Source organism: Pectinophora gossypiella, chromosome 7, assembly GCF_024362695.1.
Source record: "Pectinophora gossypiella chromosome 7, ilPecGoss1.1, whole genome shotgun sequence".
NCBI classification, from domain to species: Eukaryota; Metazoa; Arthropoda; class Insecta; order Lepidoptera; family Gelechiidae; genus Pectinophora; species Pectinophora gossypiella.
In genome coordinates this window covers 5763285-6292033 of record NC_065410.1, presented here as the reverse complement: position 1 = coordinate 6292033, position 528749 = coordinate 5763285, and the positions used below count along the sequence as shown (strand labels likewise).

At 37.4% G+C, this 528749-nt stretch overlaps 25 protein-coding genes and 1 long non-coding RNA gene across 48 annotated transcripts; 13 read left to right on the top strand and 13 right to left on the bottom strand.

Annotated features, from left to right (window-relative positions):
• Positions 1-47601: 47601 nt before the first annotated feature.
• LOC126368577 (pyrokinin-1 receptor-like) lies at positions 47602-68350 on the bottom strand. 5 transcript variants are annotated; one of them, XM_050012629.1, is made up of 5 exons: positions 67529-68350; positions 66140-66246; positions 55686-55793; positions 51028-53104; positions 47602-50491 (listed from the first exon to the last, which is right to left on the bottom strand). In XM_050012629.1, exons 1-4 carry the CDS (start codon positions 68280-68282, stop codon positions 52985-52987), a joined length of 1089 nt encoding a protein of 362 aa, XP_049868586.1. In that variant the 5' UTR covers positions 68283-68350; the 3' UTR covers positions 47602-50491; positions 51028-52984. The 5 variants fall into 5 exon arrangements, with proteins under 5 accessions (XP_049868586.1, XP_049868587.1, XP_049868591.1 ...); XM_050012630.1 differs by having other exon boundaries at positions 51162-53104; XM_050012634.1 differs by having other exon boundaries at positions 66149-66246.
• A 7622-nt stretch (positions 68351-75972) lies between these two features.
• On the top strand, positions 75973-369064 carry LOC126368574 ((11Z)-hexadec-11-enoyl-CoA conjugase-like). 3 transcript variants are annotated; one of them, XM_050012627.1, is made up of 7 exons: positions 75973-75983; positions 318604-318958; positions 327807-327937; positions 346962-347173; positions 353003-353188; positions 356810-356979; positions 360320-369064. In XM_050012627.1, exons 2-7 carry the CDS (start codon positions 318655-318657, stop codon positions 360427-360429), a joined length of 1113 nt encoding a protein of 370 aa, XP_049868584.1. In that variant the 5' UTR covers positions 75973-75983; positions 318604-318654; the 3' UTR covers positions 360430-369064. The 3 variants fall into 3 exon arrangements, with proteins under 3 accessions (XP_049868584.1, XP_049868582.1, XP_049868583.1); XM_050012625.1 differs by lacking the exon at positions 75973-75983 and adding an exon at positions 310840-310999; XM_050012626.1 differs by lacking the exon at positions 75973-75983 and adding an exon at positions 311013-311222.
• Positions 77586-95664, bottom strand: LOC126368602 (acyl-CoA Delta-9 desaturase-like). Its single transcript, XM_050012669.1, has 5 exons — positions 94802-95664; positions 88575-88783; positions 79206-79336; positions 78721-78926; positions 77586-78190 (listed from the first exon to the last, which is right to left on the bottom strand). The coding sequence occupies exons 2-5, from the start codon at positions 88777-88779 to the stop codon at positions 77677-77679; spliced, it is 1056 nt and encodes a 351-aa protein (XP_049868626.1). The 5' UTR covers positions 88780-88783; positions 94802-95664; the 3' UTR covers positions 77586-77676.
• On the top strand, positions 80369-88035 carry LOC126368567 (uncharacterized). The gene is made up of 2 exons (XM_050012611.1): positions 80369-80852; positions 86083-88035. The coding sequence occupies exons 1-2, from the start codon at positions 80833-80835 to the stop codon at positions 87824-87826; spliced, it is 1764 nt and encodes a 587-aa protein (XP_049868568.1). The 5' UTR covers positions 80369-80832; the 3' UTR covers positions 87827-88035.
• LOC126368579 (acyl-CoA Delta-9 desaturase-like) lies at positions 95800-107725 on the bottom strand. Its single transcript, XM_050012637.1, has 5 exons — positions 107578-107725; positions 99374-99593; positions 98852-98982; positions 97227-97432; positions 95800-96721 (listed from the first exon to the last, which is right to left on the bottom strand). The coding sequence occupies exons 2-5, from the start codon at positions 99585-99587 to the stop codon at positions 96217-96219; spliced, it is 1056 nt and encodes a 351-aa protein (XP_049868594.1). The 5' UTR covers positions 99588-99593; positions 107578-107725; the 3' UTR covers positions 95800-96216.
• On the bottom strand, positions 109074-123081 carry LOC126368581 (acyl-CoA Delta-9 desaturase-like). Of its 3 annotated transcripts, none has more exons than XM_050012639.1 (5): positions 122817-123081; positions 119304-119512; positions 116971-117101; positions 110852-111057; positions 109074-110076 (listed from the first exon to the last, which is right to left on the bottom strand). In XM_050012639.1, the coding sequence occupies exons 2-5, from the start codon at positions 119506-119508 to the stop codon at positions 109572-109574; spliced, it is 1047 nt and encodes a 348-aa protein (XP_049868596.1). In that variant the 5' UTR covers positions 119509-119512; positions 122817-123081; the 3' UTR covers positions 109074-109571. The 3 variants fall into 3 exon arrangements, with proteins under 3 accessions (XP_049868596.1, XP_049868598.1, XP_049868597.1); XM_050012641.1 differs by having other exon boundaries at positions 122894-123081; XM_050012640.1 differs by lacking the exon at positions 122817-123081 and adding an exon at positions 119715-119938.
• Positions 128804-132642, top strand: LOC126368595 (uncharacterized). Its single transcript, XM_050012661.1, has 4 exons — positions 128804-128836; positions 130125-130170; positions 131578-131763; positions 132267-132642. The coding sequence occupies exons 1-4, from the start codon at positions 128834-128836 to the stop codon at positions 132458-132460; spliced, it is 429 nt and encodes a 142-aa protein (XP_049868618.1). The 5' UTR covers positions 128804-128833; the 3' UTR covers positions 132461-132642.
• Positions 133790-136695, top strand: LOC126368284 (odorant receptor 83a-like). The gene is made up of 5 exons (XM_050012180.1): positions 133790-134601; positions 134802-134901; positions 135469-135573; positions 136355-136513; positions 136642-136695. Exons 1-5 carry the CDS (start codon positions 133790-133792, stop codon positions 136693-136695), a joined length of 1230 nt encoding a protein of 409 aa, XP_049868137.1.
• On the top strand, positions 139108-150496 carry LOC126368585 (acyl-CoA Delta-9 desaturase-like). Of its 2 annotated transcripts, none has more exons than XM_050012649.1 (5): positions 139108-139277; positions 139519-139686; positions 140718-140848; positions 145518-145723; positions 146532-150496. In XM_050012649.1, the coding sequence occupies exons 2-5, from the start codon at positions 139572-139574 to the stop codon at positions 146965-146967; spliced, it is 888 nt and encodes a 295-aa protein (XP_049868606.1). In that variant the 5' UTR covers positions 139108-139277; positions 139519-139571; the 3' UTR covers positions 146968-150496. The 2 variants fall into 2 exon arrangements, with proteins under 2 accessions (XP_049868606.1, XP_049868605.1); XM_050012648.1 differs by having other exon boundaries at positions 139519-139710.
• LOC126368583 (acyl-CoA Delta-9 desaturase-like) lies at positions 150500-156350 on the top strand. Its single transcript, XM_050012646.1, has 4 exons — positions 150500-150664; positions 153246-153376; positions 154626-154831; positions 155479-156350. The coding sequence occupies exons 1-4, from the start codon at positions 150535-150537 to the stop codon at positions 155948-155950; spliced, it is 939 nt and encodes a 312-aa protein (XP_049868603.1). The 5' UTR covers positions 150500-150534; the 3' UTR covers positions 155951-156350.
• On the bottom strand, positions 159908-183916 carry LOC126368559 (glutamyl aminopeptidase-like). 6 transcript variants are annotated; one of them, XM_050012590.1, is made up of 18 exons: positions 183768-183916; positions 175152-175343; positions 174504-174865; positions 172656-172791; positions 172099-172375; positions 171288-171458; positions 170613-170710; positions 169324-169458; positions 168716-168882; positions 168351-168482; positions 167423-167508; positions 166570-166700; positions 165249-165449; positions 164833-164909; positions 163023-163180; positions 162386-162515; positions 161421-161643; positions 159908-160764 (listed from the first exon to the last, which is right to left on the bottom strand). In XM_050012590.1, exons 2-18 carry the CDS (start codon positions 175332-175334, stop codon positions 160618-160620), a joined length of 2814 nt encoding a protein of 937 aa, XP_049868547.1. In that variant the 5' UTR covers positions 175335-175343; positions 183768-183916; the 3' UTR covers positions 159908-160617. The 6 variants fall into 6 exon arrangements, with proteins under 6 accessions (XP_049868547.1, XP_049868548.1, XP_049868546.1 ...); XM_050012591.1 differs by lacking the exon at positions 183768-183916 and adding an exon at positions 182731-182798; XM_050012589.1 differs by lacking the exon at positions 183768-183916 and adding an exon at positions 182541-182670.
• LOC126368594 (uncharacterized) lies at positions 185014-189624 on the bottom strand. Its single transcript, XM_050012660.1, has 2 exons — positions 189334-189624; positions 185014-187645 (listed from the first exon to the last, which is right to left on the bottom strand). The coding sequence occupies exons 1-2, from the start codon at positions 189590-189592 to the stop codon at positions 187374-187376; spliced, it is 531 nt and encodes a 176-aa protein (XP_049868617.1). The 5' UTR covers positions 189593-189624; the 3' UTR covers positions 185014-187373.
• Positions 204580-213629, bottom strand: LOC126368596 (protein apnoia). Its single transcript, XM_050012663.1, has 3 exons — positions 213468-213629; positions 208047-208219; positions 204580-205445 (listed from the first exon to the last, which is right to left on the bottom strand). Exons 1-3 carry the CDS (start codon positions 213577-213579, stop codon positions 205284-205286), a joined length of 447 nt encoding a protein of 148 aa, XP_049868620.1. The 5' UTR covers positions 213580-213629; the 3' UTR covers positions 204580-205283.
• On the top strand, positions 220761-222370 carry LOC126368572 (uncharacterized). Its single transcript, XM_050012623.1, has 2 exons — positions 220761-221221; positions 221491-222370. Exons 1-2 carry the CDS (start codon positions 220771-220773, stop codon positions 222174-222176), a joined length of 1137 nt encoding a protein of 378 aa, XP_049868580.1. The 5' UTR covers positions 220761-220770; the 3' UTR covers positions 222177-222370.
• Positions 223399-280818, bottom strand: LOC126368573 (acyl-CoA Delta-9 desaturase-like). Its single transcript, XM_050012624.1, has 8 exons — positions 280681-280818; positions 267271-267391; positions 265285-265397; positions 254239-254401; positions 248193-248366; positions 240209-240394; positions 228752-228912; positions 223399-224111 (listed from the first exon to the last, which is right to left on the bottom strand). The coding sequence occupies exons 2-8, from the start codon at positions 267378-267380 to the stop codon at positions 223900-223902; spliced, it is 1119 nt and encodes a 372-aa protein (XP_049868581.1). The 5' UTR covers positions 267381-267391; positions 280681-280818; the 3' UTR covers positions 223399-223899.
• LOC126368283 (uncharacterized) lies at positions 287740-295536 on the bottom strand. Its single transcript, XM_050012179.1, has 4 exons — positions 295323-295536; positions 294001-294749; positions 292470-293357; positions 287740-287880 (listed from the first exon to the last, which is right to left on the bottom strand). The coding sequence occupies exons 1-4, from the start codon at positions 295534-295536 to the stop codon at positions 287740-287742; spliced, it is 1992 nt and encodes a 663-aa protein (XP_049868136.1).
• LOC126368282 (uncharacterized) lies at positions 364060-365724 on the bottom strand. The gene has a single exon (XM_050012177.1). It carries the CDS (start codon positions 365722-365724, stop codon positions 364060-364062), a length of 1665 nt encoding a protein of 554 aa, XP_049868134.1.
• A 2899-nt stretch (positions 369065-371963) lies between the features above and the next one.
• Positions 371964-415222, top strand: LOC126368568 (pyrokinin-1 receptor-like). Of its 2 annotated transcripts, XM_050012613.1 has the most exons (6): positions 371964-372157; positions 390912-390970; positions 405545-406462; positions 408200-408420; positions 411854-411965; positions 412685-415222. In XM_050012613.1, exons 3-6 carry the CDS (start codon positions 405673-405675, stop codon positions 413125-413127), a joined length of 1566 nt encoding a protein of 521 aa, XP_049868570.1. In that variant the 5' UTR covers positions 371964-372157; positions 390912-390970; positions 405545-405672; the 3' UTR covers positions 413128-415222. The 2 variants fall into 2 exon arrangements, with proteins under 2 accessions (XP_049868570.1, XP_049868569.1); XM_050012612.1 differs by lacking the exon at positions 390912-390970.
• A 6402-nt stretch (positions 415223-421624) lies between these two features.
• On the top strand, positions 421625-446442 carry LOC126368582 (acyl-CoA Delta-9 desaturase). 3 transcript variants are annotated; one of them, XM_050012644.1, is made up of 7 exons: positions 421625-421723; positions 423628-423802; positions 431244-431374; positions 433999-434204; positions 439059-439244; positions 443128-443234; positions 446098-446442. In XM_050012644.1, the coding sequence occupies exons 2-7, from the start codon at positions 423634-423636 to the stop codon at positions 446292-446294; spliced, it is 996 nt and encodes a 331-aa protein (XP_049868601.1). In that variant the 5' UTR covers positions 421625-421723; positions 423628-423633; the 3' UTR covers positions 446295-446442. The 3 variants fall into 3 exon arrangements, with proteins under 3 accessions (XP_049868601.1, XP_049868600.1, XP_049868602.1); XM_050012643.1 differs by having other exon boundaries at positions 421625-421756; XM_050012645.1 differs by lacking the exon at positions 421625-421723 and adding an exon at positions 421773-421931.
• Positions 446443-450595: 4153 nt separating this feature from the next.
• On the bottom strand, positions 450596-472693 carry LOC126368281 (glutamate receptor U1-like). The gene is made up of 8 exons (XM_050012176.1): positions 472668-472693; positions 471423-471621; positions 467567-467737; positions 466026-466246; positions 463619-463830; positions 458519-458670; positions 455101-455220; positions 450596-450824 (listed from the first exon to the last, which is right to left on the bottom strand). The coding sequence occupies exons 2-8, from the start codon at positions 471596-471598 to the stop codon at positions 450596-450598; spliced, it is 1281 nt and encodes a 426-aa protein (XP_049868133.1). The 5' UTR covers positions 471599-471621; positions 472668-472693.
• Positions 472694-476605: 3912 nt separating this feature from the next.
• LOC126368571 (acyl-CoA Delta-9 desaturase) lies at positions 476606-501579 on the top strand. Of its 4 annotated transcripts, none has more exons than XM_050012620.1 (6): positions 476606-476660; positions 490186-490529; positions 498697-498827; positions 499447-499652; positions 500196-500381; positions 501124-501579. In XM_050012620.1, the coding sequence occupies exons 2-6, from the start codon at positions 490190-490192 to the stop codon at positions 501362-501364; spliced, it is 1104 nt and encodes a 367-aa protein (XP_049868577.1). In that variant the 5' UTR covers positions 476606-476660; positions 490186-490189; the 3' UTR covers positions 501365-501579. The 4 variants fall into 4 exon arrangements, with proteins under 4 accessions (XP_049868577.1, XP_049868578.1, XP_049868576.1 ...); XM_050012621.1 differs by lacking the exon at positions 476606-476660 and adding an exon at positions 480908-481046; XM_050012619.1 differs by lacking the exon at positions 476606-476660 and adding an exon at positions 489275-489352.
• On the bottom strand, positions 501454-503495 carry LOC126368589 (uncharacterized). The gene is made up of 3 exons (XM_050012656.1): positions 503275-503495; positions 503013-503119; positions 501454-502596 (listed from the first exon to the last, which is right to left on the bottom strand). The coding sequence occupies exons 1-3, from the start codon at positions 503342-503344 to the stop codon at positions 502051-502053; spliced, it is 723 nt and encodes a 240-aa protein (XP_049868613.1). The 5' UTR covers positions 503345-503495; the 3' UTR covers positions 501454-502050.
• A 108-nt stretch (positions 503496-503603) lies between these two features.
• On the top strand, positions 503604-512028 carry LOC126368566 (E3 ubiquitin-protein ligase TRIM9). The gene is made up of 9 exons (XM_050012609.1): positions 503604-504642; positions 504733-504828; positions 504896-505129; positions 506250-506397; positions 506800-506942; positions 507744-507882; positions 508156-508386; positions 508953-509125; positions 509796-512028. The coding sequence occupies exons 1-9, from the start codon at positions 503962-503964 to the stop codon at positions 509928-509930; spliced, it is 1980 nt and encodes a 659-aa protein (XP_049868566.1). The 5' UTR covers positions 503604-503961; the 3' UTR covers positions 509931-512028.
• Positions 512029-514127: 2099 nt separating this feature from the next.
• LOC126368570 (ATP-dependent RNA helicase me31b) lies at positions 514128-519239 on the bottom strand. Of its 2 annotated transcripts, none has more exons than XM_050012617.1 (8): positions 519116-519239; positions 518498-518718; positions 518318-518399; positions 517936-518142; positions 517397-517568; positions 517138-517288; positions 516859-517054; positions 514128-516779 (listed from the first exon to the last, which is right to left on the bottom strand). In XM_050012617.1, the coding sequence occupies exons 2-8, from the start codon at positions 518560-518562 to the stop codon at positions 516327-516329; spliced, it is 1326 nt and encodes a 441-aa protein (XP_049868574.1). In that variant the 5' UTR covers positions 518563-518718; positions 519116-519239; the 3' UTR covers positions 514128-516326. The 2 variants fall into 2 exon arrangements, with proteins under 2 accessions (XP_049868574.1, XP_049868573.1); XM_050012616.1 differs by lacking the exon at positions 519116-519239 and adding an exon at positions 518919-519020.
• Positions 519240-521957: 2718 nt separating this feature from the next.
• Positions 521958-524308, top strand: LOC126368586 (WW domain-binding protein 4). Its single transcript, XM_050012651.1, has 7 exons — positions 521958-522169; positions 522402-522474; positions 522560-522751; positions 522869-523025; positions 523241-523340; positions 523675-523854; positions 524084-524308. Coding segments are annotated over exons 1-7 (897 nt in total). The 5' UTR covers positions 521958-522167; the 3' UTR covers positions 524277-524308.
• A 2385-nt stretch (positions 524309-526693) lies between these two features.
• LOC126368603 (uncharacterized) lies at positions 526694-528389 on the top strand. 2 transcript variants are annotated; one of them, XR_007566620.1, is made up of 3 exons: positions 526751-526767; positions 527073-527214; positions 527774-528389. It is a non-coding gene; the product is annotated as an uncharacterized LOC126368603 (long non-coding RNA). The 2 variants fall into 2 exon arrangements; XR_007566619.1 differs by having other exon boundaries at positions 526694-527214.
• The last annotated feature ends 360 nt before the right edge of the window (positions 528390-528749 follow it).

The following is a 528749-nucleotide window of genomic DNA, read 5'->3' as shown; positions in this document are numbered from 1 at the left end:
TTTCCCTTCGCGGGTTGGAAGGTTAGACAGGCAGTTGCTTCTGTAAAAAACCGGACCTGTCAAATCCTGAGGTTAGGTAAGCGGACCCTGTGAAAAAACGGGATAACACTATGGAGATGCTGATGAAGCCATGAAGAACGGGTGTTGCTATTGAATATGAATTTTGCTTTTTTTGTTGTTCCAGTATTTAACACGCATGCGTCACACATGCAACATTGAACATATTTTATAAAGCCGGATATATAACATTAGATGATTCGAGAATTTAATTAACTGCTAAACATTTCTTAGTACAATAAGCTAATCTCGTCATTTGCTTGTACAGGGGGATAGGGTTACGCAGAACTCGGCTCGAGTAATTACTCCCTCCGCGAAATATTCGTGAGATGAAATCTTAACAACTTTGAGACGCGAATAACCCTCGAAATTGGAGCACGTCTAAAAATTAAGGCCTTTTTGTAAATATAATGAACACTTACAAATAAACTTGAAAAAGGTTTAGTACGGTCTACTCTAAACCATAAGGTATAAACTGCATATATAGCATACATAAGACATAATTAATAGCCTATATAAGTTCCCTATAGAAGTTGAGGAGCTCGGTGGCGCAGCAGTAAACGCACTCGGTCTGCGATTGTTGAAGTTAAGCAACTTTCGCAAAGGCCGGTCGTAGGATGGGTGACCACAAAAAAAAGTTTTCATCTTGAGCTCCTCCGTGCTTCGGAAGGCACGTCAAGCCGTTCCTAGCCCGGCTGCATTAGCAGTCGTTAATAACTATCAATCCGCACTGGGCCCGCGTGATGGTTTAAGGCCCGATCTCTCTATCCATCCATAGGGAAGGCCCGTGCCCCAGCAGTGGGGACGTTAATGGGCTGATGATGATGATAAGTTGCAGTGCTAGGAACAGGCTTCCCCTAAACCAACCGGAGGAGGAATGGAGCATACTTCACCACGCTGTTCGACTATAGGTGGAGGTTTTTGAGATAGTGGTTCCAACCAACCAACCAACTGCGTAACATGGAATCAAACCCAGACCTCCAGATTGTGAGCCCAACCCTCTAATCACTATGGAAGTGCATGGAAGTTGCTCTATAAGCTCACGACTATATTCCCTATAACAGCCTCCGTGGTCTAGTGGTAAGAGCGTTAGGCTCACGATCTGGAGGTCCGGGTTCGATTCCCGATGGGGACATTGTCGAAATCACTTTGTGAGACTGTCCTTTGTTTGGTAAGGACTTTTCAGGCTTGAATCACCTGATTGTCCGAAAAAGTATGTTGATTCCGTGCTTCGGAGGGCACGTTAAGCCGTTGGTCCCGGCTATTAGCCGTAAAAAAACACCTCTACCAACCCGCAGTGGAGCAGCGTGGTGGAGTATGCTCCATACCCCCTCCGGTTGATTGAGGGGAGGCCTGTGCCCAGCAGTGGGACGTATATAGGCAGTTTATGTTATGTTTATGTATATTCCCTATTGGGTTAGTCAGAGGGTAATATACAAGGTGTTAGTGACGTCGTACGGTCTCTGTGGTCCAGTGGTTGAGCGTTGAGCTCACGATTCGGAGGTCCCGGGTTCGAATCCCGATGGCGACATATCATCTTTCTGGTCCTAAGTATGGTTAGGAAATTACAGGCTGATCACCTGATTCACCTGATTGCCTGAAAGTAAGATGATCCGTGCTTCGGAAGGCATGTTAAGTCTTTGGTCCCGGTTACCTACTGTTTATTGATGTAAGTGAGTAACCACTACATGAGCCACGTCAGGGCCTTTGGCGGCTCAATAGTAACCCTGACACCAGGGTTGATGAGGTTGGTAATTCACCCCACAACCCACGCGATGAAGAAGAAGAGTGACATCGTAACGAAAATTATGAATTAATATCAAGTGGAATTTTCCGTCGCAAAAGTATGGAACTGAAAATATATAAAAATTATCTTGGGATCTTATTAATTAAGATAACGTGTTTGCTATACGTGTTTTATATATAATTTGGACATAAAACATGTCTGGAAAATGTCTGAGCAGTTATGTTAACAATTCAACGTTATTATCGAGTAAATATAAAGAAGCTCGCAAGTTAAACCTAGTAAGCACATATTTGAAATGTGCGAATTGAGCTCTTTCATAAGTCACATAGCCTATAACCACCGGAAAAGCGAAACGCTTCTAGTAACACCTCATTTGTTAAATTCTGATAGGTAGTTTAGAAGTTAGGTTGCAACAGACTTGCATAAACACATATACATACCATTTTATGTGTTTGATACACATTCATGCAAAAAAAGAAAAAAGGTGGAAAGGAAGAATCCTAACCACTTGCGCTGTCTCTATACCCTGAAAATAGCCCAGCTCAAAGAAAAAGGGAAACACTTACGTGATCAGCTTCTTCACTCTTTAAACCAGGCCTGGTTTTTGTTGACAGCACAAGCAATCACAGCAGTCTATTTATTATTATTCACAATGTATACATACATTCATACATAGCGGTCAAACACATAACCCTCCTTTTTGCTTTGCCGCAGTGGGGAAAAAAAGGCGATGAAAATGCTTAATTTGATCCTGTGAGTACCCGTCGCTTTCTTCAAGGCTTCAAAATTAATTTATCACGGCTTCTTGAACTTCCATCTTTTGCAACCCGAAATTATTAAAAGGTTTATTGAACCAATTTTAAAATTACTCAACCTTTCGATATTAATTTGGGCTTAATGAACGATTTCTTGCGTTCATAAAATAGCGTTCACCACTTAATTAAGAAAAAAGCCTAAACTAAGAATAGGCAAAAACTCTACAAATAAAATCGGAATAATTATCTAGCATCGCCTCTTGTATTATTGGATAGATTCGAGAGACTAAACAGGTTTTCGTTTCATTATCATAAGTTATTAAAATATTATAAAAATATTCTTAATAAATTAATTTTCCTTTCCTTCCAAATGTTTTCCTTATAATATAATATTTGATGTTGTGGCTGACATCTTGTCTCAAATATGAATTTAGTTGAAAAGAAAATAATTTAGCTTCATTCGAGGCCAATGCTCATTGGAGTAATGTCAGATGTTATTATAACATTAATAGAAATATAACTCTGTCCGTGACCCGCTGTGAAAAATAATAATTAAAAAAGCCGGTTGTTTTCATTTAATTTCATATGTGTAATCAGACTCCGTGTTTATTTTTTGGATTGAACCTTTTCAACCAGTGACGTGTCCCTATTGTAAAAGTGGTAACATTCAAACGATTATTAAACCTCATCAACATCTCTGTGGTCACACACCCAATCGCAACATACACACACACGTCTCTCTTTCTCTCTCTCACACACTCACACACACACATACACGCAAGCACACACGCACGCACGCACGCATGCACGCACGCACGCACGCACGCATGCACGCACGCACGCACGCACGCACGCACGCACGCACGCACGCACGCACGCACGCACGCACGCACGCACGCACACACACACACACACTATTCCCTTACAGATACGTACACATATTCCGTACTATATACCTAATAACATATATTGTTTTATGTCCTTTTTGTAATTTGAAGTTTTGTTGTTGTTTTATTTTCATCTCAATATCTTTTATGACCGTTCGAAAGATTTCAGATCAGAGAAGAGAGACACTTTATTTACACCATAAATAAAACAGCTACAGAACAAAAATAACAAATAAAACAAACATAAAATGAAATAAAACCAAAACAAATAAATCTTTGTCTGATTAATATACTTAGAATGTAAATTTTCATATCTTGGGCCTTAGGAGTCCCGGATTTATGGAAGGCATGCGTGGGGCCGAAGCCAACACCTAGAGGCCCCTTAAGACAATATAATCTGAATGTGGTGTGACACATTATTATTCCTAGGTACATTACTGTTTTCAACCTGTAACTCAAATATTTTCGAAATCGAGACGTATCTCACTCATTACGTGTTTATAACGAAGTTTTGAAAACCGCATTCAAAGGGCTAATCAGTTACTTTATGGCTACACAATAGAAATACCTAAAACAGAATCTAGACTTTCTTTAAGTTTTCTCTAGTGATCGTATTTTGAAAGTATTTATTTACTTAATAAGTTGTACTGGCTACCCATTTGACTGTTGAAGTATTTCTTATCAGAATCATCTTAAGCAATCCTACAATAAGTCATGTCAAAAAAAAAATACAATTTCTGATTTTGACTTTTTAATCAAGAATTCTTTGTGATCGACGCAGACTACTAAAACGACTAAATATTCGTCTTCATCTACGCAACAAATCTGTACCTACATTCTTATTTAAGTCACGTTTCGTTTCCTGCTTTATGTTTTGCAATACTTTCTCTTGGGGTAATGAATTTATATCGTTAACGTAATTATGTACGTAAGATTTACTAAAGAGGCTTAGTATTACTTTGCCTGCCCCTGCGGCACGGGATACGCGTCAAGACGCATCACATACTACGTACTTCAATCGACAGACTTTGCAGTTTATTGGCGTCAAGCTCCGCGTCGCGCGCGTTTACGTAATCCGCGCAACGGGGACTGGTTACATCGTTGGCTGGAATTCCACATATAGTGTATCTAGATATTTGCAGTTGTAACACGCAACTGTGTGGCAAATTTATTGCTTGTTAAATCGCTCTGCGTAACAAAGCTACCCAAGTGATTCATTGCGACTTTATCACTTAATATTACAGTCTAATTGGATCCTAATCCAGGATTTATGGTGGAGACGGATATTTAGCTTCTAAATTTAGTGGTAGCGACCCATACCCCATAGTTTTCGTTGTTGGGAAACCCACATTCCCGAGAAGTGGATTTTCGGAGGTATGTGACCTAACCTGTATTGGGCCGATTTTCCCTTCGCGGGTTGAAAGGTCAGACAGACAGTCGCGTCTGTAAAAAACCGGACTTGTCAAATCGTCAGGTTAGGTAAGCGGATCCTGTTAAAAACGGCATAATGCTAGGGGGATGATGATGACCTGAATTCTGGCTTGCGGCTCAATCATGCTCTGCTGAGCTTACGACTGCAGATAATCATTAAGACTTTCGACCGAATGGAAGGAGATATTTATTCGTAATCCTGTACCGTTTAGTAAGTTATACAAAATTTTACACATTTTCATACAGGGTGTTAGTAACATCGTAACGAATACTAAGGGGGATAATTTTGACCATGATTCTGAGTTAAATACCATGTGACATTTTCCGTTTCAAAATTCATGACTTTTTTTGTTCGTTTTTAAATTATTTTCCATTCTACGTATACTTTTGCTATGGAAAATTTCACTTGATTATAACTCAGAATAACAAAAGCAATCATCCCTCTATGCATTCGTTACAATGTCATTTACACCCCGTACAAGTACGTTCATGTTCGTGTTAGACCGTTAGTGACACCGTAAGAATACTGAGGGGGATGATTCAGAGCCATAATTGTAAGTCTGTCTGTTAAAAATATTTTCAGTTCCATACTTTTGTGACGGAAAACTCCACATAACATCAACTCAGAAATATGGTCTGAATCATCCCCGTTTGTATTCGTTACGATGTCAATATACCTATAGGTAATTGTGGTATAGAATTCGCAAAGAGAATGATTGTGGAACTATAGAAACGCTTTGACAAACCGTCTGTGAATATCTAAATAGGTAATAGTCGGTTCGCGAGTTGAATGACGAGAGTGTACCTACTAATTCAATTTTAATGTAAATAAAGCCCAATGTATACAGTGGTGATATCGCGAGTGTCGCTAGCCGGGGAACGGGATTTAAAGAGTAAAAAAAAACTTTATTTACAAAGAGAAAATGAAATCGGAAAAGTATGACTCGAACAGAACTTGAACCCGCAGCTCCTGCTTAGCCAGGACGATCGTGTTATTTTTTATTCAGTAGGTAGCATGGTTAGTTACACTTTTAATAGTAAGTTTTATAATACATGGTGTTAGTGACATCGTAACGAATACTGAGGGGAATGATTTAGACCATGATTCTGAGTTAATATCAAGTGGAATTTTCCGTCGCCAAATTTATGATTTTTTTTAGTTTTTTGTAATTATTTTCAATTCTATACTTTTGCGATTCAAAATTCCACTTGATATTAACTCAGAATCATGGTCTGAACCATCCCTCAAAGTTTTCGTTACGATGTCACTAACATCCTGTATATAAGTAAGTATATTTTACCCGAAGTCTAAAACAAATGCAGTTTCTCAACCTATACAGCCGTAAATAAGCTACAAAAAAATCCTCCGCAGGCACGAGTTAATGAAACTCTAATGTCAGTCTGTGAGTGCATGCGTGGAACTCTCCTAGGGTGCGCCTGTGTGCACTGAGCTTAAGAGACAGCCTTTGTCGAAAGCTCAAACGAGGTATCAGACCGGAACAAAGAATACAATTAAACATTAGACATGACATAACGTACCGTTATAGGTGGTGAGCCGTATCGTCGTCTGTAATGGTCGAGCCAACTGGGTTAGTGACAATTGCACTAAGATATTTTAATAACTCATTGCAAGTCCGGTATCAAGGTTTGAACCGGTGCTGCCTGTTTGAGGAGCAAGCCGGTGTACTAATGGGTCACAATTAAAATTAATTATAATAAAAAATGTTTAATAAAAAACAATAAATTACGTTATATTTTTTGTGTTATTTAAAAGATGAAATGACCAATTTTGTATACATACTTGATAACCAATTTCAAAAATGGCTACCGATATTTTAAATTTTGTACAAGTTACCAGCCAATTAATTGAATTCAATTAATGCGGTTCTTAAATGGCCTCTGTGGGGTAGCAACAGCATCGGTAGTCAATATTCAATATTTTCTATCTGCATACTATGATGCCGTACAATTTGAAATTATTATCTAACGGCCATATCGCACTCCCCCGTGGTTAAAAAATATCAAATTCTAATTCAAAAATATCTTTATTCAGTAGGTAACATAGTTACACTTTGAATCGTCAATTTTTACATAACGAACGTCTCATCCGCCTAAAACTACTGCAACTTCTCACAACCTGTATAGCCGGGGAAAAGAAGCTGCAAGAAAAACCTCGGCACAGGGCCCTAGACATTCTTTAAAAAAATAAATAAATATCGCAAGTGCACTTACTTCTTTATTCCACGGAAGGGTGCGATATGTTACTTACATAAACCAAAATAGAAGTTTAGAAGAAAGAAGGAATCTTTTAGTTACAAGGTTAGAGCTTTTGGCTCACGATCTGGAGGACCTGATTCCTGGCGGTGATAATTAAGAATTGTAAAAGTGATGCACATGATGTAAGCGTAGTTATATTGCCTTATTAGCACAAAATATATAATGTAGGTAATACTAATTATTATATAAAATGACAAAGCACTTATTGTGTTATACTTACTACAAAATTTAGTTTTACATTTTTGTTATTAGAATGAGCAAAACCGATATTTGATGCTTTTCTCCTTTTCCATCTCATTTTTTATGTATTTCCTTTAAAGGTTGTAGAGATACATTCGTTACACCAGAATCTGTTAGAGTTTTTAGATATTAATGGTTTTAGGACATTTTCATTCCCCGAAAATAGACCGGAAAGGGGTAATTATAAAGGACAGAGCCATTAAATCCGTCTTCACTAAGACACCATAACCGTAAAATAAGTGTACTTACGTAAAATGTGTTTCTGGAAAAAAGGTAAGGTTGGTAAAATTAAAACGAAAAATTACGTTCTTTCGCCCACGTGTTGCAACTTCGGTAAGTATAGTAATTATTATTAGAATAGGGTCGTGATTAAACGTTTTCTTTCTTCTATTTAACTTATTTATGATTTTTAATCAAGGAAACGTAAAAGTCCGACATTTCATCACGTTTTTCTATGACGCCACAGTGTACTTTTACATACAAATTCCATAGTAATTACGTGTTATGGCGTTGATTTGAGAAGATCCGAACAGAGCCAACCAACAGTAGGTTCGATAAAATTGACAACTAATCGACGATGTTTTTCCGATTTGCCGCAGATGGCATTAACTACTTGGCCGGACAAATGGGGAGCGCTGAAGGTTCGCACCCGGTACAACGTTTAAGACAACAGGCCTGAGGGTGCCCAGTTGGGCGCGAACCTCGGCTCAGGGCTCGGTCAGATAAGAGCGGCTACAGTACGTCCTAACCTACGAGGTCCTTGCTTCCCTGCGTGTACGTCTCTTCCCGGTGCGCGGGCGGCCGGGTTCAGCCTACACTGTTCAGTTCCGCAACGCTACCGCGCGACCTTTTGATGTTTTGTGTAAATTCTTAAGTTATTAGAAATAAACTTGGCGGTTACTCCACCGACAAGAGCGCAGCTCTTAAATAGAGAGAGAGAGAGAGAGAGAAATAAACTAAGTGTATACTGTTCTCGGTGTTTCCCTTAAAGTAGTTAATGCCATTTGTGGCAAAAGTTTCAAAGGTAAACGTATCGAACCTTGGCTCGAGTGACGTCTCGAGCCGAGGTTCGATAAATGAAGATCTGAGAGCATTATATTTGTGAGAAACGACCCGGTGTCGAGTAGCATGTGAGCAATTAGCGCTTAAAGACGGAGAATGATAAACACTCGATGGGGTTAGTATATCGGGGTACGAGGTGCTTGCTGTTGCGAACTGATTGACTGCTTCTAGCATCCCTTGGATATATTTCATCAGCATTTTCAGTTTCGTCAATGACTAGCTTTACGAATATGATATTGTTGTCAGAGAATTATACGACCTGTAAAGGGGCAAGATCTCATTACTCTGGGGATATTGTCTCGAGCTCGGATACTCGTGATTGCGACCGTCCCCGATGTTTATCGTACTCGTCCGAACTCTACTCATAATACTTTGTCTCGATTGCCTTCTGTTCCTCCGTTTTTAATTAGCTTCGTTACGGTTATTTTTGTGTTACGTAATTTTCTCTCTGATTGGTTTCTTAGGTTGTCCATTAATTCTCTCATCATTCGTAATAAATGTTTCTAGGTATTTGCAACATTTTTTTTAATAGTTTCGTATTTTGCATTGATAGCATTTTCTTACTTACTTTATTAATTTAGTCTAGTGATATAGTTTGGTGAGAGCCTTCAGCGCTCCCCATTTGTCCGGCCAAGTAATTAATGCCATCTGCGGCAAATGTACAATAAGTCACGTCATAAAAAGAAGATATAGTTTTTGTAATTGATCGCTAAGTATAAGCTATTGTGTAAAAATAGTTTTGCCTTAAATTTGATCCAGATTTCAAAGAATTCTTCAGACTTCAAAGACGCTTCTTATAAACATAAAATAAACTTAGAAAGTCGCCTAAGGGTAGATTAGTTCAGCAAACTTCTATTATGAGCATAAAAATGATCATGTTTCGTAATACAGAAATCAGTTGGAATAGCTTCCGATCAGGTATCGACAGCGACATCATATCCTTGTTCTTTTGTTTGATGTTATAAATAATCCCTCATTGTCTCAATATCGTACTTCGTACTTTACCTTTTTTTAGACGTGACTTATTGTAGATTTGCCGCAGATGGCATTAACTACTTGGCCAGAGCGTACTTTACCGGCTTTACAACTTACACCTGAAAATTCCCCCTATTCTACGAAAATGTACGGTGACTCTTTATCGTGCAGGCCGTCAAACTGTGGAACACGCTACCCAGGGTCACTCAGGAATCTGTCACGGTGGATAGTTTTAAAAGGATCTTGAAGGACTTATTTGAGTTTTGCCTGAGTTGCATTTGTTGTAATTGCTTATATATGGTATGGTTGGTGGTGGTTGTGGTTGGACCTATTATTATAAACCTAAATTATATATAATATTTATAGAAAATATAATGAATTAATTTAAATTTGTATTGTAGTTTTATATTTTGTTTTATATTAATATTAATTTAATTTCTAAATATATTGTATGCATATGTATGTATATCTTTATTATAATATTATACGTTCAATATTTCTCAAGTCACGTAGGTCAGCTGGAAGAAATCTGTCTGTTTTTTTGTACGTTTCTTGTGTCTGTTTTCTCTCTCTCTCTCTTTATTTAGAGCTGCGCTCTTGTCGGTGGAGTAATCGCCATTCCACTCTCCTTCCCGCCAAAACGTACACCTCATGATACGACACGACCTGCACCTTCTCTTTTATTTGTTTCATAAATTTAATTTAATTTTTGTGTCTGTTTTATTGTGTACAAAAAATGCATAATTGTAAATTGCTCGCGAATACATGAATTTAACATTCGCGCCATGTCCACCTGTATGCATACAATACACTTTAAAGGGAAGCCGCGCAGAAAAAATAAAAGAATAGAATAATGCACTCGCAGATTTGGCTCGAGCCCAAAAGCATTGGGAGGGAACAACGTACCAGTTAGAATGACTGTTCCACACATTCTTCTGCTTAGGACTTATTCTGTTACAATGAAGTATCTAACTTCACGACTATATTCTCAATTAGGGTGGCCAGAAGTACAACCGCCGCATGATGTACTTATAAGTGCCACGTTCCTTGAGATTTTTGTAAAAATGTAGCTTGTAATTTGGATACCTATAATTTCAGTTTCTTTGTTGGAGTATCACCACAAACTATGGCTCACCTTTTGTGCTGTCCTAAGTGCCCTAACACCTGCAGTATTAAAGACCTTTACGAAGCCACTGACAATGCCGTAAGCGTGGCCAATTATTGGTACTTAAGCAAAAATTTAGTACCGATCCCCATCGACTCGCAAAGAAGAAGAAGTTTCTTTGTTGGTTTGCCTTATTGTAAATATACAGAATACCTACCATTTAAGGCTTACTACACGTTTCATTGTTGAATAAATCATTTCGATCATATCCTTTCATTTAATGTTTCATATAGACATTGTAATAATAAAATATGTATTCGTAGTCTTACAGATTCATAACATTTCATAAACAATACATTTGTATGCATTCAATACGTTATGCTAACCATAATAATATGTATAACAAGGGAACCAGGCAAGTGTAAACAAATTTTCCGAATATGTTTTCCCAGGAACTTCGCTGAAAGGAATGAGACCCGATAAGTCCTAACGAAGAAGATCAAGGATATCGGAAATTGAATCCGATATTTGAGTTGTGGGGTAGTTGGGAGTGTGACTTGAAAACCTTACGAGGCAGGTTTAAAGCGATTTAAGTTTAAAACGGAGTCCTTTATTAGAACGACACTTGTATTTAGTAGAGTCGACTTAAACATGATTTTTTTATAGCACTCAGCCGTGCTTAGGGACACTCACAAAGAGAAAAAAATAAAAAAAATAAAATAAAAATAATCTTTATTTTCCCTTCACAAAGGTAACACAAATTATGTAAACTTAACTAAGGTAATGATACACACTATAGTGCCTTTGTGAGAGACTGGTGTCGATACTAGGTGTGACCCTGTGTGACAGATCACCAGGCTCCCAACCTCTTACGGAACTCCTAATTTATAACCTTAGAACTATAGAAAAGTGAAGCCGAAGCCAAAACAAAACATAAAATTATAAAAATTGAGTGGTACACAAAAGAAGTATGTAAAGTAAATGTAAAGATTCTGTGTGCGTCTGAGTGCGTGTGTGTAAAAAAGTAATTCGAAAAAAATATATTTCGGATGGGACTTATCGGACTAAGTAATATTAGTAGTTCTAGATAGATAGCGCCGGCGTCGACTTAATGGCGATATACAGGGTGGTTTTTCACCTAGCGGTACATATCTTTAGCCATAGTTATGAAGTAAAATAAAATAATTATTAAGAAAGGAATAGCGACAAAATGAATATTTGTGAAGTGGATCATATCACCTAAACCGTAAATAATCGCTGAACATATATGGGGGTGTTTCTAATAGCCAATGAGCCCCTCTATCCAATTTTTAATTTTGAACGTGAACTTCTGGGTCACCCTGTATACGTACGTAGATCGAAAGAATTTCGCATGGACATGAGGAGGACCCGGCTGTGTAATGATTAACACACTCGTCCCGGCTTGACATGAACTGCGGTTTTAAGTCCCGTCCGAGTCAGATTTTTTTTCGATTTAATTTTGTCTTTATTCACTTTAACTTCGAACCGACAATCTGGTGAAGGTCGCGGAAAGCCGCTGGGCTGCGCAGGACCGGTCGTCGTGGAGATCGTCGTCGGCTGATAATGATGATGGCTTAAACATGCTATAGAATTTAATTACAGAACTTCTCATCTAGTAATAATTAAAAAAAGGGTTTGAAGCAAAAGTAAATATATGTTTTTAACTTGGTACATACAACCTTCTTCTTCTTGTGACTATTCTCATCAATCCTTTGCTCTCTATCTGTTATCTATTCACGACTAAACTGCTGGACCGATTTGGATGAAACTTGCACATAGGTCAATACTCTACACCAAAGGCAAGTAATAATTAAAAAGGGTTTGAAGCAAAAGTAAAAATGTGTTTTTAACTTGGTACATACAACCTTCTTCTTCTTGTGACTATTCTTATCAATCTTTTGCTCTCTATCTGTTATCTATTCACGACTAAACAGCTGGACCGATTTGGATGAAACTTGCAAATAGGTCATACTCTACACCAAAGGCAAGTAATAATTAAAAAGGGTTTGAAGCAAAAGTAAAAATGTGTTTTTAACTTGGTACATACAATCTTCTTCTTCATCTTGTGGCTATTCTCATCAATCTTTTGATCCTTTGAATCACGACTAAACGGCTGGAAACTTGAACATAGGTCAATACTCTACACCAAAGGCTATAAAAACACACACAAAAGGCGATAAACTAGTAATTGCAACAAGGTTGGTTGTAAGCCTATTTCATGAAACTAGCGCTGCCAAACACGTAGGTACACAATATAAATGAGTTTTCAACAAAATGTTTACAATTATAAAAATAATTCAATTAGAAATCGTTTAAGATGTTTTGTAACAGGCGTTTTTCGGCCCCAATAGGCAGTAGCTGTGTATTCCGTGGTCGGCTCACCACAATTTATAAAACGGTCCTCCCAGAGGCTGCGTCTGACATCAAGTGCCGTTCTACGGACAATTACACTTGAATTTTGTTCTCGAACGCAGCTGTACAACGCTGCTAAAGACGACACCAATAAACATAAGTAATTCGGTTTATTTTGCAACGGCTTGATAATATTTTTAAGGTTGGTTATTCTAGTTATAGACGCTCGGTTGACCGAGGACGGAAAACTCGTTGCTGTCATGGGAGCAAGCTACATAAGCCATAAAAGATCAAGGAGTGTGGAAATTTATTGTTCGAGCCCTATATTCCAGAGGGACATAACAGGATTAAAAATAAGAAGAAAATATTACAGATTTACCTCACACCGCGCACTGTGACGATATATCGCTTATTTCTTACGGTAGGTCGTATTTTACACCGTCTACGATATCGTTGTCAATGAAATAAATTGTTGACTATATTAGGCGATTTGCACACGACGCCGCGCACCGCCGCGGTGGGCGGTGAGGCGGTTCTCATGTCGCATTGGTCTGTATGAAATCCGTTGGTGCCTCGCACACGTACACCGCCCGACCGCGCGGTGAAGCGGTGCTCTCGCCGCCACCGCCCCTCCGCGCTGCCATCCGCGCGGAGGGGCGGCGCCTCGCACACGAGGAACCGCATAACCGCGCTAATTGTCGTGAGTGCAGGACGTGTTAATGCAATTTAAAAATGACTTTCGATGTCGAGAAGTTTATTTCGGAGATTGAAAGTCGCTCTGCTATTTGGCACATGAAAAAACTTTTATAGAATAATTATGAATGGCCCATTTCGAGTTCTGCTTTGCAAAAATGGATGAACCCAATATCTTCTTATTTTTTTCTTTCTACGCCATAAATAACTCCACAAGAGCCAGATTGCTGCCACCACTTCAGCGCGTTAAATCCATCCGCGCGCACAGGCGCGTAAACCGCCTCACCGCGCGGAGCACCGCGAAATCCGCTTCACCGTCGCCGTCCTCCGCGGCGGTGCGCGGCGCCGTGTGAAAACCGCCTTACTACGCACGTACAATCCGACGCTTTGATCTGATTTTTTAGACAAAGTGCTGTCTTCTATTTGATAAGGTTTCACGCAAGTTGCATGGAACATTTTAGGTTTAAATATCTCTGCTTTGTTGTCTTTATTATAGCTTTTATACTTATAAACGACCTACGTGATCCAATTTGAGCTCACGATCCGGAGATGCCGGGGTCAAATCCCAGTGGGGACATATCACAAAAATAATTTTGTGATCCCTAGTTTGGTTAGCACATTACAGGCTAATCACCTACATACATAAACTCACGCCCGTAATCTCAAATGGGGTGGGCAGAGCCACAAGTAATCAAAGACAACTTGCAGCCACTGTTGATACGAAGTCCTAAGATGGATATGATGAACCTTATGGTGATAAGGGATCAGCCTATCGCCCATAACATTAGTCCATCATGTTAGAGGACGCAATCCCTCTGTCAATAATCACCTGATTATCCGAAAGTAAGATGATCCGTGCTTCGGAAGGCAGATAAGACGTTGGTCTCGGTTACTACTTACTGATGTAAGTTAGTAGTCGTCACATGAGCCCTGACACCAGGGTTGATGGGATTGGTAATCCACCTCACAACCCACACGATAGAAGATTTAAGTTCATCATACACGTGGCACAAGAAAGACTATTAATAATTGACAGGCACATCTGGTACATGGCAGATAAAAAGTAACAACTTATTTCAAGGAAATTATTTATAATTTGAACAGGTCCTAAAAGACCTGTACGTTTTTAAATGTCCTGACACTAGATAATTATAAACGTTATGAATCAGCGTAAACTTCCTTTCTCTTTGATGTATTGTCTGACGGATATTAAAAAAAAAAGAAATTAGCTTTTTTTTGTGGCTGTTCTCATCAAAATATGTCGCTTCAAAGAAATATTTCAAGGGAGACGTAATTAGAAGAATATTTTTAATTATGTATCACTTTTTTCACAAAGGTTATGTGATACTGGTGTAAAAAAAAAGAGTAAAACAAAATAAGAGTCCCGCACGGGTTGTTTACGCCTACACGTGTTATACTTTAGTGACGCACATTCGTTTTTTTCCCGAGAAAAATAAAATAAAAAAAAAAGGTTTATAATAATATTTTTCGGAAGTGGTAAAAACAACTCATACATGAACGAATAAAAGTTCAATGTGGTATGTACTGAAAGCGAAAAAAAAAAACTGGGACACTTTCAGCTGTTTGTCTTCCCAGATATGTCATAAAAGGTCGGCTAATCCCTAGATTAGCCTAGGATCCCATAAGCATGGGAGATCCCTAGATTAGATTAGAGTCAATCAATAGATTGGCTGCATTCATGTATTATGTCTGATTGTTGAAATTTAGTTCTGTGCAATAAAGTATATTTTATTTGAAGTGGAATATCGACTGATCGGCAATCACCAGATCGTTCATCATTATCCGTTTTTACATGTACATGTAGGTCTGCCGGCCCCCATAGGGACATGGGCATAATTTTATATAATAAGTATGTAAAAGGAAATAATATATTATATACCTCTGAGTTCAAATTAAAAATAAAAAAGAATCGAAACAATCAGAATCACAACAACAGAATTCAAGATTTTTGTAATGTTTTACTGTTAACTTTAAGGTATAATAATAATTCTTTATTATAGGCAAAAAAAACATTACAACCTTGATTATAACACAACACAGACAACAAAATACAAAACGTAAGTGTAAAAAAATAAGCAAAGAATATGTATGTTAGAGATTATTATAAATAAGTATTTTTATTATAGATATATATTATGTCAAATCGGAAATGACTAGTTATACCATATAAGTCATAAGCTTTAGGTATTACGGCAATCGGATACAATTCCGAATACCAATGTATTGCTCGTAACCCGTGACACGTACGTAGCACTGCTACGTGTGCTACGCCGTAGCACTTAAAATGATAATAAAATATTTAGTACTGCTCTATCTAATCCTGTCTGTAACTATGATTAGGCTTTAATATAACTCATAACAGTATCTGTGATTGGATAATCATTTATGTTCAGTTTCATTAAATTTTCGTTATTTTTGTAACCCAATTCCCAATTATTTTTATATACAGGGTGTTAGTGACATCGTAACGAAAACTTTGAGGGGTGGTTCAGGCCATGATTCTGAGTTGATATCAAGTAGAAATTTCCGTCGCAAAAGTATGGATTGGAAAATAATTAAAAAGAAAAGAAAATTTTCATGAATTTTTTGACACGAAATTCCAATTGATATCAACTCAGAATCATGGTCTGAACCATCCCCCTCAGTATTCGTTACGGTGTCACTAACACCCATACCTACTTATATGGCTACCCTTTGTACTTGTACGGTGTGTAAGTGTCATCGTAACGAATACTGAGAGGGATGATTCGTCTGATTACTCTGAGTTAATATCAAGTGGAACTTTCCATCGCAAAAGTATAGAATTGAAAATAATTTAAAAAACTAAAAAAAATCATGAATTTTGCGACGGAAAATACCACTTGATTTTAACTCAGAATCATGGTCTGAATCAACCCCCTCAGTATTCGTTACGATGTCACTAACACCCAGTATAAAAAGATCCTCCTTAATGAAATATTAAAAATAACTTACTAACTTTCCCTCCCTTTAGTATCACAAAATAAACCTTATAAATTAAGGCAATGAAAAATTTAAAAGTCCGTAGTAATTTACCTAAGTAACGATTAATATACGTACATTGAAGGGCAGTTAAAATGTGCGGTATTGGCTTTGTGGACATTTTTATCTAATTTCCAACGGAGGTATCATCAGTTATAGATACTTAAATATGCATCTAAAACAAACTAATATATTTGTTTTTACTTTCGGCCCTCGTTTGAAAACTATTAGGTTCGATGTTTGTAAAAAAGCAGCAATTTCTTTTTTTTATTGAAATTGTTACTAACATGGGCTTTGGTGTTACTGTTACTAAGAAAATTGACTTGTAATTACTTAGGTCTGGCTGAATAAACTATTAGAACTGTCTTTCATATTTGCTTTGCATTTTGCGTAGGTGTAACAGAAAGCTCGGTGAGGTGTAGGTACTAGTTCATCTTGTGATGACGTATCTCTGACTACCTCAATTGGGAGTCTTTAGTTTATGTTATGTCATATTTATAGATTGATTCACCCTAGACCACATTGTCACTTACCATCAGGTGAGATTGTGGTCAAATGCTAGCCAAATTTATTAAAAAAAAAACATGTTGTGGTTAGTGGACCAAAGCGCTCACGGAATGAATGCCTAGTACGGTCACGAGCATTAATATGTATACACTTTGGTACCATGTCACATTAACTTTTTTGACAAATTGAACTGTCAGTCTCACTAAATGTCAAATATGTTAGTGCGACAGAGTCCTAAAGTGGGTACATTATATTACCTACCTATAGAGGTAGGTACAGTCATGAGCAATATAATGTACCCACTTTAGGACTCTGTCGCACTAACATATTTGACATTTAGTAAGACACACACACACACACATATCACACACGCACATCTATATGTGCGTCGCAACAGAGGCGTCGATCTGGATGCCTTTGAAGAATACTAACAAAACAATTGCCTGGTGAGCCAACAATGAAAGAAGAGAGAAGAGGTCTTCTTTCTTCTGAAGCACTAGCGAAAAAAAAACCTATTTCTGCGTTATACGTGTATCCTAGCAATAAAATGTCACATTATCCTCCCGAATCCACTGGAAAGTAGACAACATAAACTGTGGAAAGTATGAGTAAATATAGTGTAATCCGCGAGTCGAGATTGTGACGGACACCGCTAAGCTAGGTAAACCGACATATTATGGGTTTTTGTAATAAAAAAAAAACATAAAACGCCTTTTGCCTGCTGGGCAAAAGCCTCCCCTCGATCAACCGGAGGGGGCATGGAGCATACTCCACCACTTATACTTAACTGGTTTTAGTTTTACTAAGATTATTTTTAATTTACCCGACAGCGGCGAAGGGAAACAGGGAGTTACTTTCGTTTTCATTCATTGAAAAAAACGATACTTTAGCATCTTTGGCAAATTAGGTTTATAGAATCTGCAACTTCTTCAGTCATATTCCACGTATAAAATATAGCGGTTCTTCTTTTTATCAATAATGTTTTACTGCCACTGGTGATTTAAAGACCCCTATAACAACCAAAAAATCATCAATACCGGTTGAGGTGTGTTTTGTAGGAATACAAAAATACTAATACGTAGGTACGTATGGAAAAAACATTTACTTAAGTAATTATATTGAATAACGTACTTAAATAAAAGTGTCTAACCTAACCTAACTACAGTACAGTAAATTTATAAGCTGTGCCTACGCTGAGCACATTCAGAACTTGAATGTGTGAATTTTTTCTGTTTATAATACAAAGGTTACATGTATTGTCATCAAAATATGAACTGGTGTAATCTAATAAAACACCTACTTAAATAAAAAATTCTGCTCTCGCATTTTCTGTGGTCGTAAAACGCGAATGTAGAAGAGAATAAAACGGTGACAGGTGAAGGTCAGTGACGTCATATTGTCACATTGTGTTGAGTAAGCGAACTTCCTCACGACCCGATGCAATTGACGATTTGAGTACTTACAGGCATAGAATAAGGAATAATACGTACAGAACGGCAACTCTCTGCTCCATCCCACCGGCTCAGCTAGGTTTACTTTACCCTCATCGGTCTTACTTTAGTCCTCAATCGACACCAAACACTTCAGAACCCCGATACCGACCCCGCCGGCGTGGTCGACGATTTCCCTCATTCACGCTTATCGCTATCGACCCACCAGGGTCGATTAATCCTTTCAAATATTCTTCCTCTCAGACGACGCCCTGAGCCGAGGTTCGCGCCCAACTGGGCATCCTCAGGCCTGTTGTCTTACACGTTGTACCGGGTGAGAGCCTTCAACGCTCCCCATTTGTCCGGCCAAGTAGTTAGCGGCAAATCAACAATAAGTCACGTCAAAAAAAAGTCCTTAATCGTACGGGCCTCAGACGTCACACATACAGATGCGCGTGTACGATAACGTCAATGTGTAGCGTCTGTGTTGTGTAGCGAGGAGCTCGGTGGCGCAGCGGCTAACGCGCTCGGTCTGCGATTGTTGAAGTTGAGCAACTTTCGCAAAGGCCGGTCGTAGGATGGGTGACCACAAAAAAAAGTTTTCATCTCGAGCTCCTCTGTGCTTAGGAAGGCACGTTAAGCCGTTTGTCCCGGCTGCATTAGCAGTCGTTAATAACCATCAATCCGCACTGGGCCCGCGTGATAGTTTAAGGCCCGATCTCCCTATCCATCCATAGGGAAGGCCCGTGCCCCAGCAGTGGGGACGTTAATGGGCTGATGATGATGATGTAGTGTCTGTATAAAACGAGGTTTTTTGTATGAAGGATACAGGGTAGTTGACAACCTAGATGTCGTATTACAAATTGGGGAGTTTCCTATGTCAAAGATAAATTATGAAATTCTTTTTACTGAATAAACAAAGATATAAAGGTGACAAAGAACGATTTCTTTTTCCTATTTAACTTATTTATTAATTTTAATAATGTAAAATGTAATAGTAAGTGCGACATTTTGTCACGTTTTTCAATGACGCCACAAATTGCTTTGACATACATATTCCATTAATTTTCTGTTTTAATGGTTAGTAAAAAGTAACTGATTTGACTAGTTGGAAACTACCCTATTCTTAAAACATGTATGAGACTTTTATGACATAATGAGTTATGACGTAATCGAAATATAGTCAAACTTCTATTAATGATATCCTTAAACTTAAATCCCACATCCATGCGATACCCGATCGCGTGTTGGGGAAAGTCCATAAATCTATCAAATAAAGTGTACTACTGGAAATGTGACAATAGGGAATGGTTCCTTACACGAGCCAGTAGGATATAGAGCGTGTAAACGCTCGTCCATTTCAAGACAATCCCAGAAGGATAGAAAGTAACGTAAAGATAAATGAACTATGATAAATAAGCAAACTTGCTAACCTTATAATTTTGATTGAACATTCAAATGCCACGTTTGATAACAACATAACGATCCGGAGGTCCCGGGTTCGAATCCCGGTGGAGACATATTACAAATCTTACTATGTGATCCCTAATTTGGTTAGCATGTTACAGGCTGATCACCTGATTGTCCGAAAGTGAGATGATCCGTGCGTTACTACTTACTGATGCAAGTGTAATCGTTACAATGAGCCATGTCAGGGGCCTTCGGCGGCTTAATAATAATCCTGAGACCATGGTTGATGAGGTTGGTAATCCACGTCACAACCCACGCGATAAAAGAAGAAAATTACATAACATAGAGTCATGCCTATATAAAAAGGGGAAATAAAGTTATAATATAATAGTTAAAATAAGCATTGTAAAGATATGGAAGTTAAGAATTGTGTAAAGGTTATTGGCTTCGTGAAATGTTTTTATTTTTTTCATTTTGAAACGGAAAAAAATTAACGTATGTGCAATTAAGGGCTAGCAGATTGAGTGTGATAGATTTATTTCTATTTTCTTTGACGTGTCTGTCATACTGTGATCAAACTAAAATCAAATCTAATATATAATATATAAATAATCTTAAGATATTAATACCATCTTTTATTTAACAATAACCGTCGTACTCACAATATTGTATACGGCTGGAGTAAAAGCGCATAGTTCATGCTTTGCCAGCTTTGTTTTAAAGCCCATGTAATTTTAATATAACTGTCAAATTAAGCTCACGATCTGGAGGTCCGGGTTCAATTCCCGATGGGGACATTGTCGAAATCACTTTGTGAGACTGTCCTTTGTTTGGTAAGGACTTTCAGGCTTGAATCAACTGATTGTCCGAAAAAGTAAGATGATTCCGTGCTTCGGAGGACACGTTAAGCCGTTGGTCCCAGCTATTAGCCGAAAAACCCCTCCATCAACCCGCATTGGAGCAGCGTGGTGGAGTATGCTCCATACCCCCTCCGGTTGATTGAGGGGAGGTCTGTGCCCATAGAATAGAAACATAAAACGAATATTAGTTAAATATACGTATTAATAAAATGAAACCATTTTCCATATATCCCCACTTTAACTGTATTAAATAAAAGTGTTAGAAAATCACTCGTTAGTTGAGGAAAAAAATTCGCTAAACATATTTTTTATTGTCAATTCGGCAATCGGGTAGTTGGTTCTTACATCAGGGAGCTAAACAAGAGCAGGCTCTGTTATGACTGGTTTGTGGTCACTTTCTAGTACTTCTACAGGTCATAAACCGCAGGTTTATGTGTTTCGAAAGTGTCAAATCAAGAATGGACGGCATATAGTGTATTGTCTCTTGGAACTTAGTTCTTTGTGGACTTTAGTGCTAAAGTGTGTAAGTACAGTCATGAGCAATATCATGTACCCACTTTAGAACTCTATCGCACTATCATATTTTATATTTAATGAGGCTTACGGTTCAAATTGTCAAAAAAGTTAATGTGACATGGTTGCAAAGTGTATACATATTAGTACTGACCGTACACTACAAAAAGTTTTCTATCAGAAAATGTCAAAGTTAACATAATGCCACACAGTTTTCATTTAAACACTAAGTATAGTCATGCTCAAGTAAATTGGTTTGTGGCTTAATTATTTTCGTTACAGTACGTGATACAATTATAATAGAACTAAACATAATTACATTGCTTCTATTAAGACCAAAACGCGAATAATGACTACTGACTGACACCGTTTCTCTCTGTCTCTGGGTCTTTGTCTCTCTCTCTCTATTTAAGAGCTGCGCTCTTGTCGGTGGAGTAACCGCCATTCCTCTCTTCTTCCCACCAAAACCTTTCTCTCTTTTCTTCGGGTCTTTATATTTGACTAAATAAATAAAAACATCTAAAATATATTCAAAATTTTATACTTTTTTATATTTTTACGCTTTGAAAGGGTACTTTAATAAACTATTATTTTGACATCCTGATGAATATCGGGTTGAAAATAGCCTGCCATGCGTTGGAGTGGTACATTCTAGTAATAGATCGTATGAATGTATTCATGACTTGGGAGATGATGTATCCCTGTTTGCAACACGCAATTTGATTGGATTGCACTGGGTTGCGACATATGCCCTCCCAAGACATTAGATAGATAGATAAAATACTTTATTGAGCACAATGGACACAAAATACAGAGATAAGGACAACATATACAGAAAAGCACAACAGGCGGCCTTTACTGTACATTACTTTACTGTCATTTCCAAAGGCTTGCAAAGATTGATCTAAGTATGCATGACTATACGCAATGGGATAGGCAGAGCCACAAGTAATTGGAAAACAACTTGCAGCCACTTTAGATATATTAAAAGAAAGCTCCAGTCACCCATAGAATTGGTAATTGTATTTTTTTTAATTAGACAAGTGACGAATTGGTCGTTCGTTATACATCCGTTATGTTATAAAGGACACTTTATAAGTGATAGTTTTAGTGCGGCAATGACCAAAAAATACTTACATGGTATTTATTTACTATCCTTAGATAATTCTGAAAGTAAATTCAGTGGTTATTTTATTAAATTTAATTTCTTTTATTTTGAGTTTTGTTTATTTGTTTTAGTTTTATTTAATTTTTTTTTTATTTTTGTTCCATATTTTTGTTCTGTACTTAACTGTTTTGTTTATGGTGTAAATTCAGTGTTTTAAGCTAAAATGTATAACTGTGACTTCTGAAACGCAAGCCACGAGCCCAGCAGGCCATTATGTGTTCAAAAGTAAAGTAAAAACCTATTCATATACATCTCACCACTCGCCAGCCTCCCCTCATCAATCAGAAGGGTAACTCAACGCCTCTGTAGTAATAATATGTCACTTTTGAATTTTCCCACCCAAATACATAAATTCATAAAAAATGCGTGTTGTCCCAGTCGAGAGAACGCGTGACTAGCATAAGGTCACGGGTTCGAATCTCGGTTCGGGATTTAAACCATTGAATACGTATTTGTTTTTGAATACATGTTCGGATCAAAAAATATTGATGTCACTTACTTAACGCTTAAGGAAAACATCTTGAGGAAACTCACGCCAAATTGTAATTGGACTGGATTTCCGTTCGGCGTGGTCAGTTGGCAATTAATTCAGTAAAAAACCGGACCTGTCAAATTTTCAAATTACATCAACAAATCGTTATAAAATGGGATAGCGATAGAGAGATGGTCTCTCTCTTCTATCGTGTGGATTGTGAGGTGGATTACCAACCCCATCAACCCTGATGTTAGGGTTATTTATTATATTACTAAGCCCCTGACATGACTCTTGTAACGACTACGTACTTACATGAGTAAGTAATAACCGGGATCAACGGCTTAACGTGCCTTCCGAAGCACGAATCATCTTACTTTTTGGACAATCAGGTGATCAGCCTGTAATGTCCTAACCAAACTAGGGATCACAAAGTCATTTTCATGATTTGTTCCCACCGGGATTCGAGCCCGGGACCTCCGGAACGTGAGCACAACGCTCAACCACTGGACCACGGAAGTCGTTAGATAGAGAGATGATGAAATTCATAAATTTATCGTCGCGGATAAATTAATGTGAAATAAGCTCGTAAAATTAGCAAGCAAGAACATTTTATCACGCAGAACACATTAAATAAGTACTTACTGCTTTGTGAGAAAACACACTCATAAGTAGTTGTGGAAAAACATGGCTGTAAAAAAAGGACTTTTCTTCAAATTGAAAGCCTTGAGGAAAAGTGTACTATTCCTTTTTATGAACAAATAAGTGTGTAGTTATTTGGTTGCTATGCAAAGCATTGTTTTCACAAACTTGAGTTCCCTACATTTCAACATGAAATCCTTCACTTAACTGCTTCCTGGCAAGCCGTTTAGGATTTGCCACGCCTGCTGAAGGCAAATACAGACATTGCAAAGCATGTGCCCCGCACGTCATGCGCTGTTCGCTTCACAATGTGTATTAAATGCGTAGCACATGCGTCCTCAGGAATGTGGTACAGGTACAGTCATGAGCAATATAATGTACCCACTTAAGGACTCTGTCGCACTAACATATTTGACATTTAGTGAGACTTACAGTTCAATTTGTCAAAAAAGTTAATGTGACATGGTACCAAAGTGTATACATATTAATGCTCGTGACCGTACACAGCGTATAAGAGTCCTTAGAGCACCTTATTTGCCCAATCTAGTAGTGAATACCCAAGGCTAACCCACGATAAGTTACCCTCAAAATTATGTAGTGCGTCGTCGTTTGTTAAGATACTTCTAGTTTACCGTAAAAGTCATGCGACTGATTTATTACTTTCAGTATTTCTACATTGTTTTAAGTTTACGCGGCGGTTATTATGTGCTTCAGTATTTCTTACAGTCTATCTGAGTTGTGTCTAGGTTGAAGTGTCCCGTTGCTGGGCAAAGGCCTTCTACTATTTCTTCCACACATTTCTTAAGGCGGATACAGAAATTGCAAGGCATGTGCCCCGCACGCCATGCGCTGCACGCTTCACAATGTGCATTAAATGCGTAGCACATGCGTCCTCAGGAATATGGTACAGGTACACAGCGAAGCGAGCGGCGCATGGCACGCGGGACATGTCACGCAATGTCTGTATAGTAGAAAACCTTTGCCTAGCAACGGGACACTTCAAGCTAGACAAAATTTGACTAGACTGTAAGAAATACTGAAGCTAATATCAGTCGCATGACTTTTATGGTAAACTATAACAGTGTTACTACAAAACAAACTAAAAATAAACTACGTTTGAAATAGTACTTCGCGCCACGAAAGAAGTCGGCGGATTTTAATGAAACTAACTTGAGAAGTTATAATAATTCTATGCAAAATCTGCGCCAGTAGCGCCGCGGCCTTCGGGACTTCTTTTGTATACGGATTATATTTTAAACATAGTTTATCTTTTAGTCTTTGTTTTGTAGTAACACTGTAAGTAAGTATCTAGTTAACAAACGGCCACGCACTACATGATTATACTATACATGCTACATGATTAATATCTCCTATACTTGAAGGTTGCCTGGAACAGATTGCTACTTAGCAATAAGGCCGCGTTTTGTACTGATTCTATTTCTCTTTTGTGTTTTATTTTCCTGTTTGTGCAATAAAGTATTTGTTATGTTATGATTTTGAACGTAACTTATTGTGGGTTAGCCTTGGGTATTCACTACTTGATTGGACAAATAAGGCGCTCAAGGACTCTCATACGATATCAATTTCTAGACTATGTGTTTGAGGGTACTCAGACGGGTATTGTCTAAGTGGTTTATGTCTGAGAGTAGCAAGCGAAGAGGGCTGATATCGATAAGCTCTGATTGAAAGAAAATTTCAACCTCGTCGGCAGGGTCGTTATAGGAAAGCCCGCTTTGATGGACCATGTAGCTACACTTTTTTACATTTTTCAAAAAAAAAAACTTAAATGTAGCGATTGGTCTATGGAATATGCAGTAATGTCGGAATTGCATAACTTTCACGAATGTTTATTACGAAACGCAATCCGACCTTGAGCGTTTCCCTTTAATTAAATTTGCTGTTTGTAAACATCAAATCGAAAACATCCCACAATCTGTAACAATAATGTTACGAAACGTTAATTTTCTATTGAAAATGATAAGAGCGTCGCGAATGTTGGTATTATTTGGATATTTACGAAGTTCGGTAGATGGGGCGAAAACTATATAATGCTTTTGGCATGTATACCGAATCATTCATCTTCCGAGCGCTTTAGTTTGAGGACGGAAGATCACGAACGTCTACCTCGTTTGTGCATTAGAATACTACCTATTGGTTGTTCCCATTCATCGAAATAACTATTATTATATACTTAATAATAATATTATAATATAGGTATCGTTCATTTCAGGTACTAGTCCCATAGCATAAATTACATTTCAATACAATAAAATTTAAAAAAAATAGCGATCTCCGTGGTCCAGTAGTTGAGCGTTGGGCTCACGATCCGGAGATCCCGGGTTCGACACCCGGTAGGGATACATCACAAAAATCACTTTGTGATCCCTAGTTTGGTAAGGACATTACAGGCTGATCACCTGATTGTCCGAAAGTAAGATAATCTGTGCTTCGGAAGGCACGTTAAGCCGTTGGTCCCGATTACTATTTACTGATGTAATTGAGTAATCGTGAGTAAAAGTAAGTGAGTATGAGCCATGTCAGGGGCCTTTGGCGGCTAAATCATAATCCTGACTCCAGGATTGATGGGGCTGGTATTCCACCTCATAACCTATACGATAAGAAGAAATACAATAACATATTTTTTCTTTTGCGACTACCTGTTCCGCCAAGTAGTGAATTATATTAGAGGCAAATCTTTGTAGATTTGCCTCTAATATAATTCACTACTTATATGAGAGTAATATGAGATATAATATGAGAGTTGTTGTCAACTCATGTTAAAAAAATGGCCACCCATCCAGTGTCCACATCCTCTGATACATGGGCTTGTAGATACAATTCAACAAGCGCAAGATTAGGTAGTCGGGTCATATGTTTATTCTCTGAAAAGGGTCTTTGCAGAGTTATCTAGGTAGTTTGCACTTTATATATTAGGTATTGTTCGGTCTAGTGGAACGCTTGGATATGAATGCTTGAATAGATTCGATTGACGAAATAGGCTGACAACCCTCACGAGAAAGATAGTCAATTTATAAAACTTCTCACACTCACTATTTGCATGCATAGTAGCGAACGTATACCAGCGACTCGACCCGGCTTCGGATGGGTACAATTTTTACCTTTTAGCCTTCTTGGAAAACAGCTCCTAAAGGTAAAAAAGTGTGCAAATTCAGCATAGAGTACGTACTTCACTACTCGTGGAAAGAAGAACTAACTCGTATAACACATCGAGAATAAGTAATCAAGATATTAATTAAAAAGTTGCCAACATTCGGGTGGCATTCTTCTATTTTTTGACAAGACTTTAAACAAATCAAGTAAGTCTTTATTTAAAGTCAATAAGTACCGAGGGCTTCCTCGGTACTTATTTTGACGTCTTACGATACAGATACTTGTATAAAAATTATTTGTGTTCGATATGCGTGCGGAGAAAATTTGAACGCGAGTCCAAAATTATCCCATGACAGGAAACGAGAAAGTAAATACATATAATTTGAGAAGAAGAAGTTGAATTGCAACCTTCCCCATGCCGCGATGCAATTTGAAACAAGTGACTACATCGAAACAAGTGACGATTTGATTATAGGATAGATGAAGTGATATATTATTTTCGACGTCAAAACGTGTGTATAAAAGTATGAAGTCAGTCCTGACGTCATTCAAGAATAGTCGACGTTGAACTTTTTGTTACATGTGGTCTACTACTGGAAACCTTACCCTAAACTAACCCATACATGCGATATCGAATTGCACCGTAGGAAGGTCGCTAGCAAATCAATACCGAGAAGTATTTGTTGATTAGGTATTTGGAATGGGAATAATATTTAGATGTTACATCTTACTACCTATTGTTATTTTTATTATGTATTAAAATATTTTTGAATATAATTAAAAGACGATGAACGACCAAGGAAAAAATAAAGGAAAGAAGAAAAAATAAGTTGATTCCGTGCTTCGGAGGGCACGTTAAGCCATTGGTAACGGCTATTAGCCGTAAAAATAACTCCACCAACCCGCAGTGAAGCAGCGTGATGGAGTATGCTCCATATCCCCTCCGGTTGATTGAGGGGAGGCCTGTGCCCAGCAGTGGGACATACATAGGCTATTTATATTATGTATGATCGACCAAGATTTTGTAAAGTAGATGCGACATTTCACAACATTCTAAATTTTATTTAAATACTTTTCTCTTTTACGAGCAAAAATGTATAAATAAGTATTATTAAATAAAGCACCGAAAATCTTTTTATATGATACGAAAAAAGGAATCAATTTTTATAAAATCTAGAAAGGAGAATGTTGAAAAGATACGGAAACCAGACAAAACCAGACAATAATAACTTTGCCGCGAAATAAGCTGTAGATAAGATGGCTGTTTACTTTTATTCGAGAAAAACAAACATTTTCCGGAAAATGAACATACTATGAACATTACTTTTATTTTCTTGGTTTCGTATTCAAATCAAGTAGCTTATTTTTTCTTTTATTATTATCTTAATACAATAAGTCTAACACCATCAGTTATTTTTACGCGTATCTGTAAAAGTAATTGTATTTTGAATATACATCTCTCGTAAAAAAAAAACAAAAACATCTCGCATTTTATATTTATGTTTGTCAAAAATAAATGTCACTTTTAGTAAATTTTAATGTTCCAAATTCAAATTTAACTGAGCATGTGTTTTATTAAACAAAAATTCGGTAGTTTTCTATTTTTGGATGAGAAATATTATAATCCCTATTAAAAAAAATCACAATCATTTTTTATTTTTTTACTATTATTATAATTTATTGTATTAAACAATCAGTAATATTTCTAGAATATTCTTAAATGAAAGACATAAGTCTCGGAATTCTAATTGCTACGGTCCTGCCTGACACTCCACTTTCGCTTCATCTATTCTCGTCAAAGTAAGTACTTCACATGCGGTCGACAGTTTAGAGTGCTCTTAACCGGACCATTCTTTAAGACATCCCTAATTTGATCACGGTATTTTCTTACTACAAACGCATTTACATTCACTTCATCTGTTTCATTATATTCGCCTCATCTGTTTCATTACATTCATCATCTGTTTCATTACATATCCGACATGTCATGTATAAATACTTTAGGGCTTGAGTATGCAATAAGAGATTCCTTTGTGATTTTAATTCGCTCATCCTGAGATAAATACGGAAGGGGGTTACCGAAATTAATCGAGAGTGTCAAGTTCAGGCAAGTAGAGAGTAATAGCGTTATTTAATTAAACGGCTGGATTTGTGTACGATTTACGTCTATTCTCATGATACCTGATATTATATTCTCTTGTAAAATAATAACCTATACAATCCAATAAAAAATGCTATAGCGCAGATAAAAACGGCATTAAAAATACAATTACAAAGTGACAAGAGAAGCACAATCGACAGCCTTATTGCTAAATAGCAATTACTTCCAATTAAGGTTAAAGTTGAAGTAAGAATCTATTTTCGTGTTTATTTTTTATTCTGTGACATAAAATTAAGACATAATAACATGAAGTTATATATGAAGGAATATTATAATTATAATTAATATTCTAGACGGCTCGTTACCACCTATCATGTTGATCTAACCAAAGTAAAGAAATCCGCCGGCGGGGACGCGGTTGTGTGCAATTGCATTCCCGTAACCCCGCCACACGGCGGCAAAGAGGAACACCGTTGGGTTTTAGTGGGTATACCGGGTGGCGACACCCGGGGAGTCCCACATAACCACGTCGTCCCCCCGGGCGGCGTGGTATGCGTAACACATTTCCCAACGTAAAAAAAAGGACCCTATCTCACTAGGACACCATATTTGTGCCATCATCAGCGGGAAATTATTCGGGGATCGGTTGCCGGTCACAAATTAGATGCGCAACCAAGAGAAATATCCTTTAGAGCCTGTCCAGATGAGGCGTTTTACCCGCGTTGTCATAACACAGAGTACTTAACATCGTACGGATACAGACGCACATCTCCAAGCATGCAGGAATCTATAAAGTAATCAAATTATGAAAACGCGAGTAAATCGCACCTTCTGAACAAGTTCTTACATTATACAAATGTATACATATTGTAGGACGTTAATCACTTTCATATCTGTTTGTTTATTGTATACTTTCATCGCAAAAGGAAGCGTGATAAAAACCACAGTGTTGACTCTACGTGACTCTACAAAATGGGGGAATGTTTCTGCGTAGTTTAGCAAGACGGCATAAGTATCTGTTTTCACTTCTGTGAATGAATCTTCTTATGCAATTTTTACAGAATACTGTATATTTTTCTTAAAATCTACATTTTTATTATACGATATAACAACGACCTTAGGAAGTGAATAAACCAAAAATCACAAGTGATGGGGTCATTTTGGTATTCATCACTCACTGAATATTGAAACATTGCAAAACTTTGTTTTCATCGTTCGATAAATGGAATTTATATTATTTTATTTATATAAGTAAACATACATTTGACTACCCTAATTGAGTTTTAGTCGTGAGATTATGTTATGTTATATTAAGTAAACATATTTCAAAAGTTGAAGACGCGAGAGTGGTTTGTGATCATAGTAAGTGGAATTCCGCGATCTCTACCTACCCGACGGGAAATAGGCGTGATGTTATGTATGCATATATGTGCACATATTTCAGTGACAATATCAGACCCAAGGCTGAATGAAGTCTGTTCTGTGGTAACAGGAAAAGTAATTCGAGTTGTTACTTAACAAAAAATCCCCGCGTGCATTCTATCTCGAGGACGGAACAAATTGTGGAATGTATAAACGATCTTCTTTAAAACACAATTGGGGCGAAATCTTTTTGTAAGTCGACGCGAAACGTGCCAGATTAGCTAAATGAATTGGTTGGATACGCAAATCCGTATCAAGTTCCGACAAGATTCCTCTGATTAAATTCCCAGAGGGAAAATACTGCAAATAACAGCCTGAAGGTTAACTCAAGAGTTGCGAGGGCTGTTATATGGTGAGTTAAGTGGCGATACGGCCAGGAAATTGGAAGATAACGTGGGATTTTGGAAATATTTCGCTGGAATATCTTTAACGCCTGCGTGTTTCCTGTGGCTGAAATAACCACACCTGATGAACGGAATTTTTATATTTGATCGTCTTTCAAACAAGATCATACTGTCTACTTTAAGTGCTACTCGAAGAAGAAGCGAAAGGTAAATTAGGTAAGTATAGTAATAAGAATAAATAAATAATAATGGTTTATTTCAAATAAGGAATCCAAACAAAGTAATGTATTTACAATAAATAGGTAGGTCATCATCATCATCAGCCCATTTATGTCCCCACTGCTGGGGCAGGGGCTTCCCTATGGATGGATAGGGAGATCGGGCCTTAAACCGTCACGCGGGCTCAGTGCAGATTGATGGTTATTAACGACTGCTAATGGAGCCGGGACTAACGGCTTAACGTGCCTTCCGAAGCACGGAGGAGATCGAGATGAATACTTTTTTTTGTGGTCACTCATTGGACTGGCCTTTGCGAAAGTTGCTTAACTTCAACAATCGCAGACCGAGCGCGTTTACCGCTGCGAATAGTTAGGTAAGCGAAAACAATAACAATCGGAACTTATAATGTACAAGACATAAAAAAATAAATTAAAAAGTGGGTGATCGATTTTATAAAGTAATATGAATAAATACGATACGGCTCACCACTAATCACGTTCTAACATGAAGCTTGGTGAGGTGTAGATACTTAGTTCATCTTGCGATGTATGTACGTCTGACTACCCCATTGGGATATAGTCAGCAGCACCATACTTCTTCATGAGTTCCTTTGCTAGAAGTCGGCAGCTGCAACGATCCTACTTCTAATTCATTCAAGGTGTTTCCTCATCATTTTTATTGTAACTTGGAATAAGTATGCACTGCACACCATTTTTGCCAGTCATGTCATATAGAATAATAGCGAATGGACCAGATACAAACAAGCACAATCCGTTTTCATCAATCATTATCAGTTTTAGAATAGATGCGACTAGTAGTCACCAGATGGACAATTTACTTCCAAACATAGAAAGTATGCAGGTCAATCCTGAAACCCTGACACCAGGGTTGACGAGGGTGGTAATCCACCTCACAATCCACACGATAGTAGAAAAATCCTAAAATAGCTATGATGACAAGTTGACAGAATTATGTCCATCCCGTTAGAAAACATATCCCTTAGGGCCCTATCTCACTAAGGGTTGCGCTGTCAACAAAATGTACCTATGCAGTTATATACCTGGTTTCTCACCTGGTTGCTCAACCAATTTGTTACCGGCTACTGAATTACGAATAATTCCCCACTGTTGACGCAACCAAGGTCTCTTAGATGTTGTCATCGTCTCTTGGTTCTCGCATTAAGTAAGTACGTAATAATATTATTATATACATTTCATTTCGTTAAGCTAAGAATGTGGTTGTAATCCTGACACCAGGGTTGATGAGGTTGGTAATCCACCTCACAACCCACACGATAGATGAAGAATAACGAGGGACTACCCTCTGATCAGAAATGCGTAGGAACTCATAATTATTTATTTAGAAAATATTATCTCATCACAATTTATAGACAGATAATAGTTTGATGGACGTAAGGGTAACGGGTATAAGGGTTCATAAATCAATTATAGTTTAACTTAAGTAGGTGCCTAATCTGTAATAGGGGGTCGAAGTTGATTTGATTTCCCACTATCCTGAATATATCATCCCCTTGTTGTTGTTATGATTTGGTTTTGGGTAGATGCATCAAATTATATTACTTAATAATATTTTTATTTAGACATTATCGCTTCTGTAGCTACTTACCTAGGGCCGAAGGCAAGAAGGAAACCACTGCCCTATTTTTCCCTAAAAAGTAGCACGGATAGGAATGCTACACTGACAAGAGCGTGGCTCTTAAATTAGTGAGTGAGTGAGCCACTTACCTAATGCCTCGATCTCTAAGCAACAAAGTGGTGATATTCAGGAAGACATGTATAATACGACGAAATAAAGATTCAAGCTCGCACTTATACAAATAAGCTGGATTATAACATACTCGTATTATAGCTAGGTTATCACATTTTCTACATTTGCTGAAAACTCTCTTAAAATAACGTATCAATGATCCACGAGTCTAAAAATTCAAAGTCAACTGACCCAAAAACAGGTTTTTGGAAAATATCTCATTTCCTTTAATAAAAATTGTAGTACATCAACAATATTTGTAACATCCAAAATTTTGCGAACGAGAAAAAAATATTTAGTGAATCAATCGGGCGAACTGGAATCACCCGACGTTTATAACAACAATGCAGTTTACACGAACTATGATTTTTTTTAAATTTAATTTTTCTTTTTAATTTGTTAAATTTAGTTTCTACTTTTTATTATTATCTTAGTCAGTATTGTGTGTCTATAAATTATTGGCAGGCATACCGGAACTTTTGATTTGTGTATTTTGTTTTGTGTTTGTGTATGTACTGTTGTTGTGCTGTTGATGCACCATAATAAATAAATAAATTAATTATTTGAAGTTAGCGTGGCAAATTAAACTGAAAATCGTGTCGTATATACCGAGGATATTTATTGACCCAAAATGAAACCGGAAGCGGACATCCAAAGACACTAGGGAGAAAACTCATTAGTGATTTTGAATTTATATTTATGACCTCCTCGAAAACTTTGCGCAATGACTTTGATATGATTATGTCGACAAAGATGACGACTGAATGCAAATTACAAAAGAAATTATGTAAGTTTTAATGATTCATTTTGGGGAATAATTAATAAGTGGACCCTTGCAACGATTTAAAAGCAGTGACTCGTGAAATGATGGCCTGATTACTCTTGTCCGAAACTGTTTAACTAGGTCACCCTTATAAAATGATGTGCCTTTCATAGGTAAATATTTTAATTATTATTCTTCTTCAATCGTGTGGGTTGTGAGGTGGATTACCAACCCCATCAACCGTGGTGTCAACCTATTGAGCCGCCAAAGGCCTCTGGCATGGCTCACGTAACGACTACTTACTTACATCAGTAACTAGTAGCCGGGAGCGGCAGCTTAACATTCCTTCCGAACCACGGATCATCATACTTTCGGACAATCAGGTGATCAGTCTGTAGTGTCCTATTATCAGGTGAGAGCCTTCAGCGCTCTCCATTTATCCTGGCGGCAAATCTACAATAAGTCACGTCAAAAAAAAGAAACTGTAATGTCCTAACCAAACTAGGGATAACAAAGTGATTTTTGTGATATCTCCCCACCGGGATTTGATCCCGGGGGAATTATTATTTATCTTCGCTATTTAGGTATAGTCCATACTTGCTTAGTGATTGCAAGTTGATTTTATCAAATAATAAAAAAAAATACTTACGAGTTAAATGCAGCTCTTAATGTAATTCCAGCTGTGACGATTAAACAAGAGTCTAAACAAAAAACAAACAAAAGATTATCAACTCCTTATCCACTTGACACAAACCACAAATTAAAAAAAATATATATATTAGGTTTACATTTTATTTTCTATTTAATTTATAAAATACTATTGAAAGGATTTTTGGTTGTGTATTTTTTATGCAAGAGGAAATAAGTAAGTACATAAATTTGAAGTCGTTCGAAACTTTTTACTTAAAAGCTTTTATTTCACTTCCCTTCTATTATTGCGTATTTGTAAATATTTGAATTAAACTTGTGAGTGGATTTCATCTGCTTCTCGAAGTTGAAGCATGGTAATAATCGTGGTATAAGAAAACCAGGTATGCCCAGTGACACCTAAGATATCAAGGTTAGCCCAGCTGACGTCATTCCTCCTTGCGTTGCCATTTCGTAAAATAAATTACTTACGACCAATTTTTATTTTACCTTGCAAGGAAATTTTGAAGTTTTAGTAAATTATTTACTTACAGTTTTAGTGGTTTTTTAATTAAAATATATACGTCTGATATAAACTTACTTACTTACTTATTTATTTACATTTCACGACTTTACAGTGCAGTGCATAAATGGGTATATGTATGTATGTATTTATATTTATATATTTCTATTTTATTTTTTTAAGTATTTTACTTTTATTTGTTTTTTTTTTATTTATTTATAGTATTTATTATTTTATACAAGATGTTGCACTGTCCCGCACCAAATTGTAATAATGTTTCCTATCCACTGGTTGCCTGGAAGAAATTGCTGCTTAGCAATAAGGCCGCCAGATTGTACTGTATCTATCATCATCTTTGTTAATTTGTTTTGTATTTCGTGTGCAATAAAGTATATTTGATTTGATTTGATTTGATTTTTATATAAGTGACAAGTAATAGTGATTAAATATATTAGTCAGTTCACTTAAATTTCAATAATAAAATTTACGACCTTGGAATGTTGGAGATATCAATTTAATGCTAACACAGTGGTAACACTTACGTCATCAAAGCGCTAGCAATGGCGGCTTGACATAGGATTGAGCATACCTGATTTTCTTAGACCATGGTAATAATAATGTAATCCCAACGACAAGACAATGATGAAACTTAGTAATGAAACTAGCTTTTGCCCGCGACTTCGTCCGCGTGGCGTGTTATAGTATAAGAGAGAGATCTTTGTGTGTGTGGGAGTGCTTATCAAATTTCAAGCATCTAACTTATGCAGTTTAGATTTTTTCATACATTTTTTTTCCCAATAACTCCCATTTTTCAAAATACAGCCAAAAATAAACTTTATATTTACTATAGTCCGGCAATCTCGTGCGCGACCCTCCTGCGGGGCGACAGACGGTGGCGGGGACGGGGTAGCGCGTCATCCTTTTGACATTCTAGAACACGGCTGCACACGTAGAGAAGTGTGCCAGGATAAATCTTGCAATAAGTTGTACTTACTTGTGACGTAATATATGTAGGAGTGAATAAAAAGATAGAACTATTTTATTTTATTTTTATTATTATGCTTGAGGACCAATTATTAGGAAAACTAAAATATTAATAGATTGTTTTATTATAAATCAATTTCCATATCGCTTTCATTTTCACTCTCCGTTTGATATTCTTCGTCGCTTCTCTTTGATTTCTCCGTGTTTTGCTCATTAATTATTTATGTACAACCTCCTTAAGTTGTCTTGAGATAGTCTTACTCATCCTCAGATATTAATCTCGTGTGCGTCGCCCTCAAAGTAGTACAGATTATCAAGCACGTGTTGCCGCTTCGGCTGCGCGGCCGAGACTGCCGTACTTGACGCGCAGATGCACGCGTTTCCCTTCCCCGCTACACCACCTGCTACCCGCTGACATCTTAGCTACCCCGTCCCCGCCACCGTCTGTCGCCCCGCAGGAGGGTCGCGCACGAGATTGCCGGACTATAAGGTATGCATGCATGCTAGATTGAATCAATTGATTGAATTGATTTTTTTTTAATTGATTGTTCATTGAGTTTTAATTTTAATACACACTTCCTCTCTTCCCTTCAACGTTGCTGTGCCCTACAGGGTCCATGTTTTAGTTCCTATGCCTATGTAACACCCCATTGTACTACATGGAATTCAATAAATAATTTAATTGAATTGAAAACATCTATCTTACGCGGTTTCGATTTTTTCATACAAATGTTTTTTTCCCGCTAACTCCCGTTTCCGTGGGAATTTTGCAATATCCTGTTGCAATTAAGCTTTAAGTTAACTAAGGTACCTGCATGCCAAATTTCAAGCGTCTAACTTAAGCGGTTTAGATTTTTCATACAAAAGGATTTTCCCGCTAATTTCCGTTCCCGTGGGAATTCCGGGAATTCCTTTCTTAGTGCACCTCTACGGTACCTAAGCTATGTCCCTTCCAAATTTCAAATGCCTACGTTTAGCCGTTCAGGCTATGCGTTGCTGATATGTCAGTCACTGAGTCAGTCAGTTTCTCCTTTTATTTAGATTTGATTTTTTCATACAAATGTTTTTTCCCGCTAACTACCGTTTCCGTGGGAATTTTGCAATATCCTGTTGCAACTAAGCTTTAAGTTTACTAAAGTACCTGCATGCCAAATTTCAAACGTCTAACTTGAGTGGTTTAGATTTTTCATACAAAAGGATTTTCCCGCTAATTCCCGTTCCCGTGGGAATTTCGGGAATTCCTTTCTTAGTACATCTCTACGGTATCTAAGGTACCTGCGTGCCAAATTTCAAACATCTAACTTTAATGGTTTAGATTTTTCATACAAAAGGATTTTCTCGTTAATTCCCATTCCCGTGGGAATTTCGGGAATTCCTTTCTTAGTGCACCTCCACGGTACCTAAGATACCTGCATGACAAATTTCAAACGTCTAACTTGAGTGGTTTAGATTTTTCATACAAAAGGATTTTCCCGCTAATTCCCGTTCTCGTATGAATTTCGGGGATTCCTTTCTTAGTACACTTCTACGGTACCTAAGGTATCTGCATGCCAAATTTCAAAAGTCTAACTTGAGTGGTTTGGATTTTTCATACAAAAGGATTTTCCCGCTAATTCCCGTTCCCGTGGGAATTTTGGGAATTCCTTTCTTAGTATACCTCTACGGTATCTATGGTACTTGCATGCCAAATTTCAAACGTCTAACTTGAGTGGTTTGGATTTTTCATACAAAAGGATTTTCCCGCTAATTCCAGTTCCCGTGAGAATTTCGGGAATTCCTTTCTTAGTACACCTCTACGGTATCTAAGGTACCTGCATAACAAATTTCAAACGTCTAACTTGAGTGGTTTAGATTTTTCATACAAAAGGATTTTCCCGCTAATTCCCGTTCTCGTGGGAATTTCGGGAATTCCTTTCTTAGTGCACCTCTACGGTACCTAAGGTATCTGCATGCCAAATTTCAAACGTCTAACTTGAGTGGTTTAGATTTTTCATACAAAAGGATTTTCCCGCTAATTCCCGTTCCCGTAGGAATTTCGGGAATTCCTTTCTTAGTGCACCTCTACGGTATCTAAGGTACCTGCATGCCAAATTTCAAACGTCTAACTTGAGTGGTTTAGATTTTTCATACAAAAGGATTTCCCTTCACTACTCTGCTCCTATTGATTGTAGCGTGATGAAAAGTATACTATAACCTGTCCAGGAGTGTGAAGAATAATTGTACCAAGTTTCATTAAAATCCGTCCAGTAGTTTTTGTTTCTATAAGGAACATACAGACAGACAGACAGACAGACAGACAAAAATTTTACTGATTGCATTTTTGGCATCAGTATCGATCACTTATCACCCCCTGATAGTTATTTTGAAAAAATATTTAATGATTGACCTCTCTACAGATTTATTATAAGTATAGATTAACATAAGTACAGGTGAAAAGTTTAGGCGCTTCCAATTTTCCTGACCAAGTATTCAGTTCTATCCGAGGTAAAAAATGCATCCGAGGCAAAACTACGCGTTTAAAACGGTCTCAATTTTTATACATTGTTTTAAGTTTACGCGGTTATTATCATAATTAAAGCGTTTAAAGTAAGAATATGAGACTCCCGATATCAATTGGGTCTCAATTTTTATCCAGATTGAAATTAATTGAAAGGAATCGAAGTTTTGTTGAGGAAATCACATCAGAATGTGATTTTTCAAATAGGCGCTTACAACGTAGTTTTTACTATAAGGCTCTCTACTCCCGATCATGTAAAAAAATACTACATAAAACTAACGACTATACCGAGTGTTAGTGACATCGTAACGAATACTAAGGGGGGTGATTCAGACCATGATTCTGAGTTGATATCAAGTGAAATTTTCTGTCGGAATATTCATGAAAATTTTAGTGTTTTTTTAGTTCCATACTTAATTGCGGCGGAAAATTCCACTTGATATCAACTCAGAATAATGGTCTGAATCATCCCACAAAGTTTTCGTTACGATGTCACTAACACCCTGTATAAAAAAAAAATATTAAAATTTTTAATGCATAAGAATTTTTACCTACTTCAAATTCAATTAGGTACTACAAATACCACATTTCCAAAAAAAAAGAAAAAACATTTTACTTATCATCATAACACATAAATCCCTAGTTATCGACGCGTTTTAATTTATGATGTTTGTAGCGGGTTTCAACGATAAGCGTTTTATCGTTGAATTTATCCCGTTTTGTTCGCTAACTATCCCTGATGTTCGTGAATTTATGTGAATTTATTAAAGCAGCAACGTTAATAGGGTGGTTTCCAACTAGTCAAGTCAGCATAATATATCTTTAGTAAACTCTATATCACCTACAAATTTATTACTAAACTCTCTTCAACCTACCAGTCGTCATCATCATCATCAATTTAACAGCCTCTCTTGTCTGTGCAGCATTTTCCATGCTACTTTTTTAGGGAAATATAGGGCAGTGGTTTCCCTCTTGCCTTCCGCCACCAGTACTAGTAATAAAACAAAATAATTATACTACACAAACAAACGTCTCTGGTTAGGTAGAGCCACAAATTTTAATACGAGAAGCAACTACTTTTGACGCGAAGTCCTCCGTTCATTATGAACCGTTTGAGGACACAGAAAGCTCGGTGAAGCTTGAGTACTTAGTCCATCTTGTGATAGATGTCATCATCATCAGCCCATTAACGTCCCCATTGCTGGGGCACGGACCTTCCCTATGGATGGATAGGGAGATCGGGCCTTAAACCACCACGCGGGCCCAGTGCGGATTGATGGTTATTAACGACTGCTAATGCAGCCGGGACCAACGGCTTAACCGTGCCTTCCGAAGCACGGAGGAGCTCGAGATGAAAACTTTTTTTGTGTGGTCCCATCCTATGACCGGCCTTTGCGAAAGTTGCTTAACTTCAGCGATCGCAGACCGAGCGCGTTTACCGTTGCGCCACCGAGCTCCTCAAATGTGATAGATGCACCTCTGACTATTCTAATTGATACCTAATACAGTCGTGAACTTTTATATATAACATTTATGGGTAGTTTGTATATGTTCATAAGTAGTCCTGCACTCTGGGAAGACAAACGTTGAGAAGATTTGTACTTATTATGTCTCGTAAATTTCTTGCAAGTACTCGTACTTACCTGAATGCTCATGTTACGTGGTTAGAGTTTATCTAGGTTTCCCCGGTATTAAACACACTTATACAGACATTAATAAATACATTTTGAAATAGTCGTTGTCTAAGAAGATAAAATTTTTGACATAATATTTTATTCCCGATAACAAATTTTTACCCCAATTTCTGGTTTGAAAAAGTTTGTATGAAACAGCACCGATATTTCTTTGTAGATATTTATGTATGTGTATAATATATATGTTACAGTCAATACCTATATTGAGTGAACTCGCTATTTCCTAAGTTAAATTAAAACACTAAAAACAAGTGACTGTAACATATCAATCTCGAAAAAGTACTTTTCGTAAGTATGTGATATAACCAGTATTGGGCTGGTTGCACTCGGGTTGGAACAGATAGGCAGTTGCTTCTGTAAAAAAATGAATCTGTCAAATCTTCAGGTTAGGTAAGCGGAACCCGTAAAAAAAAAGAGGCTTGTTATATTATTCAAGGACGCCGCAGTAACAATGAGATTGAAAAACTTGCACAGACAAATAATAAAAAGTAAGAAGTTTAGTAAAGTACAGGTAAGCCGTAATTGGAGTCTGTAATAAAAGGACCTCACTCAGCCTAAGATGTGCTGTGCTGTGCTGAGTGAGGCACGACATATTTTTTTTTTATAACAAAAACGATACCTACGTCATGCATGTAGATTTATTTGCCGAGAGCATTGCGTTTGTAGTAGGCAATTAAAGAGACGGTCCCTGTGTTCAATGTGGCATGAAAGTGCGGGCCATTTACAACGCCTAAGCTTATGCTTGGGGTGTCCTCAACTGTTGCTAACATTAGGAACATAAATATTCACGCGTAATTATGACTATACGGACCTTCTGTACAGAGCTGATAGACGTCATAGCGCTGAATTAAGTTTCACGAATTCTAAATAGAAAGGTTGTCCGCGACAAACCATAATTGTAAAACAGAATATCATAACAGAAGAACACGGAATTTATATTAGTCCAAATGTGTTTCTTCTTTTATCAAAACTTTTCTTAATTACCTCTTTCTACTCTTTCTTATTTAAGAAAATAATTATGGCGAAGCGAATTGTACATTGGATCCAACCAATCAGATGTATTATTTATCTCTACTTTCGTATTCGCTCACATAACCGATGTCTCGATTATAATTAAGCGAATCTGAATTTCATAAAAGCCTTACAAAAAGTATTATATTTCGAATCACATGTATCCAATGCTTGAATTTGTTTCCGAATTCGTGTTTTGATCATCATCACATGCTCAGCGGTGTAGGAAATCATCATGAGGAAACCCACATTCCCGAGAAATTCATTTTCAGAGGTATTTGTATGTCTAACCTAACCTGTATTGGGCTGGTTTTTCCTTCGCGGGTTCGAAATCCAAACAGCCAATCGCTTCTGTAAAAAGCCCTGACTTGTCAAATCTTCAGGTTAGGAAAGCGGGCGCCGTGAAAAACGGGACAATGCTAGGGGGATGATGAGATATCCGACACCAACTATATTTATTATTATTTTCCAGAGTTGATACAATAAATAGAATTTTAACGGCAAGCGGAGCCCCAAAATTTAGTTTTGTTACCCGGTTTTAAAAAAGTTAAAATTCGAGTGTCGTTTCTAAAAGGCTATAGATAGTGTGATAAGGATAAGGAATGAGTGGGTCATTAAGTTTTATAATAACTATTGCAGCTGTAATAATTCTCTTTTGCTCGTTGAAGCTCACCTTCACGTTTTGTTTCGCAAACGGCTGTGTCCCTCTGGCACGCAGCCAATCTCCATTCGAGTTATTTATTCTTTTAATAATGTCACCCCTTCGTTCGATACATTTTTGCGGCCATTTTTAAACTTTACTCGTCTCGATAAAGTATGTTTGTTTATTAAGTATACTAATATAGCAATTTGGAAATATAATGGTACTAATTCCTGTAGACAATAATTTTATAATAATTTGTAGAAAATAATTTTATCTTCTTCTTCTATCGTGTGGGTTGTGTGGTGGATTAACAACCCCATCAACCCTGGTGTCACGGTTACTATTGAGCCGCCAAAGGCCCCAAATCTAAAATCTCAAATCTTCAAAACCCCTCTCCTCTTCTTCTTTTTTGGATCTAATTTTATTTTAAGTTATATCTGTTATTTTCTTATCCGCCGAAAAGGAAAGGGACGGGTAATTGACAAGCATAAAATTTATTAAACACACGTCAATTTAAAAAAAATACGTTGGCTAATAACCTGACGGAATTAAGTTGACAGCACACGTCAAACGGTTTGCATACCAGCGAGATACCTTTTTAATTCGGACGGGTTATTCATCCATTTACTCATTCTTCTTAAAATGAAAAACTTTCTGTTAGACCGACGTGATAAAGACAATTTATTTTTGTAATGCCCGTTTAAACATAAATATTTTAATTGAATGTTGCGTGCATTCTGAGGCTCTTATGTGTACTAAACATTGGCAAAGGTTTCAGAATGATAGCTGTAGCCGTTAACAAGATATAGAAATGCACCGGCGGTCCTGACGTCAGGATGGCCTATGTATGAGACATACCATTTAGCGCTCAATGCTTTAAGTACAAATCTTCATAATCATAGCACATTTTATTTCAAAATTATTATGTGACATACCAATGTCACATATCTTAATAAAATATATGCAATACGACCACCAGGTCGTGACGTTCGCCATAATTTATCTTCATTTTTAATGATTATAACTATTAAATGAACTAAAATATGTGATATAATTTTACATACTTACTTATACCTATGAAAGAAGAGAACATAATGAACATAAATGCATATAAATAGTCCCACTGCTGGGCTTCGACCTCTAGTTAATAGTTCAATTAGTCATTCAAAATTTAAAGGTTCCCTAAAAAATACATAATAATGTATCGACTCCATATTATTTTTTTACTATAAGTAGGTAAGTACTTGCCTAATTATTGTGGAATTTCAGTGCCTACTACAAAGTGAAAACAAATCCTTATTTGAACTTGAAGTGCAAATTGCAGGCATAAAAGATTCAAATAAAAAATATATTCCAAGGATTCTTTCATCAATCATTCGTTAGGAGTGTCACGAAGTTTCACAAATATCAGCCATCAATTTGGATCCATTTACAGAGATCCGATTTCGAGTCTACGCAGGTAATATTAAAAAGTTTGTGAAATATTAGATATTAGTATTCGGTGTTCGGTTGAAGCCTGACACCAGGGTTTGTGAAGTCAGTCATCGAACTCACAACCCGCACAACACGACCAGAATAAGAAATGAACAGGCATCAATCAAATTTATGAGCTTAAAACGTGTATACAATTTTGCATAGAGCATTTCCGTTTGAATAAAATGCGTGGTCTCATCGTGGACGCAATAGGCCTTTTCGAATAAGTTGTCTACTTGACAGCTTAGTCAAATGACTACTGTCAAAATGAAAATTGTCTATGGAGTCATAAGCCTCGTATATAACAGGTAGACAACCAATGCCCCAATCTGTTAAGTTCAATAAATCTCACCGTACCATACAACTATCCCCGGAAACCCATATCTAAATTATTTAATATAAGTAGTCCGTTACCGTACCAATCTGGGTCTACACTATCCTATTGCCAGGATGTGTGCGACGTTCAACGAAGTTAATGACAAATTGCCAGACATCGATATTATTAACGATTCTCCTCGATGCTACAAAAGTAAAGGGCAAAATCACTTTGGTTGTCGTTATAAGCGGTAAACTGTACTTACATTTATATTTGGTTAAAATTGTTCTTAAAAATGTGTTAATATAATATGAAACTTTTTCAGACAGCATTTTGAATAGAAAGGCTTGGTATACATGCAGCTTAAAGTACAATATGGAATTGAAAATAATTAAAAACAAAACTCACATGAATTTTGCGACGGAAAATTCCACTAGATATCAACTCAGAATCACGGTGTGAATCATCCCTCTCAGTATTCGTTACGATGTCACTAACACCCGGTATATGCTTGCGAATTACATACGTACACAGCTTTTACCGTAAATGAAAACAAACAAACTATTATGATATAGTTTAGTATTCATATAGTCTTTCTATTAATGCTGTCTGAAAAAGTTTCATATGTATTGCTGTATGTGTACCTAAATAAGTAAATAACTAAATCGCTGTAAAAGGTGTCTGCAGCGCATCTTGTCACAAGCGATGGAGTGTAACGACTGTACATTGCAATGTCGGTTGTAACGGCCATAACATCTTAATATGACGGAAAGGGGAATGAGGGGAAAATGTATTAGATTGATGAGGTTGGTATTCCACCTCACAACCCACACGATAAGAAGAATGTATTAGACGGATTTACAACACGATTCGGAGAGCTTCGGAGGCTTTTTTAGAAAAACCTCCATATCGAATGTGAGTCTATTTGTTTATAGGATTTCAGTCAGTGTATTTAGTTTGTACAAAATACTGGCGTGACGTTAGAAAATTTATCAAAAAGATAAATAAGATTTATTTTTGGTCATAATATTACATTGGCCTTCATTTTTAGATAAGCTTTTTATAATTTATCGTTGACCCAGTCAAATACCCTAATATAATACATAAACATAACATAAACAGCCTATATAAGTCCCACTGCTGGACACAGGCCTCCCCTCAATCAACCGGAGGGGGTATGGAGCATACTCCACCACGCTGCTCCACTGCGGGTTGGTGGAGGTGTTTTTACGGCTAACAGCCGGGACCAACGGCTTAACGTGCCCTCCGAAGCACGGAATCATCTTATTATTTCGGACAATCAGGTGATTCAAGCTTGAAAAGTCCTTACCAAACAAAGGACAGTCTCACAAAGTGATTTCGACAATGTCCCCGTCGGGAATCGAACCCGGACTTCCAGATCGTGAGCTTAACGCTCTAACCACTAGACCACGGAGGCTGTAATATAATAATTATAATAAACCGCATAAAAATATTGTAGGAACGCAAGGCAGTGTTGATCTTCCATTTTCAAAATACTCGTATTACCCGGGCTTTGAATAAAAATACCGGTATCGCGGTAAGTCGATCCCGCAAAGTATTCTCCGCTTAGGAACATACTATTCACAGCTTCCGAGGTGTTATTTGAATGTAAATATCCCATTAGAATATGAATATTCACAATCAAAGGCACACGAGCATGCTTGATGCTCAGATATTTCTGACTTCTCTTTTATTAAGGTTATAGCTATAAATTTTAAAAGTGCAATGCTGGTATAAAATTAGGACAGTTTTAGGTAAGTACACAAACTACTTAAAATATAATGTGTGTAAATAAATTGCTTATAATGTGTGTTTTTGTTACCACTTCCACTCAACTTCGCTTGATAGAAAGCGATAATCGGCAGATATACGGAGATAGATTTTTTCAATCGGCGAATAAATGACGTTGCAATATTGGAAACCCACTTTCCCGAGAAATGCGTTTCGGAGGTATCTAACCTTACCTGTATTGGGTTATTCCTTTCGTAGGTTGGAAGGTCAGACAAGCAGCCGCTTCTGTAAAAAAAACTGGATCTATTAAAACTTCAGGTTAGGTAAGCGGACTCTGTGAAAAATTAGGGAAGCTCGCTTGCCTAGAGTTTCTTAAAACAACTCGGATTGTCGGATTGTGGTTTTACAATCCACGCCTGTTTAGGCGATGCGCAGTTAAGATCCAAACGAAGAAAAGCTCTTGACTTCTGAAACACGGATATAAAACGCGTAATAACCACCATCTTCAATTCTATTCTCGTCGTCACTTATATCGAGTACATTTTATCGAGTACGAAGCGAAAGTGAGCCTACTTTAGAAAAGACGGGTTGAGTGTTAAACACAGCTATGGTGCGATGGCGCACTGTGTAAAATTCCCTAAAACAAAGGATAAAAATGTCTACTTGAGACTGATCCATATCGCGATCCGATCAGCACGGGGGATATCAGTGCAAATAAATTGCGAGAAGAAGCGAAATGTCAAAAGTTTCGACAAAGTTGCTTTGAGAGAATCACGTAATTCCATTACGTCACATGTTTAATAATTTCATTAAAGAACAGACACGGTGTTCGGGTATTATGTATATAATGATACGTATAATGTCTGTATTATCTGTACGTTGGAGATGTAAATCGCACCTGTGCTCGAGCATAAACTGCGAACGGTTTACGAGACGGATTTGATGTTATGATGCGATAGGCATTCAGGTATTACTTCACATGTTACCAGTGAATTATTACTATTACTCTGTTATTATTATGATTTGAAGAGAAGCGTTTACAAGATCTCGACGCAAAGCACCAAATACGGAAGACTCGACCGAAACCCTCCTATAACTACACACTCAATTCGTCAGGCCAGCTTTATTCTGTGCCGTGTGATCGGATCTTCAAGTCCAAGTTCGGTTTCGCCAGCCACATCAGAGCCCACAACAACAACGAACCCGGTACTTAAGAGTTCCCATCGGCGAATACGGTTTGGACGAGATGATGATGATGATTATTATTATTATTTATATTATTATAGTCCCACATTCCCGAAATATGCATTTCGAAGGTATGTGACAGGCAGTCGCTTCTGTAAAAAAGCGGACCTGTCAAATCTTCAGGTTAGGTTAGGTTAGATTCGGGTAGCGGTACGCGGACCCTGTGAAAAACGGGATAATGCTTGGAGGATGATAATAAGGAGTATTGTCGTCTCTTCCTTCGTGTGAGTTGTGAGGTAAATGAAAAACCTCAGCAACGCTGGCATGAGGGTGTGTGCAGTAGTGTATGATGTCTAATATAATAGTTTGCTAAAATACATTGTTTGTAGTCTTCACGGTAAGAATTCGGAGCGTAATTTCATTGGATGTGTTGAGTATGTACATTGTACGTACGCGCACGCAAAACACGCCTAGCCACGCACACACCTTGTTATAATTAACCAGTGTGTTACTAACTAGCAGTCGCTTCACTCGTCTCCCTATATCTAACAAGATGCCATCCGAATTTTTCAATTAACAAAAGAAAACTCGACCTTCTCTGTTCTGTGATAGTGATTACAAATCCATGTAAAACTGAAATCCCGTTAGCGCGTACGATGCGAAAGAATTTTAGCTTCCTTTGACTTGCTTGACATTTTTATTTTAGCTCAGTTCTACGATACCTACATTCTCTTTTCCTTTGTATTGTGACTCCCCTTTGTATTGAAACATATTTCCAATATCTTTTGACATAACATACCATCAGGTAGCAGAGGTATACTGAGGGGGATGGTTCAGACCATAATTCTGAGTTGATATCAAGTGGAATTTTCAGTCGGAAAATTAATTCAAATTCAAATTCAAATTATTTAATTCGGACTGTATCCATATATTAATGAAAATTTTTGTGTTTTTATTAATCAATTTCAGTTCCATACTTTTCCGACGGAAAATTCCACTTGATATTAACTCAGAATCAGTGTCTCGAAGTGACCATCCCTGGTCATGAGTCCTGGTGGTGAGTGGTCATCCCTCAAGGTTTTCTTTACAATGTCACTAACATCCTGTATAGTATATACACCAACTCCTCGCCAGCTATGTTTAAGTCCCATTTAATAGGGGACGAGCCTATTGTCAATAACTTTTTAAACGCAAAAAGTTTAGAGAGTATTTTTCTATGCCACAGTCATGGACGAAGAGATATATTGAACCTCGCCCGTATGTCAAAAGCCCTATTGCAATAGGAAATGTGTTTGTACAGCTCGTGATACGTTTTGGAATAAGTTAGGAAGACATTGTGTCCGAAGTAAGAATACGGGAGGAATCAATACATCACAATCACTCTTTTCTTCCGAGTAAACCTTAAGAGAAGGGGGCGTGGCAAGGTCTAGTGTATCGATCATGAACTTGTCAGTTCTTGAATAGGGTATAGGGTTACGCCATTTTCATTCATCCTAGTCATATCAACTCAACTGAACTCAATTGAATAAATGAAAGAACTCAAATCTATTCATTCCATTTGTAATTTATTTCGACATTTATCAACAATACTCAAAGCACACATTAAAGCCCTCTTTCTTTGTACATTCAATGGTGCTAATTCCTGTAAATACCATCTAATTTTATTTTAAGTTATATCTGTCATTTTCTTATCCGCCGAAAAGGAAAGGGACGGGTAATTGACAAGCATAAAATTTATGGAACACACGTCAATTTTAAGCACAAATCTAAACCAACCGTCTAAAAATTTTACATCAGTCAATAACCCGACAAATTCATTTACTCATTCTTCCTAAAATTAAGAGCTGTGAATCATCCGTCCCTTTCCTTTTCGACGGATATGAAAATGACGGATATTACTTAAAATAAAATTAGGCGGTGTTTGCAGGAATCGGGGCCAAATGTCGTTCCCATGACAACATACCTATGCGAAAACATCCCAAAAAAATGTTGACTAGTTTGCCTTAGTAACTGTTTATTTAAGTACGTGTTATTTTCAACTTTTGAGGAGAGAGCAGGCTATTATTGATCACTGTCACTGTCATCACTGTCGCCGCCCTGTATCGACATCGTATAGGGTAAGTATTTAACATTTCACTTACTTAATAGTTATTCAAAAATAATAATAAGGTAATAAATATTACGATAGTTAAATATTATGAAATATGTATATTTACATAAATATACATATAATCACATATACTATGTAATAATAAAGTGCCTTAATGACTTTTTTACACAAAATTTTAAATAATAAATTAAAATGTACTGAGCTTCTTAACGCTATCAATATAACTGTCCCCTATAGATATCCCCGACATTCCCTTACAAAAACGTTCACATTACCACGACATAGAACCAACTTAGGATTACATCAACCCTTATCCAGAGCTTGTGCATCCTACATATAACGATTTGAAGGCGAAATCTCTTCATCTAGATATATGTATTTTCCGATTCACAGCGAGCTCTGAAGAGCAAACTGACAAGATACTATCTCCATTAAAAATTAGTAAAATTAGTATAGGTTATGTGTTTTTTGTACCAACTAGGGCAAAAATATGATATAATTGATGTTATTAATAGTGAGATTTTAGCTGCTGAGAAGTTAGCCTCAACAGACTAGATGCTGTTTTCTTTTTATAATGAACTAGCTTTTGCCCGCGACTTCGTCCGCGTGGCGTCTTATATAAGAGAGAGATCTTTGCGTGTGTGGGAGTGCATACTTATGCAGTTTAGATTTTTTCATACAATTTTTTTCCCAATAACTCCCATTTTTCAAAATACAGCCAAAAATTAACTTTATAATTACTAAGGTATGCATGCATGCTAGATTGAATCAATTGATTGAATTTTTTTTTTTAATTGATTGTTCATTGAGTTTTAATTTTAATACACACTTCCTCTCTTCCCTTCAACGTTGCTGTGCCCTACAGGGTCCATGTTTTAGTTCCTATGCCTATGTAACACCCCATTGTACTACATGGAATGCAATAAATAATTTATTGAATTGAATTGAAAACATCTATCTTACGCGGTTTCTATTTTTTCATACAAATGTTTTTTTCCCGCTAACTCCCGTTTCCGTGGGAATTTTGCAATATCCTGTTGCAACTAAGCTTTAAGTTAACTAAGGTACCTGCATGCCAAATTTCAAGCGTCTAACTTAAGCGGTTTAGATTTTTCACACAAAAGGATTTTCCCGCTAATTTCCGTTCCCGTGGGAATTCCGGAAATTCCTTTCTTAGTGCACCTCTACGGTACCTAAGCTATGTCCCTTCCAAATTTCAAATGCCTACGTTTAGCCGTTCAGGCTATGCGTTGATATGTCAGTCACTCAGTCAGTCAGTTTCTCCTTTTATTTAGATTTGATTTTTTCATACAACTGTTTTTTCCCGCTTACTACCGTTCCCGTGGGAATTTTGTAATATCCTGTTGCAACTAAGCTTTAAGTTTACTAAAGTACCTGCTTGCCAAATTTCAAACGTCTAACTTGAGTGGTTTAAATTTTTCATACAAAAGGATTTTCCCGCTAATTCCCGTTCCAATGGGAATTTCGGGAATTCCTTTCTTAATGCACCTCTACGGTATCTAAAGTACCTGCGAGCCAAATTTCAAACATCTAACTTGAAGAGCTTAGATTTTTCATACAAAAGGATTTTCCCGTTAATTCCCGTTCCCGTGGGAATTTCGGGAATTCCTTTCTTAGTGCACCTCCACGGTACATAAGGTACCTGCATGACAAATTTCAAACGTCTAACTTAAGTGGTTTAGATTTTTCATACAAAAGGATTTTCCCGCTAATTCCCGTTCCAATGGGAATTTCGAGAATTCCTTTCTTAATGCACCTCTACGGTATCTAAAGTACCTGCGAGCCAAATTTCAAACATCTAACTTGAAGAGCTTAGATTTTTCATACAAAAGGATTTTCCCGTTAATTCCCGTTCCCGTGGGAATTTCGGGAATTCCTTTCTTAGTGCACCACCACGGTACCTAAGGTACCTGCATGACAAATTTCAAACGTCTAACTTAAGTGGTTTAGATTTTTCATACAAAAGGATTTTCCCGCTAATTCCCGTTCTCGTGGGAATTTCGGGAATTCCTTTCTTAGTGCACCTCTACGGTACTTTAGGTATCTGCATGCCAAATTTCAAACGTCTAACTTGAGTGGTTTAGATTTTTCATACAAAAGGATTTTCCCGCTAATTCCCGTTCCCGTGGGAATTTCGGGAATTCCTTTCTTAGTACACCTCTACAGTATCTAAGGTACCTGCATGACAAATTTCAAATATCTAACTTGAATGGTTTAGATTTTTCATACAAAAGGATTTTCCCGCTAATTCCCGTTCCCGTGAGAATTTTGGAAATTCCTTTCTTAGTGCACCTCTACGGTACCTATGGTATCTGCATGACAAATTTCAAATATCTAACTTGAATGGTTTAGATTTTTCATACAAAAGGATTTTCCCGTTAATTCCCGTCTCCGTGGGAATTTCGGGAATTTCTTTCTTAGTGCACCTCCACGGTACCTAAGGTACCTGCATGACAAATTTCAAACGTCTAACTTGAGTGGTTTAGATTTTTCATACAAAAGGATTTTCCCGCTAATTCCCGTTCCCGTGGGAATTTCGGGAATTCCTTTCTTAGTGCACCACCACGGTACCTAAGGTATCTGCATGACAAATTTCAAACATCTAACTTGAATGGTTTAGATTTTTCATACAAAAGGATTTTCCCGCTAATTCCCGTTCTCGTGGGAATTTCGGGAATTCCTTTCTTAATGCACCTCTACGGTACCTAAGGTACCTGCATGACAAATTTCAAACGTCTAACTTGAGTGGTTTAGATTTTTCATACAAAAGGATTTTCCCGCTAATTCCCGTTCTCGTGGAAATTTCGGGAATTCCTTTTTTAGTGCACCTCTACGGTACCTAAGGTATCTGCATGCCAAATTTCAAACGTCTAACTTGAGTGGTTTAGATTTTTCATACAAAAGGATTTTCCCGCTAATTCCCGTTCTCGTGGAAACTTCGGGAATTCCTTTCTTAGTGCACCTCTACGGTACCTAAGGTATCTGCATGCCAAATTTCAAACGTCTAACTTGAGTGGTTTAGATTTTTCATACAAAAGGATTTTCCCGCTAATTCCCGTTCCCGTGGGAATTTCGGGAATTCCTTTCTTAGTGTACCTCTACGGTATCTTAGGTACCTGCATGCCAAATTTCAAACGTCTAATTTGAGTGGTTTAGATTTTTCATACAAAAGGATTTTCCCGCTAATTCCCGTTCCCGTAAGAATTTCGGGAATTCCTTTCTTAGTGCACCTCTACGGTATCTAAGGTACCTGCATGCCAAATTTCAAACGTCTAACTTGAGTGGTTTAGATTAGATTTTTCATACAAAAGGATTTCCCTTCACTACTCTGCTCCTATTGATTGTAGCGTGATGAAAAGTATACTATAACCTGTCCAGGAGTGTGAAGAATAATTGTACCAAGTTTCATTAAAATCCGTCCAGTAGTTTTTGTTTCTATAAGGAACATACAGACAGACAGACAAAAATTTTACTGATTGCATTTTTGGCATCAGTATCGACCACTTATCACCCCCTGATAGTTATTTTGAAAAAATATTTAATGTACAGAATTGACCTCTCTACAGATTTATTATAAGTATAGATGTTGTGTTCATTTGTAATTGGCTTACACATAAGTACTGTTTTACTTTGTTTAATTGTGTCCTAACTAAATGTTATAATGTGCATAGCTGTAAGTGATCCATAAATAAATAAATAAATAAATGACTCTCTCCCTGTAAATGTGTGTGAACAATAGCCATATTATTATAATTATATTTACCGAGACGCCAAGGCCGCGTCGCCGGCAACGTCGCCAAACAATTTATAAAAATGAAAATTAATATTTTATTTTTATGAAATGGCATCATTGCCAAACTGTCGCCAAGTGTTTGACTACCATACCTACATTTAAATATAATAAAATAAATACGAAAAAATAAAAACAAATATAATTAATATTAAGTTGGTCATGGTATCTCGGTGAGTTGTGTCCCAAAATACATACTTTAGGATTTGGACTTAGGGGGCTTTAGCAAAGTTGCAAACGATTACCAATAACGACAGTGAAATCTAATAAAATGTATGGGAGTTACTTAATGTGAAATAATAATAATACAGTGTGTTGGTGACACCGTAACGAGTACTGATTGGGATGATTCAGACCATGATTCTGAGTTAATATCAAATGGAATTTTCCGTCGCAAAAGTATTGGAAATAATTTAACTTGATACTAACTCAGAATAATGAGCCGAATCATCCCTCTCAGTATTCGTTACGATGTCACTTACATCCCATAAAAGTACTTACAGGTGGCCATACAAGTACATAATGGGTGTTAGTGACACCGTAACGAATACTGAGGGGGATGATTCAGACCATGATTCTGAGTCGATAACAAGTGGAATTTCCTGTCGGAAAATTCTAGTCTCCTTTTTATTATTTTCAGTTTCATACTTTTGCAACGGAAAATTCCACTTGATATCAACTCAGAATCATGGTCTGAATCTCACCTCAAAGTTTTAGTTACGATGTCACTAGCACCCTGTATATGCTTGCATTATCGTTTTTCGTTATCGTGTGCAACTTGACTAAGACCCCATGTGACGTATATTAGGGGGTTAAAATGGCCACATCGAAGCAATTCATCATCAGAAATTTGCGCTTATAAAAGTAAGTGCGCCATACAAACAACTGTCAAATAGCTATACTTATTGCTTTCTTAGATGAATTGCTTCGATGTGGCCATTTTAACCCCCCAGCTCACTAGCTTGATTGCATCCAATTCAGTATTTTCTTACATAATAATCTAACTCTAGTTTTTATTTCCTACTGTCGTGTTTGTTCTATTGTAATAAGTGCTATTCATTGTGGAATGAAGAGATGTCTGTGTTTGGCCTCTGTGTAGCGATGAATTACGCCCCTTGAGGAAGTCCTGAAACAAATATAAAAATCCGCTATTTATCATTTGTTTACGCCACCAGCGGGAAAATATCGGGTGTTGGTTGCCAGAAACAAATTAGTTTCAATTCTTAAAGTACCTACCCTTTTAATACAACAAGGGTACCTTACAGGTTTGTGAAACCAATTTATTGCCGATTGCCGACACCCAGTTGCGAAAATTTCCCGCTGATCGTAATTCGTAGAAGTGTACTGCGTAGAATAAAAAAGAATATTTACGTAATACCACGTATAGAACGGTAGCTTTCCGCTTCGCATCAATTCGAATCGGACGCCGAGATAGACTTAACTCACCCTCTCTGCTTACGCATACATAAACTCACACCTATTTCACACCGGGGTAAGCAAAGACTATGGAATTCCATTTGCTTCGATCCTGACACACTCCTTTTGCTTCCTCCAAATTCATCAATCGTTTCATACACGCACGCTGCTGGTTCAGAGGAGATCTTACTTAAGACTAAACTTACTACTTTTTCCTCTGGATCAAATTGAAATTAAAATTCAAAAATTAGGTGTCGTGAGCACGAGTTTATATATATATTCTATTCTTTTACTAACTCATAAACCTTGACTAAAAGCCAATATTTTGGCAACTGAATTTTATGTTTTGTAAACAAAAACAGAATAAAATGTTGTACTGATCGTGATTTATCTATATTTAATGACAAAAAAATAACAGTTGTTTGTTGTAAACGTAAACAAAAAAATAAATTGTTTATCTTGCACATAAAAAACAAGGAAGTTGTTATTAATGGCTCTATCTAAAAAAAGAAAGAAATAAACATTTATTACTTCCGGATACCACAGACACAGACAGACAGGTACATTACATTCGACACAAGATAGAAACCACTCGGAAATCAATACACAAAAAAAAGAGAAAAAATAAACAAAACAAAAAGAAAACCAAGATCAAAAGTAATTAATAAAATAAGTAAAGAAAAACAAAGCAAAATCATAAAAAATAATAAAAGTAGGTAAGTATCCTAAATGCAAAGCTATCTGTCTTAGGCTTATCAATAGAGGCTGTTGTCTTCTGTGAACGATCATGAAACACACAGTGACGTAAATTGCATTTCCGAATTTAGTAGACACCTCGTTTGTATGCAAGCCCCTGACACAAGAACATGGGTCAATTTACAGCGTAAAAATTTAAATTAATTTGCAGCTGCTACTAGATGTTGTTTTTTATGATGAAAATAATAATAATAATAAAAAAGTTTATTTAGGTAAAATCTACGACACACATATACATTTACAACATTAAAATATACACACATAACATTAATATTTAGTTGGAAAACATAAAGGTATATGGGTGCCGCAGTTCACCAAAAAAGGCCAGGGTTCAGTGAAAATTTACCCAGAGGGCAACACTGATTTTCAACTCACGCCGAAAATTGATGAATGTTGTGTTCACTTGTAATTTGGCTTACACATTAGTACTGTTTTATTTTGTATAATTATGTCTTAAGTAAATGTTAGAATGTGCATAGCTGTAAGTGATCCATTAAATAAATAAAGAGCCTCCGTGGTATAGTGGTTAGAGCGTTAGGCTCACGATCTGGAGGTCCGGGTTCGATTCCCGATGGGGACATTGTCACTTTGTGAGACTGTTCTTTGTTTGGTAAGGACTTTTCAGGCTTGAATCACCTGATTGTCCGAAAAAGTAAGATGATTCCGTGCTTCGGAGGGCACGTTTAGCCGTTGGTCCCGGCTATTAGCAGTAAAAACACGTCCACCAACCCGCATTGGAGCATCGTGGTAGAGTATGCTCCATACCCCCTCCGGTTGATTGAGGGGAGGTCTGTGCCCAGCAGTGGGACGTATATAGGCTGTTTATGTTATTATGTATGATACGAAGTTCTATAGTGGATATGATAAAGGGATATACAGTGGTGGGCAACCTATAACCCGTAATAATTATCCATCATGATAAAAAATGTTACTATTCTTAGTTTTTGTTTGTTATACGCAAGGATGAAGTACCTAATTACAATGTAATAGATAAAATATTACCTAGAGCGTCCACTTTGCAAGAATAGAATATTTTATTTGCATGCAGCGTTATAGCAATGCGTCTCAAAGGGCTTATAAAGTCATTTATAATTTTGGCTATATATATATATATATGTTTTTTGGGGATCCACATGTGCGATCTAGGTATTCTGAACCGGCGTGCGTGTATGAAGCGATTGACGAATATGGAGGAAGCAAGAGAAGTGTGTCAGGATCGAAGCTAATGGAATTCTATAGTTTCTGCTTACCCCGGTGGGAAATAGGCGTGAGTTTATGTATGTATGTATGTGGGATACAGAAATAACACGGGATATTTTAAATATATATAGGAGTTTACTCCTTATATTTTAACAAACAAAATCTTCTAACCCGACAGACATCGTACCATAGACTCGCCTTTCTTACTTTTTAAATTGCCTTACGTCATTAACCATCCTCCTTTCATACCATAAACAATTAAATTCCCATTCATTATCCTTCCATAGTATTCTGGCGTTCCTACACATATTGTGCATTAATATTACTATAAGTACCTTGAAAGCTGTCCGGAATCTGCGCGACATCAGGCTGTAGAGGATGGGATTACCAGCTGTAGACAGGTACACGTTGATTGCGCACATGTAGTACAGAACTCGCCACGCCTGGAAAAAATAATAAAACTGGTAAATAATGTAATTCCTATTAAAGTTATAAAAACTTAATACTAAATCTACAAACGTATAAAGTGATTGTTTTGTTTTTTAGACTTCTATAACAGTTGAATTTCGAAAAACAATAATATACCTAGTTCCTAAATAAAAGTCGTTTCTGTAAAACCGACCTTGTCAAATTGTTAAACTAACCTGGTTAACAAACTGTGAAATTGGATAAAGGCGCAGGCCCACCGCGGCGCGTGCTGTGCACGGGCGCGCGGCGCATTTTAGTTGGGTTTATTAATTTGTTTGACAACGTGAGTCGTTTCCATTGGAGTACACAAGAGACCCACGCTGCTTTCCTCCTGACACAGGCTTTCTTAGTCTACAATGCGGCTCGGGACAACTAGATTTTATGCAACGTGTACTAAACAGAAATAAATAATTATTTATTTACGCACGACTATGTATATCGCACGGCACACGGATAGGATATTCACGTACGGTCACGAGCATTAATATATATACACTTTGGTACCATGTCACATGAACTTTTTTGCCAAATTGAACTGTAAGTCTCACTAATAATGTCAAATATGTTAGTGCGACAGAGTCCTAAAGTGGGTACATTATATTGCTCATGACTGTACCACTACAATCCACGGACACAAGCTTCATTGCGGAAGGCATTTATTCAGGGTTTTAGTGACATCGTAACGAATACCGAAGGGGATGATAAATACCATGATTCTGAGTTAATATCAAGTGGAATTTCCCATCGCAAAATTTATGACTTCTCTTTTTTTTAAATTATTTTCAATTCTATACTTTTGCGATGAAAAATAACATACACAGGAGGCATTTATACAAGGTGTTAGTGAAATCGTAACAAATTCTGAAGGGGATGATCCAGACTATGATTCTGAGTTGATATCAAGTGGGATTTCCTGTCGGAAAAGTCATCAATATTTTAGTGTTTTCTTTTTTGATTATTTTCAGTTCTATACTTTTGCGATGGAAAATTCCATTGATATCAACTCAGAATAATGGTTGATTATGACGCGGTTTTCAGGATTTCGGCCGCTTGAGCTCGCCCCCTAGTAGCCCATCTAGAGTGGGTGTACTTATACACCTCTGCCTTCCCCTTCCGGGATATAGGCGTGATGCTTTGTTATTGTTTATATTTATCGAATTTGTAAGCACCCGTTTGAGGAGCTCGGTGGCGCAGCGGTAAACGCGCTCGGTCTGCGATTGTTGAAGTAAAGCAACTTTCGCAGTGGCCGGTCATAGGATGGGTGACCACAAAAAAAAAAAAGTTTTCATCTCGAGCTCCTCCGTGCTTCGGAAGGCACGTTAAGCCGCTGCATTAGCAGTCGTTAATAACCACCAATCCGCACTGGGCCCGCGTGATGGTTTAAGGCCCGATCTCCCTATCCATCCATAGGGACGGCCCGTGCCCCAGCAGTGGGGACGTTAATGGGCTGGTGATGATGAAGCACCCGTTTATTAACCTAATGTAAATCAACTCAAGGTGTGGTTACTTAAGCTCCCGGTTCCTGCCGCGGAACGCTCTCGATACACTTGTATGCATTGAGCTTTATAATGACAAGGATTTCCGCCATTCATTTTCCTTACATTCTTTACATCTTTTTCTCCCTCTACTTTCAATACTTACAAGTCTCTTCAAGACGGAAATAAAGACTTCAAACACAACAAAAGCTTTTGTCCGACGGATCCTGTGAAATACAGGTCAAGTTTGTATTTCAGCCAGATACATACATAAGGTCGCGCCTATTTTCCATTGGTGCGGGCTTGGACCACGGAATTCCACTTACTAGGATTATGTCACACCACTTTCGCTTCTTGCACTCTTATAAAATCTTTATGCTTGCTCGCCGGTTTAGAGCACTCGTAACCTGACGTTAATGCACCCTGGATTCGCGCTATGTTCTCCTAGACCTTCCTCTTTCGATCTTACACCGCATCATAAATCTTGAGTGTTTCAGGTCCATTACATAATAGCATAATCAAATAACATTAATAATGATTTGCAGTGCATCCCAAACAGTTCTTAATTACAAAGACAGAATAAATAAAATTCATATCCATACATACATAAACCCACGCCTATTTCTCACCGGGGTAAGCAGAAACTATAGAATTCCATTTGCTTCGATCCTGGCACACTGCTCTTGCTTCCTCTACTCTATGAATCGCTTCATACACGCACGCCGGTTCAAAGTAGATTGTATGAAACCTTTTCTAAGGACATTTCCAATTGCTATTTACTGCCGTTAATCAACCGAAATTTGACCTAATCTTGACCTACTCAACGCCGGATAAGTGAAGTAAAACATTTTAATTAACTTTATTTCTTATTTAATTAAGTATAATGTTTTATTTAACTAGGTACTCCTAGTAAAGTTTTATAATCTTAGACATTTCATTTCTTTATGGACTAATATTATTGAGTACAAAAGTGAATATGAATAAAAAATAATATTTTTGTAGACTAACAATTGTAAGTTCAAAAGTGAAAGCCTAGGATGCCCAAACTGTTAGGTACAAATTGTGAACTCATCTCTGTAATAATCCAGAAAGTTAAATCTCCAAAGTTATTATAAGTTGTCTAATAACTAATATTCTTTTTTCTCTAAATATATCTATACATAACAAGCTCATGATTATATCCTAATTGGGGTAGTCAGAGGTACATCCATCACAAGATGAACTAAGTATTCATACTTCACCGTTAGAAATTCATGATAGCCCTTTTCGGAGAACGGGTGACTGGCATAGTACGGTCACGAGCATTAATATGTATACACTTTGGTACCATGTCACATTTACTTTTTTGACAAATTGAACTGTAAGTAAGTCTCACTAAATGTCAAATATATTTGTGCGACAGAGTCCTAAAGTGGGTACATTATATTGATCATGATGGGCTGTAGCCCGACCACTGAATTCGACTTAAAGAGTTTGACGCTTGTCGCTTCATGAGTTTGTTTTTATTCATGTTTGGATCATAGATAAAGTGATTTCCAGACATGTGCCCGGTTATTGATTACCCCCCCCCCCCCCCCCCCCCCCCCGCCCCCTATTACATATGACTTAAACATAGCTAGCGAGGAGTAGGTGTATACATGTGCCTACCTCTTCGGGGATTCAGGCGTGATGCATGATGATATCTTCTAAATAATATATAAAAGGAGAAACTGACTGACTGACATATCAACGCACAGCCTAAACGGCTAGACGTAAGCACTTGAAATTTGGAAGGGACGTAGCTTAGGTACCGTGGAGGTGCGCTAAGAAAGGAGTTCCCGAAATTCCCACGGGAACGAGAATTAGTAGGAAAATCCTTTTGTATGAAAAATCTAAACCGCTTAAGTTAGGCGCTTGAAATTTGGCATGCAGGTACCTTAGTAAACTTAAAATTTCGTTGCAACAGGACATTACAAAATTCCCACGGAAACGGGAGTTAGCGGGAAAAAACATTTGTATGAAAAAATCTTAACCGCGTAAGATAGATGTTTTCAATCTAGCATGCATGCATACCTTAGTAAATATAAAGTTTAATTTTGGCTGTAATTAAATTAAGCATTTCTTAACCTTTCTCCCACACACACAAATATTTCTCTTTTATAACAAGTCGCGGGCAAAAGCTAGTACGCTATAAACATCTCGAGTTGCTGGTTGTCTTAAAACCTTGACGCGTGTAATATATTATAACATTGGCTCTACCTACCCCGTTAAGGGTTTCAGTTATTTTATGTGTGTATGATCAAGTCATGGAAGCGAGATCAAAATGTACGGTAATTTAACGCTCTTTATTGCCAATTTACATTCATAAACATTCGCTGCCAACACTTCCACCTTATATAAACTTTCCTTATTGAAATAACTCGAATATTTTTGCACGTAAAGGGTAGATTTAAATATTTTTATTTACATGTAGGCATAGTGCTGCCATCTATCTTCTTTCTAAGTTAATATTATTATCATAATTAGACAGCGTTACTCAAGAAAACATACCGTAGTAGTTCCGGAAATTACAAAGAGATGGCGCTGTTGCTATGTGCCTAGTTGGTGCCTAGTTCTTGGCCTTATAAGGGTAAAGGAGATCATCGGATTTCGGCCCAGAAGTCAAAGTGCCGGCCAAAAAATAATTTTGCTATATTCCGTTAGACCTTATCTGTCTGAGTATTTATTACTATGGCACCAAAGCTGTAGGGTCAATATCTTCGGTTTTATTCGAATTAAAAGAACTGTATTTTTCATACATTTTTGGTGAAAATGTAAAGTGCCGGCCAAGTAACAATAATGGTATATATCCTTAGAACTTATCCATCTGAGCATTTATTACTATGGCACCAAAGCCGTAGCGTCAATATTTCTGTTTTTATTCGAATTAAAAAATAAACTTGTATTTTTCATACATTTTGGTGAAAATGTGAAGTGCCGGCCAAGAAACAATATTGGTATATCCCGTTAAAACTTATCCCTTTGACCATTTATTATTATGGCACCAACGTCTATGACCATTATTTTGGCTTTTATTGGACTTTAAGTTTTAGTTTCTAAGTGAAAAGTGCCGGTCAGCAAAAACACATGTCAAAACTATCGAGAAGATACCTGTAAACATTATTCAGTATGACAATAAACGTGTATGACTATTAGTTTGGCTGTTGTTGGATTTTTAAAATCTCGATTCTTGATTTATTTTGTTATAAAATAAAATATGACAGGCGCGTTATTTAAAGGATCGTCAGAATGTTTATTACTATGACATTAAACGTCTATGACCACTATTTTGAACTCAATTAGATTTCTCAAAAATCTGGAGTTTTCATAGATACCTACACTTTGGAGAAAAAGTGTTATCTGGCGATAATGCAGGTAAAGGCGTAATATCGTGGTCGTCTTTGGACACATTTTTATTAATCAAAAATAGGTTTTCGTTTGACCACTATCTCACCTGATGGTGATACACGCTTTAGAAGCTTATTTTTTTTAAAGAAAAGTGAGGTACGGTGCTATGTCGGCCGAGTAGCACCAGGACATTGTGATCGGCATACATGCAAAGTACAACTGCCCGACTCCTGTCTTCCCTAACAGCTACTTCAGACGTCATGCCAAAATACGAGTTTCGTCACTAGATGGCAAGCTTATCTTTGGAGGGTGGTAACCATCTACGGTCAAGATGAATCAATACCATAATTCGACCTAAACTTAGGCCGTAACCTTGAGTCGAATGCAAAAACTACAGCCAACGTCATATCTAAAATGAGATAGTATTAATATAGAAGTTCACCTAACAACAAACAAAACAAAAACACAAAGTATTTATCTGACTAATAACTAGTCATAGGGAAAGCTCTGCTTATTGTCATTGTTAAAAGGTATATAAAAAAGATTTTTTTAAAAAGTCTAATAAAAGCCAAAGTCGATATTTAGTAATATAGTACAAAAATACGTTTCAAGTCGTTTACCAAAAGATTTGACTTATTTTGTTTCGCTGGCTGACATTTTCCCATTTGAACCAAAACGGAAAGAGAGACGAATAAAAGTCAAAATAATGGTCAAAAATGTTTTGCGCTAGATTATTAAATGTTCTAAAGGTCCTTTGTAATCCGCCGTACCGCAAGTTTTGCCTAAAGCACTTTATTTTTAAACAAAACAAAAAAGAAATCAAGATTTTTAAAATACAATAAAAGGCAAACTAATGGTCATACACGTTTGGCGCCATAGAAAAAAATGTTAACAGGCATCTACTCGATACTCTCAACATGGTATTTTTGGTGGTCGGCACTTTTCACATTTGAACTAGAACGTAAATTCCAATAAAAGTCAAAATAATGGTCATAGATATTTGGTGTCATATTAAAAAATATTGAGAAGCAACTATTAGACAGATTTGACGTATTTAATTCGATGGCCGGCATTTTAACATATTAACCAAAACGGAAAGTCCAATAAACGTCAAAATAATGGTCATAGAAGTTTGGCGCCGTACTAATAAATGTTCTAACGCTCCTTTGTAATACGCCTGTATCCCTTTTATTCCCAACGGACATAATATTTTTTTTTACAAAATGTATGAAAAATCGAGATTTTTAAAATCCAATTAAAGCCAAACTAATGGTCATACACGTTTGGTGTCATAGTAAAAAATGTTCACAGCAATGTACTCGAAAGGTTCGACACATTTTTTTTCTCTGGCCGGCACTTTCGAATTTGGGCCGGCCAAAGTATGGAGAGCCGATGATCTCCTTTCGAAAACTCTTGTTAGGCAATATTAGTAATACCATGAAAATCCAGAATATTTTTGTCTTTTTCAGACAAAAATAATTGAATTAAATAATTATATATATTTTTTATTTTTGTTTTTATTTAATTTCATTTTGTAATTAGTCATGCAGGCAGCCGTTTCTGTAAAAAACCGGACATTTTAGTTTTTAGTTAGGTAAGCTGTCCCTGGGAAAAACGGGATAATGCTAGAATGGAGATGATTTTTGTCTTTTTCCAAATATCCGGTATAAAGTTATATAGGTACGTTATCAGCTTATGTATCAAAGGTGACCGCAAGTCAACTTCCTTTTACTTAGGGCTCTGCCCATTCCATTAAGGATTACGAGCTTGAGTCATGTTTTTTTTTTGTATCTGCCTACTTTCGTTGACGTCATTCGTCCGTTGCACGAGCTATATCTCCGTTTTATGTATTTCCGATTCATTGAAGCCACTGAAACCGAATTTACGTCTCTGGTAAATGTCTAAAACAGTAACATTCTTTGTTCTGTTCTCGTTAATTGACTACTTGTGTCTTGTTGTTGCCAATTAATGGTCAAGGATGGTCATTAAACTACCAAAAACTTCGTATTCTCGCCGATATAGTTTTCACGTGTGAATTCCAGTTTACGCGGCACTGCGACCATGCCGCGCGCGTTTTTGAAGTGGGTATCTAATCCTAGGTCAAAGATAAATTATGATATTATTATATTATGATTACTAAATAAAGACGTATGAGGTGACAAAAAAGTTTTTTTTAAGTTATTTATAAATTTTAATACAGAAAAATGAAATAATAAGTGCGACATTCTATCACGTCTTTCTATGACGTCACAGGTTGCATTTTCATACAAATTCCATAGTAATTTCGTGTTTTGACGTTTAGTAAAAAGTATCTGATTTGTCTAGTTGGAAACTAGGGCTTCGACCAACACCCGTTCAACGTCTATCTGCGTAGATAGCATGCGCTGCGTTTATAGTCGAAATCCTACCTACTTTATGTTTTTTGTCATTGTTAATTAAACTAATGTGTATGTCGTGGCCAGATCATAAAATTGATCATTTCATGCTCGGTCATTTCATGAAATGGTCACATTTCATTAAAATACAATATCATTCGTTTGTCACATCATGATGTAGTTTGGCCAGATCAATGAACACAAAACGTTTAACGATAGGAGCAACTAAATGCATGATTACTTCATGATTTATGGCCAAAGGTTGGCAATCATATCGTAAAATTAGTAACATTATCCACCGATAGTGGCGCTGGTGTCGATTATATTTAAAACTTGATTGATATTATAATCGATGAATCAATGTTATTGTTCAATTTTCCATATCGAATAGGTACATAATTTTGAACCTAAGAAATTAATCGACTCTTCGCATTTTTATTACACCACATAGCATGAACACCGCCTACATTAACAATATGACCAAACGTTGATTGATATACTTATCATTAAACGTTGACGTTTCAACGATTTGGTCAACTTAAGTTGGCCATTTCATGAAATGGTCGACCACATCATGAAATGATCAATTTTACGATCTGGCCAGGACATTCACAATAAAGAGTTTATAAATATGTCACAGAACAGGGGGATTAAAAATGCTACATCGAAGCACTTCATCTAAAGAAGCAATATTGCAATTTGACATTTGCGCATATAAAAGTAAGTGCGCAATGTAAACAAATGTCAATATTCAACATTGTTTTTTAAGATGAATTGCTTCGATGTGGCCTTTTTAACCGCTCGGGAAGGTCGATTTCTCTTTGGCCGTCGATCAACGCACATTAACATTTCAACGAGCCGTTAAAAGCGCAATTGTTCATGCATTTGATTATAGGATAAAATTAGCACACCAAAAGCTCAATATCGCGTCATAAAATTATTGTACAAATCGATCTTATGTAAGTATGTCAAATTATTTGCTTTGATTGTTGTTTCTCTATTTTAGGTGAGATTTAGTTATTATAAGTATAGAAATAATGTAATACTTATAAAACAAGTGTTTAATAAAAACTCTCTATTTCAGTTCAGAGAAACTCAACGTAGTTCTTATTTCACAACAATACTTCATTGTGTCTTTAAGAAGACATTAATATACTTAGAACATTTAATTAACGTTTTTACTTAGATCGTATTGTGAAGTTATGGAGCGTATGGAGCATACTCCGTCGTACTGATCCAGTGCGGGTTGGTTGAATTGTTTATTGAAATACTAAATGCGTATTTTTATACAGGCTGTTAGTGACATCGTAACGAAACCTTTGAGGAATGATTCAGGCCATAATTCTGAGTTGATATCAAGTGGAATTTTCCGTCGCAAAAGTATGGAACGGAAAATAATTTAAATAAGCTCTAAAATTTTCATGACTTCTCCGACAGGAAATTCCACTTGATATCGACTCAGAATCATGGTCTGAATCATCCCCTTCAGTATTCGTTACAGTGTCACTAACACCCATACCTACTTGTATGGCTACTGTATGTACTTGTATGGGGTGTAAGTGACATCGTAACGAATACTGAGAGGGATGATTCAGCTGATTATTCTGAGTTAATATCAAGTGGAATTTTCCCTCGCAAAACTATAGAATTGAAAATAATTAAAAAAGAACTAAAAAATAACATGAATTTTGCGACGGAAAATTCCACTTGATATAACTCAGAATCATGGTCTGAATCATCCCTCTGAGTATTCGTTACGATGTCACTAACACCCTGTATGTTGTATTGGAGGGAACAAATACACGCATACATGGTGTTAGTGATAACGTAACGCAAACTTTGAGGTATGATTTAGACCATAATTCTGAGTGTTGATATTAATTTTGAATTGGAAGTAATTTAAAAAGCCATAAAATTTTCATGAATTTTCCGACAAGAAATTGACCTTAATATTAACTCAGAATGGTTTGAAACATCCCCCTCAATATTCGTCACGCTCGAAATCCTTTTTGGATGCCGGAATAAATTACTTTAAGCGATAACGCCACCATTTGCCATGTACCTTTTTTGTAAATTGAATTTGGAGTGGGTAGAGTCAAAAGTTCACTTGATGTTATGAATCTCGGTAGACGCGGGTACTTAGTTAGTCCATCAAATGATGGCTGTTACCTTGACATAACGTTGCCATATAGTGTACACCACAAAGCGCCTATTTGTAAAAACTTCTGATTTTTGTTAACAAAACCATGCAATACATAAGCTAGTTTCTCATCATCACTAATTTAAGAGCCTCGCTCTTAACGGAGTAGCTTCCTCCATGCTACTTTTTAGGGAATAACGGGTTCTTACCGCGTTTAAATGGGGATATGAGACTCCCGCACAATCATGGCACTTGCAACAGTGTCGAAATATCGGGAGTCTTATAACCCCATTTAAACGCGCTAAGAACCCGTTATTATGTGCTTTAATTATGATAATAACCGCGTAAACTTAAAACAATGTATACTATACATTGTATAGTCTATTTCAAAGCCGTACTGGGACTCCTGTCTTCCGCCTCTGAATAGTACTGACAGTTACTGCTGTCCTCTGTCAGTTTCCAGGTTACAGTCCCTCTTCCGTCCTGTTTTTTTATACGTGACTTATTGTAGATTTGCCGCAGATGACATTAACTACTTGGCCGGAAAAAATGGGGAGTTGGGCGCGAACCTCGGCTCAAGGCGTCGTTTGAGAGAAAGAATTAATCGACCTTAGTGGGTCGATAGCGATAAGCGCTGAATGAGGGAAATCGTCGACCACGCGTGCGGGGTCGGTATCGGGGTTCTGAAGTGTTTGGTGTCGCGAGCTGATTGGTCGCCTCTATGGCTAGAGTAATTGGGTCTTCGAGATCGTATATTACGTCCTTCGGATATAATAATACAATCCCGATGACCCGATTACTTCCGTCCTGCAAGGTAGTTTCTATCCAGGTAAAAAACCGTGGTCTGAATTTTTACTTGGAATGAGGTTCTAGTATAATAAATCGAGGTTCTATTGAAGAAAGTCACATCAGAAATTGTGATTTTTCAAAAGAGTTACGTATATTTATTTTTATTGTATACCTACCATACTCACATTGTAATAGTCGTCGTACTTGTATTTGGGAGTGATGACCATGATTCTGTACCCGCAGTAGGGCGCCCAGCCTACGAAGAACAGTCCCGCCACCGCTGCTGTAATTAAACGATAAAATTAACAGGAAAAATATCCCCACCCAAACCCCCCAAACACCCCGGCTCTTTTAAAAAGAGAAGTTTTTTGCCCCCTAAGAGTGGGTGTATACCCCCGAAGATATAAGTAGAGACCTAGTTCTTCGGGAATACAGGCTTAATTCCATGTTTTATTTTAAATCATTCTTATTTTTTTTCCAGATTGTGCCCGGTAAATGGCAATAAACTCGCACCCCATTTACATGGGACTAAAACAGTCAAGTATTCAATTCAATATGATTAATGGCTCATTAGAAGAATCAATTTTGACAGCTGTCAGACTTATAGCAAACAGAAGGTAAAGAAAATGTCAAAATAGACGTCTGATTTTCACTGTAGTTTAGTTTTGTTTTTAATTTTGGAAAGGATACTTGCGCCTATACTTACACTACCTATCTATAGCTTTTTTGTTTTACACTTGCTCTTCTTATTATCGTTAAATGTGCGATAAAGGATATTAAATACGATAAGAATGAAATTATCACTATCACACTATCATTATCAGCGTGGATTAAAAGCGGCTTGGGAAAATGTGTATTGTGCGTATTAGGTTTTTGCCGCCATTTATGTTGGTTCAATTTATGACTCTTGTAGTAGTATTTGTAAATGATTATCACGTGTTCAGCGGTAAAGGAAAACACTGTGATGAAACCCACATTCCCGAGAAATGTATTTTCGGAGGTATGTGGCATAATCTGTATTGGGCTGGTTTTCCCTTCGCGGGTTGGAAGGTCAGACAGGCATTCGCTTCTGTAATAAACCCTGACCCTGTGAAAAATGCGATAATGCTAGAGAGATGATTAGGTAATAGTAGTATTTGTACAGAAGGACCTTTCTCACGACACAAATGAATATTTTATGGCTGTGCGATTTTAAGGTCCAGTATTTGCCACAAGTAACAAAATGTTCGACGTGTGACACTTTTTCGTATTCAAAGCCACATTTTGTCAATTTTTAAAAACTATACAAGTTTTTAGGTTACGGTCTATCCTATAGATGTTTTTTTTTTGTAATTTAACCATGTCTTAGTGAGACTTTGATCCTGCAGTCAAATTGCTGATGCAATTTTGCAGGATATTGCATTTATAACAATATTATTTTTAGGCCTTAATAATAATAAATCAAAAAGGGTACTCAAATTGTTAGTTGTTTCGATATCGCACCAATTGCATAGCGCCGTCAGGAACAAAAATGTTGTTATTGCAACTAATACTACCCCAAACATTTTTCGTACTCCGTTACTTACCGAGCATTTTAACAGCTTTATCTCTTTCTTGTTTCCCATAAACAGGACTACATCGTAACTTGCGTTGCGTCGCTTTCAACTTCAGTGCTATTAACACGTACAAAACTAAAATAATCGACATAGGCACCACAAAAAACACAAATATGTCCACAACAATGAAAATTCTCATCAAATCCGACACTGTGTAGTAACAATACACATATTTCTTCCTCTCCAACAAATCAATGTAGAATATATCTGGGATACACAAAACACAACAGACAATCCATATAACTGCGATTATTTTATACACCCGCGACTTTATTGTGAGTCTTTGCCTAAGAAACGGTCTGGAAACCACTAGGTAACGTTCCACTGTAAACGCAACAATTGTAAGTACACTGCAGTTGCTTACACAATCCCAAAGTATGAAGTGTATCCTACAACCCACTTCACCAAAAGGATAAAAGTCTGGTACCCAAAAAAAGTATACTTCCGTAGGCACATAAAACGCCATCATAAGGTCCGTTATGGCAAGATTACACAGGTAGCAATTTGTAGGCGTCCTCATGGATTTATCTCGCGCAATTACCGCTAATGTACACACGTTTCCGATGATACTTAACACCATGAAAATACAAAGTACAACACTCACTGTTATTTTAAAAGTAAATGATTCGTCGTAATTGTTTTCATCACCGTATATAGCTATGTCAATTGGGCCGAAGAAAGTGTAGGTGTCGTTTTCTAAATCACTCCTATTCATGAGGCCCATTATGAATTTATGAAAATGTATGTAAAAGTTGTATCAGCGACGGAAGGCCGCGAGACAGCCACGCTCTGTTCCGCGCTGTGTGTGGATGAAACTGACCGATGGAAATATTTCATGGAACCTTGGGATGCTAACTACGGGGTGTTGCCACATCGGAAAGAGCTTTTAGCAAAATTAGACCGTTTTACAAGTACCCATCACTATTAATTGATAAGTAACCGCGAATAAGGGCATTGATCTATATCTACCTTGATAAAAAGTCATGTGTATGATTCACCTTTGCTTACATGTTATTGGTCGTAAAAAACGGGTTGTCAAAAAAGTTATAAACCTTTCGTAGTAATCAGCAGAGGTGATATTATAACACATCGAATATTATCAAAGTTCTCTATATTCTTTTTCTTCTTTGCGAGTCGATGACGATCGATACTAATTTTTTGCTGACCAATAATTGGCCACGCTTACGGCATTGTCAGTGGCTTCGTAAAGATCTTTAATAGTGCAGGTGTTAGGGCACTTAGGACAGCACAAAAGGTGAGCCATAGTTTGTGGTGATACTCCACACTCGCAATCATCGCAACCTTCAGCCAGGTACTCGTAACCCGACCTGTAGGGCTCTATATTTATAATCATATACGATAAAAACTGGAGCACCCACTAACGAAAGTAATTGAGTGTAGCCAAACAAGCGTTCAATTTGACAGACAGATGCCGTACAGAGGCAACTTAATGAAAATTACTGGGCCGTAGATTGGCACACGCTATCATAGACCTCGTGTAACAAATAGACAACCTATATCTGAAACAAATAGTGTCCGCGGTGCATCTTGTCACCAATAGCGTATAACGACACTATACAACTGATATTACACTTTATATGAACAGCCATAACATCTTAATTTTAGGAAACATAATTTGATGTGTAACTATTTACAACACAGAAAGGCGCTTTTTTTAGAAAAACTCCTTAGCGAATGTATTTGGAGTGTATTTGTTTATAAGATGTCAGTGCATACTACAGTATGAATAATATATTCAAATGAGTTTGTTATATTTGACCCCCATCACTGAGAACGGCCTCGGTGGTCCAGTGGTTTGAGCGTTCGGCTCACGATCCGGAGGCCCCGGGTTCAAATCCCGGTGGGAAAAATCACTTTGTGATCCCTATTTTGGTTAGGACATTACAGGCTGATTACCAGATTGTCCAAAAGTAAGATGATCCGTGCTTCGGAAGGCGCGTTAATCCGTTAGTTCCGGTTACTATTTACTGATGTAAGTGAGTGATCGTTACATGAGCCATGTCAGGGACCGTTGGCGGTTCAATACTAACCCTGACATCAGGTTTGATGGGGTTGGTAATCATCCTCACAACCCACGCGATAGAAGAAGATTGAGACGCCTCAAGTCGCCGCGCAATTATGGAGTCCATTATAGTTTTGAGTCGGTTACAAGTTTAACTAGGTATATAATATACGTCCTACTGCTGGGCTCAGGCCTCCTCTCAATCAACAGAAGAGAGTGTGGAGCACACGTCAACACACTTCATCACGCGGCTCCATTGCGAGTTAGTGGAAGTATTTGGTCTATTGGTAAGAGAGAGAGAGAGAGAGAGAGATATCAAGTAGTGTTGCCGAATTATCAATAGTTTGACGTTGAAATGACAATAGTCATCATCCCTAGCATTATCCCGTTTTTCACAGGGTCTGCTACTCAAACGTGAAAATTTGACAGGTCCTGGTTTTTACAGAAGCGACTGGCTGTCTGACTTTCCAACCCGCGAAGGGAAAACCAGTCCAATACAGGTTAGGTTACAAAACTCTGAAAATGCATTTCTCGGGAATGTCGGTTTCCTCACAATGTTTTTCTACACCGCTGAGCACGTGATAATCATTTATGATCCAAACTTGAATTGGAAAACAAATTCGACAATGGGTTTAGGCTTGTGCTGGATTCAAACCTGCGACCTCAAAGTGGCAGGCGAGCGTTCTACCAACTAGGCTACCACAGCTCCTGAAAACGGCTGCTGAAATTGAAACGCCTGAAAATGTAACAAACAAATATCTGTCACAAATTGAGCTATGAAAGTAAACGGTGGTACACAATACTTGTTATGGTTATAGTAGGACCGAATGCTAGTTAGCGGAACGATTTAAAAAAAGAAGATAATCATCTTCTATCGTGTGGATTAATTGCGACACATTGATTTATAATATTTTTTTACCCACGACGGAACGGAACAGGTATATGCGTTTATCTACTGGTTAACCTCACAGATATTAAAAGAGGTTAACCTCATTTATGTGACAATAGTTTGTTTTCACATCGGCGCGGCATTATTTTGGTTATTGTGTTTTTATGAGCCCATTAACCTGAAAGCTTCATTCGATGATTGCTAATTCTTCAGATGAAAGATGTTAATAATAATCTGGATTCATTTAAAATCGCGATAGGTATGTGAGCTTTCCTGACGAAGTAAATAAAAACATCAGTAAGCAGAAAGTGTCCTGTCTTCAATAGGTGTGATCTTATGTACTTATGCGTATTATCAAGGTTCTTTATTGGTAAATAATATTGGTGATTATGTCAGCGAGAAAACAAAACATCAAAACGTTTTCAGGCTTAATAACCTTTGAAAAACTTATACAAAAAACACATAAATTGTAAACATCTTTACGTACACTACCTATATACTCCACTGTATAACTCACTGTACACTTTCTCGTAATCAAGTTGGACGACGATTATTTATTAAGAAGAATGTTATTATGTATAATGTACATTACCTTTTTATTATTATTTTTTCGATAAATTCTAATTCTAATTGCGCGGGTAACTTTACAAAAAGACAATAACGACGACTGCGGTAGCTCAATATATTTGCCTCAAATGGAAATCTGCACTTGGTCGGATAAATGGGTAGCCCTGAAAACCTACATCATCTCACCCATCAGATTATACGAGAAAGGTGTATAGGCGTGTATTAATACTATTAGTGTATATTGTATTGTATGTGAGCAGGGTTAGCGGCTCGACCTCGCGTTTACCGTTCCATACAGATATAAAAAGTCTATTTTCGCTGCATATTTACGTGTTGCTATTTGATGGACATGTATTTATTTCGTGATCGATACTTATCTATCAATCCAATTTATCCTCCTTGCACACAGGCATCAGAAGCGTTTTGAAGCGGGAACTTTTTTATGATATATTATAAATTTTCCACATTTGGCCGGGCAAATGGGGAGCGCTGAGAGCTCTCACCCGATAAAAAAATTAAGACAACAGGGTGTACAGTAGGGCGCGTCTCTCAGGGCTTCTGAGAGGATTATGATTTCCCTAGCGTTAACCCGTTTTCACAAGGTGCGGACCTTAACCTGAAGATTTGACAGGACCGGCTTTTTACAGAAGCGAGCCTGTTCAGACTTTCCAACCCGGAGCCGTGTTAGTGAAAACTGCACTTAAGATACATTAATAACTCCCAAGGTCCAAGAAATACATCTTTAGTAATAAGGTCCTTAATAGAAAAGGAAATGAAGACCTCATCGGTTGCAGAGGCGGAGATGGGAGCCATTTGTACGGAACTACTGGTCGGAAGGGGCAAGTCACAGGGACTGTAACCTGACAAAGGGCAGCAGTAGAGGGAAACCACTGCCATTTTTCCCTAATAAAGTAGCATGGAGAATGCAAGAGCATGGCTCTTAAATTAGTGACGAATAGAAAAGGCTGCATATTTTGGGAAATAAGTAGGTACCTACGGACTTTTATATACATGTTATGGTAATGTTCATCGTACTTGAAGGCCATTAGAGCGATTAGCATAAACTTATGGTAATTCATCAGGTTCGACAAACAATGATGAAACTAGATCCTTGTACGTAATAATGATAATAGCACACTCAAAACATGGCTCATTAATAGTAATGAACTTATTTTTCTACTTTGCTTGAATAGGTAATGATAAAACCATGGTATAAGAAGACCAGGTATGCTCAATCCTATGACAAGCCGCCATTGCTAGCCCATTGATGACGTAAGTGTTACCATTAAATTGGTATCTCCAACATTCCAAGGACGTAAATTTTAGTATTGAAAATTAAGCGAATTACTGAGTAATATATTTAATTACTATTACTTGTCGCATATATAAAAAAATATAAGAACTGTAAATAAATTTTTAAATAAAAGTTCAAAATTTCCTTGCAAAGTAAATATAAAAACATTGGTCGTGGTTAATTTATTTATTACGAAATGGCAATACAGGGCGGAATGACGTCAGCTGGGCTAACCTTGAAATGTTAGCTGTCATTTTTGAGCATACCTGGTTTTCTTATACCATGGATAAACATAACACATACCTTATTATAGGCCCTATCTCACTAGGATACTAGGATATAGAATTTTATTACTGTTGGTTTTCCTCAAGTTTTCCTTAAATAAATAATATCCTGTTGGAGCCACCCATAAATAATTGTACAACCAATGTGTTGCCGGGAACCGAATCTCTAACAATTTGCCATGGTATCCTAGTCTTCTTGTATCGTGTGGGTTGGGAGGTGGATTACCAACCTCATAAACCCTGATGTCAAGATTATTATTGGGCCGCCAAACGCCCCTGACGTAAAATGATGTCCTAGTGAGCACTTATGATTTCAATAAGTACCAAGTGCTACAAGTTTCTGATAACTGGTGGCTCTGTCCATTCCGATAGGGATTATGTGGATGATGTCTGTCTGTCTGTGCTGCAGTAGTTTTAGGCGGATGAGATGTGTTACCTTTTGAATAAAGATATTTTTGAATTTGAATAGTTATTGGTCTGTAGAGATGGTATGAATCAATAATACGAGGCGTAATAAAAGCTTTTATTATACACTAGCGACCCGCCCCGGCTTCGCTCGGGTGCAATGCTGAGGAAAAAAATGAAATTATTTACGACATCACATCAAAAACCTCAAAAATAACAGTATTTCTCCACTATTTAATGGATGTTATTATACATATAAGCCTTCCTTTTGAATCACTCTATCTATTAAAGGGTGAATTTCAACAAGTCTCATTTTTTTATCATTTCGGTGAGATTTTTTATTTTAATACTTTTCTTCACATATTTGACGACAAATAAAACTTTAACCTATTTTGAATTATGTGCGTGAGTGGGCATCAAATACGATCGAAACTTACTGAGATATTTAAAATTGAATTTTTATGAGTCCACTGAAATGATAAGTACCCACTGAAATGATATAAATATACACCGAAATGATATAAATGTACACTGAAATGATAATGAGTCCACTGAAATGAAATTAACCCACGGAAATGATACAGTCAAGAAAAATTGTGCTGCTTAGCTAGGGTTCCGTACAAAGTGAAGTTTGATGTATACATAAATAGCCTATATACGTCCCACTGCTGGGCACAGGCCTACTCTCAATTAACCGGGAGGGGGGGGGGGAGGAGGGTATGGAGCATACTCCATCACGCTGCTCTACTGCGGGTTGGTGGAGATCGATTTATACATTCTTAGATAAATAGTTCAATACTTGCTAAATAAAAAATAGTTTAATACTATTTACTAATAGTAATAGATTGTTGTTCGTTTCTTTCATCGAGCAATAAAAAATGCATTTAGTTGTTGTCAATATGTGGAGCCGTGGTAGCTAATAGGTGGGTGGTAAGGTAATTCATGTTTAGATCAGAAATGATTGTCACATGCTCAGCGGTGAAGAAAAACATCGTGAGGAAACCCACATTCCCGAAAATTCCATTTTCGGAGGTATGTGACCTAATGTGTATTGGGCTGGTTTCCCCTTCGTGGGTTGGAAGGTGAGACAGGCAGTCGCTTCTGTAAAATACTGGACCTGTCAAATCTTCAAGTTAGGTAAGCGGACCCTGTGAAAAATCGGTATAATGCTAGGGGGATGATGCTTATTGTCAATATGTCTTTTTTGTGGCTATTGTAATTGCTTCTTTATTACTTACCTACATTTTTTTTAAATAATATAGGTTCACGTAGGACCACAATCTCACCTGATGGTAAATGACGATGTGGTCTAGGGTGGATCACACTTACCTAGCAAATGCCTATTCACCCTAGTCTTGAAGTCTCCTAGATTATAACGAGTTGGAAGTTATATCCATACCCAAGAGCTCGAGATGGTTGGTAATTCACTCCGGAAAGTCCCAGTCAGGAGGAAAGGACTCCGTTTTGCGGTGAACAGACACGCCTGGGTCATGGAAGCGTTGAGTCCAACCTACTTGTTGTCACCCCAGTCTGAGACGGACTTAAGGGGCAGTTTCACACGATTCACAAGATCCTCTCTGAGGGCACTATCATCTCTGGTGCTTACGCGTGCATTGGACATGTATCTCTCCGTCACTGTGCTATCGTCTGCATGCCTAAAGATACCGGGCATAATCAGCAGATCATTGATAGAAAAAACGTGGCGGAGAGAACAGATCCCTGAGGAAGTCCGGCATTAATAGCATGTAGATCAGACAAGCACCCATCAACTACTACCCGAATCAATCTATCCCTATCTATCCAATTACATAGGCTAGAAGGGATCCTGAATATATCAAGGGACATAACAAGATCCTCGCCTTGATTCTAGATTGCCTCACTCCATAAGCGTGTAGCATACGCAAGAAGAACATCAGTTGACCTATCTCTGAGTAAATTGTTGGCTTCAAGGTACGCCAGGAGGCGGTTGTTCAGGATTAGCGGCGGTTGTGCCGAGATGGGGCGGTAGTTAGCAGGGTTGGTACGAGTGCCTTTTTTGGGCATACACTGCACATTGGCAAGGTTCCATGGTTTCGGGAATTGTCCTGAACCCAGAGAGAGCAGGTAGAGGCGTGTCAGTAGGAGACTATTCAGGTGCACAGTTCCGCAGTACTATTGCTGGGATATCATCAGGACTACTGACCTTATTCACGTCTAGAGTGCGAAGCATTTTTATACGGCAGAAGTTTGCTTCGACCGATTTGACTAGCGGCTAAAAGGTTTTACTACCAGCTCAGTTAGTTTGGCATCAATTTGGCCAATATTGTCGAAACGTGCCCTGCGCATTGTCTTCTTGCAAGACTTTGCAGCGGTATTCAGGGAATTTTTCAGAGCCCGCATGTTAGGAGGCATATTAGAGCTTCTGCACTAGCATACTCCGCGATGTACCATGAGCGAGCCTTATCGTCAGATGATATGTCAGAAAATGGGATAGAGTATTCCATTGCCTGACAACTAATATGGCATCTCCGCAGCTCGTCGAGTCTTCTGAAGAAAAGCAAACCTCACGCCAAGGATAGGTTTGCGAAGAAGTGCCGCATCTCATCCCAATTTGCTAGCGTGTGTCACCATATTTGCCTCGATCCTCTGGGGCTAGAATCAGGTGGGGAATAGACAGACACATATCTCACCAGACAATGGTCGGATGTTCCCAAGGGGGAAGTCACTGATAGAGATTGATATTGGTCCGGATCAGTTATCAGTAAAAGGTCCAAGCAGTTGGCGCTATAGTTAGCAACGTCAGGTATCTTTGTAACGCAATTCACCAGATGTGAGAGATTTTGCCACACATGGCAAAAGCTTGCGCCTCTTTTCCAGCATGGTTGGTCTTCTGGAATGGGAACAACCACTCTTGCTGGTGGGCGTTGGAGTCCCGGAGAAGAACAAGTTGCGCTGAGAAATACCTCCGCCGTGCCAACTCCACTGTCCTACTGAGGTAGGTGAATAACCTGTTTGTCTCAGAGTTACCGCTGTGCGATCGGTAGACACTGGTGCAAACTATTTTATCTAGGCCAGTGTCCACCAGGATCTAAAGAATGGATAAGTCTGGGTATTCAAGGTTACCGAGAAAAGCAGAAAGAGGAGTTTGATAGAAGGTTATATGACGTTTTCCAATCACCCAAAATGGTTTTGGAAAACCATGAGATCATCTCGAGGAAAAATAAAATAGCTCCACAGAACTGTTAAAAAGGCCCTTAAAACATTACCTAATTCGAAACAAAAATTTAACACACGGATCTCTAAAACTTAACGGTTTTATCATTTCAGTGTTACTTATCATTCCCATGGACTGTTATTGGCATTTCAGTCCACCGAATCCACCGGAATGATAACACCGAGATGATAAAAAACAGGTTATTTTTGTATAAACTGTGAATTTAAATAACTATCGAAAAATCGACACTTCTCAAACAAAACAGTACTTGCAGCCGATTTAACACATCAATATGAAATAAATTGAACTAATCTAACACGAGTTATAATGGCTACCGAAATGATTTTTTACTGATTTTTTTTTGTCCCCCTATCACCGAAATGATAAATTTCTTTTTTTGGCGGGAAACCATTACACACTGTGACGGGTATGTTCACATCTAGCGATCGAGCCGAACCAATGCGAGGTGTTGGCAGGTAAGGAGGTGTCATAGACGCAATGTTGACGGAGTTATTCTACCAAAACTTACTGTCCTCTGAAATGATAACTTTTTTTCGGACAAAATTTAACTGCCTGTCAAATGTACGAGAAGGAAGGTAAACAGACAGAAATAGCTTTTGTTGTTAGATTATTTAATAATTTAACGAAATTCTATCAATTTAAATCCCAATAATAGAAAATAATTGTAGAGCAAGACATTTTATAAGCGATAATGAGTTACGGACAAGCTACCGAAATGATAAAATGACACTTTAAAAAATTTTTTCAGCGTGTTACAGTTGCTGAAACTGAATGATTTTTTTTGCCAAGGTAGAGGACTACTTACTTTACCCAGAAAAAATATTCAAAATCATTTAGCAGAACTTTGCACTACCGTTCTCAGCCAAGACAACTTTTTTTTTCACTTTTGCAATTCACCCTAAAAAAACGCATCAAAATCCGTTGCGTAGTTTTAAAGATTTAAGCGTATATAAGGATATGGGGACAGAAAAAGCGACTTTGTTTTTTATACTATCTAGTGATGATTCGTCTGTCACCATTCCATCCATGACTGGTCCAGATTTTTTGTTCTGTTCATTTTTCATTTTGAGTGTCGTGCTCTTTTGGGTTTTGTACATTATGCTCCAATACATAAATGCTTATTCACTCTAGGTTTGATGATGCCAAGTAATAACAAGAGACAGACTTCTGCAGGTTATCCAAGTCGCAATGTAAATGATCAAAAATATACCTCTAATAAAGGACCTCTCTTTCTTTTCTGAGCAAAACAGGAAACTGGCTACTGTAGGTAAAGGTGTGACAATGAATTAAAAATTCACCAATTTTATAATATTCATTTATATTTGGCAACTACAATACAATAAAATATAAATTCCTTAAATTCCACATTTGACATTGGTGGATACAATATTAGAATACAGTGTCACAAAATATCAAGCTTGGTTTCTTCATCTACCCTAGTTTTAAAATACTTTACTTAACTTCTGGGGATTCATAATCATAGTAATTTCCTTATCCTCGGCAGGAACGTCCTTATCATCCCAGCCCCAGACATCGTGGCTTCCATCTCCCGTCCTCTTCACTCTTTTCTCAATAATGTCATGCGAAACTGTCTTCAAATCGTAAGCCAGTCCTATCTTAGCCATTGTATCAATAAACATCTTGGTAATATTCAAGGAGTACCCTCCTAGCTCGGCCGTCTTGTAGTCCCAAGGGAAAGTGTGATGGTAGTTGTGGAAACCTTCTCCTAGTACAACTAAGGCTACAGATTTGTTTTCAACTGGGCTAATGTTATGGTCGTAAGGTTTGTTGCCGAACATGTGAGCTGCAGAGTTGACGAGCCAGGTGACGTTGAGGACGTAGACGTAACGGAAGATTGAGCAGACGAAGAACCCGTTCCAGAGCGATTCGCCCCATAAAGTTGGTATGACGGCCGGCAGAATGAAGCACGCCAAAGGCATGAGAATCATGTAGTATCTGAAATTAATTTCAAAAATTAATATTATAATAATGTTTCTGGTAGTATAGCACACCATATATACGTTGTTATATTTTGAATCCATCCACCGCTAAACCAAATACCGGATGGCTTGTAACACGTGAAGTTAAGACGTTGATAGTTTGTGAAGAGTTTGCGGAGATAGATACTAAAAGAAAGATCTATATATCGACTGTGGACTGAGTAGTGACAGAGCGCTGAATGACGGAAAGACGTCGACCATGCTGGTGGGGCCGGTATCAGTGTGCTGAAATGTTTGATGTCGCGAGCTGATTGGCCGTCTCTATGGCCAGAAGGGATTAGCCCCAGGTAAACATTACAAGTACTAAGAACTAAAGTAATAAAAAATATTAATAAGTCCATCCGAAACTCCGGTGCTACAGTCACTTTCGCAACAACACTGGTAAGCAAAAATATGCCACAGAAACAACTTTATGCTGTCGGGAAAAATGCGAAAATAGCGCATAATTCTTAACTCTCGTAACTTTTAGCAACATGTAGGACTTACTTTTTCTGGAACCTAAGAATAGGATCCGCCCACAGGTCACTCATATCAATCGTGTGTCCTTTGGCCTTGATTTCAGGGTGCTTCTTAACCAACAACCAGCCGACGTGTGAGAAGAAGAAACCGCGCGTTGCGTTGTGAGGATCCGCGTCCGTCTCTGAGTACTTGTGGTGCATGCGGTGGTCACGAGCCCAGTCTATTGCTGCATCCTGGAAAGAAAGATATTTCAATTCTCGTAACTTTTGTGATTAACACTTCAAAAGAGGAGACTTTATACTCAGCTGTGGTTATTCTTTGTAGATATTGGTTGTTAGATAGATAGAAAGTGTTTAACAATCTGTCACGTCATAAATAAAAGCTTGACAATTGAAGGTCGGTCTTCGAAAATTTCAATGATGTTTTTTAGTATAACCTTAAATGTCAGTACATTTTTGTAAATGTAGATAAGTACAATAATTTTAAAAGCAAACATTTTATCAGTATGTTACCTGGAATGCTATGGTATTGAAGACGGTCAGTGCCAACCGAAGAGGCCAGTGAGCTTTGTATGATTTGTGTGCCCAAAGACGATGGGCGCCTGCTGTGATGCCCAAACCAGAGCATATGTAGAGGGTGACGGCTGGAAAATAAAATTATTAATACATAAACAGTCACATAGTACGGCCACGAGCATTAATATGTATACACTTTGGTACCATGTCACATTAACTTTTTTGACAAATTGAACTGTAAGTCTCACTAAATGTCAAAATATGTTAGTGCGACAGAGTCCTGAAGTGGGTACATTATATTGCACATAACTGTACACATATCTTGGCGACCCTTTAATTCACCTAAGGAGATATGGAGCACAATATACCTACAGCTGTGCGATTAATCACACCTTTATCCCAATTGGGGTAGTCAAAGGTATGTCGTAGCCAAATCTTAGTACCTATTGATTATTTAATGATGTGTTCGACCATTGAATGAAATAAATGGTCGTATTTCATAAAATAGCCAAGTTAAGTTGACCATACCGTTGAAACGTCAACGTTTAAGGATATTTCAATCAACGTTTGGCCATAGCATTAATGTAGGCGGTATCCATACTATGTGGTGTAATAAAAATGCTTAAGTTCAAAATTATTTATCTAATCAATTCTATCGATATGGAAAATTGGACATTGATTCATCGATTATAATGTCAATCAAGATTTAATATAATCGACACCAGCGCCACTACCGGTGGATAATGTTACTAATTTTACGATATGATTGCCAACGTTTGACCATATCATGAAGTAATTATGCATTTAGTTGTTCATATTATTAAACGTTTTGTGTTCATTGATCTGGCCAAACTACATCATGATGTGGCCAACGAGTGATATTCTCTTTCTTAAAATATGTTATGACCATTTCATGAAATGATCGAACACATCATGAAATGATGAAATGTAAGCCATGACAGGTACATTCTTCGCAAGATGAACTGACTACCTACACCTCATCGAAATTTCTAAAGTAAGTCAAAAATAAAAATGAAATTGATTTTTGACCCTATTAGCCTTGCTTCTATTTCTAGATTAGCATTTTATAATTTATCTTCGACCCACCCTTTAGTAATAAACATACACCGTAGGTAGTTATGCCACCCCTAGCCCGAAGAACGGTGACAGTGCATGCTGCCTAGAACAGCATGTCAGCACATTCTGTAGACAGACCACCGCGGTGGCCTGACTCCCACGCTTTCCTCTTAGATTTAGCTAGAACTTTAAGTTAGCATTAAAATCATTCATGTAGCGCATCCGACTCTGTGCACATGTCTCGCCGTACTTTAAGTTTTATTTTAATATACATTTAACTAATTCAAATTCATTAGTTTCTTTTTAAAAATAGTGTCCCGCGCTCCCGAAACTTGACTGGCGCAGCCGGTAGGATCCGTGTCGTTACCGTGCGTGTGCTGCTTATAGGGCTCGAACTCGCCCTACGTGCGGTTTTTGGACTCAATATCGTCGTGTGTAAAAACTGTACCAGTGCAGTAAAGCGTCGGACCGGATCCTGCGAACCAAATAAATTTTGTCACACTTACGGGACACACTGAGTGTTCTAAGGCGACAGGACACTAAGGACATGGAAGCAGCCGGGGGTTGGTGAGTACGACTTTTCGCCTTCCTTCGCTTATCTTTGTTCCAATATTAATCTGAGATCGGACTTCTCTCAGTGATACGTACTCTGATTTTTTTACTAAAAATATAGAACTCAAAATCGTTCTTATTTTATATTTAAATAGTTACATTAATTACATTAAGATTATAGATAAGGTGTGTGCATGCTAGATTTAAGATTTTGTGTGATATAATTGATTTGATTGTGTTTTAAAATGGCGGAGGTCAATTTGATTCCGAGTGAATTTTCAAAAATTATACCCCTATTTAACGGAGACAAAAGACACCTGAATTTATTTATTCGTAAGTGCGAATATGTTATTGAAAAATTTAGAGGGAGCGATGCTCAGAATGCTTATATTATGCATACCATTACCAGCCGTCTTACTGATAATGCAGCGGCCCTTATCAGTGAGCGAGAGGACATCCGTACATGGGATGAATTCAAAACGCTATTGATTCAGCATTTCGGTGATCCTAGAACCGAAGAGAGTATAGCTATGCAATTAGAAGGTTTAAAAATCAAACCAAACCAATCCTATCATGAATTTTGTAACCATGTTCAATCGATTAGAGCAAACCTTATAGCTAAAGTTAATATAATAGATGACGAGAATATGCGGCAAAGCAAAATCACGATTTACAACAGATTAGCTTTAAATGTTTTTCTATTTAACTTGCCCGAGGAGATGCTACGCATTGTCCGATTAAAATCACCTGAAACATTAGAGGACGCCCTAAGTGTAGTGCTCGAGGAAGTGGATTTCCACGAACAATATCAGCGTAAAAATAAAACGAATAAGCCTCAAGTACCAGCAGTGCCCTTTAAATTTCCTTCTAATATATCTCATCCAAATATCCCTCAAAACCAAGGATTTGCTAAATACATAGGAAACATTCCTAACAATACTCAAACCAATTTTAAGTTTGGTATACCTGTTAACCGACAGTTCGGACCCCCTCAACAAAGTAACCAGCAGTTTGGCTATCGACCAAACTTACAAAATCAATATCAGCAGTTTGGTTACCGACCAAACCTACAGCAAAACAACCAACAATTTGGTTATCGCCCTATCCAACCCACCCCCTTTGGGTATAGACCACCTCAAGGCCTACAACAACTACCAGCGATGCGGCCCCAGCAGTTTGGACAGCAACAAACTATTAGACCTCCACAGCCAAATTTTTATTCCAAAAATTTTACTAATGATGTTTCCATGCGTACCGCTCCACAAAAAACAGGCCAAGGTTTTCGTGTAAATGAAACAGAATTATACAATGAGCATCCGATCGAATGTTTTGACACTTACACGGAGAGTTATCCCAGCCAGGCGGATCACTATCCGTATGCCTTCGATACGTATGAATGCGATGCGCCCACGCAAGACTACTCTTATCAATGCAATGATAAGGCGGAGCCACTAGATACGACTCGTACTCTCCATGGAGCGGAGGAGTCAAACGAGCAGCATGTTGAAAATTTTTACATACGGGCCTCAGTAGGGAAAGACAAATTATAGAAATAAATTGTGACGTCAAATTAAAATTACCGTACATTTATTTACCGGAAATTAACGCAAAGCTTATGATCGACACCGGTAGCACCCGTTCGTTCTTAAGCCCTCAAAAGGCCTACCAGTACTTTTTGCCACTAGTTATTCACGAACCGTTTGAAGTCGTAAGCACGCATGCCAGCTCAAGACATAATGAGGTTATTCATATTCCCCTAACACCAACTTTTAATACCACTGACCTTCATAAATTTTATCTGTATGAAGTAGACCCGAGATATGACGGTCTAATTGGTAATGACTTATTGACAAAAATTGAAGCCATTATTGACCTTAAAAATGCAGTACTGAAAACGAAAACCACGGACATCCCTATTGTTCACAATTTTACCGAGTACGTAATAAATCTTCCCCCACGAGCTGAAATGAGAGTAAAAGTGCCTACTGACTTATACTCAGGGCAAGCCATTTTAAATCATACAAAATTTTGTGATGGTGTGCGAATGCCTGATGCTCTAGTAACCTGCAACAAGGGTTACGCCACCACGGTTATTCAGAACACCTTAGAAAAGGGAATTGACATTGTTGTAACAGCCCCATTTCCGACAGCAGAATATAAAACAATTGATAATGACGTAAATTTTACAAGCGACGAGACACGCACCAGTGACATTTACTATGACAGCATACTTTTACAAAATTTGACAAAACTAAGACTGGACCATATGAGTACTGAAGAACGTGACTGTATTGTTCGTCTATGCAAAGAATATAAAGATATATTCTACAGCGATCAACTGCCACTGTCATTTTCTAGTCAAGTTAAGCACTTTATACGTACAAAAAATGAAGACCCAGTTTATACAAGACCTTATAGACAACCTCCTTTCCAATCTGAAGAAATTAAAAGACAAGTTGAAAAACTTTTACAGGACAATGTTATACGCGAATCCCACTCTCCTTGGAGTTCCCCGGTACATTTAGTGCCCAAAAAACGAGACGCCTCAGGTGAGATAAAATATAGGATGGTTATAGACTACAGACGTTTAAATGACTTGACAGTCGATGACAAATACCCCTTGCCGAATATAAACGATATCTTTGACAAACTTGGAAAGAGTTCTTACTTCACTACACTAGATCTTGCTAGTGGGTACCACCAGATTGAAGTGAATGAGGAGGACAGGCAAAAAACAGCTTTCAGTACGCAATTTGGCCACTATGAGTTCCTCCGCATGCCTTTTGGACTTAAAACCGCTCCAGCAACTTTTCAAAGAGCAATGGACAATGTGTTACGCGGGTTACAAGGCATCCATTGTTTGGTGTATTTGGATGATATAATTATATTTTCGGCCAGCTTACAGGAACACTTGGACAAATTACGAACTGTATTTGACAGACTGCGAAAGACTAATCTCAAGGTTCAGCTCGATAAATCTGAGTTCCTGAGAAAAGAAGTGCTTTATTTGGGACATACTATAACAAAAGACGGACTAAGACCCAATAATGATAAAATCACAGCAATTCAAAATTATCCTCTCCCCAAAACGACCACTGAAATCAAAAGCTTTTTAGGCTTAGTGGGATACTATCGACGATTTATTAAAGACTTTGCAAAATTGACACAACCATTAACAGCGTGTTTAAAAAAGCGAAACAGAATTACAATTGATCAGAAATATATTGAAGCTTTCGAGAAATGTAAAGAGCTCCTTACGAGTGCACCTTTGTTACAGTTTCCAGATCCTACTAAACCGTACATACTTACGACAGACGCTTCTGCAGTAGCTTTAGGCGCTGTACTTTCACAGGGCCCCATAGGACAAGACCAACCTATTGCGTACGCTAGTAGAACATTAAGCGACACTGAAACACGATACAGCACAATAGAGCGAGAGCTACTAGCCATAATTTGGGCCGTAAAACATTTTAGGCCATATCTTTATGGTCATAAATTTCGTATTTATACAGACCATAGACCACTTGCATGGCTCTATTCACTTAAAGATCCGAATAGCAAGTTGACTCGCTGGAGACTACGACTCCAAGAGTACGACTTTGAGGTTATCCATAAGAGCGGAAAGCAAAACACAAACGCTGATGCTCTCTCTCGCATAAAGATTAATGCTTTAGACTCTGACGATGACAATGACCGAGAATCCATGGTGGTTAACGTTGACGATGACCTAAAATCATTTATGAAAGAAATTGATGACAGAGTGGCTCAGTTAGGAAAAGAAAAGGATAATTCTGGCACCATAACTATTTCTGACTCATCGGCTACTATGACAATATCCGACATTGAAGAAATGGACTATCCTATTGTCTCTGACAAAAGTTCAACTGAAACAGCTCATTCGGGAACAGAACTCGAATCCCATGGTATTCCTATTCTACACGAGGCGATTGATACAAAGCCAAACCAAATTTTAGTCTACCAGTGGTTTAGGAACGAACTCCAAGTAAAAAATCTGTCTAACAAAAAGCAAAAAATTTTAGAAATCTTTTTACCCACAAACAATGACGAGTTAATAAAGAAATTTCTGAAGGAATACATCAGGCCAAATATTAAATATTTCATTTACTTTGAAAAGGAGACACACAGAAGGGATTTTTCGAAAATTATTATAGAATTGTTCAAGAAGGGATCGGTTGACTTCTATGAATGCACTGAAAGAGTGATTTATGTGGAAGATGAGAGAGAACAGAGAGCAATCATCGCCAAATACCATGAAGGAGCAACGTGCCATCGTGGTATCAAAGAAACTGCAGTCCGGATACGAAGAAACTACTATTGGGAAAATATGATGGAGATAACAGCAGCAGTCATCAACGCTTGCGAAGCGTGCAGGAAAATGAAATATGATAGAAAACCTCTTAAACCCGTATTACAACTTACGCAGACTCAAAATTCGCCATTTCAAGAGCTATTTATAGACCTTTTCTGTATTGAAGGAGTCTACTACCTAACACTTGTTGATGCTTTTAGTAGATTAGGTCAAGCGATCGAAATATCAAATCGTTCCACTCCCGAAGTTGTACGTGCTCTAATGAAGTATTTTACCTTTTATGGAATTCCAAAAAAAATATCTAGTGATCCAGGGACTGAATTTAATAACGAGTTAATGAAAGAGTTTATGGCCCTACATAAAATTGAACTTCACATTACTACGCCAAACAATCCAAATTCGACAGGCATAGTAGAACGATTTCATTCGACCTTAATAGAAATTTACCGTCTTGCCAAATATGACCAAAAATATACTGATGCAGCCTCCATAATGACTTATTCTATTCTAGCTTATAATAACACCATTCATTCTACGACAGGCCTCGCACCCTTTGAAATAGTTTTCGGTCACACCAGTGTTAATCAGGCGTTTGATATAAATTTTGAAAAAACATATACCCAACAATTGCTAAAAGATCATCACAAGCGCATGAAATATTTATACAATTACATTAGTAAGGACATGTTAGAAAAGAAGGAAAAAATTAGGAAACAGAAAGGTGGCGAAGCTGTACCAAATTTAGAAGTAGGCGACATTATATTCAGTAAAGATATTAACACACGAAAAAGTAAAGATAAGGCCCGGTATCAAAAGGTAAAGGTAATAGGTCCAACAGATAGAAATGTCGTACCCGTACAAAGAGGCGCCAAGGAAACAAGGATTCCAATTAAAAATGTTAAACGTCCTCCACAGGTGGTGCTTAAGCCTGATGGTTCTGTACCTTCAGATGAGCCACAGCCTTCAACTTCAAAACATTAAGGACAACCCCGGGATATTGCCTGTCAAGTTGGGACAAGCATATCGACAAGAAGATAAATGGACAGTTATTAAAGTTTTAGATTTGAATGATATAAAGGAAACCCTTAAATTTAACGTTAATAAGTTTTTAGAGTTTGATAAATTGGTAGATGTTAATAAACCTTTTTCACATGAGTTTTATAATATAAGGTTACACGCGTATGATTTGTATAATATAACCATTAACAAATTCAGGCAACTTGTTCCGTCTAGCAGATTTAAGAGAGGCATCCTAAACCCTCTTGGTTCTTTAATAAAAGTAGTCACAGGGAATCTAGACCATGAAGACGCGATTAAATATGACAAATTGATCTCTGAACTTAAAGGCAATCAAATACATACAGAAAAGAAATTAATTATTGTATCTAAAATGTTAGATGGTTTAATAAATAGCACCGAGACATTACATAATAACACGTTAATATTAGACGAACGTCTTAAACGTATAGAAAAAATTGTTAAATACATAGCATCGAAAGAAAATAACTCCGTTTATAATACATATATGTTAAGCTTGTTCAAACTGTTCATTGGAAACTTCAGAACTATATACTTGACTATTAGTGAAATTGAAACTGTTTTAGCCTTGAGTAAAGTCTCAGTGTTACACCAATCCATCATAAATTCAGATGAGTTTCTCAAAATACTGGAATCTGTAGCCAAGTATGATAATTTAGTATATCCTGTAAACCTAAATAACTTGATAAAAATTGAAAAAACTATAGTTGTTAAGTCATATATGAAAGAAAATCAGATTACGTTCATTTTAGAAATTCCTTTAATAGATGGAAATATTTATAATTATTTTAAAATTTATTCATTACCCATGTTTAAGCCATCAACAAACCTTACCTATGTTATAATTCCTAAATATCCTTACCTTTTGGCGAAAGGTCCGAAATACCACCCCATCAACAGTCCCTGCGACGAGCTAGCCCCGGGACAGTTCCTGTGCAAGGAGAATGACCAGGTTATTTATCCTGAACGAACCTGTGTTGAGCAGCTGATGCGGTTTCATTCTAATCTCACCCTCTGCAGAGTTTACCCTGTCCACGTGGAAGATATCAAGATCCAGAGGATCGATCCTGCCAATTGGATTGTCTACACCAGGAGCAGCCAAATACTTACTGAAAAATGTAATGACGACACAATCAAAAGACAGATTCAGGGTACTTACCTTATTTCCAATGCTGAAGACTGCGAACTCTACATAGAGAACTTTAAATTAAACCGCCGGAGGTCCATTGCTGCCGATTTCCATTTCAAGGTTACACCCGTAATTGGTTTACCTAAGCCCGACTTCCTGAAGATGAACGTTACCACGGAATTATCTAAGGTGGACATTAAAGGCGTGTCTTTGGATAACTTGAAGCATCTCTCTAACGTATTAAACAGTGAAAGGTTTAACAGTGATATCAGTGAAAGTGAAATAATAGACACTCGTAGTGTGAGCTTAGCTACTATATTCCTTTATGTAATCTTAATTATAAGTATCATTACTATTATTATATGGAAATTTAAAGTTTTCAATTTTACACGAAATCACCAAGACTCAAAATCGTCGGATGATTTCGTGCTTGAGGAGGGAGGAGTTATGCCACCCCTAGCCCGAAGAACGGTGACAGTGCATGCTGCCTAGAACAGCATGTCAGCACATTCTGTAGACAGACCACCGCGGTGGCCTGACTCCCACGCTTTCCTCTTAGATTTAGCTAGAACTTTAAGTTAGCATTAAAATCATTCATGTAGCGCATCCGACTCTGTGCACATGTCTCGCCGTACTTTAAGTTTTATTTTAATATACATTTAACTAATTCAAATTCATTAGTTTCTTTTTAAAAATAGTGTCCCGCGCTCCCGAAACTTGACTAGGTACTCAATTCTAATGTTTATGTAATATATTTATGTATACAAATCAAATTGACGTCCGTACTTTTTGTTTTTCTTATTATAAAGTTAAATTACATACTTAACAAATGGTCATGGAATCACAATACACGTCAATTAACACTTGGTACACATTTCACGTTGAATATATTAGTTATTCACTTAGTAACTACTACAAATTGCGCTTTGGTCATAGAATAAGGAATAATATTACGGCAATCCTTTCTCTCAGCTCCTTACCAAGGTTAGCTAATGATTTTGAGTTAATAAACATACACAATTAAGTCTGAATGATCCCTCTCAGTATTTGGTACGGTGTCACTAACATTCTGTACGGTCACGAGTACTAAGATGTATTATACACTTTGAAACCATGTCACATTAACTTTTTTGACAAATGAAACCGTAAGTCTCATTAAATGTCAAATATGATAGTGCGACAGGGTTCTAAAGTGGGTACATGATATTGCTCATGACTGTACGAATGAAACAACTCTTACCGAACAAACTGGTTGCCCATTTAGCTTGGAAGAGGAAAAGGTACGCTCCATAGACGCTGCCGATATGCAGCAGGGTGAATACTATGACGTTTCTCCATACGATCTTCCATTCTCTCTTTTGTTCAGGGGTATGGACTACGGGAGCTTTAGTCTTTGTGGTCTCTGCGTCGAAATATACCAGCGGTGGTTGACCTTGAGGTGGCATTGTGCTGCAAAAACAAAAAAAAAAACTCCTGTAAAATTCATCGAACTTCGTTTTGACACCTGGGGGGTTAAAATGGCCACATCGAAGCAATTCATCTAAGAAAGCAATATTGGTATTTGACATTTAAGTACCAACAGCCACGCATTAACCATTGAGTAGTTTTCATATACAGGACGCGACAGAAAATAACATTCTATTTGAGGAGAAGCCCCACATTTGTTTCGTCTATAATTGATTTTCTTAACTCATGAATACAAATTAATGTTCAGACACACCTAACGTTCATTCAAATACAACAGATAATATGCTGTTTATAATCTTAATAAATAAACGAATGCGAATATGAACGCGCAAGTTTTCTAGACGAAACGTGGCGCGCATATAAGCATCCCGAATCGGTTAATGCGCGTTATTTGATCAGGAGTCAAACTGAATTGCATGGAAATTGAAATCCGCATATTGTGTGATTCCGCATGTTTCAATATTTTTACTTAGTAGTGTATGCGTTGTTGCATGCACGGACCATCAATCACACATACGCACATATATAGCCTCTATTAATGGGGTAAATAGAGCCTCAAGTCAAAATCAAAGACAATTTGGAGTCACCGTTGATACTGTCCTAAGATGAATCATGAACCTTATAGGTAAGGGAACAGCTTGTTGCCCATAACAATTGTCCGTCATGTTAAAGGACACAAACTCTTTGTCGGTTTCTACGACATGCCCGGGAAGCAGCTGGACTCGTTCTTAGTCCAGCATAGAAGCAATCTATCACCATACGGTTCATCATCTCCATCTTAGGACTTCATGTCAAATGTGATTGCTAGTCTCTTCTCTTCTATCGTGTGGGTTGTGAGGTGGATAACCAGCCTTAGCAACCCAGATGTCAGGGTTATTATTGAGTCACCGTAGGCCGCTGACATGGCTTATGTAATTTACTAAGTACATCAGTAAGTACGTAACCGGGAACAGCTTAACTTTCCTGCCTGCCTTCCAAAGCACGGATTACCTTACTTTCGGACAATCGGGTAATCAGTCTGTAATAGTAATGACTTAAACAAACTAGGGATCACAAAGTGATTTCATGATATGTTCCCACCGGAATTTGAACCCGGGACCTCCGGATCATGAAGCCAACGCTCAACCACTAGATCCTTGTAACTTTGTTCAACCTCATAACGACGGGCGGGAATTCATGTAGATATGTATAAGGTATAACATAGCGATAAAAGTCAACACAAAGTCCGATGATTGAGTTATAACCTTATCACCAACAGGTCACAAGCCATAACAATATCTTTATTGTATTCAGTTACCTACGACCTGTTAAATTGCAGCGTGCAGGCAGGGTTGCCACAAAACGAAATTGGATTTAACTATTTTTTATTTAGGACAACTAAAGACTCCATCTCACTAAGGACACTCTGGCGGCTACGCCACGATTGGGCTACCAACAAAATGTATGCAATTTAATAAAGGTACCACACCTGGTTGCGCAACCATTTTGTTGACGGCAACCGAATACTGATTAATTTACCGCTGGTGGAGGAACCATGGTGTCCTAGTCCTAGCGACAATAGAGCCCCTAGAATCAGATTCGTACACAAAAATAGTACACTGCGTTAGTTGATCAATAACTAAATCAGTCAATAATTCTTTATTGCACAAATAACTTATAGGACAGGTACAAACGGACAATGTGTAATTTTCTCGACAAACGTAAATAAAACGGTAAACGAAGTTATAGATTAAGTACACAGGTTTTGTACACAGAAAAATCATCAAAGAAGTCAATCATGGAAGTCAGTGACCCATGGTCATAGCAACCACGCGCCTTACCAATCGTGTATAAATTACAAATCAATTGGCATTGATAAATAATGATAGTTTAATAATGGTATGGTAGGAATGGTAGATTATTGACTGGTCAGTGCCCTGATAAGTCTGTATATTTAGCTATGTCAGCTATGTTACCTGACTGTAAGATTTTTGTTTTAGGATTTTCCATTTTCAACAAAAAAATAAATAAAATTATACAATCCATCTTCTTTTTTACTTTTCACGTTTAACAAAGAGAAAAAAAAGGAACAGGAAAGCGGCAGCCCTGTCAAGTTACGCGGGCTGACGCTGAGTTGACTGCGCGTGAGTGGCGTGATCCGCGGCTGATGCGCGATCTCTATCAATGGGCCAATTGTGCGCGCAAACAGAGCTTCTGATATACAATGAATCATAAAAGAAACTTCAACTCTCGAACTCGAGAACTCAATGATCAGAATAGATGTGTTTAAATGTGGAACTGAGCCAGTAGATAACCATATAGCATACGACATAGCATCACGTATGTCACAAAGCGGTAGATAGTGGTGTGTGAGTTACATTTTCCTCCTTCAGTACTTTTCGCTATCAACCTACTAGAGACACTAGAGTCGATCAATTCTTTCAAATATTCTTCCTCTCAGACGACACCCTGAGTCGAGGTTCGCACCCAGCTGGGCAACTTCAGGCGTGTTGTCTTAAATTTTGTACCGAGTGAGATATCTCAACGCTCCCCATTTGTCCGGCCAAGTAGATAATGACATGTGCGGCAAATATACAATAAGTCATGTCAAAAAAAAGCCCAGTTGGGCGTGAACCTCGGCTCAGGGCGTCGTCTGAGAGGAAAAATATTTGAAAGAATTAATCGACCCTAGTGGGTAGATAGTGATAAACGCTGATTGAGGGAAATCGTGGACCATGCCGGCGGGGTCTTCATCGGTATCCTGAAGGGTGCCACCAGATGGTGTAGAGATGAAGAGGATGAATAATAAAAGGTAACTATATTGAAATTAAAGACACACAAACGATAATGTTGCTATTTTATAAATTAAAATACCTAGTAAAATCGAAAAACTGTCTTGTAGTGTTCCAATTGAGTTTGTCATATTTTATTCAATGTCTACAAATCTACATAAAGCAATTTACAAATATTTGTAACTGACTAATTAAATGTCACTTATTTACACAGCGTTATTTTATTATTGTTTGGCTGTCCATTTCAATGAGATTCACATAATGGGATTGATGTATTATACATTTTGAATGCTAAAAAAAAGATTTAATAATTTTGTCTTCCAGCTTGGATTGTCCCACAGCTGGGTAAAGAGATAAATATTTTTTTTTGACATTCTACTTCTTTATATCCTGAGCGATCTCTCTCCTTTCCATCTCAAACGCGTCATAAAATGAAAAATAATTATGTACCAACCAATATTTATTACGTAAGATGACTCATAATCACATCGCGCGTTATATGAAAGCAGCATGCTACGGGGGCTCGTCATACTCTACGTTGCTTTGAGGTGAGAACGTGCCTTTAGAAAGGTCACATCGGACCAACTGATTAAAATGCATTAGTTTTTTAAACGTCGTGTCGTGTTGTGACAACTTTTGACTGCGTGTGACGTCAGTGGGCAGAGGAGTATGGTGGCGGGAATGAGTATGCAAGGTAAATTTTTGACACCAGCGATCGCTGATGATACAGGGAGAGCGATAGCGATGGATGTGTTATTAGGTAGTTCAAGTGCACAGGTTCTTACAGAACCGATTGATTGACCTTTGGACGGCGGGAAGACAAAACGAGCAGCAGCGATTCGATCGCTTTTGTCGAGAAAGTTCTCTTTATCAAAACAGTTTGCAAGTTGATTTTTAATTGTGCTGATTCCTTTAAGAATTACAGGAGTTGAACTCATTTTACGTGTTGCTTTACTTCTAGGGAATTGGATGCTAGAGCAGTAGAGCAGAAACATACCAGAAATTACATTTGCCAACACGTTTAAGGGCCCTATCTCGCTAAGACACTATAGTAGCGCCACCGACAAAATGTATTCAGTTGACACCAGCTGGTATCTAGTTTGTTGCGTAACAAACGAAATACGAAGTGAGGTAGCGTTTATACAATCTGCGGCCGCGGCACAGCAACCGCGTCGCAATAATAGCAGCGAATACTATCTACGAGATAAAACGACCAAATTAAATAACATACGGTTATCGGTCGAATCCCTCGTTATAAGTCGCGCCACGCGCGGCGCGGTTGCTGTGCCTTTGGCATATAATAAGGAATAATACTACGTATAGAACGGCAACTCTCCGCTCCCCACCAGCGGCTGAGCTAGGTTTACCTCACCCCTCCTCGAACATAGTTTAGACTTGAATCGTATGATGTTAGACGTCACACACACAGATGCACGTGTACGATAATGTCAATGTGTAGTGTCTGTGTAAAACGTGGTTTGTTTGTATGAAGTTTCCGGGGTGTGCCTTTGATAATTAAGATGAGTATAGAGCGCATATTGTGTAAGTATAGGTATAGAGCCCAAATCCAATGAGATAGACAAGTACCTAGTGAAAGTAAATTAATAAAATTGTAATTGAGGCAAATTATTCTTGACGTTCACACACGAAATGACGCGCTAAGCGTAAATTATGTTAAACGTTTTTTTTGTCAATTAGGGAAACTCAATTGAATCATACCTATGTATTCATAATCGAACGATACAGTAGATATCGATAACATGATGTAGATACAACAGTGAGGCGCAGGAAAGTAGGCTTCCGGAACGTATACAGTTTATACATACAGGGTGTTAGTGACATCGTAACGAAAACTTTGAGGGGTGATTGAGGCCATGATTCTGAGATGATATCAAGTGGAATTTTCCGTCGCAAAAGTATGGAACTGAAAATAATTAAAAAAAACACAAAAATTTACAGGATGATTCAGACTGAAAATTCCACTTGATATCAACTCAGAATCATGGTCTGAACGATCCCCTTCAGTATTCGTTACGGTGTCACTAACACCCATACCTACTTGTATGGCTACCGTATGTACTTGTGTAGGGTTGTAAGTGACATCGTAACGAATACTGAGGGGGATGATTCAGCTGATTATTCTGAGTTAATATCAAGTGGAATTTTCCATCGCAAAAGTATAGAAATGAAAATAATTTAAAAAAAACTAAAAAAAAAAAACATGAATTTTGCGACGAAAAATGTCACTTGATATTAACTCAGAATCATGGTCTGAATTATCCCCCTGAGTATTCGTTACGATGTCACTAACACCCTGTATATAAACTCATGACCATAATAGGCTAGTTTCTAACCAGTCAAATCAGTTACTTTTTACCAAACGTCAAAACACAAATTTACTATGGAATTTGTATGAAAAAGCACACTGTGACGTCAGATAAACGTGATTCATTTGCGAATACCTTTAAATGACTTTGTTTTAATTAAATTTGTAAGCATTCATTGTATAGTTATAGTTGTTGGTACTCCGAATTAATAAAATAAAAAATAAAAATAAAATAAAATAAAATGTGTGACATATTATTACTTTTTTCTTGATTACAATTCATAATAAATAATAACTTAGAGAAAATTAGAAAACTTTCCGGCCAAGTAGTTAATGCCATCTGCAGCAAATCTACAAAAAAAAAACTTAGAGAAACTTTGTGAGTTTCTCCTAGCTTTTTTTTTTGTAGATTTGTTGCAGAAAGAATCGTAAGAATTGCGAATGGACAGGAGGAGGACCCGGTGCACACAGAATCGGATTTAAAAAAAAATTGTTATGCCAATCGATAGAATAAATCAATAAGTACAATCAACACTTAATACTTGTGTTTTTACCGAAAGACTAATATTTAACGAGTCACAATGTCAAATGTGTTTTTTTACTATGGAACGAAAACTACTTTTCCCTAGTGCTCCAAGACCGGCAGCGATCCAGACTTCTCATGTCAAATGTTATATTCTATGACTTTTTAGGTGTAATAAAGTGAAAAAATTGCATCGATAGAAGTGTCGGTTTGCCTGGTATGATTACCTGTGATTGTTGTTGTTGGTTTGATTGATTTGTTATTGTAGAAAACTTCCCTACACACAGCACACGCTTACCTACATTAATAGTAATTTGTTTTAGCAATAGACTTCATTATTTTTTGAGAAGAGAATGTATAACTATAAAAAAAATACTTACTTTCCGCCACGAAGTCAGTATTTGCCAAAAATCACCTCTTCGCTTTCACTAGCCGAATTCGTAAACAACACTAGTCGACCGATTTATGTATGGCAAAAGACTGGGACGCGCGAATTGACAACAATTGCTTATAAAAGGACGGCGCTTGCGCACATCGGCCGACTGTCACTTCAATTGGGACGTTGTTCTACACGTGAATCGCCCGAGGGATAAAGTCCGACACATGTATGTTGATCCTGTTGTTTCATTATATGTTGTAAACTTGTAACTTGTAAATATTTGAATTGAAAGTCCGGACACATAATGACATCTACATAATCAGCCTATATACGTCCCACTGCTGGGCACAGGCCTCCCCTCAATCAACCGGAGGGGGGTATGGAGCATACTCCACCAAGCTGCTCCAATGCGGGTTGGTGGAGGTGTTTTTACGGCTAATAGCCGGGACCAACGGCTCAACATTCCCTCCGAAGCACGGAATCATCTTACTTTTTCGGACAATCAGGTGATTCAAGCCTAAAAAGTCGTTACCAAACAAAGGACAGTCTCACAAAGTGATTTCGACAATGTCCCCATCGGGAATCGAACCCGGAGCTCCAGATCGTGAGGCTAACACTCTAACCACTAGACCACGGAGGCTGTTCGGACATCACATCTAAACAAATCTAATTGTTCTATTACTTGACATATTATTTATAATGGTAAATAATGACGACGACGAGGAAGACCTAAGCGTACATATCGCGTTCACATCCAGGATGTATTAAAGGATGGCCAGGTTAAGAGTACTCTAAACCGGCAAGAATGCATAAAGCGCGCTCGACGAAGTGGAAATGCTAAGTGAGACACGGCTTCCGTGCCTCACTTAGCAGGGTCCACAGAATACCAGCGTCGTGGCTCGCGCCGAGCCTTATGCTGAGTGAGGCCCTTTTATAAGTAAATAGTTTCACGTCACATTGCATCATATTAAACACTAAGTAAGTAATAAAACTAATCAACACTTTCCAATGTCAGTATAATTAAAATAAAATCTAATTTTGTAATTCTATATCTAAGAACCTATAAATACCATAAAACTAAATGTTAGTCTTTTTATTACCTATTGTTTATAAATAATACGCCTTGTTAGAAATTGGAAAACTATAACCGAATTAATATATCACCAATTTAAGAAAGTGTTTTTCTTTTTTTTCAACTCAAACACAATTTTCATCACCAGGTTTGTCGTTACCTAGAATCATCATTGGTTGTAGGAACACCTAATAAAATATCTGTTACTATTTTCCAAAAACAAGTCACATCAACTAGAAGTTTTTATAATCAATTTATTTTTCAACCTCACTGTTTCCTAATGAATTGTTTTGGTTGTAAGTTACGGTGGACAATTTATTATTACTACACAATTTAATCTTTTTTTACTCAGTCTTCTCGGGATTTACAATTGTTGTGATCTCTTTATGCTCGGCGGGAACATCTTTGTCGTCCCATCCCCAGACATCATGGCTGCCATCACCCGTCCTCTTGACTCTCTTCTCGATCACTTCATGAGAAACTGTCTTCAAGTCATAAGCCAGGCCCAGTTTAGCCATCGTGTCAATGAACATTTTAGTCAAGTTCAGGGAATACCCTCCGAGTTCAGCGGTTTTGTAGTCCCATGGGAAGGTGTGGTGGTAGTTGTGGAAGCCTTCGCCAAATACAACGAGAGCCACAGATTTGTTTTCAACAGGGTTGATGTTCTTGTCGTACGGTTTGGTGCCAAACATATGAGCAGCGGAGTTGACCAACCAGGTGACGTTCAGGACGTAGACATAACGGAAGATGGCGCAGACGAAGTATCCGTTCCAAAGAGACTCACCCCACAGAGTAGGGATTATAGTCGGCAGAACGAAGCAGAATAGGGGCATGAGGACCAAGTAATGTCTGAAATTAAACAATGTTGTTATTAGAGCTCACAAATTAATTCTTTACAAATCGAAGTGAAATCTTAGAGGTGATATAATGTTGCCTTATAAGGAAAACCTTTTTAAAAATCACATTTGAATGTGATTTTTGCTAACGAACCCTCACAATAGACAGATTTAATTGTCCTGAACCGAGGGTTGCGCCCAACTGGGCACCCTCAGGCCTGTTGTATTAAATTTTATACCGGATGAGAGCCCTAAGCGCTCCCCATTTGTCCAGCCAAGTAGTTAATGCCATCTGCGGCAAATCTTACAATAAGTCACGTCAAAAAAGAAACAGTTTTAATCGAGGTAAAAAAAATAGTACTTAAATTGTAAACACATCAAAATGTGATTTATCAAAAAGGCGTTTACGTGGTTGTCACTGTAATGACTAAAATTATCTTCTTATTTTAAATTAGTAAATAAATGCGACCAGAAAAATATATGTCCTTCAGTAGGTTGTAAATTAAACGTAAACTCACTTTTTCTGGAATCTGAGGATAGGATCAGCCCATAAATCGCCCATGTCGATGGTGTGTCCCTTGTTCTTGATCTCTGGATGTTTCCTGACCAGTAGCCATCCGACGTGGGAGAAGAAGAACCCACGCGTGGCGTTGTGAGGGTCCGCGTCTGTCTCTGAGTACTTGTGGTGCATGCGGTGGTCGCGAGCCCAGTCTATTGCTGCATCCTGGAAATAAAGAAAACATTGAATTTTTGGTATACATCTTATTGCTAGGTAGGCACGTTAATTTTAGCCAGACTGTATTCATTTTTAGAGTGTGAAAATTTCGTATAAAAGAAACTACCAATTTCATATTTCAGAAGGCTTGATGAAAGCAATAAATATGATTTATTTGAAAATAATTATCATTTTAATGTCATTTAAGTAATGTTGATAAATAAAATTGCTGTCAAAAGGTCGCGAGATAAAGGCACGCGTGTTGCACGCAATATCAGCCACTTGTTCGATCACGCTTGTAAACCTTTATCATAATGATAACATGATGCTAATGTCACTTATACATGGCTAATGTGACTTTCCCACGAACTATGACTACTTGTATGACGTTCTATTACTTATCTGAAATCTCTAACCTTTAATAATAAATACTAATCAGATCTTTGAACTATGCTTATGACGTAGTATGCAAAATTGCAGTAATATCTAATACAGGCATATGCGTTGTTAGTTACTTCAGTGGAATTAAGAAGATTTTTACAATACATACCCTTTTGACAATGTTAAAAGTGAGTCGACATCTTGCCGCCACATTTGATATTAAAGTCGATGTAATAATTAATCTTATGGTAATAGGTAATAAAAAACTCGTTACGTGGACCGTACAAATACTCTATCATGTTCGAAGTTCGAATGCTGCTGAAAGAATGAATTAGCATCTAAACACATTATTTCCTTACTTCCAGTCCAGCAGAGATCCAGTCGATTCGCTAAGCCATCTCTTTCAATTGACGGATGTGTCAAATCACCACATCTATTAGTACATTATCCATAACTTTGCTACCTCTTGGCTATTTATTGTTGGTAGTAGATTTTACGACATTGCAGGATAAAATTTAAATTATGGAGTTATCATTATAGAGTTATCATTATATTCAATTTATTTATTTTTTAATCGAATGGGTTTGCTCTTGAAGAGGTTAAATAAGTGTTCACAATGTGACGAGCATACTTAAAAGTTGGCTATTGACAATTAAAGTGTTAGAAGGTGCTAACTCAAGTTATAAGTGTGTTCTTTGATGATTTTCATTTTTCGGTTTTGTGTAACGGAAAATCTGAGCAGGTGAACTTATATCCTCGCGTTTGAATATAATTGATAGGCGGGATTCATCTATCACGATATCCCTCTTAGAACTTCACAGTTGTCTTCTGAATACTGTGCTTTGGAAGGCACAAGTCTTGAATATTACCAGTATTTACTTCTAGATAAGTTGGTAGGTACCTACATAGCCGTCACAAGAAACTATCAGTGGTTTGGCGATTTAACAATAACTCTGACACCAGGTTTCTTGAGGTCGATGATCGACTGTACAGCTCATACGATAGTATAAGAGGAATATAATGTAAAGTAAGAATACAGGTACGTACCTGGAAAGCCATGGTGTTGAACACGGTGAGAAGCAGGCGCAGTGGCCAGCGAGCTTTGTATGACTTGTGAGCCCAAAGTCGATGCGCTCCCGCTGTGATGCCCAACCCGGAGCATAGGTACAGGAATACCGCTAAAAGGAGAAAATAACACGTTTAATACTATCAAAAACGTTGCAGAAAATTGTATAACAATGACGTTACTTATAATGCTCGTCAACACCCATTCCAAACCCCATAATCTAGTGTAAAGAATAACGGCCTCCATGGTCATGTGATTGAGCGTTGGGCTCAAGTGTTCAAATCCCGATGGGGACATAACACAGAACACTAGGACAAAGGTTAGGAGTTTGCAGGCTCACCCAATTGTCCAAAAGTGCGATGATTCGTACTTCTTAAGGCACCGTAAGCCTCTGCTCCCGGTTACTACTTACTGATGTAAGTATATGGTAAATGAGGTTAATAATCCACTTCACAACCTGTGGGTTGTCGACAGAAGAAAAAGTGTAAAGAATAAATAATTACCGAATATACTAGTCGCCCATTTAGCTTTAGCGAGGAACAGGAAGGCTCCGTAGACGCCTCCGAGATGTAGAGCCGCGAAGATGATGACATTCCTCCAGACGATCCTCAACTTCCTCTTTTCGGCTTCGGCGGAGGGAGCGACATCGGGGACTTTGTCCTCGGCTACGGCGTCTGACTCGAACAACACAAATGAAGGCTGACCTTGAGGAGGCATTTTATACTGTAACAAGAAAAGATTACGTTATAATATGAAGTAGATAACCCTTGAAGGCTTGTTGTAAAAACAGTTCTGCTTCGAGACATAATCTATCATCTCGTTCTGTCCATTAAGTATTAGTTCATTATAATTATCAATTCTAGGGTCATATCTCACTAGGACAACACGCGTCGCGTATAAAAAGTGGCTGCCAGTTGTCATCTGACTACTTATGGCTTTGTCAACCCTATTAAGAGTTACTGGATTTTTGGAAATATTTATAACAGTATCACTATGACGAAACACTTAACCTTTATCAGGTTGTTTAACTCGAGTTATTATCATAAACTTAGATTTAGTTAGTAAAACTAAATCAAGTCATTCAACTAAATCAAATCAACGAGTTGTCAAGTGACAAACGCTAACTTTGTTAGTTCATAATTGTTTATTTTAAAATTTGTGACACTATTGATATTTTGTCCCGAAAGATTGAGTCTATTGTTCATCACTTATTTAAGAGCCACGCTCTTGTCGGTGTAGTGTTCTCCATTCTTGTCTGTCAAAGGCCAATTCTTTCACTTCCTTGTAAGATACGACGTTCCTTCCCAACCTAGTGTTAGTGATTCAAAAAAAGGAAGATAAGTTAACTGGATTTTTCTGTTTAATCTGAAGATCCCTACTCTTATGATTGCTTCTAATTATATTATTTAATGTTATCAATATTTATGATCTCATATTTCAGAAAAGTCATTCAATATACTTAATTAATGAATCTCAGAATATATATTGTCTTTCAAGTTTAATGTTACGCTGTCATTTCTGTGTTTTACGAGGTTAGACTAAAGTCATGCAGTACAGGACCAAAAATATTTTCATTCTTCGAAGTCCCTGCTATTATAAAGTCCTATTGTAGTCCACTTTAGGACGTGTCACGCATTCACTCATAATATGATCATATGAACCTTGTAGTGGGTATTTGTCATCTTTTTTGATCTGAGCAAATCAATGGTAGGCCTCTAGTAACTGTTCTTTTTCTCTTTAGCCGTCTTCAAAAAAGGAGGAGCTTCTCAATTCGTCGGGATCTTTTTTTTATGTACCTGTCTTCCCCGATTACACAAAGACGCCATTTACATAATATAATAGAACAAAGCACAAACAAGGTGCCAACCCAACTATTAAGTACTACGGAACCGACTCCAAAAAAAAAAAATATTATTGTAAATATTAAAATAAGTTTTAGTGTTAATAAAAAAATTCTTACTTTTCTGAAAATTGCTGCAGATATTTAATTTGCTTCGTAATTTCTATGTGTTTTTCTAATGCGCTGTTTTTTGTTTGTTCTGTAGTTCTTGTTCTTTTTTAAAAAACATTAGCCATCAACTTAGTAATGAAGCAAAAATACAACGAAGTAATTACGTTATAAAAAAGTAAATAAGTAACAAAGCTAACAAATATTACTTACAAGTATACTATAGTTTTATGTACTGCTAAGTCAAACCACTCTAGTTTTATAGTTCTTTACAATGAAATGCAATGTACATATTATTAAAAATGTTATTTAACTATTTTATATTGTTTTTATTTGTTTTCTTTAGATGGAGAATACATAGTCGGCGGGTACGTGTATCTCATCTAATAATTTAGATCGACAAGGTGACGTGAGCAACTGCACACATTACTAGACGTTCAGCCATTTTTAAAATGAAATTGATATTATTTGCGACAAACAATGAAATTGAAGTAATTTTTGCTCCATTACTACATAATGAAAACTCAATAATAAGATAAACATGAAAAGGCGCATTAAAGATTCTTCTGATTACTCAGGAAAGAAGAGGGATTAGAGTTGCATAATCTTTCGATCACTTATGTCTGATTTCTAATATCGATACGAAAAGCGTCTTTTCATGCGACAAGGTTCTAATGAGTACAGGGTCGTCTTTCTCTCATAGAGTACTGTATTGGTGTTAATTTCTGTAGACATTAGCTTAATTTTAATTTAGTTGGATAAATAAACCAGCCTTATCTCTGTCTTGCACTCGCCGCAAGTGAAGGACGGCAGAGCTATCAGACTGAAATAAAAATAAGTTTTATCTGCCTGAATCGGCGCCGTTATGCGAGTAAGTGCCTACGAAGTTTACCTTTCATTTATCTACAATTCTTTTAATAAGAGTTAATAAAATCACGCTTTCTTAAGGAAATAATTAATCAAATAACATTAACTGACGCTATAACCCAATTGCGGTGGTCAGAGGTATATAAACCCTCACTTCACCGAGTTTTTCATCAGACCAACGTGGTAGATGGTAAGTCATACGCTCATATGGCTGCCTATAATGGCATGACCTCTGTAAGTTCATCTTGTGATGGATGCATCTGTGCAGCTCAATTGGGAATGTAGTCGTGAGCTTGTATTATAAAAAAAATAAAATAATAAAATTATTCTTCTTCTATCGTGTGGGTTATAAGGTGGATTACCAGCCTCATCAACCCTGGTGTCAGGGTTACTATTGAGCTAAAGGCCCCTGACATAGCTCATGTAACGACTACTAAGTTACATCAGTAAGTAGTAACCGGGACCAACGGCTTAACGTACCTTCTGAAGCACGGAACATCTTACTTTTTGGACAATCAGGTGATCAGCCTGTGATGTTCTAACCAAACTAGGGATCACAAAGTGATTTTTGTGATATGTCCCCACCGGGATTCGAACCCGGGACCTCCGGATCGTGAGTCAACCACGCTCAACGCTCAACCACTTGACCACGGAGGCCATTAAAATATTTATTGATTCAAATCACTAAAAAATACAGAAAAACAAGTTGGTACGTATAACAATAAAATACTCCGCCTCTTATACTAGGTAAGAACCTGTATCATTATGTGTTGTAATAACAATGAGTTTATACAAGTTTACACATACGCAATTTTATTACGTTAATCATATACATATTAGGTATTTCACTAAGTACTTTACTTCTTTCCTGTTTAATAAAATTTATTCGTTCATTGACCAGCGAAAAAATAACAAGTAGAGGTGGGTTAGGCGTATTACCTACCGTAATAAACGCATGTTAAACTGTACACGTGTGTGCTCTATTACCATATGCTGATTAATTATACTCGCTCCTTGTTCGAGAGGTATTTAACAGTGTAGTCTACGTCCGAACAAGGAGCTTCGTATAATTGAGATAGAACTTCACTTACAGGTAAGTTCGTTTAATCTCATAATTAATTAACAGAAACCGTCATGCTCCTAACCTCAAAGCACAATGAGGGACATTTCAGGCTACGTTCCTCAAAAACATTATAGATGGCGCTGTACAGATTTTCCTTAATATAACCTTCTAATTAAAGCACATAGTAACGGGTTCTTACCGCGTTTAAATGGAGATATGAGACTCCCGATATTCCGACACTGTTGCAAGCGCCATGATCACCGCGTAACCGCATAACTTAAAACAATGTATAACCTTCTAATTTCATAGATAACAGATATCATCATCATCGGCATCTCTTTGTTTTTTTGTGTAAATTATGACCCTGTTTATTACACACAGGAATAATTACATCTTTCAACCATTATTATTCTGATTAAAATAAAGAGTAGCAATATAGGTAGCAAAATAATTTTATATATAATGTGATCCAAATCATCATCATCATCAGCCCATTAACGTCCCCACTGCTGGGGCACGGGCCTTCCCTATGGATGGATAGGGAGATCGGGCCTTAAACCACTACGCGGGCCCAGTGGTCTGCTAATGCAGCCGGGACCAACGGCTTAACGTGCCTTCCGAAGCACGGAGGAGCCCGAGATGAAAACTTTTTTTTTGTGGTCACCCATCCTATGACCGGCCTTTGCGAAAGTTGCTTAACTTCAACAATCGCAGACCGAGCGCGTTTACCGCTGCGCCACCGTGCTCCAAATATCAAGCAACAATTATTTTTATTTATATTATGCTTCTGCATTACATTGTATTTTAGAATAATTGTGTACTCGAGTAATGAAGAAAATAGGTAATTATCACATTAAAGTTGTACAACGCCATCTATGTTGTTTTTGGCGTAGTTTGGAAAGTCCGTCATTAAAAATCCGACATAGCCTTGTTTGGAAGTCGCGATAATTAATTCGTAGTATCACGGGGTCGAATATCGCGACTGGATTCGATTTCGATATTTAAATTCATGTTTGGATATTTGATAAGACTTAGATAATATATACATATATAGACATAGATAATTGATATCATAATAATGGTTTCAGCGGCCTAGTGATTACAGCGTTAACCTTACGATCTGGAGGTTCAGGTTCGACTCCCGATGGGGACATTGTCGAAATCAGTTTGTGAGACTGTTCTTTGTTTGGTAAGGACTTTGCAGGCTTGAATCACCTGATTGTCTGAAAAAGTGAGATGATTCCGTGTTTCGGAGAGTACGTTAAGCCGTCTTTTTCTTCTTCTATCATGTGGGTTGTGAGGTGGATTACCAACCCCATCAGCCCTGGTGTTAAGTTTACTATTGAGCCGCCAAAGGCCTCTGATATGGCTCATGTAAAGACTACTAACTTGCGTCAGTGAGTAACCCGGACCAACGGCTTAACGTGCCTTCCGAAGCACGGATCATCTTTCTTTCGGACAATTAAGCCGAGCAGTTAAGCCGTTGGTCTCGGCTATTAGCAGTAAAAACAAGTACGCTCCATACCCCCTCCGGTTGATTAAGGGGAGGCCTGTGCTCAGCAGTGGGACTTATATAGGCTGTTTATGTTGTGCCAATTGAGTGGGACTTAAAAGTAGCTGGCGAGGAGTGGGTGTACAGTCATGAGCAATATAATGTACCCACATTAGGACTCTGTCGCGCTAACATATTTGACATTTAGTGAGACTTGAAGTTCAATTTGTCAAAAAAGTTAATGTGACATGGTATATACATATTAATGCTCGTGACCGTACTACACACCTTTGCTAACCGCTTTGGGTATAGAGGTGTGATGCTATATTATGTTACAAAGGCGAGTTCGATCGTGGTAAATAACACACTGCACTCGATAGTATTTTTCAGCGCAATCATTTCCCTATCCGCTATCCTGTTCTTCACGGAGTCACCTAATTATGAAAATTCTTTTACCAGTTGACTGCTTCATTATTCCTGGGCTACAAATTATGTATTTCAATGGTCAATTGTAAATAAATTATTTTATTTTTATCTTTGTTTAATTTTATTTCTGTGTATTTTTTATTTTGCTTCTCTCTTTTAATATAACACTATAATGTTCGACGTAGAGGGAAAATAAGGCCACTCGCCGTAAAGAGTCTCGCCGTAGCGAGGGTCGCCGTTCGAAGAGTCGCTGTCAACGCTACAATTCGTAAATTATTGTCTCTATTCACATATCTGTTGTCTCAATATATTAAAATCATGGTATAATAAATGTTTTTTTAATAAAATAACGGAATAACGAACTGAGCCTCGGACAGTAAACTAGTATGATTCTATTAATAGTAGTATTATTCTATTCTAGTAAGTATAAATAATAAAAAACATAATTGTTGCAATAATAAATAAAATTGTTCCATCCATAATAAAAACATGAATCACGCCATCCTTATCAAAGGTCATTTGAATCACGAGGAAGAAAAGTCTGCAAGGGGTCAAATGCCAAACGATTTCGCCCACGCGGTTTTCAGTAGGTATTATCATTTCTGATACCTAAATATTATTGATATAGAAGCTGTTACAGCATGTGTTGTCGTTGGACTGACATTGTATAGGTCAAAGTAAAGAATAAGATACGTTTTTTATGTTTTGCTCTAAGTACTAGGGCACGGTTTACCTATTTATAACGTAGAGAAAAACGGTTTCGCTTTTCAAATCAGAATATGACAATGGCCCCGATTCCTGCAGACACCGCCTAATCTTATTTTAAGTTATATCCGTCATTTTCATATCCGTCGAAAAGGAAAGGGACGGATGATTCACAGCTCTTAATTTTAGGAAGAATGAGTAAATGAATGAATAACCCGGGCGAATCAAAAGGTACGTCCCTGGTATGCAATCCGTTTGACGTGCTGTCTACTTAACTGTGTCGGGTTATTGACGGATGTAAAATTTTTAGACGGTTGGTTTAGATTTGTGCTTAAAATTGACGTGTGTTCCATAAATTTTATGCTTGTCGATTACCCGTCCCTTTCCTTTTCGGCGGATAAGAAAATGACAGATATAACTTAAAATAAAATTAGATGGTATTTACAGGAATTAGCACCAATAAATATGTATTTTTAAGGATACAAAAATTTATCTTGCGATTGATGGTACCTCTGACTACCCCAAATGGAATATAGTGGTGAGCTTATGTTATGCTGCTTGTTGTTATGAGAATTATGATGTTTTTATTTTTTATCTTATGAAATTCTTGTGAATACTTAATTTGATAGATGATTAGATATCTAGGTGGGGTTACTTTCAGTTGGTTCCTTATTAATATAACCATCACGCTCGCTAAGTAAAATTCTTATACTCCGAACATAGTAAATATACACTATAGATAAAAAAACTAGGTAAACTTTAACAAACAAATTGCGAATTTATGTTACTACTGTAAATGTTCAAATGGTGGATTTCATAACATAACATCACGCCTGTATCCCCGAAGGGGTAGGCAGAGGTAGTAATACCTACCCCTCGCCAGCTTCATAGGGGGCGAGCTTAAATCGGAGAGAGGCACAAATTCTGGAAACCACGTGATATCAATTATCTACTGATTTCTTCATAGTTTAAAACGCCGAGCTGGGATACATATTTAATAATAACTGCCAGTACAGATTAGTTACTAGAAAAATCAATATGTAGCACCGCAAGTAAAGCGTTTTTTTACTAAGTGTTTTTTTTTATGGGTGAAGCGACAAAAGATGAGTTTAACCGTTAGAATGGCTAATGGTACATTAATATTTCAGTTAGTTATTCCGAACGCAGCCCTATAAAGTTGCGCTATCATTGCCTGCGCGAGAGTTGCGTGATCTGCGGCTGACGCATCGGCGATCACCGCGCAATCATGAACTAGAGACACACCCCAAACACTATAGAAAACACCTCGTTTTACACAAATATTGCACTGGAGAGGTGACGTTCTACGAGTATACGTAGTATATTCCTTATTCTGTGTTAGGGACACAAATATTGCACGTTCCCTGTCCCATTATCAAGCTTAGGTACCTACCATGGGTTACGCAAAATATTTTATATGCTACCGTGATAAACGTGCCTCTCATTTTTACATGTTGTTTGAGCTAAATGTGCCACTTAATATTTTCAAAATGACTTTGTTTTATGCAAAAATATATTGAGTAATTAAATTCGAGTAAAAACATTGAGGTTCTATTAATTCGATAGGTAATCAACCGGAGGAGGTATGGTGCATAATTTACTATGCTGATCCATTGCGTGTTGGAAGTGTTTTACTGCTAATAGCCACCTTCGCGGGAAGCTTGTGCACTGCAGTGGGACTTACATAGGCTGTTTAATGTTTGTGTTCATCCGTAAAGACATTATTCTACTTCCCCTATTCATGTATGCTCAGACTCGATTTAATAATACTTCTAGGCTAGATCTAAGCCCTGAATTTGCAGAATGTTTGACAAATGATTCTTTGGTTGATGGTAGGGCTGGCAGATGAAGGACTTACATTGAACAAATTGGTGATGTACCTAAAAAAGGTTTAATACGATCTACTCTGAACCGGCGTGCGTGTATGAAGCGATTGATGAATGTGGAGGAAGCAAGAGAAGTGTGTCAGGATCGAAGCAAATTGAATTCTATAGTCTCTGCTTACCCCGGTGGGAAATAGGCGTGAGTTTATGTATGTATGTATATATGATTCTTGGGGGGTTGATGTTAACAACTAATAAATCCTGGATACCAGTGAAGGGAAGTTATGCGGACTGTAATCAAAACACTATATTTTATAACTTAATCTTTGGAACCTCATGCGTTTCTTATATAAATTAATACTTACTGTGTCTATAAGCAGCTACTGTAGTTTAAATCACTCTGTAGCTTAGGCGATAGCACTTCCTAAAGTGTGTATTGATTTGCGTTGTGCGAGAGACTGCGCCCGGGAAAACTGCCGCACGCCTTATAACTTACATGCGCACGCGACGCTGGCGGGCGGATCGTCACTCATCTTTGGCCTTTCACGTGAAATGTTTACGGGGTCCAAAGTTCACATCGCTATTCACTTTTGGCTTGCAACCCCTATTTAGATAACATTTGTTATTGAATAAAAATCTAGGTGTATTTTTAGAAGACAGGCAAGTATTGAACCACTATTTCACCTGATGGTAAGCGACAATGTGGCCGACGATCCTTGCTCAAGAATCCCAGATTGTACTGGTCGGGGAACTGACTCGCCCAAACAATCCCGAGTCGCTCAGACAATTCCAGACCGCCGTTCCTATTGGAAATTTGGAAGTGAAACGCTTTGTAGGAGCTGGGATATTAATGACATAGGGATCCCAGCCCACGTGTTGCCACCCGAATATGGAAAAGGGATGATAGAATTAAATCGTAGAATAAAAATCCAGGTAAAAAAATGTAATTACACTAACCTCTGTCGATAACCAATTCAAATTCTGACATTACTTGATTTTGAAACAATTAGTAGTTAAAAGACCCTTTATTAGAACCTACTTATATCAAAAGGATCATGACAAAGTTTTTTGTTTTGAGCGCAGATCATTCTTGCCTACAGACATTAAGCAGGAAATGAGGCAAACCAGTAGTTCCATTGCCTAACAACCCTTCGTCACTTGAAATACGGCAGAGAGAGATGAAGATATTCATTAAATATCTACTTCTTCTTATCATATGGGTTGTGAGGTGGAATACCAGCCTCATCAACCCTGGTGCCAGGGTTGGACTGAGCCGCCAAAGGCCCCTGACATGGCTCATGTAATGATTACTCACTTACATCAGTAAATAGCAACTGGGATCAACGGCTTAACGTGTCTTTCGAAGCACGGATCATCTTACTTTTGGACAATCAGGTGATTAGCCTGTAATGCCCTAACCAAACTAGGGATTACAAAGTGATTTTTGTGCTATCTCCCCACCGGAAATCGAAACCGGGGCCTCCTGATTGTGAGTCCAACGCTCAACCACTGGATCACGTAGGTTGTTGTATCTACTAATATTTCCATGTCACAATGGGAACGGAAACCAAAAAATTCATACAAAAATATCTTCAATCATTATTTATTTTTAACACGCTTTTCTTAGGATTATGATTACTACGTGAGTACCTACTAGTTAGTAAGCTTGTCACTTATTTTGTATGGAATAATTAATTCCACAGAACATATACGTTGATTTTATGATTAATTCAAAAAGCGTGTGGCGTTTTTTCGTTATGTGTAAGTACTATTAATTAATGTAGAAACGGTCTTCGTGGTCCATAAAATAAAAATAAAGTCTCATCATTAATCAATCTTTAATAAACATTTACAGGTAACTTCTAGCATAACTTAACCATCTATGGATGAAATCACAACATTGCACATAGGGCTACTGCGATACAGGGGAAACCCTAGTGCAGGGCCCGCTATTAACTTGTGTTAATTTTACTTTATTTGGAGTATCTCAACATTATGTTATTATCTCATTGAAATCTTAATACTAGATATACAATTTATCAATAAAATTATTAAAAAAATCTTAGTCCATAAATAACCCGCCCCTGACCGTTCCCGGAGCAAAGATGCACATAACGCTCGCCGCATTACGCTGAATAGCAATGGCCAACCTTTGTTCCAAGAACGAACCGGAGCGGGAGTCACCCGTTTTTTCCCTGAGCCTGCGACCTATTTACCTATTTGGTAAATAAATAATTTTTACTTTTTTTTATTTACTGCACTGGCCACGGCACCATATATTACTTTATCAAAATCCGTAGGTTCTAAATTTTACATTTATTCACAGTATACACTTTTGAAGTCGATTTGTTTGCTTAGTTCATTCAATCTTGGAAGGGTTTATAATTGTAGTCATCTCCTTGTGTTCAGTAGGTACATCCTTATCATCCCATCCCCATACGTCATGGCTACCATCTCCTGTCCTCTTTACTCGATTTCTTATCGCTTCTCGTGACACACTCTTTAAATCATAAGCCCATCCGATACTGGTCATGATATCCAAAAACAAATTTGTAAAATTCAGTGAATAATCCCCCAATTCAGATGACTTGTAATCCCAGGGGAAAGTGTGGTGGAAGTTGTGGAAACCTTCACCTAAAACGAGTACAGATAAGGTTTTGTTTTCCACTGGTTTGATGTTCTTGTCGTAAGGTTTGCTGCCGAACATATGAGCAGCAGAGTTGACGAGCCAGGTGACGTTAAGGACGTATATGAAGCGGAAGATGGCGGCAACGAAGAATCCATTCCAGATAGACTCGCCCCACAGAGTCGGTATGATGGTTGGGAGGATGAAGCAGCACAGAGGCATTAGGATGAAGTAGTACCTGGTCAAAAAGAAGTCATTGCTTTAGTTGTTAACCAAAAAAAAAATTGCATGTAGGTAAGTCGTCAGGGGTTCACTTAACATTAATAAAAAAAATGAGTGGACGAGTTTTCCATACGATTTTACAAAGGACGTAAATCTCGTTTTATTCTTTTTAATATTTTTTTATAATTTTACATACATAATCAGCCTATAATACATCCCACTGCTGGGCACAGGCCTCCCCTCAATCTACCGGAGGGGGTATGGAGCATACTCCACCACGCCGCTCCAATGCGGGTTGGTGGAGGTGTTTTTACGGCTAATAGCCAGGACCAACGGCTTAACGTGCCCACCAAAGCACGGAATCATCTTACTTTTTCGGACAATCAGGTGATTTAAGCCTGAAAAGTCCTTACCAAACAAAGGACAGTCTCATAAAGTGATTTCGACAATGTCCCCATCGGGAATCGAACCCGGACCTCCAGATCGTGAGCCTTACGCCCTAACTACTAGACCACGGATGCTGTTTTGTAGTTTTATTTGATGTTAATTACTTAGTAAGCACTGGGGAGAGAGTCCTGGAAGAAATGGAGGGAGGCCTTTGCCCAGCAGTGGGACACTTTAGGCTAGATAAGATAAGATAAGAATTACTTGGTAAGTGAAATTGAATGTTAGACGTCTATCTAAGACTACTCCGAGATATTTGACTAGCCATGTTTGGTCCCCACCAACGCTTTCCTCCCGAAAAGCATGTGTGCACATACTCGTAGAGGCAAAGCTTTAAGAATACTTACTTTTTCTGAAAAGTAAGGACGGGATCAGCTAATAAGTCACTTATATCGATAGTGTGAGCTTTAGCCTTGATCTCTGGATGTTTCTTGACCATCAGCCATCCGACGTGGGAGAAGAAGAACCCACGCGTGGCATTGTGAGGGTCAGCGTCTGTCTCCGAGTACTTGTGATGCATGCGGTGGTCGCGAGCCCAGTGTAGAACTGCATCCTGCAAATTAATAAAGGAATATTTTTTGTTGAAAAGTACCATCGTCATCATCAGCCCATTAACGTCCCCACTGTTGGGGCACGGGCCTTCCCTATGGATGGATAGGGAGATCGGGCCTTAAACCACCACGCGGGCCCAGTGCGGATTGATGGTTATTAACGACTGCTAATGCAGCCGGGACCAACGGCTTAACGTGCCTTCCGAAGCATGGAGGAGCTCGAGATGAAAACTTTTTTTTTGTGGTCACCCATCCTATGACCGGCCTTTGCGAAAGTTGCTTAACTTCAACAATCGCAGACCGAGCGCGTTTACCGCTGCGCCACCGAGCTCCTCACACTAAAAACACATGAATTGGATATTTCAGGTAGACAGACGGCAGGACCTGAACTATACGTCCATATATTTTACTTTAATAATGAATATATAACTATTTTGGGTGTTATGCATAAATACTAATTTAGAGCAAATTAATCCGAACTTTAATTATTCGCATTTGAGTAGGTAGTTGTGGCGAAATGTTGCTAAAATATGTTGTGTTGTAAGTACCTATAATATATTATATTTGTATTGACATACAATAATAACTTAATCAATGTCAGATAAAAAATTTAATTTTATACACAAAAACAAAATATATATGATACTTATTAAAGTACTTATCTTACTTTGTTACAATAGGTACATGTGCAATTATATAATATATGTATTCATATATTTTTTTAATATATTTCTTAAACATTTTCTATACACTCATGGTGCAAGGTCGTATTCGTCCTTCCGTAGGGTGTATTTAATTAGTTGAGATAAATTGCGGGCGTTACCGCCTACAGAGTCCATAATGAAATTGCTTTCGTGCAGCCATTAGGCTGTTTACAGTACCTACCTAACTACACAACAAATATTTTTGTTTTTTCATCACTGCCCGTGCTCAGGGAAATTCACAAAGAGAAATTTTAAATCGAAAATAAATCTGACTCGAACGGGACTTGAACCCTCAGCTCTTGTCAAGCCCAGGCCTACCGGGTCCTCCTCCTGTCCATGCGGAATTCTTCAATCTATCTTATACAAATTTTATATCATAACGAAGAATATAGGCTATTTTATGATACTCACATTTTCCACATTCACTTACTTACGTAGATTTTTTATATTAACACATATTAAGAATGTGAATCTATTCAACATTACCGGGCGCAATATAGGGATCTTTCTTAAATGTCTTGGAATATTACTTAAAGTCTTTAAAATAATAAATTTAAAGTCATTTTAAGACATGTTAGATATTTAAGGAATAATATAGGCTACGTTACGTAAAGTAGCCACGACATTCTGGCTGAGAAAATATTCTACGTAGATTGGTGAATTGCTTTTACGATAGACAGTTTTTTTATTATTATTTTTAAGCCTTAGTAGGTTCTATATATTTGAATAGGTACTTTAGTCCTGTACCTAAAAGTTGCCTGACCGCCCACGATATTTTAATGCCGTCTGTTGTGCATTCTTACATACAGGATGTTAGTGGCATCGTAGCGAAAACTGATGGATGAATCCGACCATGACTCACAGTTGATATCAAGTGCAATTTTCCATCGCAAAAGTATGGAACTGAAAATAATTAATTACTTATCAGTAGTTGATCTACTGACGTATGTAGTTAATATTATGCGTCAATACAATTATGATCTTTGATTGAACCCTAAATGTCATCACAATTAGATAGTCTTGACAACCAACAAGAGATAACTTGTAGCTTTAGTACATTTTGTCGGCAAGAAAACCTTATCACTCAAACGGAAATATTTTGTCTCATAAGCCACAAAAGCTCAAAATGCTATAAAAGTGAGTGAAAGTGGTTTTCTTATTCTCCTTATATGTATTATATTGTATAGGCTATTTGTATGTATGCGTGTATATATGTGTGTATGTTTATATATATTATAATATATATACATATATATATATATATATATATATATATAAACACATATATATATACATTTATATTATTTCTTTAGATAAGTATATAATATTTATTATTCTTTTTTTGTTATGTTGGTATCATTATACGTTTATTGCACCAGCTCGTGCTCCAATGAATAATCTTCTTTCACCCTAAGGTTGCCTGGCAGAAATTGCTGTTTAGCAATAAGGCCGCCTATTGTGCTTATGTTTTATTCGTATGTTTATGTCCTTTATATATGTTGTTGTGCAATAAAGTATTATTGATTGATTGATTGAAAGCATCGTCATTCCTTTTCACTCGTAACGCGCGCTATTATATAGTATCTTCACTGTTTGTGACTTTTTTTGGATGTTTGGAGCCACGAGCATAGCAATATTAGCGGTGCTGGAGGAAAAAATGGATTAAAGAAAGATGATATTCAATGGCTCGTTAAGCCGTTGGTCCCGGCTACATTAGCATTCGTTAATAACCATCATCCGCACTGGGCCCGCGTGATCTCCCTATCCATCCATAGGGAAGGCCCGTGCCCCAGCAGTGGGGACGTTAATGGGCTGGTGATGATGATGATGATATTCAATGAGCAGCACAACACCTCAACTACACTGACTTGCATTATGTAGGTACTACATTTTTCTAAACTATAAAAAATGGAAACAATTTAACGGTCTTCTCGGCACTAGTACACTTGGGTTCTGACGCTCGAGGAGGCATACCAGTTATTATAAATTAAATAACCGTGTAAAACATGCTTATAAAAATGTTAATTGCGTTTTTTGCCACTGATTTACATTGGATATTTTTGCCCGACTTCGGCGAAGCAAAAAGGAGGGTTATGTGTAAGGAGGGTTATGGCACGTCTGTTCCAACATAAACTTCTACGTCACCTGTCAGAATTTAATAAATGAGGTGTCATAAGAAGCTTCTTGATTGTCCGGTGGTTATAGGCTATGTGACGTCAATCTAAATTCAATATGGCGCCCTCTAGAGGATATAAACTACGACGATAAAAATTTTTCTAATGGTAGTGTGTTAGGTATCAAAAGAAAGGGTTTAATTTGCACATTTCAAATATGTACATATTACTAGCTTTTACTTGCATTTCCTCGATAATTACGTTGAATTGATTACATGATTAGTGAGACAAATGTTCCTTAAATTTAGAAGATACCCGTGGTCGTAAGTTAATTTGTCCTAAGAGTTTGCTAACGTTTAGTTTAATCGTTACAAAAAAGCTGATAAAATTATCTACAATACGTTATTTTTATTTTATTTCTATTTTTAAATTTAAAAGTGTAGTACCTACTTAATTTTGCAGGCTAGTGTAAATTCGTAGCTGAAATTGAAGGAAAGTTCCAGATACTATGTAAATTGTGAAACTGTGGAGATTATCTAGGATAGGTCACCAGATTGCGTGCTTCGAGACACGTCAACAAAGCATGGGTGACGGACACATGTCACATCACGTGTCTACTTTGTTATCTTTGGAAATATTATGTACATGCAACGGATACATACTTTGTTTATGTTTATAAATATAACTGTTTTTCGTTACGGTATGATACCTATATTTTTTATATTTTTTTTTCGGTACGGCAATTCTTCTTTACTTTTCTTATAAAACTAAGAATAAAAAAATACACTATCTGATGATATTCGTGTGCCGTAGTTGAATAAGGGTTGCGGAATGTCACGAATTGCGATTTAGGTACTGTTATACATATAAGGTGAAACCACATTTTAAGATACCTATAAAGTGTATGTTTCTGTATACAGAATCTTTAATTAAATGTTGAAGTAAGTAAGTAATAAGTACACAGACCTACGGGATATAATTTAGAACGCTTGACCAGGGATACGGGTGACGACCTCAACGGTTTCAGATGCGGAGATAGGAGCCATTGGTGCGGAAATACAGGACGGTAGGGACGCGTCACAGGACTGTAACCTGGAACCTGACAGAGAGCAACAGTAACTGTCAGTGCTATTCAGAGGCGGAGGACAGGAGTCCTAGTACGGCTTTGAAATAGACTACTCTGGGAGCCATCCCCTTCGCGTCAGACACAGTACTGCGGGGCGGAAGGCAAGAGGAAACACTGCCCTATTTTTCCCAAAAAAGTAGCACGGAGAATGCTACACGTAAAATAGTGATGGTGATAACCCATATTTTTTATTTATTCAAAAAAGAACAATATGCTGATTAACAGATATGGATAAGTTGACTATTTGTTATAAACATTATACCATTTTTTATAACAGTAACCCTGCTAGTTATTGTCTTATACATTGTCTTACGAACGCCTTGATAAATTGTAATATCAAATGTTATTGGCTGCGGCTACATTAGCTTATAATGAGAGACTTTTCAGGCTACGTCCTTCAAAAACATTGACACACTGACACTGTAAATATTTACCACGGATAACAGACATTTTATGCATACATAACATACATAAACGGCCTATATACGTCCCACTGTTGGGCACAGGCCTCCCCTCAACCAACCGGAGGGGGTACGGAGCATACTCCACCACGCTGCTCCAATGCGGGTTGGTGGAGGTGTTTTTACGGCTAATAGCCGGGACCAACGGCTTAACGTGCCCTCCGAAGCACGGAACCATCTTACTTTTTCGGACAATCAGGTGATTCAAGCCTGAAAAGTCCTTACCAAACAAAGGACAGTCTCACAAAGTGATTTCGACAATGTCCCCATCGGGAATCGAACCCGGACCTCCAGATCGTGAGCCTAACGCTCTAACCACTAGACCACGGAGGCTGTTCCACCCATTATTATTCTGATCAAAATAAAGAGAAGCAATATAATTCTATACATAATGTGATCCATATATTAAGCAACAATTGTGTTTCAATATGCTTTTGCCATTACATTGTATTTTTGAACAATTATATAAGTACCCGATTAGTGAGAAAATAGTTGGTTACTCGGGAGTAAATAGGTAATTATCACGTTACACCTGGACAGCGCCATTTATGTATTATTATTTTTGGGGAACGTAGCCTAGAAAGGCCCCCATTGCCCACTTATTTAATAAGGGTGATTGTTGTCTCTCGTCGGAAAGAGAGGATTTACATGGTTCTCCTTTTACTTGAAATTCACAAAGGTTAATTATTTTATGATCCGCAGTCGAAGTCCCGCGTCCCGCGTCCCGCGTCCTTGCCGCGGGGGTGGGCGCCTCTTACTTCAGTAGGCCGGAGTAAGATGGTGGCTGAGTTCGAATAGGGACCCAGACCTACGGGGTATAACGTAGAACCCTTGCCCAGGGATACGGGTGAAGACCTCAACGGCTGCAGAGGCGGAGATGGGAGCCATCGGTACGGCAATGCAGGACGGAAGGGGCATGTCACAGGGACTGTAACCTGGAACCTGACAGAGGGCAGCAGTAACTGTCAGTACTATTCAGAGGCAGAGGACAGGAGTCCTAGTATGGCTTTGTAATAGACTACTCTGGGCGCCATCCCACTCGCGTCAGACAGAGTACTGCGGGGCGGAAGGCAAGAGGGAAACCACTGCCCTATTTTTCCCTAAAAAGTAGCATGGAGAGTATTTTACAGAAATGCTGCACCGACAAGAGCGTGGCTCTTAAATTGATGATGATGAGTCGAAGTGACTTTACGAAGGTGGAATTTATTAAGTGATGTAAATACACGAGTTACTTCGACTCGGTCAGTAGTTATACTGCAAGACTGAAGTATTTTCAACACAATTCCGGATTCCTTCAAAAAAAGTTTAGTGATCCTTTGAGAGTGACAAACAACTATTTACAGCATCAAAAATGAATTGACTGGTCATTAGCGGCTTAAGTTCTTTTCCAGTTAGCAGTTATTTGCTGTTTTCCGAGAAGCTGACACTGTACTGAACCTTACTTGCTTATTTTTTTTTTTAATTTTATAACTAGGAAATGAGTGTTTTTAAGGAATCCGACGTCACTTACTTGGAAAGCAATAGTGTTGAATAGTGCGAGTATCACTCGGAGAGGCAGGTTAGCTTTGTAGGCCTTGTGACTCCATAGCCTGTGTACTCCAGCAGTGATGCCCAGTCCAGACATTATGTAGAGCATGTACGCTGGAAACAAAAAAGTATACGCATTAAAATCAGTGAAAGAAAACAAAGAAGTGTATAAAGTATGCTTATTAGATACTTCATGCGCGTGAAACCCTATTATTAAAATTATAGAAGTTTTTTTATAGTTTCTGAGATTTCATGCAGATGAGTGAGTTAGTAAATCGGCGACCTTTCGTTCCTATATTAATATAAAAAGATATTTACGAGTAAGTAGAACATCACCATCATCTCCCTAGCGTTATCCCGTTTTTCAAGAGGTCTGCTTACCTAACCTGAAGGTTTCACAGGTCCGGTTTTTTACAGAAGCCACTGCCTGTCTGACTTTGGAAGGTAGGAATGTTGGAACCCACGCAGGGAAAATCAGGCCAATATAGGTTAGGTTAGGTTCGGTTAGCACATACTTCCGAAATGCATTTCTCGGGAATGTGGTTTTCCTCACGACGTTTTCCTTCATCGCTGAGCACGTGATAATCATTTAGGATCCAAACGTAATTTCGAAAACAAATTCGAAAATCATTGGTTTAGGCCTATGTTAGGATTCGAACCGGCGACCTCAAAATGAGAGTCTACTAACTCGGCCACCACGATTATATAAGTAGATATAGATTTTATTTGAAAGTCGGCTACAAATTGTTGCTATTGTATCGTCTCTGAAATGTTTATACGTTTATAACCTTGGCCTTGAAGCTTCTACATAATACCTCAAATAAACAAGGAGTACGTAGGTAATGGTCAGCCCTGTATAGATTGGTGTATACAGTTTATTTTCTAGAATAAAAAATGACGTTATCATTCGCTCGATTTCCCTTGACCAAAAGTTTATGAGAGAACAGCCTCCGTGGTCTAGTGGTTCGAGCGTTGGGCTTACGATCTGGAGGTCCGGGTTCGATTCCCGATGGGGACATTATCGAAATCACTTTGTGAGACTTTCATTTGTTTGATAAGGACATTGCAGGCTTGAATCACCTGATTGTCCGAAAAAGTAAGATGATTTCTTGCTTCGGAAAGCACGCGAAGCCGCTGGTCCCGGGCTACTAGCTCAAGTACCTCCACCAACCCGCAGTGGAGCAGCGTGGTGGAGTATGCTCCATACCCCTTCCGGTTGATTGAGGGGAGGCCTGTGCTCAGCAGTGGTTTATGTATTTATGTATGTTATGAGAGTACTTAGAGGTCATCATCATCATCATCACCAGCCCATTAACGTCCCCACTGCTGGGGCACGGGCCTTCCCTATGGATGGATAGGGAGAAAGGGCATTAAAACACCACGAAGGCCCAGTGCGGATTAGTGGTTATTAACAACTGTTAATGCAGCCGGGACCAACCGCTTAACGTGCCTTCCGAAGCATGGAGGAGCTCGAGATGATAACTTTTTTTTTGTGGTCACCCATCCTATGACCAGCGTTTGCGAAAGTTGCTTAACTTCAACAATCGCAGACCGAGCGCGTTTACCGCTACGCCACCGAGCTCCTCACTTAGAGGTAATTGAAACCTATTGTTAAATATTTATAAACTATTAGCATAGTACAGTTCAAAAGAGCAAGGTTAATTCTACGTATTTCTTACCTTGAGAGGAAAAGAACGCAAAATAATAATTAAAAAAATAGACAAAACATGTTTTACGTATACATATTAGACTCTTTTTTTAATTTATATTTTACAGGGCAGAAGTAAACAAAAAAAATAGCAGAATCTCTACAAATCAAGGCGCGCGAACTTATTATATGCAAAACCTAGAAAGGGAGATTTTCATTGAAATTACTTCATAGGCTGTCTGAGATAGAGTAGGACACACTAGACTCGAATTTTGTACATAAATAAATAGGGAGCTCGGTGGCGCAGCGGTAAACGCGCTCGGCTTGCGATTGTTGAAGTTAAGCAACTTTCGCAAAGGCCCGTCATAGGATGGGTGACCACAAAAAAAAGCTTTCATCTCGAGCTCCTCCATGCTTCGGAAGGGACGTTAAGCCGTTGGTCCCGGCTGCATTAGCAGTCGTCAATAACCATCAATCCGCACTGGGCCCGCGTGATGGTTTAAGGCCCGATCTCCCTATCCATCCATAGGGAAGGCCCGTGCCCCAGCAGTGGGGACGTTAAGGGCTGATGATGATGACTGTCTTAAAACAGTTGAAAGGCAAGAGATTATTGATTGCATGGTTATAATAATGATAATGTGAATAAAAAAAAATATATCTTAACTTACCAAATGCACAAGTAGCCCATTTAGCTTCAAAGAAAAATAGGTAGCCTCCATATACTGCGGCGATATGTAACAATGTGTATATGATAACGTTTTTCCATACGATGTGCCATTCCCTTATCTTGGCGGATGCAGGGACCACGGGAATCTTACCCCCGGCTATGTCTGACTCATAAAGTGCCCAAGACGCTTCCATTTGTGGCGACATGTTTCTGTAGGCATTATACACAAATAAATGAATGATATAAATTAACAGAAAATGATCGAAATATAATTTTAATAGGAAATAAATAATTAAAAGTTGGTAAAAAAAATATAGTAAGTAAGTACTTATAGGGAAGATAAAAAACATTTTAAAACATCATTAACAATATTTTTTTACTTTATTGGCTAAATATTATCGAAAAATCATACCAACTAGGCTGCGTGGATAAATAAAATGATTATTTAATTATCATGTAATTTATTTTTCACTTTGAATGATTATTTGGGAGCATCCAAATAAATACTTAATACCAGGTTACTTCACTTGCTTATTTATATGATACTGTAAACCTTTTTTCGGCTAACTAACTTTTTGATTGTATTTTTATTTCTACAACTCTCTAATAAATACTACTGTTTATATTATAATTAGTCCTGTGCGCTGTCGCTGCCGTTATTTTGAACGCGACGCCGCGCGCCGCCGCCGTGCCTTCGAACTTTCAGCCTTTTTTTACCTAATTGTAAATTTGGCGGTCGGAAGATATTCAGCTAATCACAGGCTGGGAGAAAGGTGCATGCTTTTATCTTTAAAGCTATCACAACTGGTGATTTGCGCTCCTGATGCCGTGCTGCCAACTGGTTCTCTTACCGATACCAAGTGCCATCTAATGGTATCCCAGTATAAGTATCCCAGTTCTGATGCACCTCTATAGCTTCTCGTGTCAACCGCAGTATTTTTGTGCCGACGTTTTGTAGGTATGAGGCATGGTAGCAAAATTGGAAGAACGCTTGACTCGCACTGTGAGGTCCTAAGTTTGAATCCCAGCACAAGCCTAAACTTAACAATTTTCGAATTTGTTTACGAAATACGTTTCGAGGAGATGTGACCTATCCTGTATTGGGCTGGTTTTCCTTTCGCGAGTTGGAAGGTAAGACAGGCAGTCGCTTCTGTAAAAAAATAGGCATGTCAAATCTTCACGTTGGGTTAGGTGAATAACGGGATAACGCTAGTAGATGTTATTTTGTAGATTTTAATATCAGATGTCACCGCTGTCTAAAATATATCCGTACAGCGCACAGGCCTAATTATAATTAACTTGGTCGTCACTGATGTGAGCCTTGAGTAGCTCATAGAAAGTAGGGCTGCGTAATAAAATATAACTACGTAAGTATATAATTTTATTTATTCAGCTAGGTATTTATTGGTTTGTATATTCTTGAACATAACCAAAATCTTTGTGTCAGAATTGGGTCTCAGGCTCAGGGAGAAAACAGGTGACTCCCGCTCCGGCTCGTTCCTGGTCCAAAGGCTGGCCATTGCCATTCAACGCGGTAATGCGGCTAGTGTTGTGGGCACCTTTGCTCCGGGAACAGTGAGGGGCGGGTTATTTAATGACTAGTTTTTAAGCTTGTTTTTGTGACATATTGTTATATTATCTTACCTACATAATATTACATTTCCTATTTGAATATTTAATTTAATATAAGCAAACAAATACAATAACCAAAATTAAAAATTATATATTCTTAAAATATTTATGAGCATCGAATTGAAAGTATCAATTTCTATTAAAAATAACTCCTATATAATTTACAGACAGATATTTTGTTTGAATAAATAATAGCCTGTGGGATTCAACGCCGGTCATCAAGAATTTATCTGTAAAAACGTGATATTGATAGTAAATATCACATGTATGTATGACACATTATTATCAATTACTTACTCATAATAGCAAAAACCGAATGAAAGGTCGGATCTATTGCTGATTATAAGTAGTTCCACCTTTAATTCGGTCCAATTTGTCAAGATCCAATTTTTGTTTTGTAATATTGTCTGGCATTACTTATTAGGTAATATCAGCTGAGAATCAGATTTTGGTAGTTGCTTTCAAGCTTGAAGTACGCCCAACCCAGCGTTTGCCTAAATTGCTCTGAAATATTTGTGAAAAGGCTTTCTCCCACACAATCCTGTCAGATAATGCCCTTTGGCGTCTTAAGGCATGTTGTCGTAAATACACCGGATGAGAACCAAGTGTTTTTAATTTCTTTGGCCATAAAAGTAGTCTATTAAAAGTCGTATTACACATGAGAAATACCTACTGCAATACCTATTTACCTATTATAATAATTATTATATTCAAATCAAATATACTTTATTGCACAGAATTAAATTTCAGCAATCAGGCATAACACATGAATGCGGTACAATTTTTTTCAGGCAACCACTACCAGGAAACAAATATTTACCAAACTTGGATGCGGGATGGTGCAACAAGATATAAGTACCCAAAAGTAAACTAAAGTTTATAATATATATTAAATACTTTATATACTTAATAAATAATAGACTATACACTCAGACAAAGAATATATATATATATATATATATATATATATATATATATATATATATATATATATATATAACCCGCAGTGGAGCAGCGTGGTGGAGTACGCTCCATACTCCCTCCGGTTGATTGAGGGCAGGCCTATGCCCAGCAGTGGGACGTATAGAGGCTGTTTATATTATTAAAGACCCTTCACACCTAAGGCTTCGCCAGGCAACATGTGCGGTCTTACATTCTTTGGGGGTGATGTGGGCCTTGGTTATATTTACTTTTCTTGGTATCTGTCAAGTCTTCGGTAAAATGTTAATACAAGGTTTCCAGGGTAACATGGATGCAGCATTATACATACCAAAATGAGGTTCGAAACTAAGTCAGTTTACTACATCAATAAAATGATTATATTTTATTATTCATTTTTAGGATGGGTGACCACAAAAAAAAAGTTTTCACATCGAGCTCCTCCGTGCTTCGGAAGGCACGTTAAGCCGTTGGTCCCGGCTGCATTAGCAGTCGTTAATAACCATCAATCCGCACTGGGCCCGCGTGATGGTTTAAGGCCCGATCTCCATATCCATCCATAGGGAAGGCCCGTGCCCCAACAGTGGGGACGTTAATGGGCTGGTGATGATGATTCATTTTGTCAACCCTACCGCTGGACGGTCATGCGAATACACCTATGAATGTTAAATATGTACGCAAAATTGATAATTAATGAATTTTAAATTTATACCTAAAATAATTTAGTAGATAAACACGATTTTCTGTAAATACAAAGCCAGGGATGAATCTAGGCAAGTATTTTGAATTTTAAGTTACAAAATAGTTGAAATAACATTTTATTTATGTATTCCTAACAATAACAATAATAAAAAACCTTTATTTTGAACAAACCACGACAATACAATACATTCACTTACACAATTAAAGAACATGAATTAGGTACCTACTTAGAAAAACACACCTAATTACAAAAACCTCCACGGGCCCACAACCCTTCCTCTAAGCCGCCAGCGCCTTGCGCGTCCAGTACAGCAATACCTTCAAGAGACTGTTGGAGCTCCCATAGCGCTGCAGACCCTCGAGCACACCCCGGACACATCATTTATTTATTTATAAAAAAAGTACACCAACAGCTCACACAACACACTTCATACAACCTCGTTTTATACAGACACCACACAATGACGTTATCGTACACTCGCATCTGTGTGTGTGACGTCTAACGCAATACGATTAAAGTCTAAACTAGGTTCGAGGGGGGGTAAACCTACTCATATCTCAGCCGCTGGTGGGGAGCGAGAGTTGCCGTTCTATACGGATATTCCATCAGCTTCATAGATTTGGCCCTGATAATAACTCGCATATCAAAAAGGGTCGGTCAGTAGGTAAAAAAACACATAAATATTTATAAAACTCATAAATAGGTATTTACGTGCTAAAATCTAATAGGGTTGATTCTTTAAAAAGTAGCACCGCAACCTGCCAGTGGGTGTATGTTATTATGAATTTATCAAAACAAATTTAAAGACAGAAAGAAAAATAAGAAAAAAAAATATTTAAAGACACTATTTTAAGGGAGGCATAGTGTTTTAAAGTAAATTGAAAGTGAAGACGATTAAGCAGTGTCTGCAAGGCATTTTTGGTCATAACTAGGTCGATACAGGAGCGGCAAGGTCTACCGTACTCTCGGCAGGAAAAAAATCGATGGAAGGAATTGGCCCGTTCTGATGTCTCCATATTTTATCCTCCAAAACCTGATCAAAGCATCGTCGTGCATTTTCTCGTTTACGCATTTTTGCCATTATCCTTGGCGAACATCTTCGTGCCACTATGGTCGATCTTAATGGCAGTCATGTAACGTTTGGTACAATCTCTGAAACATAACAATGGTCTTCTATAGAAATAATGTTAATGGTATTTTAGTACTTAGCTACTTCTTCTAATAAGAGACGCCTAGGCAAACGGGAGTGGAAAGATCCATCCGATGCACCTCATTTTAAGCAGAGCGATGAAACTAGGAAGTTGTGCAATCTCAACAACCCTCTTGCCTGTAACTCTATCGTCCTAGACCTTGGTGCTAAATTACGACAATTTCTCAAAACGGCAAAGGTGATACGTAAGATGTTACTCGTACGAAGACAGCACATATGAAAAGTATTAAATTGACGTTCGTACGTTGTGGTCTCTGATTTTTGTACTCTTTTTTTACCTTTGATAGGTTTGCTCTTGGCGCCAGACTTGCTCGAAGGTATTGACGAAGCCTAAGATGGAGCGAGCTCGCCCAGAAGGTGCCTGTTCAATTGGGCCTTGAAAGTACCCGGGTAATATGCATTCGGAAATACAGAAGACGGCAAAGAATTCCAGTCCCTAGCAGTACGCATAATGAAGGACGATGCGAAGCGCTTTGTCCAAATAGTTGGGATATCCACGAACTCCAGATGCCTATTTTGTACACGATACTTTTGCACCGAGCTTACCGAACATGATTGTCGCTTCGCTGATATGAATATCGTTCGCGATATTGAGCAAGAGATTATTCGACACCGTTGACCCTAGATATAAAACTTGCTGACACAATCCAGAGAAGTGCAAACAACAGTATAGTCGGTACTTTCGCACTATCATGCGCTAATATAACTGTCTTCTTGGCGATTAACGACATGGAAAACAGATGCCATGTGTAAAATGGACCATTATAATTTGTAACTGAAAACAAACAAACTTTGAAGATTTCGTTTTGATTTTAGGAAATCATATTATAGTCCACAGCTTCCTATCAGTCTTCGTATGAAGGATAAAAACCCTTTTGATCGTCGTCGACAGCTCATTTAGAAGCAAAGTAAAAATATACTAAACACGGTTCCTAGCCTCATATTGGTTCATATTGACTCCTAGCAATATGCAATGTTGGTGGAAACATCTGTATAGCGAAAGATTTGGGTGTATTACCAGAGACAACAGCATCTTTCGTATTCTCATGAGAGGTTTCGATAGTGATCAGGAGTTTTAGCGGACGCCCAATGCTTCCAAGTGTTGTCTAAAGTCCTTGCCTACTTACTGGATTAAAGGCTTATAATAAGGAAAGTCGTTAAAATATGCGTGATTTTTAACCTTATTTAGTATATAATTGATAAAATAGTGTTCAATACCCGTTGTCGTTAGCCTGCTAATTATATAATACATTTAAAGCACACGTGAAGCTGACTTTATGTAAAAAAACTTATTATACGATTAATGATTACCTAAATGACAAAAATGTCTGGTACTGAATGTGTTCCTCCAATTATTAAATAACTTGTAATGTTATGTTAGTGGGCTCTGTTTTCCGCATTTACTCTAAGATGGCCCATTGTGCGTAACTTGTAATGTATACCATCATTGTTTTAAAATATGTGTTGCTGTTGCAGTTTCTTGTCATTAGATCATAGATCTTGCGATTTGATGAAAAAAGTGTTGAAACTTCAAACTTTTTTAAAGTGTAAAATTAATTCTGCGGTGCCACTTTTTTGAGAACTAACCATAGGTATTATTACGCCTTTTCCTTGCAAATATTTTATAAACAGGAAAACTTACTTAAATAGGTACAGTTTACTTACTTACCTGGCTTTAAATAATGGAATTGATTTGTATCTATTGACGTAATTAGAATATTGACCCCCGACCTTGAATTTATGCATATTTTCAATGATTATGTAAAATCATTAGCGATTGTCTTCTGATTTCCTAGGTTTTTGACATTCAGCTGGACGCCAAGGTTCTTTCTCAGGAGTAGTAAAATCACCTCGAACCGGAGCTCTGTCTCCAAGTCGCCATTCTTCTGGTTTACTATTCTCAAAGTCGCCTTCGGGTCAAAGATTGCCTCCCGGGCGCCGTAAAGGCGCTCTCTCTCCACAAAGGTGCCAATCTTCCGGCTGTCGTCTTACAAAACCAGCTTCGAGTTTCAGATTGTCTTCCGGTTTCTGACGTTCAGCTGGACGCCAAAGTTCTTTTTCGGGAGTAGTAAAATAACCTTCGGGTCTGGGGTCATCATCGAGACGTCGTAGTGATTTGGTGCTTTGTCACCAAGACCATTCTTCAGGCCTACGCTTTTAAAAATCACCTTCGGGTCTTAGAAAATCCATGCAAACATAAAGTTATCCATATTTAATATTAAAAACCTAAACGTAAACAGCCCATATACGTCCCACTGCTGGGCACAGGCCTCCCCTCAATCAACCGGAGGGGGTATGGAGCATACTCCACCACGCTGCTCCAATGCGGGTTGGTTGGTCAGTATATTTAATATTACAGATGCAAAAGTAACTCTGTCTGTCTATCTGTTACCGTTTCACGGATAAACCGCTGAACTGGGATTTAGAAGAAGGTATTGAAATAGTTATTGATCCCCAGTTTGGTTAAGACATTGCAGGTCACTCGATTGCCCGAAATGAGATGATCCGTGATTCGGAGGTCACGTTAAGCAGTCGACCCCGGATACTGTTTCAGTTTACAAGAGCATTGTCAGAGGCCTTTTTTGCCCTTCTTCCCCACCGCACTACCAAGCCGCACTACCAGTTGTGCCGATTCCCTTCTGCACTACCAGCTAGTAGTGTCGTAGGGAATTTAGAATTTCAAAACACCCTTATTCCCTTGACATGCAAGGAAAAAATAAAGGATAGTTTTCATCAACAAAACATATCGCAGGCTATAATCGAGGTCGACACGGATGTAGTCACGGGCGGAAATGCAGTATATTCTAATTAATTTTATTTCATTGGATACTTACAGCTACAATAACTAGGCAATGTACAGACTGATAAATATACGCTCACAATGGGGTATATATCACCTTATCCCGAAGGGCAAGTATATAGAGACACACATCCTCAAAACACAACTTTGCAGACACAAGCCACATCAAGGAGAGCCCACCGGCTAATGCGGCGACATCCATACGGGAGGAAGAAACTCTCCTCCAGTCTGAGAGACCTACAAACTTTAGGTCTTTCAAGCGCCACTCACTGTTGGGCTACTGCGTGCCCACTTTTGGTCAGAGGGAGTGATGTTCTGACGCTTCAGGGAGGCGATACCGACGAATATACCCTAAAATTTATATTTTAAGGTATATATTGTATAGGGTTCAGTACATAAGTTGAATACCTATACAATACTTATTGCTTTTTAAGCGAATTGCTTCAATATACAGGTTACCTCCATCTCTAACATAACAAATACTTTACGGAACAAACAGGAAAATACAAAACAAAAGAGAAATACAATGAGTACAATAGGCGGTCTTATTGCTACGTAGCAATCTCTTCCAGGCAATCTTTAAGCCTTTACTTATATCTAAGTATTTTGGATCGATAACGCATAATTTTCTACACATTTCAGCTACTTCATATATTCATGAAATGATCGACCATTTCATGAAATGGTCGTATTTCATGAAATAGAACAACATTCGTTGGCCACATCATGATGTGGTTTGGCCAGATGCAATGAACACAAAACGTTTAACGATATGACCAACTAAATGCATGATTACTTCATGATATGGCCAAACGTTAGCGATCATATCGTAAAATAGTAACATTATCCACCGGTAGTGGCGTTGGTGTCGCTTTGTTTATGTTTTGCATAATGGCGGCGGACAATAATTATTCTTGTGTGAACGCGAATAATACGAATAATAATGAGCAAATACAAGATAAAAGTGCATTGAAGCAATGTTTTGACACTAAGGTGAAAAGAAAAACTCGTATTAACAGTATACAGCAACTTTATTTTTATTTTTAGGTTATATGGCAAATAATGAAGGTCGAGTGACCACGCTAGGTAAATCAATGGACTATTATTGGATTTCAAAATATGATATAAGTAATTAAAACTGCGAATGAAGAGATATTAATTTTAAAAAAGAAAAATTTAGACGATCCTACTGTCCGTAAAGTTTCTTTTTTTTGACGTGACTTATTGTAGATATGCCGCAGATGGCATTAACTACTTGAAACAGGATTCTATTAAAACGCATAAATGTTTTTGTCATAATTTAAATTATCATAATCCTTTTTTTTATAATTTTTACAAGGAATAACAGTAGGTTAGGGTGCGGCGGGGGTGGCCCTTGGGCCACCCCTACGCCGCCAGTATGTTTATCTTACACACGAAAAGTATACTGAATGATGACCAATGGTATTAAATAGTGTCAAAAAATATGACGACGACTTCAAAGCGAGATGCAGTTACGGCGTATATGTCAACTACATCAACACTCCGTTAATAGAAAATGACTTTTTAATTTTTAATTGACTTTTAAACATTTTTGTACTTTGTACTAGAGTAATACATTATTTCCTACCTTATTTCGCGTTTTTATTACACCACTTATCATGGACACCCTACATTAATGATATGGCCAAACGTGGATGGAAATATCATTAAACGCTGACGTTTTAACGATATGGTCAGTTGAAGTTGGCCATTTCATGAAATGGTCGATCATTTCATGAAATGGTCAATTCTATGATCTGGCCACGACATATACATACGTAAACTCAGAGGTAAGCAGAGATTGTGAAATTCCATTTGATATGTACACCTCTTGCGTCCTCCACATTCATCAATCGTTTCAAACTCGCCTCGACGCCGACGGTTCAGGTGTCGGTACATTTCAGCTACTCTATTGCAAAAAACGTGGAAATCTACACTTATTTAAGTTCTTTCCGTATATCGAAGACAAATTGATACGTATTCTAGGTTGACTTGAAAAAACGGATGCCACATCCGTTCCTTTGGATGACCCTGGTTCGTACAATGTAATACGCGTGACGGCCTAATTAAAGCTTTTGTTCAGACTTATTCATTGTCAGCTGTGTTTGTAAAGAAGCTCTGCAAAAACCAGCTGTGACATGTATGCAATTCGTATATAAAGGCAGCTGCTCACAGATCGACACCAAAGTCTTCTAGCTTCACGTCTAGTTTACTTACACGAATATCATGGTAAGTTAAAACTTTATTGCTATATACCTATAAAAATTCATACATCCTTACAAACTTACGCATTAGTTATAATATTAGTAGGTTTATCTTTGATCAGTTATACTCAACTTGTACCTGGAACCTGACAGAGGGCAGCATTAACTGTCAGTACTATTCAGAGGTGGAGGACAGGAGTCTTAGTACGGCTTGAAATAGACTACACTGGGCGCCATCCCAATCACGTCAGACAGAGTACTGCAGGGCAGAAGGCATGTGAGAAACCACTGCCGTATTTTTCCCTAAAACAGTAGCATGGAGAATGCTACACCGACAAGAGCGTGGCTCTTAAATTAGTGATGACCTATAAAAATATTTGCATCATAATGCTATCTACAGTCATGAGCAAAATAATATACCCACTTTAGGACTGTGTCGCACTAACATATTTGACATTTGGTAAGACTTACAGTTCAATTTGTCAAAAAAGTTAATGTGACATGGTACCAAAGTGTATACATATTAATGCTCGTGACCGTACATAATTCTTTACTTACTTATCGAATATGTTATGTATGACGTATGAATTATGTAAAATAATTTCAAGGAAAAGCTCGGTGAATTGTGGGTACTTAGTTCATCATGGTCGTAAGCTTATGTTATGTTATAATTACGTAAATTAATAGGTATAAATTATGTTGTTAGTACCAGCCTCAGTAGTCTAGTGGTTAGAGTGTTAGGCTCACGATCTGGAGGTCCGGGTTCGATTCCCGATGGAGACATTGTCAAAATCACTTTATGAGACTGTCCTTTGTTTGATAAGGACTTGTCAGGCTTGAATCACCTGATTGTCCGAAAAAGTAAGATGATTCCGTGCTTCGGAGGGCACGTTAAGCCGTTGGTCCCGGCTATTAGCCGTAAAAACACCTCCACCAACCCGCATTGGAGCAGCGTGGTGGAGTATGCTCCATACCCCCTCCGGTTGATTGAGGAGAGGCATGTGCCCAGCAGTGGAATGTATATAGGCTGTGTATGTATATTGTTAGTAAAAATATAGAAAAATACATAAAGCTATAAATATCTCACTGCCTGGCAGAGCACAAGTCTCCCCGCAGACAACCAATGAGGTGTAGAGCTTACTCCACCATGTTTTCCTCCACTGCGAGTTGGCGGAGGTGTTAGGACTAGTAAATATTCATGAGTAGTATTGTTAATTCCATTTTTGCATAAGTCGCGTGAAAGCTTTTTGGTTAGTTGGCTTCCTTATCTCGTTTATAAGATTGTATATTTCAAACACCTGGTGTTGTTTCAGTTGTTATCCACGATCTTGGTTTCACTCGCTGCTGGCGCACTAGCAGGTAAATGATGTATTTTATTATTAACTAGCGACCCGCCCCGGCTTCGCTCGGGTGCAATGCTGGGGAAAAAATTAAATACAAACTAAAGCACCATTTCTTAAATCAGGAAAAATATTAGAGAAACCGCAAAAACCTCGTGTGTGTCGCGCTGTCCGGTAGTTACGTGTGACGCGCGGGGTGAAGCTGATGCAGCGAACTAGTTTTTGTGTACTTCGCTTGCAAGTGTATAAATTCCTACCTACATGTTCTTTATTTATTGTAAGTACCTATTTGTTCGAGCATGATATTGCAAATTGGAAGCGACGATGGTGAATGTCGGTGTACGGACAATCCAAAGTTTGTTTTTGTTGCACCGTCAATTATAAAAAAATGTATGTATTAAGTACTGTACTTATTTTTAATAAATAAATAAATAAAATTATTTACGACATCACATTAAAAACCACAAAAATAACAGTATTTCTCCACTATTTAATGAATGTTATTATACATATAAACCTTCCTCCTGAATCACTCTATTTAAAAAAAACTAAGTTCACTAGTTAGCACAGTTGGTTAGATTATTTATTACACAGGGTGTTAGTGACATCATAATGAATACCTACTGAGGGGGATGACTTAGAACATAATTCCGAGTAAATATCAAGTGGAATTTTCCGTCGCAAAAGGAAGGAACTGAAAATAATTTCATCATCATCAATTTAAGAGCCACGCTCTTGTCGGTGTAGCATTTTCCAATCCAGTCTATCAAAGGCTAATTCCTTGACTTCCCTATAAGACACGACGTTAACCTTTCTTTCATCTGTTCCATGTAAGCTCAAAAAAAAAACACTAAAAATAATTAAAAACAAATATTAAAATTTTCATGACAGGAAATTCCGCGTAATATTAACTCAGAATCAAGGTCTGAAGCATTCCTAAAAGTTTTCGTTACGATGTCACTAACACCTTGTATGGACGGCGATACGTCCGCTATCATTATTGGTCTAACAAAAAGTTCGGAAAGCGTATCTGAGTGAGTACTCAGTTTAGTTTACCTTGCGATGGATGTAGCTCTGACTAGCCCAATTAGGAGTATAGGTAATCGTGAGATTATGTCACGCTATACATTCCAGAAATAGTGCCGACTTCAGATTATTTATAAATACTGATTTAGGAATTATTATTATTGAGTTAAAATTTGAATTATTGTCAAGTTCATATTATTATGTTGATTTGTCAGGTTGATTTAGTTGGTTATATGCATGTCAATTTTTGAATTCTTATGCCAATTCTTGGCTGAATGTGCTGAGCCCGATGACAACACTGTAATATCTTGTAACACGCAACATTCACGAATAAATATTTTTGTATTTTGTTTTAATTTGTATTCTGACACATTTGTGTTTTTTATTAACAACAATGCAGGAGGAAGTGGCTGGCAAGGCGGCAGTGGCGGTGGTTTCGGCTTCGACAGCGGGCCGTCGATCGCTGCGGCGCGCTCCGGAGGCGGCTGGGGTGACTCCGGAGGCCTAGGTCGGTCTACTGGCGGCTGGGCCTCTGGTGGCAGCTTCGGCAGATCCAGTGGACTCGGGCGATCCGGCGGATGGGGAGGTGAAATATTGTCACTAGCTTTATTATTATAATAATATCATCATCATCACCAGCCCATTAATGTCCCCACTGCTGGGGCACGGGCCTTCCCTATGGATGGATAGGGAGATCGGACCTTAAACCACCACGCGGGCCCAGTGCGGATTGATGGTTATTAACTGCTATTGCAGCCGGGACCAACGGCTTAACGTGTCTTCCGAAGCACGATGGAGCTCGAGATGAAAACTTTTTTTTTGTGGTCACCCATCCTATGACCAGCCTTTGCGAAAGTTGCTTAACTTCAACAATTGCAGACCGAGCGTGTTTACCGCTGCGCCACCGAGCTCCTCATAATAATATGATGATGTGGAAATAAACAAAAAATATAAATACTCGTAGGTACTGAGCGATGAGATTGCTTACTTCTCAGGCACCCCATTAGGCATTACGCGCATGAAAAATAGATGCAAGTCGATTTTCCGATCAACGACTGTTCGCTTATCTTGCCTAATTTATTTTTATAGGTTCCTCAGGATTTGCTCGTTCAAGCAACGGCGGCGGTTGGGGGTCGAATAGCCTCGGGCGCTCCGGTGGTTTCGGTGGCGGCTGGGACTCGGGAGCCGGAAACTCAGGGACAAGCTTCAGATCTTCCTCAGGGTGGAACAATTCAGGGTTCGGAGCTCGCTCTAACGGCGGCGGTTGGCAATCGTCCTGGTAAATGACTTAAAAGTCAAGGAAACGTTTTTCTTGTTCGATCTACGAAACATTTTTTTTTCTTTTTTTAATTATTAACGGTACCTATTAAAGTGTTTATTATATATTATGTATATGTGTTTATTGTGGCTAGTAAGTATTATATAATTAAATAAGTAGGTGTCAATCATACTATAGGTACACAATACCGACCTTAAAATATTTTGTAATTTAAATAAGTACCTACTAATATGGCAAGTGTTCGATTTAGCGTAAGTAGCTTATTGTCAGTATTTTTCACATAATAGAACAATTTAATAAATAAAAATAAGTGAACATCTTTAGTAAATTTTATTTTTCAGCTCTCCCCTTGAACTCTGTAATTTATATAAAAAAATGTAGTTTAATTCTTAAAGATTTACTGATGAGTAGGTGTAGGTGCCACTTGCGTCAGACAGAGTATTGCGGGGCGGAAAGCAAGAGGGAAACCACTGCCCTATTTTTCCCTAAAAAAGTGGCATGGAAAATGCTGCACCGACAAGAGCGTGGCTCTTAAATTGATGATGATGTGGCTGGGGGATGCCCCACCTCCCTTTTACCCTTACCCTTTCACGCCTAAAACACTGGACCAATTTGGAAAAATAGTTTACATTTTTAGGGAATGAACATAAAGTAGATTTTATGTATTTTGTAGTGAAGGACCTAATGTTTACTCGGTTGAAGTCGAAGGCGGAAAGCTAGTTCAATATAAATAAACAGCTTCTAAAACGTTCATTACTAAACAATAAAACGTTTAATGTAAGTAGCGCCTAATTATATCTGAATGCAAAAACACATTTGTTTGTTTCGCTATCAACACGGAAAAGGCGTGAACTGTCTGCAATACAGTCATCAATGTTTAATTGCGTGATTATCTAAGACATTCCTTGGGCTACCTTGAAATCTGACTGTAGTTCTCATTGTACAACTAAAACAAATCATTGTGGATAAAAGAAATTCAATCATGCTTCAATTACTCACTTGGAAAACTTTAAATTAGTTCTACAAAGTTTAACTTATTACGTTGGTATACTTATTTGAAATTCTGTTTGTTTTGTCAATTACTTACAACCTAAGTCTTAATTGTCTCTGTATAAATTACCATCACTATAATTATTTTTAATTTTATGGTTAATTTATATGCCCCCACCCTCTTTTCACTAGTAGGTACTAGGTGGGCAGCAAGATAAGTTGAAAGGTTTTATAAAAGATATCGTATTGACTGCAGGTCCATTCGCTGTCAATTTTCCTCGATTTCTTCACTGAGTTAAAATAATTGCTTAAAAGTAGACGTGGACTAAATAACTTACCCAGAATGTCGCATCAGCATCGGAACATATTAAATGAAAGGACCAAAAATGTTGTGCAGACGTTGAATAAAGTTATTCGCATGACTGGACTCTGGGAAACACCTAATCGTACATTTTATTGGATGGCCCAGGTTGCCAAGATTTGTTTCGTAACCACAATTTTGACGCAAGCCATAGCTCTCTTTATGGCAAGAGAAGATTCCAAGATGCTCTTCCACTGCTTCAGTGTGCTTACATTTTGCGGCATGGGTTTTCTCAAAATGCAAACTTTGCGGGCGAACCGGCAGCGCTGGCAATTGCTTCTCTTACGACTAGACAATCTAGAAGACGAAGAATTGAATATCGAAGACAAAGATAGCCGCAACTGCTTCGCAAGCTCTATCCAGATGTACACCAAGCGTTTCCATACAATCTATACCTTGATATACAGGGTCTATAACGCTACTTTGGTAATATTTGTTACGTCACCATTCATTGAGACTGGGTATTGGTATATTAACAATTTGGAACTGGATGGGTACCCTCATGTTCTGCCTGGATGGAGTCCATGGGATCACCTCAGTATATATTTGTATCTTATCACTATATTTGCAGAAATTATATCTGCTATATATTGCGTGGTAGTACATATTGCATTTGATTTGACAACGTTGGGTTTGATGATTTTTATGAGCGGACAGTTTAAGATGCTGCGTTGCTTTAGTGAAGGCATCGGAGGCGATAGTGCCGAGATAACATATAGATTTTCACATGAACTGGATGCCAGGGCGCATTTTAGAATCGTAAATTGCCATCGCACACTTTCTACACTTGACAGGTAAGTTCCTGACAACGACATTTATTTTTAATCAAAAATAAAAAGGCAATACTTCAAAAAGAGGCAGCCCTGCCAGCGTTGCGAATTGGAGGATTTAGTACGGAAACTTCCATTTGAACGCATGTGTACTAACTCCAACGCTAAAAATAATATTCCCAGCCCAAAACGTCTCCGGTGCCTCAACCTAATCTTTATTTCAGTTCTGTTGCCGAACTGGACAAACTTATAAAGGACATATTAGGCATTTATTACTTGGTCGCTGTTCTGACGTTATGCTCTGTCGCATTGAGGTTGAGTCTGGTAAGTAGACAATTTTATTCAAGGTAATTTATTTTAGCTGATTACGTGCGTTTTATGTTGAATATTAATTTAAGAACGGATAACAGGAGTGGCTGCGGGTTATCATTTTGAGGTTGTGGTTCTCTACACCCTTAAGATTGTCTTGCAGCAACAGAGCGGACTAGGGCGCGGGATTTTGTTTGCGGTTTCACACAAATCTCCCATCAGATGACACAGCGTAAGGATTCCCTCGAACCGCTAGATTCGCTACCTCTTTAATTATGCGAACTGCTAAAGAATGCAATTTTCTCCCTGCGTTATTATCCCCGATTCATATAATTTTAGGATTTTCACCTTGAAAATCCATAAAATAAAATCCTTGAAGTTTTTGGTAAAGTTGTATGAATCGGGGACAAAATGTACTGTTTGGAGTTGTGTGCTCCACATCGCTATTTAATTTCGGGCGGTATCGGATTTCGGGAGTCCCACTTTCCTAGTTCTGTGTGCAGCAGCAGTTGCAATTACTTTATGATGTATGATTGAGTCTTATTTCCCTTCTATTGTTTTATTTTCCTCTACATTGTACAGGAGACGATGAGCGGCATGCAAGCAATATCCCTCATGCAGTACACAGGCGGGACCATCATACAACTTTTCCTCTTCTGTTACTTCGGAGACATGGTGTTAAATACGGTATTAGTGATACTTATTATATTTGTCTAAGGACTTTATGTCACTAGGACACCATTTCGGTTATTTGCGGATACAGCAACAAATTGGCTGCGTTATCAGGTGAGGTAAAAGAGAAAAAGAGGTAAAGAGTTGAAGAAAAGAGAACCATATTAAGACTTTAGAGAACCGAAAAGGAAATATGATTGGTTACCTGATACGACACGATTAATTTATAACAAACATCATAGAAGGAAAATTTTAAGGGAAGAGAGGTAGGGACCTAGGGACCTGGAAGAACATTTATGAAACAAATAAAAGAGAAGGTGCAGGTCGTGTCGTATCAGGAGGTGAAGGTTTTGGCGGGAAGAAGAGAGGAATGGCGATTACTCCACCGACAAGAGCGCAGCTCTGAAATAAAGAGAGAGAGAGAATCAGGTGAGGTACATTTTGCTAAACCGTAGTGGCGCAACTATGGTGTCTTAGTGAGGTACAGCCCTAAGAGAGTTACTACACGATGCGTTCGACACCGCACCAATGCAACGCCCCAATGCAAAGTGTAGCATCGCTCTCAGATCATCTACAATTTCAGCGTTAGTGTAATCTACGCGTGTTTTCCTATCTTATAAGTCCTTATATGTAAATACGCAGAGATTCGTGCTGGAGTCACTATTACCTAAAAACACACATGACAATTCCTACTGGGGTTAAGTTTTTGGTAAAAAAATGGTTGTTTATTGAGTAATTGTTGCCTTTTCACCAATTAATGACGACGTCGAGTATGAACATGTTGATATTTTTATAGAGTTCAGTAGGCGTGGGGGAAGGTCCGTTCGTGTCATCGTACTGGAAGTTGAGTGCCGGCATGCGTCGCGAGGTGGCGCTGCTCGCAATAGGAATGGCGCACGTGCGCCGCCTTCGAGCCGGACCTTTCAACTCTCTTGACCTACCCTCCTTTATACAGGTAATATTTTTTGACGCGCTGTATATTTTTATTTTTATTTGTATTTGACGTGAAATTGTTTCTTTGTGTATTTCAGGATGCCTAACCTGCATAAGATTTCTAACATTTCAATCGGTATACCATTACAGATCATGCGAACTGCTTACAGCTACTATGCAGTTCTACGAAAGAAGAGCAATTAGAAGATAAACAGTGGTGATATAATACTAAATGGACAGTACTAATATGCAAAGGCACACAATACTTATTAGAAACACTAAGATAATATTTATTTATGTTAAAATAATATATTTCACCAACTGGAACCCGTAATCGTCCCTGGTAACATTTGCCGCGCACTAGTCGGACATAACAAGTCCAATCATTATTTCGTAACTCTAACTTACTACTTCACCTATCTATTATGTAGGTATAATTAAATGTCGTAATAATAAATATTTTGTCAAAGTTCTATCATTTATTCCATCGCCTCCGTATTTTTTTTTTTCATATCTTACAACTGGGTACTATATCTAACAATATGTAATTTCAACATTAAGCAATTGGGTCCGTTTACCTAACCTAAAGATTTTACAAGTCCGATTTTTTTACAAAAGCGACTTGAGTTATCTATCTGTCGTCAAAAAACTGAATTAACTCAATTATAATTTGTAAAGTCGTTCTTTTAAAATCTCAACCCCATTATTTAAAAATTGTGTCTGGAAATATCGGTCTTATGAGGTTAATATTAAGTACATAAGTTACGCAGGCGTAACACTAATGTCTAGATTAATAATGTCCTTAATTGTTTAACACGGGTTTTTTGTCTTTATTTATTTATAAAAAGGTACACCAACAGCTTATATAACAAAACATTAAATAAAATAAAAGTTGCATCATGAATTAGACTGTTACATAGGTAAGCCAAATTATAGGTGCACAAAACATTTTTTATTATGTACGTATTATTTAAGTTATTCTAGAAAAGGCATTGTATGCTAATTTTTTTTTTTTCTTTTTTTGAATTAGTATATCTACCTAATAATAATTATACTGTAATTATATTAGGTACGTACTTAAATCAAAGTTACACAAGTAGAAAGATTTTTAGATGACAAAAACTGAAGAAATGCAGTTTTTGGCCTGAGCAATGACATCATTGAAAGAATCACGTTTGGTGACCTCTCTGTATATGTATCTACGATTATTTTTAGTTATCTAAAAACATACTTACATTTACATTACATTTATAGTCACTGTGGTACAACGGCTTGGGAATCGGGGAGCGCCGTTTCGAACCCTGGCACCGGACTAGCACCAATGAGTTATTAATTTACCTTAAACGCAGTTTCCACTAACAGAGTCCCTCATAACCACCACCAACCACCATCACCACCATCTCGACCATTATAGACGGCTTTTTTGAAGTGACTTATTGTAGTTTTGCCGCAAATGGCATTAACTACTTGGCCGGACAAAGTTAGAGACGGCGATACGGCTCACCACCTATCATCATCTCGATGTTGTCCAAACATCGAGAAGCTTTCGCTCGATGAGGTGTGGGTGGGTACTTAGTTCATCTTCCGATGGATGTACCTCTGAGTTAATTGGGATTGGCATTTACATACATACAATACGTAAAATAAACAGTTAAAAACTTATAAATGTAATATGCAAATAGTTTATGCATTAGCCAATGTTTTCGCTTATAAGTTATTACTTACATGCATCACTGAAAATATATTAAACTAAACAAGCACTAAGTATATAGAGACAATTATTTGTATGTAAGTATGTTATCTATCTATCTACTTGATATAGGCCTCCACTCTTCCACGGCATTTTTATTTTTCTTTATTCACAATTATTTACAAGTATTATTGCTATGGAGTATTATGGAGATTTCACAAATCACTGGTTTGGGGAAAATTAAAAATATCTCGAATTGGTTTGTCTCGTAAATAGTGCACAACAGAGAGCCGAACAACGGTATTCGAGAATTCGTCTTGTCCTGCGTACTCTCTCTGATTATTTAAGAACTGCGCTCTTGCAGGTGAAGCAATCGCCATTTCTCTCTTCTCTTCGTGAAATCCTTCACCTCCTGATGATGACCTACACTTGCTCTTTTATTTTTTCATTAATGTTCTCCTAGGTCTACTTCTTCCTCTCTTTCCTTATTTTTTCCTCCTATGATGTTCTTTATAAATGAATCGTGTCGTATCAGGTGGACAATCATATTTCCTCCCCATTTCAATCATTGGACACCATTTCAGTCCAGCTTATCCTCTTAGCCTAGCCTCCATCCTTCGCCAACACCACGTCACAAACGCTTGCAAATTCTCTCTGTCTCTCTGTGTCATAATCCACATTTCACTTTCATAGAGTGCAATGCTATAAATGTAGGATTTAATAAAATTTTCTGACTTTTAATGAAATATTTTTTGTTTTGAAAATGTATTTCTTTCAGTTTAATGCTGTCTGCGTACTGCTATAAGTAAATTTAGTTTTTGAGAATGAAAACCGTGGACTCCAACTAGTAGGTAAAAATTTGCATTAGCAGGCATATAATTACAACGAACGCAGTTAGCAAAAGTAATGAGATACATTAGGAACGTTATATTTATCAAAAGGGCAAGGTTTCAGACCCATTTTTTATTGTTTTACTTTTACTGAAGAAATGAAATAGTAGTGCTTTACAATTGACAATGCATGTTTAATTCAGTACTTACTAATTTCCGAAATTTCTGTGCCCGCAGCAAGACCACTAAAGAAGTTTATCAATAATGTAAGTACGGTGCAGTGTAAATATGCAGTCGTTATATGAGCCTTATCAGGTGCCTTTGGCGGCTCAATAACATCCTAACACCAGGGTTGGTGGGAGGTGGATGACCAATTTCAGCAACCCACATGATAGAGAAGAAGAATAAAGAACAACAATTTTGCAGGTGGAACAGACCAAATGTAGTCTGTGATAAAGGAATATCTTGACTAATAACAGTTTATTATTACATTATATTCTTTTACAGCCTCAAACGGCCCCAGAGACCAACAAAAAATCCGCATCCATGAGAAGACGGGAATGGCCAATGCAATGGAAGATAAAAGAAAACTGAACATTATCTGGACAAGTGTTATTTTCTTCTCTCTGCTGCATATAATGGCAGTTTATGCCTTATATTTGGTGTTCTTCGAAGGTCTAGCACTAACCACTATGTGGGGTGAGAAATTCAATGTTATACCTTCTTCTTCTATCGTGTGGGTTGTGAGGTGGATAACCATCCTCTTTACCTTTTACATACCTACTTAACTCACGCCCGTAGTCGCCAGTGTAGGCAGAGCCACAAGCAATCAGGAGAACTTGCAGCCACTTTTGATACAAAGTCCTAAGAGGGATAACTATTGAAGAAATCGGTGACAGGTGATGAGCCCGTCGACCAATTATCGTGATGTTTTAAATATACCTCTAACATAAGCTCTCGACTAGGGTAGCCAGAGGTAAATACATCCATCGCAATATGAACTAAATAAAGTATAAGTACCCACACTTCACCAAGCTTAGAGCTCCTTAATTTACTTATTTAGTATTCGTTATTTTTTCGACTTGTTTTGAAAAAAGAACTTTAAATAAAGTTTTTTTGACGACCTCCGTGGTCCAGTGGTTGAACGTTGAATCAGTTTGGTTAGGACATTACTGGCTGATCACCAGATTGTCCGAAAGTAAGATGATTCGTGCTTCGGAAGAATAGAATAGAATAGAATAGAATAGAATAGAAACTTTATTTGCGTCAAACATGGTGAATAAGGTGACAAGTGGGTATTAGAAGTAGGTACAATACATGTTTCGCCATAACAATGTTGGCATGCAAATGTTATATGTAGACAAAGGTACATTTATTTACACTAAACTTTTTCTTTAAACTAAAAATTACATTACTGCAGAAATTCCCTGACTGAATAAAAATTACGTTCATTAAGCCATTTATATAATTTTGTCTTAAATAATGTCAATTTTAGCAAGGCATGTTACGCCGTCGGTCCCGGTTACTACTCACTGATGTAAGTAAGTAGTCGTTACATGAGCCATTTCAGGGGCCTTTGGCGCGGCGGCTCAATAGTAACCCTGACATCAGGGTTGATGAGGTTGGTACTCCACCTCACAACCCGCACAATAGAAGAAGAAGAAGAATAAAGTTTAAATACACTATGTTGGTATTTCCAATTTCAGTTTATGTGTACGGCTTACTCGGAGGACTGGGCGTTACGGCGGGTGCCCACAGGCTATGGACACATCGCTCTTACAAAGCTAAACTCCCCCTACGAGTGATGCTTATGCTCTTCCACTGTATTGCTATACAGGTAAGTATGTACATTTTTAACCCACTAACTAGAATTTAAGTATTTCGTTTAGTTGTAAGTATAGCTTTATCGTGCTGGTATCAGAGAGCTGTGGCTTTCCTACATGTATGCACTTGAGTCTCTCTCTCTCTCTAAGAGCTGCGCTCTTGTCGGTGGAGTAATCGCCATTCCTCTCTTCTTGCCGCCAAAATGCACTTGAGTACGCACAGCAAATCCAAAAAATATATATGTCGTGGCCAAGGGCCTGTTTCATAAAACTTACAATTTTAAATTACAACGACAATTTGGTGTTTATTACGTAGCTAATTTGAAACTGCAAAATATTTGTGATCACACACTCCGCAATGTACATCAAGTAGAGTTGATAATTTCATGATGTACTCGATCATTTCATGAAATAGTCACATTTCATGAAATAGAATATCACACGTCGGCCACATCATGATGTACTTTGGCAAAATCAATGAACACAAAACGTTTAACGATATGAGCATCTAATTGCATGATTACTTCATGATATGGCCAAACGTTGGCAATCGGTAAAAAGCGGTAGTGGCGCTGGTGTTGATTATATTTAAAATTTGATTGATATTATAATCGATGAATCAATGTAATTGTACAATTTACCATATCGAATAGGTACATAATTTTGAAACTAAGAAATTAATCGACTATTCGCATTTTTATTACACCACATAACATGAACAACCGCCGTTCACCGATTTGGCCAAACGTTGATTGAAATATCATTAAACGTTGACGTTTCAACGATATGGTCAACTTAAGTTGGCTTTTTCATGAAATATGACCATTTAATTAAATGATCAATTCTACTATCTGGCCACGACATATAAATAAGATTACGCCTAATTTCCGTTGGGGAAGAGAACGGAATCCACTCACTACTTCTTCCACTCTCATCGAAGACACAAAGACTACATGCATGCTCGCCGGTTTAAAGTTCTGACCTGGTCTTTTTTACCCACGACGGAACGGAGCAGGTATATGCGTTTAGGGTGAGAGATGTTTGTGTGTGCGTTTGTGCAAATAAATGTTATTAATTATCTTCTAAACTAATAATCCGATTTTGATGCGGTTTTCAATAACGGGTTTGTGTTTGATGAGTTCATGTTATTAGACAGGTGTCATGTCTGTAACTCACTAGGGGGCGCCACAATATTAGAGTTTAGAGTCAATATTATTCGAAACGCCTCTTCAATTTATAATAGCAATTTATTTGCAATAGTTTTTATTTGTTAATTGTTTCTGACAGGCGTTTTTTTTTTCGGTTCCATTGATTACACGTAATTACGTCGAACACGGTGCTGTTTCATTGCTACCTAAATCCCTTAAAAATCAGTAAAAAGGTATATCAGGCATATTCATGGTCCTTCGAGCCAGATTTCAGAGAAGATCACAATCAATAAATTGTAGATAATACGAAGTGATTGGCGAAGATTAAAGAAAAATCAAGATCGACTATAAGTGGCACGTGGATTGTGTGGTCAAGTGAATCAAATTCATCCAATTAATCCTCATTTAATTCATAAACTTGAACCCATCACTCAATAATCAGGTAGTATTAAGTAAACAGCCTCCGTGGTCTAGTGGTTAGAGCGTTAGGCTCACGATCTGGTGGTCCGGGTTCGATTCCCGATGGGGACATTGTCGAAATCACTTTGTGAGACTATCCTTTGTTTGGTAAGGACTTTTCAGGCTTGAATCACCTGATTGTCCGAAAAAGTAAGATGATTCCGTGCTTCGGAGGGCACGTTAAGCCGTTGGTCCCGGCTATTAGCCGTAAAAATACCTCCACCAATCCGCAGTGGAGCAGCGTGGTGGAGTATGCTCCATACCCCCTCCGGTTGATTGAGGGGAGGCCTGTGCCCAGCAGTGGGACGTATATAGGCAGTTTATGTATGTTATGTATTAAGTAAAGCAAAGTGTTGTTAATTACGGTTAGTATAATTTTAATTACATTTATTACCCACGACGGAACGGAGCAGGTATATGCGTTTAGGGTGAGAGATGTTTGTGTGTGCGTTTGTGCAAAGTAATGTTACCACCTATCTTTTAAACTAATGATCCGATTTTGAGGCGGTTTTCAATAACGGGATTGTGTTTGATGAGTTCATGTTCTTAGACAGGTGTCATGGCTGTAACTCACTAGGGGGTGCCACAATATTAGTGCAAAACAATGTTGCAATATAATCAAAACGAAATGTCCGATTACAATAAATTCTGTTTTCGGCAATGTGTACGTGGTAGCTTATTGCATGTTCCCAAATAATATAAAAATTACGTCTTTCTAGAGGGTGCTACAATATTGTGAATCAGAATCAGAATCATTTATTCAACGTAATTATCATGGATAAACTTGTTGAAGGTCAATGTAACATTTTTGAATTTACGTCATTTCGCAAGGTGTTATGGCTGAGGAGAAGAAATGACAAGAAACTGCAACAGCAACACATCTTTTAAAAACCAATGAGGATATACATTACAAGTTATTTAATAACTAGAGGAACACATTCAATACCAGACATTTTTATCATTTAGGTAGTCATTAATCTTATAATAAGCTTTTTTACATAAAGTAAGCTTCACGTGAGCTTTAAATTTATTTTCTGACAAATTTAAAATATTATCTGGTATTTTATTGTAAAAACGTATACATAACCCCAAAAAAGATGAATTTAATTTACTTAATCTAGAATTTTGAATAGCAATTTTATGTTTATTTCTTGTATTGTAAGTATGCCTTTCACAGTTTCTCGGAAGGAGAGATAAGTTTTTACGTACATACATAATGTTTTCATATATATATTGACTTGCGACCGTCAGTATATTTATTTCTTTAAACAGCTCCCTCAAAGAGTCCCGACAACGCAGTTTATAAATAGCGCGAACTGCTCTTTTTTGAATGATGAAAATATTTTCTACATCAGCGGCTCGACCCCACAGCAAAATACCGTAAGACATTATGCTGTGGAAGTAGCTGAAGTAGACAAGTCTAGCAGTGGGTACATCTGTGAGTTGTCGGATCCTTCTGACGGCATATGCTGCTGAACTTAGCTTGCCCGCTAGTGATACAATATGTGGGCCCCATTGAAGTTTTGAATCTACAGTAATTCCTAAGAAAACTGTGTGTTCAACAAAATCTAGTTTCTCGTCGTTAATTTTAATGTTATTATTTACTTTCTTTACGTTTGGTAGAACAAATTTAATACACTTCGTTTTCTTAGCATTTAGAACTAGGTTATTTACTGTAAACCAAAAAAAAAAATAGTATTGCAATAATATTAAAACGAAATGTCCAATTTCAATGCGGTTTTCAGCAATGGGTTCGTAGTTGAATGGTGCATGGTCTAAGATAAGTCTTATGATATTAACTCACTAGGAGGCGCTGCTATATTAGTGTGAAACGTTTATATTGCAATATTATTAAAATTAAAACGTATTGTCTGATTTCAATGCGGATTTCAGGAATGAGTTCGTGGGTGATTGGTGCATGTTCTCAGATGAGTGTTATAGAGGTAACTTTAAACAGAAAGCAACTGTATAATATATAATAAGGGACTTAATATTATGTGGTAGGATGAATCACACTTATTGTTTTGCGAGATCTTACCTACACAATACATTATATAGATTATAATTCGTATATGCTCTCTAAAAAGTCTGAAATAAAATTAAGCAAAATTAAAAATTTTGGAAAAACCCACGACGGTAAAAATATCATCGAAAAAGAATAAAATAACTCAAAACCCCCGACTTAACCCAATTATTATGTAACGAAATATTATATTAGACTTAAAAATACTTTCTAAAAAAGAGTTGATATCTCGAGACATCGGTAATAGATATACTTAAGTACCTAAACAATGAATATGGATGTTTACAGTTTTTTCCTAACGTGTCTGTTTCTCGAAGATATACTTAAATGTAGCGATAATAATTTTACCATAATACATAACCGAGGAATATCCGTTGGGGGCTGCCATTAACCCAGCTAAAGTTTTTCTAGTGACGTGAATACAATTATTGAAGAATTGTAGATGTTTATCGAGGACATAAAATACACTTATGAGTATGATTAAATTTCTGTTGAAATTTCATATAGAAAAGGCAGCCCCCGACGGATATTCCTCGGTTATGTATTATGGTAAAATTATTATCGCTACATTTAAGTATATCTTCGAGAAACAGACACGTTAGGAAAAAACTGTAAACATCCATATTCATTGTTTAGGTACTTAAGTATATCTATTACCGATGTCTCGAGATATCAACTCTTTTTTAGAAAGTATTTTTAAGTCTAATATAATATATCGTTACATAATAATTGGGTTAAGTCGGGGGTTTTGAGTTATTTTATTCTTTTTCGATGATATTTTTACCGTCGTGGATTTTTCCAAAATTTTTAATTTTGCTTAATTTTTTTAAAACGTCCTAGATCTGGGGGGTTAAAAAGGCACACCAAAGCAATTCATCTAAAAAAGCAATATTGCTATTGCGCACTTACTTTTATATGCGCAAATGTCATATTGCAATATTGCTTGATGAATTGCTTCGATATGGCCTTTTTAACCCCCTTGATCGCGGTACGCGTAGGCCTACAAGATCTACTCACTCTTTATGAATTCAACGAGAATATTACATTTTTCAGAACACTGTACTGGACTGGGCACGTAACCACCGCATGCACCACAAGTACTCGGAAACGGACGCGGACCCTCACAACGCTAAACGAGGTTTCTTCTTCTCTCACATGGGATGGCTTATGGTTAGAAAGCATCCGGACATCAAAGCTAAAGGTCATACCATCGACATAAGTGACCTAACGTCCGATCCTGTACTTCAGTTCCAGAAAAAGTATGAGTTTTAACCTGGTTTCTCTCGCTATTTTGGTTTTCTCATGATCATCATCAGCCCATTAACGTCCCCACTGCACGGGCCTTCCCTATGGATGGATAGGGAGATCGGGCCTTAAACCAGCCCAGTGCGGATTGATGGTTATTAACGACTGCTAATGCACCCGGGACCAACGGATTAACGTGCCTTCCGAAGCACGGAGGAGCTCGAGATGAAAACTTTTTTTTTGTGGTCACCCATCCTATGACCGGCCTTTGCGAAAGTTGCTTAACTTCAACAATCGTAGACCGAGCGCATTTTAACCGCTGCGCCACCGAGCTCCTCGGTTTTCTCATGATGATGTTTTATCCTTCGCCGTTACTAGCCTTCTCTTCGCACGGCTCCTAACATAAACCCTCGCTTTTGTCATAGAATAACCACCACCAGCATTTGAGCTAGGTTTATCTCACCCCCCTCGAACATAGTTTAGTCTTCAATCGTACAGCGTCAGACACACACACAGATGCCTGAACGATAACTTTAATGTGTGGTGTCTGTGTAAAACGAGGGTGTTTGTATGGAGATAGTGTGCCTTTGCGCAGTCATTGGTGGATAACGGATTAATTCGACTGTAGTACCTACAACTTTATAGGCGAAGCGTCATAACATGACGCTTCTCAGAGTGACGATATTTCTAAGTATATGATGTAGCGTTGAAAAGGTCAATACCCGTCATTATGGTGACAGTTTCATATACAATATTATACCCACACTTTGTCTGAAAAAAAGTGAATACTTTGTATAAATTAATTAAATGTTTTATTTTTAGGTACTATGGCGTGTTGGTACTGTTGATGAGCGTGGTAGTGCCAATGTACATAGCTACTCTCTGGGGCGAGACGCTGTGGAACTCCTTCTTTATAGACGTTATATATCGATTCACAATTTCATTACACCATACTTGGCTAGTCAACTCTGCTGCACACATGTGGGGTAACAAACCTTACGACAAGCACATCAACCCAGCAGAGAACAAACTCGTTGCGATATGCGCCTTTGGTGAAGGTTTCCACAACTACCACCACGCCTATCCTTGGGACTACAAGACTTCAGAATTAGGGAATTATTCATTGAATGTTTCGACATTATTTATTGATGTGATGGCCAAAATAGGCTGGGCGTATGATTTGAAGACAGTGCCTCATGAGATTATAAAACAGCGAATTGAAAGGAGTGGAGATGGTAGTCATGTAAAATTTAATTAACGTTATAAGTAGTATAAAATATAGGTACCTATATTTGGGACGTTTTGAAAGATAATAAGTTCGATTGAATTGATTGCTCGAATTGAAGTTAAAACTTCATCGTAGTACGAAGAATCGCGTCACAAGTTGTAATTTTTCTGTAAGTACGGTCACGAGCATTAAATGTATACACTTTGGTACCATGTCACATTAACTATTTTGACAAATTGAACTGTAAGTCTTACTAAATGTCAAATATGTTAGTGCGACAGAGTCCTAATGTAGGTATATTATATTGTTTAAGACTGTACTTACCTATAAGTAGATAAAAATTATGTAATCTCTTGATGTAAGTATGGATAGAAATCTTGAGTAGACGGCCCTAAGTACGTGTTGTTATTCCGCAAGCAGAGGGCGAGGCAGTAAGTAATTACTTACGTATGCAATTTAAAATACACCAGCCTGCAAAACAAAGTAAGTACTTACTACACTTTCAACGTTTTTATTTTTTTATTGATTACAGATGTTCGAGATTTAAAATTAAAAACGTTTTATAGATAATTTTATTAGCTTTCTTTGTAACTGTGGGATGAATGAAAGTGTTTATCATCATCATCATCATCAAAAGAGTAATATAGAGGTAATATAAGACGAACGAATAAGAGAGAGACAGGTACGTGAGACAGAGATACAAGAACAGAGTGGAAGAGTAAGATTATTTATGAATATATTTGATTTTTTTTTTAAACTAAAACCCGACTACGGAAAAATCACGCTCTAAAAAGTATGAAACAAGAAATTATGTATATTTCTCTGAAATTCTTCCGAATATTGGTGTTTAGCAGATAGCCGTGGTCGTATGCCGTGATAAGCAAACTTCTAGGACAAATTCATATAATACATACATACATAGCGGTCAAACACATAACCTTACTTTTTTCTTCGTCGAAGTCGGGAAAAAAAGGGACTGACGAGGAATTAAGGACGACGTGTGTATGCAATGCGCTGCGGAAGGTTTTTTTTTTCAAATTCAACTTAGGTAATTCAGGATATTGCGGTGTAATTTATGTGTTGTTTAAAATCATTTAAAAACAATATAGTGGAAAATGTAAGTGTTTATTTTCCCACTCCCTCTAAACATACATTATCTGTCCATTCTATCTTTAAAAAAGATAAAGCTACAAAAAATCCAGTTTTAGCTTATCGTCAAAAACTCAATTAACATTTATAAATTGTATGTCTTATATGATCATTTATTTTTTAATAACTGGTCTTGTCTCCTCGGGTTTCAAGACGCAGGTGGACCTCCCCGAGAAGACCGTTTTGTTTCTAATGTGTTGAGAAATCGCAACCTTAACGCAGTTGAACTCCAGCTACAGTTTCTTGAGACCCGAAGGGACTACATTATGTTATAGAGATAACATTATTTAGAAATCGCTTTATATTTTAAATCTCAAACTTCTATTGTTTAAAAACTAATTGCAGTAATTGAAAAGTGTAGTATGACGAATGTATCGTTTACCTATACTTACTACTAATTAAGTAATATTGTAAATGAATAAGTTTGTTTGGTTACTCATTCAAAGTCTATTACCTACTAATCCGATCATGATAAACTTTTACATACTTAGACGTAATCTGGTTTACATGTTTTATTTTTTATTTAAAAAGGTACCTATACTGATTAAATATACATCCATATATAGTTAAATATTGTGCGGAAGGCAAGAGGGAAACCACTGCCCTATTTTGCCCTAAAAATAAGCATGGAGAATGCTACAATGACAACAGCGTGGCTCTTAAAATTAAATTAGTGATCATGATATAAATACCCGTATTTTTCATTTTTTCCCTTTCATGTTTATTAGGTACAGAAAAGAAAATACGTTAAGTACTCTGCAGTGTACCTACTTATCAGTAACTAATTATCAGTAACTGAAGTGTCCACGCGAGTGAAGTCGCGGGTAATAACTAGCGACTTCACTTTTATCATCAACATCGTTAATGAAAGCTTTGCATGAAATAAATATCAATTAATTGCCAACAAATAACAACGCACTGTCGTGAATATCAACAATTGTAATTAACGAAATTAATTAAATAAATTAGATAATTATTGGAATAAAGAATACACCAAACTTACTTAAAAAAACAAAGGTCGCTGGTCGTGTTCGTCATCACTTTTTTAATGATGAAAGACGAATGCTAACAAAGGATAAACACTTGCATAATATTATACCTAATGTATAAATAACATTCTGAACACAAGTATAGTTTAGTTTACTCTGATACTTTCTGTAGACCAGTAGCACCCAAACAAGCGAGCAAATCCACTAATATAGTTTATTCATTAAGTAAGTAATGTCGCATAATTAAAAGCTCTTTTACATTATTCACATTTCGGCATTACCGGTGTAAAGGCAACGACAAAGCCTATGGAATAAATTAATAAAAACAAAAAAAAAACTCCGTAAGTATTAAGTATTTTTTGGAAGATGAGCTGGGGGTTAATAGGGCCACATTAAAGCAATTCACCTAAAAAAGCAATATTGCTATTTGACATTTTGTTTGCATTGCACACTTACTTTTATATGCGCAAGTGTCAAATTGCAATATTGCTTTTTTAGATGAATTGCATCGATGCAGATGTGGCCATTTTAACCCTGGGGGGTTAAAATCAGAACTCTAAACCGGCGCGCATGCACGAAATCTTTGTGTCTTCGATGAGAATGGAAGAAGCGAAAGTGCTGTGTCAGGATCGTATTGAGTGGAATTCCGTTGTCTCTGCTCCAACGGAAATTAGGCGTGATATGTGTATCTTGGATTTTTGCTATGCGTATTGCGTACTCATGTGAAGACCACACCGCCTTTTTAACCCCACTGGACTCCTTAATTTCAAATTAAGTTACTTTCTTAACAAAAATAAAGCATACAATAGGTATTGAATTACAAAAAGTATTGTAGAAATTGTGCAATCGTAACTCCCATACAAGGCTTAAAAAACATGTAAGTACTTGGATGTCAGTATTGTCCTTTCGCGGGTGGCAATAAATTCCAAAGTTCTCTGAGATGAAATGAGTAAAGTGTGTGTGTATATGTGTAAGAAAGAGGGACAGTTTGTGTTATATGTGTATGAACCATCGACTGAAACGTATGAAAACTGACTACTTGTGACTAATGTTTAAAGTCGTAAAGTCCCTTGTCCTTTTTAAAATCTAAACCCCCCACCTCCAGACACAACTAGGCCTTACGGTGATAAAACAGCATTGTAAAATCAGAATAACAGAATAGTCATTGTATAGGATAACTAGCTGGGGTTTAGTACCAGCAGAAAGTGGAACTAAATTTAAATTACTTGCCTAGGCATTGAATGGTGTCGAATTAAATGTTTTTGATCCAAGTCATATGCCTAGCCGTTTTATGAAATGACTGAATATCATTCAGGCCGTTAGTTGAACGACTTCGTTTAGTAAAAAAAAGGCGAATTAAGCTAGTTGGCTGTGAAATAGTTAATTGCATCGTGATTTTCAGCGTAAAGTTGGTCCTGAGAACAATACAGTATAGTCAGAAAGTTACAAGAAGACAAGAATGACGGAAAATAAAAATAAACCGACTATTTATTGGTCGAGTGTGAGTTTCTTCACTGTGCTGCATGTTATGGGAGTCTATGGATGGTATCTGATATTCACCAAAGCCCTAAGGCTAACCGTAATATGGGGTAAGTACCTACCTACTTCATCATCATCAGCCCATTAATGTCCCCACTGCTGGAGCACGGGCCTTCCCTATGGATGGATAAGAAAATCGGGCCTTGAACCATCACGCGGGCCCAGTGCGGATTGATGGTTATTAACGACTGCTAATGCAGCCGGGACCAACGGCTTAACGTGCCTTCCGAAGCACGGAGGAGCTCGAGATGAAAACTTTTTTTTTGTGGTCACCCATCCTATGACCGGCCTTTGCGAAAGTTGCTTAACCTCAACAATCGCAGACCGAGCGCGTTTACCACTGCGCCACCGAGCTCCTTAAAAGTACCTACCTACTTATCAGAGTCAATAATAATAATTCGTTGTCTTTAGTTTAAGTAAGACCGGCAATATAATGATGATGATCATGATATCCTCCCAAACGTATCCGTCGACGGCGACACCCTTAGCTAGTGTTTATATTATTTATTATGTGGCCTGCGCTCTTACATGGGCGCGAGATTGACTAGCAAAACCAAATTTCGTTTTAAAAGTCCTGTTGCACAATACGTAGAGAGTCCCACTTGAGTTATGTGTAGTGGTAGGAGACCTTGGGTCAAGTTTTTCGGATTTAGCGTTTCGCGTCAATTCAAATTCAAATTCAAAAATATCTTTATTCACTAGGTAACATAGTTACACTTTGAATCGTCAGTTTTTACATAACGAACGTCGCATCCGCCTAAAACTACTGCAGCTTCTCACAACCTGTATATCCGGGGAAAAGAAGCTGCAAGAAAAACCTCGGCACAGGGCCCTAGACGTTCTTTAAACAAATAAACATAAAATATTGGTGTACAATTGAGTAATTTAGCTGCCTAATATCAGTTCTCAGACAGTTAATCCCATGCATTCATATCTTCTAAATAATTACTAACTTTATAGTAAGTAACCTTTTTTATAAAGAGTTTGTTTAACTACTGTCTTAAAACAGTTGAAAGGCAAATTATGAATGTCAATGGGAATTTTATTGTAAAAACGTATAAATTGCCCCTTAAAAGATTTAGTAAACTTATGTAATCGATTTGTGACTTGTAAGGCAAGTTTATTTTTATTACGGGTATTAACAATGTGCCGATCGCTATTTTTTGCAAATAAACCTCCTACATATATGTTTTTTTACATATATTAAGTTTTCAAAGATACATAGTATAGACGTCTCAGGTTTATGTTATATTTGTTTGAATACATGTACATGCTTCGATAGTCGAATCCACAGAAAATCAGCCCCTGGACAGGAAAGCGTATGGAAAAAACCTAGCGTGTGTAACCTAACAGGGTTTTGTCGTCATTGTCTACTTATTCGGTAGCGCGTAATATTCCGTATTCTATGGGATCGCGCTAATTATACAATAGACCGGCCCTACTACAGCCGGCAGGACTAGGTTCAAGATAAATTAAGAAACTGATTACTAAGTATATAAAGACAGACCTAAAACTATCGGAAACATTATTTTTTTCAATTTTACTCATTTATGAATTTTGATCAAGAAAAACGTAATAAAGTCCGACATTTTATCACGTTTTTCTGTGACGTCACTTCGTGCTTTATCAGATAAATAAGATAGTGTCCAATTGGTCAAATCAGATACCTACTTTTTACTTAACGTCAAAATATGAAATTACTATAGAATTTGTATGAAAAAGCAACATGTGACGTCATAGAAAAACGTAACAATATATCGCACTTATTATTACATTTTTATTAATTAAAATTCATAAATAAGCTAAATGGAAAAATGAAAACTTTTTTGTCAAACACTTTTTTTAAATGCACAACAAGCGACCTTATTGCTCATGCAGCAATCTCTTCCAGGTAACCTACTCATCATCATCTCCCTAGCGTCATCCCGTTTTTCACAGGGTCCGCTTACCCAATCTAAAGATTTGACAGTCCAGTTTTTTACAGAAGCGACTGCCTGTCTGACCTTCCAACTCGCGAAGGGAAAACCAGCCCAACAAAGGTTAGGTCATATAATTCCGAAATGCATTTCTCGGGAATGAGGATTTCCCATGATGTTTTCATTCACCGCTGCGCAGGAGATTTGTAACCTAAATATGAATTCGAAAACTAATTCCAAAATCATTGGTTTAGGCTTATGCTGGGACCTCAAATTGAGAGCAAGCGTTCTACAAACTGGTCTACCACGGCTCTCCAGGCAGCCGACTATTATATTTTTAATTTTTTTTCGTTCCTAATTATATAATATCATCATCATCATCATCAGCCCATTAACGTCCCCACTGCTGGGGCACGGGCCTTCCCTATGGATGGATAGGGAGATCGGGCCTTAAACCATCACGCGGGCCCAGTGCGGATTGATGGTTATTAGCGACTGCTAATGCAGCCGGGACCAACGGCTTAACGTGCCTTCCGAAGCACGGAGGAGCTCGAGATGAAAACTTTTTTTTTTGTGGTCACCCATCCTATGACCGGCCTTTGCCGAAGTTGCTTAACTTCAACAATCGCAGACCGAGCGCGTTTACCGCTGCGCCACCGAGCTCCTCTATATCACCGATATCCTCTATTATATAATATATCGTTAACAATTTCAGCTCATGTGTATGCCGTATTCGGTGGAATGGGAATCACAGCGGGAGCACACAGGTATTGGACACATCGCTCCTACAAAGCCAAACTACCTCTTCAAGTGCTGCTTATGCTATTCAACTGCATCGCTTTACAAGTACGTATCTACCTATATATTTGTTTATTGTAATATAAAGTTCCGCTTAGAATTAGTGCTATATAACTCATACTATAAATTTAGGTAGGTAGCTATAGTATATTTACCCTCCTGCCCTTATACCATTCTGGGTGGGGTCGGCACGATATGTATTCCTCTTCCATTCTAACTTTCAATCGTCATCTCGATACTCACACCTTTCACACACATATCCTTCTTGAAACAATCCATCCATACTTTCTTGTGTCGTCCCCTTTATCAATCACATTCATACTCATAACTTTCCTCGTTATATGCCTTTCATCCCTCCTCATTACATGTCCATACCATGCTAACCTGTTGTGCCTCAATTTCTCAGTGACCGGCGCTACTTTCAGATTTCCTTTTATATGTATATTTGTCGCAGTCGGATTGTATAATCCGCTGTATTACATTACGGCTAGCTGTGCAAAGGAAACGTGTTAAATATGTCGGTAAATAGTGAATTTAAGAACAATTTTCAAATGCAATTAGAAAAATATATTATTTTCACCCTATAATTTAAGTAGTAGTAAAATGCGGCTGAACGTGGACCGCTTTATTTGAGAACGTATCGCAATGACAATACGGCTAATCGTTGAACCGTCGCATTACAAAACGGCCCTGTTTTTGAAAACAGCTAGCCGTAATGTAATACAGCGGATTTTACAATCCGACTGCGACATATTCATTCGTAATCTTGTCCATTCTGGTCACACAACACATCCATCTCAACATTCACATCTCCGCCACGTGTACTCTTCTTTCATGCGTCTCCTTTCTCGCCCAACACTCAGAACCATACAGCACGACAGGTCTTATAATTTTTTTCCTTTTAGCTTTAGGTAGCTATATAGTACATAAAGCAAAATACACAAACATTTGTTTGTGTCTACGAATATTTTAATTCAATACTCAATAAATATCAAAAGAGAGGACGGATTCTGTATAAGCGTGAAGTATTGTTTCTGGAAAGAGTGCATTTGTCATGGTGGCCCCATTGTGATGGAGGCCCCTAGGTTCTGGCTTACGTATGTAGCCAATCCTTATATACCGCGCTGCGTACGATATCACCCAGATATATCCTGAGGATATATGTCTCCTAGTGGAGACGAGGCTTAAAAGAAGTGAGTGTAGAAAACAAATGACTGTACCCTATAATTAATGAGCGCCAATGTCATGTAGAAAGCATTTTGCATTGACAAAACCTAAAAATCTATTTAATTTTCAGAACCCTATAATAGACTGGGCTCGCGACCACCGCATGCACCACAAGTACTCGGAAACGGACGCGGACCCTCACAACGCTAAACGGGGTTTCTTCTTCTCCCACATTGGATGGCTTATGGTTAGAAAGCATCCGGACATCAAAGCTAAAGGTCATACCATCGACATGAGTGACCTAATGTCCGATCCAGTCCTTCAATTCCAAAAAAAGTAAGGGAATTTGAATGTACCTACACTTTATGATCAACCAGTTTTTCTAGTACCTAATGAGGGACTTTCCAGATGAAGTTCTTTGAAGATCACATAGATGGCGTTGTTGAGTTTAGAATGCTGATAGTACGGCTAGCGGACCAAAGTAAAAAAAAAAAACTATGAAGTGTTGATATTATCTGCCGTTATCGGCAAAGTTTTGCACTCTATTTACTACTCTAAATTAAGATCTGGCTGCTACAAACTCGTTTTTTTTTACTACGATTCATGTTAGGCTATGATTTACTGGGCTGCGTTTCCTTTGCCTGCCGGACGTACACAATAACAAAAAAAGACTATGGTTTTTAACAATATAACTGCCTAAACTGTACAGCCAAGCCATATAATTATGTGATTTTTAAAGAACGTAAGCGGGAAAGTCAGTCAATAAGCAAGTAGAAGCATATTCATTTCTTTGTTGCCTATCTTGGGGCACTCTGGCGCATTGCTCTGGATAGCCCTGAGTGCATCCAAAACACTCAACTGTAGCCTCATTTCAGTTAGGCGGATTTTTTCCCGCCATTAGTCTCCAACATCACGAATTTTGGAAGCTTTTCGCCTTTTCGGAATCATTAATGACTTTTTCTGTAATATGTTTTTAATTCCAGGAATTATGGGATTTTGGTACTATTAATGAGCGTAATAGTGCCAATGTACGTCCCCACGCTGTGGGGTGAGGCGCCGTGGACCTCCTTCGTCGTTTGCGTCTTAACTCGCTACGTAACCACATTAAACTACACTTGGCTAGTCAACTCTGCTGCACACATGTGGGGCAACAAACCCTACGACAAGAACATCAGCCCAACTGAGAACAAGCTCGTGTCATTGGTAACCTTTGGTGAAGGTTTCCACAACTACCATCACACCTATCCTTGGGACTACAAGACTTCAGAACTAGGAAGTTCATTGAATTTTACTAAAGTATTCATTGATTTTATGGCCGGAATAGGTTGGGCATATGATCTGAAGACGGTATCTAGCGAGATTATTGAACAGCGCATTGATAGAACTGGGGATGGTAGTCATGTTAAAAATAATGAAATTGATGTTTGTAGTACTAAAGTTCAAAATGTATTCTAGGCTAACTTGTAACTTAGTTTTATGATTTGTGAAAGCTTTTGGGACCACGCAAACCTTTAAAATCTGCTTATAAGCAGTAGGCAGTGATTTTTCCACAAGCATAATGCTCTACACATCACATGAATTAAGATTTACGGATGTGATGAACAGCAGGATAATCAGGGGACCAATCTATAGCCCATTAAAATAACATGATCTGGAAGACAAGCAGCTGAACGTGTTTATTCCGTGGGTGGACCTGTGGGGCGCGGGGGGTCATGTCATACATGTTGTCCCGGGCGACAGGTATCTAATTCTCTACGGAGATGATCGTCTGCGACCTGGTGACCAGTCCCGCCTGACATAAAAGCTGGTTCATTCTATGTTTTTTCTCTACTTCAGCAAAGAACCAAAGTTTTATACTTAGTACCTATACTATTATTATTAGTATTAAACTTAATTGTATCAGGTATAAAAAAAATAGAAAAAAAGTTTTAAATTGAATAACACCGTTTTATTTACCATCAACACGGAGGATTTACATAAGTAACGTAAATATAGGTACGTAAGACGTTTTTTTTTGCGCACCTACTCATTATTATACAACTTGGTAGGGTAACTAAATGGTCAAAACAGTAAACAAACCTTTTTAAGTTGTGAAGTAATTTAAAAGTTAATCATAATAATGTATTCCGAATGAGGGACTATCCAGGCTACATTTCCCAAACAAACTATAGATGGCGCTATTCAGTATTGCCTTCATTTAATCTTCTCGTTACATAAATGTGGAGGCCCCGATTCCTGCAGACACCGCCTAATTTTATTTTAAGTTATATCCGTCATTTTCATATCCGTCGAAAAGGAAAGGGACGGATGATTCACAGCTCTTAATTTTAGGAAGAATGAGTAAATGAATGAATAACCCGGGCGACGAAACAAAAGGTACGTCGCTGGTATGCAATCCGTTTGACGTGCTGTCTACTTAACTGTGTCGGGTTATTGACGGATGTAAAATTTTTAGACGGTTGGTTTAGATTTGTGCTTAAAATTGACGTGTGTTCCATAAATTTTATGCTTGTCGATTACCCGTCCCTTTCCTTTTCGGCGGATAAGAAAATGACAGATATAACTTAAAATAAAATTAGATGGTATTTACAGGAATTAGCACCATTGAAATAATAACTCGGATATTTTTAAAATGTCTTTACTCCTTTTTTATACACACACACCTTATTTTAAACCAAAATCATCTCACCCGACCGACATCGCACCAAAGACTCCCCTTTCTTACTTTTTAAAACTGCCTTACGTCCCATTCATTAACCATCTTCCTTTCATACCATAAACAATCAAATTCCCATTCATTATCCTTCCATAGCATTCTCACTTTCCTACATAAATAACAGACATATGAATCTTTTATCAAAAATCAAAATCAAATCAAATATACTTTATTGCACAAAACTAAAATCCTATCCTTCCCCCTTCTTCCTTTATCTTCTTCTTCTTATCCTTGTTTTTGGGTAGAAATGATGACCCTTGTTATTACACTTAAACAAAATGGCGTCCATCGGAGGGGGCGAGATAAATCAAGCTCTTTATTGGTGCGGGGCGCGGCCGTAGGTAGGTATAATTGATTATTCTATTCTCAGGGCAAACCCCAGACACGTCACGTCATAAAAATACCTCGTTTTACTCAGACACAACATATTGATGTTAACGTACACGCGCATCTGGTTAGGTGACGTCTGACGCCCATACGATTGAAGAGTTGAAGACTAACCACCTTACAAATAAAAAATAAACTTGGGCTGACCGTGGGTTAAGTATTTGACAGCCAAGCAAAATTGAATTCAATTATCATACAATTCGACAGTACTTTGCTTGGCTGTCAAATATTTAAACCCACGTTCATCCCTTGTTTATTTTTTATTTGTAAGTTGGTAAAAGTAGGTATGAAGTATGGAATAAGGTAAACCTAGCTCATCATTATTACCTATTCTATGCTCAGTGTACAGTCATGAGTAATATCATGTACCCACTTTAGAACCCTATCGCACTATCATATTTGACATTTAATGAGACTAACGGTTTAATTTGTCATAAAAGTTAATGTGACATGGTATCAAGGTGTATACATATTAGTACTCGTGACCGTACAGAGTTATTATACTTCGTACAGGTACGATAAGGTGCAAAAGTCCAATCTGTTTCGTGCAAAGTAATACGTTAACTGGTTGCACTTAAGACCTCCTGGTTACATGTCGTTTCTGTAATAAACCAAAAACACCTACAAAAATACAAATTTTATAATTACAATACAATACAAATACACTTTACTAAAAAAGCAGGCGTCGGGATGTGACGACCCCATCGCCCCCTGGTGAATTCATCAGCGAACCTGGTGAATTCAACAGTGCAGTCAGTCTCCGCAGGCCAGCTTGTGGCGAGCTGTTGGTGAGTGACGACACCACGGAGCTGAGATCCCCCGAGAGTCGGTCAGGCCCTCCGTCTCCGGCTTGCCTTCACTGGCCGGCCGGAGTGGACCCCAGCGGGGGCCGCAGGACTCTCACCTCTGGCTTGCCTTCATTGGCCGGCCAGAGTGGGGCGTTAGAGCTATACGCTCGCAGGGTGGAAGTGAAAGATGCATAAGTCGCGAGTTGGTGAGGCGGGTAAACCGCCTCGCAGAAAGCGGTGTACACCTCTCGACACCCTGAGCTGCTCACAACCATGTTGCTGCCTTGCCGTCCAGTCGCGTCGGCTAGATAGGTGGCCCATCCAGTGAGTGGCGAGTCACCGCCTGCTCATTTATCCATGTTTACCAACATTGGTCGAGCAGGCTCCATAGTCCCCCATAGCCCCAGTATCCCGGTCCACTAACCCCCAACCCAATAGCCCAGTTCCCTTTGTTCCCATAATTTGCAATAGTCCTACACGAACCGGGGATTGTCTTTGGGTGCACTCCCATAGTGCATACAGAGATAATCGCCGGTTGGTGTCACACCACATTTAGATTAAACTGTCTTAAGGGGCCTCTACGTGTTGGCTTCGGCCCCACGCACGCCTTCCAAAAGTCCGGGCCTCCATAGGCCCGAGATATGAAAAAGACATACAATAATAATAATAAAAAAAAAATAATAATAAAAGTTTTATAATTATGACAACTATTATTCGCTGGGCTCAGTGACTGCACTTTTGACATGCGCATCTGTGTAGTACAAAAGTACGCAATTTGCACCTGCGTCTAGGTCCCCGATACCGACCCCGCCGGCGTGGTCGACGATTTCCCTCATTCAGCGCTTATAATAAAAGAACATTTTACATGTTTGTTAGGCTTATAATAAAAGTTTTATAATTATGACAACTATTATTCGCTGGGCTCAGTGACTGCACTTTTGCTCTTTAATTGTACATGCGCATCTGTGTAGGTGACGTAACACCCATACGATTGAAGACTAAAGTATGACTGAGGGGAGTAAGGTAAACCTAGCATCATTATTCCTTATTCTAGAGGTATGCTCAGTGTATAGTTATCTAAGTATTATACTTCTTACAGTTACGTCTTCTATCGAACCCATCCACAGACCCTGATTGTTTAACAAAAGTACGCAATTTGCACCTGCGTCTAGGTCCCCGATACCGACCCCGCCGGCGTGGTCGACGATTTCCCTCATTCAGCGCTTATCGCTATCGACCCACTAGGGTCGATTAATTCTTTCAAATATTTTTCCTCTCGGACGACGCCCTGAGCCGAGGTTCGCGCCCAACTGGGCACCCTCAGGCCTGTTGTCTTAAACGTTGTACCGGGTGAGAGTCTTCAGCGCTCTCCATTTGTCCGGCCAAGTAGTTAATGCCATCTGCGGCAAACCTACTTAAGATCGAAGTTTACTGAATCATCATGGAGTGGACTGTATATTTCGCGGCGCGTGTCTAACCGCGCGGGCACTGTCCGTGTGGTCTTGAAATAAAAAAATAAAGTGAATAAAAAATATATTTAATTTTTAATAAAAACTTTTTAGTGATAAAGTTGCCTTATTTGTACCTGGTTAAGGACAAACTGAGAAATCCCTCTATGCAGTAGGGAAATGCTGATAAACGCAACTTTTAAACGCAATGATGTAACATGCGTGAGAATCTGCATTGCAAAAAAATCTTTACATGTTTGTTAGGTATATAAACAGGTTCCTATCTAATTATTAAGTACTAAGTAATATAAAAACAAAGATTAAATCAATTTGAATAAAAGAAATGCAATATTTCTTCCAGGGTGTCACTTGTCGTAGATACTCCTAATGCAGGTAGGTATTGAGTAATTACTCCCGCAGCTAAGAGTTACGTGACTTACGTTTTTTATTGTAAAAGAGAGAGAAATCATCTCAAAAATATCAGTTTGTTAACTCAATCAGAATCCGCTAGAGTATAGGTAAGTATTTCAAAACATTAGAGTTATTTAACTCTTGCAAGAAGACGTATTGATGGAGAAATCAAAACAAATTAACTATTTATACATAATCTATTCATCACATCGCTTTTTGCTCTATGGTACGATGTCACATATCACATAACCCAAACACCGCGGCACGGGTTGCGCTATCGCGTTTTCACCAATGGGCACGGCAAATGCTATCTAATATACTTCGCGTCGCGTGTACCCGGGCAGTCCCCGTTGAAACATGTTTAGTGGCATTTTATTGGCTCTGCGCTTGCAGCCAGTCGGTGACAGGGGCTAGATAGTGTTCGTTCCAGCGAATGTTGTCACGTACTGTCTCGAGCGCGCGCCGTCTCGCCGCCTCGCCCGCGCCCGCATCAGGGTGCTCCGCGAAGAATGCATTCATCTGAAAAAAAGTAAAGCGGTAATTATTACGCGCATGCGTGAATAGGTTGCACCTGGCGAATAGGCAAATATGCACAAATAATCAGTGACCAGCTCTATAGTCAATCATGTCTTTTTGAATTCTACTCGTGCACACATATACGAACACGCTCTGAACACTTCTTTGCCGGTCGGCGACCGGTGTCAGTACGTGTACGCACGAGTCGAATTCATACGAAAACGCGTACAAAGTACGACCGGCTTTCTTCTTCTATCTTTTGGGTTGTGAGGTGGAGTACCAAACTCATCAACCATGGTATCAGGATTACTATTGAGCCGCCAAAGGCCCCTACAAGCACAAGTAAAGTAAAGTAAGTTCTTTATATCAAGTCACTGTGATCCTGTGGTATACCGGCTTGCTTCTCAATCGGAGAGCTCCGGTTTGAACTGACTTGCACCAATGAGTTTAAGTGCAGTTTTCACTAACACAGTTGGCTCGACCATTACAGACGGCGATACGGCTCACCACCTGTCACGTTGGTCTAACAGAAAGCTCGGTGTGGTGTGGGTACTTAATACATCTTGATGAACCTCTATCTAACTAGTAGATAACTCACGCTTATGAATGTATGAATTATTATTTCTAAACTAAGATGCTTATTTTATAGACATACACACCTCCTTAAGTTTGATTTCGGTGCTGAACATCGAAGTCACCCCAGGCACCATGTTGCCCAAATAACGGCTGTTTAGTGTGAAGCGAGCTACAAACTCGGGCCAGCGCGAGCGAACTTCATCCCACACTATCGCCGTGCCTGAAGGATTTGCCGAGATCTGCTGAATCACTGTGAGGTAGTCCTGGCCGCGGATGTATTTCTCGTCCCATGCTAGCGTCAGATATCTAAAAAGAAATAAATGTCATTGATAAACAAGTACCGTAGATAAAGCGCGTCATACAACTGTATAACTATGCTATACATTCGTATACAGAAACAATAAAATCGACAAAAGTTACGTAGGTACAGTCGTCGTCTCAGCATCTATACCACATGGTGATTCGTAAAGCGGTCGGGTTATATACATCTACACATGTTGCCAGTTCGTCGCCTAATCGCGTACTATCGAATGTCAGAGCATGTATCGCTCTTTTAGTCCTACTTTTTGAGTGTTCATCTTCAATCTACAGTACTTATATACATATAAATGATAAATATATATAAAGCACTGGTGGAAAAAATGCAATTATTCTTAGTTGTACAATGAGGATAGAAGCTGCCTATTTCTTCCGTCAGGTGTCGCTAGTGTTCTTAAATTTTGACAGTACCGCATACTATTTGAATAAACATATTGTTTTGGTTATATTTTTACACTATACCTCTTTGCGCAGAGTTAAATTGCAAAATCAAAGTGTTATGTTTATTTCCTAAAGATCGGAAAGAAGAAAGCTTGGAAAAAAATAATCAAATCTGCTTTTTTCCAACTGATGGCTTTTCTTTTTCATAACTCGTCTGGCCAAGTAGTTAATGCGATCTGCGGCAAATCTACAATAATTCACGTCAAAAAAAGGACGGGATACACTCCACATTGCTCCTCGGGAATGTCTTTATTCTATGCGGAAATAAGATGTAAAAAAATATTCTTACTTGCGTAGTAAGGTGGTGTCACGAGGCGCTGCCAACGCAATTCGTAACTTAGATTGTTCCTGTGCGTCTTCCTCCTTCAAGTAGATCTGCCAGAGCTTATCCCACTCTGCCATGTTGGCTGTCTTCATTCCTAATAAATGTTAATAAAAAATCTTAGACGATTATCTCCACTGTACACATAACAAAAAACAATGATAATTGAGCCTATTCGGGCGGACATAAAGCAAATTTTAGTTCGACAGTTCTCAAAGTGCTGTCCTTCTCTTACAATGAGTACAAGAAAGAGAGAGGGCTAGTTTTAGTACTGTCAAGTCAATCGAGTTGGTCGTTGCCGGAATCGCAAATCGGAATACGCCACTGGGTTGAAATTTTGAAAGGGTTGTTCAGCTTGCCATAAGTTATTAGTCTTGTCGATTACCCGCCTCTTTTCTTTTTAGCGGATAAAAAGAATGACAGATATAACTTTGAATTAAAGTAGGACATGTCTGTTGAAATGGTATAAAAAAAACAGGTATGCTCAATCCTATGACAAGCCGCTATTGCTAGCCCTTTGATGACGTATGTGTTACCACTAAATTGGTATCTCCAACATTCCAAGGACGTAAATTTTTTTATTGAAACTGCAAGGGACTCTTACCGTACGCATATATGATTTCTCTGAGGTCAGGTTCGAACTCGGTAGCTTTAGGAGTGCCCTTGTTCTCCAACCACTGCAGGAACAACTCCCGTATCTTCGCCTCGGCTTCTGGCAGCTGGAAGGACGCTGCCAGCGACATCACGGTCACCCGAAGGAGCCTTGTGTATGTAACAAGAAAATTAAAAGTCTTAACCAAATGCCCTTTTCAAATCCAAACCCACGGTCCAAACCCCCGTTGTATAGCTTTTGTGTATGGAAATCTCGGCCTTTATTATTATTTGAGAATTGTGAGGGCCGAACTGTTACAGCTCGCGAGATCACTGCGACCTTGTCAGATCTATTGTGACCTAAATCTCTAAAATTCCTCCTCTAGACCGATCCGTTCGAAGAGATCCTGCGTCTTTTTGGAAGAAAGCTCCATGACTTCCCGGTCCATTATGTGGCTCCCAAGTGTACGGCTACTACTATGTATGAGAGCCTCACAGCTGCATAGCCTCACAGGTGAGTGGCGTCTCATCCTGCCTTAAGCAGAATCTGCATAAAGGCTTTACGAAGTTAAACTATTCATTATATACTTTTTCCTTCGACGATACTACCAATGAGGATTAAAGCTAGAAGCTCAAATGTAGGCAGCAGCACTGTTGAGTGTTCCTAAATTTAGATAGTTCTCCATACTGTCCAGCTGAAATTCGTGATAAGTTGCTATAAAATGTGGAGCAACCTAGAGTGTATCCCGTCCGAAGGATGAATTATGAAAAAGAAAAGCCACCAGTTGGAGTCTTGGAGTAACGTAGTTTTGATTGAAAATAAGCCTTTCCAAGTTTTCTTCTTTCCGATCTTTAGGGAATAAATATGTCGGCGTTAGCTGTTATGAATTAAGAAGAGAAATTGATCAAATCGTAAAATAAAATGAAGTTACATCACTTCCGCCATGAAGTTGCAACGCTCCGACGGCAGGTGGCGTACGGCCAGAGCTGGGTGAAGTCGAGAGAGTCACTACAGATCCGTCGTGTCGAGCGGACGTGCACTGCCGTTCTAGTCGGGCAGTCTACCGCGAACCTCGTCATGAACGGACGTGGCGAATTACGATCGGAACGTGGAGTGCTATAGTCGCTCACCTATAACTTGTAGGGACTTCAAGAAAGTGTGATCGGAAAAGAGCGCCTAGCAAGTACGTTCACATGTCCTGATGATTCGGTCCGAATATAGGAACCATGGGTGGTGGAGGGACCCTTCGCGCTAACTAAGGACGTTAGCGCGAAGGGGCCCTCCACCACCCCTAGATTACGAGAGATTACGAGAGACTGTGTAACCGTTACGAATACCGTGACGTTGCCATGAGTGTGAACCTTATGCTGTGACTTTATCTAATCGTAATACAAAAACTATGTGGAAGTAAATAAAATGATTGTGATACTGATGACGGCCATTATTGTCTTCTAATCGCCCACCCTTTCTGAAACCACGCTTCTACGACAAATATAACACTATGATTTTGTAGCTAAACGCTGCGCAAAGGGTCATAGTGTAAAAATATAACCAAAACAATATGCTTGTTCACTCAAATAGTATGGGAAACTGTAAAAATTAAGACCCCTCAACAGTAGCAACACCTGATGGGATAAATAGGTGTGCTTTATCCTCATTCATTAGGTAGACAACAAAACATAACAAGCATCACGTCTGTATCCCCAAAGGCGTAGCTTAGTCTATTGAATAAATCCTCTATTTTCATCGAGTTTTTCCGTATGGTGCATACAACTATTTCAGTGTTATTTTTTATTTTATTTTAGTATGATATTACAATTACCTGTCAGTCACTCCAATGTTAGTTCTTTCCCAAGTTTGCTTTTCATATAATGGCTTCACCAATTTTTGGACATATTTCTGGAAAATATATTATGCATGTTAATGTAAATAAGTGTTGACAGTCCATTATATTATAGAAGCTTATACATATTTATGTGTCGCGGACCCAACTAGTTGGCCAGCAAGTTCCGTATAATGCCGTCGCGAAACGCGATATTGAAGTTTACACAGCGAGACGCATATATACAACTTCCAACATGACACAGTGGATCGTCGATCCCTACTCACACTACCAACTTGTGGCTAGCGGGGGTACCATGCTCAGTTCGGTACCCCGAAAACATCATTCGGCAGCGGCGAGGGTGTGCTGCCGCCAAATATGATCAAAGGCTATTTAAAATAATAAATAATAGTTACCAGCAGATCCCCAAAAGCAGTAGTATCCAGGAGTCTACTCTTCAACGTATGCAAGACAGAGACGGCAGCAGACCAAGGTACGTAGTCCCTCTCCGTAGTCAAGTACGTAGTAAGGTTCAATGCCATACGATATGGCACGCGACTGGCGTCAGCTAGGGCGAATATCTCGTTCAGAAGATGCGCGCGGTCTGAGATCGTGAGCTGGTGATAAAATAAAGGAATATTAATACCATTTGTATAGCCATTTGTTTGTATGTTTGCATAGTGCGTATGAAAGCAGGACAGAAAGATAGAGTACAGACTAGCGCGAAAGAGACGGTCTAAGGGAATGTACTATTCTGACAGCTGTCCTACGGACTATGTTAATAATAACACAGATAGTATAAAGTACTTTACAAGTGTTCAGTAGTATAGACGGAAACGTGGTGGGAAAATCACTTGACTTGGGCCTAAACCAATCTTCACCTTCCTAGCATTATCCCGTTTTTAAGGAAATATAATGAGAAAACCCACATTCCTCAGAAATGCGTTTCGGAGGTATGTGACCTAACTTAGCTATGCTATGCTATGTGTATATGCTATGTGACCTAGGTTAGCTAAACGGAGCCCGTAAAAACGGGATAACGCTAGGGAGATGATCGCTTTAAGAGACAGTTTCTAGTATGATTAGGTCATTCCATACATCAAAAGACACACGTTGGTTCCGGCTATTACGTATATACATAAACTCACGCCTATTTGCCACCAAAGTAAGCAGAGGCTATAGAATTTCATACACGCACGCCGGTTCAGTGTAGCTGTTACTAAACCTTTTCTAAGGACACGGTCCTTTGGTCCCGGCTAGTACATACTATCTAAATATAAAAGGTAAAACTGACTGACTGACATATCAACGCACAGCCTAATCGGCTAAACGTAGGTACTTGAAATTTGGAAGGGACGTAGCTTAGGTACCTAAGAAATTCCCGGAATTCCCACGGGAACGGGAATTAGCGGAAAATCCTTTTGTATGAAAAATCTAAACCGCTTAAGTTAGACGCTTCAAATTTGGCATGCAGGTACCTTAGTTAACTTAAAGCTTAGTTGCAACAGGATATGGCAAAATTCTCACGGAAACGGGAGTTAGCGGAAAAAAATGTATGAAAAAATAAGTTGCTTGAAATTTGATATGCACTCCCACACACACAAAGATCTCTCTTTTATAACACGCCACGCGGACGAAGTCGCGGGCAAAAGCTAGTAAAGTGTATACGTAGTCAGTCTGACACCAGGGTCGGATGGGGCAGCTTTGTAAACAGAACAAGATAATTGAAAGCCTTACCTTTTTACTGCCAGATTGTAATTCTTTGATCAGTTCATCCCACATCTCGTATGGGTAATTAACTCTGTAGTAACCGACTTGATTGTTGTTTATTTTGAGCCAGGTCTCGTCTTCCTTCAGAGTGAGGGTTACTGAAATATGAAGAATTGGGTCGTGTACTAGCCTCAAGATAAATTATGAAATTCTGATTACTAAATAAAGACAGATCTAAAACTAACGAAAAACATTTTCCTTTTTCTATTTTACTCATTTATGAATTTTAATCAAGACAAACATAATAAGTCAGGTCAGTGAGATTTTATCAAGTTTTTCTATGACGTCACAATGTGCTTTTTCATACAAATTCCACAGTAATTTCGTGACGTTTGAAGTTTAGTAAAACACCGGGTGAGAGCCTTCAGCGCTCCCCACTTGTCCGGCCAAGTAGTTAATGCCATCAGCGGCAAATCTACAATAAGTCACGTCAAAAAAAAAGACGTTTAGCAAAATGTAATTGATTTGACTAGTTGTAAAGATTTTTTTTATACATAAGACAGGTTGAATAATAACTCTCATAAGCCCATAATAGTAGTCATTTCTGATTCATGCATAGAGAAACTCACGCCCACTATTCCTAATTGGGTAGGCAGCGCTACAAGTATTCAGAAGAAGACTCAGAAACGGATACATCCTAAGCTTGATAGGGCGCTGGATTATGGTGACAGTGGATCAGCCCATTAACCATTATAAAGAATTTGTTAGAAAATACAATTCTTCAGTAGCTGAACGAGCCCTATGTATTTCACTCCCAGCTCTGAAAAAAGTCGTGGAATGTATCTGGTATGTAACTTTTATATTATAATATTAAACTTACCACTATCGACGTTATCAGGGAACCACAAAATGTTTTCACTTGATCCCTTGTTGGTCTTGTATGTGATTGGAACAAACCACCGGTAACTGAACAAATAAAATAAACACGTTACATTTAATCTCCATTTAATTCAATTTATATGCAAAAAGTTTAGTTTGAAAAACATAAGCTCAGTTGGTCTAACAGAAAACCCAGGTGAAGCATAGGTACCTGGTTCTTCTTGCGATAGATGTACGTCTGAGGGTAGCTACACACATAGTCGGACCGGCATGAATCGGCACAGCCGGGGGGTAAAAATCGAATACGAGTATACAGGGTGTTAGTGACATCGTAACGAAAACTTTGAGGGATGATTCAGGCCATAATTCTGAGTTGATATCAAGTGGAATTTTCCGTCGCAAAAGTATGGAACGGAAAATAATTTAAATAAGCTCTAAAATTTTCATGACTTCTCCGACAGGAAATTCCACTTGATATCGACTCAGAATCATGGTCTGAATCATCCCCTTCAGTATTCGTTACAATGTCACTTACACCCATACCTACTTGTATGGCTACTGTATGTACTTGTATGGGGTGTAAGTGACATCGTAACGAATACTAAAATTCCACTTGATATTAACTCAGAATCATGGTCTGAATCATCCCTCTGAGTATTCGTTGCGATGTCACTAACACCCTGTATGTAGAATTGTAGATGTATGTTCGAAAAAAAGCCTTACGCTTTAGCCTATGCAACTGAAAAAAACATACTATTTCTTTCCTATACATACAACTTGAATAATAGCACTCTCGCCTGCTTCGATCGTGCGAATGATTGAATGAGTGAGATCGGTTAATTGCACAGGGAACTTCTGAACCGCGACTTGTTATTGGCACCCTTATGGAAATGATAGTGGGCAACTGGAAGTCTAACTATAAAACTTACTCGTTGCTGTATTTAGCTTGGGGGTCAAGCAGAAACCGCTGTTGTGTGATGATGAACTTATTCGGCTCATCACTTTTGGATACAGTTAACACTGGATAACCCATCTGCGTTGTCCAAGTGTCCACGATGTACCTATGAACAGAAAAATCTAGATTTGGCGCCAACAAAACTCATAACTGCGTTATGCAGAAGACAAATTCTCAGAAAAATCGAAACAAAAGGCTAAAGCGCTTACAAACAGAGATCTAAAAGCGCTCAATTATTTTATTGTTCTATTCTGATTTTCTTACGAATTCTCTCTGAAAATAGTTACATCCATACTTAACTAATTTATAAAAAAGAAAGTAAATTTTATGTCAACTTACGAAAGTTTCAAATCAGGATTGTTTTTCTTGAAGTACGGTTCCAATAGATCGAGCAAGTCTTGAGTGACAGTGTTACCGAATTTATATTTCTTCAAGTAATCCGATATGCCTTGACGGAAATTCTCTTCGCCGATAAATCCTTCTAACATCCTCAAAATTGATGCTCCCTGAAGTAAATATGTGGGTTGTTAATTAAAAAAAACATCTATCAAAAACTGGCATGAAGCCAAATGCCTAATAAGGCCAAATGCCTAAGGGAAAAACCGCGAGGATTGCGGGGTGAGGAGCAGGAGTTTATATGAAACGTTAGTGGATTTCAGTTTGAACACGTGAATAGCACAAATTCTCGAACATTACAAATCCGTCCTGGGATCCGTCCACGAGGAGCGGGCGATCCCCGTGCCGCCTCTTGGCACTAAGCTCCAGTTTCATTTCGAAGGATACCACTACTTCAAGAACTATCAAACTAAAATCAGTGTCTGCCAAAATGAGCACCTATCTTCTTCTCTTGTGTGAGTTGTGAGATCATTGACCGACCTCAACAGTCCTGGATCATTGATAAATTGCGTTCAATTATCTTGTGGTGTAATAAAAAAATCTTTACTTACTTTATTATAAGAAATACTGTCAAAGATGGCAGTGATTTGATCAGGAGTCTCCACAGTCTGAACTATAGGATGACTTGAGAGCTTGGCGTCGAATACCAAAACCGGATGAAGAGTTCTAGTCAAAAACTGGTCCAACTAGAAACAAACAATTTTATTTTGAAAATACACTTTTGTTCCATATCTTCACTAGCGTATCCGTGTAGTTCACTCCAAAACCAGGACTTCTCCATACATTTAGCCGGTATTTTCGCCCTTATTTTTGGCGAAAAATATTTAGGGTGTTCGTGTAACTGAGCCTCTATCTTGACAGATAGGAATCCTACCCTGTGATTGCTTGAAAATGACAAGGCTTGTCAATTATTTTCAATAGTTGTTTATGTCAAGATAGAAACTTACACGATTAGGACTCTGATTTGAAATAGATGGCCTTTACCCCCTACTCGGTTCGATGGTTCTATGGCGTTATGAGCTTAAAATAAATTCTAGACAATCGCTTACCATGCTCCAAGATGGTTCTATGGCGTTAAGACTTTTAAAATAAATTCCAAACCATGGCTTACCATGCTCCAAGATGGTTCTATGGCGTTAAGAGCTTTAAAATAAACTCCAAACCATGGCTTACCATGCTCCAAGATGGATCTATGGCGCTGAGAGCTTTAAATTCCAAACCATGGCTTACCATGCTCCAAGATGTTTCTATGGCGTTAAGAGCTTTAAAATAAATTCCAGACAATCGCTTACCATGCTCCAAGATGTTTCTATGGCGTTAAGAGCTTTAAAATAAATTCCAAACCATGGCTTACCATGCTCCAAGATGGTTCTATGGCGTTAAGAGCTTTAAAATAAACTCCAAACCATGGCTTACCATGCTCCAAGATGGATCTATGGCGCTGAGAGCTTTAAATTCCAAACCATGGCTTACCATGCTCCAAGATGTTTCTATGGCGTTAAGAGCTTTAAAATAAATTCCAGACAATCGCTTACCATGCTCCAAGATGTTTCTATGGCGTTAAGAGCTTTAAAATAAATTCCAAACCATGGCTTACCATGCTCCAAGATGGTTCTATGGCGTTAAGAGCTTTAAAATAAACTCCAAACCATGGCTTACCATGCTCCAAGATGGATCTATGGCGCTGAGAGCTTTAAATTCCAAACCATGGCTTACCATGCTCCAAGATGTTTCTATGGCGTTAAGAGCTTTAAAATAAATTCCAGACAATCGCTTACCATGCTCCAAGATGTTTCTATGGCGTTAAGAGCTTTAAAATAAATTCCAAACCATGGCTTACCATGGTCCAAGATGGTTCTATGGCGTTGAGAGCTTTATTTTGCATGTATGTAGCAAAACCTTCATTCAGCCAGAGGTCATCCCACCATTTCAATGTCACTAAAAAGTAATTTAAAAAAACGTTAAGATGATTACAAGGTTTACAGACGGTATTGAAACAAATTGCCTAAGAAAGGACCAAAGGGCGAATAGGGTAGTTCCCAACTACTCAAATCAGCAACTTTTTACTAAACGTCAAAACACGCAATTACTGTGGAATTTGTATGAACAAGCAACCTATGTCGTCATAGAAAACGTGACAAAATTTCGCACATATTATTACATTTTTCTTTAATACAATTCATACATAAGTTAAATAGAAGAAAGAAAACGTTTTCGATCGATTCGATATGTCTTTATTTAGTAATCAGAATTTCATGATTTACCTTTGACCTAGGAAACTACCCAATAATAATAACCAACACCAGGGTTGATGAGGTTGGTAATCGACCCTACAACCCACATGATAGAAGCAAAATGGGGACTTATTATGCTGGTCTGGGAGCAAATAAAAGCAGCAAAAGCTTCCAACAACTTCTTCCCAGGTATGTATTTAAAACATGGTTAAAACCAACAGAGGGTTTCTGTTGACGTTTTTAATATGACCAAGCGTTATATTCGCAATAATAATACTTACCTAAATTACCGAACCACATGTGAGCCAGCTCGTGAGCGATGGTATTGGCTACGTTGATCTTGTTGCGAGTTGATGCTGTCGCTTCATCCACCAAGAACGAGGTCTCCCTGTATGTCACCAGACCCCAGTGTTCGGTGGCCCCGGACTGGTAGTCCGGAATAGCTATCATATCTAAAAATAAAACCATAAACATCAAGATGGCGGAACCAGCACTTTCTAATTCTATTTGAATATCATTTAGTGCAAGTTGTAATTTTGAAAGTAAGATGATACATGCTTCGGAAGGCACGGTAAGCCGTTGGTCCTGGTTACTACTTACTCATATAAGTAGTCGTTATATGAGGGGCATGTGGCGATTCAATAATAACCCTGACGCGAGGGTTAACGAGGTTGCAATTTTCATGAATAAAAAGAAAACAAAACAAAGGTACAACAGGAATAAAAGACAAAATCATCTTGGAGACCAAAAGTCATTAAAAAGTAACTTATGATATGGCTAATTACAAACAATTATGTGGGCAAAACATAAATATAGCAGTTTTCCTTATTGTTTTAAAATATCTTTCAAATTATATCTGGTAGAGATAATAAAAAATAGGTGCCTACAGCAATCAGATTACTTAGAATCTTAAAATTTTCTTTAATGTCTAGCCTATATTACCCACACCATAATAAGAAATTGTTTGACACTTATTAAAATGGGATAGGTAATTTAGAAGCTACATCGGTACATACATAAATAGACTGCTAAACCTAAAACCATAATATATAAAGAGTAGGTATAAAAAAAAGAACCATAGATTATGCTTACCTAGTTTAGGCAGTGGGAAAGGAACTTGATAATATTTAATATAATACTCTGTAGCTCTTAAACCAATGTCCAAAGCAAAATTAATTTTATGCATTTGGTCTTTTTGAGCAAAAGCTCTGAGTGTGAAGTCTTTACCAATGCCATTAGCATTTACTTCAGTCTTCTTGTGATCAAAATCACAGACAACAAAACATACTAGGTATGCTGACATGGGTACACTTGTTGCAAATGTAACAACTTCCATGTTGGTCTCTGTGTCAAGATTCTTTGATATTTCCTGAAAAAAAAAACAAACATAGGTATTGTTTTATATTTTATTGGTTTATATTCTTTTTCATAAATTAGAAAAAGTAGGTACTTAAATATTACTTAAACTAAATTAAATTGATAAAAAATATATTTTAAATAAACAATTTATTGATTGCTTAATCAATAACTCAAATCACAACTAGTTCAAGAGTGTGGCTCTTAAATTAGTGATGATGATTCAATAAGAAAGAAAAAAACTTTTTAAAACCTACTTATTATATTACAGATTACCTGAACAATGACCTTACATTCATGTTGGAGAGTGCCAAATACCCTGGTGGCTTCAAAAGAGAAATATCAAAAGTAGCCTTGTATTCTGGCTCATCAAAACAGGGAAACGCTTGACGGGTGTATGTAGGCTGGAACTTACTGGCAACCATAGTTCTGAAAATACAAAATGTCATAGAATATTTTAATATTATAATAATTATATTATATTAAATTACAATAAATGTTATTCTTCCCTTTACAATTTGTGTACAACTAACTAAACACCATACATAATATTATTATGAAATTATGACAATTGGACTTTAGATATAGCTTGTAGACATTGTCACAGAATATGTTAATAATTAAAATCTGACAAACAATAAAGGACACAAAACCAAAATGTGCATGTAGTTATATGTACCATTGATTAAGTGAATACGAAATGAAACGATTACCTATTATTGCTCAAACGTGACATATAAAACCCTACAATATTACGGGTCAAGTCCCCACTAAACCCCACACAGATCTCGTAATTTCCCGAGCATATCGGATTTTCAAAATGAATATATAGTTGCTCCAGCTGTGTCACTTCTAAATACTTAGCTACAGACACTTCTTGTTCATCTTTATATACTTTTACATAGTGTATATCCAAAAACTTTGTATGTAAGGTTATATACTTCTTTTCTTGCTCCACGGTAACATTAATTTTCACGTTTCCTTTAAATTTACCCGTTTTTAAATCCGGGTGTAAAAGTAGTTTATAATTCACCGGGCGAACTAGAGAAGATAACCTTTCTGAAAGAGTTATTTTACTAGGTAGATTATCCATGATCACGTTCTTAGTGTTAACAAATTTGGATAGACAGTTTTTGCTAAGTATGTACACACTATTATTGAGTAAATTTCGAATTTTTATGCCGTACATAGATTTTTAAATAAAATAAAAGCCAAAAAAATAAATATTTTTTGTTTTGATGACGGATTGATATGAGGATTGATATGAGGATTGATATCGTTCAACTGTCAGTTAGTCATGTCAACGTCAAAGTGACAGCTGTTGCGTTTCGTTGCCGGTTATTTTTGTCTCGAATCCCGATTACTTCTATCAGCCCTTACAACCAAACAGCCTTTATTTATTCTACAGGTCATAAATTGTCTGAAACAGACGTATAAGGCCAATGATGATGATGTTAGGGGTACAAACTTACCTTATATTTTTAAGTAGGTACTACCACAGAGTTAATGTACAATTATTAACCCGGATTTTAGGTTTGGTGCGATGGGCTATAGTTTCACATTTTTGCCATACGCAATAATTAACACCATTCTCATACCTACCTTACCTCCTTCATAACTCATAACTTTATAAGTGATGAACTTAGAATAATGTCTTTTGGGTTCATTTTTATTTCGGTAACCAGGTTGGATGAAACATTATAAAGGCCGTGGGAAATAACGAAGTCTTTTACAACTTTCAAGTGAAACATGAACTGATTTTTAAAAAACAATGACGAATTATATTATTTGAACGGTGTTATCCAAGTGATAGCAAAACAGCTTTTGGTTCCAGGTATAGGATTTAAGTACCTTTTTAGGCTTCGTACTAGAATGAGATACTAACGTAAAGCTTACAGCCTCTTACAGATAACTTCTAAGCACAGCCCGAATAGTGCATACAAAAATTTCGATCTTACCATGAAGGTACCACCAAGCGTGTAAGTGCGAGCGAGAACGAAAGTCCGCGTTCGCTCGCTTACATAGGGTAACGTATCTATGACCTTCTTCTAAAGGGAGGTCCATGACCCATCGCACCAACCCTAGTATCAGGGTTACTATTTATTAGATATTAGGCTTATCAATCTATGTTGTCAACTCACCTGCCATTTTTCAAAGTACTTTTGTAAAACCCGACGATATTTTTATCCAGTCGCCCTTTAAATTGAATTCTCAATGTACAAGGATGTCTTTTTTCTATCATTTGTTGTGAATCTACATATAAGAAGTTCCTGTCATCACCACTAAAATCATATATTGCTGGAATGTTTTTGTTAGCTGGAGTTGACAAGAAAATTGAATGTATCTCCAGATTTTCGGAATGTAGCACTATCTGATTAGTCGTTTGAATTACGTCTATGGTGATTATGACAGTGCCTTTAAAGGTTTTGTTATGAAAGTCAGGCTGCAGCATTAGTTTATAGTTCTTTGGTACCACGTTTCTTGGCAGTCGATAGTTTATGCTCTGTAAAATAATAAGAGATCTTGTATGTAAGTAATTAAGTAGTAGGAAATTCTATACTTTTTTACATCTAAGTACATTTAAAGAAATGTACTAAAAGTAGCTAAAATGACCTAAAAGTAGCTCTACAATGTATAAAGTAATTAATAACTCCGCGCCATTTCTCTCTTCAACATAATAAGTATTATCATTTAAGTATTTTCAAGCACATTGTTTTGAATTTTTAAATGGAGTGAGATCTGTCAGCATGTCTGCAATAAGTCGCGTCTAAGAAGTTAAAGCTTTTTACCTTTGCGTGACTGGCTTCATCTCCCTTCAGACTTTTAATATTAGAGTCGGTGGCCTGATGATCACATTTGACAAGCTGTGTGTTACGAAATGCTAACACCACAGTGGACGTCAGTAGTGACAACGTACATATCCCCAAAAACACCGTCCCTTTGTTATCACGTAACCAAGCGATGGCGCGCATTCTTCCCTCCTGAAATCCAAATAAATAAACTTTAGTGCCTACGCGTTCTGTACGCGGTTAGTGTTTATACTTCTATCAAAATCAGTATTTGCGTGCGTTGTGTATACAGAGCAGATCAACAGGCATATAAAAATAAATTCCATAAGAAGTAATATTGTGGCGGTCTGGCGTCTGCTAGCCATAATCGAAAATAGGCGTGACATCAAAACAATCGTAGGGTAAACAAACAAAATGACATAAGGTCTATAGGTTATAACTACCCGACCCACGCCACGGCCGTCTCGAATACGTTGTTTACAACCTATACCTAAATAGCAGTCGACACGCTCCATCAATTTAGGAACAACCGGTGATTTGCGCCAACTGTGGTGGCCCACATTTGACTTTCGTGCACGAGGCCCGACATAAGAAGGCCGGAACCATAGCCCGCTCCTCCTCTGGACAACGCATGGTGACTAATAGCCCAAAGAGCGGCTCCAACAAGAGGCGTAGGAGAAGGCGCGATAGAGAACCCAGGGTCCGTCTCTGCCCCATCACTCGCAACGACAGCTGCCGAAAAACCCGGCGATACCGTTCGATACTAAAACCCCCGCCACAATCCAAATGTCACAACTTATTCGAATTAAACACAAGTTTGGGAGGACTCAATACACCGATATAAATACTTACGTCGTATCCAGATAAAAACGTAAACATACAATATCGAAAAACAAAAAAAAAATGATTCCTTTTTGTTTTCAAATTAAGAAATTTACATTCTTACACCCGACCGGATAACGTACGTTTACAAATGTATTATTGAAATACATAAAGAAGTAAAATAATAATAGTCTTATTATACGATTTAACTGAGGTAGTGCACAATTAATAATGTTACGTACTTGATCCGTGGTCTCAATTAATTAGACATGTAAGTAGGTACGTTACGTGTGATTCATGATACTAGAGTTCTGAAGTACTTAACACTATGTGTAAATGTATAGGTAGGTTGTCCATCTTCTTTCTTATATATATATAAGATATACTAGATGTCGCGTGGTTCGCTCGCAGCAAGCTGCTCGCGTGTCCTGTATCAGTTCGAAGCTTTGTATGGCGGTCATCTTATTTTCGTGAAATCAAAAAAGTTCTAGCTGCCATAGTTTTGCCAGGCCGAAGGGTGTCTCCCTGATGCGGAGCAGTTTTCCAAGATGACGTTCAGATCACACCCCTATACATATTTTTTACACCCGAGATATTTTCTGAAAAACAAAAATTTATATAGCGGCCATCTTGTTTTCGGCCATTTTGTTTTTTTTTTCACCGGCGATAAAATTTGACCAAGATTTAAATACGTTTCGTGAAAACAAAAATGTTCTAGGTGCGATAGTTTCGCCAGGCCGTAGGGTGTCTCCCTGATGCGGAGCAGTTTTTCAAGATCGAGAAATATTTCCATACTCTACAAGACGTTCCGATTACAACCCTATACATTATTTTTACCCCAGAGGCATTTTCTGGAAAAAAAAAATTGTATGGCGGCCATCTTGTTTTTCCACCATTTTGGTTTTTTTCTCAGCGGGGATTGGATTTGACTAAGATTTAAATATGTTTCGCGAAAGAAAAATTGCTCCAGGTTTTATAGTTTTGCCAGGCCGTAGGGTGTCTCCCTGATGCGGAGCAGTTTTTCAAGATCGAACAGTTTTTCCATACTCAGCTTGACGTTTCGATCACACCTATCATACATCATTTTTTACCTCCGAGACATTTTCTGGAAAAACGAAATTTTGTATGGCGGCCATCTTGTTTTTCCGCCTTTTTGATTTTTTTTCACCAACAATACAATTTGACCAAGATTTAAATAGGTTTTGCGAAAAAAAATTTGATCCAGGTATAATAGTTGCGCCAGGCCGTAGGGTGTCTCCCTGATGTGGAGCAGTTTTTCAAGATCAAGCAGTATTGAAATACTTAACATGACGATTCGATCACATTCCTATACATCATTTTTACCCCCGAGTTATTTTCAGGAAAAACGAAAAATTTGTATGGCGGCCATCTTGAATTTCCGCCATTTTGATTTTTTTTCAGGGGCGATTGAATTTGACCAAGGTTTAAATATGTCTCGTGAAAACCAAAATGTTCTAGGTGCTATAGTTTTGCCAGGCCGTAGGGTGTCTCCCTGATGCGGAGCAGTTTTCGAAGATTGAGAACATTTTCCGAACTCGACAAGCCACTCCGATTACATTCCTATAGACAGTTTTTACCCCCGAGACATTTTCTGGAAAAACTAAATTTTGTATGGCGGCCATCTTGTTTTTCCGCCATTTTGTTTTTTTTTCCCCGGCGATAAAATTTGATTAAGATTTAAGTAGGTTTTGTGAAAAAAGAATCATTCCAGGTGCGATAGTTTCGCCAGGCCATAGGGTGTCTCCCTGATGAGGAGCAGTTTTCCAAGATCTGGAAGTTTTCCCATACTCACCGGAAGATCTTGATCACACCCCCCATACACCATTTTTACCCCCCGACGCTCCTTCTGGGAGAACAATTATGTCAGTGAGTGAGTGAGTGAGTCAGTCAGTCAGTCAGTGGGTTTGTAGCTATATATATTATAACTAGATGTCGCGTGGTTCGCTCGCAGCAAGCTGCTCGCGTGTCTTGTTTTCCCACCATTTTTTTACCGCGATAGAATTTGACCAAGACTTGAATAGGTCTCGTGAAATCAAAAAAGTTCTAGGTGCTATAGTTTTGCCAGGCCGTAGGGTGACCCCTGATGCGGAGCAGTTTTCCAAGATGACGTTCCGATCACACCCCAATACATCATTTTTACCCCCGAGGCATTTTGAGGAAAAACGAAAAATTTGTATGGCGGCCATCTTGTTTTTCGGCCATTTTGTTTTTTTTTCACCGGCGATAAAATTTGACCAAGATTTAAATAGGTTTCGTGAAATCAAAAATGTTCCAGGTGCAATTGTTTTGCCAGGCCGTAGGGTGTCTCCCTGATGCGGAGCAGATTTCAAAGATCGAGAAGTATTTCCATACTCAACATGATGTTTCGATCACATTCCTTATACATCATTTTTACCCCCGAGGCATTTTCGGGAAAAACAAAAATTTGTATGGCGGCCATCTTGTTTTTCGGCCATTTTGTTTTTTTTTCACTGGCGATAAAATTTGACCAAGACTTTAATAGGCTTCGTGAAAACAAAAAAGTTCCAGGTGCGATAGTTTCACCAGGCCGTAGTGTGTCTCCCTGATGCGGAGCAGTTTTCGAAGATTGAGAACATTTTCCGTATTCGACAAGACACTCCGATTACATTCCCATACACAGTTTTTACCCCCGAGACATTTTCTGAAAAAACAAAATTTTGTATGGCGGCCATCTTGTTTTTCCGCCATTTTGATTTTTTTTCACCGGCAATAAAATTTGACCAAGATTTAAATAGGTTTTGCGAAAAAAAATTTGATCCAGGTGCGATAGTTTTGCCAGACGGTAGGGTGTCTCCCTGATGCGGAGCAGTTTTCCAAGATCTGGAAGTTTTCCCATACTCACTGGGAGGTCCCGATCACACCCCCCATACATCATTTTCACCCCCCGACACTCCTTCTGGGAGAACAACTATGTCAGTCAGTCAGTCAGTCAATAGGTACATGGGTTTGTAGCTATATATAATATAATATATAAAAGGAGAAACTGACTGACTGACATATCAACGCACAGCCTAAACGGCTAAACGTAGGCACTTGAAATTTGGAAGGGACGTAGCTTAGGTGCCGTAGAGGTGCATTAAGAAAGGAATTCCCGGAATTCCCACGGGAACGGGAATTAGCGGGAAAATCCTTTAGTATGAAAATCTAAACCGCTTAAGTTAGACGCTTGAAATTTGGCATGCAGGTACCTAAATTCTTAAAGCTTAGTTGCAACAGGATATTGCAAAATTCCCACGGAAACGGGAGTTAGCGGGAAAAAACATTTGTATGAAAAAATCGAAACCGCGTGAGATAGATGTTTTCAATCTAGCTTGCATGCATACCTTAGTAAATTTAAAGTTTAGTTATGGCTGTATTTTGAAAAAGAGTTAGCGGGAAACAAAAATTGTATGAAAAAATCTAAACTGCATAAGTTAGATGCTTGAAATTTGATATGCACTCCCACACACACAAAGATCTCTCTTTTATAACACGCCACGCGGACGAAGTCGCGGGCAAAAGCTAGTCATACATAATGTCTAACTTTAGTAGTTAACTGTATTATTTTATTGATCAAGGTGTATTCCATTACATTTGACAATCTTCTTCCTTACGATCTCGCTGGCCTCTTTATCAATATTTATTTTAAAAGTCTAACCTATCACTGGATTATTTACCTAGGTAGGTACCTACTGTGTTAGAAAGCAAGAGGCGAATGGTTCATTTAGTAGGTCCTACTTTTAATTTCTCTTCAAAGTACTTTAACGATATTAGATACTTACTTACCTAATATTTCTTCTAAAAGTACCTAATAAAATTTAGTAAAAGTGAGGTATAACTGACACTTCAAAGGCTTTTTAACTCAAGTAGTCTCATTATATTATTTTTATCTTGAATTTAATGAGAAAAATGTCACCAAGACATTTTTTTTTAATTTTAATGGTGGGATTGTTTGGTTCAACTTTTTATTTACGTAAGTAATGGGGGTTTTCTGAGTCGAGAACATGTTTTAATTAAATATCACATTCGTTGAAAGTCTTAGTGAATACAACTTACTTTAATTTTTAATATTTTTACATACATTACATCTACATCAGATATGTATTAAAAAAGTAAGTTTTACTTATTACAAGTCATTTATTTATTAATTTATTTATTTGTACACAATAGACCACAGAAAGAAACACAAAGAAAACAGACATATTATGCCACGATGATGACATGTCATGTTCAGAAGGCCGGCCGTGGTAATAGGTATAACATCCTAAGAGTTCTCTTACTACGGCATCCGACCACGGCTACCTTCTGGAATCACTAGGTATAAGTATTTAATACCATACCTAACTAATGCATTCAAATACTTAGGTACATAAAATAAATGAGTTGTCTACTTAATAGAGATGTAACATTATTTTTCTGTAGCTAGTAAGGGGCAAGCCACAGGGACTGTAACATGGAACCTGGCAGAGGGCAGCAGTAACTGTCAGTACTAAATATTCAGAGGCGGAGGCCAGGAGTCCTAGTATGACTTTGAAATAAAACTACTCTGGGCGCCATCCCACTCACGTCAGAGTACTGCGGGGCGGAAGGAAAGAGGGAAACCACTGCTCTATTTTTCCGTAGAAAAGTAGCATGGAGAATACTAAACCGAAGAGTGTGGCTCTTAAATTGGTGATGAGCTAATAAGGATTTCCGAGAAATATTATCTTTTCAGAAAGCGATTTTTCCGTAGTTGGGTGTTAGTTTTTAAACTCAGTTTAAATTCGCTTTCGTTGTAATGTCCTAGCTAGGTGTATGAATAAGTACGTATTTGCATTCCGATGCGATTCCCACCTACATTAAGTGTCCTAGTTATTGTGGGTGTCGCGTGGAATGCAACTAACGTAAGTAAGTAGTCGCGTGTCACGTGACATCAGGATGACACTTTATCGATCACTCCGTGCGCCATTTTTGATATCGTTTTGTTCTCTTAATATCATCATTTAGAGTTTGTATCTAACAAACTTCGTTTCCTCTTTTGTTTAGATACTCTTATTTTTTAAGGATTTTTCCATTTGCATAAGGTCTTAACCTTATGCTTAAAAAAATGGTTATGGTTCTAAGGAACCATATTGTAAAATTTTGTGTCTTTTTTCTTTTTCTTTTTTCTTTTTTTAGAATCTGCTTTTAGATATTTAAGTTAGTATGTAACATTGTAAATTTAGCTGTAAGTTGTCCAAATAAAATAAAAAAAAAAAACAAAAAAAAAACATCATCATTTCCCTAACATTGTCCCGTTTTTCACAGGGTCCGCTTACAAAAGACAGACCCGAGGCGGGTAGGTTTGACAGGGCCGGTTTTTACAAAAGCGACTGCCTGTCTGACTTTCCGATCCCCGAGAAGGGAAGGGGAGGTCACATACCTCCAAAAATGTATTTCTTGGGAATATGGGTTTTCTCATGATGTTTTCCTTCACCGCTGAACACGTGTTCTCTTAATATCATAATATTAAATTATACCCACGACGTAAAAACTTACATAAGTATTATCTATTCACGGCCGAAAAATTCACCGGAGTAGACAGATTAAAAAACAAGTTTATAAATACCTAGCCTATATAATGTATTAAATATTAGGTAGGTACCTACTTACACACAAAATTAGGAACATATTTTGTCTTTCACGTTGTGTTTAAATATTTGTAGCTAATAATGTGTTTTGTATTGTATAAAGTTAACACGTACCTAATCATTAATGAGGTGGGCAGAGCCACAAGAATACATGAAGTTAGTACGAATAAAAATATAAGTTTGAAGACTAAAACCCGACTACGGAAAAATCACGCTCTTAACGTATGAAACAAGAAAATATTCTCTTCTATTCTTTGAAATTCTTCCGAATAGTGATTTTTAGCAGATAGCCGTGGTTGCATGTCATGGTAGGCCAACTCTTTTAGGACAGTTTGGCATTCGACCACGGCTACTGCTAAACATTCGGAAGAATTTCAGAGAATAGAAGAGAATATTTTTTTGTTTCATACTTTTTAGAGCGTGATTTTTGTAGTCGAATTTTAATTTTTAAACGGCCTTTTTATTTATTTTGCGACCTTATTTATTAAGAGAACGAGCTTCCATTATGTATTTATGTACGATTTGGAGATAAAATCTATCCGAAACATGTACGAGCAGTTATATTATCAATTCAACGTAATTATCAAGTAAATACAAGAATACCCGAAAGTAAAAGCTACTATAATATGTATATATTTGTAATGTGCAAATTAAGCTCTTCATTTTTTTCATTTGACACCCAACACAATACCATCGGAAGAAAAAATTGTTTTTCGTCCTCACTTTATGTCCTCTGTTAAATTCTGACAAGTGGTTTAGAAATTAGGTGATAACAGACGTGCAAATACATACATACATATAACCCTCCTTTTTCTTTGCCGCAGTTGGGTAAAAACAGGAAAGGGCACGCAAGGAATTGATGACACTTGAAAAATGATTTATATATATATAACACATATACTATTTATTAGTACTTAACAATAAATTAAAATTATACCTTTGTATAAAGTTGCGCAGGCATCAGCAATCAGGAAAAAAACAAATAAGAAAACTAAATCGTTTCACTGACCTTCACCCACGAACCTTTCACTTTTAGAAACTTTTATTGTAAAATAGCTATACTACAGTTTTAAAAAGATCGGAGTCCGTTCACATTACTAGTATTAGTATTTAAACGCGATATTTACCTATTAGATAATATAAATTGTGAGTGATAGGTTAAAGTTGATGCAGAGTAGTCTGGTAGCCGGCGCAGACACCACTGATAGGTAGTAAACTTCGAACCAATCACATTGCTGAATTAGTTTCTGTCTTCGTGTCCACTATAACACGCTAAGCGAGTTTCCTCACAGTGCGATGCAATTCGTGCGATATCCGAACAAAATGATTAGACTTAAAAAATGGTGGGACCAATTGCAATTCCATATAAACTAAATTTAAAAATCTACGATTTGAGTACAGGCACAGATGGTATATGAACATATTGCAAGAATATATTACTAGAAGGACGTACATCAACCAAATTGGAGACATCCTTAGAAAAGGTTTAGTACAATCTACTCTGAACCGGCGTGCGTGTATGAAAAGATTAATGAATGTGGAGGATCGAAGCAAACGGAATTAATAAGTAGTTTTGCTTACCCCGGTGGGAAATAGGCGTGAGTTTATGTATATATGAACATATTAAGTTATTAGTTTACCTATAGGTACCTAAATTTTATGGACTGATAGATTTAGCGAGATCGTGATTGATCTAGGCAGTTTACAAAATGCCTCGGCGCCTTTTCATGTCAGGCTTTTTGAGTTACCTAAATAATGTATAAAAGCCGTACTTTCTATTTTATTTTGTCAAAAGCCTCGTAGAAATACTAATAATATATGTAGGTATAGGTATTTAATATTTTTGACTTGACTGAATGTACATTTGTTTACTTACTCATATGTATACTTATTTGAGTATAAAAATAAAGTAAAACAAAAATATCTGAACATTGGGGTTAACGTCCGTGCCCGACTATTTATGTTTATTTATTTATCTTTATATATGGGGCTCCGTCAACAATAAAGTCTACCTATTTATTATACCTTCAATACTACCTAAGTATTGTATTCACTTCATTGATTCACTTACCTATTAGTTTATATTGCATCACATTAACCACTGTATACACATTCACATTAAACATTTCTAAAATTATATTTCAAAAATAAAGTAGGTACTCACCTACTTATTTTTACTTTTAGAGTTTATTCATTTATTTTAATAGTTTATTGTAGTATTGTACGCAGAACAGGATATAACGCTCGTTGAGAAGTTGTATTCTCAAATGTGGCTTCACGTTACCGACTTAGAGATGTCATAATTAATTCACCATGCCCTGCCTTTCTTAACGAGAAAAGTTGATAAGCGTACACTATCTGAAGTAGTAAGTAGGTAGATCGGTAATAACTGGTCTTATCGATGTATGAGTACGTCTTCTGTCGTCTTGATTACGAGGTCGATACGACGTCATCAAGACGAGATTATTATTGTGCTACCAGAGGGCTAATGTAACAATTAAGTACGTGTACTTATTACTTTAGTAAATAATAGTCGGTACGAATGGCTTAACGTCTTACTTAATCTTACTTTTCGGTCAATTACCGTGATAGTGTCATAATCTATCCAAACAAAGTTATCAAAATTCCTATTAAGTTTAAATAAGCTATCCGACCTAAATATGAAGTGGTTCGACCGCCTTTGGCCGATTCATGCAGACACCTTTTATTTTAAGTTATTACCTGTCATTTTCTTATTCGGCGAAAAGGAAAGGGACGGATGATTGACAACTGTTAATTTTAAATTTAAAGAATAACCCGGGCGAATAAAATAGGTAACTCGCTCATATGCAATCCGTTTGACGGGTGCCCAGTTCCTCGGCTCAGGACGAAGTTCGCGCCCATCTGGGCACCCTCAGGCCTGTTGTCTTAAACGCTGTACCGGATGAGAGCCTTCAGCGCTCCCCATTTGTCAGTTGCCATCTGCGGCAAATCTACAATAAGTCATGTCAAAAAAAGCTGTCAACTCGCTTCAGTCGGTTTATTGGCCAATACAAATTTTGGAAGGGTTTTTTTAAAATTCTGCCTAAAATTGACGTGTATTCCATAAACTTTATGCCTGTCGATTACCTGTCCCTTTTTTGGACAATGACAGGTACCTATAACTTAAAATAAACTTAGATAGTGTGTACCGGAATCAGCAACATTGTCTTACCATTATAATCGCAAAGGTAGAAGTAATTTATCATCATCATCAGCTCATTAACGTCCCCACTGCTGGGGCACGGGCCTTCCCTATGGATATGGAAATCGGGCCTTAAACCATCACGCGGGCCCAGTGCGGATTGATGGTTATTAACGTACCTTCCGAAGCACGGAGGAGCTCGAGATGAAAACTTTTATTAAGTAATTTATACTTAATTAAAATAATGTTCCTGTTGAAGACTCAATTTTATTTCAAAAACAAAAATGGCTTAATACCCATTACATATTTACACAAACGCAAGCACACATCAATTCTTACTTTAATAAATAAAATAAATTACATCAAGCTCACTTCTTTTCTAAGAATAAATAATGTTGTCACTTATTCACTACAAGTTTTATAAATATCAATTAAGTACATAGCGTAACGTATAGATAAACAGCATATTTATGTCACACTGCTGGGGATGAGCCTCCCCTCAATCAACCGGAGGGGGTATGGAGCATACTCCACCACACTGCTCCACTGATAAATATAAATTATCTTACTATTTTTATTGACAAATTAAGTTATTTCAATGAAACGTATACTTAGTTAGCATTGCATAAATAGTTATTCAACTCAATGGTATATTTGACCCGGGCAGCAGTAATATAATGAAACACACAACCGTATAAATAAGCTTATTTGGTCGTAAAGAAAACAGACTTTTGAAAGCGACACTCTTGCGCCCACCGCGCGTCGTCGAACCGTATCGGTATCGCGACATTACCCAAAAGTAACAAAAAATTGCGGTTGCGACACATTTTTAAAGCGATTTAACAAACAACATTTTATTATTGTTCACTTCTTTCGGGCGGCTTATTTTGGCCAGACAAACGGAAAGGAAATGATAACTATACTTGCCAAAGATGCTTAAAAACACGTTTGGCTGAGGACATAGGTTTGTGTCAGAGTCATAGCTGTGCAGAGCACAGGTAAAAAAATATTTTGTTTTATTCACTGAAAACTCTGACACGTACCTGATGCATAAGTTTTTGGAAAATTCCATTTCATGTGCGAAATATGTTCATACTTAACCCTCATCAAAAAGCCGCTAATATTCGTTACCCCATTATCAATCCTTAACGGATGTTGCTATAATTGGTTTAATTTTAATCTTTAATCATTCTATCGTTACTAAAAGGGATAATTGATCATTTTGTAAATTAATAGAAATAATGAGGCGTCTGAAGAGGCCATTGTTTGCGCAAGTTTCAGGATCTTGAGGTAATTTCAGTTTGCATATTTGACATGTAGGTTGGTATTAAGAATAAGAATAAAATAAATATACTAATCTCAGATGAGAGAGTCTCAAAGACACGCTCAAGGCCTTGTTTTTATATAAGAACTGTCACATTGACGCGATCTTGAGGGCAATGTGAAAGTTGAGATTAGTTTATTAATACCACCCATAATTCGGTCAAATTAAGTAATTATACAAAAGTAAGAACATAATTTGAGAACTACCCTTTTAGCTATAACATTTTATCTTCTTGCTTTAACAAGTTATTTTTAGTCAAAGAGACAGTGCGGATAAACGAGTATTGCTAATAGATAAGTACTTATACTCGTATAAGTAATAATTCATGACGTGAATGTGACTCGCACCGCTTTAATCTGCGTTTATATAATAGTACAGTAATTACACTGTTTGGCGCCTTTCACTACTTTGTTTATTTTCAACGTGTTACTGCGTATTATTTTCTGTTTCAGAAGATAAAAGATCATAATAGTTCTTTAACATGTTGATAGTGTTTAGCAATATTTAAATGCCTGTTTTGTTAGGTTCTTACAAAACTACAATCAATATATTCAATTATTCATGTTTTCATTATACTTTCGTGTTTATACATTATTGTTATAAATAGTTATAAGTAATTAAGTATATTATACTGTTACTATCTAGCTATAAATACAGGGTGTTAGTGACATCGTAACGGATACTGAGGGGGATGATTCAGACCATGATTCTGATTTAATATCAAGTGAAATTTTCCGTCCGCCCGAAAGTTTTCTGTTACGATGTCACTAACACCCTGTATATGTTAAATACATTAGAAGAAAGAACATTGGTACTTTAGTATTTACTTACATCTATGACGTAGAAAAGAGATGACTTACATTTAATTTCTTTGATAGGTGTTTAAAATGTACTGTAATACTTATTCTGATTGCACAGTCAGCTAACAATATAAGTAATACTCAGACTTTCAGAAGGAAAACAGTCAGGAATATCATACGCCTATTTAAATAAGACATACTAAGGCTAACAGCCCTGTTTATAGGCAGGTTATATCCCGACTGCGTGCCTCTTTACCCACAATGATTAAATGCTGCAGTTAGATTACACCAAGGCAGAGTTTCTCAAACTTATAGCATCACATACCCCTGTTTTACCATACAATAGCAAACATATTATTTTGATAAAAACTTCGTATAGAAAAAAGTATAGGTACTGTCACAAAAATAAATATTTGCAAACTAATATGGTCCGTGAAATCCACGTTGAGAAACCCTGCCCTGGTAATACCTACTTTTAGAAACTTAATTAAAATAAGCACTGTATGGTTCCATGGTGTTGTCATGGTAACCGTAGTGGACGTCGGCCATTTGTGCGTCCCGTCCTTTGACAGAGTTGTGGTTTCTGAAGGCATTGAAGAGTATAAGGGCGAGTGCGAGTTTCCCGACCATCATGGACTTGAAGAGCATAAACTTGAGCATACTCAGGAAGAAGGGCACTATGGTTGACTGGATCAGGAACGGCATGATGAACATCGGCAGAATACGTTGCATCAGTTTCTTCTGTTTGCCTCGACCTGTAATATATAGACACAGACATTAACTTTTTATTACAATTACTTCTATTGGAGAGTTTGGCTGGGGTGAGCACAAGAGTGAGAAAAGTGAGTTTTTGTTGTAGGTATAATGTGTTTCACCAGAACTCCAGAAGACAACTTGCAGAATAAAATTTTTGATGTTTATCAATTGGATTCTTATCTAATAATATACATCGTTAGCTCCTTTTCTTTTGATTATGCAATGACTAATTTAAATTTCGTTTTCTGCAAGAGTGAAATCAAATATTTAATGAATTCACTCACAGCTTACAAAATTAAATACAGCTCGTATCGGAATAGGTGTATCCAATTTTTTCATACTATTAAAATACGCTTTCTCGGTTATATAATTCAACTTTTTATTTTAATTTAACATGACAGCATAATCAGTTTGACAACCTGTTTAAATTAAGCTTGATTTCTCGTAATAGTGTCCTGGATCCAAATTCGACTTTATCAGTGTTACTACAAAACAAAGACTAAAAGATAAACTATGTTTAAAATATAATCCGTATACAAAAGAAGTCCCGAAGGCCGCGGCGCTACTGTCGCAGATTCTGCATAGAATTATTAGGACTTGTCAAGTTAGTTTCATTAAAATCCGCCGACTTCTTTCTTGGCGCGAAATACTATTTCAAACCTAGTTTATTTTTAGTTTGTGTTTTGTAGTAACACTGTATAACTTTAAATTACTAGACATAGAACCAATGTTCTTTAACGATTGAAAGCTACTTACAAACTAAGTTTATTTATCTAAAAGACTTGACAAATGTCTACAAAAAGATAAATAAATTAAAGTAATAATACACATATCTCTTAAAATCAGCAATTAATTGATGTATCGTATATTTTAAATTACTTACAAAAGAAAAGTTTAAACAATTGTTCTATAGATCTGTATTGACATTTTCATTCATGAACAAACATTTTCACATTAAATTCAGCTTTCGTTTATTCAGTACGAATATCCATTCGGAAGTACTTAAATGGAATTGTTCAAAATGTTTCAGGTATAATGTTTCCTGATTTAAGATGATTAATGACGTTTCAAGGCAGATTTTGACTATTGAAAATTACTTCAGCAAAGTCAATTATCTGGCGTGAGCATCGAGTCATGCGTTTACTTTCTACCGTCAGGCTTCGCCAGGTGAATTAATAACATTCCACACCACTGCAACCGGCGACACTATCTACCTGCCGTGCTTATTGTTGTATACGTGCGCACTCGCATAATTTCTCCACTCTCACAAAAACTCGTCTTATTGGAGCATTTTAGCGTACGTGTACACGACAACTACAGTGTCTCGAAATTTCTTCACGAACCTGTTTAAAGTACATTGCCTGCACTTTCTTCCTTACACTCGTTACACGAAATAAATGCAGCCTGCCGGCAATTAATGTAAGTACAAATAATTTCTCTCTTCAAGGAATCGTTTTAAACAGGAGGTAAGTATTATTAAATTTCGAGTTACTTACTTATTTCATTAAGTAAGTTACGACGGATATTAATTCAAGTTCCTGTTACAACAATCTGTATAATATAATGAAGTTCACTAGTAGAAAGGAGCAGATAAGATATTTAAGTAGAGTTTTTGAGTTAAACTTTTAAGTAATCTTCAATAACACAAGCACATACTTAGTTAATTTGATGTTAGGTAAGCACTCACCTGTTTCGATGTCTTTCTTGGTATCGATTTCGAAGGAGATGAGTTTTTCTGTGGAGTTGGCATCATGGGGGATTTTCACAGTCACACCGTCGAATAATTCGAGTGTTTTCGTTGGGAGGTTGTCGTTTTTCAGGTTTGCGGGTTGTGGGGTGTCGTCGGGGGTTGAAGCGGCGGCGCGGATGGTTGCGGTCGACCGTGCCAACAGGACGCAGAGGATGGCGCTCGCGCAGAGAGCCCGCGGCGCGTGCGGTGCGCTCATTCTGCCGGTCAGTCGCTGTTTGCGTACGCGCACTCGCCCCTCCATGCAAGATAGCTCCAAACTAGACCGTTGTTATGGTCGGAGAACGCCAGATATGAAAACAACCTGTAGACGCGAGAAATTATACTAGCACGATCATTCATACTGGAGTGGTATCATCGTGCTGTAACAACTTATTTTGATCAATGGTACTTACTTATAACATTACATTGACTATGTAGGCAAATAGTTACAAACAGACGATCAGTTTTAAGATAGTAATCAAACAGAAACTTTGTAAAAAAGGTTATTATAAGGGATAAGACAGTGATTATCTAGACGATGAGTGTATGGGATTAGCTGTCTGTAGAACTGATATTAAGCAGCCAAATTACTAAATTGTATTGTGGTGCCGAGGTTTTTCTTGAAGCTGCTTTTCCCCGGATATACAGGTTGTGAGAAGCTGTAGTTTTAGGCGTATGAGACGTTCGTTATGTAAAAAAATACGATTCAAAGTGTAACTAAGTTACCTACTGCATAAAGATCTTTTTGAATTTGAATTTATTTGTTATATCATGATTCTTATGCAATAAGTAACGAAGAAACTAAAATATTAATGGGCAACTTGTTTGTTTCCGTAATCACTTAATGCATCTCGTTTACACCGTTACCTATATTTTATTTATAGGCTGTATAATTTGACGATTAAGCTTTATTACCTCGGTCGGTCGTTTGTGGGAGCCAAGGAAGAGTTTAGCAATAGAGAACCTGTACAAAACTGGTTAGAAACTAGTATCTGGATAGATTGAAGATTGTATAGCCCGCCCCACGACCTCAATATCTTGTAGCCAGGAGCAGAGTCTAGTCGATGTTCGGCTGATAGTTTCTGTTTATTAAAGCAACATAGGTGTATTGATTATGTACTCATCATCATCAGCCCATTAACGTCCCCACTGCTGGGGCACGGGCCTTCCCTGTGGATGGTTAGGGAGATCGGGCCTTAAACCATCACGCGGGCCCAGTGCGGATTGGTGGTTATTAACGACTGCTAATGCAGCCGGGACCAACGGCTTAACGTGCCATCCGAAGCACGGAGGAGCTCGAGATGAAAACTTTTTTTTTTGTGGTCACCCATCCTATGACGGGCCTTTGCGAAAGTTGCTTAAGTTCAACAATCGCAGACCGAGCGCGTTTACCGCTGCGCCACCGAGCTCCTCAGATTATGTACTCATCTGACCTAAACTGAAGATATTGCTTCTATCATTTATTCTTAACACCGGCTTTGAGCGTTTTTTTACAATTTGCTGTTAAACTACCTGATAGTATTTCTGCTGGATAAGAGTCTGTGAGGTGTAAAGGAACTTTCGTGCTCTCCGTCCGATAGTCACACCTTTACGGGGAAAGAGAGAAAATCCACAGCCAATGCTAACCACCCCAGGATTGGTCAATTTAGACAAAAATTTGCACACAGGTACACTTATATTGAAACTTGCGAACAGACTCAGTATTTTTGGAGACGGATTTAGTTTTACGTAGCCGTGGTAGCCTAGTTGGTAGAACGCTTGCCTCTCAGTTTGAGGTCGCAGGTTCGAATCCAGCACAGGCCTAAACCAATGATTGTCGAATTTGTTTTCGAATTCATTTGTCGATCATAAATGATTATCACGTGCTCAGCGGTGAAGGCAAACATTGTGAGGAAACTGACATTCCCGAGAAATGTATTTTCGGAGGTATGTGACCTAACCTGTACTGGGCTGGTTTTCCCTTCGCGGGTTGGAAGGTCAGACAGGCAGTCGCTTCTATACAAAACCGGACCTGTCAAATCTTCAGGTTAGGTAAGCGGTCCCTGTGAAAATCGGGATAATGCTAGGGGGATGGGGATTTGGTTTTAAGTAGCTACTTTGCAGGCACGAACATAAAATATTTATCGCGATAAAGGAAATCCCAAAAGCGATACGTATTTAAAGAAAAAGTATTTAGGTATTTATTTAAGTCGTTCAGAATTCATAAGCTACTTTGTTTGCGTGACACGATTTACAGACACAATAGGCTCACCGCAAATGGAATTATATGAAGACCGGCGACATCGGAATAAAAATGTGTTGCTGTCTGGGAGAAACTACAGCCGCGCCTTTAGATTAGATACGATTAAAAAAAAATAGTTAAAAATATAAGTAAGTACATCGTTGCGATTGGGGCAACCACCGTTCTACACGCCCTATCTATGGAGTAATGAAGGCGATTACTCCACCGACAAGAGCGCAGCTCTTAAACAAAGAGACAGAAAGAGAGATAAGTAAGTACATCACTATTCAGAAGGATTTCAGAGAAATATTTTCTTGTTTCTTACTTTTAAGAGCGTGCATGTATGTGTGTATGCACGTCTGTTACCACCTAACTTCTCAATCACTTGTCAGAATTTTATAAATAAATGTCACTAGAATCGTCTTAATATGTCTGATGGCAGGGACTATGTGACGTCACGCTAAAATCAATGTTAAAAATCATTCTTTTCTTCCAATTGTATAGTGTTGAGTATCAAATGAAAGGGCTTAACTTCACTTTTTTTATTGTACATTACAAATATGTACATATTATTATATTATGTTCCCGATACGTTTTAATTCCAAATTTTGCATCATCATCACCAGCCCATTAACGTCCCCACTGCTGGGGCACGGGCCTTCCCTATGGATGGATAGGGAGATCGGGCCTTAAACCATCACGCGGGCCCAGTGCGGATTGATGGTTATTAACGACTGCTAATGCAGCCGGGACCAACGGCTTAACGTGCCTTCCGAAGCACGGAGGAGCTCGAGATGAAAACTTTTTTTTTGAGGAGCTCGGTGGCGCAGCGGTTAACGCGCTCGGTCTGCGATTGTTGAAGTAAAGCAACTTTCGCAAAGGTCGGTCATAGGATGGGTGACCACAAAAAAAAAAATTGCATAAAACACGTAAAATAAGCACGTTATCTTAACAGATAAGACCCCAAAATAATATACTTAAATACAAATATAAGTTTGAAAACTAAAACCAAAATAAAACAAATTCTCCAACATTCTTCCGATGATGTTAAGGAGATTGCCGTGGTCGAATAGCAATTTGTCCTAAGAGTTTGTTTATCATGGCATGGGACCACGGCTAACTATTAAACTATGACTATAACGGCCTCCGTTTTCCAGTGGTTGAGCGTTAGGCTCACGATCCTAAGGTCCCGGGTTCGAAACCCGGCGGGGATATATATCACAAAAATCACTAAGTGATCCCTACTTTGGTTAGGACATTACAGGCTGATCACCTGATGTCCAAAAGTAAGATGATGCATGCTTCGGAAGGCACGTTAAGCCGTTGGTCCCGGTTACTACTTACTGATGTAAGTAAGTAGTCATTACATGAGCCATATCAGGGGCCTTTGGCGGCTCAATAATAACCCTGATGAGGTTGGTAATTCACTTCACAACCCACACGATAGAAGAAGACTATTTACTTTTTTTGTTATTTTTTTTAAACAACAGTTCAAAATCAAAACCCCATCACATTCACCATCGTTCATATGCACTTTCTCACTCGGGTATACATACATTACTGTTTACGGTTAGTTAAGCTCTGTGCATAAAAAGAGGTTTTTTGACATGTCTTATGTTATGTTGTATGTGTTGTATCTTATTGAGGGTTAATCTCGAGGGCATTAACTACTTGGCCAAAATAATAGGAGCGTTCCAAGACAAAGTTATAGTTTAATTAATCATCGACTTTGTAGGTATTCCCAGCTTGCAGGTAAACACTATGTCCCTGTACACAAAGATCTGGCGACAGTGAGCTCTATACAGAGTGCTAGAGACTTTGTAATGAATACTAAGGTGGTTGATTCAGACCATAATGAGTCAATGTCAAGTAGAATTTTCCGACGCAAAATTCATGATTATTTTTTATATTTTTTTAATTATTTTCAATTCTACACTTTTGCGATGGAAAATTCCACTTCATGTTAAATCAGAATAATGAGCAGAATCATCAATGTCACTTACACCCCGTACAAGTACATGCAGGTAGCTATACAACATACAAGTTGCTATAGGTATGGGTGTTAGGGACACCGTAACAAATACTGAGGGGTATGATTCAGGCCATGATACTGAGTTGATATCAAGTGGAATTTCCTATCGGGAAATTCATAAAAAAAAATCATTTACTGTTTCTTTCTTTGTTTTCCCGGGTAATACCCCGGGTATTACCCCGGGTAATACCCGAAGTTTGTATACAGGATCTTAGTGACATCGTAACGAAAACTTTGAGGGATGATTCGGATTATGATTCTGAGTTGATATCAAGTGGAATTTTCCGTCGCAAAAGTATGGAACTGAAAATAATTAAAAGAAACAGTAAATGATTTTTTTTAAGAATTTCCCGATAGGAAAAGCAAACGCAGTAGCAAAAGCAAAAGGAAAAGCAGTAGGTTACCAGTAACCTACTGCTTCTGCATGAATTAAGCTTCAAGGTATCCTTTTGCCGTGAAATGAACCTGTGGCAATAAGATAAACTGCATCTAAACTGTTATTTTGCAGCTGGCTGGCAATTCAAATGCAGTCTGTCTGAGACAGCCCTTAAACTGCAGCTGGACTTATAGTGGCTTCTGTTCGACATGCTTCTTTTGTTTTAGTGAATACTTCAATCCTATGGAGAGCAATTAACCTCGCTTATTTCAATGCTCCTTAAAACGAAAGTTAATAATAATCCCTTAATAAAGAAATCAATGTTAAAACCCTGAGTTTCTTTTTGACGAGACTTTTTGTAGATTTGCCGCAGATGGCATGAACTACTTAGCCAGACAAATGGGGTGCGCTGAAGGCCCCTACCCGGTACAATGTTAAGACAACAGACCTGAGGGTGCCCAGTTGGGCGCGAACCTCGGCTCAGGGCATCGCATCGTCTGAGAGGAAAAATATTTGAAAGAAATAAACGACCCTAGTGGGTCGATAGCGATAAGCGCTGATTGAGGGAAATCGTCGACCACGCCGGCGGGGTCGGTATCGGGGTCCTGAAGTGTTTGGTGTCGCGAGCTGATTGGCTGCCTCTATGGCTAGAGTAATCGGGCCATTGAGATCCTCTAACCTTAAGAAATATATGTTAAATACAAATATTATGGTACCTATGTTAATTTAGGTTCGCCTCAGATGGCATTATTAATTGTCCAGACAAATGGGGAGCTCTGAAGGGCTGTTCTGTTCTGATATATGAAATTTTATGTAATATGTAAGTACGTTTTAATTTGCCATGAAATACTCATAATACGATTTGAGTTTCTAAAATTTGGCTTATACCTACGTGAAACACGATGATTTTGGTTATTAAGATTATGAATGTACGTGAGGACCGTGTTTCGTTCGAAAACTATTCTTGTCCCTACCGTTGTACCACTCAGTGCTAATCCCGTTCCCGGGCATGTCATACATAATACCATAATATCTACTCAAAGGATCATGTCGGTCGTGTAACATGGATCTCGGGAGGTAATAGACATATCACTATGTGCCTAAGCGAACTATACTATGGGGCTAACCGTTCATTATCGTTATCATAGTATCACCACTAATATCACAGTTTATATAGGTAATACAGACAGGACATCGTGAGGGAGGGGGCAGGAGGTGGAAACGGGAGCGTAGATAGGAAGGGGTACCAGGATCATAGAGAATTTTGTAAAGGAAGGAAAGAATGTGCACATCACGGCGAAGTCGGATAGGGAGCCAATTTAACGACGCGCGAAACTCGGGCGAAACTATTCAATATTGGCCTACTCCGCCCCAACAACATTCCAAATAATCAGGATAAGCTGCCAGCAACAAGTTTGCCTGTAATAGGTAGAGGTTTAATTTACAACCTAGAAGGAATGATGTAAGCTCTGTAATGTGCCTCATAATCTGTAGTAAGTGCCTATTTAATGTTAATGGAGACAATAAAGCGACTTATTTTCTTTTCCCACAATTTTGCAACAATCCTGTGAAGAAATGTTTCAATGATTCAAGTAAAAGTGACGGTTATTGTGTGATAATTGATGTGACATGGAGTAAACAACTTCAAATGATATTGTACTTACTTATGTAATTTTTAGAAAAAGTGAAATTTCGCTTAATAGCTGTTTGTTTTATAACAATCAGGGCGAGGCGAACATTCATACGAGCAAGGGTTTCTTTGGAAACGTATATCTGTCTTTATTATTTGAAAAATATACATAATCTTTTTAGCGTTATCCCGTTGCCAGAGGGTCCGCTTATTAGATTTTATACACAATCATATTATATTATATATTTTATATTTTTAATTTACGAATTTAAGAAGTTTGTATGTGATGGGCTAGATATTTTTTTTAAAGAGGAGAGGAGGAAGCACTAGACGGTCGTCATTTACAAGGAAGATCATCTGCTCGTTTAAGCCTTCAAAAAGCTTTTAACTCTACCACTTCCCTAATATTATTTCTCTTTATGAATAACCGTCAGAGTTCACCAACTTTATCAATTTCGAATTTGTATTTCAAATGTTTGAATCTCAGGGTTGTCTTTTGTAATTATCGTGTAAGTAATTACTTTAAAAAGTGAAATTACTTTTACAGCCACAGCTATGGCGTTTGAAGAGATATGGCGTACTTACTTAAGTACCTAAAACTTCCAATTTAAATTTAAGTAAGTATTAAAACATGTTAAGAAGACATATTTTTCTAGGACAATTTGTGGTCTCGTCACTTTCGAATTTAAAGAAAATTAATATTTGCAAAATAAGGGAAATTTAATAAATAAACATCATCTTGCTTCAATTTAATATTGCCCTTGAGTTATGACTTGTGACACGGTAAGTAATTTCGGCGAAAATTGTTTAATTTCACTCTAAGGATTCACTCATTCGCTCACTTTTACCAGAAATAAATTTTAAAGATAGACATAAAAAGCAAGTACTACTGAATTTATTAGATCTAAATTCGGATATTAGATACCTACTCTTTTATTAAATTACGGGACAACAAAAATTAAAAATCACCGCTGAACATATGGTACCTTGATGATGGTACCATAGGGGGAAAGCCGGATGAGGTATAGCAAGACTTGCAGACACTGCTTCCCCGATTCAAACAGCTCAGGGCTGGAGGTAAACACGTCCACATGTGAGTATTTTTTGCTGCTTTCCCACCTCCGGTTCTTTCCTTCCAATGTTCTTGACCTTACTTCCCGGTCTTAAACAACTATCTCCCAAAGTCTTTCAATCTTCTTGGTTCATTTATTTTCCCAGAGGCTATTCCTGTAGCCATGAAGGCCAGAAGATGTCTCTTGCTCCTCGCTCGAGAGCGACTCTGCAGAATTTCCGCGCACGTGGCCCTGATTCTGCTGCGAATGTTCTTTGCGGTGCCTAGATCACCTGCCTGTTGAGAACGACCCCAACTTGGTTATGCCCCGATAATATCTCGTCATTCGACGACGTGTTAAACTGCACCATTGAGGCCATTTTAAATGTATCCCTAAATGGGGAGCAATGGATTCAAGCTTCTTTACCAATTCGTCACGGAGGGCTGTGTGTTCGTCGCGTGCGGGATTTAAGTACTTATACCGGCGTTTCTTTCGTCGGCGCATGGGTCTGCTGACCTCGTCTCTAAAATTTTATCATCCCATAGGGACGAGGCTAGCATTCCTTTACTTTTGTTGCTGACGCGTTAATAGAATGGTCGGCTTCGTTCCCGGACGCGAGGGTACCTGAACATTCCAGAGTGCAGAGGGATTGGGACGAGGTTGGGGCCAAGCTAGCTCTTGAGCGACTCATCGGCGCGGCTGTTGGTTCAGATTTGACCAGACTTAGAGCGGTGTCGAGGGCGGGGGGCGGAGTTTTGTATGTACATATTATTTTGTTTTTTTAAGATGTAAATAAATTTTTCCTTACAATTATTTAATTACTAAAACTAATAACGTCATCGCCAATTACACTTTTATCTGTAGCTAGAAACTTTCAAGACTGCATGTTTAGAAAGTACATATTTCTGGGTTTCGTTTTGTCTATGTGCAAAATTTCATCCAAAACGGTTTAGGTGTGATCAGATAATATCCGGCCAAGTACCTGATTAATGACATTTGAAGCACAGTTATATAAACAGCCTTTAATATCCAGCTGCCCGGTACAGGCCGTCCCTCAATCAACCGGAGGAGGTATGGAGCGTACTCCACCACGCTACTCCACTGCGGGTTGGTGGAGGTGTATCTGAAGCATATTATTATCTGCAAAAAATCGTGTTACAAGAGAAAACAGAGCTTTCGCTTTGAGAGTTTGGTTACGTTTGCATTTAAATTGTAGACACGGTTGACTAGCTATAGCTACTGTATTTGGACGAAGTCATTAAATTAATATATTTCGGTTTTATGATCAAAAGTCTTTTCCATTTACCAAAACACAATACCATACGAAATATTGTTAAAAACATGGTATAGTATTGTGTTGCGTATGAAATGAAAGGACTTAGTTTGCACATTTCAAATATGTATTACTAGGCTTTTACTTGCGGATTTTCTTGTGTTTGTTCGATAACTACGTTGAATTGAAACATAACTGTTCTCAAACATGTTCCGGATAGGCTTTATCTCCAAATTTTGCATAAAACACGTACCGGAAACACGTTATCTTAACAAATAAGGCCAGGCGCGCACTACGTGTCTTTCGCCGCGCGGCAGAAAAAAGCAGCGGTAGAATGTCGCACTGTAATTCTGTACCAAACAGTTTTAAATTGTAATGCGCGCACTTGACGGCAGAGCCAACGCAGCAGCGCAGTATTACAGTGCGACATTATGCCGCTGCTCTTTTCTGCCGCGCGGGGAAAAACTCGTAGTGCGCGCCTGGCCTAAGACCTCAAAATCATATAAATATATGTTTAAAAACTAAACTATGGAAAAATACGCTCTAAAAAGCATATTAAACAAAATAACAAAGGATCTATTCAGTTACATAAATACCATAATGTTTTGAATATAAAACACGTATCGGCTCGTATCATTCGTTTTCACGCTACGACCGGGTGTGGCCCTTCAATCCATTCCACATTATGTTTAGAAATTGAATTATTATCATGTTATTTGCAATTTGATTTACAAGATTTTATCCTTCGTTTCTTTTATTCATGCAAAGTGCTCCCATGTTTTTTTTTTATAATAAAAAGGTACAAACAAAAACACAATAATATTAAGGGCAAATTGCTTGTGTGATCATGCGTGATTTGTAAATGGGCACACAAGGCTCATGAATAGTGATTAAACATAATGTCAGTGACATCGTAACGAAAACTTTGAGAGATGATACAGACCATGAGTCTGAGTTGATATCAAGTGGAATTTTCCATCGCAAAATTATTGAAGTGAAAATAATAAAAAAATACACTAAAAGTTTCATGAATATTCCGACAGGAAATTCCGCTTGATATCAACTCAGAATCATCCCCTTCAATATTCGATGCGGTGTCTCTAACACTCATACCTATTTGTATTGCTACCTGTACGAACTTGTACGGGGTGTAAGTGACGACTAAAAAAACATGAATTTTGCGACGGAAAATTCCACTTGTTATTAACTCAGAAACATGGACTGAATCATCCCCTTCAGTATTCGTTACAATGTCACTAACACCCTGCATACTTAAAATACCAAGGTTCTGAGGTGTGTCAATGAATAAGTACTTACTTAAAAATATTATCTTTTTTTACTGGTGGGATGTGCTCAATCAGTAGCTCAATATTTGGGGAAAATAAATTAATTAAATAAAAAAATCGTCTTTGCCAATTATTCTTCTGTAAGTGCTGAGTAAGCATCAAACGGACGAGGATATTTAATCAACGGTGGTTTTTTTTTTAGAATAAGATTATATGCTTGGAAAAGCTTTCAACCGAATGAAAATAATTTATAGAATTATTGAGTCTATAGACATACGAAAAGGAAAAGATCTCTATATTTCTCACGGGTCTGTGATTGGACTTACTCCTACTTACAGTGGCTACCTATACTTCTTTAGGGTTGGCAAAAGTGCACGACTTCCAGCTGATTTAAAGAGTTATTGGTCCTGATTCCTGCAGTCACCTCTTAATTTCATTTAAAGTCATACAAAAAAGGAAAGGAACTTGATTCACAGGTGTTAATTTTAAAATGAACGAGTGAATGGATGAATAACCCGGGCGAATCAAATAGGCATCTCGCTGACATGCAACCCGTTTGACGTGTACTGTCAACTTAATTATGTCGGGTCAATGACCAATGTCAAGTTTTGAGAGTGTTGTTTTTTATTACCCATCTCTTTTCTTTTCGGCGGAAAAGAAAATTACAAGTATAACGTAAAATAAATAGATTCAGCACCATTTTACTAACAAAATGAACTGCAAATAGCATGAGTAAGTATAATGGGGCTTGTTTGATTTTTTTTATAAGCTGGACCGATCTTTGACCTATATATAACTGTAACAACTAACACAGTGCCTTTTTATTGTATAAACAGGCGACAACTGTCACACTGTACGCTAATAAAATGGAAATGATTTAATTTAAGCCTGTTTAAAAAGAGACCGAAACAATTCAATTTTGGTTCTTGACTTATTAATAAATTTACATTACAAATTACGTAATAGTGAGTTTAATGTTTGACATTGGCATTTCACAAAAACATAATATCTAGCCCACAAAATACGATCCTGACGACTCGATTACTCCAGGAATAGAGCGCCTCGCGACAGCAGATACTTTAGAAATAAACAGTTAAAGAAAGAAACATTTATTACTTAGGACACCATAGACAGATTACATAATATACACATTATAATTATATCACATCAGAAGTCAACGCTCACACGAAATATTTTCTATATAGAAACATGGAAAACGAACACAGAAACTTATACCTAAATTAAATATGACGTCATGTCGGCATACCCATGTGTAGTGGATGGTGTCCCGTATAAAAGGTCCTCACTCAGCTTATGCCGCGGCGTGAGCCGCGACGCTGGTATTCTGTGAGACCCCAAGTCCAAACTTTAGGACCCCAAGTCCATGTTTTTCTCTATTTTTCAACACTGATTGACCTTCAGGCCTGTTCTCTAAAATTTTAAACTAAATGAGAGACCTCAGCGCTCCATATTTGTTCGCGCAAATATACAATCAATCACGTTGAACAACAGCCTATTCTGGTGTACCGATTATAATCGGTATACGGTGGTAACCCTATCTTAACGGCCAGTAGAGAGTCGACGACGCATTGAGTCTGCGGACGTTCTGCTCTGTTTAATCTGTGGTATTATAGAAGATCATGTGCATATTAAAGTCGAGATCTAATCATGTTTACGCTGTTGAGTGGATATTTAACGTGGTAAACATTCGTACGCAATCAAATTAATCAACTTCAAAGAATTCCAATTTAAAACAGTGCTGCTTGCCAAAAGCAAATGTCTCTATTTTGCGTGAAGAATATAGTACACATTAAAAATAATAAATAGTATTTTTTCGATGAAAGAAAACATTATAACGCAAATTTTATTTGAACAGTACTAAAAAATATATTGTGTATGTCTCTATGAGGCACTAAGGATCCACGAACCCGTTGAGCAATTCCAGGACAAATAAACACGTCTATTCCATACGAGATTTATTACAAGAAGGGCAAATATATACTGTTTTTTTCAGTAACAGAGAAATCGTAAGGCAACCTTTATTTATTATTTATATTTGTAAGCGGTACCTGAGTAAAGTAACGCGAAAATTCAGGAAAATTCCATCGTTCTGTATTCTGCTATAAAAAAGCGATGGAGTTTTCGTGAATATTAAATAAGCTTCGGAAAGGATACTAGGTCACACATTTCACACATTAAAGTTTGGATAATAATTCTTTCTAACTTGTTACAGAGAACGAAGTAGGTAGGTAATTAACGAGTTGGTAAACATAAACTCGTCCTGCCGGGTCTGCATGACAACCGCGCCGCGCGCGGCGCGACTTATATTAAGCAGCAACTGACTTGTAGACCCATTACTGAGTGAAATGGCAAGTGAAGAGTTTAAAACAAGTACTTATATTTGACTGTAACATTTATGTAAGCAATATATTATATGAGGATCATCATCTCCCTAGCATTAGCCCGTTTTTCACACGGTCCGCTTACCTAACCTGAAGATTTGACAGGTCCGGTTTTTTATAGAAGCGACTGTCTATCTGACCTTCCAGCCCGCGAAGGGAAAACCGGCCCAATACATGTTAAGTCACATACCTCCGAAAATGCATTTTTCGGGAATGTGAGTTTCCTCACGATATTTTTTTTCACCGCTGAGCACGTATAATCATTTATGATCCAAACATGAATATTATATTATGGATATATTATATGAGAATATATTTTTTAATTAATTTCAGTAGACAAACTGAATGAAACCTCCGATTGCGTTTCAGACTTCCAGAACAGCAATATGATTTAGAATGCAACATACTGCTTTTTTATAGCAGATGTAAACGGCAAAATAACAAGTAAAAGTTGAGCACTAGCGATGATAATAATACAGCTAATAATGACGCATTTATCAAACAAAGAACTATTAAATTACCGAACTATAATTCTCTCTCTATTCCGGGTTTGTACACTGCCACAGTCTATAATCTAACAGTGCCACCAAAATATTGCACTGCGGTTGAAACGCTCTGCATGAGAAAGCATACTCTCTTTTTATTTTGTTTTTACTTGTCTAGGTATGAGCTACACTTTCAAATGATCTTGAAGTCACATACTAGAGATGGGATTCTTTGCAAATAGGTACTTACTAAACTTTCTAGCGGTGTTCGTATTCTGTTGTTCTTAATATCTTATTCTGTTGTTTTTATTTACATATACAGGGTGTTAGTGACATCGTAACGAATACTCAGGGGGATGATTCAGACCATGATTCTGAGTTAATATCAAGTGGAATTTTCCGTCGCAAAAGTCATGTTATTTTTTTAGTTTTTTTTAATTATTTTCAATTATATACTTTTGCGATGGAAAATTCCACTTGATATTAACTCAGAATAATCAGCTGAATCATCCCTCTCAGTATTTGTTACGATGTCACTTACACCCCATACAAGTACATACAGTAGCCATACAAGTAGGTATGGATGTTAGTGACACTGTAACGAATACTGAAGGGGATGATTCAGACCATGATTCTGAGTCGATATCAAGTGGAATTTCCTGTCGGAGAAGTCATGAAAATTTTAGAGCTTATTTAAATTTTTTTCCGTTACATACTTTTGCGACGGAAAATTCCACTTGATATCAACTCAGAATCATGGCCTGAATCATCCCTCAAAGTTTTCGTTACGATGTCACTAACACCCTGTATGTATAATTAGATAATTAATTAACTATAGGTTAGTCTTTAACATCTCATTCAAAATTCTGATTACTTAATAAAGATAGATCTAAAAATTACAAAAAAGGTTCCTTTTTTTTCTATTAAACTTATGAATTTTAATCAACATTTTGTCACGTTTTTCTATAACGTCTCAGGGGCTTAATCAATAATCATACAAATTCCATAGTAATTTCGTGTTATGACGATTCGTCAAAAGTAACTATTTGACCAGTTGGAAACTACCCAGCTATCATTTTTGTGATGTTCACTTAAAAAATATGAAACACATAATACTAAAGTCTAAGTGGACCTGCGAAAAAGTACCTACGCAGGTAGAAAAATCTTTAAAATAATAAGACTTGTTATCAAGAGAATAATTTAATACAGTTTGCAATACAATAAATAAATACTACATCTATCTTAATATTAAATTATAAATATCGTCGTCTGTCTCCCACAAATGTTAATATCCGCGGAAGACACATGAAGCTGGGGTAATCAATCGTTGTAGTTGATTTGTAACGAAGATTTAATGAGGTATTTTCCAGGCTATGTTCCTCAAAAATTACATAGACGGCGCTGTACAGATTTTCCTTCATGGATGTTATCCATGTCTGTTGACATATGCATATTTTACCTTTGTTTTTGGGTATAAATGATGACACTTTTTATTATAATACGCTCAGGCACAATTACATCTTCCACCCATTATTATTCCGATCAAAATAAACAGAAACAGAAACAATATAGGTAGCAATGAATTTCGATTCATAATGTGAGCCAAATATCATGCAACAATTATTTTTATATATTCTTCTGTCATTAGATTGTATTTTGGAATAATAATTATTATTATTATTACAAGTTCTTATAGCTAATTTAAACCACTATCCAAAACAGACCCAAAAGAGCGTGTTAACGCGGTAAATTGTTTTTAATGCAGTGTTACAGTAGCAACCCAAAAAGACCGAATTATGTACCCGAGTAATGAGAAAATAGGTAATTATCACGTTAAAACACACTGAAATAATATTTATTTATAGCATTAAAGACGTTAAAACTGTACAACGCCATCTACATTGTTTTGGGAAAGTCCCTCATTAACTATATTTATTAAAAAATATTCTTTAATAAATGCAAATCATAAATGACTGATTTGTTCAGCCATTGAGGTAGCTTCGGTGATGGTTGTAATTGTAACCATAAACTAAACAGAATTGCTTCGTCTTTTATGAATAGGTACAATAGACTTCCTGTAATATTTCTGAAAAAAATGACGTCGTTAAATCATTCTGAGCATTTAAAAAGAGGAAAAGAATTGCAGTAGTTAATTTAAAGACTATGCGTTTGCTGTAAGCAGTAAATTCTTGTGTTTAATTGTTTTTTTTTTATATTCCGTATTTCATTCTTTAAATATTGTCATGCTTGATGCATGCACGATGCACGCACGATAATCATAGCGGCGTATTAACTGTTGATTATCATTATCATTTTTTTTCCATGAAATGTATTTTTGACTTGGCTATAAAGCTATTTTTTTTTAATAAAACTACCTTGGTTCTACTCTGAACATCTTTTTGGTTGACTTCTCTTCTTCTCTTTGTAATTAGTTACCTACTTAATTATCAAGTGCGGATACTTGACAATAATTTCACCTTGAAGGAAACTTAAACTTCCTTCCGTATTTTGTTGTATGATTGCATTGATTTGAGAAATACTGCACGTGTATTGTTAGCCTTGTCCTGTTGAGATAAAGCAGAGAGCTTAGAGCAGGTAGACTTTGCGTTTATATAAAAAAACTTACCGACATAGTGTCTTTAACAAACTCAGCATTCTAGCTATTTAGTAGATAAGTAATCTGTAAAAGTAGTCTGTCTGGCCAAAGATAGTCCTAGAATGATATATCGGTCGTTCAATATATAATTTATGAAATATTGTTGATTGCAACTTCTGGGGGTTAAAAAGGCCACATGAAGCAATTCATCTAAAAAAGCAGTATCGCAATTTGACATGTGCACAATGCAAACAAATGTCAAAATGCAATATTGCTTTCTTAGATGAATTGCTTCGATGTCGCCATTTTAATCCCCCTGTTAGACGCGTTAATATAAGTAGTCCTTTTAGTTGAGGATCAATGTGTCTTCTTAAACTTTATAGCACATAACCCTCACAAAAAGGAATGGACGAGGACTCTGTGACGTAGGTTCAACACGCTTTTCGTGACCTGACAAGAGCTACGTGTTCAAATTCCTTCTAAGTATACTTACTAGATCTAAACAAGTATATTTAGGTCTATTTCGTCTTTGTGAGGGCAAATTATGTGTTAGTTTTAGTCGATCGTAGCGTCATTGTCGGAGCGCGCCCAGGGGGACAGGACCGGCGCGGGCGCAGGCCAGGGGGCGGCAGCAACCGGCGCGGGAAGGAACTCAGCTCGCGGGTGCAGGAGGAGTGGCGCCGGCGCAGCAGCCGTGGTAAACAACCGTGACACCGCCTGCCGGATTCATAAGAAGAACAATTATTTCCGGCTAAGTATGATTATTTAAACTATTAAGGGCTTGTTCCACGAGTTGCTGTAGACCTGTCAGAATGCGCAATGAAAATCTAAATCAAATCAAATTCAATACTTAAGAACTTTATTGCACAATAACAGAAAAATATAAAGTACATTGTTATTATTTCCGACGAAGTAGTTAATGCCATTTGCAGCAAATCTACAATTTAGACTATTCGAGCGCACAGTAAAAATAAAATTAAATTAATGCTATCCTTCACTTATACGTGCAAGAAAAAGATGCAGCTAGTTTAAGTCCTGTCAAATTAAGTTAAAACAAAAACATTTATTCCCATATATAAATTAAATTATATAATTAAAAACAATACAAACATATATGACTTATAAGTTAAACACCTGCTCCAATGCGTCAAAATTAATGAGTTTTGTGAGTTAGTGTGCGAGTTTCGGATTGCTCGAGTCGACACAATAAGTCACGTTCAAAAATATATATTGATTAAGGACTTTCCAGGCTCCGTTCTTCAAAAACAATACATATGGCGCTGTATAGATTTTCATTTGTTTATCCTTCTAATTTCATGAATAACAGACAATGCATCTTTTATCTTTGTTTTTGGGTATCAATGATGACCCTGTTTATTACACCCACGCACAATTACATTTTTGATAAATACTTAGTTTATCTTGCGATTGATGTACTATTGACTACACTAGGGTTTTCCAAATGGGTCGCAACCCTCTGGTGCGAGCGAATATTGATTGGGACCGGCTTGTAGAACGACACCTCAACAAACCGAGCCAGCGGCCAGTAACAATTTTTGTTAAAAGCCCTTTAATCATATTGGTAACGCAAAATTTCCTTGAACTAGGTCCCGAGTTAGTAAACTTGTATTAGTGGAGTCGTAGCCCACACTAGTTTGGGAACCACTGCCTTACAGATATACTGGATCGGAAAAACAGTGGTTTCACTACGTAACAAAAACATATCACATCATTTCAAGAAATTTCCATAATAAGTCCACACGGTACCTACATTAAATTTCTGTTACGAAATTTCCTTATTCTATTATATTGATTGATTGAAGAATATTACGCATCCATCTGGTTTCATTTCAAAATGAATTCTTGAATATATCCTTTTGATACTTAGTTTCACAATCGGCTCAAAACTTTTACGTTTTCTATTTGATCTCATAATTAATTATTATTTTCTCATTCATGAGTTTTTTTATTTTTATTTATATCTTTATGAATAAAAATCAATTGCCTCGTTTATGAGTGAACATGAGAATAGCCGTAATTGTCACGATAAAGTTTTTAAAAATGAGAATTGTTATAAAATCCATAAAAAGTGTGGGAAATTTGGACCCGTGAGAGGCGGAAGCGATTCGCTTGTTATAGTTATAATAAATTGGTTTATACAGGGTGTTAGTGACATCGTTACGAAAACTGAGAGAGATGTTTCAGACCATGATTCTGAGTTGTTATCAAGTGGAATTTCCTGTCGCAAAAGTATGGATAGGAAAATAATAAAAAAAATACACAAAAAAATTCATGAGCTTTTTGACAGGAAATTCCACTTGATATCAACTCAGAATCATGGTCTGAATCATCCCCCTCAATATTCGTTACGGTGTCACTAACATCCATACCTACTTGTATGGCTACCGTATGTACTTGTACGGGGTGTAAGTGACATCGTAACGAATACTGAGAGGGATGATTCAGCTGATTATTCTGAGTTAATATCAAGTGGAATTTTCCATCGCAAAAGTATAGAATTGAAAATAAGTAATTAAAAAAAACTAAAAAAAATACATGATTTTTGCGACGGAAAAATCCACTTGATATCGACTCAGAATCATGGTCTGAATCATCCCTCAAAGTTTTCGTTACGATGTCACTAATACCCTGTATAGACCATTAGCAAACGAGCTTACAGCTCTAACTAAAAATCTAACTTACTAAGTTCAACTACTCAAAGTGCTTAATATACCTAATCGAGATTTCGGGCTTACCACTAAGTTGGTTTGGTGGTTATTCTTGGCAAATGGAAACATTAAAATAAATGAATCGATTTTGGATTTACAAAGGCGTCTGGCTTCAAGTCCATATAACGTTGTCTGACGCACGTTAAAATAAAACGGATAAATTGGTGTGATGTTTTTGGTCTTAATATTGTAAATAATTCTGCCAAACGATCTAGGCATAAAAATGTTACTAATTGACAGCTAGGTATAAGTCTAGACAGACTATAATACAGACTTATCATTTTATAACATAGCATCACAACCGTATCCTTGAAGTAGGCAAAGGTGTATAATAATTATAATATAGGTACACCCACTTCTCGCTTATGAGTAAGTCCCAAGTAATAGGGAACGAGCCTGTTGCCATACAATTGAATCCTTACATAATTTATTTAATTAATAAGTGTACCAACAGTACACATATCGAACGCATAATACACATAGCTAGCTATACATAAACTTACGCGTATTTATCACCGGGGTAAGCAGAGACTATTTGCATTCATCCTGCCACACTTTACACTTCTTTGACACGTATAAAATAACGTACCTGACTGACGGACACGATGAGCAGCATGACGCCGATGGCGAGGTTCTTGACGGAGATGACGGCGAGGGCCATCAGCAGCGTGGAGATAACACCCAGCGTGAACATGACAGGCAGGAAGATGAACGAGAGCCTCTTCAACGCATTGTGACCGAACGTACGGCCGACGTTCATGTCTGTGAAATTAAATCAAATCAAAATTCATTCATTTCAAGTCTTCCTCTATCGTGTGGGTTGTGAGGTGAATTACCAACCTCATCAACCCTGGTGTCAGCGTTATTATTGAGGTGCCAAAAGCCCCTGACATGGCTCTTGTAACTACTACTTCCTTACACCAGTAAGTAGTAACCGGGACCAACGGCTTAACGTGCCTTCCGAAGCACGGATCATCTTACTTTTTGGACAATCAGGTGATCAGCCTGTAATGTCCTAACCAAACTAGGGATAACAAAGTGATTTTTGTGATATGTCCCCACCGGGATTCGAACCCGGGACCTCCGGATCGTGAGCTCAACGCTCAACCACTGGACCACAGAGGTCGTCGAAGGTTGAAGTTATATTCTAATTTATTTATTATGTTATTTAAGAACAAAAGAAATTGAGGACTTATACATAAAGCACATCCTCCAATGCGTCACATCGCAAGGCACCCAACAAGCTGGCAGCATATACCTTTCTGAATTGCCTTACCCTTTGACAAATATAACTACCAGCCCTTGCACCTCCCGAAGCCCCGATTAGACACATTGCCCCCAGGTCTCCAAAGGTCTCAAATCAGTTATATAAACTTTCTTATTACTTATTAATTAATAATATTGTTATCAAAGTCAAAAAGTACACCAAACCGGCTAGCACCATCATCTCCCCAGCATTATCCCGTTTTTTACAGGGCCCGCTTACCTAACCAGTACCCTGAAGATTTGACAGATCCGGTTTTTTACAGAAGCGACTACCTGTCTGATCTTCCAACCCCCGAAGGGAAAACCAGCCCGATACAGGTTAGGTTAGTGGAAGAAGTGAAAGCGCTGTATCAGGATGCCGTGATATTTGCCTACGCCTATGGAAAATAAGCATGATCTTATCTTCTAAATATATAAAAGGAGAAACTGACTGACTGACATATCAACGCACAGCCTAAACGGCTAACCGTAGGCACTTGAAATTTGCAAAGGACGTAGCTTAGGTACCGTAGAGGTGCATTAAGAAACGAATTCCCGGAATTCCCACGGGAACGGGAATTAGCGGGAAAATCCTTTTGTATGAAAAATTTAAACCGCTTAAGTTAGACGCTTGAAATTTGGCATGCAGGTACGTTAGTTCTTAAAGCTTAGTTGCAACAGGATATTGCAAAATTCCCACGGAAACGGGAGTTAACGGGAAAAAACATTTGTATGAAAAAATCGAAACCGCGTCAGATAGATGTTTTTAATCTAGCATGCATGCATACCTTAGTAAATATAAAGTTTAGTTATGGCTGTATTTTGAAAAATGGGAGTTAGCGGGAAAAAAAATTGTATGAAAAAATCTAGACTGCATAAGTTAGATGCTTATATGCACTCCCACACACACAAAGATCTCTCTTTTATAACACGCCACGCGGACGAAGTCACGGGCAAAAGCTAGTATATAATAATTCTCATTGTAACTTAGTCTATTTGATTGCACTGCTGGGTAAAGGCCCTTTAACCTTCCAATCAACTCGATTTTATGCAAACTACAATCTTTTCGATAAGCGTTAAACTACGACATCTGTCCGTCTTGAGGAGTCCATTGAGATACGATCCATGCTCATCGCTAAACTTGAGGCATCAAAGCTAATTATTAAAACGAATCTGTGACAGTCCTGTTTGGAGAACGCATTGACTTACATCGTGGTTCAAATCCCAGGTCAGGGTCTAGGGAAACCATCAAATTCGACTTTATGAGTTCATGTTGTTTCCAGGATTTGTGCCGGCCATCCCACTTGCGTCAGAGTACTGCGGGGTGGAGGGAAAAAGTGAAACCACTGCCCTATTTTTCCTTAAAAAATAGCATGGAAAATGCTGCACCGACAAGAGCGTGGCTCTTAAATTGATGATGATGAAATGACAAAGGGTTGCCCACAGAGTTTCCTTCCTATCACGTGGGACATAAACATGCCTGGCGACGAGTGGGTGTATAATAAATAATATTACACATGCTATATCAAAGCAAAACTTGTTCAAGGACAACCTGTTCGCATCAATACAGAAATGGTCGAGCATTGTGATAATAAAGGAAACGAATATTTTATTCAATGAGCTGTTTGATTTTCCCCATAACATAAGCCAGCTTCAGAAAGAGTTCGGTCTACTTTGGAAAAAGTTGCCGGCACAGAGTTTGGAAGTGCATAAAAGAAAAGTATTTTAAGAATCCGGAAAGAAAATACTAATGGCTAAAACTTCCTCGTAGATAATAAATAATACCGTTATGTTATTATCAATCAACGAATCAGAGCGTGTAAAAATATTTTTAGGTAATTTGCACGCGACATTATGCGGAAGTATATTCGAGTGCGTGTTTGACAATGGATTTTAAGAAAATGACTCCGTGATTGATTGTGTCGTATAAGACCACGTTCGTTTTATACTTTCTTTCGTTACGGTAGCTTCCCTCATTGATACACTCGACTGCAAACAATGTAGCTCTTACTATATCCATATATCGGTTATTGGTAAAAGAAAACATCAGATATGCGTGTGGTATTTGAAAACCACATTACGGGTACTCGTAGAACTTACCGCAATTTTAGAGATATTTGCTTATTTATATCTAGAACTTTTCGAAAGGTGTAAAATGTTAGGTGTTATGTCTACATAGGTAGTCGACTAAAGTTAAGAGTGCGCCGTGTAAAATCTGCCATAACAGCTGATTGTCTGACCACTGATTGTCCGAAAGCAGGCACGTTAAGCCGTTGGTCCCGGTTACTACTTACAAATGTAAGTAAGTAGTCGTTACATGAGTCATGTAGGCTATTTGTAGGCTATTGAGTCGCCAAAGGCCCCTAGCCTTTGGCGACTCAATAATAACCCTGACACCAGTGTTGATGAGGTTGGTAATCCACCTCACAACCCACACGATAGAAGAAGATCATCTCCCTAGCGTCATCCTTAAGATTTGACTGCCCTAGTCTTTTACAGAAACGACTGCCAGTCTGACCTTCCAACCCGCGAAGGGAAAACCAGCCCAATATACAAGTTATGTCACATAGGTACATCCGAAACGAATTTCTCGGAAATGTAAGTTTCCTCACGATGTTCTCCTTCACCGTTGAGCACATACTAATAATTTATGATCCATTCCAAATATGAATTCGAAAACAATATCGAATATCATTGGTTTAGGCCCATAATGTTTTTTTTTTTTTTTTTTTTGACGTGAATCCACAATCCGCAGTTGGCATTAACTACTTGGCCGGAACCATGATGGTTTCGAACGTGAGACCTCAGTGACAGTCAATCGTTCTTCCATCTGCCACTGGGGGTTTCCGTGCCTGTGTCCTTTCTATCACCATACACAGAATAAAAGTAAGATAGAATATAAATTGTCACAATTATAGTAAAACACTAGGTGTACTAGGTATAGGGTAGGTAGGTAGGTATACCTACAATAATAAGAAAATTGTTTTCCTCTTTCCTGTACATTCTTGGATTACCTACGGTTTAATAATCGAGTGAAACTCGTTCCTGTGATAATAGATAATCAAAATATTTCACGCATATTTTGTGGTACGATGTACTATGTAACTATTGAAAATTAATTAGCAAACATAAATCAGTATGAATATTTGCGTTGCATGAATATTACAATGTAACGTTGAGGTAATAGAGGTTATTTAACTTTAATTGCCGCATTCATTAAGTGTTCAAATTGAGTGATAGGGAAAATTGCGAGGTGAAAATGTCCGCGTAGACCGTGCGCAGGCGTGACGGCCAAACGCAATGGAAAGCAAGCGATTATACTCACCTAAACACGGCGATTTATTATTTCATTAGGGTTCCGCACTAGAGCAGTGTGGTGGAGTATGCTTTATATCCCTTCCGGCTGATTGAGGGCGGCCTGTGCCCAGTGGGGCGTACAAAGGACGTATTTACGATTCCTTACGCGACATATATTCGCATTTTATCATATTTCTGTCCATTCACTATTCTAAGTGGGGTTGGCGTGAGATTTCTTCTTCCACGTATTTCTATCAATCGTCACCTGAGTTTTACATATTTAGGTATATTTTTTCTTCACGTAATAACAAGAGTTAACTCCAGATAACATAGAGTCCATAGTTATTACGCAGAAAAAAATACTTATATGCTGAAGAGTGAGAAGCTCGGTGGCGCAGCGGTAAACGCGCTCGGTCTGCGATTGTTGAAGTTCAGCAACTGTCGCAAAGGCCGGTCATAGGATGGGTGACCACAAAAAAAAAGTTTTCATCTCGAGTTCCTCCGTGCTTCGGAAGGCACGTTAAGCCGTTGGTCCCGGCTGCATTAGCAGTCGTTAACAACCACCAATCCGCACTGGGCCCGCGTGGTGGTTTAAGGCCCGATCTCCCTATCCATCCATAGGGAAGGCCCGTGCCCCAGCAGTGGGGACCTTAATGGGCTGGTGATGATGATGATGCTGAAGAGTAAAGCTGAGTCCATCGCCTTCGAAAAGGTGAGTTTCAGCGATTGGTTATCACTCTCACATTGGTAAACAATTTTTCCTTCTTTTTTATCTCCATCTTTTTTGCTTTTTGTTTATTTTATTTATAATTCGTTAAAAATAATAGTACAGTAAATGGTATACAGGCAATGGTAAACCCGCAAAGATTTATCTCGATACCAGTAATATCTACATTTTACGTTATCACTTATTCATACAAAGAAAGTTAATAAGCCTTGAGTTTTATCGTTTGAAAAATTTAAGTGATTATATATTCAGGCTATTTTGCGTTCAAAGAATGTTAATAAGTTACTGATACAGTTTATACTTTATCCATTATAATATTTATACTAATCCGTTGGAATACAGAAATGTCAGTGCTATAGATACTCTGGATGATTATTTACGAATATTGTATTCCAGCAATACTTAATTAATATTCCATTCTGTTTAGATGCCTTTGAAATACCTACTAGGTAGTTAGAAAACAAAATGTCATTTTCACATTTAGTTGTGTTATTTAAATATTTTAGTAGGTATCTACTTTTGTGTCGGTAAAATTGGTATTCATTATATAATTAATACCCATTGTTAAAGTTTGCGATAAGTTTTTTTCCAAAAGAAAAAAGTATCTACATTCGCATGGGAATAAAATAAAATAACTGGTTTTTATGCGGAACCTATGCCTACAACTTCTATTAAATAATGTATTTTTATCAAATATTTTCTTTCAAGACCATTCATGCAGAAATAACAATCCAATAATACCTTTAGTCAGGAAATCCACAACATTGGGGGTCGATGCTCCATCTTCGCACTTCACTACGGTTACGAAGATAGCGATGTAAGCTAGAGTTAGCACTGTGAACTTCTGACACATCTTGCCTGTATTGACTGTAGTAATTAAACAATTAAATAAATAAATTAATCGATGAGTTGCTGTCGCCTGCCTGGGTATGACTGATGAGTGATTTGCGGGTGTGCAGGATATAAAGTGTTCAATCGGAGGACAATAGGCGGCGAGACCAAACGGTCACGACAAAAGAAAGTGCAGGACATTCTGACGTGACGGCCAGGAGAAATGCGCCCCCAATACTGACACCACTTATGGACTAATGTTGAATCATTAACGGTCTACTCCCGCTGGACACTGAGTGATCCTTATCGGTGCAGCGCTGGTGAAAGTGAAGAAACATTCTACCACAAAACTATCGCTAGCCCTAATTTGAATACCTTCACGTCAATACCTTTACGTTCAATAATATTGCGCAATTTTAGTAGCTGCAGACTTTGAATATCATTGAAAACAAACGTGCTTACGACCTATAGGAAGCAGGTGAAGCGCACCACGCGATGACATTGACCGATATTCTTCATACAGGGTTCCCCGTCACTTATTCCCTGAGTTATAATGCACAGGATACGAGAACATTCTGAAAGAACATTAATCTTTATACCTTCAAAAGGGTCGTCAAATGGTGTCGAGCCAAGAGTTTGCGAACGTGATGCGCAGTTATTTTCAATGGGAATCGGTAACGTACATACATAAACTCACACCCGTAATCCCTAATGGGGTGGGCAGAGCTACAAGTAATCAAAGACAACTTGCAGCCACTGTTAATACGATGTCGTAAGCTGGATATGACAAACCTTATGGTGATAAGGGATCAGCCTATCGCCCGTAACATTAGTCCATCATGTTAGAGAGGATACAAAAATCGGGTCGGGGGAATCGGTAAATGTGATCGAAAACGCTTTTTTAACATAACATAACCTCACGGCTAGATGTCAATTGGGGTAGTCAGAGGTACATCCATGGCAAGACGAACTAAGTACCCACACCTCACGAGCTTTTCTTACGTTTTTTTTAAGCGCATTCAAATACAAATATACTTTATTGCGCCAAAATAAAAAGAAATAATTACAAAAAGGCTCTTAACTAGGTACATGGCAAATGGCGGCCTTATCGCTTAAAGCGATTTCTTCCAGACAAACGTAAGGTGAGGGGAAAAATGTAAAAATTTAAATTTGAGAGATTGTGGGTACAAATTCATAAACAACAAGTCTAATATTTTTATAAGAAACCAATTATTGGATTGTAGCGTTTAAGCTACTAGTAAATTGTCTATTTTCGCTTGAATTCGCTAACACAAATTGCGTTTATGAATCGTAAAGTCGCACTTAGAATAATTACAGAGTGAAAATATGATTAGTGTTGTTCAGCGTAATTATTCATTGATGTTAGGAGTCGTTGCACGTCGCTTGTAGAGAAACTCGATAGCTGCGCGGACGCACACGACACCCGTACAATGCGTATGCTAATCACACGATGTATTTGGCAATACAGGCCATTTCCTGCCACTGAAGATTGACATTGAATGCAGAAAACATTCAACAACATTCACAACTTTCGGCACGATTTACATACTTTTAGTACCAAATAATCCTATCCATAACCCATATCCATATGTATCCATAACAATGAATTCACGTAAAAGCTCCATATAGGCAACAAAACAAATGAAATACGTGCATCTTCCATAAATAAAAACATACAGATATATTTTCGGGTATATACGTGTAACATCCAATGTTTTTTTAGTGTCTTGTATTTATGACTTAATTTTTACGAATCATCATAATTTGTTCAGTTTCAGTGCCTCTCCCATGCCATTGATACAATTACATCACATAAATCAAAGAAAAACGTGGCGTATCTAAACAGAGCGTACATTTTTCATTGCGATATCCCAGGCAGCAATTAATATTGTTTATCCAGCTATATAAGAAGATACATAACAAAGATTACCATTGTGAAGTACCAATTTATCTCTATTGTAAAAAAGCATGTTTACACACGATGACTGTGTGAATCTAGAAATCGTTGTTATCATTCAGTTGTATGCATTCACGTAATATTGAGGGTCAATGTTCAGACGGCGCGCGTTGGCGATGGCACGTCCCTTCCATTTTGCAGCCCCGATGTGTATGTTAAATATGGCAACCCTTTACCATAGTGTCAAACTAGGTGACGTTTTACTTCTCTCTATTATCTCTCTGCAATTATGTCTGCCGTTCATACATCGATAATCAATTTATATTCTCTCTCAATGTAATCGACCTCAGTACAATTTCTTTTATATTTGTGACGTATTAACAACAAGTGTTTACAAAGACAATATAGTGTTCGTCTGTGAAGCCCTGCTGTTTTAATGCTTGCACCCTCTGTCTCCATCAACCAGCTTTTATAGGTTATGGAACCAGGCAACGTTATCAAACTGCACTCATATTTCTGTGGACACAAGCTGGTGTTTTATTTTGTTGTGAACATTATTCGTGAAGATTGAAGAAAAGGATTTGATGCGCCTTAGCGGCGGTGCCGTGAGTACACGTAAGCCGGCACGTGACTCGTCGGCGTGCTCGCCGTGTTGCGTCATCCTAACCTCAACGTACAACTACATCGTGCATGATGTCTGACGAAGGTGTTCGCGCTTACAGCTTTGAGAAACTCGAAGGGGCTTCTAATTTTCATACTTGGAAGTTTTATATTAAACACGCGCTTGTACTTGAAGGCTTATGGCCGCATATTTTGAACACTGTGGAAGGAGAAGCAGCAAAGGATGCTAAAGCGCTTGCCAGAATTTGTTTGTCTGTGCGTCCTGCTTGTTTGCAATACATACGCAATGCGAAGAATGCAAAAGAAGCTTGGGAAGCTTTGAGTAAAGTCTTTGAGGACCGCGGCTTCTATCGCCGGGTGGTTTTGCTTCGTCGCCTTCACAAGATCCAGTACAGTGAGTTCTCAGATATGGGTAAATATATTGAAGCGGTCATGTCATTGGTTGAGCAATTGCACGAGATTGGGAGAGTTATCGAGGATGAAGAGGTGGCAGAATTGTTACTAAGTGGACTACCCCAGGAGTTTGACGTCATTGTTGCCAGTTTGGAAACAGCCACATTATCAAATAAATTGACAAGCGAGCTAGTTAGAACAAGGTTACTTCAAGAAGATATGAGAAGGTCGTCTTCTGACAATGTGACTGTGGACACTGCTCTGGCTGTGAAGAAGAAGATTGTGTGCCATTATTGTAAGAAGGATGGACATATCAAGAGTAAATGTTATAAATGGCAAAGAGATAAGAAGGCTAAGAATAATAATAGCAATAGCAATAATAATGTATTGTTAGCATTAAGTGCAAATAGTTTTAAAGGCAATGACTGGTTGGTTGACTCGGGGGCTACCGCTCACATGTGTAACAATGTTGGCATAATGGATAATTTTAAGGTTTGTAATAAAAATAATGTAACTGTAGCTAATAATGAAACTTTGCCCTGTATTGGTATAGGTGATGTGAGGTTCCAATTGAGGAATGGCTATGTAACACTATCAGACGTTTTATGTATACCAGACCTCTCAACTAATTTAATTTCAGTTAGTAAATTGTGTGAGAAGGACTTGTCTGTCAAGTTTTTTGGTAATAAGTGCCTTATTCTTCGGGGTGACAATCTCATTATGCGTGCCAATAGGGTTAAAATGATTTTTAAACTTGACTTCGAGAACATTGTTTCTGTGAATAGGTCGGGTGTTAGGTGTGCTTCTATGTTGCAGTCGGAGCGGGCTGACTGTGTGGTGCAGCAGGATGGTTCTCCAGCAACTGAAGATATGACTCCAGGTGGTGTTACTGAAGAGGCTGCTTTAACGGTGTCAACAGATGTGTGGCACAAGAGGCTGGGACACTTAAGTTATCGTGGTATGTATGCTCTTAAAAATCTAGTGTCTGGTGTTCAGTTTCTAAGTGATGTGCCATGCAGTGCATGTACGTCATGTGTTGAGGGAAAATTGTCTGTGTCAAAGTTTCCTAAGGGGGAGGCTAAACGTTCCACGCTGATTTTAGAGTTGGTTCATTCGGATGTCTGTGGGCCCATGCCTGTCAGCACTCTTGGAGGAGCTAGATATTTACTTACCTTCACCGATGATTTTAGTAGAAAGTCTTTTGGTTATTTATTGAAAAATAAATCTGAAGTTATGACAAGGTTTAAATTATTTAAGGCTACAGTGGAGAAACAAACCGGTTTTATGATAAAGAGATTAAGAACGGATAATGGTGGGGAATATTGTAACAAAATTTTTGAAAGTTATTTACAACAGGAGGGTATAGTTCATGAAAAAACTGTGCCTTATAGCCCACAACAGAATGGGGTATCGGAGAGGCTCAACCGAACGCTTATGGAGAAGACAAGGTGCATGCTTCGGGAGGCTAACCTTGGCAAGGAGTACTGGGGCGAGGCAGTATCTACTGCTATTTATTTAAAGAACAGGTCCCCTACTACCGCTGTGCCCGGCAGGACTCCTGAGCAGGTTTGGACAGGTCAGGATGTGGACCTTAGTCATTTGCGAGTCTTCGGCTGCAGGGCATTGACTCTGTTAGATGCTAGTAAGCGGGATAAACTAGATTCAAAAGCATTGTCTTGTATTCTAGTGGGATATAGTGAGCAATCCAAAGGTTATAGGCTCATTGACCCTTCTCATCCTAATAATATAATAATTTCTAGGAATGTTGTATTCTTTGAAAATGAATTTATTAACAGTATTAAACCGAAGGTTAGTTTTAATTGCAATGACAAGTCTGTTCAATCTGTTCCCCCCATAATTTTAAATAAAGACAATGATATGAATAACTGTGATATTGATAATAATGAATGTAATGTCAATAATTATTTGAATAATATTTCAAATGATAATTTATCAAGTAATAATATGAATAATATTTCAAGTGATAATTTAAATAATATTTTGGATAATAATTGTATTGAATCGAATAATATTTCGAATTCAAATTCAAATGACAGTGAGTATGATGACTCTAATGATGATTTATTTATGTCTCCAGATAATGGGTCTCCATTGGCTATAGAGTCGCCGTCGTGCAAGGAGGCGCAGCTGCCGCTGCCGGATGTTTCGACGTCACCCGAGTTGGTAGCTAGAAGTAGCAGACCAGTACGTAGCACACGTTCAAAGAAGCCGGCGAGGTATGATGACTACGATCTATCTGATTCTTCTTTGCTCGTGCGTCAGTCTGTCGTCGAACCGTTGACTTATCAAGAGGCTATGTCTAGTGCTCAAAAAGATGAGTGGCAAGCTGCCATGCAAGCTGAATATAATGCTTTAATTAAAAATAATACTTGGACTTTGGTGGATAGGCCCTCTGACCAAAATATAATAAAATGTAAGTGGGTGTATAAACTTAAAAATATTTTTTCAGGTCCATCGAAGTATAAGGCGAGATTAGTAGCGCGCGGGTTTTCTCAAATATATGGCGTTGATTACGACGAGACCTTCTCACCCGTAGTACGTCACTCCACCTTACGATTATTATTTACATTAGCTTGCGAATTGGATTTAAATATTGAACATGTTGACGTCACGACTGCTTTTTTACATGGAGAACTTAAGGAAAGTATTTTTATGGAGCAGCCACTAGGTTTTAGTAATGATAACAGTAAAGTTTGCTTGTTAAATAAGAGTTTATATGGTTTGAAGCAGGCAAGTAGGGTTTGGAATACTAAAGTTAATAAATTTTTATGTAGTAATGGTTACAATCAAAGCAAATGTGAACCCTGCATATATACTAAAAAATGTGACAATAGCTTTACTGTAGTGGCTCTTTATGTAGATGACTTCTATATATTTTGGAATTGTCAAAAGGAAAAGGATACCTTATGTAACTTACTTAAATCAGAATTTAATTCTAAAGAATTGGGTACTTTAGAGAATTGTTTAGGAATTAAAGTTACTAGAGATGTAAAGCGAGGTATTATAACTTTGAATCAGTCTGATTATATTAGAAAATTACTGTGTCGCTTTGGAATGTCAAATTGTAAAAGTGTAACTAGTCCTATGTTAAATAATTGTAAGTTAGAGAAACCAAAGAATAGAAGTGAGTGTTTATCAGATGATGTGTATCCTTATAGAGAGCTGCTAGGTAGCCTTATGTATCTTTCTGTGTGTACAAGGCCCGATTTATCTTTTCCTTTGTCTCAGTTAAGTCAGTTTAGTACTTGTTTTACGAGGGATCATTGGCTTGCTGCAAAACGAATTCTACGCTATTTGAGCGGTACTATTAATTATAGTCTTGTATTCGTTAAGAGTGGAAATTTGGATATTTCTGTGTACGCGGATGCGGACTGGGCCAATGATGTCTCCGACCGTAGGTCTTACAGTGGCTTTGTTGTGAAAATAGGTAACTCCATTGTTAACTGGGAGTCACGCAAACAAAAGTGTGTAGCACTTTCAAGTTGTGAAGCTGAATACCTTGCTATAGGTGATTCTTGTAGAGAATTATGTTTTGTTAGGAATTTCATGAACGAAATTTTTGATAAACATGTTAATTGTACGTTATATAACGACAATCAAAGTGCTCTTAAGTTATTAGATTTGCGTGAGTATTGTCATAGAAAAACAAAACACATAGACCTTAGGTATCATTTTGTTAAGGATGTTATTAAGAATAGTAATGTTGTAACTAAGTATTTGCCAACGGAGCGGATGGTAGCAGATGTTTTAACTAAGCCTCTGAGTGGTCCTAAGCTTATGGGATTTCTTAAAGATCTTTGTATAAGAATGGTAACGCAATGAACCTTGTTTATTATGTTTGGTTTGGAAGATCTTTTTAAATAATATAGAGTTGTAAATCTGTGTATTTCAGTATTTAGTTTGGAACTAAATGTCTAATACTCTATTGTATATGTATCAAACATTGTGTAAAGGTTTGAGGAGGGGTGTTAAATATGGCAACCCTTTACCATAGTGTCAAACTAGGTGACGTTTTACTTCTCTCTATTATCTCTCTGCAATTATGTCTGCCGTTCATACATCGATAATCAATTTATATTCTCTCTCAATGTAATCGACCTCAGTACAATTTCTTTTATATTTGTGACGTATTAACAACAAGTGTTTACAAAGACAATATAGTGTTCGTCTGTGAAGCCCTGCTGTTTTAATGCTTGCACCCTCTGTCTCCATCAACCAGCTTTTATAGTGTAAGCGGGTTGGCGCGCTCAGTCGTCAGCGATGCGCGCGCTCGCTGCGGTCGTCACGCTCGCGGCGTGCTCGAGCCTGCACGCGCTCGATGCCCCGCCGCCCGCGCAGCCCCGCGACCGCGTCACCCGCGTGCTACTCTCCACACTCGGGATCCCCGACACCAGCCCCGTTCACCGCCTCCTCGACTGCGGACAATCCTTAGGCCTCTCGAAATGCGTTAACGCTCTCAGTGTCTGGCGCGCGGAAAACGCCATCGAACTCCTAGAAACAGGACGAGCGGCCCAGTTTGACTTGCGGGAAGACGTCAAGCGGTTCCCTTGGCGGCTGTACAGCAATGTCTCCGACGAGCAGCTGTCCTCCCAGCTGACTGACAGCACGGAACAGCTGCTGCGCTATCGGTCGCTCTCCCTCGCAATACCCGGATACTCACTCGAACTGGAATCTAAAGGAAACGGGACCATAAATGTCGATATTTTGAAAAGTACGTACTAATTTATAGGCTTATACCATTATAAACACCTCTTTGTAATTTAACGACATTGGCAGGTTATTAAGTAGCGGTCTCGTTCCTCACAGAAAGTAACTTGTTGTATAAGAAACATATTAAGATTTCACTTTCGTTCGAAGCTCAGAGCAGTATAATCAGTGATAATAAATTACGACTTACAATCGACCTGAATTACATAGCGATTTAAACTTTCTGTCTATTGTTTACTCTTTCACTAAGTGTTGTCTTTGTTTTCATTTTAGGCGACAGTCCGGGCTCTGAGCGGAGTATGAAGAAAATTCAAAAAGACTTCTACAATATATTGCCGATACTGATAATTCCTGGACTGATAATGTCGGCTGTCTTGCCTTTTGTGTTGCCAATGTTGAAAATGATGACCGTCGCGGTGGGGATGCTCAACAACATGGCACTATCAGGCGCTGTGTTCACGCTGCTCAGAAATAACGCCTTTAGCGATCATTATGAGAAGAAAGTTATTTATGTAAATGAGGGCTATAAGAACGAGAAGTTTTCGCCAGTTTATTACAAGGATATACCTTTGGACATCGGTCATTTAGATGGCATTGAGATTGACTACAGTAGTAGTAATATGCAGCCTGTAGCTGTGCCCTTAAACGGAGGTGGTCACAGCAACTTAGGCGGCCACAGCAACCTAGGCAACTTAGGTGGCAGCAACTTAGGTGGTAGCAACTTAGGCAGCAACTTAGGCAACAACCTAGGTAACAATCTAGGTAATAATAACCTGGGTGGTAATCTGGGCGGTAACCTGGGTGGTAACCTAGGTAGTAACTTACATGACCTGGACTTATTGCCTATGCAGGACTATAACGATAACGACTGGATCAATCAGTACTATGGAAACGCAGATTCAGGTGGTCAAAAGATAAAACGAAACAGTAAAGATAAAACCAGACGATATCGCCAATAAAGGTCGTTGCGGTATCGTTGAATCCAGTAAGCAGTATTCTTGCCCAAATTGATTTAGAAATAAGTATCACTAGTCTATGATGTATAGCTCTCTCGTATATGTGACATCTATTAATTTAATATAATTTATTGTTAATTAATAAAATAATTGTAAATAATTATTAAGGTTTGTCAATAAATTATTTATTAAATGTTGCTTAGTCTTTTAAATAGGGTGCGTAAGAGGTTCGCGATATGGACACATATTTAGTTCTTGAAATAAGAATCTAATGTTCAAAGTGTTTTTAATTGGTCCAATATAATATAAAACAACACTCGCTGTGTGTATACTTAGTTTCTCTTGCGATTAATGTACCATTGATTACACGAGGACTTCCCAAACTGTGCTTCTCAAACTCGCGGTGAGTCGCGAGCGAATATTGAGTGGGCCCTGCTTGTAGAACGACACCAGAACAAACCGAGCCAGCGGCCGGTAGCAATTTCTGTTAAAAGCCCTTTATTCATATTGTAATGGTTAAATTTCCTCGAGTTAGGTCGCGAGTCAGTAAACTTGTATTAGTGGGGTCGTAACCCGCACTAGTTTGAAATCCACTGGAATACACCAATTGGGAATAGATAAAGTTGTGGGCTTACGTTATGTTATACAAACCTACATAAACTAAATGGGATGGATAGAGTCATAAAGTAAGGAGATAACTTGTAGCCACTCTTGTTTGACAAAAATAAAAAATTGCCACCCAGTTAGGTAACTTTCCAAAGTTGTTAATTAACTTATGATATGAATACATGAATATTTACTTTCTATAACCAAATTCTAATTAGATCAGATTATGATTTAATAAAGCGATTTATTCGGCTTCCCCGTTGATGGTTCAGGATGTCCAGTACCAATCTTGGAACACCAAACCAAATTTAACTTGTCTTTTAATAATTCATGTAAGTATGCTCTTACCATCCATCAAGGTTCACCAGTTTGAGTTACTGAAATAATATGATAAAGAAGTTGCGTAAAATTTATATTTGGCTTTTAGCTCATAACTTCCTTTGAGACGTAGCCATTTATTTATAATATTTATATTATATTATGTTTATATATATAACGTTACTCATATGTTACAATTGAATAGATAAAAATGTTTTGTGAAAGTTCAATCTCCTAAAAAATAATGTAAGTATTTTTATTGTATTGAGATAGTGTATAAAGAACAAGTAAAACAAATTCGAACGACTCCCGTAATATTTATTGTAATTCTCATAAAAGAACACTTATAAAATACAATAAATTATAAATTCTTATCACCAGTTAAAACATTATGTTGTAAGTATAATAAATAATAATAAACTTCTCTGAAGTTTGACTCGAAAAAATAGCGAGATACTAACTAGCAATCACCATACGCCACAGGACATAATCACATGAATTAAATATGTACAGAGGATTACTCCTTCACTTAGAGTATCTATTCTGTATACTCTAAGGGTGATTGGACACAACCTCGACATGGACAAATATCAATCAAGGAGATTTAAATACCCCACACTTAGCGTGTTTCGGCTTCAGAAGTTCGAAACATGTCGCGTGCATCGCGTCTAGACGCTGCATGGGCGTTAACAGGACGATATGGACACTCGAAAGACGCTAAATGTGGGTCTCTTAATACTGGTCTCTATAATACATTATTGTCTCTTGTATGTTAATTATTAAATAGTTAAGCTAGGATGATCTAATCGTCTTTCCGGTGGACGATTTCTGCGAGTTGTCTTTCTTCGTCGGGCATGTCCCGGTCGTCCCAGCCCCACACTGGGTTCTCGGGGTGTTCGTGGTGGTCGACAGTGTGTTCCACTTCCTTGTCCAGGGGGTGGGAGCCGTCTCCGGTCCGGCCCACGCGCTTCCGGATCATGTCAGCCGATACTGTCTTCAAGTCGTATGCGAGACCTACAATGGAAGGAAATTGCACAGGTTAGGTAGGTACTAGATATAAATTGGCCCCGATTCCTGCAGACACCTCCTAATTTTATTTTAAGTTACACCTGTCATTTTCTTATTCGCCGAAAAGGAAAGGTATAGATAGACGTTTGACAACTGTTAATTTTAACATGAATGAGTAAAGTAAGTAACGACCTCCTTGGTCCAGTGGTTGAGCGTTGGACTCACGATCCGGAGGTCCTGGGTTCGAATCCCGGTGTGGACATATCACAAAAAAATCACTTTGTGATCCCTAGTTTGGTTAGGACATTACAGGCTGATCACCTGATTGTCCAAAAAGTAAGATGATCCGTGCTTCGGAAGGCACGTTAAGCCGTTGGTCCCGGTTACTACTCACTGATGTAAGTAAGTAGTCGTTACATGGGCCATATCAGGGGCCTTTGGCGGCTCAATAATAACCCTGACACCAGGGTTGATGAGGTTGGTAATTCACCTCACAACCCACACGATAGAAGAAGAAGAAGAAGTATCGCCCAGTGGCTAGTGGATTTAGTTAGTTGAGCTTGAGTGATATAATGATGGCATAGCGATTAATTACAAGTACAAAATTGTAATTACATAAAATAAGGTATTCTTTTTTACTAAGAGTAATAAAAACTTGTAATTCAGCCAAAGATATCACAAGATAGAACAAACCTATCTTGTACGAAATAAGTAAATAAAAAAGTTATTTGGTTAGTTTGGACAAATGGAAAAACTAATATTTTCATATTAAGTACATGTCACGAAGATCAAATGATACTGTTACCTTATATATGATATAACATATTCATATATAAGTACTGTGTAACATTATTGCCCCAAGGCACTTTCGATACGAAGTTTTTCGAAATTCGAATATGAGCGCATATACTGGGTGTTAGTGACATAATAACGAATACTGAGGGGGATGACTCAGACCATGACTCTGAGTTAAAATCAAGTGGAATTTTCCGTCGCAAAATTCATGTTTTTTTTTATTATTTACAATTCTATACTTTTGCGATCGAAAATTTCACTTGATATTAACTCAGAATAATGAGCTAAATCAGCCCCTCACTATTCGTTACGATGTCACTTACACCCCGTACCAGTATACAGGTAGCCATACAAGTAGATATGGGAGTTAGTGACAACGTAACGAATACTGAGGGGGATAATTCAGACCATAATTCTGAGTTGATATTAAGTGGAATTTCCTATAGGAAAATTCATGAAAATTTTTGTTTTTTTTTTTAATTATTTTCCATTCCATACTTTTGCGACGGAAAATTCCACTTGATATAAACTCAGAATCATGGCCTGAATAATCCCTCAAAGTTTTCGTTACGATGTCACTAACACCCTGTATGTATGCGGGCACGTTGCCTGCGACTTCATCTTCGTGAAGTTTACGTTATATCGCGCTAAGTATGTCTATACTTTAGGTAAGTCAGTTCCAGCCCGTCTCTGATCTCATCAGTCTATATTCAAATTTTCATTCAAAATGGTCCTACTGTGTAGGCGTGAATGAAACAGATAGAGTTCGCGTTACTTTCTCATTTACGATATTAGTATGAATTTAAAATAGGACAAAATTGTACCGTTCGGCGTTCTGGTAATTTTCTGCTAATCTGTAAGTTGGATTGTAACAGTTAGAAATTTAATAATATTCATAGAAATTCATAAAGTGCCCATGTAAGGCACACTCTCGTGTGGTAATTTTCCTTTCGCAATAACATTCTCGACACGAAACAAAAGCAGGTTTGCATATTATAATATCGACGAAACTACTTAGCGAACTATGCTAATTTCACAGCTACTAACAATATTTATAAGAGAAACTGTATACTTTGACAGTTTGATAACAAGTTGTTGCCTAAAATAACTGGTTTAAGGCCGACTCTATCACGTAGCCCTACAGGTTCATTGTTGGAATGGTAAAATACAGAAATCGTTTATTTGTCAAAACGAATCATCATAATTGTGAAAAATGAAAAAGGCATTTATTTTCTTAATTACATTGTAATACATGAAATAAGCTTTCCCAGTAAGTAAAATAATTCACTTGTGTTGGGAATGACTCGCAACTTCCTCCTAACTTACTTTATAAATGGAAAAGGTAATAAAATAACTTACTACTTACATAAACTGCCTATATACGTCCCACTGCTGGGCACAGGCCTCCCCTCAATCAACCGGAGGGGGTATGGAGCATACTCCACCACGCTGCTCCACTGCGGGTTGGTGGAGGTGTTTTTACGGCTAATAGCCGGGACCAACGGCTTAAAGTGCAATCCGAAGCACGGAATCATCTTACTTTTTCGGACAATCAGGTGATTCAAGCCTGAAAAGTCCTTACCAAACAAAGGACAGTCTCACAAAGTGATTTCCACAATGTCCCCATCGGGAATCGAACCCGGACCTCCAGATCGTGAGCCTAACGCTCTAACCACTAGACCACGGAGGCTGTCTTACTACTTAAAAGTAAAAATTCTAAAATGCGTGTGTGTTTGTGTGTAAATTGTGTGTGCGACTGTGTGTGAGAGTGTGTGTGGATGAGTGTATGTGTACGTGTGAGAGAAAGAGAATGTGTGTGTGCATGCCCTACGGAGACACAAGGTTCCTAGGGATCGGATCAGAGTTACAAGACAGACAAACGTTATGTTATTCTAGTTAGAATATATTCAGTTTCTTCATAAGTGAGGGTGCTCAGCCATTGCGTTAAGTTTATAAATCTTACAGTGATATAATTGCATGGGGATATTATAAACCATCGAAAGAACGATTCCTCGGGCAATGATAATCATTGGCACTTCTTTGAACAATAAACTATTCTGTAAGTATAATGTTTATGTCTTACCAAGGTACAGAAATCGACCCTGTAAAAGATTGTGTGATGACCTAGGACCATTGAGCGAATCTTAACAGTATAATGTCTTGATGGAGGCACTTGCTAAGGTTTTTTCTAATAAAACTCCGGAGCAGTTATAGAACGACGCACTCTGTATTATGGTTGCACAGGAAGAGAGTTACATTTTTTTTTTTTTGACTTGACTTGACTTATTGTACCTACTTGTAACTACTTGGCCGAAGCGTTACAGAAACGTGTTACCACCTTAAGAATAATTATTATAAAAATAATCTATTTTAGTTGGTGTTGCCAACACAACGTTTATCGGAGAGATTGACCAGAGATAGTGCCGAGTCGAGAACAGTGGAAGAATTAAGGCCTGGTCTTGCCTGTAGCCTTTGTCTAGCAGTGGAATCAAGTAGACTAGATAATAAAATTAGAATACAGAAGCCATATAGCTATCCACTCAAACAACGATGAAGAACTCTGCTCCATTGCAGGTTGATGAAGGTGTATTATCCGAGGTTTTAAATTGCTTCGACAGCTGAATATTCGCATAAGTTTAGCTTCTACGCAGTAACAGCAGTATCCCAGCCAGAACTTTTTTTTTCATTCATCGGATTGCCGTCTCGGAATATGGAACATATTCAGCTGCCTATCTGCTCATCGATAGAGTGATCATTCGATCTGACTGCAACAGGGACCAACAGCTTAACGTGCCTTCGAAAACACGGATCATCTTACTTTCGGACAATCAGGTGATCAGCCTGTAATGTCCTAACCAAGCTAGGGTTCACAAAGTGTTTTTTGTGATGTGTCCCTAGCGGGATTTGAACCCGGGACCTCCGGATCGTGGGCCCAACGCTCAAACCACTGGACCACGGAGGCCGTTGACGTCGATGTTGATGAAATACGGTAAAACGATAATAGGTATCAGATTATGCTACCGGTATGAAATAACGTTACCGATTTGATTATCTACCCTTGGAAATCGGTATCTAGGATACAAGGAGTCCTGCTCCAGTCACATAGCACGAGCAAAACGGAATATATTAGGGCACAGATTTAAACGGACACTTTCCTAACGATGCAGGAAGGGGGTCGCATTCCAGCGAGAAGGTAAGTTGACTTGAACAGGTAGCAAATTTAATATAATTGACACGAGATAAAGGTCAAGCCGCATTCAGTAAAACATTCGTTGAAACATTAACGTTTAATGATATTTCAATCCAAGTTTGGCCATATTATTAATGTAGGCAGTGTTCATGCTGTGTGTTGTAATAAAAATACGAATAGTGTTGCCCGATAATTGATTAATTTCTTAGGTTCAAAATGATTTGCCTAATCTATTATAAATATGGAAAATTATTACAATGGTGGAAAATGTTACTAATTTTACGATATGATTGTCAATGTTTGCCCATATCATAAAGTAATCATGTATTTAGCTGCTTATATCGTTAAACTTTTGAACAATTCTAAGATTTGCCACGACAGCTACATTCCTATGGAATTATAGTATTATAGAAATACACCTACGACGTTATCAATAAACGTGATCAAACTTCGTAGCTAATCTTTGTTTAATTCTTAATAAAAAATCGTAAATCAGTCAAAAAGAAAAATCAGATTGATTTATAAAATTGAGATTCATCTTAGACGGGCTTCTATTAAATTTGTAGATTAGCGTTTTATCATTTATCTTTGATCCATTCATCTCGAAATAAACATGAAATGAAAGTATTACAATCTTTTTTGATAATGCTTATTTTCTTACCCATCTTGGCAGCAACGTCGATGAGGAGTGTAGACAAGTTGGTGCTGTAGTCACCAAGCTCAGCCGCCTTGTAGTCCCAGGGGAACACGTGGTGGTAGTTGTGCCAACCCTCGCCGAAAGCGCAGATCGCCACTGCCTTGTTGTCCGTAGCGCCTATATATCTGAAATAGCAAAGCGCATGCTGCAAACTGAGTTTTATAAAAATGTAGGCGTTTCACACGTTACATATTGTTATAATACCGTTGAGGTTGGTATTTCTTTCCAATCGAATCTAGACAAACAGATCATAACAAAAGAACGTCTGGGGCAGAATCACTACAACAACAATAATTGTTTCAATGTCAAGAGAGAAAGATATTTTACCTACATCAATAGTTTCAATACAATATTCTAGAGGTATAGGCAGGTACTTTAGAAAACGTAAGTAACAACTAGCAACAGGTACAGTCATGAGCAATATAAAGTACCCACTTTAGGACTCTGTCGCACTAACATATTTGACATTTAGTGATACTTACAGTTCAATTTGTCAAAAAAGTTAATGTGACATGGTACCAAAGTGTATAATTATATTATATATTATACATTATTAATGCTCGTGACCGTACACCAATATTTTATTTAATTGATTATTGAAATTAATATCAGCAAATTGTTCGCAGTTCGACGATATTAATTTATACGAGTAGGTAAAGGAGCTAGACTTATATAAGTATTGTCTGCTTTCAGCTTAATATAATAATACATAATATTGCATTTAAATTAATATCTTAATATATTAATGCTGATACGTAATTCATGTTTCATAGCTATAGTAGGTGTGAATTAATATGTGATTTACTGAAATTACGAACACGTCTCTGAATTTTGTAGATTCATGTTCTATTTAAGTGACTTATTAATTATACATTTGCCTTGGATGACATTCATCTCTTAGCCGGAGTAGTTGCTGAAGAAATTTAACCAGGGCTTGAAAGCGGTTATACTTCCCCGTTATTATACTGGTATGAAATTACGGTACCGATATCTTATTGGTCTGTTATCGATAGCGTAACTTTATCCATTTATGAAACAAATAAAAGAGAAGGTGCCGGTCGTGTCGCATCAGCAAGTGAAGGATTTGGCGAAAAGGAGAGAGGATTAGCAATTACTCCGCCGACAAGAGTGCAGCTCTTAAATAATGAGAGAAACTTTAACCTTTATTTTTGACGTGACTTATTGTAGATTTGCCAATGTCATTTACTACTTGGCCGGACGAATAGGGAGCTCTCATCCGGTAGTCAAATTTAAGACAACATGCCTGAGGACGTGCCCAGTTGGTCGTGAATCTCGTCTCAGGGCGTCTGAGAGGAAAATATTTGAAAGGATTAATCGACCCTAGTGGCTCGATAGCGATAAGCGCAGAATGAGGGAAATCATTGACCACGCCGGCGGGGTCGGTATCAGGGTTCTGGAGTGTTTGTTGTCGCGAGCTGATTGGCCGCCTCTATGGCTTCATTAATCGGGTCGTCAGGATCGTATTATTCCTGTCCTTCGGGCGCCAACTCTTTTCAGTACCACCCCTAAGCGGAATGTATTCGGAAGCCGCAACTACCCGGGGATTTGGGTGTAATTCTAATTTGAACAAAACTTTACCGCTTACCACCAACGATATTTACAGCTTGAGCGGACCAATAGACAATAGGCCCTTGCAGTGTTAAAATGAATCTTGTTAATACGGTATAGAGACACTGTATTAGGATTACGTGAATCGTATTTTGTCATTTGGGGGGTTAAAAAAGCCGCATCGAAGCAATTAATCTAAAAAGCAATATTGCTATTTCACATTTGTGCATGTAAAAGTAAGTGCACAATGCAAACAAGAGGATTGGGCCGTCAGTGCGTTGCATTTACAATACTTACTTTTATTATTATTAGTATTAACTGTCTGAGAACTGATATTAGGCAGCTAAATTACTCAATTGTATACCAATATTTTATGTTTATTTATTTTTTTAAAGAACGTCTAGGGCCCTGTGCCGAGGTTTTTCTTGCAGCTTCTTTTTCCCGGCTATACAGGTTGTGAGAAGCTGCAGTAGTTTTAGGCGGTTGAGACGTTCGTTATGTAAAATTGACGATTCAAAGTGTAACTATGTTACCCACTGGATAAAGATATTTTTGTATTTGCATTATTTTTATGATACTGGTTTGTTTTTCTTTTTGTTTTAGATTTTTTTTCTGTGTATTGATTTCCGTGTGGTTTCTGTCCTGTGTTGGATGTAATGTACCTGTCTGTGGTGTCCGGAAGTAATATAATATTATGTGTCTTTATTTCTTTGTCTCTTTCAAATTGCAATATTGCTTTTTAGATGAATTGCTTCGATGAGGCCTTTTTAGCCCTCCTGTTCATCATTTATCCATCTGCCTCTGTCCACCCCATTAGGGAGCACGGGCATTAGTGTATGAATGAAATGTAATTGGTTTTACTTTCTCATGTCTGGGTCCGCTTTAATGATGTTGGTAGTAATACTGACCGTTATCAATCAAGTCACTTTCACTGTTTCACCCAGACACTGCGCATGCGCCGGTTGGTAGATACTTTGGATATTGAATCTAGTCCAACCAACGCACCGGTTCACGGAATACCAGGCCACATTTTTTTTTGTTTTTTTCCGTCACCTACTTTATCGATTCTCCTTGACTTTCTTTAAATGTAATAACGATTTAAAGTAGTAAAAGTGGTTGCTGGTGTAGCAATGAACTTAGAAGGACTATCCAGGCTACGTTCCCTAAAAAAAAATAATAGATGGCGCTGCACAGATTTAACGTGATAATTATCTTATTTTAATTTATTAAAATTTAAATGTATAAGTCATAAACATGTAAATAATCAAAATTACAAAAAGTCAATGTGTAAAATGTGTTTATGAGCAAGACTAGATTTATAAGACCTATCATTGTATGCCTATATGGCGGGATATAGCTGGATGAAACAATTTATAATTGATATGAACGCCTATACTGTACCTATGATCCACAATAAATATATTTCATTTCATTTCATTTCAAATAATCTAACTTAAAATTACTTAACATAAAACCCACTCCGTGTCAAACCTGGCCCAAAAGTGCCCATGACACTTATTTTAATTAATTATGGTCTATTCATTCCTTGTCACCACAAGGTTCATCATATTATCCATCCTAGGATTCTTAGGAAATCGTATCAACAGTGGCTGCAAGTTGTCTTTGATTACTTGTGGCTCTGCCTACCCCATTAGGGATTACGGGCGTGAGTTTATATAATTGCCTATCTCAGGTTGATGGAAGATGTATCTTTTGTATATTTTTTACTATTTTGTTTCCCTATGTAGTTTCCCCATGTATTTTAAAGGCAATGTGGGGGAATTTCATTCGCATTTCTACGAAAGAAATATTGCAGGAGACGGAAAAATAAGTAGAAGATAAAACTACGCAGTCGCCAGTTTCTGAATAGAGTAATAAAAGTTAATATCCGATTTCCTGTGTGCTTCACAAACCGAGATTAAGGTGATGCGTTTCAGTCAGCTAGGTAACGCTGCGTCAGCAGATGGCGTTACTTCTGCAGTTTTCGTATTTTTTTCCATTTATTCGTTTAGTGTTGAGTTCTGACCCAGTGAAATGTTAGGTGGCGAAATCTTACATACATTATCTTTAAGTTAAGCTAAAATTTTGAAGTATTTACTGCAGATATCATATTGAAACATTGCATCAAAAGTTGGTGTCATTTCAATTTGTGTACAAACACGAAGCTGTCACACACACATGCGAACTAGGTTAGCTATTAAAAGAGATGCATAATTTGAAGTCTACTTCTAACTTCTAAATGGCGCATTTGGTAAAGCAGTCGCCGCCATTCTTAAGTTTCACGGTTCAAACCCAAGTGCATGTTTTAATTGTTTTTACATTTTGTATTTTTTTTTTACAATTGAATTTGGCGAACCCGTCTATTTGTTACGGAATTTTCAAAAAGTATCACTTTTACCAATAATATTATAATTATACAATAATGTACTTTGCACTAAAGTACCTTCCGTAATTTCCGTATTTTTTATTTTGTAAAATTCTAACAGGCATTAATCGCATCAGTGAACATGCGGCTAACTAAAAAACTACTGAACGGATTTTCATACGGTTTTCACCAATGAGTAGAGTGATTCATGGGCGTGCTTTAGGGTATATAATTTATACAAGTATTTTTTTTTTGTATAAAATGGTTCAAAAATGATGATGAATGTCAAACATAATTATCGTTACAAATATAGCCGACTTGGAGCTTTCGGCGAAAACACTGCCTGAGCCCATTGAGATATAACAAAACAACGTATGGTTGAATTGTTCCTTTTTTGTAGGTCTACCGAAAAGTCCACAATATGTCATAATAATTATATTGTGTATAAAGAATTGTGTATATGTATTGTATGATTTTACAAATAACGATCACAGTACAGTAATAATAAGGTAGATTTTTCCTAAATTGCGTCGGTTCAAACTTTGACGCATCGCGTTTGAAAGATGTAATAGCGCTTCAGGACGTCCCGCAAGCACGGCGCTGATGTCGCAGTATCCGCATATAATTATTATGACTTGTCATTTAGTTCCAATAAAATCCGCGGGACTTCATACGTATGTCAGTGACAGCTGGTGATAACATGCGGGACACTTAGCAGCTAATCGAATTCTATGTTGTTTTCGCGCCCAGTCCAGACGACTTGCAGCGCATTTCTGGACTTATATTTACGCGTGGTGTTTATTGTTAGGTTAGTTAATTCAGGTTAGGACGTCTTTTCTTAACGAGGACGTTAAAAAAAGACGAGGCTGGGACGTATTGAAGTAGTATTTCCATATATACGCGGCCTGAAATGGGCTGTTTCGGGGACCTGAACTGGTTGCTGTCGAACTTATTATCACGTTTTCTTGAAGTCAAATAGAAAAAAGATTTTCGTTAGTTTTAGATCTGTCATGATGTCTGTGATGTTTGTTTATTATACATAAGAATTTCAAAATTTATCTTATTTTTTTTCCCAAAGGGCAAGGCAACGGGAACTATGCCCATACAGCCATGTCTTGTGTTTTTTTTTTTCTTGATGATGATTAATGAAATGATGAAACCTAAGCCCCCACCCTCGGAGCAGACTCCTACTCCGAACCCCAAACGAAGTAAGCGGCTTGTTGGCGCAAAGCGAAAATAGATAGGTACACTTTGTTTATTGAATATTCCGATTTAATAATACTATCGGGAATGTTTTCCGACTAACTTAATGTGATCATTAACCACAAAACACCACTTCGTATTGATTATTTAGATTATTCAATGAAGAAAGCCTTCCCGTTCCCGGTCCCACCAAAAAGTCCGCGGCAAAGAGAATATAAATAAATCTGTATGTTGGATGGAAAAACAATTTATTATAAATGACTACTATTTAGGCCGGCAAATGCAACAACTTTATTTTTGATTTGGTTTTCCCCGAAGGGTAAGGCAAAGGGAACTATGCCCATACAGCCATTTCATTTTATGTATTGATTTTTTATTATAATATATGTCCTCTTTTAAAACACGGTACTTACCCATTATTTAAAAATGTTTAAATAATATGCGTTAAAACAAAAATATTTTTCCAATATTCCTTTTCTCAGATTGTAGTATTTTTAGTTTTTTATTTATTCTCTTCATACAAAATCTCTTTATAAATTGTCACTGACATTCTATTACACTTGTCAAGTAGTCAAAGCCTTTAGAGAAAAAAAAACTATCACGCACACAAACTAACATTGACACCTCTACACGCTCAGCAAATACACTGTAATCTGCACCACTACAAATGTAGAATTGATCAAAATTGAGGGTCTGAAATATGGTACTTCTCGTATTCGGACCCTAAATTTTTGTTAGTTTGCGAAAATAATACACCAAAATATTACTATTTATCGGTTTTATAACAATATTCCTCTATCCGTTTTCCTGTAGCACTGCATCAACTTTTGTATGGAAAACGGATCACCTTAACAGATCTGTACTAGACAGGACCGAAGCTCGGAGAAATTGTGACACGGTACTAATCCTACATTGATCGATCTTTTCGAATACAAACCAAGATTACAACTGTCCTTCCATTAGATATGTCCATTATTTTCCATTAAATACCTGTTTTATACAGGGCTGTTAGAGACAACGTAACGAATACTGAGGGAGATAACTCAGACCATGATTCTGAGTTAATATCAAATGGAATTTTCCGTCGCAAAATTAATTATATTTTATTAAATTATTTTAAATTCTATACTTTTGCGATGGAAAATTTCACTTGATATTATCTCAGAATAATGAGCTGAATCATCCCCCTCAGTATTTGTTACGATGTCACTTACACTCTGTACAAGTATAAACAAGTAGACAGGGTGTTAATGACATCGTAATAAATACTGAGGGGGGTGATTCAGACTACTGTCGGAAAATTCATCAAAATTTTAGTGTTTTTTTAATTACATACTTTTGCGACGAAAAGTGGAATCTCTTGATATCAACTTAAAACCATGGTCTGAATCATCGCTTAAAGTTTCCGTGACAAACGATAACGAACGATACGAAGTCACTACACCCTGTATTATGTTGGGTATCGAATTATACTTGTGTTGAATTACTTGACTTGTGAGGTTGACAACTCCACTTTACTTTGGTTCTATTTTTACAAATTAATTTATTTCACTGGCTATCAGACGTAGATAAAGTTAATCTGATAGATAGTCACATTCATTAATTTCTAGAAATAAAGCTAAAGTAAAGTGAAGCCGTCAACCTTACAACTCAACTCTACTCTTAACTTTTTCTGTACTCTTTGTAACTCTATACTCGTATTTAGAAATATATTACGTTGATATTATTATGTTTGTCGATCATTCTCTACGAATAAGTCAGTTATACTCAAATTGATGTACATAAATACATAAACTACGAAAACCCACGGCCGTAATACCTAATGGGATGGGCAGAGCCACAAGTAATCATAGAAAACTTGCCACTGTTGATACGATGTCCTAAGATGGATATGATGACAAAGAGATCAGTCTATCGCCCATAACACTGTCCATAACATTAAAAAGGACAGAACTTCACTTTTAAAAATATTACATTATTGCTGATAAAATGGGTCTGTCCATTAGGCACCCATTCCAATCCGCCCCCGTCCAGCACGCTCCGACATTTGGAAATTTGTTTTTCCACTACACTCCCACCCGTTTTTTTGATAAAGTATCTGAGCAGGTACGGACAAACACCGCACGGAAACAGTGAAAGAATAACTCGCCCTATTGTTTAACTCTTGTCGAGATTTTAGAACTTTTGGATGAAACAGCAGATTGTTTAATATCACAGTTGGCCCCATAATGAAAGTTGTTTATTCATGGTCTAGTGGTTGAGCGCTGGACTCACGATTCTGAGGACCCGGGTTCGAATCCCGGTGGGGAGATATCACAAAAAACACTTTATTATCCCTAGTTTGGTTTTACAGACTGATCACCTGATTGTCCGAAAGTAAGATGATCCGTGCTCCGGAAGGCGCGTTAAACCGTTGGTCCCGGTTACTATTTACTGAAGTAAGTGAGTAATCGTTACATGAGCCATGTCAGGGGCCTTTGGTGGCTTATCATAATCCTGACACCAGGATTGGTGAGGCTGGTATTCTACCTCAAAACCCACACGATAAGAAGAAGACCTGTTAAAATAACGTAGGTAAGTAAGTACAGTCTTTACATAGTCTTTTTTTTAATAGTAAGTACATAGTTTTTAGACCTAAAAGGACCTACGAATACATTGACCAAATTGGAGATGGCCTTAGGTTTAGTGCGATGTACTCAGAACCGGCGTGCGTGTATGAAACGTTGATGAATGTGGAGGAAGCAACTGTCAGTATCGAAGCAAATTAAATTCTATTGTACCTCTGCTTACCCCGGTGGGATAAGCGTGAGTGTCTATTACTATGTGTACATAGTCTTTACATAAATAAGGGGCGTCTGACGTCTCAATAATAACCCAGACCTGGGGTTAAGCCTGGTTAGGGAGGTCGCTCATCGAACTCACAACCCACGCGGTAGAAGAAGGATGTCTACGTATAATAAAATTAAAAAAAAATAAAGGTTTTAGTAGTGGGCTGAGCTGTAGGCCATCTACGGGGTCTACAGGTGGCGGATAGTGGAACGGCCATCAGATATGATGGTTAGCTGCGAATATAAAAATAAGCAGTCCCCGACCAAACAGCGACAGGATTAGCAGAACGTAGTGGGTAGCTCACTGGGACGGGCTAACCTATAAAATGCTACTTAAGTTCTATGACGTAGCAAGTAGGCGCCGCTACTTCAAAAGCGCACCCCTGATGCCGGATAGCAGCGGTATCAGTACTGGTGGCCGAGGAAATGGATTCTGGTAGGGCTCTAGCTAGAACACCACCGATTGAGAAATTGTTCGGTGTGCTGCGGAACGGAAGGCGATTGGGGCAACCACCCCGTTCTACACGCCCTATCTATGGAGTAATCAAGATGATTACTCCACCGACAAGAGCGCAGCTCTTAAATAAAGAGAGTCTTGTTCGCGTTCTATCTATTCTTGGAAGAGGCGAAATATTGAAGTAGATAATATTCTATTGAAGTAGGTTTACTAGTGATATTTTACGATATGGAAAACATTACCTACACATTTTCCAACTCATTTCAAGCAAGAACTTAATTCTAGGCATGTATCAACCCGTCTTCGCCTAGTCTTGGCAAAGCAAAAGCCTTAACGATTTCTTAGTAAAAACCGCATAATAGCTTTACCATACCGCTCTTGGTACGGTAAAGCGATTATGCTCTCTAGAGCTAAGCATTAAAATTATAAGAATGAATTTATTATTATAACTTGTAAACTTTAACACGTGCCGTGATAGGCCAGTTGATAGAACGATTGACTATAAATTTGAGGTAGCAGGTTCGAAACCCAACACAGGCCTAAACCAATGATTCGCACTTGTTTTCGAATTCATGTTTAGATTATAAATTATTAACACGTGCTCAACGGAGAAGGAAAATATCGTGAGGAAACTCACAATCTCAAGAAATGCGTTTCAGAGGTAAGTGACCTAACCTGTATTGGTCTGGTTTTCCCTTCGGGAAAAAACCGCACCTGGATAATCTTCAGGTGGAAAAGGGAGATAAATAAGCTTTAATACGTAACATATTATCACGCCTGTATCCCCTAAAGGGTAGGCAGAGATGTACAGTACAACGTACCCACTCTTCGCCAACTATGTTACTTGTATGTAAAATTTAGTAGCACAAATCATTCAAAGTGCATCTCAACGATATTTTGCAGGAGAGATCCCGACACGCTTATTTATCTGTTTGTACACAATAGGAAAGAAAAAAGGGTTATTTTCCGACACAATGGAAGCAAGCTCACATTATACCTGTCTATAAAAAAGGTGCAATGACTAAGGCAATTAATTATAGGCCTATATCAATTTTGAATGTTTTAGCTAAAATGTTAGAAAGATTTGTTTATAATACCATTTACCCTGCAATATTTAACGCACTACCTCCCAACCAACATGGTTTCGTAAAAAAACGCTCCACTTCCAGCAATTTGGCAGAATTTATTACTGACATTTTGGAAAACATGGACTCTGGTGGTCAGGTTGATGTGATCTACACCGATTTCGAAAAAGCCTTCGATCGTGTGGACCACATCATCCTAATTCAAAAGCTATATAGTCTTGGCATCCACGGCAACTTGCTTCGCTGGGTTGAGTCGTATTTGAGTAATCGCAGTCAGGCTGTTGTTCTTGGTGGCTATCGGTCAAACTTTATAAATATTACTTCGGGTGTCCCACAGGGTTCATTGTTGGGACCACTACTTTACAATGCATACTTATATGACATAGGCTCATGCTTTTTAAACTCCTCCTTTCTAATGTACGTTGATGATAAAAAAATTATTTAACTATTAAAGAACCGAATGATTGTCGTAAATTGCAAGGTGATCTTGATAGGCTAGCTGAATACTACGTTAAAAATCGGATCTCTGTTAATACAGATAAATGCCAAATAATTTCTTTCGCACGAAAACTAAACCCAATCGTTTTTACATACACCATTAATGATTGTACCGTGCAGAGGGCTGATGTGGTTAGAGATCTTGGCATTTATTTAGATAAGAAGCTTAGTTTCTCTGAGCATATTGACTATATCTCGACTAAGGCATATAATGCCTTAGGCTTCATTATGCGCACTTGTAAGCCTTTTAATAATATTTCTTGCGTAAAATTACTCTACTACACTTATGTCCGTAGTGTCTTGGAATACGGCAGTATCATCTGGTCCCCTTTTTATAATAAATACATAGATAAATTAGAAGCCTTACAAAAAAAAACCCTAAAATATCTTGACTATAAAAGTAAAATTTTCCTAAACAGCTACCACGAAAGATGTGCTCATTATAAGTTATCCACCCTGTCTGACCGACGTATTCTTCTTGACCAATTATTTCTTCATGACATCATTAACGGACGCATGGACAGTGCATGCCTACTCTCCAAAATAACATTTAACGTGCCTAGGCATCGTACAAGACATACCACACACATAGTCTTTTCTATTAGGCGTTATCGTAGTAATTATGCTAACAATTCTGCCATTGCTCGTATCTGCAAAACTTATAACGAAAAATTCTCTGACGTCGACATATTTTTATACAAGAAAGAAACATTTAAATATAAAATTCTTCTTGAACTAAATAATGATGCTTAACTTGAACTTTTATCATTACTTTTTGTAAAACTCAATATCACTTTTATTTTTTATTTTATTACTTATTATTTTAATTCCCAATTGGTGCTGTTTGTACATATGTAAACAGTCTTCTAATGGCGTGATCTTTGTTTGTGAGTCGTGTGTATAATTAGTTTAATTAATCTAATCTAAGCATATTATGTTTTTGTATGAATAATTATATCCTTGTGATGCTTATATTTTTAATAAATATGTGTAACGCGTATCCTATATATTAGATAATAAGGTTCTGTTTCGGGTACTATCCTGTATTATGTTTATATTATGCGGTCTACTGTCCCTCTTCTTATTAATATTAAGTACTACTACTCTAGGGAAACCTATAATTGGCCTATGTATAAGCACCATTACCACTGTTAAAATTTAATTGTAAGCTGTTGGTTTTCTCAATAAACAATAAAAAAAAAAAAGGAATATACCAACACAACAAACAGATGGTACGAGTAAGCTTAACTAACTAGCTGGGTACACTTTAGCTGGGGCTGGGTTTACTAGCTGGGTAGCTTAGCTTAGCTTTGGGTAGCTTGGTAAGGGGTACTCTACAAAGAAATTTCTTCCCGTCCAGTTGACTTTCATAACAAAAGAAACATGGAGTCCACTTCAAAAAGTATCGATCCTTACCTGTCATAAGGCTTGTTGCCCCAGATATGAGCGGCGGAGTTAACGAGCCAGGTGAAGTGCAGGGTGAGGGTATACCGGGTGATGGCTGCGGCATACCAGGAGATCCAAGGAGACTCCCCCCACAGGTAGACTGGCACCGCGGCCGGCAGGATGAAGCAGAATAGGGGGACTGCCACCATGTACGTCCTGGAAGATATTTCTAAGTTAGAAACTTACTACTTACTTATTTTATTTATTTATTTATTTATTTATGGATCACTATGCACATTTTAACATTTAGTTAGAACATAATTAAACAAAGTAAGACAGTACTTATGTGTGAGCCTATTACAAGTGAACACAACATTCACCATAAAAAGAAAACAACATCTAGTCTGTTGAGACTAACTACTACTACTTATTATCTATACAGGGTGTTAGTACCGAATACTGAGGGGGATGATTCAATATACACACATATACATACATAAACTCACGCCCGTATTCCCCAAAGGGGTGGGCAGAACTACAAACAATCAAGAAACTATTGGCAGCCACTTTTGATACATAGTCCTAAGGTGGATAATGATAAACCGTATGATGCTAGGGGATCAGCCTATCGCTCTTACAGATGATCCATCATGTCATTCATCATAATTCAATATCAAGTGGAATTTTCCGTCGCAAAAGTATGGAATTTAAAAATACGTCAAATTCCATTTGATATTAACTCAGAATCATGACCTGAATCAACGCCCTCTGTATTCGATACGGTGTCACTAATACTCCGTGTAGGTACCTAAACAGATCACTTTGCCGCTTTAGCCTCTTTAATTTTGAGTGTTTTCCTTGTAAATGTGTGTGTTATTTATAATTAAAGCACATAATAACGGGTTCTTACCGCGTTTAAATGGAGATATGAGACTCCCGATATTTCGACACTGTTGCATTCCGACACTGTTGAATTCTGATATCAAAAACATAAACAAACGACAAAGAAAGAGGGTAGATAGATATGTCTGCCCGTAGAAAATTATGGATCTACCTACTTTGATCCAATCTCATCAGTCATCCCGTGATCATGGCACTTGCAACAGTGTCGAAATATCGGGAGTCTCATATCCCCATTTAAACGCGGTAAGAACCCGTTATTATGTGCTTTAATTATGATAATAACCGCGTAAACTTAAAACAATGTTATTTATATTTTGTTCATTATCACGATATTGATCGTGGACGTATAGAGCCAGTAACTAAAAGATTTTATATGCCAAGTAGCCAATTATCAAAACAAAGCTGCTGGACTTAGCGATGCTGTGAATCAAAATTTAATAAACAAACAAGCTCCCGACTCCTAATTGAAATAGTCAGATTTTTTAAATGAATTTCTTCGATGTGGCCTTATTATAATTAAAACACATAATAACGGGTTCTTACCGCGTTTAAATGGGGATATGAGACTCCCGATATTTCGACACTGTTGCAAGTGCCATGAACGCGGTAAGAACCCGTTATTATGTGTTTTAATTATGATAATAACCGCGTAAACTTAAAACAATGTGGCCTTATTAAGCCCCCGGGATGCGGAAATGAGGGGGTTGGGTTCGTTTGATGGCGACGACGTGATGCCTCAATGAAAAAAAGGTCAATTTTGCAAAAAAAGGAACGTATTTTTGTTATTCACTAGATCATCATTAATTTAAGAGCAACACTCTTGTCGGTGTAGCATTCTCCGTGCTACTTTTTTAGGGAAAAATAGGGCAGTGGTTTCTCTCTAATCCCCACTGGATAGACAACTATAAATGTTTTATTTTTTTTTTTAACTGCAGATTTTACTAACAAAGTTGGTTTGACCGTTATAGACTGCGATTCGGCTCACAACCTATCACTCTGGTTTTGCTGGTTAACAGAAAGCTCGGTGGGGTGTGTGTGCTTTGTTCATCTTGCGATGGATCTACCTCTGACTACCCCAATTGGATATAAACGTGAAATTATGTTCTGTTATCACTTTTTAATACATCAACGTCAACATTATTAAATTACACGGCTGCTACTAACGCACGTGTGCATTTTACGTGGTACGGTACGGTGTACACTTTACGGTGCGGAGGAAGCGAGATCATAACATCTAAGGTAAACTAGCAGAGTACCTACCTCTACCTCTAGCTAGAATATTCTTTCAAGCACTGGAATTAACGGCCTCCGTGGTCCAGAGGTTTAAGCGTTGCGCTCACGATCCGGAAGTCCCGGGCTCAAATGCCGGTGGGGATACACATCATGAAAATCACTTTGTGATCCCTAGTTTGATTAAAGGAAAATACAGGCTGATCACCTGATTGTCCGAAAGAAAGATGATCTGTGCTTCGGAAGGCACGTTAAGTCCTTGGTTCCGATTACTACTTACTGATGTAAGTTATTTAGTCTTCGGCTGCACAATAGTAAGCCTGACTCCAGGGTTGGTGGGATTGGTAATCCACCTCATAACCCACACGATAGAAGAAGGCTTAGTTAGGTGCCTTAAAACAGTTAGTTTGGTGCCTACTCGAGTTAGTGAATTAGATAATAACGTCGAGTAGACTAATTTCATTTAGGCGTGGTAGTACAGTTGGTAAAACGCTTGCCTCTCACTTTGAAGTAGCAGGTTCGAATCCAGCATTAAAGTAAAAACCCAGAGCATATTTATTCTATGGTACCTACCACCCAGACTATGAGCCGTGGTAGCCCAGTTGGTAGAACGCTTGCCTCTCACTTTGAGGTCGCAGGTTCAAATCCAGCACAAGCCTAAACCAATGATTGTCGAATTTGTTTTCGAATTCATGTCTGGTTCATAAATGATTATCGTGTGCTCAACGTTGAAGGAAAACATCCTGAGGAATCCCACATTCCCGATAAATGAATTTTCGGAGATATGTGACCTAACCTGTATTGGGCTGGTTTTCCCTTCGCGGGTTGGAAAGTCAGACATGCAGTCGCTTCTGTAAAAAACCGGATCTGTCAAATCTTCAAGTCAGGTAAGCGGATCCTGTGAAACACGGGATCATGATAGGGAGATGAGGTACTCATTTCTTTCTCGAATTCAAGTAGGTATACCTTTATTCAGTAGGTAACATAGTATTTTTTGTTACTGTGTTTGTGGTGTCCTTTTATGATAAATAATTTCTTTCATATGATAAATAATTTCTTTCATTCTTCAGCCTGTGTCAGACCCATTTATTTAACAAAAGCCAGCTAATACTACTTAGTCGACTTATCGATAATACAAACACTTATCTTTAAATAGAAGTAATCTCCAAGATCAATTCGAGCTGCTTTATCGTTAAATAACCAATTCGTTTTTGCGTATTTTATACGACTTTCTGAGCTTCAGTCTTTTTTATTAGGGTTCCGTACCCAAAGAGTAAAAATCTTAATGCGGTTCACAGAATACACATATTTATCAAGTTTCAACAGTATAGCTATTATAGTTTCGGAGAAAAGTGGCTGTGACATACGGACGGACGGACGGACGGACGGACGGACGGACGGACAGACGGACGGACAGACATGACGAATCTATAAGGGTTCCGTTTTTTGCCATTAGGCTACGAAACCCTAAAAACTGCCTAAAAAGCTGTTACTAAGTCTTCGCTGTCTGTCTGTCCGTCCGTCTGTCACCAAGCCTTTTTATTTTGCACTATCTTCCATCCACACCATATTTTCAATAAATTAATTTCTCATACCCAAAGATTGTTTACAAGGCCGCCTTTTGTAATATTTATGTTACTGTATTTTTTATATTTACTCGTAATGTTTATTTTGTATGCAAATAAAGAGTTATTTTATATTACCCGACTCCACACACTTCATACAAAAAATCTCGTTTTTACACAGACACTACACATTGACGTTATCGTACACGTGCATCTCTGTGTGTGATGTCTGACGCGATACGATTAAAGACTAAAGTGAAACTGAGGAGAGGTGAGGTAAACCTAGCTCAGCCGCTGGTGGGGAGCGGAGAGTTACGGTTCTATAATAATATGTATTATTATTTGAATTATTGTATGATATTACTGAATTTGTTTAATGTTTATTTTACGTGCCATAAAGTGATTTTGCATTGTATTGTATAGTTTGAAACTGTGTTAATATTCGTTGGGTCGTAAATTATACCTTCAAACAAACAAATTTAGTGTAGTAAGGTATGTATGTAAAACTTAAGTTGACTGTTTGATTTAATATATTAGTGTGGGATTTGGCGTGTAACAGAACGTAAGGTGAGTGAAAGGGAAGGATGACAGTGTGCGAGAGAGAGAGGAGAGGTGTGTGGGAAGGAGGACGATTAGAAAAAAGATTACGGAGGAGGACTTTAAAAAATAGAAATAAACGACGGAAACTAATTTGGAGCTTTTCCTTTCATATCCCTACATTAGTACAGGGTGATGTGTACTTGACAGATATTCTGATTACTGACATAAATATCAAATAGTTGAGTTAATGAGATAAGTTTATATAACTACTAATAATTTGTACACAAGTTGAAATTTCCTGCTCGACAGAAATAGCAAACTATGAATGGTGTTAACTTACTATTTTCTACAGGCGCTTTGTGTTACCACGCCACGAAACGATGCTTTGTAAGAGTTAACAGCGAGTAAATCAATACTAATCATTTTGTATAGCAACGCTATAAATTATATCCCTGAAATTGTTCCTGGCGGTTAAAATGATAATTATTCAAATTACATTTACAAAAAGCTTTTCAATTTTTGTTCAAACCTTTTCCATTACAGAGGCTTCAAACTGATCAAAGAAGAATCTAGAAAAAAAATGTGACCAAAACATTTGCCCTGTGGGTAAGTATCCCTTTTATAAGTAAATAAAATAGTAGCACAGAAAACCCCTTCGGGTACACACGGCTACATCTTTACAAGAGATACTTAAAGATATTTTTTTCCATTTTTTTCCAGAAAATGTAACGTTGGAAATATCTACTCAAAAACATTAGTTGCCATTTTGTGCACGGCTGACTTTAAATTACTTGGACCTAAAATGTGCAATTTTTGGCCTTTGATGTTGTAAACACGCATAAAGTACCCACTTGTAAAATCTAATTTTAACACTTTCACTCACTTATAAATTGGTTTCTCAATGTTACAACTAACAACGCATTACATATTTAACTTTCGGATGTAAAGTTGGAAGGGCATTTCATTAAATGCCACTTTTCATGACTTAACTTTTTTGGATGACATTAACTACTTGACCGGACAAATGGGGAGCGCTGAGGGCTCTCACCCGGTACAAAATTTAAGACAACAGGCCTGAGGGTGCCCAGTTGGGCGCAACCCTCGGCTCAGGGCGTCTGAGAGGAAGAATATTTGAAAGAATTAATCGACTCTAGTGGGTCGATAGCGATAAGCGCTGAATGAGGAAAATCGTCGACGACGCCAGTGGGGTCGATATCAGGGTTCTGAAGTGTTTGGTATCGCGAGGTGATTGGTCTCCCTCTAGCCATCTAGAGTAATCAGGTCGTCGGGATCGTATATTACGTCCTTCGGACGCCGATACTTTTCAGTACCGTCCCTGAGAGGGATTCATGATTTAGCGAATCATGTATCTGCCATGGACTATTAAGGGTCAGGTCATTTGCGTTACAGACCACAGAATCCCTTAGTCAACTTATCTTTTAGCAGCTAAACTTTATAGACAGTGTACTATAATTTATTTTTACCCCAAGTCCAAGTTATATAATTTAGAGAACCAAATAATTTAAAATAATCTAAGCACCAAGATCATTTAAGAACTAAAGATTTATTTTTATCTATTTTTAGTGATTAAATTTAACTAAAGTGGACAGCCAATAACCTAGGCAGGACCGTCCAAGTAATTCCCATTAATAAAAATTAAGTTTAAAAACTAAAATCACGCTCTAAAAAGTATGAATCAAGAAAATAGGCACCTATTCTGAAGAATGCCACCGACTTTCCGTAGTCGAATTTTAGTTTTTAAACTTATATTTTTATTCATATTATTTTGGGGACTTATTTATTAAGATAACATACTTCTGATACGTATTTCTGTAAGATTTGGAGATAAAATATATCCGGAACATGTCTGAGCAGTCATTTTATCAATTCAACGTAATTATCGAGTAAATACAAGAAACCCCGCAAGTAACTGCTAGTAATATGTACATATTTGAAATGTGAAAATTAAGCCCTTTATAACCCAACGCACTACCATTCGAAAAAAAGTTTTTCCTCCTCACTTTATGTCCTCTAGAGGGCGCCACATTAAATTTAGAGTGACGTCACATAACCTATAACCTGTAACTACTATTATAATTGCATGGTTTAGAAGTTACATACATACTTACATACATACATAGCGGTCAAACACAAAACCCTTCTTTTTTCTTCGCCGCAGTCGGGTAAAAAGAAAAAGAAGTCCCCCGAAGCAAATTAGTCAGAGATTGGACGTAAATGGGGGAAAATTACACTAATAAGCTAAGCTCTGTCAGTAGCCTGGCAGTTGGATAAGGTAAATTAAACTTGTATCCTAAGGAATTCAATTCACAACCATTTTATACCGCGTCAACGATTTGTAGAATGGGTTCCGCGGAACTTACAGGTTCCGTTAGAAAAGTCATCAGGGTGCCGCGAATTTATTGTTCTTCGGATAATACCGAACTACCTACATGCTTACGAACAAATTATTTCTAAAATAGTGAAACATTTTTTTGTGGATAAGCTGGATCGTTTCTGTTTTGTGTGTAACCAACTTGTCTTCGTGTTTTTCTTTCTCAGTTTATTGTCATCATCATCATCCATCCAATAAACTGTACACATACAATAAACAGATAAATAAATAACTTCAATCTTCCCATTAAAAATTAAAACAAACGTGTATTATTTTTAAAATATTTTACAATGTTTTTTGGCTTGCGATAATTTGATACAGGGTTCCATAAAATAAAAGGTGTTTGGTGGGTGTTCCGTTACCTTAAAAGTTCAGGAACCTCTGTACAAAGTAACAAAATATAAGTAACAAAACTCTCTATAAATTAGCGAAATGACAAGTAAACGATTCTTCAAAGCCCCTTGTTTCTTCTTGGACCTTTATAGGAAACCCATCATTCGTAAGAATCTCTCATGTCGAGCCTTTACTATCAAGCATTGTATTATTTAAAACAATACACCTTACTGTCATCCTGGTTCACCTTTGTTCGATACTGTTCAAGCAGAGATGATAATAATATGTAAGGTCATATAAGTTTAATTAATTAGTGGGTATTCGACTGCAAGTTGATACATAGTATTTACGTATCTAGTCAAGTATTGCTTATACTGTACAGAGTAATCAATCCGCACTGGGCCCGCGGGATGGTTTAAGGCCCGATCTCCCTATCAATCCATAGGGAAGGCCGGTGCCCCAGCAGTGGGGACGTTATGGGCTGATGATGTACAGAGTAATGAACCATAAATTATATTCATTCTATAAAGAACCATAATTATGATGGAAAGTATAAAATTTAAAACATGAACATGTATTTAGTTGTTAGTGGAATCCCAAGACACTTCGCGTCGTAGGGCTCAAACATACACAGACCTATAGCTGTAATTTTAAAGAGTCTATTTCTATAACAATGCCTTGCCATGTACTATGAAAATAGGTAGGAAGAGAGCCTGGCAATCCGTAACACAAGCATTCCGTCTAGTATGGACACCAGTCTCTCTCACAAAAGACACATGTTCACTGTGAGTAGTACTATGTTAAGTTTTACTGTAATTGTGAGTGAGAAATAAACTTATTTTTATTATTATTATTTATTATTATTATATTTTTGGCCATCATAATTTTGGTATTCTATTTAATTAACTATATTTACAAAAGAAGCTAATAGTTGTGGTTTAATCACTTCTATCTCTGCTCACTTGTTGCTGTAATTACGGCTTGCGTACGGACGTTTTATATAACGCATTGTGAGGGTGTGTGTGTCATAGTAGAATTCATATTTACTCACTTCTTCTGGAACATAACGATGGGGTCTTTCTCTAAGTCGGACATGTCGACGTTGGCTCCCTTCTCGAACACGGCCTTGTGTTTCCGCACCATCAGCCAGCCCATGTGGGAGAAGAAGAACCCTCTCTTAGCATTGTGAGGGTCCGCGTCTGTCTCCGTAAACTTGTGATGTACTCTGCAACAGAATTAAATAGATCCTTCCTTTACTAATATCACATTTACTAACAGCCTCCGTGGTCTAGTTGTTAGAGCATTGGGCTCACGAACTAGAGGTCCGTGTTCGATTCCCGATGGGGACATTGTTGAGAATCACGTTCTGAGATTGTTTTTTTTATTGCATAAGACGTTGCAGGTTGTATCGCTGATTGTGCGAATTATGATTCTGTGCTTCAGAAGGCACGTTAAGCTTTTAGGCTACTTGTAAAAATGTTTTAATGTATGTGATATGGCTGTACTTTATAAATAAACTAGCGACCCGCCCCGGCTTCGCTCGGGTGCAAAGCTAAGGAAAATATTAAATTATTTACGACATCACATTAAAAAGCTCAAAATAACAGTATTTTTTCACTATTTAATGGATGTTATTTACATATAAACCTTCCTCATATCACTCTATCTTTTAAAGAAAACCGCATCAAAATCCGTTGCGTAGTTTTAAAGATTTAAGCGTACATAGGGATATAGGGACAGAAAAAGCGACTTTTTTATGCTATGTAGTGATAAATAAATCTCTGGGGGGTAAAAATGGCCACATCGAAGCAATTCATCTAAGAAAGCAATATTTCTATTTGACATTTGTTTGCATTGCGCCCTTACTTTTATGCGCAAATGACAAAAATATTGCTTTCTTAAATGAATTGCTTCGATGTGGCCATTTTAACCCCCTTCTATATATGATATATGATTGCTGACCGATGCTTAAAGTGCGTTGAGACAAACCCATGTCGGGTTTAGCAATGCTCCTTAGCGTTTAAGGTATTACTTTCATGTTTTTCATCAATTAAAAAAACATGCTGTTCTACAATTACACCAATTTTATAAAAATACTAACTTATCCCCATCGGTCAACAGAAAGTATGTATTAATATTACTGTTTGCACGATGGAAAAATTCTGACAGTATTTCTTTTCTGATTTATAGATTAAATGAATTACAAAGAATTGATTAAATTATAATTACAACTAATCACAATGGTCGTTGGGAATAATTTGATATAATTAATTATAAATTTATAAGAAAAGTTTGTCAGAGAAATCAGTGAACAATCTCATCTTGAATATACCTAAGTCAAACGGCACGTGACTGTTGGCCCACAGATCCAATTTTACATGTATTTCATATTTGAATTTCAGCGAACCAACCAAATATACTTACTTAACCCTTTCACGGACAAAGACCATGGGTCATTGATGGTTTATTATTATTCATTACTACCTATTGGTAGGAAGACACCTTGGAATCGGAACGTCCGTAGACGTTCTATCCTTGAAAGTGTTAAATATAGATTTAGAGACTTAAATAACTTTAAAGGATACTAGCTTTTGCCCGCGACTTCGTCCGCGTGGCGTGTTATAAAAGAGAGATCTTTGTGTGTGGGGAGTGCATCATCAAGAATCTAACTTATGCAGTTTAGATTTTTTCATACAAATGTTTTTTCCCGCTAACTCCCGTTCCCGTGGGAATTATGCAACATCCTGTTGCAACTAAGCTTTAAGTTTACTATGGTACCTGACTTAAGCGGTTTAGATTTTTCATACAAAAGGATTTTCCCGCTAATTCCCGTTTCCGTGGGAATTCCGGGAATCCCTTTCTTAGTACACCTCTACGGTACCTAAGCTACGTCCCTTCCAAATTTCAAGTGCCTACGTTTAGCCGTTTAGGCTGTGCGTTGATATGTCAGTCAGTCAGTTTCTCCTTTTATATATTTATAGAAGATAAAGTACTATACACCACTGCCTACCCCTTTGGAGATACAAGCGTGATGCTATTTGTTTTAATAAATGTCACAGAGGGGAAAAGAGTGAATTTCAGGTAAAATAAAACTTATTGTTTTATCTATGTGAAGTATTTGGATCGAGCGAACCCCATTCAAATACATATTATTGTTCATTTCAAAATGTAGGTTACGAACACGATCGAAGTTTCCAATACGTAAACATTCAGTAGGTACGTTATCGTAGAAGTTAACGTAACCTTCGTCAATTAATTTTCATAGGAAGTGGAGGAGAATCGACTCATTGGCTTCCTAAACGCATTAGCTGAATGACGTATGAAAACGGGTGTAATATGTAATTATCATAATAATTATAATCTAAGAGGAAAATAGTGAGCCTAAAATCCACACTGCTTCAAAGACTCTGCTTAATATAATTGGGTTGTCTATTATCCCGAGCATGTTATAACCGTCGACAGAGGATAATAAATTAATAAATAATACTTTTACTAAATAACGAGGAGCTCGGTGGCGCAGCGGTAAACGCGCTCGGTCTGCGATTGTTGAAGTTTAACAACTTTCGCAAAGGCCGGTCATAGGATGGGTGACCACAAAAAAAAAGTTTTCATCTCGAGCTCCTCCGTGCTTCGGAAGGCACGTTAAGCCGTTGGTCCCGGCTGCACTACCAGTCGTTAATAACCACCAATCCGCACTGGGCCCGGCCTGATCTCCCTATCCATCCATAAGGAAGGCCCGTGCCCCAGTAGTGGGGACGTTAATGGGCTGATGATGATGATGACTTTTATTAACAAAAGCAGTCGCCACAATAATAAATATAATTGCTAAGGTAAATAATATCTTGATACGCCCGGTGGATTTCTAATATGGACGATTAGTAGGAAATGCAATCCCGATCTCGCGAGGATCGGGATTGATATTTCCAATCCCGCGGGATCTCGAATTTGCAATCTCGAGTCGGGATAACATTCTTTAACAATTAATTAGCAACTTCCATTTTAGAACTTCAGTCATCATCATCAATTTAAGAGCCACGCTCTTGTCGATGCAGCATTTTCCATGCTACTTTTTTAAGGAAAAATAGGGTTTCCCTCTTGCCTTCCGCTCCGCAGTACTCTGTCTGACGCAAGTGGGATGGCGCCCAGAGTAGTCTATTAAAAAGCCATACTAAGACTCCTATCCTCCGCCTCTGAATAGTACTGACAGTTACTGTTGCCCAGAACTTCAGTAGGTACCAAAGACTGTAAGTTCCCTTTTGCTGACTCATACACCCAGATAGGAATTGGGTCGTTTCGTAGGTCAAAGATAAATTATGCAATTCTGATTACTAAATAAAAACAGATCTAAAGATGACAAAAACGCTCTCTTTCTTCTATTTAACTTTTTTATTTATTTATTAAAGAAAAAATGAATGAATGAAAGAAGAAATGAATGATTATCATAAGTGCGACATTTTGTCACGTTTTTCTGTGACGTCACTCGCTTTTGGATTGCTTTTTCATACAAATTCATTGTAATTTCGTGTTTTGACGTTTAGTTAAAAGTAACAGATTTGACTAGTTGGGAACTACCCTACTATAGGATACATGTCTCGGCTTATGTCTAACTTGTAAGTAAGGGAATTCAGGAGTTAAGATTCAAATAACCATGTTAACTCTAGTATCTCACTTTGAGGTCGCTTGTCTTTCACTTTGAGGTCGCAGGTTCGAATCCAGCACAGGCCTAAACCAATGAGTGTCAAATTTGTTTTCAAATTCTTGTTTGGATCATAAATGATTATCACGTGCTCAGCGATGAAGGAAAACATCGTGAGGGAACCCACATCCCCGAGAAATGAATTTCCGGATGTATGTGACCTAACCTGTATTGAGCTGGTTTTCCCTTCGCAGGTTGGAAGGTCAGACAGGCAGTCGCTTCTGTAAAAAACCGGACCTGTCAAATCTTCAGGTTAGGTAAGCGGACCCTGTGAAAAACGGGATAATGTTAGGGTGATGATGATCTCGAAAAGGAATACATTTTGTTGGTGACAAGTGTCATGGTTGCGCCACCATGGTGTCCTAGTAACATAAGGACCTTAGAGTTGTTTGAAGACTTTTATAGGGTCAGCTCACTTATATAATTAGTTATAAGTATCTTAGTTTTTTGATGTGACTTATTGTAGATTTGCCTCAGATGGCGTTAACTACTTGGCCGGACAAATGAACCATATAAGTATCAGCAGCGTGGGTTTATAGGTACAATGTCAATGTATCGAAATGTACATAATTCCGGCCAAGTAGTTATTGCTATTTGTGGCAAATCTATAATGAGTAACGTCGAAAAAAATAAAAAAATATATTTAAGAAACAAAAATCCAAAATTCAAAAATATTTTTTTTCCGAGATTGTTTTCAGCTTTGAAGGAAAATCAAGAAACGTAACACTCACATACTTGTATGCAGAGTTTGAACGCTACATGCAATATAATTCGACTTGCTGGTACTTTCGCAAACTTCCACACTTGCGTGCAAAGTATTGCGCAATATGCAAACACGTGGCAATGGCCGATACCTATCAGTCACTGGTCTACGTTAACTATACATTATTATTTTGCCTTTACACGTCCAACACACGCCTCCTCCTTTTCAATGCAAACAGCGAAGTATTGGAGTGGGCAATCGATCCATTTCAAAAGATACCTGGGTAATTCGCACCGGTCCAATGACAGCGGTGCGAAAGACCGAAGGGCATTAGTCGATTCGCACCATCCGTACCATTTTCGGTCCGAAACTAAAGACCCTATCCAAATACGTATCTAGCGAAGCAGTACCTACTCATATTTACATGGCGCGCGCACGCTGTAAGTGTAATAGAGTATACTTCAACACGTTGCTGGAGTGCAAGTAAGAACTATGTAAATGGTGTTTATTATATGGACTAATTGGTGTTACTCATGGCGACCATTGAACTCACACCTCACGACCCTGATACTGGCCCCACTAGAGTATTTCAGTGCTTGCCGCTATTAGATCTTTACCAACATAATCTTCTCGATGCGGGATGGGTTGGACAATCTCGCCGTAAACGATGCAACAAAAGGGAATCGTATGTACCAACACACACGCGGTGGTCAAAACAGACAGACTGGGTTGTCGCTTTACTCCTTCGCAATTAAAAATGTGAAAATGGTGCCGTCAGCCTTCTTCTTCTTATCGTGTGGGTTGTGAGGTGGAATACTAGCCTCATCAACCCTTGGTGTCAGGGTTACTATTGAGCCGCCAAAGGCCCCTGACATGGCTCATGTAACGACTACTTACTTACATCAGTAAGTAGTAACCGGGACCAACGGCTTAACGTGCCTTCCGAAGCACGGATCATCTTACTTTCGGACAATCAGGTGATCAGCCTGTAATGTCCTAACCAAACTAGGGATCACAAAGTGAATTTTGTGATATGTCCCCACCGGGATTCAAACCCGGGGCCTCCGGATCGTGAGTCCAACGCTCAACCACTGGACCACAGAGGTCGTCAGCCTTTATAGAATATAGGAAAATTAGCTACAAAAATGCCTAGGCACAGGGCTGCAGACGTTGTTAAAAATGTTGTAGGTAATACAATTTTAGTTTGGCTGTCTAATATTAGTTTCCAGACGCCTATTCACAAGAATTCCTTTCTTGTAGTAACTTTTTTAAAAGTTTCCTAAAAGACATTTGTTGAATAAAAAATAAAGTAAAGCTGTAGTACAGTACCGAACAAGATGATCCGTGCTTCGGAAGGCACATTAAGCCATTGGTCTCGGTAACTACTTACTGACGTAAGTAAGTAGTCGTTACATGAGCCATGTCAGGGGCCTTTGGCGGCTCAATAACCTCTTAACGCCGAGATTTCCAGACTCAATAGTTAAACAATGGGTTTTGGATTTTAAAAGAACATTCGGTCTTACGACTATAATAACCCTGACACCAGGGTTGATGAGGTTGGTAATTCACCTCACAACCCATACGATAGAAGAAGGATATTACAGTTACAAATGGACGAAAGCAGCAAAATTACAAGTAATTAATGCCATCCGAGGAAAGCCTATAATGCGTTGTCAAAAAATAAATGTTTAGTCTTACCTGTGGTCTCGCACCCACTCGTAGATGTGGTTCTGGAAGGCCATGGTCTGCAGGAGTGCGAGCACGAGTCTCAGTGACCAGTGAGCCTTGTACGCCCGGTGTGCCCACAGCCTGTGCGCGCCAGCCGTCACACCCATACCCGACAACGCTGAGAACAGGAGTGCTGAAACCACAAGAAATAGGCTACTTGATAACTTAGTCACCGGGTGAGAGCCTTCAGCGCTCCCAATTTGTTCGGCCAAGTAGTTAATGCCATCCGCGGTAAATCTATTATAAGTCACGTCAAAAAAAAGATAACTTAGTCAAATAAGATACTTTTTGCGAAAGGTCAAAACGAAAGTTTTCTTCGAAGTTTATAATAGTGTCCTGTGACGTCGTTAATAAAAGCTGTCAAAGGAAATAAAATTCGAAAATAAGACGAAAAGTGAAATAAGATGGATTTTTGATCATCTACGGGCTTCTATTTCTATAAGTATTCATCTTCATCAATTAACCACGCTCTTGTCGGTTTAGCATTTTCCATTCCAGTCTATCAAAGGCCAATTCCTTGACTTCTCTATAAGACACGACGTTAAACTTTTCTTTAATCTGTTTCACGTAAGCTCTTCTTGGTCTTCCCCTTCCTCTCTTTCCTTCTATGACGTTTTTAATAAATTTTTCGTGTCTTATTAGGTATCCAATCATCTTGCCTCTTCTGTCCTCAATAATTCTCAGTATTTGTCTCTTCATAATTTCTAGATTAGCATTTTATAATTTATCTTTGACCCAGTCTCATACCCAATTGTTTAAAGGCATATGGACGATCCAAGTCGTGGATGGATTGCTTGAAAGATAGTGTGTGAAGAGTGTGGTTACTGAGATGGCGACTGGCAGAGATGACTGGAAGAAATATATGGTGGGTTAAGAGCAGATGGATGATGATGAATTGCTTCTCTGCCCGGGCCTGTTGTAAAATTTATATTTTTTGTTATGCTAATATTTCTTGTATTGTCATGTATACCTATAATAGTATTATCTTAGTTTCTTCTTGACATTTTATGGCATTACGCACTTACTTTTATGTGCGCAAATGTCAAATTGCAATATTGCTTTTTAGATGAATTGCTTCGATGTGGCCTTTTTAACTCCCTGATCGAAAAATATTTTCCTTTTAGATGAAAACAAAACTCACTTAGACAAAGAATCGAGTTCTCTTAGCCGTGACTCAGGCGAGCTAATGAAGGTTCAAGATGGCAACTAAGTTGATTAATTTGAGAAACGCTCGGTTTTGTGGCATCACTGTTTGTTTACGCAATCAAAATTTTATTATATTACTAACTGTCATTTTGTGGTTGTCGGTAGAAATATCGATGGTTATTTTTAGCTAGGTAAATAGTAGTGATTGCCATTCGAGGAAAATCTAAAATTTGTAATTCAAATTGAAAGCGGACCTTGTTAAAAACGGGATAATACTAGGGTACCTACCACCCGAATCTTGATAGTTGCGGTTTCCCAATATTTATATTTTGTCAAGGGACGGCACAGAAACACATGAAAGACGTAATACGATCCCGACGACCTGATTAGCCAATCCCTCACACACTAAACTTTGGCTCCCCGATAGAGACAATTTCCCTTATTCAATGCTTATCGCTATCAGCCTTTTGTGTGTAGGTTGCTTCAAAATTGTGAATAAAATCAATGCATATATATATATATAATATATATATATATATATATATATATATATATATATATATATATATATATATATATATATATTATATAATAATATATAATATAATATATATATATATATGTATTGCGATAAGTTCTCCAACTAACCAATAAATAGGCTATAATGGTGTAGTTTCCTTTGTCAAAAATAAATTATGAAATTCTGATTAAGTACTAAATAAAAACAGGTCTGAAGGTGACAAAAAACGTTGTCTTTTTCAATGATACTTATATTTATGTGCGACATTTTGTCACATTTTTCTGTGACGTCACCAGGTTGCGTTTTCATACAAATTCCATAGTAAGTTCGTGTTTTGACGTTTAGATTTGACTAGTTGGAAACTTTCCTATTGTTCCGCCATGAAGTTAAATTCCTTGGAGGTACGATAATTAAGATGAATATACCCTTGCAATAAATAAGTGGATAGGATCGGATATTATTGACTTCTTCTTTCATGTAGGTTGTAAGTGCGAAGATCGATACACAAGGCGGAACCGTGAAAAGGCCAGTGTAACGACTAAGCATGTAGAAACGTAAAACTCGACTATTTAGGAAGTACCTACCTACCTACTCTAAAAATTTTCGAATACTTACTCCACATTTAACTTCGTTTCTGATCATAATATTTATAGACTAATGAATAAACATGTTTACGTTACGTTAATTAATTTTCAAAGATAAAAATAATGGTACATATTTTCACATAAAAGACGTCAAAGGGAGCACTGTACGTATAAAGCTCAGAAACAATTGGAAGATACCTACCTACATAAATTAATTTTATTCAAAACGCCCACGAACAGATTATTTCGTCTAAAAAGACTGTATATGAAAACCAAAGTATTGAACTTATATGTATACAAATGTAAGTACTTTGTTTCTTATGTAAATGACATGTAATATGTTGGAAATAAGAAATAAATTCTCTTTAACCATAAGTAATTTATTTTACCATAAGCATAAATTGATCACCTTATGTTTTATTCGGTTAAAAGTAGGTAGATAAATCACCCGGGGTGAGAGGACTGTTTTAAAAAAGACAATTTAATTGAAATTAAAACTATTTATTTAGAATAAGACACACGTATTCTCTAAAAGAAGTTCAGCTTAAGACTACTTTAAAAACTAATGGGAAGGGACCAAGCGTCTGATCTCATCACGGCTTATCTTATGCAACGTAGCGCATTCTCTAGGCAGTCTAGACGCTTCATGAGCTTATCTTGGTGAATGTGCAACGTGGCGCATTCTCCAGGTAGTCTGGACGCTTAACTCCTCCCTCCATAACTTCGAAATTCTCAGGGGATGATTTTTGAGACTGAGAATTTCGACGTCTTCTTAAAGTTATGAAGATACCGATAAAAATTGTTAAAACTAAGATTATATATAAAAATAGAGTTCCTATACTAATGCTATTTATATTTACCGCACTTACACTTTTATCACTTTCACTTAGCACAACACTGTCAGCTTTTTTTAGGGCGTACGACAACACTTGGAGATGTCGCAGGTCGACCTCATCCAAGTTGATAGGCTTCCAGGGCGATGCTGCTGCTGAAGTTGGGATTTCCGGAAAATTTATAAGAGGTAACTTGGGATATAGTATTGGAGATGCTTCGGAACTATGATGCCTCAGTGTGACGTCATCGATTTTTAGTTCGCAGTTATCATCGATCACAGCCAGGTAAGTACCTCTGATGTAGATTCTGCTCATCTCACTTCCACAGCGTGTCTTCAAAAGGATGTTGGCTTTAGAGTAGAGAATCCATCGATTAGGTTGTATGGGCTCTACTTTAATTGTCTTCACTTCCACCAGGATAGGATAACAGGTGGTAATATTCATAGTAAACTTCATTAAGTCCGCCACACAGGTATCCTCCATGGATCTTGGGGGAATGTGTTCTTCGTAGCAAATAAAGAAGCCTCTCTCCAACTCTTTGCAGCGTTTGGTGAGTGAGAATGTGTTCGAACCATTCGCAATAAGGTAAGGTTGTTTTGGGATAATTAGGACGGATTGATTTAGGTTGTTTGTAATAGGTAGAGGAAAGACGTGATAATAATCGTATATTCCCTTTTTGACCAAGGGAACTTCGATGATAAAGACTATCTGATTTTCTTTGATATATGCCTTAATCTCTACACACTGCTCTATTTTAATTAAATTTACATAATTTACGGGATATGCAAGGCTCTCTTTACGTTCAATTTTTCCTAAAACAGTTACAAATTCGTCAGTGTCTAATATTGACTGGTGGAGAGTTCCCATTTTGCTAAATGCTATTGCTGTTTCTATTTCATCCAATCTGATATACAACATTTGGAAGTTATGTAAAAATAAATTGTAAATATGAATTAATCTATTGTTTGTAAAATTTGTCATTGACTCATTCAGTATTTTTCTAATGTCCCAAATTTCCCTATCCAATTGGATGAAATTATTTTTTGTTACATTGCTGTTATTCGTAAATGTCCCCAACATTTCAGTGACCAGACTCATTTTCTTTAATTCTGAAATTTGTCGAGTTTTGAGTTCATTTAACATTTTATCATACTTCACAGCATCCTCATTGTCCAAGTTGCCAGTTATTACTTTTATAAGTGACCCTAAAGGGTTTAGTAGTCCACGTTTTATTCTTTTTGATGGATTTAATTGTCTGAGTTTAGTGAAAGTTATGTGTTTTAGGTGATCAGTTTGACTTTTGACATTCGCGAGTTCGAAATTAAAAACATTCTTGCCAAAATGGTTTAGGACGTGTTTGTTGAGGTTCGCATAGCGGTTGAAATTAAACTCTATATCATCGTATACTAAACTTAAATCTAGATTCTTAATTATTATCCACTTATCGTAACTTATAATAGCAGTTCCCTCTTTTACAGGAAGTATCCCGGGATTGTGTTCAATCCGTTGTAGCTTGGCCTCCTCCTGGCTCTGGCTCAACTGGACCACCAGCAGGAGCACGACCCTGTGGAGGACGACGAATGTCCTTAATAGGTACATTGGTATTACGGTTCCTAACATCGACAGGTACTACATTCCTACTTATCTCTCCAACCACTTCTGCTTTTTGAAACCGGGGCTTATCTTTACCGCGTCTTGTGTTTACCCCTTTTATAAATATCGTGTCTCCTTCTGCTAGATTAAACCCTGTCTCTCCTCCCCGTCTTTCTTTAACCTTTTCCTTTTTTTCTAGCATTTCCTCCGTCATATATTTATACAGATATTTGGTTCGTCTCGCGTGTTCGGCTACCAGTTTTTGCGTGTAATATTTGTCAAACTCGACGTTAAAAGCATTAGTACAGTCGGTATGTCCAAATACGACTTCAAAAGGTGTAAGTCCTGTTGTCGAATGTATGGTGTGATTGTACGCCATTATTGCGTATGTCATGATCGAAGTTGCGTCCGTAATTTTCTGCTCGTATTTCGCAAGGCGATAAATTTCTAGGATGGTAGAGTGAAATCTTTCGATCATGCCCATAGAATTCGGGTTATGAGGTGTCCCTATGTGTAAGTTTATTTTATAAAATTTTAACGTTTCTTTCATTAATGTATTATTGAACTCTGATCCGGGATCAGCGCTTATCTTCTCAGGGACACCGTAGAATGAAAAGTATTTTATCAGAGCTCTTACTACTTCCGGTGTAGAGCGATTAGGAATTTCGAAAGCCTGTCCTAGTTTACTAAACGCATCAATGATGGTCAGGAAGTATTTCCCTTCTATTGAGAACAAATCCATAAACAATTCTTGGAAAGGTTTTGTCTGCGTCTGTGTCAACTGCAATTCAGGTTTGTATGGTTTGCGGTCGTACTTCATTGCTTTACAAATTTCACACGCGTTTATCACGCTACTGACTGTTATGTTCATATTGTTCCAGTAGTATACGCGTTTCAGCTTCATGAGAGTTTCGTTGATTCCTCGATGACATGTCTTACTCTCGTGGTATTTTAAAACAATTTGTCGTTGCTCTTCTTCGTCCTCTACATGTATAACTCTTTTAGTGCATTCAAATAGTTTGACTGTCCCTTTTCTAAAAAGTTTTATAGCCGCTTGTGTAAACTGTTTACGGTGAATTTCATTTTCAAAATATATGAAATGCTTAGTTTTCGGTTTTACATATTCTTTTAGGAATTGAGTGACCAAATCTGGCCTATTTGTTGGTAAATGTGCTTCTAATATCTTTTGATTGTTACTAGAGATATTCTTTACAGCCGTTTCGTTTCTGTTCCATGTATAAATTAACATCTGATTAGGTTTAGAGTCTATGGCTTCGTTTAGAATAGGTATGCCATTTGTGTCCATGTCTGGTGCCGAATGAACAGTTTGTGATAGAGACATGTTACTCATCGTTCCTTCTGGTATTGTAATGGTGCTTTCAGAAGGCGATAATATAGGGTACTCAGTTTCTAACTCATGCTTTGTTGTTTCTTCTTTCTCTCCACTGCTTATTGATATTACTTCGTCTTCCCGATTTGGTTGCGCGTTACTTAACCTTTCAATTTCAGAAACCACATCATCCAAGTAAGAATGTAATCGTCTTTCAGATTCGTCTACATTCACCTGCATGGATTCAGTATCGTCTTTACCTAAAGCATTTAGCCTTATACGGGATAACGCGTCCGCGTTGCTATTTTGTTTGCCATTTTTGTATATAATGTCAAAATCGAATTCTGAAAGTCGCAACTTCCATCTTGTTAATTTGGAATTTGGGTCCTTCATGGAATTCAACCATGCGAGGGGTCGGTGGTCTGTGTATATTGTAAACTTTCTGCCGTACAGATACGGACGAAAGTGTTTTACGGCCCATACAATGGCCAAAAGCTCTTTTTCGATGGTGCTATATTTAGTTTCTGCGTCATTGAGAGTTCTGCTCGCGTATGCAATGGGTTTGTCGCTTCCTATTGGTCCCTGTGAAAGTACTGCACCGATGGCAAAGTTGGAAGCATCGGTGGTTAACACAAATGGTTTCGAAAAATCCGGAAACTGAAGTAGAGGGGCGCTTACGAGGAGCTCTTTGCATCTTTCGAAAGCTGCTTTGAACTCATCGGTGATTTCAACCTTGTTTTTCTTTTTCAGACAGACTGTTAGGGGTCGTGTAATTTTGGCGAAATCTTTCAGGAATTTCCTGTAATATCCCACGAGGCCAAGGAAACTCTTAATTTCGGTAGGTGTTTTAGGCAATGGGAAATTGAGAACAGCCTCTATCTTATCGTTGTTTGGTTGTAGTCCATCCTTTGTAATGACATGGCCAAGGTAGAGAACTTCCTTCCTGAGGAACTCGGATTTATCCAGGGTTATTTTAAGGTTAGTTGCTCTGAGCCGTTCGAAAACTTTCCTGAGCTTTTCTATGTGTTCCTGAAGACTACATGAGTATACAATGATATCGTCAAGATATACCATACAGTGTATACCCTGCAATCCTCTTAAAATGCTATCCATGGCCCTCTGGAACGTGGCCGGAGCTGTTTTGAGTCCAAACGGCATGCGAGTGAACTCGTAATGTCCCGATTGTGTAGAAAAGGCTGTTTTCGGTCTGTCCTGCTCTGCAACTTCTATTTGATGATATCCACTTGCTAAGTCTATTGTGCTGAAATATGTAGACTTTCCCAGCTTATCGAATAGATCGGTAATGTTGGGCAGTGGATATTTATCATCGGTGGTGACGTCATTCAGGCGACGGTAATCTATTACCATTCGGTATTTGACCTCGCCTGAGGCATCCATTTTTTTTGGGACGAGGTGGACTGGGGCACTCCATGGTGAATGGGATTCTTGTATAACATTGTCCTTGAGGAGTTTTTGCACTTGCTTTTCTATTTCCAGATTTTGAGCTGGTGGTTGTCTAAATGGTTTAATATAGATGGGATCTTCATTTTTTGTACGAATGTTATGCTTTACTTCGTTGGTAAAAGTTAGCGGTAGTTGTTCACAATAAAAGATGTCGCGAAATTCATGGCATAATTTAAATATTTTATCCTTTTCTTCTTTGTTCATGTGATCAAGCCGGAGTCGTTTTAAATTGTCTTTCAGTAATTCGTCAATCTCGATATTAGTCGTGGTAAAGTTGATGTTGCATTCATTTCGTTCGAATTTTTCGACGTGCAACGGTTTAGAAAAAGTTAATGTGACGATATCTCTAGAGGCGTTTTGTATTACAGTTGTCGCGAAATAATTTTTGCATGTCACTATTGCGCTCGGCATACGCACGTCTTTACCGAAATCTACGAAATTAATAATCGCCTCTCCATCTTTCAGGTCCGTAGGAATCGTCACGCGTGTTTCAGTACGTGGTTGAAGCTGCACTTCGTATGGTGGGTTATATATTATTGGTATTTCTACATTTTTCGTTCGGAGAACTTGATTCTGCATATCGATTGTGGCGCCTAGTTGTTTTAGAAGGTCGGAACCGATCAAGCCATCGTAGCGATTATCGACGTCATAAACATAAAACTTATGTTGTAACATGCTCTTAAAAGTTTTCAGAAGGGGTATGACGATGACTTCGTCGTGTCTGCTACGAGCGTGAGTGCTTACAACCTCGAAGGGTTCGAAGAACTTATAGTTGGCGAAGAACTCGTCAACTTTCCTTGGGCTGATAAACGATCGAGTGCTTCCCGTGTCTATCATAAAACGAGCATTTATCTCAGGTAAGTTGATGTGTGGTGATTTTAATAAGCTATCACAATTAAGATTTACTATCTCGGGTTGTTGGGTGCGGCCGGCTCGTGAAAATCCGGGGTAGTTTTTGGTTGTTTCCGAGCTGGTCGGCTCTTCATACAGATCGTAATATGCTTCATAATCTCCTTCATTTGGATGACAGTAAGTTTCCGCAAGTTCGTAGTTATAGAAAAGGTTATTATTACCTTCAGGTTCATCTAACATGTACTGTCTTGTTGCTGTTCGCATAGAGACATCAGTGTCCAATGGTTTGGAGTTGTTTACAGGGGGTCTGTATCCCTGAGGCTGGGGTGGAATCCCGAACCGATACTGATTGGGAATCCCGAATTTGAAACCCTGTGTGTTTTGATTGAGGTTGGGTCTAAAACCTTGAGGTTGGGGAATACCGAATTTAAATTGAGGGTTTGGTTTAAAATTATTTTGGTTTTGGGTCAGGTTTGGCTTATAGCCCATCTGCTGTGGAATCCCAAATTTAAATTGAGGATTTCCAGGTAATGGCATCCGGAACTGTTGTAAAGCACTTGGTCGAAAGACAGGTGTATTTTGTGGAATATTAAATTTAAAATTCTGGGGTTGAACATTTTGAGAATTTTGTGGTTGTACATTATGTGTTGAAGTTAACTGTTTGTGTTTAGAGTTATATTGGTGCTGGAAATTCACCTCTTCAGTTACGATGCCTAACGCATTTTCGAGAGTGGAGCAACCTTTTAGGCGAACAATACGTATTAGGTTTTCCGGAAGGTTATATAGAAAAACATTGAGCGCGCTGTTATTGTAAATGATCATTTTGGCTGCTTTTACGCCTTCGTCGGTCAACCGGTTTACTTTAGCAAATAAGGCGCTGCGAACATGTTGAATGCGGTTACAGAACTCATTGTAGGACTCCCCCGACTTTATTTTCATGCTCTCGAGTTCAATACTAATGCACTCCTCTGAGCGTGGGTCACCGAAATGCTGAAGTAACACAGATTTCAATGCATCCCAGGACGTAATGTCTTGTCTCTCACTGATAAGGGTAGCTGCTCTATCTACAAGCCTACTACTTATACAATGGAAAAGGTATGTGCTCTGAGCAAGGTTACCCTGTATCGTGTAACTATCTAGTACATATTGAGCTTTAGATAAGAATAAATTAAGCTGTTCAGGTTGACCACTAAACTTCGGTATCAAACACAGCATTTCTTTGGGAACTAACGTTACTTGAGCCATATTTAGTTTTATAACGAAACACACACAAAATAAAATAAATGTAACAAACAAAAGTAATAAAAATACTTAAAAGTTCACTTATCACCTATTTTAGTGCGATATGTGAAAATCAGATATTCTTTATCTCAGTGAAGTTAACCGAAACAAACTATATAGAGCTATAGAGTTCACTTATTAATAATTGAGCCCGCAACTAACAGGAATAGATAAGCATAAGAAGTGGAATGCGAATTAGTCACTCACAATCTGCTCACTGCCATATCCTCCACGATAAAGCTGCACTGAACTTCGTAGAATTATGTGTCTCTCGTATTATGTGAAAACGATTTTCACTCTGTCCACTCACTCACTTGTGTTTAACTTATTTATTTGGTTCGTGGATATCTGCGACTTTTTTGACCCGACGACCGATTTTCTAGTCCTCAGGTGCAGCCTTAATGCAAATATCCTACCGGCTGCGCCAGATAAATCACCCGGGGTGAGAGGACTGTTTTAAAAAAGACAATTTAATTGAAATTAAAACTATTTATTTAGAATAAGACACACGTATTCTCTAAAAGAAGTTCAGCTTAAGACTACTTTAAAAACTAATGGGAAGGGACCAAGCGTCTGATCTCATCACGGCTTATCTTATGCAACGTAGCGCATTCTCTAGGCAGTCTAGACGCTTCATGAGCTTATCTTGGTGAATGTGCAACGTGGCGCATTCTCCAGGTAGTCTGGACGCTTAACTAGGTAAGTTTAATTTACGAAAAGAACGTTTAAAGTCAATGACTCTTACTAGAATATAGGTTAGTAGGTAGGTACTTTCACTTCACATACTGCTCCCCCACCAATTTACCCCAATGATGAAGCAGTTTGATGACCTTGAAAGTAAAAGTCATAATATTATATTGAAAAATGATTATATACTTAGTCATTACCATACATACATACAAGTACATTATGTATAAATTCAATCTCGTATCCCAAATAACTAACACTTCCGGACCCCGATACCAACCCTGCCGGTATGGTCGACTATTTCCTACATTCGGCGCTTATCGCTGTCACCCACTAGAGTCGATTAATTCTATCAGATATCGTCACTGGAAAGGCAAAATTACATGAGCGCCAAAATATCCTAAAATAGCAGTCCATGTAGTAGATAGAAAATGAAAAACAATGTAAACTTACGTTGACGTCATCTAAATTGGATAAATGGGTAAAAAATTATAAGTTGTAGTACCTAAAATAACGAAAAAATACTTTAAACGTCTTTTTCTTTAAATGGCATTTTACGCTTACGTAGTCTTTTCAGTGACGATATAATCTCCTCAAACGACGCTCTGAGCCGAGTTTCGCGCCCAACTGGGCACCCTCAGTTTATGCCAAATCTATTACAAGTCACGACAAAAAAGATGAGATTACAATCAAACGCGAAACTACAATAATAGTAAAAAAACTTACCAAATAATAAAGTGAGACCCATCACTTTGCCTGTGAATATGAGGTAGAACCCGTAGACAGCAGCGCCGTGAAGGTACACGAATGCTAACACGTTTCTCCATACGATTTGCCATCTGAAATACAAATTTTATAAAATAAATACCTATAAGTATAAGAAAATAAATAACTTACCCACAACATTATGACCTGGGCAAATTAACTAGCACTAGAGCAAGTTGAATACAAAGATTCCAACTAGTCGAATCAGCTACTTTTCTCTTACAGTCAAATATAAACCAGAGCTAACTTACGGATGTTATGTTAACAATAACGATCGTAAAATAAAGTTATAGAGATCTTTTTTTTCATGGATTTATAAAACCCTACAATTACCTTAAAATCTAATCTAATTTAGCCTACAAGATCCCATTGCTGGGCAAAGACATCCCCTTCCTTCGTTTTACCTAAAATTAAAAATTGTTATTCGTTTAAATAAAGTTTTGTAAATTTATGAGTTGTTCAGGTTTTCGTATTTTAAAGTATACATTTATTTTCTATTCGTTAATCTTAAGATAACATTATGAAGTATTGTCACATAACTCATATCGCAACCACAAATGTGTGAAATCTGTAAATCAACATGAAAACCTTTTCAGATTTCAGAATAAACAAGTAGGTTTACAAAAAAATGTTCTTATCGCAAATCACTCAAAGAATATTCCAGAAGCTTTTTCTCACGGTAACAATTATTGCAATTTAAAAGTTGATTTATTCTTTTATTCAAATATTTGAATATCCTTGCAATGGGATCTCATTTTATCACATATGCATCTCAGGATTGTGATTTAGTCACCCAATTGGGGATCACAGACTAGAGTCTATGAATGTGTTAGGTAATAATCTTAAATCACTTTTTTTACTTTGATGGGTTTGCTTTTGGCCCCAGACTTGCCCGAAGGCATTGACGAGGCCTAATATGGAGCGAGCTCGCCCAGGTGCCTGTTCACTCTGGCCTTGAAAACACGGGTTATATGCATTCGGAAATACAGAAGACGGCAAAGAATTCCACTCCCTAGCATAATGAATGAGGTTGCCTGGCAGAAATTGCTATTTAGCAATAAGGCCGCCTATTGTACTTATGTTTTTATTCGTATGTTTATGTCCTTTGTATATGTCGTTGTGCAATAAAGTATTTAAATAAATAAATAATAATAAATGAAAGACGATGCGAAAGCGATATCCACCAAATAGGGATACTGTGTATTATTTGTACAGGAACCGGGTAAACAGGGAACGCATTCAATACTTTCTATTTGTTCTGTGTATAGGACTGGAGTACTGTTGCCAAACTATCGATATATCTCCTTGAAAATCGTCTAGCGCCTGTTGATAGGCGCCCCGGACACTCCATACAATAAACCTCGGTTTACACAAACACTACACATTGAAGTTATCGTACTAACGCATCTGTCTGTATGTGTGACGTCTTACACCCATACGATTGAAGACTAAAATAATTCCCGCCACGGGTGAGGTAAACCCAGCTCAGCCGTTAGTGGAGAGCGGAGAGTTGCTGTTCTATAAATAGTATACCTTATTCAGATTAGACAATTCGAGTTGTCAAGACTAGAGTGGATAGACATGCGCCAGCTTCGATAGCATCTTCTCTTACCATCTCGAATGAGATTGTAATGATACACGAAAAAACAGACATAGGTATCCATATAATATTATACACATCATGATTCTCTCATTACGTCAGATCAGCTGAAAGAAATCTCTTTGTTCGAGATAAGCTTATTTGTACTTGCTGTTGACTTTGCATGTTCCATTTGTTTGTCCTGTTGTGACACATAACATGAGCTCACCAGTATATCCTAAAATACCATACCTCATGTGTCTGTTATAAATGCCATTAAGTAAAAAGAAAAAGTTGTTTATCTATCAAAGTGTCTTACTCGTATAGGACAAATAAATAAAAATGTTATAAAAAATATAGGTACTCACTCATAGTCCCTCCTCTTCCCGTAGTTGGCGTTGGTGTCGACTTCGGGCATGTCATCGTCGATGTTTTTGGTGACAAACGCGTTGGCCAGCAGCGGCAAAGACCCAGGCATGGCGGACCTATCTGAAACCAAACGACCTCATTGGTTGCCATAACTGTAACACCAAAACTCAACCGTTACAACCATCGTCATTATCTCACTACCGTGTCCCTAATTACAGTCCCACTGACCGCAACTTACGTTAATAAAAATCAACTTTTTAAACTTAATCGTAGAATGCCACTACAGATTATCTTGAATAATTTCCGAAAATATACGTACCTACTTACATACATACTTAAGAACATGCCTATTTCCCGTCGTGACAGGCAGTCACTACGAAATTTCACTTACTTAGGGGTACCTAAGTTTGGGAACATTGTTCAATGTTCCCAAACTCTGTCACGCGAAAGGATAATATTTAAAACTGAAACCATAAACAGATTTAGCAAAAAAAAACAACCTTTGTCCCGCGGTATTGTTTCCCATCCGGAATAGCAATTTAGAAGAGATACCACAGAAAATGAAAGTAGGAAGTTATTGAATTCGAAATTATTTTCTCTTTATTTATTTAACAAAAAAGTTTACCAACTTCAACCAGTTTGTATACTCTTGAGTTTGTCGATAACGATGTTCTAAATGAGCAACATAGCACATTTCTGTGTGACGTCACTTGCAATCGCCGTCATTTGACACTTAAGATTCCTTGGACTCCAGTACACGGAAGGAAATCACCAGAACGCGTATTTTGGATATAATCAAACTTGACAACTGACGATCGATGAAAACCACGTACGTGCTCTAACGAAAGTACTGGTTAAATATCCACTTCAATACAAAATATGATGGTTGTTTACTGTACGATTCTGATCCCACCCATTCACTTTATTCACTGTCATTGTCTAACAGTCCTTGAAAGACTATTCAATGGAATTATCTTCAAGGGATTTTTTATTTAGCCAATAAATGCGGAGCTAACGATGTGTCTTAAACATTTCTGCCTGTATAAGAAGTGAATATTATCGATCTATCTAACAACCGTCAGTCGATTTGTGTTACATAATATATTCAGGATATGACTAAACCGGCTATAGTCTCGGAGTTCGAGCAAGGAAAATCGCTATATACATTTGCTGAATATTTTTTTGTATAAAAGAAATAGCTTTAAAATTAAGGGTATATGATATTTCCACGTTTTAGGCTATATATTATTTTATGTAGGTAATGTTTTTACAGTCGAATCCCTGACAACGCAAATGTCTTTAGATTTCCTTTGTCAGGGATTTCTTACAGATATTTTTTGACGCGGATTATCTTGGCTTGACTGCAAATGGGAATCGCCGGAGGCTCTCTTCCGAGCCGAGCATAATGTTGTACCCGAGGGTGCACTTGTATATGGGTCAAAGTGTCATAAGTAAGCAATAAAAAGGTATAATTATGTAATCAATAGAGTACTTCTACTTTCGAAAATACTTCTACGTTTATCGCGCGTACATAACTTTTTGGTAATTCTGGAACATGCTGTAAGTACCCTTAGCCATTGATGAATAATATATTACTAATTATACTATTACTAATAAAAATATTTAGTTATTCTAGGACGACGCTCAGTGGGTAGGCCCGCTACAAGGTGGACCGACGATCTGGTAAAGGTCGCGGGAAGCCGTTGGATGCGGGTAGCGCGGGACCGATCGTCGTGGAGATCCTTGGGGGAGGCCTATGCCCAGCAGTGGGCGTCGTACGGCTGATGATGATAGTTATTATATACAAAACAAACAATGAGTGACTATTGAACTTTGTTTTACGATGGAACTAATATTTTCCCAAAATTTTGAAAGAAGAAATAAAAAAATATTTATTCAGCATAACATAAATTAACAAAACTTACTTAGAGGTAATTAAATTACTTAATAATTATTATACTTAATGCGGAAACGGTTTCAGCTCAGCAAGTGTCACAGCCTAGCTGTAGCTAGACTATGACGCTGATTTTCAGCTGCAGTCGGTTGGAGAATCAAAAGACATTGAAATAAAAACTCTAAATCTAAATCTGGGTTCTAAAGTCTTTAAATCTCTCTTCTAAAGTCTTTAAGTCTAAAGTATTTGTTAACTAAACGGTTGGTTACGAGTAATGCATCACAATGTAGTCACAATTAATTTCGTATCAGAAATAAAAAATTTTTTCAATCTAAGTATAACATAGACAATTTCTCCACCGCAGCTCCTGCACAATAATTATATTTTTAGCTCATTAGGCGGTATTAGCGGATGGCAGTAAAGTATTACTTTCCGCTATTTCAATTATCACGTGCAGCTCAGAAGGTTAACCTACGATAGCAGTTAACCTAATAATTATCACGGCTCAATGTCTAATCTAAATGCCTTAACAGAAGTATCTGTACACCCTACAACGCAGGCGCCATTTCATACATAGTTACGAAAAAAATGAAAACTATTATTTACAAAGGTCAACAATGTTTGTAAAGGGACGCCTGATAAATGTTATGTGAATTATTTAAATTTTAGAACAATAAACGCTATGTAAACTTTTCGTTGTTATCTTTCAAATAATTTCGCTTATGATCATTTAAAAATATTAAGTAGCTTTTTCTCGTAATCTTCTCTCATAATGTCCATAACTTAGACTTGTATGTACGATTTCTTACCCATGAGATATTAATAGAAAGTTCTTTTTTGTTATCAAATCACTAATAGAAAGACATTGATAAGCTTATGGGAACGCATTGAGGTTGTCGAAAGTTGGTCAATATATTGATGAATAGGCCTTTGATAGCTTCCTACTTATTGTTATTTTTTTTGATTCAGAGTATCAAGTGCCACTTGACTCATCCTATTAATATTATAAATGTGAAAGTTTGTGAGTATGGATGTTTGTTACGCTTTCACGCAAAAACTACTGAATAGATTTTTATGAAACTTTATAATAATGTAGCTTATACATCAGAATAACACACAGGCTTTAACAATACAAAAAAAAACGGAAATTCTTACCGCGGAAACCGAAATCCACGCGGACGAAGTCGTGGGCGACTGCTAGTCTAAAAATATATTTACTAAGTAACGTTGGTCATTGACATACTAGAAACTGTCTGAGCAATACTTGAACGCGAAAAGATAAAGTTTTTATTACTTGCTTAATAGTATGAAAGATATGCATTTTTCAACTTTCTGATTTTACATTATGGCCGCGATTTAAAAGATTTATCTGGTCCAGTTTTTATAGTTAAGTAAGGTAGTATAGTTTATGGAGGCTCGGTACTTAGTGATATCCATAAAGAGTTAGTGTTGGTCTGCGGCGCACACTGAAAGTTAGAAATGTGTAGCCATCATCACTTCACTATAACTATAGGTACCTATGTATCATTGCGCGGCCGCTCTCTCTTCGACCATTTCTTATCTACTGTATATGGAAATGAGTAAAACGTACTCTAAATGCGTCTGGACTATAATCAAAGAAAAAAATACTTTGTGTCCGGTGATTAAAATAAATTATCTATTTTCTTTTTCTTTGTCACGTGATTTCCTGAATTTGAGCCTGGCTAATGGCAAGCTCTCACCCTATTACATGGGACTTAAACATACCTCTGCTTACCCCTTCAGGGATAGAGGCATGATGCCATGTTAAGTTATCTTTCTACTTAAAACTTGTTTCTTTAACTGGGTGAAATCGTCCGTCAAATGTAAATTGCATGCATTCAAAATCAAAGTTTTATTTATTCATGAAATAAAAGGACATGAATTTCTAGTATAACACATCCCGAATATGTTAGATACACTATAAATAGTTTCAGATAAGAGTAACACATAGGAGGTGATGTAAGCGGGAAAACTAATTTGCCGGAAATTATTTCAGTATATTACATCAAACAACTTCAACAGGTACGATACTCTATACAAACAACGCCATTGAAGTATCTATTATTCTAAAATGTATAATTTCAATAAAATTACTAGGTTTTCTGCATCGCCTATGAAAATATACTTATATATTTTCCTTATAATTAATAAATCTAAAATTATGCTTGATGATAAGTACCTCCTCATTTAATTCTTATGACAAATCGTACCTAAAAATTGAAATTTGGTTATTAACTGTAGAAAAAATGAATACTGACTTGTTTTTAATTATGTACCTACCTTACCTACCTATTAGATACAAGTACATTCATAAAATGTTAAGAAAATATAATATTACAGAGTTCATACCTTAGAGTACGTCTAATGCAAAACGAAATAGTAATTGGAGGTATCCTTAGAAAAGGTTTAGTACGTACTAAACCGGCGTGCGTGTGTGAAATGATTGATAGATGTGGAGGAATCAAGAGAACTGTGTCTGGATCGAAGCAAATGGAATTCCCTTATCTCTGCTTAGCCCGGTGGGAAATAAGTGTGAGTTTATGTATGTATGTATTTTGTAACTGATCATCTTTCTAGCACAGTTTTTCACAGGGTCCGCTTACCTAACCTGAAGATTTGACAGGTCCGGTTTTTTACAGAGGCGACTGCCTGTTTGACCTTCCAACCCGCGAAAGGAAATTCAGCCCAATACAGGTACCTTTAAACTACTAAGTATTTATAATTTTATTAGGTACTAAATACAAATTGTCTGAGTTCCAGCATTATCAGAAGTAGTTAGAACAGAACAATGGATATCGTGTGCATGGGTGGAGCTGTATGCATTTGTGTCTGGTATTTGTGAATGGCGAGTGCCGTGTACCTAAGTGACACTCGCTACATACCTCTCACGGACACGGAGTGAAAGTGATGCTGCAGTGTCAATTTCTTCGCAGCAATAAAACCGGCTTTCCAATATAATAAGTCACAGTTATGTATGGACTCAGCTCGATACAATGCCAAAGCCTTCGGGGCGAACGGAACATGCCTCCTATCCGGACCGCAAAAGTAGTCACTAATAAATATTAAACCTCATTTTACCTTCGTCATCAGAATTTCTATTTATTCTGATGTTAGGCTTATTAATATTAATATTGAGCGTGCTTTTTTTGACGTGACGTAAATTAGTTTTGGCGCAAATGGCATTAACTACTTGGCCGGCCTAATGGGAAGCGTTAAGGGCTCTCACCCGATACTAAATACGTAATGAATACGGGGACATGCCTCCCCTCAATGAAGCGGAGGGGGTATGGATCATAGTCAAGCATGTTGCTCCGGCGCGGGACAGTGGAGGTATGTTGGGCTTGCAGCCAGGCCAACGACTGAGCAAGCATTCCAAAGAACGGAATCATCCTGTTTTCTGACAATCAGGTGACTCAGCCCGCAGTTCCCTGACTGAATATAGTCTCACAAAGTAATTACGACAATGTCCACATCGATAAGTAGACGGCCCGGACTTCCAGATCATGGGCCGTTATTTGACTTTCTAATGTTATGAAAATAAACAAAGTATTTATTTAAACGGGTATCTTTATATGTTACTTTTCAAAGAAACACAACAAAACATTAATCATTTTTACGGAAGTAAAGAACAAAGGACTTCTTTTTATTATCAGTTATATCCACACGGTATCCTCAAAAGAAAATAACATTGTAATGTACTTGAAACGCAGTAAATTGTGTTAGGTGTATGGAAAATAAGACGGAAAAATTAGTGTATGTTTCGAATAAAATAAATTTAATAAGTAATCATAATAATGAATTTGAAAAATTTAATAAGAATTTAATAAGAAACAGACTAACTAAAATAAATCGTAACTCACAACACAAAATAAAACAGAAGTCATTTCTTTTCGAACAGGACATGAAAGAACACTATTGAATGTCATTTTTTTATATTAAGTACCCTACAATACCTAATAATCTACTAGGTACCACGTGGTATGTATGGCTGAGGAAAAGAAATGGCGAAACAAACAACACGTTTTCATTTTTATTTGTATCGTCTTTGACATCGTTTAGGTGAGAAAACGTAATGTGAAAAGCGAACAAAGCGCGTACTTTTACTTCCTCTCAAATAAAAGTAAATACTTATTGGGAACGAGACCTGTTGTGCGCTTGACCTCAAGTGAAGGCTAAAGCCAATAAGTTTACAAGATCAGCAGTACTTTCTCCGCGAGCAAACGTCACCGGCTGCGCGTTGGACATCCCCCCGCTCCCCCTTCCTCTCAATTTCCCCCGGCTCGTGGTCAGCTCGCCGGCCGGCGCCCGCGCACCTTAATAGCCATAATACGGCCACCACGTGCTTGCTACCATAAGAGCTATGCATTACTAAAATTATCGAATTAAAAAGTAAAGCGGGTACTCTACATTTGGAAAGAATTTGAGTACAACTACTTATCAAAACATTTTGGTATTTACATTGCAATCTCATACTTAACTACTTACATTAATTAGAATCGGGAAAGTGTATACTTAAACACAAATATTTAGTTTTAGTTTTTTTAATTACTACAGAAATTCGGCGTACTTATAAATATTTTTTCAAATAAGTACCTAGAAAATGACTTTAAAAATGAGAATAAATAAATTAGTATTTATTAAAATATAAAAAAAATAATATAATAAGTAATGTGAAGAAATGTATAATAATTTATTATATAAGTACAGAATTTTAGAATTTATCAATTTTAATAAAGAAAAATGCTTCAAAAAAACTCTTTTTTCGGTGAAATCGTACACTTTGAAGAAACCATGTTAATGGTCTCGTGATTAAATTGAGATTATGCTTTCAACGAATGAACTATACCATAATAATATTCACAATACATTTAAATTGTAACTATAGATTTTATAGTCTTTTATTTTATATCTGTTTAAGTTTTATACATATTTATTTATATACACCTAGATATATACGTTTTTTTGTTGTAATTGTGAAAGAAGTGTGTAACTGTAATTGAAGCACATATACAAAAACTAATTTAAGACTTACATTTTATAACTTTATAATATGTGTAATGTTGGTATACCTATCTAAATAAATAAATAAAAAATAAATAGCTACACTAGCACTATAATAAGTTTACTTTCTACGTTGTGGCCATAAAAAGTGAAAATCTGTTAAGCTAGCTACGTCTCAGGTAATTACTTAACATCGTTAGACATAGTACGTAGTATTATTAAGACTATCTGTAAGTAAAATCATAATAGTAAAATACAGATTATCATCGGTTTTTGCCGACGGCCAAATGAAGAGAGTAATGTATTTACCACCTACTCTCGAGTTGTATAGAGTATTGATTTTTTTTTTCATTTCAACGTAGAAATATAAAATCGATGTACGAGATGCATATACGTAGGTATTTATTTATTTTATTTTATTTATTTGTACACAATAACACAGACACAAGGAACGTACAAAGAAAACAAACAGTACAGGCAAGCTTATCTCTAAACAAAGAGATTTCTTGCAGCTTTACGTATATTATATTTACAATCCAAAAAAGTATTTTCACGCAATATTTTTTTATTAATAATTTGTAGTGTAAGCCTATACTTAAGTATACTATGTGTGTAACCAATATAATCCTTCGCGAATTCATTAATAAAGTAGTATCTGTTCGGACGCCTGTCTTTCAATAACACCATTCCTTATAAATTGATTTTTAAACAATACCTAAGCAATTAGTAGGTAAATATGCATAATAGCTTATATTTTGTGATATTAACTATTACCTAAGTAAAGTAGAGTCGGCTTCTAAGATTTGCCCGGGGTGATACACAAACAATTAGGTACATGCCTAATTTATCTTTTCATCGCAATATTTTTAGATAGTTAGATAAAATATTTAATAGATAAAATCTTTTTGTTCATCTAAAATAAGTGAAAGTGTAGTTAGGTACCTGAACTCAACGCCAGGGAAAATAAAAATAACATAAAAAATAATAACCGATGCTTATTAACTTTGTAGGTACGTAATGTTATTTGAATATAAGTTAAGCAATTTCTACGCGTGATGCGTAAACTCGTGAGGTTATGAACTGTATTATACTCGTACAAAATGTTGACACCAAAAAATCGACTGAAAGGTTATTTACGATGACAAATCTTTTGAGTTTTATACAAAACAAACAAAGTTGATTCATTTTATTTATACTAGTACTACCCCACTGTTTTTCCTGCTCGAAAAGTGACTTCCTTTTTTGAAAAGGGGGCAGAAAGTATGGTATTACTGTCATACAAATAAGCGAGAAGAAAAAGTGTTCGAATACATTAAGACTTGCATTTTATAACTTTACAATACGTGTACTGTTGGTATATCTACCTCCCCATTTTTTACTTTTTAATTTTTTGAGATCAGTAGATCCTCATCAACCCTGGTGTCAGGGTTACTGTTGAGCCGCCAAATTCCCCTGACATGACTCATGTATACTTACTTACATCAGTAAGTAGAAATCTGGGCCAACGGCTTAACGTTCCTTCTGAAGCACGGATCATCTTACTTTCGGACAATCCGGTGATCAGCCTGTAATGTCCTAACCAAACTAGGGATCACAAAGTAAAGTAGTAGAAACTAAATTTAAAAATACAAAATGCCTAAACTTAAACTATTTATTTCGATCTAGTAGCTATTATCAGCATTCTGTTAGATATTCCTCTGCAGTCAACCTTTATTTCACAACACAATATTGTAAGGTGCTAAACTTAATCGAACTCCCGAAAAAAATAAGAATATAATTTGAATACGAAGTTATTAACTTCACAACTCACCGCTGTTGTAAAAGCAGTGGCTTTTAGCGAAGGTAAAAGTTTTCATCAAACGTTATTGTTATCATACAGATGAAATTGCTTCCGCTGACGGACTTTGAAATATCTTTCAAATTAGTTTAAAGTCGGAGGAAACACTGGAGAGAGAGTCTTGGAAGAGATAGAGGGACGCCTTTGCCCAGCAGTGAGACAGTTTAGGCTAGATAAGATAAGATAGTTTAAAGTCATCATCATTGGCCACAGCATCTATCGTAGATTCCGGCCAAGTAGTTAATGCCTGCCATCTGTGGCAAATCTACAATAAGTTACGTCAAAAAAAAATCTATCGTAGATGATTCTTGCAGCACTTGTGAGTCTACGGGTTCCCGCAGCGCCGCCGATTGCTATAGAGCCCTATAGTAGCGCGGCATTTCTTGTTACAACATTCGCACACAAAACGCAACTCCTCAGGAGGTGGTTTAAGTTTTCATCGTGAAAACTTTTTTGCTTCAGGTTTTCCATCCAGTCAGTCATCGTCATGTCTTGAAGTCCCGAAATTTTTGAAGTAAATATATAAAATCACGCCCGTTTTATATTGGGATAGACAGAGATCACCGAACTCTACTAATTACGATCCTGACACAAGACTTTTGGTCAATCACTCTCTGAAAATGAAATAAATTGCCTATTTGGCTGACTTTTTTACCGACTTTATGTATATTCGTTGTGAGCAATAAAATATTTTATTGTATATTGTATTGTATTTTATTTAGCAGAAGGAATGGACTAATGGACACACATACATAAACAGCCTATATACGTCCCACTGCTAGGCACAGGCCTCTCAACCGGAGGGGGTATGGAGCATACTCCACCACGCTGCTCCAATGCGGGTTGGTGGAGGTGTTTTTACGGCTAATAGCCGGGACCAACGGCTTAACGTGCCCTCCGAAGCACGGAATCATATCATCACGGGCATGGTGTCATCTAGTGGACATAAGTAAACTATAAGTTGTAACAAACATTAATAAACATTTATTAATTATTGTGTAAGTATCCAGAGAACAATTGAATATGTTCGAAATTGAATAGATGCTTAATATTATTGCTCTTCAAGAACCGATTGTTCGGGTGTTAAACGTAAGATTCGACTTTGTTTCCGAATATTTTACAACTTACTCGTCCTAGAAACGTTAGGTCGTAAATGTATTCAGTAGACACAAAGAGGTCGGTACCAGCAGGCTGGCGTTTGGCAACTATGCTTGTCTCTCATAATAATGGTAGAGTTGCCTAGAACCTACTTTTCTTATAGGCCAAAAAAATATTGCACTAATAACTAAAATTAAAAATTAAATTTGCCTGTTTATTCCTTTTAAATCAACTTATTTCTTAGGAAATTTTTCATTTTTTACTCTGCGCTATTGTAGACTTGCTTCGAAAGGCATCACTACTCTGGACTACGGATGACTTGGTTGCTCTAATGGGGAGCACTGCTGAGGGTAACATCCCTAAGGTGTAAGTGGCCTTCAACATTGTGTCACGTCAATATCTGGGTGTCGAAACTTATCACTAGAAACGTCAAAGAAATGGGCAGTTACTAAGTTAATGTACGCAACATTAAGGTTAACACAAATTTCATAGATGAAGACCGTAAAAATGAGCTCATAGGAGTTCTGTTAAACCTCAAACCGCGGTCCATACCTACTGCAGTGGTTGAGTCGAGCGAACGAATCTTAAAACTCTTTGTGCAGAATGCACGACTGCGTAGGTACCTACACTTTTTCTAGAGCAAGTGATTTTGACACTTGTTATTAAAGAAATTATTTGTAAGTATGTTTTGTCTATAACGGTAAAAGTACTTCCATTCCGAGCGTGATAAAGTAGGTAACGAGAATTCGTTATTCAAGTTTTAATACTTGCATTATATTAAATACATACTGGCCATCAATTAGTTCCGGCTGTGATGCACTCTTTATCTCTGAGTTTCCTTGTGAAGAGACTTTGGCATTATATACCTAATACTTAAGTACTACAGTTACCATAATATACACATCTGTGTAAATATACTTGTTAACAAGGGAAACGTGTAGCACATTTCTTAACTTTTACACTGCAATGCAATTATTCAACCTAGCCAGCATATCGGTAACATTGAGAATCGAATAAATGTTACTGTTAATATAATGGTATTATTTATGTGCATAATGTACATCGTGATCGAAAGCAGTAAAATCCAAAATATACAAATGGTTTTACACTGGATCTCTGTGGTGCCGTGGTTTGCCGGCTCGCTTCTCATGTGGAGGAAGTGCCTTGTTGATTGGATCCTCGGTACCGAAATTGCAATAATGAGTTATAAATGTGTTTTTAGTGCGATGGATGTACCTCTGATTACTCCAGTTTTTTAATAAAGTTGTGAGCTTACGATTATGATATTTGTTATGTTGTACTATACTGGATATTGTACTAGCATAGTCGTAGTAAACCTATATACGATAAATGTGTTATAGCCAACCCAGATCTTATAAAATTCAAATTCAAAAATATCTTTATTTATTAGGTAACATAGTTACACTTTGAATCGTCAAATTTTACATGACGAACGTCTCATCCGCCTAAAACTACTGCAGCTTCTCACAACCTGTATAGCCGGAAGAAGAAGCTGCAAGAAAAACCTTTCAGACTCTTATCCGGGAAATAGGCACGGAAACAAACTTTTACCATTGTAAAGGAGGTCTTAAGCCTGACGAAATAAGCGAGAGGGATACGACTATTTTTCGACAACGGGACAAGGTTATTTTGGCACAGCTTTCCTGAAGAACCTCAGGCGTAATTTACCTCTACTTGTTCTTTAAGTATCTATGTCGTTACCATTTTAACATATAAATATACACGTCCTATATATAATATAATACAACCGCAGACTATGGACCATACTCCACTACGCTGTTCCACCGCGTTGGTATTTCTACGGCTAGTAATCGGGACCAACGGCTTGACGTACCTATCTGCCGAAGCACAGTTCCACTCAAATATATCCTTTATATAAAGTGTGCACTATATACGTATAAACCTAGATTGAACTCGATGCATTCAGTGAACAAATGAAAGTAATATGAAATGGAATATGACTTTTGATCGGATATTGATAATCAGATGTAATCAGCATCCGCGAATATTTGTATTAAATTCTCTTATATTAAACCTACCAAATCTACACGACAAGCCAGTAGACAACTGGTAGGTATAAAATTGACACAGTTTTCATGAAAGACCTCCGAATTCTGAGGTACTTTCTAAAAAATATCTAAATTTTCTAAGATTAAAAATGCATTTACATTTTGTTTATTTATCAAAAACATTACTTCAAAGTTAAGAAGTGCCTAAATCTATATACGTACTGCATATTTCATGCCGGACTGCGCAAATATTCGAAATTATCAGAACCCGATATTTCCGTAGATAAAAAACAAAAATAAATATCCTTACTAATATTAATGCTAGGAATTACGCCTGGGTTACTTTAAAATTGCATATAAAATTGGCCAGTATTAATTTAAATTCTTATTAACCTACCTAACCTATATAGCAAATTGTGTTATAAAACGTATAATAGCGATATACCACTGAAATCGCAGAAACTACAAATGCCAAGTGTCTCTAATTTTGCATAGGAATTCTTTTTAGAATGTTAGTACTTATTACGACAGGATTTTGCGAAATTCAACCCCCAAAGGGTTAAAAAGGGGTTGACTGTGAATCTGGTTTCTCGATTGATTACGACATTCTCTACTACACCGTAACCACTTAACCACTACTAGTCAGAACAGGTACCAAAAATATCAACAATTTTAAAATGTGAATATTTTCCAAATGACCTAGGTGCACTCGCAGTAGGTTCGTGCAATGCCTACGTGCAACCAGCTCTCTGCGGTTACATCTTCATTGATTGTCAGCCTGCAACTAACCTGGCCTTCAGCCCCGTACTGTTTTGAATAGACGCACATAAAACTTATGTACCAGTGAGTACTTCTCAATACCTATATCTGTTCGTACCTATATCTATAATTCTTGGATCTTGGATTTTAACGCTTTAAAATATTTTATAAAATTTTACTGTATAATTCTTGAAAAAAAAAATAATTGCCGCCTATTCATTAAGGTTGCCTGTTGTGCCTCTGTATATCTTTATATATTTTTTTTTTCATATATATTGTGTGCATAATAAAGTTTCCGTTATATTATATTCATAATGTAAAATATTTGTTATTTACGCACACGATTTTGTTTTCTTTTTTTAGATATTCCTGTAACTATATTTTACATTTCGGTAACCCGTAAATAGCGAATTTGATTTCTTTACTTGTTTTAATAAAATGTATGGAATGTGATAAAATACTTATATGGAGTAAGTAATGTAACCTACATAAATAATCACTACACGAATCAATCACTGCTTGACTAAATAACTGCCTATTTTATTTCATGTTTCTTTCTATATTTAATATTAACTATATTTAAACATTCTTTATAATTATATGAATTCCATATATTAATTTAATATTCAATTTAATAATGTACCTAATGAAAGGACAGCTTGATTCCGGAAAAATAATTTAAATATGTAGATTTTATTTTAAATTATTTTATACATGAATAATAATTTTAATTGTCATAAGTAATTGTTTAATTTCATCAATATCTTACCTTTTTGTTTCACTGTCAATCTTAATAAAATCCACAGGTATGGTCACACACTATCATGAACGCACTGTTTGAATGTCGGTCGATCGGTTCTGTAGCGCCCGTGACACTGAGCAAGTTACGCACCGTACAGAGCTTTGAGCGGCGCGTGCGCATCCACCTCTTACTTATAGTTTCAGCCGCCGTAACACTTTCCCCACCATCTCAATATTTATAATAAAAGATTTTCTTTCCGCATTTTCAAAATAATCTTCAGTGTCTTTCTAAATTATACTGTTACTGTAAGCTCTACATGCTGCATTTACTAGTCCATAGTAACCGTTACAAGACATAAGTACTTATAACCGTTAGTATTTTGGAAAGTCAAGTTTTTGTTTTTGGAAATTACCCCAGTTAGAAAGCTTCTGAGTTTTTTTTTATACAGACATGAGAAACATCATGTACTAAAGAATACATGCTTGAACGTTTATTGAGCCTTACAGTTCAATTTATCAAAAAAGTTAACGTGATATTTTTGTTCCCTTTTCGGTTGAGACGATGGGGGTGGATGCTTTTTATCACGGATTTTTCAATACATCTCATTTTTTTTTGACGTGACTTATTGTAGATTTTCCGCAGATGGCATTAACTACTTGGCCGGACAAAATACATCTCATCGAGGCTTCGGGTAATACAAGGGTGATTATGCTTCATCATGTTGTGGCCAACGAGTAATATTCTATTTCATGAAATATGACCATTTCATGAAATGATCGAGAACGTCATGAAATTATCAATTCTAAGATCTGGCCACGACATTTAGAGGTATGTATCAATCCTCGTGACCAGCTCGTGCATACGGAAACTCGTGCTTGTAATCTCTCAGAAGGTCATCAGAAGTCAACAGCTACAAATTCATATCAAATTAAGGTCCACAGATAGAAAATGGCGAACCGAATGGCGACAGGGTAACTGATCCCTTAGTCGAACTTTACTTACCCGTAACTATCTAGTAATTCATCTAATAATGCAATATTGCTATTTGATATTTGTTGACATTGAACACAAACTTTTATATGCGCTTTCAAATTGCATTATTACTTTTGAATTAATTGATCCAATGTGGCTGTTTAAGACCCTGTGCACGTAATCTATATTTTTTTAAATCAACTTTAAAAAAAATATAAAATGCAGTTTTAGGTCATACATAGTTTTGAAAATTATTGTCACATGCACAGCGGTGAAGGAAAACATCGTTAGGAAACCCCCATTCCCGAGAAATGCATTTTCGAACGTCTGCGACCTGATTTGTATTGGGCTGGTTTTCCTTTCGCGGATTGGAAGGTCAGACAGGCAGTCGCTTCTGTAAAAAACCGGACCTGTCAAATCTTAAGGTTAGGTAAGCGGACCCTGTGAAAAACGGGATAATGCTAGCGAGATGATGATAGCTCTGAAAATATCATTTACTTACATAGGTTTTACACTTGTACCATTGTTTCTTCGAGACTTATTGAGAAAATAAATTACAAACGACAGTTTAAAAAATATGAGTATTTCTCAGAATTAGGTACCTATATATTTAAGTTTCTCGTTAGCATTTGAACTGAACGTACTGTTGACAACGATGACAATAATGAAAGAACAACTGTAAAATATTTACAGAAACAGAAAAAATAAGTAATGAAATTAACATTCGCACTTGGGTTGACTTTATGGCGGTGTCATGTGACGTTAGTGAAAAGAATACAATATTTTGTATGCAATGTTGTGCAATGCAAAACCATACTTAATATTATAAATGCGAAAATTACTATAAAGTCAGTTTTATAATAATAATAGTCATTTCTACTACTGGCGTAATACTTCACAATATCCAACCCCTTGACCTACCCCGACAAATCTATTATAGTGTTCTACAAAAAGCCACAATATTAAACACACGCCGAATAGTCCGAAAATTGTTACAGACAGACCGACCTGCAACTTAACCTAATTTGTTAAATGAGTGATCACTTGGTTTAGGCCCATGATCACTTAAAGATACCGGCCTTAAAGAGCCGAGATGGAATCAATCCAGACTTATACATAATAATACTATAGTTATAATGATAGTAATAATACTATAATGTAAAAATAATACAAAGATGAAACAAAACCCAGGAATTGATATACTGTGATACATTCCGTTTATGAACTTGACTCTTATGAACGTAGACAAAGTCGTGAACGGGTAAATAAATAGGTACATTAGTAAAGCAGAAGATTGCCAGCTTTACTCTCTATCTATAAAATATTTTAGATTTTTTTATTGTTTGAAAAGTTAAGCAATGACTGGCTACTGGTACCACCATTGTTTGCTTGGCAAAATCAAGACAGAATAACGGTAAGAAAATAATGGAAAACAGTCTGTTCTAACGGGAGAGCAATGTCCTGAAATATTTCTGAGAGCTCATGTATATTACGTACGTAAAAACTCAGCATGAGTGACTCTGTGACACTAAGGTGTACACAACGATAATCTGTCTGAAGGTGGTCTGAAGAGGCCTGGACATGTTTTCTTCGGTCCTATGCACGCGTCCTGAAATTTCGGACCACATTCTCTCACTCGTAAGTTTGAACTAATTACATAAAATGAACATAAACGTCCCACTGCTGAGCACAGGCGTCCCCTCAATCAACCGGAGGGGGTATGGAGCATACTCCACCACGCTGCTCCAATGCGCGTTGGTGGAGGTGATTTTATGGCTAATAACTGGGACCAACAGCTTAACGTGCCCTCCGAAGCACAGAATCGTCCTACTTTTTCAGACAATCTGGTGATTCAAGCCTGCAAAGTCCTTACCAAACAAAGGACAGTCTCACAAAGTAATTTCGACTAATGTCCCGAATCCGGATCTCCAGATCGTGAGCCTAAAGTTCTAACCACTAGACCACAAAGGCTGTTAAACTACTTATCTATATAAAACATACGTACCACCCTTTAATATATTTGATCAGTAATTCCCCAAGAAACTTCGCAGAATAAAAATACATCATGAAAACATCTATTATTTTGCTAGAGTCCTTTAAAGGACAAGTTAAGGCGCACTTTGTGAACTCTTCTTCTTCTATCTAAACCATCTATTATGTTTTCCTTCTTTCATAATTTTATCATTATGTCTCTCTCTCTCTCTATTTAAGAGCTGCGCTCTTGTCGGTGGAGTAATCGCCATTCCGCTCTTCTTCCCGCCAAAACCTTCACCTCCCGATAGGACACGACCTGCACCTTCTCTTTTATTTGTTTCATAAATGTTATCCTAGGTCTACCCCTTCCTCTCTTCCCTTCAATTTTTCCTTCTATAATGTTTGTTATAAATGAATCGTGTCGTATCAGGTGGCCAATCATATTTCCTCTCCGGTTCTCTATGGTCTCTTTTCTCCAACTCTTTCCAGCACTTTTTCATTTGACTCCATTTCATCATTATGTAAGTATGTGTAATTATTAACGTACTATATGTATATATATATAAATAATAGTAATATAACTATATATATATATATATATAAATTTTCCCGTAAGTACCTAAAGTTTACCCGTTATGCTTTTCTGTGTCTTTTGTCCATTGTACTCAATAAAGTATTTTATCTATCAATTGACAGCTATAGTACTAAGAATCTCCGCAGGCAAATATGATAGTTAGTAAGGGGTCAATGCCGATGACGACAATCATATGAATTTAGTTGCGTTAATTACGTGGGAAATTTTATTCAAATATGAGTACCTAATAATTACTCTTAGCCTGAGTATAAACACTAGGATTCATTTTCACGTTGTATAGGTACTTGCTTTTTAGGGTTCCGGACCTTATAAGCAAATACCAACCTCCATAATCACTTTTACTGTTCAGAAGAAAAATTCTAAAACTAAAATATAGAATTAATATGTGTGTAGATACATTGAGTGTCGATTATGGTAAAACTCTTTGCCATTATGTTTACCTAATAATTGAAAAAATAACATATCTTCTTAATTTAGTCTTTCTTCTTCTTATTGTGTGGATTGTGAGGTGAAATACCAACCTTATCAACCCTGGTGTCAGGGTTATCATGATGAGTTTAGTCTTTAATTTACATACATATTTATATAAATTCGCCTATTTCCCACCGGGGTAAGTAAAGCCTATGGAATTCCGTTTGCTTCCATCCTGACACCCTTCTCTTGCTTCCTACACATTCATCAATCATTTCATACACGCACGCCGCGCCGGTCCAGAGTAGATCGCACTGAAGATTTTCTAAGGACATCCCCAATTTGGTCAATGTACGTCCTTCTAGGTGTTGCTCTGCCAGTCATACCTTCTTTCCTTTGACGTGACTTATTAAAGATTTGCCGCAGATGGCATTAACTACTAGGACAGACAAATGGGGAGCGCTGAAGGCTCTCATCCGGTACAACGTTTAAGACAACAGGCCTGAGGGTGCCCAGTTGGGCGCGAACCTCGGGTCGGGGCGTCGTCTGAGAGGAAGAATATTTGAAAGAATTAATCGACCCTAGTGGGTCGATAGCAATAAGCGCTGAATGAGGGAAATCGGCGACCACGCTGGCGGGGACGGTATCGGGGTTCAGGGTCAATGTACGTCCTTTCAGGTGTAGCTCTGCCAGCCCTACCATCAACTTTCGCTTTATATACCGCTTCCGTAATCCTATTATCCTTCATCAACTCTACGTGCCCAAACTAACTTAAACCCTTCTCAATCTTAATCACCATATCGTCTTTTAATTTACTAAGGCTAAATAGCCTTAAATTCATTCATTATTCTTCCCTCTCAAATTCACCGTCTACAGGTAATACAAAATCGTTTCATGCGGAAAGCCACGGGAGCTCCGTGGTTCCTTCGCAATGAAAATCTGCACATTGACCTAGGTCTGCCAACCATTGCCCAATGGCTCAAATTAGCTTCCAAACGTTTTTTCGATTCTGCTCCGCACCACCCAAATCCCCTGGTAGTTGCGGCTTCCGAGTACATTCCGCTTAGGGACGGTACTGAAAAGTATCGGCGTCCGAAGGACGTAATATACGATCCCGACGACCCGATTCCTCTAGCCATAGAGGCAGCCAATCAGCTCGCGACACCAAACACTTCAGGTCCCCGATACCGACCCCGCCGGCGTGGTCGACGATTTCCCTCATTCAGCGCTTATCGCTATCGACCCACTAGGGTCGATTAATTCTTTCAAATATTTTTCCTCTCAGACGACGCCCTGAGCCGAGGTTCGCGCCCAACTGGGCACCCTCAGGCCTGTTGTCTTAAACGTTGTACCGGGTGAGAGCCTTCAGCGCTCCCCATTTGTCCGGCCAAGTAGTTAATGCCATCTGCGGCAAATCTACAATAAGTCACGTCAAAAAAAAAAACATTATTCTACTGGTCATTTGGCCAGTAGGTAGTACTTTCTAATTAATACATTATCGAATAACATCTGCATACGGAACTCGTACGGAAATTGTCCGTGCCCGATTACCTCTTAGCTTTTTTGTGACTAAGTATATTACTATATATTCATGTTAACATCAAGGTACAAAGTACTACTTATAACATATCGACTTGTCACAATGAGCATCTCTGGCGGCTAAATAATAACATCAAAATAGGGTTGGTAACGTAGGCCATCGACTTCATAACCCACACAGTAGAAGAATATATTTGTTTGTATTTATTTTATTTTATACATTAAATTAGAACCTACTCTCTGAAACGATTAATGAATGTGGAGGAAGCAAGAGAAGTATGTCAGGATCGAAGGAAATGGAATTCCATAGTCTTTGCTTAGCCCGGCGGGAAATAGGCGTGAGTATGTATGTATTAAAACCTACTACTTACTAATTGTACAAGTGTTCTATGCTGTAGTATTCTTATGTAGTTATGTGTTACTTCTTTCTTTTTTTACTTGTGGCCCTGCCCAGCCCATTAGTGAGTGGGCGTGAGTTTACACGCCCGTAATCACTGTGTATGTTTACGCGTGTATATTAAATTTAAAGGTCATGGTGTACAGACAAATAAAAACATACATGATACAGACATGCGTATTCATGCATTTACGTAGTTTGCGTAACTAGGCATGCGTATACAGGCAAAAACAAAACATCCGTGGCTGAAAAAAGGATAAAATGGAGGCTGATTAATAATTCAGAGGCGAACCAAATCAATGCTCCGTCCAATAATACAACCAAGCTACAATGTGAACTTTCTCTTTGATATAGGTTCTTGGTAATAAGTGTTCATGTTATTATCGAGGAAAACTTTATCATTATTAAACAGAAATAAACAGCTGTATGGAATGCTATACAGCTATTTATTTATATACCCGGGCATATTAACCGTAAATGAAATATATTCCAGCACGATAATTTTAATCAGATGGAAAATCTATATCATAGAATCTATAAGAAATTATGTACAGGATGTTAGTGACATCGTAACGAAAACTTTGAGGGATGATTCAGACTATGATTCTGATTAGTTACCAAGTGGGATTTTCAGTCGCCAAAGTATGGAACGGAAAATAATTTAAAAAACACAAAAACTTTTATGAATTTTCCGTCAGGAAATTCTTGATATCCCACTTGATATTCTGTCAAAATCATGGTCTAAATCATTCTCCTCAGTATTCGTTACGATGTCACTTACATCCTGTATTATAAACATGTTATAAAGGCTCCGCTAGCTACAACGGTAAATAAAAACTACTTCATCCTCAATAATTTAAAGGCTACGCTCTTGTCGGTGTAGCATTCTCCATGCTACTTTTTAGGGGAAAATAGGGCAGTAGTTTCCTTTCCTAGCTGCATTTCCCCCCGCAGTATTCTGACGCTGTCAGATGGCGCCCAGAATAGACACAGATAGAGAAAGCCGTACTAGGACTCCTCTCCTCTAAATAATACGAATAGTTACTACCGCCCTCTATCAGGTTCTAGATTACAGTCACTGTGACTTGCCCCTTCCGTCCTGCATTGCCGTACCGATGACTCCCATCTCAGCCTCTCCAACCGTTGAGGTCTTCACCCGTATCCCAGGGCAACAGTTATACCCCGTAGGTTTGGGTCCCTATCCGAACCCAGCCACCATCTGACTCCGGCCTACTGAAATAAGAGGCAGCCACCCCCGCGGCGAAGACGCGCCGAACAAGAATTGCCCTAGTGGAGGACAGAGAACATCTTCTTGGTCAGAGTCATCACTCTGTTCCCCCTGGGGCCGTGTAAAAACCGCTAATATTCAAATTCAAAAACCCAGCTAAATGAAAGCACTCTTTTTAATTACAAATATATTACAATAGGTCTGAACAGGTTTCGAGACGATTTAATCACCTAATAAATTTTACTTTTAATTTCACTTGCTCGGCCTACATTTAGGTCAATGAGCACATTAGTGGCAGTCTCTGCGCATGCGACTTCGGCGGTGACATACATAACCTGATGCTGATAATTGCCATTGGTCTTTCTATCTTTCTTTCTCATTATTCTTTCGTAGTCGTGTAATAATTTGCAGTCAGTTTTATTCAGTTTTGAGAGAGTAAAGCGGGATCGAACCAGCGCCCCGCAGTCCACAAAAGACCACAGTGAATGTACCAAGATTTGGATGTAAAATGACCGATAATTTATTTGTTTATTTTAATACTGGAAGTTACAAAAAAGTATACCTCTACATACATCAACAAAAAGAACTAATTAGGTTATGATTGACTTAGGTGGGTCCGCCGTACAAAATTTCAAACTTGTCCAAAATATGTTTCATTTTTTAAAAATAATTATGATGAACACGTGCTTGACCTATATTGAAACCGTGTTTGCTTTGTGCCAAACGAATCTCTTCTAAGGGTACTTTGAAGAAGTTTTAATGACTTTAAATTAAAAGGCTTAGCAGTTGAAAATAGACCTAGAAATTAACTGTTCAATGTAATCTTACTGATTAACAAAGTGGAACGACAACCGAGAAGGGTAACATCGGTGACCCCGGTGGGGGTAGAGTGTGTAAATATAGATATAAACTATAAATATATCTATAAATATACCTCAAATATAGACTCTATCTATACAGGGAGTTCGAGACATCGTAACGAAAAATTTAAGGGATGATTCCGACCATGATTCTGAGTAGACATCAAGTGGAATAATTAAAAATAAAAAAACATTAATTTTCCGAGAGGAAATTCCATTTGTTGTCGACTCAGAATCATGGTCTGTATCATTCCCTCAGTATTCGTGACGGTGTCACTAACACCCAATTATGAACTTTTAAGTACTTGTACGGGGTGTAAGTGGCATAGTAACGTATACTTACTGAGCTAAAATTCCACTTGATATTAACTCAGAATGGCTCATGTCTGGTACAATTGCCAGATAAGCTGTAAGTAAGGACAGTTGTAAGTACCGTCAAAGATTACTCAGCGTATGTGTTCCGGTCTTAAAACAAATGCATTATGTTTGTGTGACAGGAACACACAGGAGCCAAACCGCAAGGTCTTGGTTTCCCGTGCGATATCGACTTGTCAGAAATATCCATGACAAACAAACTCAGGATTTCGTATTTATAAGGGCAAGTTAGTCAGTACATTCCTGGAAAGTATTAACTAAGTACATGGGAGTGCACAGCAAATTGCGGAAAAAACAGATTATTTCGCCTATATTCAGGTCTAAGGCCATCTTTAATCCAAGATACAGCTTTGACATAGTATTTGCTGAGTTGCATCAAAACGGTTGTTTGTAACCTAGGCTTTGACTTTTCTTAGCAAAATATTTTACGAATAATCTTGAAAATATCACATATTTCCGAGTAGATTTAAGTATAACACATTTACCAAGTGAATGGAGAAAGCCCGTGCTTAAAACGCGACTTAAATGGTGACTTACTTCGTATCAATCTAGATTCAAAAAGGTGATTTCAACTACCAAATTATTTAATGTGCGGTTTCAGTATTTGTACTTTTCTTCCGTATATAGTCTGACTGAGAAAAAATATCAAATGGACACAATGATTACATCATCGTTACTTACCTATCATCATTGTCTTCATTTACTTACTTACTACCAATAAGTTTGAATGGATGATATGTTACATATATACACTAAGACATAAAATAACATATATTTATTACATTCCTAGTGTATATAAGGTACATAATAGTTCTGATTTTAACAGTTCAACATATGAAAATAACGAAATTATCACAGCCTTTTCTATACCGGATAACTTACAAGCGTCTTGTTAGCAAGTTTTTTTATTTATTCGTTGTTACAAAGCCAATAAGATAGCATAAGTCAGTCGTGTCATTAGTAACATAATTTTATACTATGACGAATAAAAATACAGTGAAAGGATAAAATTTCTCTTCGATTCTGTGTATCTCCAAACGAAAGACCTACTGACCAGTACAACTTACTTACTTCTGTAATGTTTTCTTTTTTATTGAATGTTCAATACAAGATTCCTGTATTGTCTATAAACGGTTATGACATATAAACATCTTTAGATCTATTTATTGTACAGAAGGAAAAAAATGCCGAAGACATTGCTTTACTAATAGTTGACAATCTTTCCGTGGAAATGGAGGCAAAACTAACGTCCCGTAAAATTGAGATCGATTCCTGTTTAATTTTGTTTATACTCGGGTCACCGAGCTAACATTTTAAATTGACTCGTACGTTCTATTTGGTTTTGCTAGCACACAACTCACGCGTATTATTTCCCACTTATATCTAATTATAATTTTATTATTATTATCTTATTTACTTCACAGAAGTCACAATCACAAAAGTTGATGTGAAGTAAACCACACATAATACTGCAAATAAGTTACGTAAATCCGTCTTTTTTACCTGATCAGCATTATCCCGTTTTCATGTGCTGAGACCGATGACAACAATGTAATATCTTGTAACACGCAACATTCACAAATAAATATTTTTGTATTTGTATTTGTACGGGGTCCGTTTAACCTAACCTGAAGATTTGACAGGTCCGATTTTTTTACAGAAGCGACTGTCTGTCGGACCTTGCAACCCGCGAAGGGAAAATCAGCCCAATACAGGTTAGGTCACGTATCTCCGAAAATATCCATCGATATCCATCGTATTTAAATATAAAGCAAAAAAAAAGCCTGCAAATTTCTTTCTTACGTTAACTTTGAAAGGTATACACTAAGGTGTTGAGATTATTTACTAAGATATCTCGTCACTTGCTTTCGATGACTGAGAGGATGACTGTCGTACTGTTCTGTATATTCTAATATTCTGTTCTTGATTTTTACAAGATGTCACCAAACCTTGTTTCTACAACAACCCTCACTTACTCAATTATTCGTAAGTAACTATTGTGTGATCTGAATTCTGGAACTTGGAAAATCCATATTACAGATACTGGAGTGCCTCAAAGCATTCAAAGGTGAATGCTACTCAGGGGTAAACACTATATAATGCATGTTGTTGTGTTTTCTTTTTGAATTAATTATCTAGTGGTATTGTTTATACCTATAGTGTGGTGGTTAAAAGGTTAACTGGTACCAATAGGGGCAATTATATTTAAAAAGAACGTGGTAAGAGCCTTTAAAGCGATAATATGCCATTATGTAGGTATATTTTTTATAGTTTTCTTGTTGTTGTTAACGGCAGAGGTACCTTTATAGGTACTACGAATTCAAAAGTCACGTGAAAATATATTATTTATTTTTAGAACAATACTTATGTGTGTACGTCATAGATTCCATCTATCAAAAATAACATTTTATTTTAATTTGTAAGTGTCATTTTATTTGTATTGTATAATATAAATGATGTGTATTTTGGTTTTGTAATTATGAATTAATGAAATTCTCCGAAAAAAAATATTGAATTTAAATTATTATAGGCATAACTGACTAGCTCTTCTTCGTTCCTTTGGACTTCAATTATACCTATTTAGAGGTATAAAATATTATCAACACAAAGTCCGTTTCTGAAAAGTGCTATGTGATAATTAAGCTTAATCTATCTACATACGATTCTTCCAAAGCTATGCAGTCGTTTAGTAGTGAAAGTGAATTAGTATGGTGTGTTTAATCGGGTATTGGTTTTGACACTCATGGTACTACATTCTCTATTGTACCAATCAATTTGGGTCAAAAGCTTTTGACTTGCTACTTTTAAACTTTGTAAATGTCTTTTCTATTTTCAAACTTTTATGATTTTTTTTTCGGTTAATGTCAATAGGCTTGCTCTTTTCAAATGGGAGTTAAACATAGCTGGCGAAGAGTGGGGGTACACCTCTGTCTAACCCTTCGAAGATACAGGCGTGATGCTAACGTTGGTATATATTGTTATGTTATGATTATTTTTGGTTTGTTATTTTAGTAAAAATATACGAGTACTAGGTAGTCAAATGTCGTGGTAGTCGTCGAGCTTTTTTAAAAACTAAACTTAACCTATACGTCTGATCGACGGAGCTCTACAATAGAATCTGAACTTATTACTAACTTAATTAAAAAGGTAGCCTCGTATTGCGTAGGCGGTTCGTTCCCAGAACATCAACCGTTACTGAGTTGCACATCCTGTTTTTGTTATTGTATTAAATTCTTAAGATATGACAAAGTGCTGACAACAGTCTACGCATTAAGAGGAGACAACAATGTTAGGTCCTCTACCTTGTATGGGGCACATAACTCCTCCCCCGTTAAGATCGAAGCCATCGGAGGGTTGATTACCCGACTGAGGGCTGCGATACCGTAAGTATATAATTTTAATTTTATAGAGTATATAAATGAAAAAGATTATAACTATGGTTACATAAATGATTATAGTTCCTACACTTATACTATGTGTGTTTATAGCACTTTCACGAATGTTCCCAGTTTCATCATATTTACTGGCAAAATGTTCCAACTTTGATAACTCTGTTTCGTCCAAGTTATAAGTTTTTCTTTCAGGTAAAGGGGCAGGAACTGGTATCTCTGGAAATTCGACGATTGGCAGCTTGCTGAAATGCACTGGATCGCCTAAGGTTTCAAGTGGCTGCAGGACTATGTTGTTAATCTTAGCTCTGCATTCATCATCCAGGATAAGTATATATGTACCACATAATCTTTCTATTGTTTCTTCTGAATTACACATTTTCGTTAACAAAATTGTAGTTTTACTGTAGAGAATCCATTGATTATCCTCAATTGGTTCTATTTTAGGTTTTCCCGTTTTTGCTACAACAGGGGTACAGGAGCTGATGTTGGTGGAGAGCTTCATCAAGGCGTCGATACAAGAGTCCTTGATTGTGGACTGCAGTACATCCTTGTTGCACAGGAACATTTCTTTGTCGATCTCCTTGCAGGGTGTAGAGAGCGACACAGTTTTCAACCCTTTCGCTAATAGGTAGGGATTTTTAGGAATTATAAAAACAGTTTGATTAAAGGAATTGGTAACAGGTAAGGGAATTACTTTGTAGTACGTATACATATCTCGGTCGACAAGTGGCACTTCCAATACGAATGTTATCTGATTTTGCTTTGAATAAGCCTTAATTTCTATACACTGTTCTAATTTAGATAAGTTTTCTAAGTTAACTTCATACATTAATTTATTTGATTTCGAAACTTTAATTAGTATTTCCAACAATTCCTCAGTCTCTATCAATGATTGATGTAGAGTTCTTAATTTACTGAATGCAATAGCATTTTCAACCTCATCTATTGTGATATAGAGCATCTGAAAATTGTGTAGAAACAAGTTATAAGCATTAATTAATTTCGTATCGGTGAAAGCCTTTTTTGTGTCATTAAATTGTTTACGGATTTCCCAGAGGATCTTATCTATTTGAATTACAGCATTATTTGCAGAAATTGAAACGTTTACAAGTGATTTTACTGTTTCGGCAATTAGGGTGACCCTTTTGTTTAACACACCCTGGTTATTTTGGATATCACTAATCCATTTATCATATTTTACGGCGTCATCATTATCCAGATTACCTGTTAGCATTTTAACTAATGATCCTAGAGGGTTTATGATTCCTCGTTTAATACGTTTAATTGGAACGATTTGTTTAAATTTTTCAATGGTGCAATTCATTATATGATTGGTTTGAGTTTTTATATTAGATACTTCATGACTTAAGTTTTGATTAGAGAAGTGTAGAGCAACATGTCGATTCAAATTGGCATAACGATTTATATTAAATTCCAAATCTTGATGTATTAAATTTAGATTTAAAACCTTTAAGATGGTCCATTTGTTGTGGCTGATGGCCGCTTGTCCTTGCTTGATAGGGAGTATACCAGGATTCTTTTTAATCTTCTGGAGTTGCAGGCCCTGGATCACAATGGCTTGGGCCAGCAGTAGGGCTACGAACCTGTGGAGGACGTCTAATATCTTTAACTGGAACTGTAGTATCACGACCTTGGGTACTAACGGGTACTACATTTCTACTAATTTCACCTGTAATTTTTGCTTTTTGATATCTATTTTTATCTTTACTTCTTCTGGTATTGGTTCCTTTTATGAAGATTTCATCTCCTTCTTCTAAGGAGAACTCTTTTTCGCCTCCATGTTTAGTTTGAATTTTCTTTTTGCCATGAATGATTTTATCGGTTAAGAATTTATAAAGGTATTTAGTTCTTTTGACATGATCTCTAACTAATTTTTGTGTGTATTCTTTACAGAAATCTACATTGAATGTACTGGATGCGGAAGTATGTCCGAATACTACCTCAAATGGTGTTAGACCAGTAGTTGAATGTATACTTTGATTATATGACATCACGGCGTATGTCATAACAGATGCGGCGTCCGTTATCTTATGTTCATACTTAGCGATTCGATATATCTCTAAGATTGTAGAGTGGAATCGCTCTATAAGACCCATAGAGTTAGGATTGTGTGGGGTTCCTATATGAAGTTCAATTTTGTAAAACTGTAACGTTTCCTTGAGAAGGATATTATTAAATTCTGTACCTGGATCTGAACTGATTTTATTTGGAACACCATAAACGGAGAAATATTTAATTAGGGCTCGTGCTACTTCTGGAGTGGATTTACTTGAGATTTCAAGAGCTTGTCCTAATTTACTAAATGCATCGATAATTGTCAAAAAGGTTTTTCCTTCAATTGTGAAAATGTCAATGAACAATTCCTCGAAAGGTTTGTTTTGAGTCTGCGTTAATTGGAATTCAGGTTTAAAAGGTTTTCTGTCATACTTTGTTTTTTTACAGATTTCGCAGGCGTTGATTATACTAGAGACAGTTACTTCCATGTTTGGCCAATAGTAATTACGTTTTAATTTCATTGTGGTTTCTCTAATTCCTCTATGACAGGTTTTTCCATTATGATATCTTATCACAATTTCGCGTTGTTCATTTTCATTCTCTACGTAAACCACTCTTTTTATACATTCATAGAATTTTACTGTTCCTTTCCGAAATAGTTGTATAACTGCTTTAATGAATTGTGCTCGAAGGGCGTTATTTTCAAAATAGATGTAATATTTCTTTTTTGGGTTAATATATTCTAATAAGAATTTTTTAATTAAGCCAAAATTGTCCGTGGGCAAATGTACTTCCAACACGTTTTGTTTGTCACGGGAAAGATCTTTGACACAAGTTTGTTGTCTGTTCCAGGTATATATTAATAATTGATTTGGTTTCGTGTCTATAGCTTCTTGTAAAATAAGTATACCTTCAGTATCAATATCGCGGGCGGAATGAGCTGTTTCTAAGCTAGAGTTAGCTGTTACAGTGCTTTCAGATGGAGATATTATTGGAAACTCCGATTCAAGCTCATATCTTCCGATTGAAGGAATACTTGCGGTTTCCTCTGAGTCAGATATCACTATAGGCGTGTCTTCATTATTTCGCTGTTTTTGTTCCCTTTTGCCCAGGTTCACTTTCATAGAGATATCATCATCTAGAGCATTTAATTTTATACGCGATAGAGCATCTGCGTTACTGTTTTGTTTTCCCTTTTTATATATTATGTCAAAATTATATGCCGCTAAACATAATTTCCAACGTGTTAGTTTACTGTTAGGTTCCTTTATTGAGTTTAACCAGGCTAAAGGACGATGGTCGGTATAAATGGTAAACTTTTTACCATATAAGTATGGACGAAAGTGTTTAACTGCCCATACTATTCCTAAAAGCTCTTTTTCTATTGTACTGTAGCGTGTTTCGGCTGCGTTTAATGTACGGCTGGCATACGCTACTGGCTTTTCGTTTCCAATTGGACCTTGTGATAGGACGGCTCCGAGTGCAACATTCGAGGCGTCCGTTGTTAATATAAATGGTTTTGAAAAGTCGGGAAATTGCAAAAGAGGTGCGTTAATTAATAATTCTTTACATTTTTCGAAAGCGGTTATATATTCATTGTTTAAGACAATCTTTTTCCCTTTTTTTAAACATTTTGTCATTGGTTGAGTTATTTTGGAGAAGTCTTTAATAAATTTTCTGTAGTAACCTACAAGTCCAAGAAAGCTTTTGATTTCGGTTGCTGTTTTAGGGATGGGAAAATTCATTACGGCTTGAATTTTGTCATCATTTGGTTTTAATCCGTTTTTCGTAATTTGATGTCCTAAATATAGCACTTCTTTCTTTAAAAATTCGCATTTGTTTAAGGTTGCTTTTAAATTTGTTTCTCTCAGTCTGTCGAAAACTTTTCGTAAACTATTGATATGTTCTTGCAAACTACTTGAGTATACTATGATGTCATCTAAATACACTAGACAATGGATTCCTTGAAGTCCTTGTAATACATTGTCCATAGTTCTTTGAAAGGTTGCAGGGGCTGTTTTCAGGCCAAAGGGCATTCGTTGAAATTCATAATGTCCAGACGATGTGGTAAAAGCTGTTTTTTGTTGATCCGATTTATCAACTTCAATCTGGTGATAACCACTTGCTAAATCTATGGTGCTAAAATATGTGGCTCTTCCTAATTTGTCAAAAAGGTCGGTGATATTTGGTAGTGGATACTTGTCATCGGTGGTAATCTCATTGAGTCTTCTATAATCGATTACCATGCGGAATTTTTGTTCTCCCGAAGCATCCATTTTTTTAGGTACCAGATGTACGGGTGCACTCCAAGGTGAGTGTGATTTTCGAATTATATCATCTTTTATCAATTTGGTTACTTGGTTTTCTATTTCATTATTTTCAGTTTGTGAGTGACGATATGGTTTTATATAAATTGGGTTTTCATTTTGGGTTCTAATTTTATGTTTTACTTGATTTGTGAATGATAAAGGTAAGTGCTCCGAATAAAAGATATCACGGTATTGGTAACATAGTTTAGAAATAGCGTCACGTTCCTCTTTATTTGTGTGATCTAATCGAAGTTTGTTAAGATTGTCAATTAACACTTGGTCAATTGTTTGGTGACTGATGTCCGACAATTTGTTGATGTTACATTCATTAATTGGAATTGATTCAGTTTGTAATGGTAATGTAAATGTTATCGCTACTTTGTCAGTAGAAGCGTTTTGGATTACTGTGTAGGCGAAGTGATTATTACACTTAACTATAGCGCTGGGCATTCTCACACCTGAGCCAAAGTCTATAAAGTTTACAATCGCTTCACCGTTTCTAGTATCGGTAGGTATCTTCACTCTTGTTTCCGATCTTGGTTCTAATATAATATCAAACGGTGGAATGTATATTATAGGGATTTTAGTGGTATCTGTAATTAGGAATTGGTTTTCCATGTCAATTTTTGCATTTAATAGTTTTAATAAATCTACTCCGATAAGTCCGTCATATCGTTTGTCCACTTCATAAACATAAAATTTATGATTATATTTGTTTTTAAAGGTTTTTAGGGATGGGATGCAAATTACTGCATCATGTTTGCTACGACCGTGTGTGCTGACTACTTCAAAAGGTTCGTAATACACATAATTTGAAAAATATTTATTTACTATTTTGGGGCTAATAAAAGATCTTGTACTTCCAGTATCTATTAGGAATCGCGACTTTATCTCCGGGACAGTTATATGAGGTAACTTATGAGCGTTATCACAGTTCAACTCTATTAACTCTTCGTTTTCTGGATCGAGGCAGGTTGACAAAAATTTTCTTCCGAATCAAAATTGTTGTCACATGAAAATTCTTCATTATATTCGTAGTCCAAAGGGATGGTTTCATCTACGTAATTTGTGTAGTTTTCTTGCTCTTCATTTTCACAGTAGAGCTCTTCGCTATCTTGCGGGACGTTAAGCATGTTTTGCCTAAGAGGTGGCGCTGTGCGCATTGATACATCAGTGGATTGGTTTGCGATTGGTTTCATTTGTTGGTTTGGTACGCCAAATCGAAACTGGTTTTGGTTGGGCATCATTGGTTGATGACGGTATCCTTGTGGGATTCCGAATTTAAAATTTTGTTGATTTGGTGTGCCATATCTAAACCCTTGTTGGTTGGGTATACCAAATCTAAAACCTTGTTGATGATTTTGTTTAGGAATTTTAAATCCTGTACTTTGTGCAATTGGGGCATTGAATTTTCGTTGCATTTGGTTATTTTGGGGTATTCCAAATTTAAAGTTTTGCGTGGGAATATTTTGAACATTTTGAATTGGGCGGAAGTTTTGATTATTTTGGTTATTAAGTGATGGTTTACTTTTATTATTTTTTGCATTGTATTGTCTCATGAAATTTTCTTCTTCCATGACAATACTCAAGGCGTTTTCCAAAATTGTGCAATTTTTAAGCCTAACGATACGTATAAGTTCTTCAGGCAAATTATATAAAAAGACATTTAATGACAAGTTATTATATATGATGTATTTGGCTGCTTTAATGCCTTCGTCGGTTAATAAATTTACTTTGGCAATAAGTGCACTACGCACGGATTGTATTCTATTGCAAAATTCTGAGAAAGATTCTCCATTTTTAATTTTTAGTTGCTCCAGTTCGATTGCTATGCATTCTTCTGAACGCGGGTCTCCAAAATGTTGGATAAGTAATTCTTTTAATTCTGTCCATGTATTAATATCATCGCGTTCGCTCAGAAGGGACGCGGCTTTTCCAGACAGCTTGCTAGATATTGAGTGAAAATTGTATAGATCCTGAGGCAAATTGTTAGGCCTATTGAAACTTCTTAATACATATTCGCATTTTTTTATAAAAATGTTTAATAAACTTCCCTCTCCTTCAAATCGTGGGATGAGGCAAAGCATTTCCTTGGGTATCAATTGGATTTGTTCCATTTTTAATTTTTTTTTTTTTTTTTTTTACACAAAACACACAATATAAAAATAATACACAATAAAACACAATGTAAAATAATACACAGGGTATTATAAAAATGATTTTCAATAATTATAAAATGTTGATTTCAATAATCAGGCAATAATTGATTGCGATAATCAGGTAAGATTCGGCGATTTTGACCGAAAATAATTGATTGCGATAATCAGAACTTAAAATTAATTGATTGCAATAATCAGATAAGATTCGGCGATTTTGACCGAAAATATGTTGATTGCGATAATCAGAACTTAAAATTAATTGATTGCAATAATCAAATAAGATTCGGCGATTTTGACCGAAAATATGTTACAGCCACAAGGAATAGAAGGGACAACACAGGAAAGCGAAAAGGTTTACTCACCGTCCGGCTGCACCCATTCCTCCTCTTTAAAGCTGCGGCGGCGCTGCGACGACTAACATGCGAGCGTTGACAAATTTATAGGTTCGCTGGATCCCGTCGGCCTGTACACGTTGAACTGAGTTTGGAATTCTTTGTGTCAAGCCTATTGACAGAATCCAACCCGACTGCGCCAGTCAAATGTCGTGGTAGTCGTCGAGCTTTTTTAAAAACTAAACTTAACCTATACGTCTGATCGACGGAGCTCTACAATAGAATCTGAACTTATTACTAACTTAATTAAAAAGGTAGCCTCGTATTGCGTAGGCGGTTCGTTCCCAGAACATCAACCGTTACTGAGTTGCACATCCTGTTTTTGTTATTGTATTAAATTCTTAAGATATGACAAAGTGCTGACAACAGTCTACGCATTAAGAGGAGACAACAATGTTAGGTCCTCTACCTTGTATGGGGCACATAACTAGGTAAGTATGGGACATTTTCATCTTGACGAGAGGCAGTTCTATAAATAAAAAAATACATACCACCCAACATACAACACAACATACATACGTTGTCTTTCACTGCAAATGTTGTGTGCGCCTATAATAGGCTTATGTAACAGTCCAATTAATGATGTAACTTTTATGATTTTAAGTATACTAAATGTTTTATTATACTATAAGCTGTTGGTGTACCTTTTGTAAATAACACTAAATACATCCTAAAGTCAAACAAACAGCCTCAGTGGTCTAGTGGTTAGAGCGTTAGGCACACGATCTGGAGGTCCTGGTTAGATTCCCGATGGGGACACTGTCGAAATCACTTTGTGAGACTGTCCTTTGTTTGGTAAGGACTTTTAAGGCTTGAATCACCTGATTGTCCGAAAAAGTAAGATGATTCCGTGCTTCGGAGGGCACGTTAAGCCGTGGGTCCCGGCTATTAGCCGTAAAAACACCTCCACCAACCCGCATTGGAGCAGCGTGGTGGAGTATGCTCAATACCCACTCCGGTTGATTGAGGGGAGGCCTGTGCCCAGTAGTGGGACGTATATATTATGTTATGTTATGTACATCCTAAAGTAAAATAAAAACTAATTATATATGTCATCATCGACGAACAGACGTATACACGAACTGGGCGATCAAATAAAGGTTCCTTGTTCCCTACTAATCTAATAACGATAACAGCTGGTAATAAATGTCATAAATTTGATTGTTTTTAATGGCTTTTTACCTACACAACACAGTGTTTTCTTTTTTTTGAGCCACGTGTTTTAAACTGTCCTAGGCCATGGACAAAAAAGAATCAATAGAAAATCACTTTCTATCCAACCCAACGTGACCGGTTAGTAGCCTATACGTAGGTAGATAGATATATTAAGTAGGTACCACAGTTTATCAAAGTCACAAAATACCATCTGGCAAAATAAAAAGTTTTATCGTATGTATCTTTGCTATCATTAGGCAGTGTACGGGCTTTATTAATAGCACGACACATGGATAAAAAGTGCGAAAACATATACCATCACCCCAGTCAGCCCTCGCCGACGTCTATCTGACGTCGTTGATAGCATTCGCTTCATCTATTGGCCGTAGCCTTCGATATAATAAATCAGGAACTTTCCAGAATACATTCCCCCAAAAAATATATAGACGGAGCTGTACAGACATGCCTTCGTTTAACCTTCTAATTTCATGGATAACAGACATACCTATACCTCTTTTATCTTTGTTTTTGGGTATAAATGATGACCCCTGTTATTCATCCAGGCGCAACATTTTCCTTATTATTCTGATCAGGGGCGTAGCTACCGCCGTATTTGCTGTATCAATTATACGGGGCCCCCGGGCCACGGGGGCCCCCAAAGTGTGTAAGGAAAAAGAATAAAAACTTTCTAATTCATTTTATTACGAGGTAATCACAGCATGCTTTTTATTCTTGACCCTTCCAGTTACAACCGCAACGGCAGAAAGAAGTTTTTCAAAATTAAAACTAATAAAAAATTACTTAAGAACTTCGATGGGAAAAGAACGGCTGTCAGACATCTCACTATTGTCCATAGAGGCAGAAACTTTAGAAAAACTAAAATCATCATCAGCCATAAATGATTTAATAAATCAGTTTGCCGAAAAAAAGGCAAGGAGAGTGAATATTTAAAATTCGATTTTTATTTGTAAAATGGATAAATTACGTGATAAATAAATATTTCTTCTCACAATATTTTTTTTGTTTTGTGAAAAATCTTTACCGTATATAAGGGCCTCCAAAAAATTTTTTATACGGGGCCCCGACAAGGCACGCTACGCCACTGATTCTGATGAAAATAAAGACAATAGTAATTGCTTCTGCCATTACATAATATTTTTGAATAATTATGGACCCGAGCAGTGAGAAAATAGGTAATCTGTACAACGCCATCTATATAGTTCTTGGGGAACATAGTCTAGAAAGTCCCTTATAGGCGCCGCGCACGGCGCGGTGGCCGTGCAGACCCTGTTGAGGTTTTCATATCCTGACCGAAAGAGATCTCACGAAAACCACATCATGAGCTCACGTGCCGTATCTGGTGTGACGTCTGTGCAGTGTTGGTAGAAAATATAAAGTACTTATATTCGATTGTTCCATTTTTAAATCAGTGACGTCGAAGATATTTTTTTGCAAAAGATTTTTTTGTTTCAACTTTAATTTAAAATTAATTTGATTTTATAATTAGAAATAGATCGAACTTTGAAGCAGTCACTGTCAGAACTCGGCAATTTGACAATTACATATGAAAAAATATTTTTAGCGATGCTTAAAATAATATGAGGCCGGTTTTCCCCGAAAACATTTCTGTGAACATACGTATTTATAATGACAGAGTAGATAAAATGTATTTTGTCAACAAAATTATAGATAAAATCATTCTGCGGTAAACAAAATGATAGACGTCATCGCAGGATTTTTACGTCATTTCTGAGCAACAGACGTACCTACATCGTTATTGCAACCTTTATAATATTTTGTCAAATTAATATGTATAAATATTAGTTAAATAAACAAAATATTTCGTGGACACATTTGCATACTTTTAAGGGAATCAGGAAGTATTAATTACTCGTGACGTCATCGCGGGATTCCTATGTCGTAGGTATCTCGACAACTGACATAGAGGTCTATCGTCGTGATGTTTGGCCCTGTTTCTATTATGTATTCTATGCCTGTTTACAATGTTTTGCCTAGAAAAGACTGATTTCTTTAAAGTCGATATTTCTTTGAAAATAATAAAGATCGGCGCGTCATAATTTCGGTTGCGTCATGGAAATTTCAGCTCGAATATAATCAATGTCTAATCGATCTTATGTTTTCTAGGATAAGTGATATGTTAATAAAGTGCGCGTCGTTCTAGGCCGACTCTAGAAATTAGGTGACCTATGTCTGTGTAATCTGGATATTATAATATACTACACGCACTACCTGTGTTTTTATGAGTCACGCACATGCTTATGCGTGATACCTTATGATATTTGTGAGGGTAATAAACCTAGAAAATCTATTAAAAAAGTGTGTTGATATTGACTGTATACCTAACAAAAGTGTCCTTTATTTTTCATAGAAGTAGTTAGGTTACATAGAATATATAGGGTGTTAGTGACATCGTAACGAATACTGAGGGAGATGATTCAAACCATGATTCCGAGTTAATTATTATTAAATTCTTTGTTCAAGTTACTAGGACTCATAATTTGTTAATAACAAAACTTATAAAACAAAAATATATACTAGGTTAGTAGATCAAGGAAATTAAATTAATTACGGGAGAGCTGAGCCGCGACTCACCGCCTCGCCACACCCCCAGCAATAGCACAGCAGCGAGACATGTACACACAGTCCAACCTGCTAGCCAACATCGCCAGGACGCTGCTAATATGAAGTGGATTTTTATGATTCTTTTTATGTTTTTTTTTTAATCATATTCAATTCTATACTTTTGCAATGGAAAATTCCACTGCATATTAACTCCCCCACCCCCCTCACCCCCTCAGTATTCGTTACAATGTCAGTAACACTCTGTATAAGTGTTACATGCACCCACTCCCCGCTACCTATGTTTAAGTCCCATGTAATAGGCGCGAGTCTATTGCCATAACAAATAAGTATGCATGAATCTTTATGAGATAATTATGTGTGTATTATGTACAGGCTTATCATGTTTACATAACATAAGTAGCCTATATACGTCCCACTGCTGAGCACAGGCCTCCCCTCGGTCATCCGGAGGGGGGTATGAAGCATACTCCACCACGCTGCTCCACTGCGGGTTGGTGGAGGTATTTTTACGGCTAATAGCCGAGACCAACGACTTAACGTGCCCTCCGAAGCACGGAATCAACTTACTTTTGCAGACAATCAGGTGATTCAAGCCTGTAAAGTCCTTACCAAACAAAGGACAGTCTGACAAAGTGATTTCGACAATGTCCCCATCGGGAATCGAACCCGGATCTCCAGATCGTGAGCCTAACGTTCTAACCCTTAGACTACGGAGGCTGTTCATGTTTATTCCATCAAATTACTTATTTATCTTGCACATCTTGTAGTGAGATAAGTTATACCTACTATGTATAAGGTACAAACTGTAATCTTTTATAATAAGAAATATATGATCAGTCTAAAACTAGCATTCACTGGTTTCACTCATCTCCTCGATCAGTCCGATAGTACATGGCGACCCTGCCTTTGGAGATACGCCTCGCGCGAATCCCGAATATGAAACCGGCGGCGGCGTGTTCCCTATTTGGTGTGGATGTTTTATAGATTAAATCATCTAGACTTCAATTGATTTAAACAATGTATCGAATGCAATTCTATCTCGTTAAGACATTAGACATGTGTCGTGTTAAATTGGTGAAAGTATCTATATTATACTTAAAATGGCTGCAAATTGTTAAAAAGACCACATCAAAGCAAATCATCTAAAAAAGCAATTTGACATTTGTATACAGGCCACTTACTTTCATATGCGCAAATGTCAAATTGCAATATTGCTTTTTTAGATGAATTGTTCGATGTGGCCTTATTAACACCCCTAACAACTTGTGGTTTAACCTACCTCGATGGAGCTTACGACACTGATTGTATGTGCCTACATAAGTCCTCCAAAACAAGTACCTAACTTATTTCGTTTTAACCGTTGCAAAGCAAATTGTTCTCTACGTCAATTTGCAGTGTTGGTAATACAAGGCGCAATGTCATTGAAAACACCCTCACTTTTCAGAATATTTAATAAAATCGATATAAGTACCTGCCTCAAATAAGTCTATGATAGATTGATACATGTTCTAGGTATTTCTCTCCTTCACTAACCTTTACTTTTCCAGCAATTTTCAAACCCGTATTGTCAAGTATTTGTTATTGATAATGTTCCGCTCGCCTGTTAGCATTTTAAATATGAATGTAACGACTAGCAATATTGCTAGAAACTTCACGTAAGGAAATATTGTGACTTTTCTTTGAAACACACTTGTTTGTATTGCATGTAACTAAAATACAATGTACTCTTTGTTCCGTAAACATAGAATTCCGTACTTTGACGTACGTTGACATTGAGGTAGGTACCGCTTATACAACTGCATACATTTTGCGCGTTACTTAATTGTTTTTGGATACAATTATTGTTGAGACTTCCTTCGACATGTCAATTACTTACTTGTTACAGGAAGCCCCATTCTTCACTTGCAGTTTGAAAAGGTAAGTGCACAAATCGATTCGATATTCAAAACATTTTAAACAAACACAAATGAGAAAGGAAAATTGAACACTACCATTCCGTTTATTTAGTCTGCTAAAGTCATAACTCTCCTTTTAGCTTCGCCTTTTTTGTGACGTGGTACTTATACTTATTTGTAGATTTCCCGCAAATGGCATTAACTTCTTGGCTGGAAAAATAGCGTTGAGGGCTCTTACCCGGCTTTATTTTCGCCGTATTCAATTAAAATTTTCCGGAAGCTCGTGTTGATCTAAGTGGGAGTGCTTCAAAAAATTTAGCAATTAACTTTTGCCCGCGGTTTCGCTCGCTTTAAATTCGGAGTAACACGGTTTCCCTTTCCTGATTTACAACACAGAAGAGAACTCGGAACAGGATATTATTTTAATACGCTACTATCGACGATATTATACGTCTTTCCATTTGGGGATAGAATGTAAAGTTTTCAGCTTCCTACCTTGAAAACAGCAAAAAGTCGCATATAAAATTTTACCCCTTCTTTGAAAGGATTGGGGACAGTTTTCCAAAAAAAAATGATGCATGATAGTTTTATTAGTTACAAATAGTCCGCATACCAATTTTTAGCTTTCTTTTTCTTTTCTTGAAAAATGACGTGAATTTGTCGCTCCATTCTGCCGTAAAAGACGGATAAACAAACAGACAGACACATAATACACTGACCTATTTATAATATTAGTATGGATAGCATTCCTCTAGTTATACTTATGACATTTACCTATTTCATATTTTTTGTAATTTAACCATGTCTTAGCAGGACAATGCATTTATACTAGTGTTACTTAAGGCTTAATAATAATAAATATAAATAAAAAATAAATAAATAATGTGATGGGCGATGAACTGATTATCTATCACCATTCAGGCTCATCAAATCCATTATAAGAGTTCCTGTTAACACTTTCGGCTGAGCAACGTCATTATACGTCAAAATGAAAACACCCACATGTGACGCAACTTCTATAAACGTCGACGTTGTTAGTCGTTGTTCCTTTTACTAATGATCGTAGTATAACGGTTATGATAGAACGCTTATATACGACGACGTTTAGTAACATTTGTGCCATATATCACATTATTCTTGCAAAATCAGAACGTCCTTCAGCGTCTCCTAATTTTGTATGGAAAATTAATGTGTCATAATACATTTTTTTAAATAGCCGTCCAGTCAGCCGAAAGTGTTAAAAGAGGATGAAAATTGTCTTTGACAATTTATCGCTCTACGCACCCCGATAGTAATTAGCATTAGTTGACGTGTATAATGTATATTATTATTACGTTTACGTACTCCTCCCCCGCCCTTGTTAATGGAAAGAGGCTTGTACCGGGTATCCATTAGTGGGAGACGTATAAAGGCGTGTAACTAAGACATTCTGTTCATTATAGAGCCTAACAGCGTGACCACGGCCTAAGGTCCTGCGCAAGCGAGCGTCACCGATGCACGCAATTTCAATTTAAGAAGTGTAAGCTGCACTTGCGCACCGAAGGTTCCGTACTACAACACAATATTACGTTAAGTATTTTACGAAATAAAATGTACTTACAGTTTTTTCCATCAGTTCAGAGTATACAAAGCAAATGCCACTCACACTTAGTCGGCTTTTCGTCAAACAGATGTTGGATTGATATCGTAGGTTTATAATAGGATCCCGTTTCGGTACGGAACTCTAGAACAATCGTTTTTTGTTGATCAACACTTTTTTCTATCTGTAACATTTGTCAAGGCTACAAAAATAGTCACGCGCCGATAGCTTCTGCAGGTAAAAATTTCACTTTATTCCGTCAACACAAACTGTTTGTAGTTCATTAGATTGGACCAAGGTTTTATTAGCATCAGTTGGCCGGACATCAGGCCAGGTCAGAAAATACTTCGTTAACCGTTATACACCTATCGAAAGAGTTATTTAAAGTATTACCTAGTTCAGTTTTTTCCTACAATAGGCTAACGACCTTCGTGGTCCATTGGTTGAGCGTTGTGCTCGCGATCCGGAGGTCCTAGGTTCGAATCCCGGTGGGGACAAATCACAAAAATCACTTTGTGATCCCTAGTTTAGGTAGGCGTTACAGGCTGATCACCTAATTGTCCAAAAAGTAAGATGATCCGTGCTTCGGAAGGCACGTTAAGCCGTTGGTCCCGGTTATTACTTACTGATGTAAGTTAGTAGTCGTTACATGAGTCACGTCAGGGGCCTATGGCAGCTCAGTATAATAACCCTGACACCAGGGTTGATGGGGTTGGTACTCCACCTCACAATCCACACGATAGAAGAAGAAGAACAGGCTAGTTCCCATCTAGTCAAATCAGTTACTTTTTACCAAACGTCAAAACACGAAATTACTATGGAATTTGTATGAAAAAGCACACTGTGACGTCGTAGAAAAACGTGATAAAATTTCGGACTTACTAAGTATTACGTTTTTCTTGATTAAAATTCATAATTAAGTTAAATAGAAGATAGAAAATGTTGTTCATTAGTTTTAGATCTGTCTATATTTAGGAACCAGAATTTAATAATTTAAGAACCTAGGACACGACCAAATTGGCTTAATTAATCTCATCGATGGCTGTGCCTATACGTACATTAATAGGAATAAAACAAATGAATTTCCATCAGAAAAACGTTTTTAAAATAATAATTATAAAAAAGTTTATTCAGGTGAAACCTTCGACACTATACGTACATTTACAACATTAAAAATGTCTTGTAATCTAAAAATATCATTACTTACGGCGTATTCAAAAGTCTCTTCAGACATCCCGTGGTATCGAAGGGAGATTTGTGGTGTAAGCCAAGGACAACAGCCGCTAATGAATTCATAGTTTTAAAACAAATTGAGTAAATAAGTAGGTATAGTTAATCAAGAAAATAATATTTTATTTTATTTTATTTATGGGCGCATCAACAATACAAGCACATTAATTATAAACCTTAAAATATCTAGTGCTTATACCTATTACCGAAAAATAGAGTACACAATAAAAAAAAGAAAAAATAATAAGTAAATTGAGTAATTAGGTACATGTATTCCATACATACACATCACATAACTAATTTAGGAGCCACGTTCTTGTCGGTGTGTCATTCTTCATGCTACAATTTTAGGGAAAAATAGGGCAGTGGTGTGGTATGTTTTTATGAAACCATAAAAACATACAATAAGATCATGCCTATTTCCCGTTGGGTAGACAAATCGGAATTTCACTTACTATGATATTTCGCTTCTACTGCCATCTTCATGTATGCTCGCCGGTTTGGAGTATCTACTCTTGACCTGGCCTTTCTTTAAAACATCCTGAGTTCGATTTTTGTTTTTATTTGATGTTTTTCAATTTAATCTAATGATATTTTAACTAGATTTTAATAACAAAATACAAACGGAAGTATATAATTAAAAAAATACTAAAATATCTGTTGATCATCTTAGTGTGATAGGTCAGGAAATAATAAATATAACGTGGTTATGTTTTTCCTGTATTTATCAGTTCTGGTCGAAAACCCGCTCGTCCACTTCGGCTCGAATGTGTGTCAAACACGTGCGTAAAGGGCCACGACAAGTGTGGAGAGCGGTAAGCGGTAGCGATAAAATTACCTTTCCAGTGGCCCCAATTCCTGCAGACACCGCCTAATTTTATTTTAAGTTATATCCGTCATTTTCATATCCGTCGAAAAGGAAAGGGACGGATAATTCACAGCTCTTAATTTTAGGAAGAATGAGTAAATGAATGAATAACCCGGGCGAATCAAAAGGTACGTCCCTGGTATGCAATGCGTTTGACGTGCTGTCTACTTAACTGTGTCGGGTTATTGACGGATGTAAAATTTTTAGACGGTTGGTTTAGATTTGTGCTTAAAATTGACGTGTGTTCCATAAATTTTATGCTTGTCGATTACCCGTCCCTTTCCTTTTCGGCGGATAAGAAAATGACAGATATAACTTAAAATAAAATTAGATGGTATTTACAAGAATTAGCACCAATATATCGCCTTATTTTTTTTATTATTATTTACAACATAACGGTTTCCCATGGCGTTATAAATATACAATGACGTATAAATTTACACATACATGATTATAACACTTACTCGTAGTAATAAGATACATATATTAGCATACAATAAAACAAACCAGAAAGACGGAAAGCAAGAGGGAAACCACTGCCCTATTTCTCCCTAAAAAAGTAGAAAAGAAATGCTGCACCGACAAGAGCGTGGCTTTTGAATTGATGATGATGAAAACAAACCAGAATAAAATTAAATGAAAAGCAATAGACAAATTATAAGCTGAACCGTTTGTCCATCTTGTGTTATTTTCGAATTATTTTATATCCTGTTCTGTGTACTAGTAACTGTTAAATAAATGAATTAAATGAAATAATAAATAATCAACAAATTAATGTAGCACTTCATATGCAACCAGTAAGAGAAAGGCCACACAGGCGTTGCTGCTCCATTCCCTTATCGCAACGCATTACGTGGAATGTCGTTGTGATTTATACAATATTATAGGCCAATGTGTACGCTAGGGACAGGCGATGACGACAGGGTGCTGACTCGTACCAAACACAACGCTTATTTATCTTGCCAAGTAATCCACAGTGAGTCATTTCAATGTAGGAAAAATTTGTCGCTATCCGCGGTTCTACAGGCCAGTGTATTAAGCTAGGAGCAGCGATGAAGACTGCGAGCGTGGGCCGTGCCGCCACGACGCCGCCCGGTGACGCATACCGCGGCGCACACGCGAGCGCAAGCGACAACACGACCCGAGATATCTGACAGTGGTAGACAAAATATTATATTGGAAAGTTTATTAATAGCACTCACACAAGAACAAATAGATTCCACTTATCACGTTGGTGTAACAGAAAGCTCGGTGAGGTGTAGGTACTTAGTTAATCTTGTGATGGATCTTCTTCTATCGTGTGGGTTGTGAGGTGAATTGCCAACCTCATCAGCCCTGGTGTCAGGGTTATTATTGAGCCGCTAAAGGTCCCGGACATGGCTCATGTAACGACTACTTACTTACATCAGTAAGTAGTAACCGGGACCAACGGCTTAACGTGCCCTCCGAAGCACGGATCATCTTAATTTTTGGACAATCAGGTGAACAGGTTGCGATGGATCAGAAATCAGAATCATTTATTCAACGTAATTATCATGGATAAACTTGTTGAAGGTCAATGTAACATTTTTGAATTTACGTCATTTCGCAAGGTGTTATGGCTGAGGAGAATAAATGACAAGAAACTGCAACAGCAACACATCTTTTACAAACCAATGAGGATATACATTACAAGTTATTTAATAACTAGAGGAACACATTCAATACCATGAACCTCTGACTACCCCAATTGTTATGTAACAAATAGATATCACAGTTAAACAGTTCAATTCATTTGTAGCAATTTCTTGCAGTGGACCGCAAAAAATTTAGTCTACCTTATAGTGAATGCCTTCAGTCGAGACTACTCTGAATTTACATAAAATGAAGAGTCACAGCATATGGCTTTGTTAGGTACTAATTTTATACCAAGTAACAACTATTCATTCTTCTTTTTGAATTTTCTTCTATACGGTAACCTCGACTCAGCGACGTGTTACTTAAAATAGAAACCAAAGCTGCAATAGAGAAAACCTTGACAATGATTAATGATTGAATCAAAATGAAATACTAAACATTACCTAAAAGGTATAATTATGCATGTTCATACGAATTGTAACATCACTGTATGGGATGACGTAAATATCTCGTGAATGGTGGCGAGACTCGTTGTGTTGTGTGCGGCAACGTTGGAGACGCATTAGTCGGCGTAGGTAGGTTTATGCAGCGTTGTTTGGACGGCCCCGACCCCATCCCATCAGTTGGGCTAGCACGAGCCAGCTAGGGCCACCAGTCCACCATACCGCGCGGCGCGTGACGCCGGTATCGCACGCTCAGTCCGGCCACCAGGCTATTCGTGAACAAATCGCACCAGTTTTCCCGCGGTCGCTTCATGCCAACAATCAACCAACTCCACTGTAACTACTTTGTTTTGTACGCCGTACTAATCAGTGCCTCACTCATTTAGACACAGATACAGTAGCATTTACAGCGAAAATGACCGAAGTAATTGTTGTTTAAAACGATCGCACTTTTGTGTCAAGGATAAAGTGAATATTGTCACAATAACGAACAGATGCGCATAAGTTTTTTCAAGATTGTAGAGACGCGATACGCACTTGCGCACTGGGAGCGGGCACTGTGAGTAACAACTTCACAACATCGCAAGTTACTTGAAAACGTATCTAGTTTTCACATGCAAGCAAGGTTTTATTTGCTTTAACTCTTTTAAGGAACGCGTTATCTTTGAAGAATGTAGGTCTGATACTCTCCATAAAAATGTATAAAATCTTGATATTTTACTGCCTTTCATTGCTTAGTATTGAAGTTGTAGGTAAATTAAAACAATAATTTCTTTGCGCTTGCACACCAAAGTTCTTTCTTAACCCAGAGCGCAAGTGTAATCCTCTGCACCGGCATACCTATAACACCATGTTAAAATTATTTCGAGATGATACTCTTTATACCTAGTCTAAGATTTCATGTACGTAAAAATGCTAGGTAGGTATCTAAATTTAAATAAGCTAAAAATCTTCGAACGTCGTTACATCTACTCAGTTTTTAATTTCATCAATTGGTTTCGCTAGCAAGAATCGATTGCCATCACCGTATTTTTTATTAATCTCAATACATTACAGTACATTTAATTCTAAAATACACCACAAATACCTACGAGGTTCGTGAAAAGTAAGGTAGACAGTTATACAGATATCACGTTGACATAATTGACACGATTTCCGTTAAGGTACAGATATTGACAAAATTGATAAATAGAAGGATTTCCGTTAAGTATCGAAGTGTTAATTTACCTGTATAGATGGTTGTATAAATTAATTAATTACGAAAAAGACGAGGAAAGTACAAAACATTAATTTAAAGTATTTATCTGTTTGCTCGATATAACCAGTTTCTTTAATTTGAAAGAATAATGATTATTATGTACTTAAAGGAAGTAATTGGTAGTGAAGTACCGAATTTCTTCCAATACTAATTACTGGTATTGTTTTGACTGTAACTAATTAATTGTACACACGCCTGAAACCAATTTGCATAATTGCCGCTTAGCTCATTCATTATTCCGAGTACAATACTCCGAATATAAGATTGCAATTATCAATATACAGACGATAGATATACGATATCTTCCGTGCTTCGGAGGGCACGTTAAGCCGTTGGTCACAAAAAACACCTCCACCAACCCGCATTGGAGCAGCGTGGTGGAGTATGCTCCATACCCCCTCCGGTTGATTGAGGGCAGGCCTGTGCCCAGCATTGAGATGTATATAGGCTGTTTATGTATGTGTAGAAGATATCCACTTTCAGCTAATTCCAACGTGGAAAACTCAAAGCGTCTTCTGGCGACGCGACCTTCGGGAAATATGACATAAGCAAATCCATGATGTCATCTGTATATGCAACACATAAAACGGTTTACGCCAAACTGTGCTTTACGACGCTCCGTTTAATACCCATAATACTAAAGCAGGATTGCAAACAAATAATTTGTGGTGTTTCATAATAAAATTATTGATGAATGGATTTTATAACTGACAAATGGCAAGCAATGACTGATTGATTACTGCCATCAGTTCAATAATATATGACCACATTTACGAGAATGACTGAAATACGAGCAATGAACTCTTGTGATAAAATTTTATACAATAAGGGTCCTATCTCACTAGGATACCTTGCCGGTTGCGCAACCAACAAGACAAGATGAGATAGCGTTTGTACGATAGCATACATTTTGGTGGTGGCGCGACGGTGGTGGCGCGACCATGTTGTCCCCATGAGATATGGCCCTAAGTTAATTCTTCATCTTGCCACATCCATTTAAGGTCGGCACTGTATATTTTCTTCCATTTACCTTCAGTCTTCACATCCACGTTCACTTCTTTCTTACTCATGTCACCTTTTACACAATTTATCCCCCAAGTTTTTCCCTTCTTCTTCTAATCCCCCTGTATTTTTTTAAAGAACGTCTAGGGCCCTGTGCCGAGGTTATTCTTGCAGCTTCTTTTCCCCGGCTATACAGGTTGTGAGAAGCTGCAGTAGTTTTAGGCGGATGAGACCTTCACGTGTAACTATGTTACCTACTGAAGATATTTTTGAATTTGAATTTGAATATCCAATTAAATCTAAAATGTCGTCACGTGTCAATCATCCCTTTTGCATAATCAATTGAATGATTACTCTAACGGCCTCCATGGTCGAGTGGTTGAGCGTTGGGCTCACGATCCGGAGGCTCCGGGTTCGAATCCCGATGGGGACATATCACATAAATCACTTTGTGATCCCTAGTTTGGTTAGAACATTACAGGCTGATCACCTGACTGTCCGAAAGTAAAACGATCCGTGCTTCGGAAGGCACGTTAAGCCGTTAGTCCCGGTTACTACTTACTGATGTACGTAAGTAGTCGTTACATGAGCCATGTCAGGGGCCTTTGGCGGCTTAATAATAACCCTGAACCCAGGGTTGATGAGGCTGGTATTCCACCTCACAACCCACACAATAAGAAGAAGAAGAATGATTATGCTTACACGTGAATGGTGATGATTTCATGGTAACCATCCCAAACGACCACATTTAAGGATAAAGTGAATTAATCACCATTTTTATCCGCTAGCTGGTACCTAGTCATGTATTATTACTAAAACTTTTCCGTAAACCAATGAATACCTTTAGAACTTTTAAGAAAATAATAAAACTATATGAAAACCCATACTATCTTTTTCAATCGCTCATGGAAGTACATTTATGCCATTAGATAGTATCTTTATGTAATATTATGGCAAAAGACGTAGGCAGATAAGCTCCCATACCCACACGCTATGTGATGTAACTTGAAATCATTATCATAGAATAGGTAAAATGACTTTTAAAAAACCGTTTGAGACCTCCTACGTATTGTACCTACGATACGAGTATTATAGGAGAAATACTGACACGTAGTTCATTGTACTTAAACCAAAGACGACAAGGTTTTCTGACATGCACACACTTACACACGCATACACAGATACACACACACACACACTTTATAGTGCCTACTTTAATTTGATCGTCTTTTGATTTTATTTCCTTCGTTGACATTTTTAATAATAATAATAATAATCATTTATTTCGGACTCATCCACATTGATTACATCCATATTTGTTAGTAAAATTGCAAGCTTACAAAACTAGTGTTAGTAACATACAAATATATTATAATGGCAAGTCCGGATGGACTCCCCGACGCTGGCGGCCAATCATACGACTGCGTGCAGCCGAATCCATCGAGCCAGCATCGGAGAGTCCCACCGGTCAACTAGCACAATATTCTAATATTAAATATTTTAATATTTTTCCGCACAATATTCTAGGAAGAGGAAATGACTGAAAACCAGCGCTGGATGGCGCCATAGCATGGCACCATCACAGCACAAGCTGAGCCATTTCCTTTTGCCCATATTCGTAATATTCATAATTATGTAGTTCTTGACAGCCTCCGTGGTCTAGTGGTTAGAGCGTTAGGCTCACGATCTGGAGGTTCGGGTTCGATTCCCGATGGGGACATTGTCGAAATCACTTTGTGAGACTGTCCTATGTTTGGTAAGGACTTTTCAGGCTTGAATCACCTGATTGTCCGAAAAAGTAAGATGATTCCGTGCTTCGGAGGACACGTTAAGCCGTTGGTCCCGGCTATTAGCCGTAAAAACACCTCCACCAACCCGCAGTGGAGCAGCGTGGTGGAGTATGCTCCATACCCCCTTCGGTTGATTGAGGGGAGGCCTGTATCCAGCAGTGGAACGTATATAGGCAGTTTATGTGTGTAGTTAAATTAAAAAAAAATATAATAAAAAAAAATATATTTCATTCTTATTCTAACATGTTTTCCTTTACATTACCTCTACATATTCATTATTTCATCCATATGAGTCCACTTCATGAGAACATCGACTAACAAAAGTTACTATAACAATTAGGGACAATATACATTGTGTTAATTTAAAGAGCATATTACAGATGAAGTATGCGATAACGTTCCACACATGCATAATAAAATGGCTGATAAGAAACTTCACATTACTTGAATATGTGTATTATTTGAACAAACTTTACCAAGATTTGTTTAGTGTTATCATTTTAACAAGGCCGTGAAAAACAAAAACTATAAGTAGGTATGCCTTGACAGAAATAGAAAGTGGAACAAAGTTCGCATTGGCATAATATTATCACCTCTGAGAAAATATCTTAGGTATTATGAAATAGCCGAATGAATATGCGGTGTCAACATTTTAACAGTTTTACGGATTTTGTCAATCGTTGAAACGAATTCCGAACGCTCCGCGAACACGTCCTTGAGATAAAAGAAACTGCATTACAAACCTACAACATTTTCTAAAAATACTTGGAATATAATGTATTTTTAATAGAGTATGCCGGTCGCTTGTCCGATTCATTGAGGGAAAGCTATATAAAATACACATAAGTGGGTAGTACCTATTTGAAGTACAGTCATGAGCAATATAATGTACCCACTTTAGGACTCTATCACACTAACATATTTGACATTTAGTGACACTTACAGTTCAATTTGTCAAAAAAGTTAATGTGACATGGTACCAAAGTGTATACATATTAATGCTCGTGCGTGACCGTACCTGCTTTTCCTTCTCATCCTCGTAAAACTCTGTTTTCCAGATATAATCTTTACTGCTTAACAAACAAGGATAGATACAAGAATAGATTTTCTCAGAATTCCAAAATACATACTTTCTTTAACTTTAGAAATCTTAAATTTCCTCATTCTAAGAATTCTTTGTCCAGATAATGAACGTAATACCCGTTTAACTTTCTATAGGTAACGATTATCGATAACATTTTTCTATATTACAAGCAATATCAAGTCCATTTTCCTTAAAGTAACATTAGGAAACATTATTTTATTGAAGAACTTATTTATCGACTATGAACACCTGTTTCTATATAATTACTAACGTTGATAAACAGTAGTGATAAAAATAAAATTTTTAACAAAAAAAAACCGACTTCAAACGCAAAACTAAAAAGCAATAAATAAATTTACTTCGCACAAAGTAATTAGTACGTATTTTCAATTAGTTAATTATTTTATAAATCTGAAGCCGGTGCCAAGGAAATGCTACAACGAAGTACCGATTCATATATTTTTCAATACTGATTGTTTTGTAATTTTTTGTTTGACATTGTTTTGTAATTGCTTTGATATAGGTATTAAACAATATTGTGTGTACATAGTAATTTGATATTGTAGTAGGGTTGTTGTAGCATTTACTTGGCACCGACTTCGGAATTATAAATTAATTAACTAATTGAAAATACGTACTAATTACTTTGTGCGAAGTAAATTTATTTATTGCTTTTTAGTTTTGCGTTTGAAGTCGGTTTTTTTTTGTTAAAAATTTTATTTTATTTTACGATTTTAAGTGATGGTTAGACCGAGCAAGGATGCAGACAGACAGATTTTCTGATTTATATTCATATATAATAATATAATATATTATTAGTAGTGATCACAATTATTATTGATGAACATGTTTACACACACACACTCACACACGCGCTAACGCACACGAGCACACGCGCACGTACACACGCACACACACAGATACACGCACACACACAGACACACGCGCACACACACACACACACACACACGCGCGTGCGCGCGCGCACACACACGCACACACACACACACATGTGTATGTGTACATACACACATGTGGTTGTCAGTGGAAGCTGCTATCATACACACTCACGCATACATATAGATACAGTAGATTTCGCGTGGTTCGCTCGCTGCTAAAGCAGCTCGCGTGTCCTGTTTATTCGAAACTGTCCCTCTTCGTATGGCGGCCATCTTGTTTTTCCGCCATTTTGTTTTATTTCACCGGCGACAGAATTTGACCAAGATTTAAATGGGTGTCGTGGAAACAAACAAAATCCAGGTGCAATAGGTTTGCCAGACCGTAGGATGTCTCCCTGATTGGGAGCAGTTTTCAAAGATGACGTTCCGATCACACCCCTATACATCATTTTTACCCCCAAGACATTTTCTGGAAAAACAAAATTTTGTATGGCGGCCATCTTGTTTTTTCGCCATTTTGTATTTTTTTCACCGGCCATTAAATTCGACCAAGATTTAAATAGGTTTCGTGAAAGAAAAATTGGTTCAGGTGTGATAGTTTCGCCAGGCCGTAGGGTGTCACCCTGATGCGGAGCAGTTTTCGAAAATCGGGAAGTATTTCCATACTTAACATGACGATCCGATCACAACCCCGATATATATTTTATATCCCGAGACGTTTTCTGAAAAAACAAAAGTGTGTATGGCGGCCATCTTGTTTTTCCGCCATTTTGTTTTTTTTTTACGCGCTATGGAATTTGACCAAGATTTAAATAAGTGCTCTGAAAGAAATATTGGTTCACGTGCGATAGTTTTGCCAGGCCGTAGAGTATCTCTCTGATGCGGAGCAGTTTTTGGTGACCAGAAAGTATTTCCGTACTCTACATGACGTTTTGAGTAAGCGCCCCATACATTATTTTTACCCAAACGGGCTTCTTCCAAAATCGACAAAATTTTGTATGGCGGCCATCTTTTTTTTCCGCCATTTTGTTTTTTTGCACCGGCGATTGAATTTGATCAAGATTTAAATACGTTTCGTGAAAGAAAAATTGCTCCAGGTTGTATAGTTTTGCCAGGCCATAGGGTATCTCCCTGATGCTGACCAGTTTTCGAAGGTCGGGAAGTTTTCCCGAAGCCTAAAGATCGATCCGATCAATATGACTTTACAAACGCACTAGTCGCTCCTACGATTTTTGAAAATTCCCCTCGATTTCTCTGGTCTTCCATCATCAGATCCTGACTTCCTTGACTTGGGACCCCCTTGGGTATATCTCCTTTCAAACAAAAAAAGAATTATCAAAATCGGTTCATATACGACGAAGATATGCCCGAACAAACATAAAAAAAAAAAAAAAAAAAAAAAAAATATACGGTCGAATTGAGAACCTCCTCCTTTTTTGAAGTCGGTAAAAATAAACTACTATGACAATTACTAGAGAGTACCCCACGCATACCTTTCAGTATCAAGGCAATTAGAGCGACGCTGATACAGTTTCAACATTGTTTCCTGGTGATAAGGTTTACTTCAGATTAGTCACAAGAGCACTACAGGTTAGATTCTAGGGAAGTGTTATCAATCTTCACCATTTGTCAATCCTTTTCCCAGGAAAGTAATTTAATACAATATAATAAAAATAGATAACGACAATAACAATGACTTAGTCAAAAGTGTATATTGCTTTTAGAACTAGGTAATGTTCAATGCGATACGTTCTTCACTGTGTCATTAACGACAGCTAAATTATTGGCGATGAATTGGAAATATCACTCAACTGGGTATACAATGAAACGCTAAATTATACAGTAACCTTCTTCCTGACAAATTCAATTTACAAAAACATACTGACATTTCAAAACTTTTCTTATAGATAACTTCGAATCAAGACCCTTATTGACTCGAGAAAAGAAAATTCGTAACAATGGCACCCGCACAACAGAATGTTGAAGTTTGCGACGAGTCTCTGCATCCAGAAATCAAAATGAGAATCGCCTACAGGAATAAAAATGAAGTGGAACATTGCGAGAATAACAACTCAGTTTTACCAGCCAGTGAAAAAGTGAATAGTGAAACAGAATTTAACATAGAAGAATATGAGGCTATGGACTTTGTAGCACAAATCAGATGGCCAGACCTCATGGCCCAAGTGTCTCTGCATTTAGTCTCATTATACGGATTGTACCTGATTTTTACCTGCCAAGTTATGGTCTACACATTAATATTTGGTAAGTACAAATATCTATTTATATTATACGCATAATTGGAGATATTCTTACATAAGTTTTACCTTTTACAACAACCTACTCTGAACCGGCCTGTGTGATACTACTGATGAATATGGAGGAAGCAATAGATGTGTCAGGGTCAATTAAAATGGAATTCCATAGTATCTGGCTTATTCCGGTGTGAAATAGGCGAGAGTTTATGTACATTACAAGCTTAATCACCATCTGCAATAGGAATCAAGCAAAAAATCAAGCTAAGTATATAACTCTTCCTAAGTAACCTCAGCGTTACAGATTCCGATGTGGTAGGAGTTTTACAGTCAATATGTCATTTAGTCCTTTGATATCTTGTTCTTTTGGAAAAACTCGAAAACGTGTCACGTTTCCACATAGAGTGTTCAGATGATTGGTTCAATTTATGTGGAGGTTCAATATTATTTGTCGAGTGTTTTCATAAGTCTACGGTCTTGAGCCCCAAGGTTCAGTTACATAATTTATTATTTATGTAATTCGTATATTTGTTAACAAGTTCGTATTTTTGTAACAATACTTTTCACATGACCGCATTTGAAGCGGGAATCTTCCACAGTACAATGAAAGACCCAAATGTGTTCATTTAAGTGGAGAGCTAATAAAAGCTGTAGCACTATCTGTAATCAGAGCTAAGATATTTGAGATATTAGCTTCTTTAAAGGGTGATGAACCTAGACTCTAGAAGCAACAAGAACATGATATTATTTTGTTACAAGTATAATAATGTCAATGGTGCTAATTCCTGTATCCACCATCTAAATGTATTTTAAGTTATACATGTAATTTTCTTATCTGTCGAAAAGGAAAGGGACAGCTGTTTATTTTAAAATGAATAAGTAAATGAATTTATAACCCGGGCGAATCAAATAGATATCTCGCTGGTATGCAACCCGCCTGACGTGTGCTGTCAACTTAATTCGGTCGGGCTATTGGCCGATGTAAATTTTTTAGAGAATTGTTTTATTCCATTATGTGTTCCATAATTTTTATGCATGTCGATTACTAGTCCCTTTCTTTTTCAGAGGATAAGAAAATGACAGGTATAACTTGAAATAAAATTTGTTGATGTCCACAAGAATTAGCACCAGTATTTTATGGTACCTTTACGTCTAGAGAACAGAGATAATTAGGTCGATTCTTCGTGATACTTTTATCTAAGTTTGGGTCAATAAAAAAATCGACCAAAAGCGGGTCGGGCCACCCTAAGATAAAGTTTTGTAGCCACTACTGTATAAAGCATATATATGATTTATATATTTTAAGAAGCAAGCCATTGGTACAACTTATAGTCAGTTTCCTACACTTCGACATTTATGTAGATATGAGTTTATTTCTCTTTTGCATAAAACTTTATTTCCTAGGTTTGTAGATCAAAGAACATGTTACGATAAGCTCGAAAAAGGTGTCCAACCGGATTATGTTTTATTCAAAACGCTAAAGTAACACAAATGTTTGAATATTTTCTCACGTCTGTGGTTTTACACAAGTAAGGCCGCGAAGTGGGCGGTGGATGCAGCGACATAATAAACAATGAGAGTACCTTCAGACTGCTGGGATCACCGTACTGAAACTGCAGTGTATCTCACCTAATAGACATATTTTAAATAAAGTCACAATTTGTCATGGCAATAACTGGTTCAGGCAGCTGACAATACGGTTCAAATCCGCTGCCGCCACCGCCCCGATGTCCGCTTTCGGTATTGCCTCACCAGATACCTCAAGCTTCGAACAGAACTATCTCTGTTCAGATAGATAACATGGTTACAATTTGAATCGCAATTTTGTTTACGTCATTAAGGTGAAGACAAATGTCCGCCCATGGCCCTAGCTGTTTGAATCCGAGCTTACCAGCCCGCTCCCGCAACCGCTTCACTGCCCGCTATCGTCCACTATACGACCTTAGTGGGACGATCTTGAGTTTCGTAATGCTCCATGGTGTTGGGAGGTCGACCGAGTTTGTTGCCCTATTCCCGTCCTTGGCTTGCGTCATTGTCCCGGCACTGGCATTCACTTCCACAGTCTTGTTGTGTGGAACATTTAAAAGTTTACCGTTTTCCCTGCGGTTGTTTTGATTGTTGTTACTCCGTAAATAAGTAGTACCTATAATATATTTTAATAATATAATATAAAGAGTACATTATTCACTTAGGAAAGAAAGTGACCGATTACCAATGAGGGTGTGGTTTTCAATATGAAAGTGATTATGTGTACGGTCATGAACATCCCAAGTAGCAATCAAGAATTGTGATTAAGTCATATATGTCTAAACTTTAGCTAAAGTGAGATTTATCCAAATCAAATAGGACTTATTAGGACTTCATAAATTCATTTCCTTCTTTAATTCTATATAGTTTTCAACAAATCCTACTTTAGATAATTTAGAATACACAAAACCAAGTTAAGTATTCACAAAACTATTTAGTCTTATCTCAGCCTACTGTTAAGTCTACAAGTATTCTTTTACTTTACTCAGATTATTTGAAGGCTCACTTAACACTAAATTGATTTAGTGAAGTATCAGTTTAGTCTTGTAAAGTAAAAATTGATTGCCTAGATATACTTAAGGCAATTTTTATTATTTGTTGCTCCTATACAAGACTGTTTTATTCGTTTTTGACTACAATAAGTAAAACATAAGAAAAGTCTATTCAATGGACGATAAAATCGAAATAGAAGCAAGCAGAAAGATGGATGAAGTCCAAATAATAAAATGATCTGGTGATTTTCGAAGGCAGAATATTAAATACTTACAGAAAATTAACCTGTGATAATGCACATCCCACTGTTTTTGGTAGCGATGCGATATCTTCTTCATTGCCACCATTTTTTTATATCGATTGGTATAACACAATCATTTAATTTTGGCAAAAAAATCGTAAGTTCCTGTTTTTCAAATCCGATCCAGCGTGTGGCGGCCCAGGTACCTACGTCTCGCACAAATCTTCTCAAAAATGACTAAGCTAGTCTAACCTAATCTAAGCTACACCATGAAAAATCGAGTTTTATAGTAAAACCTGCTAAGTTCAAATATAAAATTAGGTACCTATTAGTCTAATAATAAATAAATCCAATCAAAAATATAAATGTGAAATGAGAGCCAAGTTCAATATTATGATAAATGCCGTGGTTGTTGACTTCAAAGACAAAAGAAGTGAGATCTAAATGGGTGCCAAGTTCAATGGTCAGTCCTGAAATTTATTTATAAGTAACAGTATAACATATCATATCTTCTTATAACATAAATATATTGTAACCTAAGGTCTGTCTTATTGTAGGTAAGTACATATCCTCGTAACGCGTGGGTCCTTTTAAAAGGACAAATTCAAAACTAAAAGTCGACTTTATAGATATAATACATTTGAATACCTATTAAACTCGTTTAAGATTCACGTTAAGTTAAAAAAAATAAAAAGCCAGTAAAATGGATGTGAGTTGTGTTGTATCGTGGGCGAAAAGCTGACAACCTATCACCGCTAAACACATGTTCCAACTTGCTTACCTACCCTTAAAGTACTTGTCGAATATGGCATCAAGTGGTTTTATGATCACTTAGTGCTCTGCCTACCCCGATATAGGCGTGATTGTATGTTATGTTAAGTTAATCCACATACCTACCACAAAAAGACCGGCTGTCATGAGTTTTGATTACTTACTGATTCTTACATCTATAGTTAAGTACAGGCACTAATTAGGTATTTATGTTAAGCGTTCATAATAGAATCTAATAATTAAAAATTTGCCAGTTTATTATTTTTTCCTTTATAATCTAATTACCTATCTTACCAAATACCAAATTTTAACTCTCTAGGATCATCTGGAACTGGGTTAGACTTTTGATTTATAGGTCAGTCAGTCAGTCAGTCAATGATAAAAATGAGGATTTTTGTACATTAATATCTAAATAACCGTTTGAGATAAGCTTATGAAATTTAGAACACTTATATGTATCTCACAAGTCTCAATATATGAGCCAAATTTACGATACGATACGATACGATTTGATACGTTTATGTAAAATAGTTTTTGATTTATGAGGGGGTCAAAAGTGGCTGCAAATGGTTCGTGTAATATTACACACGGTGCGGCTCGCCAGTTCTATTTCTTGAACTTGGCTTGATACGCTACCGATACTTTTCTTTCTTCTTTCATTCTTTCTTTTAATAATTTTAAAAATGTACCTATTTTTAACTAAGCTTTATTCACAATCATAAACAAAACATATCTATTTTAAGTTTTGTGTATGGTTAAATGCATTTAAAGTGGGCATTAGATTCGATTCCTTTATTTTTTTGGCTTGATAAAGTCATCGGGAGTTACATAGATGATTCTGGCCTTTTTTAACAATAATGTTTTTGGTGGGCTTAGAAACTACCGCGCACACACACGACGTTAATCAAATTGCAAGGGTTCTTCGTATATACAATATTCAACGGATACTCGTAAATTTTTACAATAATCACATTGTTTCCGTTGGCAATTAGAAGCGCGGTGATCGTACCTACTTTGCGTCAGCGAACCATGTAGGTACCTATGAGAATGTATGCGCGGAGACTCATTAGCAAATTGAGTTTATGTTTGTTAGTTCCAATTGCGATAAATATTAAATAATTAAGTAAATCACATTCCTATCCAAGTAAGAACTCAGCATAACAATATTTTTTATCTTCCACGAGTCGAAAAACTTACCTCTCAAACAAACATACTTTCCATAGGTTTTAAAAGCTTGTTCGATTTTAATTGTTACTTGTTACATAGATGATTCTGGCACAAAATAAACAAACATGATTTTACGACATTACTTTACTAAATCAAAATAGAGGATCACTTTAGACATAAGAGTTTTAAGTAGGAATTCACTAAATACTTTTTGTCTTAAGTTGGTATACTCCTAGACAATTGAAGTAAAATTTATCTTAACTAGTACTTGATGAAGTGCAACTTGACTTTACTTTTCTAAACTGATTCTTACGAAATCAATTGTTTCTAAAGTCTTACTTCATTTAGAAAAATATTACTTAACGCCATTTTGCACTTACAGGAAGAAAACATGTAATATTTTTTTGACAATATTATCGTCAAAAACTGAAGTAAATTAATATATATCTCTGTTGTAGTAACAATTACTGCGTTCAGCTGTCACATATTAATACAAAATGAATTTCTCTATACTATATGTCACCATTTTTTTTATTTGCTGAATAATCAATCCAAATTTTATTATTATTTTTCTGGTATATTAAAGGCCCTTCTGTTTTTTAACACTTTCTATCGATTTTACACGAGAAACAATCATGCGTTTATAATTTCCTGTATGTGAAACGGCAGAATAACCTTTTGTTAAAACAACTTAACAAATATTTTAGACGCCATTTTCTTACAGACTTCATTTCTTGTGTTAATGTAAATGTTCGCCATTATATTCTAAAATAAAGACGCGTGAAGTAAAAATCGTTTTAGTATGACCTGAAGTTTTACTTCGTTAAGTTACAATTGACTCAGTGCAATTCAATCCTATAGTCTTAACTAAGTATTGTAGATATCTTCAAGTATACATTTTTGGTATTAAGTGATACTACAAGAATTCTAAGTTTAGAATACGCAAGAACATTGTCTAAAGTAGGGTTTAAGTCTGACTTAACGTTGTCTTAAGTCTGTCTTGTATAAGAGTTAAAGTATGTGCCCACTTTTACTAAACTGTATCTTCAAGACATCTTGAGGGATATCTTGGAGACATATAAGACTTATCCAAGACAAGAGCTTGATTTAGTCTACTTGCCTTCAAGATATCTACAATTCTCTTTTAAGACAATCGGTTGCTACTTGGGATTAGTACCATATCATTTGTTTTTTGAAAAATTGCACTGGAAGTCACACTAAATGCCAAATATGTTAATGCGACAGAGTTCTAAATGGGTACTCTTCGTTGCTTAGACTGTACAACATGTTGTGTGTTCTGTAGGTGTAGTAGGTTATAAAGAAAATCTTTCCTCTACTGGAATTCACTCCCGCTTCACTGTCTTAGTTTAGAAAGTGTGTAACATTAATAGTTTACCGTTCTTTCTTCGTATTATTTTTCGTTGTTCATGCATTAATTCTATACTTGGTACCAATATATCAATACATAGTATAAAAAGAAGTCTTTACTCAATATTCGAGAGCCAATGTTCCAATCTGATTCTCATCCCGGACAGTTGACTAAGGAAACAAGTCCCGTCCATTGTGACAGAGTAATTTACAGCCGATATCCTAGTAACTAGTAATTCTACAGGTCATCATTATTTATGATAGAACATCAATCTGATCTGCGGCATCAATAATGCAACAGTTGTTAAACTTGCCTTTACGTTTGTTATCTCTAAAAGCCTGGCTTCCCTGGTATGGACTATAAATCTCAGTAGAAACACACTCTTACTTTACCTACTTAATTTATTTATTTGAAGCATTACGCTTTCCGGCACAAACATACATGCTTCAATCCTGACACATTTCTTTTGCTTCCTAAACATTCATCAATCGCTTCATACACGCACGCCGGTTCAGACTAGATCGTACTGAACCTTTTCTAAGGTCATCTCCAATTTGGTCAATGTACGTCCTTCTAGGTCTTCCTCTGTCAGCCATCGCTTTATATACTGCTTTCGTAATCCTATTATCCTTCATCCGCTCTATGTGTCCAAACCAACTTAACATTCCTTTCTCAATCTTAGTCACTATATCGTCTTTTACACCACATCTCTCTCTTATCACATTATTTCTCACTCTATTACTCAATTTAACACCGCAGATGCTACGCAAAGACCTTATTTCTACGGCATTAATCCTACTTTTATCCTTCTTCTGCCATACACAACATTCATTACCGTACTTCAGCGTAGGGAAAAGTACTGCATTGTGAACAGCCAAACTCGCATCTTGCGAGATACATTGGCTACTAACAACTGTATGCATTGCCCCATTCCCTGAATTACCCAATTGTGTTCTCCTTTCTATATTATGTTCATCACATTTACCATCCGGTACTAAAAGCAAAATTAATCTATGGACGCCATGTGAACTGTATTAAAGTACGTTAGTATACCATTACTCAATACACTACCTTGCTTTTAGTCTGATTAGTTTTAGCCATAATCATTCCAGGCATCCATTTGCATGTTACATTAACATTGCGATAGTAAAACGCCATAAAAATCGATCTCGCGTTACTTGCATTGTGCTAAACAATACAATGTTGATATTAATGCTATTTTATACAATGAAATGAACGTAATTGATACTTTTGTGTGTACTTAAAGTCAGCAGAGCCACACGTAATCAGACAACTTGCAGTTTACTTTTACTTTTGATACTAAGTCCTAAGATGCATAATAAAGAACCGTATGGTGACAGACTATCATAGTCAACTGACTACGACTACTGACTGACGGTTCTTTATTAAGTCCAACATACATCCTTATATAAGGGGGATATGCTGGTGCTACCAGAAATCAGAAATCACAATCATTTATACAACATAATTATTATGGATAAATTTGTTAAAAGTCAATGTAACATTTTTGAATTTACGTCATTTCGCAAGGTGTTATAGCTGAGGAGAAGAAATGACAAGAACCTACAGCTACAACACACCTTTTAAATCAATGATGGTATTATATTACAAATTATTTAATAACTAGAAGAACACATTAAATAACAGACATTTTTATCATTTAGGTTTAAGCTTTTTTACATACTTAGCTTGAAATTTATTTTCTGACAAATTTAAAAGATTATCTGGTATTTTATTGTAAAAATTATTACAGTTTGTTATGTTGAAGTGGAGGCAATTTAGTCGACTTTATCACATGCTCTAAATTATGAGCAGCTACACGTATCTAATTTATATTTATTTACTTTATGGCCGTGGCAATGAAGAAGCGAGCAGATATGATCACACTTAAAAGCGGATACATAATTGTTAATTAAGATAACTAGTACTTTGTCCGTCGCTTATCCCGGTGAGAAATAAGCGTGATTTATATCATGTACCCACTTTAGAACCCTGTCGCACTATCATATTAAAATTTGACAATTAATGAGACTTACGGTTTAATTTGTCAAAAAAGTTAATGTGACATAGTTTCAAAGTGTATACATATTAGTACTCGTGACCATACTAGTAGTGACTTACACGTGGATTTCGATTACACCATGGTAAGCCTAAGACCTTCTCTTGAAAATAAGTCATCGGTCAGTAAGTCAGTGTAAAAAGTTAAATGTCCGTGCATCGGTTTCAATCTGCTTTTCTGGTCACTTTTATTCAAATCGGTGTGACAGACCAAGCAACATTTAGGTATATAAGCTTCCTCTGGGTACAATGTTTACGTTAGGTCCCAAAATTAAAAGACCTTTATAAGAATATGTTTTATTTGCCCGAATCTAGATTAATTTCCTTCTGTCAGGTGTAGCAAACAAATATTATCCAGACGCATTCCTATCAGTAACAATATACTTATCCTAGTATATTGCAATATACACTGCGAGTAGACAGCGATTATAAATATGTATATACAGGGTGTTAGTGACATTGTAACGTCACTAGTAGTAACGAAAACTTTTAAAGATAAGTATTTTCAGCATTTTTTTTTTTACTTTTTTCAACAGTTTCAACCCTACTGTGTTGAGGGTCACATTTTGCATGTCACCATACGATTCAACATAATTTGTAAACACTTCGTTTTAAGAGTGGCTGCAAGTTGTCTTCTGACGTGTGGGTCTGCCCCACAGGCTTTACTTTATGTACGTTTGTTAAATTACAGCGTATTTGGTTTTGTTCCAGTAATCTGCACGATCTACACGTCTGGGTTTGGTATCACGGCGGGCGTGCACAGGCTGTGGTCACACCGAGCGTACCGCGCGAAGACCCCGCTGCGGATCCTACTCGCCTTCCTCTTCACCATTACAGGACAGGTGAGGCAATACCCTAATTCTTCTTTAGTGTAGGTTATAGTTGCAAAGTCGATTACTGACCTCACCGACACCAGTGTCAGACTTATTTTGGCCGACCGCCCCTGACACTGGACCTGTGGATCGAGACTCCAACTGGATCACAGACGCTGTAAACATGGATCAAAATTAGAAAAGACATTTATTTTTAAATGTTGAGCTATATCTCATATCTATATCATAATGTTGGTTGCGCAACCAGCAACTCCGGGTGAGAGCCTTCAGCGCTCCCCATTTGTCCGGCCAAGTAGTTAATGCCATCTGCGGCAAATCTACAATAAGTCACGTCAAAAAAAAAAGCAACCAGCAACGTACCAGGAACTGCATACATTTTGCAGTGTGACAGGCACGCATTATAAGGTCTAATTACATACACACATACGTAAACTCACGCCCGTAATCCCTAGTAGAGTAAGCAAAAGTAATCAAAAACCAACTTGTTTGATACGAAGTCCTAACATGGATTATAATAATGAACCGTTTGATGAAAGGTGGTCAGCCAATCGCCAATATAGGTAGGTAATATATGTATCATGTTAGCAGACACATTTCCTTGAAGACAAGTATCTCATAGTGACCATTTTCGAAGAAAGACCTTCGCCTAGTAGACTTGATTGAATAGACTGGCAGTATTAGAAATAGTGGATTCCGATACCCAATATGACTGTGAATGTCGAAAAATAATCCTCTTAAATGACGCTCTGAGCCGAGGTTCGCACCCAACTCCTTCATGTCTTATTTTATTCTGCGAGAGACCCCTCAGCGCTCCCCATTTGTCCAGCCAAGTGCGTAATTAATCCCATCTGTGGCAAATCCACAATAAGTCGCGTCAAAAACATAAAGTAAAAGTAAAAAAGAAATATATATTTGGATGAAATATCTAACAAACAAAAAAAAATAAAGAAAAAAATAAATATTTTTGGAAGAAAAATCTAGTAAACCAGTTTAATGAGGTTTTAAGCCTCATCATTTAGGCAAGACTTGACGGGGCTTTAATCTGCTTACAAAGAGGATAGTACTTACCAAACTGTACTTGAAGATTCTTTAAGAAAACGCTTAATCGGAGTGTACAAGTGTAGACACTATTCAGAGCTTTTAAAGACTAAAGGTAAATGAAAACAAAACGTTCAGCTGCTTATCTCTTCGTTCTACAGCGATGGACAAAAAAAACGACTCAAGTTATGTTGCTTGGATTTTTAATAAATGTCTACTAAAAATGAAACTACGCCGTAAAATACAGTTAGGTAGGTATGATTTTGAAGGAGAAAATTCCATAAAAAAAATATACTTATGACAATAGAGCATCACGGACCTCCGCGGACCGGAGGGGAGTAGCCATGGCGTTAGTTATCAATGCAACATTTTCTGTCACTTCTTTCTCATTTCCACACATTTTAACTGATTTTCTTTTTTTTGGCCTAAAGGTCTATGTAACCAGATTTTTTTTCACCTGATTGTCCGATAAAGTAAAGTGATTCCGTGCTTCGGAGGGCACATTAAGCCGTGGGTCCCGGCTATTAGCCGTAAAAACACCTCCACCAACCCGCATTGGAGCAGCGTGGTGGAGTATGCTCTATACCCCCTCCGGTTAATTGAGGGGAGGCCTGTTCCCAGCAGTGGGACGTATATCTGTTTATGTATGTTATGACTTGGATTGAAACTTTTTATTCAAAAAATCATATCCGAATATAAAGAAAGAAAGAAAGAAACATTTATTATTTAGGACACCTCAGACACGGATTACATATATATACATTATAATGACATCACATCAGAAATCAACACACACACGAAAAATAATATAATATGAAATAATATGATATGATGTTAATAACAGCCTCCGTGGTCTAGTGGTTAGAGCGTTAGGCTCACGATCTAGAGCGTTAGAATCACCTGATTGTCCGAAAAAGTAAGATGATTCCGTGCTTCGGAAGGCACGTTAAGCCGTTGGTCCCGGCTATTAGCCGTAAAAACACCTCCACCAACCCGCAGTGGAGCAGCGTGGTGGAGTATGCTCCATACCCCCTCCGGTTGATTGAGGGGAGGCCTGTGCCCAGCAGTGGGACGTATATAGGCAGTTATGTATGTATGTATGATGTTAATAAGTGGCGCTTTACTATAAGGCAAATATGCGTAGACTCCCTCCCGTGTTGCTTTTTGTATATGACAAATAATAATTTTCGTAGAACAGAGCATATTTCCAAAATGTATGGTGGTATTAATAAACTAATCTCAGCTTCCAGACTGCTCTCAAGATCATGTCAATGTGACAGTTCTTATATAAAAACAGGGAAGCATGGTCTTGAGGGCAGTCTCAGCTGAGATTAGTTTTTATTAGTTGAGATTTTTAGTCCATCAGTGTACCTTTGTTTACAAGGACAATTTATATAAGTACTTACAATATATTTAGCTAATTATTTCGCGACATGTAACTTTAATAATAATAATTCGCCATAAGGACACTGAACACTAAAAATAATTCTATAATTATTTAACCACTGTGACATTGCGTGACTATGTTTTGAGTATGGTCACGGGTTTTTTATATAACTTGCTGAACTTCGAACTTTTCCCAAATTGATTTGTATAAAATAGTGTTTAAATATTTGACCTTAAGGATTAACTCTGATATTGATGATTTTAATTTTCTGTAACCCTCTTAATAATTGAAAAAGCTCCATTGCGTTTTAAAGGAAGTAAAAGAATACCGGATAGAAGTCGATCTATTACGTAAAGTGAAATTTATTTACTATGATAATATCAAAGAGGGCAATTTTTTCACAATTGCCTATAGTACCAGACCTGGTACTCTTATGCTGAAATGTTTATGTTGAAATCTGGGAGCACGGGAGTGCCTCGGCCAAGACGAGCAAAGCGAAGCGCAAGGGCAAGGCACTACCTACCTTTTCTCAAAAACGTTTCGTCGATTTTGTAAACCCTCACAACTCTCTTCTAATTCTACCTACCTACTAACTACGAATAATCTAAGTATACCTATCCCAATAAATTCAAGTTACTACATCTTCTTTTTAATCGCAATAAAGCCAGTAATAAGTAATAAGTAAATAAAAACAAACGTATTAGTACACAATACTTTATATTATACGATGTTTACTCTCCATACACTTAAGTATAGGGTGTTATTGGCTAGCAACGGCACTGACCCAGTAGTAGGTAAGTTGGGTACTAAAAAATTCATGGAATGAACACAAACTTGCTTAATGTCAGCAGTGGCCACAGAGCTGTCATGTTTCTAACATTAATAAACAAAATTGACGTAAAATTATAGTGTAACTTCGCGTTTGGAATAACTATAATCCTTACAGTAAGTACATAAAAAATAAAACTCACACTCTTTTTAGTCGCATGGTACAGATTTTTTATTTTTCTGAATTTACGGAACTTATGCTCAAGACTAACCTATGGAATTTTTCTTACGGTATTTCCTTTAAAAAGAACTATAAATTTGTTTATTTGTATAAGCTTAGTAGGATTCGAAGTTTTGAATTCAGAACCTCTGAGATTACGACGCACCGCTCTATTCCCCACTGCGGATTTGTAGTTTAACTTTATGCCCGCTTCGTCTGTATAAAGTGCTGTCCCTAGAAAATACTTTATCCGTCACTAGGTTTCGATCGATGTACCAATTTCTACCCTAATTGCTCCAGCAGCTTAGGCATGAAAAGGTCACAACAAACGCCCAGTCACATTCGAACTATACTATTAGTATGCCTAGTAGAACACAATTTTCGTTTGATCCCTTCACCGGTCACGGTTGTATGGCTGACTAACATTCAGTATGGCTGCCATCTATCCAGTATTATCTATCTGGCTGAGTCCTATAATGTGCGTCCGAGGAACGTTCCGACAACGTCCGGTGAAGTTCTTTTATGCGGTTACTGTCACCATCGTACTCTCTGTAATAGTTTTTTTTTGACGTGACTTATTGTAGATTTGCCGCAGATGGCATTAACTACTTGGCCGTATAAATGGGGAGCGCTGAAGGCTCTCATCCGGTACAACGTTTAAGACAACAGGCCTGAGGGTGTCCAGATGGGCGCGAGCTGCGCACAGGGCGTCGTCTAAGAGGAAAAATATTTGAAAGAATGAATCGACCCTAGTGGATCGATAGCGCTGATTGAGGGAGCTCTCTGTAATAGTGAAATCTCTAATCGAATAGTGAAATAGAAGAAATTATCAATAAGCTTTCTTTTTTTTGTATGAATTACTGACGAATTTAATAAAACTACAGGTGTAAGGAGCTCGCCGTTTGACCATGTTCATCAATGACGTCATGCTTGTTTACTTTCATACAAACACAAAGTCTCATTATGATTATTATAAAAATGTAATAAATTACGAATTTGACTAATAGGTTATCATCTAGGTTTAAAGAATATTTATTTCTCAACACAAGACATACAATGTCACTTATATGAGAAAAAAGTTATAACAATAAAATGTAGGTGAGTCAAATATTATGACATCTCACAGAGACAGTAGAATATTAAGAAAACAACGACACATTCACCGCATCCACCTAGGTATTTTAAACACCAATAGCTTTGAAGTGAAGATTAAAATTTGTTTGTAGATATATATTGGGCAAGTTTGGTTTTAAATGTGGTGAATGAGTCTGCCTTTTTTATGTGTTTAGGTAGGTTATTATACAGCTTTGCTCCGTCAAAAGTAAACATTTTTTTGCCATAGTTGGTCCGAGTCTTGGGTAGAACAATAAAACTGGCTCGTCGTGTCAAGCGCTTGTGTATTTGTTTTGACTGTATGAATGTTATCGATGTGTGTATGCTTTTGTTTATCATCTACCCTATTTATGTCACTCGCTCGCGCCCACACGTGTTGGCGTTTTTATCTCCCGCCCCAAACTTTATAACGTATAATGTTTAGGTATTAATTAATGCAAGATCACTCGGGTTTCGGGGGATCGTCTGTCAGTCCCTTTTATCAAACTGTTTTGAAAGCTTAACTTTCGTAACGACGCCCTCAGCCGAGGTTCGCGCCCAACTGGGCACCCTCAGGCATGTCGTCTTATACGTTGTACCCGGTGAGAGCCTTCAGCGCTCTCCATTTGTCCGGCCAACTAAGTAATGCCATCTCTGGCAAATCTACAACGGCAATAAGTGACGTCAAAAAAAAAGAAAAAACTTTCGTAATTAAAACGATTAAAATCAATAGGCTTTCTTGGATTTATTGCCAAGAGTACGAAATCTTGAAAACCTAGAGTCGATCTCGTATACGAGTAAGCTATTAGACGCTTTTAATGTGTTTTAACTCTTTAAACTACGAAATCCGGAGAATAGATCTCCTTTTACCCGACTGCGGCGAAGCAAAAAGGAGGGTTATGTGTTTGACCGCTATGTATGTGTGTATATGCGTGTATGCACGTGCCAATCTGTCCTAAGAGTTTGCTTACCACGGCATACAACCACCGGTATCTCCTAAACATCACTATTCGGAAGAATTTCTGAAAACGCTTTTTATTTTTATTTTCGCTTTTTCAGAGCGTAACTTTTCCGTAGTTGGGTTTTAGTTTTTAATTATATATTTTTATCATGGACTAGACTTATGTTCCCGTTGATAGCAACCCCTTATACAAGTATTCCTACGAGTATTCGCCCAAATTGAAATACTGCCCTAAAAACGATGCCAACAACCTAGCATGCCCCCTACTTTACCGCTATTTATTGTACAGAACCGCATAAAGTGTATTAGGGCCAAGTTATATGATAAACGGAACTAAGTTTTATTACCCTGAGGGTAGCGATGTGGGCGCGGCGATTAACTGTTTGTATATTGTGATGTGAGGAGCTCGTTGGCTCTCGGGCTGCGATTGTTGAAGTAAAGCAACTTTCGCAAAGGCCGGTCATAGGATGGATGACCACAAAAAAAAAAGTTTTCATCTCGAGCTCATCCGTGCTTCGGAAGGCACGTTAAGCCTTTGGTCCCGACTGCATTAGCAGTTGTTAATAACCATCAATCCGCACTGGGCCCGCGTGATGGTTTAAGGCCCGATCTCCCTATCCATCCATAGGGAAGGCCCGTGCCCCAGCAGTGGGGATGTTAATGGGCTGATGATGATGATATTGTGATGTGTGTCTACTGAATATCACATTAAAGACAAGAACATATAGTCACGCAGTAAATCTATAAGGCAGAACCACACAAGCCGCAAGTCGTAAAGAATAAATTACAGCAACTGTTAATATTTTTATCTTGACGGACTGTTTATGTTTAGTGAGGTTACAAATTAAATATTTTAGAGATAGTGTGGTTATGGTCTGGCAAACTGTGAGTACTATTCAAAGGCGAAGGACAGGAGTCCTTGTACAGCTTTGAAATAGACTACTCTGGGCGTCATCCCACTCGCGTCAGACAGAGTACTACGGGGCAGAAGGCAATAGGGAAACCACTGCTCTATTTTTCCCTAAAAAAACATGTAGATTGATATACCATCAAGAGCGTGGCTCTTAAATTAGTGATGAGCGTGGTTATAGACCACACCTGATGGTAATCCTACAAAGACACATTTTTAAAATATTATTGGCAACCCTATCAACTCGCCTCGGCTCCACACATATCCATACTTTCGACATTTTCCATGAGTTCTCTGAATAATATTTCTTACAAACTTCGTCGTGATAATTTATTACGAAAATAACAAAAATCATTTTTAATTATCCCGTATTTCACAGGGTCCGCCTACCTAACCTGAAGATTTGACACGTCCGGTTTTTTACAGAAGCGCCTGTCAGTCCATCCAACCGGTGAAGGAAAAACCAGCGTAATATAGGTTAGTTCACATACTGAGAATGTGACAATCAGTTAGAATCCAAGCATGAATTCGAAAATAAATTCGATTATCATTGGTTTAGGCCTATGCTACCTATGCGACCTCAAATTAAGAGTCAAGCGTTCTACCAACTGGGCTACCACGGCGAAACAACAAATATAAAAAACCAATACAGTTGAGCCATTTTCAAGCGATGTTTCGTCATGACGTATGAGGCGATTGGTTATTATTAACAGTACTTAGATAGAATTTTCTAAGACTAAGATATTATTCGGACTTGTAGGGGAAAACAGAAAATATTTCATAATTTAGAACTAATGGCAATCTTATCATGAACTAGTGCGATAAACGCCATAGTTATAACTCGGCTATGTTACTCAGTCCCCACACGCTTACGTGACTTCATAAACTTACAATGGCATATAATATTTTCTAACATGTAATAACAATTATTTCTAATAGTTATAACGTTATTTAGTGCACAAATGGCGCTGGCATAAAATAGGAAAGAGTGCTAGGAACTGTCCAACTGTACCTATAATTGGGTCGGGTACTAACTAGGTTCAAGATAATTTATGAAATTCTGATTACTAAATAAAAACAGATCTAAAACTAACGAAAAAGTTTTATTTTTCTATTTAAGTTATTTATGAATTTTAATCAAGGAAAAACGTAAAATAAGTCCGACATTCTATCACGTTTTGTATGACGTCACAATGTGCTTTTTCATACAAATTCCATAGTAATTTCGTGTCTTTACGTTTAGTAAAAAGTAACTGATTTGACTAGTTTGAAACTAGCCTATTACACGATCTGATCGCCGATTACAAATTCAAATATAAGTATTTATTTTTTACAGTTTCCCATAATACCTAATCTACCTAGTTTGGGTATCACTGTTCATTTCTTAAATTTATAATGTACCTACCTCATACATTATGTCTTATTTTTTTTATTATTTGTGTAATAAACATTTTTAATTTTATTACAATGGTGTAAACCATGCCACTAGTATATTAACGATCAGCTGTCACCATATTGAAAGAATGTAAAATAAAATTATTTGCTTCTTGCCAGTTTTTATGATTCTGGGTCAACGGGACCCCATAGGTTTTATGGTTTCCGAATATCGAAGTAGGTAATATAAATAGCAATATCTTTTGATTGCGTTGACTTATAGCCTTGAATTAGTTATTACACCCCATGGGTCTAGAGATCAAATATAATACCATGTATAGAAACTCACGCCTATTTCCCACCAGGGTGAGCGGAGACTATAGAATTCCATTTGCTTCCGATCCTGACACACTTCTCTTGCTTCCTCCACATTCATCAATTGCTTCATACACGCACGCCGATTCAGATTAGAACGTACTAATGTACTAATCTCCAATGTAAGTCCTTCTAGGTCTTCCTCAAAAACATTTTAAAAGGCGCTGGTACTGCTCTAAAAATGACCGTATCCCTAAAAGGACCAGTGTGTCTGACAAGCATCATAGCAGAAAAAAATACAACCTTTTAACAATATAATTTCCTTCTTATTTATATTTTCTACCTTTTCAACAAAAACCGAAACAATATTTTATGAACCAATATTTATTACGATCTTTTTAATGAGTCAGACTGTAAATTAAACTGCTTCGAACCGCATTAATTAAAGAAATATTTAATTTTTTTTTTATAAAAAATAATCCAGCAACAATAATTCGCTCACTCTATTTTTTCTGCTTATCCGAAGATTTAAAGTTTTCAATATTACACTGTTTCAATGTTAAGTTTTAAGTAGGTATTATATTATACATTTCTTTTGTAATTTACTATTCTGATTTCCTTGTTAGTAAACATGGGTTTACCATTCGCACCCAAATGACCACACAAGGAAAAAATTGCTAGGACTCACCCGTCGTAATACATTAGTCAAGATTGTTTCTTAGTAATGGTGTTTCATGTTTTCAGTGACTTACAGGGGCGATATAAAACTCGATAAAGGTGGTAAAAATGTGGAGATTTCGTGTATTGATTGCAGTGTGGCGTGTTGAGTGCTCGACTCGTGATTCAGCGGACGTCGCCACCTAGAATATTGACCACCGCACCCTAGTCTATATATACGCGTACCTATAAGTATTCGACTCAAAGTTTTTTTAATAGCGACAGTATTTTATGTCATTTTTATGTATTTTTTTATAGTTTTAATCTTTGTAGATAATAAAGTTAAGATTCAGTATAAGTTAAGGTTCTGCATAGGAGTTTTTCGCAGGTTACTCATGGTAATACTAGACGTACTGAAGGTATAAATAGTACGTACGTCATTTGGTGAGTCTCACGCCAAACCTAGCAAAAAGTTTGAGATATGTTCGAAGTGATAAACGGTCTAAAAGTGGTGTGGCTAATGGGCCCCAAATTACCATTAGTTAATACAATTTCTTCTTTACACGTTATTGCACGTTTTGCACGATTAGATATATTCACCACATCACGTGCAAAATGTGGAATGTTTCCGACATTTTGTACACGGGGTCAGATTTTGACATTTGACCTTTTAACGAGAATGGGCATCCCAAATTACAGGTAGTCACGTGCACCAAAATACTTGGAATGTTCCCGATACATATTTTTAGGGTTCCGAACTTCAAAACGGAACTCTTATAGAATCACTTTGTTGTCAACCCGTCTTTCTGTTCTATTTTTCTCGGTGATGGTAAAGTAAGGTAAAGTTAGTATATTTGAATTTAAAAACATGTTTATTATACTTGTAATTCGTATACTTACTGAACTTAATCAGTTTATACAAACCTCTTCAGTGATCTCATACTTAAACTTTCTATGCTAATAAAGAGAGAACTCTGACGGGCGAATGTTTCAGTAACTTTCATTCCGGACTCCTGATTGCTTCGGGGTGCACCTAACATCGTCACCTAAATTTTTACAAATGGGTTTCCTTTATGTCTCTTCTTACAAGGATGGAGAGAGCGTGGCTCTTAAATAGGCCAGTTTCCAACTAGTCAAATCAGTTACTTTTTAATAAACGTCAAAACACGAAATTTCTAGTATGGAATTTGTATGAAAAGCACACTGTGACGTCATAGAAAAACATGATAAAGTGTCGGACTTATTATTACGTTTAAAATTCATGAATAAGTTAAATAGAAAAAAGGGAGAAGTTTTTCGTTACTTTTAGATCTGTTATTTAATAATCAGAATTTCATAGATAATTTATCTTGAAGCTAGTACACGACCCAATTAGTAATGATTATGAGTTGTAAGGTCGATGGCTGATGTCACCAACCCGTGGTGTCAGGGCTAGCACTTTATGGCGTACGCAAATAATAAGAAAGGTTTCTTCGAAATTCATCTGGAAATAAAAGGGAATAAAGAGGAATGTATAAATAGGTTCCATACCCCTTCCAGTTGATTGAGTGCAGTGGAACATATACAGGCAAAAAACGCAATAGGCACCGGCCAAAAGAGACCAGAGAGGTTAAAAAGCCCACATCGAAGCAATTCAACCAAAAAGCAATATTGCAATTTGCCATTTGCGCATGTAAAAAAAGTAAGGAAAAAAAGGCAAAATAGCAATATTGCTTTTTTAGATGAATCGCTTTGATGTGACCTTTTGGAAATTAAAACAAACTCTTGGCATGTTATGGGAGCAAGATCCCGAGGAGTGGCAACCTGTTATTCAAGCCCCACATTCTAACAGGGGATAAAAAATTAGAAGAAGAAGAGATGAGATAGTGTAGATAGGAGCGAAGGCAAGGGCGGTCGGTAGTTGAAACTATGCGCCAAGCCCGTGCCAGTCACCAACTGAAGTCAATTGGTCCGCTGACCTCTCCAGCCTTGGCCGGCAACACCTAGACTTTGCTCCATCAATATTATTGATGGAATTAATATACCTAAGTAGGACAACCGTTGAAATACCATTACATGTCACGTTGAATTAGTATTTACTTGGCGTCATTATGTCTAGCTACGTACATACATATTATATACATAAACTCACGCCCGTAATCCCTAATGAGGTGGGCAGAGCCACAAGTAATCAAAGACAACTTGCAGCCACTGTTGATGCGATGTCGTAAGCTGGATATGATAAACTTTATGGTGATAAGGGATCAGCCTATCGCCCGTAACATTAGTCCGTCATGTTAGAGAACACAATCCCTCTGTCGGTTTTTACGACATGCCCGGGAAGACAAGCAGCTGAACGTGTTCTATGTTTTTTTTATTTGCTCCCAGAACAGCATAGAAGTGAGTGTGTCTAGCTACGTAACTTGACGTTTTTATTACCTAGTTGTTACCCGCGACTATATTCCCGTGGAACTCTACAATAAAAATATTGAAGTTTTATACAAACTTTGCCACCCCTTTTTACCCGACTGCGGCGAAGCAAAAAGAAAGGTTATGTATTTGGCGCTACGTATGTATACAGGGTGTAAGTGACATCGTAACGAATACCGAGGGAGATGATTCAGACCATGATTCTGAGTTAATATCAAGTGGAATTTTCCGTCGCAAAATTCATGATATTTTTTTAGTTTTTTTAAATTATTTTCAATTCTATACTTTTGCGATCGAAAGTTCTATTTGATATTAACTTAGAATAATGAGCTGAATCAGCCCCCTCAGTATTCGTTACGATGTCACTTACACCCTGTACAAGTACATACAAGTAGCCATACAATTAGGTATGGGTGTTATTGACACCGTAACGAATACTGAAGGGGATGATTCAGACCATGATTCTGAGTTGATATCAAGTGGAATTTCTTGTCGGAAAATTCATGAAATTGTTTGTGTTTTTTTAAATTATTTTCCGTTCCATACTTTTGCGACGGAAAATGCCACTTAATATCAACTCAGAATCATGGCCTGAATTATCCCTCAAAGTATTCGTTACGATGTCACTAGCACCCTGTATATGTGTGGATGCACGTTACCACCTAACTTCTACACCACCTGTCAGAATTTAACAAATGAGGTGTCACTAGAAGCGTCTCGTCCACCAGACGGTGGTCATAGGATATGTGACGTCACACTAAATTCAACAATAAGGCCGCCTGTTGTACAATATTTGTTTTTCGTGCAATAAAGAGTTTTGTATTGTATTGTGGCGTCCTCTAGTGGACATTTACTGAGGACGAAAAACATTTTTTTCCAATTGTATTGTGTTGGGTATGAAATGAAAGGGCTTAATTTGCACATTCCAAATATGTAAGTACATAAATTTGTATTTGACCAATAATTACGTTGAATTAAGAACATAACTGCTCAGACATGTTCCAGATAGGTTTTATCTTCAAATCTTGCATAATACACATAATTAAAGCATGTTATTTTAATAAATAAATCCCCAAAATAATATACTTTTAGTTTTTAAACTTTTATTAAATAAAAATAAAAGTTTAAAAACTAAAACCCGACTACGGAAAAAGTATGAAAAAAGAAAATATTTTTCTGTTATAGTTCCGAATAAGCGATGTTTAATAGATACCCGTGGTCGATTGCCAATCGAAGATCTGGTCCTAAGAGTTTGCTTACCACGGCTTACGACCACGACTATCTCTTAAACATCTATTCGGAAGTATTTGAGAGAAATATTTGCTTGATTCATCTTTTTCCGTAGACGGGTTTCAGTTTTTAAACTTTTATCTTTACCCTCTTAGAATATGAAATCCCGTCTTACGCTAGACTCCTAGGGTGGTATTAATAAACTAATCTCAGTTTTGAGACTGCTCTCAAGCTCATATCAATGCGACAGTTGTCATATGTATAAAAACAGGGACTTGAGCTTGATCTTGAGGGTAGTCAAGCCGATATTAGTTTATTAATACCACCTGTAGTTCCTGAGATTTTGTAATTAGTCAGTGAGTGGTATGTCGTTTTTATTCAAATAAATAATACCCCGTCACAACTGGTTAGCTAACTTACAAGAAGTTTAGAATAGGCCTCATCACAACTTAAGCTTAAAAATATCTTTATTCAATAGGTATCATAGTTAAATACACTTTTAATCGTCAACTTATATAGGTTAGGTACTTACCAATAAAATTAAGTACTTATATTTTTGTTAAACGTCTCATCCGCCTAAAAGTACTGTAGCTTCTCAACCTGTTTCTAAGGAAAAGTAGCTACAAAAATGCCTAGGCACAGGGCTGCAGACGTTGTTAAAAATGTTGTAATACAATTTTAGTTTGGCTGTCTAATATTAGTTTCCAGACGCCTATTTACAAGAATTCCTTTCTTGTAGTAACTTTTTTTAAAAGGAGATCATCGGCTCTCCATACTTTGGCCGGCCCAAATTTGAAAGTGCCGGCCAGAGAAAAAAAATGTGTCGAACCTTTCGAGTAGATTGCTCTGAACATTTTTTACTATGACACCAAAAGTGTATTACCATTAGTTTGGCTTTAATTGGATTTGGATTTTAAAAATCACGATTTATCATACATTTTGTAAAAAAAATATTATGTCCGTTGGGAAAAAAAGGGATACAGGCGTATTAGAAAGGACCGTTAGAACATTTATTAGTACGGCGCCAAACTTCTATGACCATTATTTTGACTTTTATTGGACTTTCCGTTTTGGTTAATATGTTAAAATGCCGGCAATCGAAAAAAATACGTCGAATCTGTCTAATAGTTGCTTCTCAATATTTTTTAATATGACACCAAACCTCTATGACCATCATTTTGACTTTTATTGGAATTTCCGGTTTAGTTCAAATGTGAAAAGTGCCGACCAGCAAAAATACCATGTAGAGAGTATCGATTAGATGCCTATTAACATTTTTTTTCTATAGCACCAAACGTGTACAATGATTAGTTTGGCTTTTAGTTTATTTTAAAAATCTTGATTTCTTATTTATTTTGTTTAAAAATAAAGTGCTTTGGGCAAAAATTGGGGTACGGCGGATTACAAAGGACCTTTAGAACATTTAATAATCTGGCGCAAGTTGCAAGGTGCAAGTTGTCTTTGATTACTTGTGGCTCTGCCCACCCCATTAGGGATAACGGGCGTGAGTTTATGTATGTATGTATGTATGTAATAATCTGGCGCGAAACATTTTTGACCATTATTATGACTTTAATTCGTCTCTCTTTCCGTTTTGGTTCAAATGGGAAAATATCAGCCAGCGGAACAAAATAAGTCAAATCTTTTGGTAAATTACTTGAAACGTATTTTTTTATTATATTACCAAATGTAGACTTTGGCGTTTATTGGACTTTTTAAAAAATCTTTTTTTTATATAAGTACATTTTAACAATGACAACAAGCAGAGCTTTCCCAATGACTAGTTATCAGTCAGATAAATACTTTGTGTTATTGTTTTGTGTGTTGTTAGGTGAACTTCTATATTAATACGACGTTGGCTGTAGTTTTTGCATTCGACTCAACGTTACGGCCTAAGTTTAGGTTGAATTATGGTATTGATTCATCTTGATCGTAGATGGTTACCACCCTCCAAAGATAAGCTTGCCATCTAGTGACGAAACTCGTATTTTGGCATGACGTCTGAAGAAGCTGTTAGGGAAGACAGGAGTCAGGCAGTTATGCTTTGCATGTATGCCGATCACAATGTCCTGGTGCTACTCGGCCGATATAGCACAGTACCTCACATTTCTTAAAAAAAAAAGCTTCTAAAGCGTGTATCACCATCAGGTGAGATAGTGGTCAAACGAAAACCTATTTTTGATTTATAAAAATGTGTCCAATGACGACCGCGATATTACGCCTTTACCTGCATTATCGCCAGATAAAACTTTTTTCGCCAAAGTGTAGGTATCTATGAAAACTCCAGATTTTGGAGAAATCTAATCGAGTTCAAAATAGTGGTCATAGACGTTTAATGTCATAGTAATAAACATTCTGACGATCCTTTAAATAACGCGCCTGTCATATTTTATTTTATAACAAAATAAATCAAAAATCGAGGTTTTAAAAATCCAACAACAGCCAAACTAATGGTCATACACGTTTATTGTCATAGTGAACAATGTTAACAGGTATCTTCTCGATAGTTCTGACATGTGTTTTTGCTGACCGGCACTTTTCACCTAGAAACTAAAACGTAAAGTCCAATAAAAGCCAAAATAATGGTCATAGACGTTTGGTGCCATAATAATAAATGGTCAAATGGATAAGTTTTAACGGGATATACCAATATTGTTTCTTGGCCGGCACTTCACATTTTCACCAAAATGTATGAAAACTACAAGTTTTTTTTTAATTCGAATAAAACCGAAAATAATTACGCTACAGCTTTGGTGCCATAGTAATAAATGCTCAGACGGATAAGTTCTAAGGATATATACCATTTTTGTTAATTGGCCGGCACTTTACATTTTCACCAAAAATGTATGAAAAATCCAGTTCTTTTAATTCGAATAAAACCGAAGATATTGACCCTACAGCTTTGGTGCCATAGTAATAAATACTCAGACGGATAAGATCTAACGAAATATAGCAAAATTATTTTTTGACCGGCACTTTGACTTCTGGGCCGAAATCCGATGATCTCCTTTCCTAAAAGACATTTGTTGAATAAAAAATAAAGTAAAGCGGTAGTACAGTACCGAACAAGATGATCCGTGCTTCGGAAGGCACGTTAAGCCGTTGGTCCCGGTTACTATTTACTGATGTAAGTGAGTAATCGTTACGTGAGCCATGTCAGGAGCCTTTGGCGGCTCAATTATAACCCTGACATCAGGGTTGATGAGACTGGTATTCCACATCACAACCCACACAATAAGAAGAAGAAGAGTGCCGAACAAATGAAAAAACCGCACTCTCTTATATAAGTTGTGAACATTATTATTTTGAATAAGCTCAATGGAATAGAATATAAGTACTTAAAATGCACGTGTGTAAAATAGAAAAACTATGTTATTTTGGATTGACATTCTGATATAAACTTTTTTTGTATTATTTATTTAAAAGACAAGTTGTAGTTACTTTTGACGCAATCGAGATACAATGAGTAAAAAAGCAGTAGCTTATAACTCAAGTTGCGTGAAATCATGTCAAAAATAATTATGGAGCGCATTTTATAAAAGGTTTACGTTTTTCTCTGTCAAACATTCACGTTACATACATAAGTTCACGACTACATCCCAACTGGGGTAGTCATAGGTACATCCATCGCAAGATGACAAAGTTAACCTACTGTACTAATTTAATAGTGATATATTAAATGAAGTGCCGTGATAGACCAGTTGGTAGAACGTCTGCCTCTCCATAGAGAGAGAATCCAGCACAGGCTTAAACCAATGATTGTCGAATTTGTTTTCAAATTCATGTTTGGATCATATATGATTATTACGTTCTCAGGGGTAAAGGAATACATCATGAGGAAACCCGCATTCCCGAGAAATGCATTACCGGAGGTATGTTACCTAACCTGTATTGGGCTGGTTTTCCCTTCGCGGGTTGGAAGGTAAAACAGGCAGCCGTTTCTGTAAAAATTGGACCTGTCAAATCTTCAGGTTAGGTAAGCGGACCCTGTGGAAAACGAGAAAATGCTAGAGGGCTGATATTGAATGAATTGGTAGCCAACGTATTATCTAAATAAATCTATCACGCAACACAGTACCTAATCCCTTAGTCGAATGCCCGTGATAATAAGCGGAACATTATAAAGCATTCTAAGTTTTTATTCCTATCATTGATCCATGCATAGAATGCAATATATTATTCAATAGAAACGCACAAGCCTTGTATTATTGTTTTCATTGGTGTAAATACCATTTTGTGGTTTTATGTTACTACGCTGTCCTGCAAAACTAAGTATCATACTTTTAAAATTACTGATAGTGTACCTATTTAACTGTTATTAACAGTTAAACAAGACAAGACTGTTATTAACAGTTAAACAAGTACCTTGTCCCTTGTAGTAAGTTATCTTGTATAACTACTTTAACTTTAACAGTTGTACACAAGATAAACTTTCGATATAAAAATGACTCGAAAAAGAGTTTAAATTTGTATATAAGTTACAAAGAAAGGTAATAAAATTATCTATACTTAAAAGATTTCTTTTTTTAAATATCTAACTTCTATTTATGAAAAAAAACTTAAATTTTATAAGTATAGTACTTAGTATCCGGGGCCCCCTCCCCGGAATATTTTTTGCAGAATATTTTTCCATTTGACTAATTTATTACAGGTACTTTATAAACAGCAATATTCATTCGCACGAGGAGATTCCGAGGACAATAAACCATTTTGAGGGCACCAGTCTGTGAAATTGGTTTATCATTTACCCTCATAAAACTTTGCCTTTGGTTGCTGAGGTTGGTAATCCACCTCTTAACCCACACGATAGAGGAAGAGCTTTAACTTCATAAGATCCAGTTTTCATGACACAATAGCTATGAACAATGGAGATTAGAATTTAAATAAACATAGGGTTTTACGACTTAAATATATTAAAACGTCGACGCATTGAAAGCGTCAAAGCTATTGATCCGAGTATTTTTTGTAGACATTGATGTATAATAGGTATATTATGTTAATACTGTTTGTAGGTATCTGCATATTTCTTAATACATCATTAATCCCACAACTCTCTTACAACATCATTTAACACGTATTCAAATTTCACTTTCAAATTCAATGATAACATTATATAATTTTTTATACATCAATGTTCAATTCAATATACGTAGAGCTCTACACACCAACAATAAGTAAAAGGAATTACGGCCAATTAGAAAAGTGACGAAATTTTTTCACACCTTTGGCAATAATAATGATGTATTTTACATATGAATCATCTTTTTTCATAGTATGACGAATAATCCTGTTGGATTGTTGGAATCTGCCTACAACGGATGTCGAGAAAAGCTTTCCATTTACACTTTAGCACGTGCAGTATAAGCGGATGAAATTATTACTACGTTGGGAGGATTAATAATAATTTATCACACTACCACTGTAACATTAACAGTTGTTGTTGTTTGACGAAGCTTGTGCGGATTTTATTATGTATGAATTGAATATGCTTTCGCTTATTTTTTTTATTTTTTTATTTTAATATGAATGTTGGTACTGACGAAGCCTGTGGTGGATTTACAATCTGTTTTTTATTATTATTGTTTCTGAATAAATATTTTACCTTTTAAGTTGTAAAGTAATATACTTAATAGATACCTTCCGCATATCATTTAATGCAATAGAGGTATAGTTTAGTCACTGGTAGAGCTTTAGGACTGGCAAAATATTCCTAAATAGACAAACGGGAAAAGCAAGGGTGTGAGTTATCCCATAAGATTGACATTTCAAAACAAGCGAGCCTTATTAGATTATTACCAAGCAATGTGGGTTTCCACGCGACGTTTTCCTTCACCGCTTAGCACGTGATAACCATAATGGTGCAAACAAATTCGAACCTCATATTGAGAGTCAAGCGTTCTTCTGACTGGACCACCACCGCTCAAAGCAATAGATCTAGATAATCCCAATTGGGGTAGTCAGAGGTTGGTCCATCGCAAGATGAACTAAGTACCCAAACCCTATCGAGCTTTCCGGTGACAATGGTGACTCACTGTGGTCCTATGGACAATGGTGGCTAGTTTCTCAAAGCGCCGGTTCGAATCCGGTACCGGACTTGCACCAATGACTGATTATGTTATCTTAAGTACAGTTTTCACTAACACAGTTCGCTCGATACTTATTATGTTACTTATTAGTCGGCGATACGACTCACAACCTATCACGTGGGTCTAACATAAAACTCTGTTTGGTGTGGGCATAGTTCATCTTGCGATGGATGTAGCTCTGATTACTCTGTCTGATATGAGCTTGTTGTTATTTATGTCCAACAGCCTCCGTGGTCTAGCGGTAAGAGCATTAGGCTCCCGATCTGGAGGCCCGAGTTCGATTCCCGATGGGGACATTGTCGAAATCACTTTGTGAGACTGTCCTTTGTTTGGCAAGGACTTTTCAGGCTGGAATCACCTGATTGTCCGAAAAAGTAAGTTGATTCCGCTTCGGAGGGCACGTTAAGCCGTTGGTCCCGGCTATTAGCCGTAAAAACACCTCCACCAACCCGCAGTGGAGTAGCGTGGTGGAGTATGCTCCATACCCTCTCCGGTTGATTGAGAGGAGGTCTGTGCCCAGCAATGGGACGTATATAGGCTATTTATGTTATGTTATGTTATTTATGTAACGTGTTGTTGTTTTTAGCGAGACATCTACACGTGGGCGTTAGACCACCGCGTGCACCACAAGTACGCGGAGACTGTGGCGGATCCGCACGACGTGCGACGTGGGTTCTGGTTTGCGCACGTCGGTTGGCTGGTGCTCACGCCGCACCCCGCGGTAGAGAACCGACGCGTCGCCCTCCGCGCCGCCTCGCCCGACCTCATGGCCGACCCCGTCGTCAGGATACAGAGCTTGTACGTACCTCTTATATTCATGCGAGTTAAAAAGGCCTCTGCTTAAGCATACCTACATAACATAAATAGCCTATACGTCCCACTGCTGGACAGAAGCCTCCCCTCAATCAACTAACAACAACATTTAAGCATAAACATAGACGGCATATAGATCATACTCATTCTTCTTCTTTTATCATGTGGGTTGTGAGGTGAATTACCAACTTCATCAACCGTGGTGTCAGGGTTATTATGGAGCCGCCAAGGGCTTGGCACATGGGACATGGCTTAAGTAACGACTACTTACTTACATCAGTATGTAGTCATCATCACCAGCCCATTAACGTCCCCACTGCTGGGGCACGGGCCTTCCCTATGAATGGATAGGGAGATCGGGCCCTAAACCACCACGCGGGCCCAGTGCGGATTGGTGGTTATTAACGACTGCTAATGCAGCCGGGACCAACGGCTTAACGTGCCTCAATCATACTCATTGAAGCAACTCACCTGAAAAAGTAATATTGCTATTTGACATTTTATTAGCACTGCGCACTTACTTTTATATACGCAAATGTCAAATTGCAATACTGCATTTTTGATGAATTGCTTTGATGCAGCCTTTTTAAGCCTCCTGATCTTTTCGATGGTATCTCAAATATTATGTCAGCATTCATCGGCTCCTGCCGCGTACGTGGGGCAAGACATCATGTGAACAATAATTAATAAGTATGATATTCGTATAACACCGAATTCACAGGCCAGATCGGATCCAGTCAGAAATATCCAACTTCCGATTTATATGTCTATGTATGAAACAAGTTCTATTGGTTCATTTACGTCACACGCGCTATGCGGGTGATATATACAATAAGGCGTCTAATATACCGTCTGCCTGACGTAATTTCTTACACTCCTCAAACTTAACGATGACATAAAACACAGATTATATCATCAACTTTAATTGTGCTCAATTTTCATAATGCGTAGATGACGCATTGTGGCGACATCAGCACCTATTGGATTGTGAACGAAAGTAATTTAAGAGCCACGTTCTTGTCGCATTCTCCATTGTTGTCTATCAAAAACCAATTCATTCACTTCCTCATGAGACACGACGTTCGCCCCCTCCCACTTAATCTGTCCCACGTAAGCTCTTTTTGGTCATCCCCCTCCTCTCTTTCCTGTCCAATCATTTTGCCTTTTTTATCTTCAATAACTGTCAATTTTTGCGTCTTTTCCCTTACTCTTGATTCTGATTACGTTTCATAAAGTTTCTTACTGCATTTAGATATGACTTCCACTTTAATAGAAACTAAAAATATCGATTATCAAACTCATCAGATAAATCAACTATAAAATGACTCATCGAACTATATTAACTTATATTTAATGACCAGCCTGCGAAAAATATGGACATCGTAAAACTCTTCTGTCAAAATGGCGGCAGGCCCCACGTGAAATTTTAATGGTGTTAAATGATCCGTAATAATGCACGCTCGAAATATAAAAATATATACACACCATAAATATATAAAAATAATAGCTTAGATTTTCCACATTTAAAGAAAGAAGAAAAAAAGGAAACATTTATTACTCCCGGACACCACAGACACATACATACAGGACATTTCACTTACTTAAATGATTTATTTTCATTGGTACTGACATCGATACTAATATTATAAATGGGAAAGTGTATATGTGTGTGTGTGTGTGTGTTTGTCCGTCTTTCACGGCAAAACGGAGCGACGAATTGACGTGATTTTTATGAAGATAGTTGAAGGGATGGAAAGTGACATAGGCTACTTTATGTCTCTTTCTAGCCCCCACTTTCCTAAAATGGGGGTGGAAGTTTGTATGGACCACTCCGCAATTTTCAAAGTAGAAAGCTAAAAATTTGTTTGCAAACTATTTGTGAGTAACTAAAATTGTGCATATTTTTTTTTAGGAATCTGCCCCCAACCCCTTCTAGGAGGGGGTGAAATTTTATATGGGGCTATTTGCAGATTTCATAATAGGAAGCTAAAAATGTATACACAGAATCTTTAGTTACCAACGAAAAATACCTGCCAATTTTTCTTTTTGAAATCCGCCAGCCCCTAAAGTAGGGAATGGTTTGTATGAGAATCTCTACAAAATTAGTACGGGTACTAATACTAATAATAAAATAATTGTATTGAAACAATTAAAACAAATTACTTAAATGAAACAATATTAAAACAAATCTATCTAACCATAAATCAATCAGCTTTAGAGAAAAAAATCAACATTCGAAAGAAACTTTTAATTTTTCAATTTTCGATTATCGATCGATATTATCGATATAGAATAATTGATAAGCGTATATTAAGATTATTTAGGGGCTTAAAAAACAATCGAATATTAATCTATGTACAGTCGATTATCGGGCAACACTACTTTGCTTTTCGGTTTGGTTTTCTTCCGTTCTTCCGTCTTCGGACTTCCGGAAACAAACTCAGTTTCAGATTCGGTTTTACCGTTGTTTTTCGGATTGGATTAATAATTCGTTTAGTGGATTTATAATACTCTTAGACTTTATAATAAGATAATCGCTTTGGTTTTAGATTTACATACTGTTCCGAGTTCTCCTCTGTGTTCTAAAACAGGAAAAGGGAACCGTGTTACCCCGAATTTAAGCGCGCGAAGCCGCGGGCAATACATAGTCTAATATAAAATCATTAAAAGCGTAGCAGTTTCAACTGTTCGTCTCGTTGTTCTTACATTAAGCTTTTTGGGCAATGAGTGCTGTGATTCGGAGATTCGATACTACACACTTTAATTTTGCATACGTCTGGGTATTCAAGCATTACACACGTACAGTCATGGGTTATATAATGTACCCACTCTAGGACTCTGTCGCACTAACATATTTGACATTTAGTGAGACTTACAGTTCAATTTGTCAAAAAAGTTAATGTGACATGGTACCAAAGTGTATACATATTAATGCTCGTGACCGTACTTAAAGAAATCTAATTTCAAACAAGGTGTGATTCTAGCAAACGATTCCTGTGAAGTTTGTAAGTCAGCACTTACTGATGAAATATTACCTCATGCGCCAAGTTTGCACTTGTTTATCGAGAACCCACCTTATCAATCCGTGCCTCCGAAGTTTGCAGGTGTTTATAGCAAGTACCCACCTGCCTTATTAATATCAACTTTCATTAACACGCTTTTAGTCGCTTGACTCTGTCTGTGGTACAAGTAAACGTTATAAAGTATAATCGTTTAATCAATATATTATATCGGAAATATTTAATAAACAAAGTGTACCTATCTATTTTCGCTTCGTGCCCACAAGCCGCTTTATAACTCAAAAGTTTATTCGGACTTTTGAGTTAATTCGTTTGGAGTTCGGAATAGGAGTCTGCTCCGAGGGTGGGGGCTTAGGTTTCATCATTCATCGTCATCACCTTTCATCATTTCATTAATCATCATTAAGAAAAAAAATACAAATCTAAGACATGGCGTTGACTTTGTGTTGTATTTGTGGAATTCTGGGTTTTCCTTTATGGCGTTCAGCACCAGTAGAGGAAAACAATACTTTATATAATTTAGAACTAAGTAAATGTGTATCAATTCGAAAAACTAATTTCAAATAAAATCAAATGTACTTTATAGCACAATAATAACAGAAACATACAAATTATATAATTATATATACCGCCTCTTCCTCATTATTCCCTTCTCTTCAAAGAATTATAAATACAACTTTCCAAATACGACTTTCCAGGCTACGTTCTCAAAAAATAAAGATAACGCTGTTCAGATTTTACGAGATAATTATCTATATTCTCATTGCTTGAGTATATAATTATTCACAAACATTATTATAAATGGCAGAAGCGTTATATTAAATTAATTGTTGATTGATATTTAGATCAGATACGTATAGAATTATGTTGCTACCTATATTGCTTCACTATATTTTGATCAAAATAATAATGGGTGGAAGATGTGTTGTGCCTGGGTGTCGCAACAAGGGTCAACAAAGATAAAAGTTGCTTATATATGTTGTCCACTAAATTAGAAGGTTAAACGAAGGCAAATTTCTACAACGCCATCTATATTGTTTTTGGGGGACGTAGCCTGGGAAGTCCCTCAACTCACACTAAACACAGATAAAAAAAACTTCACAAATTTTTCGTCTCAGGCTGGTTTTGCAACGTTTTTTACCAACAAATGATTATTATGTTTTATAAACAATAAATAAAAATAAACAAACTTAAATAGTAAAGACAATAGGATTGATGGAGTCGTCATCGACGTCATTTCTACCTGTATTCGATAGCACTAATTAATAGTCACACCAGGCCGATCAAAGGCATCAGAAAGTCTTAATTATTGATGTGGTAAAGGTTACATCTAATAGTCATTAATATTAAAGACAAGAAAATTATATTAATTTGAATTTTCCCTTTAATGGTGGCAATAACGTACGTAACATCAGCTCACGACTATATCCCAATCGGGGTAGTCAGAGGTACATCCTTTGGGGAAGTCAGGAACTAAATATGGTGTGTGTATATTTTTTTACCTTCTGGCACTCCCCGGACACTTCATACACACATCCTCGTATTACACAGACACCACACATTGACGTTGATATCAAGTGGATTTTCCTGACGGAAAAATTATGAAGGTTTTAGTATTCTTTATTAATTAATTTCAGTTCCATACTTTTGTGACAGAAAAGAAGAGGTGTGTGAGGTGTGTTTTTTAGGAGGAAGGCAAGAGGGAAACCACTGCCTTATTTTTCCCTAAAAAAGTAGCATGGAGAATGCTACACCGACAAGAGCGTAGCATAGCTCTTAAATTAATGATGATGACTTTTGCGACGGAAAATTGCACTTAATAGTAGGTAACCCAGAATCATGGTCTGAATAATTCCTCAAAGTTTTCGTTACGATGTCACTAATTCTCATTCCCATTGAGGTAGTGTGGTGCGGGACACTACAGAACTCCACTTACTACGATTCTGGCACACCACTCTCCCTTTCGCTTCACGCCCTCTCATCATAATCTCCATTTAAAGTACTGTTAAAGTACTGTGTCCGTGTAACGGCCTCCGTAGTCCAGTGATTTGAGCGTTGGGCTCACGATCCGGAGGTCGCGGGTTCAAATCCCGGTGGGGACATACCACAAAAATCACTTTGTGATTTCTAGTTTGGTTAGGACATTACAGGCTGATCACCTGATTGTCCGAAAGTAAGATGATCCGTGCTACGGAAAGCACGTTAAGCCGTTGGTCCCGGTTACTTCTTACTGATGATGTCAGGGGCCTTTGGCGGCTCAATCGTAACCCTGTCACCAGGGTTGATGGGGTTGGTAATCCACCTCACAACCCACGCGATAGAAGTAGACTGTTGATTCGGCTTAGATTTTCTTTAAAATAAAATTCAAAAATTCAAATTCAAAAATATCTTTATTCAGTAGGTAACATAGTTACACTTTGAATCGTCAATTTTACATAACGAACGTCTCATCCGCCTAAAACTACTGCAGCTTCTCACAACCTGTATAGCCGGGGAAAAGAAGCTGCAAGAAAAACCTCGGCACAGGGCCCTAGACGTTCTTTAAAAAAATAAAAATAAACATAAAATATTGGTATACAATTGAGTAATTTAGTTTATTTATATCCTGAATAATCGCGGTATGCTTTTCTAACTCAGAGTAAGCTCAGTGAGGTGTGGGTACTTAGCTCATCTAGAGATGGATGTACCTCTGACTACCCCAAATGAGATATAGTCGTGAGCTTAAGTTATGTTTTTCTAGACCTTTCTCTTTCGACTCAACGTTTACTTACTTATCATTTGTTTTTGTTTCCAGGACATACATTCCATTATTTGTGATACTGAATGTGATACTACCGGTGTGGATACCCATGCACTTCTGGGGGGAGTCCCTGGTCAACAGCTTCGTTATCAGCTTCGTCTTGAGGTTTACCATCACGCTCAACATCGCCTTCTGCGTGAACAGTGTTGCTCATCTGTGGGGCAACAAGCCTTATGACAGGTAAGATAAATATGATGTATATTTATTTATATTTTGCCATGGTTAATGGGTTAGGGTTGAAAACCAGTGTTGCCCTCTGGGCATATAATCGCTGAGCCCTGGCCTTTTTTCGGTGAACTGCGGCACCCATCCATGTACAGTTATGATCAATATAATGTACCCACTTTAGGACTCTGTCGCACTAACATATTTAACATTTAGTGAGACTTACAGTTCAATTTGTCAAAAAAGTTAATGTGACATGGTACCAAAGTGTATACATAATATTAATGCTCGTGACCGTACATTTATATTTTGTGTTTTTTTTGTTTTATTCTTAGGTTAAGTAATTAATGTTATTATATTGTGTAAGTAAATTAATATGTGTGTTGTGGTATGTCCGAAAAACCACCATTTTTATTATCATTATTATGAATGTCGTTTCCATATCTCGGGCCTATGGAGTCCCGGACTTTTGAAAGGCGTGCGTAGAGCCGAAACCAACACGTATTGTTATTATTATTTCGAATGAAAACGGAAGGAAAGAAGGAGAGAAGAAATATCGTATAGATAAAAACAAGTTCAAGCGACCTTGGAGTGAGCGAGCGACGACGTCGTCGTATCATATCGCTTTATTACATACAAATTACAAATATAGACATATATACGTTTTGGCATATCGTGAAAGATTTCATTTGCCGTACAATATAATCGCCAATTCTGTGTTGCACAAATTCATTTCCGCTTCTGTGGGGAAGGTCGCTAATCGACCGAACAACTTACCAAACGACAAAGAAATATACACAAATTACACTGCAGTAAACTACACACAAATCTTCATAATAATTCTTCTAACAAGACAGACTTTTAGAAGTATTATGTATATCACAAGTAATCCATACACGAGAAGTTACCTACTTTAAATTCTATTTACAGAGGAACGAAAGCAAATATAAGCTGAATTTACGAATCAATTTCAATTAATCCGTTTTGTTCAATTAGATACAATTAATGGAGAAGTTGCCTTCAAAGGCCCAGTACCTCTTTGTATCTAATTGAATGACTAATAACTGTATAAGTAAGTAGTTGTAAGTAAATATAAAGTAGTGGGACTGACAGTGGTGCTAATTCCTGCAGACACCATATAATTTTATTTTAAGTTATACCTGTCATTTTCTTATCCCGCGAAATGGAAAGAGACGGATGATTAACAGCTGTTAATTTTAAAAAAAATGAGTGAAGAAATGAATAACGCGGGCAAATCAAAAAGGTAACTCACTGGTATTCTAACCGGTTGACGTGTACTGTCAACTTAAACTTAATTCTGACGGGATATTAGCCTTAATCTAGTATATTTATATTCTAGTTATATTATTAGTAAGATTTTTAGAGGCTTGTTTCAAATTTGTGCCTAAAATTGACGTAAGTTCCATATTTTTTTCCCTGTCGATTTCCTGTCCCTTTCCTTTTCGGCGGATAAGAAAATAACAGGTATAACTTAAAATAAAATTAGATGGTGTGTACTAGATTTAGCACCATTGACAAGCTATATTTACAACTCCCATCCGTAACGATGGCTTTGCCATTTGAAGTTTTAACACATGATTCCACATGACGGAGTTAACCGGAAGCAATTTACCTTTTCCTTATTGACTTTTATTTACACTCAACGTTTGTCAATAAGTTGTCAAAATATTGTTAGATTATACCGTAATAATAAAAGTAATCTACTACGACGGCATAGAATAAACTATAATACATACGAGTACTGTGTATGAAAGGTACTCCCTAAAACAGTATGGAAGTGTAAAGAAATATATTCTTTGAATAAAATTTGTATAAAGAGTATAATATATTCTTTGAATACATTGCCGTGCAGATGGCTCCAATCTCCGCCTCTACAGTCATTGAGGTCTTCAAGCGTATCCATGGACAAGGGTTCTAAGTTACCCAGTAGGTCTGGGTCTCTATCCGAACTCAGCCACCATCTCACTCCGGCCTATTAAAGTAAGAGCCCACCCCCGCGACAAGAATGCGCCGAACAGGAATTGTCCCAGTGGAGGGCAGAGAAGATGACTCTGTTCCCCTTGGGGCCGGGTTAATGATCCTTTTGAATAACGAACTGTCAATCGTCGCAAGTTTACGGAATGGCGATGTCTTATTCGTGATATTTTGAATATGGACTTTTTGAAGTAAATCAGCATGCCCGCGTACTGTTAGATAGAAAAGAATCGATCGACCTAATGTCGACTGATACTCGTACATTCACTATGCTAAACATCACAACATTAACTGACGTACTTTGACAGATCTAATTATTGTGTGTAATTATAAAATTCTGATTACCTAAAATAAAGACGAATAGGGACGATAAACATTTTCTTTATTCTATTTAACTTACATTTGAATTTTAATCAACAAAAACGTTAATAATAAGGCCAACAATTTATCAGGTTTTTTCTAACGTCATAGTGGGCTTTATCATACAAATTCCATGGTAATTTCATATCATTACGTTTAGTAAAAAGTTACTGATTTGACTAGTTGGAAACTAGCCTATTTTTACCGCGCATTGAGGCTATTTTACAATGTTATCTTTATTAAAATATAATCACGAAATGTACTGAAGTGGTCACATATGGTCTTAAGGCCCAAAGTCCTTTTAAAATCCAAATCCCAGTGTTTAACTATTGTGTCTGGAAATTCGGGCCTTACGAGGATATCATCATCATCATCATCATCATCAGCCGTACGACGCCCACTGCTGGGCATAGGCCTCCCCCAAGGATCTCCACGACGATCGGTCCCGCGCTGCCCGCATCCAACGGCTTCCCGCGACCTTCACCAGATCGTCGGTCCACCTTGTAGCGGGCCTACCCACTGAGCGTCGTCCGATACGTGGTCGCCATTCCAGAACCCTTCCGCCCCAGCGGCCATCGGTTACGAGGATATAATACATTATAATACTACGTACTAGATATTGCTAACCCAACAAACAACGGATTGGACATTTTTGTGTCAGAAAACCTGAACAATATTTTTTTAAACAGTGGAGAGTCGTTGAATTGGTCTTTCAAAATGCAATAAAATTGTTTGGAATGTAAGTATACGGGCTTACGTGAAATATTTCTATTTCGTGGTAGGTACTTGTTGGTGAACAAAGTCGTATTTAGAGCCCTAAAGCGCTGACGAAAGGTTACCACAATTTGCGTGGGATTATTATGTAACACGCGCCAGTTATAAAGGAGGTACATCTAAGTGTAGACCGATACCATATAACATACACACACATACATAATCATTCTTGCAATCGCGTAGGTACCTACGTAGTTCTTACAATGTACCTCTGAGTCAGGGTTGCCAGACGTCCTGATTTTATTTAACACGGTAATTAGGTTTGGGCATAGTAGCTAGCCCGGTGACGAAACGGGAGAGACTGGCTAGCCGCGGGGCAACGTAGGCGCTGCTACCAAAAATGTTGACATAACAAAAATGTATTAAATGTGTCGCTACATGTATTCGGAAGCCGCAACTACCAGGGGATTTAGGTGGTGCGGAGCAGAATCGAAATTGGACTCAGCGTTATCAACTCAGAGTTATCAGCTTTTTTATTTTATTTACGTATATCACGATTGTTCGCAGGTTCATCAAGTCAGTGGAAAGCAAGATGGTGAGTCTGGCGGCGTTGGGTGAGGGCTGGCACAACTACCACCACGTGTTCCCCTGGGACTACCGCACGTCCGAGCTGGGCCGTGTCAACCTCTCCACCGGGTTCATTGACCTCTTCGCCAAACTCGGATGGGCTTATGACCGTAAGAACACCTTTTTATAACAAGCTTTTATTGAAATTAACAAAAACGATCCGTGCTTCTGAAGGCACGGTCCCGGTTACTACTTACTGTTGTTAGAAGTAGTCTTTACATGAGCCATATCAGGGGCCTTTGGGGGCTCAATAATAACCCTGACACCGGTTACTGAGGTTGGTAATCCACCTCACAACCCATACGATGAAAAAAGAAGAATTAAGAAACTGGTAAACATATCTCAGAGACTGCCTCATAGACGCTGGGGGAAACGATAGTGAGTGAATTTAAAAGTTTAAAAAACAAGATACAGAGACGCTAAAAATGGAAATTTCCACTTGATATCAACTCAGAATCATGGTGTGAAAGTCTGAATCATCCCTCAAAGTTTTCGTTACGGTGTCACTAACACTCTGTGTAATGAAAAGATGCCCCAAAACCTTTAAAGTATTTCTTCTAATTTCCATTGTTAGGTATATTTCATTATGCCGTACTTACTTAGTTTAATCTTGAAATTTCAATTTTACCCTTTATGCATGACTACCTACTTAGACTTTAATCAGAATTTCTGATCAAGAAGTTTACCGACCCTAACTTGAGCGATACGAATGGCTAGAATCTAAGGGTCCCAACTCACTAGGATAGCATGGTGTCGCTCAAGTTCCCTCTTTCATGCAATAGGGTAGTTTTGCAGCTAGTCAAATCAGCTACTTTTACAACACAAAATTAATTTGTATCCTAAAGCAACGTCAAACCTGTGACGTCATAGAAAAACGAAGCAAAATATCGCAGTTTTTATTACATTTTTCTTTATTAAAATTGATAAATAAGTTAAATAGAAAAAAGAAAACGTTTTTTGACATTTTTAGATCTGTCTTAATTTAGTAATCAGAATTTCATAATTTATCTTTGACCTAGGAAACTACCCAATTGCTATGTATCGCTATTACCACTCGGAATAAAATTTCGCACTTCTTATTACATTTTTCTTTATTAAAATTCACAAATAAGTTAAATAGAAAAAATAAAACGTTTTTTTGACATTTTTAGATCTGTCTTAATTTAGTAATCAGAATTTCATAATTTATGTTTGACCTAGGAAACTACCCAATTCATTTTAGCTTCGCTAGCAGCTGTGCTAGGCAGCTATATCTGTCTGGTACCTGTCAAAAATGCACCGTTACTTCCTTTTCAGCGAGCTTCCTTTCCGAGTGGTAATAGCGATACATAGCAATTGGGTAATTTCCTGGGTAAAAGATAAATTATGAAATACTGATTACTAAATAAAGGCAGAGATCTAAAGGTGACAAAAAACATTTTCTCTTTTCTATTTAACTTATTTATTCATTTTAAGAACCAAAAATGTAATAAGAAGTGCGACATTTTGTCACGTTTTTCTAAGATGTCACAAATAGCTTTAACATACAAATTCCATAAGTAGTAATTTCACTTTTGACGTTTAGTAAAAGTAACCGATTTGAGTAAGTAAGTAGTTGGAAACTCTTATTGTCACCTTATTGTCTACATCTTTATCACTGTCACTGTCGCTTTTCGAAATCGTTTGCTAACCCCTACGGCCACATGGTGGAGCCACCAACAAATTGTATGCAGTTACACCTCAATTGGCAATCAATTTGTTACTGGCAACCAAATCCCGAATAATTTCCCGTTGGTGAAATAGGGCCCTAAGATGTTTATTGGTGTTTCACAGAAATGTTTTTTATTAAGAAGAATCTTTCTTCAAAACTCTAATTACAAATGTTTTATTTCCCCGGAATAACAGCTTTTAATATACTTAAATAAATAATTAGCGAATTTAATCAGAAACAAACTTAATTTTAGTTTAGTTTGCCAGCCTCAAATCTAGCTCTATCTCTTTCTTGTACTTATCTTAAGTAAAGGTCAGCACTAGGTACAACTAAGTATTTGCTAGAATCAGCAACATTGTCTCATTATGTCTTAGCTGCTAATTCTCGTAAACCTTGTTAGATTTGTTGGCCCCTGCGGCAATCTAAATTATCTGAACGCCTGTGTGCATGTTGCTATTAAGTTTTTAGCAGGAATATTTTGATCGAAAAATGATTATAGGGATTATCCTTACGTATTATTCATTATTGTTGTGATAATAAGGTTTTTACCCACATTAAATACCAGCATACATTGAATAAATACATTACATTAATACATTAAATACATTGCCTCTTAATTTCCTTTAAAATTAATGAAATCCAATTCCTGATTAGCCGTCTCTACGGCTACAGTAATCGTGTCGTCTGGATCGTATATTACTTCGTAATAATATTTCCCTGATATGTATAAAGTATATATATATATATATATACTTATTAAGAAAAATGTGTGCAATAGAACGAATGTAAGATGTTTGTAAGTGTCATCGTGGTGGTACAACAACAATAATTAATCTTTTTTATTCCTGACGTCTGGCATCAAAGCGGCTTGTTAGGAATGATTCCAGTTGACACGGATATGTATTGTGTGCCTGACGTTAAATCTCAACAGACTCAGTAATGGTACGTACAGGGAGTTAGACGGATGTTTTTATAATGTTCGAATTGGTAGGGAGTGAGTTTCAGAGAACAGAAAATCAATATTATTAGTCATCTCCCTAGCATTATCCCGTTTTTAACAGGGTCCGCTTACCTAACCTGAAGATTTGACAGGTCCGGTTTTTTACAGAAGCGACTGGCTGTCTGACCCTCTGACCCTACCTCCGAAACTGCATTTGTCGGGAATGTGGGTTTCCTCACGTTGTTTCCTTTCACCGCTGAGCACGTAATAATCATTTATGATCCAAACGTGAATTAGAAAACAAATTCGACTATCATTGGTTTAGGTCTGTGCTGGATTCGAACCTGCGACCTCAAAGTGAGAGGCAAGCGTTCTACCAACTGGGCTACCACGGCTTAATAAAGTCAATATTATTAGTGTTACCGCAAAAATATCCTAGAATATTACGTAAGTTCTAACTGACATATAAATGAATCCAGAATATTTTTGTGACTAATGACATTGGCTTTCGGTGTTCTGAAACTTAGTTTCACATAGACAGCCACTTACCGCCTCTTACCGAACTCTATGTCGCTTGAGCTTAATAATCTATCAAGTGGTAAAACCACATATCACAGAAACAAAGGAGTGAAGCGGCGGCACGAAGACATTTCTGTCAGGAGCGCTGTTCATTGCGCAGTAACTCAAGTGGTAGTTGTAGCTACGCAATACCAAAGAAACAATGAATTGCCTCAATAAAACGTTTCGTTTTGTGCATATTGCGGCGCCACCAGTAATAAGAACTTTGTGGCTAAAACAATAATTAATCTTTTTTTTTCAGTGAAAGCCGCTTCCCCAAGCATGATCCTCAGCAGGGCGAAGCGCACCGGAGACGGGACCCTGGGAGAGATGGAGGAACCCGACCCTACTATTAAGGATTTCAATGAATGATCCTGTTATTTGTATCTGTTTACTGACATAATTGTATATCTATTAAACTACTGCCCTAACACCAGTGTTTCCTAACTATGGATAGCTTGATCAATAATTCGATCTTGAAAAACAGTTACGATTTTTCAAAGTCAAATTATTCGATGATTTCTCTGGCAGACGTTTTCTTAATGATTTATCACACGAAATTTCGAGTGTCTTTACATATTAGGTATAATTTATATTATAAAATTATTGTATTTGATAATTGAATAAATTAAAAAAAAATTACGAAGTGTGACCTTGAAATATCGCCCTTACGGTATGAATATCATTGTTACTTCCAAGGTCACGATATTGCCGGTAGTCGAAACTATTTCGCTAATAGTGGAATAACATAAACCGAATTATGTTGACGAAACTTATACCAACTACGGGCGCATTTTAATCTAAAGCTCACTCAGAGGCAGTTACTAGTTACCGGGACTGTTCTAGATGCTGGATTTTTTTTTTCACGCCCAATGAATATGGTAGTGTAAAATGGCCTTTACTCTTGCTTCCCGCCCTGAAACGTTCCCAGTATAGCTACAGCCTCTGTGTGCATTAAGCTTTAAAGAAGTTAATTTATTTTATTATTATAACATAAAACGGGTAAACAAACAAAAACTATCCTATTTAAATAAATACTATTTTTGATGTTCTATATCTAGTTCGTACCTACACCCGTTAAAGTCATTTTATATTAAATTACACAATATTACATAGGCAGCCTATATATATACGTCCCTCTACTGGGCACAGGCGTCAACATAACATTTTGTCGACATTGTTATGAATAAATTGTGACTCTTTAAATGTAGGTACTTACTTAACTAATGAATAAATTAAATAATATGTTTTATGTTGGTACCTAAGTATAATTATTATGTTACGCTGTCACTCAGTATCACTGTTTTTATAGTTTATTTATTCAATTTTATTCATGAAAAAAAAACCGCTAGGTAGACATTTCGATACAATTCCGCCGACCAAAAGTTTTTTGTATTGAAGCCGGAAATATATTTCGAAAAACCATTCATCGATAGTTGACATTTTATAAGATTTATATAAAAACAGATTTTAAAAACATTTATGTATTATTGATGAAATATAATTAAAGAGCGAAATATTTGATAAAAATATATATTCCTACTTATATTATTAAATTATTATATAATAATAATAAACGACAAATTGACCAATACACTAATATTATGTACAATTTTACCATGAAAAATATAATATGAATTATTGCAATTTATAAATTATAAACTACTTATAATATAAAATACTGTGATTGATAACAATAACAAATAACTAATAATATAAAAGCAGAATAATATCGATTTATTGAACAAAAATAACAAATTAATTGGGGAATAGGTATATTAATTTTGTTTTGTTATTTTACAGAATGCCAATCATAATAATGGGGGTCGCTTTTTGTGAATTGTTGTTATTTAAGATTGTGTTATTTTTATTTTATTTAGGGCTTGTTAAATTACTTGCTGATAAGTGTCTGATAGCTTAGACGTATAAATAATCCGCCTGATAGAGACAGTTTATCAGAAAATAGTGAGACAAAAACCTGCCTTTTCGCTTGCACGTTATATCATCATCCAACCCAACTACAACAGCATTATCGCGTTTTTCACAGGGTCCGCTTACCTAACCTGAAGATTTGACAGATCCGGTTTTTTACAGAAGCGGCTGCCTGTCTGACCTTCCAACCCGCGAAGGGAAAACCAGCTCAATACAGAGCACTATATAAATATACAATACCTCCGAAAATGCATTTCCCGAGAATGTGGGTTTCCTGACGATGTTTTCCTTCACCGCTGAGCACGTGATGATCATTTATGATCCAAACATGAATTCGATAACAAATTCGACATTCATTGGTTTTGGCCTGAGCTGGATTTAAACTGCGACCTCAAAGCACGCGGCTTGTACGTTATATGAAAATCCTTAATAGATGCCTCTGTATGTACGTCATTGGGTACATCATTAAACTAATAATTATCCGTCAATGACATTGACGGATAATATACCTGTTTTACCTGAAATTAAAACAGTTATTATATGCGGAAACCTTATTCGAGACCTATATAGTGAGATAGCATCGCCTTCGATTACCTACAAACAGCCCCTTACGTTCCCCTCCACGTGAAGTGTCAGCTGTCAAACTCGTTTTAGAGTGGAGGTGGAAAAACTTGCTACCGGGCTTGCGCTCGCGCAGTCTCGTCACATTGCATCTCACTGTAGTGGCCAAATGAAATATTTTGGATACCAGGCAGGAATGTAAATATAGGTCTCGAATAAGGTTTCCGCATATAATAACTGTTTTAATTTCAGGTAAAACAGGTATATTATATGCTATGAACCGTTATTCGAGACCTATATAGTGAGATGTGTTTGTTATCGCCTGGTGGCAAGTGTTACTCATATGATATTGTTATAAATGATGCCAATGTGGAATTGATCCCTGGGAAATCAAATAAAAGATAAATGAATAATGAACAAAAGTATAATGTTGTGTTTCAATTACTCTAATTAACTTACAAATCAACTATAAGTATATTTTAAAGTGACCTCTTTTAGTCGAAACAAACTGTTAAAGTAATTATAAATACAGCTCTATTCGCTGTATACCTAAGTATGTACGTACATACACGGATTATACATAACTTAATCATATAGCTTCAAAATGCCTAGATAAATTATTTTGATTGGAATTTACATCCGAACGAACTTCGGAAGAATAATAACGCGCAAAAGTGTTAGGACTACGCCAATTACCCTTAGCCATGACCTGATCAATGGTACAGTGTTCCAGCCAGTTGAGCGAGGCTACCGCGCTTCGCGTGCTGCCGGCGCTGGTGTGCACTCCGGCCTCGCTCAGCAGGGTTTTAACCCAACCCCCAATCATCGTCCTGGAGGCAGCACGTACTGTTCCCGTACACGATATAAAAAGTTCAGTAATAGCGCTTTGACACCGTCGTTGGTTAGACATGTTGACTAAATTAATTATGTGGAATACTGGACAAATATTATCATTATCCGCTTTCTCCAGCTTCCATGACGATTGTCTATGAACATAGCTGTCAGTCTTAGATCCAAAAACGGGGTGCAATATGATGTGATCAGAATTATTTTGGAAATGATTGCTATCAATATGCAATAGAGTAAGATCATGTACTCGCCGGCTGGATGCCAATAATAGGATGAGAGCTGTCCGCTGGGATAGTTTAAATAGCGTATTACTTGTTAATGGATTAGCATTTAGCCACTCTACAACAACCCTCGGGTCCCAAATTTGTTGTTTACATTTCCTGTCACAGTTAGTTAGTGAAATAGATTTAAGTATTCTCTTTACAATAGGATCGTTGCTAATTGACTCTGACCTTGGTGTCGATAATGTAGCTATTGCGGATTTGTACACCAAGATTGTTCTATAAGAGAGCTTTAAATCTAGATGAAGATAGGCTAGATATTTAGCTAACTGTGCCCCTGTTGGCTCAAGGTAATTAAAATTCTTAACTCTGCACCAAGACTGCCATTTAGACCAAATAGGCTCGTATACTTTTTTCGTAGATGGTCTCCAACTTGCATTCAATAAATTGATCTCGTCCTGAGACCAGTTCTCAAGTTGTTGATTCCACCCTTCACTAACCAAGCCTCGAGGCACATCTGATCTACTAGGGCTGGCGGCCTCCCGGTCCTTGTGTCCTTCAATCTGTGTCGCAGGTTGGTAATTGTAATGGGGGCTCTCACCGCTATCCTCTTCAGATCCGGCCGCCAATACACTTTGTGCCACCGTGGAGCTATTATTGTGTACATTCCTCTGGCCTTGTTGAGGTGTGCTAACACTCTGGGCATGAGATGCGGAGGAGGAAATACCCAAGCTTTGAGATAATCCCAATCTTCGCTGAACGCGTCGTGAAATTCTGCGTTCAAGTCGCTGAAGTCTCGTGACACGTATCTTGAGAGTACGTGCGCATTTTTGGAGGCGAACAAGTCGATATGAGGTTGACCGAATCGATCGAATATTTCCTGACAGGCTTCTTGGGTGAGTGACCATTCCCCTTGAACTTTCCGTCTGGATAACCGGTCTGCTTCTATGTTGAACTGTCCTGGGATGTACTGCGGCACTATTCGAATATTGTTCTTGTCCAGCAGTTGAAAGAGCGCGATTGTCAAGTGGTACAAACTTTTTGATCGTAAACCTCCCTCGTTTTTTATATAAGTCACGACGCTCTTGTTGTCGGACTGTAGAAGTATTGAGGCATTCTTCAGATGGTGATGAGAGTTTCGAATCGTCTGAATGATTGCCCACATTTCTTTTAAATTGCTGTGCCATCTCTGTTGTTCCGAGAGCCATATGCCACTGAGGGGATTGCCATCCAGAACAGCTCCCCAACCTTTTGCTGACGCATCTGTCGTTAGGAAATGATCCGTAGTCTGACGATGAATCGAGGTGCATGATGTGAGAGCATCGACCCACCAGCTCATTTCGATCGATGCTAAACGATCTAATGGGAATTTTCTTTGCGGTTTGGCTTTTGTGAGAAGAGCACTGGCCATTTGTATAGGGCGGCAATGAAGCCGACCTCTGTGCACCACAAACGATGCGAAATTTAACATTCCCATTATCCTCTGAGCGTCTTTGAGGCACCACTGGCGGGATTTCAAAACTGACAGCAGTTTGGATCTCATTTTTTGAACTTTTTCTACAGGAAGGTATTTGGAATTCGTGCTGAGATTCCATGTAATTCCCAAGTAGTCCAAGCATCTGGTCGGGGTGAGCACAGATTTGGGATAGTTGATTGTTAGACCGAGACGTGTTAGAATCTCTATGGCTTCCGCAGCCTGACTTTCTAGTATATGTCGGTCTTGATTTACAATCAAATAATCGTCCAGATATACAATGACCCTCAGACCTTTTTGGCGCAAGAGCTGGGCCACCCAATTGGACATTGTCGAGAACGCCTTGGGTGCCGAAGACAGCCCGAAGGGTAGACAAGTCATTTGTAACAGCTCCAGGGTTGATTCCGTCTTGTAAAGCACTCTGAGGAAAGATTGATGAGATTTGGCGATAGGCACGTGGAAATAAGCCTGCGTCAAATCTATTTTCACTGCCCAGTCTCCCTCCTGTAAAAAATCTGGTATTTTTTGGATGTTTATAAGTCGAAATTTGAAGTGTGCCAGGTAATTGTTCAGCATCTTTAAATTGAATATCGGCCGGTCGCTTAGATTCGACTTTTTGACTAAGAACATTGGACATATAAAACTGGGTGTGTTTGGAGCAGGAATTAGTATTTTTTGCCTTTTCAGATCTAAAATCTGTTTTGTCATTTCTGGGCTGGTAGGTGTCTGATAGCGTCTTAATAGAATTGGGTCTACTAATGGCGGTCGTCTCATGAAGGGTATCCGATAGCCTGAAATTATTTTTAATATGTGATCTGGGGCGTTGAAGCCTTTCCAAACATTTATATATTTTTTTAAACGTCCGCCAGAAAAACCGCTTTGTATATAGTCATTTTTGAAAACGATTTTGATTTTGCTTACGATTATTATTAGTAAATCCTTTCTCAGTCTGCTTATTTCCTGATTTTTTACTCTGATTTTGGTTTCTGCAACCTTTTGACGATGAGCCACGATAACCAGTAGAGGTTGAGGGCTGGTTAACTATCTCTTGTTCTGGCTTATGTGCCGATCGCCGAAATCGTTTAGGTTGAGAACTTTCATTTCTATTCCGCATAGACATTATAGGCTCTTCTGCAGAGCGTTTATATCCAGAAAATACCCTGTTTGTGCCTCCTGCTTTCTGTAAGAAAACGCTTAACATATCTGGGTTAAACAATTGAGAATTTGTGGGAGGTATTTTTCGTAAATCTTCCTTGATAAAACGATCTTTTACGCCTGAAAGTATACTGTCACGGCGTTTTTGTATTACGTCGGCACGTCTCCCACACACTAACTGAAGCAAATCCTCCGAAACTTTCATAAATGAGGATTTCTCAGAAAATAATCCATTTATTTTCTCAAAAAGTGTGTCACTATTTAATACATTATCAGTATGTGCCCATTGTATAAGATCTTGCAAGCTTCTTTTAAAGCATTCATTCTGTTGAATAAGAGCGTGAGTCATAGCTCCCAAAGATCTATCTAAAGACTTTAACCACGTAGAATGAGGATCATAATAGCGTAATTCGGTATTAACGTCCACTTCGTAAAAGCCAGGCTTAGCAAGATATTTCTTCTCGGTATCAATGTATCGAACTCTTTCCCACTCATTAGAATCAAAGTGATGTAATTTATTTAGCAAAGCAACTCTTTTTTCAGTAGCATTCTCCACGTTGGGTTCTTTTAAATTAGTATTCACAGTAAAATCAAAAGTCTTGCTAGACTGTGGCTTTTCGAAAAGCGGTTCGTTGGTATTTAATGAACTCCTCAACTCTTCAGTCGGATGCAATGATATTTCTGAATCGGAATAATTCGATCCTTGTGCAATACAAGGGTTAGAATCCTTGCTGCGTAAATAATTCAGTATTTCACTTACTTGATTCGATAAATCCTGCAGTTTCCTGTCATTACGACCACGTGGTTGTTTTCGCTCTCGGGGGCGAGAACTACGCCGTGTAGGCTCCGAACTAGACGACGACGACGTTGACGATGAGCTGCTACTACTACTCGTGGATCTGCTTCTTCTATGCCCGTTTGGGCTTGGACTTTTACCCATTTTTAGCTAGTTCTTCTGCAAAACCAACGCTAAAAAATCTCTTCCGCAGAGACAAAATTAATAAATACACTGTTTACTGAAAAACAAATTTTTAAAAATTTAACGGAAAAAAGGAAATTTAAATTTATTATTAAGTATTATTTTTTTTTTATCGAACAGCAACGCTGTTTTCTAAGGGGTGTTCGCTCGACGAAAGTCGATGCCAATGTGACGAGACTGCGCGAGCGCAAGCCCGGTAGCAAGTTTTTCCACCTCCACTCTAAAACGAGTTTGACAGCTGACACTTCACGTGGAGGGGAACGTAAGGGGCTGTTTGTAGGTAATCGAAGGCGATGCTATCTCACTATATAGGTCTCGAATAACGGTTCATAGCATATAATTATTAGTTTAATCATGATAGTTTCGTCGAAGAATATGACTCTGAACGTCCTGAACTAAGTTTTCCATAATAATCAGTCTAGTTTAACTCTGAGTGTGTTGAGGCGACGATGAGCGAAGTACAAAGTAAAACTTAAAAACGAGTAAGTAAACTAAAAATTGATCCTTTAGCAAAAATACATGTAGAAAGTTGGGATACTTTCACTGCACTTGGAATCGCACGAGCATTAGCTAAAAACGAGAAACTCGGGGAGTTCTTTCATACCTGATAAGTAGACAAGACAGAAACTCCAAAATTGTGTACAGTGGACTTAGTTCTGGGTGTCTCATGAACTGAAAGTTCACATAAAATCTGCCATCATTATCCTTAGCGCCATGACGTCAAGCATACCAAAACAATGAACTGCGAATATAATAATAGGTACGTTAGATAAAATCCAATAATAATATTTGTCATACGAATACATCGTGTTATCAGCGTATTTCATGTTAATCTAGGATTTTTACAAAGCAGTGAGGTTGGTGATACATATTGAATATGCCCGGATAAAGCAACACGTTACACAGACAGATAAACGTACCTACGTATGTATATATTACACCAAATTAAATGTATTACTATCATATTCTGCAAATATATTTCACGCAATATAATGAAATGGTTATTTTCGTAATCATAATTTATGTATTGAAATTAATATTTATTATTATATTTCTAGTACAAAATTACTTTTAAAATGATTTAAGATTGTATATTATTTTGTTTAAATACTTATTACTCTGGCTACGATTAGGTACATAAATATAAGTGTTTTTAATCTCTTAAATTGTTACAAAATAATATAATATCTCCTTATTTATTCCCACAAAAGAAACATTTAATTTTAGAATTCTAATGTTTACTGGTAATTACTGTACTTATATATATACTTAAATAGTAAATAAACTATACGTTTTCGAGCGGCAATGCACGTCAGGTTTTTCATGTACTTAGGGGTTTAAAAAGGCCACATTAAAGCAATATTGTAATTTGACATTTGCGCATATATAACTAAGTGTGCAATGTCAACAAACAAACGTCGAATAGCAACGTTGCTGTTTAATATGAATTGCTTCAATGTGACGTTTTTAGACCTCCTTAGTTTCCGGATCAAGAATCTGATTTGACATCATTAACCCACTTCAAAAAAGAGAGGAGGTTCTCAATTCGTTGGTATCTTTTTTTATGTATATTCCCTGATTACTCGAAGACGCCTGAACCGATTCGTTTGAACACACGGTGTATTGCCGCGCTTAGAATCACTAATGTTTCGCAACTGTCTCATGCAATGAAAAACAATATATATATTACATATATTTTCATATAAAATTGTCGAATGCGTTACTTACATAAATTAATGTTTGGTACAATACCGTGTGTTATGCATAATTATTTAAATGAATATATTAAGTCGTCTTTGCTGATTACAAATATATGCTGTTATTTTCACTGATACATTTCAGAGTTTTATTTTCAAAACTTTTTATCACTTCGTTATCTTCATTTCCGAAGACCGTATTATGCCGGAATTAACCTGTCGTCAACACACGTTTCGTCACTGCAGTAATGCCTTCCCAATTTTCTCTTTCCAATTTCAATTGAGTTTGATAAAGAAACGGAGTTCCATAGTCTGTGCATTTAAGTACGAAATTACCGAAGGTGTAGAAACCCGTCATCATAATTATAGATACACTTCTTATTAAAAAAATAGAATCGAAGGAAAAAATAGAACTTTTCGTAAAGTTTTCAGAAAACTACGAGTTAGAAATAAATAATTCTTCTATTTGAGTTTCGGAACCCCTAAAAATAAATATAATTTTTCAATGGGTATTTTAAATTCTTTTTAATATTCCAAATTCAAATTAAATTAAACTCGTCTTTTGTTGAATAGAAATTCAGAAGTGTTTTGATCATATCTATTTTTTACGAACTTAAGAAACAAATTTCTGTAAGTTGATTTATACTATGTTGTCCTCTGCGCCAGCCGACTGGAATTGTAAGCGCGTGTAGTTACAGCTAAAAGCGCACATGTGACGGGTTTCATTCAATATTCTGCTTGATAGATCGTGTAACAGGTACCGCAATCATGTCTTTTTACGTTATCACACTTTAGTTGGATAAAGCACAGATGTTTCTTCCACACAAGTAGAACACTACGTACAAACTGCTATATTTGAAATATATCGGACCAATGCATCTTCAATGTTTTACAATCCCAAGATTTATATTTATTATAAATTATATTCATTAGTTTATTTTTATGCGTTAACAATATAATATTTGTATTCGACTTGATGTGATGAATAGAATTATATTTAATTAGTTTAATATTGGCATATAATTAACGAATTATTTACAACACAAAACGATACATAATTATTATTATTAAATTATATTTATATTCATTTATTGCAAAGTCACAAAGTTCACAAAGTTTATTAATAAATATATTAAATGTGCCATATATTTGTAATAAATGTTAATATTAAATATATGACATATTTAATATAATTTCGCGGAGCGACCCGTTTTTGCCCAGATATATTTTTCCGTCCGGTAGGTAGCCACATCAGATTCCACCACAATAACAACCCAGGATAGGCATATAGGAGACTTCGTCCCTGGATACGTTTTGTACAACATAATGATAACACGTATTCACTACCCTATTTAGTCTTTTTGTAAATATTCAGATATAAAATACATAAATTGAATCTCGAGATTAGCCCGGACAAAACTACAGACTTTCCTTTAGGTATACCTCCACTGACCTATTTATTAGTATAGTAAATGTTATTTTGTACGGAAAGTAGAACAATGAAACAAGACAAAAGTTTCCTGTTGCTTATGTTTTGGTATCCGGATATATATTTCTTCATTACACCACTGTTGATAACTAAGAAGGACTCAATATGTCATGTCAGGCTCACAAAACTATAAACACTGAATCATCGTAATAAATTCTTTATATTTTATAATGGAAAGAATTCAGAAATACAAATAGCCGTCCATTAAATAAATTATACGAATTCATACTTTTATCAATAAATAAAGTCTTGTTTCGCGCAATAGAAACATGTCTATATACAGGATGTTATAGTGTCATCGTAACGAAAACTCTGAGGGATGATTCAGACCATGATTCTGAGTTAACATCAAGTGGAATTTTTCGTCGCAAAAGTATGGAACTGAAAATAATTAAAAATACACAAAAAATTACGAATTTCCCGACAGGAAATTCCACTTGATATCAACTCAGAATCATGGTCTGAATCACCCCCCTCAGTATTCATTACGGTGTCACTAACGCGCATACATACTTATATGGGTAACTGTATGTACTTGTACGGGGTGTAAGTGACATCGTAACGAATACTGAGGAAGTAGAGTAGGAAAATGACCAAAAATGATGAATCTATATGGGCGATAGACTGATCCCATATCACCATAAGGTTCATCATTATCCATCTTAGGACTATGTATCAAAAGTGGCTGCAAATAGTCTTCTAATTATTTGTGGCTCTGCCCACCCCTTCGGGGAACATGGGCGTGAGTTTATGTATGTATGTATGTATGTAGAGTAGGAAAATTCTTTTAGTTTTGAATTTTTTTTAGTTTAGTTTTAAAAATAATTAAAAATATCATGATTCATGGTCTAAACCATGCCTCAAAGTTTTCGTGACGATGTCACTAACACCCGCTTTATATTGTTTGATGTCCGATTTTTGATCGTTATTTAATTAAATACTAAAGATTTTTGCGGGGGAGGTACCTATTCTCAGAAAAGGAAAAAAGCCTCAATTAAAAGGACTTCTTTAACATATTAAGAGACAACACCTGCTATTATAACGGCCTCCGTGGTCCAGTGGTTGAGCGTTGGGCTCACGATCCGGAAAAGTCTGAGCAGTCATGTTATCAATTCGACGTAATTATCGAGTTAAACCCATTTATTTACTACCCAACATAATACCATTCAAAAAAGAATTTTTTTTCGTCATCACTTTATGTCCTCTAGAGGGCGCCACATTGAATTTAGCGTAACGTCACATAGCCTATATCAACCCTTTAATAAATGCCTTCATACACTGACCGAGTTTCATATGCGAAAATGCTGCTGTTACAGGCATACTTGAGTAAATTAAATCCAGGTCTTCGTGTTGTGGTTTTCGTGTTTCGTGTCGAACCACCAAGGGTTCATTACTACGCTTAATAATGTTATTGTATTAAGGGTGACCACAGGAGGCTAACCATCAAGCCATAACAAGGGTATCGCCCGATCAGCTTTCGGAAACGGAGCGAGATTTTCCGGCTTGGGCGGACGGTCGCGTTCCGACCGGCGCGCAGTTGTCGGGATGAGCACAACGTTGCGACACGCGTGTCACGCGCCACTCTACTCAGATACGCGCGAAACTTTGCGTTCGAAACTTAAATAAAAATCAACTTTTTAAAAAAGTAGTACTTAAATAAAACCAGTGTTCTGTTAAAAAAGTTTGCACTAATTGTGCCGGATTTTTGGATTTGCTTCAACTTTCGAATTCGCCATGAATGAGGTGAGTTCGCAATGATACGTTCAATTAAGCAGTGTTGCATGTCATGTTAATTTATTTGTTAACTTTATGTAGTGTAAACACGAGGTCAGTAGTTACACTTCAGGTATGCCTACCTACTCATGCGTTACTTATAAAGTATCATGATTATTTAAAAATAGTTCTTGAGGTAACTTAATAGAATCAGGCATTACCTACTTATTTTGCCGAAATCCATTATAGCTGCCTACTGGCTAGGCTGACTATAAATATGTATATTTAACAATTTTCGCTAAATAAGTAGTTCATATTATTTAGCTATATCCAACAAAGAATTTAGCGGAATCAGCTAAATATTTTTACGATATTATTACACTTAAGTTTTGAAACTAAATTAAAGAAATGTTATCATACCTGAGAAAAACGGTAAAATTATTATTTTGAATTCCCCTTTTTATATTAAAAGGGTACCTATTACGCTAAAATATTATTGAAAAATAATAGCGTTTGAATTTAAGTTTCATAGTGAATATTATTTAAATTAACTCACGTCTGAAATCCCTATTGAGCCACAACTTATCAGAAGATATCTTAAAGTCTGACGATCATCATCTCCCTAGCATCATCCCAAGTTTTACAGGATCCGCTTGCCTAACCTGAAGATTAGTCAGGTCCGGTTTTTTTACAGAAGCGACTGCCTGTCTGACCTTCTAACCGAACGGAAAACCAGCCCACCACGGGTTAGGTCACATACCTCCGAAAATGTATTTCTCGGGAATGTGGGGTCTTAAAATCTGACGATGACCTTTAGAATATCTAGAGACTGTACCCTTCATCCAATTCTACGACATGATACCCGGAATGGAAAACAGCCATAAACATAAAACCTTTCGTAATTTCACTTTTCAGAAACGTAGTTATTTATAGTCGAATCTCGAAGCCCGGTTAAAGGGAGGTTTCAAGTTTTTTTTTATACTTTTAGGATACAATAATACTTTACGGCAAAAGGCAGGAAAACCACTGCCCAATTTTTCCCTAAAAGTAGCATGGAGAATGCTCTGAACAAGAGCGTGGCTCTTAAATTAGTGATGATGAAATACTTTATATCCCAAAAGAAGCATACAAGGAGAGGGAAGTCCGGCCAGTTGTACTGAGCAGGTGTGCCGATCACAGTGGCCTGTTGTACGCACTGCTAAAACGACTTCTTAGTACCTCGCCTGGCTGTTTCAATCCATTTCCCCCTGCTTATTCACTGTTCTTCAAAACTACAGTAAATAGTCTTTTACTAGGTAAGCGTGAACCAACCTAGCCGTCATCTTCACTTGACCATCAAGTGAGATTGTGGTCAAACGCACCTGTACTTGTACGTATAGCTATACTTATAGGTACTGTACTTACAGTCATGAGCAAGATACGTTAAAAACCATATTCATGGACACCTTTATGTTAAAATGTGATACTGTCGACTGAAAATGTTGGCCTCTAATTGTAACTAAATAATTAAACGACGTAATAAATGGTAGAGAATGGTAATTCCGACTTTACAAGTTTTTTCATCGTTGAAAATACGCAGAGTTCAAATGTCAGAATGTTTGCCATATCATACCCAAATAGCTAAATCATTATTGCTGCTGTTTTTCTAACCCTTTTTTCTGTAGTTATTATTAATAATGCGCTTAAGCAAAACACATAACTCTCCGTTCTGCTTTGCCGTAGTCGAGTAAAAAGTATAATATTTCTAAGATTCTCAATACTATTAATAGCTTATCAGCTAGAAAGGTCAAAGAATTAAATAACAAGCAAAAGAACTAAATAGCTAAGAAGCAAATCCTTTCCCCTTTGTGTGGTTTATTCATCATCGTCACTAATTTAAGAGAAAAATACAAAAGAAAAATAGGGCAATGGTTTTCCTCTTGCCTTCCGCCCCGCAGTACTGTGTCTGACGCAAGTGGGATGGCGCCCAGAGTAGTCTATTTCAAAGCCGTACTATAGCTCCTGTCTTCCGTCTCTGAATAATACTGACAGTTACTGCTGCCTCTGTCAGGTTCCAGCATATAGTCCCTTAACTTGCTTAGTTCGTTTATTAACGATCTTATATATTAATAGTACTTAAATATTTAGTTGATACTCTAGTCAAATTACCACCAATTTTTTACTTTACAGCAAAACACACCGCACACTTTGTAAATGATTGAAACTCATTATAAATTAAACGGCAAATAACGAACATTACTGCTTTTTCTGTTCAGTAAAAAGTCAATAATTTGGCTAGACTATCGACTATAGATACCAGCCCGTAAGTAGGTAAATGCTATTAAGACATAATGGCCAGCATAACAATTATTCAGCATAATGTATGCCGCGTCGCTGCCTTCATTGCCGATAGTTACGCGGTGTAAGCAGACTTTGACAAATGCATATTAATAGTTTTGATTAGTTCAACAATTCATAATACTGTCAACAAGTAATAGATTCAAAAAGAGCTAAAAAACTCGCATGTACTACGTGTCACTTTAATAATTCAATAACTAAAGTATCCTCAAAGTCAAACCACGTTTGTTGACAACTTTTTTGTTCTAAAAGACCAGTATGTATTTATAAAAGTCATGGAACAATAAGTGTACAGTACCTAGAAGTTGTCTTTACTTTTCAAATTGCTTTATTGTGAACTTCATTTGTTTTGAATTGAATGTGCGATATACTTAACTTTGCTCGACGAAAGTTTTTGTTCGGAAAAAAACGCATTAAGCGATATGGCCGCCAGTTGTCTCTTACTTCTATAACCATTTTTTGGTGCAATAAAGTATAATTGTTAAGTTTCGGGGGAGTAGCGAGCACGTGCCCCAGACCATTACAGTAATTGACACCATTTATATCGGCGATGTGTTCATCACCTATCCATACAGTTAATCGTTTACCCACTTAAGTAATTCATATGGCAAGTAGTAATCAGCGGGTCTAGAAGGGCCACATTGAAGCAATTCATCGAATTGCTATTTGACATTTGCTGACATTGCGCTCTTACTTTTATATGCGCAAATTTCAAATAGCAATATTGCTTTTTACATGAATTGCTTCAATTTGGCCTTTTAGACCCCCTGATAACTTGTGATTTTGTGAATTAATTCAGTAGTGTTAAGGCATAAGTATGAATGAACGTATACATAAATAGTACATGTTTACGTCATGCAATCAGGAACAGTCCTCCCTCATTAAGCACAGGATGTACACAACATACTACCATACTATTTCACAGGGACGCTTGGGATACAGACCTCACGTAATGTCCAGACATTAGGCAGAATTTGTATGCAAAGCAAATAGCTTCATAAATTTAAATACTTAAGTATAACAAGCAATTCATAATCCTTGACCACGTTCTCACTCGACACTTAAGTATCATCAGATTGTGGTCATTTAATAAAATAGTTAATTAAAATGTTTTTCTTAGCCTACAAAACACTCGTAACCTTTTGCTAGGTACGTACACATACATTCATATCGTCGCCATAATTCGGGGAGCCGCTAATGAGTTGTTTACTATAAAGTAAATTCTCGTTAGCGCGTTTTATAGAAATATTCTTATGTGATTTTTGTTAACTAATATAATAATTCTCTCTCTACTTCTTTTATCGTGCGAGTTGCGAGGTGGATTACCAACTCCATCAACCCTGGTGTCAGGGTTAGCACTGAGTCGCTAAAGGCCAAACATGACTCATGTAACGACTTCTAAATTATTTTGAATTTTACGACTATAGGTTATTTATTAATATAGTAGGTACATTCAATTTTTTCTATAACTAATTAAGTATATTCATAATAACTTTTAGTTATATTAGATTTCCGCAAAGTAAAACAAGATTCTATTAATATATTAAGACATAAAAACCAGAAGACTGCAGGTTGAGTTGTTGGTTAATGTACCTTTTTTTCGATGTGACTTATTGTAGATTTTCCGCAAATGGCATTAACTACTTGGCCGGAATGTTAATGTACCAACAACTTACTCAACCTATCTTTCCCTTACAGACATTAAATGAATTGCATGTGAGACAATTGAAACGAGTACGTGTGAGTTATTGTAACAATAACCAATTGTTAGTACAACATGGTACAAGTACCATTATTTATTCTGTTTATTATTATTATATTCGTTATTTATCTATACAGGGTATTAGTGACATCGTTACGAATACTGAGAGGGATGATTCAGACCATGATTCTGAGTAAATATCAAGTGAAATTTTCCGTACCATAATTCATGACATGTTTTCAGTTTTTTTTTAATTATATTCCACTTGATATTAACTCAGAATAATGAGCTGAATCATACCTCTCAGTATTCATTACGAATTTCCTGTCCAAAAATTCATGAACATTTTTGTGTTTTTTTTTCTATTTATTTTCTGTTCCATACTTTTGTGACGGAAAATTCCACTTGATATCAACTCAGAATCACTCTGAATCATACCTCGAAGTTTTCGTTACGATGTCCACTTACACGCTGAGATATCCTTAGAAAAGGTTCAATACGATGTATTCTGAACAGGCGTGCGTGAATGAAACAATTGATGAATGCGGAGGAAGCAAGAGAAGTGTATCAGGATTGAAGCAAATTGAATTCCATAGTCTCTGCTTACCCCAGTGGGAAATAGGTGTTAGTTTATGTATGTATTGTACCAATAAATAATGGTAATTGTATCAATATTTATCCGGCGCACCAGTAGTTGTGCATCCAACGATGTAATTACCATGTTCTCGTACCAAAACTGAAAGTTCAAAGCATTTGACAGACACTAGGCACGCTACTAGCTAGAATAACAAGTTACTTGAATAGCATCAAAGGGGGGAACGTCTCGATCGAGAGAACATACAAACATTGTATGTATACAAAGTCAGATAATAACATCTGATGTTAGATTTTATTAAATTTACGATCGCCCTTCAAATTTTACCTAAACGATACTTATCAAATATTTCATGGATTATTCTATGATCTTCTTCTATCGTGTGGGTTATGAGGTGAATTACCAATCACATGAACCCTGGTTTCAGGGTTATTATTGAGCCGCCAAAGGCCTTAGGATAACTCACTTACATCAGTAAGTAGTAACCGGGACCAACGGGTTAACGTGCCTTCCGAAGCACGAATCATCTCACTTTCGGACAATCAGGTGATCGGCCTGTAACGTCCTAGCCAAACTAGGGACCACAAAGTGATTTTTGTGATATGTCCCCACCGGGATTCGAAACCGGGACCTTCGGATCGTGAGCCCAACGCACAGCCACTGGACCACAGAGGCAGGTATATTCTGTATGATGATATTCTTAGACTTAGCACACATTGATGTATGTAGGTTAATCATTGTCCGGTCTATGTTAGATCTTCTGTTAATCCGCTCTCCTGCATGTCCTTCCTCACACACGCCTTATATCTGTCCTTAGGTCATCTCCTTCCTTCAAATCCATCAACTTGTTTTCAGCACTTTTGTTTCACCAACGTGAACGCATCCCAAAATATTCACTGACGGTAACACCGAAGACGTTCTGGTTTGACTGAAGCGCCTACAACTCTCTCTTTTGAGTTTTATGTTCACCCTCTACATAAATACGAGGGTACTTTGGCGGCTTACTAACCCTGACACCAGGGTTGATGAGGTTGGTACTTCACCTCACAACCCACAAGACAGAAGAAGAAGATAAACAAAATAAAAGCAGTATATAAAGCGACCAACCTTCGCTCAGGTTAGGGTAACCTTCGGTAGGGCTAGTAGAGCAATACCAAGAAGAATACCTAGAACGTACATTGACCTAATTGAAGATGTCCTTAGAAAAGGTTCAGTACGATCTACTCTGCATACTACATAAATCAATAATAATTAAATGACTTAGGACTTAAGTCACATCTCCAGCGAGCAATCGCTCTGATGTTCAGGACATTGTTGTACCTAAAAGACATGACATTATATATACAAAGTTCAAAATTTACATAATTGAACTCACGTTCGCGATCTCTAAAGCCCACCACATTAATCAGAATTGACAACTTGCACTTTTGATAAATTCAAAAATATCTTTATTCAGGAGGTAACATTTACACGTAGTTACACTTTGAATCGACAATTTTTACAAAACGAACGTCTCATCCGCCTAAAACTACTGCAGCTTCTCACAACCTGTATAGCCGGGGAAAAGAAGCTGCAAAAAAAAACGAAGAGTACGAAGTCCAAAGATTGAAAATTAACGTACTTAATAATAAACAGGTTTTTTTGTTCTGTAAAGATTTAATGTACTGTTTATTAATTAAAATAGTGATGTAAGGCCGTAGTACCCATAATGTTCTAGTGATTAGCACGTGCGCCTTCAACTTTGAAGTTTGCGCGTTCGAAATTCGGGTCGGGCGCTATAGGTACAATCATGAGAAACATCATGTCACCACTATAGAACCCTGTCGCACTATCATATTTGACATTTAATGAGACTTACGGTTTAATAATGTTAAAAAAGTTAATGTGACATGGTTTCACAGTGTATACATATTAGTACACGTGACCGTACCAAATAAACCAGTTTGTCTTCGAGTTCATGACCATGATTTGATGTATATGTGTGTCGTGGATTTACCTAAATAAACTTTTCTTTTTATTATTATTATTTTCTATCACGTTCTTAGCGATGAAAGAAAACATCATAACGAAACCCACATAACCGAACCACGTGTGTATACGTATATGATGCGGCTCAAAATGTGCAAATTATGTTTTTCGTTTAATATATTCAAATTTAGGCATATATTTATTTGTATTGTACGTACCTCTTTTTATCGTTTTATTATTATGAAAATCAAATGGCAGACTCTTCTGTAGAAAATGGTTAAATATCAAAATGTCAAGTTTGGTGGCGAACTTTCATATTATTTTAGGAACAAGTTACCTCGTAGCTAGAACTATCCTTTTTCATGTCGGAACCCAATTTTTCACGAAAAAATAATATGAAAGTTTGCCACCAAACTTGGCACATTTTGATATTCACCCAAATAGATTCTGTCAATAACTGTATATTTAAAGGTTAGGTAAGCGAAACCTGATATAATATGGGAATAACATATGGGAAAGAAGTATCTCCCGTGAATCTCGTGATCTATAGTGAGGTGACAGCGGGGTCACGTGTCACCAGCCCTTGTTTAACCTCAATGGACACAGCGACTACACTGGGAGCGGATTTATATACTATTCGGGTTATGCGCACCCCTTCCCACAATAACTCGACAGGTTTCATAGTTTCATCATAATAATAAATAAATATTTTTTTTTTATTTAAAGTCAACAATGTTCCAGCAAATGTGTTAGTACAATGACTCTCAAAATTATGTTAGCAAAATTAATGTAAAAAAGTTTAATGTTTAGTATAATGGTTATTATAATAAACCAATGAAATTCACCTACCTTTATGTATATGTGCTAGTAATACAATTTATTAGCAATAACAAACATTTGATTTGAGATCTAGCTGAAATACAACCTTAACTTATTCTGACCGTAAGGATTCACTTTTAGAAATTTTGTTTTGTTTGAAAGGTCGTCGTAGACTACGACTCTTTGAACTCAAAAAAAAACTTAACTTTTAGAGTTTCTTTACAGTTGTTAAAACAAACTATCTGTGAATATATTATATGTTCTACAAAGAAATTAAAAAAAAAATTATAATATCGTTCAATTACACTATTTCATATTTTTAATTATATTTATGGGTTACCTATCTACCATAAAATACAAAATATTTGTTGGGTGTTTCAGTATGTTAAAAGGATGGTAACCCGTGGATTATGAGATGCTTATTTGTTTTTTGCATACCTACTATGAAAAGGGACTTAGAAATGAACTCTGTGGACGGATTTTTCGTAATGGTTTTCGTATAAGATTTTAATCAGTCATGGACCTAGAAGGAGGATTAACCAAATTGGAGGTCCATAGAAAAGGTACGATCTACTCTGAACCGGCGAGCGTGTATAAAACGATTGATGAATGAAAAAACACGAAACGAAAAACGATTGAGGAAGCAAGGGAAGTGTATCAGGATCAAAGAACATGTAATTCCATAGTCTCTGCTTGAAATGTTGTACTTATGTATAATCCCCGATAGTGATGTGACCTTTTTGAGTGGAAACGAGTGCGCGGCTTTTAGAAAATACAGGGTGTTAGAATACTGAGAGGGATGATTCCGAGCATGAGTCTTTGTTAATATCAAGTGGAATTTTCCGTCGCAAAATTCATGATTTCTTTTTAGTTTTTTTAAATTATTTTCAATTCTATACTTTTACGATGGAAAGTTCCACTTGATATTAATTCAGAATATTGAGCTGAATCATCCTTCTCTGTATTCGTTACGATGTCACTTACACTCCGTATAAATACATACAGGTAAGCCATACAAGTAGGTATGGTTGTTAGTGACACCGTAACGAATACTAAGCGGGATGGTTCAGACCATGATTTTGAGTTGATATCAAGTGGAATTTCCTGTCGGAAAACTCATGCCATTTTTTGTGCTTTTTAAAATTATTTTTTGTTCCATACTTATGCGACAGAAAATTCCACTTGATATCAACTCAGAATCATGGTCTGAATCATCCCTCAAAGTTTTCGTTACATGTCACTAACACCCTGTGTATATGTCATGTACTCTATCATGAATTTTAGATTATTATTTTAAAGTATTGGAAGAAGACTTGTAAAAAACGCAAGCTTAAACCGGTCGAATGCTGCTGAATATCCATATTATTACGACATTTTAATTATGAGTACCTACCCAAAACACGTACGTAGTTTTGAATAACTAATTACAAATATATTCAATAGATTACGAATGCCAATCAGTTTTCTTACAAAAAAATATGTTTGTATTTTTAAAAGTAAATACGTATTTCAAATGGCTGCTGTCAATCAGACGTCATCAATAATTTAACATTTTTTGGTAAATGTTTTGATAATATTTAGTAAGTTCTCGATGTTATTTTGAAAATTTAGCATTTTCGTGAGTAGAGTAGGTACTTACGTCCGTACCTAAACTTTTTCAAATACAACTGACGGCCTTTCCAGGCCCTCTCTGTCCAGATTTGACGTGATAATTACCTACTTTCTCATTACTCGGGTATATAATTAACTATTCAAAAACATAATGTAATGGCAGAAACAAATATAAAAAAGTATAAGAAGTTTAAAAACTCAAACCCGACTACGGATAATCACGCGCTAAAAAGTATGAAACAACAAAATGGGTAAGTATGTTTCTTTGAAATTCTTTGGAATAGTGACTTTTAGAAGATGCTGTATGCCGTGGTAAGCAAACTCTTAGGACAGATTGGCATAGTTTTTAAACTTTTATTTTTATTTATATTATTTGCTTCCGATACGTTTTTTATGCAATATTTGGAGTTAAAATCTATGAGGAACATAATATATGTCCGATCAGTCATGTTATCAATTCAACGTAATCATCGAGTAAATACAAGAAAACCTCCAAGTAAAAGCTAGTTATATGATATGTGCAAAACTAGCCCTTTCATTAAAATTTGATACCCAACACACTACCATTCGAAAACAATGTTTTTGTCGTCTAGAGGGCGCCACATGGAGTTTAGCGGGAACGGGACTAGAGATCTCATTTAATAAATTCTGACGGGTGGTTTAGAAGTTAGGTGAGAACAGACGTGCGTACACACATATATATATATATGTAGCGGTCACAATTACAACCCTCCAACACATAACCCTCCTGTTTGCTTCGCCGCAGTCGGGTATAATAAAAAGAGTCATCATTTATAGCCAACAAAAACGATAAAAGATGCATAATTATTATGTCTGTTATCCATAAAATTTGAAGGCAACATTGTACAGCGTCCTCATTAAATTACGTTGTGTCGTTAATGTTGTAGGTACTTAGTATTCTTTTTGGACAATTGACGTTTTATTTATTTACTAATTAAGGTACATACAACATTACAGTGTAACCCAATGCGCTGTATGACGAGAAAACAATAGATATAAAATCTAATATACTTACAGAAATAAACAATGAATGAAAAAAGAAACAAAAACAAAAATAAGACTATAATAACATGAAAAAAACTAAAAATAACGATTATAAAATTAAAAAGTAAACTCTCACACAAAAATAAAAAAATAGGAAAAACAAAACAGTAAATCATTAGTAAATCTTCTCGCAAAAAGCCAAACACTCCCCATACACTCTTCATTGTGGTGTTAACGTTTTTAGACATATTGACGTCATCAAAGTGATACCATTATTAGATACATAAATAAAATCTTGATTTAGGTTTAAGGTATAATTGACGATCGCGTACGTAGACGTACACTTATAGGTATCTCCAAAATCTAAGGACTTAAATTTTATTATTGAAAATTATAAACAAAAAAATGTGCCTGAGTGTAGAATTAGAACAAGTGAATGAATTTGTGTATTTGGGTACTATGTTTACAAGGGATGGTAAATGTGATGAAGATATAGAAAGGAGAGTGAGATTGGGTAATTCAGTGAATGGGGCAATGCACGCAGTTGTTAGTAGCCAATGTATCTCGCAAGATGCGAGGATGGCTGTTCACAATGCAGTTTTTGTCCCTACGCTGAAGTACGGTAGTGAATGTTGGGTATGGCAGAAGAAGCATGAAAGTAGGATCAATGCCGTAGAAATGAGGTCTTTGCGTAGCATCTGCGGTGTGAAGTTGAGTGATAGAGTGAGAAACAGTGTGATAAGACAGAGGATGTGGTGTAAAAGACGATATAGTGACTAGGATTGAGAAGGGAATGTTAGGTTGGTTTGGGCACGTAGAGCGGATGAAGGATAATAGGATTGCAAAAGCGGTATATAAAGCGAAAGTTGATGGTAGGGCTGGCAGAGGAAGACCGAGAAGGACTTACGATGACCAAATTGGAGATGTCCTTAGAAAAGGTTCAATACGATCTACTCTGAACCGGCGTGCGTGTATGAAGCGATTGATGAATGTGGAGGAAGCAAGAGAAGTGTGTCAGGATCGAAGCAAATGGAATTCTATAGTCTCTGCGTACCCCGGTGGGAAATAGGCGTGAGTTTATGTATGTATGTATAAATAAATAACTAACGTATCTATTTAACATCACTTACATATCACATAAATAGTATCATTAAAATTGTAAGTAACTAAGTATTTTATTTATTTATTGAGGATATCAAACAGTTTACTAAATAACAAAGAGTAATTACAGTAAGTACAATGTTTGTTCGCCAATCACAGGATACCACGGTAAAACGGATTGTAGAACTTGAAGAGAACAGTAACAAAACTAATGAACTAGAATGATACAAAGCTAGGCTTAAAGTATTAAATCATTCAATGGTTATATCGTGGTCCAGTGGTTGAGCGTTGGGCTCCTGAACCGGAGGTACAGGTTCGAATCCCAGTGGGGACATATCACAAAAATCACTTTGTGAGCCCTGGTTTGGCTCGGACATTGTAAGCTGATCACCAACTTGTCCGAAAGTAATATGATCCATACTTCGGAAGGCATTGGTCCCGCCGGTTACTAATTACTTACTGATCTAAGTACGTAGTCGTTACATAACTCATGTCAGGGGCCTTTGGCGGCTCAGTAATAACCCTGACACCAAGGTTAATGAGGTTGGTAATCCACATGATAAAAGAAGAAGATTCAATATCAAAAATGCTCCGTAAAATAAATAAAAAAAAATGTGCGTCATTTACTTTTTATTTAGTGGCAACACATAGCCGTTGCTTTGCTAGCGGAAGTTATCAAGCTGTCACTAAAGAGTTATTATACCATGGTATTTTACGTCTTTGAAACAGAATGCACCCGCAGGTACCGTGAGCATAGAATAAGGAATAATACTACGCATAGAACGGCAACTCTTCGCTTCCCACCGGCGTCTGAGCTAGGTTTGCCTCACGAACATAGTTTAGTCTTGAATCGTGAAGGCTGCGCACGGACCGTTGTTTTTATTTATTATCAATTTAGTTTATATGTTCGAATTTTAAAATTGGACGCCGACGTTCTTTCATGATTCGAATATAATCATAGTAATTGCCCGCGCCGATGCGCCTAAGCTTATAAATATTTATTGTTCATGCTAATTTTTCATCAAAACGTGCTAGTAATTTAAAAATAATATGAATGCAATTCATTCGTTAAGTTATGCCTATTGTGAACTTTCATTACCTATTCAAAATTTTTATATAAATAAATATTAACTGATGATTATAAAAGTTTCTTTCGTAAGATGCCGGTTAAATTACGTGTTGTAATTGACAGCTCTCAGACGTCACACACACAGTTGCACGTGTTGATAATGGCCCCGATTCCTGCAGGCACCGCATAATTTTATTTTAAGTTATATCCGTCATTTTCATATCCGTCGAAAAGGAAAGGGACGGATGATTCACAGCTCTTAATTTTAGGAAGAATGAGTAAATGAATGAATAACCCGGGCGAATCAAAAAGGTACGTCGCTGGTATGCAATCCGTTTGACGTGCTGTCTACTTAACTGTGTCGGGTTATTGACTGATGTAAAATTTTTAGACGGTTGGTTTAGATTTGTGTTTAAAATTGACGTGTGTTCCATAAATTTTATGCTTGTCGATTACCCGTCCCTTTCCTTTTCGGCGGATAAGAAAATGACAGATATAACTTAAAATAAAATTAGATGGTCTTTACAGGAATTAGCACCATTGTCTGTGTAAAACGAGGTTGTTTGTATGAAGTGTCCTGAGTGTGCCGCGAGTATTGTACTCAAATAACATAATATATTAATGTGTTACTTGATGTAACTATGGTTCTACTTATAAGACCACGCCGCAGCTCGGATAATATCTGTCATACCTGCTACTACGTCAAAACTCAAATATTAAACTGTAGGTACTTATTAGAAAATCCGCTTAAGTTACAAGTCGCATGACGCCAGAGAAAGAAAAAAAGCTTATCAGGTTAAGTAAAGCCAATGTCAACCACCTATCTTTTTATACGCATTTTTAAAACTGACACTTTGACCACATTTTTTTAAGGTCTTGTGGTGTAAAAAGGTGTGTGTTACTAACCGCCAACAAGATGTCATTAATTGTATATAATATTTTACAATGACAGCGACAGCTTATAAGGACACTATTGACCAACTTTAATACGACAACTAAAAAAAATAATACAGAATTCCGAAATAATTTATTACTATAAAAGATGAAAACGAGAAATTGCTACTTAATACAAAAAAATATATATTTTTAACTTAATTACTTACATACTTTGTCACATTCCGTCGCTGAACATTGAGTTCCTAATTATCCCCAGCCAACAACCAATGATTATTGAATTTATTTTCTAATTCATGCTTGGATCATAAATGATTTTCACGTGCTCAGCGGGGAATGAAAACATTCCCGAGAAATGCATTTTCGGAGGTATGTGACCTAACCTGTATTGGACTGATTTTCTCTTCGAGGGTAGGAAGGTCAGACAGGCAGTCGCTTTTGTAAAAAACCGGACCTGTCAAATCTTCAGGTTAGGTAAGCGGACCTTGTGAAAAACGGGATAATGCTAGGGAGATGATGACCCATTTAGTTGGCATTAGTGGAATGTAGATTTACTGTCCATGAATGCAATTTTAAAACGAAATGAGAGATACACACATATTTCTCAAATTGTTTCACAAGAGGGACTACTTAACTCTATTCGAGGATTATTATTAGATTTTCATTCGCACATACAAACATGTTATTAGTACGTACTAAATGACCTCTAACATTTTCGTGCAAATACACGAAATCGACCTTGGTTTATGTGACTCCCTGACAGAAATTTAAATACAATGCAGGGCACGATACACACACATATAAAAGTATTTTTTTAAAACTTAACATGCAAGTAAAGATTTACAGCATTTTGTCGTGTTTACAGTTCACGGTATATACGTAATACACTATACGTGTAAAAAGCATAAAACATGTAAAAATGCACGGTAAAGATACGTACAACGCACCTCTCTTTCGTAAATCGTCTTCTCATTATCTATTTATTATCATTAACGATATCGCCATAAACGTACAGACCAAGTGGGTTAAAAAGGCTATATTGATGCAATTCATATAGGAAAGCAATATTGCTATTTGATATTTGTTGACATTGCGAACTTTCTTTTATATGCGCAAATGTCAAGTTGCCATAAGTATAGCTTTTTTGATGAATTGTTTCAATGTGGCCTTTTAACCCCCTGAACGATGGATTGTGCTATGAGACAATGGAAAAATCTTTTGATTTGACTTGACGTGACTTTCATGCACATAATAATTATATAGGTACATTTATTTTCGTTTATATTTGTCATAAATTGGGTAGAAATTCCTGTCTCTGAACTTAAAGTCTCTTCCGTTCATTTAATTATGTTCAAATAAGCTGAGAGTTTGAAAGGACTTAGTGTTGATGAATGGAAATCTTTCTCATTAATCGAGATTCTTTAACAATAGTTACAGAATAGACAGGAGAGTAAATAATTGGTTCTTACCTAAAATATGAATTTTCACACAAAAAAGGTGTGCCTTATATCTATTACTAAAATAAATGGCAAACTGCAACTCATCTTAAGAAAATAATGTATGGTTATTGGCCCATGCTGTGCCAAACAGCATTGTCTCTGCTGTACCTTTGTGCAATACTCGGCAAATATTGGATATTGGAAAATTTGCCGTCCAGAAAATGACTGTGTACGAAAGAGTATAAAGATGAAATTCTCTCTTTTTACGTAAATAATGATGTACATGCAATACATAAACCAATCAGCATCTACGTTATCGGAATAACGCTTGGGAGATAAGCGGACCCCATGAAAAACGGGTTCTTCACCGGGTCCGCTTACCTAACCTGAAGATTTGACAGATCCGGTTTTTTACAGAAGCGCCTGCCTGTCTAACCTCAGTCCAATATCGGTTACAATACAGTACATAAACCATTAAAATACACAGGATAGACAGAGCAATATCACCATAGGTCAATATTTTGCCTATCTTGTGAATACAGAAAGTATAATAAAATTATGACAAAGTCCTAAAAATAATAAAACCAGAACGGACAAAGCCCAAAAGAACCCTTGGATAATAATACCATAATTTTTATTTTCGACGGGTATATGACGTAACAAAGCAAAGACAAATTCCTGTCAGCCACGTAAACCTTCTAGCCAAAAAAAAACCTTATTTAAGTGACCCCACGAAACTGCTATTGTAAAAGCTATTAAACGGTTTATCGGCTATAAACAGACGCCGCTCAAAAACAAACTGCCGGCGAATCATGAAGCAATTTCACGTATTTCGTGACAATAAACATGATAAATTGTAGATCGACACTGTTGTCATTTTATTGTTGGAATATATAGTTTTCGATTACGTAACTACAGAATAATACCGGACCTGTCAAATCTTCAAGATAGGTAAGCGGACCCTGTGAAAAACAGGATAATGCTAGGGAGATGATGATAACTACAGAATAATAACCTCCTTGGTCTGCAGTCTACGATGAGTAGGTCCGGATTTGATTCCCGACTGGGACGTTGTGGAAATGACTTTACGAGACTTGAGAATGCCCTTTGTTTGGTTAGGTTATTACAGGCTGAATCACCTGATTATCCGAAAAAGTAAGATGATTCCGTGCTATGGAACGCACTTTACGCAGTTGAGCCCGGGCTAGTAACCCAAACACCTCCAACCGGCAATGAGGCACCGTGGTGGAGTATGCTCCATATCACCTCCGGTTGTTTGAGGGGCCTGGCAGTAAAGTGGGACGTATATATTGTAGGTTATTTATGTTATGCGAAATGTTTGTAAACCACGCAATGTCTGAAAGTTATTTAGAGATTCTTGAAATTCGGAGACAACTCGGAAGGTGTCGTACTTACGTGTACCTCTTAGTACGGAACCTTTGACGAGTCCCAGTCGCTCTCAGCCACCTTTTAATTTTCTTCGCAATTATAATTAATCTCTTTCCTCACTCTGGCTTTTCTGGCCTTTGACTTTTTATCCGACGGTTTACAACAACTTTCTTTTAGTAGAAAATAATCATCGTCGTCTGCAGACGTCTTATGTATTTCAATGCCTTTTGTGGATTATAAGATTTTCTAAAGAGCTTGGATGTATGAATAAAGCTTTTGAATTAATGAATGAGTATTTACTAACAATTACAGGAATTGTGTTCGAAACACTGAAAAATAAGTTTAACAAGACAAAAATTTAAAAGAATATAAATAAAATAAAAAAGTCACAAGATGGGTAACAAGATAAGTCACATTACTATCAAACGTAAATACAAAAAAGAAAATATAAATAAAATATAGGGCTCTGTGTACTTTAACTTTTTTGCACATAACATCGTTACATACCTACATATATAAACTCACCCGGAATCCCTGATGGGGTGGTCAGAGCCACAAGTAATCAAAAGTAGCTTGTAGCCACTGTTGATACGAAGTCCTGTATAGATGGATGATGAACTTCATGCAAACAATAAAACATAAGAAAATATTTCACAATTACGTAAGAGTATCGTCACCTAATGCACAGGAAAATCACGTGTCTTTTAAAAAAATCACAATCTGATATTATTTTCTTTCTTTCAATTAATTCCGGTTAAAAGTCGAGACCACTATTTTTTACCTGGTCAAAAAGTACGTGGTTTTCACTATAGAGCGAAGGTATACAGGGTGTTAGTGACATCGTAATGAAAACTTTGATGGGTGATTCAGACCATGATTCTGAGTTGATATCAAGAGGAATTTTCCGTAGCTAAATTATGGCACTGAAAATAATAATAAAAAAACATTAAAACTCTCAAGATTTTTCCGACAGGAAATTCCACTTGTTATCAACTCAGCATAAAAAAACAACATCAATGGGCTAGCAATGGCGGCTTGTCATAGGATTGAGCATACCTGGTCTTCTTATACCATGAATATTACATCTAGAACTTATAAAAAATACCCGCTCGTGTCGCTCTTTAATTTACTTGTTGAGCTTTGTTAAAATAAAGGGCATTTATATCCACATAAACTTGAAACAGACATTATTATTCTTTTACTACGTATACTAATAATATTTCTCAACCTATAAAGAATGGATTTTATTAGTTCAGAATCCACTGCTGCTGATAATTGTGCTCGTGTCAGTTGCACATATTATAAGGAACATTTATTTATAATCATTACTAGCAACCCGCCTCGGCTTCGCTCGGGTGCAATTCTGAGGAAAAAATTAAATTACTTACGACATCACACTAAAAACCTCAAAAATAACAGTATTTCTCCACTATTTAATGGATGTTATTATACATATAAACCTTCCTCTTGAATCACTCTATCTATTAAAAAAATCGCATCAAAATCCGTTGAGTAGTTTTAAAGATTTAAGCGTACATATGGATATAGGGACAGAAAAAGCGACTTTGTTTTATACTATGCAGTGATTAGGTTGATTCAATATTCATCAACATAGTTCTACAACCAGTCGGCCGTCTGGTCTCGTTAATGATCGTAGTGGGTTTCCCCGATTTTCCGTCTTCCTGTTATAACTATGACTCGGACACATTGCAATGATACGCTGTTTGTATACAACCTTAAAAAAACTACTGTCTAGTGTTATCTTTCGATATGTATTTCATCGTTATTACTTTTCTCCATTGCCATACCTTTTTTTTTGACGTGACTTATTGTAGATTTGCCGCAGATGGCATTAACTACTTGGCCGGACAAATGGGGAGCGCTGAAGGTTCTCTCACCCGGTACAAAGTTTAAGACAACAGGCCTGAGGGTGCCCAGTTGGGCTCGAACCTCGACTCAAGGCGTCGTCTGAGAGGAAAAATATTTGAAAGAATTAATCGACATAGTGGGTCGATAGGGATAAGCGCTGATTGAGGGAAGTTCGTTATCGGGGTCCTGAAGTGTTTGGTGTCGCAAGCTGACTGGCTGCCTCTATGGCTGCATTGCCATACCACTCATCATCAAAACATCTGCGAGACCCTCTTTTTCTCTCATGCTATCACGATTTTATTTCAATCACAAATGCTAAATGGTAGGCAGGTACTAAATATATGCGGAGTAGTTACACTAAAAATCAAAAGTCCTTTTTCATACATTGTGACAAAAAATGAAGTTACCACATATCGACCTGTTAAAAGTTCACTATGGTAAAAAATAAATATATTTAAAAAATATATTGTAGAGGTATAAACAAGTTTTTTTTTAACTACTTATCTAGGTATTAGGACCTACAACAAACAAAATAACTTTTGATTTCTAATATTGTAGGTACTTCTGTTGAGCTATTTGTTCGCAAATAGCTTTCAGACGCCTACTCAAATACTAATCAAACACTTTCCAAACAAATTAATTGGGGGTTCTATGAATGCGCTCAGACGGGCACGAACCTTCATTCAAGGTATTATTGTCCGAAAGGATTACGTCGGAAAGAACCAAAAGTGGTGGGCTGATAGCAATAACCGCTGAAGGAGAGAAATCATAAGTACTTAGGTATTAGCTGTTGTAAATTTATTGGCTACCTCTGTATAGCTACAGATTATTGCGTCGAATGATTAAAAAACATTCAGTTGCTTATCTTCCCGGTCCGCCGGCCGGACGTGTAACCCGATAGAAGGATTGTGTTACTTCTAATCCATCCCCCTAGCATTATCACGTTTTTCACAGGGTCCGACGATTTGACAGGTCCGGATTTATAGAAACGACTGCCTGTCTGACCTTCCAACCTGCGAAGGGAAAACAAGCTCAATACAGACAGGTAAGGTCACATACCTCTGAAAATGCATTTCTCGGGAATGTGGGTTTCCTCACGATGTTTTCCTTCGCCGCTGAGCACGTGATAATCATGTATGACCCAAACATGAATTTGAAAACAAATTCGTCAATCATTGGTTTAGGCCTGTGCTGGATTCGAACCTGCGACCTCAAAGTGAGAGGCAAGCGTTCTACCAACTGAGCTACCACGGGTCCACTAATATGATTGACTATTGTCATGGGCGGTAGGCTAATTCCTGGTCACCATAAGGTCCAGCATATCCATCTTTTACGACTTCGTATCAACAGTGGCTGCAATTTTTTTTTGATTAATTGTGGCTCTGCCCACCTCATTAGGGATTACGGGCGTAAGTTTAATATGTCAATACCAAATTACATAAGACGAAGTCACACATCGGGTAGGCTAAACTATACGGTCGCGTTGTAATTAGCGAACCGGAATTGCTTCCTTTGACTCCTTCTAAGAGTCCTTTATAGTGTTTCCCAGTACGCAAATACTTCTTATTAGTATGCTAATGGCATGCGTAAATGAGTAAAAAGTTTGAGCAGTACAATGTGAGTAAGTCAGTAAAATTAATTTGATTTGTAATTACAACAGTGGTACATTACAATTCTTACCTATATGTATAATCCAACTTTGATCACCTTGAGTGTGCAACGCATTGATTAATATACATAGTTGTAGTAAGTATATAAAATTGCTCTTTTTAAGTATTTACCATTCACACAGTTACTTTCAAGTTAACTTAGAATAAAAAGCAGAAATCAAATTAAGTAATTATTTTATTTCTCAGATTGAATTCGAATCGATCGAAAACACGAAACTTTTCCTTTGTGTTGTTGCTTCTTGTCTACGTTATTATGGTTTTTATCAAATTGTAACAAGTACATTGACAACACGCCTTGTTAAACGGCCTTCAGTGTCATATTTAGTCTTCAAATATGTGTCAAAATTTAACTAACCTTCATAACATAACATAAACAGCGTATATACTACCCACTGCCGGGCACAGGCCTCCCCTCAAGCAACCGGAGGGGGTATGGTGAAGAATGTTACGTGTTTAAAATGTAAGAAATTTATAGAAACAAACTATGGTTATCCAATAATAGGTTGTAAGCATGTAGTAGATGTTATGTAACTAATGGGATATAATACGGCACTGCTTACACCTCTTGATAGCAATTTAGATGTCGCTTGACGAGGTATTAGTATAATTATGTACCGTCAGCAGGTTACATGTGGACATACATGCGACGTTGTCGTAAACACTGAGATTGCACCACTGAAAACAAGAGAACTGATTCAAATTTTGTTTTTTTTTTGTTTGTGGTATGTTCATTTTTACTTTTTCATTTTCATTACCATAGTTGTTAAGTAAAAAGTGTAGTATTGTACCTCAAATAATAATGAAGTATGTCTATTTGGGCAGACAATGGCTCCTGAAATAAGTTATACTAGTTTATGAGTCAGGGCCTTATTTATAATTGTTCCGTGTTTGTTGTACTCAATAAACTTTCTTTCTTTCTTTCTTTCTTTCTTTCTTTCTTTCTTTCTTTCTTTCTTTCTTTCTTTCTTTCTTTCTTTCTTTCTTTCTTTCTTTCTTTCTTTCTTTCTTTCTTTCTTTCTTTCTTTCTTTCTTTCTTTCTTTCTTTCTTTCTTTCTTTCTTTCTTTCTTTCTTTCTTTCTTTCTTTCTTTCTTTCTTTCTTTCTTTCTTTCTTTCTTTCTTTCTTTCTTTCTTTCTTTCTTTCTTTCTTTCTTTCTTTCTTTCTTACTTCTAACGTTTTTTCGAATGACGCACTTGAACCTACTCGAAGATAAATAATTTGATATGTCATGTCCTCATGGCTACGATTAGAGATGCTATTTATAATACCATAGAAGATATTCGAATCCTGAATCTGAGTAGAATAATAGATATGAATGATTCAAATGGGTGTAATTTTCACGTCCTTGTCCGAGTGTATCTACATGAGTAAGTGATTCTTTCAATAAATTATGTTACGTAATAACACCTTCCACCAAAGTAGACAGAGCTAGAAGACAGAATGGAGTTTCAGTTAGTTTAACAGCAGTTACTTTTATGGTTCTTGTTTTATGACAGTAGATTAGCTTAGATAGTGTTGGGTTACCAGCGCATTGTTTATAAAATCCATCAGTATCAGAGTCAAAATTCATCCAAACTTAGTCTTCTATCGTGTGGATTGTGAGGTGGATTACCAACCCCATCAACCCTGGTGTCAGGGTTACTATTGAACAGTCGACTTACCTAACTTGCATCAGTAAGTAGTAACCGGGACCAGCGGCTCAACGTGCCTTCCAAAGCACGGATCATCTTACTTTCGGACAATCAGGTGATCAACCTGTAATGTCCTAACCAAACTAGGGATCACAAAGTGATTTTCGTGATATGTCCCAATCGGGATTTGAGCCCGGGACCTGCGGCTCGTGAGCCGAATGCTCAAACCACGGAGGCCGTTATTCAAGCTTAGTAATTTAGTTTCAGTCAAATTTTCGAGTTCACAGATTGCTACAAGTTAAATACAGAACGAGAAACGTTTGCCACCATAACCGAGGACGGGACATGCTTACATAGAGATTGCATATTTACTCTTACCTTGGAGAGGCCCAGTTTGTTTTTCCGTGTGGTTTCTGTGCTGTGTTGCATGTAATGTACCTGTCTGTCTGTGTCTGTGGTATCCGGAAGTAATAAATGTTTCTTTCTTTCTTTTTTTTCTTTCTTTCTTTCTTTCGTTCTACCTTTACTTTATGGGACACAGCTGATTCGCGGGCGGCTGTTCATATCTTTTGTTGCACTTTGGATTGCTATGTGATGTAAACGCATCCTAATTCTATATAGAGAAACAAAATAAAGCGGACATTAGAATGCAGTTTAAATGTTAATTGAATTTAACATTGTTGTTTATTTACATTGGAGAGTTTAATTACCCACTAAAAACACTCTAACTATTACACTGACGGTCATTTAGTTTAGTCCTCATATCCATTACGAAATGAAAGTAAGTAATTTTGAAAAGGGTATGTTGAAAGATAATGTGTTTCGCTTAGAAAAAAACGAGGTTACGTTAATATTTTATTATACATTCTGATAGTGGTTTCTTTTTCCACTCGAAGGTGAGACGTCAGTTGCTTCTGTAAAAACCGGACCCGGACAAATCTTCAGGTTACGTAAGCAGACCCTGTGAAGAAACGGGATAACACTAGGGAAGATTACGACCGACTCTTACAACATACATACATAAACAGCCTATACAATACACGACCCACTGCCGGGAACAGGCCTCCCTTCAATTAACTGGAGGGGGTATGGAGCATACTCCACCACGCTGCCGAATCTCACAACATCTTTGAAATTCTTGGGCAAAGTTGTTCGGGTTCAAAATGTAACAATGTTACCTTCTGAATAAAGATATTTTTGAATTTGAATTTATCGATACATTAACCCTTGAAATAAATGGTGGCGAAACTCTTAGGTACTGATAATTCCCGTTGGGATCAGCAAGACCACCAATCAGATAGAAGAGTGATGACCTGTATTGTGATAGATTACAAACCGATCTCTCTCTCTCTGGTTGTATCCGTCAGTTTTAGTTACATAGTTCTTTTTATCCTTGAGCGATCGGCTAATCCCCTGTCGCCATACAGTTACGCACTGAATAAGAGTCCTCAACCAGCCAAGTAATCAATGCCGTTTGAGGCAAATCGACCATAAAGGTTTAGTGAAAAAATAAAAAAACAAAACCGTTTGAATTAGTGTAGTGAAATATATGGAACAACAAAAATCAGTGACAGTGATGTGTATAAGAACACGTGAACAAAGTGTCTTCCCCTTAAATTAAACTAAGATGAGTGGCCAAACTGTTAGGAAATAATAATTTATTAATAGTAGTTAAGGTTTAAATTGCTTATTAGCCTGTAAGCTACATTGAAATATTATGAAATAATAATACATAGGTGGTACATCAAAATTGACTGGAACTGATCCCCCCACCAGATACCACAGCCGTGAATTTATATCTTAACGTAGGGTTTCCCAAACTATGGGTCGCGACCCACCAATGGCCGCGATCGAATCGAATGTGGAAGAATGTGGAATAGGCCCTGCCTGTAAAACAACGCACCAATCGACCGAGCCAACTGCCGGTAACACACTTTGCTTACTTGAAAAGTCCTTTCATTCACATTTCCGATGGGTTCCGAGTTTGTAAACTTGTATTTAGATAGGTCGTAGCCCCGACAACTTTGGGAACAACTGTATTAATGTACTTACCTACGTTTTGTCCTTGACCATGCATCGTGGCTGTATATTCTGTGTAAATAACTATCAAAACCGCGAGGTGCCGCCTGAACAATCATTATTCTATTACACCTTATAAACACAAAACCGGCATTCTCCCTTCATAATACGTAAGTAGTATTTAGATTATTATAGGCTACAATATGCTGACTGTACTGAATTACGTCGTGGTGGCTTATGAAGTTATGAGATTATGATAGTTATTTTCGAACTTTACACCGAATGGTGGTATAAAAAACTGCACCTGTCCAATCTTCAGGTTAGATAAGCAGACCCTGTGAAAAACGGTATAATGCTAGGGAGATGATGATACAGAATGGTGGTCCAGTGGTTAAGTGTTGGTGTCACGATCCGGGGGATCCCGGATTCGAATCGCGGTCGGGATATATCACAAAAATCACTTTGTGAGCCATGATTTGGAGGACATTACAGGCTCCCCGGTTGTTCAAAAGTAAGATGATCCTTGCTTCGGAAGGCACGTTAAGCCGTTGGTCCTGGTTACTACTTACGTAGTCGTTACATGAGCCATGTCATGGGACCTTTGGCGGCTAAATAATAACCCTGACACCAAGGTTGAAGAGGTTGGTAATTCACCTCACAACCCACACGATAGAAAGATTTATCGATAGAGCGCCAGTAGTTGACTTTAAATCACTAAAACTATTGATGTTTGGAATAGGTAATAAAATAATAATAATGTCTCACACCACATTTAGATTAAATTGTCTTAAGGGATCTCTACAGTCTACATGTTGGCTTCGGCCCCACTCACGCCTTCCAAAAGTCCGAGACTTCATAGAAAACGACATAAGTACTTGCACATAATAATAAAAAATATTTATCGGATAAAAAGTACATTATTCAATACATTTATCATTAGAAATAACGTACAAGGTAGGTTAATGGTGTGTAAACTAGGCTGAGCCTGTGTTTCAGACGATAGAACTACTACAGTTACTGAACACCAACATGGGGCAATAGTAATTTAACAAATTAACAACAATAACATTCTATCAAGAGCGTGTTGTGGAGATACTAACCACATAAGGCACATTATATCGATAGCATAGAACAAGAAATAATATATACTACGTATACGTAGAACGGCAACTCTCCGCTCTCCACCAGCGACTGAGGTAGGTTTACCTCACTCCCCCTCGGTCTTTCCTTAGTCTTCGATCGGATGACGTCAGACGTCACACACACAGATGCGCGTGTAGGGTTACGTCAATGTGTAGTGTTTGGTGTGTGTCGATAGCTTCAATATAGATGTTGATATTGTGAGCAGGCAACGGAACTGGCCACTTGACACTTTTCGGATAAGTATTTTAAAAATAACAGACGCTTACTTTATACCTCTCAACATATTTAATTTTTTCAAAAAGCTTTATACGTATACAATAGAAAAAAAAACATATTTTTGGAATTATTTTTTTCCCGCGTAAACGGCTGGTCATGCGACATTTTCCCCAGTGACGTCACATTTAACCAAACAAAGAAACTGTCAAACAGTATAATTGAAACCTGATAGATAATTTTTGTTTATTTTGTGAAGTGTGTGTTCACACGAAGCTCAATCATGGCCGCCCGTGTTTCGAGTCTTGTAATACACAGATAAAAAATCGTATTCTTATTTTGAAAAAAATAAAATAAGCACATATAAAAATGATCTTCAAAAAAAAACTATTGGATAATAATCGTAAAATGATAAACTACCATATATTATGCGACATATTTCATAATATTTTTTTATTATTTTTTTTACAACTGTCAAGTAGCCAACTGTCTTGTCTGACTGATGGTCTTGACGGCTAGCACGCTTTTACAGTTGTGTTTACAGTTTCCATTATATATTTTTGTCTACCAGTCGCATTAGTTCTGTTATTTTAAGCTATTTACAAGGTCGCACTGTAATAAATAGGTATCAGTACTCACAATATTTCACACAATATTAACGCGTAACAAAAAAGGTTAAAGGTTAATAAAGAGTAAAAGGTAAAAAAAAATGAACATAATTTTAAGCCCTTATACCCGAAATGATTAAATTTCCAGACATTTTTGTCGTTCATCCTATATCCGGACTCTGTATCAAAGTGGTTGCATACCTATTATTTATTTATTTTGAATTGGAAAACTAACATTTGTACCTGCAAATAGTTTGTACTTTAGCCAATGAAGTGACCCTTTAAGCTAATATATTGTTACCGAAGTGGGTTTCGGGATTGGAAGGAAACTCACTGAGTTTAAGGAGAGACGAAGTTATACACTATACGCGGTACAGCTTCCGCACAGGGCTTCGCGGTATAACTCCGTCGCCGTCACTTTACTTTATTTTGCGACACTCGAACACATCACGACACACGACACTAGCACTGCACTAACACTGCGTTTAACACTGCACTTAACACTACACTTTACACTAATTAAAACACTTCTCACTTCTTCTTCTTGGTCTTTAGAAACTGAACTGAACTGGCTCTTCTTGCTCTTCCCGCTCTTTATATACCCTATGGTCTCAGTCACCAGAATAGTCGCTTCTTTTCTCGAATAATCTCGGGTGGAACCTTCTAGTAAAGAAAAACAAGGACGATGCTGTGCGTCAGAAAAGGACGCCGCTAAAAGAAAGAATTTACGATGACATTCCAGAAGTTTTTGGTTGCAGACTTTGTTTATGCGATGTGACATTGTCAATCCGTCTCAATATGCATCACTGAGAAGTAGTCAGAATAAATGTACTTAAAAGTACTTAGACTACTACTTAGACTACTTACAAAAAGAAGTACTTAATAGAGTGCGTACTTTAGTATTCTATAGTCTCTGCTTACCTCGGTGGGAAATAGGCGTGAGTTTATGTATGTATGTAAAAAGTACTTGATATCCTTTAGGGTTAAGCGGCGCGAAATTGTGTAAGTATTAATGTTTTGTCTTTGTTCCTGCCAATACACGGAACGAGGAAGTTAACATAGAAACATAGCCTCGTGCCTCTGTCCCGAAGGGGTAAGCAGGGGTGTATAGTATTCATACTCACTCCTCGTCAGCTACGTTTAAAAAGTCCCATGTAATAGGACTTTTCATTTTCATCTCGAGCTCCTCCGTGCTTCGGAAGGCACGTTAAGTCGTTGGTCCCGGCTGCATTAGCAGTCGTTAATAACCATCAATCCGTACAAGGCCCGCGTGATCGTTTAAGGCCCGATCTCCCTATCCATGGAAACCACGTGATATCAATTATCTATGGCCCAAACATGAATTCAAAGTCATAAATTCGAATTCAGTGATTTAGAGGCCGAGTCAGGATTCGAACCCGTGACATTATTGTAAAGCCGAAAAGGGCTATCACGGATCCATGTATACCAGTAGGGCTAACATGCGCAGCGTAATAAAATTTTGTCGCGGTCATTTTATCTATTCTGACGATATAATTATGTCGTTTTGTCGATGGGTACTAATATGTGAATTCATAATTCATTTATTCGCCTTAAAAATGGTAGGTACAGTTTGCAGATGGTCAGCATTTAGCATTAGGTCAACATTGAACCCAAAACATCCAACTCAAAACCCAAATAAGTCATGTCGTTCTGTCAAAATACAAACAAAATCACGTGGCACACATGTTAGGGAAAAAACAACCTTATCGATTTCGACAAAATGTATTTAATCGATCGATAATTTTGTCACATTGCCCATGCTAGTTGCATAGCAGTAAATTAGTGGTTTGACATTAATAAGAAGTAACAAGACATTATTCATTGTGGTTCTCATGGCGGTATGGAACTCGTTTCAATGTCGCAATGCACTAATGTAATCACCAGTGTAATAATTACTGCATTTATCCGATTTTATTGCGCCGGACTTGTAAACAAGGTAAAACGTCTACATATACCTTATGTTATACACAGGTTTCTCGTTAAAGAGGATAGTGATTGATCCTTATTGACAGCCCTACTAACTTTGTGTTATAAAAGGGTTAATACATACATAATTATATAAACTCACGCCTATTAAGCAGAGACTATAGAATTCCATTTGCTTCGATCCTGACACAATTCCTCCACGTTCATCAATCGTTTCATATACGCACGCCGGTTCAATGTAGATCGTACTGAAGTTTTTCTAAGGACATCTCCAATTTGGCCAATGTACGTCGTTCTAGGTCTTCCTCTGCCAGCCCTACCACCAACAATCGCTTTATATACTGCTTTCGTAATCCTATTATCCTTCATCCGCTCTATGTGTCCAAACCAACTTAACATTCCCTTCTCAATCTTAGTCACTATAGCGTCTTTTACACCAGATTTTTCTCTTATCACACAAAGAAGAAATAGACGAATAGAAGGGTTAATATACTTCAATAAGTGGATAAATGCGCTGGACTGTACGATCTCTTGATACGATCATACTTACTACCAAAATCATAAATAATCCATAATATATAATAATGTATTTATTATTTACAGATTTTATTTAATTTGATGCACGAGTAGTGAGTAGTTACACGATGAGATGGTAATACGGGAACTGATGAATAGAGAACGTACATAATATTCCCTAGCCGTTGGTGTTTTTGACGTGACTTAATGGAGATTTGCCGCAGATGGCATTAACTACTTGGCCGGACAAATGGGGAGTGCTGAAATATAATTATACGTAAACCGAAAGGGAATCTTATAAAATGTAATAAATTCATCCTTTAACATGACGATAAAACCGCCTACTTCTCTTATCGGGTATGACTGTTGAGCGTTCTTAAATTTTGACAGTTCCCCATACTATTTGAGTAAACAAACATAATGTTTTGGTTATGTTTTTAACACTACAACCCTTTGAGTGTTATATTTATTCCCTAAAGATTGGAAAGAAGAAAGCTTAGACAAACTTATTTTCAATCAAAACTGCCTATTTCCAACTGATGGCTTTTCTTTTCCGTAACTCATCCATCAGAGAGGATACACTCCAATTTATCACGCTTCAGTTAGATAGTATGGAGAACTGTCAAAATTTAGGAACAGTCAAGAGTGCTGCCACCTACATTGGAGCTTCTTGTTTTTATCCTCATTCATCCTTAAATATTTCAATAAATTTTCTTTTTGCTTGGTGTATACACCAAGACCAAGCAATATTGATATTTGACTTTTGTGTGCATTGCGCACTTACTTTTATATGCGCAACGGTCAAATTGAAATATTGCTTTTTTAGATGAATTTGCTGTGATGAAGCCTTTTTAAAACCCCCCAGAATCATCTTACTTTTTCGGACAATCAAGTGATTCAAGCCTGCAATGACCTTAACAAACAAAGGGCAGTCTCAGAAAGTAATTTCGACTATGTCCCCGACTCGAACCCTAACCTCCAGATTGTGAGCCTAACTACTAGACCACAGAGGCTGTGAATTATAATATTATATACATACATACCTACATTATTATGTACACGGGGAGGAGACCAGTGTGACTGTTATGCGAAACATTATAACATAAAGAAAAAGAAGGGAACGTTATAAAGAAGAGGAAGCGCTGCTTGACTTTTTACTTTAAATGAGTTGTTTAACCCTTTTTTATAAATAAATATAAATAAATAAATGAGTCTAATAACGGTGCTTTTCTTACGGCTTGAGCTCTAACTACACCACAGAAGCCATTATTTGTGTATTATGTACCTATATCCATATTATATGGGATGGTTTTTCCCTTCGCGAGTTGGAAGGTCAGACAGGCAGTTGCTTCTGTAAAAAAACGGACCTGTTAAATCTTCAGGTTAGGTAAGCGGACCCTGTGAGCGACGGGATAATGCTAGGGAGATGATAATGTGCCTATATCCAATATCCATATTTTTTTTTACTTCAATATCAAAAGTGTTTTGTCGTCTGATCATTTGTTGCGCTTGCTTGCCCATTAGGGACTACGGGCGTGAATGTATAAGAAGACCATGTTCGGATGCCCACACGTATTTTGAGCAAGGTTTGGTGCGGCTGGTGAGGTCATTACAAACATTTTACGATCTCCTCTACATTTAATGGTGGGCGTGGTATATCAAGATATGGGACATATGGGGCATAATTTTACTACTAGCAAGTACTAACTGTTCGTCTGTGTGGTAGGCACTTTATCTCCCTCTTGATAGTGAATTTCGAAAAACGCATGAATTTGCAAACTGGTTGGTCACATTACCTCGTAAAGCTCAAACGTGATACTGGCAGAATTGTGACCACACAGAAGCCATTTATCAAGAATTGAATTGAATACCTCGTAAAGCCGAGGTTTCCAGACAAAATAGTAAAACAATGGAGTTTGGATTTTAAACGGACTGTCGGCGTTACGACTTTAATACAAGCCACATTTTAATGTAGGTATCATTTGGCTATTATGAAGAATAATAGCATGTACATCTGTTTTTTTTTTTAATTATCATTCGACGTAAGAAATCATAAAATAGTCATAGTGTATTCAGTAATTCTATCGATTTAAACACAGGCTCTAGTTCTGACACCATTAACCTACCTACCTTATTTGTAATGCAATCGATCATGTACTTTTTACACAATAGATAATAACATTTATTTATTAAAAAAATTAAATAAAAAAATATTTAGAAATTTATTTATTTAATTTTATTATCTGTCGTGTAAAAAGTACAATATAATTTACATGATTAATTGAAATTCTGCGTTCACAGAGTTCCTTACTCATTTTTGAGTAGTAAGTACCTACCTATAATGTCCCCATCACGTGTCCCAAGACATGTGAATGAAAGCAAGAACATCACAAAACAGTCCAAGGTTGCTAAAGGCTATAAAATTGACATAAAACCTGCAATAAATAATACGTAACACGTTTTATTTCTCGTCACTCAATATTTTGTACCAGGGATGTTAGGGAGCTCCGTAACCATAACCGAAACTATCGGATATCCGATATAAAAAATCATCCGTAACCGTAATCGAACCCGAAATAAAAGTTTCGGATAATATCGGATAGGGACAGAGCCGGGGACAAGCGGACAAGTTGTTTTGATCGGCCGGCCGCTGCCAGTGCCGACACACATGCCGCGAGCATTGTTTGCTTTTTTTCTTCTTTTGTCTTCATAACATATATATAACTTGTTGTTATAAATGAAACCACTTTAGCACCTATTTGTATTTTACTTTTGAAATTCTTTAAAAAAATAATATCCGTAACCGAAATTATCCGAAACTAACGGATAACCCGAAATAATTTATTATCCGTATCCGTAACCGTATCCGGTATAATAATCATTCTTAAATCCGTATCCAATCCATATCCGAAATTTCATATCCATAACATCCCTGTTTTGTACACACTGTTGTTGCAATGAATAAAGGAAAATTACTTTTCAATTTCAGAACTTTTCTCTTTATTCTCGCTGACAGCATTTCTCATTATTTTTTCATAAATGAAATTACAATATAAGTTGAAATTGTAGTAAGTATATTAACCCAACGTACGTAGCACGGAGTTGCTTCCGCCCATCAAACTTGTAAACTTGTAAACTTTTTGTATCTTAAACTAAATAATTGGCCGTCTGTAGCTGAAAATAAGCGTCATAGTCTAGCTATATACAGTTAGGCTGTAATAATTATTAACTATAATAATTATTAAGTAACTATTTAAAGTACCCAAAGTAAATAAGTAAGTAAACCAGCCAGCCAGTAAGTAAGTGGCCTGTAGCCACCAGTGGGAAGTTATAGTCTGTTTATATTACGTATGCTATGTTACTTCCAAGTAATGTTAATTTATATTTTGCCGAATATATGTTGTTCAGTTTAGCGGATTTTTCGCCAGCATCTGCTACTTGAGTTCTTGAGCGCAGTGTCGTGTTTCTAACGCAATCGATTAGTTTAACACCTAACGTACTGCGCACCATAGCTGGCTGGCAAACCTTGAATTGGGAATGGGCGGGACATGTCAAAATAACATCTGATTGGTCCACGGCGACGGTGGAGGAACGAGCTGGACGCCTTCCGGCACACCTGGCAGAACGATGCCCAAGACAGGGAGGGTTGGAAAGAGAAGGGGGAGGGCTTTGCCCAGCAGTGGGACATTAATTAGGATACAGAAAAATAAATAATGTTGCTTTCTATTTCATCTTTCTTTTCTAATTTTAGTAGCATATGATATCGCGACTGCATCAACACTTTACGACTTTACTTCGAACATATTTCGTGCTGTTGCTTCGTAACAGACTGCACCTTTGTCGATATGACTTTGCGATTCTTGAAAAGGCCATTTTTTCTTTCTAATCTGTGCTTTGAAAAGTAAAAACAAAACACACACGCACATAGCACACGTAGTCGTTGCTTGCCCCGGTGGGAAATAGACATGTGTTTATGTATGTGTGTAAGCGTGGGATACTTACAATATTACGATCAATATAAAGTCGACTCGGACAAGTGTGTAGATATGTACTTTATCCTGCATATTTATAAGGGAACCAAATGACGACATTTGGAAAAAAAAAATATTATAGGCAGTTATGAAAAAATGGAAATTCACAATCAAACGTGATTTATCGTGGTTTCAAATATCACTTGAAATAAACCTACAAAAAGTCATAGCAAAAAAAAATCGTTCACGTGAATATATCCGATCATCAACAATGCCGTTTTTTTGGATAAGGTGTTCAAAGTAAACTAGTACGGTTGAGTAGATATGATTATAAGTTCAGTCAACGAACTGACTGAAAATGATGAGTGAACTTCTAACCTATTTTGACATCAGTACCAAACGACAAAATGAAAGATATTGAAATAGGTACTACAAATAATATATTACTACACAAAGTAGTACTGATTCTCGCAGCCAAAACTTACTTATTATATTTAAGATCGACTGCTCTAAAATTAATGCAATCCTTCTTTTGTTAAGCTAGTTAAAGAACTGTCAAACTGAAACGAAATTAGGTTAATTCCCAGAACCGTTAACAATTAAGTTAATTAAGCTAAATCGGCATTATTGTCAACAATTCATAAATCTATTTTGTGTAAAACAAACACTGAGTTAATCTAATACACGCGCAGAATATTATCTGGGGGGGGCGTGTTTATTTAATCACATTCAATCAATTTACATGCACAGTACAAACAGGTACCTAACGGGAATCACGGGAAAACCGTTTGCAACGGTTTAAATGTGAAAAGCGAAAGGCTTTAAAGGAGGTAAGGATTGAATAAGCTCTTCAGGGTGCAATTCGCTTTATATTTCATGTTGACCTCATAATATTCTTTTGAATTTAAAAAACTATATAGGTATATAAGAAGAGCTTATTCAATCCTTACCTCCTTTAAAGCCTTTCGCTTTTCACATTTAAACCGTTGCAAACGGTTTTCCCGGTTACCTGGATAAGTTATCCTAAGATAACCTTATCTTAGGATAACTTATCCAGGTTTTCATATTTATGTCTTTAATTGATAACTAAAAAAATACCTAGCCAAGCCCGCTTACATCTTTGGCGGCGGAAGTGTTCTCCCACCCCTTTTAACGCACCATCGGAGGGTCTCCCGCCTGGAAGCAATCTAGCGTGGCCCACATGGAAGTCTTTAAATAGGCTCCGGACACAGGTTGGCCGCTGCAAGGATAATCTCTGCAGGTGGGGATACCTGGTTGATGGTTGCGATGATTGCGAGTGTGGAGTATCACCACAAACTATGGCTCACGTTTTGTGCTGTCCTAAGTGCCCTAACACCTGCACTATTAAAGACCTTTACGAAGCCACTGGCAATGCCGTAAGCGTGGCCAATTATTGGTCAGCAAAAATTTAGTATCGATCGCCATCGACTCGCAAAGAAGAAGACTACAAAAATTACCATGACAGTTTATAATTTCTCTAGTGTTTACCGGTTAAGAGATTGTTTACCAAAACCTACTAAGTAGAAGTGCCTATATCAATAAAGTGGATATGATAGCTATAGGATTTACATGCCACAACAATTTAGCACCTCTCCAAATGGAATTACCCGAATACATAAGCTATTTTACCATGCGAACGATATTTTAATGTAATCTGTAGATGAGCGTTAGTAAACCGTGAGACAATCCAATTACTAACTCTATGAATCCCCTAATACGATGTATATTACAAATAACTTGTTTGTCCTATTTCAATTGTCCCTCTCCCCTGGGTATACATTATATCCAAGCTTATTATTTCTTACGATCCACGTAAATTGTTTCTATCATTATTTTTGAAAGTTCTATAAATCACTAACATAAATTTTGTATTGATTTCAGATACCGCTTGCTCGCAGATTTGAAGATGGATTTAATAATACGTGAATTGTACGAGTACGGATAAGTAGGTCGTCAGCTGATGACCTGAAAGAATAACTATTTTAATAATAAATAAATAAAGACTTACAATGTTTACTTTAGGCAATGAAACGAATATAACGGACAATTTCTCAATGTCAGCAGTTGATCCCACAGACATTTTTGGACCTCAACGAGACTCTCTCTATATCGTACTGCCAATAACAATCATTTACACCCTCATTTTTATCACTGGGTTGTTCGGCAATATATTTACATGTATAGTTATAATCCGCAACAAAAGTATGCACACCGCAACAAATTACTACTTGTTTAGTTTAGCCATATCTGATTTGCTGTTGTTAGTGAGTGGGATGCCTCAAGAGATGTACTCTATCTGGTCAAAGTGGCCGTATGTGTTTGGGCATACGTTTTGTCTGATCCGGGGGTTAGCAGCGGAGACGTCGACGAACGCGAGCGTGCTGACGATCACGCTGTTCACCGTAGAGCGGTATCTGGCCATCTGCCACCCGTTCGTGTCGCACAAGATGTCCAAGCTGTCGCGGGCTATGAAGCACGTAATGCTGCTGTGGGTGGTGTCGTTCGGGCTGGCGCTGCCGCAAGCGCTGCAATTCGGCATCAAAGACCACCAGGGAGTCACCATGTGCCTACAGACGCGTGTCATCATCGCACACTCCTTCGAAATATCCACATTCTTCTTCTTCTTCGCACCGATGATACTAATCACAGTGCTGTACTCCCTGATTGGATTGAGACTGAAAAAAACTAGTATAAGCAAACAAACTAAAGAGAAAGAAGATTTTGAGAGGAATATGAGGTTTAATCATAGAATACGTAGAAAACATAGCCAGTCGACGAGACGGGTCGTGAAAATGTTAGGTAAGTTTTATATTGCTAATACTCATTTAAATATATTAGTCGATAAGAAATAGTAGGTATTAGGTTTAAATGCTAAAAGAATTATGATGATGTAGGCTGAGTATGCAGAAATGTGGTCCACGTGCCACCATTTAAAACATTAACAAAAAAAAATAGTCAAGAAAATCATAAATAGCTGTTACTTTATTATTAGTCACGTTTACTTTTCGTTTCTATGTCTTCAAACTTAGCTCTTGTTACGCAAACGTAATCAATGCTGTATAATGAGAAGAAAAAGAAGGTTTATTCTTATAAGCATCGCAATACAGATAAACAAATACAAGTTTAGTAAAGTAGAAATGTTACGATACATAACATAACATAAACTGCCTATATACGTCCCACTGCTGGGCACAGGCCTCCCCTTAATCTACCGGAGGGGGTATGGAGCATACTCCACCACGCTGCTCCACTGCGGGTTGGTGGAGGTGTTTTTACGGCTAATAGCCGGGACCAACGGCTTAACGTGCCCTCCGAAGCACGGAATCATCTTACTTTTTCGGACAATCAGGTGATTCAAGCGTGAAAGTCCTTACCAAACAAAGGACAGTCTCACAAAGTGATTTCGACAATGTCCCCATCGGGAATCGAACCCGGACCTCCAGATCGTGAGCCTAACGCTCTAACCACTAGACCACGGAGGCTGTTACGATACAATATAATATAAATGTACTAAAGATTACATAATGTACTTAATCAAAGCGTTGCCTGCTAACGAGCCCGTGGAAACAAAGATCCCATATAAATGGAAAATCAATAATGATGACAAAATCTTCATAATTATTCAGTGCCGTAAAAATCTCATCTATCTTCACTTTGTTCCTTTATCATTCATTGTCTTTGTCTGTTTATTCTTTGTTACCGGTTTGGAAGATAATAGCCCGCAGATTCGGCTCTTTTTAATTTTGTTGGAAATATAATTTCTTTTTAATTTTGAGAAAAATATACTTCGAATTACAACTGACATGATGAATTGCAATTAAATTTTGCATATAATGTGATGAAACAAGTTGGGTCTAGTATTGATTTATTGAATAAGTAAAAATAGGGTGAGTGGAAAGTTTCGACTTTTTTATTTTTAACGCAAAAACTTTGTCACCTTCCGCTGATTCCCACGCACATTACACCCTTTCCACTTTAAGCATAGATATAATTAGCTTATCCTCATATTTTCTATATACTTATACATAGCTACGATGTTACTAAAATCATACCGAAACTACAGAAATATTACTATCAGATCATTATGCTTGTTACGGCGAATCACGCGCACGAGAAAGTGAAGCTGACACGATACCTTACGTGTCGACCATCCTAACTAAAGAGTGTAAAATAATATAATTATGGAGAAAACAAATAGAAAAATACGAGACAGAATTGTAAGACAGATGCAAATGGTGGTTAATCAAATCAAGGGTTGGGTCAAAGTGTACAAGAAGTGGCTAAAAGTAGATTAGGATAGTATGCACTTAGAAATCTTCTTTAATCTACTTTACTTACAGGATACCGGGATGACCTTATGTTGATTGAGGAGTTTCTTACGTCTATTCTCCTTATCCAACGTTCTTGCGATGGTAGATTATTATTATCGGATAAAATTATAACAGAATGTAGACTAGTAGTGCACTGCAGTAATGATACGATAAATTCAACATTAACTACTTTTGTGTGTTGTTTTAAAGTTCGTTTTTCTTTCAGTGGCTGTGGTGGTAGCGTTCTTCATTTGCTGGGCGCCGTTCCATGCTCAGCGGTTGGTAGCAATCTACGGAACAGCTGAGAACCACCTGGCCCGCTCCCCCGTCCTTCTCTTCGTCTACTCAACCCTTACATACATCTCAGGGATCTTCTACTACATGTCTACTTGCATCAACCCCATATTTTACCACATCATGTCCAACAAATTCCGGGAAGCGTTTAAGGTTTGTATTTTGATATTTACCTAATATTTTCTATTGGGACTGCCCTGTTCAGAGTAAACATTCCTTATACGTACTTATTACATTTGCTTTTCTGGTTTTTAGTTACTAACAGGATTAAACCTAAATGGTAAAGCGATACTTACTTAATAAAATATTTGGCGACGTAATTTCTTGCGTTGTATATTGTTGGATTAGAGTATTCCATAACCTTAATTTGTTCATAAAGAATTCAGTTTGTAGCCATTTGACGCATTTGACGGAAGCGGATTAAACAACATTTTTACGATTTATAAACTGTACTGGGTGTTAGTGACATCGTAACGAATACTGAGAGGGATGATTCAGACCATGATTCTGAGTTAATATCTAGTGGAATTTTCCGTCGCAAAATTCATGAAATTTTGAGTTTTGTTTTTAATTATTTTCAATTCCATATTGTGCTTTTAGCTGCATAGAACCCAAATTTCAATAAAAAAAACAATAATGACAAATTATCGAAAATTTTCGATGTAATGGAGACAACAGCTGCTCGAACGGGTCAACGGCCACACGCACCGCGCCGCGCGCCCCGCTCCGCACGCCCCGCTCCGCGCGCCCCGCGCCGCACGCCGGCGGCGCGGCGGCGGCGCGGCCTACAAAGTAGGCACTACGAACCGATCCTATTTCTTTCTCTGTCTATCGTAAATTATAAATTTATTTTATTCTTATTCTTAAATGGACGGATAATCAACAGGCATAAAATTTATGGAATACACGTCAATTTTAAGCAGAAATCTAAAACAACCGACAGAATTAAGTTACCAGCGAGATACCTTTTTGATTCGACCGGGTTATTCATTCATTTACTCATAGGAATCAGGGCCATTATCTACCTAAAACAGTTGAAACAGTAAATAATTGTATTCTTTGTTGTCATTAGAATAACTAACAACCAACTAACACAACCACCACAGATTAGGTAATTAGTTACCTACTATGTCAACCATCCACCAACTTAGTATGTAAGTACCTACGCAAAACCTCGCTACACAAAAATCGAGCGAGATCGCGTCTAGAATTGGGCGGACACTCCGCCAGAGTGTTGCCTATCGATATTCTATCGATACCTAGTTAAAAAAAAACCAATAGTAGGTACCTATCGATAGATCTTTTAGATCAATACCCATTATTGTTACAAAGACCTATCGGTACTATCGCTAGTATCGATCTAAATGTACTATCACTACTTTCGATAGTTTAGACAATTTTCAAGTTCAACAATTGATAATCTACCTATCGATAGTTCGGCAACTCCGCCGCGTAGGCAATGTCGGCATGTTCAAAGAAAAAAATTGTCCGAGAGGAGTGATCTTATTTTTCTTGTTACATGTTGGTACCGTACCGAGGTACTAAGTACTAAGTTATTCGTGGTTTTAAATCTCATTGTTAAATCATCAGTAAAGAACTAATTAAACCTATCCTGTTCTGTGTACAATATTCATGTAACGGCTACGTGCTTACATAAGTACCTAGTAGACGGGAGCAACGACTTAACGTACCTTCCGAAGCACGGATCATTTTACTTTCGGACAATCAGGTGATCAGCCTGTAACGTCCCAACCAAAGGCCTTATAAACAGATTTTTGTGATATGTCCCCACCGGAATACGAACCCGGACCCTCCGCATCCCATCGCTCAACCACTGGACCACATAGGCCAAGAAGGTTCTAAGACATAATTAAAGGATCCTGGGACGCAAGACCTCCGAGTTAGGGCTTGTTTGATCTGTCTTGATGGATACTCGGACGTGAATAGCCTCACGGATCAAGGGCAACGCGCGCCAATAAAGTAGGCATTACGAACAGATACTAGGTATTTCTTTGAGTTGATAGGTATCAAGTGAAGTTTCCTGTCGCCAAATTCATAAAAAAAATAGATTTTTTTCAGTCCCATATTGTGTTTTAAGCTGCATAGAACGCACATTTAAAATAAACAAATAAAAATTACTAATTATTAAATTTTATCAATGTCATCAATAATAATAATAACGTATCTACAACTTCAGCTATGCGCAGGTGAATAGCCGGCGCACGGGTCAAGGGCAACGCTCGCCAATAAAGTAGGCATACGAACAGATACTATTTCTTTCTCTGTCACTTGCACCATAAACATACTTCTCTCTCTCTCTCTAGTCGTCGGCTCGACTCGGCCGCGGCCAGTGCGTCGTCGGCGCCCTTAGTCGGCGCCTTTGATGCTTTGCGCTAACGCCGCCGCCGCGCGCTTCCGCTCAGTCGAAACTAAGCTTGACCCGAATCGCGTGATGTTTTTCGAGGATATTTTTTTCGTGTTTGTGAGTGTTTGTTTCATTCTGTAAATGAGTAGTGTCGACTATGATGATAGATCATAGACCATTTACTGCGCAAAAGTATGGAAGATTGTTGATGTTTATTAAAGCAGCAAGGTGTTGTGTTTGTGAGTGCGTGTGATACCTACCTACCGCGGAGGAAACGCGATGTTGCATACCTACGTGACGTGACATGTTCTAGGGTACCTACCTAGGTACTTCATCCGAAGGAATAACAATTAAGGTAAGGCAAGAGTAGGGTTTTTATTGTTAATAAGTTAGGAACGTTTTAATAACTGGTAGGTAGGTACCGTGCGTGAAAAATCGTGGCAGTAGGTGTTCTACTTTAACAAACAACATTTTTAAACGTTGAACCACTAAGCATCTAAATACAAGAGAATGAAAACTCCTACCTAGATATCAACATCGTATCATGCACGCGTAACGTAGCCGCGCGTAAGTTTAGCGTCTGTGTGGCGCGTTGTTCGACTTACATTGCGGCACAGTAAAAATTGAAAATCTTAATTAAACATTTGCGACAAGAAAAACACCCACCATCGTTTTTAGTACAATAAAATAGGCGTTCCATTTTTTTTTTCGTTACGATGTCACTAACACCCTGTATATTTGGCTTTTTTTTTAATTTCGTAATCATAACCACCTATGTTACATACCTACCAGTTATATTATACTTTAAAAGCTTCGTCTAAAAATACTGCTAACTGAAAACAATCTTTTATTAACTTCTTGTAAGAGATTTTCTTTAGAAATATTTCAGAAAGCAACTTTACTTTGATAAAAGAAAAATTATTTACTTACAAAGAGTTTTAGTAAAGAAATGACCTTGTGTTCTGACGATTTGCAGCTCAGTACCTCTTCCTCAAATTTATGTAAGACCGTAACACTAGTGGCGCCAGAATTCAACATTTTAGAACAAAAGGCAAACCAATTAGAAACTGGGGAGCTAATAGTTAGTATGCTGTGTTGTTCCTTAGAGCATTCGATTTCAATAGCATTTTGATTGACAAACGTCACTGGAGTAGTGTCTAGTGTGTAATGGACCGTTTTCAATGACGTCACTTATCATAATACGTATCTTGATTGGTTCAGAACACGATGATGCACTGGTGCTGCCGCGAGGAGCGCCGCACCCTCCAGCGCTGCTCGTACACCGCCATCGCCTTTGCCCGACATCCCAACTCCAACGGAACTATCAACTCAGGTATCGAATATAAACCATATTATTATATCAAATGTATCTGATCCCAGTACTAGGCAAAGACCACTTGACTCTGTTCTACGGCTAATCCCTGTAATGCCTCGTTGAGGTCGTAACACCATCTTTTCAAACCGAATTGGGTCCATTTCTTCCTTCCATAATATGTTCCGTTGGATAAAGGCATTCCATCTACGCTTCTATCCTTTCCTATCACGACAAATTACCTTAGAGCATCTTTATTTTCTCCTTTAAATACACTGAAAAAGGTTTGTGGTTCTATGCTGGAGTGAGTGCTAGATTGGACTGTAGCTATATCGATTTCCCTTAGCTTTCTTTTTCATCTAATAACTTTGACTTCGATCACTAATGAAAACAGTAGGAACGGGTCAATTTTCATCTCAAACCAACAAGGTATTAAAACTTTTCGAAAAGGTATAACTAACAAGTATTAGGTAATATTATGAGGTCATTATAGCTCAAGATATAAGTAGGTACCTACCTATCGTTTTATTTCTTATTGAAAAGTAACAAAAACATTATTAGTATTCATTTCAAACAGGTAAAATATTATGTTCATCATATTTTAAACAAATAGCAGTCGCGTCAGATTATGCTAATCAAAATTTCGATAATGAAGTGTGTGCCTAAACTTTGAAATGTTTAAAGTACTTACTCGTAGACAAAACTATTGGAAAGAATACATAATGTATCCTCTCTTTCAGGTAACTCTACACGAAATGAGACGCCAATACACACCAAGGCAACAAGGCTTGACAGCAAGGAGCAGATCATCAACATAGACGGACAACAGTTCCGAGTGTGTGACTACTGCAACCGAGCGATGCCGACAGCGGGGCAGATGTGCCGTACGCACGGCTGCCACCACAAGTACACAGTGGACTTCAAGAACAAGAGGGACCACGTTGATAGCAATCCTCGCTCAGATAGGAGCAAACCGAATTTCATCGAGATGTCGCTAGTGCCGGAGAAGCGCAAATTCTGCGGGCCGTCGTGCTGCGCGGCGCAGGAGTCGCCGAGCGAGACGCCCACGCCCCCCACCCCGGACGCCGCCACCGGCAGCTCCGAGGAGAACAGAACACAGTACTACCCGGTACAATCAGACAAGTACACGAAAGAGATCAAGCTGCGAATGAAGCAGCGGTAAACAGACTGTCCATAGAACATATTAAGTGTTGTTGTTTAAGCCTAGGTTACGTAAAATGTGGGTGTAAGGGTACTGGAATGTTTGTTGGGGCACAACATCGATTTGCCCGTGAAATATCCCGAAATATACAAATCAGCAATCAAAATGTTATTCATGTTTATTGGCACATGCGCCTCAAGAAAACTTTCCGTTTGGTATCATGATGCGCTCAATTCGAATGCGTAGATTGCCGTGTGAAAGTCCACGGAATAGTTATCTATTTTGAAGTCAATTCGATACATAATTCGAAGTTTTCTTTTCAAACTAAAAATATATATAAGTACTCGTCAATATATTAATTATTATAATCACCTCAAAGTATGGCTCCTACTCGAATAAATCATCATATCAAATCCTACTCGAATAAATAATCATCAAGACTCCTTGTATACATTAAATACGTCATAGACACGATAAAACACTATTTTTTCAATCCATCATTTTCTGTTGATCAATAACCTTGGGTAGGTACCTAATTTGTTTCATCTAATAATGAATAATATTGTTTTTTTCATAACAACTTTTTATCAAAAAGTTTTTAGTCAATTACTTAAGTAACCAATAAAAACGATATAGTACGATGACCACAAACAGATGCAATAGGTATCAACGCAAAAAGATAGAAGGGTTATTTTCTTTAATGTATCTTTCAGAACCATTAGCTCTCTAAAATTCGATGATTATATACTTACGTAGGTACTTCTAATTTTTATCTTACCTTTTTGATTCAGATTTGTGGTCATATTCGACAATGTTTTGTCCGGCCAAGTAGTTAATGCCATCTGCGGCAAATCTACAATAAGTCACGTCAAAAAAAAAAAAAAAAATTCGACAATGAGAAAAATAGTGTTGAACGCCGTTCAGCAAAACCGTTTCCATATTGATAAAATTTTCCAATAACATGGACAAGTGATTTAAACGATCAAACCAAATTATCACGTCAAAACAATGAAACTTAATCAAAATCAAATGTTCAGTCAACCAAACAATATACTTACTTACTTTAAATTTAAACAGGGATAGTGTGTGCCTGAATCGGGTTAAAATGAATGTATAATACTGTTTTGTTTGATCGCACTATTATAATTAAGTAGATATCCTTTGTAAAGAGACCTATAGAACGAACAATATGGTGATTTTCCATTACATTAGGCGAGACAACAAAATAAATATGTACTTTATACAAATAAAATATGATACTTACTTACACATGAATGAACAATAAGGCTGCCCAAATTGTATTGTTATGTTATTTCTGATTGTTGAAATTTAGTTCTGTGCAAGAAAGTATATTTGATTTGATTTGATGAATTTAAATATATTTATTCCTCTAGAGAATCAATTAACAAAATAAAATCTATGAATTTCCATTAACTTAAACATTCGAACTTACTATAATCCGTTGACTTCGAAAGGGATTGTTCTACATACATTTTCTAGGTTTTTTTTCTTCTAAATAAATCACACTAACGTGATCACGTTTTCACTGGAACCGCTTACGTAACCTTAAAATTCAACAGAAATCAGAACCTAATAATAATGAATGTCAAGCACTAAGTAATATGAGTTGTTTCAGCATTATTCATATTTGAATCGGACTAAAAGTAAAGGTCTTTGCTATGAGGATAAATAAGTAAAAAAAAACTTAAGTACCTACTGCTTATTACCTCAAAACGTAAGACAATCGTCTCGCCTGTTGTAATAGAGAAAATTACTATAAAATCGATAATATTATATGTATATACATTTGATACCAATAGACACTTAGATTCTATTTGATGTTTTCTATATTTGCACAAATATAAACAGAATTCCCTCTCTCTACGTCTACTTGTATGTAGGTATTCTTGTACTGATCGACATTATAGTTTTGTTAGATACTATATAAAGAGCATTTAGTATGTATAAAATAAAGTAAATGTGTATTTTAATAACTGTAATTCTTATACATTAAATATTGTAAATATGTGAATCGACAACATATTTATGAATAGTTTTTGACAAAACTACCTACTTGTTAAGAAAATAAAATGTTTAATGTCTGCCGTTGTCGTTATTCAGATGTTTTATTTATTTTTATGTTTTCCTAAACTAAACTAAACCCCGAATGATGCCTGTTACTATTATTATTATTTGTATGTCGATTCCATATCTCGGGCCTACGGAGTCCCGGACTTTTGAAAGGCGTGTGTGGGGCCGAAGCCAACACGTAGAGGCCCCTTAAGACAGTTATTATTATTATATTATTGACTGATAGAGCCATTAGAAAGTGGCCTTTTAACAGACTTTTAAAAAAGAAAATTTTATTTTATGTGTTTAATTGTAGATTTGCCGCAAATGGCAACTACTGCGCCGGACAAATGGCGAGCGCTGAGGGCTCTCCATTTGTCCTAAGGGTGTCTGAGAGAACAATATTTGAAAGAATTAATCGGCTCCAGCGGGTCGATAGCGGTAAGCGCTGAATGAGGAAAATCGTCGACCACGCCGGCGGGGTTGGTATCGGGGACCTAAAGTGCAATACAGTCACGAGCCGTATACAGAGTAATCCGAATGTCAGAATTATGTACCTATAGGGTATAATCTAGCAATCACGTACCTATGTACAAAGTATATCAATTAACAGGTCAAACTGAAAAAAACATATATGGTTTAAAGCAAAATTCGGGGGTGGTAGTACCCACTGACCTCAATACAAAAATAACGTTGGTTATTGGCGCACCCCCTAATTGCGGCCGTCTCTATCTATACAGGACGTTAGTGACATCGAAACGACTACTGAGGTAGATGATTCCGCTCATGATACTTTTGCGATGGAAAATTTTACATAATATTAACTCAGAATAATGTACTAAATCATCCCACTCAGTATTTGTTACGATGTCACTTACACCCCGTACAAGTAGGTACGTCCATGTAGCCATACAAGTAAACATGGGTGTTAGTGACACCGTAACGAATACTGAGGGGGATGATTCAAACCATGATTCTGAGTTGATATCAAGTGGAATTTCATGTCGGAAAATTCATGAAAATTTTAGTGTTTTATTTAATTATTTTCGGTTTCATACTTTTGCATTTCATAAATTTTACATGGTCTGAATCTTCCCTCAAAGTTTTCTTTACGATGTCACTAACAGCCTGTATACTTTTCAGGTTTAAACTGCTAGACTGATTTACATGGAAACTTAAGGACGGACATGGGATTCTTTCCAAGGACGTACTAAGGGTAATTTTCAGGGATGGAGTGATAACCGAAGTCCAGGTGGATGAAGTCATGGTCGGAAAGTTGATAGGTTATACTAACAATGAATGAAAAAACGAATCATAATAATCCCAGTAATTCAACTGATATTAAATTTTAAATAGACTCCGAACACAGGTTGGCCGAAGTAAAGATAACCTGTCCAAGTGGAGTTTTCTCGACGGATCGGACCTGAGCTGCGTGTGTGGTGTTCCGCCACAGACTATGGCTCACCTGACATCTTGCCCCGCGTGCCCTGATACCTGTACGCGAGAAGAGCTGACGAAAGCCACCGAAAATGCTGCCCGGGTGGCAAAATACTGGGCTGAAAAAATCTGAATTCCATCGAAACGACAAGAAGAACTAATATTGAACAAAAGACAAAAATACGTGTAACAGATAGTCTTTTAGTCCATTTAAAATGTTGATAGGTATACCTAAAGTTTCAACGCGATAAAAGATAAATCGCGCCCCTTTTCATTATATTCAGAAAAAATATTTTCAAATGCTTATACAATTCCGTTCGATTCCAAATTAGTCAGATTTAATTAAATGTGTTCTCCCTATCTAAGACAAACGAGAACATCGGTGTTCGTTCTATTCCCGGGAGAGAACATGTTCTGTAGACGTAAGTATAATATTTATTTTATTTATTTATTTGATTCTCCAACAATGAGTACAATAAACATTACAAAAAGAATATACAAAATATATGCTTAAATACAATTGCCTCATTACTTCTTCTTCTTCTATCGTGTGGATTGTGAGGTGGATTACCAACCCCATCAACCCTGGTGTCAGGGTTACTATTGAGCCGCCAAAGGCCCCTGACATGGGTCATACTAAACGACTACTAACTTACATCAGTAAGTAGTAAACGGGACCAACGGCTTAACGTGCCTTCCGAAGCACGGATCATCTTTCTTTCAGACAATCAGGTGATCAGCCTGTAATGTCCTATAACAAAACTAGTGATTTTCGTGATATGTCCCCACCGGGATTTGAACGCTCAAACCACTGGACCACGGAGGCTGTTACTTAAAGGAGATCACTGCATGCACATAATGTAACATTTCATATAATTATAATTACTTTTAATAATTGAGTGGATGACCGGGTCAGAGATAAATTAAATTTAATACTAAACTTGAAAAAGAAGCCAATGATGCATATAAACAATTGTTTTTATATTTCTCAAAGAGTGTCTGATTTGACTAGGTCATCGAGCGCATTACCATTTTAACAATTCATAACAAATGCCAATAATATTCTGTGTAATATCAAATATATATATATATATATATATGTATATATTATTATTATACCTACAACTGATATTCACTATATCCTCACCTCCATCAGAACACCAAAATAACGACCTTAATAACAACTAAGCACCTATTATAAGTTCAAAGATTTCCTATCAATTAACGCATAGCAATTTATATTATACATAGATTGTATAAATAGCTATATTTAAACAGAAAGAAAGTCGATAATATTCTTTCATATTACAAAACCCACCTAAGGCGGCGTTATGTGAGTTTTGAAAAGAGATCGATCTGTATCTCGTGATTTTTTTAACATACATTATAAATTTACACGATAAACCTATTTCCATTACCTCTGTATTCAAGTAAACACTATTATCGATCAGTCTACACAAACAATAATTTGATTTTAATATAAAATTCAATAAACCTTGAATCTTTTCAAAGGGTTGCATGATAAACGATTTAAAATTATCATACATCATTCTAGTAAATAAAATTCCGTAATGAAGGTGAACTAGAGAATATCAAAGGTAACTTTATATAAATCTTACATTATATAAAGTTACCTTTAGTAAATTCACCTTTTCTATTCTACATATAATATGAATCCAACATTCGATTTTATGAAAATATTAATTTATATTGAAAATTATGCTAGGTTTGCATGTTTTTTATATTCCGGTCTTTATGAATATGGGGAGTGAAAGTTCTTTTGGTGGGATCGATTGGGGTAAAAGAACTGAATATATAAAAAAAGATTACTTAAAAGTTTAATCGTGTGGGTCATTAGTAATGTGTGAAACAATGGAAGCGAAGTCATCGTGGACACTGTCAACCGTGAACCGCGCGCGGCCGCCCGCCTTGCACGCTCCCACACTAAGGTAACATTTATTTCCCTATATTATATACCTAAGTAATTCGTTTAGCTGCTTATCTTCCCGAACAATGTAACAAGCGACATAGACCACTATTTATTGGAGAGGGCTTAATCACGTTACCTACGGTGCAAGAACTCTATCTATATTACGTGTTCATAACACAAGTGGCTGCAAGATATCTTCTGATCACTTGTAGATGTGCCCATTGAGAACTAGTTTCTGTGTGTACAATACAATACAAATAGTAGTACTTTTTTACATCAAAACAAGGAATCAGTTACAGTAAAACTTATCTATCTGCACTTGGCAATGTGCGTCCTTATTACTAAAAGCGACTTCTTGTATTTACAATTCAATGCAAGGCAATCCTTCCCGCACAGAATTACAAGAATATATAACGCACATATTACGTGTATATTTATCTACAAAATAACAATTTTCCATTATCTTTCTATGATCTTTGCATTTATAGAATAGATATAATTATATTTATAGCTCTTAATATCACGGTTCCGAATAAAAATAAACATTATGGTGTCATTTGAGAATATTTAGAGTTATTAATGGCCAACCTGTCAATCTTAACACATATCCTCTATTTATACTCTAAATATCTATCATAGAAGTTAATTATAGTCAGTTTATTTATAGTCTGAATCATATCTGTCTAAAGAAGTTTATTGATGGAAAATTAGTCAAATAGCAAACGATTATGACAAATGATAGTAACAGTGACAAAAATGTATGGCATTGACATAATCCCATATATTTATCACTCTCAATTTTCATAATCATTTCCAAGTTGGTTAAGGCCCTAGGTCGATGATTTTGTTTCGTAAAATAACATAACGTACTGATTCGAAATAGGAGACGTACGTTGAAATAACTTGCTAAACAATTTATACTGCTTGCTACCAAATAAGTCATTATCTATAAACACTTACGAAGTTGTGTACTTTAAGAAAGGTGCAATCAAATTAATGATCTTATTCTCGAAGAAAAGAACTACAAAAAGTTCTTTGTTTTGGATTAATTGCTCAAATCCCGTCTCTCTAAAGATCTAAATCAAATACTTGGACTAAATAGATGAGATTAGTTTTGTTTTACTACACTGAGCTGGGGGATTAAAAAGGCCACATTAAAGCAATTCATCTAAAGAAGCAATATTGGAATTTTATATTTCCGGGTATAAAAGTGTGCAATGCAAACAAATGTCAAATAGCAATATTGCCTTTTTAGATGAATTGATTTAATGGGATTTTTTTAACCCCCCTGTTCGTTTAATACTACTCAATCAACTATGTGGGTAGATCAAATCTAACAAAACAGTAAATATAAATATAATATTAATTAATAACGACCACGCAGACACAATTTATGGATTTAATTATGTTCATAAACTCACAATAAGTATAGGTTATTGTAAGTTTATAAACATACCTAACTTTAATAAAACATTATTGAATTATGCCCTATTTAGATACCTGTATATTGTATTGTATGCACCTTGCATATTGATTATAATAATTGATACCAATTAAAATCAACGTGATATCAAATATCACAATAGATATCATTCCAAAGTTGGAAAATTCTGAATTTAAAATATTTGTAGCTACTGGAAAGGGCGATTTGTACTATTTCGATTATTCGTTGATATGTTCATATACTTACATAATGTGAATTTATTTAACGGTCGTTATTTTCCACAATAAATTCTATTCCAGGTCATATTCTATAAAAGAGAATTACTGGCAAGTGATATGCTTCAGTTAATTAAATATAAGAATTTACAGTCCTCAAAATTAACATACAATGGGCTCAAACAACCTTAGACCTCGACACTTGAACCGAAGCAGAATTGGGCTTGTATTTCATGAAATGAATAACACTCACAATGGCAGTAGCTAATAGGTAAGTAAATAGTATTGGTTGCACCTGCCAATTTATTAACAAAGGATCAAGATTAATTGTCAAACATATGAAAATACCTTAACTTAATAATACAGATATTATCATTATTTATTTCTAAATAAATTCCTTATTAGCCCTTTTTCTATTAATAGTTCCGATTTCCTTTAATTGGTTACACTGGAAGCTGTTGAAATAACCATTGGTACAGTATTTAATTAGATATTAGAGATAATAATTATAAATATAGTATTAATTGAACCCAGAAGTCTGTTGCCACACAGAAAGTAAGTAGTTAAGTACTTAGCAAACTCAGGCATGTTTCATATAAGATCACTCGTACGAAATTGATTTTTTATAACAATTGTTAGCGATTGCGTAAAGTTATTCGTATTAAAAAAAAAACAAATGGTGCGACGGTGGCGCCGCGCCATCCCGCGGATTTTTGCCGCGAAGAAAGATTAAGAAATTGACATTTAGAGGAGGAAGGCGCGATGGAGAATAAATAATTACAACAAAGGAGTTCAACGGAGATTATTGTGTTAACAAGAGTACTAGAGTGAATTAGATAAAGTATTTTATAACTGGTAAGAGGCTTTTTCTTTCACAATTATATTTTTTCTTTTTCATCCATCGAAACTTCGACAAGCCCTCGTGGTAGTTTTTATTAAAAATAGATTTGCATTTGTTTTATGGAGTGCACGAATCGCATTTGTCTGACGTAATGGAGATATACTCATTGGCTCCTTTTTTCACCCCGCCCAGACAGACGCGGATGACCAGGGTGGTACCGAATTTGTTTGTCAAAACTTTAGTTTGACAGCTAATAGTGCCATCCTTTGCTTATGACGTTATTGTTCTATGTCTATGACAAGTGCAAAAAAGAGATAGAGCTAGTTTTGGAACTATCATAGTATTATAAAATTAAGTTTTATTTCATTAAGTAGTACCTACAATCTTTTACCCTATACATTTTCCGCGTGGTTGTAAATTCTTGTTAAATGGCCAAATCAGAAACTCCGGATAATGAGGCGTTCAATCGCTGCCTACGTAATTACAAGGTTGCGATGCCTCACGCATCAATAATATAAGAGCCCTGTGTCCATGCAAGCGCTCTACTCAGCTCTACTGCAGAATTATGGTCAGTATATTTTTTTCCTCGTAGTGGCCGCGCGTGCAGTGAGAAACCTAACAGTTGCACAATAGTTCTACTTCCGCCCTTTGCAGGGCGAATCCTCGGCCTTGCTATCAAGGTATTCAGAGAAATTATCACTAACTACATGCAGGTAATTGTGGACTAATACGATGCACATAAGGTTTGATTTATCATTCAGTTTGACTAGTGCACTAAAAGAAAGATGAACGTGTAGAAACACATCGACGGATTTGTCAAACTGAATCTTAACTTTAAAGTCAACAATATTTGCAATTGCAGAGAAGATAATAGAAGTATGTTTATAGGTAAGTATTTGTTTGCTTTATCACCGACATTAATAAATATCTCACAGAAAGTACTATTATATTGTCATATAATACTTAACTTACCTTTACCACTACGTCTGTTTTTCGACTCGTTATAATCTTCTAGGGAATCTTCAAGGCTAGAGTGAATAGGCATTTTTTGCTAGGTAAGCGTGGTCCACCCTAGGCCACATCGTCACTTACCATCTGGTGAGATTGTGGTCACAAGCGAGCCTATTTTATTTTAAAAAATACCATAACTGTTTGTATTCTGAGTAATCTCTGTAATACCGATTGGTCTCATCCAGTCCAGAATTCTAAGGGATTGGGTATTCGTAATATTCTTGACGAGTGTGTAATACCCCCACTACTCTCCTACTCACTCTTAAGAGCGTTTTAAATATTGACATTCAAAAGCGCAGCAACTACGTATGCCTGAGTACGTACCGATACACTATTAACACTTTCAAGGACAGAACGTCTACGGACATTCCGATTCCAAAGCGTCATACTACTTACTACGAACCATCAATGACCCATGGTCTCTGTCTGTGAAAGGGTTAAAAGAACTCCCTTTAAATAACCCGCTATGCTCGGAGCAAACGAGATTAGACCCAGTACATTAAGTAGGTATATGAGAAACGTTCCTCAAAATCTTTTCATTAAGTACGTAAGACGCAAAATCATAAAAATAATCAATTACTTTTATTTTTATCACGTCGCATCTACGTGTCGCATTGACCCATTGAATGACACAAAAAATTACTGACTGGAATAATGTTTCCAGATGCCGCTGTGTCAAAATGGAGAGGCATATATTTATACGATCAGGGAAAACGTTTAAGTAGAAGTTATTAATATTACTACATAGCATTGAGAATGCTACACCGACAAGAGCGTGGCTCTTAAATTAGTGACGATGAATAATTACTACACGTACAGGCCCTTGCCAAAGAATTTTCTACTAGAGTTAACTACAGGCGTTAACGTTAAAATAGAAAGCATTTTGGCTAATAGGCTGTCAAGATGGGTGTTCATTCACCCCTAAGAATTTTGTTTTGATTACAAGTAGCCAACTTTCCTTGCGGCTTTGAAGGTAGAGTAAACTTATTGTAAGTTCTTATTGATTAAAATTAATTTAAAAACTTTATTTCAGTCGTTGCCACGCTCATTGAACTCTTAAATACTAATATTAAATCAAGGTCATAAAGTGCTAGATAAATTATAATTATCTGGCCGTGTCGAGGCGACGTAGTGCTAATATTATTCAGGCTTAAACAAATAAACATTTCTAACTGCCATTTCTAGACGATCTTATGCCTTTACTCTTTGTAACATACACAAAATCACGGTGCATTCCTTAATGGGATGACACCACAAGTAATTAGAAGACAACTCGCAGCCACTTCTAATATCTTTTTGCTTTTTGTAAACGTCTTGTTAGTGTGTGCAAAACAATGAACTTATCACGCACGCACGCTAAGCCGTTAGCCCCGGTTATTACTTATTAATGTAAATACGTAGTCGTTACATAAATCATGTCAGGGGCCTATGGCGGCTCAGTAATAACCCTGACACCAGGGTTGATGGGGTTGGTAATCCACCTCACAATCCACACCATAGAAGAGAATGAATTTATTATATTAATTTATGTACGTCTTTAAATTTTCAAAAAAGGAATTATGCATAATTTCAGCGCACGATGGTGCAGATAAGTGAGGCAACAGAGGGTCCGCAGGAGGGCCAAAGGGTCAGCCGGTCGCGCGAGGCCAACTGGCCTGCTGTGCTCTTCTTCATACACATACACCTGCTCTCCGCCTACGGACTATGGCTGCTGTTCTTCGAGGTCAAACTTATGACCATATTACTCCGTGAGTAAAACGTAATAATGAATTGTCATAAGAAAAGAATCCGACTAGTTATTGGTGGCGAATTTTTGGCATGTTTTTCAAAAATCTAGCCACATCAAGGGTCATACTCGTATAACATATCATAAACAGCCTATATATGTCTCATTGCTGGGCACGGAAAAATGAAGAAGATCCATCATTGCTTCGATTTGACCGACAATGATTGTCGCTTTATGGTTTAAAAAAAACATTGGTGCTACCGAAGTTACGAATACCTCTTGAGGCACTTTCACAAAATTCCCACTATTCGTATTCCCACTGATTTGTCCAACAATCGGACGTCATGAACTTTCTTGTTCCAGATGGTACTAATAAGACTATTAGAAATTCACCCTAGTACATTTTGCGCTAAATTCGTTCGATAAAGAAGGATTCTGGCTTTCATCTAGCTCCTAGTTGCCAAGTAATCCGATACGTGGTACATCAAAGCGCTTCAATTCCCGCCCTGTTGGTTTAGGTAACGTAAATGTAAATTACATTACTAATCCTCTCCAGGTAATAGTATTTTGTAATTAACAATAGGTAAATTAAACTCTAACGTAGACGTGAATCAGTACCTTTTATAACCAACTACAAATTGCCACGAAGCAAAACACGAGACGTTTATTTTGTGTAGGTAAAAAAGTATTAAGTTGCGGCGAGTCATCACATCATTGATTAAGCTGAGTGAGTTGTTACACGAGCAGCTCTTGCCATTTATTGGGTTCAGAAACCTTTATTATAATATTTTCTTTTTTGGCGGGAAGACACAGGCCAGAACACAAAACAGGGGGGTTAAAATGCGCACTTACTTTTATATGCGCAAATGTCAAATTTCAATATTGCTTTCTTAGATGAATTGCTTCAATGTGGCCATTTTAACCCCCCAGAAGAAAGAGGTTGGAAGGCCAAATGAGCGTGAAACGCGCGCCATACAAGTATAAGCAAATAGTTCATACTTCCACATTGCACTCCGCTCATCCGCAAACTATACGACACACGCAGCTCCGTGATAGGATATTAAAAGGCCGTCTCGTCCATTATAACCTGGAGGGCAAAAAATCTTGACTATCATGCAAGGATCCCTCCTTATCACAGGAAAGCTAAAAGCCTTAGTATGATTGGCTATTTATTAAAAATTGCTTTTGTATGAAGTATCTTACGAATAGTAATGATAAAATTACAGCCTATCACATACATTGCTGGTGAAGTGTCTCGTAGTTATCAGTTTGAAGGACTAGTTGTAAAACAGAGTAGTGGAGTTGAACCGGCGATAGCGGTTCTCATACAAAATGTGCGTTAAGGCCTTTCCATTCCGGCCAAGTAGTTAATGCCATCTGCGGCACATCTACAATAAGTCACGTCAAAAAAAAACATAGGCCTTTCCATCCTCTTTCTTCTATTCCGTAGGCCAGAATCTAGAGGACACTTGCATGCTAACTCCTTGTTCACATGGTGAATAAAAAAATCGCCGGAAATAGGATAAAAAAATAAAAATAGGATAAAAATGAAGTTGTTTTTTAAAACCCTACCTTCTATAGCGGTTTTTTACTGTATCCTTATCTTACAGAAATTCGAGAGGTACTGTAATGATTGATAGCTTTTTGGAAATACGTAAAAAGTAGTAAAGATGTTCATACACATTAAATCATAGGTACATGTAATTGGATGTGAAACTAAAGTCCCCAGAGTGTCATTTAGTACCTATGTTTCATCTCCGAGAGGGACGTGAGAGAAATGTAAAAGTAAACCAAAATGTATTTTAGAACCATGTCGCATAAACTTATTTGACATATTGAATTTTAAGGTTATCATAAGGTTATTGACTACATCTCTCTCTCTATTTAAGAGCTGCGCTCTTGTCGGTGGAGTAATCGCCATTCCTGTCTTCTTCCCGCCAAAACCTTCACCTCCCGATACGACACGACCTGCACCTTCTCTTTTATTTGTTTCATAAATGTTATCCTAGGTCTACCCCTTCCTCTCTTCCCTTCAATTTTTCCTTCTATAATGTTTGTTATAAATGAATCGTGTCGTATCAGGTGGCCAATCATATTTCCTCTCCGGTTCTCTATAGTCTTCAATTCGACTACATAGAAGATATGAATACATGGGATTATGGAAACTGATATTAAGGCAGTCAAAATAAATAGCCTATATTGTATTTTTTTTTATAGAACGTCTAAGACCCTGTGGCGAGGTTTTTCTCGCTTCTTTTCCCCGGCTATACAGGTTGTGAGAAACTGCATTAGTTTTAGGCGGATAAGACGTTCGTTATGTAAAAAATGTCGATTCGAAGTTTTTATTATTTATTTATTTATTATTATTAAGCCTTAAGTAACACTAGTATAAATGAAATGTCCTGCAAAATTGCATAAGCAATTTGACTGCAGGATCACAGTCTCACTGACATGGTTAAATTACAAAAAGTGTAACTATGTTACCTACTAAATAAACATATTTTTGATTTTGAGTAAGTCTTTCTTATGAATGAAAAATAATATTAAGACTACAAGGTTCTAAATAGATGGTATAATTATAGTACTCGTGACCGCAGGTATATAGCACATGACGTCACTAGGTGTACTGTCCTATAGCTAGGTTGTACTTATATGCGGTTGTTTTATGACGCAAATGACTAAATTATTAACTTATTATATTCTTATAATAATTCAAATAAGTACCTAGTATAAAATAACCCATGCAGATTTAGAATTATGGCGCCTGCAAAACGGGGATTATTTCAGTGAAAAAAAATATTGGCCCCGATTCCTGCAGACACCGCCTAATTTTATTTTAAGTTATATCCGTCATTTTCATATCCGTCGAAAAAGAAAGGGACGGATGATTCACAGCTCTTAATTTTAGGAAGAATGAGTAAATAAATGAATAACCCGGGCGAATCAAAAGGTACGTCGCTGGTATGCAATCCGTTTGACGTGCTGTCTACTTAACTGTGTCGGGTTAATGACGGATGTAAAATTTTTAGACGGTTGGTTTAGATTTGTGCTTAAAATTGACGTGTGTTCCATAAATTTTATGCTTGTCGATTACCCGTCCTTTTCCTTTTCGGCGGATAAGAAAATGACAGATATAACTTAAAATAAAATTAGATGGTATTTACAGGAATTAGCACCATTGTCTGCAGCGTGATTAAAATTGTGTTTTGAACTGTACAAGCAAATGACAGACGCGACATCAAGCCACTCGTCGTAGAGTCTCGCCGTAGCGGGAATCACCGTTCGGGGAGTCGTTGTCAACCTTGTCAACGCTATAATTCGAAATGTCTACAACAACAATGATTAAAGTAACATTAGTAGGTATTGATTTTCGTGGTAATTGAAATAAAACAACACTCAATAACGTTTCGTTCATGGGCACTGGGCAGCCGGTACCAAAAGGATTTTTCATTGTTGATTAAAGTTCAAGGTGTTCCTTGTGTAGGTTATAAAGTCGACAGACGAGTCGTTTTATGTGACCTACCTTACCAGGCTTGGGCAGGTAACCCATTACCCACACCCCGTCCATACACAAATCTATTTATTATCGTAAGTGCGGCGTAAGTGCGAGCGAGACAGTTAGACTGCGCTATCCCCCTTCCTCCTTAGCAGCTTACGGCCATTTAAGACTAAAGTAAGACCCAGAGGGGGTGAGTTCGGCGCCCCGTAAGAATTGACACGGGACGTCACGGGACGGAGACTCCCCGTTACCGTTTTATACTATTCTATATTTTACGCCCTTCGAGCTAACGACCTTCGTAGTCCAGTGGTTGGTTAAACTCGTGATCCGGAGGTCCTGGGTTCGATTCCCGGTGGAAAACACGTCTAACTAAAAAAACTCTTTGTGAGACTATCCTTGGTTTAATCAGGATTATTGTTAGCTGAAATCTCCTGATTATAAGATGGCTCTGTGCTTCGGCGGGCACTTTTAGCAGTCGATCCCAGCTAATATTTATTTGAGTATGTATTTACTTAAGTAAATATTCAGGGGGCATTTGGCGGGTCAATAGTAACCCTGACACCAGGGTTGATGAGGTCGGTCATTGTACTCACAACCCACACGCACGAGCGAAGAAGAGTTAGTCTTCTTGGCTCGGCCAACCAGTGATATTTATTTATTTTCTTTATTAGGGAAACAAGGCCCACGGCCTATGCCCAGCAGTGGGCGTCGTACGGCTGATGATGATTAGGGAAACAAACAGCTTGCACAATACATACTTTAAGGTATAAACTTATAATTAAATACATTAATCCTAAACAGTTAAAGCACATAATAACGGGTTCTTACCGCGTTTAAATGGGGATATGAGACTACCGATATTTCGACACTGTTGCAAGTGCCATGATCACGGGATGACTGATGAAATTGGAGTGGAGTAGGTAGATCCATAATTTTCTACGGGCAGACATATCAAATCAAATCAAATCAAATCAAATCAAATCAAATATACTTTATTGCACAGAACTAGAATTTCAACAATCAGACATAACACATGAATACAGTACAATTTGGGCGGCCTTATTGCTCTAGAGCAATCAACATACACATAAACATATCTGTCTACCCTCTTTCTTTGCCGCTTGTATTATGTGCTTTAATTATGATAATAACCGCGTAAACTTAAAACAATGTGGCGTAAACAGTTTCCACCGATATGTCTAACATATATTATATTTCATTGCAAATTGCAAGGTCGGTAATATTCGGCAGGTATATTGTATACGATTTCCAAACATAGATATGATGTAAACTGAAATATTCACACGCACAGCAATGATACGCCTGGAGAGGTCTGGAAAAATATTATTTTATGAACATCTTTTTACACCTTATTTTTTGTATAACATAAATAACAACCAAAATAACAAATTGGACAGGCTGTACGTACGTACGTACTGGGAGACGAAGTAATAATAATAATAATAATAATAATAATCTTTATTGAACATAGGCTTACAATTTTACATTAATAAAAATATAGACAACTATAATAAGACCAATTACTCTAGATATGCGGCGGTCCCTGCACTAAGCTCAGCTTGTATCGCAGGGGCCAGAGTACGATTTCCTGTCAGGATTTACAAAATGGACACACGGACAGAATACAGAGCACTATGAAAAATTATAACTGCGTGTGTGTGTGTGTGTGTGTGTGTGTGTGTGTGTGTGTGTGTGAGTGTGTGTGTGTATGTATGTGTGTGTGAGTGTGTGTGTGTGTGTGTGTGTGTGTGTGTGTGTGTGTGTGTGTGTATGTGTGTGAGTCTGTGCATGTGTGTGTGGGAGGTTCAAAGGGAGCAGTAGCTGTTTTTCGGCATTAGAGCCTCTGTTTCGACATAGTTTAGCTCTTGTAACCAAATTTCGATCGCTTTCTTAGCCTTGGACGTGGAAAGTGTTTTTACGAACTGCAGAGCTCTGCAAACCTTATTGTAAAGATATGGATGTAAAAAGAAAGGATGACGTTTTGAAAAGCTGGTCCTAACAAAGGGAACGTAAACACTGAAAACTCTACGTTTTATCAGTTCATCATATTCCTGAGACCGGATGGTAAGCGAGTGTGTTCTAATAGTTGCTCTAAGTATAAATAGCTGTCGGACTCGCAGTACCTTAACTTCACTATACAAGTCATCCGTAGGATACCTAAAAGGTTTTCTGACCATTACTTTAAGGACGGCTCTTTGGGCTCTTTCTAGCTCCAGCATCCAAGATTTGTCCGCACCACCCCAAACACGAATGCAGTACAAGAGAATGGATTGGCATATTGCTTTGTACACCAATACCAGAGTCTTTTTGTGAGCTGCGTTTCGTAGACGTTTCATTATAAATATGACTTTCCTTATTCTTCCCGATAATACCGCGATGTGTGTCTTAAAAGTAAGATTTTCATCTAACACAATGCCTAAGTACCTAATATTATTTGTGCGTTCAATCGATAGTGTAGTAAAATTAGAATTATTTTGAAGTAATTTTATGGGCTTAGAAAGCGGGGGTTTGGAAGCTCGTGTTTTGTAGAACGCTACATGTTTTGTTTTGGAGACATTTAAGGAAAGTAAGTTTTTATCTAGCCAATTTAAAATCATCTTCATGCCTTCCTCCGCTGTTTTGTAAACCTTGTCCCAAGATGAACCTCTGAAGATAATGACAGTGTCGTCCGCATAGCAAAAGATGTCAGCGCTGTTAAGAGTAAGTTCAAGAATATCACTCATGTAAATAATAAAAAGTGTTGGACCTAAGATGCTTCCCTGGGGTACTCCGAAATCAAGCGGTAGCTGGTCGCTCACTGCTCCACCCACTCTAACACACTGTCTGCGATTTGAAAGGTAGCTACGGAACCAATCATGGGCTACACCTCTGATACCGACATTGTGTAATTTTTGCAAGAGAATCGGGATTGATACTGTGTCGAAAGCCTTTGCAAGATCCATGAAGACACCAAGGCAGCAAAATTTACAGTAAGTACAAGTACACATAGAATATTCTGACACCTGTGACACTTATCGTGGCTGATTGTGCAAACTGACGTATCTGCGATATTTTGCTACAACAATTTGTGACTTGTTGACAATAACATAAACATAAATAGCCTATATACGTCCCACTGCTGGGCACAGGCCTCCGCTCAATCAACCGGAGGGGGTATGGAGCTTACTCCACCACGCTGCTCCACTGCACAAACAACAATGTTTTGTTGACAATAACAAAAGGTGCAAATCAGATCCGCCAAAAACTTCAGTGACGCGTTATGTAACCGAGGAATTTGAAATTACTTTTTGTGAATAGGCAGGGAGACGACAGAGGGGCGAAGCACCTTCATGTAACCATGCGTAGAACGATATTTAGGTAATTATTATTATGAGTACCTGATTATGGATTACGTACAATCAAAGAGCAAAAGTTCACTGAGCCCAGCGAATTATTTGGCATAATTATAAAATTTATGTTATTGTAGGTGTTTTTGGTCTATTACAGAAACGACATGTAACCAGGAGGTCTTGTGCAACCAGTTAATTTATTACTTTGCAAGAAACTGATTGGACTTTTGCAGCTTATCGTACCTACTTAATACTCTTGTAACGACTGCTTACTCAGCAATCTCATTAATTAAGGAAGACGATAAATCCAAGAACTTAGACGGTTATTCGACGAACGACTGACGAGTTCCGAATAGGTCGAAATACCTTTTTTTAGAAGATTAAACAAAATCACCGGCACCGTGAGGGAATAATGGAAACTTTCTCTTTGATAAGAGAGAAATCTGACAAAACTCACCTTGTAAGACAGTCCCCGGTTTGTTAATTCGAAAGCAAACTAGGTTACACTTGTTACTTCCCTATTAGAAGAGTAGGTCATCTTACGTTTCACAATGCACGTGTTTATTTAAAACATGTGTATCTACATTAATTTATTAAATGATGATTGTCAACAGTAATCACGCTGACATTATTCGCCATACTGGGTGTGACGACGGGCGCTCATAGACTGTGGGCCCACCGCGCGTACAAGGCCACGCCAGCGCTGCGCGTCTTCCTCGCCTTCTGCCAAACCCTGGCAGGACAGGTACGTTACATACTACTCAAGTATAGAATAAGGAATAATACTACGTATAGAACGGCAACTCTCCGCTCCTCACAAACGGCTGAGCTAAGTTCACCTTACAACCCCCGGTCTTGCTTTAGTCTTCATACGTCACACACACAGATTCGCGTGTACGATAACGTCAACGTGTAGTGTCTGTGTAAAGCGAGGTGTTTTTATGAAGTGTCCGGGGTGTGACTCAAGTCAACTTGACACCTGGCTGCATTGGGACGCCATCTTGCTTCTCTTTCAATAAAAAGCAAGATCATAACGCCCCGAATCGACACGAACGCAGTGTAGATGTGACCAATCCCCCGCTACATAATTTACGCTATCGCGACCCAACGAACATCGCGGGCTTTTTCAACCATAAGCGAGATAATTATTTCGATATAAATCAATACAGCCATTAATATTTCCATAGATAAACGTCGTAACCACAACATTTAGCGTGTAATATTTGATGCAGGGTATTACTGCCCTAATACATAATATCTCCCCAGCTGAAGTAGGAATAAATAAAAATCATTCATTCCTTTGTCGTAAAAATCAAAGCATTGATATCCTCGGCCATCTACCCCATACATAACTACATTTAAGTATAATGTCGCCTGAAAACTTCTGCCCACCACACCTTGTGGTACACAACATTCCACGAGGAAAACCTAGCAACACAATCACACTAATCAAGTAATCATACTACAAGGCACTGCAAGGTCTGTCTATTATCTTGTAAGTACTAATTAAACACAAGTATTACGGCATTCTATTGTATTAAACAGGCTTTGTAACAACTAACGTAACACACCATAATCCCTATTGGCATGAACGTATGACAGTGCAATCGCAATGTCCAATATCGATTAGATTTTATAGGTCGAAATCGTCAATTGATACTATTTTGATCAAAAAAGTCGCTTATCCCCAGTCGCCATTTAACCATACCAACATCAAAATCGGGGTTTCTCAAAAACAATATAGATGGCATTGTACAATTTCTCGTTCGTTTAACCTTTTAATTTCATGGATAACAGACAATGCATCTTTTATCTATGTTTTTGAGTATTTATTAGACCCTTTTTATTACACCCAGGCACAATTACATCTTCCATGCGTTATTATTCTGATCAAATTAAAGAGAAGCAATGTAGGTTGCAATATAATTCTATATGTGATCCAAATATCAAGCAACAATAATTTTCATATACGTATGTTTCTGCTAACACATTATATTTTGACATAATTATGTACCCGAGTAATGAGAAAATAGGTAATTGTCACGTTAAAGCTCAACGCCATCTAGAGGTATATTGATTTTGGTGAACGTAACCTGGAAAGTTCCTCATTAGCACCACCTGCTGTGCAGGTAAATAACATATCAAGTTCGTTTAGTCACGTTGCTAAAATTATAGGCTTTCCTTGATTTTACAAGGTAACACGTGCGCGTAAGTCATCAAGATGTTTGGCAAGCCGATCCCTTAGGAAGAGCAAGTCAAATATCTCGGCGCAGTCTTAGATAGACGTCTAACTTTCAAGGCCCATATCAAACGTGTGCGTGTGTGTGATTGCGCTGCGTTTATAATGGGCCGACTTCATTGTCTCCTTAACAAGCGTCGTAAATTATCCCTTAGGAATAAGGTGAAAATCTATACGACTTACATCCGTCCGATTATGACCTATACAGAGGTACTTTTCGCTCACGCGAGTCCCTCCCAAATCCATCGTCTACAGGCAATACAAAATCGTTTCATGCGGAAAGCCACGGGAGCTCCGTGGTTTCTTCGTAATGAAAATCTGCACATTGACCTAGGTCTGCCAACCATTGCCATTGGGCAATGAGCCATAGGTTTCAAAACATTTTTTCGATTCTGCTCCGCACCACCCAAATCCCCTGGTTGTTGCGGCTTCCGAATACACGGTATTCTGAAAAGTATCGGCGTCCGAAGGACGTAATATACGATCCCGACGACTTGATTACTCTAGCCATAGAGGCGACCAATCAGCTCGCAAAACCAAACACTTCAGAACCCCGCTATCGACCCAGCCGGCGGCGTGGTGCTTATCACTATCGATCCACTAGGGTCGATTAATTCTTTCAAATAATCTTCCTCTCCCAACTGGGCACCCTCAGGCCTGTTGTCTTAAATTTTGTACCGAGCTTTGGTAAGGCCCAAAGTCCATCCACATCCACGTTTAACATCCAAATCTCATTGTTTGAATATTGTGCCTGGAAATCTGGGTCGCAGGTATGTGTAAAGAAACTTTAAAAATAATACACACAGACACAGGCGGTACCACTAGCATTGCTGGAAAACGGATTTTTGTATAAATAAAAATGTTTTTTATAAAAATTCCACCACTATACCTACACTCAATGTTTGTTGTACCTGTTTTATTTAAATATGGAATGCTGGCGGACGGAGTTAACCCCAGGGCAAAATACCATTACTCACAGTCATTTGCATATTTTCCTTACGAAATTGTTCGAGTAGATAATTAACATTTCTCTTTAACTTGAGAACCATACTCTTGTCGAGTTTTCATTGATCTCCATCCAAAGCCGATCTTTCAATTTACTTTTAATTTTTTCTACAACTTACTTTTAGGGTCCAATATACGACTGGGTCCGGCACCACAGACTGCACCACGCGCAGTTTGGCACCAATGGGGATCCATACGACCACAGACAGGGCTTCCTGTACGCTCACATCCTCACGCGGATGAGGAAGCTCAGTCCTCACCAGGACAAACTTCTGGAGCAAATCGACATGTCTGACTTGGAGAGTGATTCTATTGTTATGTGGCAGAAGAGGTGAGTTTTGCACTGTTGTCGTAAGGTCCAATGTCCTTTTAAAATCAAATCTCGATTGCTTAACTATTGTGTCTGAAAACATGGTTCCTACAACAACAAGGATTCAACAAAATACAAAAAAAGAAGTACATTCGGCAGCCTTATGAAAACCCGAAAGAAATTGTATTATGAATAATTTAACACATAATTATTACGTTGATTAAAAATGTGACGTCTTTATTCTTACCCCAATAAGGATCGCTGTAATGATACATTTGCAATTCCTAAATCGTTATTAATTTATTAATGTATCCAACAGCTTATCCATTAAACAAAGAATAGTTAGAGAAATCAATATTTATGATCCCTACTCACAGGGCATCACAGATTAAACAGACGATAGAGGTCGATTGGAACTAGACATAACATACTCGTAAGCTCACAAGAGGTACATCGATCTCAAGATGAACTGAGTACCCTGAATAAACACACCTCACTCAGTTTCTGGTAGACCAATGCGACAGGAACTGATATAATTAAAAAAAAACTCCTGCTTCATAAAATGTACTATATTATAAACTGCCATATATCTACGTGCCACTATTGGTTAGCCACACGCCTTCCACCATCAATCAGAGACAGTAATATGCTTCGTCATGCTCTCCATTGCGAGTAAGTGGAGCGAGTAAGTTGGCAAAATGCCATCTGAAGTGTTACATAAGTAGTTAGTTAGATTTAGACTCTGCAAGCTGAGGTGACAGACACTAGGCTTTCATTAAGTACCAAAACTAATACTAAACTAAACAAAGAGCGTCCGAATTTTATCTTAGCTAGGCCTTTCTAAGACCGATGAACGATTTCTAAGGCCAACGTAAGACCGATGGTACTTAGCCAGATACTTACCTACATGGTGTGCAACCTATCAGCTCGCGACACCAAACACTTCAGGACCCCGATACCGACCCCGCCGGCGTGGTCAACGATTTCCCTCATTCAGCGCTTATCGCTATAGACCCACTAGGGTCGATTAATTCTTTCAAATATTTTTCCTCTCAGACGACGCCCTGAGCCGAGGTTCGCGCCCAACTGGGCACCCTCAAGGTCTTAAACATTGTACCGGGTGAGAGCCTTCAGCGCTCCCCATTTGTCCGGCCAAATAGTTAATGCCATCTGCGGCAAATCTACAATAAGGCAGGTCAAAAAAAAACCTACATGGTCTTTTATTTTTGTCTTTAACATAAGTGCTTCTTATTATAATAGGCTAGTTTGCATCTAATCATATCATTTACTTTTTACTAAACGTCAAACACGAAATGACTATGGAATTTGTATGTATAAGCAACCTGTGACGTCATAGTAAAGCGTGACAAAATAACGGAATTTTTTTTTGTTTAAAATTCATATATTAGTTAAATAGAAAAAAGAAAGCGATTTTTATGACCTTTAGATCTGTCTATATTTAGTAATCAGAATTTCATAATTTATTTTTGACCTAGGAAACTACCCAATTGCCGCGAATGATATTCACCACTTGGCCATACAAAAATCGTGCTATATACAAAAGAAAACTGAGTTAATGTTGTGGCTAAAGCAAACAGAAGCCAAAGTCCTAACAACTTTTAAAACGTGATTTTGTGTCAGATGTTTTGATGAAAGTTTTGATTTATAGCTTTATAAACAGGTCAAAAGCAAACGTTGTACAGAATTTTCCATAATATTATCTTAGAAGTACTGGAAATATTCGAACGTGCTTAAGTCCCACTTATCCAAACTAAATATTTCTATTTTAGTAGCAGATTTTGGCTTGCTTGTTTGACAGATTTAATTAAAAGCCTGAAATACACGGAAATATAAAGAATGGAGTTCTATCATTTCAAATTTGATTTCACAAATACCCACCTCACCAAGTGTTTGATGTTTTGACTTTCACTACCAAGACTTGGCCAATACAATACGTAGGTATAACGGAAAGTTATAAATCAAAGTAAGTAATTTACAAATTATTATTGGTAGTTTCCTAGGTTAAAGATAAATTATGAAATTCTGATTAAGTACTAAATAAAGTTAGATGTAAAGGTAACAAAAAATGTTTTCTATTTTGCTATTTAACTTAATTACGAATTTTCATAAAGAAAAATATAAAATAATAAATGCGACATTTTGTCACGTTTTTCTATAACGTCACTGGTCGCTTTTTCATAGTAATTTCGTATTTTGACGTTTAGTAAAAAGCGACTGATTTGACTAGTTGGGAACTACCTTATTTACTTAAATAATAAATATAAGTAACAAAATATTGGCGTAGTTATATATTAAAATTTTCAATTGAAAATTATTATTAAATATTCAAATTATAACCTAGTCGTTGATTGGAGAAATCTTTCATTCAATATTTAATTATTTATTAGTTTAAAGGGAATATTCAAGTGTTATACAGGGAGTTAGTGACACCGTAACGAATACTGAGGGAGATGGTTCGGACCATAATTCTGAGTTGATATCAAGTAGAATTTCCTGTCTGAAAATTCATGAAAGTTTTTGTGTTTTTTTTTTAAATTATTTTCAGTTCCATACTTTTGCGACGGTAAGTTCCACTTGATATCAACTCAGAATCATAGTCTGAATCATCCCTCAAAGTTTTCGTTACGATGTCACTAACAACCTGTATACACTCGTAACACTCACGTAGGTACTCAATGTAGGTAATATGTTATTTTCGTGTGAATTTATATACAAACTACCTACTCTCTCTTTTCGTACATGGTTTCTTCACGGTGTTATTCTGCTTGGATATGATATTATGGACTCACCTACGAGCGAATTCAAACTTCAGTGGAATTCAAGGCACGGTTTCCTCCAATTAATGTGGGCGTAGGTAATTTGCTTAATTTCCTTTGACAATTGTATTAATTAAATATATACTTGCTTGTGTTATTTTAGGTACTTATAACAATCTCTATATAGATAATTGGATATAATATTATATTCTATAATATGAATAAAATGCTCTGCTGGACACAGGCTTCCCCTTAATCAACCGGGTATGGAGCATACGCTGCTCCAGTGCGATTTGGTGGAGGTGTTTGGGTTAGTAGGCTGGGAACAATGGCTTAACGTAGCTTCCGAAGCACTCATTCATTTTATTCACAATCATTTTACTTTTTCGGTCAATCAGGTTATTCAGCCCGCAATGCTCTAACCAAACAAAAGACAGCCTCACAAAATGATATCGAAAATTTCCCCTTAGGGAATCAAACCCGGACCACCATCGTGAGCCCAACGCTCTATCTAGCCCACAGAGACTGGTCTATAATACAGAGTGTTAGTGACATCATAACAGAAAACTTTGAGGGATGATTCAGCCCATGATTCTGAGTTGATATCAAGTGGAATTTTCTATCGCAAAAGTATAGAATTGAACTAAAAAAACATGAAAATTCTACATGATATTAACCCAGAATCATGGTCTCAATATTCAACACAATTACACACACACACACACACACACACACACACACACACACACACACACACACACACACACACACACACATCTCCCTCAATATTCGTTACGATGTCACTAGCACCCTGTATATAAGTTTAATTATAATAAAATATTTATTAGTCAACAAATATACTCAGTAGCACCCGTTATTATTCTAACGTTTTTCCTGTCCATCAATTACCTGGAGGAAACCATTCTATGCAGAATGTTAATTGTGTAAATTTTTTTCACGTTCTTTCCAACCCAATACAATTTGTCCAAAAGGAAATCCATATGGAAACCTCCAGCAGCTTGTAATGAGGACATTATGCCCGCGGGTTAACTTTCAAATATAAAGGGTTTTTGAATCCCGATGGGAACGTATCGAAAATCCCTTTTTTAGACTCCCCCCGTTTTGGTAAGGACATCTCAGAATTCACCTGATTGTTTAACGAATACATTTAGCTGATTATCTTCGCCGGCATGGCGTACAGTCATGAGCAATATAATGTACCCACTTTAGGACTCTGTCGCACTAACATATTTGACATTTAGTGAGACTTACAGTTCAATTTGTCAAAAAAGTTAATGTAACATGGTACCAAAGTGTATTCATAATAATGCTCGTGACCGTACTTGTCTCGATTTGTACTTTCTAACATTTCGACGCCATTATAATTGGCAGAATGTAACTAAGGATTTTGTTTTATTTTGGTGCAATAAAATAAATTTGAAAAGCTGATTGATCACTGCGATGTTGCTACCACAATATTGGTCATCAAATCCATCTTAGGACTTCGTGTCATACGGTATTGCAACTTTTGTGGCTCTTTCCATAAGAATCATTATTTTTACAGGGTCGGTTTAGTTTCTGCTCTATTTCTTCCAGTTCAACAGAAATTAAAATATTTCACATATGACTAAGCAATAAACTAGTTTCCAACTAGTCAAAGCAGTGTCTTCTTACTAAACGTCAAAACACGAAATTACTATGGAGTTTTTGTGAAAAAGTACACTGTGACGTCATAGAAAAACGTGATCAAATGCCGGACTTATTATTACGTTTTTCTTTATTTAAAATTCATAAATAAATAAATTAAATAGAAAAAGAAAATGTTTTTCGTTAATTTTAGATCTTTATTTAGTAATTAGAATTTCATAACTTATCTCGAACCTGGAACACGACCCAATTTAATATGTGTATGTATGAATATTGAATGTGTTTGTTGTAATAGTTTGTTAGGTATATTGTAAGTAAGTAATAGTACCCCTGTTGTTTTAGATTGTAATGAGTTTGAGCTTGTTTTTATTTTTATTTCCAACACAATGTAAAGTTGTTTTAAGGAATAAATGAATATGAATATATATATATATGAATATTAATATTTCAGGTTATACTGGATACTGTACGTAGTATTCTTCCTGCTGCTGCCACTGAACGCGCCTCTCGAGTACTGGGACGACACGGTGCTGGCTTCATTATTCGTGGTCGGCTTCCTGCGGTACGGCATTATCTTGCACGCCGCTTGGCTCGTCGAAAGCGGCATCTGTGTTTGGGGACTGCAGCCTGGTGAAAAGTAAGCCTTCCATTCTTTCATAGACATATATAAGCGCACGACTACATCTCATTTGGGACAATCAGGGTACATCCATCGCAAGATGAACTAAATACCCACACATCTCCGAGCTTTCTGTTAGACCAACGTGATAGGTGGTGAGACACGTATCGCCGTCTATAATGGTCGAGCCAACCGTGTTAGTGAAAACTGCACTTAAAATAAATTTATAACTCATTGGTTTGTACCAATGACTTGTGTCCAGTATATGTGTACTGCAGCACTAGAGTGCCTTTCATTCTTATATGTTATTTAACTTACAAGCGTGTAGGTATTGTTCCTTTTGTGCCACTGAATTTCTCTTACCCGTGTAGTTATTTTAAAGTACTTTCATCCAACATGTATGCAGCGTATTCGGAATCGGAAATGAGCTCTAGATTGACAGTTTCGGTTCGACGACTGATTTACAGTGACGGAGTTGCTTTTATATTCTCTTGCACCTTATTCTCGCACCTTCTTTTCCCCGGCTATACAGGTTGTGAGAAGCTGCAGTACTTTTAGGCGGATGAGAAGTTCGTTATGTAAAAATTGACGATTCAAAGTGTAACTATGTTACCTACTGAATAAAGATATTTTTGAATTTGAATTGAATTTGAATATAGAATCGCATAGCTGGAGTATACTTACTTCACAATACGACGACGGAGACGATACGGTACTGGCGTCGCTATTCGTGGTAGGATTCCTACTGTACTGTGCTATGCTGGTTTAACACGTTGACAGTCCCCATACAAAATGTTTTGACTTCCTTGTAAGTCCCGCATGTTAACCAATTTGTATACGTCCTGTTAAAAACGTCAATAATAATAAATGTATTCTAAACACTTCACAATACCTTTTAAGTGCTGTAGCATTCATCAAACATACTTGTTATATAAACTTTTGCTAAGTTACCCGGGATCCAAGTGGGGCACCCGCCCTCAGTGCGTACCTGGTCGTTAACGTGTTAAACTCTTTTTTTATATAAGTACTTATATTTAACTTGCAAGCTTATAAGAGAGGTTCACCATAGTCAATTTATTTTATTTTATTTTTCATTAAACCACCAGCTTCATTAATAAACAATTTCCATTATTGTTATATTATTACATTGTTCATAAGCCAATCAAGAGGGATTAAGTTTGACTTTTTACTGTAACATTTATAAAATTGCGAAGAAAATTACCTTATCTAATTTTCCTAAATTTTAACAAAAATGTTTTTTATCTAATAAAAAGTTTTAATATTAGGATTTGATGAAGGATTCTTCTTCATAGTAACAAAAAGTAATTTAGGTATTGATCCGTCCTTGCGTCGTGCAAAAAAGTAGAGACGACTATAAAAGTATAAGTAGATAATTATGAATTGTAAAAGCCCATTTCACCGCCTGCTGGTCATCCTGAATACTGTCTGATAATAGTACCTTCCGAATAAGTCCTGGATATTCAGTACGTGGTGAAACAGGCTGTATATGCGGGGCAGTAAGCGCGGTTCGCCAGTTATCGCCCGCACCATCATCGAGTCTATTTGACGACACTAGAAGCGATTTTGAACCGCTCCCACCATATGTGTCGCTACAATTCAAACAAATGCATGTATAACTACGTACATATATACATACATAAACTCACGCCTATTTCCCACCGGGGTAAGCAGAGACTATAGAATTCCATTTGCTTCGATCCTGACACACTTCTCTTGCTTCCTCCACATTCATCAATCGCTTCATACACGCACGCCGGTTCAGAGTAGATCGTATTAAACCTTTTCTAAGGACATCTCCAATTTGATCATCGTAAGTCCCTCTTTAAGTAGTTATGTTTAACTACTTCTCCGTGAATGCTCAGTAGATCGTCATATGTTTATTTCTCCGGCGGCCCGCTTCGCGCACGCGCCGCTTGACGCCCCGCGCGGCGCTGAATGCGGCCTCAGCGTGAGAGATTTGGCGATTTTAATTGATTTGATTAGTACTATAGGAGAGTGGAAGTAAAGGAGGATGAGATGTCCCCGCGGACCAGTAACCGCTAGACACATAAATATTAGGTTTCAACATAAAGTCTCCGATTGAGATTCAGCAGTTCACGCAACTCACAAGTTTTGTATTTGTACCACAGAGTACCCGCAATAGATACCGCATCTAGAGAGTTTCGTACTGATTCTAATTCACTTGAATTTGAGGAATAGGTTGCAAAGAATAATACAAAGGGGACTACTTACGCTGTTGAATGCTCAATACACACAGAAGACAGTAGTGGAACTTTGTTTGAATAGTGGCGATCCTGATAAGAGACTTTCGCTTCTTCCACTCTCATCAAAATGTATATAGGTACATGCTCGCCGGTTAAGAGTACCAATTAAAATCTCTTACGACTCGACTGGTAGTGCCAAGCAGTATTGCCTAGGAAAACAAAGGTTATTGATCTGGCTTTTTTTTTAAACTCTACCACTTAAGACTCTACCACTCTACCGCTTCATAAGAAGCGGATGCTTCATAAGTCCGTTAGTGTTCTTTATTCCATTCTCTACGTGGTTTTCTACGGGTAGTAAATGAATGCCTAGCCCAACGGGAAATAGGCGTAATCTTTTGTAAGTGAGGTATTCTACGCGGTGCCTATTGTGGGTAATCTATGTTCGGTCGGCACATCGACCGCACGTGACCGTATTCGCGCAGTACTTACCATACTGCTCAGCTCTCCCCTGCCGCATTCAATTGTAACACATTTACCAATGTATTCCATACATTCATGAACACCTAACATCCTCCGTTGAGTAATTTTGCTGAGAGGTGGGCAATCTAGGTTGATGAAACAAACGAATTGCAAATTTCTAACCCATTTATGTTAATTTTCAAACTCGTCTTCTAGATGATAATGGAATTCATGCATACTGGCATATCCTCCCAGACACCTCCCATCCCTGAAGCCACCACGATGCCACTGAGTTTTTGAACTTATGAAACTATATCTAGCAACGATAAAGAAATAATATCTTCAAAATAAGTAATTAACTTATCAACGTTAAAAATCTAAGATTCAACTACGTCTGGCATAAGGGCTATATAATTGGAACGTCAGCATTTTGTCTGCCAAGTGCTCTGCAAATCGTCTCACATATTTTTCTCACACAATTTTCGATTCCAACATCAATTTACCAAATAAAATCAATGAAAATTTCTAATCTCGGCGGTACGATAAAAACATTCTGGCATTTCTGAGATATCCGTTCCTGGAGTAGGCAAATAGAAATACCTAAAATGTTTCTGAAGGAAATTGTTTAAGAGATATTCTTTTTTAGAAATAATAAAACTAGTCCTCAATAACTCGTTAGATGGCGTTTAACCAACTAAGTTACTGGGCCATTACCAAAATGCCACAAATATATTGATTGATTCCTTTTTCCTTGCGTTTTCAAAATTTAATCGAAAAATCAGAAATCGAATGCCTAGAAAGTCCTTCATATGTTGCTACACCCTCGCTACACCAATTGACAAATTTTTGACACCACAAAAAACGTGATAATATATATTATTGTTAAGTCATTCCTAAAATTCATACACAAAATTTTAAACAATAAAAAGGTTTTAGTGGTTTTTACATAACATAAGCTCACGACTATATCCCAATGGGGTAGTCAGAGATACATCCATCGCAAGATGAACTAAGTAATACTCACACCTCACCAAGCCTTTTTATATATTTAAAATTATTTTTGTTCGTTTTAAAACCTTTAGTTATTTAGTAACCAGTATCATCTTTTATCATAGGATGCTATCCAATTTGGGCGCCATAGGCAGAAATTTTCTAGTCCCCGTTCGTTATGTATTATTAATTATCAGTCATTATTGTCTTTTTTGTATTCTTTGCAGGTACCCACACGACTCGAACTCAGTGTTCATACTGGCTAAGACATTCTGGCCTCACTATCACTACCTCATCCCATATGACTACAAGTCTGGAGAATTCGGTACATACGGTAAGCATTGCTCTGCATTGCATTGGTAAGCCATGATAGCCCAGTTGGTAGTACGCTTCTCACTTTGAGGTCGCAGGTTCGAATCCAGCACAGGCCTAAACCAATAATAGTCGAATTTGTTTTCGAATTCATGGTTGGACCATAAATGATTATCACGTGCTAAGCATAAAGAAATCTACATTCCCGAGAAATGCATTTTCGGAGGTTTGTGACATAGCCTGTATTGGGCTGGTTTTCCTTTCGCGGGTTGGAAGATCCAGACAGTCGCTTCTGTAAAAAGCCAGACCTGTCAAATCTTCAGGTTAGGTAAGTGGACCCTGTGAAAAACGGGATGCTAGGAAGATGATGGCGGTAAGCATTGCTCTCTTTCAAAAGGCTATTCCTGTAAGTAGCTAAATATACCTGAATAAAATAATAATACTTAATAAAATAATAATACTTAGAGAGGAAAGAGGAGCTCGGTGGCGCAGCGGTGAACGCGCTCGATCTGCGATTGTTGAAGTTAAGCAACTTTCGCAAAGGCCGATCATAGGATGGGTGACCACAAAAAAATGTTTTCATCTCGAGCTCCTCCGTGCTTCTTAAGGCACGTTAAGCCGTTGGTCCCGGCTGCATTAGCAGTCGTTTATAACCATCAATACGCACTGGGCTCGCGTGATAGTTTAAGGCCCGATCTCCCTATCTATCCATAGGGGATCTCCCTATCTATCCCCAGCAGTGGGGACGTTAATAATGGGCTGATGATGATGATGATGAAGAGAGAAGAAGGGGGAGACCAAGAAGAGATTACAACATGGATAGATTAAGGAGACGGCAAACGTGGTTTCTTATAAGGACATGAAAGAACCGGCCTTTGATAGACAAGAATGGAGAATGCTACACCGACGAGAACGTGACTCTTAAATTAGTGAAGATGAAATATACTTACCTTTAAATAGAATTCTGGGCAACATTCTGAAAGCAAATAGAAGTTAAATTTAGGTTCTTTAACTTTATATCACTCCTACGTCTGGTCAGTCTTGCCACTGAAGACTCCTGGAATTATGATAGTAAATAAAGAAAATAAAAATAATTCTAGGAAGACATAATTAAAAAATAATCTTCGTAAAAAAATCATTATTACGACTTAAGAATTTGTTAAATAAACCTTTTCCTAAAAAATATATAATTAATAACCACCCACCACCTACCAGGTTATTAAATCGCTATAATAATACCCAGATTTTATCCTGTAAAATAATCATTAATAAAGGTAAATAACGGTGTGCGTCAAGCTAGCGGCCTCAAAAAAAAATGGGCATGAAAAAATAATTTGACCATACCAAAAAATAGTACTCTTATTGAAAAAAATAGTACCTGTTGTAAAAAAATTAGTACCATCACGGTTCTGGATTTATAGCCATGTTTTATTGCACTTGCTAGCTTGACGGTGAGCGAAATTTGGCGAGAGTTAACGACAAGGTCTTTCGCTTTGATTTAAACGCCAAAAAATAGTACCGAAATAGTACTCACCCCCTGCAAAATACCGAAAGTAGTACTTCAACGGTTCCAAAGTTATAAAGGCAGTTCTTTGATCCCGCTAGCTTGACGTTTTGAAAATACCTATTATCTGGGGAATGCTTGCATACTTCAGTTTGTAACTAATGTTAATAAACTCGTATGAAATAGTACTCCCTACCATCATAATTTGGACCTGATTCTCTTTGTAGAAATATGTCAAAAAGTCATTATAACCTATGTCATACATTTATCAAGACAAGTACAGTCGCGAACAAAATTATTACACATGGTCAAGAATGTTGTCAGATTTTAGTATTTTTCCCCAATTTTGGGTAAAAATTGGTGAAGTGCCAGGGTTGTCAGATGAAAGTAATATCATTGTTGAAACTCTTTGAGTTATTCTACAAATACTGCAAATTGTTTATTAACAAACACTTCGATCCGTAACAAATTCAACGTGAAGGTATAAATTATAAAATAAAACAGCAGATTAAAAATGTATTATGATGTATTAAAATCACAGATTGTTTTCGATAAGAACTAGACCCATGCAGCCATTTTCTATTAAAATTAGTGCATATGGGTGTATGCAATAGGATTTTTTTGTAATAGCAGCACTCTGAAGTGCAAAGAAATGGTAGGGTAGACCTCCAAAATGGCAATACTTACGAATAAATTGTGAGGTTATGTAATTGTCTACGTGACTGTATCAACAACAAATGTATGGCATAGTTTATGATGATTTTTTAACATTTCTACAAAGAGAATCGGATCAAAATTATGATGGTAGGGAGTACTATTTCATACGAGTTTATTGACATTAGTTACATACTGAAGTATGCAAGCGTTCCCCAGATAATAGGTATTTTTAAAACGTCAAGCTAGCGGGATCAAAGAACTGCCTTTATAACTTTGGAACCGTTGAAGTACTACTTTCGGTATTTTGCAGGGGGTGAGTACTATTTCGGTACTATTTTTTGGCGTTTAAATCAAAGCGAAAGACCTTGTCGTTAACTCTCGCCAAATTTCGCTCACCGTCAAGCTAGCAAGTGCAATAAAACATGGCTATAAATCCAGAACCGTGATGTTACCAATTTTTTTACAACAGGTACTATTTTTTTCAATAAGAGTACTATTTTTTGATATGGTTAAATTATTTTTTCGTGCCCATTTTTTTTTTTGAGGCCGCTAGCTTGACGCACACAAATAACGCGAGCTCCACCTCGGCTATGATACCTGCGCGCTGCGTCTATTGGCCGAAGTAAGCGCGACATTCGCCGCGTTGCGCGCGATAGCGTTACCCACATCGCAGGGGTAGGGTGTCGTAGTTTTCCCTTGTTCTGAAAGTAAGTATCTATTCCAGACTGCGGTTGTTCAACCGCGTTTATCCGCGTGTGGGCGGCGCTAGGGCTGGCCACTGACCTTCGTACGGTGGAAACTCCCGCCATTCAACAGGCCTTGGCGGACGCAGCCAAGAACAAACGACCCGTCAAGGACTCCATAGATGACGCCGCTGCTAAACAAACTCTACCTGCAGAACACTACCTCAAGCGAGGATAACTTTCTCCTATTATTTATTACTTAAAATGTTTTTAATAATAAGGCTTGCTGCACCCAGAGTCGGTAAAGCGGGCCGAGCCGCAGGGTTTGTATGCAGTAAACATTATAATATTCTTAATAATAAGAATAAATGAAACTCGAATAAGTTTTTACGTATTTATTTTTGACAAATTGATTCTACAGTGTTTCTACCCAACCCATACAGCAACACGGGCATCCGAGTTTCTACCCCTACAGTTGTAAGTACGTCTGTATCTTGGAAACTAATCAACTATAGTAGGGCCAATTTAATAGATCACATTTGATAACGTCGCAATCAATAAACGGGAGCCCGCATGGAAAATTAAACCTTATAGCTATGAAGTTAAGAAACGTCAAATGTGATCTATTAAATTGGCCCTCATATAATACTATGACACTTAAGACTGTTGACCGCAAACGTAGTAACGTAGATTGATGATAAGTAATTCATTAAATTACCACTTACTGATCAGCGTGAGCAAACGTCGCCAACACTTCACGGAGTAACTACGTAGCTCCCTGCGGTTCTTCCAGCAATACTCGCCTATACCTGCGCAATATCAGTCATACAATATAATACAAAACTCTTTATTAATATTTTTTCTCTATTTTTCAAACTATTACATAGCTTTTATCGCAGGTCTTGAGCGTGGAGACTGAATCCAGAAATTCCGTAAGGAAAACTTTTTTCTTTATCTTATTATTCAAGTAAGTACCTAGTTATTTTATATTCATTTTCCATCAATCAATCATATTGTAAAAAAATATACACTTAAGACAAACAGACAAAATAAGCAGTATCATTTTCTTAAACATGATTAAAAAAAAATTCAACAGAAAAAAAACAGCTTTTTTTAATTCGATCTTTTTGATAAATCTAACTACTAACTTACTTTGTTTAGGGCGACAGCCAAACAGGTTCTATTACGCTTTCATTACAGAACTCTTAATGAAAGATTATTATTTCAAACATAGAGTAAACTTTAAAATACTGCCATTAAGTTAATTTCCCATCAATCATCTATTTTATACTTGAGTACATTTTAACGAAAAGTTTCTGTAACGAAATATTTACTGAATAAACTTTGCCTATTGAAACTGCCTTTAAAATGATGCTCTTACATCTAATTTTAAAACAGAGCTTACAAAAGCTTCACACTGAATACTTTACGTCAAAAACCTAACTCTTAATTAATTAAGGAAATTGCACTTATTAAACGACATTTTTATTAAGAGACATTTATGGCTCTACGCCACTAAGTTTTGGACAGAGGGATTATGTCATTTATAACATGATGGACAATTGTTAACGGCGATACGCTGGTCCTGCTCCTCCTGCTTCATATTCATTTTAGGACTTCGTATCAACAGTGTTTACTGTGTTGACTAACAGATTGTACGACAATTCGACAAAATGCCATTATAGATAGATCCATGCTTTGATCAATATTTACAAGAATATAAAAACATACACAAACTTACACACAATGGGGTTGGCAGAGCAATAATAAATGCGATCTACGTTTTTTATCACTCCCAGTCGACCATAGAAACACCAGGGTTGATGGGATTGGTAATCCACCTCACAACCTACACGATAGAAGAAGATAGAAACATCATTTTGAAGTCTATTATGCGCAACCAGGCCAGTTTCCAGTAGTGGGATGAAATATTGTCTGTGTAAGCGATATCATATTAGGTATACAGGGTATTAGTGACGTCGTAACGGAAACTTTGACGGGTGTTTCAGACCATGATTCTGAGTTGATATCAAGCGGAATTTTTTGTTGCAAAATTTAAGTATGGAACTGAAAATAATAATATTTAAAAAAAGGCAAAAAAAAACATGATTTTTTCCGAGAGGAAATTCCACAAGTTACTATCGACTCAATCACTGTACAGTACACACTGTATTGTCTACACCTCTGCTTACCCCTTCGTGTATACAGGCGTGATGTCATGTTAGGTATTTTAATTTGCCAACCCTTTTAAAATCCAGACCTAGTGACCGCCTAACGTCCTGAAAGCAGAGTAATATTACTTGTACTTTCTGACATTTCGAGAAGAATAGTCAGTGAGCGACCTTTCGCTATTTGAAATACAGATGTATAACATATGAGTTATAATATCTCCCTGGGCTGCAACACAAAGTATCCGAATATCGACCATAGCATTTTAAAACTTATACGTGTTTTTCCAATTCAGGCATCATATCCCATATTATAAAGTATAAATACTTAATGCAAATACTTAATTGCGTTGCAATTTTAACAAAGCTAGAGTTGTTTTCATTTTGTTATTTATAACTCAACAAAACGATTACAAACGTTTACGCTATGTTTCTGAAATGGGCATATGCCTATTATTAAATTTCTATATAACCAGCAGTTCTATATAACTTGTTATATAACAAGTCAACAATTTTAATATAGAAGTGTAATTTGTCTACCTTTTATTAATAAATTTATACGAACTTTTAACGCTTCAGTAAGTATATGAAAATTCTTCAAATACTATTACGTACACTGTACTGAAACGTAATAACGCTTTACTAGGACGTGAGTCGTCTTTATGTAAATTTAAAGAAAACAAAACACTGCAACGGTACAATCTGGTGTACTAATAGAGAGTATATATGTTGATTTTATTAAAAACAAACGGACTAAGTTCTTATCCTAGTTTGTTTTTTTTAAGTCAAAGGTCAGTCAAGGGTCAGACACAATTGAAAGTGGCGATCCCGTGGAATTTTCCACTCAATACTGTCATGTTACATAGTTGTTTTTATATCTATGAGTGTATTAAAGTACCTACAAGTGTATATAGTTATTAGCAAATGAAATTGTGTAATTGTGCAGCGTCAGGGCCAACCACAATAGTGTTTATACAAAACAATAAGCACATTCGTGATCGGAAATTTCTCATAGATAAACTACTTGCAACTACTTTTCAGACGAAGTCCTGGCCGGGATATGAGGACAGGTGATCAGCACGTAGGTTATTAATGGCCCATCATGTTGGGAGGGGACAATAATAATAATAATAACCCTCCGTCTCCGGCTTGCCTTCATTGGCCGGCCGGAGTGGACCCCAGCGGGGGCCGCAGGACTCAGCGTCGCAGAAAGCGGTGTACACCTCTCGACACCCTGAGCTGCTCACAACCATGTCCAGTCGCGTCGGCTAGATAGGTGGCCCATCCAGTGAGTGGCGAGTCACCGCCTGCTCATTGTATCCATGTTACCAACATTGGTCGAGCAGGCGCCGTAGTCCCCTATAGCCCCAGTATCCCAGTCCACTAACCCCCAAACCAAGAGCCCAGTTCCCTTTGTTCCCATAATCTGCAATAGTTCTACACGAAACGGATGCACTACCATAGTGCATAGAGATAATCAATGGTTAGTATCACGCCACATTTAGATTGAATTATCTTAAGGGGCCCCTACATGTTGGCCTCGGCCCCACGCACGCGCCTTCCAAAAGACCCGGTCTCCATAGGCCCGAGATAGGGAAATGACATACAAATAATAATAATAAAACACTTTTTTTTTAATAATAATAATAAATTACTTATATCGGGGAGTGCATTTCTTCGAGGCAATGACGTCATAAATCGTCTGAAACAGATGTATAAGGCCAATGATATCGGGAAGATAAAATTTAAACAACACAAACAACATACCTTAAAATGCCTTATTGCTAAGGTAGCATCAAAACTAATATAATGTGTGTTTAACGTCTCGTACGCAGTGACATGAACACTTCCCATTTTCCGATCAATAATTTTCAATTGGCAGACTTGTAAATACGAGGCATCGTAAGAAACATATTAGGAACGTTTACGCGCTGTAAAATCGCAAAACTTACGTAAAACGAGGTTTATTTCCTAACTATTAGGCAGATAAGACCAGAGTACAGGAAGAACAATTTGAAAACGAAAAGCAACCAGGGTCCTTCTTATTCAAGAGTTTGTACAACGTGACAACTGCCACTCTGGGAACATATTCTTTAATATTTTTTTGGTTTTTTTTATTATTGTTTTCTCTCTTAGGTTATTTCATTGCCTGTATGAAATGTGTAGAGGTATTTGCCTGCAAAGGCATAATTTAGTGACACGTAATTTGCAACTATAACTACAACTATTATTTATAACTGTACCTAAATTTATACACAATAAGAATAAGAATAAAAAAAATAAAAATCTTTATTTTTAACATACCCAGGAACGGCACATCAGTGAACGTATTACATAAGTTAATTTACTGTATAATTGATATTGTAACTACCTAAGTACTCCAAACTAAAACAAATAAGTGAAATAAAGGTGAAGTGAAATAGTCGTCTTCACCTAACATGAGAGCAGTGACGAGTCCAACGAGCAGCAGGATAAGGGCGGAGCGCACGTCGGCGGCGCGGGCGGAGGCGAAGCCCGGCGGCGGAGCACACTGCGGCATCGCGGGCACCAGCGCCGACTCCAGCCGCTCCAGGGCGCCGCCACTGCGCAGCTGGAGCAGTCTGTAGTCAACAGCCTACATATAATTTATTTGCTCATAAAACATGGTACAATAAAGGTTTTACAATAAATGTGAGAATCTCATGTTTCGCCGCAATTTGGCATACAAAAATTATATACCAAGCTAACGCAAAATAATAGTCCATATAATCAAATTTAAATAGGTACATTACATTGGTTTTAGTAATATTAAAAATATTCAATCTCAAATAGGCGTAAGCCGCTAAGGAGTGAGGGAGAGAGAATGAACTGCGTCTCGCTCGCTACATACTAAATATATTTTTTATTCTTCTTATCGTGTGGGTTATGACCTTCATCAACGTGTCAGGGTTATTATTGAGCCGCCAAAGGCCCCTGACATAGCTCATGTAACGACATACGTACAATGGAGCAATGGCTTAACGTGCCTTCCGAGCACGGGTCATCTTACTCATCGGACAATCAGGTGATCAGACTATAATATCGTACCCAAACTAGGGATCTCAACATGATATTTGTGATATGTCCCCACTGGGAATCGAACCCGGGGCCTCCGGATCGTGAGACCAGCGCTCAACCACTGGACCAAAGAGGCCGTTTATTTTTTTATTAAAAATACATAAACAAAAAATTTCAAAAATATAATATGAAAAATCAATCAATCAATAATACTTTATTGCACAACGACAATAACAACAACAAAAGAACACAACGACAACAACAACAATAAACAACAACAACGATAAAATATATTTAAAATAAAAATAATATAAAAAATATATATATAAAATAAATATACGACCCACTGTTGGGCACATTACTTCCCTCAATCTACCGAAAGGAGTATGCGCCCATGCGCCATGCTACATACCACGCTGAACCATCGCGGCTTGGGTGGAAAGGAGGTAACCCCTTTCCACTATCATGCTTTCGCCTTCTACTGAAAACTATCTACTTTGAGCAGATACGCACGCAACGTATGTGTGTGCTTACCTATTTTGTTTTCACTGGGTGCTTACTTTGTCTTCAACACGACGACGTATGAAGTTAACTCGCACGAGTTCATACTTCGTTTATAGTCATATTGGTGCTAATTCCTGTAAATACCATCTAATTTTATTTTAAGTTATATCTGTCATTTTCTTATCCGCCGAAAAGGAAAGGGACGGGTAATCGACAAGCATAAAATTTATGGAACACACGTCAATTTTAAGCACAAATCTAAACCAACCGTCTAAAAATTTTACATCCGTCGTCAATAACCCGACACTGTTAAGTAGACAGCACGTCAAACGGATTGCATACCAGCGACGTACCTTTTGATTCGCCCGGGTTATTCATTCATTTACTCATTCTTCCTAAAATTAAGAGCTGTGAATCATCCGTCCCTTTCCTTTTCGACGGATACGAAAATGACGGATATAACCTAAAATAAAATTAGGCGGTGTCTGCAGGAATCGGGGCCATTATTCATCTTGCGATGGATGTACCTCTGACTTCCCTAGGATGTAGTCGTGAGCTTATGTTAGTAGAGCCGCGTGGTGGAGTACGATCCATACCCCTCCGATCGATGACGCGAAGCCAGTGACCAAACCATATTTAGGCTATTTATATTGACTGTACTTGTTATTTAATTATGAGGAACTTTCCAATCGACGTTCCTCAAACTCACGATAGATGGCGTTCTTCACTTTTAAGGTGATAATTATCTTTCTCATCGCTGGGGTACATAATTATCCCAAAATACAATGTAATGTCAGAAGCATATATAAAACTAATTAGTCTGTCAACTCTGCGATGTGAGTACCGATTTACTATTGCGTCAGCTCAAAATATTGCGTCAACATTATGTTTTGTACTTGTCCTCTTTAATAATAATTCTCAGGTAATTTTTTTATTGATTTACTTACTAATGTAATTGCTGACATTATCATTATTAATGTTGGAATAGGTATATTTATTTATTTGTATTATAAATACAGGATGTTAGTGACATCGTAATGAAACTTTGAGGGATGATTCAGAATCATGGTCTGAACCAACCCCCTCAGTATTCGTTACGTTGCGTTGTCACTAACACCCATACCTACTTGTATGGCTACCTGTATGTACTTGTACGGGGTGTAAGTGACATCGTAACGAATACTGAGAAGGATGATTCAGGATTATTCTGAATTAATATCGAGTGGAAATTTCCATCGCAAAAGTATAGAATTGAAAATAATTAAAAAAATAAAAAAAATCATGAATTTTGCGACGAAAAATTCCGCTTGGTATTAACTCAGAACCACGGTCTGAATCATGCCCTGTATACCATTGTGCGATTCAGTGATCCACTAAATGTTCAAATAGTCCATGCGCACAAGCATAACTTCAAAACAATTGAAATGGCTTTGTCGTGTTGATTGACAAATCACGCCAATTAACTCTGGGGTAAAAGTTATGTCTATTTAGCGTCTCATATATAAAGTGTACATGCAAGAAGACAACCTAGTCAAAACGATACATTTCTATGGAATTTATACAAAATTAGACACGTATGACGTCATTGATAAACGTGGTCAAAACTCGTACTACTAACTTTCTGAAGAATAAATATGATTTTATTATCATTAAGTGAGTAAGTAGCCACTTAAAAATCGATAAGTAATTAGGTAAAACTTCACAATTACATTATCTTCAGCTTTAAAAATGACGTTTTTATTTGTCTTGGAAAACATCAGAAAAGGATATTTAATTATCATTCGAAGAGAAAACACATATCGTTGGTCAGAATTCCTTCAGACATAACGCTTCGTAGCTCTCAGACGAATAGCTTTCCTTGAGCAGATAAGATCCACCATGATCCGTTTGGATCACTGCTGGAGCAGACGAGAATGACAAGCTATCGACAGATGAGACGTGTGTATTGTATCGAGACAGATAGAGCCTTTGTGCCTCAATAGAAATGAGTCTAGTTTATATAAATTACAATAGTTTGTCGCAATTTTATTGCGATTGCGATACATATCCCTACATAGATAGGTAGAAACACAATATCACGCCTATTTCCCACCGGGGTAAGCAGAAACGAAATAGAATTCCATTTGCTTCGATCCTGAGACACTACTCTTTACTCTACTTTACCATTATATTAACTTTCTTTATCTTTCCTTTCTTTCTATTTTTGTTTGTTTGTCTGGTCTGTATACAATAAGTTGTTAAATAAATAAGCTTTACCGAACTAACGTACAATACGAAATAATTAATTAATAAGAGAAGACGTGAGTTATAGGAAAACGTATATTCCACCTCATGCAGAAAATACAAGGGCTTTTTTACAGCACTCATCCATGCTTAGGGAAAATCACAAAGAGAAAATTGAATCGAAAAAGTCTTGACTCGGAATAAAATTCTTATCAATGTAAGTGTCATAGTATATATCTATATATATACATAAAGGTTTAGCCTGACGATAAAACGATAAGGCAGTATAAATACAGCTGTTGCTTTAGAGATATTTCGATGACCCCCTTTTCCCGTTGGCCGCTTTTCTTTTTTCAAATTATTCTTTCTTGTACTCTGGTTTTATCTGCCTAAAGGTTAGGTAATATAGCTCTAATTACATAAGTTTTGCGCCTTCTTATGTTTATGTTTCCCAAAGTGGGAACATTCTCGGGAACGGCACATAACTGGATATATGCTATCTCCGTTTGTCCACCTTTCAGAAGAAAAATAAAGAACATACATACATACATAAACTCACGCCCGTAATCCCTAATGGGGTGGGCAGAGCTACAAGTAATCAAAGACAACTTGCAGCCCCTGTTGATACGATGTCGTAAGGTGGATATGATAAACCTGATGGCGATAAGGGATCAGCCTATCGCCCATAACATTATTCCACCATGTTAGAGGACACGATCCCTCTTTCGGTTTTTACGACATGCCTGGGAAGACAAGCTAAACGTTCTATGTTTTTTTATTTGCTGCCAGAGCAGCATAGAAGCTTTAAAGAAATAAAGAAAATTATTTCTTTTAGAAATCAATAAATACACAGAATATAGGAGTGAACAAAATAATAAATAAATAAAATCTTATCTCTAAAAAGGGACATCAGCTCAGCAAAATGTTGTGACAGTCCGACATTGACGGAGTGCCACAACGCTGATTTTCAGCTGTGCCCCAAAAAATACTAACAAACACGGTTACAGAGTCGGAAAGCAAACTTTTAAGCTTGATGTACACAGGTCAAAAGTATTTTTTGTAACATAATAATGAAAGAATTATTGTGTAAAGAATAATAAACCGGTATCTCACCCAACAAGAATAGGTCTGGCGTAAGGCGAGCGGCGGGGCAGAGGGAATGCGAGGTGCGCACGAGTCGAATATACGGGCAACTCGCGCACCGCGCAACGACCACGCGCCTGACTCAATGACCTGGCAAGAAAAAATAATTGCATGAAAAATATCCACTTTCCAATAATACACATTTGTTTATCCTTATATGTATACTACAATAATTTGGCATCATCTCAAGTAGGTGGAGAGACAGCATTGGTGGTTTGCAAACGTCAAGGAAAATGAGTAGGTACTCCGAATTCAAACGTGGAATTGGTGTCTATTTGCGTACACGCGCAGCCTTATCTAACAAGTATATGAATAATAATTTCGATTGAGAAAATACGAGAGACATGACGAAATAGAATCCCCTTATTCGCAGTTGCGGATTACAGAAGTTGAATAAATCCCTGGGGGTTATTGTTGGAAAGTTTTCCAAATTAAGGGACTCATGAACCCTCACAAGTAAGTATGTAACTACTTCAAATTCATTAAAAAGTTTAATGTTTTTGATGGTGCTCTATGCCCACACAACATGTATTAGGTGGTTTTCATTGTATTTGAACTTTATATTTTTCATAAGTGGCTTATTTGCCTCGGTTGGAATTCACTATGCGGCCGAACAATATTGGGAGAGCCTATAGGGTTACATACAGGTGAGGAGCAGAACAAATATGTGTAAGTACAGTCATGAGCAATATCATGTACCCACTTTAGAACCCTGTCGCAATATCATATTTGACATTTAATGAGACTTACGGTTTAATTTGTCAAAAAAGTTAATGTGACATGGTTTCAAAGTGTATACATATTAGTACTCGTGACCGTACTTATCTATTTCGCAAAATATGAACACTTTGGAAGTGTCTCTCGCGCAAAATATTCAGTTTAGAAAAAAATGATACCTATTAGAAACCCCGATACCATTTTGGGAGACCTATCCATAGATAACCCACACGTATGGGTTTTATGAAAAAATTTTTTTGAGTTTCAGTTCTATGTATGTACCCCCAAAAAATGTATACACATATTTATCAAGTTTCAACAGTATAGCTATTATACACTTCTCATCAAAAAAATCGAAACACTTCCGTTTTCATTGTTTCTGTCCGAATTTAACACAAAAAAGAATTCATACGATGAAAAAAAATACATAAATGTATAGCTGGCAGTTTGGCCATTACAGTAATAAGCGAAAATTCTAAATTCAAAATTAGAATTTCATTTGTTTATCTTATAAACGAAATGAATCACTGTTTTGAGACAAATGTGTGTTTAGGGTTGGAGTACATTTAGCGTTTAAAAACTAAAAATTGGCGCCTATCCTTAAACTTTTTGTTTTTTATTTCAATACTGTGACTTTGGGACGTCTGAAAAAAGGTTTTTTTTCTAAAACGTATGGATACTTCGCTCACAGAAGCCGCCCAAGTTGTGGCATTGCTGGATTCTGGCCTTAGTCAGCGTGTTGTGGCTGCAAGACTGCATCTAAGCCTGTCATCTGTTCATAGAGTCTATAAACGTTATCGGGAGACTGGTTTGTTCACGCGCCGTTCAGGATCTGGCAGGAATCGGGTCACTTCTGAGCGAGATGATCGATTTATTGTAACAACTTCTTTAAGAAATCGACGCCTTAACGCTTTTCAACTGCAGCAGCGGCCTCGTGTTGTACGAAGGGTGGCTGTAAGTGACTCTACAATTAGAAGAAGGTTGAAGGATCGTGGACTGGTACCGCATAAGCCAGCAAATGGGCCGAAATTAACTGCAGACCATCGAAGAGCGCGCCTTAACTTTGCACGTGAGCACCTAAATTGGTCATACCTACAGTGGAGCAAAGTTCTCTTTTCTGATGAGTGTAAAATTATGCTGTATGGTAACGACGGAAGGAACAAGGTCTACAGAAGAGACGGAGAACGCTATGCACAATGCTGCATTGAAGAAAAGGTCAGCTATGGTGGCGGTTCGTGGACGGTTTGGGGAGGAATCAGCGCCGACGGTAAGACAGAGCTTGCTTTCGTGTCTGGGCCACGTCTGCCTGCACTAAACTGTCATCGGTACGTCGAAGAGTGTCTCGAGCCTCATGTGATGCCCTATGCACATTTTATTGGCAACGGCTTCATATTCATGCACGACAATGCTAGGGCTCACACCGCGGGCGTCGTACGAGATTATCTTAACGAAGTCGATATCTCTATTATGGAATGGCCAGCAAGAAGCCCGGACATGAATCCCATTGAACATCTGTGGGATGAATTAAAGAGACGAATTCGAGCAAGAGATCCTGCCCCAGAAACACTTAGCCAGCTGCAAGATGCAATCCAAGAGGAATGGGACAATATACCACAGCATGTGATCGTGACTCTTATCCGATCGATGAAGAACCGTATGGAAGCAGTAATTAGAGCTCGGTGAGGGAATACAAGTTATTAAATAAACGTTTTTTAGCTTTTTTTTTCATTTACGTGTGTTGTTTTATCCATTTCCTTTATACTCCATACGAAATAAAAATGACTCATTTAACAAAATACGAAACCTATGAAAAATTCATTTAAATTTAGAACATTAACATTAAGATTTGATAAGCTCATATTACTCACTATTAAACGACATTTAACATTTATTCCTAAATGTACACATTTTTCTGATAATCCTGACAAAACGTAAACTTGCAAGGTGTTTCGATTTTTTTGATGAGAAGTGTAGTTTCGGAGAAAAGTGGCTGTGACATACGGACGGACGGACAGACATAACGAATCTATAAGGGTTCCGTTTTTTTCCGTTAGGCTACGGAACCCTAAAAACATAAATATTTTCATAATCCCCTCAATATTTGTTACGGTATCACTAACACCCACCCATACCTACTTGTATGGCTACATGTATGAATTTGTTCGGGGTGTAAGTGACATCGTAACGAATACTGAGAAGGATGATTCAGCATTATTCTGAGTTAATATCGAGTGGAATTTTCGTATCAATATACCATAGATTCGTAGTGTGTCGTGATGTATAATGTATGGATGTAATTATGAAAATAAACAGCCTCCGTGGTCCAGTGGTTGAGCGTTGTGCTCACGATCCGGAGGTCCCGGGTTCGAATCCCGGTGGGGACAAATCACAAAAATCACTTTGTGATCCCTAGTTTGGTTAGGACATTACAGGCTGATCACCTGATTGTCCAAAAAGTAAGATGATCCGTGCTTCGGAAGGCACGTTAAGCCGTTGGTCCCGGTTAAGTACTACTTACTAATGTAAGTACGTAGTCGTTACATGAGTCATGTTAGGGGCCTATGGCGGCTCAATAATAATCCTGACATCAGGGTTGATGGGGTTGGTAATCCACCTCACAACCCACACGATAGAAGAAGAAGATATGAAAATAAAGAGCTGTTCCAGTTACCTAAGCGTGGAGCGCGCTGCACGCTGGCCTGCGAAGAACGCGTAGTTTTGCTGCGCCGCACGCGCAAGTCCCTCCTCCGCTGAAGTCACCAGGTTCTCAGCGTCCGAGTACCCTCGGATGTAGAACGCGTTCAGCTGGGCATCCTTCGTCGACTGACAACAACGTATTTTAAAGTATGGTTGCAAATACTATCGTATGAACCCTGTCGTACTTATAATGTGCGTCATTTGAGCTGTGATACCCCAGTTGGAAAAACGCTCGACTCTTACAGCAAGGTCGCAGGTTCGAATCCCAATACAGGCCCAAACCAATGTTTTTCGATTTTGTTTTCGAATTCACGTTTGGATCTTAAACGTTTGTCACGTGCTCATCGGTGAAGGAAAACGTCATGACCCACAATCCCGAAAAATGCGTTTTAGAGGCATAATTGTGACCTAATCTGCATTGAGCTGATTTTCATTTCGCGGTTTGGAGAATCAGACAGACAGTCGCTTTTGTAAAAAAGCTGTCAAATCTTCAGGTTAGGTCATCAAACCCTGTGAAAAACGAGATAACGCTAGGAAGATAGTAGGGATAGGTTAATTGTGACTTCAAATTCAATTTGTCGAATTAGTGACATGGTTGTGCAAACATGTTAAAACTCTGTTTTAGATTTACGCGGTTATTATCATAATTAAAATCAGGCGTTTAAATCAGGTATATGGGAATCCCGATATTTCGACACTGTTGCAAGTGCCATGATCACGGAGTGACTGATGATGAAAAGCACAGTGAGTGCGGTTTCTCGTAGTGAGTTTGGTGCGAGTTCAGATGGTTCTGAACAATCCGATATCCAATACATAAACAAGCGGCAAATAAAGAGGGTAGACAGATATGTCTGCCGGTAGAAAATTATGGATCCACTCCAATCTCATCAGTCATCCCGTGATCATGGGACTTGCAACAGTTTCGAAATATCGGGAGTCTCATATCCCTGATTTAAACGCGGTAAGAACCCGTTAAAACTCGTAACAGTACAAAAGTAATACTTTATTTGTAAAGTACGGTAAGTACATACAAATTCCTTAAAAACTAAATTCTTTAAATTCCTTTGTAACGGAACTCCAGCTTATTGTTTAAAAGTAATTCTGCAAACTGTGCGCATGTAACACGATTTTACTAATTACATAATGATGAATAAACAAAGCGAGGAGCTCGGTGGCGCAGCGGTAAACGCGCTCGGTCTGCGATTGTTGAAGTTAAGCAACTTTCGTAAAGACCGGTCATAGGATGGGTGACCACAAAAAAAATAAGTTTTCATCTCGAGCTCCTCCGTGCTTCGGAAGACACGTTAAGCCGTTGGTCCCGGCTGCATTAGCAGTCGTTAATAACCATCAATCCGCACTGGGCCCGCGTGATGATTTAAGGCCCGATCTCCCTATCCATCCATAGGGAAGGCCCGTGCCCCAGCAATGGGGACGATAATGGGCTGATGATGATGAATAAACAAAGAGTAAAACGAATTGAGGTACTGATAATGAACTGAAGGTCGCCTTATAATTATCATTCGAAAGCTTATTATCAACATGACAATCATGGTGTTCGTATTTCGGTCGTCCGTAAAGTGTGAATTAATGAATTACTTAATTCAATGCATGTATTAATTAACACGTTACTCACAGCGGACGACAAAATTATTCTGTCCTTTAAAGCAACGCGTTTAAAAAATTAAAGCTTCACCTAATTAATGTGGGTAACACTAATCAAACTTAGGAGAACGAATCAGTATCAATCAGACCAATCCAGTTGTCTTCTGGATTAGTCAGATTAATATTACTTTTAATCAGAATTAGACCAACATTGTTATATGGAGCATGCGCTAGCGCACTTCGGTAACGCGTTTTAATTTACACCCAGCGCCATCTTCTAAACGACGCAAGTACCTATTGAAATTAAATAATTAGACTTAAATTAGATTCTAGTGCTCATTCTCTCGTCTGATTCTGGTAAACCAAAATTATTTTTTTAAAGTCTGATATCTAAATATATCTAAGATCTAGTCTTAATTATACTAAACCCACACCACAGTTCTACAGCTATTATTCCATTGGAATAGATGAGTTTCATTTCTTTCGAACACTTCCGCATTAAATATTTAAAAAATGGAATGAACGCAGTTAGTGTCAGATAGGTAAGTATAGCTTTTCAGTTCTTTTTTGTTTTGGTTTTCCCCGAAAGGCAAAGGGAACTATGCCCATACAGCCATGTCTTGTGTTTTTTCTTCTTGATGATGATTAATGAAATGATGAAAGGTGATGACACCTAAGCCCCCACCCTCGGAGTAGACTCCTACTCCGAACCCCTAAAGGAATTAACTTAAAGATCCGCATAAACTTTCGAGTTATGAAGCGGCTTGTTGGCACGATGCGAAAATAGATAGGTACACTTTGTTTATTGAATATTCCGATATAATAACACTATCGCAAATGGTTTCCGACCGATCATTAACCACCAAACACCACTTCGTATTAATTATTTAGAATATTCAATGAAGAAAGCAACTGTCCCGTTCCCGTTCCCGCCAAAAACGCTTTATGCACCCTACTGTCAAGTTTTTACGAAGAAAAATCTGATATTCTGTTCGTATTCCGTAAATGTAACGTAACGTGATGCCAGACAATTAATCTGAGTTGAATCTATCCCGGATTGTCTATCTGTTGATTTATTTCTTTAGTCTGCAGCTGAAGCCGTTCGTTTCAAATGTAATTTAGTTTGCTAGATAACTTGATAGTTCTATTAGTTACGACTGATCGGATTTCTTATGTGCCTGCAAAAGAATTACGGTTTTAAATACAAAATAATATTTCAGTCAGGTACAACTTTTGCAAATCCGTCTATATTCTGTAGTGCATTCATATAAGATAGAGAAATGTATTTTGTAAATATTGGTTACCTATTATATATTTTTAACTAAGGTAAATAATATTTGTGATGGCCTGTGTAGTTCGTCTATTAGGTAACTATTGTCAAGGGTTTAACATTAGATTTTGATGAATATTATAAATATTCTCGACGTCCCACCACAACCTGCGAGACCCCGCAAGTATCGGGTATAAAATTATGTTGCATACCCTAATATAAGCATACCTATTGCTCTAAATTCCACAAATATTTTGATTCTGAGATAAGTCCAAACATCATCGTAATAATAGATTAAACTAAAAAGAAAATCTTTATAGAGAATGTTAAAGAACGTTTTCAGACTTAAGTACTTACGAAATTACTTACAAAAATTATATCATACAATATGGTATTCAATTATAACACTACTTGTCTAAAAATTTGCTTCAAACGTGAGAATAATCATCATTACGCGTGTAATGTATTTTTAATGTTTCCATAGAAATCAATAACTCATTTTATCTTTATAAACTTCGTACGCTAATAGCCTAAAAGCTCTTTTATCATGAAAGTTATTAATAAATTTTAATTGAAGCTTTTCGGAAAGACGAGGACATTTTTGGTAATTAGGACGAAGCGATAATGACTAACACAACCTAGAAAAGGTTCACTTTTAATATAATGGTTGAGATTAAAGCCACAATGAGCCAGTCATTCATAACTGTCATAACGTCAAATAGGACTTTCTACACAGTTTATGAAGCCCGTGGGAAGATAATACAGAAACAATATATGAATACATCAGTCACCTGCTAATTAAATTACAAAGAGACTAAAATTTTGCAGAACAGCATGCATGATAATATGTAGAAAAGCATTGAGTGTATTGAAACAGAGTACCGGGACTTTATAAAATGGATGCAGTTGTATAAACGCTACCTTATTGGTTACGCAGCGAACAAAACACCATGATGTCCTAGTGGGTTATGACCGAATGGCTCGTCATCATCAATTTAACAGCTCCGCTCTTGTCGGTGCAGCATTTTCCATGCTACTTTTTTTAGGGAAAAATAGGGCAGTGGTTTCCTTCTTGCTTTCCGCCCCACAGTACTCTGTATGACGCAAGTGAGATGGCGCCCAGAGTAGTCTATTACAAAGCCATACTAGGACTCCTGTCCTCCACCTCTGAATAGTACTGACAGTTACTGCTGCCCTCTGTCAGGTTCCAGGTCACAGTCCCTGTGACTTGCCCCTTCCGTCCTGCATTGCCGTACCGATCGCTCCCATCTTCGCCTCCGACCGAATGGCTAACACTCTTTAAAATAATACATATATATATATATATATATATATATATATATATATGTATATATAAACTCATGCCCGTAATACCTATTGGGGTAGGTAGAGACACAAGTAACCAGAGGACAAGTTGCACCTATTTCTGATATAAAATCAAAAATGATAATCAGCCCATGACAATTGTATTAAGTAGCATTAACTATTACCTAATCTACACCATGACCCGGAATAATAGTCAACATGTTTGTTAGTTAGAAAGAATACAGTCCCTCTGTCGTCGTTTGGATACCCGATAAAATATGCAGCTGAACGCGGATATGAAACTAAGAGGTACTTACAATAAAAAGTGTAAAGTGTATTTGTATTGTATTGTAAAAGTGTAAAGTGTATTTGTATTGTATTGTATTGTACAATTATATTATTTGCTACGTGTTTTTTTTTAACAGCGTTTCAATAAATGTATGAATAAATAAACGCAAACAGATCACCCCAGATTATAATAAAGTAGTTAATATTTAAAGTATTCGCCATATGCGATGGAAAATTCCACTTGATATTAGAGAGTCTCAGTATTCGTTACGATGTCACTAACACCCTGTCCAAGTACATACAGGTAGCCATATAAGTAGGTATGAGTGTTAGTGACACCGTAACGAATTCAGAGGGGGATGATTCAGACCATGATTTTGAGTTGATATCAAGTGGAATTTCCTGCCGGAAAATTCAGGTATTTTTTTTATTATTTTCTTTTTTCATACTTTTACGACGGAAAATTTAACTTGATATCTATATAACTGTGAATCTATATGATGACCCATAATATGATAACTGAGAATCATAGTCTGAATCAACCGTCAAAGTTTTCGTTGATATCAAGTACCTGTTAAAAATACAAGATAGTAGTAGAATATTCCTCACCATAAGGTACATCTGATCAGCCCCGTTCCTGATGTATCCGATCTTGAAGTCGGGCGAGTGCAGCACAGCAGCGACAGTATCCAAGCTGGCCACCCTGACAGACAGCACGGACGTGATGAAGGCTGCGTACGCGTTGTATGTCACCACCGCAAACAACAGGCATACGATGAGAAGGACGCTCGCTGCTGGAGTTGGAGGCGTCCACGTGCCGCCTGCGCACGCAAAAGAAGTACTTTAGGAAAAATAACTAGAAACTTACATAAATATGATACCTAAAAAGAAAATTGGAGCAGAAGGCAAGGGGAAAATCACTGCCCTATTTTTCCCTAAAAAGGGGCATGGAGAGAAATGCTACACCGACAAGAGCGTGACTCTTACATTAGTGATGACATAAATAGCCTATATGTATAGCCAGGTACAGATTCCTGTATTCATAATTCACCATGATGCTCCTTTTAATATTTTAACTCTTTGCAACAAGTACACAAGTGACGTGGTTTTCAGGATTTGTGCCCAGTTTATGGCAATAGGCTCAACCGATATTACATGGGACTTAATCATAGCTGGCAAGGAGTAAGTGAACATACTACAGTAACTCTGCCTACTCCTAGGGGATACAGACGTGATGTTATGTTTATGCAAGTACAATTGAACTATGGGCTCAGGGAAAAGAGACAATGTAAAGGATCCACAAATTACGTGACTGAATGGCAGTACCTTCATCAGCGTCCCGCAATGCGGTACCCATAGCGTAGGTCCCCCTATCCGCAAACATAGCATGTGCCCCTACCACATTCAGGGAAATATACATACGAAATATAGCTTTACGGCTACCTAAACGAAGTCTCAGTCAAAATATAATATAGAGCTAATAAATAAGGGAACTTGAGCTCTGTCTGTATAGAGGCGGAGTTCAAGCGAACAGCACAACTGCATCAGAAAAAAGTAGCATTTCTATTGAAAATAGTTAAATAGAACTGCATTTTATCTTCGAACGATCGCAGTTGAATTGGTATTCAGTTTCGATGCTGTAAAAAGTTGAATATTTCTTATACACAATACAATCCGGTACAACATAACAATTGAACATCCTTTTTCTCTCTTTCCATAAATGTTTCTCGACTAGCGAATTGACATCGGAAATTCAATTTGATCCGCAACAATCGCAATCTTTTAGTTTCGTGGCTTTATATTTTAAAATATACTTTGGGAAACTTGCACTCAAAACTAAGTTTACACGTCAACCACGCTAACCTAATATAGGTGCGTGACCAACATCGTGGGAGAACACAAGTAAATTGAGGTTTCAAACGTCCAGTATTACGATTATGAGTTTTGGCACTGGCAGTTCAGAATAGCAATTCCATAAGTACTTTTTTAGAAGTACTTTAATGAATTCACATCAAATGTATACCATGTTGTCTCTTGTATGATAATGGTACAAATACAAATATACTTTATTGCACCAAAATAAAAGGAAATTTTCAAAAATGACTCTTAACTAAGTACATGGCAATAGCGGCTTTATCGCTTAAAATTAAAAGATATTGGATTAAGATGGTAATGATATTGTCTTATGTTGTGGTGTGGTTCTAAAACAAATCGTTCTTACTTTCGACGTTTTATTGCTACATAGTTCCTCCAGCCAACGAAGTCTTTGCGAAATAATGGGACCCACGATACCTATTATATACCCCATACCATGTGATATATCTTAATTATTATTTTTTATTTATTTATTTTTAGGGTTTACAGCCTCCGTGGTCTAGTAACAGCCTCCGTGGTCTAGTAACAGCCTCCGTGGTCTAGTGGTTAGAGCGTTACGCTCACGATCTGGAGGTCCGGGTTCGATTCCCGATGGGGACATTGTCTAAATCACTGTGTGAGACTGTCCTTTGTTTGGTAAGGACTTTTCAGGCTTGAGTCACCTGATTGTCCGAAAAAGTAAGATGATTCCGTGCTTCGGAAGGCACGTTAAGCCGTTGGTCCCGGCTATTGGCCGTAAAAACACCTCCACCAACCCGCACTGGAGCAGCGTGGTGGAGTATGCTCCATACCCCCTCCGGTTGATTGAGGGGAGGCCTGTGCCCAGCAGTGGGACGTATATAGGCAGTTTATGTAGGGTTTACAGCAAAAAAACACAAAATGTATACAACTCTAAGAAGCTACATGCCAACAAAAAAATCCACATATATGAAATTAAGATATTACTGATATCTTCTTTACCCTAAAACTTATCCCATTTCTTCCGAGGACTATACGTAACCTACAATTTGTTCAATTTTGTTACTTTGTGTTGGAAAAATCAGCATAGACGCAACCTGTGGACGCAGGAAATGTTGTCTACGTAGGTCGATATACGTTCCACGTGCCATAAGAGTTGATAGGAGCGTAAGAGCTGGCATACCTTGTTGGCAAAGAATGCCAGTAGACCAGACGAGAGCCTCAGTGTACCCTAGTGGGCGATGCTTCCCTCGCAGCGTGGGAGTGAGGCGGCTCACGAGCACGACGGCCAGCGCCGCCACCACCACCACCGCCGCCACGCTCACCACCAGCCGGGGGCTGAACGGTGCCAGGAATATGTCACGCACGGTGGACGTTTCCTGGTGCCGGATGTAGATATTGCACCTGTTGTAATGCAAATGCATGCATTCATGTACATTATTTACACATACCGAAATATAAGCAAATACTTGCCTTAACACTGCCCTGATAAACCTGCATACCTACTTATGTTACTGAACGTACATCAAACCACGACAATACATCAGAAAAAATAACGAAACTAGAAAATATTTCTCTGAAATCCTTCCGAATAGTGATGTTTAAGAGATAGCCGTGCTCCTATGCCGTGGTAAGCGAACTGTTAAGACGGATTGCCGATACCATTTGAAAAAAAAATATATATTTGTCCTCAGTTAGGAGCCGTGTCTCTTAGAGGGCGCCACATTAAACGTAGCGTTAGCGTTAATATGATAGGTCAACTAGTTCTAGCTATTACCTTATAGGTTAGGTAGTAGTACCTAAGGTTACGGTTTAAGGTTGCGTAGGTAACCTTTACCTTCAAGCAGCAAGTCTGTGGTAAAGGTACACCATTATTACTTGGGAGAAAGTACGATTAGGCTAAACCTTCGGCCTCAAACTGCATCCACGTTGGTAATTGGTTACTTTCTTCCCTTGGTGAACAATGTATTGAGTACCTATTCATTGTCTAATATTTGCCCGCTGTCAAACAGAGTTTACTAAACAATAATTGTATAAAGGTGACCCCAAAACGTGGATCTGTCAATCTGAGCGCGCAATAAGACGCGGAACAATAGGCCAACGCGACGCGATTTAGTCTCTGAATAGTAAACTGCGGAATAGAATACTTCTCAATAGTAAACTTAACTTAGTAGCACGAGAATTGTGTCAGGAACAAAGCAAATGGAATTCCATCGTCTTTCTTGCCCCGGAGGGAAATAGGCGTAAGTTTATGTAGTGTCCTTTGTTTGGTAAGGTCATGTAAGCTTGAATTACCTGATTGTCCGAAAAAGTTACACGATTCTGTTGTTAGGTTTGGGGTGTAAGGTTCCTAATGGCTGTGAGGGCTGGTTATCTGAGGCTAAGGCTGAGATCGAAACGTCCAGAAGTAGGCAAAATTCACTAAATTTAATTAAATTCGTACAAAAATGTTCACATTGCAGTAGTTAAATGGAGAGCAAGAACGGAAGTGAAGAGACAAAAATGTTGTCACACTAAGAATTATAAATTTAATGTTGGGGTTGCCAACATCTGTGCTTCGGAAGTCGTAATTCGGAAGGTCGTATTAGTCGTAAAACACCTCCGTCGACCCGCAGTGGAGCAGCGTGGTGGACTATGCTCCACACCCTCTCCGGTTGACTGAGAGAAGGCCTGTGTCCACTAGTGGAACATATATAGACTGTTTATGTATGTATGTAAACTTACATAGTTTCAGCGATGGGGAATATAAAGTCCATGTCCTGGTGTCTTGGCGGGTGCGCGGTGACTGGTTCCAAGGCTACGTCCACGGACTGGTCCATCAGTGCCCCCAGTAGTCCGGTCCATGCGCCCTCGTACGTACGGAACCCCAGGTTACCGTAGTACCGCATCTTGGATCTAAATACAAACAGGAAAACTCTTCAAACAGGAATTTGCGACGTTGATAATCTGCTTTCTTACATACAACACAAAAAAGCAAAGTAAGTTTTGATTGGTACCTATACTTACTCAAGACCCTGCAAGTAATAAGTACTATCGTAACACTTATTACTTCATCACTAATTTAAGAGCCACGTTTTTGTCGGCGTAGCGTAGTTTCTCCATGCTACTTTTTAGGGAGAATAGGGCAGTGGTTTCCCTCTTGCCTTCCGCCCCGTAGACGCCCGGATTAGTCTATTTCAAAGCCGTACTAGTACTCCTGACATCCGCCTCTGAACAGTACTGACAGTCACTGCTGCCTTCTGTCAGGTTCCTGGTTACAGTCCCTGTGACTTGCCCCTTCCGTCCTGCATTTCCGTAACATAATGGCTCCCATCTCCGCACCTGCAACTGTTGAGGTCATCACCGGTATCCCTGGGAAGGGTTCTACATTATATCCCGTAGGTCTGGGTACTTATTACTTACTTACTTCAACATTTAATTAAAGATCCTGTATACAGAAACATACACTTTATAGGTATCTTAAAATATGGTTTCACCTTATATAACAGTACCTAAATCGCAAAACGTGACATTCCGCAACCCTTATTCAACTACGGCACACGAATATCATCACATAGTGTGCTTTTTTATTCTCAGTTTTATAAGAAAAGTAAAGAAATATACCTCTTTTCCAAACTGTAACGCCGGTCCCCGAATTTGTAGTCGTATCACGTACGAGATCCTGAATAGGTTGAAATGAGATATCTTATGCAATAGGAAGGAAACTCCGTGTGTACGTAAGCATATTTAGTGGATTTTATAGTACTACGAGGAGTAAATTAGCATATTAAGAAACAAACTGTCTCTGTCCTCTAGTGGTTAGAGAGACTCTTGATCCAGGTTCCATTCCCGATAAAAATAATTACTCATTTCCCTTTATTTGGTTAAGTTAGAAAATCTTCTTCTATCGCGTGGGTTGTGAGGTGGATGACCAATCTCATCAACCCTGGTGTCAGGGTTATTATTGAGCCGCCAAAGGCCCCTGACGTGACTCAAATAACGACTACGTACGTTAGGAAATTACCAACCTAATTCATGTAAATGTCTGAAAAATAAAATTGGGACACCCTTCGAGTAATAATGTTAGATGGTAACTTCTGTAAAAATCGTGCCTAATAATAAAAACTTCAAATTAATTGATAAGCGGATCAAGAAATAAAACAGGAGAAACACAAATCCATCTCCTTTGCTTTATCCGTTTTCACGGGGCCCGCTTACCTAACCTGATGATTTGACAAGTCCGGTGTTTTACGGAAGCGATTGCCTGTCCGACCCTCCAACCCGCGAAGGGAAAACCAGCCCAATACAGGCTGGGTCACATACTGTGGATTACCTCACGATGTTCTTCTTCATCGCTGAGCAAGGAAGTTAGATGAAGAACAAAATTAAAGGGCTTCCAGCTGTACGATCTAATTGCAAGATACTATATTTGATTCAGGCAACAGGTATTATTTAGTTTTAATTTTTCTTCTCCGTTTCCAAACTCGACCCAAGAAGTAAAGAATTGCACTAATAATCCTCTGACTAGTAGTCAGAAACAATCAATTTCATTGGAACTTCCGATATCGTTTACTAATTTGGAAAAAAAAACTATAAACTGAGTAATTTTGGGACTTCCTGGTCTTTACATGAGGCTTACTAGGAAGTCTCAATAACGGTCATATGTTTGATGTACTATTTATTGCAAATAAACTACATACTTAAATTGGATTTTTTCTTTATTTTGATTTTTGACTCATTGCATATTTGGTATTTGAACCTCACGTGACGCAAACTAGTAATATTCAACTACTAGCAATATTATCCACGTGCGACTTATAAAAAAAATACCCATATTTACCTGTAACTAAGTGTGTATGACCACAAAAAAGCTACTCGCATAAATGGCCTACTGCTCACTGAAAGTATTAGGGGAAAATTTTTGCCGCAACATTAATGTAATATGATCGTTTTGACACACAGAGCTGTGAACGGAGCATGTAATTTTATTTCATAGATATGTATAGCACACCCTTTTCTCGCTTTTCCGGGTCTGATACAGGAGGCATACAATGTGGCCTGTAAATTATACTAAACATACCTGTAACGATGTCAACCCGTCAAGTTCATTAATTAACAAAATTAAACGCCTACACCAAGTCTATACGTACGGTCACGAGCATTAATATGTATACACTTTGGTACCATATCACATTAACTTTTTTGACAAATTGAACTGTAAGTCTCACTAAATGTCAAATATGTTAGTGCGACAGAGTCCTAAAGTGGATACATTATATTGCTCGTGACTGTACATGCTGAGCCACACCGCCGCATAACTTATATTTACGTTATAAGTACGTATAACACTATTAGCTAGCGAACATTCAGTATTTGCCTTCTCTTGGCTTTATGCCAGCTCAGCAAGCTCACGCATTGTAGTTCTTAACTTCTTGTTTAAGCAAATGTATATTCTAACTAGTAATACCGACAAATAGTTTAAGCTTAGTTAGTATTTACTTACGAGTACTTACGTAATAACGGAAAACTAACTTCACGTACTTATATAGTTAATTGCATTACAAAACAATGATGCAAACTTGTCCTATCAATACTTATATGTGTACGAGTGATATTAGTGTACATAGACTAGACATAGACTATGCATCTCAATGCTCCATAGAACAACAGGGATATTATTATAGGTACTAGACGTTGAAATGTCAATGGTGCTGTGACTGTAGCGACTAAGCGTATGTTTCAAATCATAGTTATTTTGTACCGTGTATTATAGGTAACCAATAATAAAACACATAATAACGGGTTCTTACCGCGTTTAAAATAGGGATAGGAGACTCCCGAATAAAAAAAATAATATCGGGAGTCTCATATCCCTATTTTAAACGCGGTAAGAACCCGTTATTATGTGTTGTAATTATGATAATAACCGCGTAAACTTAAAACAATGTATAACCAATAATAAACTTGCGCTGTAGGACGTCGTTGATTGAAATCTGCATTAAGGGCCGTCCAGTCCTGTAAAGTTGCAGATCCTTACCTTTCACACTTCGCCCAGAGACAAGTGTCTCGTTTAGATACAGATTACAGACGCTTATACTTAAAGTGCTTAAAAGTGTTTTTGGCTAGATGCGAGAATAGTCGATGGACAAAGGCTGTCACAGAATGGTGTATACGAGATGGGAAAGGTCAGACCAGCGACCCGGTGGTCGGATGACATAGTTGCAACGACGGGAAAGTTGTGAATGAGTTTAGCGCAGGACCGGAAAGAGTGCAAAATGGAGGAGGCCTATACCCAACAGTGGTATGATGCGGGCTAATTGATAATGATGATGATATCCAAGGGAACTATGACCTTGGAGCTGCGGGCCAAAGCGGTTAAAAGGCCACAGTACAGCAATTCATCTAAAAAGGCAATATTGCGATTTGACATTTATTGACACTGCGCATTTACTTTTATACGCGCAAATGTCAAATTATAATTATTGTTATTCGTAGTCTGTCGTGCCCTAAAGTAAGAAAGGAAGGCAAGAAGAAGATCTATGCCTCGGCTAGATACAGGCTCGCCGCCTGCGCAATTGCCCGCTCATACACAAGTACTTACGTAGTATTCAAGCGAACTGTGAGGAAGTGCAGGACGTCGTCGAGCGAGGCCGGGGCGGAAGGCCCGTCGTCGTCGCCCGCCGCGGCGCCATCCGAGGAGTTGCAGCGACCCACCACCAGCTCCTCGCCCAGGAAGTTACGGGCCTCGGCCGGGTACGGGCTCTCTACTTGCGCCATAGATTGCTCTTGCGTCCAACTACCTGTTTGAATTGGCAAACATAAATAGTATTCACCTCGCAAAATCCGTGCTCCCCAAAATACAAATTTTAGGGCCTGGCAACCCTACATCCGGCAGATGATAATAATACTGCTATCGGACAAATAATTAGAGGAGATTGTGGTATGTCTCCTCTACACTATAGGCGAGTACAGACGCTTGCAAGGGAGCACGATCTAATCCGTTCGTAGACGATGATCGGCGAGTACAGCTAAGTTGAGTATGTTCTCTGCTCACTTGTAATCGCTGACGTATAGAGCGGACATTTTAGACATTTTACACGTGAATGAACTGAAACAAAACATGAACTGAATGTGTCTACCTATCTTTCAAGCAGTTTCTGTAATCGGAAACGAAAATAAAACATAATACTTATTTATGTTTCAGTCATCAAGCCATTAAACAAGGGTTATGTTCCGACCAAGCGAATGGCATTCACCAGGCTACTAATATACAATATATCACGACAAAACAAAAATAAATCCCTTTTGGAGTTTAACGGAAAAAACCAATGCCATTTATCCTACGTCTACCTCGCCTCTGCCATGTGGTGCATATACTGATATTGACCCGACCGGCCCCAGGAGAGCTGTGATTTATTATGATAAAATCATCATGGAAAATATTTTTTAGTAAAAAATCTGTATACTTACGCCAAAACAATTAAAATGGAAAATGACTAAGCATTTTCCCGGAAGTAACAAATTAGTTCGAACCCATTAAAAGTTTCCATAATTAAGGGCTGTTAAGGCTTTAAATATATGTTTAACGTAATGTGCTTTAGGCAATGGGCTTGGTAATCTGTCACTGATCACGTAATCACGTAATCACATACGTCTTCGTTCTCAAACAGTTACGTCATAATTACGCCGTTAATACCATAATACACTCCCACATTTTGCATATACGTAAACATGCGTATTTTTCAAGGCACTACAATAAAAAATGGCAACAAATCTTGCAATCTCTTTTACCGCAAGCCCGCAAAGATTTGCTAATTGTTTTATAAAGTAACGTAGCAGAACCAACCAGTAGTGCGGCAGCATGAAGGAGTATGCTCCATGCCCCTCCGGTTAATTGAATGGAGGCCATTAGTTGTTTGATGCATATTAGGTTTGAGATATCAAACGTGAATGAAAACGTGAGGTCAGTGTTTTATATTCCTTGTTTACACGCTATTTTATTATTTACAGCGTAGTTGATAATTAATTAGGTCATTGGGGCCAAATGCTAATTAAAGAAAGCGTAGGCACTTATTATTAGTACCTATAACAATAATTTGAAATGTTTAACATCAGCGCTAATAAAAAAACCACACCAAATCTTCAAGTTAGGTTAGCAGACGCCGTGGAATCGGAAATATATACATCCAATGCTCGTCAACTATGTTGAAGTCCCATGTGATAGAGTGTGAACCTATTACACATCAAAATAATGATATCTATTTACTTACTTAAGTACATTAAACAAATTCACACGCATTACGGGGGGGTTAAAAAAGCCACATCGAAGCAATTCATCTAAAAAGCAATATTGCAATTCGACATTTGCACATATAAATATAAGTGCGCACTGCCAACAAATATCAAAAAGCAATATTGCTTTTTAGATGAATTGCTTCGATGTGGCCTTTTTGATCCCCCAGTAATGTGTGTGAAATTGTTTAATGTACTTAAGTAAGTAAATAGAGTAAGTAATGCGTGCGAAATTATTTGACGGTACTTACCTCGCTTTAAACTGCGTACTGAAGCGCAACTTTTAGAATATTGTTAAATACTTAGGTAATAGTTTGTTCAGTTTGATTAAAAAAACATACATCAGGAAGTATAGTAACCGGGACCAACGGCTTAACTTGCCTTCTGAAACACAGATTATCTTACTTTAGGACAACCGGATGTTCAACTTGTGTTGTCCTAACCAAAATAGGGATTACAAAGTGTTTGTGTTGTCCCCACTAGGATACGAAACCGGGACTAGCGGACCCGCTTAGGGATGGTACTGAAACGTCTCGGCGCCGTTCGACTACTAGAGGCAGCCAATCAGCTAGTGACAACAAACACTTCATAACCCCGATACCGACCCCACTGGCACGGTCGGTGATTTTCGTCATTCAGCGCTTATCGCAATCGACCCACTAGAGTCGATTAAATCTTTCAAATATAATCCTCTCAGACGACGCCTTGAGCAGAAGTTCGCGCCCAACTGGGCACCCTCAGGCCTGTTTATGTATGTCTTATATTTTGTACCGAGTGCGAGCATCAGCGCTCCCGATTTGTTCGGCCAAGTAGTTAATGCCATAGCAAATCTACAATAAGTTACGTCAAAAAAGTGTTTTATATACCGCTCATCCGTGCTTAGGGAAACTCACGAAGAGAACATGCATGGATCGGATGAATTCTGCATGGACAGGACGAGAACCCGGTGGTATAATGGTTACCCGGCTTGACAAGAACTGCGGGTTCAAGTCCCGTCGGAGTCTGAATTTATTCAATTTAATTTTCTCTTTGTGAAAAAAGGACTTCCGGAACGTGAACCTGACCTCATAATCATTTACTTCAATGTAGCTACTGAAGTGGTTACGAGAAATTTCTGAGAAATTTCTTTCATTTATACTGTTTTAAGTTAACGCGGTTATTATCATAATTAAAACACATAATAACGGGTTCTTACTTTTAAACGCGGTATTCCCCATTTAAACGCGGTAAGAACCCGTTATTATGTGTTTTAAATATTCATTTATACTGTACTGGGTAATTTCACATTTGAATTGCTGTCTATCCTAATTCCATTGTAAACCACAACAAGCGGTCTTCTACGTGGCTAGGTTTCAACCAGATTTATTGTAGACATTATTCACTAAAATCGTTATTACCCGGGTTTCATACACAGTAGCCCGTTGGCAATTTACCGTTTCGGGACTCCCTATTGTAGATACTATAAAGGGATAAAGCTGTCTAATCATACAGAGAGAGGTACTAGAATATTATACCAAGCTACATAATTATTATTTACTAGTTACCCACGACTTAGTGGACTTTGGAACTGGAACAGGAACATTCTTGGAAAGAATAAGTAAGTAGATAGTACATATTTAAAGCACCAGTGAATATCTTACAAAGTTCACTCAAAATCAAACTTCTCTGTTTTAAAGTATTTTGTCATTCGTGAAAGTTTAAATGATGGGAAACCCTTTAGGTAACTTACCAACTTGTACACTATCATAGTATACAAATAAAGATTATTGATTACTTTAACAGCCTCCGTGGTCTAGTGGTAAGAGAGTTCGATTCCCGATGGGGACATTGTCGAAATCAGTTTGTGAGACTGTCCTTTGTTTGGTAAGAACTTTTCAGGCTTGAATCACCTGATTGTCCGAAAAAGCAAGATGATTCCGTGCTTCGGAGGGCACGTTAAGCCGTTGGTCCTGGCTATTAGCCGTAAAAACACCTCCACCAACCCGCAGTGGAGCAGCGTGGTGGAGTATGCTCCATACCCCCTCCGGAGGGGAGGCCTTGCCCAGCAGTGGGACGTACGTATATAGGCTATTTATGTTATGACATGTATGTATGATTACTTTCATCAATTTGATAAGCCCGGTCATAATTAATCGTAACAATAAAGATTATACCAAGTCCCTGTAGTCCTGTGGAACACCAGCCTGCTTCTCAATCGGAGAACGCCGGTTCAAACCCCGGTACCAGACTTGCAAATTTTTGTTTGCACTTAAACAGTTGGCTCGACCATTATAGACGGCGATATGTTATGTTACAAATAATATTATTTGTTTCAGTTTATTTTTGCATAGCGTTTCGATTTTCACTGAAATTCCTAAGCTAAAAACGCAAGGAAGGTTGAACACTTGGCATTTCATTTTGTGCGAAGTAAGTAAATGTCGTAACGGACATTTTGGACAGCGGAAGATATGTGTGTGGAGCGGAGGACAGGATATGTTCGTTACGCGAAAGCTCAAGGAAGGATAGAATAAATTGCCTACATTAGGACCTGTTTCATATTTATAACTCATATCCTAAGCTTGTTTTAACTTGGATGTGGCAACACTTTAGTCAAATAAGAAAAACGCGTTCCGAAAAAATGATTTATTTTATTCGTTTTGTAAACGAAGCCACAGAATTCAACAGAGAATAAAATATATTTAGCTATTTCCCCAAAATTACGAGCACGTACTTATGAATTCACCGTAATGTAAAAACCTCGTAAAAGTGTGTATCAACCTTTACAGGAGATAAAAAAATGCGTTTTCATTTCAAGCATTATTTCACGAGGATCTCATTCGAAGCTATAAACAACACTTTGTAATTCTTTATTGAGTTTAAACTACGGCTTCCGAGGTTTTAAACCCATACATGTAGCAAATTAAAAAAAAAATATTTATTTTGCATTGCGAGGTCTCAAAACGCCGACTATGAGCATTGTCTACATGCTCTTATTTTTATTCAGTACTTTCTATTTACAGCAGATGTCACATACTTAATAAAAACTTAATGAAAACATACCATTTGACCAATTTGTTAATTAAATACTTATATTCAATATTGAAATATCAGTATTGAGTTTTTATTTCAAAAGTTGTAGTGTGTGCTTCAAAAGACAAAACTCTTGACAGACATTGTCAAAAGTAAAGTTTGCGTGGTCTTCGAGGGCTCGTGTAATTCTTTAAATGTTAAATAAGGATACCTGTATAACGTGAGTATTGCCGCAGTACAAATATAGTACAAATGTTATTTAAATTATATAGTACGACGGAAAAAATAAAAAGTACTCCTATTATATTGCAATAACCTGCGCAATTAGTATCGTTTCTATATGGTCGCCCTAATCCATAAAATATTCACTTAAATTATCATTGATTCAAAGTTTTTATTAGCGAATTATATGCACGTTATTGTGTTAAGTATGTGTATAAGGAAGTGTGTTATATAGAGTACGTCAAAATTTCACTTTTGTGACGGCGTTCCATGTTGACAGTCTCGTCCGACCGTGGAGCTAAGAAAATACGGACAGGTAACTTTTTCATATATTTAGAAAAAAATAATGAAGTGACACATACAATGTACCCACTTTAGGACTCTGTCGCACTAACATATTTGACATTTAGTGAGACTTACAGTTCAATTTGTCAAAAAAGTTAATGTGATATGGTACCAAAGTGTATACATATTAATGCTCGTGACCGTACATACATACATAAACTCACGCCTATTTCCCACCGGGTAAGCAGAGATTATAGAATTCCATTTGCTTCGATCCTGACACACTTCTCTTGCTTCCTCCACACGAATAACGAATAATAACGAAGTGAAACTTAAATAATTATGATCTAAACCTACTTATTTAACCGTATTTATTCACCTAGACAATAAACTGTTTTCAGGAGGTGGGAAATACGCAAAATAATAACTTTCTTAGATATAAAATACTTAATACTTCCAGACCAAGTCCTATAATTTTAATAAAAAAGTTCATAAATTATGAGTTTGTTGTAATAATACTAATACCGATAAATCCTATCTTTACTGTCCAGGATCCGTACCTTGCTGACCTTTGCAGTTTTATTGATGCTATGCATTGCGTTGTGTAGACAAAAAACTGAATTATAGTCGTAAAAACTAACGAACAAATCTTTAAGAATCTTTAATATTTATCTTTCGGTGAAGTATGGGTACTTAGTTCATCTTACGATGGATTTAGGTACCTCTGACTACCCCAATTAGGATATAGGCGTGAGGTTATGTTTTTATGTGAAATCTTTAACAGCAGTTAGTACTTACGTTTAATTTGGCCTAAAACTCGTAAAAAATAATATTTTTAACAACATACGTACGGAGGTATGAAGCATACTCCATCAAATTGTGGGATTTTTAACAAAGTAATAATTAATTAATGATAAGAGAAATACGTACCTAACATATAAGCGTATAGCGTCGAATTGATGCGCACCTTGAAGTACTGTATCAAATAAATTCCTTGCGAAGCTCCATAGAAGCGGTTGAACTTGCTCCACTTAGCAATCTGCTGTTTCAGAGAAAATTTACTAATGTTCGTCATCTCAAACGTTCTCGAATAGTTGTAGTTGACAATCCCAGACTGAAACAGGGGCAAAATGTTTCCTGATCTCTTGTAAGTTCTTGATTTCGTCAGGTTCATAAACCTTTCAGTAGTGCGGTAGTAGTTCCTCTCATATTGAGTCTTAATACAGATCGAATCTCTACTCCCATAATTGCAGTTGTTGTAGTTCATATATCTGTGCCTGTGGGGTGGGTGCCGCCGTGTATGACCGTTATCATTGTTTCTATATACGAAATTATTATCACACAACCCTAAGGAACGGGTTTGTGGTCTGTTCTGGTAAAAAGGGTACGCCACCACAATATTTTGATCGAAGCGTATTGATGACGCATTCAACATTTCGTTCATATTTTTAAAATCCTGATCAGATCGTGATAGCAGCAGCCAGTCATACGATGCCGTGTTCATTTCTAAATCATCAAACTGTAAAAGATCATTAAAAAAGTTAGACGGAATCATTATTATTCATTGACACGCTTTTTCTTTTAAAATATGCATCGACCCTGTCAAAAAGTTCCCAGACAGTGCGTACGTGATATGGTTGGTTGTACATGTACTTATGTGGAAATATTCTACACCTATTGTTAATATATCATAATTATTGTGGGTAGTTATAAATGGGTAGTTTTGTGGGTCAAAGATAAATTATGAAATTCTGATTACTAAATAAAGACAGATCTAAAAGTGACAGAAACGTTTTCTTTTTTCTATTTAAGTTATTTATGAATTTTAATAAAGTAACATGTAATAATAAGCGCGACATTTTATCATGTTTGTCTATGACATCATAGGTTGCTTTTTCATACAAATTCCATAGTAATTTCGTGTTTTGACGTCTAGTAAAAAGTAACTGTTTCGACTCGTTGGAAACTACCCTATTGTTTGTTATCCCATGAAAATAAATAAATAAATATACGAGTACAAAACCCATCTTAGGAGAAATTTGCCAACTAGATTATTTAATCTACATAGACATACATCACATCACATCTACATAGTCATATGCATAGACGAACGTAACAACGTCTTATTTTTGGAAAATAATAATAATAATATTGATGGTGTTATAATTTTGTTTAAGTATATTAATTAACCCGACGTATCTGCCAGTATCAGTAACACAAAGTACTACGCAAAGCGCTTCCTGGCAAGCGGGCGTGGTGCGGGTTTTTGATTTCGGTTTCATATAATAGCTTGACCCACTTTTCCAGCTCTGTAAGTTATATTAATAGTAATATTACATAGATTATCACCTTTTTTATAAGTTTAGTGAGCAGCTCGGACGAATTGTGTTTGATCCTCGGCGATAGAATGGCGACGCCCAACTTGGTTCTTAGTCGGAGCCTGCTCACAGGATCCACCGCGGATGCTACCCCGTTCACCGCCAGACACTTCGTCAACCTCACCACAGCCCAACGACAACCTGCAAAAGGAAATTAAGTACCTAAAATAATACCGCAATAACCAAATTCCACAATTAGCGTCAAAATAGCGGGAACAATTGCATAATTTTGAAATTACGTATTGTTAGATGGCGGGACCACAATTTAACTTTGAGAGAGAAAGGTACTAGATCTTTTAGTTTAGGTACCAAATAGTTGTGGATGAGTACTAAGTATATCTAACAATATGCAATTTCAACATTAAGCAATAGGCTAGTTTACACCTAATCCAATCAGTTACTTTTTACTTAACGTCAATACACGAAATTACCATAAAATTTGTATGAAAAAGCACACTGTGACGTCATAGAAAACGTGATAAAATGTCGGACTTCTTATAATGTTTTTCTTAATTTTTTTTTATACTTAAATGAAATAGAAAAAAGAAAATGTTTTTCGTCAGTTTTACATCTGTCTTTATTTAGTAATCAGAATTTCATAATTTATCTTGAACCTAGCACAGGACCCAATTGGCCCCGCCATTTTGAAGCTAAAAGTCCACGCGGCTGAAGTCGCAGGTGGGAAGCTAGTGCAATATTAAAATAATTCAAATTCAAAAATATCTTTATTCAGTAGGTAACATAGTTACACTTTGAATCGTCAATTTTTAAATAACGAACGTCTCATCCGCCTAAAACTACTGCAGCTTCTCACAACCTGTATAGCCGAGGAAAAGAAGCTGTAAGAAAAACCTCGGCACAGGGCCCTAGACGTTCTTTAAAAATAAAATAAACATAAAATATAATCCTAAATAATAATCCTCCATCCTGAGGATAATGGACAGTATCTCTTTCCTTTATATTACATACCTTTATACGCCCCTTAACGTAATGTAATATGCTACGTTATTTATTTCTTCAAGGTTTCGTACTTTCCTTATGAAATATTTTCCATAGGAACTTAAGTATTACCAGTTTGTCGCGTAGTAAGTGCACATTCCTGATATTAGACAGAACTTTGAGTGGAATACCTTCACTCGATCTCGATTATGTCCCCGGGGAAATAATCACCGGTCTGTGAGAAATGGCGCCGCATAAATAACGTCATTTTGAAACCTTCCTTTTTTGAAAGTTTTCTGAAAATGTTTGCTACCAAACGACAGTGGAGAAGTATGTTAGATTGCTTGCTCCCATTGGCCTTTGGTTAGTCCTATTTCCGGCCAAGTATTCAATGCCATTTGCGGCTAATTTACAATAAATAATGTCAAAAACCAATGTTACTCCAGGTGAAAATTCTTCTCAGTCCCTATTTGTCCGATCAAATAATGAATGTTGTCCAAGGCATACATAAAATCCCAATAAGGGTGTAAAGTGATTATTACGTCAATCCTCTCTTTTTTTCCTATCACGTAATAAAGGTGGATGTATTTTTTCTGTCTTCCTAAAACATTGCAATAATTACCTATAAGTCGATGTATTTTCACTTCGCGTTTGATATCTTTTGATCTTAATTTATGAAACATGTTAATTCATTAGTGTACTCTTCCAGGAACTTTTCTTGATAAAAGCGAAGTTTTTAATTAACTCAAGTTAAACATTAGCGCTCATCAATTGAGCTTGTGTTTGAACGAACTAATAATGACAGGAAGGTAAGTAATTTAGTCATTTGAATAAAATACCCAATGTCAATTAAATAATTATGATGTGACTATGAAAGTACGTGCTAAAGGTTCGTCATGCACAAATTACTTTTCACTATCAGAAGTACAGCAGACACGTATAGTAAACAAACGTGCTCAGAACATCGCACGCGCATCGTTCCTTGCGCACATCGACATAATCCGCGCAAGTGAATTTGCATTCCCAAGTGGCATATTATAATTTTAAATGTAGTGAATTAAATCGTGATAAATTGCGGAAATTAATTCATAAAAATTTAAGTAAGTACTACACTTAATATAAATTATTTATTGTTTTTTTACTAATACAGGTTTATATTAAACTTTAGTGTGATTTTAAATATGTTTCCATAAAATTAATACTGTATGATCAATTTGATCCGCGTAGCTATACATATGTATTTGTATTATGTATATATGTACTACTATCAAAGCTACCCTAAAATTACCCTTCTTCTGAGAGCAGTTACATACTTACTAAAATAGCTTTTATTTAGCAAAATTCCTTTCCACTATTACAAAGGGTGGTATTTTAATAAAGCCGTATAATATTTCCACGTGTAAGAATGTTGTATTATGTTGAAATGCTAAGTCTTGAGAATTAACTTATCCTTTATATTATTACTAGCTTTTGCCCCCGACTTCGTCCGCGTGGCGTGTTATAAAAGAGAGATCTTTGTGTGCGTGGGAGTGCATATCAAATTTCAAGCTTCTAACTTATGCAGTTTACATTTCTTCATACATTTTTTTCCCACTAACTCCCATTTTTCAAAATTCAGGTAATAACTAAACTTTATATTCACTAAGGTATACATGCATGCTAGATTGAAAACATCTATCTTACGCGGTTTCGATTTTTTCATACAAATGTTTCTTCCCGCTAACTCCCGTTTCCGTGGGAATATTGCAATATCCTGTTGAATTCCGGGAATTCCTTGCTTAGTGCACCTCTACGGTACCTAAGCTACGTCCCTTCCAAATTTCAAGTGCCTACGTTTAGCCGTTTAGGCTATTTCCACTAACACAGTTGGCTCGACCATAATAGACGGCGTTACGGCTCACCACCTATCACGTTGGTCTAACAGAAAGCTCGGTGAGACGTGGGTACTTAGTTCATCTGGCGATGGATGTGCCTCTGACTACCCCAATTGGAAAGGTCGTGAGCTTATGTTGTTTTATGTACCGGAAAATCGGAGAGCAATCTTAGGTTCTTTATCTCACTAAGACACCATGGTTATGACACCACTGGAAAAAAAACGGGAGTCTGTTACTGACTCTTTACCTTACTCTAAAACTGCATACATTTTGTGGACCAACTATGGTGGCGCCACCACGGTGTTCTAGTATAAAAGCCTTCTCCAAATTCATCAATCGCTTCAAACATAAGTAATTTGATTCAAAAGTTACGCAATATCCATTTTAAAGTTTTACTCTGACGCTATTTATCTCATACCTAGCTTGTATTTACCATGAGATGTTTCGAAGGTTGAAAGGCATTCATAGACGAATAGAAATCGAGACCTACGAAGTTCTTGACATTCATCAAGTTTCTATTGAAGATGTATTGTTGATGCAGCACTTTTATGACCGTGACCCCCCCGGGCGAGGCGACACTTGTGGTTGCACTAACAATTGCAAAAAATATACAATCTCATAACTGCCTAAGGCACTTGCTTTCGTAACTAATCTTTGAGTTGCGAAACATAATGATTTCAGCATATTTTACAAACCTTAACAGCATTGACAGCATTCTACGACAGAAATAAGTAACCTAAAATATTTACTTAAGGTACTTATTTAAGTATTATAATTTCTCCTGATTGCTTGTCTTTTAACATATTTAAATTGTTATTAGGTAATTAGGACAATAGTCTACTCAGTCCATTTGTTTATTGAACGTTTTTCCCGTAATTTTTCTGACACAGCACCATGGCGCTCGCCAGAAGTATATTCTGCCACGTTTATAACGAAGTTACAACCTTCCTAATTAAAAGTTTGTCCATTTAAAATAAGTTTAAAGTGCCATGCTGGTGCAAATTCTTGTCATAACTGATGTTCAATAATTATGTCGTAAGTTATTTATTAGTTCTCAAAATTGCTACCTGTAACTATCCAATATTTTATTTTTATTTTATTTACCTATACAATTGTACCTATTTGCGTTAAACAAAGGTTATTCATGGTATTATCCAGGAAAATATTATTATCGCATGATTACAGATGCCCGCCATAAGATTCAAATAATTATCAAGGTTGTGCTTGCTTAACAAGGTTTGTACAAATTAGGGCACGAGTGTTGGTGTGTACCTGTAAACATTAATGTAATTCAGATTAAGGTTTACATTCCTGTCGCATGATTACGAGTAATTACCACCTCCTTCATAGTCGAGTGCGACCATAAATGCATTCTAACACGTAATGAAGAGTCGGGTGAAGTTCTTATCTCTACATAATAATGTATTATTATTATTATTACATTTCCTAATAATTACGTGATCCAACAATTTCTTTTGATTTGCGTGAGTCACTGATTTTGGTACGAGCTCTGAAGTCTAGTAAATACTACCGTGGTATATTTTTTTGATGATACCTACTACTGACAATGCGACTCGCGTAGCAAAATTTTAAACCGAAAATAGGTTTGCCGAGAGTAATCAAATCACCCATAAAATCAACATAAAAAAAAATCTCTTTAAACAATGCATATCACAAAAAGCATATCACCTGGCTCGAGACCTGGCGTGTAAATGACGGCTTGATGCCAGCCGCGCCACACGGCGTGTTCCACCACGTAGGTGAGCGGCGCCAGCGCAGCCGCCGGGCACCGTGCGCGCGCGCCGCCCCACACTACGCATGCGCATAACAACGCACACCATAACTTCGCCATTCCTGATAACCGCATTCAAAAAATATATTCAGATTTTGTGAAATCAAGTCTTATCTAATTTTTTTGATGAGTTATTCGTAATGATGCCATTTTATATAAAAGACATCAACGGGCGCACTAATTTTCTTCTGATATAAATACTTCAAGTCGATAAATGTTTGAATATTATTTTGAAACTTGATTAGTCGCAAAAGATAATAAATTAGTATATGCTAAATCAAACAACATAAAAATGCCTTGAGTTGTCACACCTCTATAAACCAGACGATTAAATATTAAAAAAAAATATTTCATCATTAAAATAGGATAATAGTTAAAAAGTTGCCATTCAAAATAATGCAATATAAAATTAAAACCAACCAACGAGACTTCAGGGAGACGTCTTCAGTAACTTTATGCTAAACGAATAATATAGGTATAGAAACGTACTGGGGCGATACATTCAAATTCACTTAGGGTGGGTTTTATAACTGAATTCTGATGTCCAAACCATCGACGTATTATATTATTGTCCCATACAATAAACTACCTCCCTGCATATACAATGGCTTCCCATGAATAGCAGCTACAAACATGGAGTGACATCAGCAGATAATTTAAGACACGCAACCCCACAATGTCGCTTTAAGTAATTAATCAAACTGCCCATAAGGGGAAAACAGAATGTTCTAACAGTATCTTATAGCTGTTTTGGGAATACTTACATACTACGTACTAGTTAAAGGTTCAAATTAACAAGAGAATTGGACGTTTCAAGGTTCGAAATTAACAATGAGGCAAATGAATAATCGAGTTATCTACCGGGTTCAGGGCGCTTGAACTTTTATCCATACCTTGACCACAATAAACTCAACTCTCTCTATTACAAAATTTTGAGTAGAAGTTGGATGCACACTTCGATAAATGTAAATCTATTCAAAAGTTGCAGAACAACATTTGAAACTACTAAAGAATACCTACACCGTTTTGTAGATAGATTGTAGTTTCTATATTATTTACTTTCTATATATACTTATAAGTAATTCAAGAAAGTTAAAAGACTAGTTATTCGAGTTTAGTTATTTGAATTTTAAACATTAATAAATTAAAAACCTGTCACGTTCTTATCACGCGAATCAAATAGGTTGTACTTACTAGGGTAAATAAAACGGTATATAGAAATAAAACCAAGTTTATTGACATTAAATCCCTAGCAAGTACATAGATCGGATCTCTGGGTCGCAGGTAATTTGATACTGGCTGAGCACCCTTGGTGCAGTAGGAAAACTACCACTTCCCTGTAACTCTTCCCACGACGACACGGGGTACACCGGCGCGCGCAGCAGGGCAGCAGAAACGGTGGGGTAAGTACAGGACCGAAAGTGGATCCAGCGGGTTGTAGAACCCGAAAGGTGAAGCGGTAGAGGTAAGTACAGGACCGGTAGTGGGTCCTGCGGTTGTAGAACTCGAAGGGTGAAACGGTGCAGGTAAGTACAGGACCGGTAGTGGGTCCTGCGGTTGCTGAACTCGAAGGGTGAAACGGTGCAGGTAAGTACAGGACCGGTAGTGGGTCCTGCGGTTGCTGAACTCGAAGGGTGAACCCTGGAACCCGGAATTAGTCATTTCAAGAATTGTCCGAATTCCCAGTCTGACTGCCACATGCCGATCCCTTAGCTTGATTGAAGATGGGAAGTGGATAGCAAGCAAGCTTAGCAATCTAAGATGTGGCTGTCAGCAAATTACACACAATAAAAGTGAATTTAGCAAAATAAATTTAGAAAAAGAACAAAGAACAAGATAAATTTATGGTAGGTAGTTGTTTTAAAAAACTATCTAACAAAATAGTAAAATTGAATATTTTAAACTGAATAATTTTAATAGCAACGATATTAAACGTATTTTGTACATTATTATTGTTCCATTTAAGAATTATTTAAACAAGGAAAGTACTTAGGTACAAAGATAACTTTAAGTTGGTTAAGTAGAATTAATTTAGAAAAATTGACAATTTAAATGTTGTTTTGAACATAAAAGATTGCTAATTATGATATAAAATAAGCACTAAAGCGTGAAAAAACATTTACACGATGATTATGAAAAATGACAGTCATGCAATGAACAAAGAAAGCATGTACTAGTCTACGTTAATATTTAAACTAATAAAAATGGTAATTGCTACACTTACCCAATCAATGGGGATAACACAACACTATAAATTATTATATCGTAGACAAAATTAGTAAAAAAACGTATTTAAAAAAATATACGAGTAATCGAGGTGTTCTCGCTACAAAGGCAGAAGGATTGTGTCGAACATCCGATCGGAAGAGTAACGGCTCGGCTGTGGAATGTAGGTACGGCTACCTACGCAATGTGATAATTATTAAAGTCGTACAATATTAACGGAATTATTTTGTAAATAGATATGTTTTGTTAAATTAATTAGTATATGTTTATTTATGTAATAATATTTTAGTTTTAAGCAGTAGTTTTTAAGTGTTTTCAATGATAACTTTTTGATAGTTCCTAACAGAAAAACAAGAGCAATTACACTCAGTAGTAAAACGCGGCAGGCGTTACATACCCCCCTTTTTTGGGTAGGATTTTCGCTAAGAAAATCCGCTGACTAAAATGTAACCTAGTCTGTCCTTCTTACTATTGACCATTCTAAAAATTACGTGGTACACATTCATTTCAACCCTTCCATTCACCCCCCTACTTTCTTTCATCCCTTTCACACACAAACAGTTATCTTATTTAGTTTTAAGTGACTGCGTCCTTTCCAAAAAGAGTACTAGACTTTTAACCGCAGCTTAGTACTCACACGTAATCAATAGGAGATTTAAGGTAACCGTTTTTTTTTTTTCTTTTTATAGTATAATTTTCTTATCTTCGGGGTAGGGCCGAAGATAAAATAAATAGAATGTCCTAGGGGTAGGGCCTGGAGATTCAATATTTTTTTTTTGTAAAAAAAAAATTAGAAATACTATATATAAGTAAATATATTTAAGACGGTAGGTAGTTTTAGTAAGTAAGACATTGTTTTAGGCTAGTTTTGGATTTTTTAATATAGTTTTAGTAAGTGTAGTTTTAGTTTTTTTTTTTTTTTAAGGTAGTATGTAAGGTATTTTTAGAGAATATTAGAAGATATTAGAAGACGCATGCCATGCTCAAGATTTAAGTTTTTGGCAGGCCTAAGGCGTTTGATGGTATTACACATCAATCTCTTGACTGACTCTTACAGTCTGCTCGAGAATTAGTAAGCAGCTGGGGGATTCTATGTTTTTCTCTCACTTCCATCCCAGCAAGGAAGTTTTGTAAATATAGAAAGTTTTATTTTAGTTAGGTAATTTTTTAGATATAATTATTTAGAATAGTTTGTAAGTTTAATATCCTTGACATGCCATGAACCTCTTCATAAAGGAGTTCATCTTTCTGAAGTGATAAATATTTAATTGGACGAGACATCTCTATTACTTTATGTTCAAATTGTAATTAGATTAGTTGAATAGTTATTTTTTGAGTAAGTGTTGCAAGTACCTGAAGTCTTAATAACTAAAACACAACAAACGGCAGAAGGAAAATAACAAGAAAACAAATGCTACTATCAAAAGTACACAACAATTAAAACACAGGGATAGACAGAGGTTGGCAGTGCAAAATCAAATGTTTCCTTCTGTGCGATGTGGTAGGTTCGATTTTGAGTTTTTAATTGTATGCAATCACCTTGAAAGAGAATTAGTTAGGTATTCCCACAAAGCAACCACAGCACACAAAAGTTGCAGTTACAATTCACTTAAAGCTAGACAAAATAATCAGACCAACACCAAAGATGACCAAAAATGCTAAAACCAGCAAAAAGGATACTCAGCTCAGTATTTCCTTAGTTGGGCGCCATTGTCGCTTCTATCACGCGAATCAAATAGGTTGTACTTACTAGGGTAAATAAAACGGTATATAGAAATAAAACCAAGTTTATTGACATTAAATCCCTAGCAAGTACATAGATCGGATCTCTGGGTCGCAGGTAATTTGATACTGGCTGAGCACCCTTGGTGCAGTAGGAAAACTACCACTTCCCTGTAACTCTTCCCACGACGACACGGGGTACACCGGCGCGCGCAGCAGGGCAGCAGAAACGGTGGGGTAAGTACAGGACCGAAAGTGGATCCAGCGGGTTGTAGAACCCGAAAGGTGAAGCGGTAGAGGTAAGTACAGGACCGGTAGTGGGTCCTGCGGTTGTAGAACTCGAAGGGTGAAACGGTGCAGGTAAGTACAGGACCGGTAGTGGGTCCTGCGGTTGCTGAACTCGAAGGGTGAAACGGTGCAGGTAAGTACAGGACCGGTAGTGGGTCCTGCGGTTGCTGAACTCGAAGGGTGAACCCTGGAACCCGGAATTAGTCATTTCAAGAATTGTCCGAATTCCCAGTCTGACTGCCACATGCCGATCCCTTAGCTTGATTGAAGATGGGAAGTGGATAGCAAGCAAGCTTAGCAATCTAAGATGTGGCTGTCAGCAAATTACACACAATAAAAGTGAATTTAGCAAAATAAATTTAGAAAAAGAACAAAGAACAAGATAAATTTATGGTAGGTAGTTGTTTTAAAAAACTATCTAACAAAATAGTAAAATTGAATATTTTAAACTGAATAATTTTAATAGCAACGATATTAAACGTATTTTGTACATTATTATTGTTCCATTTAAGAATTATTTAAACAAGGAAAGTACTTAGGTACAAAGATAACTTTAAGTTGGTTAAGTAGAATTAATTTAGAAAAATTGACAATTTAAATGTTGTTTTGAACATAAAAGATTGCTAATTATGATATAAAATAAGCACTAAAGCGTGAAAAAACATTTACACGATGATTATGAAAAATGACAGTCATGCAATGAACAAAGAAAGCATGTACTAGTCTACGTTAATATTTAAACTAATAAAAATGGTAATTGCTACACTTACCCAATCAATGGGGATAACACAACACTATAAATTATTATATCGTAGACAAAATTAGTAAAAAAACGTATTTAAAAAAATATACGAGTAATCGAGGTGTTCTCGCTACAAAGGCAGAAGGATTGTGTCGAACATCCGATCGGAAGAGTAACGGCTCGGCTGTGGAATGTAGGTACGGCTACCTACGCAATGTGATAATTATTAAAGTCGTACAATATTAACGGAATTATTTTGTAAATAGATATGTTTTGTTAAATTAATTAGTATATGTTTATTTATGTAATAATATTTTAGTTTTAAGCAGTAGTTTTTAAGTGTTTTCAATGATAACTTTTTGATAGTTCCTAACAGAAAAACAAGAGCAATTACACTCAGTAGTAAAACGCGGCAGGCGTTACAAACCCACTGTAAAATTACATAGATTTATTATTCCTGTTAATATTTTTCTGGTAGTCCTTGCGAAACCTAACTTTTTAGGTGCTTCGATTTTTAAATGAGAAGTGTATTTATTTAATAAGTTATTATTAATGGAGCTTTCGTTTTATTTTTATTTTCCCAAAACTATTGTGAATTTTATTAAACAAGATGTTTAATTAAGGGTTGGGGTGGTTTTAATAAGTTTTATTTTTTTTACTACCAGATTAGAAGTGGAACTTAGCTGAAGGGGTGATGACGAATCTACTCAGCACTCTACACTACACTATACTACTGCCATCTACGCTATGTGTATATTTACGGTTGGCTAAAAAAAATGTTAGATACTATTGTTACAAATTATATTTTTAAAGAAACTAAACATTTCACTTTTCCCAGGCATGATTGATTAAAGCTGTCGCCCTAAATAGTCGCTCTAATGAACACTAATAGCACTAATAGTCTTCGTCCCTATAGAGACAACATTAAATTTTGAGCATTAATTTGGACATTAAGTATACGCTCTTCCCACCACCTTATTATTATTTTATTTATTTATTTGTACACAATAGAACAGAGAAAGAAACATACAAACAAAACAGACAAACAAGTAAGTTTATCTCTAAGAAAGAGATTTCTTGCTGCTGACCTACGTGACAAAGAGACTACATATATTCAGTGTATAAAACTAAATATAGATAGACATACCTACATACGCGTACAAATTTTGAGAAATTATATGAATAAAAATACCTACTTACTAATATAAAACTAAAACAAAAAATAATAATAATAATTTAATAAAATAAAAACTATAAATTAAAATAGACTTATGTATAATACAGGGTGTAAGTGACATCGTAGCGAAAACTTTGAGGGATGATTCACACCATGATTCTGCGTTGATATCATGTGGATTTTTCCGTCGCAAAAGTATGGAAATGAAAATAATTTTAAAATGAATTTTCCGATAGGAAATTTCACTTGATATCAACTCAAAATCATGTTCTGAATTATCCCTCATCCCTCTTTTCGTTACGATGTCACTAACATCCTGTACAGTGTAAAACCATGTGAATGCAACGGAGAAATTAAATATTACTTAAGTACTTAATCACTAAGCAGGTACCTACTAAATATTTTTTCTTATCCACAGCACGATGCCTCCTGCAACGATCACTGAGGTCTCTCTGGTGCAGAAGCCATCCCATTCTGACAATGAAGATAATGGTTTGAAACTGACACACAGGCTGATTGAAGCCAAGACGCGTGACACAATACAACCGTCATACAAACCCAATGTTTACGAAGAAACGCGGCCGAAAAACGATCCCAAATTCCTAGCTCCGATCAGAGAATGGGAGAAACGTATGGGATTCGAAACAGCCCTCAGATGGATTAATTTGATAATCATCTCACTCTTCCACGTTATATCCGTTGGAGCATTCCTTTACTACCTACTCACTGGGAACTTCCCAAAACTGCAGACTGTGCTATTTAGTGAGTATGCTTTTACATCCCATAAGCATCAACAAGCATAGCATTAAGCGTAACTTTATTGGGTGGTTTTGGTTTCGCGGGTTGAAAGGTTAGATAAACAGTCGGTTCTGTAAAAACCTTCAGATAGAATAACGCTAGGGAGAAGTATAAAACGTAACTTTACTTCTTATCATCGGCTTATCATCCCCAACATGACCTATATCCACTAACTTCATCACGATATCCCATTATGGGCGATGAGCTGATCACATATCTATCACCATATAATTCATCTTCTTCTTCTTCTTTCGTGTAGGCTGTTTATAAAGAGCAATGGCGGAACTCGTCAACCCTGGTGTCAGGGTTACTATTCAGCCAAGTGTCCCTGAGATTTGGCTCTATAATGTCAAACATCCCAACCAAACTAAAGATCACAAAATGATTTCTTTTAATATGTCCCCAACCTCACCAAGATTTGAACCCGGGACCTCCGGATCATAAGCCCAACGCTTAAATTCTAAACCACAAAATTTGGGACTTCGTAAAAGTGACTGCATATTGTCTTCTGTTTACACACTTGTTACATATGCCTACTATAAGACTATTGCCGACGCAGCAAACCCTTCGTTAGCGTTAACATCTAGATTGAGGACAAGCGACGACACGTTCCGCAGACTCAATATTATTTCCCCACTATTTCGACATTTACTTTTTGATGTATAATTTTAGATTGTCACTACTTATTCTTGTATCGAACAAGTTAGGTTCTTTTAGTTTTAATTAATATAAGTTTAAATATTGTAATTTCAATTACTGAAATTAAATAGTTTTATAAATCATTTCGGTTTTTTTTCGATCCTCCGGCAGCAGCCTACGTAATTGGCGCAGTCGGTAGGATACTCACGAGTAGATCCGTGGGCACCATAACTCTTCGCACATCAAGAGTGATCGCCGCAAATCTCTCGGGTAGCTATTGAGCTCCGTTCCTGAGTATCCTGAATCTACGAACCAGCTGCCGCCAAGAGGAGAATCCAGACTTCGATTCAAGAGAGGAACCAGAGATGAGATATATGTGAGTACACTTGAACTGTTCTCGTGTTGCTTGCTATTTTTACCCCCTAGTTCTCTTTAGTTTTACACAATTTTTCATCCATCGAAAAATTCCCTCCCGCGGGAACCTGCATCTCGACAGGCTCGCCGCCACGTAGTAGATAGTAATAGGATAATAAATCTAAATTCATTAGGTAAGGATATAAAAATGGCAGTCGATAGAGATAATGTCTACAAAGCACTGCGCATGGTCCCGGAGTTTGATGGGAACCCGAATGTGCTCACAAGATTCATTAGAATCTGTGATCAGATAGTAATCGAATATATGAGCAATGATCCAGGTAGTGAATTAACTAACTCGTGTGTATTAAACGGAATACTTAATAAAATCACCGGTTCCGCAGCAAGCATTATCAACTCCAATGGGATTCCTGATAATTGGTTGGGTATTCGTACGGCGTTAGTTAATAATTTTTCGGATCAACGTGACGAGACAGCACTGTACAATGACCTCTCATTAGCAACGCAGGGTAATAGAACACCGCAGGAATTTTACGCGGAATGCCAAACCTTATTCAGCACGATAATGACTTACGTGACATTACATGACTCTATACAGACGACTATTGAGGCAAAGCGAACTTTATATAAGAAGGTCGCTATGCAGGCATTTGTTCGAGGGTTGAAAGAACCCTTAGGGTCCCGAATACGGTGTATGCGTCCCGAGACCATCGAGAAAGCTCTCGAGTATGTGCAGGACGAACTTAACGCTATGTATTTGCAACAGCGTAGTGATGTACCAAGGTCCCAATACAAGCAGTCCACCCCGTCTAATCAGAATTACCAAGCGCCGCCAATACCATTCAACTGGCCAGCCCCTATGGCACAACGCGCTATGCCACCCGCGCCTCAGCCGTTTAAATTCCACGTTCCACCAAATCAGCCGCAACTTCGTATGCCTACTCGTACGCAACAAATGTTCCGCGCTCTACCACCTAATTACAACCCCAATAGTAACGTGTTCCGGTTACCACCCAAAAATCATTCACCGCAAATCTTTCCTAAACCCATGAGTGGTGTACAGCATTTCGTCCCTAAACAGTTACCCCATACTATGATGACAGGACATGATTGGCGTAAATCAGGCAATCCACCACCAACAAGTTATTTTAAAACCCGCGAAATGAACATGAATGAGTGTGCAAGTCCCGACGATTCATATTACAATTCCGAGTACTACTGCGAACCTGAGTACGTTTACTACGCGGATTACGATAATACTTATCCTGTTGAATATGACACCAGTGCATATCGTTGCGATACGACAGACAATCAGCTGAGCGATGAAGGTCAACCACAGCCAGGCACCAGCCAGGTTGAGCAGGATTTTCAGACGGCTTCGATATTAAAAAAGCCAAAATAGAATTAAACTTGCAAACTCAACGTCAACTGCCGTACATAAAAATTTCAAATCCACCACTTAAACTTTTAATAGATACCGGTGCAAATCAATCTTTTATTAGTCCCGAAGCTGTTGAAAAATACTTTTCGCAGTTTCCTCTCAACTACGATCCCTTTGAAGTTACGAATGTTCACGCCACAAGTAGGAACGACTATTCTATCACGTTACCTTGTTTCACCGAGTTCAATGACAACGATAGTATCAAGTTATTTGTATACCGTTTTCATGACTACTTTGATGGACTTATAGGATTGGACTTACTGACGACTTGGGAAGCAAAAATTGACTTAAAGCACGGTAATTTAGTTACGCGATCTGCTATAAATCCAATAAGAATGTACAATTCACATAATGTTAACCTTTATGAGGATATCATCCCCGCCGGTACTTCCAAATTGATTCGAATCCCCATTGATGCACCCGACGGTGACGTCATCATCCCACAGCAGGTAATTTGTAACTGTATGATTTACGAGTGTCTAACTACTGTATCTAATAACCGTGGCTATTTAGAAGTCGAAAATACAACGTCAAACGACATTATATTTTCACTCGATCACCCCGCCCGAGCCGAGTTGTTCAACGTAGAGTGCACGCGCACCACACAAGCTATGTTGCGCGAGCAGGACGTGGTATCGCGATTGCGTACGGACCATCTTAACGAAGAGGAAAAAGCTAATCTCACTACTCTTTGTTCCCGTTACGCAGACGTTTTTTATATCGATGGTGAAGCCCTAACTTTCACCAATAAAATTAAACATCGCATTAGAACAACTGACGAGGTCCCCGTGTACACGAAAAGCTATCGCTACCCATTCGTTCACCGACAGGAAGTTAGAGATCAGATAGCTAAGATGTTAGACCAGGGTATTATACGACCATCGGACTCTGCCTGGAGCTCACCCATCTGGGTAGTACCCAAGAAAGCGGATGCTTCTGGTAAGCAAAAATGGCGTCTAGTAGTCGATTTTCGTAAACTTAACGAAAAGACTATAGATGATAAGTACCCGATACCCAACATTGCCGATGTCCTTGACAAGCTAGGGAAATGCCAGTACTTTACTACCTTAGACTTGGCAAGTGGTTTCTATCAGGTAGAAATGGACCCGCAGGACATCCCCAAGACAGCCTTTAACGTCGAGCATGGTCATTTCGAATTTCTTCGAATGCCTATGGGACTTAAAAACTCGCCTTCCACCTTCCAACGAGTTATGGATAATGTCCTTAGAGGTCTTCAAAACGAGATATGCCTTGTCTACCTTGACGACATCATTGTGTTCAGCACATCCCTTCAGGAACACATGATTAACCTGGAAAAGGTTTTCCAACGCCTTCGAGAATCCAATTTTAAGATCCAAATGGATAAATCGGAATTCCTTAAACTTGAAACGGCTTATTTAGGTCATATCATCAGTAGTGATGGCATAAAACCTAACCCGGACAAGATTTCAGCCATACAGAGGTATCCAATCCCAAAAACCCCCAAGGAAATTAAGCAGTTCCTAGGTCTTCTCGGTTATTACCGTAAATTCATCCCCGACTTTGCTCGCATAACAAAACCTTTTACCCAATGTTTAAAAAAAAGGTAGAAAAATCACGTTAGACTCCGACTATGTTAACTGCTTCGAGAGATGTAGAACTCTTCTCACTAATGACCCCATACTTCAGTACCCTGACTTCAATAAGGAGTTTATACTGACCACAGATGCTTCAAACGTAGCTATTGGAGCTATATTATCCCAAGGGCCTATAGGATCGGACAAGCCCGTGTGCTACGCTTCTCGCACTCTTAACGAGAGCGAAATGAATTATAGTACCATCGAGAAAGAACTTCTTGCCATAGTTTGGGCTACAAAGTACTTCCGACCATATCTCTTTGGACGTAAGTTTAGGATACTGACTGACCACAAACCACTCCAGTGGATGATGAATTTAAAAGAACCAAATTCACGTCTAACTAGATGGCGACTAAGACTTAGTGAGTACGACTTCACAGTTGTATACAAGAAAGGCAAGCACAATACTAATGCCGACGCCCTTTCTCGTATTGAGATCCATAATGAGGAGGTTGAGTCCTTAATTAAGGAAATTGAGGAGCTCAGTTCACTCCTAGGCAACCCTTCTGAAAAACCACCGACTCTAGCTGACTCATCGACTAACACCGTACATACTGCTAACGAACATCCCATCCTAGAAGTCCCAATTACAGACGAACCCCTTAATAAGTTTCACCGACAAATCCGTTTCACTGTAGTTAGTGACGTTAAACGTAAACCGGTAATGACTAAGCCATTCGACACTCACACGAGTGTAGCTGTTCAATTGTCCGAATCAAATCTAGAGAACGATGTAGTTAACGCTATAAAAGAATATGTCAACCCTAAAGTCAAAACCGCAATCTTAATAAATCCACCCTTAGCCATGTACTCTATCATCCCGATCATCCAGGACAAGTTCAAAAGTTCTTCTATGAACCTTGTTTTATCCAAGGTTGAACTGGAGAACGTCAAGGAATATCTTCGCCAACAAGATATAATTCGCCATTACCATGACGGTAAGACTAACCACCGTGGCATTCACGAGTGTTATCTCGCTCTATCACGAAGATATTTCTGGCCTAAAATGAAGGAGCACATAACTAAATTTATTAACGAATGTACAATATGTGGACAAGCTAAATACGATAGGAATCCCATTAGACCACAATTTAATCTGGTACCTCCAGCTACAAAACCGTTTGAGATAATTCACATGGATTTATTCACTGTGCAAAGTGAAAAATACGTAACTTTCATCGATGTTTTCACGAAGTACGGACAAGCGTACCATTTACGTGACGGCACAGCTGTTAGTATCTTGCAAGCGTTACTGTTATACTGTACTCATCACGGTCTCCCTATGACTATAATAACTGACAATGGAACTGAATTCACCAACCAACTTTTCTCTGAATTTACCCGACTTCATAAGATAAATCATCATAAAGTTCTTGCCCACTCCCCAAATGACAATGGTAACATAGAGCGTTTCCACTTGACTGTACTTGAACACCTCAGAATATTAAAATTGCAACATAAGGACGAGCCAATTGTCAATCTTATGCCATATGCAATTATCGCTTACAATAGCTCTATACACTCTTTTACTAAATGCAGACCGTTTGACTTGCTGACTGGACATTTTGACGCACGTGATACCCTCGACATGGATCTTACGCAACACTTATTGCAACAGTACACGCAAAATCATAAAGAGCAAATGGAAAAAGTGTATGAAATAGTTAACGAATCTTCACTTGCTAATCGTACCGCGTTAATAGAGAGCCGCAATAAAGACCGCGAGCCCGAAGTAGAATATTCACCGCAACAACAAGTTTTTATTAAAAATCCTTTCGCGAGCCGACAAAAAACCGCACCGCGTTATACCCAGGACACTGTTCTCGCCGACTTACCCATACATATTTATACCTCGAAGAAACGTGGCCCCGTGGCTAAATCGCGCCTGAAACGTGTTCCTAAATTGTTACAGAATTCCGCTGTTACTGGTGATCCGTCTGACTCGACCTCAAGAGATAAGACTTGAAAGCCTTGACGATGGACCTGGACTTTTACCTTACAAACTTGGAGCTACTAGACTGACAACCCATTACCATACTTTCCTTCAATACGTACAACTGGACGAGATTGAAAACAAAATTAATCTGTTACAGGCTCAATTACTTACCTACAATTCGCGACTTAGTAACGACACTTACCTTCTATACGAGTTACAAATAACTTATCTTACGAGTAAGCTTGGCAAAGTATTAAGTCAGTTAAGATCATTAGAACCAAACCGCGCTAAAAGAGGTCTTGTAGACAGCCTGGGCTCTGTAATAAAAAGTATATCTGGTAACTTAGACTACACTGACGCTTTGAAATATAATAACGCTATCAATTACTTACAGAAAAATCAAGATAAAGTTGTATCCGAGTTAAATAATCACGTTAGTTTGAGTAAAGAATGGATGTCACGACACAGCAGTGCATTAGCCCAGCTGATTGAGAACCAAAATAAAATTAATGCCACTTTAGAGTTACTCTTGGACAAGGAAACCTATAGAGAAAGTAGTTTAATTAAATATGCGAAATTTGCCCAAATTTTAGAATTAGTCACTGAAAATGTAGAGGACCTTATGTCAGAAATAATTAGGTTGGAAAATACGTTAGCTTTTATTCGTGCCTCTAGCACGCATCATTCTATGATAGATGTAGAAGTGTTAGAAACTATGATACGTAAATTAAAATTAATTTATAATAAAGATCAAATTTTAAACTTAGAATTGAGAGAATATTACAATATGATTAAACCTGGGTTTTATTACATAGATAGGCAAATAGTTATCATTTTTAGATTCCCTATAGTTTCAAAAAGTACTTATGACTTGTATAGACTCTCTATAGTGCCTAATAAAAAGCACTTAGCTCTCATCCCCTCTTATCCTTTCATAGCAATCAATACTGAGAATAAGTTCGTGTACATAGAGGCAGAATGCCCGAAGTTAAATAACTGGTATCTCTGCGAGGAGAACATTAACCACCAGATTCGCACCAAGTCTGACTGTATACAACATCTCATTACTAATCAAGCTCTGGAGAATTCCTGCCACTTTACAGAGGTATCACTATCCAGAGAAGCCATGGAGAAGCTCGATGACCAGCACTACGTCGTGTCCTTCCCACAACCCACGAAAGTACGCCTAACCTGCGGAAGAGAAGACATCAACTCACTGCAGGGAAGTTATCTCGCTACTATCCCCGTCAACTGCTACCTGCGAACACCGGAGTTCACTATTACCAATGATAACGATGAGATAAAAGGCCAGCCTCTGAAACTTATGAAGATACCATATGATGAAGAAAAACGCCCTACCACTACATCTCATATTAATCTCCACTCTATTAATCTCAAGGGATTGCATGAGATAGAAGATAGGATCATGATGGAGGCTCCTCTTCAACTGGAACGAGCGCAACCAAACGCCCTGTATCACACCACCATACCCTTCTACATCGTGATATTAAGTGCAGGCGCACTCACCCTCTACATCGTGTTACGTCGCTACCGGCTATGGCATCATAAGACGATTGAGGATCCAGCATCGCCAGCCCCTGGACGACATATTTATGAAAAACCTGGAAATAAGAAACAACTTCAAACCCTGGAGAACGTCCCCGCAACATTTTCACTGAACGTACTAAAATAGTTGCTCATCTTAGGGGGGAGGTGTTACATATGCCTACTATAAGACTATTGCCGACGCAGCAAACCCTTCGTTAGCGTTAACATCTAGATTGAGGACAAGCGACGACACGTTCCGCAGACTCAATATTATTTCCCCACTATTTCGACATTTACTTTTTGATGTATAATTTTAGATTGTCACTACTTATTCTTGTATCGAACAAGTTAGGTTCTTTTAGTTTTAATTAATATAAGTTTAAATATTGTAATTTCAATTACTGAAATTAAATAGTTTTATAAATCATTTCGGTTTTTTTTCGATCCTCCGGCAGCAGCCTACGTAATTCACTTGTGTTTCTGCCCGTTCTATTAGTATGTTCTAGAATTTTCCTAACGGTCAACAATGACCGATAATTTATGATGTTTTAAGATAATAAAACAATTGACTTTTAGGTATGTTCATGGGTGAAGTCGCGGGTTTCGGAGTGACTGCTGGAGCTCATCGGTACTGGTGTCATCGGTCGTATAAGGCGAAAATGCCGCTACAAATTATACTTATGCTGTGTTATTCACTAGCTGGACAGGTACGTATAAGAAAACACCATTATAAAATACTATTTTCTTTTTACGAAAACATACAATGTTAGAAATACAAATACCTACCTATAACGAAGGTCCAGGTCATACTTATTATATTATTATAAAAAGCATCCGACCTTTTCTATTCTGTGATTCTTTTTCTAGACGTCTTGCTAAGGCTTTATAAAACGCCGTATACCAGACATTTGTTTTAATATAATTATAATACCTATAAGAAATGGATTAGCTTTTCGCTCGAACTTTTCTGCGCGTTGGCAGAGTGGAACAACGCGCTGAAATATGCTCCAAACCAACTCCAGTTGGAGGAAACGTATAGTCTGTTTATATCGAAGGTTTTTCTAATGTTATTTAAATAATGTGTGTGAATTGGTCCATGTTACTGTGGCCCTGTGGTTCGAACCAGTACCAGACTTGCACCAATGAGTTATTAATTTACTTATCTAAAGTGAAGTTTTCACTAACACGATTGGCTCGACCATTTTAGACGACGATACGACTCACCACCTATCACATTGGTCTAATAGAAAGATCGGTGAGGTGTGGGTACTTATTTCACCCCAATTGGGATATAATTGTGAGCTTATGTTATGTTTCTTGTCGCAGAACAACATATACAACTGGGTGCGCGATCATCGCGTGCACCACAAGTTCTCGGAGACGTCAGCGGACCCGCACGACGCGCGGCGCGGGCTGTTCTTCTCGCACGTCGGGTGGCTGATGATGAAGAAACACCCGCACGTGTTGCGCGAGGGCGCCAAGATCGACATGAGCGACATCGTCAACGACCCGCTCGTCAGGTTCCACACCAAGTATGTATTTATTTATTTATTTAGATAGGTATACCAACAGTACATATATTGTAATGTTCTAAAATGTATATGTGCCCCAATTACAGGTACCTACACACTGCATTCACAATTACAACAACAAAACGTATATATCTAGGTGTATATAATATATATAAATAAATATGTATAAAAAAAAGTAAAATATAAAGCCGCGCTCTACTCGAAATTCAACTGTAACAACTAATGTGACTGCAACCCAAATAGCTCAAAACCATTACTTTTCTAAGATTTGGAGCCGATAGTTTATTCTGCGTAGAATAAATAGGCTTTATGAAATCTTAGCTGGAATTTGTAAAACTTGTATTCATTTAACTACGGATCCTTGAAGACATTTATGAGCTTTAAGTACTTAGTTTTCAAAAAAATACAAAATAGAAACGCCTTCGAAACGTGTACGTGAAAATATGCTTTGTTAATAGTAGACACTGGAAATAATGGAATGTTCTACTATTTATTATCAGTAAAATCTGTCATCACCGCTCTTACACGTTACTTCACAAACAGGTACTTCAACTGGTTCAAGCTGGTCGTCTGCTTCATCCTCCCGACCCTGGTGCCGGTGTACGCATGGGGAGAGACCTGGAGTTTCGCCTTACTGTCGCAGCCATTCCTGCGATACATGTTCTCTCTCAACTTTACCTGGTCTGTCAATAGCTTCGCGCATATATTCGGACACAAACCTTACGACCGGTACGTTTCAGTTTTATTATATCTCTCAACTAAAATATTAGAAAGTAACTCAACCTATTTGCTCACTTACTGTTGTCCCCAAACTACTTAAAACTCAAGAAGATCCCAAGTTTCGGAATACTGGTACCTGTATGTACCTATACAATCACCGTAATATAAGAGGTTTCCGATGGTTTTAGTGATCATAATCATCATAGATCACCATATTCCAAATAGTTTATATTAATATTAAATGTGAATTTAAATGATATCCTGACAAAAGCAGGAGAGCAAACTCACTAGTCAAGCGGAATACGTTACAAATGTAGTAAACGTTTTTAATATAACAGCTTATTAATAAATATATTTAAGTATATAGGCGGCCGACGGCCTCCGTGGTCGAGTGGTTGAGCGTTGTGCTCACGATCCGGAGGTCCCGGGGTCGAATCCCGGTGGGAACAAATCACAACAATCACTTTGTGATCCCTAGTTTGGTTAAGACATTACAGGCTGATCACCCGATTGTCCAAAAAGTAAGATGATCCGTGCTTCGTAAGGCACGTTAAGCCGTTGGTCCCGGTTACTAATTACTGATGTAAGTACGTAGTCGTTACATGACTCGTTACACGAGTCGTTACATGTCAGGAGCTAAGGCGGCTCAATAATAACTCTGACACCAGGGTTGATGAGGTTAGTAATCCACCTCACAACCCACACGATAGAAGAAGAAGGCTATTTATGTTATGTATATTATTTCCGACAGATTCATAAAACCTGCCGAAAACTGGTTTGTAAGTCTGGTGGCGATGGGCGAAGGCTGGCACAACTACCACCACACGTTCCCGTGGGACTACAAGGCCGCGGAGCTGGGGTACACGCTCAACCTGACTACCCTGCTACTCGACGGTTTCGCGCGCATCGGCTGGGCGTACGACATGAAGGAGGCGTCCACCACCCTCGTCCGGACCGTCGCCATGAACCGCGGACAACGACAACCACAATAATACTTGCCTTTAGATTTAAAAACATATTTATTAATTTCTATAATAACGATAATGAGATGGAAGCAAAACTTGTGAAAAGTAAATAGCGATTGCTTTCCAAATTTTTATTCATAAAACCTGAAGATATCCTGTGTAAGGTCTGTTTAAAACTAACCCTATTGCACAACTACTAAAACAAGGTTTTGCCTTGAGAACAATAAATCTAACTTAAAATATGTCTTATTTATTTTGATGACAAAACAATTTTCCTTTAAAACCAAGTTTCTTCACCTATCATGTATTATACTTTTATAAATAAAAATCACAGATAACATATACTCACTGCACCCAACTTTCACACAATACTTATGACATTTCAACAAATTAATAGCTATTATATCTGTATTATGAGTAACATTAGACATGTATGTACTTAAAACATTGGTGATGATAATACATATTCTATTACCATAACCAAGTAATACAAATGAGTCCCCCTTAGATTACAACCATATTTAAAGCGAAACAAAGGCCAAATGTTTACAAGAGGTAATTTACAATAAATAATCAATTTATTCTACTATCTAGTAGGCATGTAACTAGAGAAAATGTTTATAATAGCTGAATAAATGTTATACTCTAATTTTCTTCATCATCTAATCATACCAGTACTAGTATTCACTTAAATGTTTACAATTCATTTGATTTCAGTCTTCAATCAATGTAAAGATACTTTTAACATTGTTTTGTGACACATTAGACTCCAGTTTGTTATTCTCTGAACTTAATTTTGGCTCCTTTACAGGCCTGGTGTTCTCATCCTTGGATGGTTTTCTTTTAAGACTCACAGTTTTGTTGGTAGATGTACCTTCTGTGGAAGTGTGCTCACTGTTTGATATCTTCCTTTTCTTTGTCTTAGTCACAACAAAATCTAAGTCTGAAGAGTCATCATCAAATCCTGCATATATAGGAACTGAGCGCCCACTGCGAGTTGATCGCAAAGGTTGAACCCTCGTGGTTTCTTCAATTATTTGGAGGGGGGGTGGCCACGACATGAAACTGGGGGATTGTCGAGCTTGACGGTAATTATTAATGGACATTAACTTAATGTAAACAGCTAGAGTCCGCGCTTTCTCAGCCTGTGTTATAGTGCTGGGCAAGAGACTCCATGGCATTCTACGATCTTTCACATTCAGGTATCTGCGCCTCATTGTCTTTTTAGGAGATTCAGTGGCATTGACTTTTTCTTCAGCCTGGCAAATAAATGTTTTCTTATAATAAAGGTAAAAAATAACAATAAAAACTAAATAAGAAATACATATCTCTTAAATTACATTTGGTGGTAAACTCATAGGGATTTATATAGCACTTATTATGTGTTGAAAAACCTCACAATCCAACGAAACAGTCATCAAAAAAAACTTAAAGGAAAAGTTACTTAATTTTAAGCTATTTTAGCAATTTATTTAATAAGATTTTAAATATCCAAACAAGTTGTTTAAGAAGCTACTTCTAAACTTTCATAGCATTTTAGGGGATTTTATAAAGTTTAGGGACATTTCCCCAATAAATAAAGCACCCAAATATCCAATAACTTATTTGATAGCAATTAAAAAGTAATAGAGAAATTAAAAAAATGTTAATACTAATAAGCATGCAGTTACCTTACCTTATGTCGTAACATTTCGTCTTTTGCAGAGTCCTTAGAATTATTCAAAGCTTTTAACAGGTCACTCATCTCCTCCTTGCTCAAATTTTCTTCATCCAAGCCAAATGCTGCAAAAAGATATAGGTATATAAAAATATATGCAGTTTGATAATTCACATTTGCAGATTCTTTCAGAAAAAATCAAATGACAATATATTTCCTGGGGCTGAATAATTTACAAAGCAATAACAATTGCATTGTTGCAACTGTGTCGAATATTTACCCGATAATTGACTTTTCATGTTCTTCATCTCTGAATCGCAGCTATCATCAGACGACATCACAGATTCCATGTTTGCGATATCAACGAATTTACTTGAATTAAAATGACTACTTTCTTTTCATTACATATAAAATAAAAACAAACAACTTCAAAAACATTGATTTCAGTTCAGTTCAGAAACTCAATCGTCTTCGTTTCGTTTCATTCGTTTGGGTTGGGTTTTGGGTAATAAATAAACAAACTGTCAATTTTGACATTTTCCCACTTCCACAACCCGGCTCTTCCCAGCGGCTTTTACCAGCGGCTCTTCTTTTTCCCGATTTTCACGGGTTTTAGGAAACGTCTAAATGTCTTCCTTCCGCGAGTACACACTACAAAACAAAGTAAGACACACAGCAAAGGCTTTATGAATATCTTGCCTTTGTTTAGAGATAACAACTACAACGAAAAAAATCAAATACTTACTTGGTCTCGGCGGGGGGAGGAAGAACTGAAGTGAAGAGGGAGGGTAAAGAAATGTCATTAATGTTGAAACAGTGTTTTGTGTTGTGTTTTGGTGAATTAAATTCTTAATTATATGAAATATAAAATGAACAGTATTATTTATCCCATATTTTTGAGTTACACTAATGTTACATAGCATAAATCATTGAATACTCCAACAGTCATCTTATAAGAACACGCAAAATGGAAGAAGAATTAAGGTGCTTCGTTTGCAAGGAATTTTATAGAGAGCCAGTGTTATTGCCTTGCGGGCACGCTCTATGCCGAGCTTGTGCTGTTAGTCTTCAAAACCACGTGCATGAAAATGACAATCCAGCTTCAAATAACGATTACCAAGAGGCAGACAAAGCGTCGGTGTCAAGCGAGACTGACAGCGGTGTGGTATGTGGATCAAGGCCTAACAGTTACGCGGGGACACCTGCCGCACACGTTTATTCGTCGGCAGCGTTTAGTTTATCTTGCCCGGTGTGCAACAAGCAGGTGAATTTGGACGAAAATGGGGCTGATGGACTCCCGCCTTTTCGAGTTATGCGAACAATCGTGGAACGATTCGGCGGTGTCAGCGGTGCTCCCCCTGCGGAAGAAGCATGCCAGATGTGTGAGGGTGAGCGGCGAGCGGCTGTGGTACGGTGTGAGCAGTGCTCGGTGCGCTATTGTGCTGGCTGTCGAGATGCTTGGCACCCTATACGCGGCCCACTCGCGCAGCACGAGTTGAGAGCTCTAGGTACTACATGCTCAGATCACGGTTCTCCACCTGCATTATTCTGCAACACTTGCCTAGTCCCAATTTGCCAACGTTGTCTTGCCGAACGTCATAATGCCCACGAAACACAACAACTCTCTACTGCTGCTAGAACTCACAAGGTTAGTTATGATATTTAATTCTCTTGATTTTAATAATCACTTAAACTGTTTTCTTTTAAATCTCTGTTGTATATTATACTTCTATTTCAGACTGAACTCTCACAATCATTGCAGCAGCTTTCGGAACAGGCTAAAGCAATGACTGAATATATCCAACTAGTCAAAAGCTCAGGGGAAAAAATTAATGTAAGTATCACAGTTGTATCACATATGTTTTAAAAAGCAACAATTATTTATTTGTGTTATTTGTTAGGATTCTTGTGAAGAAATGGAGAAACAAATAGATGATGCCTGCTCAGAAGTGACCCGAGCCATTGAAAGGAGACGTGATGAACTGATCAGAGCAGCGCGGCACACACGCTCCCAGGCTATTGCCAATATGCGTTCCCTCACATCCCACGCTGCACAAAAATTACGAGAAGCAACAGCATTGCTGCACTTCTCCATTGAAGCTCTCAAGGAATCTGACCCAGCTGCATTTTTACAGGTATGTAACAAGCTATTCCCTTGTATTATTAACAAATATGTAACACTGTTGAGCATAAGCCCAGCATACCAACCGGCAGCCTTCCAAACCGGGGGCGGGGTAAGCCTCCCTCACAGATCTTTGCTTTGTTTATTTAGTCTATGGACTTTGGTTAAAAAACAGAATGTTTATCCTAACCTAAACCTAAACAGCCTATATACGTCCCACTGCTGGGCACAGGCCTCCCCTCAATCAACCGGAGGGGGTATGGAGCGTACTCCACCACGCTGCTCCAATGCGGGTTGGTGGAGGTGTTTTTACACCTCTCATTTCTCATTTTTTGTTTTGTTCATCATAATGGATTATTCTATTACTTGTTCATCCTTACATTCTATTGTTTGAAATTTTATACATGGGCCTTTCATTATCTTTTGTGAACAATTTAGAGTGACTCATTGTTTCAAAGATAATGCCTAATATAACCTAATTCCAGTGTATAGATCACTGATAACTCTGCAGTTCTGTACACTTTACAACTTTACTGATGTCATATCAGTGAATGATTGTATAGCTTATCAGCTGGCCTGGTCTTTAGTATAGTGATCCCACTTACTGATTTGGGTTTTACTATTAATAAGGAATAATAAAATATGTTTTGTATTATTTTTGATCGAACAACAGCTTAGATTTAGTAGTAACACTTTCATGGACACTGTCATTCACAATAGTATGACATATGGTCATGACATTCCTGTAGATGTTATGTCATTGAAACTCTTAAGGTCTCCTAGATAAACAACTGAGACAACAATATAAAAATAAAAGTACATTTTTAAATATATGTCTAAAAGGCTTTCAGGTGACTGGTCATCTGTCTTATCTATGACTATTAAATTAACGTTCTACCTCACTGCAAGTCAATTAAGAGTCTTTAGATAAGCTAGACAGTTGATACCTGCACAAACAAGCAAGCTAGCTACTTATGCTATGTATAAAATTACCCTACGTATTGTAGTACTGATGAGATGTGGTTTAATACTGGCAGCCCAATTTGAATAACTCGAATTACCCTACTACCCTAATAGTGTATGATAATATTTAAGAACTCTACAGGAATTATCACACTTATATTTTATAACAGGTGGGTAGCATCCTGTCGTCGCGTGCGCAGGTGACTGCGTCAGGTTTGTGTTCTTCGCTGGAGCCGGCGCCCGCGCCGCCCGCCCTCACGCTCGACATCGAGCCCATACTGCGCACCGTTAACACCATGAACTTCATCGAATGTATTCGTAAGTTACGCAATTACTTAACATGTTCGTCGACCGGAACATGCATTAGTAAGGAATACAAATTAAACCACAAACCATAATTAATTAAAAATGATTTTGAATTTGGCTTACTTTGGAATAGCAGCACCGGAAAATGAAATGAAAACTCCAGGTAAAGAATCATTTAATTTTTAAAGGAATTTCCAACACACATCTAAAGGGCAGTATATGTCTCCAATTTTAAAACAAATGTGAGCTACCTTCTTCGTTTGCACGCATAATGGGCCATCTTAAAGACTAAATGCGAAAAACAGAGCCCACTAACCTTTGTTTTTTATGATTTTTTTTTGAAGTATCATACTCGGAGTGATTGTAGTAACAGTCGGTAAGAAACAGTATGGTAATAGTCTGTTTGTCGGGCAGCGCCGGGCGCGCCGCAGCTGGCGGTGGAGGCGTGCGCGGCGCGCGGCAGCTCGTGCACGCTGGCGTGGCGCCCGCCCGCCGCGCGCGCCGCCGTGCGCGGGTACGTGCTGGAGCTGGACGACGGGCTGGGGGGGCCCTTCCGGGTGAGCCATGCCATACGTAGCTCATGTGCACACAGGTCTGTCCGACACACAGGGGGATTCAGCATACTGCAATACGCTGCACCATTGCTGGTGCTGGACGACGAGCTCGGCGGGCCCTTACTTCCACATTACCTAGAAGGGCTGTTAAAAAGGCCACATCGAAGCGATTAGTATAAAAAGCAATTTAGCTTTTTGACGTTTGTTGGCATTGTGCATTTACTTTTATATCCGCAAATGTCAAATTGCAATATTGCTTTTTAGATGAATAGCTTAAATGTGGTCTTTTTAACCCCTCTGATGTACGACGGCCGGACACAGGCCTTCGTAATCAACCAGAGGGGGATGGAACATACTGTATTACGCTGCTCCTCTGCGGGCTAGTGCAGGCGTGCGCAGGTTCGTGGAGGACGGGCTCGGCTGACCCATCCGGTTAAGATTGTTACCCTGATAACAATCTTACTTATCTTACGCTGTTGCGTTTTTACATAAACACATACACGCCTGCACCTAATCCGTAATGCAATGGACAAGTAAGTAAAGCCACCTTTGATACGAAGTCCTAAGACGGAGTGGTGCAGCGAATGATATCTACGTAGATAAACGTCCACTGGTCGTACCCCACAATAATCTTATCGTACATCACGCGCGGTGCGTAACCCATGCGGAGAATACCTACAAAAATACAAAAATGCATTTCCTGAATGTACCCAATTACATACGTAGATAACGACTATGGTGTACATTAATCGCAAGATGAACCAAAAACCCACGCTTTATACAATTTGTTTGTTTATTTCCCAGGAAGTGTATTGCGGGCGTGAGACGTTGTGCACCATCGACGGGCTGCACTACGCGTCGCTGTACAGCGCGCGGGTGAAGGCGTTCAACGGAGCTGGCGAGGGGCCCTACAGCGAGGTTATTGGCCTGCAGACTTCACCTGGTACGAACATTAAACATAACTTTATAGCACTACCCATGCAGAGCAGCACACAAGTCAAATACCATCAGAGTTAAAGACCATAGACCAGATTTTTTTATAAATAATTTCAATAAAAGCCATACCTGTACCGTTTTGGATAAAAAATCGAAAAATCTAGATATAGGATGCTAGGAACAGAAGACTTAGCGGGGAAAGATTGATTCCAATTGAAATTCACCTTAACAATGTTGGGGACATCAGGTAACAATCGTTAAACATATATTTGTTTCCCAGTGGCGTGGTTCACGTGGGACGCGCGCTGCGCGGAGCCGGCGGGCGGGCTGGCGGTGAGCGCCGACGGGCTGACGGCGTGCGCGGCCGGCTGGCAGCCGCGCGTGGCGCTCGCCGACCAGCCGCTGGCGCGCGGCCTGCACTACTGGCGCCTGCGGCTCGACCACTACGACGGCGACGCCGACCCCGCCTTCGGCATCGCGCGCGCCGACGTCGCCCGCGACAAGATGCTGGGTCCGTACTGTACCATGCCAGCCGCCCTATTGCTTACGCTTGTGGACACGCGAGGACGCGAGGGCCGATGTGACCTTGTCGACGGACCATCGGACAGCCAGACGTCGACAGGCATTTTTTTATATTGTGGATAAATTTCGCACTAAGCGTTTTGCCCCTTCCTATTTGATGCGAACTGCAAACTGTCTGTCGTCGTGTTTTTCCGACTCGTTATAATCTGGGAGTCTTCAAGGCTAGAGTGAACAGGCATTTGCTAGGTAAGCGTGATCCACCCTAAACCACATCGTCACTTACCATCAGGTGAGACTGTCGTCAAACGCGAGACTATTATATTAAAAAAAGAATGAAGGGTTGCACTACGCACTACCTAACTGATGCACAGATTAATGACTAGTAACAACAGACAGTGCTCCTACTAACTCCAGTTTCCACACCCACTTAAGAGACTTTCCAACTTGCAAATGCTACTTGCTTTCTACTCTGGTAGAAAAGTTTCGGGGAGATCTAGATACTTTAGGCAGTTTTATTGCACGCACGTTAACCCTGCGCACGTTCCCGTGGCACAGGCAGCGACGCGCTGGGCTGGGCGATGTACATCGACGCGCAGCGCTCGTGGTTCGTGCACGGCGGCGCGCACGGCGGGCGCGCGGCGGGCGGCGTGGCGCGCGGCGCGTGCGTGGGCGTGCTGCTGGACCTGGCGCGCGGCACGCTGCGCTTCAGCGTCGACGGGCGCCCGCAGGTAACACTACCGGTACACAGCGGCAACTGCCGGCTCGTACTTTAGTCTTAAATGTCCATAACCTAAGGAGTAAGGGGGAGAGCGCGCGGAGTGTGTGTGCTATTGAAGGGACACCTGTGCCCAGCAGTGGAACGTTTAGACTATTTATGTATGTTTTAATAGAACATCGACTATCTCTTATTTTATACTCCATGTAAACCTTGATTTACTATACCAGTATCCTACCTATATTGAACGTGGCATATTCGCGATAAATTATGAAATTCATTGTGGTAGCCCAGTTCGTAGAACGCTTGCCTCTCACTTTGAGGTCGCAGGTTCGAATCCAGCACAGACCTAAACCAATGATTATCGACTTTGCTTTCGAATTCATGTTTGGGTCATAAATGATTATCACATGTTCAGCGGTGAAGGAAAACATCGCGAGGAAACCCACATTCCCGAGAAATGCGTTTCGGAGATATGTGACCTAATCTGTATTGGGCTGGTTTTCCCTTCGCGGGTTGGAAGATTAGACAGGCAGTCGCTTCTGTAAAGAAACCGGACCTGTCAAATCTTCATGTTAGGTAAGCGGACCCCGTGAGAAACAGGACAACGCTAGGGAGATGATGATTGTTTTATATCAATCCTACATTGCTCACTTGGAGCTAACTCATTGTCCATGATGTAGGGTGAGGTGGCGTTCACCGGTCTCCGCGGCACGTTCTACCCGGCCGTGTCTTTGAACCGCGGCGTGGCCGTGACGCTGCAGCCGGGACTCACGCCACCGCCCGAACTGCTCATGGAGCGGCTCGCCATCGAGTGAACAGTATCCGACTGTTTATATACTGATCAATTCATATAGCAATAGCACCGGACGGACTTTCTACGGGTGCTCTATAGAGTGCCCAATATTACACTTTCTATGACGGACTAACCTTTAATGGGCGATAGATCAATCATTATACACAGCGAACCTATCACAATATTACAAAATGAGCGAGTCACAGTACTTACCTTAAAGTCTTATTTATTACATTCTGGCCCCGATTCCTGCAGACATCTCTTAATTTTACTTTAAGTTATACCTGTCATTTTCTTATCCGCCGAAAAGGAAAGGGACGGATGATTGACAGCTCTTAATTTTAGGAAGAATGAGTAAATAAATGAATAACCCGGGCGAATTTTTAGACGGTTGTTTTAGATTTGTGCTTAAAATTGACGTGTGTTCCATAAATTTTATGCTTGTCGATTACCCGTCCCTTTCCTTTTCGGCGGATAAGAAAATGACAGATATAACCTAAAATAAAATTAGATGGTATTTACAGGAATTAGCACCACTGGCCATTCAGGCCACAGTATTCTATATCCATCAATTTATCTTCATGTAACTTTACGTTACACAATAATGTTTTATTATTAATTTGTGTTCATAACTGCACGTTAAGCATTTTAATGACCTAATATTATGCACATGACAATAATTTGTTTGACTATGAATGTAGAAGGGAAACGGTGACGAGAGCCTGTAAGTGCCATTCGATTGAACGCAATTAGCATCGAATTTACCGTAATCTTCATTGTATAGCCGCCCAGACGTTAGGTAATGTATAATAATAATAAAATGTATTATATCATAGCTAGACTTAAAGAAATTGTATTCGAATTGAAAATGAAAGAAATTCTTAGGATATCATATTCCTTTTTACTTTTATTTACTTTTAAAAGGTTTTGTTTGAATTTTGCAATAATTTAATGACACATTTTTCTGTGTTCTAATTAAGTATACCTATAAGTTTATATCGTACCTGGAACATGTATTTATATTTATTAATATCTACTATGTATTTATTGTATGGTCTACTTTTTTACTGTGATTTTTCCACAATTTACAATTCTGTAGTTTATTAAGATTGAAAATGAAAGCAGCAATGTACTTGTCAAGTACCACTTGGGTTGATAGCGGCGTGGTTCGAGTGGAAACCCTCATTTCGTACGTTATACCAACCATTTAGTGTTTGTCTACCTCATTTCGAAGTTATTGAACATGCTCAAACAGAAACCTCCCACGTTGTTAGCTATCTTCTATCCATTAACCTGTATATATCAAGGAGACATGACATGTAATGGTTTTGGTCCTGGCAGCCCGGCAACCGCAACGCTCGTTAATGCCAATAGTCGTACGTCTATCCACGTAGATAGCATTCGCTGCGTCTATTGGTTGAAACCGTCGATATAATTCGTGCGGAGCGCGGCGCGGTTGCCGTCCTGTACATGCTTATTTATTATTATTTTACACTGAACTTCGATAGACCTTCGAAAGCGTCTTATTTTTCTATTAGGTTTATAATATGTTAATAATGTCACTACCACTATGTACTGTTTTACAAAATACAAGAAGACATTTATTTTTGGTTACAAATTATTATAAATAGGGGACCTGAATGCAACTAGATGATTCCTCTGCCCACCAATCTTTAAATATTAATTTGTTTTCACTATACTGTTTTGAATTATATTTTTATTGCCTGGACGGACAAATGCAGATATTGTTTCAAAAAACTAATATCTAGTTTTTATAAATATTTGAAAAGGAAACGTTATATTGTGGTATAATCCTAATTTATAATATGATTTACGGTATACCGTGTGTTTTGTGGATTTATTAAAAATATATTTTTAATAAGAATGATCCCAATTATTTAGTGTACTTATTAGTGGACATAGTATTTCAGGATATACCTAACTGTGTACTTACGATTTCAGTGTTTGTTTTGCCGTACTTAGACTGATTGTACACTGTAGAAGTAGGAACTAACTTATATCATTTACATTGATTGTGCTATTTTGTTTAGATAGGTAGATACTTAACGTTTAGTAACTTACGACTGATTTATCATACATTAAACCATGTTTTATTGAAATACTATTTTTTATTTTTTCTAGCACCCCCTACCAAACGTGTCTCTCATATCTAAAGTACTAAGCTGTATAATATAGCTGTCTATAGAAACTCTCAATCTCCCTCAGGATTTCGGGAGTCGACGAAATGATTCTGCCGTCCTCAGTTTTCAGTCTCGCTAGTTGACTTTGCCCAATAGACAGATCTTTTGCGAACACCTTGGAGCCCTTGTTCCGCTCTATAGCCTCTTTAATACGTGTAGTATTAAATTGGCGAAGGTCGCTCGTCAAAGACTTCGAGATCTGTCTATTAAGTTGTCTATAACGTAAGACATCCGCTGAGTCCTGCAGCCTCATTTCGTGTCTCTTATCCATGAGTTCGAGTGTGTGTGCGGAGAGTTTCTGTGTTTTGGTACGGCGGGTTCTAAAGTGTTTAGAACCTACCGTACGGACAGCATCCACCATCAGGTCGTTTATATCGTCCACGTCTGCGCAGTTCTCAAGGTACTCAAAGCGGTTTTGAAGCTCGAGCTGAAAGCGCTCGGGGTTTTGGATCTGGGCTGCCGACGGTCGGAGCGTGGATTTTATCAGTCGCGATCTTTCTAGCTTGATATTGATATTCAATGTGCCTCTTAGTGTGCGTTACCCCAACAAGAAAGTATCTCCTAGAGTTATATGAGTAGAACGTATAGTTGGTGCCTTATCTGCTGTAAATGTGCCCCCACATAAAAAATGTGTGCCCCCTGTCGTTTCGAAAAAAAATCGAAAAAACGATTCTTGCTGGGGTAACGTTTTTCTAGCAGGAAAATTCTAAACGAATGATCGGAGAGAGAAGAACTGTGCATGGCCAGATAGCTTATATGTGTGCCAAAATGTGCCCCCAAAAATAAAATCTGTGCCCCTTCAGATTTTCGAGATATTGCATTTCCTGCTGGAGTAACGTTTTGATGAATAGTATATCTCTAAAACCATTGCATGTGCCCCTATAGAATAAACAAACGCGAGTAGCTCTTAATGTGTGCCCCTTTGTGCCCCAATTAGATTTTAGAAAATATTTATAGTTTTCAAGTTATCGCGGTTTTATGAAAACCCGAAAAAACATCGCAGCGCCTAAATGAGACAAGGCATAACTTCGCTGAAAACTGTATTCGGTCTTTCTTGACGCTAATAATAACCATACAAAGTTTCAAAAATGTTCATGCATGCGTTTTTGAATAATCTTGCTAAAAGTAAAAACGATGGTGTCATAACTTTGACGGCAAAATACAAGGAACTGGCACAATCCCAGATGTGTAGGTGTAAACCAAAATCTTGTGCCTTTAGTCAAAAATATATGGTGAAAATATTGAGCTTCAAATGTTACGCATTAAGTAAATATAAACAAAAAACCAAAATATGTAAACAACGGCTGGTTATCCGACCAAATCTGAATGACTACTAAAAAGCGACGGATTCATACTTAACGAGGACCTTCTTTACTTTACTCACTAACCGCTTCCCGTCTTAACGGCATTGATCACAGAGACATCATTGAATATGTGCTTTTTCGTCGACATGATAAAATCGATCTCGTTTTTATACTTGCCATTGGGACTTATCCAGGTCCATTTGCGGGTCGCGGGCTTCCTGAAGGAGTTCATCATATAGAGGTTCTCCTTCTCCATAAAGTCCGCAAGCATCCGGCCTCTGGTCATTAAGAAGGGACTTCTCTGGACATTACCTTTTTTAGTAATTTATTTTCTAGTAGATTAACTAGTTGATCCGTTTAGTTGGTCGGAATGGAAAAAGGGGATTTGCCATACATGATATTCACACACCACTTGACCGGAGAAAAAATAACAATATTTGGTGTGGGTCTCGAGTTACTTTAAAAGTTGGGGCGCCCAAGCGGTCTTTAGAAGTTTTAAAAGCACTACAAAACTCATGGAACTATCCAAAGAAATAAATGTATATTTGTAGGTAGGTACAAAAACCGTAAGAATCCGAGGAAACATTTATGTCGGACTAGGCCCTAAACTTGATGCCAGAGTGTAATTAGCCTATGAGAATAGTAGTGTCATGAAAAAGACTCGCATCGATCTCCCATGACTGGTATGTTGATTTTATAAATGAAAATACAATATAGGCGTGAAGAGTTTAATTTTTGGTCATTTTTTTAATATTTTTAACAGAAATATTACATAAATAGATGACACTGCCCATGATTAGGTACACATTTTTTGTATAAGAGCATGATTAATATTGAAACTATAATATTTTTTATAAAAAAAAAACTATTGATATGCAGATGTCCAAATTTGCTTGGATGTCTTAATAAAAAAGATTATATAATTATCTTGATACATAGTAGGGGTTCTTTTATATCGTAATTTTAGAACTCAAAAATAGAAACTTGTCATCAATAGTTTGATGTCCTTCACAGTATCAGTGTGACTGTGACATAACAGGCCATCTCAGCAACCTTATATTAATTTTCTTTATATATTTTTAATTATAATCTGGCTAACATCTTGTTAAGTTTTGACGAAGCTGACAACTTATTGGAAGACTGTCTATATTTGAAAACTTTTACCCCAACATTTTTGTACCATCAAACTATAGTAATTATTATCACAGATATATTTGAAGGTAGCTAGCTTGTTTGTAAACCAGAAAAAATATTTAAAGTTCGAAAATCTTAAACTAAACAATGTTTGCTAATGGAATAGCCAATAAACTAAAGGTCTCTTATTGATTGTCAATTTAAACCTTGTCAAATTCTTTGGTCTCAATCGAGCTACATTTTATGAGTCACATAGGGTTTCATCTAGTTATTTAATATTTTAGAAACTGGTTCTTGCTCCACCATTAAGAGGTTTCTCTTTTAGCTTAAAAAAATTACAATATCAAAGGAAAATATATTTTTAGTTTCTTTTCTTTGTACATCACTTGATGAATATTTGTGTTTAAAGAGATTGTAATTGACAAGAACAAGGTTAAATTGAGAATCAACAATGAAGAATACAGTCAGCAATAATAAATAATTATGTAACATGTAGTAGGTAACCAAAATGTAGGCAGTGCCTTTATGGGTAGACACTATATATAAGAAAGTAGCAGGAAATAACAAAAAATGCAAGGCATATTCTACATAAAAGGATATTGACCAAATCCTCTTCACTTGAAATCCCGAAATATTTCATCCCCAGAGAGCAAAAATAAAATTAAATGTTGATGTGTAACAATCAAAACAAAGCTCTCTAAATAAAATCCCTAGGACAGATGAATGGACTTTTATCTGCAAGCCGCCACAGATTAATTCATTCCTCTATCCTGTAAAGTCACAGTTATACAAAACATTGTATCCAAGATTGAAATTTTTTTTTTTACCACATAAGGCAAGGCAAGGAGGACACACTGTTGTAATTTGAGTTACAATTTCTAGAAAATCTCACTTGTAAACAAGAAAAATTAACTACAAAATATATTTTCTCCCATCTCTTAAGTAGTGCCCACCAAAGCCTTATTATATTAGCCTGCGCATAATTACGAACTGTGACTATCCGCTTCAAACTCAAGAAAATGTTGTGTGGTTTAAACTGCAGACAGGGTTGATACAATACAAGTTGCTAAGAATTAACAAATATCAAGAATTTAGTCTTATCAAATTTCTTAGTTATTATATTATCTCAAACCACAAGGACTTGTATCAATATAAAACTCATAATGTATTAACCCCACCAGTACAACGGCTTGAAGAAATGAGATATTGTTTCAAGCGGTGAGAAACAACATCTGTGACACTGATTCCAAAAATCATGACAATAATTTTAGTTTTTGAGCTAGACTTCTTATCTGCCCATACAACAGATTTTTCGTATTTTTAAGACATGAAAAAGTAAACCAGTGCTAGCTCAAATTTTCCTTTAATATGGGCAGATAATGCTTCACCATCTGTTGAAAGTCTACCAAAATTTATGAAAAGCTGTCAGAAACTCTAGGTAGACCTACACAGTACAAGATAAATATTTTACGTTTTAACAATGTAGGAATTCGCGCACAATTTCCAATATGGACAAAGGACGCGATGACTCCAAATGTCCTGATGTTCGTTTATATACACTTTATAAAAGTAACCATTTTAGGTTAAAGTCTTATTTCACGATAAACTATTTACACTCACATTTTGTTACAATAAATTCATTACACTTTTTACAAATAAGTTTTTGTTTTTGTAGTTTTATTCTAATTCCATTCACCCAGCAGTCAGCAAGTTTAGATAGTTAATGTGCGCAGTTAGGGTGCGCCGAGCGCAGGCCTCACGCGCCAGAGGGCGGCACCGTTACTTGTCGGCACCGTCATCCTCGTCCGGGCGCGCCACGTACAGGGCCGGGTCGATCACCTTCGGGATCGGCTTGATCTCCGTGCCCAGCTCCTGCTCGATGCGGTGAAGAGCGAACCGGTCCTCGTACGTGATTAGGTTGATAGCGATACCCAAGTGACCGAAGCGGCCCGAACGTCCGATACGGTGAAGATATGTCTCCGCCATGCGGGGGAAATCAAAATTGATAACCACGTTGACCGCCTGTACGTCGATACCTCTGGTGAAGAGATCGGAGCACACCAAGTTGCGGCAGAGGCCTGCGCGAAAATCATGGAACACGCGATTACGATGCGCCTGCGCCATACGCGCGTGAATGTAGTAGCAGCAGTAGCCCAGTTCTGTTATCTTCTTGGCAAGGAGCTCCACACGCTGAGTTGAATTGCAAAATATTATAGACTGGTTTATTTGCAACTGCAAAGAAAACATTTTTTTAAGAAAACAGTTTAGAATAAAACAGACATAAACATAACTTTAACATAATCATACAAACCTTTGAAAAAAGTGTATTTAAACAATGAACTTTTTGTCTTTCTTGAACAAATGCATAGTATTGTGTCACTCCTTTCAGTGTCAACTCTTCCATGAGGTTAATCTCATATGGCTCCCTCAAGTGTTTTTCCATGAATTGTTTCACACTCAGTGGGAAGGTTGCAGAAAACAGCAGTATTTGACGTTCTTTGGGTAATCTGGAAACCAAACATTGCATTTATCATTTGTTTTAACACATTACCTACCAAGATTAAATCAATTTCGATAAAAAAATATTTACCGTGAAATAACCATATCCAGCATTCCTTTGAAATCTTGGGAAAGGAGTTTATCTGCCTCATCGAGAACCAGCATCCTGCACTGGTCCATTTTAGCTACTTGCTTATCCATGAGATCAATCATACGCCCTGGCGTAGCAATTATCACTTGAACTGAAAAATAACAACACATTTAATACAAATAAGAAAGAGCAACTCTTTCATTTACCATTCTTATTTAGGGATAAATAAAATTTGTAATGATTTTTAAAAAAGCATTACCATTTTGATAAATGCGCATTATGTCATCACGAAGATTAGTTCCTCCTGTGGTGACCATGACGCGTATGTCAGTGTGCTTCGCCAGTTCAATGCAAATTTGTGATGTCTGGAGTGCTAACTCCCTAGTTGGTACCACAACTAAAGCTTGAATACAATCTTTTTTGGGGTCAACCTACAAATACAATTTAAAATTGAATTATAATCACAACTAAATATAAATTAATAATTAAGTGTACATATTTATTGAATCAGAAAGGATTTATCACTTATGGAAAGTGAAGGGGAATCCAAAGTTTCATCATTTTACACTAAACTTAAACTGTCAACAGAAAATTACATCTTTAATTAAAGTCATAATAAAATTATATTAATTATCTACTCTATCATATTCAAAATAAGTAAAAGTGAATGTTGTTATTTGATTCTTATGAAATGCCAAAGTAGGCTCAAATAGATATTGTATTGTGATAACCTTGAAGCTACTTTATCTACAAAGATATTATATTCAAGTTATCAGTAAAAACAAATAATATTATTACCTGTTCCAAGACTGGAATACAATAAGCTCCAGTTTTACCAGTTCCATTTTTAGCTCGGGCAAGCACATCTTTACCACTAAGTGCGATGGGAATTGAAGCCTCTTGAATGGGGGAAGGTTTTTCCCACCCTTTTTCAAAAATGCCCATCAACAGCTCTCGTTTCAGGCAAAACTCTTCAAACTCATTACCTCTAGTATCTGTCACATCCTGCAAAATCGAAAAAACATTAATACCTTAATAATAAGTTATCATTAAAGCAAATTTAAATATAGAGCAAAGAAGAAAATCTAAAAGAAGGTACAATACTACAATTACACAAAAAAATTTTCAACATTCATTGTCATGCAACTAATCTGTAAAAGAGGTAGTAGTGAATACTTACACTAGTTTTTATTCTTCTGTCTTTTGCGGGTATTTTTAATTTAGATTTCCAACCGATGTCGTCGATAGTTTTATCGACATCTCTGCAAAGAAAGTGGTAATTCATGAATAAATACGAATCAAAGGACAAAAATATGCATTCCAAGAAACGAGAACAAAGAAAATTGAAAATAATACCAACCCTTTCTGATTGTTCATACTGTTTCCGACGTGATTACTCGAACTAATCCTATTTTCGGTCATCATTTTGCCAAAAAATCCCACTAGGGATGATTAAAATTAGAAACTTATAATCACAAATCTTTATCCAAGTCCAACACTAAATAAATTTTACGAGAAGTCACGTTTAGATACATAAGCTATTAAGAAGTTATCACGTTCACCAACTTATTCCGGGAATATCTGAAACAAGAAAATTAGCACTGAACAACGGTCTGCTAGAAGACCTAAACGAGATTGCAGGACGCGTCAACAAGACTGTAGATAAATATTATTTCAAAAGAATGTTCTATTTATACCACTATACCTAGTAAGGGTATTAACTACATTATAATTTACGAAACACATAAAATATCATAATGTTTGACAATGATTTTACTCACGAATAAGCAACGATTGTAAAGATTTCAACGGATAAAATCAAGACGTAGTTCTAACTTTCAATTTTAATATGGCCGCCATAAAGACTAAAATTATTGAAAAAAATTATAGTACTTTCTATGCGAATAAATAACTATCATGCAGATTTATAATAAAGAACTTAAATAAATCCAATGAGCATAAAATTTGTAGAAATTACCTTGATAAAACTTTACAAAAGACGACGACACTCGATACTCGACGACGACATCACAGTAACAAACCAAAGACAACAACTATTTTTTTCGTGTAAAAAAACAGATTATTTTACAGTTGGTAGCAATGCTTTGTTTACAAAGACCTTGTATAGAATAGACGGAGCATATTTAAGACGAAAGAAAAACATAGGTTTTGTTTTTCGCACTCATGTGAGCCGTCATAAGTTAAAAAGAGATAAATATACTATCGTCGTAACGCCTTTTGTACTTGCGTAGCGGGTTTGTTATAGAAACGTACTTATTTGTATATATTTTGTGTCACGACCACTAGGGATGTTCTATGTCTTTATCGATATTATTTTAGGCCAAGATCTAAAACTTTGTACATACAAATTGAGTGATTAAATGCAGAAACAAGGCCCTTGTATCCATATCGGAGTGGATAACAAGTATTTTAATCAAAACGATACCTATTCGTTCCCAAATATATAGACCTATGAAGAACCGTACGGTGTGCTCACAGATTCAAAATAACTTCGACCTTCTAGACCTTCTAGTATATAATAAAAGCAAATACTTCTTTATAAGATTTTTATTCAATATAGTTAGAATACAATGACCACGAAGCACTTAACAATTCCGATTTTTGGTGGTAAAAAAATTTTTCCTCATGTTCACTTTCTTTAGAAGTGTACAGTGGCGGCTCTGGTCGTTATAACTTTACCTGCAAGAATGGCACATATTAACGTGGAGCACACAAATACACAAGAATTACATGTTTACACATTGCACATAGAAGGAATAATCACAGGTACTTACAAAAATAGTTATTCATACTAATTATTTTGTGCAATAGAGAATATTTGTATTGTATTGAATTATTTTTTCCATGCTAATGTAGAATACAAAAACGAAATAGCTGCAAATTCATCTACAAACTTATAACTAAACTTAAACTCACCTTATGTGAGATATGTGAGTGAATATTGTTGGTACTGCATCTCTATGTAATATTTTTGTTTGGTATCCTGCTCGATAGAAAGCAAGATACATCGAAATGTAATTAGCACAGGCTTAAATAAGGAGAAGGCGTCCTTCAGAAGAGAGAATCATCTCGTTTCATGGTCTGAATCCAATTGTTTCTTAATTTCTGGTTTCGTAAATTAGGATATTTAGAAAATCTGGAAAATACAATATATTTATGTAATCTTCATACAAATCGGAAACAGGTCGAAAAATAAATTAAACGAGAATAGAATAACACATGTAGATGATACATTAAAACATAATATTATGTTATCGACATCAAAGGACAACACTACTTATAATACTTTGGGTACATGATCTGTCAAAGCTGATTAACGTAAAATGTGAAATCAATTATTTGTACAAATGGGACGGCTTTGCTGAAAATATGCATCTGCATCGTGTTTAGGGCTCAATAAACTTTACAAAAACCAGACCACGTAATGTATTTCTTGCACACAAACATGTATTATGTGGTCGATAACTTACCCATGGTGAGACATTGTTTGATCGTTCTCCATTATAACACCCATTCTACTCTCACAACCAATAGCTACGCAAGCCATGGTTCATAATGAATAACTATTTCACAGATTGTTTATATAAAAAGTTAAAATAACGTCCCAAAACTCCAAAAAACTAACGGCAGGTTTGGTATCCAGCTGACTACCACAACATCTCAAAACGGTAAACACTGACGTTCTAGACAGCGGTGTTTGTCTATGTTTGTTTCTTTTTTCCACAGAGATTGTTGCCATAGGGAAGAAAGAGAGCTGTGATAGTTTGATCGTCACTCTAAAATATTATCCGTCTATTCTATACAAGGTCTTTGTTTGTTTACGGCTAGTCTTTGGTTATTTTTGTGGTTGTTTTTCAATGTTTTTATAATTGTAAGAGTTGTTTAAGGGCATAACCATATACAAAAATAAATGTTGTATAGAATTGTGTTACTACCTATATTGCTTCTCTTAATTTTTAACAGAATAATAATAGGTGAAATACGAAAGATTAGGTTCATGGTCTAAAAATCCAGCCAGAATACTCTCCGGTTGATTGAGGAAAGGCCTGTACCCAGCAGTAAATAATGTAAACTAGACATAAAAAGCATAAATATTAATTGACTAGCTGACACTTGTTTTACTTTAAATATTTGGAATCAGTAGATCTTTCTCCCCAAATTGGGGAATTTGACTTTTATTAATGGTGATTTTAACAAATAATCATTGGCAACTCTGGTCAGTCACCACAGACTAGTAAGAGATCAGTCACTACTAGGGATGGCGATGCATTCCAAAAAAGATCGATTTTTAAATTGATTCGAATCGTGACCTAATGAATCGATCCACAAAAAAATCGAGATCTAAAATATCGATTTCCAAAAAATCGATCTTTTTTCCAATTTTCTATTACAATATAAGTATTAATCAATTTTATTCAAAATAAGACGAATGTTATAAGTAACGATCTTTAATCGAATGATGTGATGACGCAATCACAGAACAGATAAAAAAAGTCACAGATTATAAACGTAACTTTTTTCTATTGAAGAGAAGTGAGGCGAAGGAAACTAAACACACAGCCATCTCGTAAGTTTTTGAGTAATTAACCGGCAGCACTCTTGTAATACGGGCACCTACAACTAATTGTATGGTTAATACAAAAACAAAAAAAATCGAATGTCGATTTTAAAGGGTGATGTATCGATCCAATGAATCGATCCAGTACTACATATCGATTTAAAAAATCGATTTTCTTGGCTCGAAAAATCGATTTTTCGATTAATCGATCTCAGATCGCCATCTCTAGTCACTACTCACTACCTTGATTCCAGGCGTTCCAGGCCATAACCTTTAAAAAAAATCTGTCAGTGTCAGCTGGTGGTGCAAGTGCAAGTTTGGAAATTGATTGAACGATAGTTCTTTGCTTGGAAACAAACACTTTATTTTTATGAAATAGAAACATAAAAGTTAAAAAGTACTCATAGCGACACTTTGTTTTGTCTGTGCTTATCCCTAGAACAAAAATACTATGTGAGTCAATATAGATACAAAAATTATTTACGTTCATTATCCTCATTGCGATAACTCTCCAGTAATTCCAGTATTCATTAGATACCTATGTCTGATGAATAAGATGAAATATACAGTATCAAGTCTCTTCATAACCATGCTAAACATTTGTCTCTTTCCATAAATAAATGAAATTACAATCTTTATCTAACGGACCGAATAAATGACTACATACTACTTACGTTTTTTGCAGGACTGAATATTGGAAATCACAGTCTCGAAAATATTGCGAATTCTGCAAATGTTGGTTTGCTGATAATAAAGTTGTACGTATAATTTTATATTAATAATATATTATAAGGTTAACAAAATTTTGATATTTAACTTTCAAAATCCCATCTCTTTTTCCAGTCTATATCATTCCATGAAAATGGCAAACGACATAAAGAGAATGTCCAGAAGCATATATCACAGCTCACCAAAAAGAGTGCAAAAGAAGCAAAACAAAAAGATAAAATTGATGATGAAATGAAAAAGATGGAGGAAGCTGCAATGGCTGCATATTTAAAAGATGTACAGAATAATGCTGACCTCACTTCACAGGTAAAAAATACAATATTGTATTGCCTTTTCCCTGGTTAATACAGGTAAATGTTTAAAAAACTATATATATTTCTTGATAATTTTTACTTTATAATGCAATGTGGCTAATGTTTTTAGGCAATCAATAATATGTTGGATCAAACTGGCAGTACTGTTACAACAAAAAATGCTAGTATAAGTACTGCATCCAGCAAGACAGAGAAGATTCCACCTGTGTGGCAGGAAGTTAAAAACGACAATGGTGGCACATACTTCTGGAATACTCAAACTAATGGTAATATATCTAACAGTATTGGGTTGGATTGGGTTGGTGGTTGGTATAAGGCCGCCCAAATTGTACTGTATTCATGTGTTTTGTCTGATTGTTGAAATTTTAGTTCTGTGCAATAAAGTATATTTGATTTGATTTGGATAATTTAATCTATAGTCATAATTAACTACTGACTTACTTACATATTTATTTTGCAATGTATAATTTATTTATTTCAGAAACTACCTGGGATCCGCCTGATGAATACTTATCAATTGCTCAACAAGAAGAACAAAAACTCAAAGAAGCACAAGATGAAAAGAGGAAAGAAAAACAAAAGTTTGTTGATGTTTTTTTCCTTAAAATTCTATGGTATTTAGCAGTTTTACGAGGTGTGGCCTCCTAATATATAATTTCTTGGGTATATATTAGTTTCATCGTGATGTTTTACTTAATTCATGATTATGCATGTACTTGAAAACCATATGCATCAAACTGGTCAGGTGATTCTACAACTTTCGAAGATGTGCGTATTGGCAACTAGACCGTCACTATAAAAAATATAACAAATACTACGTTATAGAACGGACACTCCGCCCCGCGCCAATTCGTATCGTATCGTTCTATGCATATTATTATTCCTTATTCTATGCTACTGGTTCTACTTTTTCAGAAAGCAGAAAGAAAAAGAGTCTTTCAAGGAGGCTAAAGCTTACATAGCCAGGGAAAAGATGAAAGAATTGTCGGTGAAGAAGGACCCAGCGCCTGTCCGCAGTGAGGCAAGCTCGGTGAGCTACGGGCCGGCTCCGCGCGCCGCTAAACCCTATGGAGCGTGGACGCCTGTAGTTAACGAGTACGTATTTTGATATAAGAATTTAATAACTTAAGGACGAATAAACTATTTCATTTCATCTTTACAATTCGAAAACTATCCCATTAAAACAGGAATAGGATTTCCTATTTTTTATTTAAAAGGGTTCGAAAAAATATTATACCGTATAATATACCGGTTGCCGATTATTCAAAATTCGTCAGAAATATACCTACCTATTATAATAGATTGCCATTTATTACAATTCCAGGCCGGTGGAACAGGTAGATTTGCAGCTACCAAAGGTTAAGGAAGTGGCTCCGCCTCCAGTGGAGGTGACACCCGAAGTAGTGAAGTTTGGGGAGAAGAGGGTCGAGTCGCTCGGCGAAGGCCCCGTCGAGTTCAAGCGACGGAAGATCGGCAATGCAAAGCGCAATATGCGACAGAAAGTAGACGATGAATGAAAATCAATAAAGTTAGTTTTAAGTTCACTAAACGAGTTTTGTTTTCTTTAGTAACTTTCCATTTTATCAGCATCTTGTCGGCGGAGAAAAATAATCATGAAAAAAATACAAAATCAAAAAAGTGGATGGGTGCCATATATGTACCCCAGTTTTCCACCCGCGACTTGGTCCGCGTCATGAAAGTAACAAAGTTTCATTCAAACTTTCAAAGGATTTTTAACCCTCTGGATGTATTTCCCAAAATCCCATCTTAGTGAGCATCTATGTTCTAAAAGGAACTCGCATGCAAAATTTGAGACTCCCAGATTTTGTAGTTTCAGTGATTCATCAGTGATAGATATATGTATACATGAACACAAGCTAGTAGCTTCGGGTTGTTTGTAGCTACTACGATGGATGATGTACAGGAGCGGATCCAGCTTTTGTGTCAGGGGAGGCCACCAGGTAGCAGACAGACAGCCTATCTCCGAAGGGAATTAGGTAAAATTGCAGTCGCCACCCATGACCCAACCTGTCGCCCGAGGGGGGGGTCATGACCCCGTGACGCCTCCCCTGGATCCGCCCTTGATGACGTATTTGGACTAAAGGGGTAGCCCTTTTAAGCCCGGAATGATAAGCAGCAGAACGCACTCCATAAAATATCTTTCACTTAGAATAGACTATATGCGTGTAACACAGCAAGAACTTTCTCATATTCAAACTTTGATCAGAACACATGTCAATTCCATTCATACTTACTGACTGTATTTTCGAATATTACAATGCGATATTAATAATAAAATAGGTAGATACGTATACCTACATACATTACGAGTACTTACTTAGATAAAATAAAACTAGATAAGTATTAATACTCGAAGGTATTCTTTATAATATTATTATGTAGATCCAGAAAAATATACATGGTAACGTTCAAGAAAAAGCGATTAACAGTAAGGTTTCTCTCGAGCGCGAGCGATTCACAAAGTCGTAGGTACATGCCACGAATGCCGTCTAAATAAGCAAGTAGCTACTAAATTGTAACCCCTCGGCCGCGATTGCGAAGCGCTACAATTGTATTGGAGTAATTACCCACCCTCATAGGGTTTCACCCAAATAAATATAAAACGAAAAGTCGGGACCCTAATTAAAAAAGTGTTTTGGCTAACAGTTTAATTATCTTAATTCACTTTTCGGAGTAATATTTATTGTGTTGTTAAAGCAGTTGCTTGTCGTTAGCGATTGCATTAAGTTGTATTTCGTAATATAACAATAAAACAATCACTGTTGAATAGTATCTGAGTAAGGTCTACTAAGTAATAGAACAGACTAAAAAGAGTAAGTACTTGTTCAGAATATCCAACCAATAGGTGAGCTAAAGCAGTCACGGGATCAACGGGATAGACACCTCCGGGAGACAGAAGTAGGTACCTTTACCGGAACGTTTTGAAAGGAGATTGCTCAGAACAGAAAGGGATGCACAATTAGGGAGAAGGCCCTTGCCCAGCAGTGGGACACAATAGGCTTAAAAACAAAAATATAATTATTCTTGTACATTGTAGTAGGCTGACCTGTAGGCCATCTACAGGGTCCACAGGTGGCGGATTGTGGAACGGCCATCAGATATGATGGTTAGCTGCGAATATAAAAATAAGCAGTCCCCGACCAAACAGCGACATGATTAGCAGAACGTAATGGGTAGCTCATTGGGACGGGCTAACCTATAAAATGCTACTTGGGTTCTATGACGGTCTTGTGACGTAGCGAGTAGGCGCCGCTACTTCAAAAGCGCATCCCTGATGCCGGGCAGCAGCGGTATCAGTACTGGTTGGAGGCCGAGGAAATGGATTCTAGTAGGGCTCTAGCTAGAACATAACCGATTGCGAAATTGGTCGGTGTACTGCTGAACGGAAGGCGATTGGGGCAACCACCGTTCTACACGCCCTATCTATGGAGTAATGGCGATTACTCCACCGAAAAGAGCGCAGCTCTTAAATAAAAAGAGAGAGAGATAAAAAACATCAACGAGCACTTTTTTATTAAATAGAATAATAGGTAATTATATCTAAACTTACGAAAAACACTTCAAGATAATACCTACGTAAGTAACTAAGTACCTACATAATAATGTCCCGCCAGCAATCCGAGCGGGGTGGAGAGACAAGTCATCTATAGGTTTGTTCGTTGAATTAATTAGTAAACCGCGCGCAGAAATAATTCTCTTCTTTATCTTTGAGAGCCTATCAAATCAAGGACATTTGCGTCACATTGCAGTTGCAGTTCTAAGATCCTACACGAAGTCCTAAAATGGAAATGATAATCCATTTGATGTTACAGGCAGCCAACGGCCCATATATTGTAATATAATAATGCAGTAAGCGGGTTAATAAGGACACAAACGAGTGCCTCGGTCGGTATTTGCGATACATATGCTCGGATAGACGGGTATGAAACATCTGAACGAGTTCTAAGTACATTCGTTATAACAGAAGACACGAAATGGTATAACACGGTAAGTACTATGCTTACCTAAGAGGTATCGTGTATGAAGCTATTAGCTAATTGGAATTTACGCATCTAATAAGACACAACCTGCACGCGTATAGTAACAACAAAACCACGTTTCAATATGTTACAATAAAACTAGGGACGTCGTTTTTGTGGCGATTAATCTGCGTCGAATCTTCGAGCGTCCCATTGTTATGATTGTAATCCGGGTCCGATATGGAAATGACGTGCTATTAACGTTTAATGCGACATTGTGTGTGTATCATTGAGTGTGGACATTAGTTTTTCCGATCACGGACGGGATGTCAGGCCCTGTATAAAAGGATGAGTGGAGCACTGTCGGGCACATTGTCGCAGCTGTCGGCAGCAATCCCATCTAGTGACTCCTAGATCAGGACTTGGTGCTTCCTTGTTGTAAACAAAACAAAACATATCCAACATGTACAAATTGGTAAGTGAATTTGAAATTTTTGAATAGGTATTTTGTGTTTGTAAAGCGCCATCGGTAGGTCAGCCCGTCATCTTTTCCATTTACACGTTACACACGTTACTAAGTAGGGTTACGTTTTTATGTTACTTTATTTATCTTTCTTTAGAGTTTTCTTAGCAATATTTAGACTTGAATAAGCAATAGTACAAAATAATCTATTTTCAATTCAGAAATTAAACTTTCTTACCTTATTATTTGTAGTATGTAGGTACGTAACCATATCATAAACTCTGAATTCCGACACGACGAATTTTGACACGAATTAAGTAAGTAAATGTTATTTTTCTATTTAATTTTTACCTAAGTACAGTGTTTTTCTGTTTTGTACATAAACTGTGCTGTGCTTATTTTAACCCATACATCCCATACAAGAAATTCCCTACTAATCATACCTACTTTTGTACATAGTTAACGGAAAAATATCGTAGGTTTAGTCTGTCGTAAATTACAATTCACACCGATTGCCGACAAATGCTTTGTTTAAAATTATGATGTCATTCTTAAAGTGTTTTCTTGCCAGGTGTTGATGATGACCATCGCGCTGGCCGTGCTGGGCGGCGCGCTGGCCAAGCCGCAGGTGCTGGTCGACACGTACGGGTACTACGCGGCCCCCGCATACGTCGCTTCATACAGCTCCCCTTACGCCTACTCCTACCCCTACGCCTACGCATACGCCTACCCTTACTACTACTAGCCCTTGTAACCCCACCGTCAATAGGGTAGATGACGAGATGACCAGCTAGTCACATGAGATACTATTTCTCTTTACGAAAGTAGGACGTCATCGACAAACATAGTCAGAAAGTTCATAGTAAATCGAATAGAAAAAATGAGGTATATTATGGTTATTTTACACTGGCTTAAATTAAATTGTATCTTAGACCCAGTCATCTACCCAATTCCCAAATAGCGGTCTTAATTGGATACGTTTAAGCATATTATTATTGTATTGTATTTTATCGTAGGTTAAAGGATGGAGGAGAAGTTACGTAATGCATATTGTGATTTAATAAGTTAATACTGTTTAGTATTAACACAACAGATGTCTTGTAAATGTGTTCCGCATATCGTGATACTGAAGTAGTTACTTATTATAATATATAAAGCGTTGATAAATAAAATTATTCTTATATGAATTCGTTTTTTTACTTATATGATGAGTTGTGGGTACTGAGTTCATCTTGCGATGGATGTACTTCTACCAAAATTGAGATATAGTCGTGAACTTATGTTACGTGGTGATTTCAAGAAAGTTTCATTTTGTCCTGAAATAACGGTACCTATATAAGTTATAATTTCTAAATAAATAATGTACTTACGTACCAAAAGCAAAGTAAAATCAGACACATTAGATATATACTTACCTATATAAACTGTGTCAGGGTCAGGACCGAAGCAAATTAAATTCCATAGTCTCTGCTTACCCTGGTGAGAAATAAGCGTGTGTTTATATATGAATGTATGTATATGAGCTGTTAAATTTACTATAGTCCAGT

Excerpts from the sequence above, each read along its gene's own strand:
- LOC126368284 (XM_050012180.1), top strand. The coding sequence starts at position 133,790 with ATGTCGCATCAGCATCGGAACATATTAAATGAAAGGACCAAAAATGTT. Across the intron at positions 134,602-134,801 it reads ACACTTTCTACACTTGACAG|TTCTGTTGCCGAACTGGACA; the intron begins GTAAGTTCCTGA and ends TCTTTATTTCAG. Across the intron at positions 136,514-136,641 it reads ACCTACCCTCCTTTATACAG|ATCATGCGAACTGCTTACAG; the intron begins GTAATATTTTTT and ends ATACCATTACAG.
- LOC126368585 (XM_050012648.1), top strand. The coding sequence starts at position 139,572 with ATGGCCAATGCAATGGAAGATAAAAGAAAACTGAACATTATCTGGACA. Across the intron at positions 139,711-140,717 it reads AGCACTAACCACTATGTGGG|TTTATGTGTACGGCTTACTC; the intron begins GTGAGAAATTCA and ends TTCCAATTTCAG. Across the intron at positions 140,849-145,517 it reads TCCACTGTATTGCTATACAG|AACACTGTACTGGACTGGGC; the intron begins GTAAGTATGTAC and ends TACATTTTTCAG.
- LOC126368568 (XM_050012612.1), top strand. The coding sequence starts at position 405,673 with ATGTTTACTTTAGGCAATGAAACGAATATAACGGACAATTTCTCAATG. Across the intron at positions 408,421-411,853 it reads AATTCCGGGAAGCGTTTAAG|AACACGATGATGCACTGGTG; the intron begins GTTTGTATTTTG and ends TGATTGGTTCAG. Across the intron at positions 411,966-412,684 it reads CAACGGAACTATCAACTCAG|GTAACTCTACACGAAATGAG; the intron begins GTATCGAATATA and ends CCTCTCTTTCAG.
- LOC126368581 (XM_050012639.1), bottom strand. The coding sequence starts at position 119,508 with ATGTCGCCACAAATGGAAGCGTCTTGGGCACTTTATGAGTCAGACATA. Across the intron at positions 117,102-119,303 it reads ATGGGCTACTTGTGCATTTG|CGTACATGCTCTACATAATG; the intron begins GTAAGTTAAGAT and ends TTTTGTTTCCAG. Across the intron at positions 110,077-110,851 it reads GTCCTTACTTTTCAGAAAAA|GTACTACTTCATCCTAATGC; the intron begins GTAAGTATTCTT and ends CTTTTTGACCAG.
- LOC126368567 (XM_050012611.1), top strand. The coding sequence starts at position 80,833 with ATGGAAGCAGCCGGGGGTTG. Across the intron at positions 80,853-86,082 it reads ATGGAAGCAGCCGGGGGTTG|GTGGTGCTTAAGCCTGATGG; the intron begins GTGAGTACGACT and ends CGTCCTCCACAG.
- LOC126368572 (XM_050012623.1), top strand. The coding sequence starts at position 220,771 with ATGCGCGCGCTCGCTGCGGTCGTCACGCTCGCGGCGTGCTCGAGCCTG. Across the intron at positions 221,222-221,490 it reads AAATGTCGATATTTTGAAAA|GCGACAGTCCGGGCTCTGAG; the intron begins GTACGTACTAAT and ends TTTTCATTTTAG.
- LOC126368577 (XM_050012629.1), bottom strand. The coding sequence starts at position 68,282 with ATGGGCCTCATGAATAGGAGTGATTTAGAAAACGACACCTACACTTTC. Across the intron at positions 66,247-67,528 it reads TAAAGCTGTTAAAATGCTCG|CAGCGGTGGCGGGACTGTTC; the intron begins GTAAGTAACGGA and ends GTTTAATTACAG. Across the intron at positions 55,794-66,139 it reads ACTATTACAATGTGAGTATG|GCGTGGCGAGTTCTGTACTA; the intron begins GTAGGTATACAA and ends TATTTTTTCCAG.
- LOC126368596 (XM_050012663.1), bottom strand. The coding sequence starts at position 213,579 with ATGTGTCAGAAGTTCACAGTGCTAACTCTAGCTTACATCGCTATCTTC. Across the intron at positions 208,220-213,467 it reads TGTGGATTTCCTGACTAAAG|ACATGAACGTCGGCCGTACG; the intron begins GTATTATTGGAT and ends TTAATTTCACAG. Across the intron at positions 205,446-208,046 it reads TCATCGTGTCCGTCAGTCAG|GCGGTGTCACGGTTGTTTAC; the intron begins GTACGTTATTTT and ends TGAATCCGGCAG.
- LOC126368589 (XM_050012656.1), bottom strand. The coding sequence starts at position 503,344 with ATGGAATCTGTGATGTCGTCTGATGATAGCTGCGATTCAGAGATGAAG. Across the intron at positions 503,120-503,274 it reads CATGAAAAGTCAATTATCGG|CATTTGGCTTGGATGAAGAA; the intron begins GTAAATATTCGA and ends ATCTTTTTGCAG. Across the intron at positions 502,597-503,012 it reads ACGAAATGTTACGACATAAG|GCTGAAGAAAAAGTCAATGC; the intron begins GTAAGGTAACTG and ends TTTATTTGCCAG.
- LOC126368574 (XM_050012627.1), top strand. The coding sequence starts at position 318,655 with ATGGCACCCGCACAACAGAATGTTGAAGTTTGCGACGAGTCTCTGCAT. Across the intron at positions 327,938-346,961 it reads TCTTCACCATTACAGGACAG|CGAGACATCTACACGTGGGC; the intron begins GTGAGGCAATAC and ends TGTTGTTTTTAG. Across the intron at positions 356,980-360,319 it reads ACTCGGATGGGCTTATGACC|TGAAAGCCGCTTCCCCAAGC; the intron begins GTAAGAACACCT and ends TTTTTTTTTCAG.
- LOC126368281 (XM_050012176.1), bottom strand. The coding sequence starts at position 471,598 with ATGGCGCAAGTAGAGAGCCCGTACCCGGCCGAGGCCCGTAACTTCCTG. Across the intron at positions 463,831-466,025 it reads TGGCATTCTTTGCCAACAAG|GCGGCACGTGGACGCCTCCA; the intron begins GTATGCCAGCTC and ends TTGCGTGCGCAG. Across the intron at positions 450,825-455,100 it reads GCCAGACCTATTCTTGTTGG|ACTGCTCCAGCTGCGCAGTG; the intron begins GTGAGATACCGG and ends TGTTGACTACAG.
- LOC126368570 (XM_050012617.1), bottom strand. The coding sequence starts at position 518,562 with ATGATGACCGAAAATAGGATTAGTTCGAGTAATCACGTCGGAAACAGT. Across the intron at positions 518,143-518,317 it reads ACAGAAGAATAAAAACTAGT|GATGTGACAGATACTAGAGG; the intron begins GTAAGTATTCAC and ends TCGATTTTGCAG. Across the intron at positions 517,055-517,137 it reads CTGGATATGGTTATTTCACG|ATTACCCAAAGAACGTCAAA; the intron begins GTAAATATTTTT and ends TTTGGTTTCCAG.
- LOC126368595 (XM_050012661.1), top strand. Across the intron at positions 130,171-131,577 it reads CGCTGCTGGCGCACTAGCAG|GAGGAAGTGGCTGGCAAGGC; the intron begins GTAAATGATGTA and ends ACAACAATGCAG. Across the intron at positions 131,764-132,266 it reads GCGATCCGGCGGATGGGGAG|GTTCCTCAGGATTTGCTCGT; the intron begins GTGAAATATTGT and ends TTATTTTTATAG.
- LOC126368602 (XM_050012669.1), bottom strand. The coding sequence starts at position 88,779 with ATGCCACCTCAAGGTCAACCACCGCTGGTATATTTCGACGCAGAGACC. Across the intron at positions 79,337-88,574 it reads ATGGGCAACCAGTTTGTTCG|CCGTCACCCTCTACATATGC; the intron begins GTAAGAGTTGTT and ends TTTATTTTCCAG. Across the intron at positions 78,927-79,205 it reads TCAATACCATAGCATTCCAG|GATGCAGCAATAGACTGGGC; the intron begins GTAACATACTGA and ends CTTTCTTTCCAG.
- LOC126368571 (XM_050012619.1), top strand. The coding sequence starts at position 489,285 with ATGACGAATCTACTCAGCACTCTACACTACACTATACTACTGCCATCT. Across the intron at positions 490,530-498,696 it reads ACTGCAGACTGTGCTATTTA|GTATGTTCATGGGTGAAGTC; the intron begins GTGAGTATGCTT and ends ATTGACTTTTAG. Across the intron at positions 500,382-501,123 it reads GGACACAAACCTTACGACCG|ATTCATAAAACCTGCCGAAA; the intron begins GTACGTTTCAGT and ends TATTTCCGACAG.
- LOC126368573 (XM_050012624.1), bottom strand. The coding sequence starts at position 267,380 with ATGCCTGGGTCTTTGCCGCTGCTGGCCAACGCGTTTGTCACCAAAAAC. Across the intron at positions 248,367-254,238 it reads GAGTGGGTGCGAGACCACAG|AGTACATCACAAGTTTACGG; the intron begins GTAAGACTAAAC and ends ATTCTGTTGCAG. Across the intron at positions 228,913-240,208 it reads GGCAACAAGCCTTATGACAG|ATATATAGGCGCTACGGACA; the intron begins GTAAGGATCGAT and ends TTGCTATTTCAG.
- LOC126368586 (XM_050012651.1), top strand. Across the intron at positions 523,026-523,240 it reads CTGGAATACTCAAACTAATG|AAACTACCTGGGATCCGCCT; the intron begins GTAATATATCTA and ends TATTTATTTCAG. Across the intron at positions 523,855-524,083 it reads TGGACGCCTGTAGTTAACGA|GCCGGTGGAACAGGTAGATT; the intron begins GTACGTATTTTG and ends TTACAATTCCAG.
- LOC126368579 (XM_050012637.1), bottom strand. The coding sequence starts at position 99,587 with ATGCCTCCTCAAGGTCAGCCTTCATTTGTGTTGTTCGAGTCAGACGCC. Across the intron at positions 98,983-99,373 it reads ATGGGCGACTAGTATATTCG|CGGTATTCCTGTACCTATGC; the intron begins GTAATTATTTAT and ends TTCTCCTTTTAG. Across the intron at positions 97,433-98,851 it reads TCAACACCATGGCTTTCCAG|GATGCAGCAATAGACTGGGC; the intron begins GTACGTACCTGT and ends CTTTATTTCCAG.
- LOC126368283 (XM_050012179.1), bottom strand. The coding sequence starts at position 295,536 with ATGAAAGTGAACCTGGGCAAAAGGGAACAAAAACAGCGAAATAATGAA. Across the intron at positions 294,750-295,322 it reads CCGCGATATTGATACTGAAG|GAAAAACCTTTTTGACAATT; the intron begins GTATACTTATTT and ends TCACAATTGAAG. Across the intron at positions 293,358-294,000 it reads ATATTAGACGTCCTCCACAG|ATGCTCTATATCACAATAGA; the intron begins GTTCGTAGCCCT and ends CACAATTTTCAG.
- LOC126368282 (XM_050012177.1), bottom strand. The coding sequence starts at position 365,724 with ATGTTCTTAGTCAAAAAGTCGAATCTAAGCGACCGGCCGATATTCAAT.
- LOC126368559 (XM_050012587.1), bottom strand. The coding sequence starts at position 176,030 with ATGTTTACGTTTTTATCTGGATACGAC. Across the intron at positions 174,866-175,151 it reads ATGAAGCCAGTCACGCAAAG|AGCATAAACTATCGACTGCC; the intron begins GTAAAAAGCTTT and ends ATTATTTTACAG. Across the intron at positions 162,516-163,022 it reads AGAAATCATATATGCGTACG|GAATGAAGACAGCCAACATG; the intron begins GTAAGAGTCCCT and ends AACATTTATTAG.
- LOC126368594 (XM_050012660.1), bottom strand. The coding sequence starts at position 189,592 with ATGAGCGCACCGCACGCGCCGCGGGCTCTCTGCGCGAGCGCCATCCTC. Across the intron at positions 187,646-189,333 it reads CAAGAAAGACATCGAAACAG|GTCGAGGCAAACAGAAGAAA; the intron begins GTGAGTGCTTAC and ends TATATATTACAG.
- LOC126368583 (XM_050012646.1), top strand. The coding sequence starts at position 150,535 with ATGACGGAAAATAAAAATAAACCGACTATTTATTGGTCGAGTGTGAGT. Across the intron at positions 150,665-153,245 it reads AAGGCTAACCGTAATATGGG|CTCATGTGTATGCCGTATTC; the intron begins GTAAGTACCTAC and ends TAACAATTTCAG. Across the intron at positions 154,832-155,478 it reads GTCCTTCAATTCCAAAAAAA|GAATTATGGGATTTTGGTAC; the intron begins GTAAGGGAATTT and ends TTTTAATTCCAG.
- LOC126368566 (XM_050012609.1), top strand. The coding sequence starts at position 503,962 with ATGGAAGAAGAATTAAGGTGCTTCGTTTGCAAGGAATTTTATAGAGAG. Across the intron at positions 506,943-507,743 it reads GGCTGGGGGGGCCCTTCCGG|GAAGTGTATTGCGGGCGTGA; the intron begins GTGAGCCATGCC and ends TTTATTTCCCAG. Across the intron at positions 509,126-509,795 it reads GCGTCGACGGGCGCCCGCAG|GGTGAGGTGGCGTTCACCGG; the intron begins GTAACACTACCG and ends TCCATGATGTAG.
- LOC126368582 (XM_050012643.1), top strand. Across the intron at positions 423,803-431,243 it reads ACTTATGACCATATTACTCC|TAATCACGCTGACATTATTC; the intron begins GTGAGTAAAACG and ends GATTGTCAACAG. Across the intron at positions 431,375-433,998 it reads GCCAAACCCTGGCAGGACAG|GGTCCAATATACGACTGGGT; the intron begins GTACGTTACATA and ends ACTTACTTTTAG.